Source organism: Hoplias malabaricus, chromosome 13 (genome assembly GCF_029633855.1).
Source record: "Hoplias malabaricus isolate fHopMal1 chromosome 13, fHopMal1.hap1, whole genome shotgun sequence".
NCBI lineage: Eukaryota > Metazoa > Chordata > Actinopteri > Characiformes > Erythrinidae > Hoplias > Hoplias malabaricus.
Genome location: NC_089812.1, coordinates 27638431 through 28114937, shown reverse-complemented (window position 1 = coordinate 28114937; position 476507 = coordinate 27638431). Strand labels below are relative to the sequence as shown.

Here is a 476507-nt window from a genome sequence, read left to right as displayed (position 1 = left end):
AAAAAATATTTAGTTATTAGTTGTAAAACCACAATTTGACAATACTTTATGATATTATTAATCAACCGATGTATTAGAAGTGTTTTTTAAGACTCTATTCTGGCATTTATAATCTTCAGCATCAATCTTGGTTTCATTGCATCTATTCATCTATAGAGGTCAAACATTATTAAATGTTATAAACAAACTTATTGTCATTTGAATAAACTGTCTTTCCACTAAATGCACATCTGTTTAAGGGCAGGAATGCAGTCACAGCAAATTTACTACATTTGGTTTCAGCCTTATATCTTGTCTAGTATGGCTTGTCAAAATGTGACCCAAAATGTCGTCAAAACAAAAGCATTGAAATATGTACAAAATATAAACTTGTTTGTTGGCAAACTGCAAATGGAAGATTAACCAATATTAGTCCAGTTGATGAGGAAAGTCATCATGTACACTTTCACATGTTTACTAAACTGGCTTGAATATAGTTTGAACTATATATTAATTCACAGAATCAGTGAGACTTATGAAAGGAAGGATGAAAGAGACAAAGTGTCACAAGGAAAGAGTTGCAGAATCTTGAGCCATTGCTGGTTTGTCAAATGAAAACTCTTTGGCAGCAAATGTGAAAGTGGCTAGAGGGTATGTGAGGGTTTGATTCAGTATCACAAGCTGAAACTTCACAAATGAAAATTCTCATCTCTCTTCTGGATACGCTATCAGACTTTTCTTTTTATTTATAACCCTTTAATGGGAAATGTTATTACTATTCATATTCTAACTAAAGCTTTCACACAACTGCATGAATGCAATTAGTTAAGAGATGTTAACTTGATATTAAGTCAGTGTAGTCCTAAAAGGTAGCACCTTCAAATTCTGAGAGTGAGGACATTTGCACAAATAACCCCAATTTAAACATGAGCCACTCAATTTTCATTTTGAAATTCACAGAATGTGTCAAAGCTGTTTTAGTCTGAGCATCTTTCCCTCTCCCCCTTTTTTCAGTAAGTGGGTCAGGCCGTCACTAGTATCAAACAGCAGACATTCCAAAGAAAACTGCTATCATTAAAACTCAAATATCTGCAATATACCAATATACTGTGTGTACAATGCATTTGGAAAAATATGATCCAACAGTTGCTCACATGCTTCATATGGTGTGAAAAGAAGTGGGATGGGGTGGGGGAGAGTGCATTGGACAGAAAGCTCAGACAGGCACCTCCAGCTAAATGTTCATGTTATAGCTGAAAACACAAAGATATAAATATATGTGTATGCTCCATAGTTCAGTAGAAATCCCATTTATGGTCAGTGTCTGTATCAGATTTGTTGACCATAGTCCTGTAGACTATGTCTTGAGGTTTGGCAGAAATAGCTTGATTTCTTTCTAATCTGTGAAATGCTTGTCATTGGTGTCAAGGTCTACTAACAAGGTGTAATTATGCACTTTTCTGTCCTCACATATAGTTTTATTTCCATAACATGCAAAGCTGCTGTCCTATTATTTATCCCTTTGGTTCTGCATATGTCTTTAATAGACATAAGTTTGACAAGGCCATTACAGCTGTATCTACAATGTCCAAAGGTGTTTTTTTTTCTCTCCACTGTTTGTCCATGTTGTGAAGGTGTACATAGGAAATATTTATTTAAATATATATAATGGCACAAAAATCTATATTTATCACATTATTTAAAAAAAATGTAAATTCAGAGAATATAGGCACAAATGTGTCAGGGCTCATAATAAATTTAGGTCCAAGATATGTGGATTCAGATAGAACAAAGATGAAACGTCATTTGATTCTTGGTTCTGTAGAATTTTTTTTCCAACCGTTTCACCTTCTAAAGTGCTTAAGGAACATTCTGTTTATTACATTTGTTTACATGTTCCATCTGTTTTATAATTTTTTGATGTTTGGCTGAATTGAGGCCCTGTATAAAAAATGTGTACAAAGTCAATTTTTGAAGGACTCAAGATGTATGATGTAGTGCTTATCGAATTGTGCATTAAATTTGTTTTTTAATTTTAATTAAACTCCACTGACTCTTGCTATTGAGTATTTGCACTGAATTTGTTCTGTATGCATTTAACTATTACATCTCTGATTTGTAGTATGCTACCAAAGTCTGAAGGCACACTGCATTTATTTAATTTGCAGTCAAAAACACTGTCCTGAAAATTAGAAAACTCAGCCAACTTTAAGACACAGAAAACTTGAAATCAACTCTCCCAAAATAAGTTGCAATAAGGGATGTAGGGGGCATGGGGAATACTATAAAATATGAGTATACTAGAGTAGAGTTTTCTGTGTACATTTGTTTAAGGTCTTTTCTTTGTATTCCAAAGCTGAAAAATGATTTAGTTGCAGCTTTTGACTGGAAATTAGATAAATAAAGTTTATATATTTGGAGGAAAAAATTGTGACTATTACATGCATTGGCAATTTGGTCTACTGTTTGTCCACAGACAACTTTTGGGAGACAAGAAGAATGACAAAAGTCATGTTTAAATTACATCCAAATTGTGGGAGGGAATAGTTTATGTTTTTTTCATTAGTGAAAAATTACCAAAGAAATTGCCACGAAGATCACTTCATTATACAGAAGCAATGACGTGTAGTCCAACTACCAAATAAGTTTGTTACATCATCATCTGTATTCAAATTCTTTCCAAAACCCTTTTCAAAGCTGGGAGATGTTAAAAATGTCATAAGACAACATAAGATGCTAATTTGTGTCAATGACACAGCTTGAAAATAATATATTTGCTGTTTTTATGAGAAAGGAAACCTGGCAATAAATATGCAGGATGATCACCAGTTATTTTCCTGACTGAAAATATTATGGTGGCATCAGTTGTGTGCACACCATTAAAAATAGGCCTTCAGTATGAGAGCAAACAATTAGAGCAGTAGCAATGATCGTCATAGTAACTAAAAACCTCTTTCTTCACTGTTATTCTACCTGTCAATTTATAGAAACATAGGTTTAATGTTATTTCCATCTGTGTATATTTCCATGTATTAATGTTGTTAAGAACTTAGCAGCCAGTATTTTTTTCTCTAAGCTAATGTAGATAGTGCTTAAACTCTATGAGAAAATATGTGTTTATTGTGGCAGTGATGTTGTGCCATAGGCTAATAAGGTGTTATGATAAGCTATACTCACATGAACAATGCAAAATGCTGACTGTTCCCTAGTTCTGACTGAGTACTAGTAGAAATCTGCATTCCACAATGTCAAAAAAAACCAAAACATATGGTAATGCCATAATCAAAAACTCATTCTGCACTTTTAACAAACAACAAGCTCCGGATGGTCCTAAGTTTGTCAGTATGTTTTAAATTTGTGTTATAGTTTCAGGCAATCCAGTATCTGTCTTTTCAGCTCTATGAATGCCATGGCTCAGTCATCTAAATATAGAAAACAGTTTTTTTCTGTTGACCTTTGCTCCCTGAAATGCTATATTATAACTTGAAAAGAGAGTAAGAATTGTCTGATATTTGAGAATTGTCTAAAATTCTAGAGAACAACTGTTATTTGAGCTCAACAGCAACACCTCTTCCTTCAATGCTTCTTTAAAAGCTCCACCCCCAAATTCATGTACTGTACATAGCATGTGCCGGATACAGTCTCCCATGTCTCTTCACTTCCCCACACTGTGTATGAGAATGAACACCCCTGTTGCTGATTGGTCGGATTAGGGTTGAGTTTCACAGTCTGAGCCACTTTTTTGTTTCCCATTTAGAGCCAGGACTGAGTACGAACACCAGACTTCTTTCCAGCACGCAAACCGACCAGACTGCTAGCAAACTGTGAGGAAACAGTATTGGACTGAAAGACATTTGGGTATTACTTTTGGCACAGAGAAGCCACAAGTATTTTTAGCCTGGTAAATTGTTTTCTTCTGGCTTTGTTGCCAAATGCTACTATAGCACCTTTCCAAGGGGACCTGGAGCAGCCATAAACAAAGTATTTAAAACGCAGACTAAAAGAGCTGACCGTGGATCAGAGACGTATAAAAACGCACATGTGCATCAGAAAATCTCCTACTCGTTTTCATCTTTTCTCAAGCGCGTTTGCCTGGAAAATAACACTAAGTGGTAAATTAGATTAAATCCCTCAATTAAAGCAAACCAGATTTTTCAAAAACCAAAAGAGAATGATCATAAGTGTAGAGCTTGTCTGTGTTCAACAGGTGCACTTTCTGTTGATTACGTGCTTAAGCATGAGAAGTCTAAATGACATTGCGATCAGTGAACAAACAACACCTTCAGATTTCACTGTCCAGGTACGTTAATTATGTGCTAAATATTTCTACCAGCAGCTTACATCAAGTGCTGATTAAAAGTCACCACTTATATCGCAGTTATCTGGAATACAGCTCCTAGTTATATACTTGGATATCTATCTTCATTGACTGATAATAGATCCAGCACTTCCACAGCTCACAAGAGAAAAACATTACTGCATATTTTAACTGAAAGGCGTCTTCAGGCTTGCCAGGAACTTGTCAGTGTGTGTATTCATCTGGAAGACCATCTGTACACAAAGGCTACTTCTTTCTAAATTACATATTTCTTAGTAAAATGTTTAACTTTTACAACATGAGTTAAGATTTCTGTATGACCACTATTATTACAACAAACAAAAATCACCACAACTACAATTCTAATGCTGTTTTCTAGCTCATAACTTTTCTATGTCTTTAGTGCATCTATAATAAATAGAACAGGAATTACTATTTTTTAGCCAAACACTCCAGTTTTAATCAATAATACTGCATAGTACCTAGTTTCAATAACATTTTTAATAGATGACACCAGTAGAATTTGTGCACAGGACATGAGCTTTTAACTACCAACCACAAAGAACACTCTGAATCACATGAACTTCAGATATATGATCTCATATATAAGATCTATGTGATATACAGTCCTTCATTTTTCCACATCAAAATGTAACAGTCATAAACAGAACATGATAAGGTTGAGTTCATGACATAGGGTACTTTATTGGACCCAGATCTCTCTACATCTGCATGAATGAGTGGTCCACTGAACCCACACAGGGCCACTTAGGCCCTGAAAAAAATATTTTATGCTAAGCATCCATTTGGATAAATGCCACTTTTCAGCATCATTAATAATGAAAACACTGGACAGAGATACAAATACATTATCTGGTTTTAATTGGACTTGTGTGTATGCTCGGTTACTGAAAAGAAAAAGACACTTAGTGAGAATACATTTACATAAAATGCATATAAACCAAGCCCAGACCACTGTCTGAAAAAGCAATTTGCCATTGTCACAGTAGAGAACAATGGCCAGGTGCCTCCTCTCTCTCTCACTAAGTGACAGATCAGCCAATGAAGACATTCTGTGGAATATAATACAGACCCTGTAGTGTGTGCTGCCTCAGGTGTGGCTGCCATTGTTTTCCTTGCAGCACACAAAAGGTTTGAAGCTTTTGAAAATCAGGATTACAAAGCTATACAGATAATCCTAGAGCACATTTCTGAAAGAGTTGCAGAAACATAATGTACAGTAAAATTTCTTTTGTTGTTTCGTTGGTACAGTTTCCAAAAGATAATGCATAGCATACAACAGGCTTTGGTTTGTAGCACCCTTTGGCCAATAGTGGTGGGGAAATTCTAACATTTATTTGAATCCATATAAAGCAATAAATCCACAATTACAATAAATTTCCAAGGGGCAGCACAGTGGTTCAGCAGGTATTGTCACAGTCACACAGGGTGACTGTCTGTGAGGAGTTTCCCCGTATCCGCCTTGTTTTCCTTCGGGTGCTCCAGTTTCCTCCCACAGTCTAAAAACACAGGTGGATTGGCGACTGCAAAAGTGTTCGTAGGTGTGAGAGAATATGTGTATGTGTGTGTCGCCCTGTGAAGGACTGGCGCCCCCTCCAGGTTGTGTTCCTGCCTTGCGCCCAGTGAAACCAGGTGGCTCCAGACCCACCACAACTCTGAACTGGATAAGAGGTTACAGACAATGAATGAATGAATGACTAAAGTTCCAAGTGAGCACTAATTAGTTTAAAAACATTACCAAATTGGTTTTACAACATCTCAAACACAACAAACTATCAAGTAATTAGTGTTTTGAGATTCTTATCAAAGAGAGAGTGATTAGAAACATTTCTGGCTGCCTTTCTTTCAAAGGCAGGTTTTATTTGCGCACACATTTAAATTGGCACCTCACCACAAATATGTTGAGGTGAACAAGTCATGACTGAATCTTTACAGAACTCTTCATCCATACATCATGAAAGTCCACAGGTAAAACTGCATGTTAAGCAGCCATTCAAGGCCATTAAAGAAGCTTCAGAGCACCTGGAATCATGTGACATGTTACACATAAATCAGTTTAATAGAGCAAGTTAATGAATGCTTAAGGAGGTTCCAAGACACATGTGCACCTTATTACTCACTTTTAAATCATAGTCATGCATTTATGGTTCTTCAGTCTCAGCATGTCTGCAAGAATAGCACCTGATTTTGCCCAAGGCCATGGCCTCCTTTTAAAACTTCAGAACTAATGAGAACAAAGGTCATTGAAAACAAATAGGTGGTAAACATGATGCATGTTCCTTATCAGCCAGATGAAAAACAGCTGGGGAACACAGTCACTGTTTTCCACCAATAGCTAATACAATAAGCTAAGCCAGGCCTGATTCTAAACCCATTCTTCAGTCTGCTCTGAGCTGCAAGGGTGGGTCAAATCTGGCGTTACTATAGTAATACAATGTGGTGCCATCAAGGGAAGGATAGCAGTATGTTTGGACACCCTACAGTGGAAGAGCCAACCAGCAACAAAGCTGTAGTCTATGACAGCCATGGCTGGCCATTAGAGGGCACCAGGGCACTGCCCTCCCTGTTGGAAATATATATTTTTTTTATTTAAAAAACAAACAAACAAAAAATCCTTTTGTTATATCATCAAGAACAAAGAGTTTGTTACAAATGCAAAATAACTTGTAATATATTGAAAAATGGGAGCTTCATTTTCATTTATGTTGCTACTGCCCAATGTTTCAACTGGTATTGGTGATGATATCATTCAGTTTTAAAGTTAGTTTAAAAACATTAAGAAAGCCAACAGGTTTATGTTTGATGGTGATGTCATGTGTCTTGTTTGTTCTTTGTTTCTTTTGCTGTGGCATATATATTGTTCATATTAATATTGGAATTACACTGTATCAACTGAAAATTAGAAATATGTAGTCATATACATTTTGGAGATGCAGCTGACTCCCTTGAGTTGCTCATGGGAATTTCAGCTTTGTTTTATGAAGGAGGAATGTTCCTTCACTCGCTCAACCACCAATTTTTTTTTCCTGCCGGTCATGGTCACAAACTGTGTTTGGTAGAAATTCAAAAGTCTTACTGTCTGCAGCATCAGAGACAAGAATTACGAGAAAATACCCACTCCACCCTTCACCCCTCAAATGACCTCCAACAGATGCCTCCTGGGAACTGCTCTGTGAAAGCAACAAATGCCAGCCACATCTGATCTTGATCCTGCCCTGTTCAGCTGACACTGTGGTCTGTACTAAGAATCCCTAATGACCCCTCTTTTCTAAAAGGCTACCTTCTGTATACACAAATTACCTTATATTATATCTGGATCAGTTATAATAATGATAAAAGGCACATTTCATTTATAATAGCAGTAGAGTAATATTGAGATTTGAATGTGGTCTTTGTTAATATTATACTGGGTACAGGATAATGATAGGGCAGGGGAAAAACTAATGACAGGTAGTAATAACCCACGTGATTGGAAAAGAATTCTTACATTGTACACTATGGTAAAGTATTCATATCGATTACATACTACATGAGAATTCAATGAAAAAACAAAGCAAATACCTACAGCGATGCTAAGGGACATAATACCTACCTAACATAATACCTACCTACCTAATGTTTGGGTGCCCCAGTCCCTGGTCCAACAGCTGTGGACCAACAGTTTCAGGACAGAAGTGTATGCTCTAAAAGCATGTTGATGTCGCCTGTTAGGTGTAGGGTAAGGTTTGTGGTTAGGGTTACTGTAGACTGTAATATGGTTATAATGTGTCAAGCAATTACCGCCTCCAGAACTCTAGTTGCCACAAGATTAAAAATCACATGTTTAAAGTGTTTGTAGAGAACTGCTGTCCTGCAAGCACAGAACTCAGCTTTTCTTGTCTATAGGGCAACACAGAACATCTTCCAGTTTCCCAAAAGGTCTTTTTCCAGTTACCTAAAACGGCATGTGTGTGGACAAAAGGTAAAATGTATAGAATAGGCTACATTAAAAAAAAAAAAAAACACCAACCAGTCACTGTGTAGAGTAGCTGCCATATTGATTACCTATTCATTACTCCAAAAACAAAAATATTAAATATTCTGTTCCTGTCAACACTTTTAATTCTCATTTAGAGTAAATTGCCTTGCTCAATGGAATTTCAGCAGTGTTTTATGAGGGAGGAATGTTCCTTCACTCGCCCAGCCACCGAGTTTTTTTTGCCTGTGGGTCATAGGCACAAAAAAAAATAAAAATAAAAAAAATAAACCGCCTACCACACATGGCTATAATCTGCACATTACCATGACAACATGCACATGCACAAGTCCAGTCAGTGTAAGAGGAGCAGCAGTGTTACCTGATGAATGATTATCTCGCCATAATGTAAGAGCCCTATTCCAATAGTAACATGTTGCTGCTACCTGCTAAAGTTCTGAGTTATGTCCAAACAGTTTGGTATGAAAAAATGCAATCTCATACAGGGGTTAATATTGTTCCACTGAATGGATTCTTTTCCCACCTCATACAATTGGATAGAAAAGGTAAGTCTGTTATACCTGAAGTGTATATAAGGATATACTCTATCCCAATTGAGCTATTGCTTGGATTATTGACAGACTGTCAGGCTGCACAGAAACATGGCTATTTTGATGTCATTTAAATACAGTTCTGTAAAGATAAATGTATACACAGATCAGCCATAACATTACTTGTACCCCATTGTTTCTTTACTCACTGATTATCTACATGAACCTTTGCTGTTCTACAGATTGTAGTCTGTTGCTCTGCCGTCTGTTTTTCCAGTGTCAGGACATCCCCACCCAAAGGACCACAACAGTGCAAGAATTATTTGGGCAGTGGATATTTTTGGTTGGTGGACAATTTTCAGTCCAGTCGTGATCCTGAGGGGTTTAAAAACATCTTCACAGATTGGACATATCCAACAGCATACAAGAGGGATATGTGGTCCACAGTGTCTTATTATTTATAACACTAACTCTTATTGTTCTTTAGGTATTATTGTGCAATACATTTCTGTTAATTCTCCCTGTATTGCACACAGTTAGTGCACAAATATACAATGGGTAAATATGACATGTAAAAATAATAATAATAATAACAATGATTAATACGAGTAATTCTGCATTTATCTATAATTATGAGATATATGGCCTGACATTCTCTGAGCAGGTAGAATGGCCCTCAATCTTCCCAGTCACTCAGCATAATACTAGCCATTTTGAGAATCTGTTAGATGATGACATTACTGAACCGGGCACAGTTCTTCCCACTCACATTACATTAAGTGACTATCTTTGACTATTACTATCTTTGCCCCCCCCCACCCCCCAGCTTGGTAGCATAGTGTGACTTCAAATCAAATGTGCATATGGGCTGAAATATGCTTCTAAATTTTCAGTCTCATTGAATGAAAAAAAAGAATAGTATAGTATACAATTTGCATTCATAGTTTCAAAAAAAAAAAAAAATAACATGTTTATGTAGTAAGGACTGGAGCCCCCTCCAGGGTGTGTTCCTGCCTTATGCCCAAAGATTCCGGGTAGGCTCCAGACCCACCGCAACCCTGAACTTGATAAGCGGTTACACAGAATGATGAATGAATGGATGTTTATGTAGTATAACTAATATAATGTTGACAATATTTGCTACATAACACCTCACAGTGTGACAATGAAACTTAAATTAATTCAGTTAATAAGTTGCTTGGTACAGACACACAAAGTGTGGTTATATCATGAAAACATCTGCCTTTGTTTAAGGGTTGTTGTGAAAGGTCTGAGGTGCATGACTTGGCTTTGAAGGTCTGAAGAAGTCTTTGGAGAGGAAAGAAAAAAGGGAAAGAAGAAAAAAAAGATTTCATGCAGCATTAAGATAAGTCACAGTCTAATAAGAAACATGCCCCAAATCTTCTGAAGCAGACTGGACAGGCATGGAACAGATGCAACCGAGCTAACTTTATTAACCAAAACATGGAGCCTAATGGCTATGATATCAGATTTATACATGCCAAGTTGCATAGCTGAAATTGAGTGTGAAACAAGCAGACATCTAGAGGCGTAATGTCCACTTGGATGAGCCTCAGAAGAAAGGGCAGAAGTCACTTTTGAGTGGCTGCCGACATTCCTATACCAATAATAAATTTCTGCCCAATTTACAATCTCTGCCTTATCTCGATTTATGTAGGTGAGCTTTGATGTCTTGTCATGAGAGATGGTGATAAATGTCAGTTATTCTGTCAGCTAGAAGATCCTGATTGGCATATTGGGGTGAGAAATGTAGATGAAAAAATGTATTGCAGTGTATTAGGGGATTTTACATCACTTAGATAATTTTTTTAGCCTTACCATTGCAGAGAATGAAACTGTACAATGTGTCTTTAAACAGAACACTGAGTGGATGCAGTCTTTATATCTTCTTTATAAAAAAAATATTACCTCATCAAAAAACCATGGTGAAATTTTACTTGTAGCTTGGAGATTTTTCAATACGGCTATTCCCTCTGCCCAACTAGTGCTCTGCATGGTTTACATGTCATGTTTATTCCTTACTTGGCTTGCGAGCGAGCAGGTATTTAAAAAATTCCAGGTACCAGGTACCAAATTTGCCTAATAAAAAAGAGCAATGTATGAACCATCCAGTGGAAAAGTGCTAAATCAACAATGCAGAGGTGCTTTATTTATTTATTTATTTCCTCCCTTTTTTTTTTACATAATGTCCTTGGGGTGGCACGGTGTTGCAGCAGGTAGTGTTGCATTCACACAGCTCCAGGGGCCTGGAGGTTGTGGGTTCAAGTCCCGCTCTGGGTGACTGTCTGTGAGGAGTTTGGTGTGTTCTCCCTGTGCCCGTGTGGGTTTCCTCCGGGTGCTCCGGTTTCCTTCCACAGTCCAAAAATACACGTTGGTAGGTGGATTGGTGACTCAAAAGTGTCCATAGGTGTGAGTGTGTGAGTGAATGTGTGTGTGTGTCTGTGTTGCCCTGTGAAGGACTGGCGCCCCCTCCAGGGTGTATTCCCGCCTTGCGCCCAATGATTCCAAGTAGGCTCTGGACCCACCTGAACTGGATAAGCGGTTACAGATAATGATTGAATGAATAATGTCCTTCTTAGAGAAAATTTGTATTGTAGAAGTGTTTTAAACCAGAAATTTCACAGAGATATAAGCTTGTCAGATCGTGAATTGCCTGTGATCCCCCAAAACTAGACGGAATCCTAACTAGCGTTATTACTCAGAGGAGGAGACTGAGAAGAAAATTAGTTCCCTGAAGCCATCTTGTTGACTTATTAGGAGTGATGAGAAAAAGCGATGGGCTTGGAAGCAATTTATCAGTTTTATACATCATTTATCCAAAGTGAATCTGAGTAGCAGTGAGTGGACTTGAGCAATTTGTCCATATGCTAACTAGTGCAACAGTGCTGTTCAAAGGGCTATTGTAATACTGTAAAGCAGAAAAGGATGACTCAAGAAGCCTCTAAATTTCCAAATTGCAAAGAATGTATTCAGTTTTCAATTAGGCTCTAAACTGAGCTAAACATTCAAATGATTCATTTACAAGCTTCAGTTTATTCAGAGTTACTGAGTACAAGGTAACTTCATGCAGTTTATATGCCTGGGCCTTTATCATGTTATCCTGCCACACAGCAGTTTATTGTTTGCCCTTCATTACTCCAAAGCCGGTCCGGACTTTCATGGGACCCTAAGCAAAATGTTGATAAGGGGCCCTACCTGAACTCTGTCAGCCAAAATGTGACCAAATGTGAAAAAACAGCTGCAGTGCTTAAGGTGGAATAGAAGAAAAAAGACTGTTTATTCGTAAGCATGCAGCTTTGTGTCACCTTAAATGAACCAACTGAAATTTCTGCTTCAACGTTTGGTTCATTGTACTGTGACGACAACATTTAAGGTTGTGTAGTGCACTCCACCTCTAAATATATTCCCGCGGCTGTGTTCGTAGACTATTAATTTTTTAAGTCACAGGTTTACCCGTCTTGTGGAGTCTTTTCCTCTTTTCATATCCTGAAGGATAGTTTCGCTAATTTTCTGATGACATTTGACGCAAGGGGATAGACAAGAGGACCTTTGTTAATTTGTGGGGCCCTACGCAGCATGTGTAGTTAGCATATAGGGCGGTCTGGCTCAGTGTTACACGGATACATTCCTCAGCCTCATTTCCTTAGGCCCTTAATAACATCAACGTGGCCAGTAAAGCCACTGTAGGGTTGCAGGATAAAAGTCAAGCACTCAAAGCATACATATATAAATCTTTTAAAGCTAGTTCTGAGGAATAGTTAAGAGTGAGAAGACTGGCATTTCCACCACTCCTCTGGTGAACCCATTAGAAAACAATGGTTACAGGCTGAAGACGACTCCGATATCTGGACGAATGCCAGAGTGGGAGAAGAGCCAGCAGTCTCGATGACAAACATAAGGTAATCTGCTCAGCTTTTGCACACATGAGAAACTTCCCAACAGCACTACTCAAAAGGAGGCAAATTCAAGTATGGAAAGAGGGTAAAAAAGATTCTGTCAGAGATACTGAATAAGTTCACTTTGTCTTTCAGGTTTGAGTAATACATTTCAGTCATGTTTGGAATTTAAAGACTGGTCAGTCTTGATCTTAAACAACCTAGTTCATTTAAAACCCTTACAGATGTCCATTACTCTCCCGCATGTAACTCATCCCAACATTTGTGGAGGACTGTGTCTAATAACAATAGCACTGGCAGCCCAAAATTGAAAGTGTATAAATAAGCTAAAACTAAGAAAAGATATTCTCTTTGGAAAATAAAACCTTCAACTTTTTTCTTTACCTCCTCAAAGTGTGTGTTTACTCTGTCAGATATGTTATATTTGTTCTTTAAATTCACAGCAGATTTACACACATGAACTCCAGGGAAACTCATGTGCATGCCTTAGTCACATGAGAGGTTATGCAGGAGATACAGCAAAGACTCCAGAACATTAGTGGCTGTGTCCACACTTGCACTGACTCTGACTTTACCCACAGCTTTTACTAGGGCACTAGAAGGACACGTTCCGTGACAAATGTTGTGGGTGTCTGTGTTCACACATACAGCTCCTCCGGGAGACCTTCGGAACATTACTGGGTTACCACGGTGGGTCCAGAGCCTACCTGGAATCATTGGGCGCAAGGCAGGAATACACCCTGGAAGGGGTGCCAGTCCTTCTCGGGGCAACACACACACACACATATTCACTCACACCTACAGACACTTTTGAGTCGCCAATCCACCTACCAACGTGTGTTTTTGGACAGTCACCTGGAGCGGGACTTGAATCCACAACCTCTAGGTCCCGGGAGCTGTGTGACTGCGACACTACCTGCTGCACCACCTCAGAGCAATTCATGCTTCTTTATATTTAAGAGTATATTTAAGGCCTACTTTCAGTTAGCATTAAGTCTTAATTGGAATGCATGAGACACACAGTTTTGTTACACTCAATCTCTGACATTCAGTATTCAGATTTATTTTGAAGGCAAAATTCAAACACACATCTGTGGGCATGTAGTGGTTATGTGCCATATTTGTCACTCATGTGGTTCTCCTAGATTTGCCAGAGGGATGAGCATAAAAAAACAAGCATAACTCATACTGCATGTAGCACAATGGTTGGGGGCTATTAGTGTGTGGGGGGGTGTTAGCACTGAAATAGTTTTATGTACAAGGGGGGGAACTGCAGAAAGATTTGGGGATGACTGACATAGCAGGTTCCCCACAAAGCAGTACTAATATTAAAATATAGTGTGAGTAAAATGGGTCTTTTATAATGTGAAGTAGAATCATTGGAGAAAATGACTAACTGCTCATTTCATTAAGGTGTAAATCCTCTATATTCTTGGCTAAAACCCTAACCCTAACCCTACCATATAGACAGATGTGCTTGTCATTAAATATAATGAGCCACACTACCTGAGCTTCCTTAAATGATAACTGCCTTCCCGGCACCAACCACACACATTTATATTCTGATAAAGAAATTCCCTCGCCAAGCAGCCACCCAAGTTCATGACCTACAACAATGGACACTAAATTGATCAGCAATTGAAAGAAGATTGCAGAATAATGCTGTTTTCCCCACTCTTTTCAAAGAAATTCACATCAGCTCATACCTGTATTTTTCCCTGACAGCTACAGCTGTGCAGAAAACCTGTTGTTATGCAAAAAACTAATACATTATATATGACTGACAAATCATTAACATGTGAGAACAAAAGGAAGAAAACGAAGATAGATCTCTCCTCAGTAACTTCCTCGGGAGTTCCTCGGGGTAGCTGTAGCATAAATATCAGGCTTCACACTTTAAAATTCTTTCCAATATTCACTATTAGAGTTTGATTTGACCCATCAAGGTTACTGTGTGCATTGTGCTCCATCTGCTTATGAGATATCACATAATTGCTGGCCCACACACTCATGTGCATGTCAGTTAATGCTTAAGATGCCTTTTGATCAGAACACTCAGGCTGTGACCAGCAAATAATGAGCTTCATTAATTATTCACAGCAGCAAGAGATTTAACAACATGGGGATATTAATGTGAAGGAAATACTCTCGCAGTTAAAAACTAAATTTTGACAAAATCTCATTAAGACCCTTTATAACTTTGCTCCACTTCCAGATTTAAAAGGGTCAGTCCTTTTCCTTCCATCTAGGCCAACATGTTGCTCCAACTGGCTGGCCACCAGTATCAGACGAAATTTCTGTTGTTTTTTTATAGGGGTGACCTGCCTTTTTATTTATGTTTTTGGGCTGTTTGGGAGAGCAGGCAGGGCATTTTCTTTTCTGCTGGTGCATGTGTGTATCTAATATGTTTACTTGTGTGTGTATCCTCTATAAAAGGTAATAAACTCCATCCCATATTCATCTGTGTAATAAATAAGAAATATTTAACAAAATAAATAAAATGAATGAAATTAGCCTTAACCCAAAGCATGAAATGCTAAAGTTTTGCTCTGTAACAAATTCCTGTAGAAAAGAAGGATAGAGTGTGGCTAAGTGTAATGAGTAAGAGCACGCATTTGTATCACACACACATTTGTAAGCACACCACAGACCCTCAACACAGTGCAGTTCTTTAAATATAAAAAAAATGATCAAAACCAAAAACTGCATTTGGTTAAGCTGCAGCCCTTAACAAATGGCACCTGTCCCTGCATTTTCCTCATCTCTCACTATACTATGATAATTACCATGTTTCTCTACGAATTAGATACATATAGCTTTTATCTATCAGTAAGCTGTCTTCGAATTCCCTCATGTGCTTTTACCATGATTAAAGTGTTCTGTGCCATAAATGATGGTGCACTCAATCATGTGGCAATCAGACAATGAAATGACCACTAAGTGAACACAGGGGTAAGGGGTGAGTGACAATAACACAAAAGCATGGCTGCATCACGAGTACCGACTGAATACTGTATTTTGTGTCTGTCTAGGAACCTTTTTTTTCCTATTCCATTTTTCAGATGAAACAAATGCATGGCTATTGTGTTCTTTCAAAAAAGCTTGAAAGAACTTTAATGATTGGAATTTGTAACTCAAAGGAAACTCCTGTTCATCGGATGCAACTTTTTTTCTTAGATGGAACACATGCACAAAAAAAATAAACACCAAAAAACAGGACACAAGGAATAACTACAAATAATACAACAATGATTATTGAAAAGAATGAAAAAAATATGAAAAGTTGGGGGGAAAATATGATATCTGAAAAGCAGAAAACATGAGCTTCACTTATTCTTGGCTTCAGAAATGCATCCATATCCTGGAGGTTTAACGCATAGGAGCTTACACCCTGCCTCTGGACTATTCCAAATGCAATTAGTTCTGTTGGCAAAGTTCTCTGAACCAACTCAGAAGGGGCTATCAGCAGGTGTCAAACTGCACCTGGGCTCCGCATTTCATTCCAGCTTTACACTTGTGTCCCTCACCAAGCTGCTGCCATTCAGAGAAGAAAAAGGGCTGCACAGTTGTCCAGACATTCTATCACTTTTTTCACAACAAGCATATCAGAGTTTAGACAGGACTTAAAGCAAAACAAGGGTATGGTGGGCTTTTAACTCATAAGAATTTTATGCAAAAGAGCAACTTGTGACAAAACTGCCTTTTGCTAAGCCACAACCTCAAATAATATTCCCTAATGGACTATTATCCAAACTCATGGATATAAAATCCTCTAAACTGTGGACAATGCTGTTCTCATTTATCAAGGACCAGGGACCTCCAGGCATTGCTCATGTCTACTCCTTCTCAAATGGTTTCAATTTAAATATTCTTACACTACCACGGTTAATCAAAATGGTTAGGATTCAGTAACAGCCTCAAACATTATTGCCAAGATTCTCAAAGGGATCCATTTCAGAAACCTGCTTTCACTAACCTGACTCTAAAATAAACTACAGTTCAATTTAAGCTGTATGAGCACATACTTTGGACTAAAATTAAACCAAATTGCACTAAATACAATCCATATCATAACTTTGGACCAGGTTTAGTCCATGATATATATATATAACTGTAACAGCAAAAATACTGAAAAATACTTTTATTAAGTTCAAGAACACACTATAGCAACAAAATAAATGTTCTATTAATATTAATTATATTAGATTAAACATAGTTATATGAATAATATAAAATGGTTTCATTTCACTACAAGTTTCAAACATACAATATTTTAAAATAAATGTGAATATTTGCTTATTTTGTAAACAACATTAACTTACCAAGATTCAGATTTTGTATTTTTTTTTAAATGTAGCGCATAAATCTACCACAAAACCTAAATGCAGAAAATGCATGTGCATATAAACAGCAAACAGAAACAATAATACAAAAAGTAACCTTAAAGCTTCACAGTAAATAACAATACAAATATAGAATATTTGCTTTGTTGCTGAGCCAGTGTAATCATAGTAATAATAATAATAACAATAATAATAATAATAATAATAATAAATTATATTTATACAGTGCTTTTCAAGAGCTCAAAAAAAGAGTGTAGTCTCATTGGCTATACTCTCATTGGCTGTTGAACTATTTTCCTTGTCCTCAACCAGGTGCTCCTGCTTGAGGTGGTGAAACAGATTAGTTGTGTTTCCCCCTTCTGTTGTCACAGGCTTCTTTCATTTCTTACATAATACTATGGTTTATTGTACATCTGATATTTTGTAACCACACCACCTCCACATGATTGAATTCACTCCCCTTTTTTGGAGAAAATTCTACCCCTCAGCCACTTTCCACCAACCTAAATGTATGCCATATTTTTTTAAATCATTTTAAAGCTTATGATGACATTATTGCTAACAATACGATATGGCTCTCTCTCTCTCTCTCTCTCTCTCTCTCTCTCTCTCTCTCTCTCTATATATATATATATATATATATATATATATATATATATATATATACTGCATGTGTAGACAGCTTCAGTTATTCTTCAAAAAGAGAGAATAGAGATAGAGAAAAGAGAGTGTTACCAGTACTAATAAAAAAAATCTAAATACTATATAACACTATTTAAATCCCAGTATTTTTTTTCTCCACAGATTCTATAGCCACTGCACCAATCCTACTTATATCAGTGAGATCACAACTTACTATGTTGTGTAGTCTTGTTTCCTAATTCTAGGATATTCATCTAGAACTGAAACAGTGTTTCTAAACTATGAAACCAAATAAAGAAATGACTCATCATACATCAAATCTCAAAAACTTAATTAAGAATCTTAAAATCAGACTCCACTTTTCTGTAATTATCGAAGGCTTATGCTGTGTGTGTGTCTGTGCTGAGGAACACAAGCGAGGAAAAGGTGGCACAGAGGCCATCAAAGGCGATTATTTATCTCTGAAGGGGCATCTGTCTGCACCAATTAGCCAGATTCGCAACTGACAAAGCCAAGGAGGTTTTTGGGGAAACAAGATACAAAAAAGACAGCAGTGACACCCAAAGAAAAGAGAAAAGAAAATGGCAAATATTTTGTATTTCAGGATATATATTACTACTGTAATATAGAAGGAAAGGGCTGAATTCCAGAACACTTTGTTAATTCCTGTGCTCTGTCACATCAGATGAAGCACGGAATTAATCAAGGAGGTTTGTGGTGGTCTGAGCAGGAAAAATAACTACAAGGTGCTGGATTATAGCTCCAGGGGCAGCTGTATTTCACTCACTGAAGTCTCTCAGTTCTGAGCAACAGCTAAATCAGCAATCAAGGGCAAATCATTCCATGAGACACGTAGTGTTATAAAGCCCAAAATGTAACCCCGAATAGGTACAATTTTGTGTAGTTTCATCCCCAGTGTGAAATGCTGTTCCAAAGCCCATAACATGAAAATTTAATGGACAAAATGCTAACTCCCTAATGGCCTATTTTTATGACCAAGAAATTCCACAGGTGGCTTGAACTGTTTTACCTGTAACCTTCATTAATTCCTCCTTTCAACAGTGAGACATGGAGCTACTTCACATTTGTCTACACTACACTGTTGCGATACAAAAAGCCTAGGTCAAGGCCAGGGGATTTGCCTCAAAGGACATACAGATATTTATATTATATAATCTCTTGATATGATATCAATCTTTGTACATTTCCATGATGAAAATGAGCTCAGACTTGAGCTGTTTATATCTGAAACAGGTCTCTAAAAATAAGTGGTTGAATTAAAGCATGTGTCTTGCTAGGTAACAATCAAAGCAGCTCAATCAAAAAATATATTTTGACCTCTGCAACTCACAATTTGTGAAATATAAGTGCAATTTTACAACTGTGATTTACAAACACCATTTATAGTTGTGACACTTTTTACAAATGCAATAAAACTTTAAAATTAGTTTGCAAAACTGATAAAAAAAAATACATTTTGTATTTTGAAAATGTATCACTTGTAAATCAGGTTTGTTTTCATGTTTGCTCAAACCTTCCTGCTCAACATTAAGCCCAAAATGTATCATGATTGCCTATTATTCACATAATGAGATCATGTCTGACCCCAGGAGAGTACAGTGTGAGCAGTAACTAAAATTTATCACACAAAACATGAAATGGATTCAAGGCCATTTTCACAGCTCTTTTCCATCACAAAATACTTAGAATTACTACTTTTCTTACTACACGTAAGAACCTGTAAGAGAGCAAGTTAGTGTGAGTGGTACTGGTATACACATAGTTGTAAGCATATGTATTAAAGAAAAAGTCCAATAGTTGGCAATCAGAGCAACAGTTTTTGAGGTGGGCTTTGTCCAAAGACTAAAGTAGAGCAGAGCTTTCAAAGAACACAGTATGCTTAGAACTGAGCCAGAATAATGCAGAAGGATGGGGCAATGCCTCATGCTAAACCCATTACAAGGAGAGTAACCTTAATACTACTGCAGAAAGTAAAAACCAAGCTCTAGAATATGGAAGACAGAGGAGTCATAGGGAAAGTAAAGCAAAGAAAAGTAGTATTTGATATTATCATGACCAACAATAAAAGAGCAAATTTTGGTTCAAGATATACCACAAACAATTCTTATTTCAATACGATTTTCCTATAAGAGGCACAGATTAAAGTGTTGTTTAATACGTTGTAAAACAAACAGACCAAAGCATTCTTTGGTGTACAGTTAAAAGTTAGGGAATGTGGAAGGCAGTTTTATCATTACAGATCAATTCTTTATTTGCCGTTAAAATAGTGAATTCTGTTTCATCAGATCAGCTGAATAAAAATGATGAACTGCAGTTATCCTCAAAATTACCACATATTTGTGACATAATGGGTATATTCTACTGAATATTGGACAAGGCTGTTTTTCCCAGATAAAAATCAACCAGCTGTTGTACTGAAGGATGCTTTTGTTCCAGAAAACTGCTGTTTTCATTATGGATAGATCTTGTGACAAGGCTTTCTCTTGATTTGTGACTGTGTGTGTGTGTGTGTGTGTGTGGTTCACCAAATAACTGTGTATTTAAGATTGTACTTTAGCCCAGCATGTGCACATTTTCAGGCTGGTTCTGAATACATGGGTTATATCATGGGCACAGGAGACCGTGGATACACTGTTTCAATAATCGCCTTGCTCCTGAGGACAATAGAACATTTAGATAAAAAAAAGGAAGTTATGTCCTCGCCCCTCTTCTTGAGTAGAGAAGGAAGAAAACTGTGAAAAGTCAGTAAAATCTCCATCATCCTACCTCTTGCATCATGAAAAACTCAAATTGCTCTGCTAATCATGTTATAAAAAGCCAATTTGCAAATTAATTTAGGAATCACAAACTGTGAAACAAGACAACTCACTCAGGTTTTGTCTGTTGCCTAAGTCAGAAAACAAGCTGTTCTGATATCGCCCCCCTCCTCCTTCTAACTCAAAAAAATCCAATCAAAAATATTAAAAATCAAAGTGGAGACAGAAAATAATCAGGCTAAACCAGCTTCAACAAGAGCTTTGTTGTCTTGCTTGATGCTGCTGCTTGAGTGCGAGTTATGTGTTGATCCTCAATGGAATAAGCAATGAATCTGTTGTCTTTAGACATGGGTCGGAAGGTCCTGTGTTGTTTGATCCTTGTAGTGTTCTGACCAAAGCATGTCACAAGCATTTCATTAAGACCCCAGGAAACCTGCCTAATTTGTGGACAAGGGGTATCCTATGTCACCTTTTAAACCACAGTTATGAGCATTTATAAAGCAGCAGGAATATTCTTTGTGTCCTTATGGCAAAAAGTAACCAGTAAATAGAGCTGGTTTCCTCGGTCATCATATCTGCTGACACCATATGCTAAATAAAGAGCAATTCAATATGAAAGGGCACTGCTTTTGTGGTATTGTGACCTTCACTGAAAGCACTGAGTAAAAGCTCTCGATGCTGCTCAACAACTCCTGTACAAGTAAGCTCAATTTTATAGGAGAAATATGAAAACTGGTGTCAGACTACTGCACAAGGACAAAGTGTAGTATAAACATAATGACAAGCTGTTTTTTTTTTAACTTTTACTTTCACAAAGCAAACTAAAGGGGAGCAGAAACCACTGGTTGCATGGATGCATAAAAGATTATTGGGGAGGGGACTCTCACCTGGAGCAGGACTCAAACTCACAACCTCCAGGTCCCTGGAGCTGTGTGACTGTGACACTACCTGCACCACCATGCCGCCCACAGAAAGAATCAATACTTTGCAATCATTTCAGAGAGTAATACAACAAAACCTTTGCAGATGTGTTAATTCTGAGAGATTATAGAGACATAAAACAAATAAAACATGTATATCAAACACATACGGTATGTAAAACAGATTTTCAGTTTATATTTTAGTAACATGGATAAGCATCCTTTCGAATATTTTTTTTTTTTGGTCCTCTGTGCTGCTGTGGTGAATTTGAGGGTTCATTAGATTAGCATTTTGAATACTAATGACTCTGTTAATTGTATCAAGGTGTAATGAAGACACGTGTATGCTAAGGCTTGCTAATATTTCTGTGAGCTCTCAGTCTATACAGAGCTTTTAAGAGCTTTTTACGGGAGAATGAAGGCATGTGTCTGTGTGTGTATAAGGTATAAGATTGTGTACGAATGACATCATGAATTTAAACAAAAGCAAAAGGGTATCGTTTATTTACCTTGAGTCAGTGAACTGTGATGAAAGGGTCAGGTCACCAAAGGAACAGCAGTCTCTTGCCACAGCTGTCATTCCAGCTTTGTGCATGCTGAGGTCACAGTCAGTGGCCCATGAAAGAAGCTGAATGATATAAACAAAAACACAAATATTTGTCAGCTCATGCTCAAAGAAAAAAAAACAGCAAATACAAAAATGAACAAACATGTCAGAAGAGAAAGTCCCATTGTCCACTCCATGCACATCATTTCTGGCAATACAAGCAACATCAATATTGATAGATTAGATATAGCACTGGTGATTTTTTTGTATTATACTGTTCATTAGGCTGATGTGAAGTTCATTGATTCATTCATTTATAGTCTCAAACCGCTTATCCAATTCAGGGCCGCAGTGGGGCTGGAGCCTACCCAGAATCATTGGGCACAAGGTGGGAACACACCCTGGAGTGGAGGGGGCGGCAGTCCTTCACAGGGTGACACACACTTACACATTCACTCATCCACTCACACCTACGGACACTTTTGAGTCACCAATCTGCCTACCAATCCACCTATTGTGACTGTGGGAGGAAACCGGAGCACCAGGAAATTCCAGCTAAGCACTGATTGCAAATTGAAAAATCAGTGGACATAGACTTAAAAATTAAAAGGTTCATCCCAAAGTTGTTCCTGTGTATCTGGCCACTAATGTAAGAGTGCATTTGGAAAAGTAGTGGTCAGTTTGATTCTTGCCCTCCAGTTGAAGATTCCCATCCATTTATATCCACACACACACACACACACACACACCTATATATATATATATATATATATATATATATATATATATATATATATATATATATATATATATATATTAATGATAGGACAATTCTTTGATCAATTAGTAGCTAAACTTGAACAAGTATTGCAGTTTTAGGCATTGTTCAAACAACACATGAAAATCAGGCATATGTTTATCTAAGAATATACCCATACGAAATATTGCTATAATGTAACAGTATACATTCAAATAAGTTACCCCAATACAGCACTGTGTAAAGGTCAGAGACATTATGTGTTCAGTCAAAACTGTCATAAAGCACATTATGTAATTTTCAATAAATAAATATTAGATACAAGAAACCCACGTACCCTATAGTAGTACGTAATTTTCGGAGCGTATGAAGGGCGTACAATTTGTATGGACGGAGGTGACGTGTCCCAACCAATATTTAGTGATTATTGAATTGTCCCCACCAATAATTTGATCCTCTCCAAAAGAAAAAAAACTCGATCTGTCAACGTCTCATTAACCTAGAGGTGCAGAAAGGAATAAATCACATTCTCTACTCGAGTCCTACCTTCCCGTAACGCATATGACCAATGTGATTGGCTGTGCCTTTCCCTGCTCTCACGTGAGTGTCTGTAGTTTGGTTGTTAACAGTGCCAAAACTGGAAGAAAAAAAAAGCCAAAAAAGAAGAAGGTGGCCAAAAGGAGCTATTTTTCAAAGAAATGTATAAGTCACTTAAAGTCAAGTTCGATAATGAAATGAGTCCATCATAACAACAGCAGGCTAAAATTGTCTGTAGCTATGGACAACATGGTTTTGAAATTAACTGGATAACAATCTGCCAATTGTCAGTTCTCTTATATTGTTGTTTTATCATGGAGCAAAGATTCATAGGTCCCCACCAATGTCAAGAGCAAATCTACGACATTGAGCATTTCTATTGGTCTGTTCATCATGGAATTTTCACACAATGTGAAGGACAGCTTCAGCAAATAAGAAAACAGAAGTTTGAAAAACTGGAGTTCAACAAAACGATCAATATAGGGAAAATAATGCTCTTAACTGTGTAAGACATTAGTCCACCCAAAACGACAACCATTACATTAAGTTTTCCATCTTTGAGAAAGTAGAAAAGAGATGAGAGCTTAGGATATGATAAAATTCACATCTTCCATTGTAAGACATTCAACATCAGGGTCTGTTGCTAAAGAAAACAGCCACTCCAGATTTTTTTTACCAGGTAGCAAGTTTGTTTTCCTGTTGTTTTTAGCTTTTTCACCAAGTGTCCCATTAATCATTTCACATAGAGGGCTCAAGGAATGTCACTGAGTATACATTTAATCAATTTTCATGGCAGCAAAGTGGATGATTGTAGACAGTATTGAACCTTAACTGCCTTTAATTTACTTTCATATAGGCCTTCATTTTGGAAGTCTGGCCTAAATCCTGTTTGTTGCCTCTGTAATTAATCAAGATATAAGTGTCTTACCTAAATTAACCATCTCATTCATTATTTAGACACTCTCAAACTAGTAACTTCTGAACTTTGTTAATTCATGAATGAGCCCTTCTGCTTCAGTCCACACTAACCTGCCTGCCCTCAGCAGAATATTAAAAATGTCTTGGATGTATAACAAAATCATCATCAGATAAGAGACTGAAATGAATAACTTCATGAAAAAAAAAGCAAACACCCAATCCAGCTTCATGAAGAAAACTGCAGAAGGAAACAGCTCACAGGATTTCCCCTAAGCTTCAAGGATTTAGCGGTTCACAGTTAACTCCACTGCACTGTAAAAACCCAGCACCACATTTAATGATTGTCTGGAGGTGTGCCAAGTCATCCTGTTAGGTCAGCTCGGGCAGAGAGGCTGCTGTGCTCACTTCATTTCTCTTGCCTCCTGTGTGCTAGAAATGTCAGCACACAATTTCTGCTCAATTTCCTCCTGGTTTGAGCCCAATTTATCCCCTTATATTAGTTCTGTTGCATGTCATTTACAAAATGTATTTGATCAAGGCCAGCATTAAAAAAGGTGTTCTAAAACAGGAGAAGAACAATGACAAAGAGCATATTGAAAATTATCAGAATGTACAGCTGTATGCCTCGGTCATAGAATAAATGCAGGTAGTGTTTTATGTTATCTCAGTATCTAAGGATGCATCCTATTCATTTTTTCTTGTATAATTTGTCAGACAATAGAATAATATTTGTTTGGCTTTAGTACTAATTTTTATTGATATGTGCAAATTTTCTAGTCAACCTGTCATGTACATGCTACTGATTTTTGCAGGAAATTAGAGGAGATCATTTACGAGGAAGGGAGGCAGTCAAATCAAATATTTAAATGCAGATGTTTGTTGTTTGTTTGTTTGTTTTTCTCATATCAATCATTCCAAAATAATTGAGCATATGCAAGGTCTTTGTTTTTTCTTTCTTCCCTTTTTGGATAAATTTCACCTTGTTCAAAACGGTTTCACTACAGAGCATATTAAAGCTTTTATTTAATACCAAAAGGATCCTGAAAAAAGCACAAAACACTACTGTTCCTAATGTGTGCCAGATGTACTTAGACATTCCACTGCAGACATTTTGGGAACACACAAATTCCAGTCCTAGATTAGTTTTACTTCTGCTAAAGTCGTTATTAGAATGAAGTAACAATAAGTCATAATATGTACAAAATATTGTATAAATAACATTAATCCATTAGTTTTTCTCATATGTATGTGCAGCAACACTACTATCCCCATTACAAATGATATATGCCAAGTCGTGAAAGCTGTTCTAAAAATCCACCCTACTATCTACAACACATGGTGGCTACTCCTGGTCACCACCTGTCCCAGAGGGATGAAACAAATTGCTTCCGCTTTATCTAACAGAGTACCTCCACAGATCAGCCATTTTCAGTGAGCTCAAGTGCAGCACTCAGAGAGGAAGAGAAGCTGAGGCAGGACAGAAGAAAAAAATTGGTGGAAGAATGGAAAAAAATGGACAGCTAAGTAAGAGGGTTTGATGAGAAAAACAATTCTGAACACAGAGCAAGAATTAGAGTTCAGAGAGTGAAAGTTGGAAAGGGAAAACATATAGCAAAGGGAGGAACTGGGAAGAAGAAATTTGAAAAATGCAAACATCTAAACAGCGATAGATGGAGTTCCTAGGATTTTGTTTTTTGTGATAAAGTGGTCAAAACAAAATGCTAAAGTAGGAGTGAGACAGCAAAAGCAAAGCTGTTTACATGATCAACCACAATTGGAATAAAATAAAATCTCTGTTTCCACACAAATATACATGAGAATTATCAAGTAAAATACATCCAAACTGTATTTGTTTGTAAAATGAAATAAAATGCATCTACAAAGTAGGGCTGGGCAAGAAAATTGAAATCATCCATAATATCTGATTGTTTTAACCATTGCCTATATTAATTAAATCAATTTCTTAAGTTTTAAAAATTGTTTTATCATTTTTCTGATTAAATTAATTTTGTCATCAAGTGTTTAATATTGTGTAATCATGTGAGCTATATACAAATATATACAAAGCTGTGACTATAGCCTCATTGTCTTAATATGTAAGGGTGTCAGTGGATAGTTTTCATATTCTTGTTGTGTTTTTGGCATTTCTCCTGAACACATTACACCAAACAATCAAGACGACAGGATCAAGCCACAAAATGGCTTGCAAAATTGTTATGATTTCTTTTCAGCGTAGGAAAATTGTCTGCAACAAGAGACATTCCTGTGGTTTATCAAGGATAATCAGTGAGCGAAACTGTTAACTGAAGAGGAACATAGCATCTTAATTCTTACATTTGATAGTAATAGGAACCTGTATATCTAATTTATTTGGATATACATATTTACATAATTTATGTATATATTATACATATACATACAAAACCAACATCCTCATTTATAAGGCAAAATATTAATTATTTTGTATAACATTTGTTCATGGGGTGGTTTTAGAAACATTAAACTTTTTAGATATCTGGTTCCCATCACTGCAAAAGTCAACAATGTGGACTAAGATTTAAGTAATATGTGATTCTAACCAATCTGAATGACGTTTTTACATTGAAAGCTTAAATTATGAACACTTCATTTGATGTGATTCTCATTTAAACATTGCAGCACATGTTGCTTTATTTTGACAGCTCCCAGTTTTGCCAGATAATGATTTGTTATTTAGCCTTGGTTTTGTTTGTTTGTTTGTTTGTTTTTCATTCTTATTACAGGACATACCTTCATTTTCAAAATCAGAAGCTGTAGCTCCTCACTACAGTTTTACTGGCTCACGAAAAGCAACAGGCATAAGTCATTGTGACAGTTTAATAGAGGGCTACAGCTTGTTTTGCACCTACTTTTTTATTTCTTTAAATGAGAAGACACATTTTTCACTCCACAAGACAACTTGAGCCTTAAAAATTGTGCAATGGTTGATATTTCTTCAAATTGAAAACTCCTAGTGCTTACGTCTTGTCTGGTGTACTCATTTTATTTGCCTTAGCATTTGAAAGATATGACTGCAGAATATATATTTAAAAGCTACATAATATTGTTTTTAAATATCAAAGTGTTAAAAAAACATTGCACTTTTGAACTTTTAAAAATGTTGCATCCAGCCTTCTCACCCAATGTGAAAATTCTAAATGTGAAAGAATTTAATTTTGTTGCCAAACCCTAATCAGGGCCTCTGTCTTTTAATCTCCAAATCTAAAGGGAAACAGTTGACAACATTTATACATCGACTTGTTCAATGTGCAGCGTAATCATCCAAACTTACAATGCTTGTATTGATTTTGATTTCAAATCTGTTGCTCATTAAAAGGCAGTAAACACATGATAGATCACAAGAAGACAAGCCACAGCTGCAATCATAAAAAAACTTTACTACCTTTCTTAAAGGAACCCTGGAGACTGTATGCACAAAAAATACATTTTTGTCATGAAAAAAGATATTAAAATATTTAAAAATCCTGAAAAAACTTAATAAATATTAATTTTAATGTTATGCAATTCAAGTTTAGCCAGATGCTCTTCACACTTCCTTTGAGGGATTTATAACTTAAAATTCAATCCAGCAAAGCAGAATAAGAGGTTATTAAATGTGACTTAATAGTTTAAATACTCTGCACGTTTGAGGCAGGAACATTTGGAAAGAATGCAGCTTGCTGATCAGCAATGATGCATGTTAGAGTGCTCATTTATATTTTACAAGTCAATGTCAATGAACCACAAGACTTGTGAACTAGTGGCAGTTCAAACAGAGGTTGTTCTTATACACTGCAGGGCAATACTGTAAATGTAATATTTATTAAGAACTTTCTTCAAATTTTAAATAAATCCATAGAGGTCTAGAGTTGGCCTTGTACTGGAATTTTATATTAAGCTTTATTTGATTTACATAATATTAAAATGATGAGATGATCACATAATTAATAATTTTGTTGATTATATTGAATTAAATTAAATTAAATTTGCACTTATATTTAAAAAAGCGCTTTACATGTTTCTGAAAAATAAACATTTTTTCACAATCTTTTCACACCAGTGTAGTGTGAAGCAAAACAAAAAAGTTAGATTAGACTTATGGTAACACCACTGGCATATTAGCAGCAGGATGGGCTTCAATTCCCTGCTTGGGTAAGTTTACAGTTCTACACCAATGAGAGTCCCTGGGCAAGAAACCCACCACTGCATGTCAGCCATTTGATTATATATTGTGATATTGTGCCCTTTGGACAAGGGCATCCGATAAATATCATGAACAGAATTGCAGATATAATTCAACAACAGGCAAGAAAAAGGCTTGTCATAGGTTACACTTCAGGAAGTACATAGAAGGGTAATAATACAACTGCTAAAAAATTTTTCATGAAATGAAAAACAGGAAATGAAGGAGAAATATGTGTTTCAGCCACTGGATTGAAAAGTCATGATATGATGAGGTCAATCTTGCCCTCCTGGGGTAAAAAGTGTGAAAGAGAGCGCTCGCCAATTCTAAAGAGTGAATGCTTCCAGTATAAGCAAACAGAACCCAGTAAACTTTGGCCTGCTGTCTTCCAGCCATTCATGTCTTCGGAGTATGGGATCACAACCTCAGTCTTATCATGCACACACAGATGTTGCATGACCTTTGTGCATATTCTTCACAAGACGCAAATTTCAGGTCCATGTTCATATATTTTTATGGTCTTCAGTCCTGTCAGGAAACTATTTTCAAAATAGCACATGTTGGAAATGTCTGTACCATAAAAATCCTTTAACTAGGTTATTACAGACTATATCTGATGTGGTATTAAAAAAGAGAGAGGAAGCAGACATTTGAGTGCAGGTCTGATGACAACTGATGGACTAGGCCTCCAGTTCCCTGCAGTGTCCAACAATTCTCTTGTCTGCATTCAATTTGCATTCATTACTCTGAGAAGGTACCCAAGGTATAATACAGCTGCTGCCTGAATGTCATTTTCTCATTAATGAAAAAGGTCTGATCTTTCTATTTCCCAATCTAGAGCAAGTGCCTACAGAGTCATTTGGGCACCTATCTCTATGACGACCAGCCAAATGTACCAATCTGAGACTATAGCTGCAAAATACCTGCTCAAATATCATTAGACAAAAACAAATTTTAAACTCGGGACTAGGTTATATTTTTCCATAGAGAGCTAATCATTCTCCCATTATGACTCACTCTACTTTACGGTTTGAGCTTCACAAGTGAACTTAATCCACAATGAATGGTATTCCTATAATCCACTGTAATTCCCTCTTAAACAGTACAGTGCTCTAGTGTGAAAACGGTGCACAATTTGAGAAATACAAAACTGAATGTTGAAGCATTTATGTCATCACAGCATGTACCAGCTTAAGTCCCTCATTCATTTCTTGTCATGTATAAATTAATGTAAAATGGTATATTACTATGACAGCCCTGATATTCAGTACAATATATTCATGGACTTCCTGTGTTATATAATAGGTTTTCACGATCACTGGGACATGAATCACAAATGGGCCACAAAACCTGTAGATATAGAGAACAAATGGACCCTGGTGGGCAGCTTTGCAGCATCAACCGACAGAGCAGCTTTATTTAAAAAATTTCATGCACTTCAAAATGACAAAAACATTGCATTGATTTTCCTGCAGGCCTTCATGTATTCTAGTGGAACAGAGAGGGGCTTGAAGTGGGAAAACATTTTGAATCCCTGTAATACAGACATATAACAAAAGAAAATGAATCACTTAAAATGCTATGTGCATGTTATTTATTCATTAATTAAGTAGTTAAATCAGAGAAGATATAAAATTCCTCTTACCTGGGATTATTTTCTGAATCTTAATTGTTTCCAGATCTTAATTTACCAGCCCGGTTTTATTTGTTGAATATATACTTTCCCATTAAACACTCCAGAACTCATGCTACAAAACATCCTGTTTGGCCATTTACTGTATAAGGCTGGGTTGAAGAGCTGCGACCCTGTTCTTTTTTAAACTGGAGATACAGGGTTTGGTTCAAGCAGCAGGTTTATACTATTCTATTTATCACATTTTGGGAAGTTGATGAAAACATTAAGTGTTTGTTGAGTAGCATGGTAAAACTGGTAATATTCATTCATTCATTGATTGTCTGTCACGGCTTCTGGTAATATTTGTGAAGAAAATAATCAATGTGCTAGGCGTAGATGCAAAATGTACAAATGGTCCATTTTTGAAACACTGGTGGAAAACAAATTGACCGGCTACGGAGAGGCAGAATGTCGTGGAAGAAAGAAAAGTTATTTGCTATTTAAAGGGGCGTCTACTAGCAACTAGCACATTGGCTTAATGAGCAACAAGGTGTCAAAACAGCTCAGACTCTTCTGTATGCTTTCCTCTTGTTTATCTCGCATATGTCTAACAGCTACAAACCCACATTCTCTCTCTCTCTCTCTCTCTCTCTCTCTCTCTCTCTCTCACTCACTCTTTCTCCTCTCTTCCCTTCTGAAGACAGAACCCGGCAATGAGCCCTGAGGGGTCAAAGTCACGTTGTAGCTTTTTCCAAAGTACACCCTGTTAATGAATTAACATCACTCCTTTACCCTCTATCTTTAATTCAGGGAATTACAGAGTGCAGACCTGTTGCCTGATTAGATATAAAGTGCATGGAGGAGGCTACAAGTCAGTTTCAAGGACTCCATAAACAGCATCTTAAATGAAAGAACTACTTGTTTACTTTACACCTGTTTGTCTACAATATTTCCACTACCACAGAATCAGTAAATGTTTGTTTGTTTTAGGGACAAAGAGAAATTTACCTCAATTACAAAAAAAACATGGGTTTGAAAGGTGTGAAGGGAATCTTTATCACAACATAATTTATCATATGAAAATGAACTCAACATTTTGGGGAGTTCTTCAGTGCCCCTACTTGAAATACATAGACCACAGTTTGTGAATTCATGCCAGACGACCCAAACCAGAGAAGAGGATATTCTAGCAACACATCCATATAGACACAGTTCACCTGACTCCTCTTGATAATTATAAAAACAGCTACAACAACAAAGACAAACAATAGGTGGCACATTAGCTCTCATATTCCCAGGAAAACCATTATATGACAGATGAACTGCAATAAGGCTGGTTGGAAATTAAAAATAAAACATACATTCTGGAGGTGTAGAGAAACAAAGCTCTGAATCTAATACCTCATTTATTTTAAAAGGAACAATAAGCAATTTTAACACAAGAACATATTGGGGCTGAGGTTTAACATGTTTAAATAGAATGGGTCAGAATTTTTAATACTTCTAGGTCAATATTTGCCAGTATAATGGTTGTTTCAAAATGTGAAACAGACTCATCAAAGAAAATGACGGCATTTTTTACATCAAATAGCAGTGGTTAGAAAGTTTGCCCTCTTCATAGACAGATCACTTGAAGCAGGGATTAGTAGCTAGTGTGTAATATGATGCAGTGTGCTTTTGAAGTTGTAAATGTTTTCTAAAATTTTTGGAGTCCAAACATTTTCTCTGAGCCCCTTAGGCATCTATAAGGAACAGTACTTCTAAGACTATGTGTTTATATGCTTAAAAGAAACAAATTCACATTTCAAATTAATTTACTTCAGTTGGAAGGAGCAAATGGCATACAAATTAAGTGCATCTGCACATTTCACTCCGTGATTCAAACATTATATGAAGACATCTGAAGATGTGAAGACTCTTCTACTTTACATCCTCCAAAGTCTTAAAGTTAACACACTGCCTAATTGTCCACTAGGTTTCTGGAACTTGCCTGAGCATTGGAAGTTTAAAATAAAATCTGATGGAAGGTACTATGCTAAGCAACACCACCAGAAATGAAAAGCACATGTTTAATGACCAAAACCAAGCAGCAGTGGCTGAATATGAAGCATTTGTTTTGGTTTGAGGTGCTGGTGCTCAAGTGACATCTAGGGGCAGAACATTGGATATATCACCTTTAAATGTTGACAAAGTCAGATGGATTAAATGTACAGATGGATTCATTGTACAATGATCATTAAGCATGTCCTTTTTATTTCTGGTGGTGTTACCATGTTTTTTCTATGCCTTTATTCACAATCCTTAACACACACTTAGTGCCACCCGCAGAGTTAAGACAAGAAAACAAACCACATGTTTTTCATTCATTTATTCATTCATTCATTATCTGTAACTGCTTATCCAATTCAGGGTCGCGGTGGGTCCAGAGCCTACCTGGAATCATTGGGCGCAAGGCGGGAATACACCCTGGAGGGGGCACCAGTCCTTCACAGGACAACACACACACACACACCCCTACGGACACTTTTGAGTCGCCAATCCACCTGCAACGTGTGTTTTTGGACTGTGGGAGGAAACCGGAGCATCCGAAGGAAACCCGCTCAGACACGGGGAGAACACACAAACTCCTCACAGACACACAGTGGAGCTGTGTGACTGTGACACTACCTGCTGCGCCACCCCACATGTTTCTCATATACATTTAAAACACATATATATTGAATATTCATATTATTATCATTGCTTTTCTAGCAATAATTTTTATTTTTAATGTGAACTATAGAGGTGATTCTAATGAGATTTTAACTTTAAATGTGTTTGGGGCTTAGCAGTGTCCATTTTTGGCTTGTTGAACAGGTGGCAACCCTCAAAACAAAGCAGTTATAATTCTTTGTCAGAGGTGTTTTAGCTGAACTGGAGTCTTGCCTAATGCTATTATGTCAGTCACAGTGTTGTTTCTTGGGGAGGGCAAAACAAAACATGGAGAGGGCTAACGTTTCCACAGGGCGGAACTAACATGTATGCAGGTATGAAAACGAAGAGCAGAGAACAACACTCACAGAGGTTATGTGACTTCATTCTCTGCTCAGGATGCCTTTACTACACGGTATATAGAGATTATTTTTTGCTGCTATATTAACGATTAAAATATAATTTTCAATCACTGCCCATACGGAAATATTTACCAAATCATTATGTCATTAAAGCAAAGGGCAAAGCTCAGGATTTGTGCGTCATTTGCTGTATGATACAAAGCTGTTTTATTTTAAAGCACTTTGGTACTGATTCAACATTTACAATGGAAATAGAAGAAGGCTTTTATTTGCTCAGAATCTGTTTTTAAAGTATTTCCAGTAGACATTCCTTAGCCAAGCTGGCGAATGTGGAAGGTCTCCGTGTAACTGTGTCAGAAACTAAATGGACTGGTCAGTTGATGTGTGTGCTGATGGTCAAACTAGGGCATGACTAATCTGTCCAGGGCCTTGGAATTGCCCACATCGTGGGAAGAAGTGGAACTGGTTTTTATTGCTCTCTGAAATAGAGCACAGTCACAGCATATGGATTTGAGATTAATAACTTTTTCCCATGTAAGGTTTCTGAACCAGTTCACACACCACAAAACTGATAAAAATAAACCAAAAGCAATATCAGGCCCAGTGGCTTTAACAAACACTTGTTTTTTGTAAAAGTATGAGGCCAGTGAAGTCTGTTATCATTCAGCAGGATATAATCTGATAGTAAGTGCATGGGTTTTTCCTCAGCATTGCCATTTTATTTATACTGACAGCTCTTTAAGATCACCAAAATGCATGCTCTTTAAATTAAGTTAGCTTTGTTTGAAGTGTTTTGGAGCAGAATAAACATGAAACAGTGGTTCTGAAGCTAGGCCAATATCCCCTGCATCTTCTACTTACATCTCCATGCAGTGGTGCACAAAGGAAACTCAACAAATGAGTAAAACAGTGCAAAAGAAACAACACTGTGCCTAGTTACCATATCCACAAAACGTGTTTTCGAGTCATAAATTGGTTCATAAATACCTTGGATCACATGTTTGTACAGAATGTCAAACCTGAAACATGTACTGACTGGAGAACACCTAACTTTCATTGTCAACCACATTTTGGCAAATACAGTTGAGGGCAAGACTTTATAACAATTTTCACCACTCCACACATTTCATGTCACCATACATTTCATCTGTTATATTAGGTAAAGCCCACAAATTGGTTTCAGGTCAGGACTTTCACAACTTTGGAGAAATGCCTAGGAAATTTTCTTGCTGAGGCAACCATTGGCAAACAGGTTTAAGCTTTCTGGCTGATGCCTTGAGGTTTAGCTGCAGTATTTCTAAATAATCCACCAACTTCATTATGCCATTTATCTTCTGAAATGCACCAGTCCTTTTCCCAGAAAAACAGTCCCACAAAATATTGTGTCTATTCTATATGTTTCACCTACCCAAGAACACTCTTCCAAATATCTAGGTCTTTGTCCTGGCGATGAAGTACAAACTTTACTTAGCTTTTTAATATGAGTAAGGACTTTTTTCATCAAAGAGCTATGGTGAAGTAGCACACATAAAATAGTGAATGTGGACATGAAAGCATTCTTCATCATGATTAACTTCACCATTAACTTTGTTGTCATCTATCAGTTCATTTTAATGATTTGGAAAAAAAATTCTGTCCTGGGACTTAATTTGTACGTCTTCTCTTGACAACATAGTGTGCCTTTCCTCCCAATTTTATTTTTATAATGTTGCAAATTATTTATTTATTTTTTTGTACTGTTACTTGTGGTATATGTGATAGCTGTTTGGAAATTACACCTAAGGAGGATTGTGGAGCGCCACATTTTATACTGAGGATTTTCCCATTGTATTAAATGCAAAAAAAAAAAAAAAAAAGCATGCCCTTAAATATTGTCAATATCACAAGTGCAACAATTATCTCTCGTACTGTTAATAAATTATAGAAGTTAATAAATTATAATCATACACATACACAAGATAAGATGTTAAATATCCTATGCCAATCCATTAGAGCTTCACATAGGGCCCACCACATTCTCTTCCTACCTGCAGCCACCAACATTCCTGTTGAATCCTACACCTCAACACTAAGGTTGCTGTGGTCCGATCAGCAACTAGCTTTCCTTAGCAACTATGGTTACTCATTGAGCCCAGCCCATGAGTACCCAAACCAGCCACTGTATCACTTGCACTTGACAGAAGTCATCAGGCAGGCACGTCCTCTCGTTGGTGTTTTGCTGAATTAAGCCCACAACACCTCCAGAAGGCTCAACAGTGAAGTCTGGCGTCCCAGACCCACCCCCCTCCAAGCCAGTTTTACAGTCCTACCTTACCTTTTACCATCAACAACCGTAAATCCACACTGGCCTCCCTGGTGACTAAGGCTGTACCTAGCCCCACTGGCACTGTTAATGCATGCTCAGAGCCACCAGTTCCATGAGAACTTTACATGCTACATCACCAACAATCCCAATAACAAAGAGTAAACTTGGTGTGTGTAAACATCTGACCCACTGAACATCTTATATAGTGAATTAAAGATGAAATAACTCTCTTAACAGTTGTTTTAAAATGACATTGGAAGTGAACAAATTAAATGCCGTAAGAAAACCAACCTGTTTGTACACTCAATGAAACAATACAATACAATTAACTGACAACATAAGTGTCATGTGTACAACCTTATATCACCTACAAATTAAAGCACAGCAAATAGGAAGCCTACTGGACATTTACATTTTATATCAGTAGAATTCATTCATTCATTGTCTGTAACCACTTATCCAGTTCAGGAGCGTAAGGCAGGAACACACCCTGGAGGGGGCGCCATTCCTTCCCAGGGTGAAATACACACACACATTCACTCACTATGAACATTTTGAGTCACCAATCCACCTACGAATGTATGTTTTTTGGAGGAAACCTATGCAGACACAGAGTAAACACAACAAACTCCCCACAGACAATCACCTGGAGCTGGACTTGAGCCCACAACCTCCAGCTCCCTGGAGCTGTGTGACTGTGACATTACCTGCACCCCCACCGTGCCGCCCTATCATCAGAATATCATTTATTAATTAAGGAATAAAATGATGTAGTAACTGTCATAACCAAATCTTATATAAACTCTTACACATATTCCATGCTCTCAGGATCCATCTCATTCAGTATTCAGGAAGATTGTTTTCTTTTTAGCATGCCTTTCACATCACTAAACCAAATAAATTATAGGATAAAATCATCAGTTGCCATGGCTTCCATCACACTTGTTTCCTTTAAATCAACTGCCTTGAGAGAATCTTGTAATCAAGGCTGCATTTCAATGTTTTCATTTTTATTTATCCAGAGATTCACTGTCAGAAACTGACATAACATTGTAGGTAATAAACATTTCCTTTTATAATTTTTCAATCTAAGTAAACAGATCCTATAATAGGCCATGCTGAATCAGTAAGTTAAAGTGTTGGTGGTTTAAGTTGCTTCATTTTAGGCTGACCCAAAATGAAAAAAAGAGCTAAAAACTTTAAACCCAACCTTAACACTCATGTATCTCACAACCACGCTTCAGTCGTGACCCTTCTTCCACAAAATCTTCAGTCAAAATCTGCCCAAATTTATCCCTAGGAGATGTAATCACAGATATGTGCAGAAAAACAATTTCATACCCGCTACTGTGAGATACAGAGGAGTGTTTTACAATGAGTGATCAGTCCTGCTCCTGCAGTGCCATCTAATGCACTCGGTCTGAAATGAATACATCCCTGATGGTTGGATATAAGACAACTTCTAAATTGTTTATTGACCCACTGCCACTATTAAAACCGGCCTTCATTCCAAACTGTCAGTCTATTAACTGGCTAATATTAACATTAACAGACAGCCTCTTTATTAAAGGAAACTCAGAGCTTTGTTATATTTAACCCATGAATATGTGTTACCTCCCATAATGCAAGCCAAAGTCGGAGACTCAAAAACACAATTAAAACCACTATCTTAAAGATTTGTTTTCCTCTTTAAAACAAATGAGATCTTCAGCTTATTCAATGTCACTTGATATTAATTTAATTGGACGGCTTGCTGATTAGATCTTTACCGGATACATGTAACAAGCACATATGAATTGTTGTTCATGCAGCCAGTTATGTGAGGGGGTGAAAAAAAAGATGAGTGCGAGGGGGTCACACAGACTCATGTTGAAGGGATTATTTGTTCAAAATCTTCCATATTTTTGTACATGAACATAACTGACTCTGTTCATATGATTTATTCCACTAAGAGGAGACAACTCATAGTTGTGGATCTGAAAGGACATGCAATATTTACTGAGGCATTACTGAGGAAAGGAAATAACCAAAAAATAAAGAAGAAAAAGAAGAAAATCTGAAAATCAAACAAGAATTTGCTGGTGTTTTCAGAACTGACCTCCCCAGAATCAGACCTCAACAGGATTTCATGAGTTGGACTGTGAGAAGCCAAATTTCCAAATGATTTTTAGGGCTGCACTGTAGAAGCATGGAATAATATTCATGCAGAGTTTTTTGAAAAATTGAAAGTCAAGGAATGTGAAGTTACACAGCACTAGGCAGGCCTCTTATTCCGTGGACAAAATTTTGTAATTAATTAATGATAATGAAAAGTATGAGGCAAAGCCAAAAATCATTGCTGCCATCTAGTGGCAGCACAACACTGGGTGTCCAAAAGATACAAAAGTACGCTAATTCATGATGTCCAATTTATAACAGAGGCATAATTAGCATGAAGTCAGAATTGTATGGTTGAATAGTCCTTATATGACATGTTGTGATTCTTATTCGAATGGGTCAAGCTAACTGAGTTATCCTTATTTGTATATAGTTAGACTGTACGTTTTAACATTTTCTGTTTCTTAAATAAGGGGTGGTACAGTAATGCAACACATATTGTCACAGCTACGCAGCTCCAGGGTTCTGGGGTTGTGGGTTTTATGTTTGTGTGGGTTTCTTCTAGGTGGTCTGGTTTCCTCCCACAGTCCAGACACAGATGTTGGTAAGTGCCCACAGGTGAGTGTGCAAGTGACCTTGTGATGCCCTGTGATGGACTGACGTCCTGTCCGAGGTGTGTGATGGCCCTGTGCCCAGTTATTCCAGGAAGGCTCCGGCCCCACTGTGACCCCGCTTAGGATGAACTGGTTCCAGAAGATGAATGAATGATTTAAAATTTTTTTTAAACATTCTTCACTATAATAATATACTATTCTATTATTACTTCCCTGATAGCAAGGAGACGGCGGACCACTGTTGGCCCACTGAGGGCAAAGTTGGAGGTCCATGAGTGTTTTGCACAGCATTTTCTGGGCGGACTGCTGGTGATTAAACAGAATTTTAAACACAATGCCACATTTTAGCACTTTTCCATTCATAGTCCAGTTTGCAATTTTCCTTCATTAGGTTTTTTTTTTATCTTTTATAAATGAGATTAGTAAATGATTTTAATCCAGCACAGTGTCAACATTTTTAGCATAATCATTTTATATCAGGCTTTTACTCATTATTATATCTCTCATAGTTTTTGGTAATATTTGTATTAGTTTGTTTTCCGGAATAAAAGTCTCTGTGAATATTAAGATCTGTTTGAGGAGATTAATAATGAGTTATATCCAGTAATGTGAGTGGTCCGATGGCGGACCAGCAGTGGTCTACAGTCAATGGTGGTCCAGCTTTTTTATGCCAATGGACCGATATATGCTCACTGTCTGGGTTCCTGCTATTTGCAGCTCCTCTTTCAACCCTAGTTCAGCTACTCAGGTGGATATACAAGAGTTGGACAATGAAACTGAAACACCTGGTTTTAGACAACAATAATTTATTAGTATGATGCAGGGCCTCCTTTTGCGGCCAATACAGCATCATTTTGTCTTGGGAATGACATATACAAGTCCTGCACAGTGGTCAGAGGAATTTTAAGCCATTCTTCTTGCAGGATAGTGGCCAGGTCACTACGTGATGCTGGTGGAGGAAAACGTTTCTTGACTCGCTCCTCCAAAACACCCCAAAGTGGCCATGGGAGATGTTCAATTTCACTTTCATGTTCATCACACCAATCTTTCACCAGTCTTGCTGTGTGTATTGGTGCATTGTCGTCCTGATACATGGCACCTCCTTCAGGATACAATGTTTGAACCATTGGCTGCACATGGTCTTACTGATGCAATGTGCAATAAATAAAGATTGGCCACCAGGCTGCTCCACTTTAGCCATGAAACCTCCCAAACCAAAATAACAGGTGTTTCAGTTTAATTTTCTAACCCCTGTATAAGATATTAAAACTCCTATGCTGTCAAACAGTCCAATCAGATCCAATCAGAAGAGTTTTCTTCAGGGCATTTAATTCGGTCCAAAACACAAATTAATCTTCAAATCCTAACATAGAAATCATATGCTTGAGAAGAAAACTAAAGATATCTTTTAAAATAACTTTAGTCAAATTAATTCCTTCTGAAGTAACAGAAAATGTAGTTTATGTTATTAATTAACATTGAAGTCTTCTCTGAACTTTATATGACGTGAAACTAACGGAAACTTTTTGTATTTCTCCGAACACTGTACTATTCCTTCACTGAACTGCCGTGAAATTAAAACATGTTATTATCTGTATTTCATTCATTCATTCATTCATTATCTGTAACCGCTTATCCAATTCGAAATTATCAATCATACCAATCATATCAATCATTATATCAAATAAGTCTCCTCAACTTAACTTTAGATGGTGAACAGTTGAAGGAAGCTAACGTTAGCCAGTTCAACTGTGGGACAAACTAAGAAATATATACAAATTTATACAGTCGGTTCTAAGCTCTTAAAAAACATCCTGGATAAACAGGATTAAGTGTGCTTATAAAAGACCCACGGTGAGACTAAAACACATTTTAACATGAAAAGAAATAGTATTTACTTAATTATTGTACTTTCCCTCCAGGCTGTTTCAGAAAACAAAATATAGTCACGCAAACAACGTATCAATTCAAGAAAATGAGCAATACCAAGCCTTGTTCACTAGTTTCACAAATGACAAAAGTACAGTCTCGATGGTTTTGGTTGGCCAGTTTAACATAACATATATTATGAAATTCAATGGCTGCTTCTCTCAGATACTGGTGTCGGTGCATGGTCTCACAACACAGCAGTAAATTCTCAGGAATTGTCTTCGTACCGCAAGTTTTTTCCTTACAGTTTACTGTAAAATATACAGTTGACAGCTGTATTCATGTGGCATCCCACATTGCACTGTGTTGTAGTTTTATTCTGTAAAACTGTTAAACAGTATTTTAATGTATGATATTACTGTAAAACAATTATACCAATTTTTTAGTGTACCTGCAGTGGGTAATCCCACTGGCCCTGCCCACACTGAGTTCATCAGTCTGATCTTACTCTTTCATCCCTGGGATCGGTGTGGTGTTCCCCATTTTAACTGATATCTTTAGGAAAACCTTATTCTCACTCAGCCTTGAGACACTTTCTGTTCTATACAGAAATGCACTCTGGCCCAGAGTGTGCAGAGAATGAGGCAAATTTGGGCTGGCCAACTAGCCTCTCCAGCTACAGTGGATAGAGCATTCACTGTAAAAAATTGACTGTAAATTTTACAGTAAGTTACCGGCACAACAGTTAATAAAAGATTGTAAAATTACAGTAATGATTACAGCTATAAGGAAAAATTTCTAAAAATAGTAATTAAGTTTAAAATATTTACAGATTTGTACGAGGATTTTACAGTAGCTGAAATCAAGAAAAATACATTATATTACTGTAATTATTCTTTATAATACCAAGTTGTATTTACAGTTATTACAGTATATACTTGGCAAGCCAAGTTGCAAATAAAGTACTGTAAAATTATTACTGATATATTACTGTAAATTTACAGCAGATCATTTTCATATATTATGTTTAACGTTCTTTCATGAAGAATGATTTTAACTGTAGAAAACATTTTTCTCTATGTAATGTTTTTCAAATAATACAAAATTCACCAGCCTACACCAGCGATTATCAAGCCTGCTCATGGAGATACACATTCCAAAATTTAATTATAAGAAGACCTAAAATACCTGAATGTCCTTTTCATCCTTCTCAAAAGTCTGAATGACTGGCACTTTTCATGATTCAAATCATACTCCAAAAGTTACATAGTGCAGTTTCTGCAGTGCTTAACCCAGATTAGCAATGAAGGCTGTTTTCTCCTTATTACAGCTCAATGAAACATCATAATTATTCTGAAGCTGTAATATTAAGGTAAAATTTTACGCATTGTTCTAAATTGTCCCACTCCCCTTTACATCCAACAGTTATAACAGCACTGTACTATATACATCTAAAATTATTTTTTTAATGTAAGTCAAGTTAACATTTTGACAATACATATGATAATTTAAACAATTATGTAACTTACCCTCAGTGCTCCAAGCGTGTAGCAGTTTGCGATACTGAATAGGTCTGAAGTATTCTTGCAGATCCTCTTCTTTATTCAACTTCAAATCTAACTTGCATTCCATTCTCAAGGAGTGTGGACAGTGTTCTGGAAAGTTTGGTAGTACTGTTAAGACTGCCTCTCTCACATCTTCTGCTATCAAGGACATGATTCTACAAAGAAGGGAATGAATTATGGAGAATTAGGATTGATAAACCATATACCTTGTACTCTGGTAATGGGTAATAATCAAGAAGATCTTCTTGATTCAAGCAAAAAAAAAAAAAGTAGAGGTCTGTGCTGCTTTCAATGAATACACACCCAAATGAAGTAGCTGAACAACCTGCTGTCCTTCTAAAATAAAATATACTTGAGAATCAGAATGTATCAAGATCAGCTTGACTTCTCCTACAAGATTCCCATCATCTTCCCTTCCAGTGACAACATACATGCCCTTTTTGTACGTTGTACCTTTCACAGTTATGTCATTAACAACAACTGTATTGCTGGATTCAAAATCAAATGCAAATGCTGCCTTTTTGATTTTATCATTGTAGTCACTGGAATAAAGTTCAGTTCCCTTGTCAGCATGAATCTTGGGAGGAAATATACTGCCAGCACTCAAGTATGCCTGAAGAAGTTGATGCTTTTCTGAAAAGGTTGCACATAGATTTTTAAAATTGTGCAATTTTTGAGCACACTGTTTAAAATAAGTTTGTTTGCTTTCGAAACATAACGTCCACAATTAATGATGAGAGCAGGGTACTGGCAGATAATGGTGTTTTGGCTTGGGGGATGCTCTGGAAAGGTGTGAGCTCTGAAATCAATATATTCATCAATGAGAACTTTCAAATATGCACAATGCTCAATATCAATATCTTCAGGATTTTCTATCCTATTCCCAACTAAGATAGGAATTATTCTCAAAAGACAGTTTTGCACTGCATGTCCTAACAACTTCTCACTGCCTGAGCTGATTTCTGGAGGTTTAAAAGCATTTATAAGCAGCTGATTAATGCACCTCTTTAACTCAGTGTAAGTAAACTGCTTTTCTCAAGCTACCAAATTATTATTATAAACATGATACAAAAAGTAAGGAATTTTGTTTCTGTAGATTATTTATTTGTTGTAACAATGCTTCTTAGCAATAAATCTTATACCTTTGGAAAGCCTGTTAATTTCCCTTTTAAATAGTATCACACTTGTAAGGAACATATATTTGTGGGATGAGCAGTAGAGCTGAGTATGTGGGCTGCCCCCATTAAAATTTTTCCAAATAGCCTATATTGTGTGATGGTGTGGAGCGGCATCTCCCTCACTGGAAAAACAAGGCTTGTCATCATTGGAGGCAATCTCAATGCAGAGAGATAGAGATGAAATTCTGCAACCAGTGGCAATCCCATATCTCCACAGTCTGGGACAGAACTCTATCCTCCAAGATGTCAACACTCGCCTCCACAGAGTGAGGTGTATCAGAGAGTACCTCCAGAATATGGGAGTGAAGAGGATGGAATGGCCTGCCTGTAGTCCTGACCTCAACCCCATTGAACATTTGTGGGATCAGCTTGGGCACACTGTTCATGCCAGAGTGACCAACACAACCATGTTGGCTGATTGTAACAAAGACTGGTTGAAGAATGGGATGCCAACCCACAGCAGTGTGTGACCAGGCTAATGAGCAGCATGAGGAGGAGGTGCCAGGCTGTTGTGGCTGTGTATGGTTCTTCCACCCACTACTGAGGCTCCTGCTTTTTAAATGAATAAATTGTTAAATTGCTAATATTTCTTGTTTCTTCAAACTGAAATCATCCAGTCCACCAAACACCAAACAAGTCAATGGCAGAATAAGCTGTTTGGCATTGGCAGAGAGGATTTGGTAAATTTTTCATGGGTGCAACCCACATACTCAGCTCTACTGCTCATCCCACAAATGCATGTTCCTTACAAATATGCTTCAAATAAAATAGTGTTACATTTCTAAAAAAGAAATTCATCCACGTTAAGCACAGAAGGTACCTCCTCCTACTCAAAGTTTTCATGCTCATTTTCAATGGAAGATGTTACAAGACTCTCAGTAGGCCAAACATTTTCAACTGTGTTTACCAGCACTGTTTCACATAGATGTGCAACTAAGCTGGTTTTGTGTGCTCTAGATACATGGAAGGCAAACATGGATTTTACACTAAATTTCTTTTCACATCCTCTAAAAGTATCATATTATAATAATATTCATGAACAGTGTGTACATTTTTAAAAGTAAAGGCTGGATACTGTGGACTAGATTTAGCTCACACAGTAACACCAACTTTTCTCAGCATTCGGAATGACTCATTCACAGTATATTTATCCCCAAGAGTTAAAATTATGTCAAGCATGAGGATTAGCGGAGATAAGCTTTATGGCTGTGGAGAAGCTATGCCCCTGATATGTACCCACAAGCTCTATAAGAGGATAGAGTTGGTTCATATTGCCAAATTCTTGTTCTAAGAGAGGAACAATAATTTTGTCCATGGGCTGGAGGTGAAGTGTTTGCTACTTGACAAAGAATGGCTGTTAGAAATGTTGATTTTTTTTCTTCATGAACTGCACTCACATCCTTTTAACTAACACTGAAAACATAACGTCAATGTCTAAACATTACATTTCATATAACATTGAAATATCATATTCTGATATTTATAAACTGAAACTGCTTTATGTACATTCATCTGCAGACACAACTGTTCAATTATATACAGGCATAGTTTGTCTGATAGAATGGGACACTCTGCAGCACCTACACCTGAGCCTAAGTTCACCATGCCCTATTACAAGCACTGAATAGAGAGGGATTAAGACCACATAAACTGGGATGTAGAGCAGTGGAACTGTTTTTTATGGAGTTATGGTGAATTCAGCCAGGTGGAATTTGTATCTAGAATTTACCTCCAACGGCAGTAATACCAGATGATTTGGTAAAGCAAAGCAAAAGAAGCAAAGAAATCCAGAATTAAAACAAAAACTAAATGAATTCACCCCATTTGAGCAAGCCAAAACTTACAGTGTCAAGGACAGACTCCTTTGAGTTTAGAGGAAGAAGCCTTGGGAGGAACCAAAACTCATAAAGTGGGATCCATCCTCCTCTGGCCAAACCACTTACAAAATTCTAATAAATGGAAATTTAATTTAAAACAGCATAGGTAGAAGCAGCCTTGAAATCTGTATGAGAATTGGAGGCCTTTAGTAAAGATCTGTGCTGAATCAGTCCCATCATATATCCAAGTGTGCATTGGAATAATGTGCCACAGATTTGAAGCTGTACATGGAGGAGTGGAACAGATGCTATGGGCATGCAGGGCAGATTACTGCTCTCAAAGCAGATGAGCAGAAGACCCTGGTTGAATTTACATCAATAGTTTCCCAGTAGCTCGTTCATTTGTTACTCTGTTTGAATGGCTATTAGCATTTTATTAGTATCAGAACTACAATACCCATAAGCAATTGAAAAAGACAACCAATGACGTCTCTCTGTACTAGCAGAATCTTTCTCTTCAGTTAAGTCTCAAATAGTTTGCTACTCCCTCACTAGTTCACTGTGTTTTTCAGTATTTAGCAGCTTCTACTCTTAAAGCAACACAATTTGTCTAAAGTAAAGCTGTTTTTATTCATATCCAATGTTACCGATACTTCAGCTAAATATTTTTACACCATTGGACGCAGAAACTTAAATTTCATAAACTATGTAGTGTACTATGTAGGAAGTGAGAGGTCATTTGGGCAATGCACGTATAGTGCAGCAGGTCCAATCAGAATTCACCGTTTTCATGGGACTACGCATGCGCAGAGTGGCTTTCTGTTCATGTGGTTGGTTTGTGCGTTTCTCTGGAGGTCACGGTGAACGGTGAGTCCGGGTAAATATATTACAACATTCCTATTATCAATAAATCTTCTTTATGGAGTAGTTGGATGTGTTTAAGTCTATTTGTATGCATCTAAATATGAGGGTGGCTTATTTGTTCTGGTTTAAACTGAGTTGGATGTAGCAAACGAGCGGTTACGGTTTCGCCAGGCAGCATGGGCTAATTTGGGCTCCAGTTGACACATTGTTCGTCATCTTCTTATTCCAATTCTCTGGTCCACTTTAAGTGAACCAGCAGCTACATTTAAATGCCTGTAAGGACCTTGAAAAGAAATGCCGACCAACAGTGAGCTATAGGCAACCTAATGTCAGTTCGCCGGGAAGCTAATGCTAACCCGTTTTAAACACATCTGAGTAGTAACGTTAGGCTGAGCGGTTATTTAAAATTATTTGTAAGAGAAGACACAGCTTCAGTCTAGCTTTTCTTCATAAGCCTGCAGTACATTAATCTGATGTGGGTAGAGCTTTACAACGCACCAAACTGCACCAAAGGCCCGTAACGTTATCTCAGTTTTGCTCGCATTTGTCAGTTTTTGACACCTCTCTCCTTGAGCTCTTGCCACTGATTTGCACAGAATAATAGTAACTGGGCATCCAAATTATTTTCTAATGTGAGAGTTAGGAGCACATTTGTAACATTTCTGAGCTGTTAAGAGGGCGTAAACACACAAACCGTTTGTTCAAATCATACTTTTATACTGTGAGATTAATGAAGTCTATTTTCTGTTAGGCATTGATTCTCTGTTACCATGGCGAAGCTGTTCGAGTCCATCGGGAAGTTAGGATTGGCCTTGGCCATCGGAGGAGGTGTGGTTAACTCTGCCCTCTTTAATGGTAAGTGGATTTCTTAGACCCAGCTCAGTGTTGTGTCTGTGTAGATTAAGGGTGCCTACACACCAGAACTCACAGGAGTGTAGTGGTAAAGGTATACACGAGCCATGTATATGACTGGAGTAGGGGAAGCGTTTGTACAGTTTAGTGTCTCAAGCCACATGTTTATAGCTTCAAAATGTGCCCATCCATGTTTCTACCCAAGTTAGGATGTTTTTCATCCATGTAGGAACCCTAAAAGACTTTGCAGTATTTCCCACACATAGGTATGTCCCTTATGCAAAAGTGAAATTAGTGAGTTCTTTAACTTTAAATTTTACTCATTGTGAACACACATCTTGTATAATTCATAGAGAAAAAAAGGTTATTTAAATAACATAAGCTTTACACAAGCTCAAGATCACCACTCTCCTTGAGTAGAGTTGTATAAAGCTCCCAAACATTGGTCCATGGAGGAGTTGAACTGTGTTCTCTGGAGCTTCATCTGGTAACTTTTGGAACGAGTCAGTGACCCCTGTTATTCAACAGAATATGAAATGGACCATCTTGGCATATTTGTTGCTAAGTTTTAATGCTTTGTCTGTTCCCCTGTTTTTTGAACAATCAGACATTCATTTTCATGTTTGTTGTCTGTCAGATGACTGTTGTCATTTTAATTGTCTGCACTGTGTCCCCTGTAGTTGATGCTGGTCACAGAGCAGTAATCTTTGACCGGTTTAGAGGAGTTCAGGATGCTGTGGTTGGGGAAGGGACACATTTCCTTATCCCCTGGGTACAGAAACCGATCATTTTTGACTGCAGATCCCGACCCCGTAATGTTCCAGTCGTCACTGGAAGCAAAGGTAAGTAATGTCACAGACATTAAAAAAAAGATTTTTATTATCTTGATTGGAGAGGTTTGGTCATATTTTTGTGTCTCCTTCCAGTTTATAAAATAAAAAAAAATATTCCTTCTTTCTGATTTTGTCATTACGGGTGTTGAGAATAAAAATCTTTAGTTTATTTTAATTGTTTTTGTTATATCAACAGCACATTTGTATTGTTAAGAACAGTATTTGTATTATGTTGAATTATAGAACATTGCTGTTGCAAGCTGATTTGCATGGGGAATTAGCAGAGGTGCATTATTTCAGAGTAAAAAAACAGGCATGTTCACTGTGTGGGTTTAGAGAAATTAAGTATTTGAGTAGATTAAAATCTATGTAGGCATCAAAAATCCCCTAACTGTAAAGCAGATGCAGTGATTACGACAGAGTTTTAGGGCCGTGGCGTTTGAGGGGGGGAAGATTTTCAGAATAATTCTGAGTAAAAAAGGTTCTGAGAATATAATCAGAATATTTAGAGAAACACTATTTGGGATATTGTTTTCCATAATATGTAGACAGACAGACAGACTCACTCTGCGTGCCATGAGTGAGTTGTGAAAGAAGCAGGATGTCTTATTATCCAATATTGTATCTAAGGATAAAATATTTATTTGTTAGAAAATCACCAGAGGTTTTTACAGCACAGATAAATGTAATATTGTTGGATATACTCTCATGTTTAACCTGGTATACTCAAGTGATTAAATTTTCCCCTTTCTCTTTCAATTTTCAGATCTGCAGAATGTAAACATTACACTAAGAATTCTGTTTAGGCCGGTAGCTACTCAGCTGCCAAGGATTTTCACTAGCATTGGTGAAGACTATGATGAAAGAGTTCTCCCCTCCATCACCACTGAAGTGCTGAAGGCTGTTGTAGTGAGTTGTGGTTTTTGTGCAGTAATTTTTTTTTTAACTGTAAACTAATATAACTAAAACTTAATGATTTGTAGCTGAACTGGAATGATGTTCTTCATATAATTACATTTATTTTGGTAAGTCTGGTGCACATGGCTTCTAATCATTAATCTAGTTGGATTCACGACCTGTAAATGCATGATGATGATAATAATAATATGACATTTATCCACTGTGTTGTTGATGTGAAGCATTGAGTATATCTTAAATGTGCTTAAATGAACATTAGTGAGTGAGTTACAATCTGGTTCCATGAGGAGCTTCACATCTAAGAATAAGACTCCTACAGCTTATAGAAAATGTTAAACCAAGTGAAGAAGGCTTTTATGTTTGTTCCTTATATTCTAGTAGTTTTTTGTTTTGTTTTGTTTTTTTTATAATTATTTTTATGAGGGTAGTATTTGAAAGTCGACTATTAGATATTTAGATCTATAATATAAAGGATTACGTTATGTCAAATATTTTTACTGGATTTCATTTGTCTGCTAAATAGATATTAAAGAGAATTAAGAATTCAGATTTGTGATTTAATGGTATTTACAAAATTTACCAACTTTTTGTATGTTAGAAAATGCAAATAAAGTTTGTATTAACTGCCTAATACAGAGTATGTAACACCAGTTGTGTTTGTGTGTTTCTAGGCCAGGTTTGATGCAGGAGAGCTGATTACTCAGAGAGAGCTGGTTTCCAGGCAGGTTAGTGAAGATCTGACAGAGCGAGCATCCACCTTCGGCCTTATTCTAGATGACGTTTCGCTGGTAAAGTGTTTTTCTCCTTCTGATTTTGTTCATTTCTTTTGCTCTTTTGTTGTGACCTGAATGATTAGAATATCTAAAAAATACTCTGTATTTACTTCAGACACATCTGACATTTGGAAAAGAATTCACAGAAGCTGTTGAAATGAAACAGGTGGCCCAGCAGGAAGCTGAAAGGGCCAGGTTCGTTGTAGAAAAGGTATGAAAGCTTTGTTAATTGTATCCCTTGGGAGATGCTTCTTACTGGTGAGACATTCTTCTCTCTGTATGTACATTTATCTCTAATTGCTACCAAAGCTGCTGTATGTGAGAGAAAAGATATGTTAGCCAAATATAATTTTTAGCCTTGACCAGCGGTCCATGGGGTCCTGGTATTAGTTAAGTCTTGGTTGTTATGAGGGCTTTCTTCCTCTTGTTCTTATGGATTTATTTTATTACCACTCTTACTCTGGGCTTATTTACTTGAGGCTAGGACCATAACTTCTCTAAAACTGTTAAATCTGCCTTGTAAAAATTCATACTTGTTTTGATTTGTATCACAGGCAGAACAGCAGAAGCAGGCAGCCATCATCTCAGCTGCGGGTGACTCCCAGGCTGCCCTTCTGATCGCTAATGCCCTGGCTGATGCAGGCGATGGTCTCGTAGAGCTGAGGAAGCTGGAGGCAGCTGAGGACATCGCCTTCCAGCTCAGCCGTTCACGCAATGTCACCTATCTGCCCTCAGGGCAGGGCACACTGCTGCAACTCCCTCAGTGAGATCCATCCACCCAAACACAGGCGCACACACTCACAAGCAAGGCCCTCTTGCCATAACTGCAGTAAGGAAAGCATGTAGGAACTGACCCACATATGAAAAGGCTACATGCAGCCTGAGAAATGGTAAAGAGTCTGTTTTGTATTGCTTTGTCTCTGATCCTTTTAAGAACTGAATTTGACTTCCACAGAGTGTTTCCACCAGTGAGTTTGTGTGGGGCAAAGGGGACCAACAACATTGTCGTCTGTGTGTGCTTATGTTTGTGTCTGATGGTGACATGTAACATGTTATATGATCATATGGAATGGCTAAAGCAGTGGGGTCCTATGGAAATATCCACCCAGTCATGTTTTGATTGCACTGGGGACTTCCAGAAATGGAAATTAGAAGAAATTAAAGTCCAAATAAAGGTGCGCACAATTAAGCTCCAACCTGATTATCTCCAACCCCCTGCAAAATGAGAGGTTGCTCGACACCTATCTTGATCTCACTCTGTCCTGACTAGCCTCACCATGTTGCTGTTTGGTTTATATTGTTTTTCTTAATGTATTACCGAAAGAAGAGAAGTCAGAAGTCACTAATTGATAAAATAATAATTATCAATAAATTCTGTTATAAAGGAATATAATTGTGTCATTTATCTTTGGATTAATAGCTGTCTGAAAAAAATTGGGGAACCGATATCAGAACCAGGCAGTGTGGACAAAATTCTTAATTTTTTTTATATAATGATTAGAAATTGATTGTTGTACATGTGCATTTCTAAATGTTCAAATGTTTACCTTAACCTTGAAAATCACATACATTCTTCTAGGTACCAACTTTTTCATCAAAACTGAGCATTAATACGAATGTTTACATGAATATGCGAAGTCTGTCAAGACTTACAAATTTAATCAAATATAAGCTTGAATTTGCTATCATCTTCCTGCCATGGGTGCTTTCCTTAAAGTTGCAGCCCGTGTTACTGTCCTTAATTTCAACAGAGAACATTGCTAACTTTAATATCTGATTTTGTAATTGAATGGTCACATCTCTTCTTTGTGAGTTCCATAAACAGATTATGTTCCTGCTGCTGTTCTTTTTAGCTTGTGAATGTAATGGAACTGGATGTTAACACCCTCACATGCTGCCTCATGCACAGTTAGGCTAAACTCACCTCAAGATCGGGCCACTCGGGCTTAAGATCTGCTCCGCAAAGGGGTACTGTTCAGGATTTTGCCTCAATGACACTGTATCCTTGGTTTGGTCTTTGTGCAGAATGAGCAGAAACTTGGGCTTGTTAGCTGCAAGGCTTAATTTCTTCTGCCCATTACAATATGAATGTGTCCATAAACATATATTTTAATGAATGACACATTTTCAAAGTTACTACAGCTTTTCTTCCATTGCAGACTGAAAGGTTTAGTCAAGGCAAGTGTATTTATAGAGCACCTTTCATTTACAATGGGAATTCAAAGTGCTTTACAGGACAGTACAATCAACTGCAGGAGATTTATTTTGCAGTCATACATCTCTGCAATGTCTGTTGCACTTTAAACAGTGGATTCGTGGACTGTTGGCTACTTGTTGTGTACGTTTACTTTTTCAGACACTAGATGGCACCAGCATACACTCGAGTTACGTAACCACACGACTTTAAGAACACATTTAAATAATCAGAAAGGAGTCTTGCGACCCTATAAGTTATTTAACGTGTATTTTTTTCTAAAATTGCACCAATTTAACTTACACTTATTAGAATTAACAATGTTTTCATTTTAATGGTCACCTTGCTAAAATAATTTTATAATGGTTATTCATGTATAGATAAGTTACTTTTTTTCTGTCTCATTTGAACTCTCATAGCACAGGATGTCAGTGTTTCTTTCCTGTTTGGCACAGGTTTATACACTATACTCACCAGAAAGAATTTCAGACTGCCAAATTTTGTTGACACAAAATTACCAAAATCTGCAGCTGTGGAATATTTGAATAACTAGAAATATGAGTATTATGGAAAAGGATTTTACATAGCATTTTTTAATCATTTTTAAAACTAATTAAAAAAAGAATGATAGAATTCTACTCAAATACAAAAACTACCTGTGATTTAATTTATTTACAGTCACGCTGGCCAGTCAGTAGGAGTTAATCATATTTCAGGATGTATCACTGAGGAGATCGTATATAAGATAATTCACTCACATAAGGAAAGAGAAAGTCAGAGGAAGACTTGTAACATAAAATAAAGAAGCAATAATAATAGTTTCCACGACAGCAGTATAAATGAATAATTGGTAATGTTTCAATTGTAAGAAGCACAATATCAGCAACTTGGACTTGAATTTGGAGGTGTGATCCCTGCAGATTAAATAATTAAAATCAAGATTCAATCTGTATATATTTCTAAAGCTTTTTCCTGACACAGAAAAATATAACTTGCTATTTATGGTCGTTTTTGACGGGAATTAAAAGAGCAATCTGATGTTTTCACTGCACTGTGCTATAGTATAATGTATTCATCCTAACATATTTCCCAGGACACAGAACTATCAAACAGCCTGTTAAACATCTTAATTTGGAATGGAATTTATAATTTTACACCTAACAAGCTATGGATTTTTTATCTCATTTTTCCTTTTTAATGATGTTACAGACAGGAAACATGCAGTGAAAAAAAAACTAGAGGCCTAAAGGCCCTAAAATCAAACATTGTGAAACTTCACAAGGATTTTTTTAAAAGCATCAATTTCCAATAAAAATATAAGTTTTAGTTTTTCTTGTTGAAAGAATTTAAGCATTCTGGAAGAACAGACTGGTGATCATAATGAAAATCCGGGTACAGATGTTTGCTCAGGTTCTTTCTGTATGACTAATACTTCTTCTAGTAAAACTTGTGGTTATATATGACTTTGGTACAATGGATGGCCAAAAGTTTGGGGACACTTCCTCGTAATATCTCTTCAGATGTGAATGATTGGTAGTTTGTTCCACTTTGCTACAGCTGCTACTTAGGCTCGTGAGCTTCATTACACTTTTGGCATTACAGTGAACTGGCGGAAACATGGTCTTGAAGATGGATTTATTGTTTAGTATATTTTAAATGCTCTGCTCATTAATGTCACTGACATTAACCTCAGGTTCCTACACTATCTATGAACAAGTGTTGTACTGCCCCCGTGCAGCCCCGTGCACTTCTGTACCGCAGGCGAGAGACCTAAAGCAGAAGCCACGTAGCGGGGAACGGAACAGAAGCGATCGCCGTTTACAGCAGGTGCATTGCGCGTGCAGATGACTGCAAAACTATGATCGTGTGTCCGGAACAAGGGCACGTCACTCCTTTCTTCACTTACAAAAAGAGTGAACATATTAATAGGTTATTCCTCCACGTCTGTGAATCTTTTGCAAACTTGGGAGTTGCATACTCTGAGAGAGAGGGCGCTCGCGCTACGGGTCAGTAACGTAGTGCAACGACGAGAAGAACTGGGCATAAGTTAACGTTAAATTTTTGCGGTTTTTATTGTGCATTTTTCTTATGCATTCGCAAAGATGCCAAGCGTTCGCCGACGAGATATGCTTTACCGAGCAGCAGCCGTTCAGGTAAGGACGCTGTCATGGTGGACTCCTTTTCTTTCCTGTCGGTAGGTCTTTTTTTGTTTGCAAATAGAAGGAGGGGACTCCTAAAAATCTTGCATGCATTCAGAATATGCACACCAACTGTAGAACATGTTATTTGCAGTTTACATATTGCTTTGGTGCCGTTTGCAGGCAAAGGGAATCTGAGGATCCGGAGGAAGACAAAAAAAAATCTCAGGACCAACGTGTTGGAAATTAATAAATCTGGGCGGTTTTGGGGGTTAAAAAAGAGTGAAAGTCTTTCGCAAACGTCTCTCCACCATATTTATATGTCCAACTCTCAATACAGCATTGTAATCCATAGTGTAAATTGTCTAAACGGTCGTAACCAAGTTGTCGCGCCGAAAGTAGTGAAGTAGTAAAGCTCGTGTATGTGTTTGTGAATATTTTGAGAGCTAGCTGATAGCTAACAGACACGCAGCTGTATTCCTGCAGCCAATGAACAGCACTAGCTCCGGCTAACTGACAAAGCTAAGCTAAGCATGAGGCTGTAATTGGCTTCTTTTTTTGGATTTTCCCTTCCACCTTAAACGGTGCTGCTGCATTTAAGGTGGAGCAGAAAATTCCCCAAAAAAGCAGGAGAATAAGTATTATTAGCCCAACGAACGGCCTTTTCTAGACCAACCAAGCTTTTCCTTCAGCTTAACCCTTTACTGGTATCCCCCCGAAAGTTGCTCTTTGTCAGTAAGATGCTGTCAGGTCACAGTCTTTTACCCGGGTCGTAAAGGTTATAACCGGACTCTGGGTCTTTATGATAACGCTGGGCAGTGGACTTTGTTGATGGAGGCCGTTATTAAACATGCCAAGCTCGCTAAAGCTTGGCTACTTGGCTAAGTTAGCCTGGTTCTCCTTGTTTTGGCCGGGGCAGAGGAATTTCCACTCCCCCTCCTATGTGCTGGAAGTTTCAGGCCTCTGTCAACTGTCAACGCATAAAAACAACTTAATTCCCAGATTTATAAATTACAACCCATATCAAACGAGAAATTTAAGGGAAATGCACCATAAATCACTTAGCGTAGGTAGCTCACTGTTTTAGCTGTTGCTACGAAACGCTTTGAAAATGTTCCCGCTTTCCAGCGTCTTTATGCGGTTAGGGGAATATAATGGTTTTGTTAGCATAATTGTTTTATTCGTTTTTTAATTTGGTATACCATTTTAAGAAAATCTTTTTAATACTTTTGTTTGCCTTTCATGCAGCAGGTAAATAAGGTTTCCGAGTTCACTGTCAACTTTATCAAGTAGCTAGCAATTTGGGAGTATGTTTAGTGCCACAATTATACATATAATATTGTATTATAGTTCCATAATAATACACGCGTAGGTAAATATTACTTTGTTAAACAGTGCAATACATAGCAGAGAGTAGTGTTTAAAAACGTAATGTTTTTCCAAAATATTTCTACATTTTGCATGAAGTCTAATATATTACAGTCTGTAGGGTGATTAACTGTATATTATATTTAACACATATTGAACACAGAAATATCTAATTAGGAGACAGTTGACTCAAAGGGACACCTCAGTTAAGCTTCCTTGCTTGAAAGATTCCTTTGGCAGTTTGGAATTTATGAAGCAGTTTATGTTGGGAAAAAAAACAACCAAATATATTAGGGTTTTTTATCATACCACAAAAAAAAATAAAAAACAATTGACCACATACATGATTAGGGAGGGGGTTGACCATAATGGTGTTCCTGTAATTTAATCTTTCAGAGTTATGAAAATGACCACAGATTGCGATTAGCCTGAAAAGTGGCATCTAATATAGTTAAGGTGCTGGAACATTTTTCTTTCAAAGGTTTTGATAAATAGTCAAATATGAAATGCTGATACAGTTCTGGAAACACCCTTACTCTCTGCTCCTATCCATCTATTGCCAGTGGAATAACCTACATATGATTTTGGAGGTATTGTCACAGTGACCAGTACAGTGAAAACAGCAAAGAATGTAAATTATTTTTATACTCAGCCAGAAATCACAGCACTTACACTGACAAAGCATCAGTGAAACACCTGGATTGCCAAGAGAAACTCAACATGTATACCAGGACTGTTAGTTGAATAACCTGTCAGTCTTTACAATATTGATCAATATGTCTTGACCACAGAAAATACTGACACATTTATTCCTCAAACCTCGTACTGGTGACGTTCTTTCTCATGTAAATAAACACGTAAGTAAACACAATGGGCAGCAAAATTTATTGTCGACATATTCATGTTGTATGATAAGTCAGTAATGTAATTAATGTGAAAAGCCTGCTCGGTACAGTGTTACAGTCGATGTCTGCAAGCAGGAAAACTGGACACACGTTTTTACATCCCAAAAGTGGTCCAAAAGATGACAACCAATGAACCAACGATAGGTTTATTGATGTGCGAGCGAAGTGAAGGATAGTCCTGCAGAAGAGCTGCTTTCTCACTAATGTTTGAAACACTATATGGCTTAAGTATAATACTTTTTATGTATTTATTTATTTTTATTTATTTTAAATCTGCAAATATTTCTTTGATATATATTTCTAATGGTTGACTAGATCTTCTGTCTGTTTGCATGCTGATCCTTTGATGAACCTGTCATCAGGTTTCCTTCCCTGAACCATTTTTGTAGGGACTAATTAAAGAGGGGCACAGTTGTTCAATTAATTGATTTATTCAAGAAATTTTGGATTATTATTATTATTAATTTGATTAGTAAATCAGGACAACATTTTTTTCTTTACACATACTTGTCTTCATTAATGTATGTATCTGAACTAAAACAAAAGACATGTCTGAACTCTGTACTCCACAAGATGGCACTGTAAAACTTGTACTTTAAGAGAGAATCAAGTCTGTTTGGTGAAAAAGACAAACTTGACTAACTGATCTGAGTGGACCAGAGCAGATTAATTGGCTAAGTCAGTGGTGCCATTTTTGTCCAAAAGTCCAAATTGCCCACATCCGTCTCTAGCTTTTGCTTACCTCCACTAAGCAACTGAAACTGGGCTTTCTTTACATGGATTTCACAAAATGCTGTGGGATTGTGTTCCCTTCCGCACCACAGTTTGAGAACCACTGGGCTAAGTGAAGCAGCCAGGTTCATGGTGTATATATTTTACGCATCTTTACTTTAGTTCAGGTATACTGTACATAGAAAAGCCCCTCCCCAGAGCTCTGCATTAAACCCAAACATTTATTTTTGGGCGCAGGACCTGACCAATTGTTTAATCTATTAATGCCATGAAAATTCAGTGATCAACTTTGACTGCATACACGGAACATCCAATGAGACATGCAGTTTTGAAGATGTTCTGGCCAGAACATTATGACCACCACAATTTGATCAAACAGAGAAGCGTTGATCCTAAGGGTTATCGATTTTACCTGCTTCCAACTCATCAACTACAACAACTGACTGTTGACTGGCTCTCATTGATTTGGTTAATTTTGTGGTGGTTTGGGGTACACTAAGGTGTATCTCATGAACAACCTAACAGACTTGCCTAACCTTTCACAGTGCTGCTTCCTATAACAAACTACCACATACTGTTATGACCAGCAGGATAGATTCTTTTATATTAGTTAATTTAATCAGCCACATAACAGCAGTGAAGTAAATTAATATTTCTTTGGCACTGAGCTCACCCTCTTGTGCTTCTTTTCTGTCTCTTTTGCAAGCTCTTGGCTCATCGGTATTAGCCACCCATTGGTACCAACTTGAATTAGTAATTTGAGATTATTTGAAGTTGCCTGATTACAGATGAAGGCTAAGGGTCTGTAGATTTAAAAGAGACAGTAAATGTATTTGTATGAGACAGATAAAAGATCCTGACCTTGGAGTAATAGCTAGATGATTTCATTCTTTTTCATGTTGTACATGTTGACTACACCAAGATGCTTAGGTCAGACTAAAGTGCTGAAAATAAATTGCTTTTTTGTGTAAAATCAATACAACACTTTCATTTTGATTCTTAGCAAGATTATAAATGTGTAATAACCACACAATGAGTGAATGAGTACGATAGTTTCAGAGATTTCAATACTTTAGTGGTTGCCCACATCAAAGGAACTAGTAGTGTGAAACAAACCTACATGAGTCATCATCTTCATCCTCACTCAGGAGGAAGAGGGTTAGCTTGGCATTGAGAAAGTAAGATCAAGAGTGAAAAGGAGGAATACGGCAAGGGTAGTTTTTCTTATGATATATCAGTTCCTTTCTTACCCACAGACAAGTATTTGTCCTTCTTGTGTGAAAGTGTTTTGTGAAAGTACTGAAGTATCTTCTGACTCTCTTAAGTACACACAGGCACATTGCCTGTTTCGTTTTTACATAGCAAATTTTTCATCATGCATAATTTGTGAAATGAAGGTGATATGCATCTGTCCCGAACCATAAGCTACCTTTACACATCCTTAATCTCATCTCAGTTTCATTTGTTCATTTCATTCGTAAGTCACTTAGGTCAAGCTTGTTTCAGAATAATGCAATTGACTGACTTAACTAGGTGTAACGAATATCAAACAAAATGGTGGTTACCATTCATTCTGCACCATACAAACGTTACAGTATGTAAAGTATTTCCTTTTCTCTGGGGTGTTAATGAAATGTCTGTACCTGCTTTGGTTAAACTATGACAGGAATCAAACACAACTGTACCATTCTCATTCTTTCTTAACAGCCCTGATTAGAGCAACCCATTTCAATAACCGTTCCTTTACATGACAATAAGCTACACACAACCCAGGCACAAGAATGAAGCAATGAGAAACAGGGCACACAGAAGCCGTTCTTGTTTTTGCTGGTTTTGCATTGATGTCTCATTTCTCTGCTCAATTTTTTTTAAACTTAACTCATCATAGGAAGATCAGAATTGCTTGTTTTATCCCATGTTTTTGGGCTTAGGCACCCCACCAAAAACATAATTAGTCTAAATAGTGTCTTACATGTGGTATGTCATCAATTACAGCCTTAACATCCTCAGAACACGTGGGGAAGTGCTTGTGGCTGATTTGTGATCAGGCCAGCAGGTCTACTATAAATGTCTCTCTTGGCATCATCACCAGCAAAGCTTGAGTTTCTTGCTGATTAAACCATCTGCCATAGCACAGGTTTTTGTGCGTGTCCTTGCACACTGATCTAAATGCTCAAAGAATGAAATAGAAGTATACAGCACCCACACATTTCCACTTCGCAGCACACACCTTTGCTGATCTAGTAAGAGTGGGCGAGAGCTGAGGAGCGTAGGAGATGGTCCCATATAGTTTCACTTAGAATAGAACTGCACAAGCATTATCTTAATTTGGCCTTTGTGGTATTGACATGATAATGAGATCTTTAGTCTATTCCAAATGATAATTGTATGCTGTGAGATTCTGCTGTATATCAGATGTTATAGGTGAGTTTGGATGAAAGTATTCGCAAGGTCTAACACGTTAAACAATGCAAGGCAAAAATAAATAAATAAACAAACAAATAAATAAATAAAAATTCTACCATGTACAAGCAATATGATATTTTATGTATGCATGTAATACTTACACTAGTTTGTGTTTAACTGTACCAAAGTCATTCATAATGTAATAATTAAGTCATTTTTTAATATGACCAATAGTATTTTTAAGTATGAATTGAAGGTGGTAATCTGGTTTGGGCTGAATAGTTGGATGTATGGAAATGTTATTTTGTGACATCATAAAAACAGTACGAAACATGCTACACATCAAATGTTTTATTTACAACAAACAAGAAGAATACATGATACGGACTCTTTAACGCATTCTACTGCACAGGATACATTACTGCCAACATGCAGATAAACACATAGCTGTGACCCCTTATGCACCCATTGTGTGGTCACACACTTGGCGTGCTTGCCGATTCTCAGAAAGCTGCAGAGATACAGGAAGGTAGCGGAGTGTGTCTATATAGGTGTGGGTGTATGTGGGAGTGTGTAGAGTATAGAGTGTAGAGTACTCGTCTATATATATATATATATATATATATATATATATATATATATATATTGTGTGTGTGTGTGTATATGTATGTATATATGTTTGTACTTGTTTCTTCTTGTTACTGCACTGATCAGTCTCATTTAGATAAGTGATCATACATCAAGGCTTTTTTTAAACACACTTTAAGGTAATTGTACTTTATCATTTTACATAGATGCATATTTTGCTTGCACATACTTGCAGGCGGGCATGCTGTATGCGCGCACAGAAGTGCAAGCACACAGCGAAGACAAGTCTCTGAGACGCAGGAAGTAAAGGTTGAGACCGTTATGGGTAGAGTGTGGTTAAACTGCGCTATTTTTCTTGTTGGTGTCTGTCTTTTTGTCGTTAATTGGCCATTGATCATTATTTGTCCTTTCTCCTCATCCAGACACTGGTTGTGGTGTTTGATCTTCAGGGTTTATTAAGGTCACCCAGCAGTCATTCCCAGGGTTTAGCTACACCTCTTATTTCTTATCTGTTTTCAAACCAAATCTGAAATCTGGGCGTCGTAACTTATTATTCAGAACCGTTCCTTGAATACACCTTTGTAAACCACTACATAACGCAGAGTCCCACAAAACTCACTCATTCTGAAAACTGTGGTTTCACTATGCCTCTGAGGTGTATAACTGCCAGCACTGTCGGTTGAGTGAATCTTCGTGATGCATTCTGAAAACACACTTTACCAATAAAAAAGGGTTTTTTTCGGAGGCCATTTCTTAGCTGTGCATTTCTCAAAACCAGTGGTTCATAGGAAACCCCTTTGATGGTCATACATTTTGCCAAAATATGTACCAACAAGGTGTCGCTGAGAACCGGTTTGAATACAGTTGCTCTAAACTCACATTAACAGAATGGAGGCAAGTGCAAATGTTAGTTAAGAGTCTGTGTCTTTGGACCATCTAAATGTTGAATTGCAATTTGTGATATTCACAGTGCCTGTGATTCAGTGATTTGAGATTTACTTTCTCTACTTCGTAATTTAGGGACTTACCACTCTTTGGAAGTTTAAAATTTATTCCAGACAACTTTTATTGACTGGACTAGGACTGATGCCACCTATCTACTTAAGGCTGATTTGAAAATTGTAGAAAATTTTGCAAGATTTTTTTCTTCCATATATTTGATACATCAGTTTTTAAGTGCTTGACTTTGTAGAGGTAACTATTCTGAGACCAGATCTGTAGGCCTACAATTAATTTCATTGAGATATTAACTATTCAGGTGTTAATGTGTGTAGAAAAGGTGTATGTGTGTTTTCAAGGGCTTAGTTTTCTCTACTCAGCTTCTTTGTGGTCTTAATTTAAGTCGCTCAAACACGTTCCCACACAGAAGTGAAACGTTTGTGGTCTGCAGCGTGTGTGTGTGTAAGCGCGCGCCTATATTTTTGTGATTGGTAGTGAGATTTTTAGATCTCTGCACCTTAACCAGAGAGCAGTTTCATTTCTCTCTCCCACACGCACACACACACACTTGCGTATTGGATGGTAAAAACCCAAGTTGTCATTTGAGGACAAAAAAAAATATGGTCAAGTAAATAGTAGACAATCTCTGCAGTCCGAGGTCAGCTTTTATTGAATCCTGTCAGGTAATATCGCTTCAAATTCAGCCCAGCTGTGGAAAATGTATGTTTTTATAGACCTATTTTGCTTTTTTTTTACTTACTGTATGTTTTTGTTTATACAATTTCTAATATATTGCCTTTATTTAAATGTGCTGCTTTTTACATACAGGCTAAATTTAATTTTATTTCTTTTTTCTTTATTTTCTGTCTTTCAGGTAGGCTATGGCAAGAGGCTTCTGAATCAAGGGAGGCAGGGCGTGACCACGAGAGGCTAATCTCAGCAGAGAGGATCTCGTGTCTTTAACTGACTTGTCTGATATTAACAGTAGTTGAGGTTTTCTTACTGAGAGTGAAAGTGCTCTCGTTGTGTAGAGTTGGAGGAACAAAAGCCTCTTTACTGAGAAGCTGGCTGATTTGGTTCAGCGTAAGCCCGAAGTACGTGTGATTGCGTCGTGGAAAGGAAACCACGGACCTGACGACTATTTTTCTCCATCTGTCTTCCAATGCGGAGAGATCATGGAGGCTCAGTTTGGTTTGGGCTGAAGTATTATTGGGGTGCCACCCCTTCTTTTCTATTCCTGGCTCCTCCCCTCCTCTTGCTGTCTGAGGAAGGGGTAGGATTGAACCCATTTTAGCCTTTTCAGCTGTCTTGAGGAAGAGGCCACGACTGTCATACATCAAGACGACAGTATCTTCCACAAAAAAACCCTCTGTTTATACACATATATATACACATACTGATGAAGTCGTGCCAGACACTGAAGGAAGAGATACCTGACCTACAAGCCATGTCGCAGGAAGGGGGGCAAAGGGCTCATCCCACACACACCTACTACCACCACACGCCTCCAGCAGATAGTGAACTTTCAGCAAAGCTCTACAGGCAGGAGACCGGGGTCAAACCCTACTCCGTGTTGGTTGACAACAAGATGGCCACCAAACCAGCAGCTCAGGTGGCTGCAGACCTAGGACCAAACCCTGTCACAGTTCAGCAATACTACAAAGAAGGGCCTGGAGGAACTGGGGCCAAGGGGGCAACGCAGTGCCCGAATGATGGAACATCGGAAGACACAGAGGATGAGGATGGAGGCCAGGAGGAAGAAGAGTTTAAACGAGGGCAAATCATTGTGGAGGTGAACCTCAACAACCAGACATTACATGTCTCAAAAGGAGAAAAGAGTAGCCCAGCAAACCCTACAGGAGAGTTAAAAAGTAACAGTGAAGAGGATGAAGATGAAGAGGAGGAGGAGGAAGAGGAAGATGATGATAGCATGGAAGAAGAGAGCTCAGAGGAAGAGGAGGAGGACCTTGATGAGGAGGAGGAGGAAGAGGAGAATGGGAATCAAAGGTTGAGAGCAAAGCGGTCACGTCGGGGCCGTGTTGGCACCAAGCCACGCCGAAAGTCCCCACGTGTAACTGCAGCTACCGTGACCCCTACGACCACCGGCATGACGACCAGGGGACGGAGGAAGAGTGCCGAAGTCCTGCCCCAGAAGCGCAGGTCTTGCCGTGATAGCAAGAGCTCCGTCCCCTCTTCTGCTTCAGGGACCGGAGCCAAGGTTGAAGGGGAGGAACGTGAGATGCTGTCCTGTGAGAAATGTCCACGAGTATTTAACACCCGCTGGTACCTGGAGAAGCACATGAACGTCACGCACAGGCGCATGCAGATCTGTGACAAATGTGGAAAGAAGTTTGTCCTGGAGAGCGAGTTGGCACTGCACCAGCAAACGGACTGTGAGAAGAATATTCAGGTGAGTGTCTTGGAATGTGTATTATTATTGTTATAAATAATAATAATATATTTTTATATGCATTAAGTAATATTCATTATTTGGACTGAGTGGCAATTTGTATCAGAATGACATTCTGGTTGTTTTGTGCTGCAAAACATTCAAGAACCTTTTTATTTTCCATAATGTCAGGATTCACGCTGTTACAAATGAATGGCTATTTTTTCCCACCCTTCACCTACTAGTTTGAAGTAGCAGTCGTTAAAGTAAAGGCCCCTGCTGCCTGTACAGACGACAACATTACTAAGCATGGGATAGCTATGTTCAGATGCTCAAGAGTTAAATGCCATTCGTATTGATTGGATTTTATTTTAAATTATTACCCTGACGTTTGGTTTTATAGAGGATTCGGATTTATATGAAATGTATTGTTTTTACTAATAAAAATTTCGATTTTAGACACTCTCTTGGCCCCAGCAGAGGGAGACAAAGAGTCAGCTGTAAGAAATTGACAGTAACATCCAAAGGATATTTAGCGCTACGTAGAATGGAGGATTGGTTTGCAATTCACACTGGGCATCAGTTAATTATGGTTCTAACAAATATATTTGTATGTGTGTTCTGTTCTGTTCGTCAGTGTGTGTCATGTAATAAATCCTTTAAAAAACTGTGGTCACTTCATGAGCATATTAAGATTGTCCATGGCTTTGCCGAGAAGAAATTTGCCTGTGAGATCTGTGAGAAGAAATTCTACACAATGGCCCATGTCCGTAAACACATGGTCGGTGAGTACTGAAACCTGCCAATCCCCCTTCAAAAAAAAAAAAAAAAAAAAAAAAAAAAAAGTAGTTCTTGCACACATCTCAGATATCCACAGATCCACACATCACACTCCCAAATATATAGAGTGATTGTGGAGAGTATGTCAGTTTTAAGAAGCTGTGAAATCAATGCTAAATTATTTTCTGTAGTTAGAGGTCTGCTGTTGTGTAGTACTGCATTCCTGATCATTATCTGTTAGTCAGAATTCACATCTATATAATTTGTTAAACACCACCTCACCCCTTCACCCTTCTCTCTGTCTTCTTCCCTCTCACACAGCTCACACTAAAGACATGCCGTTTACGTGTGAAACCTGTGGAAAATCCTTTAAGCGCAGCATGTCCCTAAAGGTGCACTCACTCCAGCACTCAGGGGAGAAGCCCTTCCGCTGTGAGGTAAACAACAATTACACATGGTGCAAATATGTAAGGATTCTCATGAAGGCTGCTTTCTACCCTTATTGTTAAAACCTAGCAGTGTCTAGTGTGCTCTCTCATGATGATTTCAAAACACACAGATACTACCACATTCATAAACTTCATAAACATGGAATTTATTTATTTATTTTACACACAAATTCCAGTATAAAGTCCTTTTGTGTCATGTGTACATATGCTCACATTTCTGTGTTTGTCCAGAGGTCAGGTGTAGCTAAAGGTTTAATGAACTGAGCTGAAAATAAGGTTGTACATCTGTCCCTCCGCCCCATAATGAAAACAGACATTTACATGAAAGTTTCATAATGGCCTTGTTTCATTTCTATTTTTGTGTATGTTGTTTCACCTCATGTTTGCAATATTGCCAGCTTATTGTTTGGGGGGGGTATTTTGGTTAATAATCTCTAAAGTGGTAAATCAGATGGCTGTGGTGTTCGCTTTGGCTGCTGTGGGCGTCTATGGAAATTAAATGCCATGTGTGTTTCTAAAGGCTAAGCACCAGCTATATGATGGTGTCAAACAAATAAATACAGTGGAATTTGAGTTCCTAACTTGTGTTTATTGATAGTCAGAAAACATGTTATTCCTTACTAATTCAAGGAATAAGGTTTAAAAGACCGTTGGGCATGTAAGGAAACCATCCGCTCACTCCGTTATCTGTAGCTCATTTCACTGGCGCTTTTCCAACAATATGGGCATGTAAGGACACCAACGAAAGGTGTTCAAGAGCCTCTGTAACATGGAGGTAAACAGGGTAAGGACACTTACTTCGCCTGTTTTAGTTGGTGTTAGTTAACGTTCCCTTGACTTGCTAAACTCGGTGGCTCAGATTATACTCGGCTACGTGGCGATAGCTGTATTACGGAGTGTCGGGTGAATTCAAGTTCGACTTCGATCACATTTACAAGAATAACGGTACCTCTAAATTTGACTTTAGCTTATTGCTAGGCTATTGTCATGAATAATGTTGGTTATTTAGCTAACTGTCATAAGTGTTTTACCGAAGCGTTGTCCACCAGTGACGTCACACGGTTGCGTTCAAGAATTTCCGTAGCGAGCTCGGGTTTTTCTGTCAATTTAATAAAATTATCAGATTTAAAGCAAATTAAGCTGCTATTTTCATTTTAATTCATACTTATATATGTCAGTAACTAAAATAATGTGAAATATTCATGGAGGTCCATTACGTGGTGCTTAGCCTTTAACAACGAACAGACCTGTGTATCCCTACTGGATAATAATAGTACTTGACTTTGGCGCAGTTTGCCCAACCAATGCTTCCATACTGTACATATAGGTTTTAGTTTCTGAATGCTAGTCCGTGTCTGGAGAGACCAGTCTGGCACTCTGTGTCTCTCACCATCCCCTGTTTCTTAAATAGCTTGTGTGGTGGAAAGAGTTTGAGTTTCCAGTGAGCTGGAATGTTTTGAACTGGACATTTCTACAAATGGCCCTCCATGGGCACATTCTGTTTTTTTCCATTCAGCTCATGTCTAGAGCTTGTAGTCTAGCCAGATTAACCCAGATATCATAACATGGCTCAGGAATATATAACGCGACAATGGAAAAAGGATAATGTAGTTTCATATTAGTTATATTTTCACTTACAGATTATTGAAAATGAGTAGAGAACTTCTTTCTACAGGATGTACCCTTTCAGTTGGTGCTATGATAATAGATATTGAGTAATTCCCACCTAAATAATTTCAATACATAGTGTTTCTGCCTCCAGACGACAGACACAGCCTGAGCTCTAATAAGCTGCACACTGCTCTGTTTACTACTGTGTTAGAGCATCGTCTCAGAACTTTGTTACGTTTTTACAATGAGGCAGTAATTTAGATATTGTGCCAGGCGCGTGTTTAGTCAATAGTCCTATTGTTTGTAAATGCAAGGAATTTTAATGAATCTACTGGACATGCATACCATATACACATGGCATTCACTGAGAATTAATGAACCTGTAACTTTGTGGTTTCACAGAGTCAAATTACACAGCCAAGTTTCACTGAACTTCCCTGAGGTGGGTGTGGTACCCACAGGGTGGTCTGGGTGGGGCTTACAACTTCAGTAAAAAAACAGAGTGTGTGTGTGTGTGTGTGTGTGTGTGTGTGTGTACACTCATCTATGCACAGGGACAGGGCTGGGTTGTTTCATGTATAAATAACTTTGTAATGACAGGCTTATAAGCTGTAATAGCAGGTCAGGTCTTTTATATTCCAAAGCTCACTCTGTATTTCATGTGCTATTGCTGCTTTAACCCCCACACTGTGTTTCTCTGTGTGTAGAATTGCGATGAGCGGTTCCAGTACAAGTATCAGCTGCGGTCTCACATGAGCATCCACATTGGACATAAGCAGTTCATGTGCCAGTGGTGTGGCAAAGATTTCAACATGAAGCAGTATTTTGATGAGCATATGAAGACACACACAGGTGAGATATACACTTGTAGGAAAGTGTTGGATAAAGGATTTTCCATTCAGATTTCTTCTAAAATGTATATGAAATAGTAAGTATGTTGCAATTGACTGAGCACTTCATCACTCTGCTCATAGACTGCTGGCCCTAAATATCCCATTTCAGTCATTCTCTGTCTTTTTGCTTTTGTGACTTCAGTAGACAGATTGAGGTTTTTGTGGTGGAACACACCCAGAGGTCTCCAGCTGTGCCCTTTACTTATGCCTATACATATGCCTTCATGTGAAATGTACACGCACTTAAATCTGCAGTTACCCATGAGGTTTGATGCTTATTTGTGTTTGACTGGCTAGAGGTTGGGGCCGTTTATGAACAGCGAGTATTTGAAAATTTTTTGACCAGCATGTTTCCAATGTTGGGTCTTACCAACATGAACTGGCTTAAAATACCTGAAGAAAACGATGTAATGAAAATGTAACACATCGATGACTCAAATGACTCAGCCCTGATTTCATGAGATCTATTTTTGTTTGTGTTTACACATGTCAGAATGAATCTGATTTAGTGTTGTTTCTAAGCTGAAATGTTATCTTTGCTGCTCTCGACCTATCTGTGTAGGTGAAAAGCCGTTTATCTGTGAGATCTGTGGAAAGAGTTTTACCAGCCGGCCGAATATGAAGCGCCACCGCAGAACACACACCGGAGAGAAGCCTTATCCCTGCGAGGTGTGCGGCCAGCGGTTTCGATTCTCCAACATGCTTAAAGCCCACCGTGAGAAATGCTTCCGGGTCACTAGCCCCATGACCCTGCAGCCCTCCACCATGCCCCTGCCCATCCATCTAACGGGCCACACCCCATCTTCATCTGGCCATGCCCCTATAACACCGCCGCACTCTCAGACCACGTCGACCATCGCAGCCATGGGCACAGGAATGATTGGCTCAGCCTCTGTGCCCCTCAGTCAGAGATGTGGAATAGGACATGGCTTTTCTCAATTGCATATGCCGACCACGCCCACACAGCATCACCAAACGCACACCCACACCCCGGTCCATCACCCTGGCCACACCTCGATGACGAGTCAGCATCTCTCCGTCCCATCCTCTCTACTGCCCCCTCCCCCTGCCCTGTTTAAGAGTGAGCCAATCAACCACTGCACACACGAGGAGACTTATCTGAGACAGGGGTCAACACAGCACCACTGAAAATTTATGTAAAACCACAAAACAAAAAAAAACTACACAAAAACACACAACTCTCTGTCCTACACCAAGCCTGTTGGGGTTGGGTGGGGTTCAGAAACCTGAAGACACTCACTTACATACTGTCAGTTGATTAGTGTAAGAGTGAAGCCTTTTTGTTTGCGTTGGGTGAGGGGAAATGCTCGGCTGCTGACTGTGCATCAGAAGCGCTGATGTGATCAGAAAACATTTTTCAAATCTGTGACCTCAATGAACCTTCTCTTAAATCAAACAAATACAAAACGCACGCAGAAAACCTTGTAAAGCATTATTTTACACCTCAAATACCGTTATGGAAATATTCCACTTGCATCATAATGATGAAAACCTGCCAATATATTGAGTTGGCACAATCTCTCTCTCTCTCTCTCTCTCTCTCTCTCTCTCTCATATATTTCCCACTCTCTTTCTCTCTCTCTCGCTGTCTCTCTCTGATATAACATACCCAGCTGCTGCTGCCAAGGTTCTACGGGTTTAACACATTTGCTTGTGGAAGCTCAATCTTCTGACTTTTCAGAGAAATCCAGTTTTACAAAACATGCAGTTCAACCATCTCTATGTGAGAATACAACTCAGTCTCATATATATATATATATATATATATATATATATATATATATATATATATATATATATATATATATATATATATACACTTATTTGTGCGTGTATACAAACCTACACATGCAGACTTTTGGGCACTTAAACTTGTTAGATAAGGTAACATTTTACTTTGTTGTTTCTTAGTTGTTGTCAAATCGGTTGTGTATCCCACCGAGAAAAAAAAAAAGTTATTTGCTGTTGAATTTGAAAGATAGTTTCAGTGACAGACTGTTGAAAGACCAATGCTGTGATGTGTCATGATTAACTGAAAGAAATGGGGGAAGAAACAAATAATTCATTTATTCTGCGCTATATGATCTAACTCACTTACCTGACATTTTTTATTTGTAAAATTTTTGTTACTGTTTTTAAAAGGAAATTTCTAAGTGTGTGTGTGTGTTCTGGGCTAAAAAAAGATAAGAAGAGGTTTATTTGTACTCATTTATTCAATAGAATGTGCAGGAAGGGCGCTGTAGTGTGCGGCTGTATGTTTTCGTGACTCATTACCCCTGTTGGTGCTGGCATTGAAAGCTGCTTGTTAAGTCCCCTGTCACTTACATGACTATCACATCGCGTGGATGAAATTGTGGCATATGTCACAGTATGTAAAGGGGGTTGGAAAATGTGCGTGTGCAAATCAGAAAGGGTCATACAGGCCTTTTCTTTTGGTTAATAGAATGGTGTGTGTGTGCGTGCGTGTGTGAGAGAGAGAGTAAAAGCCCTATTTCGTTTGTCTATTCTCTGCACTTTACTGCTGCATTATAGGTTTTGAACTGAAACTGACAAAACTTTGCTGATGGCGTCCAGCGGTCGTGTCTGAATGAGTTGGTTGGATTTTGGAAAAGGAGGAGAATCAGTACCAAAATGGGCTTTTTAATTATTAAACCTATACTGTTATAAATGTTATATTTCTCTTTGTGTAGACCTGTTCTCCTCAGCAAAGACTTATTTGTGAATTTGGACATCAGTCCTCTAAAAAAAATGTTCTCCTCTGCTTGGTTCACTTTTCAGATTTTTTAAAGATTCCTGATTCTCCTCCTTTTCTCTTGGTTGATAGAATGCACTTTCTACTAAAACCTTTCTAGTTAAGACATATAACAGACCACATTAATGTAACTCTGGGGAAAAAGATTTCACCCCGAGGACTCGTCCCTTTCCCTGATTCTACCACTCAACTGTAGCAGTGTGTGATTGCATCACTGTGTCTGGTACTCAGATGTGCGGCTTTGCCAACTTCCAACTTCAAGTTTCGTTTCAATGTTGGTTTGTTCTCGTTTGACTGTTTATAAAAGTTTAATGACAGACGTATTACTGATGGGCCTTTTTTATAACGTTCATTTAACATAATTTCTGCTAACTTTAGGAAGTAAAAATATTAAGTTGCCATATTTCAAACCTTGTCGTCATCATTTGTGTTTTGATTGTTGGAAAGACACAAAAAGTCTCACATGCTTGGAAAAAGGAAATGGGTCAGGGTTATGTGGTCATGGTCAAACCAACTCCTGTTTTTCACCCTGCTGACCCTTCGAAACCTTTGTGTATAGTCCATAAAATCACTGTTGCTTATCCCTTATTATGGGGAGATTATGGGGAAGTACATTTCTGATTAGATAAGCGTATATTCTAGAACATTTACAAATATTAGAGTTACTTCAGTCCATCCTCGATATTAAATGTTACCAAACTGTGAGATGTCAAGCCTTTTCTGTACTTAAAAATAAGAGGTCATCAAGACCTGATTCTGGTTGATGTTTCAACCTTTCTGTGAGGATCTGAAGGCATGCAGTCACAAACAACTGTGAGGTAAAGAAATGAAGTTGGATGATTAATTGTGGATTGCAAAAATCATGCCAACTCACTTCAGTCTGCTTCATCGCTCCAGGAAAAAAAAATTAAACAATTCCACTTCACATTCCAATGCTGTGGGGCTTTATACCCCTCTATTTGGTGCATGCCATTAGAGGCTTATGTGCAACTCCTCCAGAGGGTTTAATATTATACTTTTCTGTATTTGTATAAAGGTTTGGACATGGGCATATATAATTTCTTTGCACAGTCTTGAAATACAACATGCTGTCCAACGTGTTTCTGAAATGCAGAAGAATCAAAAAACGGACGAGAACATGACCATATGCTGACCAGCAGATCCTCTATTGGACAAAATAGGCCAAGGGACAGTACACATTCTATCCAAGTGCCTTCACTTAGAGAAGGAGTTATCTGTTTAGATAAGGGGTCAGTGATAGTGACATAGAACTGCTAAGCCTGTCTCCTTGAGGTTTAGATGTCTTTTGGCATGAACGAAAACATAGCCACATTAACCTTTGGTTTCTCCCTGACATGGTGTTTCTGTGGAAGACCCAGTGGGGATATGAGTCAGGCTTTTGCTCGTTGAGTTGGAGTAAGTTAACAGTATGCACTCTGATTTAACATATTCTGTACACACACACACACTGTCTGCACTCCTACACTGCTGACCAAAATAGCCAGTCAGGAAGCCTGTTATTATAGAGGAGCTGGGAGTGGACAGGAAGAAAGAGGGATGTGTATAGAAATGAAAGAAACAAAATTGTATAGCTGTATGAAGTTTTAAAGGAACAATATTTGAACTCTTCAAGAACACATTTCACGGAAAATAATGCAAGTTTTCATTGTTCTGTTAAAGGTAAACAGCCTGGCCACTAAGGTTGCTCATTATAATCTGCACTTTTTATTTCCAGCGGCTCCTAGTGCTGCAGTGGCACTAGCATGGTGGTGGTGTGTTGTATTGCAGTGGTATGAGGTGCTGCTGGAGTATTTAAACCACTCAGTGACACCATTGCACTGAGAAAAATGTCCAGCCAACAGCGTCCAGTGAAAACTATAGGATGCCGCAACAGCTGAGTTGTGTGCAGATATTGTCTCTGACTATATCTAGAAGGAGGACCAACAAGGTAGGTGTAATACGGGTGTCTGTGCGGGCTAAGACCGTTGAAAAACATTTTTAAGAAACCTAATAAACTATGCAGAGCAATAGTTGGACTATAGGTGATAATTGCAGAACTACAGCGTGCATTTAAAACTGGAAAATGAATGTACAGGTTTAGAATATGAGACTTTATTCCTCTGAAATCAAATCACTTCACCTCTGAACTATATACACGTGTAAGAGCCAGTGAGCGGCGCGACCTGTACGAGGATCATATTCGCCCCTGTGTTTTAATGTATCCCTCCGCGGGGGCGGGGTTTAAACTCAGCTCCTTTATAAAACCGGCGACTGAACACGAGCTTGAGAAATCAGAGCAGAACACAGAAATCCAGCGGAAAACTGAGGATTTATACCAACAAAAGTATCCAGCCGACTTTCACTGGATCTACAGCTGCAGGTATATCTTCTCTAAACATTATTTATTTAAAATTGAATTTTATTTTCTTAAGTGTATTATTATTATTATTATAGCATCCTTTGGTGCACTGGTCAAATAAGTGGTTTCAAAGAATTGAAGAAAACTAAGTCTGTGAATAACACATCACTCTAAATATTATATGAGAGCTGAGATAAATACATTGTGAAGGGTATTTCAAACTATATGTGGTATTATGAAAGTGATTTAATAATAACAGCAGCAGAAAAAACAGTTGGTGTTATTTTTAATCTCATATCTTCACTGGGTTGTGTCAGTCAGATCAAAGTACACTACCACAGTTAAACTGGCTGAACAGCACCCTGTAAATCACAGCACAGCTGGAATCTAGTGTGAAATTTCCTGAGCTCTCTCTTGTTATTTTGTTCTTCATGGAAACAATGTCTCACACAGTTGCTCTGACAACACAGTGAATTATATATTTTCTATAAATGATCATTTATATGATGAATTTTGACACCAGTCTATTTAAATGTGTTTAAAGATTGAATGTGTAATAGTACTACTATTCCCATGTCATCTCATCCCTGCTTCTAATGTTTTTTTTTTTAACATTATTTCTGCTGTTCTTGTCTTGTAGGTCACGCTGATTATAATTTAAAAAGAGAAACAAGGAAAGAAATCACTTGGTGAGTTTCTCATCACTGCTAAGGATGCGGGATTCCGTCTTTAACTGCTGCTTTGCTCCGCCCCATCCTCCTCCAGGCAGATGGGATGAACCTCATTTGAATGGCAACAGAACAGAGGCCCCACCCCCTAACGACCGCCGCTTCCTGATTTTTTTCGACTTTGATGAGACACTGGTGGATGAGTGCAGTGATGATGCAGTGGTGAACGCTGCCCCTGGGGGCACCCTGCCTGGCTGGCTGAAAGATACGTATAGACCAGGCAGGTATAATGAGTACATGCAGCGGGTCCTGGCCTATCTGTCTGAGCGAGGGGTCACTCCCAGGACCATCATCAACACAATAGAGCAACTCCCACCATGTCCGGGCATCCCAGCGCTGCTGCGCTTCCTGATGTCCCGTCCACCACGAGATTTCGAAATTGTCTGCGTGTCTGATGCCAACACTGTCTTCATCGAGGCCTGGCTGCAGAGACTGGGATTCCGTAAACTCTTCATGCGCATCTTTGCTAACCCCGCCCACTTTGATGAAAATGGACAGCTGCAGCTCCGCCCCTTCCATTCCCACAGCTGTCTGCGGTGCCCAATGAATATGTGCAAGGCAGAGATCTTGAGACAGTACACAGCTCAGAGAGTTCGAGAGAGAGGTGGTCGGCGATACCAGAGGGTTCTGTATGTTGGAGATGGAGCCAATGATTTCTGTCCATCTTTGACCCTGTCGCCTGGGGATACAGCCTTTCCTCGACGTGACTTCCCCATGCACCGGCTGATCCAGGAGATTGAGGAAGCCAAACCCGGCGAATACAAGGCCAATGTGGTGCCATGGAGCAGTGGGGAAGATGTCATAAACAGGCTCAGGAAAATAGTGGAGGAAAGGCCTTAGAAGAGTCTCCCTCTGTCTTTGTCCTGTAGATGGCCCTTGTATGGATCTCACCAATGTTTCAATTTCAGAGTCATAAATTGTGTTTTAAAATTCCATGTCACAAGAGTCAATATGTTGGGACAAATCCATAGCCAATACAGTCATTCTAGCAGTTGACAAGGAACAATAAACCAGGTATACAAATTCATCAAAAGCTTATCACTTGAGAACTCTGATTTTAACACAGCTGTCTGAATATATCATAAAGTTAATTAATCCTTCATTTAAGCATATGGTAGAGCAAGGCACTCAAGGACCAAAAGAACAACTGCCTTAGCAATGTATATCCCTGCCCAAATACATACTCAGAGCCCAAACATGTCCTAATTATGAATCCAAATATACAGTTCACCAAAACAATTATTTGAGTAGCCTATAAACAAAGATAAAACAGAGAGGTGTTAAGGCACAACTGAACAGAAGATACAATACCTAAACTGTGGGTAGCTGTGCACCACATGATGTGACATCAGCCATTGGCTGAATAAACCATCATAACAACAGTAACAACAACAGAGAAGAGAAGCTATCAAAGCTTATGAGTGATTATCCATTTATAGGACATTAGCACGCAAAGTCAAAATAAGAAGCAGTGAAAGATTCAGTCGATAGCAGTCAATAGTCTGCATCCGGAAATCTAGTAATAAGGCAGATATATCTGTGACAGAAATGAATTGATTTTATTAAATAGTGCTTTTACACTCTTTACTGAAAAGGGTTCCAAACCAGATATGTTTCCCTTTGCTCTTTTCACACTGAGGTACAGGGTTGTTTATTATTTAAAATTAGATCAGCCAGATCTGCCCCTAGTGGATATAGATTTTGTTCTTCCAGAATATACTGATATATTCATATTCAGAGTTATGTAATAGTACAACCGTACCTTTAGTGGAAGCTGATCTATTACACTGGCTGATAACTTTTAGGCTGAGATTATACTGATTATTTCAGTGTGGAAGAGTGAAAGCACAGGAAAAAGCTCAAAGTTTGCCTTTGTGCTGGCCAAAGGAACATGTTTGGAAAAGTGTTGGGTAAGGTATGAATCTGAAACCTCTTATAATGTATGAACAATGGCATAACTATAATTTATAATCATGTACTGTTTAGAAAAAGGTGCTTTTAAATTTTTTATATTTAGCCTCATGTCGTTGTAGTATTCTCTTTGTGTGTCCTACATATTTGTGAATGTGTGCATGCCTGTTGCTTGTTGTTTATATCATAATTCCGTGTACCTTTTTGTGTCCAGTGAGTAGATGTGTGTGGTTAGTTGTTTGCAATCTTCCTAGGAAGTACATAAAACATTGACTGGACTCTGTGTGTTTGGGTCTCTTTCTACATTTATTTCTCTCCTGACCTCTGACAGGCAACAGAGCTAAATGACCTCTTTATTCCAATATCATTTTTAAAACATGTGTCAACTAAAGGCCTTATTCAGCTCTGCTCCTTCTTTGTGTATTGTATTAGCTTTGGTATTTCTGTGTAAATTTAATTCATACAGGTGCTTAATTTCAAAAAGACTCTCAGAAGAGACATAATTCCAGCAACGCCACAGATTTAAAGCATGTACCTCTAGAAGTATATATAAAATCTGAACTGCAACCAATCACCCTCTTATTCAGCAATGCTCATTAGTAGTTTCTGAGAGACTAGTTTGGTTTTGAAACATTCACAGTCCAACTTGAAGCTCGGCAGGTCTTTCACTACGCAGGAGTTTTAGTAAAGCTGGCTAATTCAAGTCCATTATGAAAATAGCTCAAAAATTGTGCCTCACTTCTCTAACTACTGTAGAGACTTGACTTTTGGCACAAATTATCTGAATAACACCCTGCTTTAAAACCCTACCCTACAGTCACATATTTAGAGAAAAATATGGCAGTGAACTCAGAAATGCCTGATATTTAATTTGATTTAGGAGTTTGTAAACGAGTGGTAGACAGCAAACCAAATTGGATTCAGTTTACTGTAAGCTGTCTAATCTTTTCTTACACAATCCTTTCTTTTTCTTACAGCCAAGACATTACATTTACCTCCTTGTTTTGCACCCATTGTCCAATTTGTCAGCCCTCGTTATAAATTGTAGAATCTTGACTAATACAAACTGTGCAGCAAAAGATTCACCATCCAGCTATTCTGTGGTGTTGTGGGGAACCGTAGAACTACAAAATGCACCTAACAAAGATGTTAATTATGCCCGACCGGTGTATTTTTAGTGGATCTGTGCTTATTAGCATCTTCTAACCAATAAAAAGCCTGGTTTCCATGCAACATATTAAGCATAAGCCTAAACTGGTAAGGGTTTTATATCAATCTTAACGTGAATTAACAAAGCACACATCAGGTTTTGAGTGTAGTCAGCCACAAGCACATTAGTAAGGTGGGTTAAGGATGTCGGGTGTTTATTTCTGCATCACAAATGCCACTCCAGCTTTTCCCAAAGTATTGGATGGTTCTACATTACTCCTGAAAACCCAGTTCTGGGGTCTCTTCAAATATATTAATGACCTCTCCAAATAACCTTAGTATTTCCAGAGAACATGGAGGACATACAATCAATGTGAAGTTATAAGCTTTTGTATGAAAAGTTGGTTTTAAATTACATGGGCCCTTGTTAAAATGGTTGAGTGCACTCACTAATGTGTTTGGATACTTTAGTCCAGATTTAAACTGAGAACGTCTCCATCTAGTGGTCAGGTACGGTAAGTGCATCACGAGGTCGCGCATCAAAACATTGCCCCGGCTCAGTGATTGGTCTGCGCGGGCACGTGTCCTCACAGCTGATTCTCTCTCTTTCTCGGATGGAGAGTGTTTTTGTAGCGCGGAGTGAGCGCCTCTCTGTGCCTGTCTTAGCCCGGCGATGAGCCTGTTTCTCGGCTTCTCTCTCGGACTTTCAACACTAGTACCATGGCCCAATCCGCGCAGATGAACGTTGTCGAAATCAACAGCCCCATCCGCGTCGAGCACGACAAAAAACGGCGTCAGTTCAGCATCCGTCTCAACGGTAAACAACACTATGTATTTCAGACCGAAAATTCACCCAGCGGCTGTTCTTACCTTTGTTTTCATACGAGGAGTCAGCTGAGTAAAGTCTGAATAAGTTCTCGTAGCGGAATTCATCAAGCTGTAGTTACTGTGTTATTCGCATTCTCCCTACCACCTTAAGATTCTAATGAATCTGCTGTACCATTTAAGGTGGACCGATGAGTTCGAATGAAGATTCGAAGACGAACCTAACTTTGTAACACTCGGGTGTCTCCTCCGTAAACAACACCGTGGAAACGTCGAATTTATGTACTGTTTGTCCCCTATTTAAGTTCTAAACTAAGGCCATGTAATAACACAAATCAAACTAATCACACAAACAAGTTACCTAGCTTAGCACAGCTAGCTCTTAATGAAAATGTTTTTTCAACTCTCAACAAGTAAACTTACAAAGCATTATTCGGTTTATTTAGCTCAATTTCACAAAAAAAATAGCTTTATACGGAATTCTTAACAGCCGTCGCTAAGCTTGGGGTTCATCTGTGAATGAAGCGGCATAATTTTTAAACCTTTTTATTGTTTAACATTTGTAGGCAGCCCTCGTTTGACTTCCTGTTGCCTCAATAACAAGAGATTTCTATCAGTGGAAACAAAACAGCGAATTGTTTTCCTATCACTGTTATGTTTTTTCTAGTTATCTACTTTTTGTATGTAGTTGTTATACAAAACAACATGCTACCATTTGCGCTAATATTAATCAAGACACCATCTTAAAGTAGCTTAAGAGAAGCACCTCAGTCAGGCCATGGTCTTTTCTGTGGTTCTCTATGGGCGGATAACTGGACAAATTAAAACTGAGACAGAAGAAACGTCAGTGCCTATGGCCAAGAACTATCAGAGTATCTTGGACAATACAAATGGATTCTTGACTAAATCAATTCTCACCTCTCACTTGAAGACGAAAATAAAAACAAACTGGAAGCTAATTTATTTAGGATATATTTAAAGAAGAACCAATTCGGGGGAGAAGACAATTGTGCATGGATCAGCTGAAGGTCAAAAAGGACGAGATGAGTGGCATCACAAACAAGCCATTCAATAGACTGAAGACCCAGAAGACTGAATATTTTGGAAAACACATAATCAGTATGGTCACCATTAGTAGAGACTAGCAATAACATTTATGCCTTTTATATCTCTTTTCTTAGGGGCATCATTCATTAGAATACATAAGCTCTTTGACATAAACCTGCACTAACATATTAAGGTTTATTCCAACAAGTATCATTTGTTAGATCACGGTCTAAGGTGACGTCACACCATTAGTGACAAATGCAGCCTTTTATGACATCTGCTGCCAGTTGGAATAAGCCTTCATAATATTCCTGTAGCGGTATGGTGGTAGTGTCGCAGTCACACAGCTCCAGGGGCCAGCTCCTAGTGACTGTCTGTGAGGAGTTGGTGTGTTCTCCCTGTGTCCGCATGGGTTTCCTCCGGGTGCTCCGGTTTCCTCCCACAGTCCAAAAACACATTGGTAGGTGGATTGGTGACTTAAAAGTGTCCGTAGGTGTGAGTGAATGTGTGTGTGTCTGTGTTGCCCTGTGAAGGACTGGCGCCCCCTCCAGGGTGTATTCCTGCCTTGCGCCCAATGATTCCAGGTAGGCTCTGGACCCACTGCGACCCTGAACTGGATAAGCGGCTACAGATAATGAATGAATGAATGTTCCTGTAGATATATCAGTTGTCCTGAAAGACATATGTAGGTGCCAAGCAGTTTTACAACTTCAGATGTTAAATAAAATGTTGGCTTTCTTTTCTCTATAACATAAATTTACAGATTTACAGATAAATTAACTTTCATAATCCATAATTATTTAATTTCATAATTTATGAGATGTGTGCTCACAGCAAGTAGCTAATAGATGATTTTAAATGAGGTACCACACCCACCAGCACTGTGTATGGGAATTTCTCAGCCGCCTTTTTTTAATTATTACTTATTTATTTATTTATTATTTTTTATGGTAGGTTCTTATGATAGGGCAGTGCTGCTGTATGAATATGTGGGGAAGAAAACAGTGGACTTGCAACACACTGAGGTTCCGGATGCCTACAGAGGACGGGGCATTGCCAAGCACCTGGCTAAGGTTAAGTACTGTAATATAACAAATCCAGTTATCGTAAACATATTAATGATTGTCTTCCAGGGATTTAATCAGTTTGATGAGCTAAAATTTTAAATGTTTTTCCCTCAAATATAACATTTATTTAACAAAATGTGACCAAAGAACTTTTACCAATGATGTAGGTTTAAATATGTTTGGTGCCACAGTAACCTGTCGTACATGTTTTCCTTTAATGTTTGTTTTGTAATGGCTGTTCTTGGAAGTGTTACTGTGAGTGCATTCTGTGTGTTCCTTTTAGGCTGCGATGGATTTTGTGGTTGAGGAAGACCTCAAGGCTCACCTGACCTGCTGGTACATTCAAAAGTATGTTAAAGAAAACCCCCACCCCCAATACCTGGAGCATATCATCCACTGAGGAAGATGAGTACAGATAGTGATGGGAGTCTCATTACTGATTTTGGTGCTTTTGAAAAGCGGGGCAATTGTGGATGGGGTCGGGGTGGTGGGTTTTCCCAATTGTTTTCAGAAAACAGACGTGAGAGTTGGATCTTGAGAGAATGGTTGTTAGAAAAGGACAGAAAGCATCTGAAACTATGTAGCTGAGGTTGTGGAAGCATCTGCTTGTGAGCATGTGTTCTGCATAAGAGCAAACAAGGCGCATCCTTTGAGAAGGACAAATGAACCTGTTTCTGCAGCACCAAGGACACTATGGTCAGTTGATCCTTTGACCAACAGAGAACGATCCATGGACAACACACCAGATGACTATTTAAGTTTTAACTTGTTACTGTTAGGTTACATTTCACATGCCTCTCTAGACTAATGCCTTCAGGTCCAGTGGTGCTTATTTACAGATTCACACTCAATAACATGCAAAATTAAAATGCAACTTTTTTTTTTATTATTATTATTATTATTTTTTTTTTTTTTTTATGGAAAGCACAGGTCAGTGTAACTGTACGAAACAGCCACCGTGTATTGTAGCCTTGAGTGTTTTGCAAACCAGGGCCAGTAAAGGAGCTGAAACTCCTGAGACAATCCCCTCCTGTAGACAGTGTGGTAAAAACAAACCTCTCAGGATCGACACCCTAAACCTACAGGGAGCCTGTAATAGTTGCTTGGGTGCATTTGCATTATAGAAGTATGTGTGAGTTATCTGTTTTGTGTGTGTGATTTCCATATTCCATACCTTCTTTTCCCCATTACCTTATCAGAGATGGCGTTAGTGAAGGCCTCTTGCAGCTTTAGTTAGTCACCTACTAAGCATTTGTTTGTTGCTCAAATAATTGCAGCAAAATCTGCCCTGTCATTTAGACATCTGTAGCACCATAAGCAACTTTGATGAGAGTAAGGGTTGTCATCTGTAAATGTTTATAGGTTTGCCATAGTCTGTTCCTGTTAAAGATTGTGACCTAAGATCTACACAGTTAAAGATACCTGAAATTCATCATGTTTTTACTCATTTATGTATTCTATATTAATATTCATGTTTTAAGTAAAATATATGTACCATGTGATGTTGTTGTGTCTGTTGGTAATTAATGAGTTTTTGGGGAAATTCATTTTCATTCACTCAATTCAAATGAAGAACAAGAAGATCATCTTTGTTGATCCCCTTAGGGAACTTTTTTAAACGTATATCGGTCAACATTGTAGATGTAAAGTGAGCTCATGTTGCAGCACAGTTTCTGATTCATACAGTAGTCTATCAGTGATCATTTTCTGGCCACAGGGTGCAGTTGGCTAGATACTTTTGGATATCTCAGTCCAGCAGTCACACTGAACTGTTTAAAAACGTCACCAGCCATGTTATTTGTTCCGCTGTCTTTAGCATACACACACACATTTCACTTCCATGTTACTGTCACTTCAGTGCTGAGAATCATCCACCACCCAAATGCTATCTGATCAGTGCTGGTCGTGTGAGGGTCAAGATAACTGATGGATCAGGGTAAAGGAGGACTAACATTATGCTGAGGAATATAAAGGACTACAGTCTATAATTATCAAACTGCACCTATGTAATATGACTTTTTTTCACTGTGCCATGTATTAACCATTGTAACAGTCATCTTTCTACATCTATCATTACTTATTTGTTTCTATATTATCTTAAATGACATTGTAAAACTGAATTTTATTCCCTCTTTTATTGGTTGATGGTTTTTCAGACATGATGTCAACACCACACATTTCACACCAGAGAATTTGTGTTCATCCCCATCACAGTTTACCGAGCCATAAATATTGAATGTTTCATATTTGCAATTCATAATCAAAGTGAACTTGACTGCACCAGGAGAGCAAAACATCATTGTATTCCACAAATACGTGGACCACAAACGATTCTTTGAGTCGTCCCATGGATGCACCAATTTAAGTCATAAAGGACAAGTAACTAAAAGTAAGTTGAGAAAATATAAAAATTATAAAGAACCTTCACAAGATAAAAGATTTTTTTTTTACCAATTTAATGGCCCTCGATAGAACATTTCCTTTGTCTGGGAATTTATAAAGAAAAAAAAACAATACCCATTCAAAAATGTAATTTACAAAATATGTTTTAAAAGAAACATTCAGTGAGAAGGCCTTTTGGAAACTAAAACAGTTCTGTGGCATCATGCTACAAACCTTTTCTGGCACATTTACAAGTTTAACAAAGCATAGACGGCCTTATCACTGTACTTATCAACCACATTATAATCGGACTGTGGAAACTTGATATACACAAACAAGCTGTAAATAATGTGTGCTTCCCCTTTGGCCTGTTTGGCACTTTACTGTTACATGCGAGTTTCTCCAGCACACAAAAGCATGTTCGGAGCCCTGCTAAACAGACAACATGCTAAGTTCATTATATAAAGTACAATATAAGTTAACATCTTGTACAGCAAGAGGGCATTTTAATACAATATTTCAGTTAATATGTTATGGCTAGGGTAACAACCATGAAATCCTTCAACGAGATTTTAAAACCAAAAATATGTATCTTTTTTCTGCATTATTGAATTATACCATGTTCTCTGTTAAATCAGTTATTTTTACATTAATTTGCATTTAAATGCAAGAATTTTTTATTGGGTAGGGTGACCAGACGTCCTCTTTTACCCGGACATGTCCTCTTTTTTAGACTTAAAAAAATGTCCAGGCGGAATTTCACAAACGTCCGGGATTTTGTTTTTCTAGAGCTTACATAGAATTTCGAGAAGCGTTTCGTTCACAAAATAGTCCCGCCCCCCTACTCCGATTGGTTCGCTTGAGTGAGAAGGGGGCGTGGTGAAGTAGCCTTAAATCTTCTGATTGGACGGTCCGACTGTAGAGCTGGTCGATAACCTTCTCTGTAAATATTTATTGGTCAGTCGGCACGTGTGATGGAATTTGCTCATTGAAATGATGCATAATCAATAGAGATATTTTTAATCAGCAATGACCACACATGCTTGTGTAACTGAAATTGTTTTATTCCTAATTCTCTGTGTGAAATAGCAGACTTAGGTGTGTGTTTCAAATAACAGCATTTTGACACCTTCCGTTCAATCAGTTCAATCCTTTTGTCTCCAGACCACAGAGAGGAGATAACTGAGACCAAATGGGTAGAGGGGGCTGCACAGAGCACGTCTGGAAAGGTGTTAGAAATACAAAAGAGAGTAAAAACAAAATGGTAAAAGAGTCATACTGGGAGCAGGATACAATGAAAAGTGATTGAAATGTAAAAGAGCAAACAGATGGTAACTTCAAAAGGAGTTCCAGGTATAAGAGATGCTAGTTGACTTTAACGGTCAGACAGAGAGGTAACAGTGTTGCGCGCAGCATTCTCTCTCAGTTAATAAATTGTTATTTTTCTTGAAGCCGACTCAGAGACTCAGCTTTCTTATTTCGGTCATAATTTTCCACCACACAGATCAGGCAAAGCTCATGTACCTACCCTCATCTCGAGCAGCTATGCCGAAACGTAAATGTAAGTTCTCGGATGAATTAAAAAAGAAATTCCCATGTTTTGTGTAGCAAATAAAGGTGTAAAGGACCTAAAAGCCCCCCCACCCCGAGACGTGTCCTCTTTTTCACCATCTCAGATCTGGTCACCCTATTATTGGGCAAAAATATTTTCGAAAACTTCCCCCATAGTCATTATTGAATGAATTAAAAAAGAAATCTGATTATCAGATTGACATATTGAGAAGTTCATTCATTCGTTCATTATCTGTAACCTCTTATCCAGTTATGAGTTGCTGTGGGTCCGGAGCCTGCCCAGAATTGGAAAAGGCATATTGAGAAATTATTATCAATATAATAAATAAATAAAAGTGACTTTGCTGTAACTCTTCCCCTTCATTTAGTGCATGCAAAATTATCAGTATATATAAATAGTCTCTATTTACACGTACCCCTCCACCAATAACTTTTATCAGACGTTGATGGGATTTGTTCCATACAAGTATGATGTAAGAAAAATTGACTGTTAAATATTACCTGTGTTTTAACCTGAATTCTGAACATGAACAGTTTTAACTTTTTTTTTTAGAAGATGTTTGGAACTTATTAAGAAAAATAAAAAACATGCCATCTGTCCCGTGGTATAAATTTTGCCTACAGTGTGTACGGTCTTCATTAGAGGTGTTCTGGTGAGCGCTGTAATGTTATGCAATCCAGTTTAACGGAGAGAGAGAGGAGCACGTGTTAACGAGCAGCAGCTCAGAGGCGAACCCAGAGGAGAGAGAGAGCACAGTATGGGTACGTGACCTTATATATACACAATTGTCAACATACAGGTTGGAAATGAATACGGGGCGACTAAAACACTATATCTATATATTAAAATGATATAAATAATTGTATTTATTTTTCACGAGGCCCCTCCTTTTTGCAGCGTTCGCATAAATGTGTGAGTAAATGGTTTCGCCCTGCTCCTCGTTGTTGTCCTTGTTTCCCATTGGCCGCTCAGGCAGAAACGTAAACACGGGTCCCGCCGTCTCTCTGAGAACTCCCTCTCATCAAAGAGACCATTCATTTGTCATTTTGATGTTAATGATATGCGACACTGACCTCTGAAACGGACACAGAGAGGTTATTAATATCTTTGAACACATTTGAAAAAGTGGTAGGCGCCTAGGGCGAGGTGCTTCATGGGAAATGTAGTTGGAGACAGCATGAGTGAAACTCAAATTGTTCCCCAATGCCTGTGTAGTGCACTAGAAAAGTCATAAAACACTACAAATTTACAGCGTGACTGTACCTTCACATAGATTATATATATATGTTTTAAACTTAGCTTGATAACGAGTAGGTCATAAATACATAAAAGTATGTTGTTAAAACATAGAAAGTAGGTGTTAAAATACCTGTTGAAATGTATTCTTGTAAAGGTTTCCTCTACTTGGCACCCAGACTATGATTAAAACTATTTAAATAAAATACAACATTTCTATTACAATATACATTTTGTAGTATATGTTGGTTATTATTGCTCATTGACCTACATAGTGCACTATAGTGATAGGGAGTAGGAATATGTCCTAGATATTCAGCCTGGACAATTCAAAAACTTCATTTCCCATGTCCACCGCACTAATGTTTTTACGTCACCACCAACGTACTCGTAATGCAAGATGGCGTCGTTGGGAAGGAGGCGCGGTGTCCCAGTGAGCAGGGAGAGGTCAGTTACACTAAAACACCCGCCACAAACACACTTTATTGGCTTATATTACTCTCATTCTCACGGAACGATGAGCCTGTGTGCTGCCCTTTAAATGCCGAGCTCTGTGCACTTTGGTAAAGCCGTTGAGAGGGGGGAAAGCTTGTTTGGTTTGGCCTCATGTGATGTTTTGATTCGCGGACTCTGTTCACACAGGCTCAGAAAACTAGCGAGAAAACCCGACTTACATGTCCACGGTGGATATTTATAACCACAGATACTAACAGCTAGAGACAGTTATTCACCTGTGCTTTTTAAGTTTTTAAATTGCGTTTAATTATTTTCGGAATGTCCCCGCTTTCTGAGTTGATAGCAAATATTTCAGCCTCTAACATCATCTGTTAACAAAAAGCCCTGTGTATGTGCCACTCAGTGGTCTGCTTTGAATTGGCTACTTGTTTTAAACGGCTTTAGTGTAAAGCTCAGGATTTTTATAAGTTTTAAATGCTTATAGCACATTTCTTGTTGCGACTTGGCCATATCAAGGTTAATTCCCGAAATAACCCAGTTGGTTAATGCAGACGCAAGGTTATTTCACTTACTGCGAAGTTAGGCAGATTTTCACATTTTCTGCGTAACTAAATTGTTAGGATATAGTCTTTTACATGGCGTTTCTTAATTCTGAAAAGACTCGCCAAGTTTCTTGTCAGAATGGTTGACTGTGGTAGTAATAGGAACCAGACTTCTCAAGCTTTCAATAGCTCTAAAAGCCAAAACACTGTTTCTACATTTTAATTATTTTTTAAGTGATGATATTTTTCTTAACAAAACCAATGGTTACATATCAAACTGATTAAAAGCAATTTATCTTTTGTGGAAAGCCCAATATATGGAGCCATTTTTAGGAGTCAAAGAACCTCTATTGCTATATAATTTATTACTTGATATTAACTTGGTAATTGGCTTAAAATGTATTTTTAAAATCCAAGAAAATGATTGCATTTTTCTTACAATGTAAGACAGTACATTTTCTTGTTAGAAAAACATTGGTAGACTTTGTTCAGCATCAATGTTTTGAGATTTTCTTTAGAAGTTAGAAAACATTTGCAAAAATGTAAAATCACAATACTACCACACATTTTCCAGTTTATAGCATGAATATTCAGATTTCTGGAGGTTTTACAAATTATAGATAAACATGCAGGAATGTGATGTTTAAAAATACTATGAAAACCTCTGAATGCAATGATTTTATTTAATTATTACAAATGCTGCTATAGTTACAGTTAAAATATTATGAATAAAAATACTAGTGGTATATGTGGTGTAATCAGAATGTATGTTGTTACGTTTTTGGGTATCTATATTCATTATGTAGGAAATTCAAGGGTTTAAAATGTGAACTCTTAGAAAAATCTGGAATATTTTTTTCTGGTCCTCTGATACATGCTGATAATTAGTTTTGTTCTAAAAGCACCTGCAAAACTTTTAAGTGTGTACAGTGTGTTCTGACATTAAGCTTTGGTTAACAAAGCTTTACAGCATTCAAAGAATGTGGCATAACAATGCTGCTGTTTTTCCTCTGTCTGTCGTTCTTTAGGGGAGTGATGGCGGCAGCAGAGTGTTACATCGTTCATGAGATCTACAATGGAGAAAATGCGCAGGAGCAGTTCGAGTATGAGCTGGAGCAAGCACTGGAGGCTCAGTACCGTTACATTGTGATCGAGCCGACACGAATCGGAGATGAGACGGCCCGCTGGGTGGCCGTGGGGAACTGCCTGCACAAGACGGCCGTGTTGGCAGGTGCCGCCTGTCTCCTGACACCTCTGGCACTCCCAGCCGACTACTCACGCTACGTGGCGCTGCCGGCTGGCGCGCTCAGCCTGGCCTGTGCTGCTCTCTATGGCATCTCCTGGCAGTTTGACCCATGCTGCAAGTACCAGGTGGAGTACGACAGTCAGAAGCTGTCCCGGCTGCCGCTACACACGCTCACTTCATCCACGCCTGTGGTGCTGGTGCGGCGGGATGACGTGCACAGAAAGAGACTGCACAACACGATAGCACTGGCCGCCTTGGCTTACTGCGTCAAGAAGATCTACGAACTGTACTCCGTATGAGGTGCTGCTGCACATAAACACGCACACACACTCGTACAAACACTGATACAACATCACACACTGGCAGGGAGGTCAGAAGAATTACTAAATACACCTGCATATAGACAGACAGACAGATACACACACATACACACAGGCAGACAGATGCACAGGTGGAGAGAGCGAATGCAAGGAGCCAAGAAATGACAAGAAGGAATATAAAAAACAAGCAGTGCTCTCCCTGTCACTCTCTCCCCTCTGCGTTTTCAAACGGTGGAAGAGCAGACGATCGGACAGGACGGGAGGATGAATGAACTGGACACGAAAAAGCTTAGGGGGGTTTACAAGAAAACTAAAAGCAAAATTCTATCCCCTTTTTTCTGTACTCAAGTGATATCACCAATGTACTCACCCCCCCTCCTCCAGAGTCTCCCAGTCCCTCAGCGTCCTCCCAGTCTTGACCCGCCCCACCTCACCCTGCCGCACATGCTGAGCCCCCACACCTGGGCAGTGACCTGTCGGACCATGAGTGTGTGCTGGACAGGTCAACAGACAGACATCTTTTAAAGTATGACCTTTGAACCCTGTCTCTCCTCTCCCCCTGTGTAGTTTTACTGTACCCTGCCTTGGAGCATCACCTTTTCATTAAACAGTAGGAGATTTAACCTCAACCACCATCTCTGCTGACCTTTTTTTTTGAACATCTTACAGACAAATGATGCACACATGTAAAAAAAAAAAAAAACTAACCTGTATATATAAATACTCATGGAAAATTCTGCACATAGGTTTTGTTAATTGTTAATAATGGTGTAGAAAGCAAGGACTTGCAGCTCACTTGTTAGATAATGCTCATTATGCCAGTGCCTTCATGGTATTGGGGTCAGAAAATGGCACTTCAGTAGATTCAGGTTAGGCATTTTATTTTAGTTGATTTTACTGCAAGAAGTAAATGTTCATATATTTACTAGGCCAGCGGCCCAGCTTAAATTAAGGGTGCCTGTAAACAGCCATTGGTTTACATATATGGAAGGGAATAGTAAATAAATAAATGTGTATATATTTACTATTCCCCACCACTTTTATGTTTTCAAGGCTGTAATTGTCAGGCCCTACCTCTTATAAAATTTATACTTATGGGCTTATACATACACAGTATAGATTGTGAATAAGATGGATTTTTGTTTTTCTGTTACAACCCCTATTGAAAGTAAAGTTTATTTTGACCCAAGACGTGCAGTGAGCTGGGGATTGCACATCGTTTATGTTTTTGCTGAGCAAGATATGCGAGGGTACCATAAAGCCTAAAAAAAAGCAAAAAGCATTTGTATTGCATTGTTTCAGTAGAAATGCTATGTTTGTAAACGGTCTTAATTGTGGGGACCTGTGACATCATGTAATGAAGCAGTGCTAACACACAATTTGTACCTGAGGTGATAATTGATTTAGACAATATGTTAAAGGCTTTTTTGTTTTGGTTTGTTTGTTTTGTGTACATCCTGTTCAGATGTTTTATTCCATGGACAATGAAAAATTCATAATATTGGGGGAACGATGCGTTAAGTAACATCTTACTAAAGGACTGTTATGTAAGCCCCACGCATACATATTTACAATAGCTCATTCCGACAAGCTTGGGTTTTCAAAAAGCCTGTATTCCTCTTCTGATATTATTTCTTTCCATTCAGTATTATGGAAATGGCATCTTTATAGTTATCTATAACTGTTTGTGTCAGTTGTCAGGAAAGTCTTAAGGTGAAGTTTTACCATTAACTGTTATCGTTAAAGACTTGTCATGTTGCACATACTTGTTTGCTGTGTTTTCATCAAATGCAAGTCATTTCCATTAATCAAGTTTGGGTTTCAGGACTAGGTTTATGTGTAAACTAAATTTACCAAAAGTAGTTTCACTGAATCTCCTTTTTTGGACTGTTACCACACTTAAGCTGCCTTCAGTCTAAACACTGTGGGTTGATGGGGCTGGATGACACCTATCCACTTACTGGCACTACAAATTACCACTTAACGTCTTAGCTGTTAACAAAAGGTTTCAAAATAATATTTTATTGGGGTACTTTATAATACTGAATGTTTATTCCAGTGTCCAAATGAATTCAGTAGAAAGGAAACCTCTACCAGTTGACAGCAACATTCACATTTAACCAGCAACCTAATGAAAAATAAATGCATTCTGTATGTTCTCATTTTATTAGCTTAAAATCAAGAGATCCCTTTGTAAAGTTGCGTTAAAGACTATTTTTCTTGTGTGTGTGCAGCGGTGTATGGCCTCTAAATAAGTGCAGAATTTGTGTAATATCTTCTAACTTCCTGTAAGAGAGCTTGTTAGTAGCATCTGTTTCTTTTGTTCTCACCATGCTCTAATCTCAAGAGGGAGGTAATTGGGTTAGTAAATTGCTGGTAGGTTGTACAGAATTAGAGCACAGGCTAAAGCAGCAGACATCATGGAGTAGAAATGTAGCACCGCACTACTCACTGTCAAAACTAGAAGCAAGTCTGAAACACTGTAGAGGTTGCATGCTTAGTGAAAGGATGGACTGCCTGAAATAGCTGGCCCACTACTATGTAACAAGAGGAAACAGAGACTCCAAGGTCAGAAGGAATGATTTGATTTGATTAGATCAAATGAAAAAGTTGATTTATTTCAGTAATTCCATTCAAAAAAGTGAAACTTGTTTATTATACTCATTCAGTGACACAAACTGCTATAGTTCAAGTATTTATTTCTTTTAATTTGATGATTATAACTGGCAACTAATGACAAACCCAAGTTCAGTGTATCAGAAAATTTGAATATTGTGAAAAGGTTCAATATTGAAGACACCTGGTGCCACACTCTAATCAGATAATTAACTCAAAACACATGCAAAGGCCTTTAAATGGTCTCTCAGTCTAGTTCTCTAGGCTCCACAATCATGGGGAAGACTGCTGACTTGACAGTTGTCCAAAAGACGATCATTGACACCTTACACAAGCAGGGCAAGACAGAAAAGGTCATTGCTAAAGAGGCTGGCTGTTTGCAGAGCTCTGTGTCCAAGCACATTAATAGAGAGGAGAGGTGAAGGGAAGGAAAAGATGTGGTAGAAAAAAGTGTACAAGCAATAGGGATAACTGCACCCTGGAGAGAATTGTGAAACAAAACCCATTCATAAATGTGGGGGGGGTTCACAAAGACTGGACTGCAACTGGAGTCAGTGATTCATGAACCACCACGCACAGACATATGCAAGCGTCCAAAGCGCCTTGTTTCCACAAAGGACTGGACTGCTGCTGAATGGTCCAAAGTTATATTCTCTGATGAAAGTAAATTTTGCATTTCCTTTGGAAGTCAAGGTCCCAGAGTCTGGAGGAAGAGAGAAGCATGTTGTTTGAGGTCCAGTGTAAAGTTTCCACAGTCAGTGATGGTTTGGGGTGCCATGTCATCTGCTGGTGTTGGTCCACTGTGTCTTCAGAAGTCCAAGGTCAAAGCGGCCATCTTCCAGGAAGTTTAGAGCACTTCATGCTTCCTGCTGCTGACCCACTTTATGGAGATGCAGATTTCATTTTCCAACAGGACTTCCAAAGCTTCCAATACCTGGTTTAAGGACCATAGTCGCCCTGTTTTTAATTGGCAACAATTGGCAGCAAACTCGTCTCACCTTGACCCCATAAAAAAATCTATGGGGTATTGTGAAGTGGAAGATGCAATGCGCCAGAAGTATTATTGAGTGCTGTGCTCATACTTTTCATGTTCATACTTTTTCAGCTGGCCAGCATTTCTAAAAATCCTTTTTTTAATTGGTCTTTAGTAATATTCAAATTTTCTGAGAAACTGAATATGGGGTTTTCATTAGTTGTCAGTTATAATCATCAAATTAAAAGAAATAAACACTTGAACTATATCAGTCTGTGTGTAATGAATGAGTATAATGAACAAGTTTCACTTTATGAATGGAATCACTCCTTCTGGATGTCCTTTTAATTTGTTTCGGAATATCAACTAACCATCAGTAATTGTATCTTACATTAAAGCCACCTTTTTGAGAAGAAATTATGTTTAGTGTAAATGTAGTCAGCCTAGCATTTGGTGTTCGATGCTTGATTTGTTTTGCACTGTAACTACCGGGCTAATAGAAGGGACACTCAAAGACTGGATAGGTGTGGTGCTATTATCAATTCTAAGACTGAAATTTGTTTTAGAAAATTAAAAAACATTTCCCTGCAGATTACTTTGAAAAATGGACACATATTTCGAAGAATGGAAGCTATAATTTGGAATTTTTCCATTGCATGGTACCTAGGCTTGATATGCTTTATTCCCTGGTTGCTTTTCCGTTACCCCCACGAAATATAGCTGGTGATGTTGTAAAACTACTCCTGGAACATTTGAAAACCACAATGGTGGCAGTAACATTGTACTGGTGTTTTTTTGGGGGGGTGTATGTTTTAAAAGCTGCCTTTAAAAACAAATGCAAATAAGAGAAAAACATGCGATCACTGCTTGGAGATTTTACAAGGTTTGTGCTAGAGGTCTGCATTTCATGGTGTTGACTCAGCACAGTGCAAGGTTTACACGTCCCTACTCAACTTGCTTGGAATCGTTAGTGAGTAGTTGCTTAAAAACAAACAAACCGTATTCTCTCATGCAGGTCTAGAGATATCAACTACATTAATGGAAAGAAGAAAAATTATATTTGGTGTTGGACTATCATTTTAATTTTACAAAATGTTTTGAACATTTGTTACAAGGATGAGATAAATTAAATGCTGAACAAAAGATAAAACATTAAAGGTTCAAGAACATCAAGTTAGGAGGTAATGCTGAAAAAGTCATTCCATAGTTTTGTTTTTCAAATATGACATTCCTTATTACTAGGGATTTCTCATAGATATGCTGCAGCTTCTATGAAGTTATTTAAACCAATGAAAAAAAATAAAATAAAAATCATACAATAAAAACAAAACACCTTTATCAATCATGTTATCACATGCCCGTTACACACACAACACAATCTGTTCAATTTCACAGAAGGAAACTCCCTCTGTTTGAGTCAAACTTGAATAGCTGTGGTTGATTTACTGTTGTTTTATCCTCTGTTCTTTCTTGGCGCGAGAGGCCATGACTCTAAAAAAGGCAGAAGGCCAGAGGGTGCGGAGGTAGACGGCCAGAGTGGGCAGAGGGCCAGCCAAGAGTACGTCTTTCTGTCTGTAACAGACAGCTTTCAGGACGGCTTGAGCCACCTCCGCTGGATCCCATCCAGACTCTGTGGTCTTGTCCATTACTGAGAAAGTTAAATAAGCAGTACATTAAAGAGTTAAAAGCAAAACTTCAGAGTCTTCTAAAAATAATACACAATTACTGTGATCAGCTATCACTAAAAATGCTTTTCTATCATTTTCATAATTTATTACAAACCAAATAAGTGACCTCAATTGAACTGAGTTTAGTGTTTTATAGAAAGACTTGGGATGTACAGGGGGTCCTCGACTTACAACGTTGTTCTGTTCCTATGTCGCGTCGTAAACCGATTTTCGGTGTAAGTTGGAACATACGTACATACTGTACGTAAATAACATACTGTAAGCACTTGTCCTTTCCTAACACCTATCTTCCTCGGTCCCTAGCCGCGTAACCGTGTATTCTTCCGCCGCGCACACCAAACACGCAATTCACGTTACGACGTCTACGACGCAAAACCACTTAAGTCAAAACAAGGCTTTATACAGTAAATGGGAGATGTGTCGTAACCACGAAACATCGTAACTCGGGACTGACGTAACCCGAGGACCTCCTGTACATAATTGTATCTGGAGACATTGGTTTGTACTCAAATTTCTCCCCAATTTAATAATTCCAGCCGTTAGCTAGTACTCCCCTCATCATATGATGCTACCAAGCCCGAAGGGTAAATACTAGAACATGCTTCCTTCAAGTCATGAGAAGACAGCCTCCACTTCTTGTGAACTGTTGTTGACACAATGCCACAGGACAGCTCAACATGTTAGGGGGAGAACATTATCTGCCCTCTATTATGTTTGTCAACAGACACCCACATTGGCTAGCATCACTGAGTGATCCGGCAGAGTGAGGACCTTCCTATCCTCTCAGAGGTCGAAAAGCTAGTTGTTCTATTTTGCAGTCTTGGGACTTGTATGGCTAAGGTGTTTAAATCTGTATTTACACTGTGTGTGTGTATGTGAGTGAGTGAGAAAGTGTCACGATGTGTACCGTATAGTAAAATTAATGAAAATGATCACTTTTTTTATATACTGTATCTTCATTTACTCACTTATGAAGAGCAGGTATGGGCTTATTGGGGTTTTATTGTATCTACATTTTCTGTAGATTCTCATGGTACAAGCTGCATGAACATATTTGAAAAGGTGACTAGTCTCACCTCCATATTTGGATCCATCTCCAGTGACAGCGTTGACTGACAGGTTAGTCCTAATGTATCCAGGACTGATGACTGACACCTGTAAACCAAATCGTTCCACCTCTGCTCGAAGACAGTCAAAATAGGCCTGTGTGGCGTGTTTGGATGCCGCATCTAAACACAATACAAATTGCATTAATACCACAAATGCTGGATTTTTTCAGATCCAGACAGATAACTTGTGTGTTTTGCTGAAGTCTGCACTGACTGCAAAGATCACACTTCTCTCAGTACTGCACAAGATTGTAAAAGAACAAGGTGATTCATAGTGTTGTAACAGACCACTTTTGATCTGATAGAAAAGTTTAATCTGCAAACAGCACAAGACACATCACACCAGCAGAATTCAAAATATCTTCTCTAGAATAACCAACTTATTTATCTGTCCATCCACAGGTTAATGCATGTCTCCCCCAGATATAAATGATCTTTAAATACTCACAAGCAGATCTATTAGGGATGGCAATCTTTCCCTGAACACTGCTGATTGCTACTATGTGTCCACTGCGTCTTTCCACCATTGCGGGAAGAATGGCTAAAGAGAGAGAAAGATTTTACCTGTTACACTGCCCCCTTTTAAACTAAATATCGTCACTCTCCAAAGAAAAACATATATCTCAATTTTTGTCAATTTAGACATACGTGTTTTTCTTTGGACATCAATGATATAAAACCTAAACACTTGGCTATTGTACTGCAGAGCTACAATGCTATAACTATGATGTACCCATTCATGCAGATGTACAAATATTTATTTGAATTACAGCTGTTACCTTGAGTCAGGGCAACGGGGCCAAAGTAGTTGGTCTCCATAACATCCCTCTGCACAGAGACATGGGTGTCCAGGATGTTGCCACGGTAACTAATACCTGCATTGTTTATGAGGACATCCACATGACCATGGCACTTCAGAATCTCCACTGCTGCCCTGGTAACTGTGTCTGTTTCCGCGAGGTCAAAGGTCACTGTGCAGGGTGTATAAGTCTGACCAAAAATACAAAGACCCTCACAGTTATGAGCAATACTATTACCCTGAATTATATCATTTAATTTCACTCTGTTTTAAAGGGCATTCAGAGAACTTTATTAGGGACAGGTTAGGATTAATATACATTCAAACACAATAACTATACAACTAGACCAATAAGAAAATGGATTGGTGCATAGTACATGGTAGTATGTACATATAAACTAATCCAACATAACATTATGACCACCTCCTTGTTTTGACATTCACTGTCATTTCTCTCAGCTCCTCTGACCATATAGGAGCACTTTGTAGTTCTAAAATTAAACACTGCAATCAATATGTTGCTGTGCATACAATGTTTGCCCCTTTTCCACCTGTTTTTCAATGCTCAGGACCCCCCAAATGACGACCAGAGAGCAGGTATTATTAGTGTGTATTGTGCTGGTATGAGTGTTCCGGAGATTTTAAACCCCTCAGAGTCACTACTGCACTGAGAATAGTCCACGAACAAAGACGGATCAAGGGGCTTCCAGTGGGCAGCATCCTGTGCCCACTGATTAATAGGTAGAGTATGATTAACACAACTATGCAGCAAAAGATGAGCTACTGTATATGATTTTACAAATGAGGTAAGCATGTCTTATAGAGTGGACAGTGAGTGGATACCAGCAGCAATGCTCTGTCTGATTCACTCGTACCAGCATAACACACTAACACGCCATCATATGTGTTACAGCTCTATTGTGGTCCTGACAATCAAAGAACAGTGAAAGGGGGCAAAAAGTATACACAACAACAACTGAACTACAATCAGAAGCTGCAGAACTACAAAGTGCTCCTGTTCGGTCTGTGGAGCTGGGAGAAAGGACAGTGAGTGTATAAAATAGTAGGTGGTCATAATGTTTGTGTGTGTATGTGTACCTTCTTCTGACCATCTGTTGCAGCTCTTAACTCCTGAACAACCTCCTGCAGTCTCTTCTGGTCTCTTCCACACAAGATAAGCCTTGCCCCTGCAGCATGAAAGGTTCGAGCACATTCTGGAGAAACATACGTCATGTTTACTGTACAAGGGAATTGCACCAGATTTGCAAAATATCTCAATTTTTCAGTCAATCAGAGGCAAACAGTCATTCACAGTGGACTGATGTGAAATGATTCACTGTGGAGAAATGTAGGGTCAGTGACAATAATAGGAACCATGTAGGACATGCATGCTTCAAATGCACTGCATGTTTTTATTAAAGACATAGAAACTTAATGAATAAAATTGTCCATGAGTGTCTGTACATGCAGGTCTAGTTTTTCACGGTGGTATTGGTAAAACTGTACATTTGTAAAACAAAATACTATTAGACAATATTTGAAACCATTTTTGATGTCTGGTTCCTATGACCACCACTGTGAACATTTACAACTCTGTAAAATATTGGTGACAGTTTCCTTTAATATGTTCACTGGAAGGACTGACACTATGTTTAAAGATAATAATAATAATAATAATAACACTTCACCCAACAAAGCTTTTTAAATATAGTAGCTGGTTAGTTTGTATATGTGTGAATTACCTTTCCCCAAACCAGAACTGGCTCCAGTGATGACCACAACTTTGTCCTGGAGAATCTGTCTGCCCCTCGTTTTCATGATCAATCTCAATAAAATCAGCAGCCCAACTGCACCTACAGCAAGCGTCCCCACCCCTGCCCCTGTGATGCGCTCCATTCTCCTGCACATGCACAAAAACACATGCACATCGTAAATACCCACATTATCCACACCTTCAGCATCAGCACATTAACATAATGTACTCTAACCTTCTTTTACTACTTATTTCCACCTCCCCCAACTGGCTCACACTAACATACTGACATACTGGCCATCAGGGGGTATTTCACAAAGCAGGATTTCACAACTAAGCTGTATAACTTAAGCCAAAAGCTCACTGTGTCCAATGGGACTCTTCCAGCACTTCATTCAAAATCCTGCTTTGTGAATCGCTCCCATGAATAAACGCATTATGGTGGTGGTAGAAACAAGTGAGAAAACCTTGTGCCTTTTTTAATTCAGTTCAGCTGCTTTAAGGTGAACCCACTGTGGACACAGATGATCACTTGATAGTAATGAAATGGGATTCTCTCGAGCAGCTTCACATGAATCTGAGTGCACCTTATTTTACGTCTCAAACAAAATACTACAGTACTAAATAGTAGCCATTTCAAAAATGGAATGCCACTATTAGCATTACATGACAGTAGTGTACTTTCAGTATGATTGGTATAGTGTGTATATTATATACTCACTTCACCACGGAATTTAAGCCGCATACACTTAAATCTGTGTGTGTGGTAGTTTTGGGGTTTTGACAGGTTTACAGGTCATTCTCCATCAGGTTGAGAGTTAGCTTTGTATCAGTATCCACACGACCTTTGAACTTTGTATAGTTCCATTAAATAGGGTGACCAGATCTGAGATGGTGAAAAAGAGGATGTCTCGTCCGAGACCGTCCAATCAGAAGATTCTAGGCTACTTCACCACGCACCCTTCTCACTCAAGGGAACTAATGGAAGTAGAGGAGGGTGGGACTAGTTTGTGAATGAAACGCTTCTCGAAATTCTATGTAAACTCTAGAAAAACAAAATTCTGCCCGGACATTTTTTAAGTCTAAAAAAGAGGACATGTCCGGGTAAAAGAGGACGTCTGGTCACCCTACCATTAAAGAAACACAAGATACCATTTGGCATGGTCTTCTGTCCTCCAAAAAAATACACAGTGTAGTTTTCTTTTCCCTGTTACACATCAGTAAAGCATCACATTTTGAAACTGTAATTTTAAGGTAAATTACTGCCTAGTGTTCCTTTAAACAGAAAGTAAATCTGAAAAACCAACTGCATTCCATATTTTCTTCTGTGGGTGCATCGCGGTATATATAATATTTTTTGGTAATACTACACTAGAGGAGTGTCCCAATTCTGCTCTCATCCCTCAGAGGCCTTAAACGACCAGACCTTTGTCCCTTCTGCTTACACCACAACAACATCAATTTCAAACATTAAAATTTCAACTTCACGGAGGACAATCGGCTTAGAGCAAGAATTGTGACAGGGCATAAATGCACTGCTAATGGGGATGTTCAATGCTGTATATGCTATTTTGTAAAATTTGGGTTGCGAGACAGTTCATATCCAAATGAAAAGTACAATACAAATCATTAACTTCTGAACAAAATTAAATCCTCATCAGCAACATCATTAAAGGAGTGTTTACCATTGGTATACTCTGTACAGCACTATCACGTGTGCCATGTCTAGTTGTATATTTTGAATCACAGTATCCACAATGTGCAAACGTAATCATAATAACCACTGACCACTATGTGACACTTAACATGGTGGACAGTTCTTACACATAACGGCTCGAATTCAAATAGCTCCCTCCTCGCTATATAGTACACTAAACAGCTCATAACACTGTGGCTTCTACAAGTTAGGAGCGCACTTAATAAATTTGGTTTACTGTGAGAATTCAATGTTTACGACCTACATGATTTATACATAAGCAGCAGCAAGACATTTTTAATTCGACATTGATCGTTTAACTGCGCGCTCCTTACACCCACTAACCGGATCAAACGCGAGGCACAAGTGTGTCGCTAAGTACTCTGACCCCACAATAATATATCAGAATATATTCTGAAACCTGTAGTCAGGGAACAGCAGATTGTAGATGTAGGAGATGGTTTACCTTGTAGAAACAGCTTATGTGAGCCGTTTATACCTCGCTCTTTCCTTCAGATCTGGGTTTACCCTCGTACATCACTGGACACAAACGTTCCTTCCAGGAAGCTTAGAGCCATGTGTACTAACAGGGAAATGACACAAGCGCACAGGACCCCCATTGACCAATCAGAATCACGAGGGCGGGCCATTCCGTCACAGACCCTCAGTATCAAACATAGTAAGAGTAAAAAGTGAAAAATGGTTGTAGGACCACTGCGTTACTAACCAGTAAAGGCTAAGCACCAGCTATATGAAACTGTCAAACAAATAAATACAGTGGAATTTGAGTTCCTAACTTGTGTTTATTGATAGTCAGAAAACTGTTTTTTTCTTATAGTTATTTCTTAATAATTCAAGGAATTATTAAGAAACCCCCAACGGTGTTCGGAAACTCTAATAGGCGTCTTACCTGTGACGTAGATGGTGGACAACCACTCTAGAAGTTGCACTTAATTTAATGCAAAATGACGAAAAGGTGTGTTGTTTTTGGCTGCAATAATCCAATATACAGTGGGACATCTGTGTACAAATGGCCCAAAGATCCCAAAGTATCCAGTAGTGCTCATTTCACTGGCGCTTTTCCAACAATATGGGCATGTAAGGACACCAACGAAAGGTGTTCAAGAGCCTCTGTAACATGGAGGTAAACAGGGTAAGGACACTCACTTCGCCTGTTTTAGTTGGTGTTAGTTAACGTTAGCTTGACTTGCTAAACTCGGTGTCTCAGATTATACTCGGCTACGTAGCTGCATTACGGAGGTTTATAGTGTCGGATGAATTCGAGTTCGATTCGATCACATTTACAAGAATAACGGTACCTCTAAATTTGAGTTTAGCTTATTGCTAGGCTATTGTCATGAATAATGTTTGTTATTTAGTTAGCTAGATACTTTCATAACGGTGTTTTACCGCGCCTTTGTTCAGCTGTTGTCCACCAGTGACGTCACGGCTGCGTTCAAGAATTTCCGTAGCGAGCTCGGGTTTTTTCCGTCAATTTAATAAAATTGTCAGTTTTAAAGCAAATTAAGCATGTGCTATTTTCATTTTAATTCATACTTATATATGTCAGTAACTAAAATAATCTGAAATATTCACGAAGGTCCATTAAGTGGTGCTTAGCCTTTAATACGATAAAAATAAAATGTTTAACACCACTGACTATAGAAAACAACGTGCGCAGGATATCACTGATACTTGAACAGAAGAGATTCCACTTTGTGTTCTTTTACTACTTCATTCTGTTCAGGCTCTTACCTTGCATTGTACTTTTTGACACATTCTAATACAGACTTTTAACAAGCAGAAAAAAGAACTGCCAAGAAATTGCATTGCCTGTGCCTTTATATAAATTGAGTCTGAGTACAACCCACTGACCCAATAGGAAAGACAGCGAGAACCAGGTTTGGTACACACTTTTTTTTAACATGGTAAAGCAAAACCCCTTTTTACAAATGCAGGGATATTTAAAACAGCAGGAGGGTGAAGCCTTAGAAGTTCATTAAAAAAAAAAAAGCTGTTGCAACATGTAAATTAATAAATAATCCAAATAATTTACAGTATGTTATACAAAAGCGCAGTGAATACTGGAATCTGTTATTATCTATTTACATCAGAAACTTTACACGTTCAATCTGAGACAAACAGAGAGAGGCCACAATATAGGGTTTCAAAAACCATTCAAACATCCAATTACTGGCTTCTAAAGTACACAATAACAACTTAGTGTTGAGTACTAACCATCAAACCTAAGGGCATTCAGTTATTTTATAACCATAAGGAGCCTTGGGGTAACATCTCAATAGATTTAGTTCTAAATACAATTAAAAATATGCAAATATTTTAGTGTTGGTATAATTTCCAATTAGGTCTTGCATAATAAATAAGAAACCCTTCTTAGCAGTGTCTTCATATAATCAAGATTAAATAAGATAAAGCCAATCAGACTCGGAAGCCAGTGTTAAAAATGGTAACAGACTGTACATGTAGGATGTGTATGGTATATACACTCATACACACGCACACTTATGGCTTTTTCATGATTTTGCGTAGGATAATCAGGGACAGATCTATATTATCCGTAAAAAAGGAACAAACCCACTAGGACAAAAACAGAAAAAAAGCATCCTTGGCTCTTTACACAGACACATGCATGTGCAACGCACACACAAATACACTTGCACACAAAAAACTGGCAGACAGACAAGAGAAAAGAAACAGATCTACAGGAGGCAATATTTGTTCAGATATGGCGGGTCATTGTTTCCTGTACACGAGGTTGCTTTGTAAACGAATTGATTTAAAAAAAGTGTCCAGAGCGTTGTTCTCGAGACCACAGCCATAAAACTAAGGGCCACACACACACACACACACACGATCCTGAAAGCTTTTGAGGATCATGGCAGTCTTTATTGCACTTTCAACAAGGTGACTGAAACAGTTATTCTTCTGTAGCACTGTGATTCTTCCCACACAGTTGCCTTTCTGGTACTGATAGTGTGAAGCTCTGTCCAAGCACATCAAACTCCTTTAAGTGGCAGGCTTGAGGTAAGGACGGAACTCTTCATCCTCTTCATCTCAGACCCCTGGAGGTGGCAGGCTTGGCTCAGAGATGGATAATTCTTGGGCAAGGTCATTGAAGCGTGCAATGTAGTCAACGCTGCTCTCACTCATCATGCACGCAAGCTGAGTATCCATCTGCCAAATGTATACATGTATACAATACATAAATCAAAATTATAAACACCAGAGCTTGAAATATTTATCAGACCATATAGACCAAGGCATGGCATATTTTTCATGTCCAAAAATTTCTGTTCTAACTTAAACTTGCAAATTCACTTGTTCACTTTATTTAGTTGTTATACGATTATCTTGCACTATTGTCTACTCTGCCTTGTACATCCAGTATCCTACCTCCTTCTATTACAATTTTTTTTGCACTATTGTTTACACTGCCTTGTACATCCATTATCCTACCTCCAAATCAGGTTATTGTCTTCAGTCAGTGTCCCATTGTCTCATTTATGTCTATCAGTGAGCTGCTGGTATTGTATGTCCTACTTGTCTTCTGTTTCACTTTCATATATTTATATACTTAGCTTAGTTGAATTTAGTCTATTTTTTGTTAAATGTTACTGCATCTTGGAGAGGAGAGTAAAGTAATTTCAATCCTTGTATTTCCTGTACATATGTAGAATTGACAATAAAACTCTCTTGACTCTTGACAAATGTCTTCAAATCCTCTTTGGTCATTTACTAACTGTAGTCTATTCAGAAATATTAGTGTTAACAAAGCACAACGTTTTTGCCATGCTCATCTAGGGCTCCAAGAAAAACTGTACTACTCGACCAAAGTCCATAACCTAAGCATATGTATGACCTGTTGGTCAGCATGTATGAAGCTAGAATAGATGGCACTGCAGGTAAAGACACCAACAGGGTCCTGGACGGTTTGGCCAACACAGTAGTATCAGAGTTCAGGTTCTTTAAAATTGTGTGAATTTCATCCCAGTTTCACACAAAGAATAAAAAAATAACACTAGGTACACATTCCTATAATCTGCAATCAAGAGAGAAGGCCAGTTTTTCCAAGTCCTACACCCAAACCCAAATGTGCTCCATCAAACCTTTTAACTCTTCCTTTAAGCCTTGTATGTCTCCATATCCTTTAAGGCGAACTGGTGCACCCCAGTGGATAAAGTAAGTAAATGACAGTGTAACTGCTTAGCCTATCCCACAACTAAATACTTAAATTTTTATCCCTGGAGATACAGATACAGTGGAACCTCTACCTATGAACTTGATCCGTTCTGTGACGCGGTTCGTAAGTGGAAAAGTTCGTTTCTCGAGTCAATTTTCCCCATTTAAAATGATGGAAAAGCAATTAATGCGTTCCAGCCCACCCCAAAAGTCACCCTTTTTGCACTGATATATGTTTACAAAACTCTCAAATTAGGAAAAAAAAAAAAAAAAACAAGTAGCATTACTAAAAATAAAAAAAGAAATACAGTGGTAACAGTAATAAAAAAAGTTTTAAGTGGTTACATATCGCTACCTTGAAGACGTGACAACTGGCTGGAGGAGTAACACAGGCACTGGCTGTATGACGGGAGGTGGGGGTGGGTGGAATAACGGAGAGTAGGCGGGTGAATGTGGGGAGACGAAGCGTAGATACGGCTTAACTTAGCACGAATTTCGATGTCTGGGCGCGCTGGGAGACTCGCAAATTAGGGTCAGTGGCCATTTCCAGCCGCCAGCTCGGGTTCGTTAGAAAGTTCATTAGTATAGGCGTTCGTTAGTAGAGGTTCCACTGTACTTTGCTAGGCCTTTAATGTAATCATTTTCAATTTTTGCTTATATTGGAGTTGGGGATGGCCTTTAGTGTAGTCTCAATTTTATTGAGAATAGTCATAATAATAATAATAATAATAATAAACAGCTGCGACAATATCTTACCTCAACTACATCAGTAAGGCCTCGGGCCTGAAAAGAGTCATGGGAGTTGCTGTCCAACAGGCTGGGGCCAAGCAATGCTGTACCACTGGAGGGCTCCACAGGGGGGAGGACTGGCCTACGAGTCTTATCAGGGGACACCAGGCTTGCTGCAATGAGGAAAAACAGGCAGATCACTGATCAGTTCATGAATGTGTGTAAATGTTGAATTCCATTTTTCCCTTGAGATTCCTGTAGCCACACTACAAAGTTTTGTTCCAACCTTAACAAAATATATTTGGCTTGATGTGAACATTTCCCTGATCTCTTTGATTAGATCGATCTGGTACGTTAGTGTAGAGATTTGAATAAACCCTTGGAAGAGTCATTAGTTGAGAACTATGCTGCAGCTGTTATACATCTCAAAAAAACTTTAACCCTATCTTAGTATAATATCGTAAAATATGGAGATAAAAACGTTACATGCCTTTTCAAACTAACTTTTTGTTTTGTGCACATATCCTTTAGTGCCTGCAAATCTGCCTGTAATCGGTCATATTTTTGCAGGTCAAGTGGCCTTTTATTAACAAGACAAGCGGTTCTTGCTACGTTAGACAGTTAATAGCATCAGACTATTATACTGTAGTGTCACTGTTAGCAGTTGTGAGGCCACAAATACAAGTTCACTGTCTGCAAGTTTAGACTTTAAAGTACTTCAGTAACTAGCAGTACTCACAGAGCAGACAACCCAGTGTCGAGTCACTGGAGTCACTTGGGTACCACTGGGGGTCATGTGTAGGAGATGGGATCCAGCTATGGGCAGGGCTATCACTGGGTGAAGAAATGAGTTTTGACCGGTCACTTCCATTGAGTTTTGGAGGAGAAAGAGATGATCCATCACCTAAGGAAAAAAAATAAAAATGTGGGAAAAAAAAAAACACTAACCAGAAGCTATGCTACACCAGCTGAATCACATCACCTCACAAAACTAATGCAGCACAGAGACCCGTTGAGTTTGAGAGTGTTACTGATGTGTCCAGCTTATCTTTGCCTATACATCAACTGTGACAACCAAGGTGCCAATTACTTATATTTACTGTTTGATGTACTAAATTCCACTTGTGATTTTAATACTCCTTCAGTAGCACATTCTCTCACACTTACCAAAGTGAGCGGAATTGATCGCAAGTTCAATAATGGAGTCACTGATATGAGTGTGAGGATCTCCAGGTGGGAGGGATTCATCTGGAGGACCAGGTAGAGAAATGTCCAATAGGGAAGCAACACTGGGAGGTGCCAAAAGGGAGTCACCACTTCCTGGAGATGGTGGAGAAACACCATTTTGCAAGGACCCCTAACAAAGGAGGCAAGAAAGGAAGAAAAAGAGGATATATAGAAAGTTAATTGTGTTGGTCAATACTAAAGCATAGATCTGGGTCTATTCATTTCTAGTACATGCATATATGTGTATTGTATGCTTGCAACTTTGAGTACAGACATACAAGTACAGAAACTTATTTCTCACAGCTGAACACAGGTATGTACACATTTAAAAAATATATGGTTCTTTAGTAAAGAAAGTGATTCTATATAGAACCCTGAACACTTGAAGAAACTTTTGAATGATTAAAGGGTTCTGTGCTACAAATGGTTCTATTATAGCACCTTTTAAAAAAGTGTTCTATGTTGCACCAAAAACAGTTCCTCTATTGTTATGATGTCAAGCTTGTTACAATAAAGGAACCATTTCTTGTGCCATATAGAACCCTGTTCTAAAAGGTGCTATATAGAACCATCTATAGCACATTCTCTATTAATTTGAGGAACACTTTCACGATGCAAAGAACCCTTTAATCATGCAAAAGGTTCTTTAAGTGTTTAGGGTTCTATATAGAACCATTTTCTTTACTAATTGACCCTTGAAGAACCATCATTTTTAAGTATGTAGGAGTATATTTTTTGTCTTTTACCTCAGGCTCCTGCTGGAGCATGCCAGGTTCAGGTGCAGCAGGCAAAGGTGGTGTAGATTCCTCAGGTTCTTTGAGGCTTGACTCTAAAGCAGGACTCTCCAGTTCTGGACAGGGGCTTCCTGGAATAATGCCTGCGGACTTTGCTGCCAGGTCAATTGCACCTGAATAACAAAAACAAACAAAGATTTTACTATCAAGTGTAAAGAACAGCAGAAGAATAAATGCTTCGACTACATTGGTAGAAGAACTGATTTTACTGTAAACTTACTGGACAGCTGACTGGTAGAACCAGGATTTATTGTAGTGGATGTGGCTTTAAGGGGAAGAGGACGTGTTGTTGGTAGCCGAGCTTGGATTGGCCGGAAAGAACCAGTGCCTAAAATATTACAAAAGAATAGGCAATGAAAACTGAATGCAAAAACGATTTGTACTCAATATTTACAGTTCATTACAAGATAAACAGCTGAAATGGGTTCCACAAGTATCCTACCAGTGGCTGAAGAATTGGAGAGAATGGAGAAGGAGCACACATGCTGGGAAGTGTCTCCTGCTGTTCGAGGCAGCAACGTTCTCTGCAGGGAAAAACAGACTTTATTTCTTAATTGTCAATGTTATGCAAGCCAAGACTTTAGCCATAATCAACAGTGACAGCAAAGATTATTAAACAATGAAATAGACAAATAACCAATTATTCCATCGTGTGAAATGTCTGAAGTCATGCTTTATGATCACTGTGCAATGAAATTTGTCCTCCGCATTTATCCATCTATTGCAGAGAACACCCCCCCCACACCCCCCCCCCCACAAGGAAAGTGGGCAACCCCCCTTGGCACTCAGGGGGCATTTTGGAGGTTTGGTGCTGCTGGTTGTGGGGATCAAACTGGTGACCTTCGAGTCACAAGCACGCTTCTCTAAACACTAGGACACAGCTGCTCCCTGAACTTTTCACCCCAGCCTTTAACATCCGTCCATATTTTGCTTGTCTCACCTGCACAACAAGTGGCTTCCTCAGTGGACGCCCTCTGCCGACTTTTCTTTGCTTGGGTAGGAAAATATCTGACTGAAGAGACAAATACACTAATGTTAAAATAATTACAAATAACAGTAATGTTAAATAATTAATATAAAAGTATGCCTTAAATGAACTACACTTAATATGATTATTTCTGAAGCACTGTGATGATGTCATCAAGTACACATTGTTATAAATCTCTCCAGGTGAAAGATCATGTTTTGTGGAAGTCTCATTTGTAGTTTGTACAATGCTGCCAACACTTTGCATCAGACAACTGCCATGTAGTATTAGATGCATTACAACTGAGAGATTCTGAAAATCACAGTGTCCACTAAAAATCATTACCTACCATACCACTCATACCAATGTGATATGTATGACATAAGCTGGTATTAAATTAATTTACGACTGCCATGAATTCTAAATTAGGCACCCACTTACACTGATCGAGTCCAGCTGCTGGCGGAAGGCTAGCTCTGCTTCCTTATTGGGAGAAAACATCCGTAAGTGCCGGGAGCTATTAGGTGGAAGAGTCGTGGGAACAGCAAACACACCGCCGTCACTGTCACCAACTAATAGGGAACGTGGAAGGTTGCGTCCACCTGTGGAGAAACGGTTACTGAATTTACCTTATGTAAATTATGAACCATTATTTTATATAAGACTACATTCAAAATCAATATAGTACTCCCTGAAAACAATGATATAGGCTAAAAATAGTGAGTGTGTTATGTACCTGTGCTGAGTGCACTGGGCAGAATTTTGGAGCGTGCTGCATGTTGTTGACGGCTGCAGCTGGGGCTGCGAGTTCCTCCTGCTTGAGACTTGCCTGGAGGGGTCAGAGACTGCTCCTCCTGCCCCGGTTTCACTGGAGATGTCCCAACTGAACACACATCTGGGGTCTGACAGAATAAGAAAGAACATAAACAGGCAAAACACACAGAGAAGAAAAAAATAAATACATAAAAATAAAAACAGAAACCTCACATAATTGTTTTGTTAATAAACTAGTTTTCAGGCCAAGGTTAAGAGTTCCATGCAACTCACGGGTTTGGGATTGACCTCTGACGAGACAAGCCTGAGGAGACAGCGAAGTACGCTTTGACTGGTGGGCAGGACTGGAGGACGGGACTTGGGTTGCCATTCATATTCCAGCTGCAGTTTCCCTGGCTTGCCTAGCATGAGGTAGAGTTCAGCCAACGTTACATTCTCAGAGCCCTGTGAGCTCCAGCCTTCCTCACGAATCTGCTGAGTAGAGCGTCCAGTCACAGCTGCCTCATCACCACGCACTGTAGGCTCAGGAGGAGGTGGGGCTACATCAGTTGTAACCCCACCTCCTGGTCCAGGTTCCTCTTTGCTGTGGTCTGTGGGAGTGCAATCTCCTTGGATAACTTGAGTGTCCTTAGCCTTAGCACTAAAGCATGTTTGAGTCTGTGATAGCCCTGTTGGGTCAACAGTCATTGCACCGCTGCCTTCCTGTGTTGGGCAAGGGGAGGATGATGCAGAAGGAGTAACAGGAGTAGGAGTGTTAGTGTTCTGGGCAGGGTTTATATTGTTCTCTGCCCCAGTAGTTGTAATACTGCTCTCAGCAGCATCAGATAGTTGTCCATCAACTCTTTTTGTGTCTCCACCAACTGAGACCCCCTTGGCTGATTTCCCAGTTCCTCTGCCAGGCTGGATGCCCAAGATATGGGCAGCTGGCAGGTCTCTCACACCTGGACGTCCACGCCCTGTCTCTTGCCAGTGCACTGTACAGGAGGCCTTTGAGTGTACAACACGAGCAACACCTGGCAAAGCAATGAGGGTGCTGTTCTCTGCTGGAAACAGATATAAATCCTCAGATTCGCCAGGTGGGGCTACACCCTCTAGAGCCTCCCGCTCTGCCAGACTCTTAAGCTACACAAACTAGAGTTAAGAGCACAAACCATAACAGGCATGTAGAATCAGATGCATCTTAGAAAATTTTATGGTTTTCAAATACTGAAAATATGCACAAAAAGAACCCTTTAACTTGTTCTTAATAACACTTTGCAGTTCACCAAACAATTAAGTTTCTCTCACACACAAAGATACAACAAACATCTATGTGGAAAGGATACAATTTGCTGATCCTGAATGGCCCATTTTTGTTTCAGGAACTCAATGAGACTGGACACCTTCCTATGCAACTCAACAACCATCCTAAAAAACAAAGAAATCAAAGCAAAGAAATCATACAAAGGAACATTTCATCACTTGATTTAAAATGCAAATAACTTTGTTTGTGTCACCTTGTTTGAGCATAAAGTTGGTTGTATTTATAAAGATCACATAAAAGACAACAGGTGTCAATGTTGTGTACAAATAAATGAATAAATATCTAGGTTTAAAAAAAAAAAAAAAAAAGACATGGGTTTAGAGAAATGCACTACAAGTCACTTAAAGTTGCACAAAAATGCTGGGACAATAGTAATCAATTAATGAACATTAAAAGACAAATGATAGCAGAATAGGACTGAAAACATGGTCTTTAAAAGGGTATCCCAAGTGCCTGAGGAAAAAGAAAATAATAATATTCCCACCATGTTAGCTCTGACTCCCCCATTAAACACACCAAAAAAGAAAGTTGTATTTTATAAAGAAATATAAGAAAAAGCATGGAATGAATCCTAGCACCAAATGCCTGCAGCACATCTCTAAAAATGTGTAGGAAAAATATCCAAAGAGCCCGTATGCATAAGGATATCGTTCAGATAAGACAATGACACGTCCTCCTTTCCTAAACCAGGTTGAGCCATGGGGTAACTCAAAAATCTTAGGCCAGAAGCATAATGTGTGTTCTTACGTTGTTAGTTTTGTCAGGGATAATTCTAATAAAACTTTCATATATATCCGCAGGACACTCTGGCTGTAATGACAGGGCTTAACACATTAATTATATTAAACAGAGCTTTGGGGCTGTGGTTTTATTAACATTATGTCAACAAATTTTTTTCCTCTTTATGTTTTGTCAGGGAGTTGACAGTTGTATGTAAGACAGGTGAGACTCACCTTAGACGTGGGTTATGAGCCAGACTCTGAACCTTAGTCCAAGAGTGGTTACTTCGAGGCTGCAGCTCCACAGCCACCTTCAGTGGCAATCGAACTGGCTTCTGGTCCTCCTCATCACTTACCCCTGAGACAGGAAACAGAAAGGGCAATAAACAAAACAGGAAAGAGAAAAGGACAGACTAATAAAGCCAATGTTTCTCTTTATTGTCCATGGCCTCAATCTGCATCTCATCCCACTTTTCAATCAGTCACACAGCCTGTAACCATAGAAACACACCACTCACCCTACCTACACACTGGAGGGGTGCCACTGCCTCTACAGACACCCACTATGTCCCCATCCAATATTAGACCCACTTTCCATTTCTCTAAACAACCATTCCATGACTGTCTCTCAAAATCTCGCTTTGTTTCTTACACAAATATACATACATTTACTATCACATATACAGACACATACCATCTGGGTCGCAGATTTTTTTAAGTGCACGACACATTGGGGCTTTGATCCTCAGGTTCCTGCCTTTAGAGCGAACCGTGGTGGCCCTGGAACCACAAACACACACTGAAATTGCAAGTTCGTTTAGCTGCAACACCATCTGAATACACTGAAATTGCTTTCAATCTTATGTTTAATGCAAACATAATCATACAAATACATCTACTTACCCCTGCTGTATCAGCTCATTCAGTCTGGCAACATTCTTGTCGTCCATCACTGAGAGAATCAGAAAACCAAAGTATAGAATAGATAAGCATGTAGCTTAAAAGCTATAACAATTGAAAAAAAAAGTTCCATCTTATTTCATGCAGCAATCCAGCAAATACTTACAGCCTCCAACCTTCTTCCTGAGCTCAGCATAGCATATCAGGCCATAAAGTTCCTGGGAGGACTTCTTCAGCACACGTGAATATGCTAAGTATAAAGCAATAGGAGAAAAGTGGCATGACCATGAACAATATCTTTTCAAAGATGTATCACAGTACACAAGTTCAAAATCATGCATCACTACCAAAAACATACTGCATTAAAACCTAAACTTCAGCTACAAGAGATACAAATTGGTAACAATTACAAATGCAAGAAACTGTCTCGTTCTTTTAAATAACATCTAAATATCTAAGGAAACCTGAATCTATCTTACCATTATTAAAATCAATGTGTTTGGAGATCTTGTGCCACGTCCTGTAATAGAAGTGGCGAACCTGCTCCTTGTTCTTCACCATACTGGTCGGCTTGCCTTTCTTCTTATACTTCAGAGCAATGTTATTCTGAATGGCCTCAAAGTCCTTCCCATGCTGTGAGAGAGAAAAATAAAGTCAAATTATAACCATATAAATATAACTCAAATTCCTTAAAATTTGCCCAAATTAATGTCCTTACTACCAAATCACGCTACCTTCTCTCAAGCCCAAAAAAAGCTTTCCAATGTTCATACAAGGTTACAAATAAGGAATGTCAGAATTTCTCTGGTGGACAGTGACCTGCCAAATATGTGTGTACTATTTTCAGTTATGCATTTGTCACAACATAGTATATCATACAATTAAAAATTCAAGGGTTACAAAAGAACAATAGGCACATTACTTTATCAAATATCTAAGCAAAACAAACAATACCTCATAAAGTCCTTCAAAAAAACTGTTCTTGTCTTCAGTACTCCAGGATTCCCACTGTCTTCGTGCACGCTTTTGGTTCCCCCCGTCATCTTTCTCCACCTGTCCCTGGTTCCTAGGAGTCGACCGTGAGGTCCCTGCAGTACCAGAGGCTCCAACTGTGCCTGTGTGACCTGTTGTGGATACTGCAGGGACTGCATCACCCCCTGGGGCAGAGCAGAGAAATGGCACAAGAAGAGAACTGTAAACATGAAAGCCCTTTACACAGTCACACCACAACCACAATTACATGCCTCAAAAGTGAAATTACTATAGACAAAACATGGGGGATTTAGTTGGTGAAGTGATTCAATTGAATCTGATTTCACTTGCTACAAACAATAGACTATCAAGTATTCCTCAACCTTTTTTGATTGCAGGACCCTATAAGTCATTCCAATCTAAAACATATTTATATAAGAAAGAAAGTAAAATAAAAGGGGAAAGAAGGGGGGGAGGGAAGAATAAGGGAAAAAAAAAAAACAGAACTCTGTATCCGTCTGATAGCTAAAACACACACATACACTCAGAGACACACAGCAGCATCTGAAATCAGCCTTAATTTTCAAACATTCATTCCAGAATATTTTCTTGTGACAGCAGTGGATCAACTTATTTTTAACTGAATAAATTTCTTCACAGTACAATTCATTTTTGGCTGTGTTTGCTGTGTCCACTAAAAACAGTGGATAAACATGTTTTCATGGTACAGCAAAATCGTGACAGATTAGCAAGTGTAGATTTTATAAGACACTTCATTATAATATCAGAATTTTCAGCAACATATTGAAATCAATTTAAAAGTGTAAGTAAATAAATATTTATTTGTATAGCACTTTTCTAGAGCAAGACACAATGTGCTTCACAATATATCATAATTAAATACAAAATAAAAATACTATAATTAAATATACAATTATAAAAATAAATAAAATAATGAAACAACAGAGCCAAAAACACAAAGTAATTCAACGACAACCAAAATCAAGAGTTACTAAAAGAAACAGAAGCCCCTGGTTAGAGGATCTTGAAGGTCTCACACTCAAGTGGGCAGAGGACATCAGAGATGTATGCTGGGCCCTCATTATGTAAAGCCTGGTAAGTCAGCACTAATATTTTAAAATCAGTCCTAAAACTCACAGGCAGCCAATGAAGAGAGGCCAGAACTGGTGTGATATGCTCCCTAGGTTGTGTCCTGGTGAGAAGACAGGCTGCTGCATTTTGAACAAGCTGCAGACGAGTAGGAAGAGTCCTGCTACAGCTACATTAGAATAGATCTACAACTACATTAAAACGATTATTCTTCTGCTTCTCTATTACTGTTCCATACTGACTAATTTACGTATATCACTACATACCAAAACTTGATTCTCACGTGTCTGTCCATATTCTCTAAAATCTGCCAATGCCATCACCAACTGATAAAAGTCCTAACTTTAACCAACATGTGTTAACTATTATATTCATACCAAACCGTCATGGTACAGGGGGCAGGGTTCAATTAATAACAAATTAATTTTATATAACAGAGGTTTTTGATTTTATGTCAACTAATTATTTTGCTCTTGCAGCTTTGTCAGGCTCCTAACTAGCTAGCTAGACAGATAGACTACAATCAAAATTTGGTAGGAAATTTCCGGTTTCATTCTTCCCTGCTGCAGTTAACTACTCTATTCATATCAAACCATCACGGAACAGGGTCACAGTTCAACACAGACAGTCATACTGAGACGTGCACAACCTAGGTCATTAAATATTGGGGAGTGCACTCAAAAAGTGCACTCTATGTAAAAACAGTCAGTGCCTTCTCAGCATGTAGCAGTATTAATTTTATAATCTGTGAAGCCCACTATGTAACATGAAGTGTGCTATTTGGGACAGAGCATATCGTGCATGCGCCACATATCAAGAAAGAAACCATTGTAGCCCCTTGTAGCAAGCTTTTTATTTCCTGAGAACGTGTTTGTCCCTCAAGTTCTTCCTCTTCATACACCCAAAAACATTTAAACCAATATTTGTGACAGAGAGAGCAAGCAAATTTTGAGGATCCCAAGGCACTACATTCAAACATTATTTACCTACCCCATGTCTGATTAATGTTCTTTCTGGCATGCTAAAACAACTTCGTTCAGCCTCTTTTTCTTAGAAAGCCTTCTCTTACTCTGTCTTTCATTTCTTTCTTTCTCTCCCTCTCTCTCTCTGGCATGTATGGAGTCTCTGTGCATGCCTGCAGCTTGCATGCTTATGGAGAGTGAACAATTTCAGCATCTCCAGACAGGCAGGTAAGCCGGCCCTTCATTTAATTCTGACTGAATTAAATTATTGGACAGATTTTACAGTCTTGTGGCCTATATAGAAAAATAATCTTTCTGTTCATGTTGTCAGAGTACTGAGCAATAATAAGGATGTAAAGAGTATTTAAAAAGTATTTAAAAAAAAAATAAGAAAAAGAAAAATCTACTCAGCTTTAACAACCTCAGGGTGACTATATGTCACTAGATGGAACAAACTGCAACTTTCACAGTGGTCTGTTCAAATTAAATAAAAGAATCCTATGGTCATATTTTACCCTCTATTTACTACTGCCCCCACTCATAGAACCATTCCAAACCCAAAGAAGCCCAATGCAAAACTGAGTGAATGGAACTTTGACTTGTGTACAGTTACACCCCTCCTACTCAACAGGCTTTTATAAATCCTGATACATGTATGATTCTAATTGATTGAATGTTATTGCATGTGATTTTTTTTTCCAAAGCTTAAACAAGTCACTATCCTCACCAGAACAATATATAATTAGATTTGATGTAATGAACTCCTAGCTGGTTATGCCTCCCCCTGAAACACTGGTGTTACATATTTGGCAATGAAAATGTTTTCTATTGTTGACCCAAATACAACATGTGGATAGAAAAAGAAGCCAACAGTACTAATTCCCCCTATCATCTCTGTCTCTGTGTCTGTGTGTGTCTCTCTCTCACAAACACACACAATTGTACTACAAACTAACATTCACAACAAAAACTCCTCTAGGGCTGAATAATCTGGAGAGAATATCTTACCAATATTGCGAATGTCATTTAATGCTATTATTTTCTATAAAGCTCCAAGCCCTATTCACATCAAAACGACAAGAAAATGTATTTTTTCCCCTTGGGCTCTGAATGCCAAACTGCCGGTTCACAATCTCTGTGACTGTGTAAAACTCACATTTGAAAATATTGAATAATATCAAAGATCAATTAAACTTCAGCTTTGTATTGCAACTTCAAACTTAATATGCAAAAGATGCCCCTGTCATACCCATTGAAAATGTCAATGCTAATAGCATAAACAATAATTTATAAAATGTATAAAATATTTGGGACTAAATTCACCTGAACCAACATCAGAACTTTTTAACTATGGGGTTACAAACAAAACAAATTTTAAATATTGCAGTTATTTTACACAATGACCTAGCTTCACAAATACTATTTTTCACAATTTTCACAAATGCCTTTTTTAAAAATCTAATTGAAACGGTATCAAAATGACAAGGAAACATTCAGCAAATTTAAGCATCTATCCAATTCCAAAGTTATTTTATGAGTCAGTACCCACTGGTTTGAACAGCTAACGTCTTTATTTAAAAATTAAATCAAAATATTTAGATGAACAATAACTGAGGTCTTGTCACATCTTTCAGCATTAATGCCTCAAAAAGCCTCAGGTCTTAAAGTAGATGTGCTGATCTTTTGTGAAAACAGGTTTGAAGCTGAATTAACAGAAACGTCGCAATTAAATTGCATAACTGCTAGGAAAAACTGCAATCTAATACTTTCACCAAAAGCCCTTAGTCTGATATCATCAGAACCTATCATCTCTATCCAAGCCCATGTGTTTAATCACTGCAGCTGAGCAGAGCTCTGGTTCAAAGCCAGTTCAAAACGAATTGTTCACCTGCACCAGATTTGTGAATATAGTTGTACAACAGCATAACTTTGAGACTGATATCAACCCTCCAAAAACCTGTCTTCTCAGATTAAAACGGATTGCTGAAATACTGTAATTTATGAACAACAGCGATTTGGAACTGTGTGCTGCTGACAAATGAAAGCAGCAGCATCCTTTTGGCTTTAAATCTGCTCCCCTTTTCCCATTAACTGATGTTCCCTCCTCTATAAACTACTGCCAACAACACATAGAAGTCAACATAAGAAGTAGAAGTCTAAGTTTTCCATCAACTGTTGCTGTCTACTTCGGTAAGATCCCGCCAATAAAAAAATAAGAGTGAAAAATATAAAGTTTCGTGCTCCTGAAGAGCGAGACTTACCTCTGGCTCTCGCCCCACTGTGGCCGTTGAGGGCCGGGGCAGCAAGCTCTTTGCGCAGCCGCTTGCTCGGAGGTCGTACGCTGGAACGGAGGAAATGGTGCTGATCTTGACCGGGGCTCGGGTTCGGGGACGAGGATGATTGAGCCGGACCGATCCGATCGACAGCGGAGAGAAGCGTTTCCTCCTCCGCGTCTCTCCTCTTTGTGCTTGGCTGCTGCTCCGAGGCGCTCTCCTCGTCCTCGCCGCCGTTGTCGAGCTTGCGGGCCGCATTACTCGCTCCCTCGGCTCCGGAGGAAGCTCCGTTGTTCACTGTCATGCTGTCAACACATAAGCAAAACGCGTTTTTACACTGTTTCGCGATTCAAAAAGGCAGAAAAACAAGACGCGAGCAAGTTAGAAAAGGCGACACTCCAACTCAACATCTCAACATGGCCGCCGCTGTTTGTTTCAAATCCCTTCACAACGTCCCGACAAAACCGCGTCGAAAGAAAAATATAGCCGTTTCCACTGAACAAAACTGCACAATTTCGACTCAGTCCACTTTCCACTGTCGTTTGGCCCCGTGTGAACTTGAGTTTGGACTTTTTTAGCTTTGTTTAATCCGACGTTGAAGACGAAAAGCTTCCCCGCACTTTAGCGCCCAGCACACAAACGACAGACGACGACGGGCGAAATAAGCTCCCGCATTCGACCTCTACTACTGTTTATCTTTAACTGAAAAGTGTTCGTTTCTGGGGATATCGTTACCCGTTTTCCAGCTCTTCGGCAGCGGACGCAATCTTCTTTCTCTTCACCATGAGCTCGAAGGTACTGGAGACCAGCACTCGGCCAATTTAAACATATTCAAAGCCCGAGAACTAGACCCTGCTTTAGGCTTCGTCCTTCTCCTCCTCCGCGCTGCTCGAACTGGCGGAGCTGCTTCTCGGCGGTTAGTCCTACTCAGAGAAAACTGCAGCCAGTCCAACTCTCCAACTCAATACTTCAAGCACTTACAGCAAACACGGGGAACACATTTACGATTTATAACATACAAATGATCCAGCGCCGATGATGAGCGACCGTCCCAATTTCCAATGCGTTTTCAGCCAACGTTCAATCCCCCTCTCTCATTCAGTCTGGACTTCACTGGAACTACGTCATCATAACTTTAACTGATGGTGTTAAAGTTTTTATTGCAAATTCACATTTACTCTGTAACACTGAACATTAAGCACGGCACCAATGACCATACAGAAAAGTAGCTTATGTCTGAGGTTCTTACTGCAATATACAAAACTGTTACGTTGAAGTGCCGCACTTATGCGTGTGTTCTGTGTCACTTCACATATCTCAACTATTTATTTCAAGGAACTTTGATTTATGTAGCTGTGACACTAAGCAAGCTTAATTCAATCCTTATTCAGAATATTGCTGTTCTAAGCTGTTTTCAGAAAAACACATATTGGCAGGTTATTTGATTTGCCAGTTAAGGTGTGTCTTCCTCCCTCTTTTTAAATTCTCCAAAGACACTGGGCTGTTATATGACACACGTAGACACCAGATTAACTCGTAAAAAACATGTCTTTATGTGGATTTTATTACCATCTTTATTGCAAGGATAAGCACATTAAGGCTAGGGATCAGCATTTCCAAAACAGTGCAGTATATGCACTGATCATATCTCCAACGCAAAACAACATTAAGGTTCTATATGAGCCTTGACATGCTACTGCCATGACAAAGTGGCAACTATGTCCGGATTTTTTGGCTGACCACAGCTGTCTCGTCATGAATATGGATAGCTGCTGAGCTCAACGGCCACAGACTATTTCCATGCTTTATATAAGCAATATGAGGAGCATTCTATTTCATGTCAGTATGCGCATGAAGAGACAAATAATGAAATGTTAGAGTTGTTAGGTGCAAGACAAGGCATTTGTGTGAATTCGTATGGTTTAGACCAGTTATTTGTGTAACATAAACACTGTATAAAAAGACCCATTAGACAGAAATGATTTATTGCCGGATGGTCATTAACATACATGGTGTTAAATCTAGGTTAGCATCTTACTGAAAGCTGGTATCGCATCCTCCATGGGTTACGCAGTTTAAAACCTGACTAAACCCTATCTAAGTACGCCGCTAGAACATGTGTGACAACGCATTTTTTTCCACAGCTAAAATATAATATTCAACAAGTGCGATTAACCCGGTTAATCCCAACCACAACAAGACAGCAGCTAACTAAACGTAGCTTAGCGGCGAGGCTGCGTAGCTAACAGTAAGCTTCTCACAAACCCCGGATTAAAGTACAGCTACGCATAAGTCGTCAACAAGAGCACGTTAGAAATCACTCAGAAATACATGTTTAAAGCACCAGAACTTTACCTTTTGCAGTTTTAATGATGCTCAACTCTTCTCCACAACAGCCGCTGAGAGAAGCTAACAGTTAGCCGCCCCGCTGACACTGTCAAAACCTTCCTGTGTTGTTTTCCCTCGTGCTGAGGCCACGCCCAACGCCCCCCAAGCAAGCCATTTGATTGGTTACATTTCAGCATGCTGCTGCTACGTGAGAAAATAGGCGTGGTAGGCCCAATCACAGCACAGAATCTCTGAACAAATCAATTATTTGGCCAAATCACATTTTAGTCTCCGACGGCGGAAGGTATGATTTAGTCCAATCATAATTCAGAATGCGTCAGCGTTTGAAAGATCCAGCCCAATCACAATATTAAATTTCACAGCGTGTGAATCAGCCAAGTTGGTAAATAAGAGAAATATCCTAAATAGTGTTTTTTTTTACATTTAATATTGTTTTTGAAAGCTTTGAAGGTACTAAATCCACCATTGATTAAAGTCCAAATTAAAATCTTGATTAAAATTTTTTCCACTTATTCCATTTCAGATTCGCGGTGGCAAGACAACAGGGCGAGCAAAGAAGCCCAACCATCTCTGTTCCTCGCAACTTCCAGCAGCACCTCCTGGGGGATCCCTCCTGTCCCGGACTACACCTCGCCGCCCTGTCCATGACTATCAGGAAGAGGAAATAATCTATGAAAATGCAGAGTCCTTACCTCTAACCTATCTCTCCACCACTCAGCTGCAGGTCAAAAGCTCAAATCAGCAAGTTGACGAGATTTGTTCCCTAGGTTTATGTCGTAAGAATCCCTGAATGCATGAATTAGTCAATTTAAAACAGCTAGGGTTAGGGACACTGCAATTTCAAATGCAAAACATGATACACCTTCTAGCATAAAAAGACTACACAGACAAAAACTGGTTTTCAGTGAAGGGATTCTTAAGGCACCAACAAATATAGGATTAAGGATCCTAAAATATTAAAATATTTCTCTTTGTACTTAAAAAGATTACTTTTAAGGAGAGCCAATCAGCCCCTACAAACTATTTAATTTGACAGTTCTTTTCAGAAACAAAGTACAAAATATAAGTTTTTAAAATTGTTGTATTTTCAAATGTGGATGTATTTTATGATTATGAAAATGTAGGGTTGTTGATTGTTTTGTTTGTTGTTGCCACAAATAATGTTTAGCTATGAAACATTTTTAATTTAATATTTTATATTCATTTACTTAGAACATTTGAAGCTTAGAACAAACAGAAGCTTTGAGATGAACCGTCGAAAGGATCTGTTTAGCCACCCAACAAAGCAGGGTTTGATGTGCAACTCATTTCACCCAATTCGCTGTAAGTGGAGGCTGACTGATTTGAAGATGGACCAGTTATTTCTTTGTCTTTGGGACACTATTGACTCCCGAACACACGTGTCCCGTCCTCCAGGGCGTGGTTAGCTTTCCGATGGCTTTTTTTGTGTGTGTGGCGAACTTGAGGAGCGGTATTAGCGTCCGTTGCTGTGGATTAACAGAGGTGTCGTACTTTCGACCGGGTGAAGAAAACAAGACAAGATGACTTCTACAAACACGTTTCAGGGTCTTGATGAAGGCTCAAAGACGAGTTCGAGGTTTGAGACGCTAAGTTGTGTTTTATTTAGGTTATAATAACGCTACCCTGTCCTCCTCGGTGAGGCAGAACTTGACTCCTTGTTAACTCTCCATTCCACCTTAAACAGTGCATGCGCACGAATGAATCTCCTGCACTTTTTTAAGGTGGAATGGATAGTTCGAACAAGAAGCTGGTGAAACAGGAACTTGGATGATATCTAGCTTCTTGTCCGCCAAGTAGCAGAGCTAAAAGCTAAATAATTCACAGTTTGACACGTTTAAGAAATTGTTTTAACAACTGAATATGTGAAAAGTTAATTTAATTATGAACACAGTGAGATGGATATTTGCCAAGCAAAATAACTCAGTGATATATGGTCTGCATTCTTTCTAACGGTAGCAACGTTTGTAGCCGGCGAGCTAACTTTTACGGTTACCGCCAAAATAATTAATGTAAAATCATCAAATACTTTTTTAACGAACACAGACGTATGGGTTACGTTTATCAAATAAATTAATTTTGGGGTAATTGTAGTCATGTGCCATATTACATTGATTTTGTGTGGAGATAAGTGTAGTACAGGGTAGCTATCTTTTTGTTACTGACCATAATGGCCTTAAACACCAATTGTAGACAGAAAACGTTCATATGTTCTTAAAATTGTTTTGAAACGGTGTGTCTGCATACATTTGTTGTAAAAGAGGCAATTTTTGTCCTGCCGACTTTAGCCGAACTCTTTTAATGAGCCCTCTCCACTAGGGGCGCTGTTATATACGTCTAAAAGAGGGGGCTTTTTATAGCATTTGTGAAATGTTTGAATCTAGACAAAAATATTCACATATTGTACTGTCTTTTATTAATGATCCGAACGGTTAATGGGCATCTATATTCCAAAAATACTTAAACACTTTCTCTAATAAATGCATCAATTGCTGAGGCTTTTTTTTTAGATAAATCAAATTATGCAATATATATATCACACAAAATATATCATAAAATCAATCTAATTCTACACTTTCAGTTTTTGTGTGCCACACCTTTTAATTAAAGTCTATATTAACAACAATGTTTCAACAACTAAGCTGAAGACCGTTAATCTACATTTACATTTATGACCTTTGGCAGGGGCTCTTATCCACAGTAGCTTTTAAAACCATGTTACAGGAAGCAGGATAATGCAGTGTTAGCAGCCAGTTTTACTAGCCAAGATATCTGGAAAGTGTTTAAAGTGGCTTTTGTGGTTTATAAACATTTGTCCAAAATCAGCACCTGAAAATGTGTATTGGCTGTATTCCAACATGTAAATATTTCCCAGAAGGGTAGAGGGTGTTACATATTTTTGATTTCAGGCAAATTCATCTATGAGTAGCTTATTGACATATTATAAATACAATCAATTTGCATCTAATTATTTATTCATAGGGTTTTGCAACCTCCTGGTGGTGGTAGCAGCAACATATTTGGTGGATATGATGACAATTCAGGTGCTTCAAGACGGCCACACAAGATGGCCTCCACAATTTTTGCACCCCCTGAAGAGTCTCAAGCAGGTCCCAAGCGCTCATATCCCCCAGGTAAGAATCTGTTGAGATAAATTGATCAATTACCCCATTTTTTCGCTACAGTGTAATAGGTGTTATGAGAAGAGGTCACTTACTCCACCCATATACCTTTTCCCTTTATCCCTCCCATTTTTCTGACTTTCTACTGTTCCCATAGCACAGACCAGAAATGCATTATTGCAGTAAGCACTGATGGCCAATCTCAAACTGGCCAGATTATAAATCTCCCTGATTACAAGCATGCTTGCAGGCACTCTCAGTGGTATAATAATAATAAAAATTATAAACATTCATTCATTGTCTTTAAGCACTTATCCAGTTCAGGGTTGCGGTGGGTCTGGAGCCTTCCCAGAATCATTGCATGCAAAACAGGAACACACCCAGTATGGGACGCCAGTCCTTCACAGGGTGACACGCGTGTACACACACACACGCACTACCTGCTGGACCACAGTGTTGCCCATAATAATAATAATAATGTGCAATTATTTGTCATTGTACAATGTGAAACAAAATATGTCTTCCCCCTTTAACCCATCTGTGGCAGTGAACACACACGCACACTAGTGTACTAGGGGCTGTAAACACACACCTAGAGTGGCAGGCAGCCATCCCCGGCACCTTGGAGAGCAGTTGTGGGTTTGGTACCTTGCTCAAGGGCCCCTCAGCCATGGATTGAGGGAGGAGGACAGTGCAATTTTCCTGTCAGTCATGGGAATCGAACCAATGATCTGTCAATCCTAAGCCGCCTTCTCTAACCATGAAATCAAATTTAATTGAAGTCAAATGTTACAAGGGAAACTGGGAGGAGTATATTTTAAGGTAAGTTGCAGTATAATGTCATAGCAATTTGATCATATAGTAGACTCTTCATCTGGTTAATGTCTCATATTGATCAAAAGTTGTCTGTGTCCTTTAAATCAGTCTTGTGCCATGACTGATAACAAGCAGTATGATTTGAAGGGGCAGTGCATTGTTTTAGTTTTTTTTGTGTGTGTGTGTGCTTTAAGTGGCTCTCTTCTAAGCACTGTGTGGTCTGTTCTGTGATTGGTTCTTATCTGTGGCATGTTCCAAAAATGTCCTTCCTGATGCTAGTACATATCCTCAGGGATGGTGAGTGAAATGAGCGCAGAACTTTTGCTTATTTGAAGAGCTTCTGTGTGAATGTAAGTTAATATTCAAAAACGCTTTTACTATCCTTGTAGTGACACATCAGATCCAACAAATCCAATATCTATTCACAAATCAAGGCACTATATTCTTTCCTCTTTATTTTTTTTTAATCCAAGTACAAATTAAAAACACTACCTACTAAAATGCTGAATATGAACTCTTAAAATGTACTTTTTTTCTTGAAGGTGGCAAAAGCAGTGGGATTTTTGGAGAGGCTGTGGCTCCCACTGTTCAGTCTAAGACTAACCCTCCAGGTGGAGTTGGTAGCAATATCTTTGGAGGATCAGAATCAAACCAACCTAATGTTAAAATTCACCCAAACAAACCAAAGGTAGGTCACTGCTGAAAATTTAATCTCTATTGAAAAGGCTAATTCACTTTTGAATATAAAAAGGCCTTTGAATTAGGGTAATCATCTTTTTCCATTATTCCAATGGGGGTGTGAAAGAGTCTCACCAGTGCTTTCACATGTCCTTTCCTACTCTGCTGCCCTTCAGACTCTGGAACTCGCAAAAACACACATACACAGGACAAAATGTCAGAGGAAAGTAAAACTTATTTAACTAATTTACATCCACCTAAACAAAACTAAAGGCAGCAGCGTGGGGTAACTTCATATACCTCAAAAATGAACACGTTTTGTGCTTGAGGATGGATATTCAATTTGCAAGAATGTGGGTTAAAAATGGCTGCTAAAGGAGACAATATATCAAATGTTCACCCATCTACAAGAACACTCATTTACAGATCAAATGTGTTTTAATCCTTAATTGAAAAAATGTGTATTTAAGCAACAGTTATAAAATGTGCAGTTGTGATGAGGTGTTTTGTGTTTGGCAGACAGGTTACTTTTCATTTGGAGGTTCAGATTTTTCCCACTTCTAATTTCTTATCATATTTATTTTTTTAAGAGACCTTTTAGACATAACTGTCATTACAAAAATTCCAAGTTTTAACTTAAATTATGAATTAATTAGTTCGTTCATTCATTGTCTGTAAGCGCTTATCCAGTTCAGGGTTGTCACTGGGCGCAAGGCAGGAACACAACCTGGAGGGGGTGCCAGTGTTTCACAGGGCGACACACACACATACACTCACACCTACAAGACACTTGAGTCGCAAATCTACCAAAGTGGGTTTTTGGACTGTGGGAAGAAACCAAAGCAGCTGGAGGAAACCCATGCGGACACAGGGAGAACACTCCAAGCTCCTCTCAGACAATCGCCTGGAGCAAGAATTGAACACACAACCTCCAGGTCTCTGGAGCTGTGTGACTGCGACACTACCTGCTGCGCCATTGTGCCGCCCTAATAAATTATTAGCGAAACCTAAAAAATGTTGTTTTAAATCCCCTAAGGTTTTTCCTACTACTACTGCTAATAATAGTTATAATAATTGTGAATTCTCATATATAGTGAAACTGTGATATTTTTTGAGACTGTTATGCTGTGAAAATCTCATACAGTTACAACCCTAATGCTTGTAATCATGTGCTGTCTGTAAATGAAGTTTAAAATAATAAGTGTAAATGTAATGGAAGAATTATTTATTTATATATTTATATTTTATTTATATTTTATTATATTTTATTTATATTATTTATATATTTTTTTTGCTTTGCTTTCTCACTTGTCATTTGATACTTTTCTAAGCCCCCATTCTTTTGTTGCAGGACAACATTGTTTTGGGTGCAGCCAGTGTACCGAATCCACCAGCAGCAGGTAATGGGGAATTTCTCAATCATCAATTCACTGAAGGGTTGAATATTTTATATAGGGGTGTACAGTTCTCTCACTACAATGCTTAGTATGCCTTATATAAACAACAAATAACAATTGAGAATCTATACGTTGTTCAACAAATATTGATGATTTATTTATTTAGTTAGTTATTTAAATTATTTAAATCATATAGCGTGCTAGTTAGAATTACTGATTGAGCACTAATTTAAGTAATTTGTTAGGATTGTTCAAATAAGTAAAAGGCAACAGCAACACAACAAACCATACTTGACAATATCCTGACCATTTAAGTTACTTTTCAGAAATGTTCCTTTAGGTGGTTTCATGAAAGTGTTGTAAGTGAGTTATGTATGCTTTGTTTAATATGCTAAATATCGGAAATCATTCAGTTTTTGAGAAGTTTGTACTGAAGTTATTTTATTTTTATTTTTTTTTTTAATAGTTAAAAAAAAATGTAAAATATATTATTCTTAACACCGCGACCCTGAACTGGATAAGCGGTTACAGATAATGAATGAATGAATGAATGAATATTATTACTTTGTAAGTTGTGCTAACACTACTGTTCACATTTGGCTTTCGTATGAATCATAAAATGTAGAATGATGTGATGGAAATAAAGTGACATTGAAATATATACTGCAAAAGTCATTAGATTAGGAACCCCTACCTTGAATCTACTATCACTGTCCATTTCTGCATACTTGCTTTCACCATCACTGAGAAGGTATGATTTGTGCAGTGGTGTATTGGTATGTGTGTTATGCTAGTACAAGTGGATCAGACACAGCAGTGCTGCTCGAATTTTTAAACACTGTTCATTCACTGTCCACTCTCTTAGACATGCCTACTTTGCTGGGGCACCATGTAGATATAAAGTTAGATACAGTAGCTCATCTGTTGCTGCACTGTTTGTGCTGGTCATCCTCAAGTCCTTCATCAGTGGACATCAGACACCACCTACAGGACACTGTTGGCCAGGTATTTTTGGTTGGTGGACTATTCTCATTCCAGCAGTGACACTGGGGGCTTAAAAAAATAGTAGCCCTGCTGTCTCATGAATTCTTACCAGCATCACTGTAGCGCTGCGAATGATCCACCACACAAATAATACCTGCTCATTTCACAGGCCTTTGCTGGACGTGTGTGTGTGTGTGTGTGTGTGTGTGTGTGTGTGTGTGTGTGTGTGTGTGTGTGTGTGTGTGTGTGTGTGTGTGTGTGTGTGTGTGTGTGTGTGTGTGTGTGTGTGTGTGTGTGTGTGTGTGTGTGTGTGTGTGTGTGTGTGTGTGTGTGTGTGTGTGTGTGTGTGTGTGTGTGTGTGTGTGTGTGTGTGTGTGTGTGTGTGTGTGTGTGTGTGTGTGTGTGTGTGTGTGTGTGTGTGTGTGTGTGTGTGTCTGTGTGTGTCTGTGTGACTGGTGCCCCCTCCAGGGTGTATCCCCACCTTGCGCCCAGTGATTCCAGGTAGGCTCTGGATCCACCGCGACCCTGAATTGGATAAACAGTTACAGATAATGAATGAATGTCAGCAAAGTTGCTTTGGCATGTCGCTTGTTTCATACTCTCCCGTTTGTTTTTCTGTTTCATCTATAAACAATAATACATCTCACATACTCACCCAGGAGACAGGTCTAAAAAGGCAGGCAAGTATGAGATGTATGTGTAGAGGGAAAAATATGCTGGCCTAAAGAAATGACAATTTGCACTTGATGTTCACAATATATTCATATTACATCCTGAAAGCATTGAGTATATCTGATATCAACCACCCCTAGATTAGTTACCAGACCTTTGGCTTAGTGTATTCAAACTGAATGCTGAAACATTAATTGTTGCCATTTATTTTTAAATGTTTTTAAAAAATTCCCCAGCTCCACAGCAGAAAGTGATAGAGGAAGTGAAGGTGATTGTTACCCCTCAAGCCACACCTACGAAAGAGGAACCTGCTGCAGCTCCAACTCCAACTCCAGCTCCAGCTCCAGCTCTGGCCAAATCTGCTCCAGACGCTGAGCATTCTGATAAAAATCCATTGGAAAAGGACCATGAGCCACACCTCGGCCCACGCCCTCGCTCACACAACAGAGTGCTCAACCCCCCAGGTGGAAAATCCAGTGTGGTCTTCTACTGACCAGTACCATTTTCTGTCACTATCCTCTATTGTCTCTTACTAACAATGCTACAGGACATCCTTCTTTTACACCCTAATTTTCAGTCTATCCTGTCTCTTTTATGCTTCTTTATCCAGTTCTCTTTCTCTGTTGCTTCTTCTCTCTCCTTCATTCCTTAACTCTTGCACTTTTTAGCCCATTCCTAAATACTCTCTCTTCTTTTTATACATGCTTTACAGTTGGAGTGATTGATTCAGAAACAATCTACCAATCAAATGGTTAATTTCTGTGCAGTCAAACTTGCAACATGACTGTTTTTTGTGAATATGCTCTCTAAATTGACAATGTATAGAATACAATCTTGACAAAACTGTATAACGTCTATGTATTGTTTCAACTGGAACCACTACGCTATGGCACCCTCATTCGTGTTCTAATGCCATGATACCCAGACCTTGTCTTTGCACTGAACTGCATGTTTATTTTTTAACGCATGTGAGTGAACTCATCAAAAGGGCTTGGTAATAATGACGTGAGTAGGGAGGTATTTCACAAAGTAGCTTGAAAAGTCCAATAAGTTAAGAGGTTGTAAACATAAAATCTGATTTTTGCACGAGAAAATATATGGCAGCCCTTGATATCATGTAAAGCTATATCGCACTCAATAAACTAAGAAATAATAATAAATAAAAATATACTTTGCTGCCCTATTTCTCTTATTGTACAATCTTATGGGATAAATTGTACCTTTCATGGAAAATGCTTCTTTGTGCAGTAGCCCCAGTTCTGATGGAACATAAGTAGCAGTAGGTCCTTAAGACTGGGTCTGGGACAGTTCTAAAATACCTCTGAAACTTGTTGACCATACTTTTTGGCTCACTGTCATGCGGTAATCAACTTGTTTTCTTTCTGCCTTTCTATTTTGGAGTTGTAATGCTTCTGGGTTCTCAGGGAGAATGGGAATGGAGGACCTAGTCGGAGACCTGGTTTCTGTTGTATGTAAGTCTATGCCTAAGAACACGCACTGTTCAGGGAGATGCAGATGCTGAAGCAAACGCAGGTTTTCACAATTAATACTGAATGTACTCCTATATAGGCTACTTCAAAGCGCACATGTGGACAATCAGATATTGTGATGCAAAACGACGCCAAAGCATGCTGTTGGCTGGCAGACAATAATTTGAATGCTCTTACTTGTTCATTTATCATGGACTAGCCACTGTGTACTTAATAAAACTTTTAAAACATAGTTATAATGGGAGCCATTGGTCAAGTGCCTTGGCCGATATAGTAAGTGCATTTAAGTCAAGTTTTTATTGATGGTATTTTTTTTCCCCCTCCATCCTTCTCCATACGTGTCTTTTCTGGACTCCTAAGCCACTGGGACTGGAAAATGATACTCCAATTTAGAACATCAAAAATACTCTACAAAAAATGTATAGAAATAAGTCCTTTTGTACAGAATGACAAAAGTTGGTTTTCAGTTAGCAGTACGGAGGCCTAGTGTGATGCATCTTTGTGCAAATGTGTTTTTCTCACATGCTGCTGTCAGCCCTGCCTAAAGTGCCACTGTGGTTATGAGGCAATGTCACAGACTTCTGTTATAATAAACATCTATTTTGATGATTCATAAACCAAAGTGTGGTTTTCTTGGGCTTGGTAATGGTTTTACATGGCTATGGGTGTTTGTTCTCTTTGCCTGACTTACTGTACCTCTCACATTGTAAAAAATATTTTGCTAGTTAAACTTCAGGTATTAAAAAAAAAAGAAAAGTTCTCTGCAAACAAACTTAGCTTCCATATTTATCAGTTTATTTCACCCACAGTTCAATGTGGTTGCTTAGGTAATATGCTCAGTCTCTGGTGAAAGTGGATGTTTAATAATCAAAAGACTGGCAGCCAGCTGAGCTGAAGCCTCAGTTAGCTTTAAATCAAAAACACCCATCTAGTCTATTTTTGCCTAGAAGAGCCTGCTGCCATTTAAACCGCACTGGTCTCTGTAGCAGAGATTCTTTAATAGTGGAGAAGGCTAAGTGAATATTGTATCAGAGGAGCTCACAGTGTGGGCATGGTAACATTTCATCACACTGAGGTAACTCATGGACTGAGTGATATTTAATTGCATCTGATTGTCACACAATAGTTAAAAATAGTGGGTGAGGAAGTGCTGTTGTGTGAATGAATGATTTTCCTGATTATATGGTGTTTTTAAATTAAATGTTGGAAAGCCTATGCCTCTTTGGAAGCTGGTACTTGGAAAACAGATACCATGAGGTTTTTCTTGCATTAAGGTTGACTAACTGATTAAAAATGAGAAATTAAATGTAAGACATTTATTACAATGTATGATGAATAAGACATAATTATGAGCATACTTCTTGGTGCGAAAAAAAACTTGATCAAAATCGTAGCTTAGAGACCAATGTAAATATGGACTAATGAAAATAAACTAACAATGGCATAAATATGCTGTTTTATTTGAATCCTAAACATTCCCACTCTTTCTCTCTCGTGGGTGACGTAAACTGCTCGCTGCAGACGCTGTGACGTCAGCATTCGAACGGTCAGATGACTCCTCCCCTCCGCCCCAATGCAGGGCTGTTTTTTTTTTATACACCCGTTTTCAGGTAGAATCCCCGGCCCTCTTTGGGATTGGCTAATGGGACGTCATAGTCCACCAATAGAAAATGGCCTACTAGCCTAACGAAGATGAGCACGAATCCCTCTCAATCCTAAAATGAAAATGAATACATTCACCTTAAATAGTGTGTTTCTTCATGTATCTGTATAAACACCAGTAGGCTACTTCTCCCAGCAATCTCTGTTTGGTGAATATAGGCTTGACCCCTCAGGGTTCAATTAATCAAGTGAGCATGTGCAAGTCACTGTAAATACATGGAGAATGATCATGTTGTCTCCACACTGAGAAAAGGCCATAGATATAATGCATCAGTCTGTGACATCACAGTGTGACAGTGCCACCACCGAGGCCAGGAGAATCAACATATAATTACTGTCCAATTAAAAACACGCATCTCCCAAAATAGTAACTTTACAGGAAACCTTCTTAACTTTCAATAGAGATGAATGTAAAAAGATTTCATTCCAAGGAATTTTGGAGCATGTAAATTGGTTCATTCATCATGTAATTTTCACACAATGTGAAGGACAGCCGGTGTGGTGTTGTAGTAAAAATCAGCAAAAACAGAGATACATGTTTTTAATTGGACTGTTACGTTATACGTCCTGGGTGCTGAAATTTACAGTGAAAACAGCCTTCATAATATAAAAAATGAGAAATATTCTTATATTTCTGTAGAAGCTTACTGACATGACAATGTGCATAAGCTGAAAGTGGGTTCTTTATTCAACTTCTCCATTCCACCAAAAGAAAATAAAAAATAAAGGCACTACAATTTTATTCTGGCTCCTTACAAACAACAGTGGAAAGTTGAACTATTATTGCACTGCTGGAAATGAAAATTTGAAAATGTAATGATCATATGATGACCACAGTCACAGAGAAGTTGTGTGATGCAATTGTAAGCAATGTTTCTGTATGATTCCTATTCTACATTATTTCCTCCTTAAAGCTGTATCAATCCTCCACACAGCACCAAAACATGCAATTTCAGAGACTGCTTTAATACCTAAATTTTTAGTGATTTAAAACATGGCACTGTAGCATGAGGAAGTCTAATATCTCTTGTGTGTAGTTTCATTGACAAGATGCTGTCCATACAGAGTTTATTGTGTCCCTGATTTTTCAGATGTTAAATCGCTTCATAATTAAGGTGTAAGTCTGATTTGAAACATTTTTGTTTACCACAGAGATGGCTCCAATTTTTGAAAACATCTTTTTTGTTTTTCTCACCGTGACATGTGTTTAGACCCAAAGTTCCTAATAAGGGCACCACAACAATAACTACAGAATGACAAACGAAATTTATAGCTATATTGTGCATTAAAATCCATCTGTTGTTGTACTATCAATGGGACAAAAATTAAACAGGCGTATCAATGATCCAGTTTATTTATTTATTTTTCACTGTTGGCCAATCGGGTGGCAGCGGGTGGGGTATATCTGGAAACGGGTGTGAAAAGAAGAAGAAGAAAAAAAAAAGCCGTGCGAGCAATTCCCAACCCAGCCGCCCCCTACCTCCATCCTCCGGGTCTAAATGTCAAATAACACTGAATCTGAGACGATGCTTTACAGTGGTGTGCCGCGGCGGGACACGGAGCGGTGATGGGGGACGGTAAACCGGCCTGAGCCTTTGTATGTCAGTTATTTATTCCGATATTATTTATTTATTTTTTCCATTCTCCATTGATTTTCCCCACCGTGATTTCGACCGGCGATGGCTGGGCTGCGAGGCTGCGGAGGAGCAGGTGCATCGCGGGCGGAGATGTGATGGATTGTGCAAGGGAACCGAGGACCGGAGCTCCGGTAACTAGCGCAGTTGTACCGTGGTGCGGATTTAACGGAGATTTTGCGGAGGGTGAAGGTTAGAGACTGATACCGAGGCCGAGTCTGTGGCGCAGGGAGAAGATATAGCTTAGCTCCCCTCCTCTTACACAGCGAAAAATATTACAAAAATAACCTCTCACTGCGGACAAACACGAGAGAAATCCGTCTAAAAACCACCCGCTTAACGACAAACCTTCTTCTAGTGTTTCAGTAAACCGCTGTGTAGCCTCTATTTTTTTTAGCTCTCTGAGGCGTCTCACGACTCCATTACCCGGCTAACCCCAACATTCTGCAACAGTTTTGGTGTAAATATTTATTTTTAGGCCTAATATATATATATATAAATGACTATATTATAAACTATTGTCAAGACCTCTAGCTAGCTGTAAATAATTTCCCTCGCTGTTAGCAAGGGTTGCCACACGTTTCTGCCGTAATCATTCATTTATAACAGTGTTATAAACGTCTCTACCACAGTTTCAGTGAGATTCTCCTCACAAAAATATAGCCACACAGGGTCATAGTTATTTGGTTTCGAGGAGGTTGCATTTTTAAAAGAGTCAAAAGCTTTATGGCATGTACATTAATGATATTGGAACTAATTTCTGTTGCTAAGGATTTTCAAGAACTTTATGATAACACAAATAATTTCTGGGCTATTGGAAAATGTTCAATATCGTTTTGTCCACGTTCTAATTAATATACCATAAGAGGAGAAAGGGGAAGCTCTGTGATTACAAAATAGTCCAGACTACTGGAAAATAACTGAAGATTTACCTCTGAAATTGAACAATTAGCTCGCTGTTCCTTCGCATGAGTCAGAAACTGATATAGGCCTACAGCTTGAGGCCTCTCACGCCTTCATTACCCAGTTAACTGTACATTTCCAGAAAGGATCTTCTTTGTGTAAAAATTCAAAACCAAAACAAAGCCAAGATGATGGAGCTCCAACTGGATGAGGTGGTGTACCAGGACGATTATGGCTCGGTGTCAGTGATGTCCGAGCGAGTCTCGGGCCTGGCCAACAGCATCTACCGTGAGTTTGAGCGTCTTATTAGGAGTTACGATGAAGAGGTGGTGAAGGAGCTGATGCCACTAGTGGTGAATGTGCTGGAGAACTTGGATGCTGTTCTCACCGAGAACCAGGAGCATGAAGTGGAACTGGAGCTTCTCAAGGAGGACAATGAGCAACTCATCACTCAATATGAAAGAGAAAAGGCCCTGAGGAAACAGGCAGAGGAGGTGAGTTGGTCCACCTTAACTGTTTGTGTCTAATCAAGATTATTGACATAATGTTGATGCTGTAAACGTATGTATTTCACAGCAGATAATGAATATTATTAATGTGCTGATGAGTTAGTGGTCGCTTATAACACTATTATAATGTGTTAAAAACATTATTATCATAAATTGGGTTTGCTCTCATTCAGGTTCACAGCAGCTTAGGTATTTAAGCAGTAACATAAAGTCTTATCAACAGCATAATGGCAGTAAAGAGAGTTTCCTGGGTTTATAAAGTGTTATAAACATTCACTCATTCATTATCTGTAAGTGCTTATCCAGTTCAGGGTCGCAGTGGGTCCAGAGCCTACCTGGAATCATTGGACGCAAGGCAGGAATACACCCTGGAGAGGGCCCCAGTCCTTCACAGGGCAACACACACTCACACCTACAGACACATTTGAGTCACCAATCCACCTAACAACATGTGTGTTTTTGGACCATGGGAGGAAACCGGAGTACCCGGGGGAAACCCACGTGGACATGGGGAGAACACACCAACTCCTCACAGACAGTCACCCGGAGCAGGAATCGAACCCACAACCTCCAGGTCCCTGGAGTTGTGTCACTGCGACACCACCTTGACAGAATAAACAAAATAATGTGCTTATATCTTACGTGTCAGTCAGTTGTATAGTATAGTCAGTTGTGAAATTTTGCCAGTACTTCTCAATTATAAACATTTGTAACATTCTCGGTAAGAGTTATAAATATCATACTATGTTTCTTTCCTTTTTTTATTATTATTATTTTTTTTTTTTTTTGACAGAATTCTGCAGCTGTATGACATTAGTAACCAATACTGGGCTGCGATTTAGTGTTATCAACAACTTTATAATCGCAATAACCTTTTTGTGGTTGTTAAATATTCTAAATATTAACAATGCCAGTGCATTTTCAGGAGCTTGCTTGTTGATAATTACTGTGTCCCAGTAATCATCAATGGTGTTCAGAACAGAAAATTGATCGTGTCACCACATACAAAAAGTAATGGCACTTGTTTTTGGTCTAGTTCCTACAAATTAGTCTGTCTGGTTGAAATCGCACATCTTTTATTGGTTCTTCTGATCTCAATTTTACAGTGAAATACACTATAGTTTTTTTTAAATAGTGGGTGTCACGGTGGCTTGATGGTTAGCACATTTGCCTCTCAGCGCTGGTATCTTGGGTTCAAGTGAAATCTGGGTGGGGTTTCCATGTTCTCCCATTGTCTGCATGGGTTTCCTCCAGGGTTTCCAATTTCCATCCACAGTCCAAAAACTCTACTCCAAATTGTCCTGGTGTGTGTGATTAAGTATGTGAATGAATGGCTTTATATGTGTATATCCAGATAAACACAGTGAAACTATAAATAAATACTTGTCTGTTTTCATAAATTGTTATTTAGCGTGTTATATTATTTTGCTGTGATGTCTAGGCGCTGACATCCATTCTTAACAGTTTATTTTATACTTTTCTGGTATTACATTTAAAACATGAATGCTCATAATTCACTTTTCTGAGAGTGTTTAATATGGGAAAAAGAGGTGGAGTTAGTGAATCAGTAGATTTTTGTTGTGGCCAGAGGTACTCTATAGCTACGGTATCTATAGAGTGAAGCTGAAGTTAGGTCAGTGTTGCTGGAGTGAATTGGCTTTCAGTCTCTTAAACACATTACTAGTGGAACGTACTATGATTTAATCTTGTGGAGTTAGTGTAAAATGACTGTGTAATGTTGTACAGTACAATGTATGCTGAGAATACTTGTAGCAGTGCATAATTTATACTTTGATAAATGCTTCGTCATTTTCCACATCGGGCACTAAAACAGCCACTGCTGTTCTGAGCCACCAGTGGCTGGATCCAAATTCCCCTAAAACCCCCAGCTAAAGCCTCCGCAGTATCATCACAACAAGCTGGCAGTGACAAACCAATCCAAATGTTACTACTGCGTCATCGGCTGTGAATCAGCATCAATAGGATATTGAACCAGACATTGAAAACATCATAATAGTAACAATGCAACAGCATCCATAATCAGATAATGGATGAATCTTGACATAGTATATTTGTTTTTCTTGATTGTGTCATGTTGAAGACTACAAATCTCCTCTATAGATGAAGGAAAAGAATAGTTTTGGATGCAGGATGTTGGATGAAAAGAGCATGACCCTGTTGTGAATTTCAGTGAAAATCCATTCGAGAAAAGGATTAGTGCCACTGTAGGCTTACATGCGGTTTGTCTGGTGTAATTGCAGCTCTATAGGTTTCCAGTTTGCTGTACAATATAGCAGCATCCATCTGTTGTGCTGGGTACATATATGACATCTAAGAAGTGGCAGCTGCGTTGTTTGGAATTGCTTTATCTCTGCAAGTTACAATGCTGACAGTTTCAGGTCAGGAACCTGATATTTAAAAGAGAGTTTTAGGCATAGTGCAATGAAGTAGGCACTTGCATTGCATGTGTGTGATTGTCACTGACAGACATGAACTCTTCTTTTATCTTGATTCATCACAACAGCCTGATTGTGAAGGCTCATATAAAGATGTCAAAATATCTTTATGTCAATTTAGGTTAATTACAGGGCGATAGGAATTTTCTTCAAGTATTTATTATGTAACTGGTTCATTTGGACCAGATGTCCTTCATCTGTTTTTAGTGTTTGCAGCAACCCCAGACTGCTTGATCATTGTTTTTTCATTGGAGCAGCAGTAAGAGCAGGCCTAAGATGACATGGTTTTTGGCTCTAGAGAGTAAGGAATACGCAGTCTGTGTACTGCACAGATTTGGCTGCAGAGAACAGGCTGGGCTCACTGTGGAGTAGATCAAAGAGTGGATTGGTGTAAATCCTGAAACTTCTGCTTTCAAAGTGAAAAGGTAGATGGAGATAGCATAGGTTTACCTACTCTCTTGTTAATCATTATTCATGACCTAAAATGTGTTTAAAACCTAATTAATAACAGATTGCAAACCATTTATAAACTTTTATAAGTGTATTCATATTCTAAAATGATGCAAGTTCTAGAAGTAGAAAAAAAAATTAAAGATAATTACATACTATTACACACATTAGAGATAGTTAATTTAGTGTGACCTTCTTGTGCTGCAAACACCGAAGCTAAACATTTTCAGTGACTGTTGATCACCTGCACATGGGTTTGGAGGACTTTTAGCCCATTCCTCTTTACAGTGCAGCTTCAGCTCTGTTATGCTGGTGGGTTTCCTCACATGACCTGCTTGTTTCAGCTCCCTCCACAACATTTCTAATGGATTAAGATCAGGAAAGGCTTGGCAATTCTGAAACGTGGACTTTATATTTGTTGTATCGTTTATTGTTAGAACATGTGAACTTATCCCAATAGAATTCACTGGTATACATTCATTGTTCCAACATATGTGACCAACATTGATGTGCCTCACACATGTAATATTGCATTGTGTTCCTCAATAAATGAATATTTTTGCCTCATTTATTTAATTGGGATCTCTTTTGACTACTTTCAGGATTTAACATTTGATGACTCTTAATGCAGTTAATGCAGTATGAAATTAAAACCGACTATAATCCCAGCCCTATAAGTAAGTACATATATGGCCAGTAGAGTGCTTTTGATGATTGAGCAAATATGACCGAAATAGTTACTGTTAATTACATGCTTCACTATAATTATTTTGGGGTAGTGTATTTGAGTGTAGAGGACGGGACTGGGCAGAGGATGGGTGGAGAGGGGTTATGGGTAATCAATAATGCAGATGGGGATGCTGGAGGCTGATGTGTAACCTGATTCTCTTGTTATGAGATGGAGAGACAGAGTCAGGGAGGAGGGGGAGCAATGGAAAGAGAAGATGAGAGAGACAGGAAGGGAAGGAGGTAGAGAGAAAAGCACACAGGGAGAGAGTAAACAGCTCTCTTCCATTTCCTCTCTTAAGGGAATTATGACAGTAGCCCATAATGGACACAGTAAAGACAGAAACCTCTTACTTTAAATTCCAGTGTTCTCTTCCAAAAATAGATATGCAAATACTTGCAAATAAACAATGTATGATGCAATTTACCTGTTGTCATACTAAAGCCAAATACCACTGGCTTTTTTATTGAAGAAATATGCTGTAAAAATTTCTGTAAATTTACAGTAAATTACAAACAAATTGTAATGAGTTTTGCTATGAATTTGAAGGTATTAAATTTCCCTACGTTCTACAGAATTAAAATGGGAAAAACTAGCCACATTGTGTCAAATTCCACAACATTTAACATAGGCCTTAAGGAAAATGTAATCTTTAAGTTAAAGCTGATATGCATTAGAATGAATAGACAATTGCGCTAGTAATTAAGTAGATGAGTGTGTCTCTGATTGTGTTTATATTAGAGGTGTACTCTTTGAAACAGTAGGTTCGTGTTGTGGTGGGTGGAGCTATATCCTAGTTACAGTATCTACAGAGTGAATCTGAAGTTGGATCAGTGTTGCTGGACTGAGCATGGTCTCAGTCTATGACTTACAATTTGTTTTTACTGCTGTAGCAGTACACAAGTTATTTTAAAATGCTAAATTGCAAAATGACTACTAGCACTGGCAGCAAGTTACTGTAAATTATATAGGATTTTCTCTGTAGTAAGTAGTTAACGTCTGACATTCATGGATAAATATAATATTAGTTCACTGAAGACGACACATGCTGCGTTAGAGCTCTGTCTCTCTGCTGTCTCTCCACATTGCCAAGTTACTGCCAATGCTGGGGACTATCTGTTCTTTCAGTCGTGCTATTATGTGGGTGGTTTTTAAACTGTATCAAAATAAAATTAAATTGTGAGTGTCCATTCGCTCTGTTGTTACTCAGATTGATTCAAGTGCTGAACCGGATTCAGAGGAAGCAGTGTATCTGGCCAGACTACAGTGTGTTTAGTGAGCTAGTCTCCAGTCTCCAGATTAGTTCATTGGGGTGTTATGTCTGCACTAAGATGGAATGTGGAGTATTGTGTGGGGGTAATGCCCTCAGGATTTCAAGACTTATTTTGGAGCCATTGTGATGAAAAAACACTTTCTGAACTCCCAGAAAATTAACATCCTAAAGCCATAGAGGTTTAGAGATGATAAGCCACTCATGGAATCAAAACAAATATTGAATTTACATTTTAATGTGCAACAAACATGTATGTGCATTCTGTAGCTCTACGTTTACAGACTGTAACAGACTGTGCTCTGCATACTTTGTAACCCTTCTAACCCCTGTTCTTCAATGGTCAGCACCATCACAAGAACAAATCAGAGCAGGTGGTATTTAAGTTGTGGATTGTTCATAGAACATAGAACAGCAGTGCTGCTTGAGCTTTTAAACACCTCTGTGTCACTGCTAGACTGAGAATATTCCACCAACAAGTAGGTGAGATAGACAAGACAAAATGGACCAAAGTGGATCAGACAATGCTCACTGACACACCAGCACTAGGTCAGTGTCACTTCAGGGCTGAGAATAATCCAGGTTTAGGATACTGGTGAACATTAATTCTAACAACTACAATACATAGGATTGGCTGAAACGGAAATCTTCAACTGGAAGGATTTTTAAATGTTTGTTTTTTTCTGCTTTGATTTGAGTGTGTATTTTTAGCTTTTGTGTGCGTGTGTGCCTGGTTACTGGCTGTCTTTCCTTTGTTGTGTAGTGTGAGGATTACTGAATTCCAGTAGTTTCTCAGTGACTATGCTCTGTGGCAGAAAGAACCTATTGTGTTCCATTTAAACCCTCACAGCTCCAAGTCACCATCAACACATTGGGTGTGTGTGTGTGTTTATGCATTCATGAGACATTCCTAGATAGTTGTGTGTGCTTATATATGTATTTGTTGGCTTGTTAGTTTTTGTGCATTTCCAAGACAAAAATCTCTGGATTTGTAGGAAATCCAGACAAATTCAAAGCTGACCTATAGAACCAATAATAACCAGATATAAACAAAACTCCTTGGTTACTCTAATAAATGTTAGGCTTAGAAGAATGTATTTGTACTATAGTGTATATGCCGTATAATATATAGGCTATAGTTATTTCCATTTATATAATATATATAGGCCTGGACGATAATGCCAAAACGTATATCACAATATATTTTATTTATATTTATATAAGTTTGGTCGATACGATATCATTCAGATATTGATATGAACAGTATAAAATCCACTGAAAACCTTCCAAGAAGAAATAAGAAACATGACATCACCATCAAACAGGAACCTACTGGCTTTGTCAATTACAATATTTTTAAACTAAATTGGTGGCATGGTGGCGCACCAGGTAGCGTCGCAGTCACACAGCTCCAGGGGCCTGGAGGTTGTGGGTTCGATTCCCGCTCCAGGTGACTGTCTGTGAGGAGTTTGTTGTGTTCTCCCTGTGTCCGCGTGGGTTTCCTCCGGGTGCTCCGGTTTCCTCCCACGGACCAAAAACACACGTTGGTAGGTGGATTGGCGACTCAAAAGTGTCCGTAGGTGTGAGTGTGTGAGTGAATGTTTGTGTGTGTCTGTGCTGCCCTGTGAAGGACTGGCGCCTGCTCAAGGGTGTATTCCGGCCTTGCGTCCAATGATTCCAGGTAGGCTCTGGACCCACCGCGACCCTGAACTGGATAACCGGTTACAGATAATGAATGAATTAAACTAAGTTTTAAACTGAGTGCTCTGAACTGACGGCAGCGCCCTGTAATGAATAGATGCTGTAAATAATGTATACTGAAATAGTGAAAATGTGTTTAAAAATCATATCGTTGTTAATGAAACATTTTACACTGCGCTATGTACTGATACAGAATTTTTGTCCAACCCTAAATATATATAGTATATGTTATTATTATTATTTATTATATTAGATGCCATCTTATATTCTATAAATGATCATAATTTATAATGCAAATGGGAGATATGTATGAACCTATGTCTTGATATTTCATAAAAAATCATGTGTTTGTGTTTATTACAATAGTGAGCATCTTGAGATTTTGTCACTTTGACCTCTTTGGTGTTCTCTTTAGCTCTGTAATGCAGTTATGTTAAGTCTGAAGCTGAGTAAAGTCAGCATATTAACACACAAACACACTGCAGTGCTGCTAAGGTCAGAAAATGCACACACACACACACACAAACACACACACCCACACACTGCAGGAAGCTGAGATATCTATTACACACATACACTCACACTCACATACACACTTTGCATTGAAAGATAAGCTCTGAGTGCAATCCCGTATTCTCCTAGTTGCATTGAAATTAAATTTTGCTAGCTTCTGTTTGCTATAGATTCTGGCTCTCTGTATTGTAGATATGTCAGAGATTAATATTCTTCTTCTTTTTCCTCTTCAAAACTTCAAAATAATTATCGGTTTTTGTAATTTGACTCAAGGTTATTACTCTAGGAAGGAAAACCCTTTGCCAGGAGGGCTTTGATATGTCTTTTTTATGTCTTTGTGGGTGTTAACACTAGGATTATTATCAAATCTTTGGTGGTAATGCAGAAAAACAAATGTCCAGCAAATTACTTGAACCCATAGAAGTCAGCAGATAACATGGTATAAATTATATGAATTTGATATTAGAAAAGAGATTCTGTCAAATGCACAGATTCTGAATTTTCAATCAATATCACATTTGTATTTTTAAGTAGAAAAGAACATATTTTATTGTGATTTAAATTTGATATTCTGATTTTCATTTGAAATTTCAATTGTGTGTGTTGTGTATCAACAGAAATTTATAGAATTTGAAGATGCGTTGGAGGCAGAGAAAAAGGACCTCCAGACACAAGTGGAATTTCTAGAATTGCAGGGAAAACAGATGGAACTGAAGACCAAGTATTATGCTGACCAGAGTGAGTGACACACACACACACACACACACACACACACATACACACACACACACACAGACACACACACACACACACACACACACACACACACAAAGACAGAGACAATCTGAGTTTGTAGTGCACATTCATCCAAACATATTTGCCCCTCATAATATAGAACACTATGGTATCAATGTGGTTTCTTTAGTTTCTCGTTTGGAAGAACGTGAGGCAGAGATGAAGAAGGAGTACAATGCTCTTCACCAGCGACACACTGAGGTAAGACTGTCTCCATTCAGCCTCTTACACACAAGCCAATTATTGTACAATATGTTTGGTATTAATTTATTATCCTAGCCGATCTGCTCAGTGAAACTAGTGACATATACAGCCACATTCGTCTAGAGTGTTCTAAATCACATAATGCATTCAGTGAAAGTGTAGAGCCCCTTCAAGAACCTTTGAAATGAGTTGTGTTCCAGAATGATCGTCCAACATCAGTACCACTTATGCATTTACGGCTGAATGCTACCAGATTTTTCAGGAATGTTCAAGGGTCTAGTCTCAATCCTTCTTGTAAATGTAGAAGCTATTATCACAAGAATGGAGTTCATATTCAAATTAATACAGCAAAAGAAACATTGGATGAGCAGGTATCTACAAAATATTGGTTCAGTTCTGTGCTGGTTTGAAACTAACTGATCAATCTGCCCTCTCTAAACAGTGGCAAACTATCACAGCGTTTTAAGAACATAATGTGTCTCAGTAGAGGTGTCGCCTGTAGTGAAGGGCAACTGTGAAACAATAGAATAATGCATCATCATGGCTCTGCATATATAGATCTTTACTTATGTGATGTTGATCCCTTCTCTCTTTTAGATGATTCAGACATACGTTGAACACATTGAACGATCCAAAATGCAACAACAAACCACCGGCAACCAGCCAGATTCCACTGGCTGCGGAAGGACGTGAGTGTGTGTGTGTATGTGTGTGTGTGTGTGTGTGTGTGTGTTTGTTTGTGTTTGTGTGTGTGTGTTTCTGTATGTATGATTTGAATGGGCATTGAACTAACTTTGCTGTTTGCATATCCACATTTCTAAACAAAAGCAACCATTACTTCTCCTGATTAGAAAATATTTCATATTGTCTTTGACTTGAGCCTTTGTTTCGGGTTTATGTGACTTAATAATCAAACATTTGACGTACAGAGAGATTCTGTACAGTGTTAGTGTTAAAATAATAAGGTAACCTTTTACAATAATGGTACATAATACATAACACTTAAGACAGTAATAAGCCTCACTAAATGGTTAGGTAATGTCACAATTAATCATTAAATTATTCATTAAGTAATAACAATAAACAAGAACTCTCATTAACTAGCATTTTATTTGTTTGTTTTTGTTTCTGTAATTACTTAATGATTAATAGTGACTTCATCATTTGGTAATGTATATTTTGTCTTGTTACTTAAGTATTGTTAATCAATAGTTGTAAACAGATAATAGATAAACAGATAATAATAACATAGAGTGATTTTATTTACTCTCAAAAGCGGTGAGTAAAACTACACTGACTGAGCAATTTACTTACTCACTCACTCACGAAATATACACTCATGTAATCCACGCAGGAATTTAACATGTAAATATTTTTTTAAAGCTAATTTATCATTTTGCCAAATTTGACCACGTCTTACTCTTTTTACAGAGTCTAGTGTTGTATTAGAAGTTTTATTTATACCTTTATTATGGTTTCCTCTGTTTGTCATGGATACTACACACTACAGCACACTACACACTTATCTCCCTCCCAAAAATACTAGTGTTTTTTAATTTGTAGTTGTGATTATATTTTTTAATCGACAGACACTACTAAGATAAATATCATTCCATTGTGTTTATCTTGCATTGATTCTTTATTTAACATTTAAACATTCATTATTTAAAGTTTCAGTCTTAAGAAGCAGCAAATTATGCAATTAATTAGTTAAATATTTTCAAAACTGTCTGACTCTCTTCTATAAGCGTTGATGATATAGCTTCAAAAGTATGGAGCTACTTCATGGCATGCAAATTAGGGGGCTAGTGTTCACATTCCTCTGATGATGCTCTCCTAATGCCTGTGTTTGTACTTGAGGATAACATCCTCCATATATTTTTTTCTCACTGTAATCCAATGTGTTTGTCTCCTCGTTGTGTGGGTGTTTCTCTGTGAATATATGGAAGTGAGATAAACAACACAGCAGCACCCCGTCTCTGTCTACAACAGCCTTTGCAATTTCAACCAGAGCTAGCGTTAGTATGGGACAAGGAGTGTAGTTAACTTTCTTTAGCATTTCGCATGGAATCACACGCTTTTATTTTTCACACTACATCTTTATTTGACTAACCATTTGGAAATTAAATAACATTAGAGACCAATATCCATCCCTAGTGTGTGAGAGCAAATTTAGTGTATCTTCCATGTATTGTCCATGTGCATATTTAAACTCTAAGCATTTGTTGCTTTTTGCTCATCCTGTTGTGCTGAATTCTTCTGTGTTGTTGTATTTTTATATTGTAGGTGTTTGTGTTGTTTTTGTATCTTAGCTTACGCATGCTGTATAATGAGGTGCGTACAGGCAGACTTAGTTTTGTCATTCTTGCGTCATAATAAAGAACCAAATGGCTCATCATTAGAACATCGGGCCTGGAGATGGTGTTGCTAGGCGCTGGATAGTGATGTTGGCTGACACTCCGTCAGTTCCTGCTTAGTCAGAGGCTTTGTCTTGTCTCGCCTACACACACACACACACACACAATTATGCACACTTTTTGCCCATGCATAATGGTACTTCCTCAAGTCTGACAAAAGCATTAGCTTACTCCATTTTATTGCCCCCCCCCACACACACACATACGCACACACACACACATGTACAGCACCTGCCAAAGGTCAGAGATCACCATTCAGTTATTCAGTTTTTAGTCAAGATGGCTATTAGGTAGAAGATTTTAATTTGCAGAGTTGAGAAACACAGCTAAATATAATTTAATAATATTCACTATTTATTGCATCCGCATTTTGCCTATTACAGTTTCCAGTCTCCAAATTCTGTGTTCCAGTCTTAGATGTTGGTTGTATGTTCTGCTTTGCACAATTCAAATAATCCCAAATCGTTAGTATCCATTTCACCGTAACTTCTTAAAAGCTTCACATCTTTTCAGGCCCATAGTGGGTACTTGTATTCTCATAGTGGAAGGGGGATCAGAAAAATCTAGTATGAAAGGCTGTCATATTTCCGTCTTTTTGTGTGAATGTTTGAGAATTATCCAATATCTTATCATCAGAAATGTGTTATGAAAGGTGGCTAATGATGTTGACAGCTATTTCGTCTGGAAAAGAAAATGGAGATCTCTATCTTTTGCACAGTGTCGTATGTTAATGTCCCCTAGATCTGCTTTGTTTTTTAAAAGGTGAAAATCATGATTCAGTGTTTGTGTGCTTTTTATAATTTTCTGATAGAATTTGAGGGTTAGACAATGCATTTAGTAAAGCTAGTTGAGTGTCCATAGAGTATAATAAATTTAATTTGCATTTTAAGCCATAAGCATTTTGTACTACTGTGAGTATTGTGTGTTTGGAAGAAAAGTGTCTTTGTCTTAGTGTCTGTTCAGTTTCTAATCTGAGTCTCTCTCATGCTGCTTTCTCTCTCTCTCTCTCTCTCTCTCTCTCTCTCTCTCTCTCTCTCTCTCTCTCAAATTCTCTCTCTCTCTCTCTCTCTCTCTCAAATTCTCTCTCTGACTTTCTCTCTTTCTGCCTCTATCTCTCTCTTTAACACACTACTTCTTTCTAAATCTAACTCTTCATCTGTTTCTCTATCTCCCTCTCTTTCTCTCATTTTTCTGTGCGTGTACCGCTGTGTTTGTCTTCTCAGTCAACGCAACACCTGGAGGAAAAGGTAAAAATGTCCCACAATCCTCTCTATTTCAGTTCCCCTTCTGACTCCAGCTAAAATTATTATAGCCATTATGGAAGATATGTTCTTCTCAAGTAAAAGGCCCAGTTCAATTTAGCAGTGCTCCAATTACAGATAAAGAAATCTACCTCTTTCTCCTCTGTGTGCGTGTCCATGCCCGTGTCCATTTCTGCGTCCCATTATTGGCTGATTTTTGCTTCTCTGTGTCCTTGACGGTTTGTGAAAAATGAAACTTACATAATTTTCCCTTTACTCCAAATGTATTTGATCTGTCCAGACATAGTTTCTTTCTGAATTTTGCTTCTTTGGTTTTAGTCTGGAGTTAAAGATAAGGCAAAGATAATGCAGCTAAGAAATAATAAGATTATGGAAGCTTACTTTCAAACATAATTGAAGATATATAATAACATAATTTTGGGAGTAGGACCACGCCCAAACTCCTCCTTTCAGCCCTATATACACCCCGCAAATTCACGTAATTTCCGCATCAGACAAACTCGCTTCATTTAGTTCAGGAGACGTATCTCAACCTGACTGCTTCACTACATCAGCTTGCTCCTCCGCGCTGGGTCATTCCTGCTGATCCCCATATTCTGAGCCATGTTCGGCCATTATCAAACCCACCGAGCTTCAGGTTTTAAAAAACTTTAAAAAGCTTCCACCTCCACCCTTTTCTCGTATTCATTTATCCAACGGGGATCCAAGAATGTTCAAAATAAAGAGTGATCATCCGAGCACAGAAGGCTATGGTTCAGACCCTAGCTCGAGCAAAAACATCACTTTGTAGCATTAGGAATCCTTAAATGTCTGCCATAATGTAAATATAACTTGCTCCCCTAAGTAAGTGACATACAATATTAAATTAGGTGTAGTGAATATCTGTCAGTAGTTTGGAACTGCTATGACTATAAACAATATGCAAATTTAAAGTTAAACACTTCCTAAATTATTACACTCTTGCCTTAAACCATGTCAGTTTTTTTAATTGATAGACTTGTTTGTGTGGTTCTGGCATTAAAAGAAATGCTATTAAATGTAATGTATTACAAAACAATATGAGCAATATTTAGACTTGGGTGTCTTCAACTACTGTTTTTGCCATGATTTAGTTACAATTTGAATAGCTAACTCGATGTCATACAATGGCAGGAACCACATAAACAAGTCTATCACTTAGAGGTCAGTTAACAACTCCACACTTTTTCAAGTGTTGTGGTTTATGTTTGTAATTATGCCTGTGTTATAGACTTCTAGAGTCAGTGCAAAACAAAAGAAGCAAACTTGAAACACCAAACATGTCTTGGGTGAATAACTACATTCTGAGGAAGGGGAAACCACTGTTTATTTGATTTATCAGCAGATTGTTCCTTAAAGTGATTTACTTTTGTATATCTCATGTATTATCCTTTTCTCTTTTGTCCTTTCCCTCCCTGTTGCTCCCTTTCTCTCTCTCCCTCTCTAGTAAAGCGGACCGCCCTCCTTCGCTGAGTCTCTTTCCCAGTGGGGATGGTATGGTACGTGGGGGTCCCGGGGGGGCTAGGACCACCTCTTCAGACACCTGGCATGCCAGCGATCTGGGCCGAGCCGTCTACGCCCCTGGCTTCCAGGTGCTTCAGACAGACCCATGCCAGGGGGAGGAGTCATGACATCATCGTCTCGTCTGCTACACTCTTTTACACATGCTTAACTAACACGTTCTTAAGTTTGGTGTGGTTACTGTCTTCCTGAGCTGTTATCATTCCAGATGCCTGTAGGACTGAAGGGGTGCATGACTTTTAATTTGTTGCCCTTTTGATTTCACCTGATATTCTTCCTCTGTAGAATATTATTTTCAACAACAAAACATGGGTTTTGTTGTCACTGATGTTTTTTCCCCACTGATTGAATTATGGATGTGCTCTAAATGTTTTAAGACAGAAAGCATAATGGCTCAGTCAGATTTCAGGGAGATTCTGAAAGAAAATTTATAAAATAATGTTTACAATATTAAGAGCAATTATATTTGCCTGCATATGTTCATGTATGGCCATACTTCCTGTTTTCTGTCTGACTCATTAGTCACATGACTTTGAGTGGCATTATTTACTTACATAAGTTACTAATTTGTGGACATGTGTTTTATTTTTATTTATTATTATTATTATAATTATTTTTAAAGATGGTTATTGTAAACAATAGTGCAATCAGTTTGTATGACTATGTGTGTATATGTGTGTACCTTATTGAAGATTATGCTTCTGTACTAGTGCATCACTACAACAGATCTTAAAAAAATATGATTATATGGTATTGATTTATGTGAGTTAACACCCTTGTCATTTACTAAGATGTATGTGTTTCTGCTTCTTCTTTAAGGAGGATGGCTCAGAGTCAGACTCTATTGCAGCCACACCCAGCAGTACAGGCAGCAACACACCCACTTCGTCTGTTCCCTCGGCAACAGTCACGCCCCTCAATGAGTCCATGCTGCCGTCCGGGGAGTTTGTGGTGTCCCGGGGCCGTGGCCGCAAAAATGCCAAGAGACTGAGTAGAAACATGGAGGTGCAGGTCTCTCAGGAGACCAGAAATGTCAGCATCGGTGAGGGAGGGAAAGATAATTCACACATTTTACTTTTTTAATTGCCATATTTTTTCAGTATTTTGTTTTAGAACATTAATGTTATGGCTGTCTCTGATAACTTTAGAGAGAGAGAGAGATAGAGAGAGAGAGAGTGAGAGAGAGAGATAGAGAGAGCGCTGCTGTATTTACTTTTCTGCACCTCCAAATATTCAATGTTAGAAATAACTTATGTTTTCTATTTCTCTCAGTCCAGGTAATCCCAAACAAATTTAGTGATAATAGGCCTGAGTTCTGTGGTGGCCCTTAACTAAAGCAAGAGTGCAAAGATAAAAGCTTTAAAAGCTTTTTTATAAGGCACTTTATTATAAAAGGCCATATTAATTGTATTTGTTCTTTGCACAAATAATCTTTGTTAAATAACTTCAAAATGCCAGCTGCCACAAACGTTTTGTGATGAAAATGGTTTGGAATATTATCTCTTAAATTGAACATTATTAAAGGATTAATAAACTTTGGATCATAAAGAAAATCCCCTATGCTCTGTGTGTGTTTGCAGGTATGGGGAGCAGTGATGAGTGGTCCGAGTTTCAGGAAATCATAGATTCTACACCAGAGCTGGACATGTGCATGGATCCACGTATTTATGGTGGAGGGAACAGGTATAAAAAACAAACTAGACAGTTTACAGTGACTATATATTTACAGAAAGTGTAAAAACAGAACTTAAATGAACTGAAATGTGCATCTATTTGATGTCAACATTCTGATAGCATATTAGATATTCAAAATTTTGTATATACTCACTCCAAAAGCAAAATTTAACATTTAACATTTGCGAATTCTCAAACATTTGTCCAAAAAAAATAACTTCTGAATATTTTTGTGTGTATTCCTTCATATTTTTGCCAAAAACATTTTGTGCACAATATTCTAAAAAACCTGAATACATGCAAATATTTGGAACCATTTAGTAAATTATGCCGTGAGGAATGGCGGGAGCTTCCGTTTGAAAACAGACGTTTTTGAATAAAAATGTATTGTTCAGTAAAACTAAAAATTGTATTGTCAGCTTTTTTCTTACTAGACTCTTATTTTTGTTTACTTAGTCCCTCTCAGGGCATAGTGAATGAAGCATTTGGCATCAACACAGACTCACTGTACCATGAGATCAAAGATGCTAAATGTGGCATCATTGGTGACGTGGATTCTGGGGCAGAGCTTCTCGGTAAGCTTCCAACCAGCTGACTCCTTGGCTTTTCTGACCTTTTTACCTTTACTGCAGTATTGATTTCATATATAGATAAATTCAGGTATGACTGATGTTTTGTCCATTACCTGAATTTATGATTTCTCATTATTTCCAACATTTTAAGCAATGGCTATGTAAGCAGATGTGTCAAAGGCCTTGATTGTTGCACTATGCACTCAAACCTGCATGGCCTCTTGTATACGGACTCTCTGCTGGATGTACCCGCACTCCCTCACTGTGAAGGCTGCTGGAATGTCACACTTGCCTCATTGCTGTGGCACTTCTTCAATCATGGAATGCATTTTTACAACAAAAGACCAATCTTTCATTTGAGCACATTTGGATGAAAGAGTGCTGCTTTTTTTTCAGTTCGTTTTTGGGTTGGGGCTTTGGTTTTTACGTTACTGTGAAGGCAGAACTTCATTTGATTTGTTTATCTCAGTGTGAAGGTGGAGCTTTGATTTGAATGGCCGTCTCACTCACTGACCCTTGACCCCTTTCTGTGCTTCCTTCCTGTGTGTGCTTCTCCTGGCCATGTCCCTAGGGGAGTTCTCAGGTGTGTATCACTGATTGGTCCATATTTTATTATTTCTCTGCTCTTTTTTCTTTCACATATTTGTCATGTTTGGTATGAAAAGAGCATTAATGAAATGAATAAATTTATAGATTAAAAGACAGTCTGGTTATCTGAAGATTAATGCACTGCAGGTTCAGTCGCCTTGACAATTAATGATCAAGAGAACTGAAATACTTTCCAGATATAATTTATAAATGGGCATTACAACCCTTGTTATCTACAGACAGAATGCATAGCCAGTGATGTAGAGGCTAATACATATATTATGTGATGCTAGTTGTCATTAGTGACATAGCTAATGTCACTATAGAGGATTATCAAAATGAAAAATAAGCCAGCTAGCGACAAACATCTAAGCAGCCTGTGTCTAAGTATCCAACCCAATGTCTTTCAAAATGTACTTCTCCTCCATCAGCCAGGGATTCGTCTATTATTTATAGCAATAAACTTAATTTTAGAGACCCTGGGTAGATATGTGATTAATGCACATTTTTCTTTTCCTAAGTGATATTTTGAGGCCCAAATACTTCTACTAATTATACTAATCTTAGAACATGTGACCATTCAAGTAGTTGTCCTCCAATTTGCTGTGTATACAAACCAAAAGTTTGAGTTCAACCTACAGATATTTGATGAGCTGCATTTTGATTTTGCACTAATTGATTTTTGCAGAAATAAGAATGGCTATTGTGTACTTGGCAGTACTTAGTGAGCATGGGTCTGATTCCCAGCACAGGCAGGAACACCACAATATTCTGCTAAGAATCCTAGTGCAAGGCTCTAACATTACATTGGCATACATCTGTTACATTAATAGAAATTGTAATTCTCTCTGGATAAATGTGTTTACTAACTAAGTGTTGATCAACTCTGTGTGTGTGTGTGTCTGTTAACAAGACCAAAAAATGTTTTATTGTTAAAGCTTCAGGGTGTACCAAACAGTCAACATATGGATGTTTAGCTACAAAATACCTCGTTTTGAATTAGCTGCAAATTTACATATATGCCTATTCAACCGTCCACATCAGTTTAGCTCACTATAGCACATTCATTTTGAAGTTTTAAGGAGTGTTTTGGCCTGGATTTTGCCTTTGAATAATGGGAAAATGCAGTTAGAGCAGTGCTGTTAAGTTACAGTAACAAAACCACATTAAGTAGGGTAAATAGAATAAGTAAAGTTAAATAGTGATCAAACAAAATAAATCATGATTGTCTCTGTAGGTGAAAGCACAAAAATATAAAATATAAGAGCAAGATTTAGGTCCTTTGACAGACATCCCTAATTACTTCTGTTTTCTCTTTCTTCTTTTTTCTCTCTATCCCATTCTTTTCATTATCTTTTCGCCATAATCTTCTTTTTGTATTTCTTACATTTTATACCTCTCTGTCTTTACTTTTACATTCTCTTTTTCCTCTTATTCTCTATCGCCCTCCTCTCTTTTTTATTTCTCTTTCTCGCTCTCTCAGTGCGGGATGATTTCTTTGGTAAGGCTTTGGCCCTTCTGATTCCACTGTTTGTGTGTTTTCAGTGTCTCATGCTTACACACCAATGTGTGATGTAATTCCTCTCCCTTCTTGCGCTGTGATATCATTTTCTGCAGTGCTTCTGCTATGGCATTAGAATCCTCTTTTATCTGAGGCTGCTTTGTGCTGTGCTTTTGAATGGCCAGCTTTTATTATATATTTAATTGTGTCTATTTAAGTAATTTAATTTTTAAATTTGAACTGTCTGTCTTTTAGTCAATATAAATATTCATCTTTTTAATGTCACTTCTTGATTCTGTATTTGTAACACTCCTTTTCCTTTACAAATACCCTGATCAAAAAGTTTAGTCCAAGTTTACAGTTTATAGTTGGTCTTTAGGCCTATGTCTTGATCCCACAAAATTTTTAATGACACTGTATTATGGTACATTGTGTATGACGACTCGCATGCATCTGCTATGTTGTTTTCATGGGTCAATGCTACATCTGATAATATTGTGTTTCACAGGAATGGGAAAAGAAGTGGAGAATCTTCTCACAGAAAACAAACAGCTACTGGAGACCAAGTAAGAAAGCACAATATTTGCACATAACTTTTAAAAGTTACCTTTAGCAAAAAAACATGCTTTCCAATTTTCCACTTAATTTATGTGTAGTCAATCAGCACAGTCAAGTTTAAGGTCCAAATTTTGTCTTTATTTAATGCTGGAGCTAAAAAATGACTGTTGTTTTGCATTTTTATTTGTAAGAACATCCTCGCATCTTCTCGATCCACTGTGTGTTCATGCCTTCATATAGGTCAAGCATAAGCATGTTGTTTATGTGATTTAGGACACAGTATTGCTTACTGTAAAGTAAAGCTGAGTCTCACACACACAGTTACATGGAGAAGGATGTTTCTCCCAAATTTTCCCCCAGTGTTCTTCCAAGAGAAATGAAGAGAGCCACTTTTTCTTTTTTTAACTGTAACCAGTTTTACCTTATTGGAGCTCAACATGCTTGGAGGAGAATGTGAACTGCACAATTCTATTTATTCCTGCACTGGCTAGCAAGTGAGGATTAGGTCAGGATTAGGATAGAGCCAATATCTAAGCAGCTGTGTATTACAGGAGTCCTTTAATAATACAGTTCAGTTCAGTTCAGTTCACGAAAGGGCTTAGAGAATTTTTTTTAAATTTAGCCTCATATATCCACTAAACCATAAACTTAGAATGAATTTAGTGCTTGGAGTAGTTTTCACAGTTTATTTGAAAATTATGAAGATTATGAGAATTTATAAAATTCAAAATATACATGTTTTTACTCTCTCCACTCTGTATAGGAACGCTCTAAACATTGTGAAGAATGACCTCATTGCCAAAGTGGATGAGTTGTCTGGAGAGCAGGAGGTTCTGAAGGAGGAACTGGAGACTGTCAAACAGTCCAAAAACAAAGTGGACTCCAAAGTCAAGGAGTTAGAGGAGGAGCTGAAGAGGTAATATAAGGATGTTTCAGAGTGTGTTTCTGTGTGTATTTTTGCTTTGTATGTGTATGAGTGTCTGAGTAATTTCTGTAGTATAGTTTGTGACTGCAACTCTCTCTTGCTCCTCAGGTTGAGAGCTGAGGCTCTGGGAGCATCTCAAGACTCCAAAGATGAAGGAGGAGAAGATGTGAGTGAAAGTTCTATATATTTTACAATTTTACATTTTACATTTTATTGAATCCAGTAAGTCCCACTTATTCCCTTTCTTACTGAAATAATTTGGATAAAAATTAAACATACAAAATTGTATCCATCAGACACCAAATATGTCTTGGGTTTGTAGACACTTGATCATTTATAGACACTTGATCATCCAATGATTTGTCTTGGATGAATAGCTCTGTATCAGCAACCTCCCTCCACCTCATCCCAACGCTATTGAATAGTGCCCCAACACTCCAGAGGATGCAGCTCCACTGCTCCACACCCCACTATTAGAGAATGTATAAAGCTTCTTAAAATGGTTGAATGCACTAATTAAAAGATGTTTTGTTATATTTTTGAACATATGGTCTAAATTTAGGAAAAATTAGATAAAAGATTTTTATCCAAACTCATTTTTATACTCATGACTATATAACTTTCTTGTCCCAACTTGTGTTGCCTTGGTACCTAATATCTCATAACTGAATCTGCTGTTTAACATCCAGTCTCATCCATAAGTTACTTTAACAAACTTGTGATGCTCTGCTGAAGCTCTAATACACTAACCCTACATTCCTGCTTTGGTTTGTGTGTCTCTGCTGGTCTGTGTGAATGGTGCAGTATTCATCTCCACTGCAGGATGATGTAGCCATGGCTCAACGGCGTAGGTTCACAAGGGTGGAGATGGCGCGAGTGTTGATGGAGCGCAATCAGTACAAAGAGAGACTGATGGAGCTCCAGGAGGCAGTCCGCTGGACAGAGATGATCCGGTCAGACACATACACAAACATAGAAATGATTAGCAAAATTATCACTATTATGAGGGAAACCTCTCTTCCCCCCATTTAAAATGTTGCATGTTATAAACATATATGTTTTCACTCTCTCTACTCTGTAAATCATATTACATTTTATCATTTAGTGCTTTATTTTTGTATGTAATAAATAAGCAGTTTTCTATTAGACTCTATTAATCAATTGTGTTAGATCATTTTACCTGGTGAAATGGTATTATATTAAAATATAATGCAAAATTAATTTACTTATTTTATTAAATAATTATAGGACATGACATACATCTTTCTGCTAATGTGCTCCTCTTCAAATTCTGTAATTTTTTAACTCACATGTGGTCATGTGTCTCTTTCACAGAGCTTCCAGAGAGAGTCCACAAATCCAGGAAAAGAAAAAGTCAACAATCTGGCAGTTGTGAGTTGTGAGATGTAATAGAAAAGTGAGAGAGTAATTATAAAGTAGATTGTGAGTCTCTGATGGTGTTTCTGAAAGAGGTATACTCTTTGAAACAGTAGGTTGTTGTTGATGTGGCAGGAGCTATAGCTAAATTATGCAATATATATATATATATATATATATATATATATATATATATATATATATATATATATATGCAATATTATGGATTTTAAGCTTAAAAATTGCACTATAATTAGTCTACAATATTGTAAACTACAATACTATATATGGACAATACTTCACTGATAGCTAAAGTGAGGGCTTTTATTAACACTAGGGGTGGTTTAAGCCTAGTTCTGGACAACACAGCTTTTTGAATAGTGATTTTTCCATTGAAAAGAGAATGTAGTCCAGGATTAAGCTCATTTCCTGTCTGGGAAACCAGCCCCATGAGTTGTAATCTGGTATTTTTGTAAAGAAAATGTTTTTACACTGAACCTCTGTCTCCTTTTCCCCAGCTTTGCTCGCCTATTCAGTTCATCCGCCAGTCCTCCTCCAGTGAAGCGGCCATATACCAGTGTCAATATTCACTACAAATCCCCCTCACTTGCAGGCTTCAACCAGAGACGCTCTCACACCATGTGCCAGATCTCCACCTCCAACCACACACTCGAGTTCTTCCCTGAAGAGTGAGAACCTGCAGCACGCACATAAACGCATACACGTCCTGTACACACTCACCTGCAAAGACACACAAGTACATTAATACACATACACATAACATATACTAGGGGGCACAATTCACAGTATTTCATTATTCTCCTTTTATTAACTGCATTACTCCATGTTCAAATAAAGAAATTGTATATAAATGTATGAAATAACTGAATCTGAAGCCCCTTATAGTCAGACTTCATATACATTTTTACTTCCAGCTTTCTGTTTCCCAAGAAGAAGTTTCTGTACTCCACTATCCTGTTTCCTCTCTGTTACTTAAACTGTTTTCACATATGACCTCTTCTAACTCTAAGCAGAGGAGAACTCGTAAAATGCCGTATTATGAACATTCTGCAAATTGAGTAACTTCTAAAGAAGCACAATGTATGATGATGCAATTGTGATTTAACGACCGGAACCAGCCAAGTATTCATTACTGTTATCAAACAAGGTTTCATCGCCAGGATTGATAATGATTCTTTATGTTCCATATGCTTTTGAAATCTGGAAAATGGGAAATGCAGTGAGCTATTCACCCTGAAGTATAGCCATCATGATTTGATGTATTGCCCACCCCAAATATCCCTTCATATTCACACTCGGTCACATGTATATAATTACATATGTCAATCTATTTGTGTTTCTCTGTGATGTCTTTGTCTTTACACACTTTGAGCCATTACATTAATTGTCTATTATAATATGACAAATGCTTGTCTCTTCATCCATGTTTTCTCCTCTGGGCTAGCTAACAATTCCGCAATGCTGTGCTGCCTTTATTGCTGCACAACACTTACATTTACAACCATACACTCATTCCACACTCTGATCAGGTAAACAAACAAGTCCCAGTACAATGCATGTGTGCTAATAGCTGGGCTTCTTTGAGCATCTGTGTGGTATTCCCCTCTGTCTCACTTCTAACTCACGGCTCCATGTCACTCTCTGTCTCTGTCAATCTATCTATCGCTCTGTCTTACTCAATCTATTTGTCTGTCTCTCTTCTCTATCAGTCCGTCTTTGTTGTGTGTTCTTTTTGGCCGTTGCTGGCTGGCTGGCTCCTTGGCGCTCTCTCTCGCTGACTGCTGCACCCCCTGTCTCTCTCTCTCTCTCTCCCTCTCTGCTTCTATAGACTGCCCAGTAATGGTGTTGCGTCTCTCCTCAGCGACTCTGCACTTTCAGTGCGTCGAGAGCAGCGTCGTGAGCAGTACCGGCAGGTCCGTGAGCATATGCGCCGAGATGATGGCCTCATGCAGGCTTGCGGCTGGAGTGTACCACCTCGATTTAAACAGGTAGCTGCTCTCCCCGTCTCCGTTTACTTTTTTCACCCCTCATATCAACCCATAGCTCCTGAGCTCTTATGGCTGGATCAACTCCATCTGTGGAGTGGGAGTCCACTTTTGATTGCAGTAATCTTGAAAAAACTAAAACTAATTTGATGTGCTATGTGAACATTATCTGACAATATTTTACCGTATGCCATCATTTATAAGGCTACATGACATAAGCCTTTCATGACGACTGACATAAATATACACTGCTTAAATAAATAAAAGGAACACTAAACACATCCTAGATCTCAATGAATTAAATATTTCAGTTGAAAATCTTTTTTCATTACATAGTGAAATGCGTTGAGAACAAAATAACATAAATAAAATGATCAATGTAAATCATAATTATTATACCATGGAGCTCTGGATTTGGAATCATACTCAAAATAAAAGTGTAAAATCAAATTACATACAGGCTGATCCAACTTCAATTCCTCAAGACAAGTTAAAATGAGGCTCAGTAGTTTGTGTGGCCTCCACGTGGCTGTATGACCTTCCTACAATGCCTGGGCATGCTCCTGATGAGGCAGCAGATGTTCTCCTGTGGGGTCTCTTCCCAGACCTGGATTAAAGCATCAGTCAACTCCTGAACAGTCTGTGGTGCAACATGGCATTGGTGAATGGAACGAGACATGATGTCCCAGATGTGCTCAATTGAATTTAGGTCTGGGGAATGGGCAGGTCAGTCCAAAACATCAGTGGCTTTATCATGCAGGAACTGCTGACACACTTCAGCCACATGAGACCTAGCATTGTTATGCATCAGAAGGAACCCAGGACCCACTGCACCAGCACATGGTCTCACAGTGTGTCTGAGGATCTCATCCTGGTACCTAATGGCAGTCAGGTTACCTCTCATTAACACATGGAGGGCTGTGCGGCCCTCCAAAGAAATGCCTGCCCACACCATTACTGACCCACTGCCAAACTGGTCATGCTGGAGGATGTTGCAGGCAGCAGAACGTCCTGCATGCCGTCTCCAGGCTGTCACATATATGCTCAGTGTGTACCTGCTCTCGTCCGTGAAAAGCACAAGGCACCAATGGCGAATCTCTCAATCTTGGTGTTCTCTATCAAATGCCAATCGCCCTGCATGGTGTTGGGCTGTACGCACAAGCCCCACTTGTGGACGTCAGGCCCTCATACCACTCTCTTTGGTTGCACAGAAACATGGATATTAGTGGCTTACTGGAGGTCATTTTGCAGGGCTCTGGCACTGTTCCTCCCATTCCTCCTTGCACAGAAGAGGAGGTAGCAGTCCTGCTGTTCGGTTGTTGCCCTCCTCTGCCCCCCTCCACGTCTTCTGGTGTACTGGCCTGTCTCCTGGTAACTCCTCCATGCTCTGGACACTGTGCTGACAGACACAGCAAACCTTCTTGCCACAACTCACATTGATGTGCCATCCTGGATAAGCTGCACTACCTGAGCAACTTCTGTGAGGTGTAAAACATCAGCCAGTAAGGATGAGAACAGAGAAATGGTCTGTGGTCTCCACCCGCAGAACCACTACTTTATAGGGGTTGTCTTGTTGATTGCCTCTCATTTCTGCCTGTTGTCTGTTCCATTTGTACAACAGCAGGTGAAATTGGTTCACAATCAGTGTTGCTTCCTAACTGGTTATGTTTATTTCTCAGAAGTGTGATTGACTTGGAGTTACATTGTGTTGTTTAAGTGTTCCCTTTATTTTTTTGAGCAGTGTATATAAACACCTTCAAAGTCTTATACAACCTTATAAACCATGGCCTAAAGTAAACCCACCAATAATTTAAAGTGTGGTGAAAACTTCAATTTATACAATTTATACATATTACCCCAAGTAGAGGTTTGTACACTCTGACATGGATGTGGTGTAAATACACTATTCACAAAAAGTTAGGGATATTTGGCTTTTTGGTGAAATTTAAAGAAAACAAAAAGTTCACGCTACAGTGATATTACATCATGAAAGTAGGGCCGTGGTGATTTCCTCATCTCAAACAATACCCCATTAACAAATGCCAATGTCTCCATAACTTGTCATGTGCCCTTAAGCATCAATTACAGCTTGACAATGACGCCTCATGCTGTTCACAAGTGGACTTATTGCCTGCTGAGGTATGGCATCCCACTGTTCTTGAAGGTCAGCCTTCAGGTCATTGAGGTTCTGGGGTACAGAGTTACAGCGACTCAGGTGATCCCATAGGATTCCTGTGAGATTCAGGTCTGGAGAACGTGCAAGCCACTGTATTTGAGATACCCCAGTGTCCAGCAGCCGTTCCATAATGATGTGACCTCGATGAGCTGGAGCATTTTCATCCATGAAGATGCAATTAGGCCTGTGTTGTTCATGCAGAGGCACAATAACTGGATTAATGATGTTATTCAAGTAGTATGGGCTTGTTAGTGTACCATTCACAAAGTGTAGGGCAGTTCTGTATTGACTAGACACACCTGCCCACACTGTAACACCACCACCACCAAAGGCTCATCTGGTGAAAACAGTTGATCTGATGCATAGCGCTCTCCTTCATGTCTCTAACATTTTTGGCGCCCATCATTTCTGCTCAGCATGAATCATCAGTGAACAGCACTGGGGCCCACTGGTCCTTCGTCCAGCGTAAATGCTCTCTGGACCATGCAAGACGATGATGCCTGTGCCTGCTGGTGTGGTCAGGTACCCTTGCAGGTTGTCTAGCACACAGACCATGCTGATGTAAACGGTTTTAAATGGTCTAACCTGACACTTGGGTGCCTCTCACCTCCAGTGTCACGTCAGTGTCCACAGGGCACTGTTCACAATGAAGCGGCCCTCAGTGTGGGATGTGGCCAAAGAATGCCCACTTCTATGCCTTTCTGTGACTCTTTCATTCTCTGTATCTCTGTTGCAACCTGTTGATGACACTCTGTGACACTCTAAGCTCAGTGGCCACTTCCTTCTGAGAACATCCTGTTTGAAGCCTCTCACAATGGCGAGGTACAGTTGATCAATTGTTAGGTGTCGTCTTGGTCTCATGATGTATAAATGTGAACAGGACTGTTAAGTTCACCTGTAAACATTAAGTTCACTTGTAAAGGTTACAGTGCAATTTAGGTTCATTCTGAAATTTCAACCGAAAGTCCAATGTCCCAAAAGTTTTGTGAGTAGTGTATGTTGAAATGTTGGGGGATGTATTCATTCACAATATCTATATTTCTGTTCACCTCTAGGTATTGTTAGCATAAAAATAATTTACATTTTTCTTGTTAAACTCTGTAATCGTACTATTTACCTTTAGTCTATAATGCTACAAATTCAACTTAGATTTAACTGTATGTTTTTGATGTCACAACAAAGAACACATATTAATATGACATGCCAGATCTGTCTACAGCAGATTACCCCACACATTCCAAAAGAAATGATAACGGGTTGTAATTTTAGACACTGCATAGTGATTTTAGTTCACATGTTAAACAATTACACAAATGCTTAAACAACTACATGGCCTTTCATAGGCTCCAGGTTCAAAAGTGGCTACAGTTTTATTTATTTTCATGACCATATCTTTTCATAGTTTGAGCATGGACTGATTTAGAAGGAAACCAGGCAGAAATGATATACATATATCCATCTGGTCTTAGTCAAGCACAGTAAAGGGAGGTTTAAAAATGAGGCCTTAAGAAAAGTAGTTGGTTTTTTGCTAAAAGTATATATGGTATTTAAGCCTCTGAGTTTGGCAAAGGAATATGGGAATTGTAGTGTATAGAAGAGAATAAGCAGTTTGGGCAGTTTTCTTAGCAAGAAGAAGGAAAGATGTTTTTTAAAAGAAAATAAAAAGATAAAAAGATTGCAGTCAGGCTGTGACATGTCCTAGTGAAAATCTACTCAAGAAACAGAGAAGAGGGAGTGAGGTTGTAGATAAGTGATTACATCCCAAGATAAGGCCTGAATGCTCTAGTGCACATGTTTGACCTAACATTAACAAACTGGATTTGGTTGCTTAGTGAGCTTGATTGTGTCAAAGGTAAAATCATATTCCTGTTGTCAGTGGGACTGCAACTGCAAGAGTAGTTGAATAGTTCCATGGCAACAGCGTCGTGTTCCTATGGAATCATACTAGCGGGAAGGTTGATTGGATACATTTAAATGGTTTCTTGGCACAAATTTAAAAATATCCTGGTTCTCGGAGCATCCGTAGTGAGATTTTGGTGAGAGTTTTGTGTGTTAGGGTTGCCAGTGGTGACGCTGTGTCACCGTGGCTCTAACTGTGATCTCCCACAGACGGGCACCCAGCCGGACAGCACTCAGGACGCCGCAGCAAAGAGGCAGGCAAGTCCGATCGGCAGAGGACCAGCATGCACCTCTCCCGTCCCACGAATCCCACCCTAACCCCACACAAACGCTGCAGGCTACCAAGCAGCCCAGCATAACCACAGCCCCAACCCCTTTTAGCTGTGACAAAGATCCCCTAAGGTTCTTTGCTGGGTCTAACAAGGCACTGATAAAAAGAAGGATCAGTAACTGACTGCCGTTTCCAGTAACACCTCATAAAAAATTCTTTATACTGAAGACTAAATGTCTGTTAACCAAGTATTGCAAACATAAATAACACCATCCAGTGCTTTTTCATTCTTTTTAAATGCAGAGATGCCCAGATATTTAACATTTTCTCAGCGCCAGTTGCAAGATAATCAGATTTTTTGGTAGAAACATGTTTGCTCATAACTGTCATTATGTCTGTCTAATCTAGGTCTGTCACATGTATTACGTAATTGCTTGGTCACAGCTGTTTGAGATTATTAAAATAATTTAAAGTTAGGTTTCATAATTTGTATGCTTATAGTACTGGGGGAATAAAATAAAAATTATAATGAGACAAATACATGCAAATAAAAAGCAGAAAACAAAACGCACAAAATTCGGACTAATTTGAGCTCTGTTGGGAGTGTCGAAATCTGGAGGGAAAAATGGTTATACTGTCAATTTGCCAACTTTAAGCTTGTTGTGTAGTTTGAATGTAATCAACAAAAAAGACAATTTGATTGTCAGTAAGAATTTACTTGGCAGTTAGGCAGTTGGCACTTGGCAGTAGAATTAATTGAGTTGGCAGTAACTCAAATTTCAATTGTGACAGGCCTAGTCTAATCCCAAAGCTAGGACTGGCTGTTTTTCTGTGACTGACAGCAGTTATTGATTAACCCTTTGATCTGGAGCATGATTGTATGTTTTGTAACCCTCTAACTACAGCCAAGCCTTTAACCTGCTGCTCCAATTTGCCACTGAGGGTGTCCCCCATCTCTCTGCCTCTCTGTCTATGTTTATGCCCTGGGGCAATGCTGACTAATGCAACTCGTGACGGGGCTTCTGGCTGTGGGCCATCTCTGTTTGTAGCTTGAAGCTATTGCTATGGATAGCTTTCTGAATGTCCATGCCTCCCTGTCTCCTCACAGGCTAATGAGAAAGAGGACAACCGCATGAAGAACGTCCCTGTGCCAGTGTACTGCCGCCCTCTAGTGGAGAAAGACCCCAACAGGAAAGTAAGGCATATCCAGATGTGATAGGAACTGCTAAAGTAAGATGAATATTTACTGAAGTGAACATGAGTGTCGAAGCCATATATAATGTATTGCTCTTGTTTAGTTGTGGTGCGCTGCTGGAGTGGATCTGACAGGCTGGAGGACAGCTAATCAAGAGACAGCAGGGAAGCTACCAGCAAATGGCACTGATCCTCTGACTGGAGAGGAGGAGGGAGGAGAAAATAAGAGTGAGCACAGCTCACCAGAGAAGAAGAAGGTGAAACACCATACATACAAGTGACATGGGAGATAATCTTCTTGACTTAATTCTCAGAAGTCACAGTTATTTCCAGCATGTTGCCTTTGAATATTATTTCTTATTCATATTCCACTGAAATGAAAAACAAGAGATCTTACATTTAACTTGAATTTTTGTTGTAATTAGAGTCTTGTTTCGCAGACAGAAAAGAAAACAACAATTTTCACAAATTTGTCATGTTTCCTCATGGTCCATTTAAATCCCATATCCTCTCTCTTTTTCTCACTCAGCCCAAGGAGCTGCATGAGACAGATTCCATGAGTAGCCGTGTGTGGATCCTGACCAGCACTCATTCAGCCAGTAAAGTGGTCATTATTGATGCCAATCAGCCCGGCTCCCTGGTTGACCAGTTTAACGTGTGTAATGCCCACGTTCTCTGCATTTCTAGTGTTCCAGGTCAGTGCCACACACACACTTACAGCAGAATTGACAGATTTTTAATTAATACATAAAGCATAAGGAGCTCAAATTTTGTAGTGGTGTATACATATACATGACTGTAATACATATATTTAGTTGTTTTCTATAGCTTTTTTACAGAGGCTGAAAACACTAGTTAACGATGTTGTACATTAAAAGGATTGTAAAAAAATTAAAGAATGCTTCTAAGTAAGATATTAGGACTATGATTTGCATTAACGTTAATTTTAGGGTTTAGAAAGAGGCCAACATTGAAATAAAATATATGCAATAGTCTAACCTAGATTTGTATATATATGTGTGTGTGTGTAGCTGCTAGTGAGAGTGATTACCCTGCAGGAGAGATATTTCTGGAGCAGCAGAGTGATGGTGGTAGTACAGAAGACACTGGCAGAGTGGAGGGCATGTTAGCAGGCATCACCCTGGTGGGCTGTGCCACCAACTGCAGCGTAGTCCGCAGCAACTGTTCTTCACGCACAGACACACCAGTGCTGGATAAAGGACAAGGCAAGATACATACTTGAATATTTACACAACCAAAGGGTTACCTTGTGTGTCAAAATATTGTATAGATATTCATATACAATCTATTATGGATGGGTATTAAAAGTAATCATTATTAATACCACCAACTGTAGTACACTGTACTGTACACTGGCAGTTTAGCTTCCAGTTAAGTAATTTCAGTATACTCTATTGCACCATAGAGAATTTTATTATAGTGATACTGTAATTTCATAGCATTAAAGCTTTACTGTAAACTGTTACAAATAGACTTCAGCTCTCAAAATTCACTGCAACATACAATAACATGCAGTTAATAAAACAAAATATCTTAACATGGAGAGTATTTTGAATTCCACTGAGAAGGTATAACAGTTTTTACAGTGGAGTAAAGATAGTGTGAGATGCTGAAAGTGAGTATATTAATGTTTAAACTGAAAATAAATGAAAAATGTCCTCCTTTGCAGAATACACTCAATAATATAAAAAATGCACACTATACTTTTGTTATTAACATTATTATGGATGACTTTGGGCCTGCTATTTGCACTGTATTCTTAGTGATGTGTGTGTTTTTGTGTGTTTGAAGCCCCCGCAGCTCCTGTGTGTAGTCGGCTGGCAGTCTCTCAGTCCGCAGAAGAGGCCACAGAAGCTATGGAGGTGTCAGAAGAGGCAGGCCCTAGTGAAGAGGGAGGAAACACGGCACCATCGGGACCTTTCACTGAGCATGTATTCACTGATAACTCCCAGAGGTATTAAAAACAAACACACACAGGCACACACAATTCAATATTGTTACTGTAACCGAGAAGGACAAAACTCATATTTAGTGTGGCTTGAGGCTTAAATGCTCAGTGCATTCTGAAAGACAGCCAAGTAATCATAAAATGCTAAATGCTAGTCCTCAAATCTCTACTTCTATACTTTATCATATGTGGAAACATAAGCCAGTTTAGCTTCCTCCAAGTCATTTTGGGAGATGCCCGTAGCCATGGCAACATAGCCAGCAGTGGGATCCCTGTTAATAGTGTGATAGCACCATTGACTAGAATAGATAAACAGGAGGAGAGAGTGTCTGAAATACACTGTACAGACGTCTGCATATGATGTGACAGTTATTCACAAGAGTAGAGGTCCTCAAACTGTGGTACGAAAAGCATCTTGAAGTTGTACACTATATGACATCTGACAATTTACTACATTCACTGAAAAATTACACAATCTGCTTCAGTGTTTTCATAATTCTGTTTAAATAAAAACGTGTTTTACATGAAAAATTACCATGTGGGCAAATATCAACTTAAAGATCTGAATCAGTGCACATCCACAATAAAGAATACTGCCACCCCAGTTTCCAAATTCCTTTGCTAGCTTGTGATTTGCAAAACAGGGAAGCCATACAAAATTAGTGAAGAACTTGCTATAGAGATGACAAGGCTTAAATCAGTTTTCAGTTATGGTCAGTTGTGAGCTTCTCAGCAAACCCCTCTTGTATTTGGTGTCTGCTGTGTATTGTAGTAACATTTATTATTCTACTATGCTTAGAAATCACTGACCTTTACCATGATTTTTATAGAATAAAAATAAAAAACAACAAGTAATAGAAATAATAATAATATTTTGTATAGTTTTCCAGTTAAAATTTTTTGAAACTGACAAGATATTTAGCTTATGTGGAATACCACAGTTTTGTACAATGATCTGAAGTGCTGAGGAGAAATTAATTTAGATCACAGCTCATGATTTTTTATTCAGATATTTTACAGCCAAATTGGCCACTTGCTAAATTGTAATATTTTTTGGCTGATTTGTTTGTCTTTTTTATTATTAAATACATCAAATACACACATTTTCAGTCATTTCTATCAAGCCAGGTACCAATATAAACAACATTATTTGCTGTTTAATGATCCAAATTGTGATTTAAGTTTGTGAGAGAAATCTATTTATTGCTTAAATAAAATGCATAAAACTAAATATTACATAGAAATGCAGTAGAAACTGGCTTTTTATTTTAATTTGCCATTATGAAGCCCTATATTTATCTGTAGGTTTCGCAGGAGAATCCAAATACTTCACAAGTGAACTTTTTGAACTTTACTTTAGCGCAAAGTGCAAAAATTATGATCTTGGCTGATTCTGATTGTATATCTCTACCCTGTGAACCAATGTGATGAGATTTACTGCAATATGTGTTCAAATACTCAGTGAGGGTGGTCCTCCGAAAGAGGAAGTGACATCGGTGCCTCCAGACTCAGAAGAGGGCGGAGACGATCGTGCTGGCACCAGTGTGGCTCCCACTATGTGGCTAGGTGCACAAAATGGCTGGTCAGTATATTATATATGTTTATACTGTGATACAATCTCAAAAACACAATTCAGTTTCAGCTTGCAGTCTTTTAAATATAATTACATGATGCCAAACTTTTTAAAAAAAAATTTAAATTATACTCAAAAGTTATATAAAATATAAATTCATTCAAGAATTTAAAATGAGAACAATACATAATATGTTGAGAAAAAAGTGCTAATTATTGGGTGACATAAAATGACATACTACCAGAATGTAAAATGCATAATATTTCTGTATGGTCACAGTGTACAAGAAGCTGGAAAAAATTACATTTACCAACAATATTATAGCAAGTTTTCCCTCCATCTCCTTGTCTTTCCACCACATAAAAAATCTAAAAGATTCAGAGAATCCACTGTTTTCAGTTCAATCAGACTTCATGGACTACCTCATATGTCTGTTGTACCGTTGTGACTTTATGTACATATGTGTAACACTCCTGTCCACTCTCTCCTGAGGCTATATGTGCATTCTGCAGTGGCGAACTGGAAGAAGTGTCTTCACTCCATCAAACTCAAAGACTCTGTTCTCAGTCTAGTGTAAGTTTAGACCCAATGAGCAGTATCCTGTATATTTGGAAATATATATTTACTGATATTTTATATTTCTTTTCTCTTGCTCTGTGTCAGACATGTTAAAGGAAGGGTTTTGGTGGCACTGGCAGATGGAACACTCGCCATTTTCCACAGAGCTGAAGGTATGTAATGTTTTGTACTTGTCTTGCTTTTGTAAGTCAATCTGGATATGCCTAATGCTGCAAATATACATTTAAATCTCTCAATTTCATGAAAAACAGTGAGATTATCATAAATATATGCTAATAAAACTTTAAAAGATGCAAACAATACTATATAGATACTATGCCTGATTTATAAGAGTGGTGACTTTTTTCTTGTCCATAATTTATGTGCTTACATATGTGATCTTCACACAGATGGTCAATGGGACCTGTCTAACTATCACCTGATGGACCTGGGACGTCCCCACCACTCCATCCGGTGTATGGCTGTGGTGCATGACAAGGTCTGGTGTGGCTACAAGAACAAGATCCATGTCATCCAGCCAAAGAGCATGCAGATTGAGGTGAGTATCACACAGCTGGAGACTGATATAGAAATAAGTTGCCCTACAAGGCACATACAGATTAAAATGAGACTTATTTAAACTAACAGCATTTTATAACTTCACAGAAACAAACAGCCTCTTTCTGATTCCTTGTTCTCTTCTCCATTCTCCTTGGCAGAAATCCTTTGACGCTCACCCGCGGAGGGAGAGCCAGGTCAGGCAGCTTGCTTGGATTGGAGATGGTGTGTGGGTGTCCATTCGTTTGGACTCTACACTGCGGTTGTACCATGCACTGACACACCAGCACCTGCAGGATGTGGACATTGAGCCCTATGTCAGCAAGATGCTTGGTAACTAGTGTGGTTCTGTTTTTCAGCATTCATTTGTGAAGTAGTCGCTTTCTTTGATATATCCGAGATATTTCTTTCTTTATTTTGTTTTGTTGTTTTTGTTTGACAGGTACAGGAAAGTTGGGCTTTTCATTTGTTCGGATAACGGCCCTGCTGATAGGAGGCAACCGGTTGTGGGTTGGTACAGGAAATGGAGTGGTCATCTCAATCCCCCTGACCGAAAGTAAGTTTCAGTGACCCTTTCTGCAACTAGGTTCTGGGAATAAATGCCCCACATTCTATTCAAACCTGTTCTGCATTGATATTTTGTTGTTTGTTGTTCATGATGCATGTGAATTATACAAACAACATTACTGAGTCTTTACAGGGAACTGTTTTTATTTTTACACTAAAACAACACTACCTTTATATTCATGACACTTGAAAGATGCTCTTATGTGGAGAAATTTACAGTTGTCAATCAAGCTAAAAATGTAGACAACAATATCATTAGGAGTCTCGCCCAAGGACACTCACTGATATCGTGCAGTGTGGTTGCCTGGGTCAGGAATCAAACCCCAGTCTGCCACATGATGGCCCGTGGTGTTACTCAGTACATGCCTTGGTCAATTGACTGTACAGTATTTGAGATGAAAGTGACAATTGTATGTTTGGCCAAATTTTTAGACAAACCCACAAACAAATCTTTTGAAGAGCATATTCATTGTCTACGATATCAAGCTAATATTCTCCCTCGTCCCACCTGTACTTGAATTCCACCACAACTTATCACTTCCCCATTCCTTTTCTGTTAACCTTTTCCTGTTTCTGCACTGCTTTACTTTGCCCCTTGCCTCCCCTCTTGGCCTTGTCTCATGGATGTTGCCGTCCTCCTCTCTTTTTCCTTCGTTCTGTAGCCGTAGTCCTGCATCGCGGCCAGCTCCTCGGACTGAGGGGTAAGTTTAGAGAGTTTCGTCTGCCTCCCGTTCTCCATCTCACTGCATCTGACATTTACTTCTGCACATCTTTCATCATTCTTCAGTCTCACAGCTTCCCCCATTTTGCACTTTGTTCTTTATTTACATTAATGTACAATTATTTTGTTCATCACCCGGTTTATGTAGTCAGTTTTTATTTTTCATCCTCAGTGTTATATTGTTTCTTTGCGTGCTGTATTTTGTCATTGTCATAAGAAATCCTTATGCATGTAACTCCCCTTATTTTATTTTTTTTACATTATGTGGACTGTTAATGTAAGACAATTAGACAAATAAAACAATGGCTAAAATAAATAACTGGAAGTAAAGATTTCACATTTTTAAGATGACAGATATTAAGTGACAGATATAAACACTGTGCCAATTGAAATTAAGTTGAATACCATGTCACATTTTGTCATAGACAGTGTGCCTCTGTGCCCTAATTTAATCTATTAATAGTGATTCAGGAAAATGTTTGTATATTTCTGTATTAATAGAAATTAAATCTAATCCAGTATTTTTTCATTTTTTTTAATATACTTTAAATCTAGTTACTTTTGTGGAGGTTAAATATTTTCCTATGACAAAGACAATGCTTATTCATCAAAGTTGCAAAACAAGTGCAGATTTGGCTGCACTGCATGATATGCATTCATTGTCTGATTCACAAAACTGTATGCAATGTGGAAATAAGTGGATTTGTGCACAGGTGATGAAACAGCTTCAGTGTGTCTACCAGTACTTCACTTGCATGTCATTTATATGAAGCATGCCTTAATTCCTGCACGTGTTTTGGTACTGAGCCAATGAAAAATTAAGTCCAGTGGATGGTTTGCCAAAGACTGTGATCTTAGAGATCAGAGTTTCAGGCAGTGAAATATGCCTTTCAACAGAATATGACATACCAGACATGAGTTTAATAGTAAGATATGCCAAAGATGAAATTCATAAATACCAAAACAGTCAATTAAATTTGCATGCAGTCATTGTGTCCGTAAATATCTTGACTAAGAGACATTTGTTGCAACTTTCCTTTGGGTGAATGTGGATTATTATCTACATATGGAGCATTCCTGAAAGGAAACATTTTTCTTTGACCATTTCTTTGTTTTAATTTCAAATCTTTTTTCTTCACATAGTGCTCTCTGGCAGATTTTGGATTTATTCTTCAGTTTAAGCTTTGGCCTTCAGTTTTCTCACTAGTAGGTGTTCTGTTTTAAATATATTTCTAATGTCTTTACAGCAAACAAAGTGTCTCCCACATCATCAGGAGGTGTGATCCATGTTTACGCTGATGATGGAAGCTCTGAGAAAGGAAATGGCAGCTTCATCCCGTACTGCTCTATGGCTCAGGCTCAGCTCTGTTTCCATGGACACCGGGATGCAGTCAAATTTTTTGTGTCTGTGCCAGGTGAGTGCGAGCCATCAATTCCTTCAGCCACTCCCTCTCTCCAGAACTTAAACAAAAGAAGAGAGAAAATTCCACAGCCCATCAACTGGTTTGGAGATATATTCTTTTGAACTGAGTGCTTACCTTAGAGTTGAATAAAATATTGCAAAGGCAATTTCTATGGATATGAAATATGAATAGACCACTTTTTATTTAATATTAGGTCATTATTGTACTTGTAGTTTACTCCAAACATTTGGAAAAGTGCAGTACAATTGATAATAATAATGAGTTACAGACAATGAATTAATAATAGTAATATAACAAAAATTAATTGTCTGAATGATACTGAATTAATAAATTAAAGGGCCCATACTATGAGAAATTAAGTTATCTTGATATACTGTGTAAAATCTTTAAAGTTCTACAATGTATCATACCTTCTCATGTTCATACAGTCTATATAACTACACTGTAAAAACAACCCATTTTAATCCATGCAAAACCATTGAATTTGCATTTACCACATACTGAGCCTGTTTAGTTTTGAATAAAAATAACGTTGTAAAATGGTTTTGTTAATAAAACCACACAAATGTAGGCCAAGAATAAAATACAAAACTAATGTTGGATATGGGCCCTTTAATGTGTAACGTTTAATATGTTGGAAGCAATGTTCAATTTCATAAATCCTTGGCCTTTTTTTCATTTAATTTTCTTTGTGATAATAATTTGTATGTGAAATAATGTAAGAGTTATTTTGTGTCTTATGGCTGTTTTATGTTTTTTTATTGCAGGTAATGTATTAGCTACACTGAATGGCAGTGTGCTGGACAGTCCGTCAGAGCCTCAGGGGTCTTCAGCCCCAACTGAGGCTCAGAGTGAAGCTCAGAGTGTTCAGAACGTGCTGGTCCTGAGTGGAGGGGAAGGCTACATTGACTTCCGCATAGGTGAGATACTCACATACACATGCACAAACACCATAACACCCTACTTATTTTGTTTGTTCCATTTCAGCCTGTTCTTCAATGGTCAGAAACCTCTCAAAACCACCACAGGGCAGGTATAATTTGAGTGGTGAATCATTCTCAGCGCTGCAGTAACACAGGTGTGGTGGTGGTGTGAGTTGAATTGGTACGAGTAGATAAGACACAACAGTCCACTCACTGTCCACACTGTTAAACTCCTACCGGTTGGTTCTCCTTATAGATGTAAAGTCAGAGACAGTAGCTCAGTTGTTGCTGCAGAGTTTGTTTTGGCAGTTCTATTGCCCTTCATCGGTGGACACAGGATGCTAATAGCTAGATATTTTTGGCTAGTGGACTATTCTCTGTCCAGCATTGCTGTGGTCCTGTGAGGGTCCTCTCCATTGAAGAACAGTGTCTAAGGGGTCAAACAAAGTATGCACAGCAATAGACAGAGTACAGTGTGTATTTTGTAGTGCTCCTATAAGCTCAGTTGACCTGAGAGTACGTATTGTGTGTGAGAAAACAAGAGGTCATAATATTATGGCTGATGGCGTCTTGATAATTGTATATTTTTATCTCAGGTGATGGTGAGGATGATGAGACAGAGGAAGGAGACAGTGAAGCCCCTCAGATCAAGCCAGCGTTATCTAAAGCTGAGAGGAGCCATATCATTGTTTGGCAGGTGTCTTATGTCCCTGAGTAATACGATCAGACACCTAATGCCTGCTCTCCCTGTAACTTGGGCCCTGATACTCTGTATGAAACCTTGTCTCTTCCTAACTATGCCCTTCAAAATTCTGTACCTAAGCTCTGTAACTCCCTCTTAAGGCCCATATATCCCCTTCCCAAACTGTAACTATAGTCCCTGAATGTTCACTCATTTTCCCTTGTGACTGCCCCCTACGCCTGATACAAACACACAAAGGTACAGATAAAAACTCCTGCATCTTACAGCTGGACAACAACTATAAATGACAGATGAAGGCATCTTATACTACCCAAAAATTACCCAGATTTTTGCCATGACCTAAACACCCTATTGCTTTTTTCTTAATTTTCTAGCAGCTCACAGCTCACTTATCACCATGGAAACAGGCAGCTCACTGGATAGTGCTACAAGGACAGGGATCTTTGATTGGTTGGAAGAACTGGAGGCAGCTCATTGGTTTGTATGGATTGTAACTAGTAGTTTGTTTTCACAAACAAAGATGTGTAAAAATGTAAATAAATGAGTTTAAGTAATTAAGCCTTAGGAGAGCGACTGAGAGGGAAATTCGATGATTAAATGGTCAAAAGGTTTGAAACATTTTAAGGATAGAAAACGTGTTAAATCCATTACTGATAGAGCATCACAACACACTTCAAATGTTTCATTGAAATGCCAAGTAAAATCAGTGCAATGAAAAAAAAAAAAAAAAAACATAAATCATCTAACCAGTTATAAGTATCCAATAACTGAGCTGTGAGCTGAAGGAATTTGACTAGACCATGATTTTGTTGGTTTAGGGCTCTGATTGGCTACCCACTTGATTGAAAACTAATGAATGCCCTGCCCAATTGCTCTGTATGTAACTCATCACTATCTGTCCTGTGTGGTTAAATATTAAATATTAAACATATTCATGCTCTGGAAGATTGACTTATCTCAATGCCTGGTACATAAAATATCCAATGATCTGTAGATCCTCATTTTCTTATTTTAAATCCTTTTGGTTGTCAGTGTTTGTGCACAACTGATTTATAGAAACAGTGTTAACAAACCACACTCAAATGCCTGTGGCACAAAAAGACTCACATTTGTACATGGAAATGTGTTTAACAGCAAGTCACTTTTAAAAGAGCAATCTGTAATTTTTCCAGTCATTGTAAAACAGCCATCACACTGACATCTAGTGACTTGAGTGTTTGGAATATTCTGTATTAATCTTGTTTTAGTGCAACATTTTGTAGGTAATTTTTTTTTTTTTTTTTTTTTTTTTTTTTATGTTGCCAGAATAAAATATGTAAGTAGACAACTACCACTTTAATAGCTTTTAAGCTACATGACATTTCAGGTATGTTAGTATCACAGTAGAATATGAAATGTGCAATGAGTAATATATTTACTGTACTAAATCATAAAATAGCCAGTATGTGTCATCAGAGATCAAGGACATGTTGAAGCACAGGCACCTGTTACAGCAGTGTTACAGCTAATATATTATTTAAGGAGTGTTCATTTTGAATTTAAACTCTGTTTGTTTTGGCCTGTTCTCCCACCCACTGCCTAATCCCAGTACAGTTTCCACACCCTGGGTTGCCAGGTAGGAAGCACAATAGCAGACAAACACATCATGCTGCAGCCAAGAAAGTGATCAGAAAGCAATCAGAAATAACATTAGATTCTATCCAACATCCTTTTAAAAAGCTCCATGGCTAGAGACAGAGTAAAAATGAGAATGAATTTTGCCATTGCATTTGAAACATCAAGAGAGCTTAGAGCCTAGCAGGACTACAAAATGAATGAGTTGGAAAAGCTAATTCCAGGTTCATGTAGTCATATTTATGGTAAAGTAGGAAATTCTGATACGCTGGTAGATATCACCTCATGAACTGACTCATTTGAGATTCAAATATTTTAATATGAAAATTGTAATTAAGAAACAAACAACCCTTTAAAATATGAAAAGTTGGAAAGGAAAAATATGTAAGGAAGATGACATCAGCCCGATCTAGTGATTATGTTTAATGTGAAAATGCAAAGTCACATATGAATCTGGTAGATACAGTAGCTCCATGTAACTTTTTACCTTTTGCTAATGTAGTGAAATGATGTACCCTTTTCTGTGTGAATAGGTCGATTATGGTATATTTCAGCTATGACAATCCAAAGTCCTTAAACTCATCTAGTGCAGGTTCATGTAGGTTCAAAGTGCTCAACCTGGCAACTTGCTTGAACTTCGCATCTTGAGAGGAACACTTGCTGGAAGAGTATTACAGATTGCTCCTTTAAAATGCAGTATCATTTAATGGAAACATTTCAAATTTACTTATTTAGAACAGGTGATCTTTGGTCAACAGTTCCCAGGACAATGAAAATAAATATGTAGTTAATACACAACTATGTTGATGAATGCCAGAGGCCAAAGCTGCAGTGCAAAAGAAGAGCAAAAGTAGCCTGAATCATTCACAAGTTCATTATTGCTGATCATTCCAGATACAAATCATGTACAGTGTTAATCATATACAAACTGTGATATGTTGAATATTACCAAGCAAAAGCATGTTGATGTTTAACCTTTCTGAATAACAGGACTTCGGTTGCTGAAGACCTTAAGTGCAATAATTTTTTGCTTTAAAACAATGTATATAAATACACATAAAAATACATCTAATATTGCTTTATGGTGTGCAGTAACAGGAAGATTTTCAATGTGTGCATTTCATGCACATAAATGTAAACATGTCAAGTACATAAATGGAGGATGGAGAAGCATTATCTGGACGGCTGGTCAATAGTTGTACCACAGTCCCCCTGGTACAAAATGTTGCAGGTTTTTAAGTTAATTCAGTGCTCTATCTCAAAGCGTAAGAGTAGAGAAATACTTGCTGTTAACTATGCTTCTGTGTACACATCGTGGCTGCCTCACGTATCCTGTGTCAGTAGAAAATAAATGCTGTTTTTAATGCAAGGTGCCATACACAGTTAAACATTAGGGGCAGTGCAGGCAATCAACAGCATCACAAAGGCAGAAAGGTTTGGAGGAGGCTATGTCAGAGCTAAATCTGCAATTACCCACATCTTTCTCTGCTCTGCCCTCTAGTGGAAGTCTCCACTTACAACTGGAGCATATAGACAAGTATGTGAACATTTATGGTTGTCTATGGGAATGCCCGGCCAAACAGCAAGTATATCTCTACCCTAATGCACACAGATCTAAATCTGTAGAAGCCTCTTTAGTGTAGAGGCCAATAATAGAAATATTAATGGAAAAATCAGACTTTTGTAGAAGAGTGCCGCTTCAAGAGAAGTTCCATCTGCTGCTTTAGTAATATGTAAGGCCGCGAAGCTCTGCTTTTTTTGTGTATCAGGGGTGATCATCATGCGTAGATCCAGTGCTCAGCGCACTCCTCCCAGCATATGAGCTCATGCTCTTTGAACCAAAGGGAGATTTCTCGCTGAGCGCTCTCTACCGAATCACTGCCGTGAATAACATTCCTGCAACAACACAATTACACAACAGTTAAGAAAGGGCCTGCAAGTTCATCTCTGTTACTGATCAGTAGTGCCCTGTGTACTCACTACAGTTCAGTACGGCACTATAAGAATAATTTTAGAATCACAGATACTGAATGAGCAATGGCACTTGAGCAAACTCAAGGTCCTTCACCAATGGGCACACTGCTATACTTAATGCTAAGCAATACATTTCAGTGCTTTGCATATCTGATATGAACTGACTTTAGGGGCACAGACTTGCCAGCTAGTTAAACTTAATTGGGAGGGCATCACTAACCTGCCAACTTCCACACAGAAATCTCCTCTGATGGTTCCTGGAAGGGAGTCTGCCGGGTTGGTCTCTCCAAGCATTTTTCTGGATGTTCTTACAACATCTAGGCCTTGCCACACCTTATAGGCAAACACACCAAAGTAACATTAAATTATTACATTCGAGTATTTACAAAATGTCGCAAATACCAGAGGGTATATGATACAGAATAGTAGAACAACATGCAGTTTGTCAATCAGAGGTAAAGGTCCTTAAAATTGTAAATATCTTACCATAGCTACAATGGGTCCAGAGCTCATATACTTGACTAAGCCTTTGTAGAATGGCCTCGTTCGTAAGTCCCAGTAGTGCTCCATCAATTGTTCTTCAGAAGCCTATGCAAATTAAACACCATATGGGATTTATTTTTATTATATAAAAATTTAAATATGTATGAATGAATTAATGGTTTTCCAGCATAGAAAGTTACTCCTGTAAGGTGAAATTAAGCTACTGGCGTTAGGGATAAATTCTGACTGTTTTCATAGAATATTATTGAAACAGTTTCAGGACTCTTGCAAGTTACAGTGAAAATGAGGAAGTCTTAATGGGGCAGGTGAGTTTTTGTAAGCTTTTGCCCGTGATGCAGAGAACTCTGCAATCTGTCGGCCAAAATATTTGTTTGATTTTTCAGAAATATCAGAGTCATATGTTCTTTTGAGTTCTAAAATATTTCCTGAATAAATGACACTGGATCAGACCATGATAAATTTACACTGGGAAAACTGCATAGCTGCTGGAACAAACAGTGTACATTGCGTGCCACTGATGAGAAACAGCCCTTCAGAGGTGTTTTGTTAAAAGCGAATGAGTATATGTGTAAAAGCCAATTCCATTAGGGTGCTTTGCCATATCAGCGGTTCAGGCTTTCTCTTACCTGTAGGAGTTTCATGCCAACCAGTTTGAAACCCTTTCGTTCAAAGCGGCGGATTATCTCCCCTACCAGTCTCCTATGCACACCATCTGGCTTCACAGCGATGAAGGTACGCTCATTCACCCCCGTCCATCCTACAAACACACAAGCACATACTAATCACACACTAAACACTTGGTTTAATTTTAATTTAGCAAACAAATATACGGTTTGTGTCATCCACCAGCAATTTCGTGCTTCACCCCATCTACCAATATTTATATCATGCGCTTGCTCTTGAATATATTCCCCCTCACGCATCACCTTATTACCACAATCACTCATCAATGCATTAACCTACATACACTCTACAATTCTTAGCACCTGGTTATGTCTGCATGTATACTGACCCTGAGACAAACTAACCTTACAAGCTGATAGATTATGCTTCAGCATGCAAACCCTGTACATAATCTACAGCTATGGTATTCACATACCCAATGTCCAAGACATTGTGGCATTGGAAGGATGACGTAAGTTGCTCCCAGATAAAATTAATAAGTCTTTACTGCATACAACTCTTGACAAGTGATCTTCCGCTTCTCTAGATTCTCCCAGTCAAGCCACTGGCCTTGTTTTACTTGTGATACTGCTGTTGTGCACTGTGCCTCCTCTTCCTGCTCATGACTAAAACTAGTAACCATTTGCCTGCTCTTTCAGATTGCACTTAGCCAATCACATTCCTCAGCTCTAATGAGCATCTGGCTACTTGCATGGGCACTTGTAAATTCCACTTCCTTCCCGCTTTTGAGACGGGCACTACTGCTTTTGCCACTTCAGGTATGATAGTATTTGTTTTACAAATTTAAATTATAAGGTGACAACCTAATTTTTCCCTTAACATCATGTGACTGCATTTTTCCCTATACCTGATTTGGGAAGAAAATTTTGAATTAAAAATAATTGTATTTGTTTGAGGTATGTCCTATAACAGAATGGTCAGCTATTGAACAAAAACTGGTTTGCATCAAATGTGTGATTAAATTTGTGAAGTGTGGTGATTTTGCCAAGGGTATAAAGTGAGAAATTGTTTTATATACTTACTTTTATGCACAAAAGTCTGGAAAATATTTAAGATGACTTGGATACAGACAATACATATTCTCATTACTTGCACCTTAAAGCACAGCTTTAGTGTTTCTGTGCTTATAACAGAATATAGCATGAGCGAATGAAGCAAAGCTTCACTGTGCCACTCTAGAATGACAAATTATACTGTTTTACGTGTTACATTATAATTTCCAGACAGTCTTAGCTGTATTGAAAGATGTACTGAATTGAGTCACAAACATATAATAGTTAACATAATAAATGAACCTTGTGGGTTGTTACAATGTAACTAATTTTAAACAAAATCTCACCAAGACAATACACAGGTAGTACAGTAGTAATAGAGACAAAGAGAAGCTTGCAATAAAGTAGGCTTAATAACTTAATACCACACAGTAAACCTATTACCCCGAGGGCAACACAGGAGACTCGGGGAACAGGTCTATTCATAATAACCCTGGAACCGTCCAACTGATTGTTGAATTAAACACAGAGGTGTGCAGTGTAACAGTGGTGTCTCTCTCTCCGCTAAAGGGTTACCTGTTTCACTAACGCGGGCGATTTTTGTGCCTAAATCCAAAACATCTTTAGAGTCTGACAGTGATCTTTTGGAGCCCATGCTGCTCGTGGCCGTCTCACGCCTGCAGTCGCCGTCCCCAACCCACAACAGCAAAGTGGCGGGGATAAGCGACCGAGAGCCAGAGCAGCGATGCTATTAATAGATTGTAATGAGAATGAAACAGAGTCGATTCAGCTGCTAAGCGACGATAGCCCTGGAAGCTTGATTCAGTTTTTAGGACCGATTCTTTCAAACTGAATTGCCGCGAAGAATCATTCAAATCAGTTTATTTTAACGACTCTTCCATCGCGAAGGACTATGAGGAATCAGTTAAGGAACTGATTCATTTAAACGGAACTGTAGTGATGAGTCGTTCAAATTGGCATACCGAAAGACGCTCTCTAAGCTAATGGGAATGACGAATCAGTTACCAGAACCGATCCTTTCAAAATTAAAGCTAACGATGGGCTTAGATTCACTGTACTGAACCGATACCTTTAAACTGAATTGTAGTGAGTTTGCTTAGCAACTTATTTTTAAATTAAACTAGCGCCGTTACCACCTTTTGGTTAAGGACGAATCTGTGTGCTGTTTGATTTTATCTTATAACACGTGTTTATATGTTTAGTGTCACTGCGATCCAATAGGCAACACTGAGGGAATCTGTAATTAAGGTTGGCCATATTTGCTTGTAATTCGTTAAGAATTTGGGATCCACATAAAGCATGAAGAGACAAAGCAAAACATGGCGCGACTTCTGTGTGGATCCTTGTGTGAAAAGCGCAGGTAGAATGCACGCTTTAACACGTTAGCGTTTGCCTCTGTATGCATACATGTTATAAATACATCTATACCGCTAAAAGTATTCCAAAAAAAGCCACTCGCATATAATTAACTGCTCACACGTTCCTCTGTCGCCAGCTTAACGTTAGCTTTTGCCATTAAGAACTAAAACCTAGTCCAGATCAGGTCTCTACCCGTAAAGCCACAACGAAGAGCACTTCAGAAATATTTACCTGTTTGGAAGACGTAGGCGAACAGACTTAAGAAAAAACAGATCATTTTCGTCTCTGCCGGATGCCTGTCCAACGAGCTTTATACTGGAAAATAAGAGGGCGCGCACAGGCACGCGCACTATCGTTTTTAAATGCGCTTGCGCAGTCGAGCACGTGTACGCCCTCCCCATTTGTAACAAAAAAAGTGAACCAGTCCCCCAGAGTCATTAAAGGCAACGTCTAAGATTGTGGAGAACTGCGGTTCTCTCTGGTTTGTTTACGTGCAACAGGAAATAAAAATACAGACAAACTTCCTCACACGTACCGTTCCATCTTAAAAGACACGGGGCTTCTGAATATAAACAAACCAGAGAGCACTACAGTTCCCCACAGTGGTAGCTCTTCAAAACGCCGCCACTACGTCACTGCCATGTTAAGAATGATCTACCCAAATAAAGCCTGACCTGCGGTGGTCCTTAACATTGAAGAGCAGAATAAAAGCCAGTTAACAAATCATGCACAGAAACAGATAGACTACAGTCTAATTGTAGAACTACGAACTGCATCTATATGTGAAGTTTAACTGATAAACAGATTTTTGCCCAGGCAGTGAACATTTTTTTACATAAATACTTGTATTTTTCCACGTAAAACATTCATTCATTCATTGTCTGTAACCGCTTATCCAGTCCAGGGTCCCAGTGGGTCTGGAGCCTACCCAGAATCACTTGGCACAGGGCTGGAGCACACACTGGAGGGGGCGCTAGTCCCCCACAGTGTGACATACACACACACACACACACACACCTTTGGATGTCAGGAGGAAATCGGAGCACCCAGAGGAAACAGGAAGATAACACCAAACTCCTCACAATCACCCTGAGCGGGACTCGTACCCACAACAGGTCCCTGGAGCTGTGTGACTGCGACACTACCCGCTGCACCATCGTGTATTTACAAATACTACTATAAATTCCTTAAAACTCATACACTGGCACATGTACAAAACAGTGCATTCAAAATATAATGTTTTCTATCTTTTCCTAAGTATATTGTATGGAACAGATATAAACAATTTATTTCTGAAATGTTAATTTTATTTTTGTTTTTAATAATATGGGACCTTTAAAATGACACTCAAGCCAAAACAGGAAACACAATGTTATATACACTGTTACAGGCAGACTATTGGCTAGCTCCTGTTAATTTATTGACCACAAAATATCATCCTGTATCACACACAGAGTACAGTACAACAGAAATGACTTATTTCTCCCTACTTTTTTACCCTGTATCATGAGAGCATTAGGGGAAAATAAAAGGTCAAAGCCTAAAATGCCCTTTGGGTCGTCTGTCTTGGTTCCGACACCAATGCCCTGATACAGTAGTACTGATGTTGAAGCAAAATGTTTCACAACCACTGTGTGCACAATGCTGTGATTAAGGTAAGCATTTAGGTGGATAAAGCTCATCCTACATCAACGAAAAGAGACTTCCATCATCAGGTAATACCAATACATCATCACACTGTAAAGAGTAGGGCATAGGGCTCTTGCCAAGTTTACTAAAGCAACAATGTTCCCATCATTCCCCTCTGATCTTGGCATTAGACCGGAGTTCCCTCCTGTTTCCGCTTTTCCTCCTGGCTGCGGAAGTATTCTTTGCTGAGCAGGACGTCTCGTTTCAGGGGCAGCATGGGCTCAGACAGATTGCTGGTGTCCAAACCCAGCTGTTTTGCCTGCTGTGACAAGATCATGGCCCTCAGGAGCGGAGGGTAGCGGACATGCCTCACAGGGGGCTCTGGGACTGGTTCAAAGCGCTTAAAGTCCTCCTCTTCATGTTTGGGCACCAGTCGCCAGTCATGGTACATGACCTTGTCAATCTCTTGCTCAGACTCCTCTTCTCTACCTGGTACAGAACCAAAAATGCAATGTTCCATTACGATGATAATGAGAGCTGATGTGATAGGTTTACCAACAGTAAACAAACAGTCCTCTCCTGATCTGTAGAAAGTTTTTAATGATCTGACTCATTTTCATGTCTCGTAATAAAAACTGAACATATGTAGCTGTGAACACTAGTGTTATTCACCCAGTAAAATGCTCACTTAATATGTTACTTACCTTTAAATGTTAAAATGCCCCAGGCTTTCCCATGGTCCATATTCTAGAGGAGAAACACAAAATACTAAATGACTGCAAGCGCAAATGAGGTGTATTTTAATGCTTTCTGATGTTGTCTTAGAATGTGTCTAACATTCAGAAACACACACTCAACTCTCTTACCTCTGCTGTGTAATCTACTTTGACTTTAGTTATCTTCCAGTAGCACGGCTCTGTGTGCTCTTCTAGCCATGATTTACGGGTGAAGAGCCGCCCAACACCAAACATGCACATTCCAGCCAGCAATGTGAAGAGGGTTTTTTCCCTCTGAACATTTTTCCAGGCGAGCACTGGAAGCTGTTTACCAGTAAACGGTCGTGTCATGGTTTCGTAGTCTAGAGCATAGCGTTGCGAGTCCCGTGGCCTGTTTTTAAGCTCTCTGTAAGCCCGGATCTTTCGGGCCATCTCGGCAATCAGCCTCAAGCGCTTTTTTTTCACCATTGTGACTGAGGGAAAGAATGGAAAGAGATGGGCATCAATAAGTAAACACATTTAACATTTCTTCCTACATCTTGAAGGCTGTAGAGAACACATAAAAATAATGACTAACACAAAAATAGTCAAAAGAACTACTCAAACTTACTAAATCATTTAAATTCAGTTAAACAGTTCTACTGCTCCATAATTGATTTAAATTGCTCTGGCTGATACTTGGCTTTGAACATGATGACTTTAATTTCATCTGCACCTGCTTCAGAGTCTCTAGTTCCATTTTGTGTATTTCTAAAGAGATTATACAAACTGACTTTAAATTCGTCAGGAAATTTGTTTCTCTTCTGAAATTTTGTAAAGCGAAGTGCCCGGGACATTTCAAAAATACAATGAATGCGAACAACATAATAGTTCAACATTCTCACTCAGTATTACACAATTGTTCGTGCATCTTAAATAACTGTTAAGGCATATCACTAGTAGTGATACGTAGGTATGGACTTATACCGCATATTTACAGCTGTGGCAGAAACATCACAAAACCTCTCTGAAAACGAGGCTAGTGTTGGTTCAGTGCTGTTGCTTATTTACGCGCCTCACTAGAACCTTAGGAATCAAGTGGCTCACATTCCACACACACACCAAGTATAAGGTAGAGGAGTTATTAATGAACACTGCAGTGAGACCCGGGTCTCTTACCGGATCCGTTCTTCACTCTTCACTCCTCTGTCAGCCTCGCACCCGCATTCAACCTGACCTCCACCAACACACTTCCTTCAGCATTGCGTCCCCAACAGCGCTCCGTTCGGAAACGTGTCTCTGTCAAAAGGTTCCTAGAGCTCAGTACAGCGGTTCAGCGAGAGTGTCTACGGCGCTCTGTGGTACACACTTTTGTAACGGTCGAAAGAGGGTGGTCACTGATTATTAGCGGTGCAAGTGTTAAAGGCGTCGAAATGTTGACAAAAAATTAAAACTCACGCCCATTGAACTGTAAACAGATCAGGAAAAACATTAAAACGACCTCATTGTTTCTACATTTGCTGTCTATTCTATCAGATCTATTTACCATACAGGTGCACTTTGTAGTTCTACAGTCACTCATAGGGTGACCAGACGTCCTCTTTTACCCGGACATGTCCTCTTTTTTAGAAATAAAAAAATGTCCGGCCGGAATTTCACAAACGTCCAGGATTTTGTTTTTCTAGAGCTTACATAGAACTTCGAGAAGAGTTTCGTTCACAAACTAGTCCCGCCATCCCCTACTCCGTTTGGTTCGCTTCAGTGAAAAAGGGGCGTGGTGTAGTAGCCTAAAATCTTCTGATTGTACGGTCTGACTGTAGAGCTACCGTTATTGGTCGATAACCTTCTCTGTAAACATTTAATTGGTCAGTCTGCACGTCAGTCGTCGTCCACCAGCCCCCTCCCCCCGGAGACGTGTCCTCTTTTTCACCATCTCAGATCTGGTCACCCTAGTCACTCACTATCCGTGTACTGCTGTGCATATTTTGTTACTCTTCATTTTTCTAATGTACAGGAATCCACCGGACTGTACAAAGCAGGAGGGGGATTATTCTCAGCGCTGCATGACCGATTTGTTGGCTGGGTGTTTCCCAGTTATTACGTTCATAAACTACCATCAGTACACAATCCCCATCAGTCCATATTTAAATATGATTATATAAAAGAAGAAAATGACTCATGTTTAATTCTTTATTACTTTTCCTTATAAACAGCAACCTGCTGTCCAGCCTTTTCTGTGCATGTTTTTTTTTCCAACTCTTTTAATCATAGTGCAGGTAAAAGGCCATGCTTGACATATAGACAGATGAAAGAAAAGTCTAATACACTATGTACAGAACACAGCATAGAGGACCTGTATGTATTTCTACACACAGTAAGCAGAAAAAAGTGCTTTAATGCATAACAAAAACTTGATTTTGTGAATCACAAAACCAATACACACTTGAGCCCATGGTTAAATATGACCCTCACAGAGAGACGTATAAAAAATATGCTTACAAGATGAATAGTGTTCAAATAACATTTACATTTTTAAATAAAAATCTGTTTTTCTGGTTGAATGTAAAGAATGGACACCCATTTATTGTCTACACTGTGATTTTGCCCTCTAGGGATGGGGTTAGAATTGAGCCAATAACATTTTTGTTGGGATCAGTAAAAGAGTGGCCCTAGAGGATATATACTGCAGAGCAAGTTTCCAAACCATTGAACTAAGAATGCTTTGCAAACAAAGATAAAAAAATCATGTTCTTTTGCATGCTTGATGCTAATGTTTTACACATTATTGCTTGAGTCCTGGGGTAATTTTTGTAACAGCACTACATACACTGGTGAACAAACATGGGGTCTGATGTTATTATAACTGAATAAGAGTGACTCTCACCCACCACCCTGGTGAAAGACAACGCTGATAATACATGGACAGATTTACTGACTGGCTGGACAAATATGCAGAGTAAAGTCATAAAGCATGATAACTAATTTAAAAGCTCTCATTGAATGTGAAACAGTAAACAGGTAACACAAAAAAAAATTCAAAAGAGTGTCTTATGGTAATTCTGACGTGTCAAAGATGCCACTGAAATTCATGGGCCAACTGCTCTGGTTCAAATGTAAATATTTGATAGTCACAGATTTGATACCAGCACATGGCAAGCACATTTTATGATGCAGCCATATATCATCATATTTTGACAGTTGCAAAAACAAGACAATTGCTATAGTTTTTCAAATCTTCTGACATTTAGCACCTTCCTCAAAAAAAAAAAAAAAAAAAAAAAAGTTCCTGTTAATTGAGAGCACACTTTACTTTGCTGATGAGGTCCGTCTACAAAGTTACCTCACTGCTAACTTAGATGGTGAATTAAATTACAAATGGTTCAATATTTTGCTGACAACTAAACCAACATGTCTTTATACCATCTGATTCTATGGATCAAATCTCAGATTCTGTACAGATAGTATAGAGAGAGCAGAGTTTTATGAAAGGGAATGATGAGATGATACAGAGTGGCTTTCTGTCTCAAAGCACTGAAAGTGAGTTGAATGGAAAGTCTTTTCACACTCCAGTCATGGTTTGTTTTACATGCCCGTGCACATAAACAAAATACTACTTTGCATGTTTAACGATTCTCCATACTCTGAAATATGACCTTGACAGACCAATAAAGGTGTAGTTCAAGAATGGTCTCTGTTGAATTGGGCACATATGTTGTTCATCTGACCGACATTAATTTCACTCAAACTGTTTTATAAAGGTTAATTTCAGTGAGATCCATCAAATGAAAACACTTGAGTTTGTACCATGGGACACTGACCATGTATTAAGAGAGATAGAGTGGTTGCACATGTGTTTTTGTAAGAGAAGAAGAGCCTCAGGTCCAGCGACAGCGTTTCCTCTGGCAGGCTTCAGGGTCTGAAGCACAACCTTCCGAGTCACTGCCTGACGAGGGCCCAGGGGGCGTGTGTGCACTTGAGTTTGTATGAGGATGCGAGTGGTCCAAGCTCAGCACCCAGCCGAGTTTAAAATGCAGAAGGTGCCTGAGTCCGGGTGGAAGGGGCAGAACCCCGAGGGCATCAGCTCCAGTGGGGAGGAGCTTGCGGAGACGCCAGCAGCAGAGGTACTGGAGAGAGGTGGGGGCGGAGACTGAGCGTATCACCTTCATGCTGCTTTTAGCTGCAGTGGAGCATGCCATAGGATATACCCGCTTGTTCTGTAGCTCTGTGGCAGCTACACCTATAACAGAGGCAAGCGCGCACACACACTTAGATCCCAAGTGTAACCATTATATCAATTCTACAATATATATTTACTATAAAATCACAAGTCAAGAGTACAATTTTTTTTAAATTAATTAATAAATCTAATGGTATCGTAAAAAGCCAATACAAAGCCATGTTCCAATGTAACATAGCAGTTAAAAACTAGTTAAACAGTTAAAAAGGTGGATGAAGAGTAGTCAAAATGGAAAAAATTATTTTTGATGAAGAAATTACTAACATTATACATTTACACCTGTAAAAACCATGCCATGTCAAAATGCTACATTCCACAAGAGAGTACTAAATCCTGTGTCTTATGATTTCTTCAGTTTATTTTATTATTAGAAGAATAATATTAGAAGTATTAGAAGTATTAAGGTAAGATCAGAAAGTCAATAAAATTATAACTTTATAAGACAAATTGTTTGCAATTGCAGTCTAAATAATTTATACATGTTGCCCTTTAACATTCATTCATTCATTCATCTGTAACCGCTTATCCAGTTCAGGTTCGCGGTGGATCCAGAGCCTACCTGGAATCATTGGGTGCAAGGCAGGATTACACCCTGGCGGGGGCGCCAGTCCTTGACAGGGCAACACAGACACACACACCTACGGACACTTTTTGAGTCGCCAATCCACCTACCAACGTGTGTTTTTGGACTGTGGGAGGAAACCGGAGCACCTGGAGGAAACCCATGCGGACACGGGGAGAACCCTTTAACAATATATAACTATTATTTATGCACTAATGTTAGGGCTCGATTGGATAGTTTAAAGTATGTTGCCTTTTAACTTTTAAAGAAAAATCTAAAGTGTTTGTGACTTTCAAAGCTTTGATCAAACCCATACACTAAAAATAGTTCTGGTGGTCATTTTATATATCATCACGTCTCACAGCACATGGTCAAAGATAAGTTTAGCTAAAGGGTTACACTTACCCAACAAGAAGACTAAAATATCACCAACATATTTTTCATACTCCACTAATATCTGAAGTGAAATGTTTGTTCAATCTGCATATTCCATGCAGGTTTTACTATATTAACAGCAGCACACCATAACGCTTGGCTCCTCATGAATGTGGTAGTTTGGGTGCATTACAAACTGAGAAGTTCACAGTGACATGATTTTAATTTGATAAATGTATTTAACTAACTTTGTTGTTGAACTGAGGGCTAATAATGAAGCTTAAATAATGAGAAAAAAATTACTTTTCCCCCCACAAAAGTGTACACAATTTAACTACATTCCCTAAGGTTACAAATATAATGTCATAGGAAGAATGTCTTACCAATACATTTGCGGTTTTTGAAGAAAGTGAGAGTTCCATGCCAAGTGTCAAGATGAACTCCGATGATTGATCCCTGGCCAAACCGTGACGAGAAGCTAACTTTGTCACCATTATGATGTAGCAATCCTAAAATCACAAACCACGAGTTGCATGATAATGATACAAAATTCACACAGCTGTAAATACTACTGTACATGTGTTAAACATATATGTACCTGTATAAGATAGGCCCCAGCTGTCCTCATCTTTACCCAGTAAGCTGCAGAATGTGTGTCTGTATTTGTCTAGATTCACATCTGATGTGCCAATGCCAACCATCTGCAAAACAAATGCAATAAATACTCCAAAAACCTATATTTCAGGTGCTTGCTTTTCGAGTAGCAAATTAAAACCTAATGCTAGACTATAAAAAAATGTAAATAAATAAATAATTAAATAAATGCATGTATCACCTGCCACTGCACTTCAGTACAAAAACAGGCTTAATGAATGACTGTGAAACCAATACAATATGCAATACCAATGTATCATAGGCAGAAATCACATAAGCCAGTTCATCGGAGTCTGCAGAATTGCTGTGAACTTTGTGAAATACTGAATTTTCAAGAGAATTTAAACCCAGCTGTATTTCCTAAACTAAACCAACACTCTTACCATGTCTGTGCCATAGACAGGAGAGGTCATTTTGATCTCCCAGAAGTGCTGTCCTTCAGAGAGTTCTTTGGATCCACGAATGGCTGCTGTGCCACAGCTATACTCAGAGTGGAAGCTCACCTTCCTGTTCTCGCAGCTCAGCAGTGTAGCTGCTGAGCGACTGCCCTCATCCCACACCCAGTCAAAATCTGTCATATACAAACAAACATAGCACAGAAACCGTAACTCAGCAGACTAGATTCAAATCAATTAAACAACTGCACAGGTTAAAGTCATTTACTTGTCAGATTGCTGTAGGTTTTGCTGTCTTACCTTGGTCATCCTCACCACAGTGGCAGTCGCGCAGCCGTGTGTAACTGCGCAGACGGGGGTGGCAGCTGGGTTCCATCTGTGAGTCGCAGCCACAGTAGGACTCTCCGGTCACTGGTACCGCACTTGGCACTGATGGTACAATGGCAGAATACTCAGCTTCTGAATCTGAGTCACTGTACTGCAGGAAACAAAAACATGGTAAATTAACTATGTAGTAAAGTTCTTTGTGTTCAACAGTTTAAATATCTATAGATGCACCCTATTCTCAAATGACTGAGTTTAGAAGAATGTGGTCAACATATCGTCTATTCAAATGCCAGGAACCCAGGTTCCACCACAAAATTAAGCCGGTGAAATCACAAAACCCTGTCTCTAACAAGAATAATGGGCTTGGAAGCCAGAATGATGGTGGTGGTAGTGTTAGGCACTGTTTACTCGCCATGTATTCTCATGTTGTTGCCTTTTTTTTTTCTTTTTTTTGGACTTCTGGATGTCTGCATTTTGCCATGTAAACAAATCTCTTTGTCTAATCAATTCTCTGCAAGGTTTACATGTCACCTTTAGCACCGACTCGGCTCGCTTCATATCTAGTGCAAGCAGGGAACCAGATTTGCCTAATAGAAAAGCAAAAGGAGCTGAGTCGAGTAGGGACCATGTAGTGGAAAAGTGCCATAACAGGTCTGCATCTGTGCAGCCCTTCCCTTACTCTGTAAGCTGTTATGCACTGAGTTTACTGTTCTGGCACCTTTGAATCTAGCCAGCATTAGCATTTTCAGCAATTTGTGCTAGAACAAATATTCTAAGAGACTGGACTAGATTGGCTAGCCTTTGCTCCACATGTAAATCAGTGAGCCTCAGGCAACTCACACCCTATAGCCTCTTGACTGGATGTTCTTTCTTGCACCACTTTTCCTAGGTCCTACAGCTGCAAACCCAAATAACCCACAAGACCTTGTATTTTGAAGATTTTTCCAAATGCCATCTCAATTTAGCCCTTGTCAAAGTCACTCAGATCTTAACGCTTGCCCAATCTTTATTGTACTGTACAAGCATAGTACAGACAATCACCTGAAGGCGATCGTAGCCCCACTCCTCGCTCTCAGAGGCCAGTACCAATGCTCTTGCATCTGCATCACGTCGAATCCCACTCCAGACGTACCTCCACGCTCTGCTGTTCCTACTGCGCCTGGACATGCCAGCCAAAGGCCACCACACCTGGAACAATGTCAAAACCTAAATCATCAATTGTATTTAAGAAGACAAGGAAGATCTGACATTACATTTTAAACATTACATGTAGACTGTCATCTTGTTGCTATCATGTTGACTACAAAGTGTTGGGATCCTCAGTCTAGTCTAACTTTGTTATGTATAAGCTAAATGCCCAGTGATATTAAGATATTGTTCTTGGTAAAGTAGGGTGAAATTGAAATCGCATTCTTTCAAATTGTGATTTTGATATAAAAACTATTCATATTCAACCACTAAAGAAAAAAGCAAAATAAATAGCTTAATGTCCCTATAATCTTCATCAAAGTTACATTACATAAGGTGATTATATTATAATAGCTTTGAGATCCAACTGTAGACTTTTTTTTCAAATTCATTCACGGTGAAGGGGCACATGCCGGGCCAAACAGTGCCCAAAGAAAAGGTTTATTCCATTATCTTCACATTTTAAAAAAAATCAGAAATCATATTTAGCTTAACCCCTAGTGTCTGCTTTTAAATAAATTGTCTATATTCTTATTCACATTGCAAAGTTAACTATCACCATCACTGCAAAGAAAGGTAGTAAGTTTTCGACTAACCTACTTCAATCACAATACTAATCAGGCACTGCATTATGCAGAGACTTTCGAATTCTCCACACACTTCAATTGTATTTAACAGTGAGGCTGAAATTACAAATTTGCCGCAAATAGGTAACGTTCCTGTAACTAATCGACTCTTTACAGCAAGATTTAGTAAAACAAATAAAGAACAAAAGCCAGCCTTATTTTCTTAAAACCTGCGAGCACTGGGTTTTCTTAAACCATGGGCACACGAGCCTACATCTCCAGCACAACGCAATCCAATTTGAGTACAAACTACCTAGCTAGTTACAAATGTTGTTAAAAGACGGGCAAATATCAGGGGAACCTGTTGTTATTTTTCAGCTTTATCGAAACTATCTCCCTAATTGCCAGCTTCTTGTTCAAATTTTTTCTTCCACCTTAAATGACGCAGCAGCACCAAATGGAATGTTGTCATTTAAGGTGGAACTGACAAATAGGATAAGAACGGAGCCAACTTTATATTCGTAAACGGCCAGCAGATTAACTAGCACAGACGCGTGTGGCTTAACGCACGTGATAAAGTAAAAAACAACAACATTTTAAATAAATCATAACAAGAAACCACGTAACAAAACCCTACTATTCCCTGATACTTGTTCAGCGCGAACCGAGGCGCTAGCAAGAAAGTCCAGTGCTGTTAGCATTAGCAGCATAAACCCGGGACAATGTCTGTCTGAAAGCTCCGTTAACTCTATCTCCTTAATTACCAGATCTGTAGGTTCTCCTGGCAGTCCTTCGAGCCCTTCTTCAGTGTCTAAAGACGTAAAATAATATTAGATATACGTTTTCCGTAAAAACTCACACGTCCTGTCGCCGCAAGCTGTCACACTCCCTCTATGACCTACTTTTGGCCTCGGACGTAAACAATACAGGAGACGAAGTCCTGCCCCTTTTCCTCACACAGGCTCCAGACACACTTTGGGAGCTGTGCTAGACATTGGTTTAAATTTCTTGTAATTCTGATAGAACGCCGTTCTGAAGGTCTGGTTTTTATATTCATTACATTGTATATAAGCTTCACAAAGAACTCAGGAATTCAGTTTTGTATAACAGATATCTGCTTTCCAATCAAATTAAATATTAAACAAAACTGTATAATTGACTTATCATTATTTTAGAAGCGAGTAATGTTAGAAATGAAATTACGTAAGAATAATATCTCCTGATCATCTGGAGCTGTTTTTATTTCATTCTTAAAATGTGAAAGATTTTCATTTTCTGTTAAAGCCGGTGTAGGTCATTTATTTAAGTTTTTTTTCTATTATATTAACAATTATTTAATTAAATGCTTCTCTTTTAAGGGAAAATATATTTTTGCTGCAGGCACTTTTTAAATGAATGTAATGTAATATGTCCACTTTACATTACATTTACTTTCTGGGCAGTTTCCGAGATCCTAATATTTCAACAATATAATTTAACATATATTTACATAAATTAATAAATAAAGATTACTCTTTACTCTAGCAAATTGTACATATATAATTTAATATACTTTGAACTTTTTATAACACATAAGTGCAATAAATATAACACAAGTGTAACAATGCTCTTTATGTTTCATGTAAATCGAACGGTCTTTATCAGGACAGAGACAAGCTCCACCCAGTGCCTGCTCACACACCCAAAACGCAAGGTGGTGTGTGTGTGTATGTGGCTAAAATGAAAAAATAAGTGCAAAGACTGTGGCTTAACAAAATACCCCACAAACCACTGTCTTCAGAAACTAAATAACAAAAACAACAATGAAGTATGTCAAGTGTCTCTTTTGATGGTGGTGTAGGGGACTGTGGGAACTACTTTCACACACCCAAAGAACCACTGAGAATGCCTTATAGAATAATTGAGCCCACAGTGCCACCACAATATCTTATGTTTACATTTTTTTTTGCGCTGTAGGTTGTTTAAACAGTAAGTTAATTTTATTGAATATTTTACATTCTTTATTAAAGCATTTTTAAAATATGTTGAGTTTTGCACTAATTTGTGAAACCTGATTCAAAAGAATGATCAGGTAAGTAGTGAAATGGGAATCAGTTTGTACATATTTTTTCCAGATTCTGCTGAACATGTTCTCACTTGGTTTAGGAACACAAAATGTGTGCTTCGTTAAATCTCTGAATAATTTTTAAAACATAATTTTCTAACACTGAAGCCAGTACCAATCAGTAAATTTCAGAAAAAATGACCAATTCAGATTTCTTTACACTGGTTTGGATGTTTCCCGTGCAAATAGAGCATTATTCTTTATTATCCAATGTGATCAGTGAATTTACATGTTCCTAAAAATGTTGATGAAATAGTAAATCTAGTTTACAACAATCTGTGGATTCTGTTGGTTTACAGCACCCTGCTTATACCTTTCCACCATTAATGCATTATAACCAACTGTTATCAAAACATTTTCTTTCTGTGAACAAGCTTTGAAGGTAATAAATGCTTCAGACACCTGGTTCCTGTCATCCTTAGTGTGAATAAATGATTCAGGCTTTTCTACAGTTCCTTAGTTTATATTTTGAAGAATTTTCTAAAACAGAATATCCCATAAACAGTACTGTAGTAGTTCTGTGAAGAACCAGAGAAATTCTGAGAGACAGATGGTAACCTGGGGACTAATCCCCGACAATCTCTTCCTCTTCTGCCTCAGTGAGACACCAGTGTATGGAATTATTTAGCAACACAAGTATATGATTCAATTATTCTTGTTCAAATTACCACCCAAGTGGAAACTGTTAAATTTAGACTTTCCACTGGAAATTGTACACATTGATGGTTAAAGTATTGTAAGCTTTGCAACAAAGAACAGAAAAATTGCAGCGAGGGTGTTTTAGCAAAATAACTGCATACAACATATTGATTGTGGATGTGAAAGTGTGTGCATTTCATCTAATCTGGTTTTCAAGTATCTGAAAGTGAAAACTATAAAATGTACATTACAATAAATAATAATTAAAGCACAGAGGAAGTTGAGGAGATTTTATTTGGAAACAGGACGGGCTGGGCTGGTGTCTGCCCATCAATGCAACCAGACACAGTAGTAACTACAGGTATTACACGCTACACATGTTCAAAGAATGTCACCTTAGAATTAAAACATACACATTCACACTCACAAACGTACGCGTGCATACACTCACAATCGCACGCTCTGTAAACTTCCACACCAATATCTTGAAACAGACTAACAGATCTCCATGGTAACCAATGAATACATCCAGAGGAACTCCAAGCACAAAATACCCACAGTGCAATTCACCTACCTATACAGATATATATTTCTGATACATGTATTTATATATTTATATAGACCATTGGGATTTCAATAAAGACTTTGATCGATTTAAACAGGTTCATGAACATTTCAAAATCTTCATAAATAATCAATGAAAAACAAACAATGTTTTTTTTCCCCTCCCCATTTACAGTTAGGTCCTCAACATCAGCGTTAGAATCAGAAATGGTCCCGAATTTTGAGAAAAAAAAAAGCTCAAAGAAAAAACAAACAAAAAAGATGATTTGTTCTTCAAACAAGAGGAAGAATGACAAAAATAAAAACACAAAGAAATGAGTGTAGCGGTAGGGTAAGGGAAACTATCTAAACACCAAGACAATAGCACAGGCTACACAGCGCATTTACAAGGGGACGCACATCAGGCTACTATAATACACAGAGAGGAGAGCTCTCACACACATTTATTTGCCCACCACACACACACTTACATACATACATACATTCATACATACACACACACACACACACACTCCCCTCTCTTCAGTTTGTGTTGTAGTTACTCAATGTGTTTCATTAGGTGGGTGTCTGAGGTTTTTTTTTTTTTGTTTGTATGTGTTTGTAGTGGGTGGTTGTCTGTATTATAATAACAATAACAATAATTATTATTTATTTAATTTACTTGGTAGAGAGGATAAGGGCAACAATAAGCCCATACAGCCCCAGAACCTCAGCGAAGATGAGAATGAGGATCATGCCCACAAACAGGCGAGGCTGCTGGGCTGTGCCCCTTACTCCTGCATCCCCCACGATACCGATAGCAAAGCCAGCAGCAAGCCCACTCAGACCCACACTCAGCCCAGCACCCAGGTGAAGAAAACTCCTAAATAGAGAAGAGAGAAATATAATCAGAGTCCAAAAGGAGATATACATTAGTACATTTATTTTCTTCAAAATTATAGTTCAAGTAACTTTTTACAATATTGCTCCTACACCACTTAAGAAATCACTTTGTGAAATATTTTATAGCTAGGCAAATAACTAACTACAGTTACTAGTTAGAATCATTATTTTTCCTTGGTCCACCAAAGCAACAACTTAGAAATGTAATTGTATGTACCACTATATACACTGAATTGCCAACTTGCTAGATCTCTTGATTAGGTGGTTTGTGAAGTACTACTAACAGAAATCTGATGAATCAAATGGCTAAAAGGTCTTAAACAAAAATCTAATAAACTAAAAGGTGCAAAATGTCTGCAGTATTCTCCCAAAAGGCATCATACTAACCAACTACATTATGTGCATTCTTTCAAGGTTCTACCTCTTCCACAAATTTAACCACATTTATGCTCTATAATATCAATGAATCGCCACTGATACTACAACGTATGAGGTTATGTGGATCAAATATCTGAAAAGATGTTACTTAAATAAATTTGAGTGCAAGATAAAATAGAAAATACATAAAGTTGACTACAGGAATATGCATGACTTACTTGTAGAGTGTCACCTTTTCTGAAATGTTGTTTGCAATGAGAACAGCCACCACCAAGCCGTAGATGGCAATGATACCTGCCATGACCACAGGGATGATGGACTTCATGATGAGCTCCGGCCTCATCACCGACATGGCAGCAATGCCTGTGCCACTTTTAGCTGTGCCATAAGCAGCACCCAGTGCTACAGAAACAGGGGGAACAAAAATGGTTAGGGTCAGTCATCAGTTAGAAAGAAGCAAAATTTAGTGCGTTTTGATGGTGGCAAAATGATGTATTCAATTATAATAATTTCCCTATAAATATATAAAATGCCCAATATAGTAGACATGATAGACATGTACAAAATCCAAAAACAAACTGGAGGTGCATTACAGATAAATGTATATGATTTTGTACATGTTGCAGGGGGAGCATCACATCAGTAATTACTTTTATGGCAAATCTAACTAGAAGGGAAAAAACTGAAAGATATTTAAGAATGTGTAGTTACTGGCATAATTTTAATATGTTGCATACCTTATTAAAATATGAAAAAACAACTAAGTTAGAAAATGTCTTGTGTAAGCAAGTTGTGACTTAGTTTTGCTGAGCAAGCAATGCCACAAAACACCATTCTATAGCCAAAAAAAACCTGCCTCTTGCATATTTAACTCTTTTCTGTGCTTATGAAAAGCTCTATTTAATGAATTAAAAGCCAAGGTCAGAAGGTGGAATAAAACAGTGGGCCATCACACCGACATCTTTTTAACCCTGCAGTCACATGATAAAACCCGGGACTTCCTTCCAAAGCGCGATGGGAGAACACGACATGCGTCAAATTCGTTAGTTCGTCGTGGAGCCGAGCTAAGGAGGAGGCTGAACACGAACAAATCCGAAAAAGACCGAGGCCTCCCACAGGGTATTACCTGTCCTCTACTCAGTCAGTTTTCTGTCCTGCTCCTAGCGGATCTTACGAGATTTACGTTTAGGAAAGTAACACCATTATGTTTTTTTAGACAAAAAGGTGCTCCAAAAAGTGACAGTGTCGCAGTGGATTCCTCTGCACTGTATCTGCTAATTATAATTAGCTAGTGGTCGGTTGGTTGGTTTGTCTGGAGATTACACCACCGATCAGAGCCCCAAACATAATGTCCAGGTACAGGCAGAAAACCATGATTAAAACGGAACGTAAGGTTACATCACGGCCTGTTTCACACCACGGCAATAATGAGAAATAGTAATGTCCTTGCGCCAATTGCGTGACCAAGCAGCTATCGGGCTAACGTTTAACGCGAGGCAGACTGCCCAGCTGCTACAGAGAAGGCTGGAGTTGGCTCATATTCACTGGACTGTTTTTTGAATATTCTTTCAGAAAATTTAATCCAATTCCTTGTATCATTATTCGCACTGTCCCCGCCTCGAGGACGAGAAACAGGGGAAGGAGAAGACAACTTCAGCTTCGTCCGTTATGGCCATATTAGCAAACACATTACTCTTTGACTTACAGCACGACGCCCTTTTCCCGCGATAAATAACACAAAACAATTTCATTTCTTCCGTTTTACATATTAAAAAAATTAACATAAATAAATAATTGAGACATTGCGTCAACAGAGACGTCATCCACCGTGATGGAAACCTTCCCTTCCCCCCGAACCCTCGCAAAGCCGCAGCGCGTCATTGATAGTAGTTAGATGTGCGTAAAAAAATAACCAGTTATTCAACACACAAACGAACAAACTCTAAGGCCGTTCTCACAAAGTGCAGTCGACGCCGCACATGAGGAGCGTCTTACCGCTGAAGACCATCGCTGCTGATGCGCCCATCACCGCGAAGAAGGGAGAGTACTCAGGGATTTCGGCAGACATTCTCCTGCTCGTTCAGAACAACGCTCAAATCTAACGACAGAGAGGAAGTCGAAGGGCTTTAATGTCTTCCGTTTTAATAAAACCGTCTTCTTTGGACAGGCAACCCTTCCGCTGCAACGCTGGCGTTAAAAACAGCCCAGCTTCTGAGTGCGAGAATCGGTCACGAATCGAAGACCCGGTGGAGAACTGGAAAATGGCGAAATGGAGGATATCACATGATCACCATGAGGGTGGGATCCATTTCGGTCTTGTAGGGGAGGTGCCAACAAATGTTCAGGTTTTAACACTGACTCATCCACGACATGTCACTAACGTGCAATTTACTCACCATAAAACTAGAAATATTATTAGAACATGGCGAGGTCAAACCATATAATAGGTCGTTTATTGCTTCAAATAAAAGCCCCCCCACTGACAGCTGATGGTACCGTCCATTGCAGGCTTGTACTGATATGTGTGAATGCCGCTGTATTTTATTTTGCCAAAGGCCTTTAAGCCGTGAGTTCGTTCGGTTCTGAATTAAACCACACGTTATTCAGGATTAGTGACATTGCTGATAGTCCCGTGACGAAATATTTTGCTGGCACCACACGAAAAAAACACCTGCCAATCTCAAAATACAACAAGGGGTATTCCACAATACAGAAGTGCTCATTTCTGTTTTTTCCCCTATTGGAGAGTCTTGATTTTGTCCCCTTGCTGAACTGAGAAATGCTGATTTGTGGACAACCTCAGGTCTCAGCAGATCCAGGTGGTGTGGTATAGTCCCACTCCACTTTTTAAAATACCGATATTGTTTGGGGAGTTACAGTATGCCTGTCGAAAATTATAGCTGTAGGGTAGTCTGCAGTTAAACCAGAGTTGATTACTGTTTTGTTTAGTTATAGCCAGTAAGATAAGAAAAAAAGATAAGGGTTCACTTTATTGATCCTGAAATAAACCCAAAGCAGAATGCTGTTTTGTTTAGTTATAGCCCGAGTAAGATAAGGAATAAGATAAGGCAGCATTTTGTTGATCCAAAGGAAACTGCAGTAACATCTTTGGTGAATTGGTTCTAAATAGATTTTCATTGTTTTATTACCACTGTATGTACCATTCTTTACTAATTACGTTTTAATTTACATATAAAAGCATGAGATATCAGTATGATAATTATGAATGGATGTCTGCTTTTATAGAGTAAATAAAAATAGTGAGAAAATCTAATGTAATATTGATATTTAACACTTAAACAATTTATTCTGCTTTATCATAATTAATGTGGAACTGCTCATGTTAAACACTGATTTTGAAGAAGCACACATACCAGTCATATAGAGAGTGAGTACAAAGTCATGTGCTCAATCCCATGACTTGGAGAGTCCAGGAGAAGTAATTCTCTCTCTCTCTCTCTTTCTCTCTCTCTCTCCCCTACACGTGCAGGTTATAAAAGTATAAAGTTACTTCAGGAAAGTTTACAGTTGAGCAACAGAATGATTTCATGACATTTTTTTCCCTGAAAACACAGTCTGTATAGAGTGAATCTTCTGATAACAAAGGTTTTAATAAGGAGTTTTATCCTCTTTGCTGCAGTAGCATATTCTACAGTTCTGGAAGTATTTTGGATTTGATGTTGGAAAATCACGTGAAGATCTGACTGCATTCAGGCGAGACCAGCTGATCACTTTAAACCAAACTCATCACAAAGCTAATGACAGTAATTTATTACTTCAGACATTGCAGTTCCACTGCTCCACAACCTGTTGCTGAGAGTGCAATATATCCATCAAGACAGCGCTAAACATTGAATGTGGTGAATTTTGTACAGCTCTGCTACAGCACCCCATTCTAGTTGCAGTGGTTTCTATGGGATAATGCAAGTAGTGTATCCAAAACATAAAGGGGAAAAATTAAAAACTCACATTAGCATACTAATTGGGGCTTCTGAATTAATAGACACAAAATGTGAAATAAAACAAGCCAGTCAGTTTAATGTGGTTTGCTAGTACCCTTGGAAAAGAACTAGTTACTCCAATTTTGAGCTGCATCTTACGTGTGCAGGGAATTTTCAGTTGTATCACCTCCTTTTCTGATTCTCTGCGTTCGTAGCACTGAACCTACATGTGAAAGCACAAACATGAGGTTCAAATACAAGTATGAAACAATAAGAATACTTAATAAGTTTGGCAAATACAAAAGCAAAGAAGAAAAATAACCAATGAAAAATGGCTAAATACCAGTGCTTCTTTTTACTTGCTCCTCACCCCTGGGCTCGGCTGAACTAAGATGTGGCTAATTCTCATTTAAAGGAACGGGCTAAAACTGATCCTTCTGAAAAGGGCTGTTTAGACAGAGGTAAAACAGTGATGTGCTGTTAGATTCTTGTTGTATATTTGCCAAAAATATGTCACAGATCATTTAAGACCCCAGAGAAATTTTAACTTGTGGCCATTTAAAGCCTGTGTCAACAATGCTTGTACATTGAAGGACCTGGATTTACTAACAAGGACTGTTAATCTGTCTATCTGGTATTTGTATTGTAATTGATACTGATTATTTACTTGCTTGTTTACCTTAAAGTGAACTTTTCTTACAGTGGTCATGCAGGCTTTCTGCTAGTTGTCGTTCTGGACGGTGTGCTTCTGATGACGGCCACTAGAGTCCGCTATATCACATAATATCCAATCCCATATTACAGTGTATACTGTTGTAATGCCTACGTGGCAGCGCCGGGCGCATCGTTAACAGCCTTCTTTCCGTTTGGTGTCGCGAGATTTTGAAAATCTGGTTTGGCTTCATAACTGTAATTTTAAATATCTTATTTCCCTGTTAGTAAGACTGCCGTTCTTAGTTAGTATGCCATTGTCATCAATGGGTAGTCTGTAAACAATGGAATAATCTGATCAAAAGGGTTTGTTATGAGGGGGCACCCGGATTTGAACCGGGGACCTCTTGATCTGCAGTCAAATGCTCTACCACTGAGCTATACCCCCACACGAAGAACGGTGTTGATGATGCAAAACTAATCCAATAAAAAGAAACACACCGATTTTTGGTATGTATATGTATGTAGCATAAAAAGTACCCAAATATTCTAAGAAGCTAAATTATATGCTATTTCTCTCATCGAGATGATTAGTCTTTATTACAAAAAAATCCTGATCAATCTTTGGAAAAATAAACCAGTGCATGGTCAAATGACAGAGGTGTCACCAAAAGGGAAACATGAAAATTATGAAATCCCAAACAACAAAACAAAACTAATAATAATAATAATAAAAATAGGTGTCTCTTTAGCTGAAAGCACTAGGCATGATGTGAAATGGTTTGATGTATGTATCAGTACTATGTACATCTACAGAATGTGATATACAGCTGTATTATGTGCGATGCAAAATTACATAATGAGTATCTTTAAAATTAAGGATTTAAATATATGTTATAAGCACTATGCATCTAAGGAATGTAGTATGCATAAACACAGCATGTAATATGGTTCTTGTTAGGTAAGTTATTTAATTATTCTTATCTATAATTACTAAGCTCTATGAATGTAAACCAGAGAGAGGGGTATTAAAGCTTCAGGTGTGAGTGTGAACTGCCTTGTAAGAGCATCCTCATTCATAACTGATTAAAAGAAGCTGTTGGTAGTATAATGTGGGTTCTGCTTCAAAGTCTACTAATTTACCACTAGAAAGCACGCAGCAAAGCCAAACTAAATGTATTTGCTTAGAAAAATGCCAATTTGGAACATTTTCAACACAGTGATGTTTGGGCAACTAACCCTGCAACAAGCTATAAACCCAGAATCTCTTGATGATGTGAAAATTGTAAATTTCACTCCAACCTTAAACATACTGAATGGATGTAAAGGCTGCAGGAAGGACCACAGTTTTGCACTCATTGATTTTGTATGGTCTACAGTGCAGTGTTAAAACATAGAAATTTTATTAATTCTTGCATCATTCATGTCAATTTAGAGGATGTGAGTAACAGCCGTATTCTTTCCTAAGAGTGGAACTACACACAAGTTTCCCAGTTCTTGTCATTATCTGTGAAAGTGTCAGAAGAGCTTTTTGTTTGGGGATCAGATTCTAGGCTAAAATAAAAAAATAAAAAAAACAAAGCAAAAAAAAAAAATAATACATAGAAGCTAACAAGACCAATGAGAAACTAGGGAAGCCTAGTTTAGCCAGATAGCCATTAGCCATATAGCCATTGTCACAGAGGTGTTTCTGGTATTTCAAAAACAGGAAAGCCCAAGATGCATACCCTTGTCATTGGAAGGTCTGGGGAATCTTTGGTGCTTCATATCAATGTCTTTATTTACATATGGTTTTTATTTTGTGATTGTGTTGTACAGAAAATATGGTGTCACACCAAACACAGCCCCAGAAGCACACACACGAACAAAGCACTTTCATGTCTTATTTGCGATTATTCAGCCACGGTTCGTGCTAAAAAGCCTACTGTTCTTATAGTTCCAGCTGGGAACTAATTTTTCTGGTTCATGAACCAGTTTGTGTCAGTGGATACGTACCAAACGGTTCTAAATTTTCTTCATGAACTGGAATATGAAATATGGCTGAACTAATAATAGGCTGTGTAGTAGTGCCACGTTAAATTGTCTCTGTGAAATATGGCTTAAGAGTTCATACTTGCGTTTCAACATTAGGAGTCAGTCAGTCTCAGTAAGAGAAAATGCCTCTTCTAGGCTGGCCTGGTAGGCGGTCCAGCAAAAACCAAGATCAAGGACTCTTAAGCCTGAATATACCATACAACTGGGTCCTAAACACACCATTGCACAAATTTCTGATCCATGATCACTGGAATTAACTCAGAATAAACAGATATGAACGTGAGCTAGATAGGCATGTGTACCCAGACACATATCCCTTTGTCTTTTGCCCAGCACAATGACATTCATTAGCCAACACTAGCTGAAATGTGCTTTGAACTCTCAGGACAAAAAATAATTACTTCACTCAAGTTAAACATGATAAGCAGCTTCAGCCATAGAGACTGCCCTTACAGAGGCCACTCAAAGTATTCACACATCAATCATTTAATCACTGGTGAACTTTAATGTTGTTGGTCACTTAAGAAATATTTAACAAAATGTACCTGAGGCAGGCTCCAACCAGACTGTTTTCTTTTAGGCTTCTGTGAAAATGGAGGAGGGGTCTGTTTATCTTACACTGGAGCTGTAAGCTTGTGTTCACTGAAGGCATCATGAACTCAAGTCTTAGTATGTCTTTAAATGGCCTGTTTGAAGCAGATGCAACATTGTTTGTAAGTTATTTTCTGAATAAAATGTTCAATAGATTTTGAGTGTACTGTGCTTTACCTTCTTAAAAATAAAGCTGCTAAAAAGGGTTGTTTGAGCAATGACATAAAAGAATAACTTATTCTTCCATAAAGATGCGTGAGTTTGAGGAACATTTTAAAGGCTTAAAAATTAATTACTCGATCTTACGGTTATTTTTTTCCATTTAAACTTATTAGTAAAATGGTTCTTTATGGAACCAAAAGTGATTTTGTTTATAGCATTTGGTTTGTTCTTTTATCAGTATTTTTAGGTGTGTACTGGGCATTCCCACCAGATGTCGCTGTAATTGTGTTTTTCAGGACAGACTGATCCTTACATGCTTGTGTCTGATCAACTCACCTGCCACATTCACGACGCCATACAGGACGAATTCTGAAATGAATGGTCAGTACCATAGATGTGCATTTCCACTTTGAACCTGATGAGTACCAAATATACTCTCAAATGGTCTGATTCAGACAGTCTGAATTATACATGGATCAAAACTCATTGTCAAGCCATCAACTCACAGGACAGGGCTTTGGAGCTACAGGCGAATGGTGGAAGGGTAAGTGGAGATAGAGGTGTGGACTTATAACTGAGCATCAATTGTATTTATATTTCTTCATTCATTTATTGATCATTTCTCTGATTTGACAAGTGTACTGACCATGCTTTTCCAGGACCATGGTGTTTCTAGCTTCACTATGTCTAGAGCATTGATCCATAGAGAGACTATGTAATCTTACCTACTTTAATTGCTCTTCCTTTGTTACTGAAATGCTTATAATTAGCTACACCTCTGTGATAAGATCCAGGGGCTGTTGAACAAAGCAAGATTTTGAGTTACCCAAATAACGTAATTCCAGATCTGAGTGTCAAATGGGAATATTCCTCAGGTTTTAACAAATGGACAGATCTGGCTTTTTGATTTAATCTGCCCCAGGACAGTGTACGTGTGTTTTCTGAAGTGCAAGTCACCTTTTTGTTTTCACTATGTACCACCACGTGTTGACCCATACAGCCACATTTTAGGAGATTTTATTCAAGACAAAACATACTATTTTAAATGGTCTATATAAAAATATTTTTAAAGACAAATTCCTCTCAGTCAGAGTCTGACATATTTATTTTAAAAACAATTGTAGCCATAATCACATGGACACAAAAACTGTGCTCTTATAGATCAAATGTAGCCTTGACAAAATGTACTGCATTTTCCTTTTCATTTTTTCTCCATCAAACATGCTCACTCTCTCTCCCTCCCTCTCCCTCTCTCTTCTCAGCTAAAGGATGTCCACCCACAGTAGACTTTTTCAAAGAGAGAGTACTAAATATAATTGTCATCGCTTTGAAAACAGAGGAATCCTCCAGCAGCAAGACGGGGTGTGGCAGGGTGACGATGGGAAGGGTGAAATTTTTGGAGATGCCATATTCAGGAAAGCTACCTTCTGCCACCTGCAGCCACCTCCGACATCACAGGGCTGACTTTAACATCACAGCTTTCTCCTGAAGAAACAAGAAACATAACACCTACATCAGGCCGTGTGAACACACATGCTCAGTACACTTCCAGAAGAGTCAGCAGATTCATACAGATCATAAACACATGGTCTTGGGGACACTGGAGGGCAAACAATATCTTAGAATGGATGGACTTACGATTATTATAATGGATTTCATTATAATACTGAAATATAATACTAGCGGCACGGTGATGCAGCAGGTAGTGTCACACAGTCACACACATTCATACAGTCACACAGCTCCAGTGACCTGGAGGTTGAGGGTTCAATTCCCGCTCTGGGTGACTGTCTGTGAGGAGTTTGATGTGTTCTCCGCGTGGGTGCTCCGGTCGGTAGGTGGATTGGCGACTCAAAAGTGTCCATAGGTGTGAGTGAGTGTTGCCCTGTGAAGGACTGGCGCCCCCTCCAAGGTGTGTTCCCGCCTTGCGCCCAATGATTCCAGGTAGGCTCCGGACCCAACCCGACCCTGAACTGGATAAGTAGTTACAGACAATGAATGAATATAATGCTATTTAATAAACCAGCATAGTCATTTTTTTGGCTCGAGACTTGAATACTAAAAGTAGTGTTCCAGACTGTTCTTCATCATTAAGCGCCATGCCGGTCAATGTGGACATCTGTTAGCTATCAAAACAAAATTGGAAATTTAGTGTTCTCCTCCAAGTGTGCTGTGTTGTCCAATAACAATGCATTAGAGCCACATGTTTTGAAACAGGCATCACCCTGCCAGCTATGTAGCACTGCATGAGAGAGGGGAGAATTACTTACTGAGTGGGACTGGAGGTGGGTAAACTGGGGAGAAAATTGGGTTTAAAAATGAGTTAAGGCAACATTATGGATCATTCAAATTGCAGCTCCTATTGTTTAAAAATAACACCCCTATATTCAAATTGCAAAAATGCAAAATTTAAATACAGTACATATGCAAAGATAGTACAGCACCAGGAGTACATTCATTAGTATATAACGTATAGTACAGTAGCATGCGTACTCTCTCTCAACATAATCACCTTTTACCCTATCGTTAATAGGAAATCCTAGTAGTAATAGTAAATTCCTCAGGGTCAGTATCGCCTACCTTTGCTTTGGAGACGTTAGCTGTGGAGCTCCAGGGGTCTTCATTGCCTCTGCTCTGCCTCCGCCATCACAGCATATAGATGATGTAGGAGAGAAACACCAGGCCAATGATGGCGAAGAACATAAGGACCAGGATGTCCAACATGGTTAAAAGAGGGGGGAAAAAAGAAGAAAACGAGTCTTATCGAGGTAAAAGTGATGGAGAGAGAGGGATTCTGATGAAAGAGAGAATGGATAGAAAGGTAGAGTGGAAGAAAAAGAAGGGGCGGGGGCGTGTACCCCTCCCCCTCTGTGCGCGCGCTGCTTCTAGAACGTTTCAGTGGTGAGAGAAAAAGCAGAGGATGAAAATGACGAGCTCGAGCTTTAAAAATAGCCAAATATTGTATCATTTATAGGGTCTTAAACAACTGCTTGTGGGGATTATAGTACAGCTCCTCACTAATTACAACGACTTATTTTAATCTGAGGAACAGTGTTTAATTTCTATGAAGAGCGTAATCTTGTAGTAATAAAGGTTTCATACATTGTCTTTAACCACTTACTGAGTTCAGGGTCGCAGTGGGTTCAGATGATACTCGGAATCACCGGGCGAAATGCAGGACACTGCACGGGGCGCCAGTCCCTCACCGGATCCCACACAGTCGCAGCTACGGGCACTTCTATGGAAAAGCGTGGAAGGAAACCCACGCAGACACGAGGAGAACACACCAAACTATGAGAGTTATCCGAAGCGGGATTAAACCCACATCCCTGGATCTTTGTGACAGCGACACTACCTGTTGCGCCTATTAATGAAGTCCAATTGATTTAGTGCTAGGGGAAATGTAATCTTTACAACTGCAATTCTTTTTAAAAAATGTTCAATGGTTTAAAAACATTAGCACAGCTAGTTGTAGCCTACATCTTATATATTGAGAACCACAGGCCAAACATTGACCTATCAAACTAATAATCTCTTAAAAACACATCAAGACATCTACAAAGACTAGACACCAAATCTTGATAGAAATAATGCATTTTATTGATCCACACATTAGCCAGCCCCTCACCTACATAACTGAAAATGTTAAATTAAGAAATAAATCACGCTTTATGCTTGAGATGAACCATGGGACCCCTGTGAAATACAGCACATATGAGGTTACTCTTAAAAAAGAGATGAATGGCAAGTAATGTCTGTTATTGTTCTGACAAAGTGAATGAGGTGAAAGCACAACGTACATAAACAAAGTTGGTTAAATCTGAAAGTCTGAATATGTCCACATTAAACAGAACTCTTCCAAAGACATTTTGCATCACATTTACCCAGCAGCAGAACATGGGACATGAAATGTTTGCAAATTCTTGTATCTGGACACATCCACACTTCTCCACATCCAAATAAAACATTTCAAGGGTTATGAGTCTTTTCCCTTTTTTAGATGATTTTCTTTACAATACAAACATCAGATAAAACTGGTGTGGTACATGAATTTATGTACACAAACGATTCCCTAATAAAGGATTTTTTTTCTGCTCTGTTCTACAGTAAAGCAGAATTGGTGGGATTTTTGTAGACATGCCAATGAATGAATGAGCTTCACCTATCACATACACTGCCAAATGGAAAAATGTGAGTTCAGTTATTCACAGGTTCACACAGGCCTAGATCGGAATCACAAATAAGTCGTACAATTTGGATCTCCAAGTAATATCAACTTTTTTTTAAGAGCATAAGTGATCATATAGAAATGCAATACCCTCCATTTATAGTGGGTATGGCTTGAATTTTCACAAAACTACTTCTTAATGGCTTCACAATTAGATTCTGCAAGATCGCTGGACATTGATCCAGACCAAGAAAGAGAAATCCACTGCTACATTATAAAAAGCATTAGAGGATGTTTAGAAGGCATTCATGGAACTTAAATCAAGGTGAGGCTGCATGTCGAAATATGCCTGCAGCAGTAGTCTCTCTTTCAGATAGCAAAGATCTTAAACATCATTAGCAAATTTATTCCACAAAAAACAATTTTGGCACCCTTTGTTTTGTTTAAAAAAAAAGCACATCTAATAACATCTGTATTAACATTTAATACACATCTTCTCATATCAACAATGGGCAAAGTAGCATCATTAAAATCAAATAAAATATTGGTCAGCAAGACCTGCAATAATTAATGGGACTGTGGGACTGGGGATCCACCATGTGGCTCAAAAGATGCCTAACCATCACAATCAGAAACCTGTGATGCATTAAATCTTGGAATGCTTTAATCAATCATCTCTAAGACCAATGAGAAAATGACTACATTTTGCCAATTCAGATGAAAAGTTGCAACAGTTTTCCGTCTAGAGTTGGACAGAGTAGTTTTGCTGAAATAATGCCTTACTAAAGGTTCCTTTGTAAAATCAACTTGAGTAGAAGCAAAAATAGCAAAGTACTTATGTACGCTGTCAGAAAAAAAGGTATGGTACTGGTACAATGTCCCTAAAGGTTCAAACTGTGTAAATATACCTTTAAAAGGTACAACAGTGGTTTAAATGTCCTGCTGTGTTCCCTAAAATTACATACTCCTCTACAGAAGGAGAGGGGGATATTTGTACGTTTCATTACAGAACTTTAAAATAATATAAGTCCTGGAGATGAAATGGCATGTATGTAATCAACACAACTTGAAAATCTACAATTATTAGAATATGATACAATTATGTTCCTTAACTAAAGGTACTGAATATGTACCTCTGAGGGTACCACAGTGACAGTTTTTCTAAGAGTGTAAAAAGAATTTGTAGAACCACAGAAAGAATTTCAGAATGAAACCATCTTGGTATAGGAACTGAATTTGATGTGCTGACGTTTTGATCTTAAATTTGGCCAAAATAAATGTATAAAAATTCAACTTTAATTCCAGAAGGTGTCATCCATGTAAATATAATTCAGTTAGTAAAAAAAAATGACCATTTGAACATTTATGTAATTTCCTACTGCCTCAAACACCCCAACTGAGCTGATCTGTCAGCATGTGCTTAAATCACAGTAAAGGGACCCTAACATCAGAAACGCTTTTATGAGTTTCCCTAAGGCTTAGTTTAGATGTGAAAGACCCCAAGTAACTGACTTCAAACTCACTCACGCATTCAGATACATACATACTCACTCACTGACAGGAACCGCACCACAAGCTGCACTATATTTCATATACTAACTCACATTGAGGGACAGCTTGACAAGAGCGGGTGCTATTGTGCTTCGCAGCAACAATACTTTATTTCACCTTGAAACAAAGCCAAACAGCTGTAATTCTAGTGGACGGTCGTCACTAGGTGCATTGTCATTGGCTCCATTCTGTCAAAAATATTAACACTACTCCACACTCAAGCTTTATCTTGTTCTTATGCAATATCTTTTGTTCTTCCCTAAAACCTTGTTAGCACCTTCTCAAACTAACTGCGTGAAGTAATAAGTGATGTGTTTTTCAGAACACACGGCATGAATAAATAAAAACAAATCCAGGTTGGTTCTTCCTATCAATCAACAGGAATGTCTGCTTTTCCCAAAGCTGTCATTGAACAGGGGTGCAATTAAAAACACTTGAGCATATTCACATAATTAAGTGCAATTTTAGTGTTGAATTAAAGGATCAAGTAATCTAGGGTCTGCATAGATCTGAAGGTACTAAGAAATGGCAACATGAAATTTAGTTAAATAAGTTAAATAAGGAAACTCGCTGCATAAATGGGTGCATTATACAAGTTTAAACAAGTAAATAACTGTAAATAAGCTGGGTAACCCTATCCTGAAACTTGTAAACTTTTCCTGCTTCATGGATTTCAAATGACATGGGTAGAGTGACCTTTCTCCATCCATATTCAGCTGGGAAAAACATTGTGTTCGTTGAGCGGTGGCTTACTTGAGAAAAAAGGACAAAGACCTAAGGCTCAACTTAACATACAGTACAGTGCAAACATCAGAGATCACCTTCATTTATTTAAAAGACAAAACAGCCATTTAGTACAAATTAACAATCAAAAGAAAAATGCAGAAAACCTGTTTGACAGAATATTACAAACCCTTTTTTAAAATTGTTTCCATGAGGTTTGAGAGTCCCGTTTTCTCTGTATCTTTTAACTAAGTTTTTAAACCCCATTTAAAGAAACCTTTGAGTTTCCCCTTCCTTACCAGTGGACAATCTTATAAATGAATACCTCTGATATTTCTCTTGAAATTATTAAATTGTAACTGATGGCTGTTATGACCAGATTTTTGCACAGTATTGTATTTACAGGAACTGAGGACATAGTAGACAGCATCTGTTAAGTTTAAGGTTATGGTGATGGATCTCAAGCTTCGGAATATATTTCAAAAAAGCTCACAGTCCAGCTGCATGTTGTGTTCTAGTTAATGTAAAAACTGCAATATCTGAGAGGCAACAGAATTTGTAAGCAATGTGGTTGGCCGTAATTAAGGGAATAAGACAAAAATGACTTCTCTTTAAGAACAAAGACACAGCTGAGGTCAAATCAAATTATTACAGCATGCATTTGACAATATGGAAAAAAAAATCATTGTAGACTACTACTGATTATTTTGATTTCAGTCTTTCAGCATATATTTTTGACAATAAGTCGTCTGACAAAATACAGTATGGTCTAAAGAGATTCTCACAATCTTTCAGCAGCAAAGGTAATTGTCTTTCTAGGAAGGTTACAGTATGACATGCTAGGTCCTATAAAGATAAAAATAAAAGGAACACTGCCTGCCTTGATATACAAATAGATCTGTTTTATTCCACTAGTATTGATTAACTGGTATTACAATTCCGCCTCATACAATACCAACAAGGCAATGAGAATAAGCATGGTATGAGGGAAGGAAAAAAATATTATACAAAATAGTGCTGTGATACATTTTCATAGGATGCATATGCATATGGAATGTTCTGAAACAAAAAAAAAAATTTAATGAACAGATCTATATCTAGCTCTCGATACAGATTTTGCTTAGTCTATGACTACAAAGCATTTTCCAGAGAACCAACATCAACAGTGAGATTTAGTCCAGGACTAGGCTTAACTGATGTCAAGACAAAAACTCTCTAAAACGATCCTCAATATTGTGCTTCAGTTCTTCTCCCCTCACTGATTCTACAGTTCTGCTCTTAGCTAACTAGCTAAATGGTGGGTTTGTGGTAGAAAATACTGCTTTAGTTTTACCTATAAATCAGTGTGTTTTGTAGAACAGACTTAATTCTTTGTTGTAATTGATAGCACAGAGATGAAGCGTTAAATGTGAAGGACACAATGGCAACATTGCCATATCAGTGGGGCTCACCCTTCTTCTAATTATCCATACAAGAACTGACATCAGAATGGGAGGATCTTTTTTAAAAAAACAAAAAAAACAAACGTCTATATATATATATATATATATATATATATATATATATATATATATATATATATATATATATATATATTGATATATAAAATATATATTCCAGTTTCACTACAATACCCATAATGCAAGAGGTCTGATGGATATGCTTTAAGAGTGGAACAAAATGGAATGATCAGAAGTCTCATGTTCAAGCATTACTACTGTACTACCAGTGAGATGCCACAATGGGCCAGAATGATAGATACAACCGACAACAGGCTGCAAAGAGGACACAGAAGAAAAATAAGATCACTGAAGTTTGGAATAGATTCTCATTGTCATGGCAACTGTGGAATGATTGACATGGCTAGGGCTGCTTGTTTTCACGAAGTGCTATATGGCAGGCCTTGAAAAGTTCACAGGCCCGAGTGGGTGTGTCTGTGTGTCTAGTTAAGACGTTAAGTGCCACTTGTGACAGCACCTCTCCAAGACTTGAAGAAACACAAGAAAAGACAGACAGTCAGAGCAAAAGAGGGAGCAACAGAGAGAAACAGAGCAGGCAGAGCAATAAAAGGGCAAACACTTTGTGTATATACGTCTATACACTGTGTGTAACTGTGTGTGTGTGTATGTATGTGTGTGTGTGTGTGTTTATGAATGCATGTGTATCATGTTTGATTTACATGAGTTATTAGCATAGACACATTAATAGGATAGCACGAACAAGAAAAAAAAAGAAGAAAGCTCTTAAAATATGAGATGGCACTGGGCTTCTTGTTATCCATTTCTCCCCCCTCTCTCTCTCTCTTTCTCTCTCTTTCTAGAACCCTCTCTCTATATTTTTTCCTTACTCCCTCTTCACCTCTCTATCCCTTTTTCTCAGATGGCCTCCACATAGTTAGCAGGCAGCATGCCCTGTTGACCAGTGCGTTCCACTCTGCCATACATCCAGCCCTCGTCGATTGGCTGCACGTCCACTATCACATCTCCATCCAGGAATGACACCTCATCTTCATCAGCTGCTGCATAGTCATATACTGCCCGGTAGCGTTTCTGAAAACACAAAGTAAATTCATAGAGATGAGTCGAGATTAGCAATATGACCCAAACACAATGCATGAATATTGTGTCAAATTATATAATTATATAACATCTTTTCTGCCTATCAAAATATTAGCTTACCCAAAGCACAGTCAGAACTGGGAGATTTATTCATACAATTCACTTTTGTTCACCGTTTCTGGTCACGTACGAAGCTTCAAAGCTAGTGGTCTGATACTGTGAAGGAGCTGTATGTAAATTTTGGTGTTCCAATATTTCTGGATCCTATGAGCAGACTTCTTGGTGTTCCAGGTGGTCATATTTATAAACAGTGAACACAAGGCGTTATTCAATCTCCTGACATTCACAGCCAGGAAGAATATACTGCACTTTTGGATTAGGGATGTTGCTCCATCAAAAAATTCATGGCACAATCTTATAGTTGAGTGCATCCCTAATGAATGATACCTTTAATAAAGGTCTGGAACCTATATTTAAGGCATACAGCACCTACTCTGTGATATTCACTAACAAAAGTGTTTCCTAAGAGTCTAGCCTGTTTCAAAAATTTGGTTGGTATTTTCTTATGTTTATTTCTCATGCTTCTGTCATGTTTTATTCAGAGCTTTTTTATTTCTGTTTTATGCTATTTATAGAAAATCCAGTAAAGATATAAACTAGAAAGAAGACCCAAGACAGGAAGGAGATTAAAAAGTGGGCTGTCTTAGGAAACAAAAAATATGAAAATTTAAAGAAGTTAAAGAAAATAATCAGATTCAGGAATGTCGTTTTACAAAAGTTTTTTTTAATTTAACAAATATTTCTGTAAAATCATGCCTGAAAGCCAGTGGTGCATTGTTGAGGCAGAAGAATGTTGAATGTTGTTGTGAGATGAAAGCAGTTTGGAGCCCTTTAGACCTGAGAGGAATAAGAAAAGCTGTAGTATTCATCCTAAGAAAGGTGCTGAATCACTGCAGAGAAAGTGGGGCCTCTGATCAGTAGAGGTACTGGGACAGTTCCAAAGGCTTTTGTGAAGGGAAAAACAGTGTGTGTGTGTGTGTGTGTTTGTGCACTAGTTAATATATTACCCCAGAGCTAGGTGGTGGAGCTGCAGCAGCTTGGCGTACTGGTTCAGGTTCATAGTGGTAGTTCTGTGATGTAGCTGGGGGTTGATATGCTGGGAAAAGAAAGAGAGAGGAAAAACAAATGAAAAGACAAATCAAGAGGGGGAAAAAAGACAGATAAGGATAGCATGTGACTAGGATTTCTCTGTTCTTTTTTCCATGTGTCCAAGCTAAGGACACACAAACATTAACCAATAATGGTTGTTGTGGTTAATGTAGTCAGCAGTTAGTACATGTACCTGGAGCTGTGTGTTGTTGCTGTGGTGGATGGTGAGGTGGTGGAGCATCTCCTCCCATTCTACTTTTTTCAAATTCCTCATGGTATTTTATCTATAATATACAAGAGGGAACAGAGCCTGAAATCATATACCATATCTGTAACAGCAACGCCCACAATTAGAGCACATAATTACACTAACACTGAGGATGAATATATACTTAAAATATCTTGACATGTTACCACAGTTCTGGAGAAGAACCCACAGACTATATTTAAGTCTATTTCAGGCATGAATGTTGGTTAACCATTTTAACCACCATATACTTCAGTGTAAGAAGATAGGAGCGTAAAAATTAGGGATGAGTTTCATTGCTACATGCCTTCATTAGCTTTTAGAGCTATTTAAGGCTTCATGATCTGTTATTGCCATGTTCAATTAGAGCAAACGAAATCATTTCTTAACATTCAAATAGCTATTAAACTGCAATATTGCTCTAAATAAGCACAGCAGATACTGTGATAATAATAATAATAATAATGATCTATGTTAAATGACAAAATCTTTTTTTTGTCCCCATTTCATTTACTAGGATTCTCACATTCCTATTCAGGCAAACTTATTGTGATTACTAACCACTCCATTTTTAAACACCATGATTTTACTTTGAAAGTTGTGAGTCCCGATTCAGTCACTACCCATTCTTTTAATCTGTCTGATGTACATTTCCATTCCTTTCAATCAGTGTGACCAATTTAACACATTCATAAGACAGTTTCCGTAAGTTCTGAGAAGATCAGCAAGTCGAGTGGCACAGAATAAAATAAAGTATATGCCTTAAATACAGTGATAAGCAAATGGAAAAATGTACCTATAAAACCACCCCCAAATCAGTTTAACTATTTATCAGTTATGCACACCAGTTACCATTCCATATGTTTATCTAAACAAGAGGATTCTGTTAATAGCACAAATCCAATTTCACATACATTTTCCTCTGTTACAAAAAATATATATATGTAAAATATTAAATAAATCCCTGCTCACTATAATATTTCATCACTACCAGTGTGCTGATAATTAATATGTTAATATGTTAAAGACAAAGGACTTTAGTTAAATTACAATCCCACTAGTGTTAATATGCCAGAAACAAAGAGTCTAGCATTTAACCTACGTTGCTGATCTGATCTTGTGTTTTCTTGATTCTCTGCATCTCTGGTGTGTCAGCCACAACACTGAACCCTTTTCCTTTGTTCTTCTCAAACTCCTCCTTGTAGAGCACCTGCAAAAACATACAAATAAGTTATATATATTAGGCAAATAAATTTACATTTTGTAAGCTTCCATTATACTAAGAAAACTTGTGCACTGGAACTAATATAGATCAAGAGATATTTAGGAGGTAAAGGTTAGGTAATCATTTCATGTTTAAAAAAAAAACAAAACAGAAGGAAAAATAAGAATAAAGTTAGAAGGTTTCATTGAGGCAGTGACAATATCCTTAACAAGGCTATGGTTTAAGTTTCAGAAGTGGCAGAGATGTTTGGCAAAATGAAAAGGAAGCTATATTGCAAGTAAGAAATAAATGTCATGTCCTACAGTTTCAAAGCATTTCTCTTGACTGCTGGATTACACATCTCAAGTATCTCAGCAAGCTGAATACAGTCCTGTAATAGATTCAAAGTGTTTGGTTGCAGTAACTTTGTCAAGTGCTGGGTCAATGAATAAACTCTAACTAAAAGAGAAAGGGACGCCCACAGTTCCAGCTATGGCCACAGACTGGGCTCAGTGACAGTTCCAGACAATGTTCCCTCTAATTTTCTCACAAAGGATTTGGGAACAAAAATAGACTATAAAGTTTATGACACAACATCCCAAACAAAGACATTAAAATGAATCATTACCCTAACCTAGTTTGGGGCATGTTAGTAATATCTATTAATAATGAACCACAAATTTAGTGAGTATATACACATAGGAAAAATATATATTTAGGAACAAAAAATGTACTGTGGGCAAATTCCTCTTGGCAAGAATGAATGGATGAATGAATAAAAGAGGGGAAAAAAAAAGAATGTGTACTTGTTGGCATATTACTCATGGCAAGCTTTTTATGGAATGCATATTTTTCACTTGTTTGTACTCTGTAGTTACTGCAGGACATGTAACATCACTTTTTGTGTTTTGTGCATTTAAGGGATATCACGTACAAAATACAAATCTTTTTTTTTTCCAGATGCAGAAAGAGACAATTTATTCTCTACTCTAATCCATTGGGGGTGGGGCATCAGAAATCTGGACGGCTCCCTATATTTCTCCTAATCCACACATAAGCACATAAACAAAGCAGTTGCCTTTTCTGAATAAGAAGAAAATATAGAGTAAATAATAAATAAATACACTATCGAGAGATCAGGAGGAGTGTTATGAGGGCACCAGATGTTGTTTTTTTCTTCCATTTTAACACCCCTAATCTCCTCTCCTCAATAGAAAAACACGGGTGGAGTAGTGTATAATTTGTATGTGTAGCTCAGTTTACACATGTTTATCAACACTAAACGGACCAAACTACTCCCATCAGTAAGATATGAGGGTAGATGTAACTATTCAGAGAGATGTTATGGGAATGTGGGAGGGCACAGGAGGAGTAAATGGACTGAAAGACTGAAACCAAGAGAGGACTGAACCATAACTGTAAACAAAGAAACAAGGAGAGATCTGCATGGAGAGTAAGAGTGAAGCCAAGAGTCAGTGCTTATAACTTTAAGCAGAAAGCAATATCAGAAGAAGACAGTAAATGATTAAGTGAGGCCCTTCAGTTACTCATTCAATTAAATACAAAACTAACATCAATTTTTCTGTAGTCACTAAATAATAGGAGTGGATAATGTGATGATGAAGATGTACGTGAGGATCAGTATAACAGTGAAAATTAAATTATTACACTGAACTAATTTATAGTGGAATATCATACTATATTGTACTTGGACCTTAAACCTGGAAATAATAAAAGTAATTATATAATAAATTATTAAAGACTTCAGTTTGGTTTAAAAATTATTCACATTTTTATTCACAGAACTACTGAAAGACTACTAGACCATTTTTAAAATCCATTATGAATAAATAATTATTGCAAACAAAATAATTTAAATAGTCAATAATATCAAGTGATTCCAATTTTGAGCAGTACTGTATAACCATTTTCATGCATGGCCTAGTATTTTGGTATGTACTGATTGTTAAACAGGAAGACCTGAAACCTGCACAAGGTCTAGTACAATGAAACAGCTCATATTACAAAGAAATACGCCTAGATACTGCTGAAAATGTGAAATATTTTCGGAATGATTTAGGTTGAAATATTTTATTAGGTTTAGTGAAAACTTCACAACATTGTAGGTTACTTCTGTAAACAGTGTCCTGGGCTTAAAATGTAAGTAGTGCAATCATTAAACATTTGGTACCTGGCTCTGCATCTTGCTCTGCTGTTTCAGGCGCAGGTTTTCTGGAGTGTCAGCAACACTGGTGAATGATGTTTTCGGGTAGTGTCTGTAGGAGACATCACAATTATCACAATTAGCCTTTAATGCAAACCTATAATCACATGCACATGTGCACACACACTAATACACACACCCAGTCATTGAGAGCTTGTTAACAACAAAATACAAAACATATGTGAAACCTTAAATTAATTTTTTTCTGTGCCAGAAGGTCAGAACACATAGGATTATGTGTGTGTGTGTGTGTGTGTTTGTGCTAACTGTATGTCTTCTGCCATACTTTACCATTAGGTAATTAGAGCAGTGTGTTTTTGCTGCTCTCTTCAAGAAGGCTTTCATTAGGCCTACTGGACCTGTCTTAAATTAACCACTACCATAATACGCCACTGACAAAGCAGTTGGTAACCTGTCAAAAGTTTATCAGTTGGAGGAGAAAAAGGAAGAAATAGTCTATCAGACATGTGTCTGTTACAAATGTAAATAACAAAAACTGTTTAGAAAACAGAAATAAACAAAACAATATGTAACGTCCTAAAAAGTAATTGTCATACACTATCAGGGAAAAGTGTTTGACAAAGATCGACACTACCCTTTTTTTTTATTGCCACTATTTTCACTGAGCAAAGGTGAATATTGTGTATTGCATATAGCACAATTTCATTACCTACCATCTTAAAATGGAAAAATAAAAATCTATAAAAATGAATAGCCAAAACTGAAGATGGAGTACTAATAGTCACATTTTAATTTTAACTTATAAAATGTTATATGTTAAAAAACAATTACAAATAAATTAACAGCAATAGCATACCAAAATTAATCTTTGTTTCCACAACATTGTGAAGTTTTGTATATGCCCTTTTGTATGGTAAAGTCATGTAGGTGTGTCTGTGTATAGTCAAGTGTGATATGTTGTGCTTGTAAATCTCTATCTAAATATTTCCTGTTTAGACTACAAGTCCAGTATTCCTGGGAACAGCCACAAAGACCTGAGTATTCTGTCCATCAGTTATGCTAAATATCTCTATACTGTGTGTATTATCAGAGAATGCAAGATATAATATTGGGTGGGTTTGGTGGACTTGTTTTAAATAAGCACCAGTATTTTAAAATATTTAATTTAGTACTTTTCTGAGATTTCATCACTAAGGCAGAGTGTAAACTAACAACCAAAGAAAGAATGAGTACAAACGGAAATGAACCAAATTAAGAGATTCTAATGACTCAGAGGGTTTCATTTACCCACAGGGGACTTCAGATTGAATTAGTGAGATATACTAACAGATCACTGCACCTGGAAAAGACACGGATCCCGTTTGCAGCCCATTTCACACTTCTCAGAGTCCAAAAGGGGATAAAAACTAAGATTACATGTAACTAATAACTTAAATAAATATCACTCTATGCACAGAACAAGGGAATGAAAACTAAACAGAGAAGACTCCTAAGATGTATGTACAAATTTCTAAACAACTTCACAATTCACTGTGTCTGAGTTGCATGGCAATTATTTTTAGATAAAAGGGAGATTTAGAGAAATTCAGAGAAGTAAGGCATATGAGTTGTCAATAAATGTTTTTTTTGGTGTATTTTGGAATGAGTCTGAAAGTTTAAATTTTATTTCCTTCCGTGAGCAGGTGTAAGCTAAATTTTAGACCTGTTCTATTCTATGGTAACTTTTTTTTTTGGTTAAAGTGCTGTTACACACTACGGTAACTAGAAACATTTGCCGCTGCAACTCTTACTGTGCAGCAGCAGTCAGGAAGCTTTAATGTATCGCCATTATGTCTGTAGTTAGACACTATCTTACAGAATGCCAATGTTTAGAAAGAGCAGGCAGATGCAAAATTTTTACATGCAATGGGCAAAAACTGCTTTCTAAAAAACAGTCCTAGCTATGACAGGTTTGACAGCTAAGGGCACTGATGCACCAAGCTGACTGTTGGCTCATCAGAAGGCTGACAACAGCCTATAGTTTTTTTGGTATATCCCATAGTTATCTAGATCAACTTGGCTCTTGTCAGCTCTGTTTTTGCTGATTCACTGAGTTGATCTGGTTTTAGTGGCTGCTCGTGAGAGAACTAAATGGCACTCTCAAGAGGGCATGCTATCCACGAGCTCTTTTTCCTGTTTGAGTGTCACAAATACCCTTGTCCATGCACACTCACTCGATTAGCTGACATTTTTTAAATTTCTGTAACATTTACAGGAAACTTATATGTGATTATTTGCTAATTATTTCATATGATTAACTATTTATTAAAATATTAATTTTTAACAGCCCTATTTTTTTCACAGTGTAACACTTTTATAGATATTAATATAACTTCTATAAATTAATTTTATAGATATGTTCTGGCTGACTGCTTTAGACTTTGCAGCATGTTCAAGTACTAATTGTCAGCACACAAGAGGCAATAGTAAGCTGATCAAGTGTGATGATCCGTCTGCCTTTGTTGGCACTAGTTTTTCCTCACTGGATTTGTGTTCCAGGGTCTTAAGCCAGTCTTAGCTAAGACCTATTAGTACAACTGGCCTTATTATTTCACACTTGCATATTTACTTACGCATTGCAGTATGGTCTCTTCTCAAAGCCTTTGTAGTTCTTCATGTTTAGAGTCATCTTGCATACCTCACAGCTAAAGCATCCTTTATGCCAAAACTGAATGAGAAAAAGAGAGAAAAGAGGCCATGAAAAATTTACCAATCCATCACAAGGTATCACACAGACCCTGCTTTATCTGTACAGATTTGGCAAAAATTGCACTTTTCTTTCTTGACAAATGAATGACTATTCACTGAGAGTATAGTCCCATAATAATACACAATGTGGTGTGTATTATTATATATGTATTATTATTATAATGGTTACTTCTATCTTAACATTTTTTGCAACATTGTGTCATGAAAAAAAGCGAAAACAGTAAAATAAATACATGGGGTGGGGCAATGGGGGGGTGTGGGGGTCTGAAAAACACTGATCTGAATGAATGTTTAGGTCTAGTACGGGCCTTTTTGAACGCATCCATATTAAAAAAAATAAATAAAAAATATAAAAAAATTTAAAAACCATGCTGGAATTGGAAGCAGCAATCCAAGCATTGACTTAGATGTTATAAAAATCTTTGTAGACAATCCTGTGAGTCACTCTTAGTTATTACTAAAAATACTCCCTGCTCAGAAAAGGATATGAAAATTAATTATCAAGACAAGGCAACAGTTAGACACTCCTTTACAACAACCACTCTCTCTCACACGCACAAATTTAGCATATTTTGCATTTGTTTTTGGCTGACTATTCTTGCAAATTTATTCTACCCACTTAAAGCATGACTACAAACTCACTGGTGCCGTATGAGTGTAGAAATATTTAACAAACTGCAGCTGCTGACTGAATTACATCACCACTTTCCCAGCTTAGAGAACAATTCCAACATTGAACAATGTAGCTGGGAAACACCCTGAGACTTCAAGACACCTACATACACAGTATAACAAAAAACTTACACAGCGCACTGTATGTGTAGTTCAGAAGTGCACTGGACGTTTGGCCCTTGACTCATTATTGACTTTGGTAAAGTTTTACTGATAACAGTGGACAACACACAAGGCGTCTGGCCAAACTCACTACCCTAAATTCCACCTTGATATCCATATACGTATGATTATAATACAGCAAGAGAGAGAGAATAAAAGCAGAATATAATTTAATCAATGCAGAGGGTACCAGGCAGAATCACAACTAATATCACAGTGTTTGTTTGTCCTACTACTTTTGAGTCACATGAGAACTGTAAAAATGTGATATTTTTTCAAAGCTCACTGAAGTTCCAGGCATATGCTATAGAAAGCAAGCAAACACACTGCAAGTAATGTAAGAACACACTGTGGCTTTGTGTTTAGGAAATTTGCCTCTCAGTGCTAGGATCTTGGGTTCAAGTCTCAGCTAGATGGAGTTCCCATGTTTTCCCTGTGTCTGCATGGGTTTCCTCTGGGGTCTTCTCCCACAGTCCAAAAACATGGAGGTTAGGTGAATTGGTTGCCCTAAACTGTCTTGGTTGAAAGTACGCTTTGCACGTTTGGCTGCTGTTTCTCACCAATGTATGTACTGGATTTCATTCTTAAATGTAATTAATATACACTAAAAGAGGGGAAAAGGCAGTATGTTAGATATACTGTGATATGTAACAATGTGGGTATCTTTGGTCCTTTAATAAAATTTAAACCTACAGGTAACTTTAGAAAAATTACAGAGAGCCAGACAACAACAACCAGTGTAAAGTAAATGCATAAAATTCCTGGTAAACACATGAATGGCTGTCAGAATTTCATTAACTCAGGTTTACCAGATTGTTGTATTTCCCTCCAGTGTTGTGTAATGCAATGGTTGTGCAAGCAGAGAATAAAAGAATATAATACACTCATATTAGCCAGCTCTAATTTACTAATAACAAACAGTGAATGCTGTAACTGACAAAGATATAAGCATTTGATCATTTACAGGGTTGGAATAGTTATTGTTTAAGCCTATTTTTTAAACAAGCCTTAAGCAAGTCTGAACATACATGAATTGACAGAGGAGGCACTTATATCTTCTGTCCTGGCTCTAACACAATCAGCCAATCAACAAATAATATGATGAGCATCTACCTACAATCTGACTTCCATAAACAGCTTAGCTCCCACCACTTACACATTATACTTTGATAAATGTAATGATTTACTACAAAATACAAAATGCTGTTAGAGGAAATTACCAAATGTTTTTCTGCCTCAAAACCCTGACCTCATCCAAAACACAACCACATTCAAATTAGCTCAGGGAATAGCAATTTTGCTGCAAACAAGTGGTACTTGTGCTTAATATAGCCTAGCGGCTACCTGCCTGAGCATATTTCTAAGAGCTTCCTGCTGCTAAAGAGACTTCACCAAGGAGCAAGGCAGCTTCTGAGGTGGTTGAAAATAATGGTCTCTGTCTAACAGACATTGGGTGTGGTCCTTCTGAGATGTTCTTGAGCCTGTCAGACAGAGGACATGACTGCTGGAGCAGAATGACAACGGAATGGTTTACTTCTCTTCAGCAAGAAGGAAATGTCAATGCTCCATGAGAGAGAGCCCGTGTAAAAGATTGTGACAGTGAGTGTTATGCTTTACCCGCAATGTAAAAAACAAAAGAGCATGTGTGTAAATCAGCCAGCATGGCCCTTGTTTATGCTTCATACATCTCTTACTAATTCTGCACCCAGCATGCTATAGAGTCTTTATGCATCAGGCTGTCTCTTAAAATGCTCTGTATGTTTAAGTGGCCCCAGTAGTCATTATTCAAGATTATTTTGACAAAACCCACTCTGTCTAACAGCAATCGATTTTTTCAAGTCCATTACACACATTATCACTAACACCACGGACACTGTGTATGGGTCGCTCTCTCTACCTCTCTTTCTCACCCACTCATTCCATCTTGCACAAGAATCCTGTACATAAAACAGAAGACCCCACCCTTACAAATCTCATGCTTTTTTTAAAATAATAGTCATTGTCACTGTGTCTATTTAGTGTGGGTGTGTAACTTCAAATTTATTCCTGTAGTTTCTTGAGCAGTAACACTTCCTTTGGAAACCAAGATGAAAGGTAAATGTTTTGTAGTAGCAAAGATGGTGGTTAAAATTGAAGGGTCATTGCATTCACAGCAACATTTCCTCTAAAGCAGCACTGCAATGGTCATGCATTATTACAACAGAGCTTTGTGTGAAAAAAGACTTCTGATCATCCTGAAAGAAATTATTTTTTAGGGTAATTTCTGAAAGATTTACCCTGGATTTAGCACTGGAGAACATGTTGGAATATTTCAACTCAACTTTATATTGAAAGACCGTATTTAATATGTAGCAGCAAACTCACATTGATCAAAGAAGAGATGAACAAATAAAACAAGAAACTAAATAATATTCCCTATGTATTTATGCCAGCTTATAATTGCTCATCGTTTGAAGTTTAATTTCACATCAAAGTAATTCCACTCTTATCTGGAGTCATGTACTTTCAATAAGTCACAGAATGAAGTTTGCTGTCCCACTCTACATTAAAAAGAAATAGTAAACTAAACGTATACTATTCTACAACTACACAAAACACGAACACACAAGCTACAGTGTCTGGCACTAGACCAGCTTTTGCTGCAAATACAAAACAATATTTCTACCAGAATTTACTAGATAAACTTGGCAGGTTCTAAAACTAGGTGACTACAAGTAATACTTGTCATAAAATAAAATAAATTACCTGATTCACCTGATAGCAAAAATGTTATATTCTGTTTTTTGGAAGTCCTTTTTCGTTTTACCATTTGTTGCATTAGCAGGTAAAAACAGAAAGAGATATGAATAACAGTCCTTAAATCAATGGATCAAAATTACCTGGCATTACTTAATAATTATACTAGAAACATGAAACATTAAATATTTATTTAATCACAGTAATTAACTATAAAGGGCAATAAGATATTATTAGATCAGCATCAGTCAATGTTAGCTTCATGAGCAACCAGCCAATTTATTATTTTTATTATTTGCATCCGAATCTGGGTTTCACTTTTATGACATATAACATGTAACCTTGGTATGGGCACGCAATCTGAATGTTGCTGCTATGTTAAAGCATTTATCTTTTATAATTTTTAAATATTGGTTTTGCTTACTATGGAGCAATTAATGTAATTTACTTGGTAACAAATATATTGGAAATATGTATTTCCCTGAGCCTAGGCCAATATAGTGAACTATATATATGAACTTTAATTATTAAAAATATGATAAGATCAACTTCCCCATATATATGCCACCTGGACTGTGAGGAAATCAAAAAGGCTGTACGTAAAACTTCATGATCAGTGCTCAGCTACATATGCTAAAATCTTCAGCCCACATTGGTGCCTTTATAAACAGTTGTTTGTCCATCACTGCACTGACAAATGGCTTATTACTTCCAGTTTCCTCAGCTAGGACTGTTCATTACATTGAATTCAAAGTTATTTATTTAAGTTAGTTATTTATAGTTTCTGCAGGTTGCAGGGACAAAATCTGCATTCCTTCACTCAAGTCTGCTTCCTAATGGAATTAAATAAAGTCAAACACGTCAATCTTTTACTTTAAGTGTTGTGGAAACTTAAAAATATACTTATTACTATTTTAATTACATAGAACACTGGAGGTTGATGTAGGATTGTTGTACATTTTACAGCAATATTGACAGTGTATATAAAACAGTGACTTCTATCTACAACACCGCAAAGAAATCAGAGTTGGTAAATATATCTGTAATGAACCATGCCACAACTAAATGGTCTGAATTATTTGTTTTACATCTCAAAGCTTAAATTAGAATGCAACATTAAAAGATTTGGTGTGAATTCCTCTTGAACGTTTGCAGACCAACATGTACATGCAATCTGACTCAGAACAGAGTAAACAATGACACCAGACCAGTGCACCCAGTCTTAACCAATAAAGCTACGACAAAAAGGTCAGAAAGAAAAGGTGTTGCAGTACATAGGTTGAAAATGAAATGAGCTATGAAGTGGCAGTAGAGCTGTGTGGTGTGGGCGTTAGTCTACAGTCCGTTCTGAAGTGAATGTAGCAGCAAACACTGTGTGACACGTCAGATTTCTCCTGTTCCTCAGCAGAGTGGAGGCCGCACACACACCTCCATACATTATTTGGCTGTCGGTGTGTGTGTGCTATAGTATGGCTTACGTTCACATTTACGTGACTTAACAGACCCAGACGCTGGCTCGAGCGAACAAAAAATCTTACCGAATATTTAACGAGCTAAATGGCCAGCTAACTCAAATGACTCAGGAACATGATTCACTGACTAAACGGCTCCAAACAGTTCGCTTGTTTTCCGAGGTTAGTAGATTAAAGATGCTAAAATCAAGATGCTAAAAACATGCTCTGTGTTATATTACGCTTCACTGCATCCTCATAACTAACATTAGCTGACCAGCTATCCGCTTAGCTTAGCTTGTAGTAATGTGTCGTTCACAAACGACTCAATTCATTGAATTGATTCTTGTGTAAACTGGGAGTCGACTCGTATTTTTTTTTTTTCTCAATTAAGACTAGACAATTGGGTACGCAGCTGCAGCGGAAAGGTGCAAGACACTCATTCAATCTCTCGATATTTTGAAATACCAAGCAGTATTCAAAAGCTAATGACTGAATAAGTAGTCATTTTATTTCAACAATGTTAATGATTCACACATCATATTTTCATTAATTTTATTTGGGGAAATGTAATATCTCTGAGTATGTGAGCTGGTTTCTGTGATGGATTGGCACCATGCCCAATATCTGCAGATATGTTCGGACCCACTGCGACCCTGATTGGGATGAAGTAGTTACAGAAGATAAATTAATGAAGGAATGAGACCTGGAAGTCTGGAACACTACATTCAGCATTCAGGCCTTAAGCCCAGAAAAACAGAATATGCAGCTATTCTTAGTTTATTAAAAAACTGTGGCTACTTGCATAACGGCGTGAAATTACTAAGATCTACTTAAGATAATTTAAAAATAATCAGGTGTTTAACTTACGTAACATGTCAGTGTGGTTGTATTTATATGCTAATAGACGGATCATGCGCAGACGAGTGGTTGAATGGACACTGGACACAGAGACGGGGACTATTTGCATATTCATATATCCACGCATATCTAATGAAGATGAACGTAGAGAGTTACTTCTAAGCCACATTTGAAATAGATGTCTATATTTAGAAAACAATTATGCTTTTGCTGGACATAGCTTATAATGGTATAATGGACATATCTCGGGGGAACTTTAAACGTTTAAATGTTTAAGTGTAAAATGTGCAATTATTAAAACAAACGTACATTCTGAATTGTAAACATAAGGACTGACCCTAATATACAGCTGTAGATGTTGTACACCTTCCACTTATTCCCCTGAAATATTTTACTAGATCCCCAAAAGTAAAGTTTTAAAAACAGTGTTGCCTCATGATGTTTTATGCAAGTAACACCTCAACGATAATTGACAGGCCTTAAACGCATTTAAATCGCTACTGCAATTTTTGTCAGAAAGGTCTTGATCACTCAGCCTTAAAAAGTGTATTAGGAGTATACTTTATAAATAAGTGCATTTTAAAAATCACTAGGCTAACGTTGGAAACGAGACATGGCACAACTACTGAATGAAGAGGCGTTGGGAGCCGAAAGAGTCGATTCTTTGTAATGAGCTGAACCAACTGACCAGACTCGATGAAAAGATTCGCTCATCGCTATTAGCCTGCTAACGTTAGCGGTTCCTCTTCCGTTCTGTTCGACCCGATAAAGTAGAAACGGGTGAAAATTGATGAAACTAGATTAAAAGGTGAAAATACAGCAGCGCTGAAATGAATAGAACGCGCTGACCGGCACTAACTAAACACCTCACCAGGCTTCACCGTATTTCCCTTATGGTTAGCTTACCTTGTCAAGACAATTCACTTTTTCCGTGGGATACACGACTCGGTTACATCTACTACACAGCGGATTCATCTTTATCACAGGGCCGCGGCAAACACAGGCGGAGATCCGTCGGCAGGTCACTGTAACTAAATAAAAGAATAGCCGCTGGCTCTCAGGTATCTGCCGTTTCTGTATATTTGTAGCTGAATAAATCCAGTCCAGGCGGCGGCTGATGATGTTTTCACCGCTGGCTGTCAGCGAGCGAGCGACCAGACGCGGAAGGCGCGTGCACGACAACAGAGACGTGAACGCGCTTCGCGTTCTTGAGGAAATATAAAAGTCACACACAGGGAGCGCGCGTCGTTGACAGATGGTATCTAAACACAGGTGGTACTGAACTCTCTCGTTTCAGCTTAATGTGACTCTAAACATCTAAAATATCACTTGATCAAAAGTGAGTTTAGTTTTAATGGCAGGACCTAAGAAAAATGATTGGGTTTAATCACAATCTGAATACCAGCATTTTTGTTGGCAAATGCTATTCATACATATAGCTTTTAATAAAAAACGGTATATTCTACCAATGTTTTAAAATTTTGTGGCTACAGTGGTTAAGAAATCTATGGCTACCACGGCTGGGAAAATTAGTTACGTTTCTTTAAATTGGTGATGTCTTTGCTCACAAGCAAATAGTATATATAAAGAGCAGACACACGCACACACACGTATGTATAATTACAAAATAAGCCACTGTCATTTTCTTTGTAAATGAGAGAATTATAAAATATATGAAAATATATGAGTGATTTATAGAAAATATATTGAAGGTTTGTGAAAACAGTTGATTTCCCCAATTATTAAACACACTGCTCCGTGTAAATGAAGGGTACAGTTAAAAAGTATCTATGTTGAGTTGTTTATTTGCTAGAATTTGTATAATAAATAAGCATTCAACGTATTAGCTTAGCATGGCTTAACCAGGTTTGCAAAAACACTCAACTGGGCAGCTTCCAACAGCCAGGGTTTTCTACATCATAAACCATAGGAACCAATCCCATTGCAGGGCATGGCTTTTGTACTGCAGGTGAGTCCTAAGGGATTTAAAGAGGTCCAGTTTTAGGGGCTTAACTGCTGACTACTAGTAGTTTTAGTTAGTAGCTTTGGCCATTTAATGATAAAAGTTGTTGTCATCTATCATTGAAACCTTGTTTACATATTTAGTCAGACGCGCAGTAAGTGAATGAGGATTCATGAATCTAAATATGATGATTATACAGAGTTACAGGCTAAGCCTTATAACGGTGTGGCTAATGATAACAATATACCATTTAATGTGGACCAGAAAGTCCAAAAACGTGGACTGCAGGCGCCATCTTCAGCCTCAGGACATATAATTCCTGGATTCATCCGTAGGCAGAGTGGTAAGGAACAGCAATTTACGCACCTACATATTGGTAACAACCAATGGTAACAATGGATGGAACGTGGTCAAAATCCAAGATGCCTTTAGGAGTCTTTCAAATTTGTAACACTGCAAGAACGTAAACCTGTGACATAAAGTTACCATCGTCTCTGCAAATAAACTTATACAAATCAGAGGGCTTGGGTAAATGTATCCAGCGTGGCTCTAACCTTCAGTAACAGGTGTAGTCAAAGCCGTTTTTTGTTACGTATAAATACAAGGCGCTGCAGCGTTCCCATGGCAACCAGCGGAGTTCTGCACCCACGAGCGACACGAGGTGTGCGCTCAGAGTGATACAACGAATCCGGTCTGATGCTTGAAATGTGTAGGTCAGAGACTTTATTGATTTCAGGTCCTGATAATCCCCGAACTCATGTTCTAATATAATATTTAATGTAAGTTCTTATTCTGGTAATCACGGACTTATAATTGTGATATTATCTCCAAATTCTGATATTATCCCTGAGCTGATACAGAATCTTAATTTCTGATTCTATAAATAATATATATTTACTTTCTAGTTACAGTTAGAGTTGTGAATAAAGTAAACTTTTTAATGGGAATTCTATGACTTTTGTGAATTTGAATCGTTCTAGAGCGTGCTCGGCCTGTTTGTAGTGTGTAATACTTTTTTTATTTTTTTTCTTGCTTGATTAACTGAGACGTTTATGATAACCTGGAACACCAGCTCCGCACTTAACTCATAATTAGCCACCATAAATAAATGTAATAATAACAACACGAGGTCGCTATATGTAGATTCAAATTGGCACTAATACCCATGCTAACCACAAGGGGGTATAGCTCAGTGGTAGAGCATTTGACTGCAGATCAAGAGGTCCCCGGTTCAAATCCGGGTGCCCCCTCTTTTCATTTGACTTTGAAGATATCTTTTACTAAACCTTTAAAAGTGGCACCATAGCTTAGGATAAAATAGCCACATCATCAACTGCATACATACAAAAATACAGTGTAATAGTTAAATGCAACATATAGAACATTAAAAGAAAGGCTTCATGTAATGATCTGTAGTGTTTTTATCCTACATAGTATCCACTACAATAGAAAAGCATAAATCAAGGGGTATGTGCATTAGATAAATTGTAACAAAATAAGTAATCATTCACTCACTTTATGTTTTTCTCATGTTTTATATCATATTTCATATGGCTGTAAATATATCATAAGTATTCAGTCTCTCTAAGATGTTATAGACTGATGTTAAGAACTGAGACTGACATGAGGGGTTATAGTTCAGTGGTAGAGTATTTGACTCCAGATCAAGTGGTTCACTGAAGCTTGCATTGCAGATCAACCACAGGCTTTCTGACCTTACATACAAAGTGCAGACTTTCCAAAAGCATTTGTGATGGGGTCAGGCATGTACATATCATTTTCTCAGGTTTTTTCATGATCACAATGGCCAGGGCAATGGGTCTAAATTCACCAAATCCAGGGAATGTTTTTTTTTTAAACAGATGTCAGAAGTATGAAGTTTTTTAGCACAGCTTCAATGATCTGTTGAAGATCTGTGTAAGGCCTTTGCAAGTCAGTCATCACAAATATTCAGGCAGTAGGGTAAAGCAGATCTTTGAAATGGTGTGCTCCTAAACTACTTAGTATGGAGTCACTATACATCTTCATAGATTTTCATGGAAGTCAGATTTGGGAGTGAGGGGAATATGTATAGTATGTTTTCAGCTCATTAGCTAACTGAATATCGCCTACATAGAGTATGTGGGCATGGCGTTTTTAGCTGGTAAAATCTTGCAGACATTTTCAGACAGTTGATCATGGCTCATTGGCCTGCTGGAGCAAGTTACTATCTTCTTAAAGTAGCTTTTGAGCTGGTATGATTTGTTGTTTACAGTGGCTGTTGGCTGATTGTCTTATTTTCTCATCTATATGCCACATCTTTGGCAAAGGTTTTTGCTGCTGAAATATGATTTGAATCATTATATTTCAGACACTCCATTTACTTGATTTGTTAATGGTAGCTTTCTAGATGTCCCAAAATATTGAAAATGAACACTGTGTTTATTCACACTGCAAATTATGTATTTTACCAAGGTAATCTCAGTTACACAAAGTGAAATAATAATCTAAACAGAAAAATAGAGTTTATTAAAGGCATTTAAGTTTGGATTGGATGATTTTTCAAACACTGTGATATCAATACCCCTGTGTTTTGTTTTGTTTTTGTTGTTGTTTTCTAAAAATAAAATCACACCCAACTAGCTTTTGCCCTGTTTTGCTCTGTGGAGATTAAATCTATGCTGATTAAAAGCAGTGTTCAGTAGCTAAAATTAACAAAATGTTGACTAAGTCTCGGAAATCCTGAAATGTTTGTATGTAAACACGTGTGTCTAGCACAGTTCATACAATTGCTAATGCTATTTAACTGATTTTTTCAACAATTTTGGTCATTGCACTTTCCACTTTCTGGATAAGTTTCTCTCAGTCACACTAACAAATTGAGAGGACAAAATGGCCACCAAAGGAGCATCATTAGACAGTTCAACGTGCTTGGAGGAGAAGGCTTACTACCCAATTGTGTTATGTTAGCACTGGCTAGCATTGTGCTAAGTGATGTAGAAGAGTGAGGGCCAGCAAACTTGCCCAGTGCAAATTTTATTTTTGGATCCCTTCAAAAATTCACCATCTTCACAAACAGGTCATCATTGTTACTTACTTAGTGGCAATACTTCACATTACCAAACCTTCACTCAGTTGGGGGTATAGCTCAGTGGTAGAGCATTTGACTGCAGATCAAGAGGTCCCCGGTTCAAATCCGGGTGCCCCCTTGTCCTTATCCTATTAGCAAACAGAATAAGTGCTGTTTATTTGGTGGTGACATGCCGTTCTATGTGCTTACCTTTGACCTGTTTAGTTATAAGGTGTTTTTGTGAGGTTGCATTTATTGTCAGGAACCACACAGCATTAAAAAATTTGTAGATGCTGATTAACCATTGATTTCATATCTTTTTGTTTGACACTGGGTAGATAAGAAATGACTTGAAATAAAGAACTAGGCAAATATTAACTGGTTGCAGTGTGGATATAAGGGAGTAATATTGGGCAGTTAAGTCTTTCTGATGACCTGGCATCCAGTGGCAAAGGCCTAAAGAAGAAGAACCACAATGTCTTTCACCTTTAAACCTCCTTAAGGGCATAAATAATACAATCCTCACAGTTAAGAGGAGAACCAGTTTCTGTGCTTGACTCTTTTTGACTAACAAGTTTTTATTAACAGTAAACAAATATAAATGTCCTTGTGTTTTCCCAGGACACTGCATTTATTGCTGTAGGACGCAGGATGTTTGGACTGTAGCAATGTTAAAACTAATAGTAGAAAACTAAAAAAACAAATAAATAATTCCTAAACATTTGCTTAAAACTCAAGAGGTTACCAGTTCAAATCTGGATGCCCATTTAGCAAGGTGTACAACTCTGTGTTTGGAAAATGGGACTAATTTATCAGCTTGTATTATAAGATTTAAACAAAGTGCTGCATCAGAATATCATAGAAGAACATTATCTGACAAACAGAAGAAAATAGCACTGAAGGACACTAAGTTTACTTTTGCAGCACCCACGGCTATTTTGTCCTGAAGAAGAGTAGTAATACATACTATTTTCCTGAATGTTTGGGACTGTAACATGGACAATAATGTCCTTTCCTTAATGAATGTGATCTTTACAAGCAAGGCTATGAAACAGTCCAGGGGACACAGCATCCATGATTTCAAAAATCATTTAAATTTTTGATTTGTCAGACCACAGGACGCCTCAGGCCCTCGTAAATGGGCTCGGACCCAGAGAAGGCTTTTCTGGATCTTGCTAATATGGTTTTCTTAATTGCATGATAAGTGTTATAGATGCAGTTATAAACTGTGTTCAGTTTTTAGTTGTGGGAAGTGTTTCTGAACATATGCAATGATTTCCACTATATAAATATGGTTGTTTTTATTACAGTGCAACTTGAGGGTCCAAAGAAAACATCAAAATACTTGTTATGGGCCTTGTCCCTTGCATATATATTTCTTTGGATTCTCTGAATCGTATAATAATGTAAAGTACTGCAGAAGATATAATCCCCATGTTCTTTATTCCTGAATTTTTGCATTGTTTGCCAACAGTCGTTCACAAAGTAGTGAAACCCTCCCCATCTTTATTCTGAAATACTTCACTCTTTTTAAACCCAACCATAACACAGACCAGTAGAAAATTAACCTAATTTGTTTATTTTTGTTTACATTTTTTTGTAATGTGTCGCTGGCATCAAATTGAATCAAACATATATTTTTCTAAAACCTATTAAATTTCTCAGTTGAAATGATCTGTGCTACATTACCTGTTCGCTATTGTACTTCATCACCTGTTTTCATTTCCATACTTGCATTTTCCAGAATCCCAACCTTTTTGGAAATGGATTTACAGTTTCAACACCAATCTTTTTTCAAAAACATTTATTTGTAAAAACATTAAAAAAATGTTAAAGAAGACACAACCTGAATAACCGGCCTGCTTTACAATACTTATTTCAGTTCTGCATGCACTGGTTTGAAATATGTCCATCATAAACAAATAAGGTCCATTTAAATAGTTCAAGTAATGCATCAGTAGCTTAAATGCTGAGCAGCGTCTCAATAAGTCACACAATGTGGCTCCTCCCAATAAAGAACTTTCTTCAGACAGTAATGCTTTCTCTCAGTGGAGAAGAATGTTTGTGATGCCAAATTCATCATATCAGAGCAGAATTCAGCAGCTGATCTTCACAATTGATTCTGCAATGTAAACAGCATGGACCTCTAAAACGGAGTCACATAATACACCAACACACTCGCACACACATACACACAGGGTTGCTTATATGTCCCAGAGTTTTATCAACTCCCGACAAAAGTGCTTGTGGCATGTGATGCCTCCAGTCTGTTGTGTTTGAAGGGGGCTCTAAGTTGGCTCCATTACAGACAGGCCCTGAGGAATGGGCAAGGACAAAGGCAGGCTTGGGTCTCTCTCTCCAGCTCCAGAAACTGGCAAAGAATCATCACTGGACTAGTTTGCTACCACCTGACGCATCCAATCCAAACTCGCTGGTAAACTAAAGAGGACAGAAGAAAATAATAAATTATGCTTCAGCTTATAACAAACAAAAGGGCTTTAAACAGCTAAATATGCATTTATACACTGTAAACCCTAATGTTCAAAGTAATTAACAGTATTGAGTGATTCTAACTTACATTATATTGAAAAGTTTCACTCAATTAGACAATTCAATTAATTTCAACAATTTCTTCTTTCTGAGTTTGTGAAACTGGAAATATTTGATTTAGCAGCGTCCTGGATATGTGAGATTTAACTGAATTTGTATTTTATGAGTTTATGCAGTATGACGTCTGAAGTCACAGACATAGGACAAGTTCTGGTCTGGGGTTCACTGCTTTTAGTGAATTTGGACAGGTACATTTGTTTGTTTCAGTGCAAGAAACAGAATACGATGATTTGCAAATCCTTTTCAACCTATATTCAACTGAATACACTACAAAGACAAGATATTTAATGTTCAAACGGATCAACTTGCAAATATTCACCCGTTTGGAATTTGAGACCTGCAACATACAACCTGCATGCTGCATACTTCTGACATTTGAATTATGAATGAACTTAAAAATGGTATGGCAACTGACTGCCTTAATTTTTTTGAGTTCTGTTAACATATTTGGGTTCACAGTGTATATGATATTTAACTTTGTAATTTTTTTTTTAATTTAATATATGCCCATATGTGCTTCACGTCTAATTTGTCTAATGTTTTTATTCAAAAACATTAGAAAATAACACATAGATAGATGCACTGTTATCACAATGTGCATAAAGACTTACCCCTCTCCAGTAAGTGCACAGCAGGCCTGGACATGCCATGAGTGTGCTGTTAACGAACTGAGTGTCAGCGTGTGTGAGATTTCTGCTACTGTCATACTGTCCTTCATATCCTGCTTGTTGGCCAACACCAGCACTGAGGCATTCTGCAAATCCTGAGTGAGATTGATAAAAAGCATGAGTGGTTAAGGTTTAAAACTCATATAGTGGTGACCAAATTTTCAACTACGGAAATCTGTCAATATCAATGATAAGAAGAAATATACAAACTTACCTCATGTGCAAGCATTCGATGGAGTTCTTCTTTAGTAATTGTCAAACGCTCCCGATCCGTACTGTCAACCACCAGGATCACAATCTGCAGAAAAAGACACAGCGGTTATAGATTGGAGATATGTATTTTTGGCAATACAAGCATGACAAAAACTCCAAGTATTTAAATGCATTGTTTAAAAAGATAAAACGGTGGTTAATCTGAAAAAGTTTTCTACTAGAACTACTTTCACCATAGCAACCATTATGGAGATATGTGATTTTGATATGCCAAAGTTGATATTCATAACTGTAACTGTGATTAACTGTGATCAAAATTTCAGAAGTCTTGTTCCTATCACCAACATTGGTAACAGTGGTAAGTTCTCCTTCAAAAGTATTTTCCACAGCTTTAAGGAAGGAAGTTAGGTGTGTTCCATCTCAAACGGGCTCATGAGGAAATTGGTTTGTATGTTTTTCTGCACTCTGAACAAGTGGTTACACATCCGTTTTATGTAATACACAGAGACATTTGACGCTGTGGCACTTCAAAGGTTTTCTTGACACATCTGATCTTGTCACATGGGCTCTTTCAGACGCACAGAACGTGATGTGGGATTTTGCCACAATCAGCAGTTCCTCTTGTGAGTAAGACAAGTTAAATTCCACTGCAGTTGAACCATCCAGATCCAGGAGACATTAACAAGAAAAGTGTAAATGGGGAACTGTTCCTAACACATTTCCTAAGAAAACTAAATGCCCTAAATATGTGTTAAGAAGTTAAAAATGTTTCATTCCCATCTTCATCTAATTTTCTAACCCTCTTCCCTTTCCAGCCATTGTCAACCATAGGTACACACCTCCGTATTGCAGTAGTATGTGTTCCAGCTGGCTCTGAGGGTCTCCTGGCCACCAATATCCCAGACAAGGAAGCGTGTTTTCTTGACATTAATTTCCTCCACATTGCTGCCAATAGTTGGAGTTGTGTGCACTGCCTCTTTAGTCAGACTAGAGAAAGAGAGAATAAAAAAAATTTAAATCCTCGTCTGCACCGTTGTTCAGCAGGGGGCGCTACCGCACTGAGCCAATGATCATGGTAGCATCTTTTAAAAACCGCTTCAAGAAGCAATCCTATTTCAAGCAAGATCTTTGACCTCTTTTCTTAAAGCTAGTAAACGGAGAAAAAAAATATTTGGAGTTTTAGAGGTATTTTAAGTATATTTTTGATATTTCCATTTGTTAAAGATTTATGTTTGTCCCTCAAGCATTTACCTTAATATAAATACCTAATATGTTTATTAATATCTCATTTTTTTGTAGCAAAAATTGATCATTACAGACAAATTTCATATATTTCACTGTATTTATTAAAATAAGTAAAAAAACAAACAAACACCAAGAGTGAAACAAACTTAAATCTGAAATTAGAATTCTTCAAATTAAGGCCTTCATTAACTGAGACAAATAAGTTATACTTACAACTGGTAAAGAACTGTTGTCTTCCCAGCATTGTCTAAACCCACGATGATAACTTTGTGCTCTAGAAAAGAAGAAATAAATGGTCAAATAAACTTAAATGTAAACATTTTAATAAACGTGACACCAAAAAGATGTGGATGTTTTTATGGGGTAAAAGCCAAATACAATTCAGAGAAACCTCCATTCTTTCCACTGACACTTTCCTTAGAAACACACTCATGCTGATTAGCTGATTCAGGTCTTTCCAGTGTAATCATGAGACACATGGAAGCTGAATGTGACTCGTATGAAGAAGTAACAACTGGGTAATGTTTACCTGCTGATGTAATGAGTGCTTAGGTAACTGACCACAGTCTTATCTATGCTGAGCAGGTAAGAAGTACAGAACATCTTACAATTAGATCTCTGTGATAGGACTTGGGCTCAGGAACACACTTTTTTTTTTTGTTCAAAATTATCTCCAAAAGAAAAGGCCAAAACCTTTCATACTTCTAACGTAAGCTCATTTAAAGAAGCTTTATTCCAAGTAATTATGATGCACCTTTATTCATCTGTTCTCCATTAAAGTTTTACACACTAGAAGGAACATATACTGTTCTCAAATATGAAGAAATGGGGTAACATGTCTAAAGTGCAAAAATGATTTCATAATGTAATACGAAAAGGAAAGGTTATGGCCAAGTTTAGATTATCCCCCTGCACAACCAAGATATTTGCTCTCAGTAGTTAAGTTCTTTACTTTAGAGTTTTAATTACATTAACAGAAAGAGAGGTCTTAGTTTTGACGCAAAATTAAAGAACCTATAGTAGTCCACATATAAAGATGTCCCTCTAGTCATGATATATCATAATTATGCTGATATTCAATAGTTGTACTATAATTTGTAACTATAAAAACTTTCTCGTTAATACTACTAAGTAAACAGCTATGCCTTTTACCTCATAACTACACTTTTTATTAGCGTTGGCAGGAAAATATAAATACATAACTGAGCTGGCCTTTAAAAATCACATATTGACATTAAATGTCTAAGGTACTTAAATGTGGAAAGTTAATGAAAATCAAAGCTTTTGCAGTGAAAGCGGACAGCGACGGAATGATTACAAACGGCATTCACAAACATTACTCAGCAATAACACGTTTATAACCTCGAGTATTACCTCTGTCTCCGAATACAGCCATCAGTCTGGTAAAGAGAAGTCCCATTATTAGTTCTGGTCACGATAGAATCTCTCCCGAAATGCTCGCTGTTTTATTTCGCCTGTAAGACACCGCTCTATGGCGACTGTGACTAAACGTCCTTTACCTTAACGTTACTTTCTATCTAACACTTTAATTACCCTGTCCTCCGTGAGGCCACAATCGTAGCTGAAACCTTTCTTCTTCACAATACAGACTATAGAAAAATGTGGGCGGGGCTCCACGCGCTGGAACGTGACGCACCCGTGACGCATTAAAGCAAGTGCGTAGAAACAAGAGCCATGATTGGCCACCGTCTGGCATGACGTACAGTACCTGATTTAAATAATTACAACCGACGTTCCAAATTTGGTCGAGTGAGAGAGTGGTACATTTTGTTTTGGTTCTCGCCCGGGATTTCCACTGGAGGAAATTACACTAAATTTAAAAACGACTGAAGTGAAAAAGGGAAAGAGAAATAGAGATATAGCTTATGGGATTCCCGGGACTTCATTAGAAAGTTCAAGCCAATAAACTCAACAAAACAAGCCTGTATTTGCTACAGTGTTTCAGAGAAACTATCTTTTAATATATCCTAAATTCATTATTTCCCAGTTAAGACTCGAAATTAAACAGTCTGTAAAAAGGCTATTACACGACTTTATAACATCCCCCATCTAATAACAGAATTTTAATATTTATCATAACTAGTTTTAATTGAACAAGTGTTTGATATATGATTTATACAGTTAAAGACACTGATGGGTGAATTGCTACATACCCATACTCGTGGAAGTCAACTTTGACCTCCTTATTTATTGATTCTTATGTTGTTGTTTTTTTAGATCTATTTGTTGTTTTCCTTTTGTTCCCTTACATTATGTTGGATTGCACCTTTTGAAAACACTACTTTCTCTTTGTTTAAACATTTGTTAACGGTAACGCTAATGATCTTTTCACTTACACTGAAACTGATTGCTTTTTTTTCTGTGACAAGTTTTCTATGATTTAGAATTTACAATTTAGATTGTTTGTACTTTTCCACCCAGTGTATTCTCAAAATCTTCATATAACACAAGAATCAATATAGCTCAAAAAAGGATAAACTCACTATCAATGCCCTTAATTTTATATGTTAATACATAACATTTTTGTCATTAGGTAAAACGAACTAGACCAAAGTAATTTAGATTACTACAAGAAATATAGGAGTTAAATACATCTGTTAAAATTGTTAGAATAATTTAAGCCTGGAAATATATAATGGTTAAAATCTTAGTGCATTAATAAATTCTTAGTGTATTTATTGTGATAAGCTAGGCTTGAGTTGGTGCTAAGAAGCTTTGATTAACTGATGATATGTGATAAAGAAAACATTCAGCTGCCCTTCTGGAGTATTGTTTATTCAGTTCTTGAGTATGACACCTGGTTTTGTAGAAGCAAGTGTTTATTTTCCTTTCGATTAAAGCAAGGGCTTAGCACACTCATGTTGTTGAGCCTCACTGTTCTTCCGTTTTCCTGTTGTATAAGAAAAAGCACTGAGTTTCATGCTGTGAGTCATCAGAAGTCTGAACATACACCAGAACAAAGAGATAGAAAAGCATGATATGAACTATGAGCATGCCCGCACAATATAAAAGATATGATTCTGTGAATGTGCATTTACTTAATTCATAGGAAAAAACTGAGAGAAAAGCACAGCATCAGCAATAACCCACATCACACCCAGTGTTTTGTTCTTAATGAATCAGTAAAAATAATTAGGTTCACCTGATTGGTTGAATTTCAAGTGTAAAATACATACACTATATATAATACTGTACATAGACAATACATAAAAATACTTTAAGGTGGAGCATTACTGTAAAACTGAATTTATGTAGCACCTTTGGAAGCAGTTTGAAGTCCCTTAAGCATTTGAGGGAATATAGACACTGACAAAGCTTCCTCACCAGGGAGTTTGTGTGCCAAGACCATGACAGGTCCTGTGAAATGTGAACCCTAAGGTACTTGAAACTGTCAACTCTTTTCTATATTTCACCATACAACTTCCATTAAATATATTTAGGTGATGAGTTGGATTAGACAAATAATCAGATGGATTTCCAGAGTATATATAATACACTATATTACAGCCTATAAATATGTAAGTTACTCTGTCATATATCAGAAATGAGAATACTGGACTGTATAGGCCATTCACTCACTTCCCTTGTAAGCAGTCACATTTGCATTACCCTGCCCAAGACTTTGCACAGTTTACTGAAATGACTCTTCATTTACATTTACTGATCATCACCCATTGTTTCAGAGATAAAAGAAAAATGCATTCATACCATCTTACGTTTGTGATATGATTATGATGAGATGATACTGAAAATATGTGCAACTGTTAGTAATGTTGGTCTAGTTTTTCCACATACATAGTACACAGCTGCTGAAAACCACTTTTGGTGTGAAAAAAAAAGTTTTAGACCTAAAATATAAGTTTTCTAAATGAACAAAAAACATCTACAAAAACATAATGATACAAAACACTGAAGTACTGGTATATGTAAGAACAATTAAGAATTTTAATGGAATGCACGTCAGCGTGATACAAACAATGTCATTGGTGAGGTTTGATGTGAAACGATGTGAATTTACAGCCTGAAGTCTTTTTTTTTTGCAGTTGTGGAGACAGTCAAAACGGCCAATTTATGTGGAGTTTTATTTAGTATTCAGAATTACCCACAAACAATATATGCATTCATATGCATGAATTGTAATACATGTCAATTGCTTCCATGAAAATGCATTAAACAGTGGAACATTGGGTTTCCTGTCAAGTAAACTGACTCTGCATTTCTACAGAATGTCACATTTGACATTAAGCCACTCTCAAATGTTTGTTTACATCTTTACAACCCTTAAATTATCCAGTCATTTGGAAAATTCAGTGAAATTCCCCTTTGACCGCGATAGCTGATTGTTGAAATCGGATTCAGCCTTTAGTTGCTCTGCAGTGTAGTTTTAATTAGACTAAAGCTTGCCATGTTTTTACTGGCACTGACATGAGGATGTGTTAGAGTGAAACCATGAGGCCTGTTTCTAATCTTACGTTTATTGATTTGCCTTTGTAACTTATATATAGTGAGCTTCACAGATCCCAGTGGGGATTTACTAATATAGAAAATGCAAAATGGACTTCTTAAAGGCAAAATAAAGGGCAAACCATTCACACCTGTTTGTGCTGTTAAAACCTCAAGGACTAAGAAGAACATTTAAGAATTAACAGTTAAGGTTTAAATAGAAGAATTCCTTAGATTTACGCATAATTTAATATTTGATATAAAAACAGAGTCATTCAGAATGGTTTAATATGGAATAATTTTACCAGAGAGATTTCATTAAGCCATCATCACAAAATAATGTTTCCTTTACAGGCATTAAATAATTCTGAGGTTTGTATCCCGCCATTACATTTGTAAATAATTCTAATTCACTCAGGTATATCTAGGACAAATCACTTCTACACCAAATCACTCAAAATGACAGTTCCACTTCAGGTACGCCCTTATCTTCAAGTAACTTTATCGTAAGCATTTAGCTACTTATATAATTATGTATAAACTACATCAAATATTTTTTTTAAATAACAATGAAAACATATACCAATAATTAAAAACTAATTCAATATTTTATGTGTTTCATACAATCTGTCATTAGCCCTGGACTCTTAAAAAGTAAACCCTCCTTCTCCATTCAGGACACGTTGAGTGTGGGACTGTAAATTGGAAATAAACATGTGAAATCTTTAGAGTAGGTTGACTTCAAAAACAGAGACAATTGCCCCTCATAAATGTCCCCTCTTCCCCCCTTCACACCCATTTGTCTCATGTGTTTTCTCATTTTACTGTCCCTGCTCCTCTTTCTTTGTTTTATTGTTCTTCTCCACGACTTCACCGTCTTTGTCCTCAACCCCAATACACATTGTTGTCTGTAGGAGTCATTTAAAAGACAAGCAGTCTTTTAAATGACTCCTACCTGAATTTGAAACTAAATCTGCATCACTTTCATGCAAATGAAGAGAGTTTGTTGCAGTATACACCATTAAGGTTTCACAACAGAATTTACTGGTCAATCCATGTATAATAACCAGGCAGCATTATTACGCTTTGACATATACACATGCAAAAAATTTTAGATATTTATCGTAATTAGTGAATTAAGCTAATTTATCATTATTTAGTCATTTGGTCATCATGAGCTAGAGGCACATACAGCCCCACTTGTGAGAGGAACCATGGAACTGCAATTTCTCTGGAGTGATGAAACACATCAACAGCAAAAAATAAATAAATAAATAAATAAAATGGACACAAAATATTTGAAACACGGCAGAAAGGGAATTTTTGATTAAAAGGTTTAATTAAAATACGAATTTACCCACAGATTAAAAACAAAAGGCAAAAAAGCAAAAATGGAGCTACAATCAGGCACCAAAGATTACATGTTTTTAATTTCATATATTAACAATTGCGATAACGCAACAATAACATTATTTATTAAGCTATTTACTTGTGTATTTACTGAATGTCATCATTAGCATGATGTCCTTTTTGAAACATAGGCGAGTAAAAATAGGCCCAGCAAAGACTCACTAACTGTCTGCACACAAAAGGCTTCTTAAAAAATGCCCCCCAACACACACTCATACACATACATACTCATACACATACACACTTGTACACACACACAAACCCACACACACACACACACATGCCTGGTTTACAAAATGGCCACAGAGATAGAGACACAAAAGGCAGGAACAAGAGAAAAAGGCAGTAGAATTTCACTGAGTTTTTTTTTCAGAAAATGTAAAATCTAGGATCTGTTCCAGAACTTTTTTTGAACATGCCCTCTTAGACTTGGACTCTCGACATAGATGTGCACGCCAAAAGGAATATCACACTAAGTTAGATTAGCCCCAAAGAAACAAATTTTCATTTAGATAATAATGTTAATAAAAAATTTGTTTTCATTTACAGCCACTGTAGTGCCTTTCTTTTAGTACTTGTTTGCTATGAGGGCTTCACCTTGATAAGTAGCAAGCTAGCATAATCATGTATGTTAGATGTTGTGGATTGCAAACTAACGTTAGGCAAATTGAAAGCTACTACTTTTACATTTTAAGCATTTTAAAGTCATCCTTTTCAATGTCATATACAGCTTTGTAATCCATAAGACAAATGTGCCAGGATGCAATGATTTTTGGGCAAGACTTGCTTCTAAAATCTGAATTGTGTTCACTCAATCCATTGCCAACCTGAGAGATAATCTAGCACACTCAGTTGCATGAAGGGAACACCTATGAGGCAAACTGTGAGAGGGCATGTTAAATCAGTACTGAAACGGTCAGAAGTTCTTGTCACAAAATCAGCACCGTACTGCAACTAAAGTGACCAGTAGATTAGCACATACATGCCTCTAAAGCCAAAATATAGGGGCTATACTTTCATAATACACCCAAACAATGACAATATGTGTTAAGACAACCCAGGTTGGGCAGTGGGTGTGGCTTCATGAAAAATCCTGGCACTTGTGACTGGTTTAGTTGGATGATTGGCACATGCCCTGGCAAATAAAGATAAAGTCCCACAGGAGACAGGAAACAACCAAATAATAAATAATTAAATCCTCTACCCAACAAGGCAAATTTCAATCATCTATGTTAGCGTTTGATGGAAGTGATTCTTTAAACTATTCTTTAAAAATCTTTAAAATTACGTTTGCTAACATCACACTCCTTCAAAGGTGTGGGTGATCATATCACATATAATAAAGCAGTTTCAAAGTTTCTTTTTTCTTGCATAATAATACCTGTTAGCATAAAATAAATGAATGCCAGTGGGCTTTCGTGTGTTTGCCACCTTACTGAAGCTGTTCGAAAACTCATAAATGAGTTTTAGAACAGCATACTGTACAGGCTGGAAAAACACATAGCAGCAATGGAGCTAGAGAACGGCAAGATGTGATAGTTTCTAGCATCTAATAAATAATATCCAAAGAAACAGAGAAAGTATATACATGAAAAATATTGGCAGCTCTTTGCAGAAATCTGTTTTGATCTAGCCTCGATTTCCAGGTGAAAGCAATATTTGGATCCACAGCACCAAGGAAATAGTTTCAGAGCATTTAAAATGACATAGCCAATAGCTTGATTACCTGGAAAAGGAATATCTTCTGAGTAAATGTTTTTGATGCTAATATTTTTGCCACCAGTTTAGGTTTCAAAGCAAAAATGATCTATCCAGGCCTCGCTTAATGATAAACAATTAACTAACGTTAAACATGTGAGCAACTGCAGTACTGAAAATATGGAAATTCAGAGTGCATTATATTTTTCAAAAAAGAAAGAAAATGAGTAGTCTGTTTTTCGTTTAATCAAGTTAGCATTAGCAAAGTGACAATTTTGTTATTGTTTCCAAACTGAATAGTTTGTTATGCCATATCTTAATACAACGTAGCACAGTAGTGTAGTTTTTAATCTCAACATTAATCTAATATTGTGATAGTTGCAATGAAATTATGAATTTGTTGGCAGAGCTTGGGTAATGAGTAAAAGAATGGAATCGAGGCTAGGGAAGTCTAAAGTGGGGAGAAATTATTATCGAGTACCATAGAGACCCACCCCATTAAGACTACAGAGGACAAACACAGAAGCATTCATGTTCTGTCTCTCTCTCTTTCTCTCTCTCTCTCTCATACACACACACACACACACACACACACACACACACATAGACTTGTGGTTATACATTCTGAAACGTATGTAATTCTCATTGGGAACAGCAACTATCTTCTCACTGTTAAGGGTTCATGCAGAACTACACAAAGTGAAATAGAAATAAAGATAAAAAACTGAATCAAGCGCATTAATTTCCTGTCCCCTGTCCTCTAAAATTAGATTTACTTAATATGTAATGAGTGAACGCCTGGTTTGTATAATGCGCTATGTGCAAATATGAACTGTACAGCGTTTTCCTGTGACGGTTTTTTTTGGGTTGTAAACAGATCCAGTTTTCAACAGTCTAACCTATTTAAACCCTTCTGCCCTCTTGAAAGAATACTTTAACCACATACATTAACATGGCTAACAATGACCAGAAGTTGGCAGACATCAACTGCTATGATGTCTTTGATTTTGTATTTTGCTGTTTGCTCTGTGTATATGTGTAAAACATGTATGCTAATCTATTGTTATTTAATTAATGCTAATTTGTATTATGTTAATTCATTGTTAGCAACATTACTTTTTATTCCTTTAAAATTCCCCCGTTTCTCCATCTGTTTTCTCCTCATCTTTCCAGTCCTCCTTTATGGATAGGGGTTCTTAGCGGATGTACACATCTCTGCTCCACTCCTCTTGGTTTTGGTTGCGGCCCACTGTACTCTCGCTTGCCTCTGCATCTTGGCAGTAACGCTCCCTCAGCTTACCCCGCCCACGTTGGTGCTGATTGGTCATTGGTGGTGCCATGTTGAGGTTCTCCTGATCAGGCTCTGCACCCTCGTCCTCCCAGGATGCCTGTCGTGGGGCGTGGTGCATGGGGTTTAAGCGGCCGCGGCAGGAATCTGGTTCCTCATATGGATCCGTCTCCATGTCATCAGTGTAGGCAGAGTCACGGCTGCCCTGTGTCTCCGAATCAAATGTGTCCTGCCGTGATAAGCCTCGCCCACCTGTGTGCAGCTGGCTGCGAGAGGAGCGTAGTGGCTGCTTGCCCCCCAGGTCAGTCTGGTAGTCCTGCAGCCGGCCACGTTCTGAACCTGGCCCCTCCCTCTTCTGCTCACTATGCACCAGAAATGGCCCCTGCATTGGCAAGTCGCAGCCACAAACCACACGCCCAGGCCAACCAGCATGCAGAAACACACAAAAACAAAAGAGCAGAGCAGGCAGCAGGTTAGTGCAAGGGTTAGTATTTAAGTAAATGTCACACATATTACATTTGTATTTCCAATCATACCAACATGCTTGGCATTTGACTGCTGATCCAGGGTGCACTGTAATGCTAGTAAACCATTAATGTGAGTTAAATAACTTTAAACATATCATAAAGTACAACACTGTCCTCAGGGTTTAAGTCAAATTAAAATTCTGGGCCCACACCAAACAATTTAGGCAGATTTTTTGTTGAAAGACTGAAAATATGTTAACAACAAATTTTTAAAAAGTCTTCTCAATTCATTTAATAGTAAAAAGGATTCAAGTAAAACAAATTGGTTAACCAATGTTTGCAATCAGATCCTAAAGTCATATACAATATCCAATGCAGTGACCTATTTGGAACAGGCAACATCATAAAAAAAACATGTGTGTAAAGACACATTTTGGTCAGTGCATCCCATTCAATTTCAGCAAATTTGACATGTCATTTAACCTAGAATAAATTTAATTAACAGGTTGAGGACCCATTACACAGGTGTATGGTTTGGTAACTGTTAACTGTAACTGTGAGTAGAGTAAAAAGTTCAAGAGGTTCTTCATTCTTACCTTTTAACCTAAGCTAAAGCTAAAGACCCAGTAACCAGTGCTTTCAAATTTCAACATGGCTAACAAGAACGTAGCTGCCAGAGAGTGACGTGTAGGTGACAGTATTTAACATGATCTGATATGTGACATGATCTGTTCCCAAACCTCATATGACTAGAAATAGCTCCAGCCAACACCACAGCAGCTACTATAGGAAAGGAAGGGATTTTCCCAGCTCACAGGTGACAGCTACTGTAGTTTACTACCACCAATCTGTAATAGTCACGTCTGTCTGTAATACTCACTAAGTAGTATTAATTTATTCAAATATTAAGTCCTGTCAACTGGACCTGTAAATATGCCAATCTTCATATAAAAGAAAAGTGAAAGACACTCAATTATTTACTGTAGATTTGGGCCCTCTTGTGGTCATGATGAGTTTATAAGGTGAAGTGAAATATACATGTTGTGTTAGAGGGAATCACACTTGCTGCAACTCATGTTTGCAAACTGCACATAATATAGTAAAACAAATGCAATAAAAACTCATAATATAATACATTTCTGATAACTGTACTAAAATCTTCATCCAATTATGTAATACATTTTTACACAATGTAGTAAAGTATTATATTCTGTGCTGTTTATGACATTATAAAATGAGTTTCACTGAAAGAATAATGCAATAACCAATATATAATGTAATCAAACACTAAAATGAAAATTTAAATTTAATTTAAACAAGTGGTAAATTCATTGTTAGTTGTATATTTTCTAAAATTATTTGTTAACTAATACAATACTGTATATAAAAAGAGTGACACGGCCTTAATATTCTGACCACCTCTTCACTATATAGTTTAGTAATTAAAAATATCAATTTATCTGCATTACTTTGTTTGCCCATCACCCTGTTTTTCAATGGTCAGGACCCTTACAGAGCAGGTATTATGTAAGCGGTGTATCATTCTCAGTGCTGCAGTGAAACTGATGTGGTGTTTTAGTGCATGATGTGCTGATACAAGTGGGGTCAGACACAGTAGAAATGCTGTAGATTAAATAAATACTTCACTAATTATACCACTTGTTCAAATTTACTTCTAAATTATGAGTTTAGTGTTTAATTTTAGTTTAGTTTAAGTTCATATATTATTTTATATATATATAAATTTTACTATAACTCATTTTATAATGCAGTAAATAGCAAATAATACCATAGTATATTATGTGCAAAAACCTTATTATGTGGATGAAGATTTTATTAAACATTTATTATACACTTGTGTTATAACATTATGAGTTGCCAAACACTTGTAAATCGAGAGTGTCAGGTTCTGTGTCACTAAAATAGCCATATGATCATTTATATGTCGTTTTTCAAAGACTGAATTTTGATTTTGTGGTTAGTTTTTGTGGCACAGTTGTATTTACAGATGTGCACATGTCAGAGAACACCCTCCCATTTTTTCAGACATTATCCTGAAAAAAAAATTATATGTATAATTAAACTACAAGTTTTTTTATAAACTACAAGTTTTTTAATGTCTTTTCTTTATACAGCTTCCACTCTTTTTTGAAAACTCCTGCTTTACCATAGTTTTCCTTTGACTTTCCCTTCCTTACACAAGGGAATTATCTTTAATCTGACATCCTCAAACATAGTTCCTGAAATTACTAACATGCACTTAATGGCTGTAATTACTTTTGACTGGAAAGTAATTAAATGGAGTAATGGAGGTCTCTTACTTTTGCACATTAGTGCATAAAATCACATCTGGTGGCTGTTATCAAATGATTCGCCTATATCTTGCTGCCATGACGACAGCACTCTTGTCTCCTTGACGACTGTTAAGGTGGAGATTGGGCAGATGCCCATCTCTCTTTGTGGAAACACACACGCAAGCACACACACATACATGATCAACCACAGTAATTTAAGTTGAGTAAACAACATTAGCGTCCACACTGGCACTAGGTTAGAATGAAAGCATGGTGTTAATAAGGTAAGGAGTTGAGCTTGTTTTGCAGGGATGGTGCCATGGCAACACTGAAAGGGGCAGGGATGTAGCCTATGTTTCCCAGACGACAAAAAGCACCACTGGAGAGCCCAGGCAACACAGTTTCTGCTGGGGAAGGGGGAGGGATAGCTGTGTATTTATAGGTGTATGTTTGTGTACGTGTTGGGGGCTTTAGTGGGTGGTGATGGGGTGATTCTAGAGGGCAGAGAGGGCAATAATTGCATACATATTATAGCTGTTGTTTGTGTGTGCATGTGTCAGAGTGATTTATGTCCATCGCCGATGTTATCAGGATCGAGACAGATAAATAAATAAAGTTGTGCTTGTAGATTTCTATCTGTTGAGCAGCTGTGTGTACAGTCATATATAAAAATTTGGACACTACCTGTCAAGTTACACATTTTACTCATTTTCAAAGTGAAGATAAGTTATACACCATCTATAGGAAGCTTAAAAATGGCATTTTTTTCTATCTATGAACTGTGCCATAACCCATACCATTTAAGTCTTATTTTGTTTCCAATTTGGTAAATGAAACAATAACATAAAAAAAAAAAATTACAGACGTGTGTTCCCTGTGGAGGATGTGCACTTATTTTAACTTCATATCAACAAATGAATAAAGAATATGACCAGGGGTGCCAAAAGTTTTAACTCTGACTGTAGATTCCTATCTGTTGAGCAGCTCTGTGTATTTTTCTTCATGTCGCTGAGGGAGAGCAGTTCTGAACTCCACCCCCCTGCTGCGTGCCACCTATTAGAGAGCATGCTCCTCCTCTTGCCCCTCCTTCTGGGGGCCAGAGCCATCCAGGAGCTCCAGGTTTCGGCGCAGTGAGGTGAGCACCTGTACCTGAAGGTTGGAGACGGGCTCTGGGGAGGCTGCCAGTGCGGCTGTGGCCATGGTGCGGTTCAGCAAGGGGTTTGGGGGGTTGCTGCTTGGAGGATGTGTGGCCTTCCAGTATGCCTCCAAATAATCAGCCAAGTGCTCACATGCATCCTCCAACTGATTCTCATCTAATATGATATCAAACAGCTCCTGAAAACAAAACAGAGGAAGAGTACTTTCTGCTATTAATGTGAGACTGACACAGGAAGAAATACATATTAAAACTCTTTAGGAAATTTTACAAAAAGGTTCACTCAATCATTCAATCTTTAAGTTCATCTTTCATTGCTAACATTTCTATGTGATGTTGTTTATATTCTGAAAGACGTATCAGGAAAGAATAAAGTAGTCAGCGCCATGGCGGATCACTGCAGTCTCAAAAATACAGATTCTGGTAGCCAGGGTTTCTTAAGTCGTAAAACTAAAACTGAATCTTAAAATCAGAGGTTAGATTTTTAAAGATTTAACTGATCACTGAAGGAAGACTTCACAATTTTAGAAGGATGGAACAGCTGAGTGTTAAAGATTTCTGTGTAATTGTCTGTTTAATAAATATGTTTTTTTTTGGCACTGACAAATGTTAATAACATGTTGACTTGAATTAAAAGTGTGGTTTTGCAAGGTACTGTATACACACACACACACACACACACACACAAGTACTCACAGGGGGGCACTGTGCTAATTTATCTGCTGCCACCATTTGCACATTCAGATGTTTGGCCTGAGATTTACCTCTGGACTTAATCAGCCTTTGCAATACCTGTGAGAGAGAGAGAGAGAGAGAGAGAGAGAGAGAGAGAGAGAGAGAGAGAGAGAGAGATAAAGAGAGAGAGAGAGAGAGAAATAAAGAAGAGCAAAGAGTACATGTCTGAAAGAGTATAATGTTGTGTATGCTATGGTTACCTTTGGTGAGGCTATTTTAATATAGACGATTATTGGAGCCAGTGATGTTTTGGCGAGTTGAGATGGATGGTTAATGGTGTCAGCATCCAGAGCTACCAATTGCAGAGTCCGAGCCAACTCGAAAATTCTCTCTATCTCACTCTGCACCTCGGCTAATGGAGAGAGAAAGATATTAGGAAAATCACACACTCCCACTTGTCTGCACACACACACACACACACACACTGAAGAAAATGTTATTGACTTGATTCAAATATGTTCAAAATTCCCATATGAATACAATATATTACACCATTACAGTTATAACCTAACATAAGAAAACTGAAAGAGAACACTGAGGTAGTGTGATATTCTAATATATTTTTTCTGTCCTGGTACCAGGTTGATGATAGATGGGGCACTGCCCTACTAAATGACCCAATCAATGACCTGCACAGTACCCATGTGGAAATGGCAGACACATTTGAATCTTATATATTCAATGCATTTTCAGTACACACAAACAACAAAAACTGTAAGTTGAGCTGTAAATGCATGTTAATAACACACACAAAAAAACATCTTCAGAGAGAAAGTGATGTGTGGTGTTCACCACAGACACAAATACACTGCTGTTTTTAATGGAGAAAAAAAAGACTAGTTACCAATCACAGAAGTACCAATTATACTCGAAAACCCAAGTTATGGTGAGTTAGTATCATGCATGTGAAGGTTATCATGGTTAGAGCAGAGGCTCCAAATCCTGTAGTCAGTGACCCCAACCCAGGGCCTTTGCTTTCACTTGACACACCTGAACGGAGTCTTGAAATCGGTGTATATGCAAGTGGAGTACATTTGTATGTTCAGTATTGCAGCTTCATTTTGCCCTGAGCAGCTAGAGCAATACACAGAGAATGCCCTCTTAAAAAATAGTTCCTAAATAATTCTTAGTATAGATGCACTATTTGAGGAGAAGCCTTTAACTATTTAGGAAATAGGTGTAAATATAGGTTCTTTCTGGGTCAAAGCCCTTCTGAGATTAGCATTTCCTTCTCTAAATTCTGAAGAGCTTTGTAGTAAGGTATGGTAGAGTTACAAAACCATATATATGTTTACCATTTGACCTAACTCTAAATTTGAGAGACAGCTAACAACATGAAAGTAAACACATAGCAAAAGTGCCACAAAACTAAACAACTTGAGTTTGAAATAAGTTTCTATACTAATTCAAACCGTGAATAAAAACTTTCAGACAATTTAAACTTCAGCTATGTACAATAAACAGTCATTTTCCCGCTCAAACCTACCGTACCACCTTAAAAGATGCAGCGAGATATTGCCTTTAAGGTGGACTATAATGCAAACTGAAATATAAAAGCTGCAACACTCAATAAACTGAAAGAGTCAATAATATTCTTGGTTAATTTTTAAAAGTAGAGCTTCATATGCACGCTACATCAATACACATCATAGTATTACACACACATTTTTACACTTTTAAAAATAAAGGCTCCTACATGCTTCTTGGTTTATAGATGATTCTTGGGAAAAGATTTAACTGACATAAAATCTTTACATTACATGAACTTTCAAAAGGTTCTGGACAGTAGTATGTCCCAATCTTTAGAAAAAACAAAATGGTTCTTCAGTGGCAATGCTACAAAGAACCTTTTAGGCACCTTTATTTTTAAGAACATACCCTTAGTTCTGTTTTCTGAATTCCTTCATTCCTTTATTAAGCATGCAGCAGGCATGTTAAGAGCCTCCAGTAAAGCAAAAGAGGGTGTTGATGATGAAACCATGTTGATGGATAGATTTAGAGGCTTTTGAGGAGGAATGAATGAGATGAGTGGATACGTACCCAGTACGTCTGAGGTGAAGAGAGAGAAGAAAGAAGAAAGGAGAAAGGTGGGGAGCAAGGCGCAGTGAAAAAAGAGAAGGTGATGGAGAGAGTTGGATAGACAGGATGAAAAAAGAAAGAAAGAAGCCAATCAGGCACAACAGCTCACAAAGAAATGCTGCAGAAAATGCACAGGAAAACACTGACAGAATGTCCACAGGGGACCCACAGGAAAGGAAACTTTCAAAAGCCTATGGGAGAAAAAAATAAGCTCCACATTTCAAATATTTAGATTTTCATGTCACCGTGATCACCAGTGGTGTTTTTTAACACATGCTCTCTGTTCATGTGTGAGTGGGAGTGTCTTACCCAAGCTGGATCTGGTACTGGAGCGCTCAATGATGGTATGTTTACTTGGGTTGTTCAGAACAGAACGTTTGGCAAGCGAGATATCTGCTGTCACCCTGGTGATGGATATCCTTTAATACATAACAACCAACATCATTATGACCTCATAGCGGCTGTTGCTATGGCACCTACATCATAGTGATTCATATTCTACAATACACAACTACCAACTTTATTATGACCTCATATAGGCTGTTGCTATGGTATCAGTATCAAAGCGACTGATATTCAATACAGTCTGGGTACCTTAAGATGACTCTTATACTGCAAGATGCAATAATCAACAGCATTATTTATTATCACTGTGACAATGACATCAGTATCATAATTACGATGTAGGCATGTCTGGTGTCATTTGACAGGCCAGGAACTCAATCGTTACACTTTATTCAGCAGGTGCGGATAAACATGATATTTTCTACAGAAAAATAAAAGTTAAATAAGTATGTACTATATGATTAAAGTATAATAACACACACACACACACACACACACACACATATATACTTTCTAGTGAGCTAAATCAAATATTCTCACAAGCCAACTTTGATTGGCAAGTTAAACCTAGGTCAGCTCTCTCATATAGCCATGTCTTAATTTTACACTAAATAACCCCATTTGGATGTATTTAGCACTTTTGAGCAGTGTATGTACCTGTGGCAATGTATGCATTTGTCATACATTTAAGGTGTGCACACATCTGGTATTCACAAATTTCCTAAATTTTATAAAAATATTAACTACCCATATCATGTGTAAAAAATGTGGTACCTACCTGCCCTCAAACTTGTGTTTCAAGAAGTCAAAGAGAGCTTTCTGCATCATGTCAGTCACCTGAAAAGCAACATACATATTTAGGAATAATAGTCTGACACATACAATGTAGAACAATATCAACAGAGAACAAAAGCCATTTGGGAGAAGAAAATTCCAGATAATCTCTAAATTCATCAAGACGAACAACTTTCTAATAACTACTCTGAAGTCAACTACATCTCCAGGTTTTCCAGCTGTTGCTGTCAGCATTTCCTCAGAGCTGCTTGATCTTCTGACTTTTCTTAATCACCAGGAATGCTTCCCTGATCTGAATTGCCTGTGGTTAATTTTAGAGCAGCGTGGCATGACCCAGACCACTTCTCTCCTAACACACTATTTTAGAATGAACCCTGGGGGAAACAGCACATTAGCTGTGGGTGCTGTGCAGAATGAACGGGTTTCAGTTTTTATGCCACCAGCTCTTACCTCATAACCTTTGAGTGATGGCCCCACCAGGATGATGGGTCTCATAGAAGGCACCACGTCATAGGGAGGTACGTGTTCCATCTGAGGGATCATAAACACACATACACATCCACTATTAAAAGGTAGATCATAATCTCTAATGCAGGGGTAGCTAAGCTTAATCATAGTGATTTACAACCATGAAGAGTTTAGTCCCATCACACCTGGTCCTAATATCCAGACCCAAGAGGCGTGACATTGGCATGTCATATTAGAGTTGGAACTAAACTCTTCACTACAGTAGATGATCAAATGTAGACAGTGGGTGAACAGTAGAGAAAGTAAACAAGAAAGGTGTGACTGCTGTTTCTTTGATATGATAGTTGTATGTAAAATGTTGTCAAAAAACCTGTCCTTTGCAGAGCATGTGTGAACTTATTTTCAGTTAGAAAATCAACAGAACATGATTTTGGTCATGTGTGCTTAAACTTTTGCACAAGATTGTATTAATATGTGAGTATTAGGTGCTGCAGGACCCCCAGATTTCAAATGTGGATGTGGGCTGATTCTGCATTTCAAAGCAGTCTAATATTGTTCAAAATTCCAGTAGCATATCATCCCACACTGTGGAGATTGTTGGTTTCTGTGCCATATTTTAGCAATTAAAAAAATAGGGGGCAAGTTCACATTTTATAGGTACCTCAGTTTTTATATCAAATATTTCAATCATTTGTTACAACTAAATAAAACAAAGCCACCCTCCGCCACTCCTCCTGCACTCATTTAAGTTGCAGCATCTATTATGCACACACTGTGCACACACAATTAAGGTGATACTGACACAAACATCTCTCTTAATAACTTTGCTGCACTTACTGATCATGAAAAAGTGTTCTAGGAGGCTAAAGCATCTGTTTGTTTGAACGGTCATTGCACATTTTATTAATGCAAATGTATTCATCTGCTCTGTCAGGGGTAGATGTGTTCTTGCTAGTTTTGCCATGTGCTAAGTTATAATCCACTGGCATTTCTGGCAATATCTTTTTTCTTCCCAGCACCCCAAAACGTGGGATGATGAAGAAGAAAATGGACCAATTCGACAAATTCCCAGTGGGAATGCATTTGCATCGTGAAGATGGGTCTGATTATTTTTTACAGTTTTAGATTTTCATAAAATTGATGACAAATATTCAGTTTGTCTAATTTGAACTAAACTAATAATTATAATTTGTTTTGCAAAACAACCATTTGTAGAAAATAACTAAAAACTAAACATATCTTAAATTTGGTATTAAACCATATATTAAACTAAAACCTAAAGTGTCAATGTTTACAAAATGTGAACTTCCTCATTAATCCATAAATATTGAGAGCAGAACAAGTTTTGTGTGCATTAAAGTTCTGATGTGTATGTTATTGTCTCTGACATGTTCTGTTTAATGTGAATAATCTAAAATATTAGGTCAGATGAACATCATGTATTTTGTTGCTGCTGGAACAAAACAATGTATAGAGATGTAAAAACGATAAACCAATCCACTTAGTCTTTGCTGACATATCAAGAAGGCAAATTTGAATGTTTGTTGTGTTAAATCAAGTATAATCAGGTAATCGTTACAGCCATAAATGTATGTCTAATGTTCATGTCAGTAAAGCACTGCTGAAATTAAGGCCAAAAAAGAAAGTGATACAAATGCTGCTGGGGAAAAAAAAAAAGAGTTCAACAGAATCCCCTCCTACTTAAATGCCCTGTTATATAACATCTGCCTCACATTTCACAAGAACTGGAAACAATGTTGTTGTTTTTTGTATCATCTGAAACCTTTCTTTGGGCACATTCAACAGCCCACATTTGTGGCTGGTAATAATGACTGTGGACAGGTGCACATATGTGTGGCAGGGTGGCAGGTGGTGGTATGGGTGGGATAACCATTCAGTGTGTCACATGCTTTAAAACAATCAAACATACTGTCAGAATGAGTTGGTCTCATTCTGATCTGTTGGTGTGCTTTCATGTTTGCTGTCGGCGAGTATTCCTCAGGTGCGAGGAGGTTGTTCCAAACTATTTTATCTTCACTGTATTTCAGTGAAGCGCAGCACAGGGAACACTCTGCTCCAGACTTTACTGTATACATACAGACATATTATATAATAATACGAGAAGAGTTGCTGAACACCTGCTTCCACTTCAAAACTTGAACAAATAAAGTTTGTGTACAGCTGCTTGCCAAATGTTTCTTTTAAAAATGAAGATCAATAATAGTCAGTTTGCACTCCCTGTGCTGTGTAATAGCCACTACGCTTTTGGCAAAATTTTACAGCAGATGTTGAAAAAAATGCAGTGAGAATATAATGGCATTCAGTGGCATATATTCTATAATGGCATTCAATGGCATAGCTAGGTCAAGTACTCATGTTGACCAATTAGTTCTGTATCACATTTGCCACTTTAGCTCATCACAAAACAAGTCATCACTCTATAGAGCACAGAATAAAAATACAAGATGCACGCCTACACACCTCTAACAGTGGGCACAGGCTTCCTCAAAATACAGTGGCTTTTATTTGATTACTTCTGGTAACTAGATGTTAAATATGTTATTAGGTACGAATAAAGGGATCTAGTTCCAGGGCTTTAGAGTGTGCATAATAAAAACTTGATGAAAAGGCGTCTGAATTTGGTACTTGTTTGTATATCAAAATATCTCCAAGGCTAGACATGACAGTGGGTGTGCTCAGCTAGCCTCCCTCAGATGTTGAAAAGCAGTGTTTTTTCAGTCACCTGTCATTTGTAGTGTATAGAACATGAGTCATATGAAGCTGTAGGCTAACTGATTGATTCTCTGTAGGTGTGGGGTTTGGGGGGGAGGGGGTGGTAAAGAACATTTTGCTTCTGCACAAAGAAGTGGGTTGGAAATGTTTGGGAACCCCAGGAAAAAGCAAATCTGAAATTGCGCCCTTGTCACAATGGTAAGACAATGCTGGAGGAAGTGAGCGACAGGATAATGCTTCAAGACTCTGATCTCTTGTTAACAGCCAATAACACGAGATGAGAAAACACAGAAAGAAAAGGACAAAGAGATGTGGAGGAGGCTGAAATGTTAAAAGTTCGCTGCTGTTGGTGACTCACCGACTTCTGTTTCTGTTTGGCTGGGCCACCTAGCATTCAGCACACACACACACACCAAGAGAGACAGAGAGAGAGAGAGAGCAAGCAAACACAAACAAACAAACAAACAGAAGCACAAAGCACATGAGGTTATCGACAAGCTGTTAATATGTTTTAGAAGCTTGGGAGGGACTGAATTAGCAACAAATTGCCACCTACAGTGAATGACCTGATTTTATTTGTGCTTAAGTAAAAATATGTAATTGCTTATATAGAACAACTTTGCGCAGTGAGTTATTATAAGTAAACTGGCATGCTGTTTATAGTGCTTGGCTGAAATTCAACAAGTACAGAATGGCACTAAGAAAACTGACAAGATGATCCACTCTCACAGGCATTCTGTCCAATACAGAATCCAATTTAAATTTCTGTTGTTTGTTTTTAGTTGATTTTAATAGGCTAGTTCTGTTCATTATAAAAGACTTGCACCAACTTTACTTGATTTCTGGGTCTGAGTTCTGTAGACCTTCGACATCAGTTTCACCTTAAATGAAGATTAGGGTACACTGCTAAGTCTGTAGGATATTCTTTCCTTACCTCATATATAATAAAAAAAAAACAAAAGATTTGAAAATTAAGTAGATTGAAAATGCCAAGGGACAAGAAATTATTCATCACTGCATTAAAGAAAAAGGTGCAATGATTTGATATAGTATTTTATTATTCTGTAATTTATGCTGATTTTACGCTGTTTATGCTGTTAACTATGTTTGCATCTACTTTGTTGTTTTACGACACCATGAAATGTGAAGTCTGTCAAATTTCTAAGTGTATACAATACAATAAACTGAAATGGATTTATGGTGTAGATCAAAGATGGCTATGAGGCTATAGACAATTGCTAATATCTAAAATGACCACAAGTCATCTTTGTCACCACAGTTTACTGTCAGTCAGTGCCCTCCCAGCTTACACACATATTAAGGTTCAATCAGCTTTTCACAAAATTGCAAAACTTGTCATTCTAGCATGTTCAATATTCAGAGGCCAAGCACCATGATGCACACAGCCACAGTGTGTTAAGGTCACTGAGGGTAAGTAACTGGACACATGAGAAATCAGTGCATAAACAAAACACTTTCTCAGCTTCAGGAAAACACCCATTTCTGAAGGCTGCATATGCAAAAGAGGCAATCGGTTAGAGCTGACGTTGGGCATTAGTCTGGGCACACTTGGACCAAGGTTATCACTATGGTTACCTTCTTAAAGAAGGGCAGACGAGGTATGTTGCCCTGAGGGGAGGTGACACTGCCGGCCACGCCCTTGCGGTCACGTGTGTCAGCAGGCTCTGCCTCCTCAGCTTCCAAATCCGAGTCATCATAAAGCGCTGAAGACATATCGGCTATACAAGGGGGCCAAACCAATTGGGAAGTGGGTGGGTTGGGGAGTCAGGGGATTTGGTGAAGATAAAGAGAAAGAGACAGAAAGAATGGGGAAGAGGGATATAAAGGAGTGTAGGCAGAAGACAAAAGAAGAAAAGAAAGGGAAAGAAGAGCAACATGATGTTCTCTATGAGCAGGCTATGACTCAAACAATGGTAAGGAAATAGAGGCGGAGGAAGCTTAAAACTAATGAAGGAAAGAAGCACTTAGAGACAAAATCAAGCTTAAGGACTTGACAAACAGCTAACAAAAGCTATGACAGATATGATATTTCACTGTGAGACAAAAAACAAACAAAGTAAGCTAATTAAAAGTTATAGAAGGAAGGCATAAGGAAGAGAATATGAGAGAAAGAAATAGAGCAATGGGGTAAAGAGACAGACAGACAGAGGATAGTGAAAAGAAGAGGGAGGAACGGGCTGAAAAATGGTTAGATTCCCCAGGGTTGTTTTTGAGGAAGTAATGTATATTTGGTAATCTGGTCATGGTGAACAGTAGGCGTGGTTGTTGGGGAAAGAGGGCCCATATCATATCTCCATAGCAACGTAGCAAATGAACAGTACTCTTGTTTCCTGTTTGAACGTACCTGTTCCAGGTGGAGTGGGCCTGCGGGTCCCTGAGGCAACATCCAGACTGGAGCTCCCACCAGATTTACTGACAGAGTAAATAAAACCAGAGGGATACTTTTGGTTCAAAATCATATAATTGGATGGACAAATGGTCAGTGACTAGAGGGCTAGTGAGCAAGTAAAATGGATGAGTTAATTGTTGACTATTCAAGGGGCAATATGGAGAATAAATTTTCCTTCATTTTTAGAGATAACAGAACTACATTACATAACAAGTACAACCTACACATGCTTTATCATTTGCATAGTCAACTACTATAAGCTTCATCAACTGTAGACACAAGGAATATAAATGTACAGGCAGCTCTCCATAAAAAAACATGAAAAGAAATGAGACAATCTGGAGCATTTAACCCTTAATATCTTTAACTTAAAGAGAAATGCTGCATGAGTGTGTGTCAGCATAGTTTGACCATATATAAGAAATCAGTGAGCTGATGCTAAGAATATTCAATGTACTAATTCACAGCCAGATAATACCTGGAGCTAAGGCGGTTCTGTCTACTCCTCTGTTCCTGAAGCTGACGAGTGCTTTCCAGCTTTACTGGACTGGGGATGAATCCTACCTCACAGCCCTCCTTCACCAGGCGCCCTATCCACCAATCGTTATTATACTTCTGTTGGCAGAAATGCACACACATCTTTATCATTTTAGCCATGAATTGGAAATAATGATCATGCTCAGTATTTTCAATCAAGTCTTACAGAAGTTAATTTGAGGCCAATTTAAAGCAGCATGATGTACATTCAACTCAAATTAACATCAGAAGTGTTATATCACCACTTAGGATACTCCAGTGCAGATTGCCCATGTAATTACATTATAATTGCATGAGAGGTAAGCTTACTAAAATACACAAAAATCCTGATCTGAAAAAAAGAGCCCCATGAAAGCAATTAGAACCAGAAAATGGCAGTAAATACATGCACTGGTCATGTTTCCTACATGAGATGAAAAACTGACCTCTTTTATGTGCAGGAAATCTTTGGCTTCAAATGAAATGGCCATGCCCTGCACTGGAACATCATCATTAGGACCCGCATTATAACCAACATTAGTCCTCACAGCAAATGCAACTGGCTTAGTCTGGGGAAAAACAGCACAGACATTAAGAATCAGTCTGAATAATAATAGATAATAAAACAGAATAAGGCTCCAGGGGCACTCCTAGTGCACTAGTGTGAGTGTGTGTGAAACACACTGACACAGATGGGTTAAATGTACCATGACATTTGCAATTTCACAATGACAGATAAATGAATGTTTATATATACATTTGAATATAAATGGAGCAAGAATCTTTTTTGGGAGAAGAGTGGTCAATTAAAAAAACTCTTGCAGTGGAAGTTGTTGGAAATTCAGATTTTTGTAAACTCAGTGTTTATTTTGTCTAATCAGAATTGCTAATTAGAGCAGAATATAAAATATTAAAGGGGGACAAATGAATACCGGATTAAACTGAGCAGGGCATGAATGATTTGTTCAAATTTAATAGAATTGCAATTTTTCGCTCTGGTACATCCTAATGTCGTCATGCTCATTGCTATGTGTGGGCTACAGAGGGATATAAAAACTGCCAACATTGGGTTGTGGAGTACTGGAACTGTGCTATATGGAGCTATGGAACTTCATTCACTATGAACTATTTCTCACCAATAATGCGACCTTACAACACTGAACAATGTGGGATATTACAAACAAAACAGCAGGTCTTGCAATTAGAAAACTACAGTTTCATACTCTTTCATTGAAAAATGATTCATTTCTTAGTCATACATACAACTACGCATTGCTAAATTTGAGGTGCCCTGTCATTAACATGCCACTGGTCTGGATATAGTTCCACAATAGATGATTCGACTACAGTCAATTCCACTTTAAAACCTATCAGCTCTAGATACTGCAGCAGTATTTAAGACTGATGTTGAGCACATTCTGTACACTGAGAGAACGATGAAGGAAATGAAAGGACATTAGGGCCAGAAACACAAGAAGCACAAAGGAATAGAAGGGCAATGGTTATTAACCCAGCACTGGCTGCATACGTTTATAGAGCATTTCAAGTAATCTGTTAAAAAGTTGAATTTAACTGGTATTCACTACAAACCAATTCCAATGAAGTTGGGACATTGTGTAAAACATAAATAAAATCAGAATATGATGATTTACAAATCCTTTTCTACCTATATTTAATTGAATACACTACAAAGATAAGACATTTAATGTTCAAATGGATCAACTTTATTCTTTTTTTTGCAAATATTCACTCATTTTGAATTTGAGGCCTGCAACACGTTCCAAAAGTGTTGGGACAGGGGCAACAAAAGACTGGGAAAGTTGAGGAATGCTCTAAAAAAAACACCTGTTTGGAACATTCCACAAGTGAACCATTTAATTGTTAACAGGTGAGTGTCATGATTGGGTATAAAGAGAGCATCCCCAAATGGCTCAGTCGTTCACTAGCAAGGATGGGGCCAGGTTCACCACTTTGTGAACAAATGCATGAACAAATCGTCCAACAACATTTTTCTCAACATACAATTGCAAGGAATTTAGGGATTTAAACATCTACAGTCCATAATATCATCAAAAGATTCAGAGAATCTGGAGAAATCGCTGCAATATGCGGCGGCAAGGCGAAAAACCAACATTGAATGTCCGTGACCTTCGATCCCTCAGGAACACAGTTTGTCGCTCCCTCTACAAGTTAAAACTCTACCATGCAAAGCAAAAGCCATATATCAACAACACCCAGAAATGCAGCCATGTTCTGCCAAGCTCATCTGAGATGGACTGAAGCAAAGTGGAAAAGTGTCCTATGGTCTGACAAGTCTGCATTTCAAATATGTCTTTGGATATCATGGACATTGTGTTCTCCAGGCCAAAGAGGAAAAGGACTGTCTGGATTGCTATCAGCACAAAGTTCAAAAGCCAGCATCTCTGAGGGTATGGGGTGTGTTAGTGCCCATGGCATGGGTAACTTGCACATCTGTGAAGGCACCATTAATGCTGAAAGGTACATACAAATTTTGGAGCAACTTATGCTGCCATCCAAGCAACGTCTTTTTCAGGGATGTACAACAGCGTGACTTTGTAGTAAAAGTGTGCGGGTACTAGACTTACCTGCCTGCAGTCCAGACCTGTCTCCCATTGAAAATGTGTGGCACATTATGAAGCGCAAAATACGACAATGAAGACCCGGACTGTTGAGCAACTTAAGGTGTACATTCAAAGAATTCCACTTACAAAACTTCAACAACTAGTGTCCTCAGTTCCCAAATGCTTATTGACTGTTGTTAAAAGGAAAGGTGATGTAACACAGTGGTAAACATGCCCCTCTCCCAACTCTTTTGGAACGTGGCAGGCCTCAAATTCACAATGAGTGAATATTTGCAAAAAACAATAAAGTTTATCCTTTTGAACATTAAATATCTTGTTGTTGTAGTGTACCCAACTGAATATAGGTTGAAAAGGATTTGCAAATCATCGTATTCTGTATTTATTTATGTTTCACACAGCATCCCAACTTCAATGGAATTGGGGTTGTATTTAGTCCTCAATAATATAGCAATAAGAAATTAGTTAAATATGCTATACCAGCTTCTGACTTGTTATATAGTCATACTCCTGACAAAATATTATACTGAGGCATTAGAAAGGGGAGTGGGGTGGGTAGAGAAAGACCTTAGCTTTCTCAAGGGTGGCTAGGGCTTGTCTATCAGCCTCTTTCCTAAGAGCCTCAGGATCCTCCTCCAGAGACACGTCCGAGTCTGAGGGGCGACTGGTATAGGAGTCTGCCGAGCCCTAAGAGAACAGAAAGAGAGAGAGAAAAAAAGAAAGAAGGTGAGAGACAGAGAGAAAGAGGATTTAATTTCTGTATATAGCAGTTCACAATTCAAAATCACCTGTAGCATTTTTATTTTAATTTATTTATTTTACATACAAACATAATTGTTTTCAAACTGAACAGAGCACTCTGGAAAAGCTGCATATGAACCTAACATGTCAAATTAGGTTTATTGATCTCTCTGAAACTGGCATTGGAACTAAATGCCAAAATGTAGGCTAGAGATGTGTAAAGCCAGTGCTGGGCTGTGGACAGTAGAACTGTTATCTGGAGTAATGCATCATTATTCATATTAAAATTTGAGACTTTCTGGATATAAACCTGACTCAAGTAAGATCTGAAAGAACTTTTGAATTAGTTCCTCTTAAAAGTAGAGTAAGATGTTGCTGAACAGTGATTCTTTTGGGAATGTGTTGTGTAAACCTCTAACCTCGACACAGCACATTCAGTCCACTCTAAACACTCAGGCTTATAAACAGTCTGGCTGTGATAAAAAAAAAAAAAAAAAACTTGCTTTATAATCAAAGACCATCTATAGCTTATCAGCGCTCAGACACACAGTGTAAACAGATGTAAACAAGGTGCATAACAACATCAAGTGGGCAATGGTACAAATAGAAAGCTGATAGAACTGGAAAATATGGCTTTGATATGGCTCTTAGTAAACATTAACTCATGTAAGAGTATGTATGTTGATATCAGTTGCAAATGCAAATGAGCTTCTAATCAACCACAAATTTGTTTTTGTTTGCTGTGAGCATCCTGGCCAATCACACGTTTTCCTTGATGAGCTTCTGTGCCTGCTTTGATGAATCAACATCAGCTGACTAATGAAAATAACTTTGGTTCAAAATAATACAGTCAGGCCATTAACTACCAAATCAAGGACTGATTAAAGTGTTTTGAATATTCTGTGAGGTACATTGCAAACAGATTCTATAGCAATACAAACTGAATGTGATATTCACATGCAAACAGCAAATGTTTGATTATTATATTTGAATTGTATTACAGAACTATAGTAATGTTTCATAATACTTCATGTATACAGATAGGACTGTCACTATTTGTCATTATTTGATTCAAATAATTATTAACATGTATCTGGGTCTGTATGTGAGAGAGATGGCCTGCCTCCACTCATCTCAGAGCATGATGCCAGCCAGCATAAACATATATGAGAGCTGGGCATATGTCCTTCTCCTCCATGGTGTGGGGCCATCTGGTGACGTGGCACTAACAGCAATGTGAACAAAAGTGGTGATTGATATATAATAATAATAATAATAATAATAATAATAATAATAATGTGTCTCAGAGGAATCATGTGCTTTTCCTAAGCCTTTATGCTGAAGAACGGGAATCCATGTTCAGCATCATGATAATTTCAACCCGTAATCGTTCCCTTTTTAAAGTTTCTGGTTTTACCTCGTCCTGAAAGTGTCCAAAAAGAGCTTTAATCGCGTCCATTGGGCTAGTTTTACTGGCACCAGGACAGTGGTGTCTGGAGCCCTACCTTTTGTGTGTCACTCATTTGAGTCACGGTGCACATTATAATGCACAAATCTGATTGGCTGAGTAACCTCACGTGTGATATGCAGAAACGCATGTGATTAGTCTGGTATTTTCCTGGGTTGCTAAACCTGAACCATAATGACTAGAAGAGTCACACCATTTCAACAAAAAAACCAACACTGTTAATAGTGAAACAGCTCTTTCATAGTTTATCAGTTACAGGTCCAGGTCCAGATAGGACAGCTTCTAGGTCCGGACTCGGACCGCGGGCCACCTATTCGTGATCCCTGATACAGTGCTATGCATCACTGACACTGTGTCCTTGTTATTATTAAAATTGTAATTACTTGTAAAATTATATGAAAATTGTCTCTAATGCTAATATATCTGCTACTTATCTGCAGCTGAAAATTACATTTGATGGTATGTATGATTTAAACAAGGACAACATACTCCCTTACACTCTGTTTTTCTCTCTTTCTCTCCATTTTATTCTCACACAAATGCAGTGCTCTCATATTTGGCTCCACTCTAACAGATTTGGACAGTAGACTAATAAGTGGCGGTGTGTCTTTATATAAGCCTCCCACTCCTCTTTTCTAGCCTGTTCCTGTTCCTTCTCTTTCTCTTTTTTCATCTCACTGTTTTTCAGGTGTCAGACACACTCTGAACCGTGGGAGGTGTGGACAGGCATGTGGACAGCTGCAAAGAATGACTCAATGTGTGTGTGTATCTGCAAGATTGTGAGCATCAGTGTATGTGTGTGTGTCTGTGTGAGTGTGTAAGATTAGGATTAAAATAGAGGTGAGAATTAGCCTTCACATATGCCATGTAAATTAATGTTAAATTATTCATGGCCAAGAAGACTAAGAGGTACTCAACACATACACACACACACGCACACACAAAACCAGAAGGAAAATATACACATATAAATATATATATATATATATATAACTTAAAAAGAAAATACACTCCAAATATAATTAACTCCATCCTTCCGGTCTTAAAACTAGTGAGCTGCAGCTGTGCAATCCACATATAAGCTAGTCCCAAAGTTGTCAGTGTCTCTAAATTCCCCTTTATATTCTCACATATTCACAGATTGAAATCTGAAAAAAATCCACAAGTGTTGTCCACCCTTCTACTGTGAGAAGACACAACACTATGTCTGAAAGGATGTGAAGATATTAAGAAGGTGTTACTGAGAAAAGGATATAGATAAAAAACATGAAACATGAACTCAGTTCACTATTAAGAAAATCATATATAGAGCACAATAAAGTACATTTACTTTAAAACCTAAAATCTTTTTAAAATCGATTTGAAAACTTTGGCAAAGTAATATGCAAGGTAAAAAAATGTGCTGTAGTTTTTTACAATCTTGGTCTCCACTATAAAGAGACATGGGGTATTTATATTTATATATAAATATATTTTGTAAAGCCCCCTCCAGGCTGTGTCCCTGCCTTGAGCCAAGGGATTCCAGGTAGGCTGTGGACCCCCGTGACCTTGAACTTGATAAGCGGAATGAATGAATTAATAAATGAATATTTTGTAAGTGATAACATAATATGCAAGTAATAAAGTACGCATCACTCAGCCATGCCTTTCTATACTTGAGACACATCAAATACTACCACTTATTTTTTGGAAAAACAGGACAAAGTTCAATCCACACAGAGTCTTGTTTTCTTATTTAGACATTTCTATTTTCTCTCTAAGTGACTTTAGTCAGTCCTGGCAAAAAACAGACTTAGTACTTCACTTCGACACTCTGCCTGCCAGGAACCCAGCCGTGAGAGAGTGAGAGAGAGAGAGAGAGAGAGAGAGAGGGAGAGAAAGAAGAAGGAGATTGACTGTGTGGGAGAGCTGATGAGAAAAGCTTTGGAAAACACTGCAGTAAGTGATTATATGAGAGCCATAGCCAAGCAACCGCAACACCTGGCTTTCTATTTCTGTAAAAGCTGAGTGAGAACAGAAAGTGGGCTTTCAAAAATTAACCAGTTATTATATAGTTAATTATATTTCAAATGGCGTATACAGTACAGTAGGACAGTGATGGAGTTGGTAAAAACACATCTGTATTTGATGCAGACTAGTTGCTCTATGAAGCACAAACAGTTTCATTGAAGGCTTAAATACAACTCCTCTATTGGCAGCAGCACTTTGTAGAATATGTGCACTATGAAAGCACATGAGAACTCTGATATCAAATACTTTTAATCGTTTGCACATATCTGCTAGTGCTAATGCATAAACATAGAAATTTATATAGATAAATAAATAATATTAATTCATTCATTAATTCATTTTCGTTAATGACTTCATTCTGTTCAGGGTCATGGTGGGTCTAGAGCCCACCCGGATTCATTAGGTGCATGGAAGAAACACACCCTACACAGGGTGCCAGTCCTTCACAGGGCACCACACACTGGTGTTGTTTTTCAGAGTTTAATCTTGGCCTTTTAGTTCCTGTGAAGTGTCATGTTAATGCTACAGTATACAAAGATATTTTAGACAATTATATGCTTTCAGCTCTGAGGAGACAGTTTGGAGAAGGCCCTTTTCTGTTGCAGAATAGCTGTGCCCATGTGTTCAAACACAAGTTAAGTGTGGAGGAACTCCAGTGGCCTACAAAGACTCCTGACCTCAAAGCCATTAAACACAGGATCACTGAAAGCCAAGCCTCTACCAGCATCAGTGCCTGACCTCACAAAATGCTCTTTTCATGAATGGGCAAAAATGGCCTTAGATAGACTTGACAAAATCTTCTGGGAATCATTTTTAGTCGAGTGAAACTTGATACATTCACAAAATCCGGGGCCAACTTCATACTTATGGTTTTACAACGGGATTACAACCTATCACAAATAAATAATATTGCCAGGTGTCTACAAACGTTTGGCCCTATAGAGTATGTGCACTCTAATGAGACTGACTCTAAATGACTATAAACACTCATTTCCTGGTAATTAGATAATAAAGAGATCCATTTTTACTGGAGCAGAAACAATATCTTTCATTACATAAACTGATTACAATCTCAATTCCATGGTATTTTTGAATTTGCTTCAAGGTATTCTCTGGCAACTTGAGGATAAACAGAACATGCTGTAGTACATTTCAACAATGTTAAAAGTTCTAGCATATAATTATATTGGAGTTAAAAATAGAGATTATTTACTCTGTTGTAATGTTGATAATGATAAAATAGTTGCCATCCTCCATCATGAACAACTGAAAAATGCATAAGGCCAAAACTTTATCAGAAAGCTATTGTAAAAATAATGCCTTCAGCTTCGGAGCATATATTTGTAGCCATTTTATAAGAAAGCTTTTGTTGAAGGAGTTGCTGTTTAGTTCCTATCATCACCTATTTGAAGAAATCACATTTTCTGGTTCTTTAGAATACAGCATTTCAAATCAAAACACTCTGAAAGACATAGTTTACATTTTAACCATTGGGCTATACATACATTATATTCTGTAATATTCTAGAGCTGTGTGCTGTGTACACAGGCCTGAAAAGCATGAAACAGGCATGACAAGGCATCCCGCTTTTAGGAGTCCTGTGACAAAGTATTAAAACACTCGTATGACAGCTGCTATTTAAATGTGACAAGCATGACATATTTCAAAATACCAAGACCATCAATTTGCGTGATTATAATTTAAACATGCCTTTTTTTTACTGTCGTGGCAGATCTGTGGGTTTATTGATAAAAGCAGGAATCAATAGATCTTACACTGAACACTGTCTTTTGAGATGAATCATCACTGAGATTTCTTTGAAATTTAACAGTGGGCTGTCACTCCAGAGCAGAAGTGGCTTAATGTGTAGATGAGGCCAAAGGACTGAAAAGATTAAAGACAAATGCTCTCAAATAGAATGACCTTGGGAAATCCCTGCTGCTCGTGTGTGTGTGAGTAAGAGAGAGAGAGAGAGAGAGAGAGAGACAGAGAGAGAGACATATAGAGAGAGAGAGAGAGAGAGAGAGAGAGAGAGAGAGAGAGAGAGAGAGAGAGAGAGAGAGAGAGAAATGACAGAAGAGCATCAAGTCTGGGCATCATTCTGATTATGCACTCTCATAAAAAATGTCACTGTGGTGGTATCTTTTGCTGACTGTGGTGGTACACCCAGCGGTACCTTCAATTGGTGAGCATAACTGTACCTTATTCTATTATAATTGTTATTTTTAAAATTGTGTTGATTTCATATACCCCATTTCATCTCCAGGACAAATGTTATGTTCTTTTATTTTACACAGTTCTATATTGAAAGATTACAAATATTCACCTCTCCTTCTGGAGAAGAGAATGCAATGTACACTTAGGGAACACAACTGGATTTTTACACCACTGCTGTACCTTTAAAGACACATTTACATTGTTTGTACCTTTACTAACCAATCATGCACCTCTACCATAACTTTTTTTCTGAGAGTGTGCAAATTATGGCCTATCTCCACCAACACACCAACTCCTCACAGTCAGTCACCCGGAGCGGGAATCGAAACCACAACCTCCAGGCCCCTGGATCTGTGTGACTGCGACACTACCTGCTATGCCACCGTGCCGCCTAAAGCCATTTCCATGTCCTAATTATTTTCCTTAAACAATGTATGGATCTTTCTGGAGAGTCAATCAAAGCAGAGGACATTTACAAACATAAGACTGAAAGGCACATCAACAAATTCATTCAGTTATTTTCAAAGAGATGAAGAGATGCTCAAAACAGCTCCTATTATAATTACCTTCTTGTTAAAGTGGTACAAAAAATAAGTACAAAATGTATTATCCAAAATCATTTACAGAATAACTGAGACTAAAACAAGTATATGTAATTTGTTAATTCTCTTGAACATATGTCTATCTGATGGATAAAACTAATAGCATTTTGTGAATATAAATTAAATTTTGAATTAAAAGCCTGCAACACCCCCCACAAAGTTGGTACAAAGAAATATTGACCACAGTATTACATCACCCTCCCTGTAAATTACTCTTTCAAATCAATTGGGAACTGAGAATGCTACTTGTTACAGTTTTGCAAAGTGGAATCTTTGCTAATTTATCCTTGAAATTTTGTGGTGTGTTGTCAGATTCTTCTCTTCATGATGCACCATAGGAGAGGCCAGGCAGGCCATTCAAATGTTCAATATATACAATGTATTTTCACCTGCTTAAAGTTTCAGAATGGTTTATTTTAAATATTTTATATTTCTTTTTTAATGTGCATTAAATCGCACTTTTAATGTGCCCTGTCACAACTTTTTTGGAATATGTTGCAAGCATTAAGCCTTTCATTTGTTTAGGTTTACAGAGTATACAATCAAGCTAGCTAGTCAAAACATTGTATATCTTTTCTTTGTATTAAGAGAATTAACAAATCAATGATTCCTGTTTTATTTCTGAAAAGTATGTCTTAAATATATATCACACGGACCCATTAAAAGCTCTAAAGTTACATTGTTTCTCTGTTGTCACAGCACTTACTCAAATGTAATATTAAAACATTGCAAACAAACTAGCATCTACACCGAGGAACTATGTATCATCAAATCCTAACCATCAAATCTTTAAAGAAGGTTTGATGTGACAAACAAAAGATGTGACTCTTGCATTTCTTCTGCATTTTTGTTTCTTCTTACCCTAATTTAATTGGATCAGCCAAAATAGAGTAGTCTCCAAGGCTAATGTGGCTAACAAGCAATGGTGTTTTATTTTTACCAGCTTAGCATGATCAAACTGTAAGCCTAAATCCTAACTTACTTGCATCACACTAAATCTACTTGTTAAGCAATCTTAGACAGACTGGCTCATGTAGTTTCTTTCACTGTACAACACACTGTTATCTTGTAAAAATGGAAAAAAAATTACATACAAGGTTCATGCTTCAAGATGGCTGCTAGTAGAGTAGCCAGTTCCATTTTGTCAGTGTTTTCTTTATTGCTTTACACAGCGTCAAAGACCTCCATAGCTGCGTATCAGTAACATACATTGGTGCAACCACCAATTCAGATTGAGAATGAAAGAACTTCAATAGAAAAAAAAAGCCAGTCCAGTCGCTACATGATTTTAAAATTGATACTGGAATTGTTAGCAAATGTTGAAGTTTTTCATCTACATATGTGATGTGATGACAGTATTAGGTTATTCAGTTTGATTATCTTAATAAAGCTGTAAAAAAACTATTTTTGGTACCAGTTTTCTTACAATAATGAACTGTTTAGAAATAAGCACCTGAAGAATGTCCTCATTTTGGTTTGGGTGCAATTTTGAGGACCACCCACAGCACTTTACATTCTTTGGAACATTAGGGATTTTTAAACAAACAGAAAAACTGTAGAGCTGCAGAGCTGAACTGCTCATTATAGAATGTAAATCAATATTAAATGTACATTTTTAAGTAAGTCAACTATAAAACGTTATCAGATAATTACATTTGAAGAGCATAAACATAGTAATTATTCATAAATGATAACAGCCATCTGATTCAGTCTAAAGCTGATCTATTATCGTCATGCCACAAATACACTGCATGTTTAGATGATATTCATTTTTGCCAACACTTCATCTCCCTGTTTTGGTTTAGTGAAAGTTTTTTTTTTTTGTCCGAAACATTGTAATCAAATACTCATGTACATGTAAACTCAATTTTATACCAAACTGGTCTAAAATACCGTCATGTACATTGCTCATCACACTTAGAGAAACGTAATCATATGTTGTAGTTCAGAGATCACGATGTGACTGACTAAATTTTAAAATCTTGCTCCAGTGAATCAGGAGTATTAAGAGGTAAGGAGGCCTGCAGAAAGAGCACCGTCTCTGGGCAAGTAAAGGCGGTGGGGTCCCTGAGCAGGGCTGGAAGTCTAATTTAAACTCACAGGGCCTATGCAGCTGCCCAGCCCAAAATGGAATCACACTACCAGAGAAAGAGAGGGGCAGAAATAAAGAAATAGGCTGCCAAAAACCTTTCAAGTGTGAATGCAAGAGAAATGATTATGATTCCTTCCCAATCCACACAAATAAAAAAGCACACACATACAAATGACTAAAGCTTTTCCGGATTCTTCTTACCGTTACAGGCCTATGAATCCTTTCATTTGTCTCCATGGCACTCTTTCCTTGCCACGGCAGCACAGGGTCCCACCCAGAAAGTCAGAGTCCACTCCAAATGTGATGTGTGTGTCAGTCACACACGGTGTGTATGCAAGTGCGCGTCCAAAAACTTCTAAGTGTGTGTCAGAGAATGGCAAATTGCTCTGCTAACCTCAAGCCCCCAACCCACATTCCTTTACTGTCTTTCTGTCTTTCTTTCTCTCTCTCTCTCTCATATCCACCACACTGGCATGGAACCTGAACTCAGTTCAGGGGGAGAGATCGGGGGGTGGTGGTGTGGGGGGGTCAAATTGCAGAACTTGTGCTACATTTGCAGACTGGGGGTTAAAATTAGACGCCACAGGCAGTGGCACATCTCTCCACCTCTCTCCCGCTCTCTCACTACCACTTGTCTTATTCTCCCTCACTTCTATCTCTCTTGTTTCTCTCCTATCATTGTTTTTTCTGTCTTTATTTCTTCTCCCTCTTCCTCTTGGCTGTCTCTCTCCACACTTCCTCTACCCTTTCTCCTCTCTCTTACTACCCACTTGTCTCAAAATTCTTTCTCTCATTTTCTCTCCTGTTTCCCTTTATCCTTCTTACTTTTATCACCATGTTCTGCAGTGTCTAGTCCACTTCTCCCTAACTCATGTCCTGTCTTCCTCGTTTAGTTACCTTTCTAAACTTCCACCTCACTACCCACGTCTCTCAATCTACTTACTCCATTTCTTTATTAAGGTTTTCTCTCACTCTCTCCTGTCTCTATTTCTCTCATCATTATGCTTTACTGTCTTTACTATCCCCACCGCCCCTCTCTCTCTCTCTCTCTCTCTCTCTCTCTCTCTCTCTCTCTCTCTCTCTCTCTCTCTCTCATATTTAGCTGTGGTATGAGGTGGTGTGTACTAAAGTGTAGCTGGGAATGTTGTCGTCAGCCAAACACATGAATGTGTGTGTGTTTCTCTGTGTGTGACTGAGTTAGTGAGTGTGTAAGTGTGAATAGGAGAACCTGAGGGAGGAAGTGAGAAAATCCTCATTTACAGCCCCTCTTTTGACAAATGAACACCTGACGCATTGCATCTATTATTACATCTAGTAGGAGAGTTTGCAACCAATGTGAATTTTCCCGCTTACTCAAACAGTGTATTAGTGGTGTGAGTCAGAAGTGCTTCAGATGGATGGAGATGAGTTAATATGCCGGTCAGATGAGTCAGTAATATGGGATCACTGATACTGAGTACAATTACAGCAAATGTGTTAAATATAATATGAATATGTGAACATACATATCTTACAACTGTTATCACACTTAATCCAGATATAAATGGATCTATGGATCTATGTGACTCAATAAGTATTAGCAGTTTTGAGACCTGCATGTCTTGCACATTAACAAATTCAGTTTTATTCAAGCCATAGATGTAGCTGCTCAGCAAAATCATTGCTGTATAGTTTTCTTATTTAGTTTTACACTGAAGCTAACATGCAAATGAAGTAATGAATTCGCTACCAGTTTTGTTAGCCAGTTCTATTTTATAATAATATTTGTAACTCTTACCTGAAACAAATGGAGAATTCTTTACAAGAAAGTGCATATTCTAAACCTTCAATGGCTGCTTCAACGTCTTGACGCTAATAATTAATAATAATACAAAACACAATTCACTGTGAAATTCATTAAATAAATTCAGTGAAAAAGTAATAACTCATCACTCTGAGGATGTTCAGATGCCTAAAGGCTTACAGAAAGATCACTATGTCTGTATAAGGGGTGACAGATTACAGAGGGGGTCAAGCTTTAGTATTTCTAACTTTTGGTAACTAGTTCCATTTTAATAGATAACAGTATTAGGGATGGGCAGTATCCACATTTTTAATACCATCATACCGTCTCAATGTTTTAACACAGAATTTGGTATTCCTGAAGCTTCTACACTGCTTAGAAGCATAGCTGGCCAGCTAACAGGCACTTGTGGTTTAGCACACCACAGCAGATGGTTTTCCAGCAAACTGAGGCTTAAAATAAACATATTTAGAGGATAAAGCATCATACTGTCATAAAGTCGAGTGAAGGGTGTTCTGAGTATTTTTCAGCTTCTTTCCTCTCTCTTTTACCCAAATTCAGTAATAAACTTACAGCTGTGGTGGGCTACTGGGCTTATCTATATTTCCCCACCAGTTTTCAGAGTGTAACTTGAAAGACATAAACCATTGTGGAGAAATGTTGTTATCTCAGGTTTACTGACACCGGGGCTTCGTAAACACATTAATTAAGAAACTGCGAAACAAGCAAATGGTTGAGGAAACATCTTCTGAATTATATAAAAAGTGTATTTGATTGCAATCATAAATGTCACCTTTAAAGATCCAGAACAGAAATTTGACACAACACACACACGTCATAAATACTGCCCTCATTTTGCGATACCATCCACATTTTTACCATTATACCGCCCAACCCTAAACAGTATACAGTGTCTAAAACTCCACAGTTCATCTGAGATTATGTAACATCACAACACATTTAAGGCATAACAGTGATAATTCAGGCATGCATCCTGCAACAGAGAAGCATGAAGTTGTTTTGAGTTGGCAGTGCTGAAATTTTCTTACTAATGATATACTTAGTGACATCATACAGCATGTCATGCAAAATTATTTGCCTTTTTATATTTTACAGAATACAGAATGCATCAGGCCAATTTACCTCACTGTACATGAGAATGCACCATTGACAGCTGGTTGTTGCAGGCTCTAGACCAAACCCATTTCCAAAAAAAGTTGGGACATTCTGTAAAATGCAATAAAATCATGACTCTGTAATTTTTTAATCCTCATGGACACGTATTTAACCCACCAATGCACAAAAAATAGATTTCCAGTGTTTTCACTGATCAACTGATTGTGTTTTGTAAACATAAACATATTTAGAATCTGTTGCCTACAACGCAATCCAAAAAGGTTGGGACAGAGGCAAAATAAAAGTCACTCTGTTTTGACGCTTTAAACCATAAGCAGGTGAATATAAAAGGCATAAATTGAGCGTTCAAAAAAGCTCAGCCTTTCCAAGCCAAAATAGGTGGTAGCTCATCACTTTACACCAAAATTCACGAGAAAACTGGCAAATAGTTTAAAAAAAAGATAATTTTTCAATGCAAGATTTCAAAGAATTTAGGTCATTCATAATCTACAGCACACAAGAGTGCATGATGATTCAGGATATCTGGATAAATACCAGTCAGCATTTCTCATGGCATGGGGGTGCATCAGTGACTACAGCATGTTTGGCTTTCATATAAGAGAGAAATTTCCATTGATATGGAGGCAAAAACTGGGTTTTTAATGAGACATATTTTGCCTGGGAAGTCCATGGCTACTGTAACAAGACAATGCCAAGCCTCACTGTGTATGAGCTACTACAACATGGCTTTGTATACACAGTGTGTGCTTGACCGACCACTTGCAGTCTAGGTCTGTCTCCTATGGTGCATCATGAAGAGGAGAATCAGGAAATGAGACTATTGAACACCTGAAGTCAGACCTGTATCAAATCAGAATTGGCAAAAATCTCACTTGCAAAACTTTAACAATTAGTATCATCTGTTCCCTAATGATTAAACAGTGTAGAAATGTCTGTTTCAACTTTGTTGGAGCATGTTGCAGGCATCAATTTCTAAATGTGTTTGCATTTACAAAATACAATTAAGTTTTTGTGTGAACACAGTGGATATCTTTTCCTCTTTCAAATCTAACCATACATAGTATAAACCAAAGTCTCCAGGACTTTTGAAATCACTTTTAAACAGTCACATTTAAATTGTTGAGGAAACTCTGAAACACCATTAGAGGGCCATCTCTAATCCTCTACTTTCACACAGAGACAAAAAAAAAATCTGCTACATTCTTTCTGCTCCTGTAGAAAAATCCGGTAACACTTTAAATTACAGCCCGCTAATTACTGGATAAATACAGAGAAAGCACCTGTTAAGTAAGCCGTGAGAAAAAATAAGTACTGAGAAAGTAAAGGGTATGATACTAGAAAGCATTGAGCAGAAGAGAAACACCCATTTCATCATTAGTTAGCAATGTACATACAATGCCTCAATACATACAGGCTAAACAGTGTAATATATCTCCGAAGTATGTGATATGATTATTGTGGTAAATCACATGTCCTGAACCTAATGAGTACAAAGCACCATGAAACTCTTCTAGTGCCTGTAATGAAAGAATCTGACCATGTCCTTGACTGTATGTGCACTGTAAATAATTTTAAATTATCTATAATTACATTCAAAAACACAGTGAATTCAAAATAGTAGCTGGATTCCTTATTTATAGAAAACAACTTTCATAAACTGTTATTTTTTTTAATTCAATTTTGTAATCTATAATTATGCTGAGAAGTACAATGAATTTGGAACATTGTTGCATGCCTTATTTGAAAAATGTTTGCAACATACCCAGTAATAACAACATATTTCTACTATCATACCCTTTACGTTCGCAGTTATCATTTTTTCTTACAGCTTACTTATCAGGTACTTTCTCTGTATTTACCCAGTAATTAGCAGGCTGTAGTTTAATGTTACCAAAAATCCTTCTGCCACATGTTTTCCTCAGTCTCACTTTTTAGTTTTCCATCCTACCATCCTATCTTTCCATCCTACTCTCTCTATCACCTCTCAGCTCTCAACTTCAAAAGCTGGCACATTGTAATAGTTTGGTCAAAATTCAAATGTATGTACAAAGCACAAAGATAGTTGATCAGCAAAAGCATGTTCACTGTCGAATGTTTGCTTCTTTAGTTTGCACTGGAGCAACAAAGTTAATGTACCTAAACACAAATGCATTGCAACACATTGTGCAAACGACAAATTTAGGGCATAACTTTCCACAAACTATTCTGTTATTTAATCTCAAATCATTAGAAAACCTCAAAGCAAATCTGAAAAAAAAATGAATATAGTAAAGGCAAAGGATGGAAATATGTTTTCTCCTGTCTTGTCATGCTAGATGCGCATTCTTTTGCATTTTGCTTTTTTGTCTAGCTTCCTTTCTCCATATAGATCCCTATACAAGCCCTATACAAGGGAACTGTGTGGTGTCAGCTGCGAGCGGTTCATAAAAGACGATGTGATGTTTTGTTGTGCAGCTGCCGGTTAAGTCCATGATCAAACACAGGCCTGTGTTTTATTTGCCGCCTGGAGCCATTTAACAGAGAAATGCTTTTGGCCTGCTCCAAACACCAGCGAAAGTGATAGTGACCCTGACAGTGACTCTGATATACAACCCTGGACTTCAACATTACTTTTATGGGTCATCATAGACCAGCACGTGCATACACACAATCACAAGATCCATTTCCCTTCTGTTCTTCCTACTGCACAGCAGGTTATGGGGAGATTCAGAGCCCCTGTCACCATGGCAACCTGGGCTGGTATATCAGCACCACTGTGTGTCTATGTGTGTTCATCTGTGTGCACATGCGTGGGTGTGTATGGTACCAAGGGCCACACAGCTTTTTTTTTCCCAAAGCTTTTAGCTGCCAAAGATGGAGGAGCTGCGCGTACATACTGTACACACTCACTCACGCCGATTATGCAAATCAATATCACTGTAAGTGTTTAGCTGCATAATAGCGCTCTTTTAATCTCACACACGAACATTTCCACACTCTGTCAATGCAGAATATAGCCTTAAACAATTCCATCTGTCACACTATAGCTGCTTTAGTTTAGTCTCTTCCATTCATTTTATTTAAAGACCTAGTAAACACTTAATGAATGTATATATATTTACATATAACACACACACACTCACACCTACAGACACTTTTTGAGTCGCCAATCCACCTCCCAACATGTGTTTTTGGACTGTGGGAGGAAACCGGAGCACCCGAAACCCACATGGATACGGGGAGAACACACCACACTCCTCACAGACATATATAAACTAAGAGGAAAAACTGTCAATATAAGGCTAGCTTTACATATAAGTTATGTATAGTAATGTAAAAAAGATTTCATTCCAAGGAAATTTCAACCATTTGTATATATCCATTTGTCATTAAAGTTTAACACAATATAAAACAAACCTGGTGTTTTCAAATTATATGGAGTTTGAAAGCTTGATTTACATAAATAAGTTATAAGAGCTATAAGAGCAACATATTTTAAACTGCATTTATCAGAAGTGTGAGTGATAAACATATATTCAATGACAAACAATGATAATTATTTATCATTTTCTTTCTGTAACCACATTACCCATTTCAGCTTGTGGTGACTGATAAATAACATTATTATAAAATAATGTACATATTTGAATCAGTTTAAATCAATGCAGCTTTGTTCTCAATGCCCATACTAGCGTCAGAATGATAGTATCCCCAGTTTGACAGCCTGACTTCATCTTGGCTGTGAAAACATAAGACACAGATGGTAGGTCTGCTGTCATGCATTGCGTATGGACCCCCTTCTGTGGTTATTCCTGCTTTAGATTTTGAAACGTCAGGGATTCCATTCTAAGCCCAATGTGAGATGTAAATATCTGACAAGAAGTCTATGAATAAAATAAAAGAGAACGAATGTATGTTTACTGTGTATGGCTGTGTAATACAACTACACCACAAAACCAAGTTTATTTCTATTCATGAGATTTTCACCATATGCTTAGCTAACCTATTATATTCCAGAATATTAGTATGTATTTTACCTCAGACAGCACAACAGTTTTCAACACATGTTCAGCCAAGGCCACGAATGGTTAAAATCACTTGCGATACTGTTAACTACAATATCTTAATCATGAGTATGTGGCCTAAAGATTATGGCCACTAGTATTACCAGCAAAAATACTAAGACTTAGAAGAGATACAGTGTGAAAGGCCAGACTATAGTCATAAAATGGTGGGTTCAAGTCCTAATGATGCCGAAGTGAACCATAACTTCTTGTCTCAGGGAGTGTAATTGGCAATACTCTCTCTCTCTGACTCTCCTACTACCCCATCACTGACAGCAATACTGACCAAACAAGCATCTGTTGTGTGAGGTAACACAATTTTGGATAGTATTCTTCTCCAACTGTGTTGACTAGTTCAGTTAGGGCAGTTCAAATATATGCTAGCATTCACCCTCTTAGCTTCAAAGAATTGCATGAAAAAGAGGAGCCTGTGGAATAAGTGATCATTTACTGAAGAGAAAAATTTGACTGATTACTGATTACTGGCTACTGCCCATTATTAGCACAACGTGCTAATTATCCGTTAGCCTTGTGCACACATAGGTTTGTAGTTCCTAAACAAATCATGGTAGTAACTAAATAACATGTCTAAATATAAAAAAAAAGGAATAAAAAGGCAAAATATGATGCTTAATAGAAAGTGGCACCATGGGACAACAGGAGTTTGTTTGTTCTGCCTGTATCTGTGTATTTAAGTGACTAGGTGAGTGTATGATGCCCTGTGACCGATGCATACCTAGTGTGTGCTCTTGGCTTGCAGCAAGTAACTCTGTGTAGGCTTTGGATACACTGAAACCCTGAAGAGGATTAAGTCATTACAAAAAAAAATCAATGAATGATACATGATTCATTAATAATAAGTGACAAAAGGTTTATATAATTTTACTCAAATATTTTCCCAATGTTATTGTAGCCAATTATCAGTCACTACATTGGTCTCCACATTCAATCAACAACTACTATGCTGGGAGGCAAGCTGCTGTTCAAGCAAAATCATCTGAATGTGAGCAAAGGAGAGGAGTGCTCAATTAGGCTAACGTTACCAAACAGACACATGCAAGTGACATTAATCTGTAATGATTAGGGAGTGAGAGAGCAACTAAGCCATCCTTCAACAAAATGAACTGATCTCTATGGGATGCCTTCTCTGCCTCCTCTCCAGAATCAAATAGGCTCGGCTTGGGGGCACTTCTGCTGGCATGATGCCAATGCCAGTCTCCTTCTTCTTCGTATGGGTTTGTGCTTGGACTTGGCATAACCTTTACCATGTGCGTAAAGGGGGGTGAAGTTTCCTGTCTTGTGAAGCACAGGGGGACACTTTTTAGTGCAACACCCCTTGCTGGTGGGCAAATGTCATGCAGCAGGGGCGTGAAAGAGAGGACACACAGAAAGGGAGGAAGCATTTCAGCATGACACAGGAACCTTTTTTTCAAATGTCAAGCCAACATGAGGGCTAGAGCTACAGGTGCAGCATGTCTGTGTAGGTGAGGGAACACCATGTTCTGTGAGGCTGAGCATCAAAATATCTGTTGTGCAATGAGTAAACACAGGTCATCAATGGCCACACAATATTGAGACAAGTCTTTCTACTCTCTCTCTAGCCCCTTACTTGCCCTGCTTCAATTATCTCAAGCAAAGAATGTAGGAAGCTGCTTAAACATCAACAGATACACTACAATACAAAGCCACTGGGACTGTTTACACCTAGCATTAACGTGCATTTTTGGTGAAAGGATCACATTCGGATTTCACATGAACACATGAAAAGCCTGCTGTAAACACCACCAAGAAACATTGTGATTGGATTACGATTTGATCACTAAAAAACACACAGAGAGGGATCTTATACACATTTAACACAGTGTAAACAGAACCACGTCAAAATATATGCAGATATTACATGGGCAAAAACATCAGCAAAACCTCTATTTATGAATGGGTAAATATCACAACATTTTGCAAGTTCATTATGCATAACATTGTCTCAAGAACCATGACCAGTTACATTTTATATTCCAAAGAGAGCAAACAGTATGCGAAACAGTGCATAAAATGATTTAATTCACAGTTTTTTATTGCATTTTTTAAATGTGGCAGAAATGCTAATTTAATCTGTCTGAACTTAGCAAAGTTCATGCCATCAGCTTGTCATCACATAAATCAAGAGTTTTCTGGTCAGTTCACCGCAGAATATAACTTGATTCTCAGTCTCATTCAGTGTCTCTCTGACTGCCTGAGGCTGCGCATGTTGCTGTGAGAGAGACCGTTTGGCATTTTAACTGTTATAATATTTTTGATTCAGTATGAAGTGATTAGCATTATTACCAGAGGAATATATTACAGTGAAGAAAATTATAACAGGTTAAATTGATGAAGGTAATAATGATTCTGATGCTAGAGCAGTTTATTGATATTTGTAATGTCACATGTTTTGATGCCACAAAGGCTAGAGCACATTTAGCAAACTTTATGTCATCTTTGGTGAAAACTATTGGTATTGGTAAGGTAATATGATGACTAAACAGAATTGTGAAATCGTATGGTATCTCCCATGACATTTTTATGGGGTGTTTATTGCAATGTTATATTAAAGGGCTCCCAATGTCCTAACTTGACTGTTTAAATTAAAGAAAGATAAATGATAAATGTACATCATCGCTTTCCAATTAAAAAATGCATCTCCATTTTTGAAATGTTCCAAAATTACTTGGAATTTAATCTTTATATATTCAGTTCCACTGAAAGTTAATAAAAATGTTTCCTTCTATCTGCTGTTTTGGGAGATACATGTTTTAATTTGGACAGCGACGATGTTGGGCTTCGGTAGAATCAGTAGATATCAGATATATGGACATATCTGGATGAAATACCATAAAGTATTTTCTAATTATAATTTTTTGTGTTTTGACTGTGTTTTGCACAGCTAGTGAAAGTAAAGTGAACAAAAGTCTGGCAAAATTAGTATTATGCCTAATAGAATGGAGAAACAGTATCTAATCATGTCTTTGAAGTACACAGATCTTTTCAATTTCTTTTTTTTCAAATTTCTTTTCTTTTTTTTCTTTTTCTTTTTTTATTTTTTTACAAATAATATGGCATGGGTCACAATGATCTTTCTGTCTCTCTCTCTCTCTCTCTCTCTCTCTCTCTTACAGACACACACACACACAGACACACACACGCACAAACACTCCCACACAAATGGCACTAATGTGTTCAACAGGATGTCATTCTCAAATCAAATGGGATTTTCATGTTTTTCTTTGGCCTGGCTGCTTGCTTATTCGGCCAAGCTACTAGTGTTTTGAGTATTCTTGTGGCAATGATATCAATGTGGTCAGACTGTAACGTGGACTGCCTGTGTTCTTACCTGCCGGACAAAGCTGTTTGAGGTTGTGTCCGAAGAGGTGCTGCCATCAGATCGCTTAAAGCGACTCTTCCTTTTAGCATATTTCCCCTAAGATGCAGCATTAGAGAAAGAAAGTGAAACGAGTTAGAAATGGTTAAAAGTTAGAAATAACCAATGTGCACACAAAAACACACAAACACACACTTATACAAAGCGTGGACATCACATCCTGTCCCCATGTCCAGATATGATTACCCATAATGACTCATGTCCGTCAGTGCACCATGGGACCCTGTAATCTGATTGGCTTGAGCTACAGCCAATGGTGTGCCTGCCCTGGGTAAGGCCTTGCATGGCATTCATAGGCGCCAGACTCCGTTGCCATAGAGACCTGAGAAAGGCTAATTGGGTTTGGTGGCAATAAAAGACCCTGACTGAACAGGCAGTTGCTGTAACATCACACATGCAAGCACACACACACACACACACACACACACACACACACACAAACACAAACACACACACAAACACAGACACACACCCTGACAAAGATGCTTAATAAAAGTAGAATTAGTCCATTGTTCTTCCTCTTCCTTCGGGAACAGTCCACACCACACCTACTGCCTCTTTTTGCTCATTCGTGAATGAACTGCATGTAGGATTTCTTTGTACCCATAATCTGGCAAAACTCCTCACCACAACAATGTAGCTGAAAATTTCCTAAATAAAAATTGGAACTGGAATCACAAACTGACTCAGGTTTCTTACTTGTAACACATTTTTAAAGAAAGCACTAGGCATCTCTTCTCTTTGCCAGATGTCTGTTAACTGATGATTTATATACATTTGGCAAGATAAACATAAATCATTTAAATATGTATATTAAATAAACAAACTATGAAAATAAAAGAAATGTTATTGGAGCTGCCCTGTGATGGACTGCTGACCCATCTGGGGTGTGTTCCTGACAAGTGCCCAGTGATTTCCTATAGGTTCTTGACTCACTTCTACCCTGAATTGGACAAGCAATTACAAACAATGAATGATTTGATGTTTTTGGAGCTTTTGTTTCTGAATATTTATTTCATAGCTGAACATACCAATGTTTTCTACTTAGGTCTTCATATATAATATATTTGCTATCCAACTGGAATTCACACGAAAACTGCTTTTGTACACTATATGTACCACAACCCAACCCAATCTAATAAAAATAATTATAAACCCTCTAAAAATAAATCACTGAGCTGATCAGCAATGAAACCATGTTCTTTGACATGATGGAGCACTTTGGGAAGGAGTGGTGTTTGTGATTCACAATAATTCCTCCAACTTTAGTACCTCACCTGTATAATATTGATGTGATTACACAATACACTAAAAATCCTGTTCCATGATCAAGTGTTCTCATAAGAGAACAGGCTGGGGAAATCTCACTAGTAATAGCCTTTATTGAAGAAACATTGGATGTTTACAGTTTGCAGATATAGTATAAGGGTTCTTTAGGAGACGGCTCATGTTGTTTAAATACTATAAATACTTTTCAACATTATACATATGCTTCATTAAACATTAAACATATCAATGGTATTACAATTTAATAACAACCATGGGTCAGATTGTGTTTATAGTGACATATGCACACAGTGCATTTATTTATTTGATTACACTCTTAGGTCAGATGGTGTTTATAGTCAAACATGTGCACTGTGTTTATATTTGTGACTAAAATCTTAGTTCAGATGGTGCAAAATGTGCATGGTGGGTTTAATGACTTGTCAAAGACAAATGTGTGTGCGTGTGTGTGTGTGTGTGTGTGTGTGTGTGTGTGTAGAACATTGATGAACAGTATTGTCAGAATTTGGTGGTGCATATGCAGAGGGAGGTCATCTGGGAAAAAAGGCCAACAAAATGTCATGGAAGGGAGGAGGGATGTGTCACTATGGCGATGAGAGACTTCCTGTTGACAAACACCCTCTGGGTCTAATTGGACAATTGGGAAGAGGAGGGGGTTGAGCTTTGCTGGAGCACGAAGACAAGGATGTGAAAGTTGCACAAATCTCTAAGACATCTGAAAAAAGTGAAGTAGAGATAAAATATTGACATGTAGGAGATAAAAGAGGAGAGGAGCAGATAAGAGGGAAGCGATGAGAGAGAAGAGACTGGCCCACACACTGAAACAGTGCACATTACAACAAAACATGTCCCTCCTGATCCTACTAGAATGATCCAACCTCCCACACAGCTTGGCAAAAAAATAAATTTCTTTTCATAAATGGCCAATTTCTGTATGTACAAGATAGAAGAGAAGAGAACAGAGATATGTGCAGAGAATGGTGTGTGCATTGCAGCATTTCTAATCTCCATACACTGTGGTTGGTTTACAAGCTCAGTTCCTATCCTTCTGTTGATTACAAGCTCATCAATGTTCTAATACTGGCAATCACACATGTACTTAATCCACACCTACCCTACCACCCACTCCCTAACATACTCTAACACAACCAGCTTCATCATTACCACCACCACCTCCTCACAGCTCTATGTATAGAGATGATTCAGATGGAGCACCTCTCAACAACACAGGTCTTTGAATTACATAAAAGTCATTATATAAAATCCAGGCCAAAACATAATTAAAATAGTCACACTTCAAACACCCATTAAAAATTTAGTATGGAATGATGGGACAAACAGATGAAAATAAATGTAAAAAAAGAGGAAAAGACTGGAAAAGACAAATGGATAACAGGTCATGTTCTGTTCAGCTCTGAATTTTCCAAGGTTATGAATAAGAAAACCCAACATCACCCATGATAAACACACATTAAATGTGAATTTCACCCAAACAAAGGAACTAGGACTAGTCTCAAAGATCATGTTTTCATATTTTATATTTTAAATTCTTTAATCAGTTACATATGATGCCATCAAACTTTACATTTCTGTTTCAGGCCAATAATCTTCAACCTAAATCAGACAGACATTAGGTTGCCATACGTAATACTGTCACTTCTATCTCCAAAAAGGTAACTTTGGACTTAGTGGAAGTTAATTTTATACATAACAACAATATAGTCAAAATTCTGGAGCTTTTCTATTGATCTATTCATCGTTAAATTTCCATGCTGGGTAAAGTCTAAAGCCCAGCTGTATTAACTTCTTTACCACAGAATATAGGAACAAATCCCTTGCGTAAATATTCTGAAAACATAAAATATTAATTCTTAACCAAAACTGAAGTAGCCAGGTCCCTGCTTCACGAGATCACACTGTATTCCCGAATGAATACTGTATGAGCTGATGCACTGTTATACAAGTAACACCAGAATAATTAGCATTAGACTTAAATAAGAGCACTGAATAATGAATACACATCTAAATTTCTGAAACATAAATGATCACAACTTTAAAGAACACCAGACAATGAACATTTAGTAGCAAAAAACATGGAATAACGGTCCTCTTGTAATGTGTATGTACACGCACTACTACATTGTAAATGTGGGCGTGGTCACAATGTAGCTGGATTAAAGGGTAGAAAAATGACATCATTTTTGAAAGGAATATTACTACAACCTCTGAAGGCTCAGTACAGCGTCAAAAGTGCAGAAAATTCACCTGGCATTCAGGTGGCATTAAGCAACTAAGAACCTCCTGAAAAACTAATACTCAGTACGATTAAAAATGAGGTTAATAGGAGAAAAATAGGCCTACAAAAGTCTGGTGTCAGATGAAAACAAAATGGTTTATTCAAGCAGGGGGTCGACAATATATGCACAAAAGCATATAGATAATTCGACAATGCTTAATAAAACGTGTTATTCCTGGGATTTTCATGAAACGTACTCCCGAATAATACATGTTAAGGTTTATATTTTTTCGTACTAATTGACACTATTTTATTCAGCAGCAGAAAGCGTAGGTAGGCTAAATGTTTCATGAGAACTTAGCTTAGAGCGATTGAAATTCATCAAAAATATGTGAGTAATCTCTGTTATTTCGGTTAAACGTGTTTAATAATCGTTTCAAATGTATTCACCGAGTAAACTCAGATGTTCGTATGATTACAGTCCGTTGTTGTTTCTAAAAACAGCTATTGTAAATGAGGCACGTGCAAATCAGCCAAATCTTTTAAGAGCTTTTGTACGTCATAATAAATACAAATAATAGTAAAAAAAAATAAAACCCGTTTCCGTTTTTTATCCCTCTACACGTTCACAGATAAGCAGCAGGTGTCCAGTCCGGGTTTTTTTCGGTATCCTTCAGCTCTCTTACCTGTGAGTGGGATCCGGGGTGGTCGAACATGTCCATCTGGATTTCCTGTGTGGAGGTGGAAGGCGTTCTGGACATACCTTTCTGTACCATTGATTTAAACTTCTATATCGTTCTCTTGTATTTCATTTACAGCGAGTTACGTTGTTGTCGTTTCGTCTGCTTCGTTTAGTCTTAGTTTGTTTCGTGTTCATTGTCAGAGCATTGCTGATGTACGGGTACAGCGCGCTCTGCACCGTGTTGCTTCTCCTCAGTCGCTCCAACATCCCTCCCTCCCTTTCTCCCAGCTGTTAAAGCAGAGAGTACGCCCCGCCCTCCTCCATCCCTTAATCAATCATTCAGACAACGGGCGGGGCTTTTGGCTCCTCTCGATAAACTGAGGCTACAACACCTGCTTTCCCAGCGTTACCTCCAGGGTATTAAAGGGAAACCCCATCGATTTTGCAAAATCTTCTGCAAGAATCAGTGGTTAAGATGTGAACAAAGCCATTTAGAGTCATATGAGGTGAAGTGTTCGGTACACAAACTTACAGAATCAGAAATGTTCACGGTGATTATGATAGGAACCAGACATCTGAAGGGACATTCTATGATGGAAGGCGAAATAGTGCCCAACCTTTTGTTATTACATCAGCATAATTTCCAGCAGGGGCTGTAGCTGAGATGTTACTGTGCTGCCCATTTTTTTTTCATTACACTAATACTGGAAGTACGAGGCTCACTGCAGGTTTTAAACACTAAATAAAAATGGTTATATTTGCCCACAACTCATTTACTACAGTATTGTACTAAAATGTGATTGCATTCCACCACATATATCAAACTTTGGTCAAATATAGATGTATTGGTTGACCAATGCAATTGTAGGGTAACCAGTCCCATTTTTCCTAGGTCAATCAAGTTTTAGTCCATGTCTGTGCATCCTGGCTTAGCTTTTAAATATGTACATTTGTTGCATTTGTCAAAACAAATTGCAGGAAGTTCAACAGAAAATAAAAACAAGACATGTTTTTCATCCACAAACAAGATGCACAACAATTTTTTCACAATGTAGATGGCCCTGCGCTTGTTTAGCCAGTCTCATTCACTGATAACGCAAAGGCCAGGCTATGTTGATATCAGCATTAAATATTTTAACAGGATTATCCAGAAAGAGCTAAACAAATTTGTTTTTTCATCTTCAAATGGAAAATATTTTTTTGAAGCAAAAAAAAAAAATATATATATATATATTTATTTGTCTCAAGTCTGGACCCCTGACTGCTATTCCTGAAAATAAATAAATAAAAACAACACACACCACTTCCACCTAATGATGCTGAGAAAATTAGCTAATGTATTTGAACAGCTGCAGTGTATAGTTCATTCTCTACTCTGGCATTATAAATCTGGTCACCCTTCTCAAATGTCATATTGAATTGAATGAAGGTCCATCTTTCTAGATGGCACTAAACATCCCAAACTTTGACAATTCCTTTTCAAAGACATAGATGCAATGTAATTTTAATGTAGCCAAATTCACTAACTGCAATGGATGTTAGTATACTTTATTAAATTTTATTAGACAGAGAACTGGTTGTATAAAATGCTCAGAGTAGTTGAGTTTATAGGCCTGTTGAAAAACCCATTATGGATATGGGAACATACCAAAAAAAAATATATATATATATATATATATATATATATATATATATGTGTGTGTGTGTGTGTGTGTGTGTGTGTGTACAGACAAAAAATAATGCGGCATGATGGCACAGCAGAAAGTGTCGCAGTCACACAGCTCCAGGAACCTGGAGGTTGTGGGTTCAGCTCCAGGTGACTGTCCGTGAGGAGCTTGGTGTGTTCTACCTGTGTCTGCATGGGTTTCTTCCAGGTGCTCCAGTTTCCTCCCACGGTCCAAAAACACACGTTGGTAGGTGGATTGGTGACTCAAAAATGTCCATATGTGTGAATGTGTGAGTGTGTGTGGCCCTATGAAGAACTGGCACGCCTTCCAGGACCAACCGTGAGCCTGAATTGGAAAAGCAGTTACAGATAATGAATGAATGAATGAATGAATAACCAAATAAATGGCACAAGCACATTGATACAATCAATCAATTAATCAGTAAACAATCATATAGTATCAATGCTATGTGCCTGAAAATCTAGTAAGGTTTATTTCTGCCATGTAAATATAGGCTACAACCCATTCATTCATTTAAAAACTGGACCAGTGAACTGTTTGACAGTGACCCCACTGTGTCACCCAGTCATTAACCAACAATTCTTTTTTTTTTCATTCATTCATTAGGCATTTTTGGATAAATATAAACTTTAAAACATAAGTAAATGTGGAAAAATACATACATTGATCGATAAATGTAGAAATGCAGAAATTGGTAAATAAAAAAATAATAATTTGTTGTGTTTGTTTGTTTGTTTGTCAGATTTCGACCTCCATAGTGGGGGCTGGGTGTAAATCTGCCCACAAATGTGTCTTGAACAAAGAGCTTAGTCAGAGGTTCTCACAGAGTCGCATCCTCCCCCACCTGAAGAACCATTCACACTCGTGTTGTACACGGTTCATACCATCTTACTGTTGGAAGGGGGGGTTCACAGAAACGTCTGCCCATATTTTTTCTGTATGTATATCACATTGTCTTTGAATAAAGAAATTGTATGTTTTTTCTTTAAATAATTCAAGCAAGTATAGTCCTTTGGAGCAATGCATCATTGTTTACTTTGTATCAACACGCCAACCAAAGTTCCGCAATCATTGTTTTTAAATCCGTATTGGTACAGTCTTGGAGTCAGCTGTAAAGTGTGCGGAGTGGTGTTTACGCTCGTAACCTGCAGCGATGAGGTGAGTGAACATTAAGACATATTAATAAGAGTTGGAAAGAGCAGGTATTATTTAGACCCAATGTTGTTAGCAGATGTTTTACCCTGTTATGAATGTAGTCGGTAGAGATGTTGTTTTAACGAAACTATAAATGGCTTAGTATTTTTCTTTTCACCTTAAATGTCGCGCCAGCGTGACTGCGACCCCCATGTTGCTGCAACATTTAAGGTACAATGGAAACCACAAAATGAAATGAAATATCAACCTGAATGAAGGTGTAACCCGTCTGTTGTCCGTCGTTTTTCATGGTTGTATGTGTGCCAGGTTGACATACATTTACAACTGAAAATGGGGAGTAGTTTGTCCCTGTGCTGTGGTCAGTTTCTCAACATGTCGAGACATGCCCTGAATACACCAGCTAACATTAGCAGACTGATTTTGCAGCAGAACGCCTGTCCTTTACTAAATTCTGTCTCCGTGTTCACGAATCTTTCCTTTTAAACGACACATTAAATGTATTTTTGTCAGTAAAATGTTGGATTGCATATCAGGAACATTATACACCCAATAGCTTCAAGGGTTTCACTGCAGTATCCTAAAGCTGCTTGTTCTATTAACTGATGTCCTCCAAATCCTTTGAAAGCTAATCACAAAGCTGGGCATCACAACAGGCCCTATTTATATCATTTGGGCCAGTGTTTCCCAAACCAAAACAGGATTTCTCAGGTAGTATAATAAGATCAGTCAAAAGTCAAACATGTCCAACAGGAAAAGGGCTGAGGGATATTCAACTTTGAGTTCATCTGACTAGTGAACTCCAAAGTTTGAAATGCACATGGTTCCTGACCTGGGAGATGTTCTCTGCTCATTTAAAGTTTTCTCTATTCCAAACTAAGCTGAACCACCCAACCATCGAATTAATAACACCTTACTGATTTAAAGTGAATGTTTTATTGACAAAAAGCACAAAAAGGAAGCTGGGGGAGGGGTTTGGTTGAAATTCCACAAAACAAGGCCTTTCAGTTTAGCCAGATAACTACAACTGGAACAACTCGCAGGATTTGGAAACACTGATCTAGAGCAGTACAAACATAAGAAAAAATGAATCCTTGACCAAATAAAACTTCACCTCTCACCCTGGCTTCATTTAAGGGTTTAAAATTGCCCTAAGCAAGACACCTAGGATCCAAATGCTCTGGGAATGCTCATTCTTTGTAATTCAGAAGTCTGTGTGTGTGAACGCATATGCGAGTGTTATCACTGCCATGGGGGAAAATTCATGCACAAAAAAACACCCCAAGACAAAATGTTTATTACACACATATGTACTTAACCTCACTAATGATTTTGTGGCTGAATGCAATCAAATTCTCAGAGTAATGATCTAATTTGTAGTGTAAAGTTTTCCCAGATATTTAATGTTACTGCAGCAGGAGAGGAACACGCATATAGTGTACATAATAAATAAACATATATATAAATATATGTGTGTGTTTGAATGGTTCTAAGCCTTCATTTGCATGAGCCAACATGAACAGGAAAAATAGTAATGTGTTGTTTCAAGCGTTTCTTGTTTGTCTCATGCCTTTGTCTGCAGCATGCTTAAACTTCAAAAGAGACTGGCGTCCAGCGTCTTGCGCTGTGGCAAAAAGAAAGTGTGGCTGGATCCCAATGAGACAAATGAAATTGCCAACGCAAACTCTAGTAAGATAATCAGATGTGTTTACTTGTTGTTTTTTGTTTGTTTGCTCGCTTGTTTTTTTTGCATACTAATGTTTTATCCTCTGTCTGTTCTCTTAGGACAACAGATTCGTAAACTAGTGAAGGATGGTTTGATCATTAAAAAGCCTGTTACTGTTCATTCCCGTGCCCGATGTCGCAAGAACACACTGGCACGGAGGAAGGGCAGACACACGGGCATCGGTATGTCCCACAATATGATTTGTTTATCATTTGAAATTAATTTATAAATTATAAAAATAAAATAAAATAATATAATAATAAAATAAATTTGTGAAAATGTGAAAAAATGTGGGCATAAAATCCAATTATACACCACATAATGTTAAAAATATGTTACAGATGCTTACACAGTTTTTAGAAACATTGCAAAGCTAAATGTAGCAACTTTTAAAGAGAAATTTGCGGCTTGTAAACAAAGTTCTTTATGTTACTGGACACTAATACTTTTCACCTACATAGCACCCATTTTCAGCTAAACTGTTTTGTGTTTTTGACCTCTGTTGCGTCTAGAAAAAATGTTGCATACTGCCTTAAGATCCAACATTCTTAGGCCCCATTCAGAGCCGGTGCTAATTCTAATAGTGAATATGTATTAATTTTCACATGAATTTGATCAGTGAGGATAACAAAGCATAGTCCACCATCTAGTGGCCGTTAACTGCAAGTTCAGATTACTTGTTTCAGTACCTACTGCCGCATCCAGTGTTGTCATGTCAGTTAATCCTGATACATAGAGGGGTTGGACAATGAAACTGAAACACCTTGTTTTAGACCACAATAATGTGTTAGTATGGTGTAGGGCCTCCTTTTGTGGCCAATACAGCATCAATTCATCTTGGGAATGACATATACAAGTCCTGCACAGTGGTAAGAGGGATTTTAAGCCAATCTTCTTGCAGGATAGTGGCCAGGTCACTACGTGATGCTGGTGAAGGAAAACGTGTCCTGACTCGCTCTTCCAAAACACCCCAAAGTGGCTCAATAATATTTAGATCTGGTGACTGTGCAGGCCATGGGAGATGTTCACCTTCACTTTCATGTTCATTAAACCAGTCTTTCACCAGTCTTGCTGTGTGTATTGGCACATTGTCATCCTGATACACGGCACCGCCTTCAGGATACAATGTTTGAACCATTGGATGCACATGGTCTTACTGGTGCAATGTGCAATTAATGAAGTTTGGCCACCAGGCTGCTCCAATTTAGCCATGAAACTTCCCACACTAAAATGACAGGTGTTTCAGTTTCATTGTCTAACCCCTGTATATTACAGGCTTTCAGAAATTACAATTAGAGTGAAATAGTCATTTACAAGAACGGTGACTGTGCCAATTAGGGCTGAAAGATGAATTGTTTCCATATGGAACTCATATAAAAATATGCTGATTTCAAATCACAAAAACAATTGGAGCTGAAATTCTGAATTTATTTCTACATGATCAAAATGTTTTAACAACTATTTAATGGAAAATATTAGTTTATCTATAACAGGGTTAGACTAATCAGAGGCAATGTGCTGTGGATATGGTTTAATGTTCAGGTAAGAGGAAGGGTACAGCAAATGCTCGCATGCCAGTGAAGCTGTGCTGGATGAGACGAATGCGAATTCTGCGCAGACTGCTCAGGCGCTACAGAGAGGGCAAGAAGATTGACAGGCACATGTAAGTTATAATGTGACATTTCCCAGTAGAATGTTTGGGTCATGTTTCATGTAGATAATTTCTGAGTTGTTCATGTTCTTATAGTCATTGCAAATATATAAAACAAGCTCTGGTTGTATTTTACTCCAGCCAAATAGATGTTAGATTTTATTCAAATATGTATTTCTGATACCAATATGTAAAACAATTTACTGTTCTTTGACACTAGATCATATGTAATGGACATATAGGTGGAAATTAATACGCAACATGCTTATGAACATGGTTTGCCCAACAGTGTAAGAGTTATACTAATGTTCACTTGGTTATGTTATTAGCATTTAGCTCAGTAGTTAGCATTTGTTGATACATGACTCTCCAGTGGTTGTATGTTTTTTTTTAGTTTTTTTTGTAAAATGCATCCTGGGTGGTGTTGTAAAAGGACATTTACGAAGTAAATGTGAAACCTGTGAGAAAGATGTAATGATGCACATGCTACAAATATATGTTAGAGCCATTTTAACCTTTGTATGAAACATATGTATGCAGTAATTATGGAAACATTATGTAGTGTGACCCTTAAAAGCTGCTACACCAAAAAAAAATCGTATCAGATGTGATATTTTAAAGACCCTTAAATTTCTCTTTCTATACAGGTATCACAGCCTATATTTGAAAGCAAAAGGAAACGTGTTTAAGAACAAACGCATCTTGATGGAACACATTCACAAGCTCAAATCAGACAAGGCTCGCAAGAAACTCCTGGCGTAAGTGTTTAGATTAAATCTACTCCTATATCTCGGTAGTAGGCAGAGTCTCAGTAGTGTACAGTTTTTATTATGGATTTCAGGACGCAGACCATGATTGAGGGTTGTCATAGAGAGATGCCGTAGAAGAATCGCTTTTGTTTCCTAAGAGAAACTTTCATTTAAATGGTTTTGATTATTTAAAGAGAAATATCTTCACTAATGATAATGATCAAGGGTTTAGGAAAAATGTCACTCAATTTTGGTCACTGTTACTTTTATTCGCTGTTACTCTATACACATGGAATCTTATTTTTTTTATTTTCCTTTCTTTTTTCACACTTCACTTTTTCACTGTTTTTATATCTGCTTATAGCGATCAGGCCGAGGCTCGTCGCACAAAGACAAGGGAGGCTCGTAAGCGCAGAGAGGAAAGACTGCAGGCCAAGAAAGAAGAAATTGTCAAGAGCCTGTCCAAAGAAGATGAGACCAAGAAATAAGTTTTCCTGTTTCTTTTTTTCCCCCCTTCCAAGCTCAGACTCTCTCTCACTCTTGTCCCTGTCTTTTTTTTTTTTTTATTAAAATAATGTTGATTTTGTTTTTGTTTTTTTTCCTCTAGACAAGTTAATTTAGAAAGATTTTTTTCCCTCTGATTAGTAGATGTTGGAGTGTTAGTCAAGAAATCTGATTAGCTGTAATGTGACAAATATACATATTCAAGTAAGATTAAAATACAATGAATGAACGAGGTTGTTGTTGCCCTTTCTCAGAAATGTTTACTAGGAGTGGCCAAAGAGATTGATTTCATGTCAGATTTAATGTAATTTTTACAAAATCCAAAGAGACATCAGAGTTGGCTCAAGTACAAAAATGACTCACATGAGGAAGGTGCTAAAGAAAAGTGGGGAGTGTGTAGTTTGCAGCATTCGTTTACAGGTTACATCATTCTTAAACAATCCCGGGTGTGATTGTCAGTAATACAGCTGAATAAAGCGTGTGTGTGGCCTGAACAGTGGTTGCTCAGCTGCAGTTTCAGGTTTAGGTGTAAAAAGGGGAAATGGAAAGGCCATGATCTAGTTCTTTATTAAGAATTTCCAAAGCAGGAAAAAAATCAACTGATCAAAACTTGGAATAGGTTTGGATTGTGGGAGGAACCTTTAGCAAACATGAATGACAAATATTCTCTGTAGGTTTAACCATACACACCTTAACGTTTAGAGATTTAATATGCTGTTTAGCCTGGCATTCATTAAAAATAATTATAATAATTATGTTTAAATTGGGGGCGGCACGGTGGCGCAGCAGGTAGTGTCGCAGTCACACAGCTCCAGATTCCCGCTCCGGGTGACTGTGTGAGGAGTTAGTGTGTTCTTCCCGTGTCCGCGTGGGTTTCCTCCGGGTGCTCCGGTTTCCTCCCACAGTCCAAAAACACGTTGGTAGGTTGATTGGTGACTTCAAAGTGTCCGTAGGTGTGAGTGAATGTGTGTGTGTCTGTGTTGTCTTGTGAAGGACTGGTGCCCCCTCCAGGGTGTATTCCCCGCCTTGCGCCCAATGATTCCAGGTAGGTTCTGGACCCACCGCGACCCTGAATTGGATAAGCGGTTACAGATAATGAATGAATGTTTAAATTGTATGTAACTGTATTAATGTTTTGGTAATTTGTTAGCAAAGATGAAATTTAGCCTTAAGTTTCCCAGCCTAATTCTGTCCCCCCTTAGACTGCGAGCAGTGAATGAAAACACGAATGTGCTGAGCCTACCAGGCAGAAAGCAATGTATTGAAAGAAAGGCCTGAGAGAGGCCCCCTGGGATATCTGTTGTTCAGTTATTTAGTGTTCTGGAAGGTCTTTGATTCAGGGAGAGTACATTTAACTGTTTATGCTTGGGATCTGACCAAGACTGCTTACTCTCACAGCCTCTCTGCTGAAAGCCAACTGTTCACAACAGAGATGCCCACATATGGAAATTGTCAGTGAACATGCAATATGCTCGGACATGTCATAAGGACTTTTTAGTATCTGTCAAGACATACTGACAGCTTTAGTGCAAAGAGGCCTGGTCAGTAAAGGGTGCTGCTGCAGTGGGCAGAAAAGGATGGGGAATTTCCAGGGCTGCCATCCAACTGTACATTAGTGACTAAAGCCATCCATCTACACCCTCTCTCTCTCACACACACACACAATCATCATCACATTTAATATATTAATTTAAGCATATATATTTGACTCAAGGGTGTAGAATTAGTATGGACAGAGGTGACATGTCCCCATCAATATCCAGCGATCCCCTCAAAAAAAAAAAAAACAATTATCTGTCAACTTCTCATTAACCACATTAAATCACATTCTCTACTCGAGTCCTACCCCCCTTAGCTGTTGATATATCGTTCCAGTCGGGTCAGTGGGTTCAGGTAAACAAATCTGATTATGCTGATTTGTGTTAGGTGATGTTTTTTTTTCTCCAATGTGTGTTTAGGTAATTAACCCTCTTTTTCCTTCCTAAATGTGTGAAATGAGTCACTGATGATGTTGAAATAGGGAAGGAGGCTGTCAGAGTAAAACGGCACATTCAGATTTGTCAGATGACAAATTTTATGAACTCATGCCCTAGGCTCAAGTAACTACAACATGAAAACACAGGAAGCCAAGTTTCTTTCACAAGTTCCATTATAGCATCTTACACTCACTCACTCAGACACACACACACACACTCAGGGTGTCATAAGACACATTGTATGATGAGGGCAAGGGAGAATTGTACTATACTGAACTGAATTCTGTTTCTGTTACATTATGGGGACATCTTTTTGGGGACCCAATCTGGTCTCTATACGACAAATCATCACATCTTAAAGTGAAGGCCTGTGTTAAGGTCAGAGGAAAGTTAACGTAAGTCTCCACAAAATGTTTTATATTAATGTCAGCAACTAAAATGTGTGCACTGCAAATTTATTTTCATCTAGAAAGTTTTATACAAAAATATTAAGTAAAATTACAAAGCAATTATGACAATTACAAACATAGATCAAGAGGTGGTCTTGTTTGAACTGTTCTGTTTCAGACTGAAAAGGCAAAAAATGCTCTCGTTATAAGAAAACTTATGTTCTGAGAAACCTCGGTCACAGAGCTGATCACTTTTGATTTGAGAGAGGAAGTCCAGATCATGACATTTCTTTTTTCACAGCTGCTGAAACCACACAGAAACAGTAGCTGAGTTCTTTACGGAAGAGCCTGCAGGGACGTCTGTTTCTGCATTTAAATCAGCAGAAAAAGGTTTAGTGGACATGTAACATGGTAACATGCATCGAGGGAGTAAATGGACATATTGAGTATGCATTAAATCCAACAACACATTGGATCCAGTTTAGTTTTATGATTTAATTTTAACTGATGGATCATTGCTATGACTCTGCAATACTGGATTGTTTAATGTGTCAATAGGAACAGGTTTTAACTTGTGGAACAGGTTTCTAATATGTGTAATGCAATACAAACACTACAAACTGCATCAGCATTTATCTTTGGTTGTTTATTCATATTCATAATGCAGCAGGTTAGAAGATGGTTTAAAGTAAATTCTGCAGTAGAGCGAAGAGAGCTGTGAACAAGTTCTACACTCCTCCAGAATTTAAAAAGGCCCTGTTCTTCTGTCACATGTCAGCAGAGCATCACAATGACTTTCAAGCTGTAATTTTAATGTTAAAATATAACATTGTTTTTTAAGCGTATGTGCATTCAGACTGTCCCATCCTCTTGGTCATTAATTTTTTTCAGACTCACACATCCATTGTTAATTGTGTTCTAGTGGATACTAATTGCAATCACTGAACATATATGTTACCTTTATTGTTTAAAATGGAGATAAAGAAAATATATGCTAATGGTTTATGAAGTAAAATTTTATATCTATATTTATATTTAAGAGGGCGGCAGGGTGGTGCAGCAGGTTAGTGTCGCAGTCACACAGCTCCAGGGACCCGGAGGTTGTGGGTTCAAGTCTGGCTCCGGGTGACTGTATGCGTGGAATTTGGTGTGTTCTCCCTGTATCTGTGTGGGTTTCCTCTGGGTGAGGAGTTTGGTGTGTTCTCCCTGTGTCTGAGTGGGTTTTCTGCCACGGTCCAAAAACACACGTTGGATTGGCAACTCAAGTGTCCATAGGTGTGAGTGAATGTGTGTCACCCTGTGACGGAAGGGCACCCCCTCCAAGGTGTGTTCCTGCCTTGCGCCCAATAATTCCGGGTAGACTCTGGACCCACCATGACCCTGAACTGGATAAGTGGTTTCAGACAATGAACTAATTGTTTTTAAGTCCCCAAATATATCACGGGTCAGTTTGACCTGAGGGATACCAGAGGGTCCCAAATGTGAAGACAGTACAATAATAAAACAACAACTTATGCATTACTTAGTCAAAAATGGCATTTGTAATGCATATATTTTGTCTTTGTATTAAAATATTGTTTTGTGCCCTCCAATGTGTGTGTCTAAGGGCTCAGCTGGGCTTTTCATTTCCATGTAATTTTGGCAGTTGCTAAGGAGGTGTAAACTAATTTTACTATCAAACTCACTGTGGGATTCAGGTCAAGACTTTGAGAATAGCCACTCCAATATATTCAACTTAATGTCCTTATACTGTTTTATCACAGTTGTGGAGGAATGCTTAGGATCTTTAGACTGCTGGATGACTCATCTGGTTGATGCTTTCAGGTTTGGTTTCAGTATATTAAAATAATCCTCCTTATTTCTGAGATCCTCTACTTTCTGAAGTTCATCAATAAATTGTCCAGCAAAACATCTCCACAAAATGATGCCAACTCCTTCATACTTCAAAGTTGGGATTGTAATATATGGAATGAAAGCCTCACCAAACAGTTCCTCAAAAAGTCTTTGTCCTGGTGAACATGTGCAAACATCAGTCTGTTTATTTAAGCTGGTCTTGAAGTAAAATCACCAATCTTGCACAGCATACATGAATTAAAAAGGGTGACGCACCATCCCAGCTCTGAAACATGGGGGTGGAAGCAACTTGTTGTGTGGCTGTGCTGCTGGGAAATGGATAGATGCACTTCAGAGAGTAGACGCACTCATGAATGACTATACTTAGAAACACTAAAGGAAAAACCTCAAGGAACCAGCCAGAAAGCTAAATCATAGTTACAAATGGGTGCCGTCACAAATTCAGCAGGACAATGATCCTAAGCTTTCCTCTAAATTTGTGACAGTATAGCTCAAGGACAACAGGGTAAATGTATCTGCATGCTCATTGCAAATACCTGAAATCTCATAGACAATTTGTAGTATCAATGTAAAAAGGCCTGGTTGAGTCCAACAAACTTGACTGAATAACATTAACTATGCCCAGGGAGCATTTTGTGGGTCAGGTGACATGCTAAAGGGCACTTCAGCTGTGGTTATACTTACCAGTTATGGGGATTGATTGAAACTGAATTTGTGTGTTTTACAAACCTGCTTATTTCATCTTCATAAAGTCAACAAAGTCAACGTTCACAAAAGGGTTTTAGTGCCATCATTTATTATCAAGAAAGCTTCAGTGCTGTTTTATAAATGAAGGGGCAGCCATTTTGATAGGTGGGAGTTATTTTCACCCCTGTCTTTTGTACCTCTCATTGCTCACTAACAGCACAACTCAGAGTTGTAGCTTTTATTAACACAGAACCAAGACATTTTCCGGACTTTAACTGGAGGAGCTGTTTGTGTGAATGTCAGGAACATTCTTCCCTGACATTTCCCAGATTTTATCCTGCCATCCTCCTAATAACAATTCTGGGTCAGAGTGAGTGCATGGTTCTGGAGAATCAGAATCATCTCCTCCACATCCTGCATAACACTGACTCATGGCTAAAGCATGTTAAATGTGTGTGTGTGTCACAAATTTCTTTGAATCATGTAATACATTTGGTGATAATTTTTGTACGAAATTTTTCTGAACTCAGCTATATCTAACTATATATATTTAAAACTATATATGTCAGAGTCATATTATCAAATATACATATTACAACCCTGTTTATACAGTAAAAAACATTGAATTGCTCTGATATTTACATTTACACTCACTGCACAGCACAGACCCTTATCCAGAGCGACCTACAAAAGTGCTTTGTCATCTTGTTCAGAGACTACATCCTTGCCAGTACAAACAGGATTAGAGTCCAAACACCATCGAACTACGAGACTGCTAGTCACAGGAGGCAATGCTGGAGTAAATAAAAATAAAGAACGTGTAATAGCATACCACAGTAACTGCTGAAACCTCGCAAAGAGAAACACATATATATATCCCAATGTCCAGCTCTTCCAAGGATTCTCAGCAGGAATTTGGTGTGTGCATATGTTGAGGGCGGTGTGTGAGTGCAGGGAGAGGGTGGGTGGGGGTATCCTAGACTTGTGTTTGATTGGCTAAAGATGCTAAGCCATGACTACCATTGGCTATTTAGGAAAAAAATGTACTGTTACACACATGCTTTCTCTCCTAGCCAAGAAGAGTTTCCACAGGCTAATTCAGTACCAGACACTCAAATTACTGTGCCAGGAGAGAGAGAGACGGAGAGAGAAAGAGAGAGAGTGGTTGGTGGGAGGAGGAGAGTCAGGGAACGAGAGAGGGAGAGTGAAGGGGGAGGTGATAGAGAATGCAGAAGACGCAACAGATTTCGAGGGTAACGGAGTGAAAACCAAAGTGCGGACCCAGTGTTGAAAGGGAAGACATAGCATTAGAGGCAGAGGGAAGATCGAGAGAGGCAGAGAATGGGGCTGGACTGGAAAACTGGGACACCGAAGTTGGTCTTACAGCCATAAAGTGAGAGCGAGGACAGAGGAGAAAAGGACAGGAATGTGGTCTTTGACAAAGAGCAAAGAGAGCGAAGAGAAAAAAGAGACAGCTGAGCAGCAACAGGGAGGGAGGAAAGTATCAGAAAGGGAAGAAAGCATCAAGCCATGGCCTGGGAGGGAGAGAAGAGAGTGGAAATAACCTAAAAGCGGTAGATAAAAACGGAAAAAAGAAGTCGTCTCTGTGTTTGTCTGAATGTGTATGAGGTATGAGGGTTAACCCAAAGCTGCTGCTGATCATCCTCGCCGTCTCCGTCGTGTCCATGTTGTACTGGCAAATCACCGGCCACAGGTGAGACCAACGTTTACTTTTCCTGAATATATTTACAGATATTTACCTTAGCAACTGGAATCTCTAGCCTGAATCTCATGAAACTATAATTAAAGCAATTCACTCTTGTTCCATTGGCATATAATTAGAGTTGTATCTGAAAACAGTGCATACAAGTGTGTTTTTTCACAAATAAATCCTTAAATTAAGCAAACCACCAATGGACACTTGCCGTGGGTAAAACGACGTAGAAACAAGTTAATAAATGTAAAGACCTTAAATAATATCCTTACTCGTAGTCTCATAATGAGATGTATTATATATATATTGACTAATGCTACCCAGTGAACAATTAGCCGTTGATTCAACTTTGAAATACCGTAATGACTGCCGTCTAATCAACGTTCACTTAAGGTTGACAATTAAAGTTGAAAAGACGACTATTAGACGTATTTTGGACGTCCATTGACGTTATTAATTGGTCCCGAAATAAATTACTTGTATAAAACGCGTTTTGGACGTCCACTGACGTTATTAATTGGTCACCACTTAACTAACGTATTAAGATTAAGATGTCCAGGGACGTTCCTTGTTTACTAGTTACCTAGTTTAATGTGGTTACTCTGATGTTATATATTTATTTAGTAATCTTACTAATCACTTCATGCACAGTCGGTAAGTGCTTTTATTTTTTTATTTAACAGTAAAATAATTAAAACCATACATTTACCACAATCAAAGTCAGGCAACACAGAGGCTGATATACCTCAGAATTCCAATGCTCATGCTCCGCTGACCTGTAATAGAGAGTACAGTGCCTCCCTTCTTGCTACTCTGAGCTCAGCACTGAAGAAACAGCAATATGTGACTTTTGGAAGATGGTGGGATACCATTCTCACTCCCTGCCCCTCTCCACTGATTTCAGTACAGTACTGTAAACATGAATTACACCAGGAGGAGCCCCAGGTGCAAAAACCTTAAACCTAGTGTTCCTTTAAATGGCTGTGTACTTTCCAAAGTTGTGAAAAAAAGCATTAAATGTTTACGGTTAATTCTGGTTTCACTGAACTGCAGGATTCAAGAAATGACAAGACCAGTAGGTCAGAAAATTGAGGGAAAAATGATAGATTTACATATCAGTCATAACAGCATATAACAGATCAGCTCCACTTGACATATAGTTGTCCACTAACTGTCCCATCAGTTAGACACTCCTACTTGTTGGTCCAGAGTAGTTCATCTGTTGTTGCACAATTTGTGTTGGTCATCCTCTTGTCATTGATCAGTTGCCAAGTAATGCTGTTGGCTGGATAATTTTAATTGGTAGAGTGGTCTCAGTACAGCAGTAACAAACTCCAACAGCACTGCCAGGTCTGATCAACCATGCACTAACACACCACCACTTCACTTCACATCACTTCAGTTGTGCCAATGAAACACAACCTAAATAATACCGGTCATGTTGTCCTGTGGCAGTCCTGACCATTGAGAAGCAGGGAGAAAGGTTACAAAGTATACAGAGCAACAGATGGTGTGCAGTCTGTATATCATGAACCTTTATTTAACTGACAAAGAAAAAGTTCAGCGTTTTCACTGATAGTGAAAAAAATCCAGCATTTTTAAAAATATAAACAAATTTAGAATCTCATGCCTGCAGCATGCAAAACGTTTAGCACAGAGCTATGGTTAATAGGAACCATAACACAGGAAATTGACCAATGTTCAACAATATTAGTGTTAAATTAACACGGTTAATGTGATAATTTAACACTCGCAGTGTTAACACTAATAGTGTTGATTTAACCCTGGAGAATTTGCTGTGTACTGTGTTATATCCACTTAACTGTTGACTACACTTTTAAAAGCAGGGGCAGCCGTGTGGCCTAATGATTAGAGAAGTCTTCTTCCCCTTGGACTTCTATCCCCATCATCAGCCGAAGTGCCCTTGAGCAAGGCATCTAGCCCCGAAACGCTCCTCTGGTGCAGAGGTTAGCCTACTTCTTTGGCCCACCTTGTAGATGTGAAGTCAGGGACAGTAGCTAATCTCCTACTGCACTGCCCACAGTCCAGCTGTGTTTGATCACCTCATACCAGAGTAACACACACTAACAGGCCACCACCATGTCAGTGTCACTGTCTTCTTCGTCAGGTTTTAAAGACCTTCAAGAGATTTGAACCGTTTAGAGACCTGGCTTAAAGTTGGCTTTTTAAAATGGGAAAGAGTTTATTAGATGTCTGTCTAGACTTTCCATCACTTCAGATCTATGAGAAGTTCTGTGGCCTTTTTCTTTATCAATCTAAAATATGTTTTAGATGTAATCTGTGTTTCAGGATACTTAGAAAAATGCACAATGTTTCCCTGGGCTAAGTTTAAGCTTGTATGCAGTAACACAACCACATAGCTGTTCAGGTGAAGTGTAAATCTTTAAAGAAAATAATGTATAGGAATGAGGAATATTATAATATAATAAAAATTGGTTCAAAGGTAAAAGTAGTTCTAGATAAAGAAAAAACATGATCTGTAACTCAACACTGGTGTGTGTTCCATTCACTTCTTAAAGAGCCTGAATTCCATTTTTAGTATTTGAGTCATGTGAGAGCACAAGCACTGGGAAATGATTCAGAGCAGACACAGTGAACCTAAAGGGCTGAGAAATCGCAAAGATAAAGCAGATATATGTATGTTGTTGTCTATATACATCTTCACACACATTTTCAATTTTGAAGAAACTTATCTGTCACAAGAAGATTACAGCTTTCTATCACAACTAACATAAAATTTACCTCTGTATTGTCCTGGAAATGTAAGAATTAAATGAATTGTTCGAAGTCTGTAATTAGAATGCCTTTTTTTAACTTGCTCTTATTCTTGCAAACACATCATTATCATATTTTGACCCTGTCTGTGGTCAGAAGTCTTCTTGCTAAGTAGCTTAGGCAAAAGTCAGCTGAAATCTGATGTAACAGGACTCTGAAGCTGAAGATGGATGCCATGTGTTCAGAATGAATGTTCTGAACAAGGCTACACAGTCAAAACAGGAAACTCCTTTTCAGTAAAGGAAGACCTAACCCATTCTCTCCCAAGGTTCCTCAAGATGCCTCTTTAACTGGAGTTATGTATTAACAAAATTTTGGGAGTAGGACCATGCCCAAACTCCTATCATCACCTTATTTATATATACCCTGTAAACTCACATCATTTTCATGTCAGACAAACTCGCTGCCAACTCCACTCCATATCCAACCTTTCTCTTGCATTCATTCTGAAGTCCTGCCCAGAAATATGAGTTTGTCTCCTCATTTCAGCCTTCAGTGGTGTGGTCCTTACTAGGAAATTAGTATGTATTAGTAGTATTAGTACATGATGACAACAGGCTATTCCAGATATTTTGTATGACATGAAATATATGTTCAAAATTTGTAGATGCTTCTGCTAATGCCCAATGCCAAAAGTTCAAAAGTTAGCTAAAAGTTATATAGATCAACAGCGTTGTATGTCCAATACCTTTGGAATGATTTGGAGTGTTTACAGTGATCCAGGACTAAGAAGCCAACATCAGTACTCGACCTTACTAATTGTAATGTGGCTGAATGCATTTTTATCATAATCACTTAAAAATATAATTGAACATTTTCCTCACCATGGGAGATACCCTCATCTGAAACAAATAAAGAAAATTTTTTACACAAAAATGTAAGTAAACGACGATATATTATGTTCTGAATTTTGCAAATTACAGAAGCATTCATTTATTTTGTTTGTTTTTAAAGTCCTTGTTAATGTTGCTGACAGGTGGAGTTTACAGCATTATTTCCGAAGCCCACGCCAGCCGATTTACTAATTGCACTGATTTATTATTTTCCTTCTAATCTTAGCACCAACACACCCCCTTCCTGAGTCAGTTCACATCACTCTTGTCAATGCTCTGCTTCTTTAAACAAACACATGCTATTCAGTTCAGTTGGTCTTTTACATTTTTTTTTCTCAAAATAACGTGTTATTAGAACAAAATATCCCATTGTCCCCATGGTGCATCACAGAACAACACCATTTTTCCCAAGACTCCTAACATGCAGATACACAACAGAATGGGACGAGTCCCAAATTTACAACAGACAATAAACATGTAAGACAGTAAAATACACAGGATATATCTAAATATAATATCTCATCCCATATGCCAGACTGTCTCCAGAGGTATGTTTATAATAATATTGTAGAAGCTACCACAAAATAATTTTAATGCAGTGTTAGCATAATGCATTATCAATAGTGATAATTAATTTAAAATTTGTTATTTTTTTAGTTCATCTTTCCATAGTTCCAACATGATCCCCAGGCCCTCAGGTTCTGTAGTTTGCTATAGTAGAATCCACTATGATTTATATATATTCATGTATTTTTATGGTCAAAGAGGGTTACATTGAGGACAAGGAAAAGTCAGTAATGAAATTCATGAAAATTGCACATGGAATATGTTTATATGGGTTTAAATAGAGTTTCCTTAACCAAAAATTTAATTATTAACATCATTGTCATCACAGTTTAAATGATATAAGATGCACCTCTCCAACTAACGTTTGTAGGAATGGTCTCTTACCACTGCTTTATCCGCTCTATTCCTGCTAGCACTTCATATTTTTTATGAAGGACAAAATCAACAAGTCATACAACAATATCAGGCCAGCCTCAGGAAACTGCATATCTGAAGTGTTGTGTAACCTGGAAATTGCTCAATCATATCAGAAGACTACATAAATGCACAGCGTATACAAAACATGACATCCAAACAAGTACGATCTCTAGCATGTATTTGCATGTACTCTAGACTGTTCAAATCATCTCAGCACAGCAAATAGTAATCCTGTGACTCTGCTGTACTCCGGGCAATTGAATAAACATACCTCTCTATATATTTGCATACTGTACTCTACAGGTTTAAAATGTTTCCATGGTTTCCATTGGTTAATTACCTTCTCCATCACACTGAGATTTTTCTATATCTATTTCTATTTTTTAATATTAATATTAATACTTCTACTTGCAACTTTATATATTCTGTATTTTATTCTACATTCAGTTCTATATTCTGTGTTCTGTTCTATATTTCTATTGCTGTTGCCATTATCTTATTTTTACATATATTCAGTTTATCTATCACTGCCTTGAATGGAGCCATTCCCCATACTGATTGTAGTCTCCAACACCTCTTGCAAACCAGATTTTAAATGTAAATACTGGTTTAGAAACTAGTTGATAAAATATTGGTATTGAATAAAAAAACTCAATAACAAGGATTTACACTTTTTAAATTCCACCTGTCCATATTTAACACCGGAGTTATACCAGACGTCATATGTAACCGAATCTGTAAATATTGCAGACATGGTTTTTGCTCAGTAATATAAATATATTTATATTGGAAAAAAATGTATTTATTAAGTTCAATTTTGTTATTAGGGTTTAATTGGCAGCTTCCTTACAAGGCTGCTGGATATTTGTAAAATTTGTTCATTAGTGTTTCTGAATTGTTTCTTTGTTAGCCATCATCCTGCCTTCGAGTTCCATTATCATAAGTTTTTCGAGTGGCTTATAACTTCAACCTTATGTAACATGTTCCTAATTCTGTCTTTAGCTAAATTGTTGACCTGTTTATTAAACACTATTTTAGATTTTTGAAAGCACTGAACAGCACCTTCGCAGACACACGCCAGGGCCACTGACCTTGGCATGTTTTCATATTACTTCTTATTTAATAACTTTATCAACAGAAAAGGTGTTTTACAAGAGCACTTCCTTGTAGATATATGGTTAGTTCTGTCAGGAAATGTAAAACACAAGGGTTGTTATCCTAATCTGCCTACAGACATTTACAGCTTATTTTTAAAATGGTTTTATATTATTTGTGCTTCATATAGTGAAAGTAATTTTACATTTAATTTGTGGGAATTAATCTGTCCCACTTGGCTCCTCCCTGGGTCCACCTTTCAGTTTCCCCACTCACCTGCATCTGAGTCCATCACAGACTCATTTAGTCATTCATACATATCTCAATGTCACTTTAGTTTGTACTGTGTTATGTCTTAACTTTGTTATTTCACCTGGTAGATCCCTTGTTCTAGTTCCTTTAGTTCCTGTCTTGGTGATGATGTTTGCTTGAATTCTACTATGGACTTGGCTAATGTTAAACCAGTTTTTCCCTCTGCATGTGTTTGGTAGCCGTTAGTAAAGCTACTCTGTGCATGCATCCTATCAACATGCCTCCATCATATCTCTCTCTCTCTCGCTCTCTCTCATTCTCTCCCTCTCTCTTTCACCTTCCATAGTGACACAGGCCTTCACGGTTTGCATTACCCTGAAAAAAAACCTGTAGACCCCGTTAAGCCAGACCCCTGCAAGACCTGCAGGTAAGAATGCAAAACCTTTCATCTCCAAAACCATTTCATGCCCCCCTCCCTACCAACGATATCAAATATAACCGAACTGAAACAAAGGGACAAGAAGGTTAATACAAATACAAACCCACAGAAATCAGTTACATATTATTTAGGACTTTTTGTGAACCATGGACCCTGAAGTGTTATGTCTGTCATGGACATTCAAATGAAGCATTTCCAATGGGTTTGAATAGCCCCTGGTTATTTATAATTGAGTTGCTCTCAGGCATCTCCAATTCACAGTAACCAGATATGTATTTTACTGGGGTAGATCCAGCAGAGTAAATCTTGACAAATTAGCTTCTGGGAAAGTTGGTTATCATGCAGAAGTGCCAAAAAACCCCTCACTGAGTTATTCAGTATGCACCATTCTACTGCCAGTATTGTCTATGTACATTGGTGTATTATTGAATTTATTCAACATATAACAGAGTGTGTGGCTGAGATAACAGAACTTTGGTGGGTGGCACGGTGGCTCAGCAGGTAGTGTCACACAGCTCCAGGGACCTGGAGGTTGTTGGTTCGAGTCCCACTCTGGGTAACTGTCTGTGGTGTGTTTTCCCTGTGTCTGCGTGGGTTTGCTCTGGTTTCCTCCCACAGTCCAAAAAAGGTAGGTGGATTGGCGACTCAAAAGTGTCCGTAGGTGTGAGCATGTGAGTGGGTGTTGCCCTGTGAAGGACTGGCACCCCCTCCAGGGTGTGTTCCCACCTCGCACCCAATGGGCTCTGGACCCACCGTGACCATGAATTGTATAAGTGGTTACAGACAATGAATGAATGAACATTATTTTGGCTATGTATTTTAACTCTGAAATATTAAAAGTAAACAGACATGTAATATCCCTTAAGACACTGGACATGTGTGTGTTTTTGTTTTTGTTTTTCAGGGACAATGCCATTATTGATGAGCTCCTGAAGAAATACTCACCCAGATGGAAAAAGCATGAGGCAAATTTTAATAAGTTCAGGTGAACAAAGCCACATGAGCACATTCAGGACATGCTATGTGTTGCATCTTGCTGATTATGTACAATATAACTTTTCATTTTCTGTGATCAGAAGATAACAGTATGTTAAAAAGTGTTCTCCCACGATGATGTCTTAATTCCACCTTAAATCCATGTCTTAAATGCTCGAGCATTATCTTATTGTCCTGGGGGCAAAACACAAGCTTAAAAATGGGCAGAAATCTAGTAACAGAGCCCTTGCCCATAGCGAAATACATTCCCATTTGTTTTCCGTACACAAACATTAGATTAACTCATCTTTGTGTGTAAGACATAAGCCATGGTTTATATGGTAGTACAAAACAAACTTCAGAATAATACAATAAAGATCATTTACTATTACTGATTTACTAGAGTGTCCAAATTTCCTGTTTACACGTATAAACCAGGGATCTGTCTCATGGAGCAGAATTTCTTGCTTAGCCAGATGTTTCTGTTTATCCCTAACCTTGATTATGTCCCACTTTTCCCTGGCTGACGTTACTAGGGCAGCATATGCATCACCTCTAAACTGACAGCTTTTAGACAATTTTCTTTTTAACATATGTGAAGCAATAACATCTCTGTGTCTTCCTTTATGAGACTAGACAGATTAATATCTAGGAAAGTCAGACGTTTAGAAAACAGAGAAAAGCTTTAAAGTAAAGGTCTCTTTCAGGTCATTGTTGAGCAGAAGCTGTCATGGTGCTTCCAAGGCTGTGGTCACACAGGCTAACACACCTGTGGGAACAAAGCTTGTGTATGATGGAGAGAAGACAAAGCAACTGGAGGTGACACCAGCTCTGTTCAAGACATTTTCTAAGGTACATTCTCTCCCAACCACATTCAGCACCATTCTGATGAGTTGGTATTTTCTTCCAAACATGCTGGGCTGTACAATGGGCCTATTTTAAAAAAAATAAATAAAAATTCTTTTTGTTTTATCCTGATTATGACAAATTTGGATGGGACACAAATTTATATTTAAATCATTGTCTGTTCTGAAAAGTGGGCATTTCAAGCTTGGTTTTAAAGATGTAGGTGAGGTGAAGTTTAGTTTTTCTCTCACTTTCAGGAGTAAAGAAATTCAAGGAGAATTCAAATGAAGCATTGTGCAAGTAAATCTGTTTTGTGTGTGTGTGTGTGTGTGTGTGTGTGAAAAATTGATGTGTGAATAACCTTAACACTTTTTTTTTTTTAAACGAAAAACTATTGCCTGTTTAAATAAAGTGGCTGTTTTACATTCTACTAAGTGGCAATGATTTTATTGGTAATTTATTTCCTTCCTCTTGTTCAATAATAACACTGACAGACTTCAGAATGTATTCTCTTAGGAGACGGACGCTTCAGTCAAAGAATACAGAGCAAAAGTTACTACATTTCTGTAGATGATTTTTCCACACAGTTTACTGAGTTACAGCAATATGTGAATTTGTGCTTCATGCCTAATCTATTTCTGGGCAGTTTTAGTTCAGGACACACACTAACAAGGTAAAATAATGCCCATTTTCATCTTAGGGTTCAAGTTATTTTTAAGTCATTTTGGACCAAATTTCTGAACAAGGATTTGTTCTGACACTGAACATCCATCCATCCATTATCTGTAACCGCTTATCCAATTTAGGGTCACGGGGGGTCCAGAGCCTACCTGGAATCTTCGGGCGCAAGGCGGGAATACACCCTGGAGGGGACGCCAGTCCTTCACAGGGCAACACAGACACACACACATTCACTCACACACTCACACCTACGGACACTTTCGAGTCGACACTGAACATATGGTTGTTAAATGTGTTATCAGACTGTGTGCATTTTGAATATTATGTTTATAAGTAGTCCTTTGCCTGCATCCTTGGAGTGTCTGTAATTGTTGTTTACTTGTATGTATGTTTAGGTGCAGCCGTTTGGAAACGCAACATGGGAAACATGTGCTGTGGTGGGAAATGGAGGGATCCTAACCAACAGCAGCTGTGGAGAAAACATCAACTCAGCAGACTTCATCATCAGGTCTGTAGCTGATCATACAGTGTCTAAATTAGGCCTATATCCAAATAACCAAGGAAGTGAAGCATTGAAGTAAACTGTTTTACTGAAGAACATGTTTTATTTCACTTCCTTTAACACTTCCTTTATGATGTATGAATTGGTCAAAATGGTGAAATTGGAGAATTGTCGGGATAAACGTTTTTGTTCCTAAAACGACAGTATGTAGATAAATTGTGTATCTTTTTATAGTAAAAAATTAATTTTTCTATGATAATGTCGCAAAACATTTATTTCTATTTATCCATTCAGTACGTCCATGATACATGGTCCATCAGACCAAACATTTCTAGCTGCTTCTCTCTGATTCTGTGTGTGAATTGTGTCTCTGTAGGTGTAATCTTCCTCCATTGGGGAGCCACTATGAGAAAGATGTGGGGAATCAGACTGGTCTGGTTACAGCTAACCCCAGTATCCTCGTTGAGAAGTGAGTGTAGACACTGGAAAAGGGAAAAATATTTGTTTTTAAAATGCAGCATTGTTCCTTTAAGAGAAGGAATGCATATGCTTTGTTGTATTTCCATCATATTCATGGATTCCAGCATGCCATATTATTAAAATATTTCAGAGTAATTATAGTTAAGATGAAGATAAAGGTGAAGAGTAAAAATACAGGTATGTGTCAGAATTGGCACTAAAATATCAGCCTGACCTGACCCTGTCACATTTTAGAAATGTTATCCCATCAGTTTTGATCCTGTTGCATTCAGACAAATATTTAAGACTCTTACCTGCTTTTGCTTTAAACATGAATAGAAAAATAGACCATTCATTTCTGATCTCTCTGGATCTCCTTAGGTTTGGTGCGCTTAATGAACGGAGGCGTCCATTTGTAGAGAGCTTGCGGCCATATGGTGACTCCCTACTGCTACTGCCAGCCTTTTCTTACAGTCCCAACACCCCCGTGTCCCTGCGGGCCGTCTACACACTGGAGGATTTTAATGTTGTTGGGCCGAGGCCTGTTTTCCTGAACCCAGAGTACCTCAGGAGCCTGGCCAAGTTTTGGAAAGGCCTGGGTCTTCGTGCTACCCGCCTCAGCACAGGCATCATCGTGGTGAGCATGGCACTGGAACTGTGTAACAATGTAAACCTTTATGGCTTCTGGCCCTTCAGCCTGCATCCAAACGGCCGGCAGCCAATCACCAATCACTATTATGATGACCGACAGACCAAGAAGAATGTCCACTCCATGCCCAATGAGTTTCAGCAACTTCTGAAGCTTCACAATCAGGGAGTCATCCGGCTTCATCTAGGAGACTGTTCGGCAACTCACTGACACCACACACAAAGTAAAGAGAACAGACCTAAACTCTGCATAGAGTGGCTCAAGAATAACTAGTACTTTGCTAAAGACAGAGACAGATAGTTCTTGATTGTTCCACTTAAAGGAAAATTCTTTAGGTCTTCCTGACCCTATATTAACATAATAACACAACAGACATCCAGGTATTGCATCTATACAGAGCAGCTGTGTCCAGATAAAGGTGGACAGGGAAGACATAACACAAAAATACTTGGGAAATTATAAAGGGATATTAATACCTTGTCTGCAGGCCAGAATGACAATGCCAAAAGTACGAAAGTAGGAACAGGGTCCAAATCTGGATATCATTGCTGGAAGAAAAAAAAGACATGTTATACAGATTTGATTGTTATACATCAGCTAGCCAAACCAATCCCATTAAGGCTTGATGCTAAAGCCATTCTTCCCCAGAAAGTCAAAGCCAAATGCCCAATATTATAATAGGAAACTTAAACATGACTTAAAAAGGATGATTGCTACAGCACCTGAACAAGGACTAGATTTTGGCTGAGCTACACCTGGGGAATTGGGAAAAAAAAATGTTAAAAGAGGTCAAATATAAGAAAAAGATAACTAACTACCTCTTAGGTTTTGAAGAATTCAGTCTTGATGCAAGAAGAGCCATTTAAAATGATTCTATATTTTATATGCAAATATGGATATATTTGTCTCAGCAATAAGGTACTATATCAAGATAAAGATTTCAGAGTTGCATGATTTTGAGGCTGTTTATGATGTGCTTCTGCAGTGTAAAAGAGTTTGGGCTAGAAACATCAAATACAACCACACCCTCCCTCTAAATTGCAGTTTCACAGTGACTCCCAGTGGTAATATACAGCTGCTTTTTTGTAAACATAGGTCAACTGGAAATCAAAATGATTTCATTTCTATCCCTCAGTGGACACATCTGACACATGAGGCATTCAGATTTCACAGATCCCTGTAAATAAAGCCAGGAATGTGTTTACAACGATTTAAGCAGAAATGCATGTGTCAAGTGCTCATTAGTAAGGGGAAGACGGGCAGAAGGATGGGGTTTCTTCTGAGTCCAAATTTTGAAAATAACATGATCCAGATATAAAACTATGTTAATGCGGGATGCAAACAGCCTTATTTGTTTCCTCTAAAACACTGCATCAATCAGTGTAATTTTGTAGAGGGTGAATTTGGAAAATACCGGTCACACTGTGGGGGGGGGAAGGCTGCCTTGTAATGTGTGACTGTCTTCAGTCTTAGCAGAAAGAGGAAGTGGAGCCGAGTTCAGGTTTTAATCGTGCCTCTCTGGTTGGTAGTCACAAACTTCATTAGTCTCAGTTGTGTAGTTTGGGTTCTAAGGTTCTGAGTTTTTGAACAGCTATGTTAAAATGGTTCTTACCTCTTTAGGAGGACAACATTTTCATTTTTGCATTAAATTGTGTTACTTAAAACTTAAGTGCTCTTGCTGAACATTTAAGAACTAGAAACTACATTCTTACATCAAACTACACTCTTACATCAAATTCTTACATCAAACTACACTTTACATCAAACCCTTACATCAAACTACACATTACATCAAACTACACTTTACGTCAAACTACACTCTTACATCAAATTCTTACATCAAACTACACTTTACATCAAACTATACTCTTATATCAAATACTTACATCAAATTACACTCTTACATCAAACTACACTTTACACCACACTTACATCAAACTACACTCTTACATCAAATTCCTACATCAAACTACACTCTTACATCAAGCTGAAAGCATTGAAGTACAGATGAATTACCACTAAAAAGGATAACTACGATGAGTTACTTGTTATTTGGTACAGGCCTCACATTATTAGGTATTAGGTCCCCTTTTGCATGAATCTGTATCTATATATATTCTACACGATTGTTCAGTGTTTTGTCTGTATTTGTTTAAACACATGGATATATTGCATTATGCAGTTGCTGCACATTCAACCACCATCACATGAAGTTTGCAATTTTTAGTGATTTGTTAATTCACCCAGGGTTCTCACATTCAATTCCTGGAGGTCTGTAATAATTACTGCAATATTTGATAATAAACTGATCAGTTAAATCTTGTGTGCTAGAGTAGTGCAAGATACTAAGATAAGAAATATAAGATTAGATTGTGGAGATGGTGAGTGAGGAACAGCTTTTCAGATTTCTCAGGACCAGATTACAAAATCCAAAGGAGCCATTTGGTGAATGACTTTGCCTTCATGTGCTAGGAACAGTACTGGAAACAATGGAACAAGCTACAATCAAGCATCTGGAAATATCCATATATGGCTTCATCCTTTGTCTGCACTGTGTATGAAAGGATGTGCATATTTCAAGAGGCCAACACAGAAGCTACTGATGTTCTCAAAACAATAGACTGAATGGACGCCCCAGTGTCTACACTTAAATGTATTTAGGTTACTTACATCATTGGATTTCATGCAACCAACTTCTATGAAAGAAATTATACTGTTATTTACTTGTATTTAATAGACTTTTAGAAGTGAATCTGCACTACAGAATCTAATGACAGATGTGAAAATGCTGTATATTATGCAGGCAGGTAATGTCAAGATTCACATGAGAATGAGCCTACATAAAATCTCTGTTATCTGAAAAGTTGGAATATTTTGTAAAATGGAAAAAGGAGAATTTTTTTAATCCTTTGAACCTTAATATAATTAACAAAGCAGTTAACTGTTTGACAGGGTGAGCCATGACCCTGATCTGTGCTACAAGGCTGAACGTTTGGTGGATGCTCTTTTTAAATGTTTCATAGACCCCGCAGAGGGAAGGAGCCTTTCACACTGAATAATGAAATGGGCTACTTTACCTACTTTTATTATAACTTTTACGTTTTCTTTTATTATAACTTTTTCCATTTTCCTTTAAATCAGACTATAACCTACTGTGACATTCACTCCTCTGCTAACACTTCCATTAGTCACTTTTCTGCATTGCCAAACCTCTGGTTCCACTCTACATTTAGAATAACCTGCTCTCAGGAGCGGAGATTTGTTTTTGGTGCCTTATATGACAGGTTTGAAGGCTGTTGTTGCATTTTTTCCTCTGAATAACACTTGATCCGAATCAAGTCATTAAATACATTTATAGACATAACATGCAAGGTAAAAATGATAATAAATCTGGCAACCTCTCCAAAATATCCCATATAAATCAGCGAGGTTAGCCTAATCGGGTAGTAGTTACTTTGGGAGTAGGCTACGGTTTAATTAAAAATATCTATCTATCTATAAAAACCAACCATGAAATTCTGAGGGCCTGGTGATATTTTTCAGAAAGAACTGCATGTTTTTTGGAAGAAAACCTTTTATTCCTAATATGGGAATGTTGTCAGCTAGAGAATGACACAACTAAAGAGGTCTAAGACGGAAAGCTATGGGATGTTCCCATGATGTCTAGCTTAATTGACAATATCCTGCTTTATGGGAAATTCCACAGCGTTCCCCATAGATACTATGAACATCCGCCCCAAATTTTAGAACATTTTCTGCAGCAAATTCCAGTTAATAGAAAGATGACATGACAAAGTAAGACTCAACTTATGAAGGAGCAGAAAGATCCTGTCACTAAAAACAGTACAGCAACAACAAAGAGTACAGCAACAAATACAACGTCACATATCTAAAAAATGAAATTGTTACTGGAGAAGGCAAACCATTCTTATCTTAGACTCACTAGTTTAGTTAGCAAAGCTATTTACAAACTACCATCCTTTTACATTCACTGGCTCCTCTTCACCTCAATCTGCTGCTGCAAACAATCAGAGTATTCCAAATGGTATCAATAATCACAATTTCTAGTTTTAAGGATTAAAGACATTTTAGCATCTGGTGTAAATCCTGTGGCAATTTCAATATGCAAATTGTAATTACAGCTCCCCAACCCCTAGTGGGAGACAATAAAGGAGATAAATGACTTTTTGTTGATACCTGTACAAGCTTCCCAGTGGATTAGTATTTTCAGGTATTTGCAGTTTTTTCTTGTTGCCTGATTATTTCCTGAGTCTTTTGTTTTTTTGACTGTTATAATATCCTTATTTTGGCTTGCTATTCCACCAGGGTAAATCAAAATTCTGATCAATATTATTTCTGATGGTTCAATTAAGGATTTATTATATACAAAATAAATATAACACAAATGTAAGATGTGGGTTTTTCAAGTTACAATTCTTAGCCCATATACTGGGTTTTTCTGTTCGATTTCAGCGCTGTCTGTCAGTGGGCATTGTTTTCTGCTGCTCTCTATCTTCTCTGAAGTCTGGGATTCCATCAGTGGTCTTGTGACTGTGTTTCTGTACTTAAGCTGTGGATGAGGATGAGGCCACTGCCCAAAGTCAAAGGATGAGGATGAGCTCACTGCGTAAGCCAAATTCATTTTTTTTCCCCTTACAACAACAGAGCATTTAGTGAACTACAAAGGCTACCCTTGTGTTAAGAGATGAAAGGTACAGCTTTGTGGTCAGAGCACAAGGGATGTTTCAAAATATATCAAATGACAGTGAAGCTTAAACGCTAACTCTCTCATATATAATTCTACTCTAAATAGTACCCTAGACTTTTGAAGTGTCATATCCATTTAGGTTTTCTGGTTCTGAGGTTTTCTCTGTAGAACACATGAATTCACAGTTCAGTAACTGAAAAGTTCCCAACCCTTATTCCTCTGTGTATGTTTCACCCCCCTGGCCTTGAACTACAGTGTCATTACTGAGCTGAAAAAAATGCTACATTCAAGCTAACCCATGCTACCACAAGCTAGTGCTGAAATGACATTGCATGAAATTAAGTCTACTATGAAATTTCAGAAGGAATATATTACAGGAAACAAACACACCACTCACCGTGACCCTGAATTGGAGAAGTGGTTACAGACAATGAATGAAACCCACCACTGCCAAAGCAGCTTTAACTTCAAACAGTGTTAGCTTGTGTGCAGCAATATTCACATTTCAACTCTTTAAAAATATAGCAAACAGAGGATCCAATGACATTCAGAGGAAAAAAAAACACTGGCCATGATACATTATTGAAAATCTTTTTTATTTCCATCAGATGGTTTCAACTGACACATAGCTTTCTCAATATTTACTCATTCATTTTACTTTTTTTTATTAACAAAATAGCTCTCAAACATGCATTGACATGAAATTCAAAAAGAGAGGATTTCCAAAAAAATGGAAATAAGTTTACATTGCTAGGTATTCCAGCCAAAAAGAATATAAATTAAAAAAAGAGCAACGTTTATTTTTCTTTTTGTGTTGTAAATGGATAAACATGAATAGTAAAATGTATTAGACAAAAGAGATAAGACTGACATTTAAAGGAACACTAAGTAGTATTTTTACTTTTAAATTATCGCTTCAAAATCATTGTAACGCTTTGCTTATCTATAATAGGACGTATAAAGCCTTTGCTACTCAAGGCTCAACACTGCAATAACTGCATTATGTAAATTTTGGAAGTGGGCAGGAAACCCCCCTTCACATCCCCACTGATTCCAGGACAGTGCTGTAAAAGTGAATTTTACACTGGAAATGAAGGTGAGCCCAGGAGCAAAAATACCAAATTATACCTAGTGTTCCTTTAATGGGCATAAATTTGAAGCTTCTCAAAGAAGAAAATAATGAGTTAACATACACACAAAGACACAGAGGCACGTAAATGTACACTCTAATGAGAGTGTAAAGCGCCATCAGACATTGGAAAGATATGCTTACCCAGCAGTGTCCCCCCCCACACTCACACACAGGTCCTCAGATGTGGGGCACAGAGCTCTATAATTTGTTCTTTCTGTCCCTAGAGCTCTTGTATATACAGCTGTTTTAAAAATGACCCTAATGTTTTCTTCCTCCCTTTCTCTCCCCTCACACACACATGGCCTTAAAAACACACAGTAGAACCTCTTTGCTGCAGCTGGATTCTCTCCAGCTTAGTTTGGAAATCTCCCACCAGTATTTTTTTCACATTCTTGTATTTCCCCTAGTGCAAATTCAAAACAACTCATCTATATTCAGCACAGTCACAACTTTTTAAAGGGCTCATACTGCACAATTTCCTTGGTTTTTACATTTCCCACTGAGGTACCATTTATAACATGTCTGTGGTTTTACTCTGTATTTGAGACAGATGTAAATGACATCTGTTAACTTACGACATGTTCCTCATACAAAATTAAAAAAGCCAGTGTTCCATGATATGGGCCCTTTAAAAAGTTTAAATTCCACCACTAACAGCACAGAGGGAGCACAAGACACTAAGGAACACAGGGAAACAATTATACACAAAAAGGCTTGTATGAATTTGAAGGCAATGAAATAATAAAACCCTACAAAACAATCTATCTTAACCAATTGATATGGTCAGTATTGGATCCTAGTTGAATCCCAATAGAAAATACAGCACAGATATTTGAAAATCACACATTAGTAAAATCTGTTTCTATACAACAATATTCACTCAAATCCACAATCATCAGTAGAGAAAAATATTGCTGAAATATAAAGGGTTTGTCTTCTCCGTAACTTGCATGTCCTAAACAAATGTAACACACACACACACACACACATAGGCAGTCTATGGCCTGTTTTCCTCTGACAGCAAGACTGCATAGCAGCATGATGTCTCTATGGCGACAAACAGTATTTGGTCAACCACAGCGATCACCTTGTTGCACCATAATATACAAAACAAAGGCAAAAAAGTAGCTGATCAACTGGAATGTGGGAGTAAGAGACAAAAATGGAAGACTGCAGTTTATGACTTTATATCCTCCCTTTTGGATGTATAAATAGGCATGCATATGTTTTAGTGACTCTACAGCAAGGATGCCAAAATTTGTGATGCCGGGGCTGATGTTAGCATGTGAGGGTATATGATTTGACCCACCAAAAACCTACCCCAAACCTGACCCCTTTACCCATTAAGTGAACATATTTATTATTACGCTTAAGCAAATAAATTAAAGTGTATTGTCCTACTATTTTAGCTAAAGCATTTTATTAAAAACCCTGACCCTCCATATCAGCTGGTTTTACATCCATAAATTCAACTGTCAACTGACCATGATTTAAAAAATATTCAGGAAACCATTCCGAAAAATCCAGTAAGGTAGAAAAGGCAAAGATTTTATTTGCTGCCCACCAAGCACTACACTGAAATAATGTAAATGAAGTAATTATATATAGGTGTACCCTGTTATAGCTTACCACCATTTCACACATATCTCGGAGCGTGCTCTCCAGCACTGTTATTTTGGGCACTGTTTGCTTTGCATCTTCTTCATTTGACTCATACATCTGTACTGAAAATGTAGTCTTTTCATGCCATTATTCTCCAAATATTGCAGCATTTGCATTTTACATCATCTCAGGTTTTATCTAGAGTTAAAATATTTTAAAAAAAATGTGCAAAGATAATTTTATATAAGGGACTTGAGCATATGGAGCACTGGTTGAGAATATCATCGGGGAATCAGACCTGTACAGAGGGCCAACAAAGATCAAATTTAATTTTCAGTCAAAGGGCAAGTTATTAATTTTTCCCAGTGAAACAAAACATGTATCTAAAAGCATGTTATCAAAAGCACACAACACTATAAATTCTATTTCTAATTCGATCACACTGCCACTTGAACTGTTCTGTCCTTCCTTTCCAGAAAACCACAAAGTTAGACCAGAAAACAGAATGTTTGTCTTCCCAACAAAAGCTGTTTCACTGTCATTATGTTCTCATTTCTTGGAGACGCTAACTTTGACACAAGAAACTCCCAAAACACACCTCAGCTGAGGAAACTAGATATAAGAGAATATACCTGCATAAGAAAGGATTATGGGTCTGATGAATGGATCTCCCAATAATGTGCCAAATCTTAAACTACAAAAGATACCAAAAAGGAAATCCTAACCCTAACCCTAGCTTTTATCCACATCCTTTGCTAAAAATGCAACTAAGACAGGACTTTGGAGGTTTGGATTTCTTCACATTTATTTATAATACTGAATGCTAGTGGGTGTGAAAAATGAGTACTTCATGGCACTTTTGACTGAAAATTATATTTAAAAAAAATTGTGTCTGACATTTGCCCAGTCCTGTAATATACTGTACTGCTTTATATTCAATTTTTAAATACTCTCTTTTATGTGTACTCAGAACCTGGCTAACACTACATGCTAACCCAAAAGACAAAATGTTTTGGCACCCCTGCTCTAGAGTGACCTGATATTAGGCCTCTTTAAAGTTTAAAGAAAGTGAAAAAAGAACTGCATATGGCAGTATTTCCCACACAGATACTGAAATACTTATAACTACCTAAAGAGACTGTTGAACTACTTCATACCATGCTGCTTGGGCTAGCCCAGCCCTCTTTCCCCTACAGCTAGATTACACTGAAATAAATTTTGAACCAGGAGAGGGCAGTATAAGAAAAGTGTTATAGTAATTATTCATTCACTGTACACTACTGTGGTTTTGGGCCATGATACAGATACCATTTGATGCATAAAAAGAAGATCAAGAGTAAGATCTATTCTCATTTACAGAAGGTATAAAGAGAACAGTGCTGCCATTGCTAGGTGATATCACAGCATTATAAACTCATGGCATTGTAAAATTTGGATTTTTCACTGTCTGGAGTGAAGTGATGAAGACTAGTTTGGAACAGGAATGTATCTTCATCACCTTTAAGGAGAAATATCACAGTAAAATGTCTTGAACCAATATTACCAAAGTTGCATTATGTTTTTACTAAAAGGTTCTTATGGACCAGTGCTGAGACAAAGACAGTCTGGTTACTTCCGTTTCAAACAAGCTGAGGAACAATTTGGGAATTTTTGTCAAAAGTCCACAATTCCACAGAGTTCCTGGGTCTTAAGGCACGAAAGGTGTTTCAGAGATTCCTAACACATCCCATGTCCATGAATGTGTTGATATCAGTGCCCAAGATTTTGCAAAGAATAAGAAGCAAATGCATGTTTGTGAACACATAAAGCATCAGATCCATACAGACGGCTTTCCCTCTCCTGACTTGCTACTGCTGCTGGTGCTGCCTGCGCTGCCTGCTTTTCCATGTTTAGGTCGTTGTTTCCTTTCTTTTTGAGGTGCTGTTGGTATGTTGCTCTGTGGCTTATCGTCATTATCAGGGTTGTCGTTCATGTCATCATCATCATCGTCATTATTATTGGTGTGGTGTTGGAGGGTGTAGGCTTGAATTGCGGCCTCTAGTTGGATGATGTCCTTGTTGATTGGTGGTGGCCGTGCATCTCCTGCTGATGGGAAGTTGTCCTCATTGGAGCCGTACTGTTGCTGCTCTTCCTGCGCGATGTTGGCACGGTTCTGTTTACAGGCCATCTTAGCATTGCTAAGGTCAGTGTAGGGCATGGCCTCTGGTTTGACCACAATGTTATAGCCTGGTGGTGCGGAAGGTGTGTTCCATGAGAAAGGGTAACCCACATAGTCTGCCTCTTTAACTCCACCTCCAACTTCATCTACTGTTTCTCCTTCGCTAAGTGCAGGCCCACCCACTCCAACAGACACGCCCCCAGGTCCAAGCAGCCCTAGCTGGTATTCATCCTCAGCTGCTGTGGTGTTACGTTTGCGTAGGGCATCCTTGATGGCCCCCGCACCTAGATGAATCATCTCCCAGACGTTGAGCAGTAAGCAGAGGCAGCTAACGCCGTACATGATACGCAGGAAAATGGTCTTCTCTGTGGGTCGTGAAATGAAGCAGTCCACACTGTGTGGGCAAGGATTGCCTGAGCACACAAAAATAGGCGCAACTCTGAATCCATACAGCAGATACTGCCCTGCAAGAAAAAGTGCTTCAAGAGCAGACCGGATCAGCAGCTGCAGGACATAGACTCGCATCAGTCCATCATCACGGATACGCCTTCGTCCATCATGGCGCCTCTTGGGCTTAGGTCGTGGAGGCACCAGGTCTCTCCGAGTATTGTCAATCTCAGGTACCTCATAAATCATGGGGTCATCCTCTCGCTCCTCTTCTCCATCCTCATGTCCCGGCCGATGCTGCCGTGCCCCGAAGTACATCTTCCTGGGCCTCCGCTGTGTATAACCACCCCCGGTCCCGCTCCCTGCTGGAGCTCCACCTCCAGTGCCTCGTGCTTCCTCATTGTGTGAGATCTTATTGGCTGCATAGCCCATGTAGAGGAGTGAGGGCATGGCTGAGAGTATGATCTGAAAGACCCAGAAGCGTACGTGTGAGAGCGGAGCGAAGGCATCGTAGCAAACGTTCTCGCAGCCAGGCTGACCTGAGTTGCAGACGAACTTGCTCTGCTCGTCATAGTAGATGGACTCGCCGCCCACTGCCGTGAGCACGATGCGGAAGACGACCAGTGTGGTGAGCCAGAGTTTCCCCACCGGCGTGGAGTGGTTCTGGATCTCCTCCAGAAGACGCGTTAGGAAGCTCCAGCTCATGACGTCTGATGACAATGGGGCAGACAGTGTCCCAGACGGCACAGCTCACAGACTCTACAAAAGAGAAAGAGAGTGAAGTTTTAATACAGTTCAAGTTCAGCATGATGCCATTTTGTGACTCAGTATGACCAGGATAGATGCCACTGAAGGCTTGGACTCTTGGGCTTATTAAGATATCGAAAATTTGTGTATGGAAAAGCAAAATCCAAGTATGAAACCAGACTGGAGTAAACAACAACCTCTCTGCTGTATGGCAGTCACACAAAACTATTACAGGATACAAGAAAAAAATCCCATAATCACATCATCTCCCATGTTGGTAAACTCAACAAATATAACCCTTGCTTTGAGAGATAAAAGTCTGCACTTAACAACTGCACCCAGCTACGCCTAACTTCCGTAGTCATGAAATGTTAGGGTTTTTTTTCCCCACCTGAAGTCCATCCATCACTGATAACCTCCTACTGTGGCTTGCCTACAAAGCAGACCACTCCATTAATGATGCAACAACCTTGGTACACACGTTTTCTTCATCATCTAGGCTCTTTTGTCAGAGACATGTTCAAAGACATCAGAACTTTTTAATAGGGTCATGCCAGATTGGATCCATGGCAAACTGCTAGAACTGAGTGTGGACTCCTCCATATGTCAGTGGGCCACTGACATTTTATCTGACAGAAGGCACCTTTTGCAGCTGTGCCATTACTTGTCAGAACCCCAGTGAATCAGCACTGAGGTAGCACAAGCATAATGGTGCTGCACCATACGAAAAAAAGTTTTGAAAATCCAAACCCATCATCTCCCTCTAAGCATTGACTGCGGTGTTGTGAGTATGACCTCAGATAGGAGATTACCACAACAACAGTCATCAAGAAAGGTTATCAGAGAATGTTCTTTTTGGAAACGTTGTGAAAAAGCAACATCTTTCACCAATTCTGTTTTAGTTCAACACCAGATTCACCTAGATACTTTCCTAACCTCTTTCATTTCAGAGTGGTTTAACTCATACTCCCACTCAAAAGTCAGGCTGCAGCAAATTGTGTGCACAGATCAAAGGCTGAGTGGTCAGAAAAAACTCTCAATAAGAGAGCTGAAAAATTGGCTCACTAATTCGCATCCTGTGATGTAAGGCTGTGCTATATAGTATTGGTATCGTTTGCGATATATCATAATTTTTGAAAAAGGAAAAAAATCAGTATCGTGATAATCATAATATCCTGACTTGTTTATATTACGATGTCATGCTGTTTCACATAATATGGCTTAGACTCTTTACAAGAGTCATTTAGGCACAGTGAAGTGCGGTGGACAGTGGCTCTAAAATGGAGAAATTTGCTCCAAAATGAGGACGTGACCTCAGTAGTGTGGTGGTGGTTTGGTTGCAAAAAACCAGATGTACAATAAACCATGGTATTATGTAAGAAATGTAAGAACCCTACAACAGCATACAGGGGAAACACAGCTAATCAGTTTCACTACTTCAAGCAGTAGCACCTGGTTGAGGACGAGGAAAATAAAAAATGTTAGAAGAGTTCAACAGCCAATGGGCTTTAACCCCAGCAGATAAACTACACTGAGAAAGAACAGCAAGTATTCTGTATTTGTATTTTTTTTTTTTTTTTTTTTTTGCTGTGAAGCTTTTAGGTTATTTTTTTTATAATAGTTTACGGTTGTTTACGTAAAATACAGTCCCAGTCAAATATTTGCACATGCCCACTCAGGGAGAGTTTTCTTTGTTTTGTGCCATTTTTTTCACATATTGTGCGTGTACATTACCAGTCAAAAGTTCAGACATCTTCTCATTCAATGTTTTTTCTGTTTTTTTTTTTTTATTATTATTTTCTACATTGTAAATGAATACAGAAGACATTAAAATTTTAAAGGAACACATGGAACTATGTAGTAAACAAAAAAGTATAAAATAAACCAGAATATGTTTTATATTTTAGATTCTTCGATGTAGCCACCTTTTGATTTGATGAAAGCTTTGCCCACTCTCTGCATTCTCTCGATCAACTTCATGAGTTTGTCATCTGGAATGGTTTTCAGTGAAAAGCTGTTGCCTTGTCAATAATTAATTAGTAGAACTGCTCGCTGCCTTAATGTGTTTGAGACCATAACTCAACTTAACTTAATAAAAGTAAAATACCCTGAAATGTCAAATGGAGTATTTTATTACAATGCAATAACATTAAATTGTTAAAGAAAAAGTAGTGTAGTTACTCATTATCAGTCATTACCATTAGCAGTTACTGTTAAAGGCAAGTACATATGTACGCACAACACCACATACACAATTACTCTGAGCGGTGAAGCACACATATCTGATAGTCTGCTTTTACAGGCATTGCCTATGCTCTCTGCAGTCTTCTCTGGTCATTTTTTCTGAGATGAATGTTTACATTCTGCCTCCCAATAAAACATTTAGGGTATTGATCTCTATTGCCATATAAGGGTATGTCTGACATATGTTAGGCAAGCAGGGATAATATTTGTGTTTCTGTGTGTGTGTGTGGAAGCGAGAGACAGAGAGAGAGAACGGCAATGTACCTTCAATGTCCTTCCTGCCTTTTAGTCAACATTACCCTTTACGTGTTCTCGTGGTGTTAGGCCGAAGCCTGGGGCTTTCCTACAACCCCTCTCCCAGTAGAGAACCTTCATTCTGAGTATGGTGTTGTCTCCTGCCCTTCAATCTCCAACCAGCAACCTCTGCTAACCCTTCACCTTTAATCTGTGTCTGAGAATGCTAGTAGGGACACTGAGGGTGAAGAAAGAAAAACCAATTGGGAAAAAGTGAGTCACACATTACTACACACACACACACACACACACATGCTATTCTTTTTCTCTCAAGGTTGAAATAACTCTAACCCCAAAGAAATAAGTGGGTGGTAAAATTAAAGAAATATATTTTTTTTAATGGACCACCAGCCATCAAAACACCCTCCATTCACCCACTCACAGAACACACACACACACACACACACACAATCTGGCTACTTTGGTTTAATAGAACTAAATTTTACAGAAATAATGACTGATGAGAAGAGTGTCAGTGTACTATTAATTCTATTGGTCAAATATCTTGATATATTCTTGCAATGTGAAAGTTAGCTGGTGTATTCAAGTGAGATAAAAATGAAGCTTATAAGGTTTTTAAAAGACAGGAATGATACATTATAAGATCAAATGTTTTTACAGACCACTTGTGAAAAGTTTTAAGGTGCACTCATATGGAATAAGATTCAGTTGTTCACACAAAGCTTGTATTATAAAAGCATCAAATCAATTAAGAACATCTGGAGAAGCTGTACATGAACTTAAAGTCACCAGTTTGTTCATGAGCTCAGCAGGACGGCTAGAAATTGCTACATTTACACACATATTATATCTCAGAGAGAGAGGAGCACTGCTGAATTTGTCTTATTTTGCGTGAGTGTATGTCTTTGTGGTGGGGAGATATTTTGTGGCAATCGTGTGTTTATAACACTCCATATTTAATGTGGCACACAGCCACATTAAACTTCATGTGTTTTACTCTAACCAGTTACAATGAATAAATAAGTAATTGTAATTCTTAAAATCAACAAAATGTTCTTTGTCTTCGTTGTTCTTTGGTGGTAGACCATTTATTGTTTAATAAAATAAACAAGAAAAACACTGATGCGTTATTTATTATATATGTGTTATATATGTTATGTGTTATATATTATGAACAAAACTTTGTGCTCCTTTTTTCATTTCTGTATTTATTACCTGCCCTCCATATTTTCTGTCCAAAACAATTACATAATAAAAAACACATGAAAACAAAGACATTGATATGAAGCACCAAAGCTTCTCCAGACCTTCCAATGACAAGGGTATGTATTTTGGGCTTTCCTGTTTTTGAAATGCCTCTGTGACAATGGCTATATGGCTAATGGAGGTCAGGCTAAACTGGGCTTCCCTAGTTTCCTTTTTTCTTTTTAGATTTTTGCCAAAAGATCAAACAGTTCTTGGTCCAGTATTATGCAATGTACTAGTGTGAAAGTAATTGCTGATTCAATTTAGTGATTTCAACTTGGATTTGCTGCAAAGTTTGTTTGTGCATACACAAAGACACATGCAAAGTTATTTAATCACTTGTGCCCTCCCCCTGGGCAGTGAAGAATGGTAGACAGGGTACATGCTCAGCAAAATGTCCTTGTGCCCACATCAGTGCCAACATGTTTTTATCTGCTGTCTTCATCTCCCATTCTCTCTCTCTCTCTCTCTCTCTCTCTCATTCTGTTCTTCTCCAGCCCTCCAATAAATTTCAGTTAATGTACTGCTTCTTTTAAAATATTGTATTGTATTTTGAAATACAATATACCACAAAATGTCCATCCAGATGAAGTCACTGATAATAGGTATTGGTACAGCCAGTGACAAATTTCCTTAAACAGGCTATCAGCAGCATTTCTGACACTAGCGGTGCCATTTTTGGTGTTAGGGTTGGCTGTATCTGGAATTAAATACCAGTTAATTTTAAAACTGCAACCTACATACACTACATAACCCAAGGTTGAAAGACTCCTACTTGTGTCATGTTTCTTATAAAACCAGGGGTACAGAGAATGTGCCCCCTTCTGTTGCAGTAACCAGTTCTAATTTTCTAGACAAGCTATTCACTAGATAGGATTAGAGTTATGTTCTCTGGAGCTCCATCCAAAAATTTTGGGATGAGTTTGGAATGTATGTGATTTCAGCTTACTTGTTACTTGCTTACAGCCAATCAGTATGGAGGTCATCTACAGCAGTCTTAAAGACATAGTAACAAAAACAAATATAACTGATTATGCATGAATGAATGTGATGAAACTGTTCTGGAAACTGGATCTAGAACTTTGTTTAAATTATTTTGTTCCCACCCAATAATATAAGAGAACTTTGGGAAAAGCCCTAAGACATGAAGCATATGGACATTTGATGCAACTGATTATTTCAATAGTTTTTGTGAACAGTGTTAAACTTGTAAGTAAGGCATCATTCAAAACATTGTGGTGTGGGGGCAAAAACTATTATGAACTGACGTGAATGAAGAAGAATGCATTGTCATTAGGGAAAAGATGTTGCCTTTGAGTGTCAGAAAGAAGAGTAAAGAATGGAAAGAGCATGGTGTGTTTAGCAGAAAGGACTAAAAATAGAATTCCTGACCATTTAGGGGCAATCGAGTAGCGCTGGAAATGAAAAAGAGAAAAAAAGAAGGAGCATACTGTATGGGCTTTTTGGTTTATGTATGGGCTTCTACTGTATATTGTCTGAGTGGACACAGATGTGATAAAGTATCTGTAATATTATAATAATATTTGATTTGAACTGTATAACTGTTTTAAACAAACACAGATACATTTTAAACAAACACAAATACCTAAAAGGCACTAAGTAAACACACACATATACACACACATACACACACAGAACGAACTCACACTCACTTGGGTGTCCCGTCTGCCTCTCCTCTTTTGTGTCTGCATTTCTGCCCTGCTTCTCCTTTCATCTCTCCGCACTTCTCTTTATTTTCCTTTCTTTTCTTCTCATAAAACAAGCTTGGAGAGCTCTTGTTGACCTTAAGCCAACAAGCGGCTGAGCGCCGGCATTTATACACACGATCGGACGGCCATGTGCTACTGCAGGTCTGTGTGTGTGTGTGTGTGTGTGTGTGTGTGCAGTGGGGCGTGTGGGGGGCTTTGTATGTTCCCTTGTTTCCTCTCCTCTCTCTATGGCACACATAAAAGACCCCTCTTACCCCTCATCACCCAAAATTGGGTCAGAGATGGGAGGGAAGTGTATGTCTCTATAAAAGAAGAGATACAGAGACGAATGCCTTCACACAAAGGGTGATACTGCGGGCGAAGAGGGGCTGAATATATGAAGTTAAAGTTGATTTCAATTGAAAAATCTTAATTAAATGAGTACTATAAATATTTTCAGTCAGCTGAGATATGGTTGAAGTTTGCCCCTTTATTTTTGCTCAGAAACTAATATGCTAATAACTAACAAGTGCTGTTGTAAATCAGTTAGCTTAGCAAGTAGTATAGCTCACTATTTAGCACTGTGCATCCCTACAAATTGGCATACACATTTAAAAAGGTGTAAGAAAGGAGTCACTGATGCTGTGAAAGAGCAACTTTGTTTTTTGTTCACACATTTTAACTGGAAATGAAATAAAGGCTTTTAAAGTGCTGATTAGGTCAGGGACAAGTGGACAGCTGTCACAAGGCTTTATACAGCTATATACCTATGTATAAGTAGAGGTTCTCACAGATGAGATAAAAGCAAGCACTTACCAAAACTGATCACAGAACTGTACATGTAGAAAATGACAGCTGTGGAGTGAGATGTGAAAAACCTTTCCAGAATTTTACAGTTTTTTAAATACAATTGTGAACTATTTTAGCCGTATATACCGCAAGATTTTCTCAATAATTTCCATTAATGAAAAGATTTTGCTTAATTAACACATTTAAATGACCAGAGGATATTCTAATGCATTACCTAATTGGAGGCAAAAATATAAAGAGGTTCTTTTATTTATTTAGTAAAAACAAAAATTAAGCCCGTGTTGGCTGACGAGTCCGGAGGGAACCTGTTTAAATAGGATTTTTTTTTTGTTGCACAGTATCACTTTAAGGGGCTGAGTGGGGAATGGATCGTTGTCAGGGTGGGGGATGGTGCAGATTAAATGCAGAGCTGGGGATCCCCTCTGCAGCCCCGTGAGTATCTCTCTCTCTCTGTGACTTCTCTCTTACCCACACCCTCAGTTCCACACACACAGCTTCAAGCAGAATCATGTCTTAATATTTGCCTTTATATTCATCTCCAAATCTTTGGTATAAATTGGAGCTTCCAGCTATTTTGCTACACCCTTTATCTATTCTCCCTCCTCTATATTTTCATCTATTTCCCTCATGGTTTGGCGTGAAACAAGGTTTCAATCAGAGGATTTCACAGCTACACCCACATTCTGTTAAAAAGCAAATACAGAACACATCAGTAAATGCATTTAGTTACAAAATCCTTAAATCTAGACATTTTATTTTGCACCTGATCACTGCCCTGATGTCTGTTTAAAGAATACTTATAAACATTACAATGTAACTGATAACTGATAAATTGTTAAGCCTGAACTGGGAGAAAAATGTTCCGGATGGAAATGTTCTATAAAACCTTATGGTTATGATGAATCTGCCATTTTCTGTAAATTATCATTGTAAGACCCCAGGGATTAACCCGGAAGAGGTTTCCAAATTTGAGGTTTAAACAGCTGAAGAGTTCTAGAAATATAAGAATTTAAGTTTTGATTTATGTCTGTGGACAATGTCCTGTAGAACCGTCCCTCTACAGCTATGACACACGCAGTCCAGGCAACCTGGCCTTTTATACCATTCATTAACAAAACAAACCTTACTGTCACTGAACACTTCATACCTGTGCTTCACTTCAAACAAACATGATTTCACAGCTATTTGACTTTTCTTGTTACAAAGTCCTGTGCTTTGTTGTTTCTGCTGTCCATGCTGGCCTCACTTGTCTCCCAAACAAAGTCATGCCAATGATATAAGCACACAGAATATTGTAGGAAACAAAGCAGAACTAGATCCTATTCATGGCATTAAAACGTGTGTGTACTTTATTGAGAGTTGGTCATCTCAGACAAATCTCATTTCCAATGACAGATTGTAAAAAATTTTTAGGAAAGGATGGTGCCATTCACATGAATCTATTAAAAAGAGCAGTGGATCACGTCTCAGACTTCAATAGGGTTCAAGCATGCAGTGCATAGACACCTATTGCTTTTGTAAGGGTTTTTCTTCTTCTGACTTTTCTCCTGTAAAAGTTGTGGTGCGGAAAAGACCACACACCGTACATACACCAGCCTTAGAGGGTAAATATAGGTAATATTTATAATTGTAGGTTATTTTATATTATGAGGTATATTATACTCAACTACACCATTCACTGAGATGGTTTGCCACAAAAGTCCCAAATATTGCTCATGTTTATACCCATACTGCATTCTTTAGGTCACTTTTATTGCTTTTACAGCTCTCTGGATTTTCCTTCAGTGAAGAGAATATGATATACATAATTTCATAACTATGATATATAAAATTCACTGTACATTCCGTACTGTTCTGTACAGCAGTGGTGGACAGTAACAAATGTACAGTTATCCCTCGTTTTTCGCGGGGGATGCGTTCCAAGACCACCTTCGAAAAACGAATTTCCGTGAAGTAGAGGAAAGATATTTTTTAATGTATTTAATGAGTATTTGGACTTTTAAAACCCTCCCTGTGCTGTTAACCACCCACCCTTTGCATTAAACAGTCATTCTATAATGTTTTTCAGCTGGAACTACATGTGATATCCTACCAGTTTCTTTAATAGAGTAATTACTAAGCTGTGATTTAGCGTAAGTAAATTTCACTCGGATGTGGACATGAACAATACATGTGCTTACAGTTTTCCTAGATTTTCCCTCAATATATGCGATATAGCGGCCCACTTGAAAAAATCCACAAAGTAGCGAATCCGCGAAAAGATGAACTGCGAAGTAGCGAGGGATTACTGTAAATGTAATTTGTTACAGTACTTATGTCGTTTTTTGTGTATATGTACTTTACTGGAGTAATTTTATTTTGGATATCACTTTACTTTAACTTGACTACATTTCAAAGTAAAATATCTTACTTTTTACTACAGAATATTTTGAGAAATCTGTTGTTACTTTTGTCTCGTGTGCATAGAAAAAAAAATTCAAAAGGAAAGAAGTGTGTAATCACACCAATCAGGTTACAGCGTGCACTTTGTTAAAAGTGAGTTGGCCTAGACAGAGCTATCCAGTTCAGTGTAAGTGCAGCAGCATCGAGTGCCAACCGGAGCGTGCATGCCCAAAGTATGGATGATAATCCGAACCTGCCACAGCACCAACTTAAACTTGTAACTAAGATGCCAATAAATCTTAAACCAAAATGGCTTGTGCGCAAAATGTAATTTCACAGCAGTTAGGTTCCACCTAATGGACAATTTTTTTAGGTGTTTTATACTTATAATTAATGACATTGAAATACTGGTGAATCAAGAGTGACTCTGAAGTATATTTACCTAAAATTAGTTGATTAATCAAAAGTCTTGTTAGAAAAAATATAATAGGACAATAGAGATATAATAAATCATGATACTTTAACTTTTGATACTTAAGTACATTTGAAGGGGAATACTTTTGTACTTTTACTTGAGTGAAAATCTAAACAGAGGACTTTTACTTTTACTGGTGTAAAATGTTACCTTCTGTATCTGTATATCTGTACTTTATCTCAAGTACCTGATTTGTGTACTTCGTGCACCACTGCTGCACAGCACTGTAATATTAGTGCTGGGCAATAAAATTATCTTGATTTCTTTCATGTTACACATTTGCTTGACAAATATGATAAGTTTTTATTTCAATATACATTCAATAAACGTTTCTTTTCCCCATTAGCACTGCCTGTAGAAGCCTGTTCTTGCAGTACGCAAGGTGCCTATACTCATGCTGTTTTAAGGCACTGAAGGCTGAGTGTTTTGAAATTTCCATTGTCAGTGTTCTGGTGTTTTTGGGCAAAACAGCTTTTTGAAAATGCTGATGTTAAACAGCATGCTTGTCTCTGGCTGAAATTCAAATAGCTCTTAATTCCCTAGTGTATTACATAAGTCAGAAATCTCCAATGTGTACATGTAGATAGCAATAGATTTCAGATTCCTATGAATTCAATATGAATAAAAATAAATGATGTTGTATTAGAAATATATAATGCACTGTTGGTATTTAGATTCAATAATTTTGTGACTTGTGTAGTGCACTACATAGGAGCTATTGAGTGATTTGGCAATAAGGATGTTTATAAAATAGGGGGTGGGAGGAAATATCAGTTTGCAAAAGTATCTGTATATGCGTGGACAGGGCCTCATCTACTTTTCTCTATAGATACTACAGATACAGCTCCACTCACAAAACAAACCCATCTATCTGAAACACACTCATCCATAAATCAAATTGCTACAGATAAAGAGTAAAGAAAAAGGCTAGAGAGTTCATAACCACAATTATTATAATAATAATCATAAGAGACCAACTGTCCTGAACCCCATTTAAAACACAAGTAAGTCTCACAGGAATTTTCTGGTGGTGTGGCAGATCTCTACCATTGGCCTCAAAAATTTGCACTGTTTATTTTGTCCATGTGAAATATCCACTTTTTAATGGCAGAGAGAGCAGCTGGGTTCTGTGCTAAACATGGAATTTTAAGCAAAATGTTTTTTTCAGTTTACTTACTGGCAAGGTTTGAATGAAATATGAAATATGAACATAATCATCTGCAGGGGTGATTTCCTTCCAGGCTTGGGATTACAATAAGGAGATGTGTATATGAAAATGTGTTGAGAAAAACAGAGAGGGGGGAGGAAGCGTAGAAAAAGGGCGTCAGATAAAGGGGGAGCTATGAGATAAGCAAATAAGTAAATTAGTGAGAGTATATCTTATTTCCTGAATGAGAATTAATTTGGTGAGGGAGCATCTGCTGAACTTACGCAATGACAGAGTGTTAAGGGGTTATACCATATGGGAGATTTCTGAAGTTATACTCACACACAAACACACACACACACACACACACACACACACATTCACACATGCGTTTGTGAAGGTTCGTGAAGTGCTATTTTATATTTATCTCATTAACCCCCTCAGGAGACTCTGACAGCAAATACGAGAGTGGAATTATCCAGCTTCAACCTGGAAATAACCAAGTGACCTACAATTATAATCACACCAAGCATGTAACATCTGTTAACATCTGTGTTTGTAATTGGCAGGTCCACACATTACACTCCTGTACAATTTCCTCAAGTATTTGCTAGCAGAAAATGTCACAGACGAAAAGTCCCCGTCTAAAACTAATAGAGTATGAGATAAAATAAATTCTCATACATAAACTCAAGCATTAAAAAAAAAAAAAAAAAAATTAATGCCCTCAAAGTTTTAGGCATTTCTATTTTAAGGGTGTTCTGTAGACAGACACTAAGAGCTAGCAGTAAATGAACAAGTATGTTGGTAGTTTTAGGTCATTTAAGGAAGTATTTACATCCTGACTTTTTGCTTTACAGTCAAATGTGCAAACCACAGCAAGATATCTTCTCATCCCCATGAGTAAAAATAATATGCATTATAGCTCTATAGTTTCAAAACATCATTTAATCATTTATTATTTGCCATGGTAAGTGATTGTAGTGTGTTAACTTTGTCTCTCATTATTACTCCATTATAATTGATTACTACATTTAAAAAAAACGATTAATCAAAATGTATATTAACTATTTACTCACATTTTGTAATCTCTCTAATTTGTTCAGGTTCGTGGTAGGCCCAGAGCCTATCTGGAATCTTTGGGGAGGAATCTTATGCAGGAACACACCCTGGACAAGACACCAGTCCATCACTGGGCATCTCACACATTCACTCATACACTCTCAACCATGAACAACTCCTTACAGATTTGAAGACACTGAACCCACAATACCAGGACCCTGGAGCTGCAACACTACCTGCAATGACCTACCATCGTCCCGCCCATGAATTCATTATGGATCAACTTAGTGATTATTCTGCATTCTAAATGGAGGAGGATATTTTAAGATGTCAGGGAGTGATGAAGGGAGTGTGAAAAGAGAAAGCAGTATTTTCCTGTGTGCCATCACCCCACATCAGCAGGGAGAGGACTCACTGACCCTGGAGGGCGCTTCAAGGAATATAACCATGAGTTCAGAGTCTGGTTGGAGCCTTTTAGCACAATTGCATTCTCCATATCGAAAAGGTTAATCCAGCTTTGATTCTTGTTTTGTCTTATTCTGTGTTAGTGGCTGTTTTTTTATGGAGGATCATGTTTTATCTCTTTGGAGGAACATGTGAATTGTTGTGTTGTCCTGAACATTTGGTAGTGGAATCTGGCTTAGAGAAAGCTTTGTGGGTGGTGCTGGTCTTGTTGACGAGGGAAAATAAACGTGTTTCCAGAGGGCAGTGCTATCTGTCGTCCTGGGAGTGAAATCAAGACCTTGAGAACAGCAAAACAGAGCAAAGTGTGGTTTCTTTCTCTGCTCATGATGCCTTAAATTCACACATTATATTGAAAGGAGTCATTTAATGAGTGCTCAATGAACTACCATTATATCCAGACTGGTCTCCTCCCTTCAGTTTGATTCCAGAATGAGGAAAATACAATAATGTCAATGGCATGAAGCAAACTGAACTCGCTCAGAGAAAACCTGTTTAAAGATATAGGAATATCATTACTTTGAGCAAATATATACTGCTTTCCCAATCAGACTCATGCTGGTCAAAATATAAAGAATTTTTATATTTAATTGAGGCTTCTTTGTCACATGCACCATGCTGCATCAGCAGTAGATATGAATCAACCTTTATGCTTTATTTATCACAAACAGAAACAGTGGATTCAGATGGCAGACAGCAGCATATAGCAGATATATGACAGATCCTCAGATAGTTGCATACATATGTAAGTAATTTCAGCATATATGTTATCAAGTACTAGTTCAACTTTGTGTAGTCGTAGATAAATAAATAAATTTCTTGAACACAAGTTAGTGTTCCACCTAACGTGAAATAACTTCCATTAGGTAAAATATGTATAATTTAATGTAATTGACTTGCAATGTTATTAAAGTGTTTGATACCAATTTGTATTAATGTATACTAAAATTTCAGTGTACTGTACATGGTTAGCTCACCACTTCACCACATCTGTGCGTTCCATAATAGTTAATGGTTCTGCAGTTTGTTGCTGCCGTTTATTCATTCATTCATACACACACACAAAAAGAGAAGTAATCCATGTCCACACAGACTACATAAATATTTCTTAATGATTAAGATCATGCAGAATTTTGGGAGGAAAAGAGAAATTCAAAATTAGAAGCACTGCCATTCTAAACAACCATAATTATATTCTACAATGTACATCTGAATTAGGAAAATAATGCATTAAACCAAGGTCCCCAGAATTATTACTGTTCAACACAGACAATGCCCAAACTGAGCACATGGGGAAACAGTGGGCTTAAAATGGAGAAGACAGGCTAAACCTTGCTCCACACACACACACACACACACGCGCGTGCACTCATCAAAGCATGCACAAATTGAAAATGGCTTGAGGGAAAAGAGACAGACTCAGTACTGCCCCCAATACACACTCACACTTATTTTCTCTCATTCACACACGTGCACACTCACTCACACACATATAAATAAAAGCCTGCATGCCAAGCTTATTATATCCCCCCAAAACACAGACAAAAACACACACACACAGCTTAGTCACAGCTATTTCCTACAGTGTAAATATGTCTCTCTATTTCTCTCTCTCTCTCTCTCTCTCTCTGTGTGTGTGTAAGGTTGGGGGATTACATTTCATTCATTTTGTCCTTATCCATTCCTCTATCATTTCACCTCCACCTCCATCATACCTTCCATTAATTAGATTCTTGCTGGACAGAACCTTTGATCAAGATTGTGTTATCTGTCAAATTTTCAGCTGCACTAACCATACAGGAGCACTCTGTAGATCAGCCATTACAGACTGTGGTACATTTGTTGCTCTGAATACTTTGTTTGTCCCGTTTTACCCTGTTCTTCAATGGTAATGTCCTTCAACAGTGGTCACTATACACTGCCCACAGGACCCTATTGACACGATATTTTTAGTTGGTGTACTATTCTTAGTCCAGCAGTGTCACTGAGAGTTTTCAAATCTCCAGGAGCACTGCTGTACCTGATACACTTGTTAACACACATCAGTGTCACTGCATCACTGAGAATGATCTACCAGATAAATAAATGATAGAAAACCTGGGCCATTTCTTTTGGCACATTCCTCATAACATATTCACATTACATTAATCACTCATTCGTTCATTCATTGTCTTTAACCACTTATCCAGTTCTGGGTCGCGGTGGGTCCAGAACCTATCCAGAATCACTGGGTGCAAGGCAGGAACACACCCTGGAGGGGGCACCAGTCCTTCACAGGCCAACACATTCATTCACATACTCACATTTACGGACACTTTTAAGTCGCCAATCCACCTACCAATGTGTGTTTTTGGACTGTGGGAGGTAACCGAAGCACCCGGCGGAAACCCACGCAGAGCACAACAAATTCCTCACAGACAGTCACCTGGAGTGGGACTGGAACCCACAACCCCAGGATCCTGGAGCTTTGTGACTACCACACTGCCTGCTGCTCACACCGTGCTGCCCTTACATTATTCAAATATTCATTAAATGCGCACAAAATAACCACACATTTCTTCATGCTATAATTACAGGTAACACTGACCTTACATTTCCAAGTGAATTAAAAACATTAGATGTTTTGATATGGTGGTAGTGTGTGTATTGTGGTGAAATTGTTTCTACCTCCATCAGCCTCAGAGGGATACTCTCCGTTTTCTCCAAATCTCTTCCATTTTCATCTAACCAACCCCTTGATCCTGATGGTAACCAGTCCAGATAAAAAGATGCTGTTAGTTAGGGACACTAATGCACACATTTTCATAAATGTCTACTTAACTTAGACTAACAAATGCATGTGTACTCACATAGGGGATGTTAATTAGGATCCAAATAACATATAGCAGTGGTTGTTCTGCTAATAGACAGAGGAATTTAAAAAATGCCTCAGTACACAATTTCTCTCTCTCTCTCTCCTTCCCTCTCAATAGGATTACTGTATTGATTGAAGTACTGTGTACATCTTGCCTTCTTTTGTGGGCAGTTATAGAGCCAAGCCCTGAACACACAGCTCTTCTAAATGGTCACACCACCACTATAATACTGTAATACTGCATCCTCTTCAACAAAGTAATAACTCTTTTGATGAAAACTGTAACCTCATGTTCTTATGCGTTCTGATCATTCACTAAGTACACTAACTATTTTTAAAATATCATTGTAATTTATTGCAAAATTACAGCTATTATTTACAATATAGGAACACACATGCTGTTTTTTTTTAAATTATTTATTTCTGGACTTACAGATTTAGAAACAGCATTAGAGTCATCAGTGGGGAAAGTTTCTTTAATGTGTCCACTGAACTGAGCACATATACAACCAAACATCATTTTATTTTTAATCAGTAAATGACCATTAATTCCACAACTGGCATGCCTTATACAAGCAGTGGATTTCCAGTGGATATTTAGAACACATTTATTTTACTGGACAAATTCTTCATCTACATCTATATCATCTATATGTTCCTGAGCACATACACACAAACACAAATATATGCTCAGGACCATATAGATGTGGATAAAGGAATATATATTCTGTCCTTCTTGAGTGTCATATCACATATCTACTTGTACATGGGTGCAATGTCTGACACTGCTAAAGGCGGTTTTAACAATAATCTTAACTGAAATCTTGAAACTCATTTCAAATAATAACATTACATATACATAGTGAATTTATGCTAGGTCTGCCTTTTGGAACTTACAGACACAACACTCAAGAGTGGATTCAAATAAAACAAACTATTCAATACAATCTTCACATGATTTTGAGTGATTTCTTTAGTCATTGCTTTTACTCCCAGAACATATAGAGAAATAAAGAAAGAGGGAAAGAGGAGAATGATATTCAGAGGAGAGATACAGCTCAAAGCAAGTGTATGAAGGAATATTTTAGTCTCCATGGAAACTATGGATTGCCACTGAAGGGATTTTTCCAAAATCTAAGCACTAATCCTCGGATATAGGTGTGTGTGTGTGTGTGTGTTTGTGCAGGAGAATGTGTTTGTGCAGGAGAACCTTAACATAATAGGGGATTCATGATCCTGTCATCTTACTGTATGATTCTATTAGAATTAAGGCAATCTACTAAGAATGTAACCTGAGATTATGTATCAAGAGTGGAATCCCAAATTCAAGTAGAAAATAATGTACAATGACAAGGATATTTCTCACACACACTCACAGAAACACTACAGAGCTCAGAATCATTTTATGAAAAGAGAAATACATTTTTAGTCTCAGTCTTCACTAAAAAACTTGACTGTTCTTGCTATTTCTTAGACACACTAAAAGTCACATTTGATGCAAACAAAACACATTTGTAGACACGCTTTAGAATTAGTAAATTATCTGTGGACAACGACAACCAATTGGACATTAACAGACAGAATGATCACTGGATAAGTATGAAATGAGTTTACGGTCATAAGAGTGTTACCAAGGATGTAAATCCCTGTGGAATGGTTGTGTACACTGTATAAAGTGGGACTGGGGTCAAAAACTAATAGTAAATTACACTTAATAAAAAAGACTTTATGTAGTTTGAAATCAAATTGAGCTAAATTCAGCAAATTTGAACAAAGTATTAATTGCAATTTACACAATTTTGGCTGAACAAAATTAGCTGGGATATGTTGAATAGAATTTATTCATATTTTATCAGTAACACCAAAGATGCAGAAAATGTAATGGATTTTACTCATTGGGAGGTCTTTAATTTTAACCACACACTTCTGCCCAATGCATTTTGAAACTCATGAACACCAGCATTATTGGGTTCTGAATGTCCTCGGACTTCCCAAAGTGAACAGCTTTTAAATTATTAATAGGGAAAGAACAATTTTTATCTAAAATTGTGAATTTTGTTTGAGGCGCTCTTAAATGTGGGGACACGCAGTTCTAAACTCTGCATTTTTTAATGTGGATCGGTGTGTTTGAGGGGGAAAAACGACACTTGTTTGTATGTGGATGAAGTTTAACTTTTCTGTAAGTTTTTAATTCACTGACTGAATTACCAGAGACACTCATTTGTAATTCAAGATGTTTAGTTTTGTATTACTTTCAGTATCGTAGTTTGCCGTCTCCGGAGTTTGGAGGCATTTCCACCTTAAGTAGGGTGACCAGACGTCCTCTTTTACCCGGACATGTCCTCTTTTTTAGACTTAAAAAAAGTCCGGGCGGAACTTCACAAACGTCCGGGATTTTGTTTTTCTAGAGTTTACATAGAAATTCGAGAAGCTTTTCGTTCACAAACTAGTCCCGCCCTCCCTTACTCCGTTTTGGTTCGCTTGAGTGAGGAGGGGGCGTGGTGAACTAGCCTAGAATCTTTGGATTGGACGGTCTGACTGTAGAGCTACCGTTATTGGTCTATCGGTTACCTTCTCTGTAAACATTTAATTGGTCAGTCTGCACGTCAGTAGTCCTTGTTTACGTCAGGCAAAGCTCATGTACCTACCCTCAGCAATGCCGAAAGGTAAATGTAATTTCTCGGATGAATGAAAAAAGAAATTCCCATGTGTAGCAAATAAAGGTGTAAAGGACCTAAAAGCATAAAAGCACACATAGGTTCAGCTAAGCATACAATCCCCCCTCCCCCCGCCCACCGAGACGTGTTCTCTTTTTCACCATCTCAGATCTAGTCACCTTACCTAAAGTGATCCGAAACAGCAAAACCATGGAGCAGGAATAGAGTAATCCTCATTTATGTTTGTGGTTTTTAACGTTTGGAGTTCTTTGTTGTTGATGGTATAATGAAGCAATGACAGGACGCTCAGTCTCCTTCAGAGTATACTTTCAAACTGTCATTGCAGCACTAGCTCACTCTCACTTAATACATAGAGTTCAGCAAATTAGAGGACACTGCATACCACAAAATCAGAGGCAACGACTCGTCTGTTTACTAAACCTTTAACATTTTACGTATAATGTTAGCATTCCATACTCAATATATCCTAATGCATTTTTTCATAATATCTGTAGGAACACCTAGCTACATTTGTTTTTCATTTTTAATCTCTTTGGTTTTCTGCTAAGTTTTAAAAAAAAAATCTATTTCCCAATAGCATTTTCTCTTTTCGCACCATATACCTGATGGTTTGTGTTAAAGTAGACCATTCAGATCACTCTTAATTTTTACTGCTGATGTTATTTCTGTGTCAGAAACGGAATTATATTCACTGTTTAATTGCACTAATTTGTGTTTCGGACATTTTGTAGTGTTCGAAAACAGGCTGTAGCCGATATGGCTCCCAGTTTACCTTTTTGCTGTGAATCTGAATCGTAAAACCAAATTCGAGCGTGACTTGAGGGCAATACTACTATAAATAATATAATTAGTACTTTTTAAAAGCAAGAAAAATTCCAATTCCAATCATTTCTATAAAATTTTATGACCCGTGTTTGCTCACGGTCTACAGTCTGGTTTAAATTATTTGACTGTACAGCAAGGTTATGTCTGTTTATATTTTATGTACATAATGTATTTGAAATACAAGATATCATATTTTGTTAACAATTATACCCAGTCAATCTAATTAGGACTCAGGATGCACCTGCAAATAGATGAATAGAAAAGACCAACACTAAAACATTACACTTGCTTATGAAGTTAAAACTAATATTCATCTATTTGCAGGTGCATGCTGAATCCTTATTAAAATGATCTGGTGTAAGATGAGTGCAGTCTTAAAACATTGTTGTGATTTAAGTACACCAACAAGTTTTGACCTTGCATCACATCCCCAAAATATATTCCGCCTGTGATCCTTGTTGTAGTTGTATCAATTTTCAATTTTTGTATGAATAAATGTTGCAAGCATTGAATAAATGTTTACCTGATATTATTTTTATGCTTATTGATCTGTTGACTCAAACATGGCACAAAAAGGACATATTAAGTAGATTTTAAATAAAAAAATTATGGCAACAAAGTGACACGATATTATTGAATATATATAAAGTTACTATAATTAGTAAATAGAAACAAGTTTTCTCCAGATACTTAGTACATGCTACTCAAATTTTGCTATTTATAAGATATTTAGTAAATGTAAATCAATACTTGCAAGATATTTAGTAAATATTAATTAAGTTTACTCAGATAAATAGTCCTTGTGAAATTAATTTGTACTTACTCAATATTTTTGGGCTATATTAATTCATGTTTAGGCATGTTATTACTAAATGCACCACATTTTAACTGTGCATTAACATTTACATAATCTTCTTGCTTAAATTTAGTTAATATATTCAATGAATGTAACTTAAAAAAATTATAGCAACAAAGTGACACGCAATATTAATGAGTAGATTCTAATTTTCCAACTTTTAAGTAACTAATGGGTCACAGTGTAGAGCGGTACATCTGTGTGTGTTAGATTGAGTCTTTTTTTTTTTACCTGGCAGTGTTCATGGTTTGTGATTCCTTTTGCTCATAAGATCATGATGCAAGAAAATTATGCATCTTGTGTGATCAACGAGAAATAGGTTTATATTGACAGCCATGATTTACAGAGAAGAAAACTTGACTTACTATATTAAGATTACAAAGACTACACTTTTAATAAGTGCTGGGGTCATGTCCCTAGTGTCCCAAGAATATATATATTTATGACCATTCAAATAAACTCACAAAGTGATCCAGACTTTATGGCTTTATGCTGCAGTCAAAAGCCATGTCGCTGTGCTGCCAGAAAAATATTTATAAAGCCTGCACCCTTCATTTTGGTCCATGACATTTAAACTCCCGGTTACTGTCTCTGTTTCCCTCACCCACACATACACAACTGATATAAATACACTTGCCTCAGACACATGTGTCTGAAGGGGGAATACATTCCTAAATGAAATCTCCTTCTGATTGTCCAAACAAGTTGATTTAACACTAGGTTGACTGAGAGAACACTCTCCTCTCCCCCCTCTTTCTCTCATTCCTCATATCTTCCCTAAAGGAGAGAAAAGCAAAAATAAGAACATGTTATGAATAGCGTTATGCTATTTGTGTCTGTACAGGATCCAGGACAGTGGATAAAGTAAGAGGAGAGTGAAAGAGGAGTAAATGAAGGAAAGGGGACAGAGAGGAGAAGACAGAAGGATGCTGGGTTAGCTTTATCACACTAGCATCTGTGTAGCCTGAAGGCCCTTCTCCTCGTCTGGAGCACATGGTGGTCCTGCACTCTGATTGGTTCAGCCCTTGTGGCCATGGACCCAACCATGGGTGAATGATACCCCCTTAGAACAAGACTGGGGGAAAAAGACAGGGGGAGAAATGCTGTTTAACAAATTCAGATAGACACTCTGTCTCTCCCACACGTTTCCCTCTGTGTCGGAGGACACTCGTCTCATGTCATGATGTAACAGAGTTCTGTCATTATGCTAGTAGCACTGTCTCTGGCTGAGAATCAAGAAACAGACAAAGAGCCTTTAGAGAGGACAACTGTATAAATTATTTGTTATCTTATTAACCACTATTAAAGTAATACATTCAAATGCATAAGTATGTGTACCACTGGTCAAATGATTGTTGTCTGTTGAATTTCTACATATACAAACCCCATTATCAGAAAATTTGGGAATTTGCAAAATGTAAATAAAAAACAAAATGTGCAAAACCTTTAAGCCTTATATTTAATTGGAAATAGTGCAAAGACAATATTTCAAATGTAAAACAAATATTTTACTGATTTTTGAAAAATATATGCCCATTTTGAATTTGATGCAAGCAACAAGTCCAAAAATGTTGGGACAGGGCAACAAAAGAGTGGTAAAAACATCTAACGCTACAAATACACAAATTAGGCGGCTTTCCTCTCAATCATTCCTGCAGCTTCACAGTGCTTTAAACGTTGTGGACGCTGAGCAAACGAGACAAGTGATTGGATAAATGCTGGGCTTTGTCCCGCCCATCGTACCCTCAGCGTCTCTGGGGGTCTATGGGGCAGTGGGCTGGCCTTGGCTGGCCCGGACGCTCAGCTTCTGCATGATGATTGGATGATCTGTCTGAGGCTGAATCCCTTTTTGATTGGCAGCCAAATGAGCGAATCAGCGATCCTTAGGTGTAAAGATCCGTGGGAGCATCAAATTTTAATTCTGTTCTGAGTTGAACCGGAGATTTTCTTTATCCTCTTAGCGGCGTTTTCTTTGTTAAAAACGACTAGCAACAAATCGAGCTTCTATTTCTGGTGGGTTTTTTGTAGCTGCTTGTGTTTGGAGACTGACTTCTATCACTCTTTCTGACTTCTATTGCAGTTTCTGTCCAGCAGGTGCTGCTGAGCCCCTCCACCGTCACAAAGCACTCACAGGCGGACACACTTCACATGGGCCAAGGCCGTTTAAGCAGCCTAGCTCTGCTGACCATTGAGAGGACACTAGTCAAGTCCCTGGAAAAGACGCCTTGTTGGTACGACAGGGTCATAGATCATTTTCTTGAAAAGTAATGGAGGGTAGAATTTACGTATATATAAACTGACACATTTTATGATGTAGGCCGAAATTGAGCTTCCCCTCCTTGAAAGACCAGCATCCGCCACTGGTGCACAGGCAAATGATGCAAAAACTCAAGAATCACATTTCTCTACCCAAAATAGCAAAAAACTTGGGGATTTCATCTTCTTTAGTACATGTTTTATTAAATATCATAAAAAGTTTCAGAGAATTAGGAGAATATCTATATGCAAGTGACGATGCTGAAACCCTATACTGTCTGGCTATGATCTTTGAGCCCTCAGGAGGCACTGAAGTATTTGTTTCTGTAGTGTAAATCACTGCATGTGCTCAGAAACACTTCCCAAAACTCATCTGTGAACACAGTTCATCACTGAATCCACAAATGCAAGGTAAAATTCATGATCCAGAAACACTGCCAACTTCTCTGGGCCTGAGCTCATTTTTTGATGGACTGAGGTGAGTAGAAAAGTGTCCTGTGGTCAGACAAATGACTGGCAGGCAGTGTCGCAGTGATTTTGGGTAGGCTCCAGACCCACCGTGAACCTGAATCGGTTACAGACAATGAATGAATGAATGAATTAATTAATTTATGTGGCATCCTCTGAGTTAAAGTTGAGAGGGACCAGCCAGCTAGGTATAAAGCCAGCAACTGTGATGGTATGGGTGGGTTAGGGTTGGGCGGTGTAACGGTAATACCATGTAGCGTGGTTTTTAATATATGTATCTCAAAATAAGTGTGGTAAATATGACACGTGTTTTGTGTAGAATTTCTGTTTTGTGTCTTAAACAACACAGCTAAAATGTTCCTTCAAGCCAATTTAAGAGAGCCACAGGGAGGGGGCTGTGGGAGCACACTGACTGCCGAAGTCACAGTCTGAAAATGTGCTGAGAGTAACACAAACCCATTAGCCCATGAGAGTTTATCGTTGAGTTTAAAAGGTTTAAAAGAGGGTTTAAAGAGTGAGGAAATAAGCTACTCAGAAAACCCTTCAGTCGACTTTGTGCTCACGTGTATGAGGTTTTATCCTCTAAAAATACGCATTTGAGCCTCAGTTTGTGGGAAAATCACCTGCTGTGGTGTGCTAAACTACAGGTGCCTGTTAGCTGGCTATGCTTGCCATTCACTCGACTTTGTGCTCACAGAACTGAACAGCTCACAGAACTGAACAGTCCGACTCCCCCCCACACACACGGTAATACTGTATACCGTGATAATATTTAGAGACGGTACGAAGGTATATAAAATGTGGCTATCACCCATCCCTAATGGGAGTGCATTACCGTACATGGCATGGGGCATCTCCTTTTAGCTGTGGATTCTGGCTCTCTCTGTATCCTATTACTATTAGATCTGAGTGCAGCTTTTGACACAGTAAGCCACACCATTCTTCTATCCAGGCTGCGGGAGCTGGGCGTTGATGGTTCCATCCTAGATTGGTCCACATCCTATCTAACTGACAGAAAACAGTTCATTACTCTTTCTGGTCAGACTTCTTACACTTCTCCTGTTACTCAAGGGGTACCTCAAGGATCAGTCCTTGGGCCCCTTTTTTTCATTGTATACATGCTTCCCCTTGGACATATCTTGCATCATTTTAATCTCGACTTTCACTGCTATGCGGATGACATCCAGATTTATTTTAGTATTACATCCATTAATAACCCACCTTTTGACTAGTTAGAAACCTATCTATTAGAAATCAGGAAATGAATGAATCACAACTTTCTCATGTTAAATAGTGACAAGACTGAACTCTTGCTAATCAGTTCCAAATCAATTCTAAAAAAATTGCTTCCCTTTCTCTCTATTGATACATCAAGTGTATCTCCTTCTTCACAGGATCGTAATCTGGGTGTCATCCTCGACTCAACTGTTTCACTTAGTGCTCACATCAGTTCTATAATCAAAATGTCATATTTTCATCTGCGCAATATCACCCAATCAGGCCATCTCTTTCTCAATCTGCTGTTGAAATCCTTATTCATGCCTTCATCTGCACTCGTTTAGACTACTGCAACTCTCTTCTCTTTGGCATCAGCTCTTCCGCTGTCCACAGACTTCAGATTGTTCAGAATTCTGCTGCCCGCCTTCTTACTCCCACTCTCTCTCACCAACACATCACGCCTGTTCTCCAACATCTTCACTGGCTTTCCATAAAGTACCGTATTCAATTCAAAATACGTCTTCTCACTTACAAAGCTCTAAATAACATTGCTCCTTCCTACCTGTCTGCTCTTCTCTATGCCTACAAACCCATGCACACACTCAGGTCTTCCTCAGCCGGGCTGTTCACTGTCCCTCGTTCCAGCCTTCACAGCTACAGTGATCGTGCTTTCTCTAGATCTGCTCCGCGACTCTGGAACTCTCTTCCCCCTTCAGTCCAACCTTCTCCAACCCTCTCTATATTCAAATCAAACCTCAAAAAATATCTTTTCTCTCTTGCTTATAATACTCCTCAAACTTAATCTTTTCATGCTTGTTCTGTTTGTTAATGTTTTGTATTCTGTATTTGCTCTGTTTTGTATGTCTTTGATTGTGTTCTATGTATTAACTATTGTAAGTGTCTTTGAGTTCTTGAAAAGCACTATATAAATATAATGTATTATTATTATTATTATTATCATTATAATTATCTTGCAATATTCTACCTTTTTTTGGTAAAGTCTTTCTTATTTCAATAAGACAATGCCAAATTGCATCCTGCAAGGATTATAATATCATGACGCCTTAGTAACAGTCTTTATACAGAGTAATGCAACACACTGGTAAAAATGCCCTGTCTCAGTGTTTTTGAAATATGTTGCTCATATAATTTTTAGAGTTTACATTTAAAACAATTTCTTTGTATTCTTTTCCATTAATTTATGGTTAAACAGTAATACATTGAAATGATTTGTACATCATTGCATTGTGTTTTTTTTTTTTTTTTTTTACAGCATTCCTACTTTTTTAGTAATGGGGTTTGTACGTTCTTGAGAGAACACTTTCTGGCACAATAACTGTGTATTTGTTTAAAATTATCTATTGGGTACAAACATATTAGCCACTGAGGTGCATTTTTTGCAGTGTTTATAACTGCAGATTTACAAAACATCAATGTTATGTATGATCTCTGTGGAGAATGTTTTAACTTATTTTCATTTATAAAAGCAACAAAACCTTGAATATTACATATTTCTTTGACGTCCAATACCAAATAGTTGCAGCACATTACAGCACATTAAAGATATTAAAGTTAACACTTCCAGTTAACTTCCAGTGGAAAGTGAAATGAATCTCTTTTTTTTCTGCCTTCATCCTTCTCTACTTCGGTTTCAAAATTATGCTGGTAGCAACAAAGATGCTTAATTGAGTGAAATACTCAGACTTAATCATGCACACACACACACACACACACACACACACAAACACACACACACACACACACTCACAGAAACACATAAATCCCCATATTCACAGTTATGCATTTGTTTCCCTGTGCTGTAGTAACAGCATATATTTTCCTGCAAGTCATTTTGTCTAGAGATTAGAACATTTAGCCACAATTCCACTATATTTTGAGGTCAGATAGTGATACTGGATGATCCAAAGGCACTATGTGGTGTGCCTAATACCAATGGAGGGCTTCATTGCCTTCTACCCAATGTCTGGCAGTGAGCATGGTGATCTTAGTCTCACTCCATGTGCATCTGCTCCAGAACATCCCATTTCATCTATTACATTCTATGGAGATTATACAAAATATGTCTGCACAGTTAAACGCCTTAAAGTAGGTACTTATAATGGATGTCTACATTTTTTTTGGGAAATAGAGGGTATTAATCTTACTCCTTCTCCCACAGTGATTCTCTATTCATGTTCTTGGTTGCTCTCTTTCTCTCTGTCTCGCACTGAATAGCTCCAGCCGTGTCTGAGCTGATCGAGCATGTGCACTGCACTGTGACACACATCCTGTGTCATCAGAGATCAACCTCTTTGAGTGTGTGTATGAGTCTGTGAGAGGGGAAATGCTGAGAGAGTGAGTGCATGTGGGGGGGTGTTTGTGTGTGTTGAGAAAGATGATGTTAGGCAGGCTTGAGAAAGAAAGCTGTAAATCAAAGTGGCTTGTGTATGACAGAGAGAGAGTGAAAGAGAGGAGAGATAGAGAGAGAGAGAGAGAGAGAGAGAGAGAGAGAAAGAGAGAGAGAGAGATTGGACTCTTTCAGCATGTCCTGGCTCACAGTTATCCACTGTGCTCACAAACCATTAAAACTGACCACAGAGCAACTCATTCAGCAATTGTAGTTGAATACACATTCATGCTCCAATGCAAAATATACAATGTGTGTGGATACTACAGGATAAAAATATACACAATTTCCCCCTCATAGCAAACAATGTAGAGCAGCTGAGACCTGTTTAGTGTCTGAATTTGCTTGTTTAGTTTTGCACTGGACGGGAGCTGCAAGGATAAGGTAGAAATCTTTATCACTGAAAAGGGATTATAAGCTAATGGGAAAATGTAATAGTATATTGGTCGTTACACATACAGTACCATAACACAGTACTATATTTGTACGTTTGAATGTGCTTGGAATTATTATTTGGAGTTTGGGAAGCAGAAATGTTCAAAATAAAGTGAAATTTTCATATTCCTTTAGTTGCCGTTTTGACTGAAATTTAAGTAAATGACTCTCTGTATGTGACACTGTATCCCGACGCTACAGAAAAACACATCAGAGAGTGGGGGTTCACCTCAGTGCTACTAGCAGGAGTAAAGAATCACATGGGACTCCTACCCACTGGGAATGTCACTGAGGATCCATGTACAACAATATCTATAATTCGTGCCTCTAACTCTCTCTCTTTCTTTCTCTCTCTCTCTCTCTTTCTCTCTCTCTCTCTCTCTCTCTCTATCTCTATCTGTGAGTGTGTGTGTGTGAAATGTACACACCATTGTGTTCTTCTGTACTATGGGAATGTATATCGTGTAGCCTGACAGAGTCACTGTGAGTCACTAGTGATGTGGATAACATTCGTACTATGCTATTAATAACCTTTATACTCTTGTGTACAGTATGCACTTATATGCACTATATTTTTTATAGAATATCTCCTGACAAGTATGGTTTATTCTTAAATGCTTATTTTAAATGTTATTCCTGCAGTATGTTGTACAGTAGACGAAGGAGCACTATGTGATATAGAATAAAGCATTACATCACAGTGGCCTGGGCAAATCTTACTCAGTCAGATGTCTTCTAAATCGGGGTGGTCCAAACTGGTCCTGACCAACTGGAACAAAGAGGTCTGTCCTCCTTCTGTTTGTGTGTGTGTCTGTGTGTGTTATTGCCTGCCGGACAGAATCTGACCCTCATGTCTCTTTTCAAGCAGAATAGGCACAATTTCCCTTCCATTGTTTTGCCCTCTAATTCCCAGGGAAACCTTGTTGTATCATTGTCGTGATGGTAAAGTACCCAAAAAACCTAAATAATATTAAAAAAACACAGAAAAGGCTGTGAAAGGGTAACAAGATTACAAGGCGATGACTGCACTCATCCATCAAGTAAACACACTGTGAATAAATGAATATTTATAAGCATGCACACACACTGTGTGTGTGTGTGTGTTTGTGTGTGTGTGTGTGTGTGTGAATAAATGCATAAAATTGGTAGACTGTTGAACATTTGCACACACATGAACACAATGAATAAATACATACTTATCGCACACTGACTGCAGTAATGCATATCAGCGTATTTCAGTATAGAATTATTTTATCACTGCCTCACACTTATCGATATTCCCTCACCTTCACGTCGACACCAAACATGCAAGCTATTAAAGGAATGCTTGTAAAAGACCTTGATTAACCTTTAACCTTGTCTGCACACACCCACACACCCACACACACACACACACATAGAAAGAGAGAGAGAGAGATAGTGAGGGGGGGGGTCCTCTTCAGTGAACAACATCAAAGAAACTATGTATGTGGACATATCATCTAAGCATAAGGACACAGTGCTCAATCTAATGCCACATATAATTGCCCATATGATGGATAAGTGTATATTGTAAGTTTCCAAATTCACCTATCATTCCCCATTCCACATGGAACCTTAGCTAAGGTCACCCAATTAATAAAACATTTATTTTTACATAAAAATAAACTCAATATAAACTGATTATTTATCTCCTCTGTGGAGAGGTCAGAAATGCTGAAGCAGCGCTGCTTCCTGGAAAGCTATTTTAAATAACTTTAAACACTAATGTTATGTGAACTAATAAGAGAAATAAAGGGGATATTAACACTATACACTTTACATGCAGTGAGAGGGATCAGAGAATAAATAAAACATCATCATCATGTAGATAATGATCTAATCAGAGTTAAGCTCATCAACATCACAGTCATATACCACATTCTGAGCAATGCCTGCTTTACTGGTGTAAGATCTAGATGACTGGAAAATCAGTAATTAATGGAGTCATGATGCATGACTCAAGAGTGACGCAATTAATTATTCAGTCAATTATAGATAATAACGATAATAGTACTTAAAAAAATGAACATCTACACATTTTAAAGGTGCTGAAAAAGTGTATAAATGTTTACTACCAACATTAGTACTACTCCTATTAATATTGTGATAATAACATTTTACATTAGATTTGCCTGAGAGGTCAGTGTGAACACTCTTTTCCACGAACAGCAGATGCTACCTGCAATAAGCTCAAACGGTCAGATTACAAGCAACTTCCACAAATAAATAAAACCACACCAAATGAAACAATTCACATTATCTGTTTTTTTAAACTTCGGCTTATAAACTTTAAAACTGGACTATATTAATAGGAACAAGTGTTTTCCCTCCAAATGCCAGTGCTGGTACATGCGCTGCATTCATCGGGAACATGTGGATGTTCCATGAGAATATCAGAATGAGACACCAAGTTGAGCGGTGCAGAACAACTCAGAAAAATACTGAAATATGAGATAATTCTGTAATACACCAGATAAAAACAACTGTGGACGTGTACAAATACTAAATAAATAACACCACATGACAACAAATAATAATATTTTGCTTTGTCATAGGTTAAAAAACACCAGATAACAGTGATTTTAAAGTTTTGTTGTGTTCCCCAAAATTGCATTACATTCTCTTCTACAAAAGGACGTAGGTGTTCATTATAGAACAGTGTAAAATTATAAATGAATGGATGTCCCGGAGATGAAACAAATGTTACTTAATAATCTACAATTATTATATAAGAGGGTACAATTATGTTCCCAAACGTACAGAATATATACCCTTGAGGGTACCACCAGAGTGACAGATTCTTTGACAGTGTAACCAACAAAAACACCAAATGAAAAACACGAGCTAACTTTTCTATTATAGCCAACCAAAAACACCAGATAATCACAGGTGATAAGGAATTTCTCAATTATAGCAGACAGAAAACAGCAGATAACCACAAATACTAAAGATTGTAACTATTATAGTCAATTAAACACCAGATAACAATAAATACAGAGGAATTCCTCTGTCAAAAAACAAACAAACAAACAAACAAAAATACACCAGATAACAACAATTATCTATCAGGTATTTCCCTGTTAGATCCTACTATAAACATCAGGTAATAACAAACAAATAGGATCAGTTATAGCCTATAATGGAGGAATTTACTAATACTGAGATTATCACCTTTAACAGCCCATGGCAACACATAACAACTAATATTGAGCTATCAGACTCAGTAAGAAACTAAGAAAATATAAGCAACACAGTTATAAACCCCCCAATCAATCAATCAATTACTCAATCAATAACCAAGAACTAACAAAATAGCTCAGCGTAGTAAACACTTCCAGTTTTCCTCAGATGTCTGATGTTTCAGGTCTTTACTGTTCTGTAGCCTTTTCGAATAACTCCACAAGTTGGCAGAAAAAGGTTGTTTTATTTTGTTGGTGAACCATTTTTAAATGGTTATTGCAAAACCAGTATTAAAGTAGAACCATTTACGCATGAGAACTATAATATTTATGCATTCAATAGTTATTTGTATTAGGCTAGTAGCTATCAAAATTAAATCTATAAAGCATTTTAAATGGTCATTTAAAAATTAAAGAGGTTTTCCATCTTAAGAGTACCATACAACTAATTAACCATTTTTACATTCAAATGGTTAATTGAGTGTTCACGGTTCTTTAAATTGTTGTGTGTTTATTCTTAAAAATATATAAAATATGTCTACGGTCTTACCGCTCTGCGAGTCTGTGAAGATTGTTTTAAGAAGAAGAGTTGTCCCCCACAGCGGCGCGTGGCTCCCCGGAAAAAAGCCCCTTTTCAACAGCTCATGGAACCTCGGAACAGCTCGCCGAGTCGAAGCTCATTCTGCTTCATTAACGGGGTTTCATAATATAAATATATGTTCTTCTACATCCGCGTGTCCTTTGGTTTATACAGAGGACACATATAGCTTCAGGTACCTCAGGACGAAGCCCCGTTCCCTGGCAACATCAGTCTTTCAGGTTTCTCCTTGTTGGATTTTTCCCGCCTTTTTACGCAATTAAACAATACCGTCTGCACATCATGTCGATGTCTACTTTTTGCAGAGCTCAGCTCAGCGATAAACAATCACAAAGCGAGTGTGTGACTTCAGGTGCGCACCGCGAGCTGTCTCCGTTCGCGCGCACAGCCACGCGACCTTCTGATACTTGCACTCAGTGGAGAAAGCGGACCCGTGCGTTAATGATTCATTTGAATCATTGATTCATTTTAAGAGCTGAACCGATTCACCAATAAATCGAGTTTTGTGTTGCTATGTTTATTCTTAACAGAGAATAAAATTCCAGGAAGAGTATTTTAGATGTTAACGTTGACTTTTCGAGGATTCTTTGGAACTAGTTGATCTAAATAAATCCATGATAAATATAAAACAACTTAAAGGCATAGTTAAAGGGGATTTTTGCTGAGAAAATGGGATGGGTAATAGAACAGTATTATTGTGATCTGATCGTAGTATTTTTTTTTCTGATAAAATCATGGCTACTGACCAAATGCATGCTTCATAACAAAAGAGTACAATTATCCTGTTGTGATTAGTGCAGTGTAGTAGACCTACCTTAAATCTTGAAAATAAAAAAGTAATTTAGTCCGGGAGAGTATTTGTATGTGACCCCATTTGTTCTTTTTCCTGTTTCAGCTTCTCATGCCTTACAAAAAAAACTTATAGCATCCACTGTTCTCAGCCTTATGAGTTACAAACGTGTGAATCTCGTTTGGTAGGACATTCGAGTCACTGAAACCGACGATTCCATAGAACCGATTCCGTAAACAGAATCAGACCATTCATCCCTCTCAAGATAGTAACGTAACCCCTGGATGAAAATTACAACGAGAATGAACTTTGCCCTAAACAATAAAAATGTAAACAATCACATAGGCAATCAAATTTTTTACCAATCTAGGAATGTCACTTTGATTGACATTGTTTTCCTAACACATTTAAAACATTCATTCACGCAACCCTGAACTGGATAAGTGGCACAAATACACAAATATTTTAAGCATGGCACAAATACCAAGATATTTTAGGATCATTGTATGAAAATAGGCAATGCCCACAATGATTAACACAGTACAATTAAGACAATAAAGCCAAATCAATAATCACATAGAAAAAAAAAATTATTTGCTATTTAAGATGAAACATTTGTCGGTAATCAATAAACTAATCTCAGCTATTTAGATTAGTTCATCAGTGACTCAAAATACCCATTTTACCACTGCAGTAAGTCAAAATGACAGCACTTACCCTGAAATAGTGTTCCACAAATCTGAAGTGTGTCACAGAGGAAGACGACGGTCTATCATCACCTCTCCATTCATTGTCAGACAAGGCGACACAAAGTGCCATTGGCAGACTGGTACCAGTAGGCCGGCTCAAATCGCTTTAAATCATTTATACAAATGACATTTGAATTGGGGTCTCTCCTTAACCGCCGGCATTTCTCTTTCTTGTCTAATGAGGGCATGGGGTAGTTTAGGTTGGCTCCAGGGGCAAGAAACAATTGTTGCCAGCATGGCTTCAGATCAGACTGACCTCTCAGAATTAGCTGCTGGGCAACTTGAGGACAACTCTCCACAGACACTTGTGGAAACCACCCACATACCCCTGAGCAATCTTCCTCAGGGAAGGTCCAGACATATGGTCTACAAAGAACACCCTGAAGAGCCCCACGGTCCTCCAAAATTGTCTTTTCTTCCCATCCTTCTTCTAATCATTCTTCATCTGTCAAGAAGCTTCTCTACATCCGTATCGCTATGTCCTCCCTGTAAATAAACGATCTCCCTGTGACGTGGAGTGTGGGGGTATACAGAGGAAAATTCTGTGGCTGTGAACACACAAACACACACTAGTTAGAAAGACGCATCCAGAGCAGGGGGCTGCCAACCTCCTCAGAGCCCAGGGAGCAGTTTGGGGGTTAGGTCAAGGGCACTTCAGCTGCAAAAGTTTAATTTAATTAATTTATTTATATTATGCTGGTCCTGGGAATTTAACCAGCGACCCTCCAGCCTCAAGCTCACTTCTCTAACCTCAAGGCCATGGACACCCCCAAGTAGATGTAGTAGTGGTAGTGGTCTTCTGCTGTTGCTTTACAATTATACAAAAAATATAAAAGGATAAGCAGTTACAGACAATTACAGACAATTAACGAATGAATATTGCTTTGTCGGACCACAGGACACTCTTGCACTTCTCCTCAGTCTTAAAACAACTTGGGCCCAGAGAAAGCTTTTACAGATTCTGTTTGTATATGTCTATTTTCTTTGCATGACAGTTGCTCAGCACCCCAACATTTCTGGAAGTGGGGTTTTTATTTGCTGTGAGATGATATTAAAATATTTAACATGACCAGCAACACAGAACAGACTTGGTTATGGTTGTTGTTGAAGGAACAGTTGTCCAAGTTACTATGCAGGAATACTATAAAGAGCATGAAGACACAAACAATGGAGAGCATGAAAAAACACCCACAAATGCATAGTTTTTCGTTACTAGAATAAAGCCAGATGCTTCCACATATACAGTGTCTGAATACAAATTTTATTTGAAAGAGCTATTATGACCTTTTCAAAGCAGTAGCCTCATGAGCAAAGACAGTGGCACTGCTTGTGTATAGATATTCACATGTCTTCATGATGATGGCAAACGTCACCATCCAACACACCATAAGGATTTAGATCAGATCAGAATACTTTTGGACTCTTTAACTGATCTCCATATAGACTACTGAACAAGCCATTGGGACTAGTGACCAGCAGCTATTGACCACAAGGCTTGAGGTGGCTGAAATACATTTTGAGCCGAGGAAAACACATAGGTACAGATGTATACTTTACTTAAACAGACATTTAATCAATGCCACAAAATCCCACAAACTTCAAATGCCAGTAAAGATCCATTTTGATATTTGCTTTTAGGCCTTGGGTTCCCCTATGGGCAGCTTTCAAATATTTGAATGATTGATTGTGGATAACCCATTTAGATTTCATGCTTATGGAGCTCAATAATTAGCTATCATTCATTAGGCTTATTCTGATTTATTGCTCCGTAATTGAGCCACTGCATCATGCGCTCTCCCCACTGCCTTGCCAAAATGGATTACTGTATTTAATCAGTGGTAAGTGGTTCAAGATATTTTTAAGGATTCTTTTTTATTGCAGTCTTTCCTCTGTTCTCCATGAAAGAAGCATTTGGGAAAACTGCAATATGACTTGACATCAAGTGCATGTGTGTTCATGCATACTAATAAAGCGGTCTTTACTGGATTTTGGCTATAATTATTCCAGTGGCCATGTAGACATTAATGTTGTTATTATATTACAAGAAATCAGCTAGAGACTTGGACTTCTCTGATTTCTTTCATTTTTCTGTCAGTTTATGTGTGTGGAAAGAGAACCAGATATAGAAGAATTCCCTGGAAAACAGGAAATACCAAACGCCAATCATAAACAAGAGACATGTGACCCCATTTCAAACAGTTTGGAGTCAAAACAATTCCTGCATATATAATTACTAATAAAGGTTCTTTATTTTAATAAGAAACACTTTTCTAGAATACTGTGTCATATGCTTTGGTGTGTTTAATGGGCAGGTACAACAGCAAAGGTGTACACCCTGCATTTAGAAAGTTTCTTTTTTTTTTGGTCAGATAAAGTTTTTGTAAACTTTTTAAACTGATTATTGCAGCAATCTGATTTTCTGAAGTTATCAGATTATTGAATGCATGTGAACACACTCAAACTCTTTTCTAGATTCAGTCTTTGGCCAGAATGAATATAATCCTCATATTATAATGAACACAACCATAAGTAAAATATCTTTATGAAGAAAAGAAAACTGATATTTGTTGTCATTTGACGCAGTACTCGCCTTCTAGAATGCTAGCATTGTTGAAGACTATATTAACTATATCAACGCTATCCATCCCATCCTCCAGATGCATGTAGCTTTCTAATACCCACTCCATATCTCTTTTTCTGTCTGACCTCTGAGTCATGATTTTTCACCCCAAAGGTGCCCTGGAGCAGCAGCGTCATGGTCATGTGTGTACATTTGTTTAGTGATGTGTGAATGTGTGTTGTGTAGCTGTCGTCTTGCTACAATTAAGAGTGCCCCCATGTGGCTGAGAAGTGAACTAACTCTCTCAAGGGCTAAATAAATAAATAAATAAATGTGTTGGGGTGGAATACGGAGGGCTTGATTGAGTTAATGTATATGCAAATGAACACAGAGAAGAGCTAGTGCACTGTGGTAATCATAAGCAATGTTCACTGTACATAAATGAACATAAATTAGACATTGTATAATATACACTTTAGCAAAACAGATATCTATCAATAAGCAGCAGTTACATAGTGTGGTTATGAAAATAACAGGATACACTTACAATTTTTAAGATAACGTCCCTGTAACATGGGGAAGTAATAGAATGCCATCATAGAATGGCATCTATAATCATGAGGAAAATCTACTTAGAGGAGATAAGACACAAACAAGCATGAGGATGAAACATCAGGAGGAACCCACCCACAAAAGGAGGAACTCTATAGGAACTTAATTCATTCAGTGAACATAACTGCTTATCACTTGTGGGTCGCGGTGGGTCCAGTGCCTACCCGGAATCACTGAGTGCAATGTGGGAACACACCCTGGAGGGGGCGCAGATCCTACACAGGGCGACACATTCACTCACATACTCGCACCCAAGGACACTTTTTGAGTCGCCAATCCACCTACCAACGTGTGTTTTTGGACCGTGAGAGGAAACCGGAGCACCCAGAGGAAACCCACATGGACACAGGGAGAACACCCCCCTCCACATGAGCTGAGCTTATGATCACCCACCACAATCAGCAACAGAGCCTGGAGAATGTATGTGAGATCTAGAGAAAAAAAATGCATAAAAATATACTCTAAAACATCAAAGTGCCACATTTTTTTCCAAGTAATGCCATACAAACAACACTATTGATTCATCTTCTCTCACACAGAACAGAAAACTGGAGCTCCAAGAGGATACCCACACAGACCCAGGAAGAAAACACAAACTCCTCACAGACAGTGACCCAATGTGGGGGGAACCCAGGAGCCCGAAGCTACCTGCAGAGCCAGTCACCGCCCTGAAAAAAACACTTTAAAAGGCCCTCTAAAGGTATTTTCAGTATATTGATCTTAACATTGAGGTTTTGTTTATTTAACAGAGGCATTTTCATACAGAAGAAACATCTGTGTATCGTATGAAAATTATTAGCAGCATTAGTACTGAGTTAAACTGTAGATACTATATAACAATACCAAAGAAGTGATTGGCATGAATACCATGGTATGCTCTGTTTCATAACCATTGCAGATAGAACTGTGGGTTCTGTGGTGCCTCAAAGAGAGCACTGTGGTGATTTTGAAGAGTGTGTGTTATGTGTGTGTTTCTATGCAGTGTGTGACTGTACTGGGCCTAGGGCATCTGCTCTGATGGCAGTGGATGTACATGCACGAGCACACACACACACACACACACACACACACAGCCTTTGAGCACAGGCTACAATCTGGGCATCCCAGCTAAATATAGAAAGACGCACCAGTGAGCCAGGACCTCAGGAACAGACTATCTGAACAGAATATTATTCCAAAAATTATTGAATCAAAAAAGTCATATCATTCTCCATTCAGTTTCTCTCCTTTCGAGCTTTTCTTTTCTCGTCTCCTTTTCCTCACTCATGACAAAACACCAGATTCCATTTAACAGCAATAAGCTTTTCTGTCAATCACCACTGACAGCTGAGAAAAACATACATTGCTGTAAAGTGAAGCACTAAAGCTCACCAGCATTTCATAGAATGGAACATTGATTACCTTTGCTCTTCGCTCGCTGCTAATCCGTGTTGCATTTCTCATTCTTTATCACAATCATTACAGACACCTGGAGCTCATTACTAGATTTCTTTGTCTCTCTGCATCAGGGTGTATGAATGTATTTCACTCTTTTTCTGTGTCTTTTCAGTCTGCTTGTTCTACTTCGGTAGTGGTGCATAGAAAAAAATAAAAATAAATAAGAATAATAATTTTAAAAATTATTATTTTAGTGGATGTAGCATCTGTGTGGTTCTATAGTCAAGAATATTTCATCCATGGTGATGCAGCCGCTCGGGTGGGAGTATAATTAGTTTTGCTCTCTCTGGGTGCTCACTCAGCATGACGCCAGCCAACACAGATGTGTATTAGCTGATGCAACAAAACTGGAAAATTAGTATTCTCCTCCAAATGTGTGGCGCTCCAAATCATTTTGCATTTGTGGCTAGTTTTGACGTGTCTTGGAGGAAGCGCATGCCAAGATCATCATGGCTTGGTAGTATTTTATAAAGTGGGAGACTACGTTAGTGGTTAGACGTGGACATAATTTAATTGGGTAGAAACTGGTCAAACAAATTAATAAAAATATCACGTATGATATTTCAAATGTTAATCACCAATGTTAACATCCTCCTGCCAACTTAAAGCCTCAGCAAAAGTCTAGAATCCAACACAATAACAGAAACCATCTCCTTATTATCTGAATGGAAGCTCTGGTGCCATCAGCTGTTTTGTCCCAGAGTGTGTATTGTATACATGTAAGACACTTATACTGTCAGCTCTGATCTAGTCACACCACCCACATAACCATACAATACACACATACATACACATAAACACAGAGCATCCATGTAAATATCATTTACAAACTGAGCTGAAATGCCATCAAAACAGCACTCAAACCTTTAAAAATGCACAAATATTCATAATCTACATTCATAGTCTACATAGAATAATCTATACAAGTAATAATACACATCTGTGCATACACAAATCTATATTCCACTCAAAGCATTTACATAAAGCAACAGCAACACAAACACAAAATTCAAGTCATAACCCAGAGAGACACGTCTGACATTCTGACATTCAAGAAATGCCAAGAACTTCTGCCTACTCATGCAGACATCACCATTCATCTCAGTCGGATTTGGAGATGAATTGTTTTGAGTTTTATGGTTCATGACACATTTGGTTATTTACAGACACATATTCAAAAGCATACACTAAGGTTTACACAGTCCATGGAGCTGTAATTCTATGAAGAAGTCTTCAGTCACCAAACCCAAAGGTGTAGAGGTGTATACCACCACACCACCACAGAACAGGTATGATTTGGCTGGGGGTTTGTTCTGCAGTGACACTGCAGTGGTGGGGCTATGTTAGTTATATTAGCTATATTGTCCACCAACCTAAAAAATCCAGCCATCAGAGTCCTTTGGACATCCAGTGACAACTGATGGACTCCATGACATTACCTCTACAAGGTCAACAAGAACCAACAAGTTAGGTGTGTCTAAGTGTGGACAGTGTTCAAGCACATGCTAAGTGGATTGGTTATTCAAAATTGTTCAAATGTGTGAGTGAATGTAGAAGTATACATGTGTGATACACTGTGAGGGACTAGGTATATGTTCTTGCCTTGTACCCAGGGATCCTGGGTAGGCTCTGGGGCCACCTCCACCCTGAACGCAATTAAGTGGTTACAGAAGTTGTATGTTATGATGCATGCAAAACAGGACATTATACACATAACATAACATATTCCAACATTGCTTAAAGTAGACATACAAGGAACAAGCCATTTCTCTCCCTTTCCACGTCTTCTTCTTTTATAATGTTTTATTGCTGAAGTGCAAACAGCAGAGACAAAACTCTCAAAGCCCTTACAAAATACAAGTCCAGTTAGTGCTATCAAATCACTGCAAGGTTTAAAGCTTACCTCAACACTATAGGGTTTAACTGAGTGCAAGATATCAAGTGTCTATTTGTCCAGGGCCAATTACGCCCAGTTTCTCACCCCAACACCTCTCAGCTAAAAGGTTCAACATGCACCACCACACCTTTTGATCACACATTCATGCTGTTGTTTCCTACACGTTTTTGACGACTTGGGCTTGTAATGAGTAATTTGCCATGACAGCAAGCCTGCTCTTGTGGCTAATAATGAAAATCAACAAGACAGATTTTTTTAAACACAAACTCTTTGTATATTCGAATGGACAGTGTGCATAACACACAAACAGCCCTAGATTTCTTCCAGCTGAGCTTCTGTGTTTAGTATGTGCATTTATAGAAGCATTCATGCTAAAACCTTAATTAATTGTGATTTCTTACCATGAATTTTGTTGATGGGAATTTAGCCAACTCCTAGGGCATTTAACTTTTAGAAGTTTGCTTAAATATTTTGTGCAACTCACTGTTATGCTGGGAGGCAGCAATGCATTTACTTGTTAGAAAATCAAGGGCAAAATTAAGACATTTTACTAACAACTAACTGCTTGTGTAAGAGATTCTGTACTAAATCTGTTTTAAAATGTGGGAGGTGCTCTATGAACAAAAAAAAAAGTTTAATAAGATATAGGATTTCCATATTCTTCTTAAAGGCTAAGCACCAGCTATATGAAAGTGTCAAACAAATAAATACACGGTGGTGCAGCAGGTAGTGTCGCAGTCACACAGCTCCAGGGGCCTGGAGGTTGTGGGTTCGATTCCCGCTCCGGGTGATTGTCTGTGAGGAGTTGGTGTGTTCTCCCCGTGTCCGCGTGGGTTTCCTCCGGGTGCTCCGGTTTCCTCCCACAGTCCAAAAACACACGTTGCAGGTGGATTGGCGACTCGAAAGTGTCCTACGGTGTGAGTGAATGTGTGAGTGTCTGTGTTGCCCTGTGAAGGACTGGCGTCCCCTCCAGGCTGTATTCCCGCCTTGCGCCCGATGATTCCAGGTAGGCTCTGGACCCCCCCGCGACCCTAAATTGGATAAGCGGTTACAGATAATGGATGGAAGGTTTAAAAGACCCCCACCCCCCAACGGGGTTCGGAAACTCTAATAGGCGTCTTGCCTGTGACGTAGATGCTGGACAACAACTCTAGACGTTGCACTTAATTTAATGCAAAATGACGAAAAGGTGTGTTGTTTTTGGCTGCAATCATTCAATGTACAGTGGGACATCTGTGCACAAATGGCCCAAAGATCCCATAATATCCAGAAAATGGACTAAATTTGTCAACTTTAAACGGGCACTTTGGAAAGGACCCTCCGCTCACTCCGTTATCTGTAGCTCATTTCACTGGCGCTTTTCCAACAATATGGGCATGTAAGGACACCAACGAAAGGTGATCAAGAGCCTCTGTAACATGGAGGTAAACAGGGTAAGGACACTCACTTCGCCTGTTTTAGTTGGTGTTAGTTAACGTTCCCTTGACTCGCTAAACTCGGTGGCTCAGATTATACTCGGCTACGTAGCTGCATTACGGAGGTTTATAGTGTCGGATGAATTCGAGTTCGATTCGATCACATTTACAAGACTAACGGTACCTCTAAATTTGACTTTAGCTTATTGCTAGGCTATTGTCATGAATAATGTTGGTTATTTAGCTAGATACTGTCATAACAGTCAGTCATAACGGTGTTTTACCGCGGCGTTGTTCAGCTGTTGTCCACCAGTGACGTCACGGTAGCGTTCAAGTATTTCCGTCAATTTAATAAAATTGTCAGTTTTAAAGCAAATTAAGCTGCTATTTTCATTTTAATTCATACTTATATACGTCAGTAACTAAAATAATGTGAAATATTCGTGGAGGACCATTAAGTGGTGCTTAACCTTTTAAATATTATTTATCAATTTAATTAAGAGTTTACTACTTTTTGCTAGTAACTAAGTATGATTACTGCTTTAAGTCTAGGCTTCCAACACCACATCTAGGAAAATAGGATTAATCTGACATAGTAAAAACAAGATGGCTATATTCTGCCTTTTGCCACATTTCACTGCCTATTGCAACAACATTTTCACCTGGATCCCAAGGCTCTGTGTCAAGTATTTGAAACTAATCTAGCCCCAGTGAGGCTGAGGAACAGATAAATCCCTTCAAAGGGTCTCCACTGATAAAAATCAGACATTATGGAATGCTTGTTATGCTTCTTTAAGATGTGAGAATGTATTTGGAAAGCACAATCCATCTAGACATCTCAAATAATAAAGCATGCATCGCTGAAAAAGCTCCTTTGAAACTGGCAGTTTTGGGACATTAATCCTTTCCCTAAATATAAAAATTGAGCTTAGTGCTTAGTTTAATTTAAGGAGAATCAGGGCTGCTGCACAATTTTTCAAATTAAACTCAAGGCCTTTGAGCACCTTCTAAAGGCAACAGGAAAAACAGAATATAATTATTTTTCAATTTTTTTGCTGTTCACTAGCCCCATCATTAGTGGACAGTTTCTGACCACAGGACCACTGGGTAGCTGGGTATTTATAGCTTGCAGACAATTCTGAATTGTGTTTAGAGGATGAATCTTATGATCAAATGATCATTTATTCATTCGCCTGTAACCGTTTATCCAGTTCAGGGTAATTGCCTGCCTCCCAAGAATCACTAAGTGCAAGGAGGGAACACACCCTGGACACTGACCATCAGCTTAGTTTAATATACAATGTCCAAACTCCTAATGAAACTCCTCCCAATAAGATCCTGTGCATTCAGTTACAGTTAAACCTTTACAGTTAATACAACAGCATCATTACATAAATTATTTATACTGAAGTCACTTCAACTTTACACAGGACCCTATTTGTATTCTTTTGATCAAGATGATCATAAACACCAAATGTCATCAATTAAAACACAGCTTTCTTAGCAAGAAGCAAGACAGTTTTAATTCAATGCTTACAAAGATCACATTGATCCTACAAAAAAGACCTCTGCCTGTTTTTTCACATCATTTTACTGTACAAAAACTTTTTGTTCTCATATATAAAAATAAACAAACACTTGTCAGTGGAAAGGATGTGACACGTGAAAATCATGTAAAGATTGGGATTTTTTGTTTCACTCCAAAGGTCAGTGAGACAGGTGAGGGGAAAGTTGTTAGGAAAGTTGCAATAATAATTAGACAAAATGACACCTCACACTCCACGCATTTGTTTTGAAAGTGAGTGCTATAAGAACTGAAGAGGAGTTCAAAACATGAACGCCAAAGAGCTCCAAACTTCTCTGGAAACCCCTGAAATGCTGACATTGGGGAAGAACATAATCAAACATCAGCTGGGGCAAATCCTATCACTAGATGGGATTCAGCTGACACTGGCATGATGTGGTTAAGGGGAATGAGTGAGGCTCGGAATTTGGACTGTCCTGTTTTCATCACATTGGATAGTTCAGCATCACATCCTGTTTGGCCAGCTCCAACAACATAGGATCGTCGAAGAACTTGCTGATACTGACGTCTTCACTTAGACCCTGTGGAGAAGGTACAGACATATGTAAATAGTGAAATGAAAGAAAATGCTAGAAAGATTTGTTTCTGACAATTAGTTTATCCCAAAAGAAAGACGCCAAAACACTCCACATCAGAACTGGAGATCTTATTAAACCTTGCTTTCAGTCCAAACCTAACTCTGCAGTACATCTACTAGACAGCAGGTCAAAGCTGACAGAAAACAATGCTCCAATGAAGTGGAACGTTTGCAATGTGGAGGTCCAGGTCAAAATAAATTGGCTGACATTCAGTTAACAATGTTATTGATTAGTTTTTTTCATGTTCTGTGTTCACTTGGAAGGGAATGTGGTGGTCAGCTGGAAAACCACATTAATAAACCATGGGCTCTTATGGGTTATGTGTCAAAAACCCTTTATAGGGTCCGGAAGGTTCCCTAAGCAGCTTCATACTTCATTTTAAATCATGATGTCCCTAAGCAATATTTACTGAATATTCTCTATGCAGTCACATAACAGTTGGTTCATTTGTGTACCATGTAACCTTAGTGAGTACATAGAGACCAAAGAAATGCTTATTTTAAAAGCATACCTTTGTTTATATAACGTGTGTTCCAAACTTTTAACAATATTGTACTACAGGAACACAATTTATGTTCATGTTTTGCTCTGTAAATTTGTCTGACCTTGCGCCTGCGGGTCTTAATCATGAACTCTCTGGCCAGGTGAGGGGCGGGCTGTGGCTCTAGTGGACGAATCACAATGCTCTTGTCCAGTGGATCACCAGGAACAATCTGGAGAAAGTGAAAGAGAGAGAGAGGGAGCAAGAGCACAAAAGAGAAGGGGAAAATTATCACTTTAAAAAAATAAAAATAAAAAAAATCTCAAACTTTGCAAAGAACAAACTTTTAATTCCAGATGGCATGCTCCCTCACACACAGAGACCATGTGAGAGAGTATTAATAGGACATGAAATAAGCTGCTGACTCAATGCTTTACTACTCACCACCAAATACATCAACACACACACAATCATTGTCAAACACAGACAAACACCCCAGTCCTGTCATCATCAGGGTGTGTCTGTGTGAGTGAAAAATATGCTGACTTGGGTTTAATCTGACACATGTAAATGGGATTACGTCTGGAAGACAGATTATGTCTTGCCTCTTTATATGAGAAAATTCTTGCGATTTAAAAAAAAATTACCATTCGTGTCACCACACGTTTCAATATATTGAATTCCTTCTTTTTGTGCGTAGAAATTGTATTTAAATCAGTAAATAGATCAAGGAACAGTACCTTTTGACTGTGAATACATGTTTTTGTTATTTATATAGCTGGAGGTGCTCTGAAGGCCATATATATATATATATATAAATAAAACTATAAAAAATGGTATAATGTTGTTAACTAATATAAAGAATAATTAAAATCGATTAATCTCTGGCATTAATTTATGATTCTTTAAAATGTCACTGAATGAGTGCAACATTTACATTTTTTTGTGAATGTGTGTTAGCGTGTATTTACCTGCCAGTGGTGGAACACACTGAGGGAGAAAGCCTGCCCCTGTGTGTGTGTGCGGAGATCTGTTTCAAACCCAAATGAATCAATTGCAGGGATAAAAGCCTTGATGGTGTATAGTGGAGAGCCTGGAATTGGTGCATCCTGTGTCACATGACCTCTGAAAACAAACAATCATTACATCCATCAGTGTGATTAAGCACAGCTTTAATTAATTGAGTGATTACTGTAAAAAAGAGCTTATTAAGAAAGTGCTGCTGAGGGTTAGTGCTATAAGCTACATTGTGTATTTGCAGGAGTTTGAGTGACAGCTGGCTGAGTCAGCAGCACCTTAATTCCTCCCGATGTTAGTGTGACTATTTGTGTGTGATGGCAGATTCGGAGTCAGCAGCATTCTAATTCCACTGAGTGTGTGTGTGTGTGTGTGTGTGTGTGTGTAAGGAAAGTGGTGGTGTGCATTACCTTCTGCGAGCCAGTACAGTGTAGACAGCAGATACGCAGTCAGCTGGAGCTTGGACCTCCACAAAGTAATAAGGCTCCATCAGCCTGGGTGTGGCCTACAAGCAGAAAATTGCATCAATGTCACTACACAAAAAGACATTCAAAAGTAATGAATATGCAGAGAGAAAAACATTTTAGTTCCTAACGCTATAAGACACATAAGCCCTTCATGACAAGACAGACACAAATATCTACATCACCATAAACATACATAAACACTGATCAGCCTCTATTACACTAGCAGCCATTTGTCCTAAAGGCTGCATTTCTCCAAATTTGTTGTCATTTTTTGGTGACTTTAGGATCAGTGACATTATATCATGGTATAAAATATCAATATTTTTAATTTACAGATTTTGTACAGCTATGTATAGGTTTATGTCAATTTGACTGGCACACTTTTGTAGGTGTCATGTAGCCTTATGAATACTATCCTTCTGTGTTACCAACATAATACGCACCATGAGGAAGGCGGAATAGACAACTCTTCTGGCTGTAGGAATAACCTGCCCTCCTCCTCTGTGTAATGGCTCCTGAGCTATTACTGCATCCAAAATCTTAAACTTCACATTACGAATGGCTATAATGAACAGAGAAAAATACATGAGTTTACCATTAAAAGTCACAGGAATTATTTTCAACAAATGTCAAATATTTCATTACTGAAGAAATGTCAGAAAAAGAGTTAATTTTTCCAGTATATTACAGCATCAAGGCCAGCATGGTAATGGAGTTTAAATTTTGGTTTTGGTTCCATCTCAACTCTTAATAAAAGCTGTTTTGTACAGTTAGTGCTGGGAATGATGTTGATATTTAATGATAGCTTTGGCATTGATGTGTGTTATGTTTAACAACAGGTAAGTGTTGAGTTTAGGGGGAGGTGACATAATATTGTTGGTGGCAAACTGTTACATATTACAACTCATTCTGTGTTTGTGTTCTCAAGTTACTGTGCCTTACGTTCATCACATAGGGGTCCTTCTCTAGTTCCCCACTGGAAGCCCTGTACAATGCTGTCCTTCACTGAGCCAAGGAGAGCTTTATCCACCTACACACACAGGATTCTTATCATTAACTGAAAAAAACAGACTGTAGATCATTAATTCAACCGTCTATCTGTCCTCAGTAACCTCTTCCAGCTTCAGTTTATTCGGACAATATTCATTCAGAGCAGTGAAAGACCTGCGTTTATCTAATCACATTCCCTTTGCCCAAGACAAATATGTTGACAGTGCATGCGCAGGCTTTTAATTTGTAGCCACTACAGTCTAACGAATGAGTATTAACACTGACGTGTTTTAGTTACTGCTGTTTGTAAATCCAGAGACGTACTCTGGGGACGCAGTGGCACTGTTTCAGCAATTCCCAGTTTTTCCTTATAGTGAGTTAAAAGAGGTCAGTGGACTGCAGCACATCTGCTCTCAGAATCAACATCCAAATCTAGCATGCACAAAAAAAAAACCCCAACAACTTTTTTATACCTCCTCCATCCAGCATTACAGACTATCAAGTAATGCTGCTATTATTAAATATTTCCCTTTAGAAACATATTGAATATTAATATGAAATGATAAATATCTGATTATGAGAATAAGTAGCTCAAGAAAGGTTTCATTTTGATAATTTAATGCAAAAAAAAAAAAAAGTTTCATTCCTATGGCTTTTTTTTTTCAATTATTAAACCAAATACCTAGCATTCCACCCAGCATTAAAATACCAACACACACAGAAAAAAAACGGATTACAATGCTAAATTGGAAATGTTGGGCAACCTGGCAACCCTAAACAGCTTGCTGAGTTTTTATATTAACATTTTGTTCAACTATTTTAAATGAAAAGGGGAATAATGAAAGTTTTAAATCCACAGAACAGAGATGGATTATGCAGCCATTTTGTATTAAGATCCCAGTGTACCTAAAACAGCTAGCAAAGCTTAAAGTTCTCTTTTATAAAAGATAGCTTTTTTTGGATTACCTCAGTAGTAAGACTGAAATTGTTGTCTAAGCTGTCTCCAGTTAGTCCAGTTTGTAGCTGCTTTTTACTCATGACAAGCTAAGCTATTATTTACCTTAATGGACCAATGTTTATGAAATTTTACTTGACGTATTTATTTAATATGTGTCACAGTATATCAGAACTGACATTTTATAATAAGTAGTAAATTACTGCAAAAACATTCTATAGGCAATGTGTACCTCTGAGGGCAGTGTATCATCTACTAAGATGTTGGGCCCAGTAGTGTCAGGTCCAAAAGCCCAGATTGAACGGGCAGCGAGCAAATCCCAGTCATATTTAGTCTGAAAAAACTCGCCCAACTTTTTCCTACAAAGAGAAAAAGAGACCATTGAAAGATCCAGAATGTTAAAAGATCTGTGTTAAATGGTGTGTGAACTCTGTTGCTGGCTAAACTCAGCTACAGATGCTGGCCTTTTCAACTCCAGATGGCCACACAGCTGAGACACACACATACAGGTTCTAATGCATTAAATGTCAAGGTCAGGAGAATTATCAAATCAAACAGCATGAGTGAGATAGGATATTTGTTTTTAAATTCACCAATCAGACATAACAATAAAGCCACCTGATTGTTTCTACACTGGCCATTTTATTCACGTGCCATATACGTGTATTTCTGTAGTCTACGTTTTGCTTTGCATACTTAGTTAACACCCTGACTGTCTCTTCTTTAAATTGTCGAAAGTCCCACAGGACCACCACAGAACAGGACCACAGACTATGGAACTACAAAGTGAACCATATGGTAAGTGTACCTGATAATATTCAGTGCTCATCATAGCAGAACCTGAAATCCACTGGGGCGAGTCTGACTACATCCAGCTCCACCCACATCCTACTCTGTTCAAGTAGGAGGTTATGTTTGAGTAAGGTTGTACCTCCCACTAGGAGGAGTCTGTTTCACTGTAATCCATTGAAAACATGATGATGGAGGAGCTGGATCACATCCACATCCTACCTATAAATTTCTGGTTATGCGGCACCGGCCTTCTCAATAATATGGCCAATAAAGTGTAGCAACAAAGATGTAGCTATAATGTTATAGCTAATCAGTGTAAACTCAACATTAGTGGTAAATCCTTGACTTTAAATCGCATTACAAATTTGCGGAATCAACGATGAGATGAAAAGTGATTCTGACAATGCCAGTACTTTGTACCTGTTCCATGTAATCTGCACCACCTCGTTCTCAATGTCCTCAGCAAGCCCTTTCTCCAGAGGCTCAGCAATCATGGTGATCTTATTCCTGTCAGTCAGCAGAGCGCCATTAGCAAATACAGATCATAAAAACAACAACAATACAAGCCAAAATTAACTCAAAACTTGTATTTCAACAAAAATCATCATCACATGTAATGGCCAGAGAAAAAACTCAATTCTGACTGGCTGCTGCAGTTTCTTGCAATAAGGCAATATTACACAATAAGGCAATTTCTTGCTTACTTTTTATTGGGTGTTTCAGCAAAGCACTTTAGGGAGGATGTTTCCACCACTGTCTCACAAAAGGTCACTACTGGGTCAGCCACCTGGGGTGAAACATCAAGGTACAAAATCATGGGGACAGAACAACAATGAGAAAACTGAAGGAAGATTAGTGAAAAACTGAAATAGGAGAGAAAATATAAGAAAGAAAGAAACAGCACCTTGATATCGATCTCAGAGTACATCTTCCTCAGATCATGCATAACACAGTCCAGGTACAGCTCACCAGTGCCCAGGATAACATGTTCACCAGATTCCTCCACCTGTTCACAAGCACAGATTTTGGTGGTTCAGTTTGTCATAGTGAAAATAACTACAGCTGCACAAAAACGTATTTCATAAAGGTGTCCATGTTTTACCTTTGTTGTGAGGGAGGGGTAGCTCTTGTTGACTTTCCTGAGCCCATCCAACATCTTGGGCAGTTCAGAAGGGTTGACAGGCTCCACAGCAATCTTGATCACTGAAGCAGTGTTAAATTTTAATGGCCTGAAAATCTGAGCCTAAGCAAAAACAAACAGGTGTTATATGTAAATGTTTTAATAACCTTTTTATTTCCAATTTTGACACATTGTCAAAGTTACATAATGCAAAGTGTAAATGTTCGTTCTCACCTCTTCAGTGCCCCGGGGCTCTGTGATGGTGGCTGTTTTGACAATGGGCTGGTCACACCCTTCAATTAACACCCAGTTACCAGCAGGAACACGATTCACTTCAATCTGATACCTACACACATATACATACATAAGGTTCTATGCAAAAGGTTTAACATCTCTGGTCAAGTGAAATGTTTTGTAGATGTTTTCATGTTAGCTAAACCCACCTGCATGGAAATGCAATTTTTTCAACAAAATGTAGTGTAAAATGTCTGTTTATTCACCAGGTTTAACACAGTGGGAAACACAGGCCATATTTTATTTTGTCTTCTCAAAGTTACATTGTGAAATAAACATTAACTCATTGCCTAGACGACAGAAGTGTGTACCTGGCTACAGAAATCCACAAGCGTCCGATGGTGCACACTTGTGAGTCCTCCTCGTCCTCCAAAGTGTAGTTCTCTCCTAAAACTTTCACTGGCTGACCAGCCTGCAGAGTCCCGCTCAGAACTCGCCCAAAAGCATGGAACTGAACCCCATCGTCTGTGCTGTACATTTTAGTTGTGTGACACATCAGAGGACCCTAACCCACAGAAAGTCAAACTGCATTAGTGTAGTCATCATTAATCTAAGTATAACTATTCATGAGTAAAAAACCTTCGTTGATTTTCTAAATGAAAATAATTTAACATATCCTCTATTAAAAGTAGACTTCTGGATAGGTTTCTGTTTAATTTCTCTATTTCACATATTAATAATAAGAAACTTTAAAGATACCATGTGCAAAAGCGGTGGCTTATATAAAATGTTAAATTAATAAATTAACATTCAAAGTATATACAACATGGGTAATTACATGCAGTCAAAACATACATCAGGGTCACATTCAGCCATGGCCTCCCCCAGGTCTGAGTCCAGTCCCCCTGTGTAGCTGTGCTCAATCTTGGCTCTGGCGCCACTTTGAGGTGAGGGAATGTGCTGCACACACATGTCGACAAAACCTGAGAAAATTCACAGACATGCACTGTAAACATGCATAAAACCATTTTCACATGCGAGGTATACCAAATGCAATAACAAACACCCTCTTCAAATGTCAGACTATATGTACAAATCTAGGCATAATTTAATCCAAACGGTATTTGCATGCTATTCATTTATACTTGTCATTATATATATAAAAGCTGATGTACGATAAAAGCATAAAACAAGGAATAAATATTTAAAAATCTTGGCAAGAAGCAAGTAACCCACTTATAATCCTTATATCTTATGCAAAACAAAAACTAGCAAACAGAAATGCACACATTAAAACACAAATATTTTAGTCATTCAAATTAAAAATGCTGTTTAAAAGTAACTAAAAAAAGCACATGAAAACATCCACTTTATGACAGACTTAAAACATACACATTGAATAAAAACACATCAAGTTCTCTTCTCTCTTTCTCTCTCACACCCACACAAACCTGTGAACTCCCCAAAGAAACGGTTACAAACAAGGCGCAGTAGTGGTCTAATGTTTAGTTTGAGCTCCTCTTTGGTTAGATGAATTCCCAGCTCATCCAGTACACGCGGCAAAGATGTATCCACATCCCCAACCACCTGCAAAAAGAAAGTGACTGTTCAAAAGTGTAATAAACTAATTGCAAACATTTATATTACTGTGGTGAACTTAAGAAACATTCTTGTGTAGGTGTGTAGGAGCAGAGATATAAAGAATGAGACAGGTCACTGGTTAAAAAAAAAAAAAAAAACATGGGAAAGCTAAACTTAGAGAAGTACTGGCCTTCAATAAAAATTGACAAACAAAATATAAGCGAAAAAGGATCAGCCCCTTTTCAGAGACACAAGCATATGCAGAAGAATTTTGACAAATTGTATTTGTATCTTTCAAATAGACTGGTCTTGTATGACCCTTAATTACAACCAAGGGGTCTTGCTAAGACTGCCAATGAGTGGACAGACATTTCTAGAAGAACTTAGGTAGGACTCACCTGGGAAAGAATTTTGTAGAGTGGCTCCAAAACAAATTCCACAAAACTGCGTTGTGAGTTACTGTTGGGGGCTTTCTTGGTGAACTTCCTCCTGAATGACAGATAAGAACCAATCATATAAGAGCAAAAAGGCCAATTCAAGCAAGGAAATGCTGCTCACGAAAAGTAAAAGTGCTCTCACGTTTTGGGGTTGAAGTAGATGTCGCCCCAAAGCCTCTTTGCAAACTCGTTGTAGTTTATGTCACCTGAAACATGAGATTAAGATTAGCTGTATGTGTATAATTTAAGGCTCTTTGAATCATAACAAGAGAAGCCATTATCGCTCAGAAAATTTGTGTTTGTAAGGAAATTAAAGTGTTACCATAGGTGTCAGCATAAATCTTGGCAAAGGATCCAAGCGTAAAGCAGATGCTGTACTGTGATGAAGCAAAACAAACGTTGCCCAGTAGAGGAGACACCACCAGAGACTCATCAGTGGAGTATGTGCTGAGGGAGAGAATGAAAGAAAGAGTTCTAAAGATTTGACCGCTACTATTGTTTATTATACCAAAGTTATTTCCAACCCCGCAAAGTGATTGGCTGAGAGACATTCCAAGAGTGTCAACATTGCACAACATGAGGCACTGGTGGATTTTTGGTACTGTGGCCTTGTGCCTACGACCACAGCAAACCAATGCCAATATCTCACGTTATAGCACTCTGTCCTTTATATTATTGCTTCATTGTATTCAAACTAATTAATAACATCTGTCAAGACAAGAAATGATTCAATTAAAATAGAAATGTAATAAATAATAACAATTACACCTTTAAAGTAAATATAAATATACATGACTTCACTTTTAAAATGCTTCAACGAACTGAATCTCAATGACTAATATATAATTACCTGAGCATTCCGTTGACTTCATCCACTATGTGACGTAGTTTGTAGTAAGCATCAGTAGGGGGCAGCTTGAGCTCTAAGATCAGTCTATCCACTTTGTTGATGCAGATGGTAATAGCTAACCGCTCTTGAACTGCATGCTTTATCAAACGCTCTGTGTTCAGCATCACCTAAACACAAGTGTAGATACTATCGTTTAACACACCTACTGTATACCTTAATTATATACACCACGTTCTAACAGCCAACAGTAACAGCAGATGTTCATTCAGTGTGTTAATGCACTACCACTTTAAATAAATTCCACAGAAATATTTTGCCATTATCTGTATTATGTAGTCCAGTATATGTTTTATTATTATACATTTTGTATGTATACACGTTATATTGAGTAGTAAAATAAAGACTCTATGTTCACATTTATGTGATATCTGAATTCAAGTGATGAGAGTATATTAAATTCCAAAAAGATATAAATACATACTGATGACGCTAGCATTGTCCACAAAAATACACTGCTTTTAACAAGGGAGAAAAAAGTCAAACCTGTGATCTTCTGTTGTTATATATTTTAACCAATATAAATTATTTCTACTTATGTAACATACAGGTGGTGTCAGATTTTCGCTCAAGCTAACGCTAATAAACTAGACTAAGGACCATAATAATTTCTTTGCCAGATTATGCAATAGATGTGATAATAACAAAAAGAAACAAAGCAGAAAATACACAATGAGCTCTCTGAGACACAGCAGTACCAGCAAGAACACTTACCCCCTCTGCAGCATCTATAAACAGCACTATTCCATCTGAGATTCGGATCCCTGCAGTGACCTCATCAGAAAAATTTACATGACCTGTGGAGAGCAGTTGAGATGAGGAAAACTCAGACATTGTTCGAGAACAGCTGGGGGCAGGCATAACGTTCAGAAAAACAGGCCAGCTGGGGATCAGATGTTCACCTGTTTGACTGGCAGGTAAAACTGAGAGTGAGGGGAGGCACAGCACTGTCTACTAGGGTTTGGCTGTATAATGATAATACCGTATACCACAGTATTTGAAACATGTGTATGATATCTCAAAATAAGGGGGCATTTATCACGTGTGTGGTGTGTCAAATTTCTGTTCTGTGTCTTTAAAAGTCGGCTAAAGTGTTCATGTGCTTTAAGAGAGCCACAGTGAGGAGAAAAGCACAGAGTAGCCCACCGCTGTTGTAAGTTTAGCGCTGAGTTTGGGTTAAAAGAGAGAAGAAGATAGCTGTAAACAGACAAAATTCTCAGAAAATCCTTTGACTTTGTGCTCACAGGTATATGGCTTTGCCCTCTAAATATGGGAGTTTTGAGCCTCAATTCACTGAAAAATCTGCTGTGGTATGCTAAACCACACCTCAGCATTCAGTATAAAATACACTGCAAAAGCTATAAATCTATGGCTTATACACCTGAACTAGTGAAGCTTTAACTGAATATAAATGTCCTCTATTAGTCGTATAATTTGAGTGTATTAGTTATTTAATTTGAAACATATACATTTTCATAGGAAATAAGAAGTCCATTTAAATTTAGTCTATGGTTTTTAGTGGTATAATCTGCTTTTCTTTTTTAGGAACAATAGTTACCACAGTCAAATAGTGGCCTTTACCTGGAGTGTCCATAATGTTGAACAGGTATGATTTTCCTCTCGAGTCTGGGAGTACCATTGTTACTGGTGTGCTTTTAATACCAACTCCTCTCTGCAGAAAAGGATAAGCATTCATGCAGTAATACAGTTTACAAGATACACAAATTAAGCATAACATTTTTACCACTTTTTTATACACTCACTGTCCATTGTCTCAGCGCCACTGAACATAAAGTGGTCCACCTGTTGTTCTGCATATTTTGTATGCACCTCTCACCCTGTTCTGGCCTTGCTCCCTTCCATCTGTCCTCACTATTACACACCTATACCCCTCTGCATAAACTCAGATCTGCAGATTCTGGTCTTCTGACAATTCCTAGTTATAGGCTTTCCTCTATGGGCAGCTCTATGGGTTTTTAAGTGCGCTGAAACGCTCCTTTAAAATGCAGAGAAAACTAATAACTCATGGAGCAAAAAGGTAAATGCAGTGGATGAACTGCATGACCCAATATTTACACAAAACCTTGAATTCACGGTAGTCTTTACAGATTGTGAGAATATTCAGAACACATTTACGCAAGGCCAAAACACATTTGTCACATGATATTGACACACATGGTGCCTTTTAGGCAAAGCTGAATTTGTGAGTGTCCAGCTGTCAAAGAGTGATGCTGCACATTTTCCCCATCTGAAAGATATGGGTTCCAGTTTATCAATCAATCAATCAATTATTGCCTTGATGCAGAAACATTCCAGAAGTATATTTTAAACTCATATTAAACATGTATATTGGATCATCAAATTTGTATGTTCAATTTGTGCATTGAGAGCGTATTTATTAAAATGAAGCTGTTGTGTGGTCCCGCCCACCTCAGACTGAATGTAATGTGGCCCATTGACCCCCCTGCTCTAGTCCTCCATAAGTGGTCAATTTCCTGCCCAGAGGAAACTGCTGTCTGATGTTTTAGTTTGGTGGACTATTCACCAGCAATGACAATGAGGGTTTTAAAAACACACGCAGGGTCTGTATTCAGTGTCTGACACACGTGTACCTGAATAACACATACTAACAGAACTACAAAGTGCTCCTGTATGGCCATTGGAGCTGGGAGAATGGACAGTGAGTGTAGAAACAAGGAGATAGTGTTAATGTTATGGCTGATCAATAAGTGTCCAAAAATGCAATAAACCAATCTTGCTTCTTACCTCTTGTTCAGTGAAAAGTATATCTGTATATCTCAGCTGAAAAAGATATATATAGTCAGATATTCTGTCACATTTAAAGTGCCACAAGCAGAAGGAATATATTAATCAGACAGAGAATAAAAACACTCTGAATACATGACATGCTTTTGTACTTACATCCATGTCATCTCTCTTGCGAATTTCTGGATGAGTTTGTTCAATCAAACAATCAACAAAGCAAGTCTGTAGAGCAAGAACAAACAATAATAAGAATTACCTAAATACCAACACACACATACATATTTTACAAATTTAATACATATTTTACAGAGCTGGATGATTTGGGAAACATAATTAATCGTTGATTTTCCAGGTATTGACACAGTTGTAATTCTTGTAACACATGAAGCCCGACTCCATTTTTAAATGGAAAACGTAAGTACACAATGTAAATGCACAACATGAAACTATGTAGATGTGCGTGTATTTCAAACCTTGCCATGATGCAAATGCCCACAAAGTGTGACATTCCGAATCAGCTCAGAGCTGTCCATCAAATCAGCAAGAAACCTACAGAGACAGACAGAAATGTTTGAAAACTATATATCATCCACGTATTTCCCTTCAAACACACCAAATATTTGAATCATTACATCAACAGACTTACTCCATTTCATAAACTGTTGCCGGCAACTCCTGCTCCATCAGAGTGAACTGCTTTGTTTTGACAGGTTTTATAATAGGCTCTGAGAGCGTGAGAGTGAGAAGAAGAGAGAGAATGACAGGGTTGTAACAGCAGTTCTAATGTCTGAAATATTAAAGGAGAACTTTAAAACTTCATAAATATTTGTCTATATTTGTGTAGTAAAAATTGCAACCCATGTTTTCTATTTTCACCACTGTAAAGAAACCCCTGCAATGTTTCTATACCACTGAACCTGAAATCACCCAGAATGAATTTATTTACATGCCAATGACTGCATTATGAAGGAAATTTGGAATGGAATGTTTTGGAATAAATCTAAAGTGGATGTGACAAATACCATTAGCACAGCAATTTCAGATCCATCATTCTAAAATGTGATTATGTTTTTAAACTAACAGAAAGCATACTTGTCATAATTATTATTAACTAATTATTAACTTCAATAAAAATTTGAGCCTTTACCAGTCAGGGGCTGGGTGTCCTCTTCTTGTACAATGGTCTCCACCTCTGGCCCATAGACTTCCTCTGCAGTAGGGTAATATTTTTTGTCCTCATGAAGGACCACTTCCATCCCACCACCATCTTCGTCACCCTCAGCCTGGTCATCATCATCTTCATCCTCATCTGCCTGTAGAAATCCCACATATTACTGTGAATTACTAAACAGTCAGAGGAGTTATATGGAATAGCAAGTATATGCAAGTACGCATAAATTTCAAAGGCACACAGAAATAGGTCCTCCCAGCATCTTTGCTTTTACCAAAATAACAGTAAGCTGTGTTTAGAGGCATAATGTAATGTTGCATAGAGATTGTTAGGCACAGTAATTTTATTTAAGGTTATTTACTTCATCTGCATCTCGATCCTCTGCATCTACATCTTCATCCTCATCAGAGTCCAGTTCTGGACCGATGTAGTTACCAAACTCATCATACAGATCCGCCTCCATGGTGTCAGGGTCTTGTAAGGTGTGGTGTCAACAGCACCTAAGACAGTCTGACAAAGAAAGACAGATTGTACACTGATTAACTCACCTCATAGAAATAAATACTTTAATATTCCAATTACTAGAGTTACAATGATCATAAAAGTATATTTAATTATTTGTTTAATTATAAATATAATTATAATAAGTTCTGTCCATAAATAGAGTAAAACTATATTATTTAAACAAGTTGACTCTTGAAACTGATCCATATCTGTTACGTGTTATTTAATCTTTGAGTAACTGATTACCTTAACACTCTGTTTACAAGTGTGTACAATTGGAGAGCAAATACTGACTATGTCAAAGGAAAATAATACAAAAAAAAGACCATCAGCAAAACCTCAGAGTAGTAAAATTACACATGATTCTTGTTTTTTATTATTATTATTAGTAGTAGTAGTAGTAGTAGTAGTAATAATTGTTGTGCTTCTGAATACATTGCTATACCTAAAAATAAAAGTAATTTACCAAAAAAGCTACCCAAAGCTTTAAAAGTGGTAAATATAACGACATATTCGCTTTCATTCAGTACGCACAGATGACTGAATATGCTATTAGTACCAGCCTCTATTGTGCCCCCCCCCAAATAATATTGGTTGCTTAGGTTTATGACGTAAGAAACTTTTTTTTGCACAGCACTTTCAAAGCAGAAATGCTTAGCAATGGTGTCGCCTGCTTATTTCACACCATACATTTTCTAGCATATTAATTAAAAACCTCACATATACATATTAACTAGAATAAAAACTGGATGTTCACAGGAAGGGTCTTTAAACATACTGCACCTCGGGAAGAGATCACAGTAATACATTAAGCTCGATCATTTCTAATATTATCAGCTCGTGCAGTCATATTAACTCACGCGCAGAAATACACGCGTAAAGAAGAAATAAAGTGCACAACACGAGGGTGTCAATGGGGACACATTAGAGACTGAACTATTCCGGCTAAGCTAACATTTCACTCATACATTTAGAAACGACTCATCTAAAAGATAACCCGTCTAAAACCCCCGACGTGGAACCTCAACAGAGTAGTAATAGTGCATAATAATAATAATAATCAGTAATGAACTCTATACTAATTGTAATGATGGTGTACGGTGTCCCCTGCGCTCCTCGCTCGGGGCTGAAGCGCGCTCTCAGTGAATGAATGGACCGGCTGTGGTCTCAGCGCAGAGCTGAAGTTCCGTGTGTTTCTTTCGCTGTTTCTCTGCTGCGAACAGCGTGCTTTTACCTGAGATAAAGTTCAGAGCTCGGAGTTATTTCGTGAAAGCACTAAAATCCCTCTTGAATTATTTGTTTCCAGGCAGCACACCGCGGGGTCCTCACATGAAGTAAACGTACCGCGAACGTTCACGACGTCACGGCCGATATGACCTTTACATGTGCCTGTTTCAAAATGAAGCAAAAATGTGTTTTCTTTACTGAATCCCAGATCTCTATATTTTAATGATCAAGACGAACAGAGAGAGTGGTCAGTTAGCGAGCGAGTTATATGTGCGAGACCATCTTTTGCAAACAGTTACCGTAGGTACACCGGTAAAAATATACTACATTTCCCATAATGCACTGCGCAACTCTACGCGAAAGGAACTTACATATTCAGACCATAAACACAGGTTAAGGGAGATATCCTAGGGGCTCTTACACAGGATTTATGAGTTTGCTGGGTAACTCAACCCTAAAATTGAGGTTCGTCCAAGAGAAATGTCCTTCTGCTCTTTTCTTATTGGCCACATTTGTTATATTGATAACAAGTCCCGCTGCCTGAAGGAGGCGCCATTACACACTGATATGCTGTTCAAAGAGAAGACTAATCAAAAAGAATAAATGCAACAGCAAGTTCTTTAAGAAAGTATGCAAGACAGGTGTAATATTTTGACATCTTAAGGAGTTTAGTGCAGACTGTAAGAGAACAAAAATGAATATATATATATATATATATATATATATATATATATATATATATATATATATATTGGAATAAGCAACAAGGGAACAATGAAATCTGTTTTATTCATTCATTCCATAATTTTCCGTAACTACTTCATCCTGTTTAGAGTTGAAGTGGGTCCTGACCCTACTTGGAATCACTGGGCACAAGGCAGTAATACACCCTAGACAGGGCTCCAGTACATCACAGGGCATCACACACTCATCCAGTTACTTGCACTCTCACACCTATAACCGCTATTACATAGCCAATCCATCTATGTGAGTTTGGACTGTGGGAGGAAATCTGAGTACCCTGAGGAGATCCACATAGATACTAAACTTCTAACTAAGTCACCTGAGGCATGTGTGACATCAGTGAGCTGACTTCGAAAAGAAACACGGTACAGAGAACAAGAGAACACAGTTGCACCTTACTCTTTAAAGCTTTTTTAAATGTAAAGAACCAAAGCACCAAAAAACCCCCCACTCACATTTTCTTCTATTTTTCCTCCAAATTTTTGTGCTGTTTTTATATACCAAAACCCAACCATAATACTCGACCATTTCTCTGCTTTAGAAGTACACAGGCTGCCCCCCCCCCCCCCCTAAAATAAATTAACCAGTCACAAGCAACACGGAGGGGTAGTATTTTATTTAATTAAGTTACAACAAAAACAAAACCAAGTTCTTTAAATTCAAGATGTGATGCCATAAACTCCATATAATTGATTTTTGTTTTTAAGCTGAAGTGGAATGCTTGACTATTATTTGTGGATATCTCTAGAACAGTGGTTCTCAAACCTTTTAGACCATGTATCACCCATTGTCCTCCAATTACCTCTTATGGGTCATTTCACAGAAACATGATTATTCACAATTGCAGATGAAACTATGATGTATGAATAGTTCTTATCATGTTTTTTAAACAAATACATTTTATTAAAACATAATCATTGAAACTTTGAAACATTGTCTAATTACCTGATCTACCTGAACATCATGACCTGAATATCTGAGATAATAGGTCAATATTTCAAGTTCATCTCGCATACCATCTATTGCTGCTTCCCCTGCTCTACAACAAAACAGGGCATTAACCAGGGTTTTTTTAGACAAGCAAATTGGCTCTGTTTATTGAGGAGAAGGTCTTTTCATTATACAGCTGCCATCATAGCCATTACATAATTTTTCAAGCAGTGAATTTTCTCCTCCTGTATAATATTTTAGTATTCTCTAACAGTAATATGCTTCAGTATTAGAGCTTATATTATAAGATAGTAGAAAGTATAAGCTGTGTAAATACAAGCTCCACAGATATTGCCTCACACATCCTGTGGTTTTAAAATGATGTCCTGGAGAACCCTTTGAAGAGCAGTTCCAGTATTTTTTTTTATAAGACCCAGAATCGATAGACTTTAAAGTCATCCACCTTCTGAGAGAAAAAAATGAATTTGATCTTTAAAGAGCATGTGTGTGTTTGAGAGAGACAGATACGGAGAGACGAAGAAAGGTTATAGGATTAATATCAGTTAACAGTACCAATTTAGAATATGACTACAGTAATATGGATTTATACATTGTATATTAATCTGTTTATTTAATGGATAAATTATATTGCAAACACATTAAAAGTCATTAAGAATCATTTATAACACATAGATAGAAGGGGTAACAGGGTCCTGATATTTGCCGAATAGTGAACCCAATTAACCACAGACAGATGGTGTTTTTAGACACTGATGACAATGTGGTGTGTACCTAAATTCAATATTACACAAAAAAGAAGTCACTGTTGCTGTTTCTGTGTTTAAAAATGATTAAACTGATTTTTAAAACATTTATTAAATGCATTTCTAAAAAAAATGATAAAAATATTTTTAAAGTAGTACCACTTTGACATATAAAGAACTGAATGGATATCTGCATTTAATAGTCTGGGGCACACAGAATACTAATTTGAATTAACATAGCAGCAAAGCAGGGAAAATTATGAGATAGGAAATGAAAATATTCACACATCAACAAACTAAACACACACAGTGACTGACAAGCAGGGAAAGACAGACAGATAAACAGATGCCAGGCAGGCAGGAGGTCTTGAGATGTTGCCATATGAATAGGAATATAAATCTTACAACTGTACATCACTAATGATTTTCTGATAGAGGAAATATACACATGCTAACTGCTGTACACTGTTACTCCTGTGTTTTTTCCACAGTTCATACAATCCATATATCTGACATTGTAATAATGAAGTATAATTTTCAGTAATTTTTGGCAGCATAAATTAAAATACTGTATAAACTGTACGTTTATGAGTTCCTGTATATGTACCTTATTGTTTTACAACAAAAGAGTACAGAAAACCATAAAAAAGCAAGGCTTGTGAAGGCCTATAATCTCAGTGGTGGGACTCTCAATAATCTTATTATCTTCAATTTCGGCATGTAATTGTAACATATATGTAATCAGAGAAATAATTTAATAAAACATTTCCTGTCCTGGGCGGCACAGTGGTGGAGGCAAGGTAGGTGTCGCAGCCACACAGTTCCAGGGACCTGGAGGTTGTGGGTTCGAGTCCCGCTCCGGGTGACTGTCTGTGAGGAGTTTGGTGTGTTCTCCCGGTGTCTGTGTGGGTTTCCTCCGGGTGCTCCGGTTTCCTCCTACGGTCCAAAAAAAACACACATTTGTAGGTGGATTGACGACTCAAAAGTGCCCATAGGTGTCAGTGAATGTGTGAGTGTGTGTGTTGCCCTGTGAAGGACTGGCACCCCCTTCAGGTTGTGTTCCCACCTTCCTCTCAATGATTCCAGGTAGGCTCCGGACCCACTGCGACCCTGAACTGGATAAGCGCTTACAGATAATGAATGAATGAATTTCATGTCCTGATATTTATTTTGTTTCCTATTTAAAACAGTTCTGTTATGAAAAGACATACAGATACTCAACTCAACAAGAGAATGTATGTACCTTCATGTTACACATCTGGATTTTAAGACCACTGTTGCACTGATTTTAAGACATTTACACTCTGTGCCTTTAGTGAACAGCAATGTATGTGCAGGATATAACAAGACGATTTTTCTGACCATGGTCAGTACTTTAATAAAAACAACAGTTTTTCATATTTTACTTGTCTAGAGATGGCATATTCTGGGTTATTATTTTACAGGAATGTAATGTTAACTACACACTAAACTGTCAGCAAAGCATAATGCTATTGTACAAATATATTGTAACTGTAATAATAAAAAAGTTAATAATGTTCAGTTTTTAAGTTAATTTTTTTATTAACTTCCACAAATATCCACTGGAAATCCAGTTATCCACTTATCCACCTAGTCCCATTCATACTGAAATCAGGGTTACTAAAGTGACCTTCCTGGACTGCTTTTCTAATGAGGCCTAACACAGGTAATGCCATGAGAACATATGTTATATACTAGATGCATTAAGTATGGATATAAAAAGGTAATGATTTGTTAGATATAACAACAAAATATCATCAGAGGACCTCAGATAATAAACAAAGGAAAATGTTAGGTATAGGCCCTCCTCTAATCCTTTAGATGAGATTCATTGTTACACCTGCTTTTTAGCAGAAATTTACAGTGTTTTAACTCTAGCAAACATTATAGCTTAACTATCCTGCCTCAAGTAAGGACAGAAGTATGTTAATCTAATAATATGTGGGAACTGCAATATTCTGCAATATGGTTCAGGCTACTGATGGTATAGTATTAACTATGGTATAGTTATAATCATTCGAGCACTGAATGTAAAGCACATAGCGTTGTACTCTTTTCACAATGTCTCAGATTATGGTATTATATACTGTATAATATAACATCAAAACCCAATATAGTTTTTTATTGAAAGTAATTCTTGACTTCTTTCATTGACATCACAATATGTGTTGTGCAGCCCTACAGAATATAAATGGAAAACACTGAAAGACAATCTGGGTAACTGTGTGATGCCCTGTGATGTACTGAGAGAGAGAGAGAGAGAGAGAGAGAGAGAGAGAGAGAGAGAGAGAGAGAGAGAGATAGCGAGAGAGAGAGAGAATTATTTACATGCACCTCTGATGAACCTATGATTTCATTAATGGGTGATATTACATGTCTCATGGACTCAGTTCACTTCCTGTGTGCAAATGTCTGTGCATTCTTCTGAGAGCAAGCAAAGGGTCTTCTGAAGTGTGGGCTTTCAAAGATCCCCTTTCCCAGAGGCTCCATGGCAAACATCCCAAAAGGAAAAAGGATAGGGCACAAACAACCACACACACACACACATACACACACATACAAATGCACGTGCACACGTACGCACGCACTCACACACACACACTCACACACGTATTTTTTTCTTCGTTATTTGAGAACATCTAAAATTACTTACTTAAAGGGAACGTCTATGTGGGGACCTGCAGTTCTCTCTGGTTTGTTTACGTTCAGAAGCTCTGCATCTTTTAAGGTGTAACGCTATGTTTGAGGAGAAAAACGACTGTTGGTTGTACATAGCTGAAGTTAAACTAGTCTGTAAGTTTTTATTCACTGTTTGATTTACCACAGAATCTCATTTGTAACACAAGTTGTTTAGTTTAATGCAGTTAGTAGTCTCCCAACTAATGCAGTTAGTCAGTATTACTCAACAATGGAGCAGGAATAAAGCAATATTTCTTTTCATGATTTTCAACATTTGCAGAGGTCTGTTTTTCTGCCCTGAGAAGAGAGAGAGGAAGCCTAGTATGACTGAGCAGGCCATATAGTTTTTTTAGCTTGTTTATTGACATGGCTTAGTAAACACATTTGACCGGTTTCCAGTGCACAAACAGACTGGACAGCGGCAAATATTGAGGAATCATCGGAATTTTATAAAAAGTGTTTGATTACAAACCTGTTAAATAATGTTTTTTCCCTAACAGGTTAAAATAGAAAAAGAAAAAGTTGGGAAATATCTAAATGTTTTTCTACTACATTGTTCATTGGCTTTTGTCCCTCCTGCGAGGACTGCTGGAGTCTCTTAGGCTTTACAGAGCTGTGTTCATGTTTGTATTGCAGATGTGTGTGTGCGCGTGTGTGCGTGCGTGTGTGTGTGTGTGACTGCGCGTATTCTCTGAGGTACTGCTCTACTAACTCCCTCATTACTCATCCTGATCAGCACACCTGTGCAAAGGCAAAAATAAACGACACACTTTTCCTCCCAACACATCCCTCATGCCGTTTCTTTATCTATTACTTCTGCCTGCTCAATTATTGCTGGCTGTTGCTCAGCTTAGCTACAGTTGTACAAAACTCTGGAAAACTCTGAGTTTACAGGTTTATTCATTTTCTAATTTAAACAAAGTTAACACATTCGGTGTAGGAAACACATTCAATATGGCAGGTATCAGCAAATTTTAGTGCATATTTAACACAGGGAAAAATGTAAAAAATTAAATTGTGTGCCCAAACTTTAGTACAGATTAATTATGTTTATGTTAATAATCAAATGAACACTAATATTCAGATGTTTGTTTTCGAAGATGCATTATCTTATTTTCAATTAGGATATCAACAAAACATCATTAAACCAGAGCAGCCCAAACTGTTGCACGCTTTCCTCCTTTATTGTATTAGCTATTCTCTCTGTGCTGCTGAAAGTGGTTTATGTCTATATACTTTGTCTTTGTTATGGTTTGCTCTAGTGTTAATTATCTCTGCCTGTACCTTAGCTAATTAAACGGTTAGCTCTTATTTCAGCATCATTTAATACTAGTAAAAGTCCATGCACTGCACTCCCCTTTCAATTTCCCATTAGCTACTGTGTACAATTACTGCTCCTTTGCTCTCTATCACTGCCTGCTCCTGATCTATTGCTACTGTCTGCCCCAGTCTTATGGCTTGTCCTTTAACTAATCATTACAGTGGTTTATTGTGCCCTGCGGCTAATCTATTACTGGAGCTTTTGTACATACACACGCATACACACACACACACACATACACACCTGTTAATCATCAGTTGGTCCTCTTGGTCCTCTTATATGGAGGCTGATGAGGCTCTGGAGGGCTGGAGGCAAGAGAAGAAAAAATAGCAGGAGACTTTGTCACCCTTGTTTGCATAATAAAAATCACCACAGACTCATTAAGATTTGGCCATTCTTTCAATCACCGGCTGATCCTGAATTTGATTGAGTCAATGCGTACTGTCCTTGACTAATGCAGAAACTTCTGTACACATTCGAAAACTGTTGCTGTAGTGGTATAATCTGCTTTCACTGTGATTTTATCCACCAAAGTACATATATAGTGCATTTAATTAGGGAACATAATTAAGCTTTAACATTCTTACAACAAAGCTTACAGACATTTCCCACTCCTCCTGAAAGAGAAAGTAATGTACTTTTAGGGAACACAGCTGAACCCTAAAACCACTGTTGGCGCTGTAAAGGCACATTTACACTGTTTGTACCTTTAGTGACAGTAATGTACCTGTACAGTACCTTTTTTCCTGACAGTGTAGGCAGACAAACATTGTAGGTAACAATTTTTAAAAGAAATGTCTTCTTTAAAAGAAATGTAAAAGAAAATGTCTTTCTCTAGCTATTAAATAAGTACTTTACATTTACTCTGATATAGTTTTCATAGCCTATGTAACACACTGATATAGACGACTATACATAACCCTCAAATATTTATAGACCAATTTTATTTTAGTTTATAACTCTTTTCTCCCTTTTCACTCTAATGGAGAAGGCTGGAACCTGAGAAACGCTCTTATCTGTCTTTTGTCTAAGATCACGTGTAGTATCTATTCTTATCAGTTCAATATCTCTGCAGCTGTGGCTTAATGGTAAGAGAAGCAGGCTTGGGAACAGATGGTCACTGCAGTCCAACAAGGAGAAAAATTGGGGTGGATGGAGTGAAGGAACAGCTCTGTCTCCTCCCTCAACATCCACAGCTATGATGCCTTGAGTAAGGAACCCAATCCCCAAGTGCTCCGTGAGCATCCAAGGTAGCTGCCTGCCTCTCCATTTGTGTGTTCACTGGCATGGACAGGTCAAATGCAGAGGAGGAATTTTGCATATACATTGTATATGACAATAAAAGCACATTCATTATTACATTTAATGCCAACCACCACATAATTGCAAACTGCAGTTAATGGATATTTGAATATGAATATGATATTCGATTATTTAAGAACCACACATCTAGAGGTAATCAAAAATGGTTATTCTGTGTCAGACTTAGGTCCTGGAGAGCCTTCAACTCTTTAGTTTTCCTAATTATGAGATGAGTTGAGTCAGGTGTGTTAAATGAATCTGAATGCTGAAGTGTGATGGTCTGCTAGGATTGGAGAGTCTGATTCCCCTCTTCTTGGCATCATTCCAACCCTCTTCATTTCCACTTTACACCTTTATTTTTGAAAGTGTATTACCCAGTAATTAGTTTGGCTGATGCTAAGTGCAGATACTATTGGCAGCTATTAATCCTGAACTCACTTCAGTTTGTCACCTCATTTGCCACAGTCCCCTTTCTTCCCAGCTCTACCGTTAATACAGTTAGCAAGAAATCCTCATGATTTTTCTGTATTCAAATTTAGATCTTAATATCATGAGAAAATGGGCGACATGGTGGTGTTAAAGGTAGTTTCAGTCTCACAGTCCCAGTGTCCTGGGCTTGTAGGTTTAACCCTGCATCGGATCATTGTCTATAAGGAGATTGGTGTGTTCTCCCTTCCATTGTCCAAAAAACACCTGCTAGTGGATTGGTTATTTAAAGGTGTGTGAGTGAACGTATTAAGCCCTGTGATGGACTGGCACTCTGTCCAGGGTTTATACCTGCCATGCATCCAATAATTCTGGGTAGGCTCCAGACCCAATGCTGTGCTGAACAGGACAAAGTGGATACAAATCATGAATGAATGAATGAATGAATTAATGAATACCATGAGAATATCAAATCATGAACCCAGTATTATTAATGCAATGACGAAGATGACTGACCAGATTATCCATTAATACTCTGATCCATTTCAATATACAGCCAAGCCCTTTGTTCTTTAGATATAAAGGATACACACTTCTTATCTTGATCACTGTGGTGACTTTTTGACTAAATGTGCCATTCTCTGTAAAGTTCTGTAGGGCTGACAGCACTGTTCTGCATGGCTCTGAGAAGCAAAGTTCACAGACATTTGGTGTAATATAGAGCGACAGGAGAGACCCAGAGGAGGAAGCGTTCAAACACCGACCTCTACAAAGAGACAGAGAGTCAAACTATTTTCAGTCTATTAAGAAATGAAGGATTTCAGTTTTCTTGCGACAATAATAACAAAAAATTATTATTATTATATATTTATATGGCTCTTTCTGCAAATAAACCTTTCTGATGATGTTTTTCATGATATGGTCCCTTTAAACTCTGATCAGTCAGATTTAAGTAAGTGTTTAAGTATACTGTACTAGGTGTAGTAGAAGCTGTCATAGTGCCATGTTTTATATTTTCTCTTGTTCTTTTCTTTCTTGTTCAGCAGATAGGATTGTTTCCCTGTGCTCAGCGAGAGATGTATGAGCTTCTTTTTGAATGATGGCAGAATGCACAGAGAGAGACAGAGACAGAGAAAGAAAAATGGAGTAGGAGAAGAGCAACTAGTTTACAGAATGTTGCAGTTGCAGTTTCCATCTGGAAGAATAAAACTGCATTCCAGGTCACACACATACGTCTCACACACTCCCCCACTTATCAAAGTAGTTCAGTATGCATAGGAAGGATTTTATACTTTTTTTTTCTTGTTAGTAAATAAAAGCTGACCTACTTCATGGTTTCATGTTGTTACATTAATACACACGTGTAATGATCTATTCATCTTACAGTAAAGTGCTGAAACACACACACGTAAAAGAAAAACACATCAGTAAGAAACACAGCAAAGCTAAAATAGAGACATGTTCCTAACAGAGATATATGAGAGACACTGTGGCCTTAATTCCAAAAAAGCCCTAATGATTTTAATGTGTGAGAGAGAGGATAAATTAGAACTTCAACTACTGTCCTTACAGTAGTTCGGTCAAGCTTTGGCCTCAAAACTTTCTGTTTTTAAGTAAAGTCATTTCTGACACTATATGTCTATAAAACAGCAGTTTAGCTAGAGTGCTAACAGCGGTATAAACCCTCATTACTTGCTTCCTACAATAGCTTTGTAGCTTCAGTTAATATATAATCATGCAAACTTGGATAAGTGAGTTTTGGATGAAGAAAGTCTGTTGTCATTTTCTGGAAAACCATTAAGTATTAACATTTTTACTCATGGGGCGGCACGGTGGCGCAGCAGGTAGTGTCGCAATCACACAGCTCCAGGGGCCTGGAGGTTGTGGGTTCGATTCCCGCTCTGAGTGACTGTCTGTGAGGAGTTGGTGTGTTCTCCCCGTGTCCGCGTGGGTTTCCTCCGGGTGCTCCGGTTTCCTCCCACAGTCCAAAAAACACACGTTGGTAGGTGGATTGGCGACTCGAAAGTGTCCATAGGTGTGATTGTGTGTGTGTCGTGTTGCCCTGTGAAGGACTTGCGCCCCCTCCAGGGTGTATTCCCGCCTTGCGCCCAATGATTCCAGGTAGGCTCTGGACTCCCCGCGACCCTAAATTGGATAAGCGGTTACAGATAATGGATGGATGGATTTTTACTCATAACATCCATTAATTAATATCAGATCAATTAGATCACTCTTGGCTTTCTGCATGTGAAATGTGACACTGTGTTGAGCTGCATCAGAGCAATAATTAATAAAGGAGAAACCTACAAAGATGATATTCCAGGTACTGTTTTATAAATCTCAGACTTTTCAACAAAATATTAATTAATTAATATTGTTTGAACTTTTCTGACATTGCATAAGACAAGTCACATATAAATATATATACAATGTCACCAATGTCAGATACATAAGTATTCATAAAGACTCTTGGATATGCAATGTGACTTTCTCACCCTTTCCACTCATTTTATTTTCATGATCCATATGGCACAAGTTGAACTCCAAAACACCAAAAACATACTTCTATCTCTCTCCCTCCACAAAGAAGCAAGCTCTGTGTTGGGTACTCTTTGTGCCTGGTTGCACAATGCAGTGAACAGGTGACGGCAGAACCTGGGTCAACTGTTAGTCAGCAAAAGTAAGTAACACCACTGCTGTTACAATGACAAGTTTACTTCTTAACAGTGCAGAGGAGAGAAGGTTTGCAAAGTTTTAAAGTTGAAAAGGTGTGATCTTTACTGCACCAAATATTTGTAGATATAATTAGTAAAATCTTTATTTTAAGCTATTTTTAGATGCACCTACTGATGAGACACTTTTACCGTCTTAACAAAATTGCATGAAATAACATGGAATTATCTGGAACAGCTAGACATGAGGCTCATGTCAACATGCCTACTGACAAGCATGGGATAGAGGGGTATGAACCCACTGGGCTGTAGAGCAGTGTATCACTTTGGAGTGATGGAGTTCCACCCAGAGCTAATCATCCATCATCATAACCTCACTAAGTTCTCATGGCTGCATACAGTAAAAATTGTGCAGCAAACATCTAGTGCAAATTATTTCAAGATAAATAGAGGCTGTCACTGCTGCAAAGGAGGACAATCTACCTATTAATACCCTTTATTTCAGAAGAAACTTTGGCCATATATTGTATTACAGTAGGAAAAACAGTATGAATGAATGCTGGTCTCTGTTGCTCTTCAGTAATAATTAAACTCAGCTCCATATGGGCCCTTGATTTTCCTCAGCAGACATCTGTTCTTTGGCCTCAAGGCTCACAAACACACACATGCACACACAAACACAGTTATGAAGACAAAGCTTTTGTAAGTGCAGCTGACAGCAATGGTTCAGTCAAAGATATCAAATGTACTCATTTTGTAAATAAAGCTTCCATTTTAGCTACATTAGCATCCTAAAACTAAAGAATTAAAGAGACCGTGTGTGTAAATGTGTGAGTGTGTGTTGCCCTGCGAAGGACTGGCGCCCCATCCAGGTGACCCACCGTGACCCTGAACTGGATAAGTGGTTGCAGACAATGAATGAATGAATGAATGAATAAATTAATGTTTTTTTGGGTCAACTACAAAAAGATATTGTTATACTCTGGAATAATGTTATAAGATTTCATAATAGAATTGATTATTATCTGAGATTTGATTGCTACTTTTCACATAAGAGGTATTCTGAATGTTAATTTCATTTTAAGTTCATACTCAGTAATTCATAGTTTTCTAAGTCATTATGGAATCATGTATAGTTCTGTTTATTACTTTACATATCTTTTTTACTTTACATAATTTTTTACAGCTTCTAATAAGATAGATGAAATAACTAATAATATTTGATGTTGTATATTGATGTTGTATTACCTTAATGTTTGAGAAGAAGAGAAAAAAATTCAGGTATGTCTTGAATGAGCCAGTCACAGACGTTACTATTTAAAGTTTCGATGACATTGGCTTACATGCTCTAGTCAAGCTAATGCCATTTCACTAATAGCACACATGGACAGGTCTTTAGCTTTGTGTGATATATTCACCAAGCAAGGCCCAGTTTCCTGGAAGCTTATTAAGCCAATTACTGGATAAAATTACATTTTTAATGCTGATTTACCACTGACAATCTTTTTAAGCCTAGCATACAGCTTAATCTCTGTCTAGGGAGCCGGTCATCCAAGGGACAGAGCAACAAACAAGCAATCTTTTTTTCCCTTCCAGAACATGTTGTTACTGTTATAGATGATGATAGTAGAATTTCTTTATGAGCATTTGATGCACCTCGGTCGATGTACTGTCTAGTCAGTGCTCCAGTTTTATATGCAACAGTAAGAGAATGCACATGCATCATCTTTTATGTTAATTTGACTAATCATCATCTACATAGATTTTCATAAGGTAAAATTTTAGACAAAACATTTAAAGCATCACTCTTGATTACAGCCATCCAGGGCAACCTTCACTCCACCCCTCTTCATTATTTTAATTTGAACTACAAAAATAGAACACACTAAGGTGTGGTGACATGATGACACTAGGTTTTGAAAATTGAGATGTGGGTAAAACTATTTTTTTATTATTGCAACACATTATTCACTGTTTAAGCATTGTTAAAACAGTGAAAATATGTTTATTAAGTCTAACAGGTGATACCTACTTGATAAAACCTATTAGACTTAATTTACTATATTTTCACTGTTTTAACAATGTTTTCTATCTCAGAAATGTGTTCAATTTATACTAAAATGAACAAATGTCATTAAAATGTTATTTTAATCATTAAAATACTGTTTATTCAATAATCTTGGTCCATATCTAATGGTTAATTTATCATGAAATATTCATACAATGAAAAGGATAGCTGGTTGCTTCAAGTTCTGTACAATATGACCATGGCAATACACTATAATTGTGTATGACATTCAGTATAAGACCTGAAGGTAGTGTTAGAGGTCAGAAATGTCAGTGATGTGAGACTGCATTTTCTGGAAAAGTTCCCTGGCTGCGTAGCTGTGGCTGTCAATGCTGCATCATTTCAAGACTGAGCTTGTAATTTATTCACAATGTCCCAATACACAAACCTCTCAGCGTCTCCCTGATGTGTGTGAAATGACAGCACTTTGGCTGACTGACTTCTTCTCCTACATAATGTCAATCTAAACACATACCTTTCCATATCTCTTTAGGACATTGCCAGAGAACCCCCTCCTTACTTTATCTGCCATACATAATAAATAATTAATAAAGAATTGTGATTGGGGTCTAAGTGTAATGAGTAATATGAACATTTTTTATAACACAAATGAGAATATGAGAATATTACATTCATTTTATTATAGTTTATATTCCTATTCAATCTAAATGAACAGAGATAGCAATTTGTTGAGTAAACAAAACAAACTTATGCTTTTGTCACTCACCTTTTGAGTTTAAGAGTCTGTGAGTTTATCCTCTCCTTTCATCATCTGATCACTTGCTGATTGGCTGTGTGTCTCCTTTTCAAATGTTGACTGATGATAATTTTAGAAAAAGAAAAAAGGTCACCTATAATTGGACATCAACAGATGCTGCATAAGCTATGGAGATTTGACACACTTTTGCTGTAGTTTTGGAAAGAAAGTTTCATATTTTAGCATATGTTTCACTGACTGGCTAGATCACACTGTATGAGGGTGGAGAATAGCATGTTTTCTTACTGGTCTTGTCATTGCAAGCGAACACTAATACTGAACACATTTGGAGGAGAGCACTAACTCACAGTCTTGTCATGTCAGCTATCAAAGTCACATGGGCTTGCATCGTGCTAAATGATGGGAAGAGAAGGCAAGTGAGGACCACAATCCTTTCTACGATTTAATCTCCTGATAGTACGGCTGGTTTTTAGACATTTATGCCACTCAGGTATGTCTGTCATACTAGAACCTGAGTAGGTTTTAATAAGGATATTCAATTTTATTAGTATTGGCAGATAATTGCTTTAAAGCATCAGGAGCCTTGGACAGGTCATTAGATTTGTCCAACATCTCATAAATGCAAAAGCACAGTGTTGAGGTGATACTGGGATTCTGTACGTTAAAACATTATTGCTACCTTCATTCGTGGTGGGTCCGGAGCCTACCCGGAATTACTGGGTGCAAGGCAGGAACTCATCCTGGAGGGGGCGCCAGTCCTTCACAGGGCGACACACATTCACTCACACCTATGGACACTTTTGAGTCGCCAATCCATCTACCAACGTGTGTTTTTGGACTGTGGGAGGAAACCGGAGCACGGACACAGGGGGAACACACCACACTCCTCACAGACAATCACCCAGACCAGGGCTCGAACCCACAACCTCCAGGTCCCTGGGGCTGTGTGACTGTGACACACTACTTGCTGCACCTCCATGCTGCCCTGTGCTACTTAAAAAAAAATGTTTCTCTGTAATGTTAACCCATGTACATTTAGTGACAATTTCCAATTGTATTAATATTTATGTTTTGATTTAAACCTCAGTTGTTTTTTACAAATTAAGGTAAGGCCAGTTTTTAGTTCATTATGAATTAAAATTTAAAAGCATTATCTAAGAATGCTAGTGGCTTTTATGACGACTTTTTTCCTACTATAAACATTTAACAATTTTACTGAGCATTTTCTAATTTTCTAGGTCAGATTGAGGTGGAAATAGCTTGCAGCTTATACTGTAGAATACAACAGCCTAAAACCAGCAGTGGAAATTTATGGTAGCTGTGGGGTTGGACATATGCTTCAACTAGGGTTTCATCTGTTGACAACACAAGTATGTTTCCTACCCAAGTTCAATAACATGTTCTTCTGACTCCTCCAATGTTCCAAACATAGCAAGCAGCAAACCCGCTAGTTGAAAGACTATCAGCCTCTGCCATTTCTGCAACCCAAGCCAAATTCACAGTGAGCCAAATCCAAGCCATAAAGCAAACTGCTGAGAGAGTGTGTGTCTGTTTGTGTGTCTGTATGTGCCATTTTTATCTATGTGTTTATCTAAAATTTTCTTAATTATATGCAATTTAATTTATATAGCATCTTGATAAATCCAAGGATTCCTGATAATGAAAAAGCAGAGAGAAAAACTCTGTCCAGCAGACACAAATGTGCAGCTTTTTATTTCAAGGTCCAGATGGTTTTTGCTGACTCTGGTTTAAATTATCTAGCTTGAGACACGGTCAAATTATTGAAAAGAGGAGTGTCCAGGCTCATGCTCCTGTCAAAACCTCACTACTGCCGTTAAAATTCAGTGGCCCAGTCAATCTCCAGTAATGAAAGTCAACACCACAATTAAGAGTGTGCCCTACTCATGACCTTATCAACCCCATTAACTCAGCCAAGCTCAGTAAACATGTTGAAAAATATCTCAGCTCTTGGCCCAGTGAAACTCTTCAGGGACCTGGAGGTTGTGGGTTCAAGTCCCACTCCGGGTGACTGTGTGTAAGGAGATTGGTGTGTTCTCCCTGTATCCGTGTGGCTTTCCTACCACGGTCCAAAAACAGTTGGTAGATGGATTGGGAACTCAAAAGAAACGTGCACAGGTGTGAATGTGTGTACCTAGCCACTGGAATGCATTGTGTTGCAGTGCTAGTCCCAAAGCCCGAATAAATAGGGAGGGTTGCATCAGGAAGGGCATCCAGTGTAAAAACTGTGCCCGATCAATGATGCGGATTGCGGTTGATCCGCTGTGGTGACCCCTGAAAGGAGGAAGGGAGCAACGAAAAGAAGAAAAACAAGAAGAAGAATTAATAATCACATAAGTGAAAATGCTGGATAATATATTGTTGTAAGTATAAGGATTACGTCACAAGTTGATGTAACTTCATACAGTAGGTCAACTATTATAACATCTCATACACACAGATAACTGCACATATGCACACAAGAGTAAGATTAATTAGGTAGTGTGAGCAGGCATGACTGATTAGACCGTATGTGTGTGTGTGCATGTGTAGAATGTCCTCGATCTGTCTTCATCCCTTATTGCATATGCTTCTAGGACCACAGAGTCAGCCTCTTCAAAAAGATTATTCATAAGAGCGGGCACACACACACACACACACACACACACACACACAACCTTTGCTGTAACACCTTTCATACAATGAAAACAATAATGCTTTAAACTTTTAACTTTTCAAATTGCATTTGGCAATAATTGTTGATGTAATGTACTACTGTTAAAAGTCTGATTCACTGTTTTCAGAAATTGTAAACCAATTTAGCTTCATCAAAGAACATCAAAAATCTGGCATGATGCCATTAGTCTAGAAATTATACAGAAGTCTCTACAACACAGTAGAATACTTGTATTTTTAATATGGCTTGAGTTTGGTTTCTCCAAGCAATCATTAAGGATATTTTTTCAACTTATTGAAATTCATAGTCTTAGAATTTGGTTCAGTTTTCTGCTTCTCATAATTTAGAACCCCCCCCCCACCCCCCCCAAACACATAGGGACAATTTTCTGAGAACACCAAAAGCTTTTTTGTTTCATCGCACATTTAGATATATCCAATTTAACATTTTGGGCGGCAAGGTGGTGCAGCAGGTAGTGTCACTGTCTGTGAGGAGTTTGGTGTGTTTTCCCCGTGTCCTTGTGGGTTTCCTCCGGATGCTCTGGTTTCCTCCCATGGTCCAAAAACACACGTTGGTAGGTGGATTTGTGACTCAAAAAGTGTCCATATGTGTGAATGCATGTGTGAGTGTGTGTGGCCCTGTCAAGGACTGGCCCCCCCTCCATGGTATGATCCCGCCAGTGATTCCGGGTAGGCTCCAGACACACCATGACTCTGAACTGGATAAGTGGATACAGACAATGAATGCATTTAACATTTTCAAAAAAGTACAAACAGCAGTAAGAATCAGTAAAATGAAATGTCAAATGTCAAATAAATGTACAAAAGGAAAAAAAAAGCATATATATATATATATATAGGTTCTGACAGAAAAAAACTGAAATAAATGTATTGTTAAATAAATGTGTCTATAACTTGTTGTCCATATAAAATACAACACACTTTATATACATAGTATTATCAGTTACTTTATCAGTTTTTACTAAACCATTTTGCACTGGACACATTTGCATTTGCGAAAGGAATCTAAACAGCACCTGGGTTCACTCTCTAAGTAGCTGATGGATCGGATAAATTGAGAATGATACTTAGTCACGTCGATTGCATAAACTGCTGTGATTTCAAGTGGTAGCATCCATATGAGGCCAGCGTCTGCAAATGCCAACATGAGAGAGAGAGAAAGAGAGAGAGAGAGAGAGAGAGAGAGTGTGGGGGGAGTGAGACATAGAGAGAGAGGAAGGGGGTGTGAAAAAATTGAAGCATTGGATCAGATAGCAGGGAGAGAGAGAGAGAGAGAGAGAGAGTGAGAGAGAGAGAGAGAGAGAGAGAGAGACCGGCGGGACCCACGGGTAGCCTGAAACACTGGAGAAGAACACAAGAAACCCTGAAGCCTCATCCCAGCTTAACTGTGCATTAGCGCAACATCAGAGCGTTACTGAGGGAACATTGCTGGAACATTTTGCGGATTTTAGAAGGGTATTCTCATCACCACGTTGACTGAAGACCCCCCTGTTGCTCTGTCTCTGTGTGAATGTTTGTGTGTCTCACTGTGGCCAGTCCTGAGGATGAGGACCCTGCTGCACTACTATAGATTCTCCTTGATTTTGAAGAAGTGGTTCTACCCACATAGACACCTTTGAGGAACCCAGAGGAATCATGCTTTAACTTGACTTCTGAGAAACCCCATAACTCATAGATACACAGGTGGGCAAAAGGTAAGCAAATGCTGTTTCATTATATGTTCTGCAAAGCTCTAATTAAACAGTAACTGTCTTCTTTGCAATCAAATGCAACCTGTAGGCATGTACAGTGCTACCGCAAGTGCCATAAGTAAGTCGAATCTCTGCATAGTCTTGTGAACCAGCAGAAATTATGTTGAGCATGGACTGTACTCTTTTTTTGTGTGTGTGTGTGTGAGTGTGTGTTCGTGTGTGTGTGTGTGTGTGTGTGATCATTAGGATCATATTAAGGCTGTCACACTACATTTTCAGATCTCTGTATGAGAAGTGTTGTCAGAAGTGTTCGGTGGTCCACACACAGCATCCCACTGTACTCCTCCCTGACAGTGACACAGCCCCTTCTTTTCAAAGCTGTCATGTTTTTTTCTCGGTCTCTGATGTCATTATGTAATCTCCTCCACAAGTTATTACATTAGTTTGAATAATAGGTAACAGCTAAACTCACTGAGCTCCACGTATAAACCACATGCAAGACAACCAGTCATTTTTTGAAACAGAAATGCTAACTTAATGGAGAAGTCTCTACAGGTTCACTGTATGGCCCAATGTTGGCAGACTGCTGCTCACCCATTTCTCTGAAATCGAGGCTATTAATAGAAAGTTTGTTCCCCTTTTCCTGCAGTAACAGCCTTTACGCATCTGGGAATGCTGTACTCTTGATATAGGAACATTACTGTAAGCTCATTTACATACGTATGGTCAAGTACTGATATTGGAAGATATGTTCTGGATATCTCCAGCTCATGCCAAAAGTATTATAAGGATCTCCCTCACTCCAGAGGAAACTGTTTCACTGCTCCACAGCCAAATGCTGTTGGGTTGATACTTAGTATTGGGTATGGTGACCTTAGACTCAAGAGCATCTGCTTCAAATTATTCTGTTTCATTTAATGATTTTCTATGTTTAGTGTCTATGTACACATGGCTGAATTTATTAATTATAAATAGAATTATAAATTTTGGACATTCTTGGTTTATTTACCATAATTATACCTATTATACACATTAATGAAGGCTTAATTCCATCTACATTCTTCACAATCATGTATCAATGAAAAGACAATTTTCTGGATTTTGACTTTACCTCACCTCAGGTTATTAAATTTGGTATTAAATTTGATGAGCATTTCAAACCTTAATGACCATTCCAGTGATAATCAAGTGTTTAACCTGCTTAACTTGTTCATGTGTTCATTTGCTAAAAGATAAGTCCCCATTTCCGCTGTGAAACTGAAGTGTCCCAAAGACCATCTCAAATGGGTGGATTCAGATTAGCAGTGTTTCTGACACCATAAACCTAAAGAAGCAATCCTGAGACTTCTGAGCTGCAGGCGAGCAAAGGAAGGGTGGGTGGAGAAGTGGTGGCTAATTAAAACAAATCTAACTCTGAATAAGTCTGAATGTGCAGAACTACATCTAGGTCACTTCGATTGCACAAGTGGTCTAAACTATTGGGTCCATTTATACTTGGGTGCGGGTATATCTGTGTTGCTACCCAACTACAGCTGGGAATGAAACAAATATAACACTGGCATTTTTCCTGCCTGGGTTTATACCTTATGCCTGATGATTAAAGCAAACTAATTCCATTAAAATGTATTGAAAATTCATATTGTTTAAAGAAAATCTTAAGTAGAAAATAATATTTTCAGAAAATCTGAATTGTTTAATAAGAATTTATACATTTAAACTATATACTAATATACATCATCCAAACAAAATGTAAATCTCTATGATTTGAAAGTAAATTTTAAGTTTAAAAACACATTTTAATTAGAGACAACGTATGAAAGACAATCTCATGAAAAAAAAAATGAAATGCCAACTTCTGAATGAATTCTAAGAAATTCTCAGACAAATGATTTCTGTGGTCAGTGTGCAAGTGTAGGTCACCCCTGTGGGTTTTTGAGGCTGTTGCAGCTCTGCATATCCGGCGAGAATGTTATTAGTCTCTCTTCATAAAGTTTATTAAATGAGACTGATGGAGCAAGACGAACTCTCAGCACGGTCGCCATGGAGATTTATTTTTTTTTCCTTTGGAGGGGAGGGACTGTAGAATAATTTCTGATGGCTTTCAGGTACCTGTCAGAATTAGCATATTCTATCCCAATTTACATTTCTATTCATGATTTCCATATTTTTGGTCCTGTCTTTGAGGGGCTGCGGGAGCACTGAGGCTCGGAGTGTCCGAATATTAAAATGACAGCTGTCCCTTTTCATTCGGAACGTTCAAACAGACAAACTGACAAAGTGAGTGGGGAGAGAACAGGCTGTGCAACCCAAAGAGTCCCTCCCACCAGCGGCATCAGCCAGTGTCCTTTTATCATTGTCCACTTTAGACACTTAGAACTACACTGATTCAATACAGCTTTATAAATATTAGTGAGGTCAGGTTCTTTACTTGGATAATGTGTTCTGGATTGTAAACCTCTCAGAAGTATTGGATAAGCTCCATCACTACTAAGAAAAGAATGTAGACAAATTAGAAGTAACATAGACATTTTATAAAATCAAAGACACAGGTGGCAATGATGCCAAAGGTGACAATATATTGCGTGTACTGATAAGTATTTTTGATAACATTACCTTGAAAATTCTTCTAATTTTGAGTACCTACAAAAATATAGTTCAGCTCATAACTGACTATAAACCTGTTATATAGGAAATCATTACGCTTTTTTAGGCTTAAAGGGACTTTTGCCAGTGTTTTGTTTAGCTTGGTCTGTCTTGCAAAAGAAGCTATATCATTACACATTTTCAGGCAGGCCATGGTAGCTCAGGTGAATAGAACATCTCAGAATTTAGTTAATGTCTTGGAGTTCTATGTCGCAAAATTTCAGCTGCATGTTTATTGCAGGAAATTCTGGCCCTCATAATTCCACTTGTTCTTTCGCAAGATGTTGCATAAGACTGTCCTCATCCACTGGACAGATCAAATCTACACTCCAAATGCTCAGTCTACAGAAGCCTGATTAAGATGCCAGAAAGTCTATCTAATAACCCACTCAAATAATCTTTTCTTCCTCTATTAATTGTTCTCTGTTGGCCTCTGAGGTCAATACAACTGACACTTAATGGCAAGGTAAAGACCAATGAGCTTCAAAACATGTTGGCTTAGACTAAACTGTACAGTATGGTCCAAAAGTCAGAAACTATCCTTCATTTATTCACTTTCCAATCAGACATCAGGTTTCTCACTTCTCTGAACGAAGGACACATGATCTGAAAATAAATCTGCAGGCATTTTTGTCCATACTACATTTCATCCAATGAAAACACAACCCAACACTATAATTATGATAGAAGGTGTGCATTGCACTGAACTCTGAAAATGAATGTATGTGATGGTAAAGTAGATAGTATAATGGGATATTAAGTCTAAATTAATTTTGGGAAAACTAGAAATTGGAATCAACTGCTAAGACTGAACTTTGAAGATGTGGATTCTTTGTAATATACTGGCAGATATATCTCCTGAAAAAGTTGTGCCTAAGGGCTATTTTGACAACAAATTAACTAACAGAAGGCTGGTTCCTGACTCTTGCACAGTACTGTATATCTGCAATAATAAAGAGTAAATATTAATGGAATCGTTTTTTATATGTAGACTAAATAATTTACATTCAAACTGAGGAAAATATATCAAGAAAATATATTACCTCTCAGATACGTTTATTATGTATCTTTTCTGTGGAAGGGTCAGAGAGGGCAATGGGTGCTTTGTGTGTATTTCAGAAAAAAAAGAGCAAGCTGGCTGTCCTTTTAAGCCACTCAAGGACAATACCTGGCATATCCAGCCTTGTAGACCTGTATCATTTCTGTAACAGGTGTTTCAGCATCTAGTAGAAAAACCTTCTTTGACTTCTCCTCTCCATTAACCTCCATTATATCATAGCTCTCTCTCTCTCTCTCTCTCTCTCTCTCTCTCTCTCTCTCTCTTTTTCTCCCTATCTTTCTCTGAGTGATTGGCCACCTGGAGGATGACTAAAATACCGCCGCATGAAGCCGGCAGTCACCCCTCAAACACTTGCACGCACACACACAACCTCCACCAGACAGGTTTCCATGGTAACCTCTATATCCCTCCATTTCTTCATCTGATTCTTTTATTCCTGAACACTGTAAGGCTGATGCTGTATGTGTGTGTGTTTGTGTATTTTTGTGTGCCTTTGTGCATGGAGGAAATGATACAGTGTGTTTTTCTCATTATCACTTTCATCTGATCTGAAGCTTCTCAGCTATTCACACTAACTGATATAGCAGCACCTATTACTACCCGCTCTGCAGAGTCTGTGTGTCTGTGTGTGTGTCCTAATGCCTCTCAGTAGGAGTACAGTATGTCTTAGGGCACAGATCCTTGGAAGTGTGTGTGTTCGTGTGTGTGCACTCGCCACAGGGAGACATGCATCTATTATTAGAAAGACAGATCACTTGAGTCAGGCTGGGTCTGGACGCCTAAATCTGGACCCCACCAGCAGCTCCCAATTCAGGGACATTCAGAGAAATGACACAGCACTGAGAACACAGCAGGATACAGTCAATTCTCAGTTCTCGAAAAAGTTGAAATTGAACACTTCTAAAATTAAAAAATGTTAACAATTTATATTGTTTTTTGATATATACACATTAAGATGATGTTTGCTACACTTTCCAAAAAAAAAAGCTGGAACAGGGACAAGTCAAGACGAGGAACTGTGAAATGTTTAATTATCATTCTAAAGAGGTGATACTTGGCCATGTTTGAGCATCAAAGGAACATCCAGTAAGTGTCAAGTCCGTTATGAGACAAGACTTTACCTTAAAATATTCAATAATCAATAATTTCATAAATGTTTAGAATTTAAAGATATAATTACTCAATATGTGAGTGCATACAGCTGAATATATTTATTGTTCTCCAGGTCTAAGAAGAAAAGAGTCATGCAATTGTTACCAGTGTATAGTTTAAAAGACATGATATGGGACTATTTTAGTGACAAAGGCATACCCAGTAACATACATGCTGTAAGATATACACTTATCAGTCACAAGATTAAAACTGACAGGTGAAATGAATAACATTAATTATGTCACTACAGCTGCACCTGTCAAGTGATGGCATACCTTAAGCTGCAAGTACAATACTTTAAGTTCAGCTCTAAAGCTGATGTGTTGGAGGCTAGAAGGCAGGGCATGTGTAAAGAACAGTGGAAGAAAATTTGAAAGCTACTGTAGCAGAAAGTGCTGTAACACATGCAATGTTGGCAGTGATAGAGAGTTATTAAAACACAGAATACACAGAATGGGCTTGAACAAAAATGTAAGAAGTTCTAAGGATCATGGTTGTGGTAATATGACAATGGTCATGAGCTGCAATTTAATCCACATTTCCACCAACACGTATACTTACTCTGCTGAAGTGAGGTGTGGAACTGAGTTTCACAGAAAAAAGTGTGAAATTACTTTAATTAGCTGCATCTGCTACCATGCAGACATACACGCATGCTTGCACACACACACACACACACACACATACAGAGAGAGAGAGAGAGATGGAGATGGAGAGAGAGAGAGAGAGTGAGAGATGGAGAGAGTAACACTTGTACACAAAATCCCAGAGCAGAAGAGTAACACATCACTAACACTTCACTAAATCTGCCTTCATCACTACATATATAACACAGCACTGCATCTGCTGCCAAATTTCTAATTTTGTCACCGGTTGGTTTGGTATTCCCTGAAAAAAGATCTTAAAATACATACATATCAGGATAATTATTCACTATTCTACCAATTATGGTAGTCTACTAAATATAAGATTTTATCTATAAAAAGGCTGCCCAAAGGGCAGAGTACAATTTTAAGCTTGGTAAAGATACCTTAACCTCATCCCCTCATCCATTGAAAGAACATACTTTTATTTACGCAATAAAGTCATATACCACACTATATTTATACATATATATAAGACATCAGAGAACTGACCTTGTCTTTCACTCTGTCTGTGCAGAAAGAAGTGACGAAGGAAGGCCTGGCATTCCAACCATTGGTTTTTCCTTGTCCAGCAAAGTGGCATGAGTGTGGGCAAGTCCCACCGGTACAGTGTTGTGTCATCATCCGAGGAGGACGTGCATCGCCACGGCAACATGCCTGCCCTAGGCAATGGTTTTGGAAACGGAAAGATCCAGACACGGCGAAAGGCACGCAGCCGCTTCGTCAACAAGACAGGTCAATGCAATGTCAGTTTTGCACACATGGAAGAGCAGTCGCAGCGCTATCTGGCTGATATCTTCACCACCTGTGTGGACATACGTTGGCGTTGGATGTTTGTCCTGTTCTCGCTCGCATTCATCATGTCCTGGCTAGCATTCGGTTTTGCCTTCTGGGTAATTGCCCTCATGCATGGTGATATGGACAGAACCTCTGGGGATGACTTCACACCCTGTGTAATGCAGGTCAACAGCTTTGTTGCAGCTTTCCTGTTCTCTGTCGAGACACAAACTACGATTGGCTATGGTTTCCGCTGTGTGACGGAAGAGTGCCCAATGGCTGTGCTCATGGTAGTGATGCAGTCCATAGTTGGCTGCATCATTGACGCCTTTATGATTGGCGCCATCATGGCCAAAATGGCACGACCCAAGAAGCGTGCAGAAACCTTGCTCTTCTCTCACAATGCAGTGATTGCTATGCGGGACGGCAAGTTGTGTCTAATGTGGCGAGTGGGGAACTTGCGGAAAAGCCACATCGTGGAGGCGCATGTGCGAGCACAGTTGATCAAGCCAAGAATAACGGAGGAGGGTGAGTATATTCCCCTGGACCAGATCGACATCAATGTCGGCTATGACCAAGGTCTGGACCGCATCTTCCTAGTCTCTCCTCTAACTATTATTCATGAGATCAATGAGGAAAGCCCACTCTTTGGCATCAGCAAGCAGGACCTGGACAATGCAGACTTTGAGATTGTGGTGATCCTAGAGGGCATGGTTGAAGCTACAGCAATGACAGCTCAGGTGCGGAGTTCTTACCTGTGCAGTGAAATCTTATGGGGCCATCGCTTTGAGCCGGTGGTGTTTGAAGAGAAGAACCACTACAAGGTGGATTTCACACACTTCCACAAGACTTACGAAGTGCCCTCCACACCATGCTGTAGTGCTAAAGACATTGAGGAGAGCAAGTCTTTGGAGTCCAGTGCTAACTTTTGTTATGAGAACGAGCTGGCCTTCATTAGCAGGGAGGAGGAGGAGCAGGAGGACAGGGGAACTGAGATGGAAACCCTGTCAACCAACCTGAACATTGACCAGAGACCATACCATAGAGAGTCAGAGATATGATGTCAGACTAATTTCAACTTCACCTCTAGAAACTTTGTTTTAAAGTAGATCCAGCCTGTCCCTTTAGTTCTGGCCTTGAATGAAAGACGTACAGCAAAGCAAGTGCCATATGAACATTTGACCCTGCTGAGATAGTGACATGCTGTAGACAAGGATGGGCAAGCTATGCTCATGACTGTTGCTATTGGATGGCCTTCCTTTAGGAAAACTTGAAAACAGATTTTTTTTAATACTGTAGTTTGAAGTGATAGCTTTAAGTGATAACAAAATGCAATATTATGCTAACTTGGGTGCCAAACTTTGACATTGCTTTAGTTGTTCCAGCCTAGTTAGCATCTTAGTCATTAATAGATCACAATTTATTTTGGTGGAACTTGCAGCAATAAATATATGTAGTTATGTTTTTTTTTTATTATTATTATTATTCTTATTCATTTTTAAATCTCAGCTTGATTCTTGTTTTTAGCATATGATAAAATACTTTTTTAAAATGGCTGTGTTTTTATGGTAAACTGTAAAACAGGATTCAACAGGGAAAAAGCCTCATTTGAAAAGGCCACAAAAAAAGTATATTACTATGGAGCAACAAACAATATTTTATCAATGGCACCCAGGTTAGCAGATAGTTAGGCAACTAAGCATCTTATATTCAGAAGTGTGTAGATAAATCTGTGTGCACGTCAAAATGCTTCCTTTAGAAACAGTCTTCACTTTTCGTTCCAAGAACACAATTTCTACCCATCATACACAGCCAACAGCACACACAATCATTCATGCTCAGGATACATTGCATAGCAGAACATGTAAGTTACAAGCACAGAGGTAGACAAAACCCATATTGGAATTAGGTTGCAGCTAAGTAGGTCTGGTTAAAAGCACTCATGTTGTTATAGAACAAAGGCTAATACCTGAATTTATATGTGTTGCACTGTGATGAATTTGTAATGCATGATCTCCAATTTTGACTGAAGGTTACATATTCAACTACTGCTAGCAACACAACCTAGCTACATTAAAAATGCAGGGAAGCAAAAAAGATTATAAAAAAAAGAGAAAATCCTGACTACATTTACAGTTATTGCTGAATACCATGACTCCTGCATTTGGGATAGATGTTAAATAGGCCTTTGATGCATTGAGCTGGTCTCATTGTTCAACACCTTGCTAATGCTAAAAGGGAACAGTGCAATAATGAACATTAATCTACTTTTGAGCAGCAAAGGTGATGATCAATGCTTAAAACTAGTCTCATGTCTAATTCTCACAATTAATCCTGAGCACTGGAACAAGTAACAAAAGATGTGCAATATTTGCAACATGCTAAACGTAGGAAGATATGCCTGCTGTCTAAACTTCTCTACTGTTAAAAAAGGTGCCAAATCACTTCTTTAGATAGATGCCACTGAAAAAGCACTTTTAATTATTTTGTTCAATATTTATTATATTAACGATGTTTTATGTTTTTTATTTATTTACTTTTGCTCATTTACAAACCATAAAGAATTGTGTCTAAATTATTGTGGCACTACTCCAAAGACCCTTATACACTTCTATTTTGAAGAGTCATCTATTACACATACAAACAAAATCAAGTAACCGAGTAATACACAACAGCCCCCCATAATTTCGAACGATTATAGCTATTATTACTGAGCGTGATGATCTCCTGAATACCCTGTTCTCTTTAAAAATCAGACAAAGGCTGGTGAAAGGAGGGGGCAGGTGTTAGGGGAGGGAGTGAGACAAAAGAGGAATAAATGAGAGGAGCATGTTCACCCACTCACCCCATCCATCTCTTGGCTCAGTAGGAGAAAACGAGTGTGGCTGATTAAATAAAGAAGGCATTATGTAAGGTAATTTTAATAAATTAAACGTTTCACTGAGATAGATTATGGTCAGCCTTGTTCCTCAGTTAAGAGGGGAGCAGAGAAAAAGGAAAATAAAGACATTTACCAAACCCTCCCATATTCATCTGCAGATTTTAGGCATAAAACAAATAATCTCTACATAACCAATTTATGAATCAGTAATTTTGTAACTTGCTGATTGATCAGCATAAAGATGGACTTGACTAACATTTCCTTAAGTTACCTCTTGTTTCTGAAGAACTCCGTCTTCCTTTTTAAGCCTATGTAAGTGACAGAACTTCCTTTTGTTGACTCTTTTCAACAGTTAACAGTACTTCAGTACTGTTTTTAATATGCCCTTTTTATAGTGATTTCACTGTTTTGGTCACCTTAAATCCATTACAGTACTTGCTTAAGTTTAAGGGGACATGTTATGAAAAAGTCATTTTTTCAGTGCATTAGCGTTATAACTTTCAAACCCACAAATTGTGAAATAAAACCCAGTTAGTTTTTTATCTGCCCAAAGTCTAATAAAGTTGTTCTGATATTGTCATGCATATTAGACGGCAGACACATCAGAATACTCCCACCTCCTAGCCTCAGTATCTCCAAACAAAGCACGGGACCCATGTTTATTAAGCTTTTAAATTTATTAAGGCACGGTGGCACAGCAGGTAGTGTCGCAATCACACAGCTCCAGGGACCTGGAGGTTGTGGGTTCGATTCCCGCTCCGGGTGACTGTCTGTGAGGAGTTCTCCCTGGGTTTCCTCCGGGTGCTCCAGTTTCCTCCCACAGTCCAAAAACACACGTTGGTAGGTGGATTGGCGACTCAAAAGTGTCCGTAGGTGTGAGTGTGTGTTGCCCTGTGAGTGTGAGTGTGTGTTGCCTCCAGGGTGTATTCCTGCCTTGCGCCCAATGATTCCAGGTAGGCACCGCGACCCTGAACTGGATAAGCGCTTACAGATAATGAATGAATGAATTAAAATTTTATTAAACTAGATAATAATTGCTACGTTTTGATGTCCTCTATCCACATGTGTGCTTTTGTAAGGAGATATGCAAATAGCTTATATAAGTGCTTTGCAGTTTTTACTTTTGAGATTATTCTATTCTTGGATTACACCAAAAATATTGTAATACATCCTGGACAGACAAAAATCTCCTGCAGTTATTTAATATATTCCGTAATTAAATTGTTTTTACCCTGTAGATTTGTATTAGTTTTTTGTTTTGTTTTTTGGAAAGGTACTTTAACTTGAGTCATTATTTTGTCGAGGTAATAACACTTAATCTTGAATACGTGTTTACAGTACTGTACCCTCCTCTATTGCTGAACACTGAGTCATAACATGAAGGGCATGTTAAAAACAACACTGAAATAGGCTCTCACAAATATTCTCTTAGTCAAGTGGAATGAGCGTATACATTTTCAGATATTTCATGCCAGTAGGTTAGTTTTTATTATAGTATATTAGATTGAAACCATTGCAAACCATTGATCTATTGTCTAGTTCTACTTCTATAACGGATAAACCATTGTTTTACATAAAAGAAAATCAGCAGAGCTGGGAACAAGTGAAGGCTGCATATCGTCATTATTGTCAGAACAAATTCTTGTTGTTTGCTATTTGTGGCATTTCATTCTTACAAACCATTAGAAAAGACCAGATTTGATTACATTTTTTGAAAATGTAATTAAAAACTGATTATTTTTTTCATTCAAATATTATCCAGGTTAGGGATTTTTATCCTTATCTGTAGTATTACCACTTTGCAGATACAAGGTTTTGATCCTATTGTTATTAGAATTTCTACAGATGTTTTCACTTTTTTGACATCTCTTTTTTAAAGACACTATATTTCCCACCAAAGTAGGACAAATGTGAAATAATTCCTAGTTAAAAGATTATACAAAGAGACAGCTGTAAAAAAAGAGCATTAGCCAGATATAAAGCACACAATCCAAGCCCCATAGCAAATGCTGCTACAAAACTTGCTGCATAGACAATCGTTCTGGCAGAATGCCTGAAACTTTCAGAAGGTTTCTCAAGGAGTAAAAAGTGACTTAACTTCACATGTTCTTTGGGAAGATATCTCTATACACATTCTTATAATATGCATATCATAAGTTTAAATGGGCAACTTTTGAGTTCAGATATGAGGTTCCTGGAAGTGGAAGATAAGTCTAAATGAATTAATGTGGCTCAATCACTGAGTCTCCTACTTTATCCTATCATGCTGGGACTCATTGTAAATTCCAGTGTCCAGATAATATTTTTTACATTTCTGTATAATCCTGTTTGCTGATACTCATAAAAAATACTTCAATAGTACTCATTTTCAGCCTAAACTCTGTTTTCCACATCTGTAACCTAATATCACATACAATGGACAATAAATTAATTACATTTCAAGAGTGCAAAATCGCATTTACTGTATAAAAGAAGGCAATGGACAAGTGATGATGCAGTAGTGTATTTTTGCTTTAGAGGAGCAATAAGTCATTATCTTTCATTCTCTTTACATTCTCTTATTCTTCTCTAAGTTCTTTACATAACAGCCATTATGCTGACAGCTAGTAATTTTGATGCGTCAGAGATTCTTTATTGACCTATTTTAAACATGGACGACGTAACGTTTTTGAAACGCTTTATAAAGTATAAACCAGTTCTTTCAGACAATATAAAGCAATTTCTTTTTGTTTCACATCCTGTGAATTCCACTTAGCTTATTGCTTAGCACTATTTGCTACTTGAGTTTCTTTTATACATAGAGCAATTTTGCTTTATAACTGAACAAATGCCACAGATGTTAAAAGTACTCCTTCTTAGTTATTTCAAAATTATTATCTCCCTGCATTTTAGAAACTAATATTAATGCCTTTGAAATATGCAAGCTGTAAAGAAATAATTACATTAATAAATTCTTTCAAAATTTTAAAGTATATGAAACATCATTTTGAAAACAGTAGAACCAAATAGAGTGTGTGCGTGTGTGTGTGTGTAGTTCTGTGTTTGTACACGCCTGATGGATTTCGTAGACACAGCTACTTCACAACAGATTCCACACAGTTCCATAATTGTGGGTAGTAACTAACTACATTCACTGAAGTATTTGTATGTAGGTAAAATATTGGCAGTATTTTCTAGAGTGTTTTTAAATCTATTTTCATTCAATTCCATTGTAGCTTTTTACGGTTAGTCACAAATGCCTTTTTTATTTCATTGTTTTGCTGGTCTTCTGCTCTGAGATCAATCACCAGTTTCAGTTTCTGTGCTGATACATGCTGGATGAACTACAAAGTTCCACTGCAGTTCTAGACATTTTTCTGTGTTTAAGTAGTTTTTTGAGCTACTACTATTTACTTCTAATTAAGTTGTTTCCTGAGAAGGCACTTATGCTTAAAACTTATGTTTTAGAAAAACTTTTACTTGAGTATGGAGTTAGGCTTCTCTACCCACCTCTGTTTGGAACCAAGTTGTTAAGAAAACAATGACAAAAACATTTCAGTACAGTTCTCTCCGAACATAACATGCATGTTCAGTAGTTTTTCCCATTATGATTTTTTTTATTAATGTCAGTCTTCCTTCAGACTTTGAGGTGTGTAATTTCCATATTGTTTATATATAATGAGCCATCTGCAAATAAACTGGATGCAAACAAAGGTCTGGAATTAAACTGGAAAACATGATGAACTATTTGCAATTTGTTTGTGTGTGAATGAGTGAGTGAGTGAATCTTAGACAGGGAAACAGGTGTTCTTAATGACCCTTAACATCTGTGTGTGTGTGTTCGCAGGCTGATGGTTATATAATATGTTTACTGAATCCCCCACTTAATATTTGTCCCCATCTTCATCAACACTGACAAAAACATGGTACATTGACTCTCTCAGACAGCACTACTTACATTGAATCACTGTTATGCTTGTTATGAAAAAATAACAGACCCAAACCCATATTTCTCCTGATAAATGTCTAATGATATTATGTAATAGCACACAGTAATTCGTTTAGTAATTTCCAGTCATTAATTAAAAGCTCTTTCTTGATGATTTTTTAAGGCCAGGTTAAAAGCAGAACTGTTTTAAAAATGTTCATTAATTAAACATAATACCAGCTTTTTCAGGGTTTACTTTGTCCATTTTTTACTTTCAGTTTTATTTTTCAAACGAACTTGCAATGATATTGTTGAAGCTTCTAAACACTTGTAACAAAACAGCATAAAAAACCCTTAGTCCACATCTCAGTAATACAGATTCAGCATTTGTTTTATTTTGTCTAAGTGTTTGGATTATGTTGTTCTTAACACAGGGACATTTTATATTCCATATATAAGTCCATATAATCACTCTCTGACAACCCTTGTTTATTTACTTTTTTTACATTATTTAAAAATAACCCTTTATCTTCTGTTAGAATATCATGACCAAATTGCCATCTTGGAGATATAACATTTTGCTCCACCAGCAACAGTATGCCGATGCGACACCGGACCAGTTTTCAGTTTAATGCCTGTCTATGTCTCAGCCCTGGGCCATAGTTGTGTTTAAAAAGAGAAGGCTTAACATTATCCATTTTCTCACTTCTTAAGCACAGTGCTCTGCACTTAATGCTGTGTAAGAGTGTATCAGTTTTGGTGGGCCCCTCTCTCAGTCCCTCTCTTGTACAGAGACATGCCAGTGGCTACACTAAATTAAGGTGAGAAGTACAAAGGCACTGAACAGGTACAGCCCACGTACATAAAAGACAGTGGCAAAGATAAAGCTGAATGTTTCCGTGATTTTATCTGATTGTCTCAGTGGGGACGTGGTCTCTTCTAATCACAGAGTTGTTTTCAAACCCTTTTGTTCATTATTATAGTTACTGCTGTGTTCCCAGTTAGGTAATGTTAGGTGCAGACAGTTTAATTTGCCATTTGTCATTTACTCACTAATATTTAACTCAGTAAAACATCAAAACCTCATGAGCTTCATTATTATGCCAACCCTGCTCATGATGTGTGTGTTTAAACTGTAGTGTGTGTGTATGTTCGTGTGCTCAAGGGATAAAGATATGGAGTCAAAAGTAGAGGGGGAATAAATGAATGGTCCAACAGAGAGATAGTCAGTGAGTGACATGTACAGATATCTAAATTCGTTTCCATGGTGACGCAAATGCCCTGACAAGAACTGTAGAGGATGGACACTCAAACACACACACACACACACAGAGAGAGAGAGAGAGAGAGAGAGAGAGAGAGAGAGAGAGAGAGAGAGAGAGAGAGAGAAAGAGAAATAGAAAGAGAGAGAGATACACACAAAGAAACACACTTTTGGACTGTCATCTCTAAATTTAATCAATGTTGTCTAAACTCCCCATTATGAAGAGATCATCACTTCAAAGCAACATGAATAATTCATCACTCATTACTCACAAAGGAGCCATCGGGAATTTAATCAAGGAGCACACACACCTGCTGTTCGCTCCCTTTTCACTGGCACTCACCTACACAGGCCTGAACACAACATTCACAAAGAGCGTCAGAACTTGTGTGTGGTGGGATGAGGTCGGGCACTGCCTGTTCCTGCACGATAAGGCTGTCCAGATCCTGTCAGTATAATTGGGATGGGAATTGTACTGGGGAACTGCTCCAAACACTCCTTCGTCCTTTCATCGCTTTTAAAAGCCACGACAATGCACAGTTTGCACAGGATGGTTAGTGTAGTTAAAAATGTCATTTTCTACTTGTGCTGAAAAGCTAAGTAGGCTAAACCGTGTAGATATCAAATGTGAAGCTTTTTAGAAATCCACTCAAACAAAACCCTGTGTGTAAGGTAAAACAATCATCACAATCAACACAACATCTCTCTCTCTCTCACACACACACACACACACACTTTGTTGACTATTTCCAAATACCTTTGTGCAGTAGCTAATAAAGCTACAGCTACACTTAAAGGGGAAACCTGGCTTAAAATAAGCAATTTCTTAATTTCATTATTATTAATAATGTTGTTCTATTTGTTGTGTAATGTTCTAAACTTGTTCTAAAAGTGTTGACAACACTGTTCAGGTTGTAACTGAGAATTAGTAGTAGATTGACCCCAGGGAGAAGAGGGTAAGCTCAGCAGCTTTAGGCTGCCCCCTCCATCTTAGTGTAGACTCGCTATTTATCCAGTAACACTATTAAGAAGCTCCCTTCTGTACTTTTCCTTTATGAATGAACGGAATGAGTAGCAGCCGTGTGAGCTTTGTATGGTCCGTGTAGTAAATAAACTAGCCCCCGTGTAGCCCACTCCTGAGCATGTGTCTTGAGTGCTAAATGCTAACGGCTTACTACACACCACGCAACCTCTAGGACCGGCGCTTCCTAATTCCCCGCCCTAAAGGTGAAGTTAGTACAACCCAGTGTTACACAGTGTAAAACACACACACACACTTATATCCCTATCTTCATGGGGTTTTCCACAGGCTATGAGACTATAGTTCAGTGATTTTAGCTTAATGGTTTATACATCTGTACTAAAGTAAACCTAATGGCTAATTCAATGGACTGTATACAGTATGAAGCCTATACAGACAGGTAGGCCCATTAACTACTTTCTATCAGATATAGTAACTTTGCCATCTACTGTTCAAACCAAGACATTGCAGGGAGAAGCAAAGGCCTTTAGGACATGGAGCTGTAATAATTATTACTTAGTATACAGTAATCCCTCGCTATTTCGCGGTTCATGTTTCGCGGATTCGCTACTTCGTTCGTTTTTTCAAAAGGGCTTTTTTTATTATCCTCTTGTTTTAGACTAGGCCTGTAGGTGACCAAATATATCATTTACAAGTATTTCTTACGTACAGTACGTGTATTGTTCATGTCCACATCCGAGTGAAATTTACTTACGCTAAATCACAGCTTAGGAATGACTCTATTTAAGAAACTGGTAGGATATCACATGTAGTTCCAGCTGAAAAACATTATAGAATGACTGTTTAATGCAAAGGGTGGGTTGTTAACGGCACAGGGAGGGTTTTAAAAGTCCAAATACTCGTGAAAAACATAAACAATATCTCTCCTCTACTTCGCGGATTACTGTACTTTCACAAGTTTCAAACAACATTAATGGCTTGCTACATCATTAATTTATGTCTGCATTCATTTACCAGAGGCTTTCTGTCTTATTTTCCGACCGAGATATTAACTGGATTATTTGGCTGCATGTAAACGAACATGAGCACAGTCCAGGACGTATTCTTATCCAGAAAAATGTACAATTCTAAGCATGTTATGGGCACTGTAGGTTTCCCCAAACACACTGTGTACTATGGTGTGCTTACCTAGGCAGGGAACTGAACCCTGGTCTGCAGCGTTAGCCTTATTAATGATGGGAATTTCGGCTCTTTTTGGGGAGCCGCCTCTTTTGGCTCGGCTCTTCATAAAGAGCCGGCTCTTTCGGCTCCTAAAAGGCTCTTTGTTTAACCACTTTTTTCCACTGATACAGAACAATATTACCTACATTTTAAATGACTATATGGACAAAATATTATTGTTCAATATTAAAAATAATAAATAGTGTTGCAATGGCCAATTGTTTTAATGGTTGTCTTTTAATAAATTTTGATTGCACTCACACATTCAATTGTATAAATAACTGGATTTTTATTTAAACATTTTAATAAAAAAATCACTTGTAAACTCTGAAATATAGCCAATGGAAACCAAAAGGTAGGTATTACAAAATAGCTTATTAAATTAAATAATCATCCATGTCTGATTAATAAAATAAACAAATACAGTGGAACCTCTACTAACCAACTTTCCAAGATACGAACCAGGCATTTGAATATTTTTTGCCTCCACCAATGAACCACGACTCTAGAAACGAACCTGAGCCTTCACCGAGCCGGCGGCTGGAAATGGCCCCTGACCCCAATAGGTGAGTCTCCCAGCGCCCAGACTTGAGTCATTGACCCATTTTCTCTCGTTTTCTTGACCATCAAGCTTTTAAGATTAGCGAATTGTAGTTTTAACAATTTAGCATTAGTGTAAATCGAAGACATCAAAATTCGTGCTAAGTTAAGCCGTATCTACGCTTCGTCTCCCCACATTCACCACCTACTCTCCGTTATTCCACCCACCCCACCTCCCGTCATACAGCCAGTGCCTGTGTTACTTCTCCAGCCCGTCGTTTATTACTGTTACCACTGTATTTTTTTTTTTTTATTTTTTTTTTAGTAACGCTACATGTATTTTTTTACTAATTTGAGAGTGTTGTAAACATATATCAGTGCAAAAAGGGTGACTTTCGTGGTGGGGGCTGGAACGCATTAATTGCTTTTCAATTATTTTAAATGGGAAAAATTGACTCAAGAAACGAACTTTTCCACTTACGAACCGGGTCACGGAACAGATCAAGTTCGTAAGTAGAGGTTCCACTGTACATATTAATATTAAATATCTAAATCTGTATCTTAAATATTAAATATTTTCCACTGTAAAGTTCAAAATATTTAACTGATTTAACATTTTCTTGAACTATTTTTTGGAAGGCAGATTGGCATTCAGGAAAACCAAGTGTCTCAGCTTTGCTTGTTGTTCTCTGATTGGTTTAATGACAAGCCTTAGAAAAAAATGACTCGGTCTTAGACGGGAACCGGCTCTCATCGTTCACTTACAAGAGCCGGCTCTTTGAACCGGTTCGTTCGCGACCGACACATCACTAAGCCTTATGCTAAATATGAGCAGCAATCACCGATCTAGCTAATGTTGATGTCTATAGTTAGTAACAATGAATCACAAAACACTTTTACTTCAGATATTTGTTTTAAGTACCTTACCACAGATAATGTGTAGAGCCCAAGCTTTATCAGTATTTTGCCTGAAGTAGTTTATTCAGCTCCCGGTCTTTTGGATCAACTGCTGGTACCTCTGGAGGTCCAGATGGTGATAGTGAATGGGACAAATATAAACTTTGAGTTGGTTACAGTTTCAAGGTAAAAACGTCTGGATGGACTCATACTGCCCCAAAACTTCTATATATTATTCAGCATTTATGAGCCTCTAACAGATGTGCAAGTCACCCACGCCATGGGCACTAATACAGCCCCACACATAACAGATGTTGGCTTGGGAACAGTGTGCTTAGCTGGATGGTTGAGCTCATAGGATGGGGCATTTTTGTTTTCAAAAAAGAATGTCAAATTTGGACCACAGCGGTATTTCTGGGTCCTGTTTTGTTTCTTCGTTGCATGACAGAGTTTTACCTTGCATTTGTGGATGCAATGATAAACTACGTTTAATAACAATGGTTTTGGTTAAGTGTTACTGCAATAATTTCCACTAGAGAAATATATCAAATTTTTAGGACCAGAAGACCACAGTCAGCCAGCATTGGCTTTAGGCCTTGTCTCTTGGATAAAGAGATTTCGCTGAATCTTTTAATAATACTATTAATTGTGAATAATGAAATCCCCAGGTTCTTTATAATTTTAAGAGGAACAGTATTCTAAAATTTGCCCAACTTTACTTCTGAAAGACACAGCCTCTGAGAGATGTTCTGATTTTATTCATAAATACTTGAGTAACTCAAGCAGGTATAAAGTTTACAAATAAAATAAAGACGTGAATAAAGATGTTAATATGAACATACAACAAATATGTGACAGCACAGATCATGTGACACACCTAATCAATATGAGAAGAGGCTACCCTGTTAAAGGACACCCCTAAGTTTATACTAGTAAAAATACAAACACAAAATATTACAATCATATCATTTACTATTACATATTAAATATAACCCAGTTATCCACAGGCACACAGATCTTTCAGTTGTCTTCTGATTCAAAAAGCTTCATCCTCTCCTGAACAGACAGACCATCCCTTAGACTCTGAAAAAAAATAAAGAGAGACAGACAGAGGGAAATAGCGATGGAAAGTTAACATTATATGAAATTGATTTGCCAATTGTATTATTTTACCCAAATGCTGCTCAATGTTCTAACCTTGGATCTGGTTGGATGCCTTCTTTTAGAGCGCTCCCTCATGAATTCAGGATTACTTCTGGACTTTATCAAATCTGTAATGCACACATCAAAAATATCTGACTGTTTAACTCAAGAAAAGTCAGACACCACACTTCACTTATTTTATTTCCCATAAAACTAGCCATAAGTCATACATTTTTCAGCATTGGGAAAAATGTGGAAAGAATAATTAACATAAAATTATGCAGAAGCTTCGCCAACTAAATACAGTTTAAGATATCCAGTCTTTTTAACAACTTCTATTTCTTTTAGCAGACACTTGCATTCAGTCAAAGAAATCTCTAGAGAGATTTGTCCATACTTCCAAAGTTCATTCATTCATTATCTGTAACCAGTTATCCAGTTCAGGGTCGCGGTGGGTCCTACCTGGAATCATTGGGTGCAAGGCGGGAATACACCCCGGAGGGGGCGCCAGTCCTTCACAGGGCAACACAGACACTTTTGAGTTTCCAATCCACCTACCAACGTGTGTTTTTTTGGACTGTGGAAGGAAACCGGAGCAAACCCACGCAGACACAGGGAGAACACACCAAACTCCTCACAGACAGTCACCCGGAGCGGGAATTGAACCCACAACCTCCAGGTCCCTGGAGCTGTGTGACACTACCTGCTGCGCCACCGTGCCGCCACTTCCAAAGTTAATTTAGGTAAATTAATGTCTAGTATTGGTGTATCAGATTGAGAAAAAAATAAAAATAAAGTTTGGTCTCTGACGTTTGCACAGTATCATCTGTGCAAAAACCACAGTGTGTGTATAGGGAGTATGTTAACTCACCAAATGTGTAGCATTGAGAGCTGTAAGATTCAGCTTTGTCTTTAGCACAATCACTTGGACATTTTGCTCCTAATACCTTCAACTCTTTCTGGAGTTCATTGGAGTGCTGAGGACACACACATACAAGGAAAGTGAAAAATGGAACTGTAAAATCTAATAGTGTTAATTATTTATATCCAGCAGTAAAGAGTAGAAAATTAGAAGTATTACTCTGTTGGCTGCCTGGAGCTCCTCTTTCAGTGAGCTGATCTCCTGCTTCAGACACTGAATTTCAGATTCCTTTACTCTCAGAGTCACCTACACATCAGAAATCACACATTCACACACAAGCACACATACACAGTTTGTGTCTGTATTATTTTCAAAAATTTTACAAGCTACATTGCAGCCTCATTTACTCAACATACTGTAAAACGACAAGTGCCAAATTGGAAAAGCAGGATGGGGACGGCTACTGTGACTACTTTTTACATGAAAGGACTCACAGGAAACTGTAGGCTGCACATTGCGATCAAATTTAATATTTTTAATCAGGTGGTACAACATTGGTGTGCAACACGTATTACTCAATTAAGAAGTTTGGTATAAATGTCCAAACATAGCAAATTTACCTGTGCATACACCAAGGTAGCACACAGAAAAAGAAACAATAAAATGCATTTGAGGAGGATGCATTCAAACAGTCCAAGATATCAGCAATTTCCAAACAAGGGGATGATGTGAAATGCTGACAGGAACTTAGCATTAGTTCGTAATAAGTTGATTGTCTTGGTAATGCAAAATTAAAGCTTGATAAATTCACTTTTCTCCAAGGCTTTTTCACTATTTCATCAGCAATGGGAGATAGATTTTACCTCTAGTTGATAAAGGTCTTTGCCCTGAGAGAGTTGTCCTTGATCCACTCCTCCATTAATATATGACTGCATGAGTGAGAGTTCAGCCACCAAGCGCTTATTCAGCTCCTACAATATTGGGAGTGGAAAAAACATGTATAATTAAAATTTTGTATTGTTTAATACTGTAGTTAAATATGTATTAATGCAGGTGTCACATTCACCGAAACCTGTTACACACTCAAATTGTAGGGCATTTCTTCCCTGTGCCTTACATAAAGTAAACCATTATATTTTAAGTTGTAGGTATGTTTAAAATTTAGGGTGTGGTAATGGCTAAGCTTTTTTTTTAGTTATAATTAAGATTTTTAAGGTTTTTAAGTGTCCACAGAACATAACGCCTATGTAAAAACCCCACACTTCACGAAAGCATATCTAAATGTGTTTAAAATGCATAATATTTGATTTAATAACAATTATTCATTCATTTTCTTTATCTGTTTATCTAATTCAGGGTCGCGGTGAGTCCGGTGCCTACCCGGAATCACTGGGCCCAAGGCAGGAACACACTCTGGAGGGGGTGCCAGTCCTTCACAGGGCATCACACACTCAGACCTACGGACACTTTTGAGTCACCAGCCCACCTACCAATGTGTGTTTTTGGAACATAGGAGGAAACCGGAGCAGAAACACAGAATCACAGAAACAAACTGTGTGTGTGGTAAGGAATTCACCTGATTGCGTGTGTGGAGCTCTTGGTTCTCTCTCTCTGTGGAGCTCAGAGCTTGTTTCTCTCTCTCTATAGTTCGACTCAAGTGGGCATTCTCCAAACATTTATGAGAATACTGCTCAGACAACACCTCCAGCTCCCTGTGCAATGACTTTAGCTCCTCACTGAACATAAAAAAAAAAAAAACAACACTCGCACACATGAACAAGCGAGCGAATACAAGGTTGGAGGAAATATACATCAATAAATACTGATTAGTATGAGTATGTGAGATATGTTTTCTGTACTAAAGTATTAAAAAACGTATCCTTGACTTGTCAGCATGCATAATAAAGGATGAAATCTAATAAGAAACATTTACTCAAACTGAGCTTGAAGCTTGCAGATGTCTGTGTTGGCTCCACTTTGCTGGGCTTTCTGTCTCTTCTCCAGCTCCTCTTTATGAGCTTTGCGCATGGCCTCAATAGCTAAATGCACACACAGAAACACAATAAATAAACCAGATTTAAGTATAAATTATATGAATTTAGATTAATGCTAGCCAAAATAAGAGCATAGTTTAAACATATTACGCAATATTCTTTAGCATTATGCTCCTCTGCATGCATACCCAAATATTTCATACAACCAGTGGAAATACCAAAGATATCAACTAGTCCTGAATACTTCAATCCACTGGTGTAAATACTAATACATATATCTGTCATTTGATGCAGGTATATTCCACAAGACAGCATTATCCTGAGAGATGTAGTGAATAGCTGGAGTAGAGTAATACCAGCAATTGTGGCATTGGTTTCCTCCTGCAGTACTTTCTCTCTTTCCTCTGTCAGCTGTTCCACCTCTCTTTCATGCTGCCGTTGCATCTCCTCAATCACTCTCTGATGGCTCTGCTCCATGCTGCTGAAGCCAAGCTCACAAGTAGCCTACACACATGCAACACAATTTAGAATCAGAAAAAAAAATGTTGCATGTTTCATATTAAGTGTTCTTTTAAAATTTGGATATCGGACATAAAATGCTATACTGGATTAAATGGAAAAGTGATTCCAGTATAAACTGTGTTTTCATTAAATTATTATTTTAACAATATGGATGGAATATTATTAGAAGCCATCAGAACATTATTTCTACTAGCCATTAAGTTTGTCATTAAGTGAATTCTGCTTCTGCTTGCAATCTGTCAGAAAGACTGCATTTAAGTAAACAACACATGATCAGAATTGCATTATATTACTGTTGTTGTCCTTCACATGTTCTACCTTCAGTGTCTCCAGCTCCTGCTCATAAACCTCCCTCAAGGAATGAGCACCTCCACTTTGAAGCTCATCTTCCAAGCAGCTCACCTGTGCCTCCAGTTCTCTGATTCGCTCTTTCAAAGCACTCACACAATTGTTTTCATCTCCATCACTGGACTCTGAAGGGGTTTTAGCCTGTGGCTGACTCTGGCTATAGTATCCATGGAGACGAGTCATTTCCTCTTCATGGATTCGCTGAAGCTCTTGGAGCTTCTCTTCAAACTCTGCCTCAAGTCTGTGCACCTCCTGCCCCCTCATTTGGGCATCGGTTTCTGCAGAGACACGCCCCAGCTCTGCCATTTCAATAACCACACGACCTTCACGCAGCTTCTCTTCGTAGCGCTCGGACTGTTCCTGAAACAGTGCCTCCATGCTGCGACACATAGCACGGCTTTCACACATGGCTCGTTCCCGCTGCTCTCGCAGGAAGTGCAGTTCTTGTTGTAGACCCAATCTTAAGCGGCTTGTCACATATGCCAGAGTGGCCCGCGACAGGACGGTCCTCAAGACAGCTGGAGGAAGTTCAGGCATCATGTCTACATCTCTGTTCTCAGGCTGAAGCTGAACAGAGAGGGCTTGGAGTGACTGGGCCTGCAGGCGAAGTTCTGCTGCTAGGCTCTCGCTGCCCATGCATTGAAGCTCTGTGTCCCTTGGGCAAGACTTGTCCTCTGGGCCCTTTTGGATTTGTACACTGTATGGGGCCAGCTCAGGTGGGCTGATGTCAGCTAGCCTGAAATTTGGCTTAAAGCCCATTGCTCCTGTTGTACCAGGTGGTGTCACCTCAGTCACGAGCCAGGGTGACAGATTAGGGACATCTGATCCCTGCTGATCTTCTGAGTTGCATCTGTGGAGAGTGTAAGTGAGGTATGCTAGTTCTGCTCTCACACACAGTCTGCAGATATCAATCTGGCCCAGTGTGAACCCATCTGTTTCATCCAGTTCCTGATAGCAGGTGAAGAATTGTGAATAGTTCCCTGTTACTGTGCTTTCTTGGATCCCATCTTGAGCTTCTCTCAGTGCCTGAGCCTGGACTTGCAGATCAAAGAGTTTTGAAAGTAGTTGCCTACTGGGTCGCTCTAAGGCAGAAGCCATCCTCTGGATCACCAGTGCCTCTAGGGACAAGATGCGACTAGAAAGAGTCAACCTCCTAGTTGGACCCTCACTCTCTTCTTGCAGGTTTTGTTGAAAATCCGACTCCATTATTCCATTAGTTACTGTATTATCATGGGATTTTGCAGCAGTCCTGTCTGACCTGATCCCCTGTCTGTAATGTGAAGCTTCACTACGTAGTTTCTTATCTAGGACATCTGCTGTTGCTTCAGCACTCAGGAACTCAGTGGATTTCGGCATGTTCCATGGAATTTCACCATTGAGAGTACGAAACTGTTGCTGCTGCTGCAGATGCATGGTGATCTCCCGGAGCCTTGCTTCTGTGTCACACAACTTGCCCTCCAATGCTTGTATTACTGAGATCACTCTTTCTGATTCATCTCCTTGAGGTTGCGCTTCTGTTTCACCCGACCTGCCATTCTTTACTTTCTGCCCAATGTCAAGATTGCCAAACAAATCTTGTCCATAACCCAGTCTGTCATAAGTGACGCTGCTCTTCTGAAGATGGCTCTGAGCTTCTTTGAGCCTGCATTCAGTCTCTTCCAAACTGGTGCCTAAGGCAGCCATTTTGACAAGCATTTCTTGCAGCTCCTGCTCCTTCTTGTTGAGCTCCCGTTGTTGTTGCTCCAGTTGTGTTCTAAATCGTTCCTCACAAACTCTCTCACAATCCTGCAGTGAACCACGTGCACACTCCAGCTCCTCGCACACTCGCTCGTAGTCATGCTCCATATCGTAATACAATGTCTCCTCATGTCGTAGACGTGCCTGCAGTCGGCCAACCTCACTGTCAGACTCTTCCAGCTGGTTCTGCAGCTCCTGGCACTTCTTTTCCAACTCTTGCAGTCTGCCTCCAACAGGTACATTTTGGAGCTCTGTTTCCATTTGCTGCAGCCGCTCCTCCAGTTCTTTCCCACGCTTCTCTGCATGGTCTAGACTGTCACTAAGGCTCCTTCTCTCCCTCTCTTGACTCTCCTGGAGCAGGCGCAAGTGTCTCTCCAGGCGTATGTCCTTCAGAGCCTGTGCCTCTTCGGTTGCTTTTAGACGTCCTGCTAGATCTTCCACATGGTTACGCATTTCCTCTAGAGCATTGTCCTTTTCTCTCAAAGTGGCTTCTGCTGTCTGTAATCTTGACTCTGTCTCATGTAAGCGCTCCTGACTGGCATTCAGTTCATCCTGTAGGTGGGCTTCAGAATGTTTAGATTCCTTTACTTCCCTCTCACATCTCTCAAATTCACCCTTCAGTTCACTGCGGAGTGTTTGAAGCTCTTGTTCCCACTCCCATTCTGTCTGAACTGAGGATGATGAAAAGGACGGAGGTGATGGTGAGGTAAAAATATCCATCTGTAATAAAAGGATAAAGCAGTATGTAAGGTGGACCTGTTGGCTGAATCATACTGTAAAATAATATTTAATTAAAGTATGCAGCCAGCCATTAAATTATAGTTTAATTAGCCAGCAATTAATAGTGAAAGAGCAAACAAGAATTTTTAGATTTTTAATAGAAATGTTAATACATTATATTCATTTATTATCTGTAACCCTTATCCAGTTCAGGGTCGCGGTGGGTCCAGAGCCTACCTGGAATCAATGGGCGCAAGGCAGGAACACACCCTGGAGGGGGCGCCAGTCCTTCACAGGGCAACACACTCACTCATACCTACGGACAATTTTGAGTCGCCAATCAACCTACCAACGTGTGTTTTTGGACTGTGGGAGGAAACCAGAGCACCCGGAAGAAACCCACGCGGACACAGGGAAAACACACCAAAATCCTCACAGACAGTCACCCGGAGTGGGACTCGAACCCACAACCTCCAGGTCACTGGAGATGTGTGACTGCGACACTACCAGCTGTGCCACCATGCCACCCACATTATATTCAAGGCTCCAGTATTTTTTTTCCAACAAAAGTAACAGGCATAAATAAAACTGCCATAAATTAGGTTTGTTCACCAAAGAACTCCAACTTACCACATTTTATAAAACTTAATTTTCCAATAAATGATATGGGTACCTGTCTCTTCTCTTCTTCAGGCTTAGTTTTAATCAGTGTTTCAGAACTTTCAGAAAAAACACCCACACCATCAACATCACTTCTCTGAAGAGTCTGTTCTGAGGCAACATGAATGTGAGGCAGTGAAACTGTGGCTTTTTCCATGCCCATTTTCATGTGTAGAGCCTGTAAATTGAATTTTAATTCCTGAAAGGAAGGTTTCTTTGTCTCTGTGGGTTCTTCATTTGCTGAGGTGGGGGTCGGTTCTTCAGGAGATGATGCAGGTGCTGGGGGGACTCCAACTCGCTCTGGTCTGCTCTGTGATACCCTGCTGAAATCCTCCCTTTTCTGCCTGTGATGGAACTCTGCCCAGTCAAATGTTTTGTAGCGGCCCTCTTTCCGACGCTCACTAATACGGCTCCGCTTCTCCACCTCTGAGCAGGGTGTGTTTGAAATTGAAGAACCTTTATATCCAAACACAGAATTTGATGCCATCTTCTGAGATTCAGCACTGAGAGAGAACACAAAGTACAAAAAATGGATCTCTTAAGAAAATATTTCACACAAACCCCAGAAACATCTCATACTAATCCACACCTGGATTTTTTAGAAGCATTTTTCCTTGTGTAGCATGAGGAAAGAAAGAAAAGAATGAATTTAAAAAACAATTGAATGAATGTATCTATAATTATAAAAACATACAAATTGTGTTTGTTGTGTCTTTGCATTTCTGTAACAGATAATGGCCTGAAAGTTGTACCTTGTTACGTCAGGTGCGACAGGTGGTCGAACATTCTTCATTACTGCTTGAATCCAGTTCCGACGTATCCCATAAGTCATCGCGCAGAGAGTAAAAACACCATCATTGGTCTGTACACAGAGAACATGGCATTACACCACACACATACAGCACTGAAAAAGACGTATGATTTGAATGTGCTCACATGAATCTGAAAGCCATAGTTCCTCTGCACAGGAAAGTCTGTGATGTCATAACAAGTGGAGAGGTTAATCTCACCATCCAGATCAGCTGCCTGGGAAATAAGAACAAAAAGCAACTAAGGACTCTAGCATTTATTATCAATGGTAAATAATTATATGAATGTGAGCATTTTCGTGCCTGCATGAAGTTCTTAAATAAATGTATAATATTACATTGTCGTGAATTGCAAAGCAATTACAATTTGTTTATCAAATTAGATGAAAAAGCCTATGCAGATATAAAATACTTTATTGCAGAGTTACTATAGCCTATGCCTATGTTTGATAGTTATATTAGGCTTATAGAAAATTCACAAGGCACACTAGACATCTGGATCTTTTATCACCTTGTAAGACAGTTTAGTCCAATAAAAAAATTAAGATAAAAATACAGGGTTAAAATTGTGCTAAATTACATGCAACTCTCAGGACTAAGAAAATCTGGCCAACAATATTTATCCTACCAAATGTAATCATACCTCCTCAGCAATTGAGTCCCTGTAGAACCTTAAAGTCTGGTCAGTAAGGACAAACCAATGCTTCCTCCACTGCAAAGAGATGAGAAAATCAAACACATGCTAAATTCCACTGCAGAGACATTTACAAACATTTGGGCTTCATTGCAGTTACCTTTCCATCTTCTCCCAGCCTTGTCATCCATCCCTTTTTAAAGTTCAGTAAGTCTGGCTGAGAGGACAGAAGACCAGCATTATCGACTCATTCAGTTTCTTTAAACACTATTAAGCTTTAAAGCAGCACTAGGCAACATTTGGCATTTTTGCTCCTGTAATTTGTGCATAAATCGTGCATTCTAGGGTGTGTAGGGTAGGGTGTGTTTTCCTACCTGCCTCCAAAAGTTACATAGTGCAGTTTCAGCAATGCTAAGATGTGAGTAGCAATGACAGAGACTCCCTATTACAGGACAGCGACGCATCACAATGATACTGCTGTAATTTTAAGGTAAAAAAAATACTACTCAGTGTTGCTTTAACTCTATAGTCCAGGTCCCACAATTTGCAGGTTGCTTTAATAACATAAGTATTGTTCAACTTGCCGATATGAATCACTAACACACAACAATAACATAGAAAGATCACCTCCTCAGTCTCCTCAAAAATTCAAAATCCCTTTTGAAACATGCAGATGTAAAATACAACTCTTATTGTGAGTATTGTCAATAATATGATCCTCATCACCTTGTTTGACTACACTGTGTATAAGCTGTACTCACTGCGGGGGTTTGTTCTGCCAGATTGCGCTCCAGTGATTTGGAGCGCCGGCTGGTGGAGGCTGAGCTTCGTGTAATATCAGATGCATCACGATGATGAACTGACATCTGCTGACAGAAACTCACAAAACTAAGTAATTGCTAAACCAAGAGCAGATAGAATTTTGAACATCATTTATACAGAAAGATAATTAAAATTACTAAAACATTCCACATTTGCTGTTGTTATGCACTAAATTCATCAAGTCCTGAAATACCTCGGCTGTGCTTCGACTTGCTCTATTGTTATGCTCTTGTTCAGAAGTGGAGGGTGATGATGACGAAGAGGAGTATATCTCACTGGCATTAGAATGCATTCCATTTTCCTTCTCAAACTTTTCAATCACTTCAGATCTCCTAAAACACACAAGACCAATATTTGTGGTGCATTTCCATAACATACAAAAATAGTATATAAATATATTATGTAACATATCATAACATTGAAAATGGAATAGGTGACAGTTAATGTAGCTGATGGTGACATTAATGTAGCTGATGGGAATGAACATGGCAGGGTTGATTTCAGCAGTTAGGATGTCCTATAAAACAAAGAACCAAACATAAAAGGGAATGAGCATATAGCATGAATTCATGTATTTATTTATTTTTAAACAACAGTGTGCGTTATGGACAGTTTACATAGATTGTGATTAGGACTTTTAATATTAATTCACCCACCCAAAGGTGGTGCCATAGAAATGTTGATGTTATAATAATACAGTGGTGCCTGTATGCCTCTTACCTGCGCAGTTTTCCAAACAGACGATGAACCTCTTCTCTTCCAGGGCTGAGTGTTCTCTGTGTTTCTTCTCTTCCAGGCCTCAGCATGTGTCAGATAGAAATCTCTGCTTCTGACTATGCTCCTGTGTTGCATGACCTACCGGTCCCTGCCAAAATAACTGCTAACAGTGCACTTGGAGGTGCATGCAGAGGATCAAGAAGCTCAAGATGCAGGGGAAAGGGAGTAAGGGGAAAACAGTGGTTTCATCACTCAGAGGCGTCACACCTGTAAGGTGGGTCACAACATGCACGTGTGTCCTCGGTGTCAGATCTCGTTTTCTCCAGAGAAGAATATCCACTCTCTGCGCCCACTTGAACTTTAATATCTGAGATAGAGGTAAAAATGAGGACAATTCATGGATATCAAGTGCATTCCCTTGCAAATCAGTATAAGTGTAGGTGTACAGAAACTGCCCACAGTATGAAAATAAATAGCTAGTGAAATGTTACACACAGTACGCATCAGCAACTTTGAAACAGTGAGTGCCTTTAGATACATTAATCTATTCTGGCACCTAAGACATGACCTACCACCCTTAAGCTAATGGTTCTAACTCATTTACTGCCACTGTAACTGGCAGGGAGGCGTGGTGGTCATTATTGTGTGAACGGGCAATTGCTAAAAAAGGTACTGAGCAGGCTCTATTAGATAAATCCACATTAAACCAATACATTTTATATGACCTGATACTCATCTGCACAAAGCTTTATACAAAACAAAGGATTGAAGAATTGAAGAATACAGTATTGGGAAATGTTAAATAAAGCAATATGTTATTATTAAAACATTACAAATAATATATTTAATATAATAAATTTACTATTGCTCATTATCAGACTTCCCCAGCCCCGTGTCAACACTTACCGTTTGTGTTTGAGTTGTAGGGGATCTGACTAAGTGGTGAGGACAGAGCGGAGCTGATCGAGGAGGTGGATGGGGAGCTGCTAGTGCTGTTATTGGTGCTGATGCTGTCCTGTAGGACCCTACCTCTTTCAATAAGCTCTGCCCTTTCTTCCGGAACATCCCTCCCTAGAGAGGAGGGCACTGAGGAGCTTCCCCCCTCAGCTCCCAGTAAAATCTCCCTTCTGTTTTTACTACCGCGTCCACCAACACTGCTTACTTTAGCACATGTGCTAGCTCGCAGGCTTTCACCACTGTATGCTTTAATACTGAAGCTAATGTTTGAACTGCTTGCGGTATTTGCAGCTCTACTATTACCTTTACAACTAACAATGGGATTCAGATTTTCAGTGCTACAAGCGATACAACCAATGCTAGTCTTTTTAGTGTTGTTTCCAAAGCTGCTACCACTGCTATTACTGCTTATGCTACTACAAATTGCACCATTATTACTGTTAATGATATCACAACCACCGCTACTCCTATCAGAGTTTATGCTACTACAGCTAGCACTGCTGCTGTAATTCTTCACTGTACTATTGTTATTATTCATACAGCTGGTGCTGCCATTAGGGACTGGGACTCTCTCAGGTCCGTTCTGCTTAGGAAGGCCAACCTAGAGAGAGAGAGAGAGAGAGAGAAAGAGAGAGAGAGAGAGTCACAAAAGTAGCTGCCATGATTTGCTCAATATGTTCACAACTTTGTAGAGCTCTCATCAATACTGAATTAGGTTCCTATTAGGTATGTGCATTGTGAACACAAACAGTCAGTTATTGTCACCATGCAAAAGAATGAAATTGAGAGCTCTAGAGCAGCTGCACATGAGAAAAAGTTCACCATGCACCAGCCAAAGGGTTGGCTTGAGAGGTGTTAAGTCCCCCCACTCTGGGTTCTGGATCAGTGGAACTACATTCCCTGGAGTGATGAACCACTGTTCACTACATTTTAGATGAGTTTGACCTTTTTGTTTTTGTGACCAAAAACGAATTATTCATCATGTGGATCACATCTCAAATAAAATTGCACTAACTAATTTTTCACATTGTAATTCTTTTTGATTTACTGTGAAAATGCATGAGTTGAAGTGGCTATTTTTTATCCACTGAATCATAAACCCATATAAAATTGCCTTCCAAAGAACATATACGCCAATTACATGTTTATATTCACTGGTTATTTGTTAATTTCAAAGTTTGAAATAGCTAAATTGGCCAAGACAACCAGCACAAAGTATCATTAGAATATCTGCATATTTTGGTACATGTCAGCCATAAAGACTGTAAATCAAACTTTTGCAGGTTGTGCAAGCAGATACATGCTTGCAGCAAAATCCGATTGCTGCTGCTAGGACAGGAAAAGCCACACACACACACACACACACACACACACACACAGCAATTGGATTTCATGCATTGTGGGGACAATACATTGATTTATATTCATTTTCTGGAGACTTACCATAACCATAAGTACTACTTACCTAACTCTAACCCTGATCTTAACCTGAAATATTTCTTCATCTTAAAATGTAATGATTTACATTATGGTACCATGTTTGTCCCCACAATGTGAGTGGGTCAAAAGATTGGGTCCCCTCACTGTGAGTGAAACCTGATACACAGACACAGACACACAAACACTGACATTAAGCTTTACAAATGCACCTTGGCCACGCATGGCCAATGCCCTCCCCCTCCAGTGAACCCTACACCGTCCTGTTAATCCCAATGGGATCACCCAAGTTAATACCGTTAATGTTCCATCCAGCCAACCCTTTGACATATACACACATACACACACACACAGACCAACAGGAACAATTGTAATTCATCCAAACAATTAAGTGCAACATTAAACAATGACTCACTCACTGTTTGTCCATTACTCACACGCATACACACACACACACACACACACATAATCAAAATGGTCTGCTGTCAGCAAATGGAGGTGGAAGAGCCAGTGAGGGAGAGGGAGAGAAGAGATTAGTAAATCAAGTGGACAGAAAGATGTGCGCAGCAGTCAGAGCTGTAATTAAACTAGAGAAGGAGAGCTTTGTTGCTGGACATTTAAAGGGGCACAACTGTGCTAGGTTACACATCAGGTTCTTGAATGTCTTATAAACAATAATCATGTAGAAAATCATAAAAATAAGTGCCACACAGTATTTCCACCAGTCCCAGTCAATACTGAATTCCCTGCAGCATACAGATTTTGCACTCTATTTTATTTTATTTTTATTAAAAATAATTGAAATGCAAAGCGTTTGTGTAAATATGAAAGAATCTAACCTACAATAGCATCCTGCACAAAGATAACCCAGTGTGTTTGTCTTGCTGCTGAAAAAAATGGAAGCCAGACATTTCCTAATACTTGTAACTACCATAATGCAAAATGAAATACTGATATAAGTATATGCTATACAAAGTAACATTATTGGGCCTGGAAAATACTTTTGTAAAATTTTAGTAAAATAATTTCAGTGATGGATAAATTTCACACTTTATTTGTGTTCAAAACTACTATATGAAAGTAACACAGGTGAAGGAACATACCGCAAGATGAGTCTCTCTCCTTCTTTTCTTCTGGTTTGATTTAGCACCATTTCGGCGAAGAAGCATGTTTTCCTCCCACCTGTTAAAGAAACCTGCATTTACACTTACATACAGCATACAGTACATGCATATTTTCCAGTGGTAGATTTTGCAAATACAGTACTCTTTTCCCTACAGATGAAAAATGATAAACTTCAGACAGTACTGTATATGCACTTTGCAAATGTAAATAAATGTAGATATAAATACAGTGCTACTTTAAAAAGAGCTAAACTACAACAAGTACAATTATTAACACTTTTTCATTACACAGCTAATACAATTCCTAGTATTGCTGATTTTTATCCAGCAGAACCCATGTTAGCTTGGGAAAAAAGTTTTGAATTTCTCTTACTTCTGTTTCCTTGACATTTTTGGCCTTAGGTTGAAAAAGACATAGAGAAACTTATTTCCAAGAAATGGTGAATAAAAGGTATTAAGACGTTGAAAAATGCCGGCCAAAAGCAGTGCCGAAAAGATCTTCTAAACAGAGACGGACAGAAAAAAGACTCAAATCCCAGACACCCTCCATTACACTCTTAGCGGATTAGAGCAGCCTTGTTGAGATTTACTGACTTATAACACTTAAGCAGAGAATTACAGAGGAAGAGAGGGAGTCAGAGAAGTAGGCAGAAGAGGAAAAAACAGTAGAAACTAAAGGAAGGGGTCAGGATCTAAAACATAATGTGATCCACAGGTCTTCAGAAGTAAAGGATATCAAATTCAAACAGAAAACAAAGACAAAGAACATGGGTATAAACACTGACTGAAAGGTAAACTAAGAATCAATGTTTAAAATGTACAGGAGTAATTACAGTCAGAACGTTTTAAGGAAAGAACAGCTTAGCACCTTAACAGCAACAAAACCAAACCTGAACAAATGTTACTTTGAGCTTTGTGATGAGGCCTAATCAATGAACACTCCAGGGTTTAAGTGAATATCAACAATACAAATAAAACAACCTTCTTCTAGCATCACAAAATCTTAAGTGTACAATAATTGGTACAACATTTCTGTCTAATTAGGCTCACTTAAACAGAAGCTGGGTCAAGAGGGAGCCAGTCAAAACCAAAAATATCGTAATTCCATAATTCATTAATTTTTTTCCTAGCTGTTCATCCTTTTCAAAGTCACAGTTGGTCTGGGCCAGCCAGGAATCATTGGGCACAAAGTAGAAACACACCCTGGGTGGGGCACCAGTCTGTCAGTGCATCACATTCACATGCTCACACACAAACACACACACACACCTATCGACCCTTTTGAATTTCCAATCCACCTACCAAAATACGTACTGGGCTGTGGGAGGAAACTAGAGCACTCAGAGGAAAGCCAGGCAGAAACAGGGAGAACACATTAAACTTGTCACAGACGGTCCAGAATCCTGAAGCTGTGTGACAGTGACACTATCTGTTGCACCACTGTGCCACCCACATATACACATAAGGAAAACATAACATTATAATAACATGGAACCACTATTGACCTGGTTCTTACACAGCACTGAATTCACCATAGATACACTAATGTACACTGGCATTAACATAACAGTTGTTCTTAGACAACTCATAAAGTGAAGATGTGATATAATCTGAAATGAATGACCCAGACAAGTTCATGAAACAATGGGCATGAATCTGCAATAAAGATTTCAAACACATTTTTAAAAATGTGTTTTAAAATTACATTAAATATTTTTTAAATGATTCACTCAAACCAATAAAACAGTTCTCATACTACTGTTTCTTGCCATAGGCAAAAGTCTAATGAGTACATTACTATTCAAAACTTGCTCATTTTCAATGTTCTAATATTCTGATTCTTCTCAGTCTCAGTAATGTTGAAATAAAATAGAAATCACCTTTTGGAAAATGTATGCATTTATTAAGTACAACAGTACCATAATTTCAGGGTTGTATATTATTTATCATATGAAATCCATCTATACAAGGGTACATATGATTGATGTGAATATAGTGTCAAAGTAAGATGACGGAATGAAAATATACTGTTTTCAACAGATAAATGTGTTTTTAGCATTGTGTGTTTGTGTATTGTTCATTTTTATATGTGCCAAATTAAAAATGTCCTGTTTCTAGGATTGGATCCACCTTCCTCTTCTGTTTCGTCATCACAGCATCCAGCTCAGTGGCTTTGTTTACTTTCTAAAAGAATAAAAAAGAGAGATTAAATACTGAGCTTATACAGAAAGGACTGAGTTACATAATAGGATTTTTAGTTTTAAAATGTATGAATTGCACTGGCTTTACCTCCAGCAGGGCTTTCTGCACTGCCAGCTGGCTGTAAACTCTGGCTCCCTCTTGTGGAGAGACTGTACACAGCTCCTCTTTAGTCAGAGAGAAGAGCTGAGCTCCACTGAGAATCCCCAGACTGGTCACCGTGCTGAAAGCGAGAGATAGATAGAAGTTCTGAATATTTATATTTGTATACATTTGCATAAGTTTGTATAAATATAATTATGTACTTGGCACAAATAGACATTAGAATGGCTAGTTTTGTTTACATTCTATGTACACTGGGAAAGCTTATAGTTGTTAAATTCTGGACTTACATTGTTTCAAAGTAACTTCAAAAGGGAACAGATGTATCATAACCAACTTTGTACAATTTGTTATGAAATGTAAAATTAAGTTAAATAAAACGAGAATCAGTCAAATAATTTAAACCTAGCACTGGAGAAACTCACCGATCACTGAAACCTTTGCCTTTTAGCCACTCCTGCACCTCTCCTGGAGGTGAGTGATAGCTGATCGAGGCAGAGGTCTCAGCTCTGTTGATAACTGAAGGTCTCACTCTCCCATTGGCTAGACGCTCTGCTAGCTCATTATTCATGAGAATTACTGAGAATGAATGTAAACAGATATATGAGATGTTACCTACAGATATTTGATACAATGCTCAACAGCAGCCAAAATCATATAAATCAGGAAGGTCAAAGTTAACTATAGAATACCCTACCTAAAATTTAAATGAATGCTCCTACGTTTAGATGAATGAATTAATTAATTCATTCATAATCTGTAAGCGCGTATCCAGTTCAGGGTCGTGGTGGGTCCAGAGCCTACCTGGAATCATTGGGCGCAAGGCGGGAATACACCCTGGAGGGGGCGCCAGTGCTTCACAGGGCAACACACACACACACACACACATTCATTCACACCTACAGACACTTTTGAGTCGCCAATACACCTACCAACGTGTGCTTTTGGACTGTGGGAGGAAACCGGAGGAAACCCACGTGGACACAGGGAGAACACACCAAACTCCTCACAGTCACCCGGAGCGGGAATCGAACCCACAACCTCCAGGTCCCTGGAGCTGTGTGACTGCGACACTACCTGCTGTGTCACAGTGCCGCCCGTTTAGTGATATTTGATAGGTTTTTATATAATAAGCTTATTTTTTATTTCATTTTATATTACATTTTATAATTGATTTAATATTGTGTTCTATTACTCTGTATTGTTTTAACCACTGGTCTGCAATGCTTCAAGTTGAGGAAATGTACATTATAAAAGAAAATGAAAATGTGAATAAGAATTTAAAAAAGCTAAAAATATACCTAGCTACAAAACTGCTGCTGCAGAAAATATTACCTCTGTCTCCATCATCTCCAACAGGTGGCATGCTGTGTGGGCGCGTGTCGTTGTGGGAGTGGTTTTCTCCTGAGGAACTGGGTGCAATGTATGAGAAGCGTCCTCCTCCCGAAGGGGTCAGAGCAGTTTTCTGTAGATGCAAGATAATTTTTTTAATGTAAAAAAAAAATGAAATATTACTGTGTAAGTGTGTGTGTGCCTCACCATGGATGGGTTGCGCATTACTATATGAGAGTCTGGCTCTGTGTGGTTGACGGGCTCCAGGATGTTAGATGGAACAAAGCCAATCTGCTCATAACTGTTTCTGCACTTCCACCATCGCTTTGATGACTCTATCACCTGGAAAAGACAAACATGGATGGATCTATAGATGGATGAATGGAGTCTGCATTCCAGTCTGGGTCTCACCCATTTGATCAGTTCAAGTGCATGAATAACATTTACGTTTGAGCAATCAGATGAGTTGTATACCTGTAGAACTTCTCCATGCAGCACTGAAAGCTCGCTACTGTTCCTGGCCACAAAGTCATAGCTGCAGCGGTATAGCCTCTCCATATCTGAAGGAGGTGAATTTCCAACGCTGTAGAACACACACTAATGGTAAGCAACAGATTTGATTAATTCAGAAATGCACCTGTAGTAGCCCACCTACGGCCAGCACTTACTTTTCATCTATTGGTGAAATTGGTGGTGAGCCCTGCCTTGACACAAACTAGAAAAGTAAAAAAATAAATAAATATATAAATCCATGTGTGAGAGTTAAATATGAGTGTGTCTGCCTGTCTTTTTGTGTGTGCACAACCTGTAGGGATTCAAGCTGGGCCTCATATTTGTGTTGTGACTCGACTGGATCCTCAAAAACCTGACCGTTTGTATCACAAGCTTGAGGCTGCCATCTATCTAGGAACACTGGAGTGTATGGTGACAGTGTTGAAGCATGCTGTGAACTGAAACAGACACACAGATCAATTAATATGAATTAGTAGTAGAGTTCTATAAGATGTTGGTTCAGTTTCATATGAGGAAATGTTGTACATCATTTAATATTTTTAAAAACACATTGCCAAAACGCCTTATTTTCCTTTATCATTATTTTAATATAGGATTATTCTGCTATGATTATGTATATCATGACATATCATTATAGTAGATTCTGTTACAGTTTGGTTTTATATTAAACCACCAGTTTGAAACTGTGTTTATAATTAGCATCAGTTCCTAGGTAACGACTGATATTATATGGCAGCTGCCATTACAAATAGTTATATTTTTACTTTATTGAATGCAAAAACAAAAAATGGATACATTAGATTAACTTGTATTATATAATTTTAGGCATTCATTTCATGTTCAGATTCTGAAGGAGAGTGTGATAATAGGACTACATTAAATTCTGAACATGTTCTTTTCTTTATTTTGCAGATGTCTTTTTTTAAACACAGTAGAATATGAGGGAGTGTTTTACCAAAAATAAGACACTCCCACACAGGTTCCACTACCTAAGTATATTGTCCTGTTAGAGATTGAATTATAATGTATTATAGTCATAGCTTAATCAGGTTTAGCAGGTGAGGTGACGTTGTTTGGAGTGAGGTGTGGTCAGTCTGAGGCTTAAATTAAATCTTTTTACAGAATATTTTTGTGTTGTCTTTTTTTTTTTCTTAAGTTGTCAAAACCTGCCTTTGGAGGCATACACTAAAACAGTCAAAAATATAGTTTTGCTGATATCAATTAAAGAAATATGTTTTGAAGTGTGTGTGAAAACCTGCAATACGGACTATGACTTGGTCCAATTAGGGCCGAGGGAGATCCACAGCTCTTTCTCTTGTTCTGTGAGATTCTGCTGCAGCAGGGTCACTGCTCCACTTGTCAGAGCCGGGCTGTTCACACCTGCAGCCAAATCAGGGCCACCTGTGGTTTTTACCATCTGATGTTCACACGCGCACACGCACACACACAAACACACACACACACAGTGTTTTATGTTTCAAAGACATATTTTTCATGTGATAAAACTGATGCAAATTTTTTATGCAAATACCTAATTCTGTGAAGCTGCTTTGTGAAAACATCAGTTGTAAAAGCGTTATACAAATACATTTTATTTGATTAGACGTATTCAAAAAATTATAGCAATAGGACATATTATAATCTATCCATCCATTATCTGTAACCGCTTATGCAGTTCAGGGTAACAGTGGGTCCGGAGCCTACCTAGAATCATTGGGCGCAAGGCGGGAATACACCCTGGAGGGGGCGCCAGTCCTTCACAGGGCAACACACCCACACACTCACACCTACGGACACTTTTGAGTGTCAATCCACCTACCAACGTGTGTTTTTGGACTGTGGGAGAAAACCTGAGCACCCGGAGGAAACCCACACGGACACAGGGAGAACACACCAAACTCCTCACAGACAGTCACCCGAACCCACAACCTCCAGGTCCCTGGAGCTGTGTGACTGCGACACTACCTCCTGCACCACCGTGCTGCCCTCATATTATAGTCATATTATTAAAAAAATTATTGATTCAGTGGACTGAGATATGAATCCTTCTCATGTAAAGGCACTGAAACAGGTGTTCTGAACAAGATTTTTCAGACGGGGTAAGTGCTGTGTTGTCTGTTCTTTGTGTTATTTTGACCAAAATCTGTCAAATATGGTTTATTAAGAGCCCAGGTAAATGTGTTTACTTGTGGAAAAGGAGTACAATATGTTCACATACATAATAAATAAAAATGTAGGCTTCAGAATTAATGGGGATAAGGTTTTAAATGTGTAACATACACATGTCCAAAGGTTTAAAAAAACCCTGATCTGATTGTTGACACAGACATTAAACATTTGTTTAATTTTAAATTAATTTACATTTGTAAACTGTTTATATCTCCATAGATGAAATGAAAAGAAATGAAATGAAATGGGATGTTCTGGAGCTGATTTAACATGACCTCAAGGTCCTCATTGTCAATGGCAATGTCGACTAGAAGACTGACTATAAATCCCAAAATATAAAAAATAAGTCAAATTTTTCACTGAAATGACACTTTAAGCTAATTCTATTTATGGTATTTAACCAGATAAATTATTGGCAAAATTAGTTTGGCGTCCATTCTTAGAATCTTGCTGGAGAAAACAGCAGCATGCCAACGTAGACTCTATCTCTATGCACACATTACATTACTATTGCATAAGAGATATATACACAATCAGCCTAATTTATTCCTATGACATGTCAATAAGTCTTTATCTGGGGAACAATGAAGACCCAGCCCAGTTTCTTGCCTTTAGGCATTATTATTGAAGAACACACACATTTTACATCTACACTTCACAAATCACATCATTACGATTTGATATTGCTGGATATATGGTGAAGCAGTGGTCAATTCTAAAAAAAACTTTGCTTTACAAATAGTCTTGCAAATAGCTCCATGAACAGACTGTAGGCCAATAACTAAACTCAAAACTATTGTAAAACAACACCTCAGTAATAATACAATAGCCAGTGAGTATGCCCTGACAAGCAGCACACTTTTTACCTGCAACACTTGAAGAATAAATTCAGGCTTCTTGTGTCAAATCCAGTAAGATATAGTAAAGGAAATTAGAATATTTAAGGGAAAAAACTATGCAAAATGATTTGCACAATTAGAGACGTTTGAACAGTGTTAAAAATCCCATGAGCAAATCTGTTTATGAATTGATTTGTTACCATTTCATATAATAATTTTCCATGATGTAGCTTTCAGGTGCATTTGATGCTGTCGAGGTGTGTTTTCTACTCTTGCTAGAAATAGTTTGGTGTGCAGATGTGGAACTGAGCCCTATCTTTTACATGGAGGATGATGTTATTACCCACTATGCTATGCTAATTGCTAATTCATGCAGTTCACTTCTAAGTAGCTCATTACTTGTAAATCAAATAAGGAAACTTTTAAACGGGCGAGGCAGTGGTAGGATTTGACTACATTCAGCCATGCGAACACTGGCGAGGTCAGATGCTGATGCTAACTATTTAGGTTTGAATCACAAATAAAACCTGAACTCATCTTAAACATACTAGGCATCTCTTGGCTTTGAGCACACCTTACAGTAGGATTGAAGATAACTGAATGATTGTAACAAATGTGTACAAATATTTGCAATGCATGCAAATTGTTACAGATATGTCTCCTAAATGTTATGCTTCTTTTGTATGGATACTAACCAGATCCAGAGGAACAAACAGGTGATGAAGCAGGTCCTGTGAGCTTGGATTTGAGATCTCAGTCTTCAGTCGATCCTGAAAAATAAAATATGAAAACAAGGATGAGACAAGAGCATGGACACCATAAACAGCACTGCACTTTGAAGGGATCTTTACCAGCAGAACGAATGAGTATTTCATCTTCTGGTATATATCCACAAACTCCTGCTCTGTTGGAGGATTTGCTTCCTCTAACATCAGGTCATCTACAGCAGAAACACACCTTGCTATAAAAACAGGTTACTCATCAAAACACTTTGTACTTTTAGTGCTGTGTCCATTATCCATATATTACATTGCTGCTTGTTTTTCTTGCTCTTCTTTTTCCTGTTTTTGTTCTGGACGTGTTCTACAGCACTCCGAGCTTCAGCTGCCTGCTGTAAGCGGCCCATAAAGTGCTCCACATCAGCAAAGCAGTGGTTCAGCAGATCCTTGAAACAAATTTGACAAACAACATTCAATAAATGTTGCACTTGGCTTTTTAGCTAAAAGAGAATAATAAATATGTTATGAAACATTGTTTATTTTACTTTTCTTTTTCACAACTGTGTAAATAGTGTTCTATTACATTTGTGTAATGTTTGTTTCACCAGTTCTGGAATTCTACTGTATATAACAGAAATATATGCAGATGTGGCTTCACAATCACAATGTATTCAGTAATGTCCCAGTGAATCATTCATTTAATGTCATAAAGGTATGAAAAGGTAATCGCTCACACACAGCTTATGAAAACTCCATCTGCAAAAATTGCCAAAAGAATGGCACACTCTAGATCAGCTGCCTGAACATAACATCACCATGGATTATGTCAAGTGTTTCCTAGAGGATTATTATACCCCCTCAGATATTTGGATTTCTGGAGTGATGGGATGAGTTTTTGGGATGAGTTGAAGTGGTGTTTGTGCTCCAGAACAAATCATCCATATTCAGTACTTGACCTCACAAGTGCTTTAATGATTAAATGCTACTACATCCCCACAGTTATGTTCCAACATCCAGTGTAAAGCTTTCAGTGAAGATTAGAGGCACTTACTACAGCAAAAGGGAACAAACTACCAATTAAAAACAAGAAATGTTGAGCGAATTGTCCTTGCATTATAGTTCACTGTGAGGTCAGAGATGAGCTCTCATTAAGGCATGTGTACACACACTAGACTGATTTGAATAGATACTTACTGAGAAGTGTTCACAGTGGTGAGAATGGAAACCAGTTTTCTGAAGTATTTGATGCTTTTAAAAGATCTCTTACAGAATGCTGTTTCATTAAACACTATATTTTAATGAAGGTAATTGGCAATGAAATGTCTGAAACATATTTTGCCAGATTTAATATTTTGAAATTATCATCACTTTTTTCACTGTAGATATTGTGACCTCAGATTCAGCCTCTACAACAAAGCTTTTCATATCACACCACTCAGTGGTTGTCCTTTCACGCTCAGTGATAGGAATATGTAGAAATTTTGAAAAAAAAAATTAATTTCCCTGTACATTCTTCATACATACCACTTCTCGTGCTGGATGTATAACATATGAAAGTGTCTTCTGTCCATTTACTGCAGAAAAAAAGAAGGAAGCTTCAGGTAACTCTATACAGTTTTAAAATCACGTTTATGTTGTCTTCTTAAATACTTTTGTTAATTATTAGTAAATGTGGCTCAACTACAACCTACCCCCATCCGTTACTTTAACCTCAATAATATGACCATTTTAATGTGGCAATTTTAAATTTTCAGCAAAACAAATAATAAAAATGTTCTCATCAAGTTTTTTTTATGCCTTAGAAATATCTAGCAACCTACACAGCACACAATCATACATACCATTAATGTGAGGTTTATGAGACTTAGCATCCCCAGGCAAAGCTTTTGAGTGCTTTCGAGGAAGAGCCTGTGGAGCAGACATCTGAGAAGCCAAAAGAAAAGGAACTCAGGGTGAAAGAGAAAGAAAGCTAAAGAGGGGGAAGGGGAGAGAGAGGGGGAAACAGCGTAAGTGAGAATGAGAGATGGTTGGCATGAAAAGGAGAAACAAAGAGTGGGGAAAAAAGATACAGAGTAAAGAAGAGCGAGAGAGAGCGAGAGAAAAATGGAGACAGAGAAAAAGAAACAGGAATAAATAATTTATTAGTTAGGCCCAACAGCCTGTTGTACAGCACCCTCCAAATGACATCATATGAATTTTCCGGAAGTCGACAATGTTTAAATATCTTTTGTTTTTCTTTCTTTTATATTAACAGTAATCTAGTTCTCACGTAGTTATGCATGCTTCCTCAAGAATTGTGATGTCAGCCACCAGTTCTTTTCTAACTGCCACTAACACAATGTCATTGGACACATCACCGTGCTTGGAGGAGAACGCTAACTACACTATTTTGTTAGCTTTCTAGAGTGAAGAGGGATAAGCAAAGACCACCCTCTGAACATGTATAGCTAAAGCATCCCCTAGGCTCAAACTTGTGATATTGTGCTCTTACTCCAGTGTGTTCCCGTGCTGTATTATAACTCAACTGCATTATTCAATCATAGCAGAATAATACTGACCTACCTCACTTTCTAGCAATAGAGTTTTTACAGACAGTCTTTTTTAATTAGATAATTCGGCTACTTTAAAATGCAGCACATAAGCCTTTAACTGTGCAAACACACTGGAGCAGCTGCACAGAAACAATTTTTCTCTTTTGAGAACAATAGAAATATCATCAATAACATTTTGACTGGAATATCGGTCAAAAAATTGTATGAAATCTCTGGGGTATGTTTCCTGTCTCTGCTTCTCAAATGACTCATAAGCTAAAACAGTGAGAAGCTACAAATGAGACTAGACAATCATGTTAAGCGTCCCCTTGGTGTAGATTTGTTGAAAGCATTTAGCTTACTTTTTTAAATGTCATGCTTCTTATATTCAACTCATAAGAAGTAACTGTGTGAAGTGTAGACTCCTTGTCTTTTAGTCTTCATTTTATCCTGAGAATTAACTTGTATAGTACCTGCTTTAAAACTGTTCCCTAATTTGAAGTGCTAAAGATATCAACATATTCAAATGTTTCCTTGTTTTAGTTGAACAGTTAGTATTATGTACTGTTTAAGATGCATGAGAAACAGTTTAATTACAATACAGACTAATTTAATTCATTTCATACTTTGTATAGTACTGAACTATTAATGCAACATACCTCTCCCTTACATTGCTGTTGTTCTAGTTATACAAATTACATTACCCACCAGCCCATTCAGTTAGACATATTTGAATTAAAGTTCCAACACTTTGCCTTTGTTTGAACAAAACCCTATGAACAAAAATAACCCTCTTAGAATCTTACCGTGTGTGTTCTCTGTCCTTCTCTCACATTCCCTTCTCTGTTTATGTCTAGTATAGAAACGCAGAAACTTGAAAAACAAGAACACCTGTCAAGTCTCGGACGACACTCTCTTGCTCCTGCTCTCTCTCTCTCTCTCTCTCTCTCTCTCTCTCTGCATGCATGAGGGTGTGTGTGGGTTGACTCACTGTCTAATCAGTACTTACCAGAAAAGACAACAGTAGAGAAATGGTGAATTAAATGACATATCATAGATTAATTACTAAGTATGGTTAGTTTTGCACACATGCTTGATTATATGCACACATACACACACACATTTTCATGTGACCACCAGGGAAATTCACATTTTTTTGTTGTTACAGGTCCACGTTTCAGCTAAGCCTGTCCAACCAGATCTCTCTCCCTCTCTCTCTTTCTCTGGTATTACAAGAATGCTATTACCTCAGTGCCTGCACTATTTGTGCTGCAGGTGCACTTGCAGGAAACTGTGGGAACTGAGCATTTTTGCATGAGGCTGGAGATAATAAAGGCTCTTTTTATTCACTGCGCAAACAATCCACAATTCCCAAAACACTGGGACAGTTTGTGAAATACCACCAATAAAAAGCAGTGATTAGTAAATCTGATCTGTGCTAAAGATAAAACAATACAGACATATAATATTGCTATATTAGGACTATATCTTCAGATAACTTGAATTGTATTGAAAGAGACTTCAAATTGCGACCACATATCTTGAACAATCTACAAAGACACTCAAGTAAAAGAGAATTACCAGCTGAGATTTATATTTGACCCTGTAATCCAATACTAGTCTAGGACACTAGCTCCATATTTTCAAAGTCGTTCTAAATTACGAGCTGTTGATTAAGCCGTTGATTTTATAAACAGATTATGTGATCCCATCTAAAATAAGTCCATTTCTAATCCATAACTAAAGATGAGTCCATAGTTTAAACTAGAAGCTGAAGAGCAGGATTAGGAAATACTGTGCTACAGTTTACTCACCCTCTCTAAATTCCTAGATTACATTTTCCTGAACAATAAATGACCTCCTCAGTCCTTTAAAACACAACACAAAACTTTAAAACATTCCTAAATATAAAACTAGACTAAACGACACAAAATACATCACTTTTAGTGGTGTCTGTAGTATAGGGAGTGGCATTAATATAATATTAACTGTATTAACATAATATTAATATTTTCTATGTAAAAATAAGTTAACCACGTTGTTCACAGGTGTGTATGCGTGTGTGTGAATCTGTGTGACACCGAAACGCTTCCAAATATGAAGAACTGACTATGATAAATTGCCTTAACAATTTTCAACACATTTCTGTTCGAGGCTCCAGTAAAACACTGTGATGTGGGTGGAGCTCGGGTGAAAGTGATGTAAACACAAGAAAGTGCGCGCGGCGAAGTGTGTCCCATTTCTGCTCTGAGCTCCGACCCCTTGAACACTTGATCCCGACGCGCCCCTTTTGCTCACCTACAACAACGTCATCTTACGTCATCGAAGTGCACACTTCAGAAAAGGGATTAGGGTTTATCGTAAGAATTCGGACAGGGGGAAGACTGTGGACGACAAAATCCGGGACAGTTTAGGAGATTTAGAAATCCAGGCCGGACACATTTTGTAGAGGACATGTCCGGCAAAAAGAGGACGTCTGGTCATCCTACATAAGCTATCGTGTCTGACCAATTAAAATAATGTATGAAGCGGGGAAAAAAACTTTTTATATTTCAGTAGAAGTCAATGTAAAAAGCAATGTCTTCCCAGTTCTTTTAGTTCGAAATTATTGGCAGGGATGTCCATAAAAACCAATGCACTTAAAGCTATTAGTATAAAAGCAGTTTAAGTAAATGCTTAAAAAAGATTTACCATTTTCCTTGTTTTAATTTTCTGTCTGTGCTCTTTGTTGTTAGTTTTATTTGGAGAGTAATAAATCTATTTTGTGGGAACAGTTTGGAATCTATGCATTTTCTTAGTGGCCACAATTTCGTAATCCATTGTGTTTTATTTAGGGTGACCAGACGTCCTCTTTTACCCGGACTTGTCCTCTTTTTTAGTCCGGGCGGAATTTCACAAACGTCCGGGATTTTGTTTTTCTATATATTACATAGAATTTCGAGAAGCGTTTCGTTCACAAACTAGTCCCGCCCTCCCCTACTCCGATTGGTTCGCTTGAGTGAGAAGGGGGCGTGGTGAAGTAGCCTAAAATCTTCGGATTGGACGGTCTGACTGTAGAGCTACCGTTATTGGTCAATAACCTTCTCTGTAAACATTTAATTGGTCAGTCTGCACGTCAGTAGTCGCCCTCCCTCACCCCCCACCCCAGAGGCGTGTCCCCGCAGACGTGACCATCTCAGATCTGGTCACCCTAGCTTTATTAATTCAAGAAACCAGATATTACCCAAAGATACAACATAACATAATGTGTGCTCGATTAAAAGAAAATATAAGGATGACTTTTAATTTGTAACAACTTGCAAATTCTTCCCTCTGAGCGAATATTTTTCTTACCCTATCCTTGGAGTTTTTGGGGTCCTGTTTAGCCAAAAATACTTCTTATAAAAATTAAATATTTATAAACATATGTTCACTCACCAAAATGTTTTCTCTGAGGACGTGGAGGGTGCTGTTTTTTTTTTTTTTTAAATCAAAACAGGTGAGAATCACATGAGCTAAAATCGTCTATGAAGTAAATACTGTGTGAGTGAGTTATTCCTGGATAAACGCTGGTTAAATTCATATCCGCTGTGTATTTGGCTCCCTCTAGAGTCCGGAGCGCTCCAGTGAAGCACCTTATATAACAGCCTCATGGAGGAAAAATTTGTGAAATTTACTCTGTACAGTGTTAAAGATCTTTCACTGACGTTTCTCAGAGACCTTTAAAGAAGCTGAGAGTAAGAAAGGCACAAAACAACAAAGAGATAAAAGGAGAGAAGGATAGAGATATAAACTAATAGTCTACTGGACACAAACTTGGCCTATGTAGCTTTGTACATAAATCTAAAAGTTTGCCCCACCCCCAACACATGCACACACACATTCTTTTGTTTTCCTATGCTCATGGGGTGTTTTCTAGGGTTAATGCGACTGTTGGAACGTTGTTTTTCTGTGGGTTGGTTTCTCTCCTTTGGGGTTAGGGCCTGAATTTCTGTAGGAGGCAATGCAAGAGTTTAAAACTACCATACACGTACAAAAATAATTGCAAAGGTCAAGCCAAATGAGTGTTCTGCTAATTCTCTGGGGATTACACCCCCCACAAAGAACAAACGTAAATCATTTTCCCACTCTAGTTTAACACAATACAAAAAAAGCAATAACAAAACATAAAATTGCAACTTTTTCTAAGGTTGTATTTTATTCTTTATTCTTTCCCACATTCAATGTGTAGAAGTCCTCTGCTGTGGATGTGTTGGCTTATTTTCATTTAGAAAATCAATAAATGTCATTTGACCCAACCTGGAATTTAGTCACTAGCACCTCAGTGAGGTCAGGTACACAACTCACTACAAAGGTATTGGATTAAGCCCCTTTATTCCAGAAAACAGAGTTCACCTTCTCCACAGCCATGGTTTTGGGGATTAAATACACTTCTTACCCAGGTTTGTCATTAGGCATGGTGACCTTAAATGGTGACACAAACACAGATTAGCCAGAAAGTAGATGCTTTCAGCATTAGACAGGGTGGGCACTGTGATAGATTTGCTGATAAGCGGCCCTATATGTATCTAGTTGTGCTGCAGTGTGTTTTAACAACGTCCTATCACAGGTATGATTAGTTTTTACAGCTGTCTGTGCTTCAATACCTCTTCTGTGGGGTTGGACTGGCCCGTAACTCTATTACTGGTTCCCCGGTTGTCCTTCCTTGAACCAATTTTGGTCTGCACTAACCACAGCATACAGAACCCACAAGGGCTGCTCTAACCAAAACTTTATAACTATCAAGTTCAAGAATTGGCTTCACCTGCTGCCTTGGCAAGGCGAGAGACAGTTATGGTAGCTCCTGGCATACGTAGCTGAGTCCAAATTGTCTGATCTAATATTTATGTGGATCTCACTTAGTGAGACCAGGGTCTATACAGATCAGTACGAAATCAAAAGTTGAAGAAAAGGAAGCTTTATTCAAGCTTTGAGACGCCAACATCCACCCCCTTCCCCCGTTTCCACAGAGGGTTGCCTTCACTTTGAACTATCACAGATTTTAAAGGAACTGTTTTTTTTCCTCTATATATGTGGCCCCGCCCCTCACCAGCCCCCATGTTCCGCTACATTTGACCACGCCTCCTCACACACAGAGCCAATCGGCGAGGGCTCTAAAGTTTCATGTGTGAGAGTGTATGTGAGAGAAAAGATATCAGCTCGCAACACTCCAACGTGGCGAAGGAGTTTAAAACGCCTTCTTTATGTGAACCAACGATAAACATCTAAATTCATCTGAACAGAAAACAGCGGGAGCACACAGCTCACAAACAGCTGCAGAGGGCAAGATTAAAACCCAGAGCGAGAGAGAGAGAGAGAGAACACCCCCTTTACATTAAAAAGGAAGACGTGAGGTAAGCAGCTGTGAACAAACACAAATGCACTATAGGCATTTCTCCACTTTTTACACACACACAAACACCGTTTCTGCCAGGTTTTCTCAATTTTATCAATTTACTCTCTATATATTCTTGGGTTAGTTATTGAAGCTTTTTTTAAAGAATTTGTAAACCCATATTCACTCATTATTTTTGCAGTCTAGTGTGCGTGTGTATAAATATTATGCCTCATTCCCTTTTTTAAGTATACTAATGTTTCTGGAGGTCAAAGGTTTTGTTTCTATATTGACTGTACACTAATCAGCCATAACCATTAAAATGAGCTTGCATATCTTTTGCTCTGCATACTACTTTAGTCCTCTTTCACACTGCTCTTCAATGTTTAAGACACCCCCCCCCCCACCAATCCACTGCAGAGAGTATGTTTTGAATGGTGGATAGTTCTCAGCACTGAAGTGACACTGACGTGGGGGTGGTATGTTAGTGGGTGTTGACTTGTATGAATAGATCAGACACAGCAGTGCTGTTGGAGTTTTTGGTCATTGGAAGATGTTGACTGATATTTAGTGTTGGTGGACTGCTTTCAGGCCAGCAGTGACATTGAGGTTTAAAAACTCCAGCAGCACTGCTGTGTCTGATCCAACTATACCAGACTAGCATACAATTACAAGCCAAGATCACATCAGTATCCCTGCAGTGATACACCACTCAAGTAATATCTGCTCTGTGGTGGTCCTGTGGGAGTCCTGACACTTGACAAACAGAGTGAAAATATATGTAGAGCAATAGGTGGACTAAAGCCTGCAATTGTACATCAAAGTACAACGAAGTACACCTGTATGGTAAGTGTGTATGGAAACAAGGCCGTCATCTTAAGGTTTCAGCTGATCTGTATTTTTGTTTTGTGTGGAATCGGTGTGACAATATAGTTTGTTCTCTTTGTTGTTTCTGTTTGTACTAGTACAATGAAGTATGCAAATATTCCTTTATATTCTGTATTTAAATCTGAAAGCCTGTGCATTGTCTTCAACATTTAGTAGATTTCTCCCTTCACATTTCCACTGTTTTTCAAGCATGGCATCATTATTAATCTTCAGATCAATTATCTGTAGGAGATGGAAACTCCTAAATATACATTTTAAAATGTGTTATTAAAAATGAATATATTCCAAAGTATTTGGCATCTTTATTCACATGTGCAGAGGTTTAGCATGTTGGTTAGTAGCTGTGCCAGCAGTGAGATTTACAGTTGGAACTGTTTGTTAAGTTGACAGCACAGTGGGCAATTCCCAGCCCCAGTGGAGCCAATTTAACAGCAGAAATGAGTCTAAATTTTGAAACAAAATACTATTTTGAATCTAGTACTCATGCTGATGGTATTAAACAGATATTTGCTTAATAAGGACAAACTTTGTGTTAAAACTATATGTTTTTTCATTTGTTTGCCTTATTTTTGGTTAGTTTTGTTTATAAACAAGGATGCAGTGTCACTAATGCAAAGCATTTAATAGTGCCCTTGTGAAGAGACTTATGGAGTGATTTCAGCAGTTCAGCCTGTATACCCTGTTAAACAGATAATAATTGATATTGTATGGCTCAGCGTCATTTGCCACTACCATCTTTAGTTCAAATTCTGTCAGTGCTGTTACCAAAAAAAAAAGGCGCTGAATGTAGGCATGGTATTAGTAATATTATTGGCTGATATTAGTAATAAAACGGGTCACTGTTATCAACCTATTTTATTGTCCAGCTAATACACTTCAGGCCTTAGCACAAGCACCAATACAAAGAGCAGCCAGATGTTTCCACAATGACAAATGTTAGTTTTTATTATTATACAGGGGACCATACTTGTCTCAAACAAAGTGGGAAAATGCTAGCATAATATATCATATGTAATACACACAGTATGTGAAGCCTTCCAGCCAATTCTAAACTCACTCAATGGGCTTAAGAGCACTCGGAAATGATCAAACCTAATAAAGGAGAGTGACCTTACTCTCGTCATAGTCATGTTTAGCATTTGGCATGTCTGCACAACAGTCTACACTGTTGTTAGAGTAATGGAAAGTTACTTGAGACTGCTGCTGGTAGAGCATTTTGTTGTATATATCATTGTGCCCCAGTGCTGAAGCCTGAGAAATGTCTGGACACATGCAGTCTAAGCTGACCGTTCTGGACACTGGTCACTTGACCACAGCACGGCTATATATAGAAATAAAAGGTAAGGTGTGTCCAGAGATTTGTGGTATTTATGTAAAGTGGAAAACCACAGAAAGTGTAGATTGATGTATTATGAATGGTACCGATTTAGCGTTTAATTGTAAGAAAAAGGTTATTTTTTACTGTTCCAACATTTGCCCTAAGGTAGGAGGCACCTTGAAAATATTCCATGTCCTTAACCTCGCTCTACCTCTTTGATTCTCTCCCCTCCCTGCCTTTTCCCCACAGTTCCTTATGACTGTCCATCAGTCAAGTTTGAAAGGCTTACCCTTAGTCTCTGACGCCGTGACCCCACCCCCATTCTCTCCCTTTACACACCCCCAGTTCTTTCACTCTCTCTGCCAGACAGTGTTCTGTACTTTTCCACTCTTGTCAGTGCTAAGACCTGTCTCAGAGAGGCTTTAGGATATAAATGTTCAAGTTAATTGTGAATTTAGATTCTAAGGTCAAGATTAAAACTATGTGATGACCTCTGTATAACTAAGATTGGTTTGCTTTTGCTAAAAGTAATTATTTCTACCTTTCAGTTACACCCTTATTCTCTATGGAACCCAAAGTGGTTTGTACATGGTCTAAATTACCCCTTCTTTTCTGGCACTTTTATTTTTAAGGACATAAGAGCACTAGTATGTTATTACTCGTATATATCTGCTATGTTTATCAGCCACTCTTTACTGGTCTCTGACTCCTGAAATGCTGTTGGTTATTTGTGTTAGGAGAAAAATGAATTTCCATTAATCCTTTCTATTAAAACAGATTTATGTGGACAGGTAGAGCTAAAAGCAAATCTGATTTCAAATGACATGCCCAGTTAATTCAAATAGCATGGCTAATTTTATCTCAAAGGTAAATGTCGTTGCTGTTGTCTAACCAGTAATGCAGTCAGATCATTGTTTTTACAAACAAAGATGAATAAATATGAATTTTTCTTAACATTTTAATTAACATGCAGGACTAGGCTCAGACATTAGTGGCTCTGCATGACAAGGGAAATACTTCCGAAGGTATACATCGCCTCAGAATTGCTTAGGTGCAATTATTATACAGTAGGGCTGTCCCAATAATGCAATATTTGTCCTGATAATGCAATACTGTGATACTGCTCTATTGACCAGCCAGCTGCAGGGAATGACAAGTATCCATCACAACTGTCTACATGTTTGCAAAGTCTTTTCTTATTTAACACTTTAGTGCTTTGTAATGACTGTTAAGTAAAAAAAAATTTTTCCCAACTGTTGGCATATGAACTACTGTTGCTGAACGGTTACGTATCAAATGCAGCTTCACCTAGAGTGACCAGATGTCCTCTTTTACCCGGACATGTCCTCTTTTTTTAGACTTAAAAAATGTCCAGATGGAATTTCACAAACGTCCAGGATTTAGTTTTTCTAACGCTTACATAAAACTTCGAGAAGTTTCGTTCACAAACTAGTCCCGCCCTCCCCTACTCCGTTTGGTTCGCTTGAGTGAGAAGGGGGCGTGGTAAAGTAGCCTAAAATCCTCTGATTGGACGGTCTGACTGTAGAGCTACCGTTATTGATCGATAACCTTCTCTGTAAATATTTAATTGGTCAGTCTGCACGTCAGTAGTCCTTGTTTACGTCAGGCAAAGCTCATGTACCTACCCTCATCTCAAGCAGCTATGCCGAAACGTAAATGTAAGTCAATATGAGGCAATATGCAAAATGTGGGCAGGGTAGGTCACTGTGAAACAGAGAAATACATCAAACAGTCTCCTGTAGCTAGCTATCATCCAGCTATCAAAGCTTAACTGCCTCCACAGCACCAAGTTGTGTAGCAGCCTCAAAAGGAACAGTTCAGGCCAGTTCCATCCAACAGTTAGGAGCATAGCACTTGGATCAATGCAGTAATACAACATATTGCAATGTTGAGCCCCTCAGATCACAGCGTAGGAAATTCTTTCCCAGTTTCCTTTGAGCATGATTTTTTTTAGCATTTATTCTATATCAGAGTAGATGCTAAAGCAATAACATGAAAACATTTGCTAAGCAACTCTATCTACGACGATCTTAGCTATTCTGAATGCTTGTCAAGAACATTTGTTCCAATTAAGCTAATTAGTTGTTAACCTTTATAGATTTCTCACTGGACATTTTGCTCTTTTGGATTTTTTCTCAGTAAGCAATAGTGCCATTTCAGTTGATTTTGCTAATTGCATTGCCAGTGAGATTATTATCCAAAGTACAACATGCTCAGTGCTATTTTCATTATCAGCAGTCCAAGGTAAACATTATGGAACTGAAGTGGGGCTTTATGAAACTAAGTAAGGATTGGTGGCAGAAATATTTGCATGTGTAGCTTACAAATGCCTCACAATAACAAACAAAAATATACTTGCTGATGGATACAATCTTTGTAAATGTCTCCATTTCTCTTGTTCCGAAAGAGAAAAATACATTGGATTTGTGGAACTTGCTCCTATTATGCCCTGATAAACAAAATCATTTTCAAAGCTTTGTTCATAATAATATAGTATTAATAATAAAATGCCATTTGTTTCACAAGCAAGGTAGCTTTCTTGTAGCATGTGTGTACAATTTTTTTCTACTTTTAACAACTACTAATTCAGAAAACACAGGGAAAACCAGTGGAAATTTTATATAGAACCTAATGTTTCAGGCTTTTTTTTTTTTTTTTTTTTACAAACATCCCATATGCTTTGGTCATAGTAAAATTAACCTTAGAGGTAAATTTGTTATATGGATACTGGCTGTAGAATGATGTTACAGTGCTTTGTAAATTATTTGTGAACACACAAGGGCCAGAAAGTTACTGCTATAGTATTCATCTGAAACACTTTGAGAGATTGGGAAGTGAGAAGGATGTGTTAAAATGGAAAAAGATGCATGAGAATGAAATTGAAAGACTTACTGTTTTTTTTTTCTTATCACTGTGGTGCTTGGAGTTCTTGCTGTGCCACAGGTATTTGTACAAGGAGGCACCTTTACTGAAATTTCCAGTGGAGGATTTTCACACACATGTGCACATACACGCTCACATAACTTCAGGTTACATAATCTATATATACTGAATCTACAGAAATCTACAGAGATCATATTCTGCTTCTCCACACCCATTTAAAATGAAGTTATACAGCAGTTTAAACATTTGAAAATGTTGAGATTTCTCTTTATACCAGAAGATGACCATAAAACAGCACATGATCTAGCATTCCGATAAAACTTCAACAGGGCACTATTAGTATTTGCAAATATAGAAATCAATGAAAAAAAAAATCCAGTGCTATATTTCGAAAAAAAAAACAAAAAAAAAACAACACTTTTGGTTGCAGCAATAGCACATATATTTGGTAACCTTAAGATTTCAAAGCTGCATGTTGCAGAGCTTAAAGCAATAGTAGTAACAAACACACAGCCTATTTTGGTCCATGTATTTGTCAGTTATATAGATTTACATTTAAAAATGTTTAGATAGTCTCATCCAGAACAATGTACAATTTAATCATGTCACAGCTGTAGGCAAATACAGTGTTATAATTCTTGCCTAAGAACCTTATTTGGTGTAGCATAAGGTGCTTGTCTGAGCTGGGACTTGAACCCTAATCTGTCACAACTGTATAAGATGCTAAGCTAGAACAAACTTAGTGGGTACTACCCACTTTATTTTTATATTCTTGATTATACTGTAGTGAAATCGCATGTTTGACACGTTTGACATTACATAGAGCACCATTTGACCAGAAATAGTAAAACATTGGTCATTTAGCAATATGGCATTTCTTTTTTATTATTATTATTATTATTATTATTATTATTATTATTTTTTAAACCTATAGATGTCCTAAGGAGTTAGTGACTCTGTAACACACTCATTTCTTTTTTTTTTTTAATTCAGAATGAAAAACCTGGTTTTAGTTTCATATCAGTGTTGCTTCTAAATTCAGATTGTTTACCTATTCGCCTTCTATTGTGCTTGTGGCAGTGAAACCCATTATTTGTCAGGGGTTCATGCAGAGGGCCCACACTGACGCATAGTCTGAGACACATCCACAAATCATGGTCACATTATGTCTGTAATATTCAAATTTGTTCTGCCATGCCACTCTCAGTCTTCTTTCACGTCACATATCATGAATAAAGCCAATTTGTCTTCATTATTATACAGAGGGCCTCTCTGATGGAGAAGTCCCCGTTGCCAGGTGATATGGATGGTCCTGGATTGGAGGAGAGTCATTCTGCTGTGGCTCTGGTGTCAGTAGATGGAGTGGAGTCTGATGGGACAGGGGAAGGGGAGGAACGACCGGCGTGGGACAGTAAACTACAGTATGTCCTGGCCCAAGTGGGCTTCAGCGTGGGTCTGGGCAATGTGTGGAGATTCCCCTACCTCTGCCACCAAAACGGAGGAGGTACTAGTGTATGTGAGAGTGTATGGCTGTATACAGTAGTTGCATGTCTTCTCCAACCAGTCATGGGGTTATTTAAAGTATACTGTGAGCATGTTGGCATAGTTTCTCACTTTCTTAATTGTTACATTATTCATTCACTTGTGCCTTTCAAACCAGGGGTTTAAACCAAGGGTCTTTATCTCGCTCTCTCTACAGGGGCGTTTATGGTATTGTATGTGATGTTGTTGCTGATGGTGGGTGTTCCTCTGTTCTTCATGGAGCTGGCTGCTGGTCAGAGTATACGGCAAGGCAGCATTGGAGTGTGGAAACACATCTCCCCACGCCTTGCCGGCATTGGCTACTCCAGCTGCATGGTAACAGTCTCACACACACACACACACACAAACACACACAAACATGTAGGGGCAAGCAGGACATTCAGCAACCTAACTACGAATTGGAATTTCATATGATTGTGGTCAGAGTATAGTTCAGCAGCTCTTGTCAACTTCAAGTTACACAAATTATATTATATTTTCTTATTAACAGAATTCAGCTGCTTTTGCATTTTGTAAACATTAATTGCTAAACTTCAGTTCCAACAACAACAGTATGTTTTGTATAGCCAGGCATGTGCTGCTTCATGATATTTGAGATGACCAACTCATGGTTGGGTTTTATCACAGGGCATTGGCCTCAGATGAGGATGAGACAGCTATCTACCACTGACTGCTAAAATTAGACGCTACAGTCTCCAGAAATATTATGTGTCAGTGGCGTAGGAAAGTAACAACTCTTAAAATGAGCGATTATTGCACGTGTATGAGTGAGTGTGTAGGAGTGTGTTTATGAGTGAGTGTGTAGGAGTGTGTGTTTGAGTGCTTCTCTGTATGAGGTCATATGCTTACCTTGTCAGTAATTTGAGAACAGAACAGTGCTTCTAAAGCTGGCAGAGAGAAAGTGTGAAAGAGAGTGAGTTCTGGTGTGTGACTGTATTGTCGTATGTATAATGATATACTAATGCTTTAATATGACATAATGGATATATGTCCAACTACCAACTACCCCCACCTCCTCCCCCCTCTCTGTTTTAGGTGTGCTTCTTTGTAGCTCTGTACTATAATGTGATCATCGCGTGGTCCCTCTTTTATTTGGGGAACTCTTTTCAGTACCCGTTACCATGGCAAAACTGCCCCGTAGAGCTAAGAAGCAATCAGACAGGTATGTACAAAAGTATTCGTACTCATCATGTCCTTTGGGAACTGCAAATTCTGTATAAATTATGTTGGTGTGGTCTGTTTGGAAATGATAGTTTCTGTTGGTATAGAGTGTACATCAGTTTGTGACACTCTCTTTCTCTGTCTCTGTTTCTCTCTCAGTGAAGGAGTGTGCTGCTAGTTCACCCACCTCTTATTTTTGGTTCCGTAAGGCTCTTGATATCTCTGACTCCATTGACCAGTCAGGAGAGTTTAACCCCATCATAACTGGCTGCTTGTTGGCTGCCTGGGCTATAGTCTGCCTCGCCATGATCAAGGGCATCAAGTCGTCTGCCAAGGTATTATTACATTACACATATATACACACACTGCTGTGTACAGAGCATACAGATTGTTCATGCTAGCTGTTTGTCAATGATCACATTCCTAAACCTCTGTGATATCTAGCATCACCATTTATTGAATAGACTGAAAACAATATTTATTACCGCAGTTGATATTCAGTAAAACAGTTCATGAACCCTCTTTCTTTCTTGTTTTCTAATTCCAGGTGATGTACTTCTCCTCTGTTTTCCCATATGCTGTGCTGTTCTGTTTTCTCATCAGAGGACTGATGTTGGATGGAGCCATTGAGGGGATCACCTACATGTTCTACCCCAAAGTGAGTAAAAAGTAAGCATGCAAAACAACAGCATGCTATCACCTTTCAAAGATTCTACCAGGCCTGGAACGCAGCCAGAGCTCTTTTGCCTTTAGCAAGTAAAATGTATTTCTAAATCTCTTTCATTTTAGGGAAACTGACACGGCTTGTCAAGAACATTTCACTTATTAGCCTGAGAAAACAGTATAAATGCTGAAGTAGCACTTTTTAGATGCTTATCATGTGCAAGGTATCAAAGCTGGGAACCTACACTATAATTTGATAGTCACTGTTTTGTTTTGAAACCAGTGTCTGGATCATATAATCAGAATAACTAATATTGTTTCAGTGTACAGTTTCTTTCAGATATTACTGTAATGTAGTAGGTTATACAAGTTTATACAAGACTGCCCTGTGGGGAATAGGTCTTTGGGTGTCTTTAATAAACAAGCACTGGAACTGTAGTTCAAACCCCCTACCGGATATAAGTGCTTACTCATTTCTCACTGTTAAAATGTATAACTGTTCTATTTATTCTTTATTGTATTTATTGAATAATGTGTATACAACACAGCATGGTAATGCATAATGTTTATAACTGGAACACATACCTGCAGTTAAAAGAAAATGTTTAATCCCCCCCCCCCCTCTCTCTCTCTCTCTCTCAGATAGAGATCTGGGGGGAGGTGCAGGTGTGGCGCCAGGCTGCCACTCAAGTTTTCTTTGCTCTTGGTTTGGGCTATGGCTCTGTGATCGCTTACTCCTCCTACAATCCTGTCCACAACAACTGCCATCAAGATGCCATTATGGTTGCTGCCATCAACTTCATGACCTCTGTCCTGGCCTCACTTGTTGTCTTTGTGGTCCTTGGATTCAGAGCCAAGAACATTGCCCTGGAGTGTGTTTCGATGTGAGTGTGTGTGTGTTTGTGTGTGTGTTTGTAAGAATTATTGTGAGAGTGTCATCAGCAGAGATGGGAAGTTCAGACTTTATCCCAACTGTGTGTTCCTTTCAAAAGCTCAGACCAGCATCAGAGATATCTAAACACTTGGATTAATATCTTGGGATGGATGATATTTTTACTGGCTCTGAGTTACCTCAAAGTCAATTAATCAACCAATGGATTATATATTTTCAAAAGCTGACATATAACAAGCAAAAACATCTAGAAATAACATCTAGAAATAACAACAATCTCACAATGATAAATATAAAATATGTGAACAATCTTTCAATTTCAGTGTTCCATCACAGATATCCTGTCCATTTTATTTTGATACAGAAATGTGGGCAGAATGTCAGAGCTGGCTGCTTCAGGCTCATCTCAGCAGTGGTGGCCATGGTTCAACATGTCTGACCCCAAGTCAGTGGATTTGCAGAACTACAGGCAATGGTACAGCCAATATGGGAATCTCCTGGGGCCAAACATCACTGACTGCGATGTGGAGCGGGAAATGAACAAGGTGAGGGACAATGCATCAGTGCTATTACATTTTTAATTATCACTGGGGGTCTCAGGATTGGGGTAATTTTAATTTAGTTTGAAATGTCTTTCTTAAAATAATGTTTCAGTTCTTTAACTTTTATTTTAAGGAACTTATGAATTTCCACACATCCTAGTTATGTAATAGTGACTATGCTAAATACCAAAAATATGCACGTGACCATCTCTATTATAATATATACTTTTATATTTAGCTTGTACTACTGTTACTGAGAGAGCTCCAGGTTTCTCATTCATTACTGTCAGACTGTTATGTAATTGTTTGTACTCAAATAAAATCATGGATCTTACCACTGATCATTTAAATTATTGCACTTCCCAAGTAAGGCATGTCCAGCTCAAGAATATATTCCTCAATAACCACAGTCGAAAGGATTAATTCAATCACGTTCTTTTGTCTACCTGTCTCAGGGAGTGGAAGGGACAGGTTTAGCATTTATTGCCTTCACTGAAGCGATGGCCCTGTTCCCTGCCAGTCCCTTCTGGTCAGCTCTGTTCTTTCTCATGCTGCTCAACCTGGGGCTGTCCACTATGTTCGGCACCATGCAGGGTATCCTCACTCCACTGATGGACAACTTCAGATTGCTGGGACGCCATAAGACCATGCTCACAGGTACATACACAGATGTATACAATATGGCGGCTACTCCGTACTGTGACATTAGCTACAACCCATACAATATGCACACTAACATCCCCAGATCAGCCACAAGTGTGGGCTAGAAGGTTATAAAGCCCAATGGCAATTGGCTGTGGAGTAGTTGAACACTTCTCTGGAGTGGTAGAGCTTCATTAAATACCTTTGTGAAAATGTGAAGTGGTGTTTGATACATAACTAATGTTCTCATGCCATTAAATCCTCACAGAAATGTTCCATGTTGTGTAAATCATCCGCACAAGAGTAGAGTGGGCACAGACTTATTTGTAATAGCTATGTCCAGTTTTTATTAAATATAAAGCAAGTTGTTTATATGACAAATGATTGCAAATTGTCGCTGTCCAATTTAAAAACGTCCAATTAAATATCTCCATTTTTGTGGGTTTTTAATTTTACATCTTTTAACACTAAAAAGCTATTTTGGGAGATACGTGTTTTTAATTGGACAGCGACAAAATGTTGAATGCTAATGCAACTCTGATCTGTGTTTTATCATTCATCTGTATAATGTAGCTATGGTATGAAAGTTAGAGTTGTGGCCTATTGCTGGACTATTGATCTATTAATGTGAAATGACAATGCTATAAATGTGTAGCCTCCTATGTGTTGTCTGTTTTACAGTATTAAACAACGTAGCTTGTATATGTGTGTATTTAGTGCTTAGCTGTGTCCTGGGCTTCCTGATTGGGCTGCTCTTCACTCAGCGCAGCGGCAACTACTTTGTGACCATGTTTGATGATTATTCTGCCACTTTGCCGCTCATTATTGTCGTCATTTTTGAGACAGTCAGTGTGGCATGGGTGTATGGAGCTGATCGGTAAGATTAAACTTTTTTTACTGCTTGATTTATAAGGCATGTAATTGTATATTCATATTCAAATTTTCTTACATTTATATTTAATACATTATTTAATATTTACTGTATATCTATCAAGTGAGATATAGTCTATTTTGAATTTGCTATTTTCTGTTTAGACCAATGCCAAAAACGTTCCTGTATATACACTTGGTGAATGATATTCTGATTGTGATTCTGTATTGCAGATTTCTGGATGATGTAGAAATGATGTTGCATTGGCGACCCCCTGTGGTCTATAAGTACATGTGGAAGTATGTGTGTCTGCTGGCTATGGTGGGTCTGCTGACCGCTAGTCTGCTGCGAATGGTGTTCAAATGGCCAACATACACAGCATGGGACCACACCACGGTAATATACATATCTGAAAACACTCACACTCAAACTTATTTAAATTATACATATTAATGCATTGTCCAAGTTTTGGGTGGGAATGTCGTGTACAGCCATTTAAATTTTTGAGCCAAATTAAAACTCTTCTCCACAATGCTTTACTTTTATAAAACAACTTCAGTTGTTTTATAATTTTAAATATTTTATCGTTTTGTTTCAGTTGCGACATTTCCCCAGATATTATCCCCTATAATACCTTAATTGTAATGGGATGAACTGATTAATATGTAGCTTGGTTCCTACTCTTAATTTAATCTCTCTTTCTCTCACTTTTGCCTTTCTTACTTTTCTCGCTCTCTCTCTCTCTCTCTCTCTCTCTCTCTCTCTCTCTCTCTCTCTCTCTCTCTCTCTCTCTCTCTCTCAGGGTTCTGAGACTAGCCTGGAGTATCCTGGTTGGGCGTTGGTGATGCTTTCAATGCTCATAGTCACTGCCTCTCTCCCAGTGCCTGCTGGGTACCTGCATTCACTCCTGGCCCAGAGGCGAGATCAACCAGAAGAAGAGGACATGCGTGAGCGTCATAGAGAACGATATACCAAATGCAGTTCTGCTGAACTTGAACTGAACAACCATCACCCCCTGCTGGATGAGGACAGCTGCCGGCCGCACTCCACCTTCCTGCCATTGGGGGTAGATCACTACAGGCCCCTCCCACAACAGGAAGATGAGGAAGAGGACACAGAATTTTGAAAGATGCTGCCAAAGAAACGGAGAAAAGACAAAATAAGGACCGAAGCCTTATGACGAAATAAAGCGATAAGGAGGTATACTGGAGAAGGAGAAAGATTTAAAAGAAAGAGTATTTATTAACTGATTACAGAATCCTTTTTTTGGGACAGACTTTAAAAGGACTCCAATTATTCTCATTATGCTAATGAATTCTGATTTTGTAATTATGTCCGATAGTTTGTTGCTCTGCATGAGAAGACACTCTTTATATGAGTGGTCCAATCATCACAGTATTTCCTTCTGTATTTGTGGCCGCAGGTTTACCTAGGGGCACTGCCATAAAGGCCTACCTTAAGTGCTTTATATTACAGTTACCTCAACAGTCATGGTCATATCCCACCAGGATACCTTTGTTTGACAGTGACTAATGGTATATGGACAGAAAGCCCTACAGTCTGTCTGCTGACTTGGGCACAGAATGTTTTAAATGCTTATGTGTGGATTTTTGTTTTTGTATTTCTTTCCTTCTCATAAAGTTAATGCAGTAAGACCCAATGTAATGTGGTAATGTGAGGGTAGGATGCTAGATGCTAAGTGGTAATGATAAGGTAAGCTAGTGGGAACCCAGTTTTACAGTGTAACTTAATGGTATGTTATTTTCATATGCTTAATTTCAACACCTAATTATTTTGACCAAAAAAACAAACCCACCTTGTAACATCTTGCAGGAAAAAAATATATACAGTAGAGCTGTTAAAATGAGCCATACATTTAGGAAGGAACAATACAGTGCCATATTTCCACAGTCAATCATAATGTGGTAGAACTGTTTGCAAACTTTCATTTCAGTCTCAAGTCTCTACAGAAACATGTACAGTAGGTTTAGTAAGCAATGATAACTGGTTAAAGCGGCAAGACTCTCTTAAAGCCCTCCTTGAGAGTGTGTGTCAATAGAAGCCAAAGCTGCTGAATTCCATTGAGAAGTGTGTGAAATAACATAAACTTGATAACATGTATTTTAAATAATGAAAGCGTTTTCCAGACATACATTCGTTGGACATAAATGTGTTTAGACACAGAATTCAATGCTTTCATATTGGTATTGGCTTTGAGTTCTTACAGAGAAATGTACCAAAATAATGGTAAATTGAGTGTGTCATATCACCCATTAAAACTAGATTGAAAAATGATAAAGTTCTGGTCCTAGAAGAGGTTCAGTTGGGGTTTATTGCTCATATCATTTTTATCATTTTTAATATTTAAGCTTTACTGTAAGTTGGCTTGTGGTTGGTCAACCAATGAAATGCCGTGGGTTCAAATTTGACTAATTCGTCCACAAGCCTTTTGGTTAGACCAGTTGTTGAGTATCATATGGTAGAACAAAATGCACAGTTAGCTGCTCATAAAGTATATAAAAGTCATGGGCAGTGTGTGTGTGTGTGTGTGTGTGTGCATATGTATGTATGTGTTTTGTTTTTTGTTTTACTTTGCCTTTCACTGTTTATAGTCTATACTAATCCTTATGATAAAAATAACTTGCACCACAAAAATCCACCCAATTATAAACAGCATACAAACACACACAGCACACAGGGCTGAGAATAGAACTATGGAATGTGCCAAGACAGTCTTCAAGGTTAGAGTAGATTGACATGAAGAGACATGCTCCCATGACATGAACGTGAACTGTGAAGAACTTGTGGTTAAAAAAAAAAACCTTGAAAGATATATTTTTGTAACAGTGGGGCTGAAGTGTGGTACCTCCAAAATTGGAATGTTCGCACAGGAATGCAGCTACACACATGCACACACACCTAAATTTGTATTAAAGGCAGCTTACCCTGTTCAGTAAATGGGACAGTAAATAAATACTTAACTGTGTACTGGCTTTATCTGTATTTAATGACATTTAAAAATGTTTCATACATTTAATTTTTAGCAAACATATGCATGTTATAATACTTTTTATGTATTTCTTGTTGATGCATATTTGTAGTTATGATTGTATTTTGTGTGTGGGGGCGTGATAGATATTATGTAAATTCGTACATATTTTGCATTTTTTTGCAGTGATTAAGGTCTTTGTCTATTATCTGCCAAATAAAATATACACGGATATGTATTATAAAAACAATAATCCCGTTTTTGTATTGTTTATAGTTAAAACAATTAAAGATATGGAAGCATCCAAATTATTCGGTGCTGCAATAAATCTCTACCAAACTTCCTACACTGGAACTTTCAACATCCTACATTAGAAAAGCTTATTTTTTAATTGAATATCTGATGATATATTTTACATTGCTCATGTTGAGTCCGTCTGGACAGAAAAGGAAAATCCTCTTTTTCTGCCTTAGGATGGAGGTAAGAAAGACTTTATTTGTTTCTAGTCACTTTCAAATACATCATGTCATATCTTACATTTCAGTGGAAGTCTATGTAAAGATTTTTTAAAGCATTTCTATTGGTCCATTCATCGTGGATTTTTACAGTGTGAACAATAGCTGTGCTATGTTCAAATGTTCAAAAAGATTTGTTAAAAATGGAGATTGTCCATTTGTTTTTAAACATGCCATCATTGTTGCAGCTCAGACAATGCTCCAGACAGGAGAGAGGGTAAAAAGCATTAGAGGAAAACTGCCATTTCAATTTTACTGCATGAAAACCTCTAATACGGTAAAATGACATCTATTTGTTGAATGGAAAGATGGGTACATGAGAGTGGACGGATTTTTGTACTCCACGTAAAGCAGTATGTGTATACAGAGATGTGTTTTCACTGTGTATTTAGAGAATGTTTGGTTTGGAATCCACAGATATACTCCATGAATATGTTTATTTGGATGAAGGTTGATTCAGTCCCACAGAGTTTCACAGTGATAGGCATCTGGTACTGTAAATGCAATTAAACATGCTGCAGTTCTTTTGTTTTGTGTGTTTATGCTGGTTTATGAACTATAAAAACCAATATAATAAAAATAATTTATATAAGAAAATAAATTAACTTAAAAAAGAAAACAAACAAACAAAAAAACAAGTTTATTTGTTTGTTTACATTAAAAAATGTGGAAAATCCCTGGAGGACTTTTTTTTTTTTTTGCAGTGCTTTGCACTTTTTCTGTGTTGTGTGAAAAGACTGCTATGTAGTGTTCCTCCACTGACCTTGGCTTTGGTGTCATCTTCAGCAGGTTTTGGATTTTGGCAAGGTAAATTATTTAGAGTTGATTGTTGAATTTAGCAAAAAACAGTCAAAATTTTGTGAATGTTGCACCACAGGTCATTTTCTCTGGGTTCCCTGTTTCCTCCTACAATCCAAAAACACGTACTGGTAGGTAGACTGGCTACTCAAAATCCCATAGCTATGAGTGTGTGAGTTACTGGGAGTGTATGGTACCCTGTGGTAGACTGGTGCTCCAGCCGTTATTAGTTCCTACTTTGCACCCAGTGATCGTGGGAAGGGACACACCACAAACCTGAACAGGATGAAGCAGGACACAGGAAATTAATGAATGAACATAATAAAGTCAACATTTTACCTTAAAATTTTGGGGGAAACAGCCAGGCCAAATCTTTGACTGGTATTAACCCAGTCACAATTAATATAACAGGGTAATCATAATTCATAAAAAGCAAATTAATTAATGGCTGCTGTTACATAGCAGAACACAAGATGGCGCTGATACATTTACCATCTTCGCGTCCGTGGAGCGGATTTAAAGTGCACCTGTCGGGGACAGTATTGTGGCTCTGTATTGAGTTTTGATGAAAATACTATTTTAAAATTTAGAGACTAATTTCAAATAAAAATTTATGTATTATGTGCTTAAACAATAATAAGCAACAACACTCATGAACACAAATGTGATGCAACCCAATAAGAGGGAAAATCATAGTTATTCACTTCCTGTGAATGAAACTCAACACAGTTCAGGAGAGAGAGAGAGAGAGAGAGAGGAGAGAGAGAGAGAGGCAGGCGGGGGTAGTTTGTTAGGAGTAAGAGGGAGAGAGATGTGTGAAAGGGCAGACAAGGAGGGGTAGTTTGACAGAGAGGGAGGTAGAGAGAGAGAGAGAGAGAGAGAGAGAGAGAGAGAGAGAGAGAGAGAGAGAGAGAGACAGACAGACAGTGCAGGACAGTAGCATTCTGGCCGGGTCTAGGAGTCGTGAGGATGGAGATCCGTCCAGATCGCTTTAAGGCTGCTGCAGCAAAAACCTTAGGGAAGTTTCACAGGTAAGAACAGTGACTTTACACAATTTGTCTCCTTGATTCCTTTTTGTGTTGCCCACTGTTGTGTATCTACTTCTCTAACACAAGATATTCTAGTCATCAACCCATAATAGTCTCTTTAGGGAACTTGTGAAAAGGCGTGTTAAGTTAGGATGGAGAAACTAGATGGTCTGTGCTACACTTTATTCCCATCACATATAGAGTGTTCAGAGTTCAAATGTACTTTTGTGTAATGACAAAGATATTCTCTAAGGATTAAGCACTAGAGAACATCTGGGGCTCCACTGGGCTTCTTTAAAGAAAGAATTCCCACAATGATGTATTACTTTGTGGATTTCAGTGACTGAATTATAATGAAATCTAAGCTTAAAATTGATATTATTCTTTTGGAGTTATTGGAGGTTGAAGCCCATATTTTGATATAGTGTTGATCAGAAACACTCTTGGCTGTTGTTTCATAACCTCTCACTCACTGACCGGTTGAGAAGATTTATTGGTCCAGGCAGATATTGTGAACTGTTCTTAATCAAGTGTTCTGGCTTATTGCACTTCCGTTTTCACTAATGAAATCATTCTATAGCATCCAATGACTTATCTCCAGAAGGAATTAAAATTGCTGAGCAAAATATATATAATTTATTTTGTTAATTTTTGTTGTTGTTATTCTTTTAGTTATTTAGACTCGTGAGTTTATTTAAGGGAACCGTTCATCTTCTGAAGTAATGAGCAGGATTAGACTATCAAACTATGTTTGATTGATACCACATAAAATAAATATCATTTTTGACTAGTGAGACTTTAATAATGTTAATTACTATTTAAAACAGAAAAAATATTTCAAAGTAGTAATAATATAATCATCAATGAAAAGTATAAAAGAAACATAGTCAGTTTCACTTTAAACATAAATAGGCTCAATTACTAGAATCCATTAATATAAACATCAAAATTGAAATACTGACAATTATCTTTTTAATAGAAATAGTAATTCGAAGTTGAATTGAATAAAAATATTCAAGGCTAAAAATATTCAGCATTTCTATGAGGATGAGATTAATCTGGTGCTGAACAGAGTGTCTCTGGGTGCTGTTTATAGCTCATCAAAGAGTGACATCATTTTTACCTGAAAAACAGGTAGCACTACTTACCCAGACATTTCACCTCATTTTTCTGGGAATTAATTTCTATGGAATATTCCATTTTGCAATATTTAGATATTGGAAATGCTTTATTTCAATAATGAAAGCAAATGTATGATCCTCAATAAACTTGGCAAAGAAGCAAAAGTATCGTTCTGTAAACGAGGTACAGTTATTGCAGACAAAAATCTTTTCTAAAAGAACATGAACTAAAAATAATGCAATAATAAAAAAAAAAAAGATAAATATTTCAGCTCATGCTCTTATGGGATTTGCCATAGCATCTCCATATTGAAATCTCCCCTCTAAAGCTCATCATTAACATACACACACAGAGAGAGAGAGAGAGAGAGAGAGAGAGAGAGAGAGAGAGAGAGAGAAGAGCTGCCCAGCTGTTTCCTGCCCTTCCTCCACATTGCCACACCCGCGGCTCCACCCGCAGGAAAATCGCACTAGGATTAAAGGCATAAAGCACATGACTTTTGGGTTCATTCACGTTGCTGCACGTGACGCAGATGAAATGACCAATGAGACTCGGATTAAACTGAGTGCACCCTCTCAACGCACACACACACACACACACACACACACACACACACACACACACACACACACACACACACAGTGAGAGAAATAAAGAGAGGATAAACAATATTCCCCCAGTTTTAGTCATTGCCCACCCATTAGCACAGTCTCCCCTAGTTTCATGAAATTGAGAAGGCCAAGGCCAGAACATTATTCCTCTAACACTAACACAATGCATGTTCAACATGCTTGGAGTAGAACACTAACTGCCAAGTTCTGTTATGTTCACAAATAAATGCTCATGCTGTCTAGCATTGAGCCTAGTGTTCAAATTGGGAGGACTTGGATAGTGAGTGATACATTATGTGGGATTGGAGTGCTGGGAAAATCCATTCAGGATCAAGTGGGGCTATTAAGCACAACTTTGTATAAGTTGCAGTTATTCAGCACCATTTGGCATGGAATGGGGTGATGAAACTGGATGTTTGGAATTATCTGAAGGGATCAGACACCATTCGGGATGACTCGAGTGGATTAGGTTCCCTTTGGGATGACTTGCAATGATGAAGCACCATTTGGAATGACTTGGGGGATTAAGCACCCTTTGGGAACAGTGGGGGTTGCTGGAGAACCATTTGGGGGATAATTTTCCCTTTGGGAAGATTTCCACTATTTGGAATGAGGGGGTGAGTGGTGAATTAGAATTTGGAATACTTTGAATGAGAAAGAAATATGGGTGGAAAAAGCCCGTATATTGCATCATTTGGGATGAGTTGGGGTTAATGATCATTTGGGATTAAATGGACTGATTTAGCACAATTTGGAATAATACACTAGTTTGGGTATTGAAGCATCACCTGAAAGGTGTTGCACTATTTTGGATTAACTGGAGTGTTGCAGCACTATTGGAATGAGTTGGAATAATGAGCCTTCATTTGGAAACAACTGGATTGATAAAGATCTGATTGCCATGAGCTGGACTGATAAAGCTCTGAAAACAAAATTGATTGTTGATGCTCCGTCTTAGATTGACTGCAGTAATTAAGCATGGGAGTGGTTAAGATAAAGTTATGTCACAGTAATATGAAGCACCATTTGGGATAATTAATCCAGTGAATATCTTTGAAGTCAGCTGGAAATAGATAAAAAAGATAAAACTACACTTGGGATGATTTTTAGTCTTGTAAACATTGTTTGGGATGAGTTGGGACAATTGAGCTCCACTGAACACTTCTGAGATGAGTTGGAGTGATGATGATCTTTTTGGGAGGAATTTGAGTGATGACTCTCTAAATGCTCACCTTTAGGGTCAGTTAGAATACTGAAGAACAAACCTCTGGGATAAGTGTGAGGAATGACGTGCACAACTCTGGGATCAGTTGGAGTGCTTTTAGTGATCCTGAATTAATCATTCAGTTTCGGGATGACCTCATTGATGCTCTTGTACCTGAATTTAAGCAGCAACATTCCATCGGCTTACGTAAAGCCTTCTCAGAAGAGTAGAAAACAAACACTGCAAAAACAAACTTGTTACTACCCCTATTTTTAAGAAGAAATCATGAGTAGGCATGAGTAGGTGTCTCCATACCTTTGGGCATTTAGTGTATAAACAAACATACACTCTTTTTTTCCTGCCCCATCCTGAGTGGCTTCATCAGGGAGGATATAGTTGTAAAACTGTAGTTAAAGGTGTTTATATGTATACTGGGCTTAGTGATTACCTTAGTGATGAGGTAATTACATTTATCAGATATTTCTGATCTGAGATTATTTTTTATGTGAAAGTCATAGATAATCAGAGAAAACCAAATTATTAAAAATGACTGCTTCAGAAAAAATATTGCTTCAGGAAAATCTCATTGCTCATTGATGTTTCTTCCATTTGAGAAACTAATCATACATTTTAAAGCATGTGAATCTGCAAAGAAATCATCACTGAGAAAAAAAAATGCATATCTAAAAGCTGCTGGTGGCCACAGATCTCAAAATTAATGAGTTAGGGAAGTTTTTAGAAGACAAAAATGTAACCTCTCAGAAGAGTGCAGAAGTATCCCTGAAGATTTCTTTGAAAAACTGAAAGGAATTCAGAAATGAATGGAAGCAAATTGTGAATTGCTTGTCAAGCAATTTGGTATTACATTTAGTTCTTGGTTTATTATGTGAACTATTCTGTTTTCAATTTCCCAATGCAAAAAATACGAATATCTTGTGCTTAAAATGTAAATTCACCATTTTTCATCTTTGTCTTGGGCATTTCCTGGACATTTGTTCATGCTTGGGTACTACGTCACTTGTCAACTGATGTTCACCAAAAGAAAGTCAATCACACAATCATAGTTTGAATACATTATTTTTATTTGTTTTATTTGTTTTAAATCAGTTTTAAAATTTAAAAAGGTATTGTTTTAGAAAATTGATGGCAACTATTTTACTTGCATAATTAGAATGATAAATTCATCTGATTATATTTTGCAAAAACAAAGGATTAAAATACACTGAAGTGTCTGTAAATCACCATATCTATGTTTAGAAATACTCATATGTGAAACATTTGACTGGAAATTAAATAACTGAATAGAAATCTCTGACTTTTGCACACAACTGTGTGTGTGTGTGTGTGTTCATGATGAAACTGCATTATAGAGAGCAGTACTGTCAGCAGCTGATTAATCATTTAAAGCCTCTTCTGCTCCTACTGTTACACTCTGCAAGTTCTCACATCTATACACCTCACACCTGCATTCACACACGCACACACACACACACACACACTCTCTCTCTCTCCATCATTTACACTTCTCTACCTCTCCCTACATCCCTCAAAACTGCATCTTCATCTTCATATTCTCTCCTGCCACTATCCCTCCTCTCCCTCACATTAATTCTTTATCCCTCTATCTATTTTCCCTGTCTCCTTCTGTCATCCATACATAGATATCTTATGGAACTAAATGTTATTAAAGCCTACGATTCATGTTCTGCCTACAAAACCTGAAGGTAAAGAACTGCACCTTTGAAGGTACCACCGCAGTGAAAGATTTTAATAAGGGGAACTTAACGTGTCATAATTATTTGCGACCTTGTGATAATGAGACAATGATTTACTAAATGGTATTTTTTCAAGTGTCAGTAAGGGGCTTCTTTAAATAATTCCAAAGTCACAGCAGTTGCTATAAAGTAATGCATTTGCAAGCCAATTAAAAATGTAGTAAACATACTGTGGAATATTAAAGCTTTGAAATAAGATGTTTAACCACAATAATCACTGATTACTCCACTGTTCATCTGCAAATTAATAATTTATTTTTTGAAGATTCTGTGGGTTGGAAATGTTGCTTATCTGACGCATGTGAAGGTCATGTTGTTAGGAAATATTTTTATCTGTGTGTGTGTGTGTGTGTGTGTGTGTGTGTGTGTGTGTGTGTGTGAGGAGTGGGGGTCTCTCCCTGGGTGACACAGTCCCACTGAGACCCAATCTGTTCACTGGAGGTAAGGGGGGGGGTGGTTGATTCAGTATAAAATATAGATAGAGAAAAAAAATAGCGAGAGAGAGAGAGAGAGAGAGAGAGAGAGAGAGAGAGAGAGAGAGAGAGAGAGAGAGAGAGAGAGAGAGAGAGAGAGAGAGAGCGAAATATATTGAAAGGGAAAACTATTAAGAGAAAGATGCAAAATGTGAGTAAATTAAAGACAGAAAGAGTCAAGAAAGCAATAGAGGATGAGTAAGAGACAGGAGGGAGAGAAGAGAAAAAGGAAAGACAAGAGAGCAAAAGAAACAGTGAAGACAGAAAGACCGTAAGGTGTAAGGTAAAGTTCAAGGTAATGCAATGGAGTGAGATCAGGAAAGGAAGGAGAAATATATACCTTTTTCAATTTTACCACCAGTGGCCACAATATTCCCTTCACAGGGCAGAGATGTAGGTTAGTGAAGAAGGTCAATAGGTGTTTACCTGCCAAACTGATCACTGTAGATTAAAACTGAGTGTTACAGGTTGACAGGGTTCATTAGTGGAGCAAAGGAACAGCGTAATGGTAATATGGATGGATGAATGGATGGAGAGATAGAGAGAGAGAGGACAGTGGGATTATGTAATTTTTTACCGCTCAGGCCTCATCCTCTTACTGTGGGATTAAAAGGAACTGCTTGTGTGTGTGTGTGTGTGTGTGTGTGTGTGTGAGAGAGAGAGAGAGAGAGAGACTTACAGAGTCACCAGTCATTTCAAAAACACTTTGTTCGCTTTATAAAACAGGTGTTGTACACCTACCCCTACTGGACATGTAGGTGGGGTACATAGTGGATAATATCTCTTTTCATATTTTTTTCTGCTAAACATGATCTGTGTTTACGACACATTTGCTCTGAAATGATGCAGAGAGAATGATGAAGGCATTTATTTCTTTTGAGAGATTTTTGAAAGTTATTTTCTGCAGTTTTTTTTCTGTTGGATTTTAGTTGGGTGGGACATCATTCAGCTAACATGATGTCAGGTCTACTGTAGAACCAGAGTTAGCAATATATTTATGCCACTCTCCAAGGTAAAGACACTGCCTTCTATTGCTTTAAGCCTCTAGGTCTCATTGGAATTGGAGGGGGACAGTTGTAATAAAGATAATGGCATTATAACTGATGCACTTATGCACCTGGACATTGTATAGGAGGAATGAGTTTCCCAGAAATGCATTGCAGCATCACTCCAACCTTACCGCCAGTGGCTGCTGGCATTCAAGCCTCTAGAAATGCAGGCGGTCCAGCTGCCCTCCACTGAGAGGTGTTTTTTGGCTGGTCAGTGTTTGGTGTACTGGAGCAGTGTAGACCACGGGTCCTCACTGCAGTGTCTCAGGGGCAGAGTGTGTTTGTGTGTGTTCTCCATATTTTAAGTACAGTTTGTCACTGGCTGCCTAGCTTTCAAAATCGAGGTCATGCTAAGGGTTTATTCACAAAGTTTCTCACTAGCGCTACTGTTGTGCTAATGACGCTGCGTTGTTTTCGTTGCCATAGCGACCTAATTTTTGCAAGATTAGACCTGCCCTTGCAGCTCTGTTATACTATTAAACTTGATTACTGAATAAATCTATATTGAACATTACATGGGTAAATGTTAACTTCATGGTATACCTTTAATATTAACATACATTTTAACATACTAAAAATGAGTGACCAGTGGAGTTAATATCAAATTGTCATGTTCACAAACATTGCCAAAAAACAACACAGCTATAGATTTCTCATTATTTTCATTAATGTCATATTATTTCTATAGGTTTTGATTCTGCACAGAACAAATAAATCACATACAAATGCGAATGTAAAACTAATTTATTTTTCATTAAAATAGACTTCCTGCTTTTATCTTAATTAATGGCATGGCATTAGTGTCTCAGGAGAAAGCAACGTGTGTGTGGGTTTGTGTTTGTGCACTAACAGTATGTCACAGATTGTAGCAGCAGCATGGAGCAGTCCAGTAGGGCTATTTGCTGGCACTGGAAAATCACAAGTTCAGTGGGATTCTCTCTCTCTCTCTCTCTCTCTCTCTCTCTCTCTCTCTCTCTCTCTCTCTCTCTCTCTCTCTCTGTTTATGAAATACCCAAAGATATTGTTTTAGCAGCAGTTAGAATAAAAGAGGTGATGTTTCAAATCTCTCTGGCAAAGCTTATTTTAACCTTCATCCTTCTTGATAGTGTCTTGTGTTTGAGGAGTACCAGCTAATGGAAGAAAGTGCCAATGCTTAAATTAGAGGGAAAATTGGTTTAAAAAGGCTATGAACACAGCTGTTTTGTAGTTTTATGGTGGGATACAGAATGAAAGAGATAAGATGAAGCATGCAGCATGCTTCCTGTAGCAGATGAAGACTCACAAGTACATAATCTGTAATCCGAGATTTTTTCATCTCCCTGTGCACACATGGTGAATCATGAAGAAACACACACTCAAGAACCCTCTACCCCCACTCGTAAACTCTCTCTCTCTCTCTCTCTCTCTCCCTCTCTCTCTCACTCTCTCTCTCTCTCTCACACACACACACACACACAGACAAAGAATACATTGTAAAAATGTGTGCTAATTGTAGCCCACAGTCATTCTCATTAGCAGGTAACATATGTGCTGCAATTGTCTTACAATCTGTCTTTAACAAGCCTTAGACTTAATTACAATTTCGTTTCTTAATACATGATTCAGCAAACGAAGCACAGGGAAAACACTGAATTAGGAAAATTTAAACCAAAGGGAGAATCACCAGTGCAAGCAAGGGAGCCCTATATATTGCTGCATACAAACATTTACATATCACTCATGGGCAATAAAGGGCAATAAAAATATAACACTGTAATACATTTTTGTGACACACTTTTCTATGTACTGCATTATTTAGATTTTATTTTCCAGAAAAAAAATCTATTTTAATGATGCTGCAGTTTATTATAATAATAAATAAATTGATTTGAAATACATAGTCCAATAATTAACCTACAATAGGGTCGTCTTTTCGCAGCACATCCTCTTCCTGGGACCTAAATGGCGGTAGGCCGGGATTTCAGAATATCCGGGATTTTGCTGTCAGCAGGCTTTCCCCGACCCAATTCTTGCCCTGCGCAATAAAGCCCTTCCGTGTACAATTTTGATGACGTTGCAGGTGAGAAAAAGGGGCGCGAGGGTTCTAGTGTTCAAGGGGTCAGGTCAGGGAGCTGAGTACAATTGGGACACGGTTCGCTTTTTTACATCACTCCTGCTCTAACATTATTCAGTAGCTCCGCTCAACATTGCAGTATTTTTCTAGAGCCTCGAACAAAAATGTACTAATAGTTTTTAAGGTAATTTATCTTAAACTCTTCTTCATGTACAGAAGCGTTTCTGTGAGACTTCAGTTTTCTGCTCTAAAACAAAACAGAATGTCATCTCATCTGTGCCTATAAAGACGCGAATACACGGACACATTTGCCGTTACTTTCTGACGAGTATAAATATACGGTGGCCCTCTAACAGGTGTTAGGTTAAAACTAAGAGTATTTTTACACAAATGCCTGGTTCCCATCGCTGCCATGTTCCTTTAAAATGTGGTGTTCGCATTTAGTAACATCTAAAAACCATCATCATTAACATATATCTTGTCGTTTCCTGTCATGAAGACTTTTCTAATGCAAGCCATAACAGATTTTAAATAATCTGTCATATATTCTTATATATAATCTATATTTAGGGCTAAATATTGAATGGAATAGGTGTATCAATATTGTTAAAATTGGAATAATAATGCATATTGTTTAAATGAGCCCACTAATATATAATTTAGAAGAGGAAAGTCCAAAAACACACATTTGTAGATAGATTGGCAACTCAAAAGTGTTCATAAGTGTGAGTGTGTGAGTGAGTGTGTGTCGCCCTGTGAAGGACTGGCGCCCCCTCCAGGGTGAGTTCCTGCCTTGCGCCCAGTGATTCCAGGTAGGCTCTGGACCCACCACAACCCTGAACTGGATAAGTGGTTACAGATAATGAATGAATGAATTAATGGAATTCTCTATGTTTGACCAACGTTGAAGTTATTGAATATTTTGGCTGGAATTCTTGTGGTAAGTTCAGAATGTTACATTTTTTAATACTTCCTAAAAATTTTACCATAAGCCTTTTCCTTCCTAAGCATGTATGCCTCTGGGCCCACACTAAGGATACCATTTAAACATTTCACTGTTTAACCCACAATTGAAAAAAAAAAAAAAAGTAAAAAGAAAATAAATATAAATTAAGTGTAGACACCCATTACGCATCCTTTCCATCTCTGTCACATTGCCGCTCATTTCCGGAAGTGAATAATTTCTTTAATCCTAATCTGAGGGTGGGGTTACAGATTATCTGAGAACCAAAGTGCGAATGTCCAGAGAGGGAGAAAGGGGTGGAAGTGGTGGGCGGGAGCTTTAGGCTGTATTCCTCACTTACACATGGAACTGGACATGAATTGGACATGCATCTTCTACAACTAATCACTACTAACCTATAAACAGTTTACTGTATTTGAAGATACAAATCTCTCTCTCTCTCTCTCTCTCTCTCTCTCTCTCACACACACACACACACACACACACACACACACACACACATACACACACACAGAGCAAACATAGAAATATGTCTCTGGTGTCACTATCCCTCTATGATTGCGTGTTGTTTCAGGTTGAAGGGATTATGAGGGATAGGGAATGTGAGGTAGAGGGACGGGTTGGGGGATTAAATCATGAATTGTGGTGTAGTATTGGTGAAATCTGTGCTTATATTTTAATGTTTATATAGTGCTGGAGCATGCATTGGAGTTTACAATTGAAAAAATACATATTAAAACACTGAATGTAAAGTTAGAAAACGATAAATAAGGGATCACATTGCTTTAATATTTTAATTAGATTTCCTAGTTAAATAGTCCTAGGAGATATGCTTAAACATTCAGGGTGGGAGGAGTTAGGACACAAGAGGGTAAGTGGTAAGGAATGAGGAATCAATCAATCATCACTTTTTTCACCAGTTGCTGGACTTGAAAGCCTCTCCTAATAAAACATGTATTTCAAAGTATGAGCATACTTCTCTCCTTAGTAAATTCAAAAACACCTACTGTTTAATTAACTTAAGAATTTTACAACACCCTTTCATTAATTTTAATTGTTCAGAATATAACTAAAGGAAGTTTACCATCAACCAATGTCACGTGCTGCAACAAGAAAGTGAAGAAAGTCATAAGTATGTTTTGATTTTATTAGGAATGAAAACTTGCAGCCATGCTCACTTAAGTCCTTTTGTGAATAAACCTCACTGCTATGTGATAGTTATTGTTTAAGTGAGTTTTATAAAAGGTTTCCTTATTTTTTTCTTCAAAGTTTTCACAATTTTGAGGGTTAAATTGACTAAACGTTTTTACAATTACGGACAACAACTAATAAGCAATGAACTACAGTTAAGTTTTACAAAATGTTTAAAACATACATAATAAGTCTTTGTGACAGGTTTAGAATAACTCACCCTACATGATTAAGAATTAGAAAAATAGATATCAGCTCAGACTGTGTATGGCCCAATGTAATACTGTGTCACTGACATAACAAGAACAAGTAAATAAAGAAATTGTATTTATTTTATTCACATTAATTAAAAGGAAATTGCTCTGTTCTTTCTTTGTGGATTGTACGTATAGTTTCATGTTTCTGTGGCATAAAACAAGAAATGCAGGGTGAAGCCACTGAACTTGATTTTCTCTGTGGTCAGATAAACATTTACACCTGATGTGTGTTAATTTTCCATACGCCAAAGTTACCTGTGCACTGGCTTGTGTGTGTGTGTGTGTGTGTGTGTGCAGTGAGGTGGGTACACAGATGGTCTCTGCTTAACGCCCATGTTCTGATATCCACAGAGACACCTACCTCACCCTCCCTTCCTCTCTCTCTCTCTCTTACTTTCTCTCTCTCATTTTCTCTGTTTGAGCAGGTCCCAACATGAGCTTTTGTTGTGGTTCCAGAAACATGATGTGCTGTTGGGTTTTGATTTTTAAAGCAGTAATTTAGATATAGATGAATTGTATACAGTTATCCTCTTGCCCTACCGTCAGGTTTATTGTCTGAAATCTTTAGTTTTCAAGACACTTTTGTGGATATCTCAACAAATTAACCAACAAAACATATTCAATAATACAACTACAACTTCCTACTCGTATTTCCTTCCCAAGCACTCTTTGTGATTTTGTTCTGGAACTTGCTCCAGAACAAAATCACAAAGAGTGCATGGGAAGGAAATATGAGTAGGAAGTTGTAGTTGTATTATTGAATATGTTTTGTTGGTTAATTTGTTGAGATATCCACAAGGAAAAATATATAAGTAAATTGCAAAGTGTTCCTAATAAAACAATGATTTAATGATTCAAACAAGAAAACAGATTTAAACATTATTTATGAATAAAACTTATGGTCATCCCAAACATCTTCCTGCAGAATCCTTGAAAAGCGTCAGGAGAATGGCGAGACGATTGAGCTGTCTGCAGAGGGAAGACCAGAGCTGGTGGAGGAGAAGGAGCTGCCCATCGTTGACTGCACTTGCTTTGGCTTGCCGCGCCGCTACATTATTGCCATCCTTTCTGGCCTCGGCTTCTGCATCTCGTTCGGCATCCGATGCAATTTGGGAGTGGCCATTGTCAGCATGGTCAACGAGCACACTGTGTTCCGTGGAAAGAAACCCATCATAGAGGTGAGGGCAACATCAATAAAGAGCCATGAGAAAAAAATCCACCGCTTATCCAATTCAGGGTCACGGTGGGTCCAGAGCCTACATGGAATCATCGGGCGCAAGGCAGGAATACACCCTGGAGGGGACGCCAGTCCTTCACAGGGCAACACACACACTCACACATTCACTCACACCTAGGGTCACTTTTTGAGTCGCCAATCAACCTACCAACGTGTGTTTTTGGACTGTGGGAGGAAACCGGAGCACCCGGAGGAAACCGGAGCACCCGGAGGAAACCCACGCGGACACGGGGAGAACACACCAACTCCTCACAGACAGTCACCCGAAGCGGGAATCGAACCCACAACCTCCAGGTCCCTGGAGCTGTGTGACTGCGACACTAACCTGCTGCGCCACCGTGCCGCCCATGAGAAAAAAATATTTCTGAAATTTCTCTTTGCAGCAGAATATAATTTTTAGTTAATTAATTAATTCATTTATTAATTCGTTTGTTCAGTCATTCATATATAGTCTGTAACCGATTATCCAGTTCAGGTTCGTGGTGGGTCTGGAGCCTACCCAGAATCACTGGGCACAAGGCAGTTTCACAGGACGACACACACTCACACATTCACTCACACACTCATAACTCTGGACACTTTGAGTCACCAATCCACCTACCAGTGTGTGTTTTTGGATTATGGAAGGAAACCGGAGCATCCGGAGGAAACCCACACGGACACAGGGAGAACACACCAACTCCTCACAGACAGTCACCCGAAGCGGGAATCGAACCCACAACCTCCAGGTCCCTGGAGCTGTGTGACTGCGACACTAACCTGCTGCGCCACCGTGCCGCCCATGAGAAAAAAATATTTCTGAAATTTCTCTTTGCAGCAGAATATAATTTTTAGTTAATTAATTAATTCATTTATTAATTCGTTTGTTCAGTCATTCATATATAGTCTGTAACCGATTATCCAGTTCAGGTTCGTGGTGGGTCTGGAGCCTACCCAGAATCACTGGGCACAAGGCAGTTTCACAGGACGACACACACTCACACATTCACTCACACACTCATAACTCTGGACACTTTGAGTCACCAATCCACCTACCAGTGTGTGTTTTTGGATTATGGAAGGAAACCGGAGCATCCGGAGGAAACCCACACGGACACAGGGAGAACACACCAAACTCCACTAGTGCCTCCTATCAGCGACTGAGACCCAGTTCACCTGAACATTACTGACCCAGCTTTGGCTTCACTCTATAGATACTGCAGATACAGCTCCACCCACAGCATCAGCAAACAACTGATTTACTGATTCACTCTTATATACACACCTTTATATCCTAGTAATCTGTGTATACACATAGTAAAATGTTTTTATCAATGGACCAATAGGAAACCTTCAATATTACTTGGAAAAATTGTTTGAATAAACTTCCATTCCAAGTTACCCTAAGATCAGGCAAACCTCATATATACAAAATGGTTTGCTTACTTAATTCTAGGAAATAAAAATGTAATTTAAAAATGTATTAATAATTAATTAAACTATTTTAGTGCACACATTAACCATTGTCCAAATGGATCTCAAGAAAACAAATAAAATAATGTATATGGGCCTTTTGAAACTCTAAACATAGGATGAAATATAATCCTAGCTTGCTTTCTGTATCTTAGGATAATGACTCTGTGATGTGTTAAAGCCTGAGTTGGATCAAAATTTGGGATTTTTTTTATATCCTCTATATTACTTTCTTTATATATATATATATATATATATAGTCAGAAAGAAAATCCTGCCCTGCCATTGGCTGCAGGTTTTGGCTTGTATCTTGCCCCTGGGTGACCTTTGGTAGGGATCAGCTTTGGTTAATTCCGGCTACTGTTACAGTAGGCATGCCATTTAACAAAGCACATATACCCTTTACACTTACACCATGTACCCTATACACGTTACCTTCAGAGCCAGTGGATACAATTGGAAAAATGAAATGATGTTTGGATAGTGGATTGTTTAAGCTGCTGGTTTACTCCTTTGATGCTGATAGATTCACATTTCATTTACTAATTTACAGACTTATGCTCTTCTTTAAGGTGAATAAAGCTGACTTGGCATCTCTGACTGTGGCATGGATTTTGAATTCTGCTATTAGTGCTGAACGTCTGATGTAGATATAAGTGACATGGCCACTTTCATCTAGTTGTACAACATTGTCATAGGGTTTTGAGTTTGAATATTCCTGTTTCACAGCTTGTTATTAGAGTACTCAGGTTAGTATTCATATAAGGGTTGTTAATTTGGAATGTCAGAGCCGAATTACTGTTCTTCATATTCTTATTATTATTATTCTACAGTCAAAATGTAAAATACCACTCCTCCTTCAGGTTTCAAGCTGGAACCACAAAACTTCACAGGATCATAGGACCTATGCAACCCTGGTTGCTTGTCCGTTTTTGAGTGATACGAATTATGGATTTCGGAATACAAGCTTCCAAAGGAAGCTCCCATAGGAATACATTGGCCAAAATTTCAACCTGCTCTAACTCAGTAAATTTTCAAGCTATGACCATGAGATTTCAACAGATCTCACAAGGTGAGACCTGGGCCCACCAGGACCTGTCACATCAGATTTCACATTGATCGCACTCATGCATCACATTTTATCCCTCCTTCAATATCCCTCCATTCATTTAAATTGGGACAGCTACAGTGGGTGAAGTCATAATCCACTCGAACTCAAGTGTCTTTCTGAATAGGCCTTTTTCAGCTAAACATTTTCTTCTAAAATCCTTAAACTTTCACCTATAAACTTTTAATGTGGAGTTTTTTTAAGATGGCCTTCAAAATAATATGACAGGCTTTTTAAGGTGGTATTTCTTTATAATGCGACCATTTCTAAGTTATTAAAATGGTAATTTATTTAATGTGGAAATCTAATTGAAATAACTGTTTTTTAAAGTTGGAATTTTTTTAAAGTGGAAATTTTATTAAGGTGTCAGTCAAGGTATATTGGCAGTCTTTATAAGCTGGTGGTATTTTAAAGGTAGTATTGAATAGATTGTTCTATAAATTTAACATAATAGCTATTAAGCAGCATATAAGCTATTGTTGCAGTGATGTTAGTAATACATAAAAAGCCAAATTCACAAAATTTCAGGAACTTTCACCTACTAGTTTTAACTTGGTGTTGTTAAATTTATGATTAATTTGCTATTTCATAGCTTTGTCATTGTTGCCCAAATCTTTACCTCTCTCTACAGTTATGTAGTTGGAGCATGTAGCTTGATTTTCTCTTTCATTTTTTCAGCAGTCAGCTTGAATCTTTGAATGCTTTTCCCTTTCAGTGTCTTTTAAACTTAGAGGTTGTCTAAGACCTAGTCTAAGGTAGGCCTCGGCACCACCACTGATATATATATATATATATAAAATGGGGTCTATGATTCCTAACACTTACAGTGTTAGGATGTAAGGTTATTTTCTGAGTAGCCTATGTTTTTATACACATTCAGGATTTGTTGCCAAAGACCTCTATTTTTGTCTCTTCTGACTATAGAACCTGTTTCCATTAGTACACTTTTGCAGTTCCTATTGAAAGGAAAATGCTTTCTTCAGTAAATCTTCTAGTACATGGATCTCTAGCGGAATATCCATGTACTACTTTCTATGGATAAGCATCTTAAAATCACAGTTCTGACACTGGCATATAGTTGGAACCAGTTCATATTACATTTTATTGTAGAACTGCTTACAGTGCAGGAACAGTCATGGTATGGTTGGATTTCAAAGAATATTACACCATTGGCAGATAAGTGTCATTAAAAATTGAACACAGCGGCAGTGGAAAGGGACATAGTGTACAGCATTAAATGCATTGAACATTTCTTTAAGTAACGGTATTAATAGAACACTTACAGAAACTTTCCACCACGTAGTGGTTTAAGAGAACTGGAGAGATTTTTTAAATAAACACTGTAGTATAGAATGCAACTCTGTTTTAAGAGTAGTTTTGGTATGTTTGAAGTTGACTGTGCAATTTATAATTATTGTTTAGAAATAGTCTTTCTCTCCCCTATCCCTCTTTTTAGTTTGCTTTTTTGCTTTTTTTCATTTTTCACTTTGTTCACTTATTCTCTCTTATCTCATTCATTTTTTGTCTTTCTTACTCTCTTTACACCCTCACCCTGTCATCCCCCCACACCTCCAACGTCCCTCTAACCTCTAGGCTGCTCAGTTTACGTGGGATCCAGAGACAGTGGGGATGATCCATGGATCATTTTTTTGGGGTTACATTGTGACACAGATCCCTGGAGGATTCATCTGTCAGAAATTTGCTGCCAACAGGTACTTTGTCCCCAAATATTTTTTTTATGAAAATATAAAATAGTAAATATGTGTGTTCTTATGTTTTGTGTTTCTGATGGTCTCAGAGTGTTTGGCTTTGCCATCGTTGCCACATCCACCCTGAACATGCTGATACCAGCCGCAGCACGAGTCCACTATGGATGTGTCATGATTGTCAGGATATGCCAGGGTCTTGTGGAGGTAAACCATCTGTGCTTTTGGGTGTGTGTGTGTGCAAATATGTGTAAATGAAACATCTAGTAAACTGCATCTAGAGTACAGTTTAGCACTATAAGGATTTGCATGTACCCATATGTCCAAGAATTAACAGCTATCAGAAGCCATTGCTTAAAATATATAAAGCTATAATGCTAGGGGAAAGTGTCAGAACAGTGTGACATTAATTTTTTATAAAATTTTAACTGTTATTTTAACCCTGTGTCAAAAAGTGTGTTTTAAGAGTTACATTCTAAAGTTTTAGTTTAGTTACAAAACACAGTGTATACGTGAAAATATTGGAAATATTTTTTGTGAGTGAAATAAAGGTTCAAGAGAATTAACAAATCACAGACTGAATTTTACAAAATGTCACAACTTTTCTGGAAATGGGGTTTTTACTTAGTGGATGTTTTGACTTAGAATTAAATAAATAAATAATTCTCTCTGAAGGCCATTGAAATTTATACTTTCAGTAATCAATGGCCTAGTATGTATAATGCTTATCTGTTAATATTTCTTATTGCTCCACCCTCAGGGTGTATCATATCCTGCATGCCATGGAATCTGGGCCAAATGGGCTCCGCCCCTTGAGAGAAGCCGACTGGCCACAACAGCTTTCTGTGGTGAGATGTCAACCAGTGATAATTAATATGCAATTTATCAGCACAATGTTAGAGGACAGAATTGTTGTTATGAATTGTTGAATCATGAATCGTGAATTGTTGTTATGCTTCAATTATAAACTTTATATGATCTATAGTTAAGAAACTGCAGACTGTGCTGTTGTTTTTGATGGTGATGTAGTTTTGATATTAGCAATAGGTTAGTTTGTAGCTGCAGCTGCACATGAGCCTAAGGTAACGTGAATGGATGTTTATAGCAACTTAATATTACCTTTCTTTTAAATGCGTACATTTGACAATGCAATATGTACTAAAAATGTATACAAATAATACTGTTAAATATTTGAAAAACTGAATCTAAAATGACTGTGACATTTCCATCACAGTCAAACACACCCACTGTGATGAACCCTGGCTGGGAAGCCCAGGGATAAGCAATTAAAATTGGCATGAACACAGGCATCCACTTTCAAATGTGGTTTTTCTAATGCAATTTTATGTCTTTTACATTGCCAGTCAGTGTTTGTATATCACAATTCTGACTACAGTGAGGTTAGTTTTACCTTGATTTTGTCTGTCCGGTGCTTTGACGGCAGCCTTTTTAATGGTGATTTGTGTACGCTTGTCTAAATCAGGATCATATGCTGGAGCTGTGGTGGCAATGCCTCTAGCTGGAGTGTTAGTGCAGTATGCTGGGTGGTCTTCTGTATTTTATGTGTACGGTAAGTAACAATCATGTTCTGGCACAACAAACCTACAAACAAATCTTAAGCCTCTTTTTTTTTTTACCTTTTCTGAGGGGGCTATATATGATCTTGTAATATGAAACTGTGAAGTCTGTGGACTTTTTTTTGTGAAATTCACATTCAGTTCCCACCCTCATAAACCTTCTTTCACCCTCTTTTGGATGTGTGTGTCCTTTGAAAGCTGCAATGATACATTTACTTACTGACAGGAACAGCACAACATTGTACCACTTTTACTGTGGTAATAATCCTGCTACTGCCTGTCTGTCGTAACAACATTCTGCATAGCTTCAACATAAATGGGCAGCAATACAGTATACAGCTGTATTCCAAGGTGTGACATCACAACCATAATGGGTTGAAAATAGCCTGATCCATATATTGACTGGGAGTTAACAGTCTATTTTAAAATTTCTGCAATGTTTAAAATATTTTTGCATACAGTAATATGAAGGTGTATAGTGTTTGGACACTGTCAATGAAACTTGAACTGCTGTATTATTAATGATGATTAACTTTCCCTTTTCCTTTTCTGCTTCCTATTTATTCTCATCTGTCTCTCTTTCTGTTCTGTCTTTCTCAGGTAGCTTTGGGATAATGTGGTACCTGTTCTGGATTTTAGTGTCCTATGAGAGTCCAGCTGCCCATCCAACCATCACCCCTGAAGAGAAGAAATATATTGAGGATGCAATTGGAGAGACAGCAGGACTGGTCAATCCACTGCAGGTGCATATTTAAAAGCCTTTCTCTCTATATGTGGTCAGATTTAGAAAAAAACAAAATGGGAAAAATCAACACGATGCAAATGCTAATTTCTTCTGGTGTGTTCATTTATGTTGTGCCAATGGTTTGGCCATTCTTCATTAAACATGGACATGTGAAGCTTGTAAATGAGCTTTGATGTTTTATTGGAAGCTTGTGGCAAATATTTTACACTGAATCTTCATTAACTGGGCAGTTTCTGGACAGATTTTCACACTTTAGTTTACAACCCACAGAGGTTAAGTACAACAAGCCCCAATATTTTACTGAATGTAATATGCGTGCATATTTTACCACACATTTTCTTTCTCCTTGACACACACACTAAAGAATTTTTTATTATCTCTCTCTGTAGCTTATTTTCTCCTCTCTCATTTTGCTGCTGCTGTGTATATGATGTGCTGTGTGTGAAAATGAGACAGAAAAGACACCACTGTTTTTCTGTTCTCTGCAGAAATTTAAAACGCCCTGGCGTCATTTCTTCACCTCTATGCCAGTATACGCCATTATTGTGGCCAACTTCTGCAGAAGCTGGACATTCTACTTGCTCCTCATCAGCCAGCCAGCCTATTTTGAGGAAGTGTTCGGCTTTGAGATCAGCAAGGTGAAATGAACACCATCATACAAGCGCACACGCGCACACACACACACACAAACACACGCACACACACACACACGCACACACACACACAAAACACAAGCATACAGAATTATCTAAATGGGATAAAAATTATTGTGATTTAAAATTACATTTCAAAGCTTAAATGTGATGTTCATTCTAAACATTTGGCAGTATCATTGTACGAGAATTCTCTGAAATATCTACAAAATATTAAGAGCAATCTCTTGCTCTCTCTCTGTCTCTATCTCTATCTCTATCTCTCTCTCTCTCTCTCTCTCTCTCTCTCTCTCTCTCTCTCAGGTGGGGTTGGTGTCTGCTCTCCCTCACCTGGTGATGACCATTGTGGTACCTGTGGGGGGGCAGCTGGCAGACTACCTAAGGTCACACAACCTAATGACCACCACAAATGTCCGCAAGCTCATGAATTGTGGAGGTGAGTGAGACAGAGAGAGAGAGAGAGAGAGAGAGAGGGAGATAAACAATATGTGTGTGAGTGTTTTTGTACTGTCTTGTCCAGGTTTAGCAGCTGGGGCAATAATCACTGAGGCATAACAGATAAATACACACACACACACACACACATTTGACACAGATGCATGAGTGATTCAGTGATATTTCACAGAGCAGCGAACAGGTACGCACAGAACGTCAGCTATAAAAATACAATTTGCTCCAGTTTGGATGCTCAAGAGAATGTCACCTGGACCACTGCACCGTCACCCAGACAAATATAAAGACATTTCCAAAAACTAGACACATACATACAGGAAACGGAACAAAACACTGGACTGTCCAACATGGTCATATTATAAGAGGTGGAGGAGCCTAAACCCAAGGTACAGTTACTTTGTTGAAACAAACTGATAAGCCTTGTAGTTAATGTCTGTATATTGTTTTGCAGGATTTGGAATGGAAGCTACTCTCCTCTTGGTGGTGGGTTTCTCCCACACTAAAGGAGTGGCCATATCATTCCTTGTATTAGCTGTTGGCTTCAGTGGGTTTGCTATCTCAGGTAAGAATACTGAACACATACAACACTAGGTTCTGACCCTGCCCAAAGGTTTACTTTTGCATACATAACATTTTAGCAAATGCTGTAATCCAGAGGACTTACAATTAGTCCTATTAGAATATTGGGTCATTATAATGTTGGGAATCTTGCAAGAGAATAGAAACCTAGTCTGATGCATGGAGGGCAGCAGTATTATGCACTGTGTTATGGAAGCTAAATGAGGCCGAATGTTGCAAAATACACATAGATTAATATATGGCTGTTTTAAGCTAACAACATTTTTGCATTGTTTTGCACATGTTTTTCACTTACAACTTAAAGAGTAGTGCATATTGCACAGCATTTTTACCATAATAATTACATCATGGGTGTAATAATTACATCATTGTTGCCTCATGGTTGTCAGTACCGTTGTCCTAGATGTCGGACTGTGTGACGAAGAGCAACCTAAATAAATTAGTACCTGAAGCCGTTAGATTACTGAATGAGAATCTTCGTTAGTTGTTGGGATTGGTCTTATTTTTAATAATTTAAATATTTGTTTTTTTCTGTTGTCTATTGTTTTGTAATGTCTGTGGGCCCAGCATGAACTGCCCCCTTGGGGATAAATAAAGTGTATTCAATTCAGTTCAGTTCAATTCAATTCAAACCTTATAATGGATATAACTGAATCCACTCCTGGCTTTCTGTTTGTGACAGGTTTCAATGTTAATCATCTAGACATAGCGCCACGTTATGCCAGCATCCTGATGGGCATTTCTAATGGAGTGGGCACATTATCCGGCATGGTGTGCCCCCTTATAGTGGGAGCCATGACCAAACATAAGGTACATGCTAAAAATAACGTGCCCCCAACACACACTGACCTGCCTACAGTCAATCACACTCACTCTCTCACACACACAAACACATTGTAATTTCTGTATATTTCATGTGTATTTTCTTTACAGACTCGTGAAGAGTGGCAGTATGTATTCCTCATTGCATCGCTGGTACATTATGGAGGTGTGGTCTTCTATGGTAGGTTTCATTAATCTCATCTGCTTTTGGTGTTGCATAACTGATGCAAATTAAAAGTTTGCATCTTCTCTTCTACATTTAAGCAATGTTTTCCAAGGTAAACTTAGGATATTTGAGTTTTTATTCCTCCACCATGATTTACAGTCTCAGTTTGCAGCAGCTTTCAGATTCGGATTACTCCAAAAACTCTGATAGCCTGGTGCATATCAGTGAAAATGAGAACCCAGGAGAAAAAGAGACCAGAAATCTGTGTGACATTTAGAGTCTCTCAGTAACATCTCACACTGAACTTAATTGCCTCAGAAGCTGATAAACATTAAGGGCCACATGGGAAATGTAGTTTAACATGTCTTCAACCCTCTCATTTTTCAGGTTTATTTGCATCCGGAGAGAAGCAGCCCTGGGCAGATGCTGAGTACACCAGTGAGGAGAAATGTGGCATTCTGGCAGAAGATGAGCTGGCCAATGAGACAGAGGAGCTGTACAGAACGGGTGGGCAGTACGGAGCTATCAACCAATCAAATCAAGCAGGGCCTAACCAGGGTGGGACTGGGGGAGTAGGGAGTTGGGTTTCAGACTGGGACAAAACAGAGGAATATGTCCAACCAGCGGGGAGTAATAATTATCTTTATGGAGGTGAGACACACAGGGAACTTACATAGTGACAAAAACTATTTCTTATCAATGAAAATAAAAGTAAAATGTATAAAAAAAACTGTCCATAGTAAAATCTCCAGTGTAAAATGAGCTGTATTTTAACACGCTAGATTTTACTGTTTAGACAGTGAAACTGTACCATGGCACTGAGGGAATTAGTATGTGTGAATAAATGAATGAGAATTTGTTGAAAAGTTCAAATGAGATGTAATGAAGAGGTGGTGTGTGTGTGTGTGTGTGTGTGTGTGTGTGTGTCTATTAGCCTGGACAATGATGGTGCTGTGTTTTCAGCATTTTAGGCATTCTGCCAATGTTGCAGTAATGCACTTAATAAGAAGATGAATATTGTATTGAATGCTTATATATACATGTTTGTGCACGTGTGTGTGTGTATGCAGGTGTGTGTGAGGGTAAGTGTGTATCTTTCTTTTCTGAGCACAACTCCTTGTGTTTTCATGCTTTCTGTGGTGAATGAGTGTTGTTGTTATCACAAGGGGGAATGTGTAGCCCACATGACCTAAAGTGGTTGTGTTACTTTTGTGTGTGATTTATGCAATAACTGTGGTTTTGGGGAATGACAATAGCTGAAACTCTCTCCATCCAGTAAGTTTTTTCCCTGTTCATCACTGCTGTTCTCCCTGTTTTTGGATATTCATTCAAGGATACAGCATTCTAAGCACAGCACTGAAGAGCACATGCTTGATTATCTGTAGTCCTTTTTCTCTTTTTTTGACCACTTTGTCCCCACTCTTCAGACCACAGTTGGCAATTCAAAAGTGCCCTTTGCACTTGCAGATATACTTTTGCTGTTTTAAGGACATTTTGTAATTAAATCTCTTTTCATCAAAATGACATGTTGTGAGGTTAGTTCCAAGACACAAATACTCTGATGCTTTAAAAGTAGCTTAGATATAACTCAACTCCTTCCCCTTCATTCAATACACACATCTATGAATATGAAATTGGTTCCTGCCTGTCTCCACGTAACCTGTTAACCTGTTTTCACCTGCAGCTCAAAACCCCACCCAGCAAGATGATGGTTTGGTTCCTTAAGTTTATGATGTAAAAACCCTGGTTATGTAATTCTGCCCATCTTTGGAACAGTGCATTTTCAATATGGTGTGTGTCACAGAATTCCTGGACGCTAGTCACAGCACTAGTATATGTTATACATAAACCTCAGCAAACATCATAATTATGACTGAGGATGTAAACATATAACAAAACATCTTTTTGGACCACAGTTTTCATCTTTAAGATAAAATGCCAAATCATCAAATAAAATAAAGAGTTTCTTATGACAGAAAGAATGTGCTTTATCTCACAAATGTATTAGTTCTTAAAGAACATCTATAAGAATGAACAGGTACTTACATGCGTATATCCTGTGTTCATGGACAGGGAACTGATGTTAGATTAAATCTGTCATAAATATATACTATTCACTTCCATTCGCACACCCTTTGAAATCTGAATCAGAATTGCAAAAGAACTGAGTGGTATTCTGGCCCCTTATGTTTGGTGTTGTTTCTACATTTTGTTTGTTGTTTTGTTTGTTTCTGTGCTCTTCTCCTTCTTTTTCATTATTTCTAAGAAAAATACATAAGATAATAGCTAGTGCTTTTTTTTTTTTGAAAAATAATGACAAGTGTATAAATTGTACATGTGAGAATTCCTTGTGTAAATTAAAACTGATAAAACAAAAATCCCATGGTTCTCTGTTTGCTGATTTCAGATTGATCTCTGAATTTGTTAAGCATGCTAATTAATGTAATGACTGATTATATTGATAGCACTGGCAGATGCATCAATATTTCAAGGTGAGCACTTTCCATCTGATTATATGCATGCTTCATTGCCTTGTTCTTACAAATATATATTTTCCATCCCTCTCTTTTTCTCTCTCTCTCTCTCTCCACCCACTGAGGGCATCTGCTCTTCTCTAATCTTTGCCTAAAATCACTAAGATAATCCTTCCATCCATCTGTCAAAGAGGGAGAGCTGTATATTTAACGCTGTTTTTCTGCGCAACTGGCGACATCTAGTGTCAGGGAAGCATAAAAACAAAATATTCTACCAAGTAGGACAAAATTTTAAATTTATTTAATTAGCTACGTACTTGTTCTTTTTTCAGGTAGGTGAGATATTTCCCCAGTAAACAATTAGCCGTTGATTCAACGTTGAAATAACGTAATGACTGCCGTCTAATCAACGTTCTCTTAAGGTTGAAAATGAAAGTTGAAAAGACGTCCAAACACAGACATTGAAAAGACGACTATTAGACGTATTTTGGACGTCCATTGACGTTATTAATTGGTCCCGAAATAAATTACTTGTATAAAACGAGTTTTGGACGTCCACTGACGTTATCGATTGGTCACCACTTAACTAACTTATTAAGATGGATTTTGGACGTCCATTGAGGTTTAAAATATGTCCTTGAAGGACAGACTACTTTTAGACCTATTTTAAACGTTCAGGGACGTTCCTTGTTTACAGGGTCTGTACTGACTTTACAACAAACTATATTCCGTTCTTTAATATACTGTAGCCCTGTGAAGGACTGGCGCCCCCTCCAGGGTGTATTCCCGCCTTGCGCCCAATGATTCCAGGTAGGCTCTGGACCCACCGCGACCCTGAACTGGATAAAGCGGTTACAGATAATGAATGAATGAATAAATAATATACTGTAGAGGATATAAAAATAACAGAGTCGAGAGATTGTCATTGTTTCTCAGGAGTGCTCTTTATAAAAACAAAAACATGAAAGGACTTGCTGTG

General features: G+C 38.1%; 25 protein-coding genes, 1 long non-coding RNA gene and 3 other non-coding genes across 58 annotated transcripts; 14 read left to right on the top strand and 15 right to left on the bottom strand.

The window, feature by feature from the left end:
* The first annotated feature begins 45233 nt into the window (after positions 1-45233).
* Positions 45234-50118, top strand: phb (prohibitin). 2 transcript variants are annotated; one of them, XM_066642205.1, is made up of 7 exons: positions 45234-45363; positions 46112-46215; positions 46893-47054; positions 47812-47954; positions 48635-48751; positions 48852-48947; positions 49291-50118. In XM_066642205.1, exons 2-7 carry the CDS (start codon positions 46131-46133, stop codon positions 49501-49503), a joined length of 816 nt encoding a protein of 271 aa, XP_066498302.1. In that variant the 5' UTR covers positions 45234-45363; positions 46112-46130; the 3' UTR covers positions 49504-50118. The 2 variants fall into 2 exon arrangements, with proteins under 2 accessions (XP_066498302.1, XP_066498303.1); XM_066642206.1 differs by having other exon boundaries at positions 45247-45373.
* Positions 50119-52748: 2630 nt separating this feature from the next.
* Positions 52749-67879, top strand: znf652 (zinc finger protein 652). 3 transcript variants are annotated; one of them, XM_066641443.1, is made up of 6 exons: positions 52749-53083; positions 60881-62416; positions 63033-63180; positions 63497-63612; positions 65943-66087; positions 66691-67879. In XM_066641443.1, the coding sequence occupies exons 2-6, from the start codon at positions 61406-61408 to the stop codon at positions 67275-67277; spliced, it is 2007 nt and encodes a 668-aa protein (XP_066497540.1). In that variant the 5' UTR covers positions 52749-53083; positions 60881-61405; the 3' UTR covers positions 67278-67879. The 3 variants fall into 3 exon arrangements, with proteins under 3 accessions (XP_066497540.1, XP_066497542.1, XP_066497541.1); XM_066641445.1 differs by lacking the exon at positions 52749-53083 and adding an exon at positions 55175-55293; XM_066641444.1 differs by lacking the exon at positions 52749-53083 and adding an exon at positions 60560-60689.
* A 3286-nt stretch (positions 67880-71165) lies between these two features.
* Positions 71166-74133, top strand: phospho1 (phosphoethanolamine/phosphocholine phosphatase 1). Its single transcript, XM_066642748.1, has 2 exons — positions 71166-71281; positions 71901-74133. Exon 2 carries the CDS (start codon positions 71974-71976, stop codon positions 72826-72828), a length of 855 nt encoding a protein of 284 aa, XP_066498845.1. The 5' UTR covers positions 71166-71281; positions 71901-71973; the 3' UTR covers positions 72829-74133.
* A 1476-nt stretch (positions 74134-75609) lies between these two features.
* On the top strand, positions 75610-80064 carry natd1 (protein NATD1). Its single transcript, XM_066641476.1, has 3 exons — positions 75610-75865; positions 77875-77993; positions 78271-80064. Exons 1-3 carry the CDS (start codon positions 75769-75771, stop codon positions 78385-78387), a joined length of 333 nt encoding a protein of 110 aa, XP_066497573.1. The 5' UTR covers positions 75610-75768; the 3' UTR covers positions 78388-80064.
* Positions 80065-82588: 2524 nt separating this feature from the next.
* On the top strand, positions 82589-87830 carry tmem11 (transmembrane protein 11). 3 transcript variants are annotated; one of them, XM_066642298.1, is made up of 2 exons: positions 82589-82703; positions 85205-87830. In XM_066642298.1, the coding sequence occupies exon 2, from the start codon at positions 85212-85214 to the stop codon at positions 85719-85721; it is 510 nt and encodes a 169-aa protein (XP_066498395.1). In that variant the 5' UTR covers positions 82589-82703; positions 85205-85211; the 3' UTR covers positions 85722-87830. The 3 variants fall into 3 exon arrangements, with proteins under 3 accessions (XP_066498395.1, XP_066498394.1, XP_066498396.1); XM_066642297.1 differs by lacking the exon at positions 82589-82703 and adding an exon at positions 83507-83625 and having other exon boundaries at positions 85205-87826; XM_066642299.1 differs by lacking the exon at positions 82589-82703 and adding an exon at positions 83776-83861.
* Positions 87831-90381: 2551 nt separating this feature from the next.
* dhrs7b (dehydrogenase/reductase (SDR family) member 7B) lies at positions 90382-96990 on the bottom strand. Its single transcript, XM_066642655.1, has 7 exons — positions 96843-96990; positions 94670-94827; positions 94026-94141; positions 92908-93118; positions 92577-92669; positions 92096-92248; positions 90382-90979 (listed from the first exon to the last, which is right to left on the bottom strand). Exons 2-7 carry the CDS (start codon positions 94821-94823, stop codon positions 90774-90776), a joined length of 933 nt encoding a protein of 310 aa, XP_066498752.1. The 5' UTR covers positions 94824-94827; positions 96843-96990; the 3' UTR covers positions 90382-90773.
* Positions 96991-98186: 1196 nt separating this feature from the next.
* cramp1 (cramped chromatin regulator homolog 1) lies at positions 98187-115792 on the bottom strand. Of its 4 annotated transcripts, XM_066642863.1 has the most exons (21): positions 114042-114315; positions 113295-113611; positions 108944-109146; positions 108469-108622; positions 108156-108239; positions 107993-108041; positions 107784-107869; positions 107324-107447; positions 106393-106474; positions 105640-106189; positions 105341-105600; positions 105030-105195; positions 104735-104895; positions 104267-104338; positions 103769-103850; positions 103547-103654; positions 103279-103439; positions 102473-102662; positions 102045-102209; positions 101333-101478; positions 98187-99571 (listed from the first exon to the last, which is right to left on the bottom strand). In XM_066642863.1, the coding sequence occupies exons 1-21, from the start codon at positions 114089-114091 to the stop codon at positions 99452-99454; spliced, it is 3330 nt and encodes a 1109-aa protein (XP_066498960.1). In that variant the 5' UTR covers positions 114092-114315; the 3' UTR covers positions 98187-99451. The 4 variants fall into 4 exon arrangements, with proteins under 4 accessions (XP_066498960.1, XP_066498959.1, XP_066498961.1 ...); XM_066642862.1 differs by having other exon boundaries at positions 105341-106189; XM_066642864.1 differs by lacking the exon at positions 114042-114315 and adding an exon at positions 115662-115792 and having other exon boundaries at positions 98188-99571; positions 105341-106189.
* A 1122-nt stretch (positions 115793-116914) lies between these two features.
* jpt2 (Jupiter microtubule associated homolog 2) lies at positions 116915-125446 on the top strand. Its single transcript, XM_066642852.1, has 5 exons — positions 116915-117252; positions 118656-118807; positions 120154-120299; positions 121641-121689; positions 123579-125446. Exons 1-5 carry the CDS (start codon positions 117197-117199, stop codon positions 123833-123835), a joined length of 660 nt encoding a protein of 219 aa, XP_066498949.1. The 5' UTR covers positions 116915-117196; the 3' UTR covers positions 123836-125446.
* A 2497-nt stretch (positions 125447-127943) lies between these two features.
* mapk8ip3 (mitogen-activated protein kinase 8 interacting protein 3) lies at positions 127944-167343 on the top strand. 15 transcript variants are annotated; one of them, XM_066642691.1, is made up of 32 exons: positions 127944-129525; positions 137275-137395; positions 137583-137653; positions 138254-138345; positions 142801-142852; positions 143694-143916; positions 144455-144557; positions 145005-145123; positions 145692-145703; positions 147718-147775; positions 148531-148683; positions 148801-148858; positions 149497-149645; positions 150028-150084; positions 150588-150758; positions 151952-152078; positions 156361-156408; positions 157530-157616; positions 157720-157872; positions 158145-158310; positions 158647-158841; positions 159428-159590; positions 161047-161166; positions 161650-161730; positions 161821-161888; positions 162126-162274; positions 162435-162606; positions 162716-162829; positions 163503-163541; positions 164809-164976; positions 165753-165905; positions 166505-167343. In XM_066642691.1, the coding sequence occupies exons 1-32, from the start codon at positions 129220-129222 to the stop codon at positions 166624-166626; spliced, it is 3870 nt and encodes a 1289-aa protein (XP_066498788.1). In that variant the 5' UTR covers positions 127944-129219; the 3' UTR covers positions 166627-167343. The 15 variants fall into 15 exon arrangements, with proteins under 15 accessions (XP_066498788.1, XP_066498786.1, XP_066498784.1 ...); XM_066642689.1 differs by having other exon boundaries at positions 151919-152078; XM_066642687.1 differs by having other exon boundaries at positions 142801-142945; positions 149515-149645.
* A 633-nt stretch (positions 167344-167976) lies between these two features.
* nme3 (NME/NM23 nucleoside diphosphate kinase 3) lies at positions 167977-174121 on the bottom strand. Its single transcript, XM_066642698.1, has 5 exons — positions 173991-174121; positions 171330-171460; positions 170686-170787; positions 170420-170532; positions 167977-170121 (listed from the first exon to the last, which is right to left on the bottom strand). Exons 1-5 carry the CDS (start codon positions 174034-174036, stop codon positions 170004-170006), a joined length of 510 nt encoding a protein of 169 aa, XP_066498795.1. The 5' UTR covers positions 174037-174121; the 3' UTR covers positions 167977-170003.
* A 923-nt stretch (positions 174122-175044) lies between these two features.
* Positions 175045-177555, bottom strand: mrps34 (mitochondrial ribosomal protein S34). Its single transcript, XM_066642598.1, has 4 exons — positions 177263-177555; positions 176255-176577; positions 176093-176135; positions 175045-175877 (listed from the first exon to the last, which is right to left on the bottom strand). The coding sequence occupies exons 2-4, from the start codon at positions 176570-176572 to the stop codon at positions 175576-175578; spliced, it is 663 nt and encodes a 220-aa protein (XP_066498695.1). The 5' UTR covers positions 176573-176577; positions 177263-177555; the 3' UTR covers positions 175045-175575.
* Positions 177556-178269: 714 nt separating this feature from the next.
* spsb3a (splA/ryanodine receptor domain and SOCS box containing 3a) lies at positions 178270-185374 on the bottom strand. Of its 6 annotated transcripts, none has more exons than XM_066642335.1 (7): positions 185247-185374; positions 183675-183821; positions 182607-182779; positions 182295-182482; positions 181856-181958; positions 181641-181766; positions 178270-180320 (listed from the first exon to the last, which is right to left on the bottom strand). In XM_066642335.1, the coding sequence occupies exons 2-7, from the start codon at positions 183737-183739 to the stop codon at positions 179959-179961; spliced, it is 1017 nt and encodes a 338-aa protein (XP_066498432.1). In that variant the 5' UTR covers positions 183740-183821; positions 185247-185374; the 3' UTR covers positions 178270-179958. The 6 variants fall into 6 exon arrangements, with proteins under 6 accessions (XP_066498432.1, XP_066498429.1, XP_066498431.1 ...); XM_066642332.1 differs by having other exon boundaries at positions 182607-182784; positions 185247-185373; XM_066642334.1 differs by having other exon boundaries at positions 185152-185366.
* A 2031-nt stretch (positions 185375-187405) lies between these two features.
* atp6v0ca (ATPase H+ transporting V0 subunit ca) lies at positions 187406-191234 on the bottom strand. The gene is made up of 3 exons (XM_066643006.1): positions 190950-191234; positions 189173-189356; positions 187406-188556 (listed from the first exon to the last, which is right to left on the bottom strand). The coding sequence occupies exons 1-3, from the start codon at positions 191020-191022 to the stop codon at positions 188352-188354; spliced, it is 462 nt and encodes a 153-aa protein (XP_066499103.1). The 5' UTR covers positions 191023-191234; the 3' UTR covers positions 187406-188351.
* Positions 191235-193922: 2688 nt separating this feature from the next.
* On the bottom strand, positions 193923-193994 carry trnac-gca (transfer RNA cysteine (anticodon GCA)). Its single transcript has one exon. It is a non-coding gene; the product is annotated as a tRNA-Cys (tRNA).
* A 3451-nt stretch (positions 193995-197445) lies between these two features.
* On the bottom strand, positions 197446-199939 carry LOC136664597 (uncharacterized). Its single transcript, XR_010795159.1, has 4 exons — positions 199455-199939; positions 198914-199218; positions 198604-198627; positions 197446-197818 (listed from the first exon to the last, which is right to left on the bottom strand). It is a non-coding gene; the product is annotated as an uncharacterized lncRNA (long non-coding RNA).
* A 4434-nt stretch (positions 199940-204373) lies between these two features.
* On the bottom strand, positions 204374-219914 carry lasp1 (LIM and SH3 protein 1). Its single transcript, XM_066641867.1, has 7 exons — positions 219655-219914; positions 212731-212825; positions 210125-210209; positions 207832-207939; positions 206676-206766; positions 206401-206489; positions 204374-205324 (listed from the first exon to the last, which is right to left on the bottom strand). Exons 1-7 carry the CDS (start codon positions 219721-219723, stop codon positions 205151-205153), a joined length of 711 nt encoding a protein of 236 aa, XP_066497964.1. The 5' UTR covers positions 219724-219914; the 3' UTR covers positions 204374-205150.
* A 1975-nt stretch (positions 219915-221889) lies between these two features.
* On the top strand, positions 221890-221961 carry trnac-gca (transfer RNA cysteine (anticodon GCA)). Its single transcript has one exon. It is a non-coding gene; the product is annotated as a tRNA-Cys (tRNA).
* A 1866-nt stretch (positions 221962-223827) lies between these two features.
* Positions 223828-223899, top strand: trnac-gca (transfer RNA cysteine (anticodon GCA)). The gene has a single exon. It is a non-coding gene; the product is annotated as a tRNA-Cys (tRNA).
* A 1396-nt stretch (positions 223900-225295) lies between these two features.
* arl5c (ADP-ribosylation factor-like 5C) lies at positions 225296-230092 on the bottom strand. The gene is made up of 6 exons (XM_066642167.1): positions 229871-230092; positions 228710-228770; positions 228091-228238; positions 227253-227336; positions 226982-227133; positions 225296-226199 (listed from the first exon to the last, which is right to left on the bottom strand). The coding sequence occupies exons 1-6, from the start codon at positions 229914-229916 to the stop codon at positions 226154-226156; spliced, it is 537 nt and encodes a 178-aa protein (XP_066498264.1). The 5' UTR covers positions 229917-230092; the 3' UTR covers positions 225296-226153.
* Positions 230093-234298: 4206 nt separating this feature from the next.
* cacnb1 (calcium channel, voltage-dependent, beta 1 subunit) lies at positions 234299-277916 on the bottom strand. The gene is made up of 14 exons (XM_066641750.1): positions 277675-277916; positions 273418-273504; positions 254522-254641; positions 251801-251923; positions 251317-251453; positions 250794-250861; positions 248787-248815; positions 245678-245758; positions 245211-245269; positions 244397-244506; positions 242209-242360; positions 241970-242065; positions 241267-241452; positions 234299-237738 (listed from the first exon to the last, which is right to left on the bottom strand). The coding sequence occupies exons 1-14, from the start codon at positions 277762-277764 to the stop codon at positions 237265-237267; spliced, it is 1812 nt and encodes a 603-aa protein (XP_066497847.1). The 5' UTR covers positions 277765-277916; the 3' UTR covers positions 234299-237264.
* A 2484-nt stretch (positions 277917-280400) lies between these two features.
* On the top strand, positions 280401-285369 carry rpl19 (ribosomal protein L19). The gene is made up of 6 exons (XM_066642509.1): positions 280401-280516; positions 282093-282199; positions 282296-282418; positions 283779-283899; positions 284535-284645; positions 285001-285369. Exons 1-6 carry the CDS (start codon positions 280512-280514, stop codon positions 285122-285124), a joined length of 591 nt encoding a protein of 196 aa, XP_066498606.1. The 5' UTR covers positions 280401-280511; the 3' UTR covers positions 285125-285369.
* A 5759-nt stretch (positions 285370-291128) lies between these two features.
* st8sia6 (ST8 alpha-N-acetyl-neuraminide alpha-2,8-sialyltransferase 6) lies at positions 291129-306611 on the top strand. Its single transcript, XM_066642311.1, has 7 exons — positions 291129-291760; positions 298067-298147; positions 299064-299144; positions 299842-299986; positions 301057-301169; positions 301540-301632; positions 302004-306611. Exons 1-7 carry the CDS (start codon positions 291678-291680, stop codon positions 302479-302481), a joined length of 1074 nt encoding a protein of 357 aa, XP_066498408.1. The 5' UTR covers positions 291129-291677; the 3' UTR covers positions 302482-306611.
* Positions 306612-310695: 4084 nt separating this feature from the next.
* Positions 310696-313011, bottom strand: gjc1 (gap junction protein gamma 1). Its single transcript, XM_066642230.1, has one exon. It carries the CDS (start codon positions 312961-312963, stop codon positions 311524-311526), a length of 1440 nt encoding a protein of 479 aa, XP_066498327.1. The 5' UTR covers positions 312964-313011; the 3' UTR covers positions 310696-311523.
* Positions 313012-353527: 40516 nt separating this feature from the next.
* eftud2 (elongation factor Tu GTP binding domain containing 2) lies at positions 353528-368999 on the bottom strand. Its single transcript, XM_066641736.1, has 28 exons — positions 368871-368999; positions 367494-367642; positions 367109-367274; positions 366608-366686; positions 366435-366510; positions 366118-366183; positions 365962-365997; positions 364777-364867; positions 363910-363992; positions 363139-363305; positions 362611-362735; positions 362431-362494; positions 362250-362340; positions 361722-361857; positions 361126-361253; positions 360642-360835; positions 360271-360382; positions 360019-360159; positions 359821-359922; positions 359621-359703; positions 359337-359423; positions 358357-358483; positions 357122-357209; positions 356623-356741; positions 356123-356217; positions 355667-355820; positions 354820-354927; positions 353528-354157 (listed from the first exon to the last, which is right to left on the bottom strand). Exons 2-28 carry the CDS (start codon positions 367593-367595, stop codon positions 354062-354064), a joined length of 2916 nt encoding a protein of 971 aa, XP_066497833.1. The 5' UTR covers positions 367596-367642; positions 368871-368999; the 3' UTR covers positions 353528-354061.
* A 23974-nt stretch (positions 369000-392973) lies between these two features.
* On the top strand, positions 392974-394230 carry kcnj12b (potassium inwardly rectifying channel subfamily J member 12b). Its single transcript, XM_066642168.1, has one exon. The coding sequence runs from the start codon at positions 392974-392976 to the stop codon at positions 394228-394230; it is 1257 nt and encodes a 418-aa protein (XP_066498265.1).
* Positions 394231-405618: 11388 nt separating this feature from the next.
* On the bottom strand, positions 405619-415918 carry LOC136664482 (myosin-11). Its single transcript, XM_066641664.1, has 17 exons — positions 415833-415918; positions 415306-415444; positions 415052-415189; positions 414451-414507; positions 414300-414368; positions 413784-413873; positions 413600-413709; positions 412861-413350; positions 409701-412187; positions 409217-409364; positions 408800-408905; positions 408443-408602; positions 407730-407837; positions 407086-407172; positions 406876-406981; positions 406059-406132; positions 405619-405944 (listed from the first exon to the last, which is right to left on the bottom strand). Exons 1-17 carry the CDS (start codon positions 415916-415918, stop codon positions 405882-405884), a joined length of 4518 nt encoding a protein of 1505 aa, XP_066497761.1. The 3' UTR covers positions 405619-405881.
* A 5327-nt stretch (positions 415919-421245) lies between these two features.
* On the bottom strand, positions 421246-434667 carry eps8l1a (EPS8 signaling adaptor L1a). Of its 3 annotated transcripts, XM_066642537.1 has the most exons (16): positions 431566-431631; positions 430558-430755; positions 429062-429189; positions 428745-428794; positions 427531-427666; positions 427353-427441; positions 427197-427271; positions 424762-424910; positions 423786-423930; positions 423649-423695; positions 423455-423563; positions 423188-423322; positions 422984-423113; positions 422074-422227; positions 421637-421769; positions 421246-421531 (listed from the first exon to the last, which is right to left on the bottom strand). In XM_066642537.1, the coding sequence occupies exons 3-16, from the start codon at positions 429141-429143 to the stop codon at positions 421445-421447; spliced, it is 1521 nt and encodes a 506-aa protein (XP_066498634.1). In that variant the 5' UTR covers positions 429144-429189; positions 430558-430755; positions 431566-431631; the 3' UTR covers positions 421246-421444. The 3 variants fall into 3 exon arrangements, with proteins under 3 accessions (XP_066498634.1, XP_066498635.1, XP_066498636.1); XM_066642538.1 differs by lacking the exons at positions 430558-430755; positions 431566-431631 and adding an exon at positions 434377-434667; XM_066642539.1 differs by lacking the exons at positions 430558-430755; positions 431566-431631 and adding an exon at positions 433169-433303.
* A 275-nt stretch (positions 434668-434942) lies between these two features.
* slc6a16a (solute carrier family 6 member 16a) lies at positions 434943-449706 on the top strand. The gene is made up of 12 exons (XM_066642547.1): positions 434943-435123; positions 441478-441718; positions 441914-442071; positions 442792-442918; positions 443077-443252; positions 443465-443575; positions 444223-444464; positions 444837-445017; positions 445470-445671; positions 446374-446533; positions 446761-446923; positions 447330-449706. The coding sequence occupies exons 2-12, from the start codon at positions 441490-441492 to the stop codon at positions 447651-447653; spliced, it is 2073 nt and encodes a 690-aa protein (XP_066498644.1). The 5' UTR covers positions 434943-435123; positions 441478-441489; the 3' UTR covers positions 447654-449706.
* A 2060-nt stretch (positions 449707-451766) lies between these two features.
* slc17a7a (solute carrier family 17 member 7a) lies at positions 451767-475390 on the top strand. Its single transcript, XM_066642062.1, has 13 exons — positions 451767-451860; positions 463482-463734; positions 467947-468065; positions 468152-468266; positions 468820-468907; positions 469543-469629; positions 470237-470379; positions 470870-471019; positions 471338-471470; positions 471939-472049; positions 472749-472876; positions 473000-473069; positions 473442-475390. Exons 1-13 carry the CDS (start codon positions 451799-451801, stop codon positions 473729-473731), a joined length of 1749 nt encoding a protein of 582 aa, XP_066498159.1. The 5' UTR covers positions 451767-451798; the 3' UTR covers positions 473732-475390.
* Positions 475391-476507: the final 1117 nt, after the last annotated feature.

Bases quoted from the DNA above. Each gene is read 5' to 3' on its own strand.
- tmem11 (XM_066642297.1), top strand. From the start codon at position 83,579: ATGGCGTCGTTGGGAAGGAGGCGCGGTGTCCCAGTGAGCAGGGAGAG. The intron at 83,626-85,204 runs GTCAGTTACACT...GTCGTTCTTTAG, and splicing joins GTCCCAGTGAGCAGGGAGAG to GGGAGTGATGGCGGCAGCAG.
- mapk8ip3 (XM_066642681.1), top strand. From the start codon at position 129,220: ATGATGGAGCTCCAACTGGATGAGGTGGTGTACCAGGACGATTATGGC. The intron at 158,842-159,427 runs GCAAGATACATA...GTGTGTTTGAAG, and splicing joins AGTGCTGGATAAAGGACAAG to CCCCCGCAGCTCCTGTGTGT. The intron at 162,275-162,434 runs GTGAGTATCACA...TCTCCTTGGCAG, and splicing joins CAAAGAGCATGCAGATTGAG to AAATCCTTTGACGCTCACCC.
- slc6a16a (XM_066642547.1), top strand. From the start codon at position 441,490: ATGGAGAAGTCCCCGTTGCCAGGTGATATGGATGGTCCTGGATTGGAG. The intron at 443,576-444,222 runs GTGAGTAAAAAG...TCTCTCTCTCAG, and splicing joins CCTACATGTTCTACCCCAAA to ATAGAGATCTGGGGGGAGGT. The intron at 445,018-445,469 runs GTGAGGGACAAT...TACCTGTCTCAG, and splicing joins TGGAGCGGGAAATGAACAAG to GGAGTGGAAGGGACAGGTTT.
- rpl19 (XM_066642509.1), top strand. The intron at 282,419-283,778 runs GTATGTCCCACA...TTTAATGTTCAG, and splicing joins GGGCAGACACACGGGCATCG to GTAAGAGGAAGGGTACAGCA. The intron at 283,900-284,534 runs GTAAGTTATAAT...CTTTCTATACAG, and splicing joins AAGAAGATTGACAGGCACAT to GTATCACAGCCTATATTTGA.
- slc17a7a (XM_066642062.1), top strand. From the start codon at position 451,799: ATGGAGATCCGTCCAGATCGCTTTAAGGCTGCTGCAGCAAAAACCTTA. The intron at 469,630-470,236 runs GTAAGTAACAAT...TGTCTTTCTCAG, and splicing joins TTCTGTATTTTATGTGTACG to GTAGCTTTGGGATAATGTGG. The intron at 471,020-471,337 runs GTGAAATGAACA...TCTCTCTCTCAG, and splicing joins TCGGCTTTGAGATCAGCAAG to GTGGGGTTGGTGTCTGCTCT.
- arl5c (XM_066642167.1), bottom strand. From the start codon at position 229,916: ATGGGACTTCTCTTTACCAGACTGATGGCTGTATTCGGAGACAGAG. The intron at 228,771-229,870 runs GTAATACTCGAG...CTTCTTTTCTAG, and splicing joins GGCTGTATTCGGAGACAGAG to AGCACAAAGTTATCATCGTG. The intron at 227,134-227,252 runs GTAAGTTTGTAT...AATCTCACTCAG, and splicing joins ATCGAATGCTTGCACATGAG to GATTTGCAGAATGCCTCAGT.
- cramp1 (XM_066642862.1), bottom strand. From the start codon at position 114,091: ATGGTGAAGAGAAAGAAGATTGCGTCCGCTGCCGAAGAGCTGGAAAAC. The intron at 109,147-113,294 runs GTAAGTCTCGCT...GCTCTGCCCCAG, and splicing joins CAGTGGGGCGAGAGCCAGAG to GGGGTGATGCAGTCCCTGCA. The intron at 106,475-107,323 runs GTGAGTCTCACC...TTTGTTTTTTAG, and splicing joins GCTCATAACCCACGTCTAAG to GATGGTTGTTGAGTTGCATA.
- jpt2 (XM_066642852.1), top strand. From the start codon at position 117,197: ATGACTTCTACAAACACGTTTCAGGGTCTTGATGAAGGCTCAAAGACG. The intron at 117,253-118,655 runs GTTTGAGACGCT...ATTTATTCATAG, and splicing joins GGCTCAAAGACGAGTTCGAG to GGTTTTGCAACCTCCTGGTG. The intron at 120,300-121,640 runs GTAGGTCACTGC...CTTTTGTTGCAG, and splicing joins TTCACCCAAACAAACCAAAG to GACAACATTGTTTTGGGTGC.
- natd1 (XM_066641476.1), top strand. From the start codon at position 75,769: ATGGCCCAATCCGCGCAGATGAACGTTGTCGAAATCAACAGCCCCATC. The intron at 75,866-77,874 runs GTAAACAACACT...TTTTTATGGTAG, and splicing joins GTTCAGCATCCGTCTCAACG to GTTCTTATGATAGGGCAGTG. The intron at 77,994-78,270 runs GTTAAGTACTGT...TGTTCCTTTTAG, and splicing joins TTGCCAAGCACCTGGCTAAG to GCTGCGATGGATTTTGTGGT.
- eps8l1a (XM_066642538.1), bottom strand. From the start codon at position 429,143: ATGTCTGCTCCACAGGCTCTTCCTCGAAAGCACTCAAAAGCTTTGCCT. The intron at 423,696-423,785 runs GTTGTGCACACA...TTACTTTTCTAG, and splicing joins CCCAGCTTGAATCCCTACAG to TTTGTGTCAAGGCAGGGCTC. The intron at 422,228-422,983 runs GTAATATTTTCT...ATTCATTCTCAG, and splicing joins TGGAGATGATGGAGACAGAG to TAATTCTCATGAATAATGAG.
- LOC136664482 (XM_066641664.1), bottom strand. From the start codon at position 415,918: ATGCTGAGGCCTGGAAGAGAAGAAACACAGAGAACACTCAGCCCTGGA. The intron at 408,906-409,216 runs GTATTACTCTAC...GTGTGCATTTAG, and splicing joins AACCAATGCCACAATTGCTG to CTATTGAGGCCATGCGCAAA. The intron at 406,133-406,875 runs GTGAGTTAACAT...TGTGCATTACAG, and splicing joins CTCTCAATGCTACACATTTG to ATTTGATAAAGTCCAGAAGT.
- mrps34 (XM_066642598.1), bottom strand. From the start codon at position 176,572: ATGGTGAAAAAAAAGCGCTTGAGGCTGATTGCCGAGATGGCCCGAAAG. The intron at 176,136-176,254 runs GTAAGAGAGTTG...TTTCTCCTCTAG, and splicing joins AAGTAGATTACACAGCAGAG to AATATGGACCATGGGAAAGC. The intron at 175,878-176,092 runs GTAAGTAACATA...GTTCTGTACCAG, and splicing joins GGGCATTTTAACATTTAAAG to GTAGAGAAGAGGAGTCTGAG.
- znf652 (XM_066641443.1), top strand. From the start codon at position 61,406: ATGAAGTCGTGCCAGACACTGAAGGAAGAGATACCTGACCTACAAGCC. The intron at 62,417-63,032 runs GTGAGTGTCTTG...TCTGTTCGTCAG, and splicing joins ACTGTGAGAAGAATATTCAG to TGTGTGTCATGTAATAAATC. The intron at 63,613-65,942 runs GTAAACAACAAT...CTCTGTGTGTAG, and splicing joins AGAAGCCCTTCCGCTGTGAG to AATTGCGATGAGCGGTTCCA.
- gjc1 (XM_066642230.1), bottom strand. From the start codon at position 312,963: ATGAGCTGGAGCTTCCTAACGCGTCTTCTGGAGGAGATCCAGAACCAC.
- phospho1 (XM_066642748.1), top strand. From the start codon at position 71,974: ATGCGGGATTCCGTCTTTAACTGCTGCTTTGCTCCGCCCCATCCTCCT.
- eftud2 (XM_066641736.1), bottom strand. From the start codon at position 367,595: ATGGAGGCGGATCTGTATGATGAGTTTGGTAACTACATCGGTCCAGAA. The intron at 363,993-364,776 runs GTAAAGGCCACT...TGCTCTCCACAG, and splicing joins CAACATTATGGACACTCCAG to GTCATGTAAATTTTTCTGAT. The intron at 360,160-360,270 runs GTGAGAACGAAC...GTTTTTGCTTAG, and splicing joins AGCCCCGGGGCACTGAAGAG to GCTCAGATTTTCAGGCCATT.
- spsb3a (XM_066642332.1), bottom strand. From the start codon at position 183,800: ATGTCCAGGCGCAGTAGGAACAGCAGAGCGTGGAGGTACGTCTGGAGT. The intron at 182,483-182,606 runs GTAAGACAGCAA...TGTATATGACAG, and splicing joins CTGTGGTGAGGATGACCAAG to ATTTTGACTGGGTGTGGGAT. The intron at 181,767-181,855 runs GTACATATATGT...TTGTGATTTTAG, and splicing joins CTGGGGCCTATCTTATACAG to GATTGCTACATCATAATGGT.
- st8sia6 (XM_066642311.1), top strand. From the start codon at position 291,678: ATGAGGGTTAACCCAAAGCTGCTGCTGATCATCCTCGCCGTCTCCGTC. The intron at 291,761-298,066 runs GTGAGACCAACG...CACCTTCCATAG, and splicing joins TGGCAAATCACCGGCCACAG to TGACACAGGCCTTCACGGTT. The intron at 298,148-299,063 runs GTAAGAATGCAA...TTTGTTTTTCAG, and splicing joins GACCCCTGCAAGACCTGCAG to GGACAATGCCATTATTGATG.
- cacnb1 (XM_066641750.1), bottom strand. From the start codon at position 277,764: ATGGTACAGAAAGGTATGTCCAGAACGCCTTCCACCTCCACACAGGAA. The intron at 250,862-251,316 runs GTATTATCTGGC...TTACTCTGTCAG, and splicing joins CAGAACCGCCTTAGCTCCAG to TAAATCTGGTGGGAGCTCCA. The intron at 237,739-241,266 runs GTACAGGTGCTC...TTGCCAATGCAG, and splicing joins AGCCCGTCTCCAACCTTCAG to GGGCCATTTCTGGTGCATAG.
- nme3 (XM_066642698.1), bottom strand. From the start codon at position 174,036: ATGATCTGTTTTTTCTTAAGTCTGTTCGCCTACGTCTTCCAAACAG. The intron at 171,461-173,990 runs GTAAATATTTCT...GTGTGTTTGTAG, and splicing joins CGCCTACGTCTTCCAAACAG to GATGGACGGGGGTGAATGAG. The intron at 170,533-170,685 runs GTAAGATATTTA...TTTGCCTATAAG, and splicing joins CTGGACCCATTGTAGCTATG to GTGTGGCAAGGCCTAGATGT.
- kcnj12b (XM_066642168.1), top strand. From the start codon at position 392,974: ATGAGTGTGGGCAAGTCCCACCGGTACAGTGTTGTGTCATCATCCGAG.
- dhrs7b (XM_066642655.1), bottom strand. From the start codon at position 94,823: ATGGAGCGCATCACAGGGGCAGGGGTGGGGACGCTTGCTGTAGGTGCA. The intron at 92,670-92,907 runs GTAACAGCTGTA...CTCTCTCTTTAG, and splicing joins CCCCGTTGCCCTGACTCAAG to CCATTCTTCCCGCAATGGTG. The intron at 92,249-92,576 runs GTGAGTATTTAA...TATTGTGTTTAG, and splicing joins CATCCCTAATAGATCTGCTT to ATGCGGCATCCAAACACGCC.
- lasp1 (XM_066641867.1), bottom strand. From the start codon at position 219,723: ATGAATCCGCTGTGTAGTAGATGTAACCGAGTCGTGTATCCCACGGAA. The intron at 210,210-212,730 runs GTAAGTAAATAT...TGTCTCCTACAG, and splicing joins AAGAGACCATACTGCAATGC to ACACTACCCGAAAACATCAT. The intron at 206,490-206,675 runs GTACATGTACTA...TTCTTTTCCCAG, and splicing joins GCAACAACACACAGCTCCAG to CATATCAACCCCCAGCTACA.
- phb (XM_066642205.1), top strand. From the start codon at position 46,131: ATGGCGAAGCTGTTCGAGTCCATCGGGAAGTTAGGATTGGCCTTGGCC. The intron at 47,955-48,634 runs GTGAGTTGTGGT...GTGTGTTTCTAG, and splicing joins AAGTGCTGAAGGCTGTTGTA to GCCAGGTTTGATGCAGGAGA. The intron at 48,948-49,290 runs GTATGAAAGCTT...TTTGTATCACAG, and splicing joins CCAGGTTCGTTGTAGAAAAG to GCAGAACAGCAGAAGCAGGC.
- atp6v0ca (XM_066643006.1), bottom strand. From the start codon at position 191,022: ATGTCTGCCGAAATCCCTGAGTACTCTCCCTTCTTCGCGGTGATGGGC. The intron at 189,357-190,949 runs GTAAGACGCTCC...CTGTTTCTGTAG, and splicing joins AGCAGCGATGGTCTTCAGCG to CACTGGGTGCTGCTTATGGC. The intron at 188,557-189,172 runs GTAAGTCATGCA...TTCTCTATTTAG, and splicing joins GAAAAGGTGACACTCTACAA to GAGTTTTCTTCACCTGGGTG.